The 576,716-nt window shown below is 37.1% G+C and overlaps 23 protein-coding genes, 1 long non-coding RNA gene, 1 other non-coding gene and 3 pseudogenes across 60 annotated transcripts; 17 read left to right on the top strand and 11 right to left on the bottom strand.

Annotated features, from left to right (window-relative positions):
* Nucleotides 1–6,045: 6,045 nt before the first annotated feature.
* On the bottom strand, nucleotides 6,046–33,103 carry LOC127972878 (rho GTPase-activating protein 32-like). 6 transcript variants are annotated; one of them, XM_052576783.1, is made up of 22 exons: nucleotides 32,884–33,064; nucleotides 29,862–30,058; nucleotides 26,874–26,961; nucleotides 26,690–26,784; nucleotides 26,513–26,597; nucleotides 19,437–19,523; nucleotides 18,153–18,290; nucleotides 16,702–16,794; nucleotides 16,089–16,211; nucleotides 15,928–16,005; nucleotides 15,433–15,514; nucleotides 15,071–15,220; nucleotides 14,863–14,965; nucleotides 14,247–14,391; nucleotides 14,065–14,147; nucleotides 13,513–13,620; nucleotides 13,281–13,426; nucleotides 12,972–13,173; nucleotides 12,727–12,872; nucleotides 11,593–11,667; nucleotides 10,673–11,323; nucleotides 6,046–9,144 (listed from the first exon to the last, which is right to left on the bottom strand). In XM_052576783.1, exons 2-22 carry the CDS (start codon nucleotides 29,948–29,950, stop codon nucleotides 6,887–6,889), a joined length of 5,025 nt encoding a protein of 1,674 aa, XP_052432743.1. In that variant the 5' UTR covers nucleotides 29,951–30,058; nucleotides 32,884–33,064; the 3' UTR covers nucleotides 6,046–6,886. The 6 variants fall into 6 exon arrangements, with proteins under 6 accessions (XP_052432743.1, XP_052432742.1, XP_052432744.1 ...); XM_052576782.1 differs by having other exon boundaries at nucleotides 29,862–30,043; XM_052576784.1 differs by having other exon boundaries at nucleotides 29,862–29,979.
* A 1,053-nt stretch (nucleotides 33,104–34,156) lies between these two features.
* Nucleotides 34,157–106,881, bottom strand: LOC127973163 (protein turtle homolog B). Of its 7 annotated transcripts, none has more exons than XM_052577285.1 (21): nucleotides 106,606–106,881; nucleotides 90,444–90,641; nucleotides 76,402–76,548; nucleotides 68,051–68,202; nucleotides 61,869–61,986; nucleotides 54,234–54,375; nucleotides 52,524–52,669; nucleotides 50,718–50,860; nucleotides 50,504–50,644; nucleotides 50,286–50,405; nucleotides 49,420–49,570; nucleotides 47,554–47,677; nucleotides 47,096–47,271; nucleotides 46,774–47,000; nucleotides 44,800–44,884; nucleotides 44,028–44,189; nucleotides 43,782–43,827; nucleotides 43,082–43,168; nucleotides 40,847–42,493; nucleotides 38,774–38,904; nucleotides 34,157–38,551 (listed from the first exon to the last, which is right to left on the bottom strand). In XM_052577285.1, the coding sequence occupies exons 1-21, from the start codon at nucleotides 106,667–106,669 to the stop codon at nucleotides 38,331–38,333; spliced, it is 4,428 nt and encodes a 1,475-aa protein (XP_052433245.1). In that variant the 5' UTR covers nucleotides 106,670–106,881; the 3' UTR covers nucleotides 34,157–38,330. The 7 variants fall into 7 exon arrangements, with proteins under 7 accessions (XP_052433245.1, XP_052433246.1, XP_052433247.1 ...); XM_052577286.1 differs by having other exon boundaries at nucleotides 44,028–44,171; XM_052577289.1 differs by lacking the exon at nucleotides 34,157–38,551 and adding an exon at nucleotides 40,211–40,256 and having other exon boundaries at nucleotides 38,775–39,635.
* An 8,413-nt stretch (nucleotides 106,882–115,294) lies between these two features.
* LOC127972171 (junctional adhesion molecule 3B) lies at nucleotides 115,295–125,239 on the top strand. The gene is made up of 9 exons (XM_052575500.1): nucleotides 115,295–115,435; nucleotides 118,827–118,895; nucleotides 119,252–119,365; nucleotides 119,459–119,611; nucleotides 119,956–120,158; nucleotides 121,518–121,617; nucleotides 121,885–122,014; nucleotides 122,118–122,169; nucleotides 122,492–125,239. The coding sequence occupies exons 1-9, from the start codon at nucleotides 115,387–115,389 to the stop codon at nucleotides 122,525–122,527; spliced, it is 906 nt and encodes a 301-aa protein (XP_052431460.1). The 5' UTR covers nucleotides 115,295–115,386; the 3' UTR covers nucleotides 122,528–125,239.
* An 84-nt stretch (nucleotides 125,240–125,323) lies between these two features.
* Nucleotides 125,324–131,397, top strand: LOC127973124 (vacuolar protein sorting-associated protein 26B). Its single transcript, XM_052577194.1, has 6 exons — nucleotides 125,324–125,860; nucleotides 125,952–126,108; nucleotides 127,170–127,334; nucleotides 127,932–128,107; nucleotides 130,166–130,308; nucleotides 130,378–131,397. The coding sequence occupies exons 1-6, from the start codon at nucleotides 125,638–125,640 to the stop codon at nucleotides 130,507–130,509; spliced, it is 996 nt and encodes a 331-aa protein (XP_052433154.1). The 5' UTR covers nucleotides 125,324–125,637; the 3' UTR covers nucleotides 130,510–131,397.
* LOC127973060 (isobutyryl-CoA dehydrogenase, mitochondrial-like) lies at nucleotides 131,297–137,420 on the top strand (annotated as a pseudogene).
* A 385-nt stretch (nucleotides 137,421–137,805) lies between these two features.
* On the bottom strand, nucleotides 137,806–174,055 carry LOC127972235 (endothelial cell-selective adhesion molecule-like). Its single transcript, XM_052575595.1, has 8 exons — nucleotides 173,610–174,055; nucleotides 145,335–145,480; nucleotides 144,415–144,616; nucleotides 144,180–144,335; nucleotides 142,618–142,662; nucleotides 140,303–140,425; nucleotides 140,078–140,207; nucleotides 137,806–139,354 (listed from the first exon to the last, which is right to left on the bottom strand). The coding sequence occupies exons 1-8, from the start codon at nucleotides 173,677–173,679 to the stop codon at nucleotides 138,880–138,882; spliced, it is 1,347 nt and encodes a 448-aa protein (XP_052431555.1). The 5' UTR covers nucleotides 173,680–174,055; the 3' UTR covers nucleotides 137,806–138,879.
* A 9,776-nt stretch (nucleotides 174,056–183,831) lies between these two features.
* On the top strand, nucleotides 183,832–233,971 carry LOC127973191 (roundabout homolog 2-like). Of its 3 annotated transcripts, none has more exons than XM_052577344.1 (27): nucleotides 183,832–184,326; nucleotides 193,170–193,496; nucleotides 204,505–204,662; nucleotides 206,809–206,929; nucleotides 207,017–207,155; nucleotides 208,729–208,856; nucleotides 214,976–215,100; nucleotides 216,716–216,887; nucleotides 218,156–218,361; nucleotides 220,339–220,420; nucleotides 220,586–220,754; nucleotides 224,976–225,142; nucleotides 225,218–225,336; nucleotides 225,527–225,743; nucleotides 225,869–225,987; nucleotides 226,069–226,240; nucleotides 227,556–227,771; nucleotides 227,876–227,918; nucleotides 228,202–228,341; nucleotides 228,432–228,701; nucleotides 228,866–228,980; nucleotides 231,071–231,280; nucleotides 231,974–232,119; nucleotides 232,226–232,324; nucleotides 232,440–232,589; nucleotides 232,805–232,944; nucleotides 233,311–233,971. In XM_052577344.1, the coding sequence occupies exons 1-27, from the start codon at nucleotides 184,266–184,268 to the stop codon at nucleotides 233,320–233,322; spliced, it is 4,023 nt and encodes a 1,340-aa protein (XP_052433304.1). In that variant the 5' UTR covers nucleotides 183,832–184,265; the 3' UTR covers nucleotides 233,323–233,971. The 3 variants fall into 3 exon arrangements, with proteins under 3 accessions (XP_052433304.1, XP_052433306.1, XP_052433305.1); XM_052577346.1 differs by having other exon boundaries at nucleotides 183,866–184,326; nucleotides 228,432–228,692; XM_052577345.1 differs by having other exon boundaries at nucleotides 183,867–184,326; nucleotides 231,074–231,280.
* A 6,017-nt stretch (nucleotides 233,972–239,988) lies between these two features.
* On the top strand, nucleotides 239,989–242,491 carry LOC127973083 (lens fiber membrane intrinsic protein-like). The gene is made up of 5 exons (XM_052577117.1): nucleotides 239,989–240,132; nucleotides 240,806–240,998; nucleotides 241,094–241,243; nucleotides 241,364–241,498; nucleotides 242,326–242,491. The coding sequence occupies exons 2-5, from the start codon at nucleotides 240,824–240,826 to the stop codon at nucleotides 242,382–242,384; spliced, it is 519 nt and encodes a 172-aa protein (XP_052433077.1). The 5' UTR covers nucleotides 239,989–240,132; nucleotides 240,806–240,823; the 3' UTR covers nucleotides 242,385–242,491.
* A 967-nt stretch (nucleotides 242,492–243,458) lies between these two features.
* On the bottom strand, nucleotides 243,459–247,889 carry LOC127972668 (heat shock cognate 71 kDa protein-like; annotated as a pseudogene).
* Nucleotides 247,890–251,347: 3,458 nt separating this feature from the next.
* LOC127973136 (zona pellucida-like domain-containing protein 1) lies at nucleotides 251,348–254,465 on the top strand. The gene is made up of 10 exons (XM_052577218.1): nucleotides 251,348–251,457; nucleotides 252,126–252,352; nucleotides 252,439–252,623; nucleotides 252,709–252,781; nucleotides 252,858–252,955; nucleotides 253,331–253,411; nucleotides 253,501–253,672; nucleotides 253,767–253,863; nucleotides 253,949–253,969; nucleotides 254,072–254,465. Exons 1-10 carry the CDS (start codon nucleotides 251,355–251,357, stop codon nucleotides 254,176–254,178), a joined length of 1,164 nt encoding a protein of 387 aa, XP_052433178.1. The 5' UTR covers nucleotides 251,348–251,354; the 3' UTR covers nucleotides 254,179–254,465.
* A 2,131-nt stretch (nucleotides 254,466–256,596) lies between these two features.
* Nucleotides 256,597–274,018, bottom strand: LOC127973180 (synaptotagmin-like protein 2). 2 transcript variants are annotated; one of them, XM_052577321.1, is made up of 19 exons: nucleotides 273,953–274,018; nucleotides 272,170–272,378; nucleotides 270,184–270,335; nucleotides 269,963–270,083; nucleotides 269,461–269,527; nucleotides 268,054–268,171; nucleotides 267,153–267,962; nucleotides 264,060–266,522; nucleotides 263,306–263,398; nucleotides 262,995–263,042; nucleotides 262,788–262,882; nucleotides 262,581–262,694; nucleotides 259,739–259,908; nucleotides 259,553–259,655; nucleotides 258,999–259,160; nucleotides 258,245–258,338; nucleotides 257,931–258,030; nucleotides 257,608–257,813; nucleotides 256,597–257,503 (listed from the first exon to the last, which is right to left on the bottom strand). In XM_052577321.1, exons 2-19 carry the CDS (start codon nucleotides 272,268–272,270, stop codon nucleotides 257,355–257,357), a joined length of 5,166 nt encoding a protein of 1,721 aa, XP_052433281.1. In that variant the 5' UTR covers nucleotides 272,271–272,378; nucleotides 273,953–274,018; the 3' UTR covers nucleotides 256,597–257,354. The 2 variants fall into 2 exon arrangements, with proteins under 2 accessions (XP_052433281.1, XP_052433282.1); XM_052577322.1 differs by having other exon boundaries at nucleotides 258,245–258,323.
* Nucleotides 274,019–275,159: 1,141 nt separating this feature from the next.
* On the bottom strand, nucleotides 275,160–294,512 carry LOC127972877 (phosphatidylinositol-binding clathrin assembly protein-like). 11 transcript variants are annotated; one of them, XM_052576772.1, is made up of 24 exons: nucleotides 293,908–294,512; nucleotides 289,101–289,243; nucleotides 288,910–288,985; nucleotides 288,461–288,563; nucleotides 288,033–288,126; nucleotides 287,783–287,894; nucleotides 287,197–287,303; nucleotides 287,070–287,111; nucleotides 285,957–285,968; nucleotides 285,731–285,816; nucleotides 285,416–285,539; nucleotides 284,151–284,284; nucleotides 283,152–283,243; nucleotides 282,888–283,022; nucleotides 281,506–281,589; nucleotides 281,176–281,265; nucleotides 280,538–280,648; nucleotides 280,228–280,332; nucleotides 279,869–279,899; nucleotides 279,684–279,783; nucleotides 278,732–278,791; nucleotides 278,346–278,450; nucleotides 278,003–278,114; nucleotides 275,160–276,499 (listed from the first exon to the last, which is right to left on the bottom strand). In XM_052576772.1, exons 1-23 carry the CDS (start codon nucleotides 294,035–294,037, stop codon nucleotides 278,022–278,024), a joined length of 2,169 nt encoding a protein of 722 aa, XP_052432732.1. In that variant the 5' UTR covers nucleotides 294,038–294,512; the 3' UTR covers nucleotides 275,160–276,499; nucleotides 278,003–278,021. The 11 variants fall into 11 exon arrangements, with proteins under 11 accessions (XP_052432732.1, XP_052432730.1, XP_052432736.1 ...); XM_052576770.1 differs by having other exon boundaries at nucleotides 282,870–283,022; nucleotides 293,908–294,511; XM_052576776.1 differs by lacking the exon at nucleotides 281,176–281,265 and having other exon boundaries at nucleotides 282,870–283,022.
* A 5,141-nt stretch (nucleotides 294,513–299,653) lies between these two features.
* LOC127972714 (zona pellucida-like domain-containing protein 1) lies at nucleotides 299,654–305,511 on the top strand (annotated as a pseudogene).
* A 1,220-nt stretch (nucleotides 305,512–306,731) lies between these two features.
* On the top strand, nucleotides 306,732–311,868 carry LOC127972713 (zona pellucida-like domain-containing protein 1). 2 transcript variants are annotated; one of them, XM_052576442.1, is made up of 10 exons: nucleotides 306,732–307,960; nucleotides 308,072–308,292; nucleotides 308,570–308,754; nucleotides 309,406–309,478; nucleotides 309,578–309,675; nucleotides 309,754–309,834; nucleotides 310,392–310,560; nucleotides 310,676–310,784; nucleotides 310,885–310,905; nucleotides 310,993–311,863. In XM_052576442.1, exons 1-10 carry the CDS (start codon nucleotides 307,867–307,869, stop codon nucleotides 311,130–311,132), a joined length of 1,191 nt encoding a protein of 396 aa, XP_052432402.1. In that variant the 5' UTR covers nucleotides 306,732–307,866; the 3' UTR covers nucleotides 311,133–311,863. The 2 variants fall into 2 exon arrangements, with proteins under 2 accessions (XP_052432402.1, XP_052432401.1); XM_052576441.1 differs by having other exon boundaries at nucleotides 309,406–309,675; nucleotides 310,993–311,868.
* Nucleotides 311,869–323,506: 11,638 nt separating this feature from the next.
* LOC127972264 (CD166 antigen homolog A) lies at nucleotides 323,507–342,286 on the top strand. 2 transcript variants are annotated; one of them, XM_052575628.1, is made up of 16 exons: nucleotides 323,507–323,721; nucleotides 334,786–334,892; nucleotides 335,182–335,386; nucleotides 335,611–335,675; nucleotides 335,880–335,967; nucleotides 336,304–336,477; nucleotides 337,016–337,140; nucleotides 337,233–337,362; nucleotides 337,440–337,552; nucleotides 337,629–337,755; nucleotides 337,910–338,028; nucleotides 339,215–339,344; nucleotides 340,341–340,370; nucleotides 340,618–340,735; nucleotides 340,868–340,981; nucleotides 341,070–342,286. In XM_052575628.1, the coding sequence occupies exons 1-15, from the start codon at nucleotides 323,667–323,669 to the stop codon at nucleotides 340,959–340,961; spliced, it is 1,680 nt and encodes a 559-aa protein (XP_052431588.1). In that variant the 5' UTR covers nucleotides 323,507–323,666; the 3' UTR covers nucleotides 340,962–340,981; nucleotides 341,070–342,286. The 2 variants fall into 2 exon arrangements, with proteins under 2 accessions (XP_052431588.1, XP_052431589.1); XM_052575629.1 differs by having other exon boundaries at nucleotides 323,508–323,721; nucleotides 340,621–340,735.
* Nucleotides 342,287–344,051: 1,765 nt separating this feature from the next.
* Nucleotides 344,052–356,968, top strand: dyrk1ab (dual-specificity tyrosine-(Y)-phosphorylation regulated kinase 1A, b). Of its 2 annotated transcripts, none has more exons than XM_052575626.1 (11): nucleotides 344,052–344,769; nucleotides 348,860–349,056; nucleotides 349,257–349,349; nucleotides 349,590–349,778; nucleotides 349,982–350,129; nucleotides 350,222–350,508; nucleotides 350,609–350,755; nucleotides 352,525–352,665; nucleotides 352,764–353,067; nucleotides 353,177–353,301; nucleotides 353,388–356,968. In XM_052575626.1, the coding sequence occupies exons 2-11, from the start codon at nucleotides 348,937–348,939 to the stop codon at nucleotides 353,976–353,978; spliced, it is 2,145 nt and encodes a 714-aa protein (XP_052431586.1). In that variant the 5' UTR covers nucleotides 344,052–344,769; nucleotides 348,860–348,936; the 3' UTR covers nucleotides 353,979–356,968. The 2 variants fall into 2 exon arrangements, with proteins under 2 accessions (XP_052431586.1, XP_052431587.1); XM_052575627.1 differs by lacking the exon at nucleotides 344,052–344,769 and adding an exon at nucleotides 344,828–345,425.
* A 257-nt stretch (nucleotides 356,969–357,225) lies between these two features.
* trnap-cgg (transfer RNA proline (anticodon CGG)) lies at nucleotides 357,226–357,297 on the top strand. The gene has a single exon. It is a non-coding gene; the product is annotated as a tRNA-Pro (tRNA).
* Nucleotides 357,298–359,112: 1,815 nt separating this feature from the next.
* On the top strand, nucleotides 359,113–363,403 carry LOC127973169 (52 kDa repressor of the inhibitor of the protein kinase-like). Its single transcript, XM_052577301.1, has 5 exons — nucleotides 359,113–359,372; nucleotides 359,903–360,023; nucleotides 360,169–360,276; nucleotides 360,891–360,927; nucleotides 361,204–363,403. Exons 1-5 carry the CDS (start codon nucleotides 359,284–359,286, stop codon nucleotides 363,090–363,092), a joined length of 2,244 nt encoding a protein of 747 aa, XP_052433261.1. The 5' UTR covers nucleotides 359,113–359,283; the 3' UTR covers nucleotides 363,093–363,403.
* Nucleotides 363,404–365,536: 2,133 nt separating this feature from the next.
* On the top strand, nucleotides 365,537–372,423 carry LOC127972206 (microtubule-associated protein 6 homolog). 2 transcript variants are annotated; one of them, XM_052575550.1, is made up of 4 exons: nucleotides 365,537–366,752; nucleotides 367,904–368,120; nucleotides 369,474–369,513; nucleotides 370,957–371,101. In XM_052575550.1, the coding sequence occupies exons 1-3, from the start codon at nucleotides 366,037–366,039 to the stop codon at nucleotides 369,507–369,509; spliced, it is 969 nt and encodes a 322-aa protein (XP_052431510.1). In that variant the 5' UTR covers nucleotides 365,537–366,036; the 3' UTR covers nucleotides 369,510–369,513; nucleotides 370,957–371,101. The 2 variants fall into 2 exon arrangements, with proteins under 2 accessions (XP_052431510.1, XP_052431509.1); XM_052575549.1 differs by lacking the exon at nucleotides 369,474–369,513 and having other exon boundaries at nucleotides 365,571–366,752; nucleotides 370,957–372,423.
* Nucleotides 372,424–374,122: 1,699 nt separating this feature from the next.
* LOC127972922 (histone H4 transcription factor) lies at nucleotides 374,123–379,030 on the top strand. Of its 2 annotated transcripts, none has more exons than XM_052576918.1 (10): nucleotides 374,123–374,406; nucleotides 374,644–374,800; nucleotides 374,910–375,136; nucleotides 375,736–375,847; nucleotides 375,928–376,080; nucleotides 376,204–376,278; nucleotides 376,946–377,066; nucleotides 377,162–377,300; nucleotides 377,937–378,061; nucleotides 378,150–379,030. In XM_052576918.1, exons 2-10 carry the CDS (start codon nucleotides 374,650–374,652, stop codon nucleotides 378,556–378,558), a joined length of 1,512 nt encoding a protein of 503 aa, XP_052432878.1. In that variant the 5' UTR covers nucleotides 374,123–374,406; nucleotides 374,644–374,649; the 3' UTR covers nucleotides 378,559–379,030. The 2 variants fall into 2 exon arrangements, with proteins under 2 accessions (XP_052432878.1, XP_052432877.1); XM_052576917.1 differs by having other exon boundaries at nucleotides 377,934–378,061.
* A 10-nt stretch (nucleotides 379,031–379,040) lies between these two features.
* LOC127972920 (autism susceptibility gene 2 protein homolog) lies at nucleotides 379,041–400,056 on the bottom strand. Of its 5 annotated transcripts, none has more exons than XM_052576913.1 (14): nucleotides 399,951–400,056; nucleotides 391,228–391,264; nucleotides 384,220–384,519; nucleotides 383,922–384,136; nucleotides 383,771–383,815; nucleotides 382,958–383,053; nucleotides 382,509–382,580; nucleotides 382,329–382,358; nucleotides 382,161–382,232; nucleotides 381,916–382,051; nucleotides 381,373–381,453; nucleotides 381,198–381,281; nucleotides 380,892–381,102; nucleotides 379,041–380,303 (listed from the first exon to the last, which is right to left on the bottom strand). In XM_052576913.1, exons 3-14 carry the CDS (start codon nucleotides 384,314–384,316, stop codon nucleotides 379,193–379,195), a joined length of 2,250 nt encoding a protein of 749 aa, XP_052432873.1. In that variant the 5' UTR covers nucleotides 384,317–384,519; nucleotides 391,228–391,264; nucleotides 399,951–400,056; the 3' UTR covers nucleotides 379,041–379,192. The 5 variants fall into 5 exon arrangements, with proteins under 5 accessions (XP_052432873.1, XP_052432876.1, XP_052432872.1 ...); XM_052576916.1 differs by lacking the exon at nucleotides 399,951–400,056 and adding an exon at nucleotides 391,623–392,059 and having other exon boundaries at nucleotides 383,943–384,136; XM_052576912.1 differs by lacking the exon at nucleotides 399,951–400,056 and adding an exon at nucleotides 391,623–392,058.
* An 11,159-nt stretch (nucleotides 400,057–411,215) lies between these two features.
* LOC127972474 (mediator of RNA polymerase II transcription subunit 13-like) lies at nucleotides 411,216–438,377 on the bottom strand. Its single transcript, XM_052575977.1, has 30 exons — nucleotides 437,678–438,377; nucleotides 435,159–435,393; nucleotides 433,884–434,052; nucleotides 430,772–430,917; nucleotides 427,657–427,854; nucleotides 427,386–427,580; nucleotides 426,801–426,960; nucleotides 426,573–426,680; nucleotides 425,773–426,477; nucleotides 424,549–424,765; nucleotides 424,427–424,457; nucleotides 424,210–424,331; nucleotides 423,829–423,913; nucleotides 423,007–423,200; nucleotides 422,717–422,916; nucleotides 420,988–421,892; nucleotides 419,445–419,612; nucleotides 419,141–419,364; nucleotides 418,683–418,872; nucleotides 418,281–418,605; nucleotides 417,983–418,199; nucleotides 417,711–417,902; nucleotides 416,650–416,873; nucleotides 416,417–416,559; nucleotides 416,178–416,336; nucleotides 415,901–416,044; nucleotides 415,652–415,812; nucleotides 415,044–415,208; nucleotides 414,802–414,902; nucleotides 411,216–412,044 (listed from the first exon to the last, which is right to left on the bottom strand). The coding sequence occupies exons 1-30, from the start codon at nucleotides 437,744–437,746 to the stop codon at nucleotides 411,912–411,914; spliced, it is 6,285 nt and encodes a 2,094-aa protein (XP_052431937.1). The 5' UTR covers nucleotides 437,747–438,377; the 3' UTR covers nucleotides 411,216–411,911.
* Nucleotides 438,378–440,622: 2,245 nt separating this feature from the next.
* LOC127972519 (tumor necrosis factor alpha-induced protein 2-like) lies at nucleotides 440,623–468,956 on the bottom strand. Of its 2 annotated transcripts, none has more exons than XM_052576077.1 (13): nucleotides 468,789–468,956; nucleotides 459,458–459,940; nucleotides 458,893–459,101; nucleotides 450,461–451,115; nucleotides 449,163–449,277; nucleotides 448,615–448,725; nucleotides 448,017–448,117; nucleotides 446,884–446,997; nucleotides 446,663–446,798; nucleotides 446,072–446,194; nucleotides 445,564–445,719; nucleotides 443,690–443,811; nucleotides 440,623–442,356 (listed from the first exon to the last, which is right to left on the bottom strand). In XM_052576077.1, exons 2-13 carry the CDS (start codon nucleotides 459,916–459,918, stop codon nucleotides 442,077–442,079), a joined length of 2,583 nt encoding a protein of 860 aa, XP_052432037.1. In that variant the 5' UTR covers nucleotides 459,919–459,940; nucleotides 468,789–468,956; the 3' UTR covers nucleotides 440,623–442,076. The 2 variants fall into 2 exon arrangements, with proteins under 2 accessions (XP_052432037.1, XP_052432036.1); XM_052576076.1 differs by lacking the exon at nucleotides 468,789–468,956 and adding an exon at nucleotides 464,823–464,979.
* A 1,230-nt stretch (nucleotides 468,957–470,186) lies between these two features.
* On the bottom strand, nucleotides 470,187–479,730 carry LOC127972128 (protein phosphatase 1 regulatory subunit 14A). The gene is made up of 4 exons (XM_052575435.1): nucleotides 479,448–479,730; nucleotides 472,475–472,555; nucleotides 472,133–472,165; nucleotides 470,187–471,516 (listed from the first exon to the last, which is right to left on the bottom strand). Exons 1-4 carry the CDS (start codon nucleotides 479,676–479,678, stop codon nucleotides 471,382–471,384), a joined length of 480 nt encoding a protein of 159 aa, XP_052431395.1. The 5' UTR covers nucleotides 479,679–479,730; the 3' UTR covers nucleotides 470,187–471,381.
* A 4,249-nt stretch (nucleotides 479,731–483,979) lies between these two features.
* LOC127972930 (kunitz-type protease inhibitor 2-like) lies at nucleotides 483,980–489,602 on the top strand. 2 transcript variants are annotated; one of them, XM_052576934.1, is made up of 5 exons: nucleotides 483,980–484,506; nucleotides 485,786–485,956; nucleotides 488,096–488,158; nucleotides 488,294–488,464; nucleotides 488,769–489,602. In XM_052576934.1, the coding sequence occupies exons 1-5, from the start codon at nucleotides 484,110–484,112 to the stop codon at nucleotides 488,942–488,944; spliced, it is 978 nt and encodes a 325-aa protein (XP_052432894.1). In that variant the 5' UTR covers nucleotides 483,980–484,109; the 3' UTR covers nucleotides 488,945–489,602. The 2 variants fall into 2 exon arrangements, with proteins under 2 accessions (XP_052432894.1, XP_052432895.1); XM_052576935.1 differs by having other exon boundaries at nucleotides 483,984–484,506; nucleotides 488,102–488,158.
* Nucleotides 489,603–506,484: 16,882 nt separating this feature from the next.
* Nucleotides 506,485–543,786, top strand: LOC127973059 (pleckstrin homology domain-containing family G member 2-like). The gene is made up of 16 exons (XM_052577092.1): nucleotides 506,485–507,044; nucleotides 519,826–519,903; nucleotides 524,592–524,998; nucleotides 531,126–531,226; nucleotides 536,300–536,366; nucleotides 537,497–537,543; nucleotides 538,909–539,059; nucleotides 539,248–539,379; nucleotides 539,485–539,667; nucleotides 539,803–539,895; nucleotides 539,997–540,083; nucleotides 540,244–540,277; nucleotides 540,376–540,468; nucleotides 540,560–540,658; nucleotides 543,318–543,356; nucleotides 543,776–543,786. Exons 2-16 carry the CDS (start codon nucleotides 519,855–519,857, stop codon nucleotides 543,784–543,786), a joined length of 1,593 nt encoding a protein of 530 aa, XP_052433052.1. The 5' UTR covers nucleotides 506,485–507,044; nucleotides 519,826–519,854.
* LOC127972443 (uncharacterized) lies at nucleotides 543,501–549,925 on the top strand. Its single transcript, XM_052575929.1, has 5 exons — nucleotides 543,501–543,566; nucleotides 543,776–544,018; nucleotides 544,212–545,739; nucleotides 545,835–546,906; nucleotides 547,037–549,925. Exons 2-5 carry the CDS (start codon nucleotides 543,815–543,817, stop codon nucleotides 548,916–548,918), a joined length of 4,686 nt encoding a protein of 1,561 aa, XP_052431889.1. The 5' UTR covers nucleotides 543,501–543,566; nucleotides 543,776–543,814; the 3' UTR covers nucleotides 548,919–549,925.
* A 24,704-nt stretch (nucleotides 549,926–574,629) lies between these two features.
* On the bottom strand, nucleotides 574,630–576,566 carry LOC127972671 (uncharacterized). Its single transcript, XR_008157133.1, has 3 exons — nucleotides 576,398–576,566; nucleotides 576,258–576,316; nucleotides 574,630–576,092 (listed from the first exon to the last, which is right to left on the bottom strand). It is a non-coding gene; the product is annotated as an uncharacterized LOC127972671 (long non-coding RNA).
* Nucleotides 576,567–576,716: the final 150 nt, after the last annotated feature.

Raw genomic sequence — 576,716 nt, 5'->3', positions numbered from 1 at the left:
TAGCTCAAATGATGCTGTCACTCATAGGGGAACTATGGGTTGTATTTACTGATACACTTTAAACCTCGGAATAAACATCAGTAACACACGAAACTTTAACAAGGCTGTGAACGACCTGAGAGACAAGGCATGAAGACCAATGTATGCAATCAAGAAAAATATAGAACTTGACATCCTAATTAGAATCTGAAAAAAATCATCCAATCAGTTATAGAACCAATCTATGGATGTGTGGTCTGGGGTCCGCTCACAAATCAAGACTTCAACAATTGGAACAAACACCCAATAGAGACTCTGCAGGCAGAATTCTGTAAAAATATAATTTGGGTAAAATGAAAAACTCCACACAATGCCTGCAAAGAAGAATTAGGGCTGTACCAACTAATCATTAAAATCCCCCCTCCCCCTCCCAAAAAAGCCATTAAATTCCATGCACACCTAAAAAGCAGTCATAGTGAGACCCTCCACCATAAAGCCTTAAACTACCAAGAACTGAACCCAGAGAAAAGCCCCCTCAGCCAGCTGGTTTCAGAACTGACTTTACAATCCAAAACCCCAGCTAGACATAATCAAATAATTAAAACACAGACAGACCTGACTACCAAAAGAAGACAGATTGAGATTATACACAAATTAGGAAAAACATACTTCCCCAAATTCACAAACCAGCACAAAAACTTCAACCAGGTACAACAAAAGGACAAACTGCCATACATTCTGGGAGAAACCTCAACAAGCTCTAACCTGGCTGCAAGGTACATCAAGTCCTGCCATGATAAAAGGACAAGCAGTAGAACAGAACCACACACAAGTCACATCAGGAACAAAACACTGTACAACACACACAAACTGACATGACAGTATCCAGTCCTTCTCCTGTCTCTTTATTAGAATTTTGATTAGTACTTTATATGCTATATACAGTACTTCTACGTATATTTGTGTTAAATGCTTATTTAAATGTTTGCTTTGGCAATGTAGATATTTTTTTTTTACCATGCCAATAAAGCTACTTGAATACTGAATGTTGAATCTACTGATAAACTTACAGGTAGCATCACTTAATATTAAGTATCTTGTTTGAGAATTGGGGTCTGAATGGTGAGCTTGACAAATAAAAATAAACATTACAGTATTCTTAAAAACAGAGAAAAGTATTCATTTCCAAACGACATAAATATTATACTTTTAAGGAATGTTACCTTTTTTTCTTGACTGGGGAAAATCATGAGGTTAAATTGTTGCACACAAAATGTGGGATATTACGCTAAAAATACTTGACAATTATTGCTATAATTAAATTACAAACAGGTTAACTCTTTTGAATTGAAATGAAGGCTAATATTTTTTTGTCAAAATTATGACTTTGCTGTTTGATATTTGAGGTGCATTCAGGAGGTATAGGCTACTGTTGCTACCAATGCTACAATGGTGTTACTTGTTCCTAACGATGTAGGCAATCTATTGACGAGAATTGACGCTTTATGTAAATTACATTTAGGTATACCCAAGACTATAGAATACCCAAGACTTATCACTCTTATAGTTTTGAATGGGGAAAAGTGCAACGCTTAATATGGCCACTTAATCAGCCATATTCACTCTTAATGAAATCACAATTTTTTTAATATGAAAAACTTTTTAAATGCACTGATAGGGCTAATTGTAGATTCAACTGAGAATTCTTCAGAAAGACAAAAATCTCATTTAAACAACCTAGTTAGAATAGTTTATCTATTTATTATTAGATGTATTTGTTCTCACAACAAAATGAAAAAAAATGGAAATTTGTGCCTAATACTTTGGGAAAAAATAATAAATGGACACCAAGGTACATCATATTCATGGAAAGTGTGGTCATATATTAAACCTCTGGTAGAAACGGCCATAATATATCCATTATCCCTTAACCTTTTGGCAGGCAGTGCTCAGCCCTGGCATACAGAGATATCAGTGGACATCTGGCGAAATGGCTAAAATGGACAGCAGCACAGTTATAAACATTTAGGCCTACTTTCTTCCACTCTATTGTATTACCACATACATAAACAATGCAGATGAATAGTTTGCAGTGGTTTGTCGACTTAAATCCATTTTTCTTGATAGATTTTCACTCCTGGAGTCAAGGCAAATCAGACCCCTGCATTTGCAACTGAGTTATTCCACCGAGGGTAAAAATGTGAATCAGAGCTCGGCTCGTCATAGATAATCAAGCCATCAGCATGCAGATGCCAAAGCCAGAGGTACAATCTCAAATGTATCATCAGGATGAAACGTGTGTGTGTGTGTGTTCAAGCTGCAACTGATCAGTGCAGACTGTGATATGACATATCTGAACTTCCCAGCTAGAACTTCCCATGCTGTGCTTTTAGTCCCATTGTAATATGCCTTCATGGGCATCTGTGATGTTGGTCAAACGTTGGCCCTGCTCACTTCAGATGGATTCTATTCTAATCCGCACTCTAATAGCAGCGTTTAACACTAATGACGGAACTCAACAGCAAAGGCCAAAGGTGAGACTCTGTCTCTTTAACTGTCCATCAGCAATAGTTTGTTAAACTCGAGGGCACATTAATACTATTTGAACTCTGAGGCCATTTACTGCTATAGTCTTTTGATAACTCTTGTTATTTCAGGTAAATGGATATTCATTTCAAGTGCTCATTTATTCCGAGTTGAGGAATAAAACAGAATGGATTTACATGATTTCTTCTAGAAAGAAACTTTACCTGCATTTAAAGGGATGTCAAATATATCTGGGTCAGTCTGGGGGTCTGGGGGGGTAATATTAAAATGGTAATATTGAGAAATATTATTGCAAAAATCAAATCTGCATTTATAAGGACTTACTTTTTTTGCTCACTATAAGGCTGCATTTATTTGATCAAAAATAAAATAAAAGCAACAATATAATGAAATATTAGAATTTAAAACAACCATTTTCTATTTGGATTTTTTTTTTAATGTAATTTATTCCTGTGATGGCAAAGAATATTTTTTAGCAGCAATTACTCCAGTCTTCAGTGTCACATGATCCTTCAGAAATCATTCAGGTATGCTTATTTGCTGCTCAGTTATTGTCAGTGTTGAATATTAAGCAGGGTTCTGCTGCTTAATATTTTTGTATACATTTGTGAATGGTAGTACATCACAGTTTGCACAAAAGAATTAAGCAGAAAAACGTTTTAAGCATTTATAATTACACGAAATGTCCATATGCTGCCCAAATTATTCCTACAAGCATGTTTTAAATTGAGATAGTATTTCACAGTATTGCTCTTTTGATAAATGCAGCCTTGGTGAGCATAAAAACATTAAAAAATAGTAATTGCTCAAAACATTTGACTAGTAGTGAAATTTCTTGTTGGGCAAAGCTAAAAATTATAGGTTTCATAAGATTCCCTGACTTATTTTTTTATTCTGTCATACTGTACGTGCAAAGTTTTGGTTGATTCATCATTGTGGGCTTTGGTTTTAACAAAGGCACAAACAGAAGATCCTTTGTTTGCTTTCAGAATTAGCCAGATAAGACGATGAAATGCAAGTTTTGGAAATGTACCAAGTGAACTTCAGCAAGCACTGTAAAAACAGCACAGAATACACAAGTCCTGCTGCCATCCCAACATTCATCTCTCTGTAGAGCATGTTTGCATTACAAAATCATCAACACCCTGGGAAACCAAGGCCATACATTTTCCCCATGTCCTTGATATGACAATTTTCCCCCATATATACTTCCCAGTGCTCAATTTATTCTAACTGATGCTGGCAGAGGGAAAACAACTTCTAAATCGCCAAGTTTTCTTATGTTTTGATCATTAAGAATACATAATGAGATAATTTATGATATAAAGTGAAGGGAGAGTTGACATAAAGTAAACAAGGTCCAGGCCAGATGCATGTAAATTTGGTGAGTCAAGACATTCATCACTTATTAGCACAATTAAAATTCAGTTTCTGGTATCTATGCAGGTTTCGCAAGTAATGAGATGAAATAAATCTGCCCACGCACTGAATTACCAAAGCAACCTAAAATGTCTACGTGTATCTAGATCTTATATTATGCATTCCAACATTCATGTAATGAAAAATGTCTTCAAAAATGTGATGTCTGTCAAAGGAAAAAATTAAAATAAAAGCATGCACCAATGTATTAGATGAGAATTATTTATTATTTGGATTATTTAATGAATCTGATGATTCAAAAACTGAAAATGAGGAGAAAAGTAATTGGCGAGATTGTGACTAAAATGTAAGTTAGGCTACTAAATGTTTCCTTCTTCAGTTTGCTGTCATATAAAGACAGTGTTTGTCTAATACTGGATGAGTTGGAAAACTGTGAAATTAATTAAGAACCATTACAGTCTTGTATGCTCGTAAATATATTTTATTATGGTTGATATTTTACTAGTGCCCAATTTGTTTTTGAAAGTCTCCTAAAGGCATGAAATTGGAAGAAATTTTGCTGCATTTATTTGTGGAGACTCTTTCATGGTTCTGGGCTCATACTACCCACACTCACGTAGGCTATACACTTTACTCTATATGATAAGCTAACCGAAGCACACCACCCAAGGGCATTGCTCTTTATTTGACTGACACACTTCCTCTGATCTGTGATTTACCATCATTTTCTTCCCAGAATGTGTGTTTGCTAGCCGTGGCCCCAGTATGCCCAGGTACCTGCACACACAGCTCTTGCACACTGTGTATGAGAGTATGTCAGCGGGCTCTCTAGTGCAGGCATCTGCTGTTGGCTCTAAATCTCCTCAAATAGCAGATTTCTGCAGCTGTTAGTGGCACTCGTACAATGTACTGATGCTTTAGTGTTATACGGTACATTCCTGCTCCTAAATAGTGTCTTGTTCATCGCCACTTTGACGCACAAAGAACGTAACTTGATTTTAAAGAGTGTTTTGATGGTGTTTTGGCCCATGCCGTTACTTTATAGGCTGAAAATGACATTCAAAATGAATCACAGCCACTTTAACAGTGTTTTGTGGTTCATTTCAGTTCTAATTCAGACTCCAGACAGAACAAAAAACAACATGAAATGATATAATTTCACTCGTGGAATTTTCACAACGTGGTCCATTATGTGTTCCACACCATACTGCTGGTGATCTGCTTTCTTCAATGCCAATCTCCTATGAATTATTTGGATTCAGCCTTCAGAAGCATCAGAAATTGCAGCTGGTAGCTCGATGGAAGTGTACGTTGAATGTAAAGAACAGATCTTGTGCTCCTCATGCAAGAGAATCCAATTCTCCTAGGACTCGATGTTTTATTCCACTGTAGACCAGACAGCTGTTATTTTAGAAACTAGCAGCTAAGTAGATGAAAAACATGGTTTAAATGCAAGTTTTTTTTTAAAGCAAGACAACTTGGTTCCTGTTCAATTCACTTCCCTCAGACAGACACACAAAGTGAAAACAATTAACGTCTAATATAATAGCATCCGCCACGCATCGGTGTCCAACGAGTCAACACCTTGGTTTCATTCATGCCACCATCCTGACAGTTCAAAACCTTAAAACCAAAATGTCTGGGATAATACGCAATAAACGTCGTCTTGCAGAAATAATAATTGTATTGCATCAGAAACCTAGTGCCTCTGAACCTTTGATGTGCCCTCACGTTAGAGCATATGGAGGAAACTTCAATGCAGAAGCATCATTAGAGATGTCCTCCAGAGCTACAGTGCCCTCTGCTGCTCACTGCGCAATATCTGCAGGGGACTGTCAAATATAATAACCATTGTCGGAGTTATTAATATTAATGAATAATAAAAAATACATTAAAACAGAACAATAACAGGACTATATGTTAGAAATATAACTTCCTGACTTGAAGATTCAGATTAAAATGCTTTAGGGTGCTTGGTATAACTAGACTGCCCAATAAACCTTAGAACAACAGTAATCTAGCCAATAAAATAAAGCAATTTGTCTTCATATGCTTATGATTCTTCAATTATTTGCCAGGCTTTTGTCAAAGAAACAAAACATAACAGTCTGCGCACTGAGTCATGTCATGCACAAGTCATGATTTTTAATAAATAACTTTAATGATAGTAAAACAAAGTAAACACATTTTTTTTTTTTAAATGCACAGAATCAACTTAAATAGATAACAGTACATGCTTGGTAAAAACTAAAATAGCAGTTGATCAGAACATCATACACTCCATAAGTTACCATGTAATGCTTACTGCCATTCAAATGAACGGTGGGTGAGATGAAAGCTCACCCACATCTTTGACTCAATGAACATGATTAAATAAAATGAAAACTCATCATGTCTAAAGCGCCCATTGTTATAAAGTGCATGATTTATAAATGCAGAGGTAAAAACTTCTCGGGGGGGGGTGGGTTAGATTATGAACTTTCATGGTTATTCAGACCATATACGCTGATGTCACTGACATATATAACTGTTTGATTCCACAGTCATGGTAATACATCAAAAACGTATACTCTTCAGCCAAAAACACAAGGCAATGGCTCCTATATATTGCACCTATGATACATTCGAAAAGCCTTTGTTAATTTTTCTCATCATATTTTGAGTATTTTTGACCTCTGACCTCTAGTAACAAAATGACACAACTAACAGAACACACTTTAACAAATCAATCAGAGTAGCCATAATAACCAAATGCCATATTATGTGAGTGAACTTCCTTATTTAAGCAGTGTCTACTTAAGTTGTTTGAACTGTAATATATAGAGTATGCAGTGCATACAGTGAAAGACACCCTTCCGTGAACAAATAAAACATATTTTTTAAATATTATATTATCTGATTAACAATAGAAAACCACTGCCCTGCAGAGGTCATAAAATTCTGGTTAATTTGTTTTAGGTATTTATTTATTAAAAATCTGTTATTCGGCATAAATCTGCATCTCGGGTCTGAGCTCTGTCTGATGAAAACCTGTGTGGCCCACAGCTGTGGTGTACAGTCTGTTACTATGAAGTGGCATGCAGCCGTAGTTTCGGAAAACACCCGATCTAGTTCGGCTGGCCTTAGGGACTTTTGGATGTAGGGATACATAGCTTTCGGAATAGTCAGAGTGAGATGGCACATACATACTATGAGTTCTTGTCCTGCTTTGGGAAGAAAACGACAATCTGTGATCCCGCTCCAGAGTCATTTTCGCTTGACCAGATGGATGGCGTGTTTTGACACTCTGCGATCTCTTAGACCTCTGAGGGTCCCTGCTTATTGCACAAACGTACCGGTAGTCTTCTTTAGGGTTGCTTAGAGTCTTATACATCAGCCTGTCCTGGTTGCGGTTTGCAAGACCAAAACTATCGCTAGACCCTGTATGTTTGAAGTCAGGGCAGCTGTATTCCTTATGTAGGGTCAGGTTGCGTGGCAGTGCTGTGGACTCTAGCCTGTGTTGAGGATAGTTGTGCATGGATCGACTCTGCTTCATTATAAAAGCCGATTTGGCTCCATGCCCACCGCCATGCCTGTCTGACTTTGAGGGCACAGGCATATCAGGCTCAGAAAGTGGGTGCTCTGGTGAGTAATGTGACACCATGGTCACCCTGTACTTCCCATCAGCCCCTTCAGTTGAAATCAGCATCTCCTTCCCAGAGTTTGACCTGCTCCTAGTGTGCATTGTTTCTTGGCACTGGTGGTCGCCTCTTACAAGATGGGGCTGGGACACAACTGGACCAAACGGCCTTTCTTTGGCTGTGTTTTCTTGCCTAATGGACTGACTGAAATGTCGATCAGATAAACCAGAATTAGAAACCTCGTAAAGAGAAGGGTTCTTCATTCTTGGCTGGAGACCAGCATCTCTGGTCATGAAATCAGAATCGTTGTTCACTGGGAGGTTGCGTAGAGGCTTGTGGTAGTTCTCGGTACTACCCATCACCTTTGATGAGTGAGAAGGCAGTTTGCTTAGCGTGTAAGATCCATGACTGTTCTCTCGGTATTGACTGTATCGAGCCTCTGAATAGGGGCTGTACCTGTACCGAACCTTCCCATCTTCAAAGTAAGCTCGCACTTGCTGGATGTCGGTTGGTGGTGGTTTTTGATAAGGTTTGCTCTGGCTGCCTTGACGCTGAAGGAAGAAAAACTTGTCCTCTGGTGGAGTGTGCACTGAACGCACCCTGCGAATAGTGGGGTAGACGGAGGCTCCATCTAATGGCGGATACCTTGGTCCTCCATGTTTATAGAGACTGACTGAGTAGTCTTCCCTTTGACCTTTATATTTAATGGACTGGTGCAGGGATCGTGGCGCAAGGGTATTGCAGTAGCTTCTTGAGAGAACTTTGGGATGGGGACAACCATCATCAGGCTGATAATAAGGGGTGCTTTGCCCAACTGGACTTGACCACTGTTGGGAGTAAGCAGACCTTTGGTCTCTTGGTTTGTACTGATACACCACACTCGGTGGAGTACTTGGAGCTTGTGGAAGAACTTCATGCACTGAGGCAGGCATGGACGTTTCTGCCAATATGGCTCGAAAGTTGGCAGCATTAGCAGCCTGCTTGTTTTGCAGTGCTTCAATGGCTGAATGACTATCCAAGGAAGAGTATCTCTCTGAAGGAGTTGGTTGTAAACTTCCACGTAGTTCCATCTCGGCATCAATGCTTGATCCACCTCCATCTGTACCAACTCCAACATGGCGGATGTTATCTCTCATTGTTGTGTGGCTCCCCGAAGCCTGCTGAATCGCTGGATTTCTGCGAGGACAGAAACCCTGAGAGGGCACATGGGCACACTGGCCACCAGCTGGTGCATCACAGCCATCAGAGAAGCTGAGTCCACTCTCACTGCCATGGCAGGCACAGGTGCTGCGTAGGCTGCCGGCATCTGTGTGGCTCTCAGTAGACATGGTGCTTGATGGATCTGGGAAGGTCCTGTTAGAAACATATCGTTCCTCTCTATCAGAGGACGTCTGTAGAGGAGGAGGAAATTGAAGTGTGAAGAGTGGGTTCTGATGATGAACTGGAGAAATAGGTGTGGGAGGTTCAGAGCTCCCACGTTTGCTGAGTCGAGTGGCCTGTTGGGCAGATTCAGCTAGTGCTAGAGCTAGCATACGAGCAGCACTCTTTACTGCTGGCTGGGGAGTTATGAGAGACACAGACCTCACCAACCCAGGCGTGCATTCAAATGTCACTGCACCTAGATGAAGAAAAACAAACCAAAATACTTATAAACAGAGGAACACATAGCTAAAATACAACTTAAATATGTGGTTAAATGCATGGTTAATTTTCAGTTTTTTTCTTACAGATATCCTGTGCTAAACATATTCCTTTAGGTAAAATACTAACTTAACTAAGATTGTTAGTTTGATCTCATTGACATTATTAGTCTCTATCCCAGCATATTGCTTTAAGGAAAATGCTAGTTTAGGTAACATTAGCCACGATTCATTACCATTCAAATAGTGCAACCTGAAAATTTCAAAATGAATATATGCCTAATGGAAATATGTCAATTTCGCAAAAACTCCCAAATATCAAAAAAAAAAAAAAAAAAAAAAAGTTTTCACAGGCACATGGTTTTTCAGGAAATTAGAAAAAGGAATATATCACAAAACTCTAATGGTAATAGATTTTTCTGCATTTGGTCACCTGGCATACTGTATGTAAGTCACATGATCATTCTTTAAATGTACTATAAACACCAAGACACATCTCATACATGGTTGCTTTCAAGTATTAAGGGCTTTCCTTGCCATTAATGCTTAGATAACCCCTTATTTACACTGCACAGGTCTGTGGTGTATTAGGCCGGGTTCAGACTAGACAATATTTTTTGTCGGTCATGATAATCACTGTGTCAGATTGCATGAGTTTGACTCCCCCTTGTTGAGTCATGGACAAGAAACATCTCAGACTACATGTTGCTTCCCAACCATTCATTGCATGTCGTCTTTAACAACACGTGTGATGTCAGAGAGAAGGCGGAACTAGCATCTGCCTTACGAAAAAAAAAGAGTGTAAACATTGCTGAAGCGCTTCTGCTATCATTCACCAGCATTTTGATTTTTGTTGTTGTTGTTCTGTCGTGATAGTCCCTTGATGACACTTTTGCCGCAGCTCCACGAACATTTCCTTCATCTTATAATTCTACCTTGCAGCTTCCCTTAAAATGCATTCATACATCTCCTTTGATTAAAAATAATAGCTAGTGCAGTGTCTGCAATATACTTAAACCTACCAACATCCCTTGCCATGACTTATCGCAAGAGGAAAAAAATATGTTTTATTAATTATTACTGGGTAATGGAATCATCATCAATTCACAATAGGTTTTTATTGACATTTATAAAATATTGTAAAAGATTTGCACAAATCTGTAATGGAAATCTGGCTGTTGTTAGAATGTTTTCTCTTGCAAACATTCCTAACAAAGGGTATTCATACCCTTAAGCTGGCTGCGGGGAGAAGTTTTGATTTTGTCTTGTTAAACTAATATAACAAAAAGTAAAACATTGCGAAAAAATATTAGGGCTGTAAAAATAGTTGAGGTTCTTATTTTTTTTCTTTTGTAATTAACAGCTTAACACATTCTGTAACTGTTTTAAGGAGAGTAAACAAAATAATGAGTGTAAGTGTTGTGTTAGGCAGTTTTTGTGGATGACACTTGTAGTGGAACATATTGATAATTTCATTAAATGTATGAATACAAGAATGGTGCTGACCTGAGTCAGCTCTTCTGTGCTCCTTGACTTCTGTAGATCTACTTTCTGCTTTGCAAAAGCTTGCAGAACGCTGATGGCCTTCACCACCTTTTGTGGACACACTGGGCTTTTTCACGAGGGCCATAATGTCAGAAGGGCAGGACACAGTATTACTCTTTGCCACTGAGCTCTTTCCAGTGCTCTCATGGCCAGTCTTAGAGGTGCCCAGTTCCAGATTATTTAAGGTGACTGGCACTTCAGAGGGTTTGTGATTTGCATCTTCAGAGCGCAGTGGGATAAGATCAGGTTCCTGGGAGGGACTTGTGACTTTGTCTGAAGTCTCCGACTCTGTATGGCTGCTCCCCACCTTCCTTCGACTACCTCTTTTCTTACTGTCAGGTACAGTGGGATCAACCAGCTGTGTGGACTGAAAGGCCAATGGGTCTATGTCTAAGGTGGCTATGCCTATAAACTCAGCATCTGCTGCAGGGTGAGGTGGAGATATAAGAGCTGGCACACAAGAGAAAGAGGAAACCGTGTCCTTCTTGTGGTCTCTGAGACTGGAGCGAGAATCTCCAGTCAGTCTGCTGTCCAGCAGCTCCTCATTGAAGGAGATTGATAAAGCATCACTGGTGGAGAGTGGTCGACGTGGACGATATAAATTTGATCCACCTGAGTCAAAACATCAGAGATCAGCCTATGGATGAGTAACAACTGTAAAACAGCTTGTATTAAAAAGGTTCTGTGAGGTTGCCTTTTCTCCTAAATCACACATAACAATAGCATGTCAGCAAAAAACGGAGACACATTAAGTCACAGAAACAGATGTGATATATCAGGAAGCATACTTCAGTGTTATGTGGCAGCTGTGAGTGGTATAAAAAAAAAGCTTATAACACATTTAAGTATGGAAATGGAAAAAAGCGAAACATGATTTTTACCCTCAATGTTATGTGAAGAGGACAGAGATTCTTCACTTTTAGCAGATCGTAGTGTTCCACTGTCTCCTCTTCCACCTATTTTTTTTAGGTAATTAATACTTTTATTCAGCAAGGATGCATTAAGATGATCAAAAGTATCAGTTAAAACCTTTATATTCCTACAAAAGGTTTCTACTAAAAATAAAATGCTGTTCTTTTGAGCTTTCTGTTCATCAAAGAATCCGGAAAAATATATTTCATAACATTAAAGGGATAGTTCACGCTAAAATGAAAATTCTGTCATTAATTATTACTCACCCTCATGTCTTTCCAAATGCGTAAGACCTTTGTTCATCTTCAGAATACAAATTATGATATTTTTGATTAAATCTGAGAGCTTTCTGACCCTCCATAGACAGCAAAACAACTGAAATATTCCCAGGTCCAGAAATGCAGTAAGGACATCTTAAAAACAGTCCATGTGACATCAGTGATTCGATCGTAATTTTACAACGCTATGAGAATACTTTTGTGATTCGGTGGAGAAGAATTGTTGAATAAAATCATTCTTTTCATTTTTTTACAGATATAAAGTATTCTCGTTGCTTTGCACAATTACGGTTGAACTCCAGATGTCACATGTACCATTTAAACGATGTCCTTACTACGGTTCTGTGCCTTGAACATTTCAATTGCATTGCTGTCTATGGAGGGATCACACTGGAACACATCTTAATTTGTGTTCCAAGGATGAACAAAAATCTTACAGGTTTGGAAAGACATGAAGGCAAGTATTAAATGACAGAATTTTCATTTTAAGCAGAACAACTGTTTTCAACGTTGAAGAAATGTTACTTGAGGACCACATCAGCATATAAGAATGATTTCTGAGGATCACGTGATGTTGAAGACCAGAATAATGATGCTGAAAATTAGATTTTTCCATCACAGGAATAAATTATATTTCACATTATTATACAATTACAGTAAAAACAGTTTGGAAAATAGTTCTTTCTAATGAACAGTTCCCTCTTTTTTTGGGGGGGCATTGTGTATAATGTGAAAATTATAACTAAAATGCATTCTAGGTTAGGCAGCTCACTAGGATTTGAAATGAATACAGGTTGATATTAAGGAGGAGAGTCAAAGCTGTACCTGGAAGGGGAGTGGTTTTCATCTCATTGGGTTCACTGGGATGACGGTGGAGTTTGGGCTTGGCAGTAGCAGAGGACTTTCCCATATTAAAGAAGGAAAACAAGTTTCCCACAGGAGACTTCTTCGCCTTGGTGGAGCCTTTTTTCCTATATTTACCAGCAACAGTAACCGGTTACTACCTCACATGCACATTTTTTCTAAATGATGAAAATAGTAAATACTAAAACCAGTCCACACTGACAGACCTCTCAGAAGGGAAGTCGATGACGGTGTGGAACTTGCCCTGCAGTGCTGCAGGCCCCTCTCCCACATCAATATACTTGCTGTCCGGAGACACCGGAGAGATGAGCTGGGCTTGAGTCCGGGCCTGGGCTTCCTCTAGAGAAAGCAGCTTGGTGGATGGAGAGCTCACCAGTAGAGACTTGGGTCGAGCTAAAGTAGTGTGGCCTGTGTATTCAGGTTAGAGTTATGAGCTCATTTAAAATCCTCATTAGTAGAGCTTCATCTAAAAATCAATTCTGGTGGGAAGAGAACTGCAGAGGCTCATTTCTCACCTGTGCTGTGACGGATCAGAGTGCTGAGTTTGGGACTGAACAGAACGTCGACGTGATTAAGGATGAACTCTACAACGACCGACTGAACACGCACTTCCATGAAAGCAGAGGTGCCGCTGAAACACGCCGACTCAATCTGTTTAGACCTGCAACAATTGAGGAACAAGGAATTAGTGCAACATTTTTGACACAAATCGCGTCTTTACGGACAATCTGGTTAAAACAAAGTTACCGGAGAAGATTTGGAGCCCAGACGATTGCAAGATTTTTGTAGTGCATGTTGGTGACGGCACTGTAAGTTCCCATGCAGGATAAATGTCTCATGAGGAACTCGAGAGTCCTGGGAACAAAGCATTAAGACAAAGATTTCATTATGTATTAATGGCACATTTCACCCAAACATAAAAATTGTCATACTCCCTTGTCAATCTAAATCTTTAAGACTGTGTTTCTTTTGTGAAAGAACATTGTTGTCCAAAATAACCACTGGTTAGTGGTTTCCACTGACTTTGTATTAACAAAAAATATCGTTCTTCAAAACATCTGTGCTACACAGAAAAACTAAAGTCAAATAGGTTTTAAATGAGTAAGCTAATGATGACATAACTTTAATTTGGGGGTAAACCATCACTTTAAATCTAAACAGAAACACACATTTACATTATATGTCACATATTAACCCAACACCTGAGAACACACAAGAATGATGTGATCATCTGATGAAAAGAAGAGAAAACTGCACTTCTCTTTGTCATCTGTAGAGGATGCTGTGCGCTCATCTAACCTGTAGTGTGGTGGAGGAAGCTGCTGTATGACATCATGGACTTTGACCAGCCTCTCCTCTTCAGTGGCTGCTGATACAGCATCCTGGGAAAATAAGCCAAAGCATCACCTCTGTGTTCCAATACTGGTGCTCCACAGCTACAGAACATTAGAGTTTCCGTGTGGAAGTGGTTCGATGCTTACTGAGAATTTCTCATAGAGCTGGTAGGTCAACAGTGGGTTGGGCAGCTCCCGGAAGTAGAGTTTGCACAGTGATCCCACTGAATGAATGTCCTGGACGTAGTTGTCCTTAGTAAGATCTGGAACATGCTCCGAGTCAAACTCGTGCCTATAGATACAAGAGGGTAATGCAATTTTACTTGAGCCTGATCATTTTATATCTATATTTGACTAAAAACCTGAAAAAAAGAAAAAAAAGAAAGAAAATAAAACAAAATAAAATAAAAATATAATGGTTTCCAGGAAAATATTTAGCACAACTGTTTTCAACATTGATAATAATAAGAAATATTTATTGTGCAGCAAATCAGCATATTAGAATTATTTCTGAAGGATCATGTGACAGTGAAGACTTGAGTAATGATGCTGAAATTTCTACTGAATTAATGACATTTTAATTATATATATATACAAATTGAATAATTTTTCTTTTTTTAATGCAATACTAAATATTTTCAAATAAATGCAGCTTTGGTAAACATAACACACTTACACTTATTATACAGACACCAAACCTTTGAACAGTAGTGCATTTTAATTTCTATGAACTGTCCAGGCATGAACAATGAATAAACCTCACCTCAGTTTCTGAATGTTTGACGAAATCCCAGATAAGCGGTAAATTCCGTCCACGACTCCATGTTTCTCAATAAACTCAGTGCAGCTTCTGATGACCTGTGGAACTGTTGGAGCAACACATTAAATCTGCACTTTTAAATTACACAAGAACATTTCAATGAAATATTTAGATGCAATAAGCATCCCCTAACGTCTCTCTCTCCTCTCACCATCATGGCCCGAGTTAAGCAAATGCTCTCCAAGGTCACAGCCGAACACTCTCTCTTTCAGGATACCTCGTTGTTTCAGCTTCTGCTTGGTGGGACGCGACTTCACGAACGTGCGCAGAAATGTGATCAGCTTGCCATGCTTCTTAGACACTACAGAAAATGAAAATAACTTTTAAATCAACGCTGCCAACTTGTAACAAACCGTACCTCTAAATATGCTAAGGCTGACTTAAAATTTCATTTGAAACTGAATAAATTATAAACCTATAACAGAAAACTGATATAGGGGGGAAATGTTTTCTTATGCCTTCAAACAAAGTCTTAGTATTATAAAATACTAAGAAAAAAAATTAAAAGTGTACCTGGTTTGGCCAAAGAGTTGGTAACATTTGAGGGTATTTTCTCACTAATTAATTCCACACATTCAGACGGAAAAAATCCCACCTGTGAATGGAAAAATAATAGACTGACTGAATGCTACATAGCTCACTTCATTTCAACAAGGGCTAAATTATCATAATTAGGCGTACTCTTTAAACGGTCTAAAATTTCTTAAAGACACAGCTGTGAATACGTCTGTGAATCCCTCTGTACATAAAATTTACAATCTTGCTGCAGCACAATATGATCCTGCATATCAGTAGCAATTACTCTATGACACATTTATCACCACTAAAATTCCTCCCTTATCAGCAATGGAGTAATATGACTGTAATGAGTCGATGTTTTGTCTCAGATGTGACATAAAAGCTGCAAAAACAAGTTTCAGATGTAAAGCAAAGTGGTGACAGTTTCCAACACATACAGGCTTTTTCATGAAACTCATAAAATAAAATAAAATAAAAAAGACAGCATACTTGAAATCCATGTTTGCCCCTCCACCAGCCAGTGTCTTCTTTAGGAGGCATATCAATCACTGAAACTATGTCTCCAACCTTTTGAAGAGAAATTAAGTTTCAGTTACTAACGGCAAATCCAAAAATATTATGCAACTAAATAAAAAATTATATGTATATACCTCAAAAGACAGTTCGTCTGCTGCTTGGGCGATATATCGCTTTATGACATGGGCCGCAGCTACAGCGGGAACATTAATAGAGGATTCGTCATGAACCAGCAGGTGATTCCCTTTGTTATCAATCTAGGAGAGTGAAGAAAAACGAATCAAATATATGAACACATGCATATATTCAGCAACCAATAAAACATCACCTTACTGTATGCAATGACTTCATATTTCCTTTAACGATGACTCGAAAGGTGCAACATCAGTGTGAAACACACACAATATGCTGGGAAAGAGCAAACCCATGCGACTGAGCACGCCGAGACAAGTAAAGTCAGGTGTCTCTTATCCTTGTTAATGACTAACTGCATATAAAAAGTGGGTGTGAACTGTTGTTTTATACACTAAGTCTGAAGTCTGTCCTAAAGTGGGATTGTGTTTTATGAGACACTGTGAGCAATTTACTTTTGTTAAAGCAAAGGTGGCAAACACACCTCTTTTGTTAAACACCATGGTCAATTCACTGCCAATCGTGTCTATATATTAAAAAGGCAGGATTTGGGCAGGCAGCCACAGGAAGCATTCAGGTGTAGTGTAGGTTAAAAATCAGGAGTGACATCAATACCTCCATCCATGTGAGTGCTGGCCCGCAGTTGATCTTGTTATCAGCGATGGCTGAGAGACGGGAAATATATGCAGTAAGCATCTGGGAAAGTGTCTGTAGAGAAAGAACAGAGACCGAGCAGGGATAATAAACAAAAAGACACTTTTCAACACTCTCAATGTGCTTGCTTTGAGATATAAGCCTTTGATCCAACACAATAGCTTGGTTCTAAAGCCTAGCGGGTGGCCTTGTTGTGCGCTATCCACAGCCATCTACTGTACTTTCATCAGTTAGGGAGCAATCTAACTGAAATGACCCTCAAAACAGTGATTTAATATGATCTATATAGGCAGCAACACAGTGTGACACATACATCTCTGTACAGGAAGCATGTGTGAGTTTGATGTTAGCATGTTGCTAAGCTAACTACGCAATATGTAGCTCCACCACTTTTCTGTTTTATGTCTTCCAGTTTGTATTTCCACAGTGTGAAGGTAAGATTTTACAAATATATGAATTGTATGAATTCCGCTTTACTGCTATTTGTTATGACATCTTCAAACATTACGATGCTCATGATAACTTTTGTGAACTCTACAATAAGTAAATCCACTTCACCAGCTAATTACTCTTCAACAGTGATGCTATGGAAATATATAGATTTTCTGCAATATATGCACAACACACAAATATTGCAGGAGGTGGGCTCCAGAAGGAAAAATTACATTTATTTTCTTCATAGGGAAAGTGATTTTTGACAATAATCTTTTAAAGACAGGCCTACTATGAGCTTTGAAGTTGTTAATCGATGGTATATGCTTTTGTTGAAGCCATCAGCCTGCATTATTTGAATCAGGTTTAATAACGCATGGTGGAAAAACTACATTACCCATGATTCTGCAAGGAAGAATCTAAATAAGCGAATTGCACCAAATGAACTCCCATGAAGTGTTGCAAATTATGTAATTTGAGTACTACTTAAAGGGGTCATATGATGCCATTTAATTTTTTCCTTTCTCTTTGGAGTGTTACAAGTTATAAGATCTTTAAAGTTGCAAAGACTAAAGTCTCAAATCCAAAGAGATTTCTTTATAAAGTTAAGAGTCAACCACGCTTACCTAAAACGCCTCGTTCTAATGATCCCACATTTAAGTCACTGCATGGGAAGATTTACACAACCATGCTTAAGCAAAGAAAGGCGGAGTAACTTTGGTATTCTCTGTTTCCATCAGCGCCAAGTTGTGGAGACACTGTGCATTTCGTTGTGAAAGCGAAACTAGTTTGTCCATCCATCCACATGAGGATACAACTAGAAATCAGTGGTTAAGTTGTATTTACAACACTGTTTGCGGAACAGTTCAACCCAAATATTCAGATGTGTGCAGCGCATTTAATGAATTTTCACTACACTGGGACTGCCTTCACCAAGGATACATGTAGACAGTCAATATATGTGTGTGTGGTGAACCAACCTCGGGTTTGTCCTTCAGGATGTCTAATCGGGGCAGCTCAGGAAGCTGAGAGAATCTTCTATCATAGATACAGAGGTGAAGATGCTTGTCGAGAACACGAAACTCTTTGTATGAACGCCTCACTGTCCACTTACGACCCTAAGACACATGAAAAGCAATGAGAGTGAATGTAGAAGATCAGTCATTCTTAATCAAGAAGAGAGAGTTAGACTGACTTTCGGCTTTAAACATTTTTTAGCAAGAAACTAATTCAGCAAGGCCTCACTAAACTGGTCAAAAGTGACAGTAAAGGCATTGTTAAATATTTCAAATAAATGCTGTTAGTTTGTCCTTCATAAATGAATCCTGAAAAAACATTAAGCAGTTCAACTTCTCAAGGTTGACAAAGTTAGAAAACATTGATAATAGAAAGAAATGTTTCTTGAGCAGCAAATCAGCAGATCAGCATGATTTCTGAAGGATAAAGTGACACTGAAGACTGACAGTAATGATGCTGAAAATTTAAAAAGCTCTGCCATCGATGTACTAAATTACATTATAAAATAAATCAAAAAAGAATAAATGATGTAAAATTTCATGGTTTTTCTATGCATTTTTGTTTCAATATGTAAACAATATCTACTAGGATATGTCCACTGTAGTCTAAGCCTATAGCAGAATCGTAAACTCTCTTTTGGTTTATACATCTTTGGTTCTTTCATTGCATGGTAGCATCATAACACCCAGTGTTTGGTTAAGGAGGCTGAATTCAGTAGCTTATGTCTGTGGTTTGCAGATTTCATATAACTGTAAAACAATGAGATTTGCTCCAGTGGTGGAACAAACGGTTCAGAAACAGCACAGCGGGACTCTTCTAAATCCTTTCAGCTTTTAGAAGCACAAAAACTGCCTTTTAATTCATATTTTTAGAAATTCTGTGGACGACTGTAAAAACCCTCCCAGAGCCCCATTGTTTTAGTAAGAAATGCAGGACCAAGAGTATTTATATTTTCAGTTTTGTCTTCATCTTGGCCTCAAAATCCTCTTTTAAAATCCTGTCTTTTCCTAAACCCGGAAACATTCCATGAAACAGATAAATTGCTGTCCAAACTGCATGCGGTTGGCCGGCCTGTTTGATCTGAAGCTCTTAAAGGTCTTTTTATAACTTCACCATTTTTCCAAGGCTTAGCTTGTACTCAGTTGCCATAACAAATCAGTGATGCTGGGATGAGATTTCTTCTGCTCTGTCACACAGAAAGGGCTACAGAGGTTCTATGTGAAAATTACTCTGTGAAACAAGCTTACCTGGCAACAGATCTGGACCAGATACACTGACTCCTTTAAGTCCAGGCCATTGTGTGTGAAGTCGTTCTGATCCTCAGATAAAGACAGCTGTGGAGAGACACAGAAAGCAAGTCTGAATTTTCACTATCCTTTCATTCGCCTGTAATATATGCTACAACAAATGAACAATATAATGTCAAAGGGAGACAATAAAAGCAATAAACATTGTTACATATAAACCACACATCACAGTGCTCCATGTGGCACCAAAAGTTTAAAATTGCAAAATTGTGCACGGCTTAAAAAAAAAAAAAAAAAAAAAAACTAACCAAAATATTATCATGGCTATAAAATTATCATTTCGGCTTATTCTCGGTTCGATTTTGTTTATTAATGCTGATCTTATGTTGACTTTTAACCTTTAAGCAACACAGCTAAATATTTTATAAAAGACAGCTTAGGTTTCTAATGATAAATAATAGATATTTCTTAAAATGTAGTTTAAAAAAGCATTGTGACATTTCAGGCATCAGTGATTTCATGCATCTATTAAATAATCACCTCAAGAGCAGTTGGTCATTACAAACAGAAGAGTAAGTAAGTTGTGAGAAACATTTATATGCTATATATACAAAATTCAAACATGAATTTTCAATCAAAAGTTTTTAAATATCTGTTGGGCAACTGTATAATGGCATTTAAATGTAAAAAAAAAAAATCTGATATGAAAAACAAATATACTAAAGTAAAAAAAAAAATACTAATAACATTGTCTTCTTTAACCACTTCAAATCCAAAATTTAGCCTGCACTAAAAAACTTTCAGCAAAATGCAAAGACTGTAAAACATTCAGGGCAAAGACAGAAATGTGAAAACAGTAGAAGAAATTGACTTATTATAGCTGAAATCATGCTATAAAAACATAAAAATGAAAAATGGCAAATAAAAAGCTTGATGAAAGGTCATCAGCTCCAGAGAGAGAATGAGAGAAATGCAGACACACTCCTGCTGCTGGGAAAGCAGTTGTAGCACAGCTGAAACGTGACAATGGATTTTTAAAGGCTGCTAAAACAGCAGGCCCTGATGACTGACCTACAGACAACAAGACATCTATAAACCACAGAAAGAAGAAACGGCTGCAGGTACACCACCCCTCAAAAGCACAAAGCCAACACATCAGGGAAAATTCCCAAAACACTAGTGTAGCAGTTCCAGTGCTCAGAAGTTTCCACAGCTGCTGGTTGAGCCCAACATTATATGTTCCTCCTCTATAAAACATCCCAACATCTACTTGTCCCTGAAAATGTAAGCCAACCCATGAGCCCAAAAACTGATGTGATTCAGGGGATTCGATCTGCAAATTAAACATCCAGTAAGGCAAACTCCTTTGTAGTGTCTGTTGTAATTTACTTCTCTGCATCATCTCAGAAATGCAGATTCCCCATGCATCATTCAACACACACACATCAGCCTCCACATCAAAGACAAGAACTGCATCCCTTTAATTGATAGAAAATGCTGAGCCACTTCAAAGATGCATTAAACAAATGAAAGCATCGATTATTTATAGAAAGAACTAACAGAAAAAGACAAGCTTTAATGACCTACTTAGGCTCTGAAGTTCAGTAGAGTAATATCAAACATCAACATCTTTCACCCATGCACAAATTACTGGACACAAGTCCATTAAAATAATGTCAACATTAATATATTCCTACATCCTAATACATCTGCTTGAATTTAAAACGTGGATCAATAAATCTGGTTACGAAACACAAAAATGGCCAAACAATAATTTTAAAAAACATTTTCTGGTTTTATTTTCCAGTAGAAATAAGTACAAATTAAATGAACTTAAAGTAGATTTACTTGAAATGCAAAACAGTGTAAAATATTAAGGCTCATTTTCAGAGATTATATCTTAAATCGAGCTTATTCTTGTTGTAGAAAAAATGTGACAAAATCTAGTGAATCAAACTTGTCAATGAGGTAAGAAAAATTAAACGTAATATGATGACAAAAATAAACAATTATAAAAAAAGTCTCTTACACAATTTCTAAAGTACAGCAGGGAAAAGACTAATATTGCAACTACAGAACATCACACAAAATATGTCATGCAGTGTAGTACATATACATTTTTTGTATGTTTTTGACACTACACTGTATGCCAGCAGAACCCCATGACAAAGCAGCCAACCATTTCCATATAATTATTCCTCTCCTAATGAAATAGGATGGATACTCACTGAAACGCCTTCGGTCTCGTCTTATCGACATGCACAGGCCGATTCTGACAGATCCAACCTGATAGTTCCCTATAGTCTTGCACATGAGCCTTTCCTTATTAAGCCTCTCTGCTGATGTTCTGCACGGCTGCTGCACGCAGACGCAGTAACCCGTCACACACACCCCCACAGACCAGCAGCCTGTGCTCAGTCAGCCCAGCTCATCGAAAACAAACGGCCTGATTCACAGCAGAATGAAAATCAGCAGCGCGCTGCAGTCAAAACACGTCCTGTCTGAGACACGGACCTTTTCCCGTCTTCATCTCCTGCAGTAGAGGGATGTGCATGATGCTGTGTCTAATTAGAACTGAGGAAGAGGACAAATATAGAAATGGAGCGCCCTCTCGCTCCACCATCTTAGCCCCTCCCTGCGCTGGATGTTGGTCCTCCCTCTGAATCCATGCAGAACAGAGCTGCGCTTTCAGATACCGACCTCAGAACAGGAGGACATGTGCATCGATCTTGGATGTTGTTTGGAGTTTAGTGCAGCAGTGTTTAAAGTGGTTGTGGGATTTTAACATCAGGCATCTAATGGTTACCCCAAAATATTACCAAAATTGCTTATTTTACAAAAGTAACTATAATCATATCACTGCATCAGAATATTGTAGAGATTTGGGGTTGGCTCATTTCATTCGGCCTAGCAAGCAGACAATGAATGATGACATTTCAACTTCCTACCCATGCCCTAGCAACCAGTTACAGAGCCTTAGCAACCAACCCATAGACTTCCATTAAAAAGGTGAGAGGTATATCTGTGGAACAGAACATCGTAGAGACAAGTAGGTGGCCTCTTTTGACTTGTGGCATGGGGGTTGGTTTATATCATACATACTGACAAGCAGCCTTTGGAATGTCATAATTGGCAGCTGCCAAGCCACTCCCTAACAACCAGAAAGAGTACCCTAGCAACCATTTAGCAAAACCTATATCTTGTAAAGATATGGCACTTGGCTCTTTTGACTCATGTTAGCAAAGACGACTTCCAATATGCTACACATGCTAGCAGTGAACAGTCACATGCTAACAGAGATTAGCTTAGTGTTAAAACGTACATATCTAGTTATTATTATTATTATTATTATCATTCATCATTATTATGCTTAACTAATAATTCTACACCAAATTATTACAATTTCCAATATTTACAATTTCCAGGCTCACTCTCTGATGATGTTTTTGTTTACGAAAAATGTATTTGATAACTCAATAAAAAAAAACATTTCCATTTCACATTTCCCTTTCAACATTTCATTTCAATGACATTTAAAGACTTTCTTTTTTTTTTTACATATTTCTGAAACAGGAAATTAAGACGGGACATGATGTATAAAAAATAAATAAAAAAACATTCGCACAGGGTATCGGCATCAGCGCTTGACGGAGGTCATGTCTGAAGCTAACACACACACACACACACACACACACACACACACACACACAGGTGCATGCATCTCAATAAATTAGAATGTTGTGGAAAAGTTCATTTATTTCAGTAATTCAACTCAAATTGTGAAACTTGTTTATTAAATCCAGTGTACACAGACTGAAGTTTCTGTCACCAAACCATTCTAATTTATTGAGATGCACCTGTATTATATTAATTATTATTATTATTATTATATAATGCCTCTGCATTTTAAAACACCACTGGACGCCACTGATATATACACACACACATACATACATAAATATATACATATATACATACGTACATATGTACTGTATACACACATATGTGTATGTGTCTGTGTGTGTGTGTGTGTGTCTGTCTATATATATATATATATATATATATATATATATATATATATATATATATATATATAAATAACAAATATTAATTTAAAAATTAAAAAAAAAAGAATACAAATTGCAGTTTTGGTTTAATAGTGCAAAAATACTTCCTGTCATTGTCTGGATGTGATAAACAAACTTAAATGAGAAATACAAACTGCCCAATGAGCCCATGTTTCTCTGACCAAAACCACTTAAACTCACACTGTAATTATGATTTTGCAACTAGGAACTTCCCATGAGTCATCAATATTTTTGGTTCATATTCCCAGAAGAGAAAGAGAGGGGAGTATATTATTTTGACAACTTCAAGAAGTACACTCACTTACAGAACAGATAACCTCAAAACAGTGAATGCTGTGGAGAAAATGCCACTTTGTAACTTTACCATGACAGACTCTGCCTAACCACTGGTTTGGAAAATTCCTCAGGAAAAAGCATGCCAAATTTTTTTTCCTTTAGCTGAATCTATGAAAATCCCAGATCAGCTCTAAACTTCTTGCAATACAGAATAAAAGACATAAGCGCATTTAAGATTATAGCACCTGGTCTGGTATTTCCAACGGTTGATGAAAATGGGTAAAAAGCAGACACCAAAGGTCAAAGGCCACAGCTTTATGTCACACAATCTGTGGATTAAAATTCCACTTGTATAATAAATTGCAGAAAAGCTTTTTCAGTAACAATAATCCACCAGGGAATTCCTCAAGTTACTTAAAAGCTAGAAAGAGTAACCCAGTGTTCATGAGTTGACCTTTTCTCCACGGCTAATCTACAGTGCCATAAATTACACAAGGGTTGTCAGCAATTCACTCACGTCATGCATCTTCTCTTAAAGACGCATACCAGGTTTATTCCTACTGTATGTTTTTGAGATGAGCCCAAAGTCTTAGAGAGCAAAGTTAATCAGACTCCACTTCAGTCAAAAATATGATAAATCATAATCCAGCGTTGACCTACTTCATAAGCATAAATCTTGAATCCAGATCCATCTATATCATATTCTACAAGACTTCATGATCTTTAGTTTTCAGTAAAACTGACTTGATGCCTTGCAGTTTCACTACAAAACCATGATGTTGGTCAACCTTGAATATCAGTATTTCAAGATCAAGAGCTCCCTTCTGTCCGAGACGATTTATAGTGGAAAACACACAGACTTAATCAATGCCCCAACCAGCTGCTCATATAGAGACGAAGGTGACTGTTCTCAGATCAGTGAAAGCTCATTACAGCATCACTGAATTTGGCCCAGTTCTTCATCTGTCTCCATCTCTCTCTGCACTATAGGGAGGAGGCAGGGATCCTGAACGCTCCTCTGTAAACCTGAGCCGAGGAATGTGGAACATGCACACCACCTCTGGGAATGCAACAAAGGTCTACATAAAGACGCCACAGAAGGGATGTTAACTCAATACCCTATTCTTGGACTAAACACAGACAAGGTTATTCTACAGTGGTATAAAACCGTATTCAGATACACAAACTACAATTCAAAATGTATTTAAGGCATTGTATTCAAAATATGGAACCAGAGTCAGCTGCAAACAAGTATTGTACTTGGTTTAGGATAGATATTCATGTTTCACCAAATAAAATGCTTATTCAGTTTGAATTTAACATTACTGAAACCTAAAATAAGAGTTTCTGTGTGGTGTGATATCGGAGCAGAGGGGGAAATAAGCTTCTGTCTCACATTTCATTTATTTTTTTATTTGCACAAAAAAGCACACATTATTTTAAGTATCATACTATTATAGTTTTTGTTCATATTTGTAATTTAATTTTATTTGTAGAATTTCTGCCTTTATTTGAATTTTCTGTTTGACATTTTAGTTTAATTTAGTTGTGTGTTTAAGTAATAATTACTTAGTTTTTTTTTCAAGTAGTTTTATTCATTTTTATTTTTAGGTTTAGTTTTAGTTATTTACAACTAAATTTATTATATACAACTGAAGGAAAATGAGAAATGTTGCATTGGAAACTATCAGAAATAAAATAAGTCAATTTTATTTCAGTTAGCATTTATTCTATTTTAAGTAACAAGTTTATGGTTGTGGTTGTAATTTTAGTTATCTGTATTATTACCCCTGAAACACACATTCATGTTTACATAAATCCACCACAAAAAAATTAATAAATAAAATCCATCTGTATTTTCAAATGTAAAATTTTAAACAACAAAAACTGCTGTTATCTGTTACGCATTAATTGATATAGTATCCGTCAGCTGCTCAAATGTGCTCATGAGCTTTGAAAGCAACAAAAGAGAAACAGAACTAAAGGACATTCCTCATGAAACATCAAATTTCTTATTTAGCTGCCAAGTTTCGAGCGGGAGAGTATCTGGCCTCTGCACTCCTCCAGCCCCCCTCTCACAGTGTGTCAGTGTGACGTGCTCAGGAGACTGAATGCGATCTAACAGAACAGGATTCTGTGCGACCTTGAGAGCTGAAATGCACAGGATGATGGAGGCGCAGAGCACAGAGCTGTAGTACGGGAGAGCAAACTTCCTGTTCCTCAGTTATGACGCCATACTCTGATCATGATGCATCGAAACCAACACCCTCGGTTCTCAGAACAGTGTACTGTACACACAGCAACGACTGAGGAGGGGCTCAGTGGTATTTACTGCTCTCTGCTGGAACCCAACAGCATAACAACAAAATCTGGTAAAATAGAGGAGTCAACGGTTTACAAATATTGGCATTATCTGATGAAATGGACAATGTTAATGTTAAAAGACGTTTGCATGAATATAACAGCTTGGGGAGGAACAATGCCGTTGAAATCCAAACAGCTAGCCAAGATGTTTTCCGTAGTTTAGCAAGTAACCTGACAGAGACCAATGTGTATGACTTGTAACTTAAACCCACAGCCCTAATTTCAACACGATGGATAATCTGTCACCAGTGAAACCAAGACCACAGCCAAGGGCCTAATTAACACATTCCCGTCAACCCTGAGTGATCATGGCCCTCAGCAGGACTGCATTTCCCATAAAACCCTCACCTGCACAGAGCCAAAGTCAACATGCTCATAGTGGAAGTGGGCACATTCCGCCAGCCTGGGAAAATGGCCTTTGGTGAGGGACAGTCTGCAAAACAAAAAGAGCTCATCAGTATTCTGCTCCGTGGGTCTGGAAGAGACTAAACCAAGAACTCTTCCCTTGAACATATAAACACCTACTTTTTGACGTTCTTGACCTTCATGCTGGCCGTGCTGGCACATGAGCGCAGAGAAGATTCGGCAGGCAGTTCAGGGACCATCGGAACTCCTCGTGCCTGCATATACGAACACACACATGTAAACAAACGATTACGCAGAACTCTAAACGCATGAAGCGTGACATACATAAAGCCAGCACACGCACCATAACAGCAATGGCGTCCTCCCAGCCTGCAGTCTCTGCTGGCTGCAAGCTCCTATCTTCCTCCCCCTCATCCTCCTCTGGGTGGGGCCTTAAAGAAAAGAGAATCAGAGAGGGGTATGTTGAAATAAGCTGATGCTATGACATACATACATACCCCTGCATGGCATCGCATCGCAGAAAGCAATTACACCAATGAAATGAGCTAGGATTGTTTTAGAGGAATAGTTCACCCAAAAATGTTTCGGACCTGTTCCACTCTTCTGTAGAACACAAAATAAGTGGTTTTGCAAAAAGTTCAAGCTGCTCTTTTCCAACCAATGAAATCAGTTAGTGACCATGGGTCGTCAACTTCTTAAAAAACTCCTCAAAGGGCCTTCTAAGGCTAACAACAGGGAACAGGCCAAAAAATGACCTTATTTGCGATCTTAACAGTTAATATTTTTGGGGGGACCTGTGATACTTTTTTTCAGAATTCCTTGCTAAAAAAAAAAAAAAAAAAACTTAAAAAGAACCGTTTATTCAAAATAGAAATTTTGTGTAACAACATACACTAGTATTTAAAGCAAAAAAAAATATTTCTTATATTATTTCTTATATTGTTAAAAATATTTCTGTTTTAAATAAATGCTGTTCTTTTTAACTTTTTATTCATCAAAGAATCAAAGAAAAAAGTATCACAGGTTACAATAAAATATTAAGCAACACAACAGTCTCCACACTGAGAATAAATCAGCAAATTATAATGATTTCTGAAAGATCATGTGACACTCAAGACTAGAGTAATGGCTGATGAAAATTCAGCACTGCATGACAGTTTTTTATTTTTTATTTTTTTTATTCCTCACTTTTGGCTGCCTAATCAAGCAGGACATGAAGACAATAAAGTAACCAAGCTAAGAGGCACCACTCATTACGCGGGTGAAGAAATAACCAACCAATGAGCTACAAGTTCACCAAGGCCGAACTGTGTCAATAACACAAGAGTAAAGCTGCTCAACAAACACACACCGGTCCCAGTGCATTTTCAGTGTGTCTGTTAGGATCTTGTATATAGGAAAATTACAAAAACGGATTTGTTAATGAGGGTATTGAACCTTATATAATGTCTTTAATCAGTAAGTAAAGCTGTTCAGGATGTGTGGAAGTTAAACATTACACAAACCTATTATGTGTGAAAATAACACTTTATAAGCCAATCATAACGAATTATACTCAAAAGTTACATTCCTTTCTAGTCTCCAAAAGTAAAATCTCCTATTTCACATCACATCATGAAATGATCTGTCCATTTCAGAAATTGTCGAGTGCATTACCCAGTTCACCCTGCAGCTAAGAACATGGCCGAAAGGGTCGAAACAAGGAGACGTTACAGAAGATCAGATTAGTGGCAGTTAAAAGCACACTATTGTATGTTTTGTGATACACAAGGATATCGCTTCAATCAGTCACTCAGGCAGTCACAAATGAATCCACCCTAAATAACAAAGAACAGGGCTGAAGTGTAACTTGAAATATGATGCACTACTGGGGTAAGGAAAGGTGAGCTGGAACAGCTTTAAGGATTGGGAAGCCTTTAGAATGGGAATAAAAGGCTGGAGTGTTCATTCAGTAGACAAATGAAAATCAGTGATTTTGTTCCAGAACATCCCACACTCGGTGAGACTGACCGATGATGCCTGATCCTGTTCATGGAAGAAAGTGGCAAAAATGACAGTCACAGGTGCAGTTCTGAATAACTAACTATGGGTCAATGATTAATGAGAGTGTTCACGGTGAAGTAGTTTGTATCATGTTTAGTCAATATTTAGACAATGTATTTGGTCTACTGTTTAGTCAATTAAAATTGTTGACATTTTAGTCAGATTTAGTCATGCTGCACACTATAATGGTTAAACTGCTAATCATTTTGATCAAAATTATAATTGCAATTATCATGACTGTTGCCATTTGAAAAACTGCTGCTCATGTCAACCAATGAACAGGATATTTGGATATTCTTTGGATATTCTTAAAAGAAAAGAAAAGAAAATGTAGGATATTTATAATTTAATATGTTTCTGAAAAAAAAATTACACTGAATGACTAAAGTGTCATGTTATAAATTAAGTAAAAAGTAATAATTTTAATATATGTAATCTTAATCATTAGTTTAAAAAAGGTAAATTTTTCTGTTTTATTTATATCATAAATGGTTAATTTATAAATATCAAAAATTAACATTGCCATAAAAATGCCAAATTATGTGCTATTTTACTTTATTGATATTTTACTTGACGAAGGTCTACTCTGCAATGGTCTTTTTTTTCTTTTCTTTTTTTTTTGATGTACTGATTGAATAGCGTGATTTTAATTGGGGGGGGCGGTGTCAAATATATACCGCATATATTTTAAAAAAAATAACAGTACATAATGTAGTACTTAATTTCAAGATTTTCCTCTCAAGACATTCTATTTTAATTTATCAGACTTATACTTTATTACGATATCAGAACAGTTATCACCCTGTTATTTTGTTTGTATGAATTACATATTTAATGAATGAATTAACAAATAGCATAAAAGATGTGTCATGTCACTGACTATTACGTTAAAGCATGCCTGCTTCTTTTGGGATGTACAACACGTTCATTAATTAACTCTTTCCTTGTTATCATCTCTGTAGGGCACCAGTTGCACACAAATCCCCACTATAATTTACTCCTCAGGGGACAAATTCACATCTGCTGCATGCAGTGCTGCTGAAAAATGCCGTCTCAGAAACAGAATAAGGTGACTGGTCACATGACACACGAAATGCCTGTGTGTGCAAAAACCATGCACTGCACCTGATTATGCAGAGATTCAGTCGAATGTAAAGAAAATGCCTCATCTAACCTTGCAAGAGAAGCGCACGCAGGCAGACAAACGCTATACGGCATATCTAACCATAATCGAGCACCGCAGCAGCCAAAGCACACTGAGAGGTGAAGTACGCAGGCTGTTACTCACCCTTCACAGGGATCATGACTGCATGCGTCTCTCAGAGGTGTTGGAGCTCTGCTGTATGTCGCTGCTGCAGTCCCGCTGCACGCCTCCATGATACTGAGTCACTGCAACAGCTGCCCGTCTGTGAGGGGAGGGAGGAGACTGGACTTCAACATAAACCTCCAACCTCGGCAAAGGACGAAGGCCTGTGGCAGAAAAATCTTCACATAATTGAAAAAGAAACAAACATGGAATTCATGGAAAATGCATTTGTTTTCCCCGATTAACCGCCCGACTGACAGCTATGGAGTTTTGTCCTCTGTTGAGGAGGTTATGTTTTAGCGATTACTCTGAGACGTTACATGTCACAGTTTTAAGTCTGGATGTCCCGTACAGAGCACGTTCAGGGCTTTTCAGAGATAACAAATGATTGGATGTTTCACCATGACCACTCACTCTCTTTGAACTTTAAATGAAAATATGACCTTCTGTTATTAAACTGGACATTCATTTCACACGTCCACTGTAGAGGACACCAGGTCTTAAAGCATGTGTATTATACACATTTTTGGGAGACACAACTAATGAATGAAATGCAGAACTACTGTAAGTGTTGAGGCTATAAATAAAAATGTTTTATGTGTTATATCTTTAGCAAGCATTTAGATAAACTTAACTAACCACGCTTTACACAAATGTTGTTACAACAGCTGAAAGTGTCTATAAAGGTACCAAATGATTAGTAAACATTTATAAATGTAAAAAATTACAAATCATGAATAGTTGGCAACTTATGGCAAAAATATGAACAAATAATTAAAAAAGTGATTTGTAAAGATGTGTAAATAGGATGAATTCAGGTCATTTTTGGGACAGCTTTTGTAATTGAGAGGACTACACATCAAGGTACTAATGAAGTTTAATGACATTTGAAAGCATTAACTACTGATCTATTAAGCATTATGTAATATTTGTTACTAATTAATGAAGCTTTTACTCATTGCAAACCATCTGTAAAAATCATTTTGAAGATTTTTAAAAAGTGCATGATTGTGTGAATTGAAAATGTAATGACATTTGTCAGTTCCATTAATTATCTGTTAATCGTAAGGTAATGTTTAATAAGTATATTAGTAAACATTAACAAGCACATTATCTCATATTTCTAGCTATGTGAATATATTTTTAATAATGATCTGCTAAGCATTATTTGTCAATAGTTTGTCAGTGAAGTTGTTCTAAAGTATTACCATTTATTCCAATATATAAATTTATATTATGTATATTATGTTGTTATGTATGTAAATGGTACATTTCATTACTTTACATTGCCATAACAACTTTATGTATACATATCACAATATGCATTGTGCATGTTAAATTTACCAAAATAAATGTTATGCATGAACATGTTGGATTTATTTACTTACTTTATATTGCCAAAACAGCATCAAATGCTGCATTCATTTAAAAAATAAATAAATAAATAAATAGATAAGTAAAGGTTATGTGATATGGTGGATTTCTTATTTTTATTACCATAATAGTGTCAAGGGCACATATATTTGTGTTGCCATTGCAACACAAATATATGTAAACAAATAAATATTATGTATTGTGGATTTATTTGTTTACTTTATATTGCCATAACAGTGCCAAAGGCTGTACCAATTTAAACAAATAAACAAAGTCTGTTATGTCTACATGTGGTAAAATAATTGCTTTTTATTGCCATAAATAATCAATATTAATCACAAGTGAATGTTCAGTGATGCATGGCCGTGATGAATACAGGACTTATATGAGACTTACACAACTATCCGCTATGACATCAATAATTCAAATGTGAAGAATATAAACAAAAGGAGTCCTGGAATATTGAGACACACCCACGGTGACAGTTGAACCACGACTGACATGCACAGAATTTAGGATCTGTTGGTTCTGATAGAGTAACGAGATAGAAACCACAAAATAATCCTCTCACACTCCAGCCCTACTGTCAGAAGTGCTGACAGGGAGAAGCTTGATGTTGACTCAGCAGAATGAGCCCTCCCCGACAGGAAAGACAGCTCCGTGTGAGCAAGCAGGCACCTGACAGAGTTCACTTTACCTTCACTACATAAGCACACAGTAGCTCTGGTGACTAATCCAAACCAATTTACACAGCCTGTGTGACAATATATCTCTTTTCAACAGGCTGCAAGAGGACGCTTTGGATTTCAGTATCTAAAAATATGAGCAACTGTTTGTGGTCTGTTTTCTTTGATTCACAACAGAATATAACAGGGTTGGAATGTCTGAAACTACTTTAAAATGGGATTTTAAATGTATTTTAAATATTATTTAAAATTAAATATAATTATTAATAATAATTGATTAGCATATTTAATTATTAGTATTATTATTTATTGTAACTTGTATGTGTGAGTGTATATATTATTATATATAGATTATATTTATGAATAAATATTTTATTTTTAATATTATAATTTTTTAATCCATTTTGTGTAAGGGACTGTCTGGAACCTGTACATTGATGTGGTTGCTAAGCGACAGACTGTCTTGAAATTGGTGAGTTTTGGATCCTGGAATTCTGATGTGGAATGTTTACAAACAGGAAACAATTTTCGTGCACATGCAGAGGTTTATTGTTTAGTGACCAAGGAGGTGGAGAAGTACACCTTATTCTATAATTATGTTGAAATCTTGCTTTTGACTGGTAGTAATAAAATTAGCAATGTTGTCTAGTCAACAGCATGTGACTTTAGTACTTCCGGACAGGGTCTTTAGAGTTTAGTTTTCTATAATGAAGACTCGTTGTATGGGTTTCTTAATTAGGGCTAAACAGTTTTAGGAAGCTTGTTATTAACCACGGAAAGTAAATAAATTGGATGTATTAAAGGAATTTATAACGTCGCAGCTATTTGACCACTAGCAAAAAAGACGCAGTGTTTATTTCTGGATATAATACTGTAATAGCTACAAGCGCGGATGCTTCCTAAATCGCCAGCGAACAGAGGAATGATCAACACGAGTTACTCACCTGTCTGTGATTGTATCAGCGTTACTTCCCCAAAACAAATCCAGCAGTAGTTTCCCTCTAGAACAGAGCCTTTTTTTTTTTTTTTTGAATGAATGAATGTGAAAAAGAATCAAAGCAAAGCACCCTCCATCGCGTGTGAATGAATGAATGAGCTCGGTCTCGAGGAAGGACACAGTAAAAGTTCGCTCTCGCGCGTCACCTGATAAACGGACTGCGTGTGTGTTTGGGGGCGTGGCCAGGAGTAAGGTGCATATCAGTAGGATTCATTTAACTCTTGCTTGTCCATTAAAGAACGCCTGAGATTTGGAGACAAAACTGACGAACATTGAAAACTTTACATATTCAAGATTATTGTACAGTGGGTCTAAATACTTCCCTCCAGGAAAATGTTTTAATACCACTTATCTATAATAGAGCATGTTTTATAAAGATCAGTGGTTGATGCATTAAAAATTGATGGAGAAATAAAATTTTAAAGAATTTACATATAAAGGGTTACATATAAAATCATAAAACATAACAAAGTGCATGTAATTTCAAATCTTGTGTATTTCTTTCTTTTGTGGAACATAAATGATGTATTTAGAATTACTTTTTTCCTTCATTCTTCCAAAACCCTTTTTATGTGTTTCACAGAAGAAAAAGTAAGTTGTACTTGTTTGGAACAACAGGAAGGTGAGTACATGACAAAAATGTTCATTTTGGTGTGAACTATACCTTTAAACTAGAGAAAACTATTAAACTATATTAAAACTATATAATTTAATCTAATTTAGTAGGCTAAACAAGCCATCTACAGCTTCATAAAATGTTGAATGGTCAAAAATGGAAGGACACAACTGTTTCATTATGGAAAATTTGACCAAAAAACTATAGAAGGGTTAATCAAAACTTAGCAGAGACCAATCTCAACTTTCCCTTTGGAAATTATTATCATCATCATCATCATCATCATTCAATTATCTGGCCAATGCCAAGGCGCTGGCTTTGAGACCTATGCCTGGGCCACAGTGTTATCTGTTTTGTGTTAGTCACTCACTTTAGATAAATAGGTGAGTGAGAGGGAGTTGTGTTGGTTGAGGACTTTGCACCTGGATGAACACTTAATTTCCTATATGACAGCATTATCAGTCAAACTTCTGGAAAACACCTTCCCTCTAAGGCACTTTGCTTGATATGTAGAAACAAAAATCATTCAGATTTAACATTATGCAATAGTGGCCTCTAGTGGTCACCGCATACACGAACAGTCTCTCTTCAAGAAATAAACACATTCTTGTTTAGATTTTTTTTTATTATATCAAAATACAAAAAAGTTTTACGGGGTTATTACATGGACCAAAGCGTTGGAAAATGTCAACCTAATAGAGCTTGCCAAAATGTGCATATCTGGGCATCTGGTGATGTAAACAATGCAAATTGAACGGCTCTACTACAGAACTTCATTTGGGCTGTTAAAGACAGCCCACACACACACACACACACACACACACACACATTTAAGACTCCATATGTTTCATTCCCAGGTATGGTATTGATGTAACTCTCAAGGACAATTAATTTGTCAGGTTAGCATATTCTTTTTTGATTGGGGTCTTATTATAGAGAAAGACTTCTTAATAAATGCTTTAAAAATATGATGAAAGCAATTGAATAAAAAATTAAATAACAATGGGATTTCCTTTATTCTCTAAAAATGCCATTGCTTTCTTCAGGGTTGTTCCCTTTTAATATCAAGAGTGTCCAGCTGAGTTATTGTGGAGATCAATGTCATACTTCAGAAGTTGGTAGTACAGATACAAAACATCTTTAACATTTACTCCTAGCAGCATGAAGACACACCAGGCACCATATCTTAACATCTGAGTACAGTATGTGGAAACACCGAATGCCCAAGAAAAATACTCTGAAGCAGCCCAATAATCAAAGAAGATAGAGGCACACTGCACCTTGTTTCATGATCAGTTGTCTAGCAATTTGGAGAATTCCTTAGCAGTGGCAGAAGAATCAAACAACGCATCATACATAAGGCTTTGGTACAGCACCATACTGTTTTAGAATAATACCTGAAATAAATGAGATTGGTTAACAAAAGAAGCCTTCGATCAAGTCATTCAATCAAATCAATCTGAAAGAAAAGCAAAACTATTATTCTATGATCTTTTTCTTCACGTAAGAACAGTCTCTCATACATAGCATGTAGGGTGATCAGAATGAAAAACATGTTTGCCCAGAACACATCTTGAGATAACAGAATCTGTAAACAATGTACAACACAAATTCAAAAGCAGTTAGAAAGCACAATGCAATTTGAGCTACGCTTCCAATAAGCTCTAAGAATGAGGTTTAATGTTAAAACAGTCGTAAATGTGCATAATGCAGTATTACATTCTAAGTTTTCAGTGCTGGTTAATATATTAACAGCAAAATAATCAAAAACAAAAAGATGAAACGAGACATTTCCGAACGAGTGAAATATCTTGATTATGCAAGGTTAGTTCTGTTCAATCGACTGAAAAAGGAAAATAAAATTTCACAAAGCACCATAAGAGGAGAGCACAAAACTGAATACAGGCAATCAAAGAGTTGACATGACACTTCCTGCAAATGAGCCCTCTACAGAAGCAAAAAAGGGGGCGTGTCTACCTGTACAGTCAGTATCATAGCTATATATTCAAGAGAAACGTTTCAGTCGGGTTCTCCCTTCAAAGACCAGAAAATGCCGTCAATCACCGTCACCTGCAAGCTTAAATCAGCTTTATGAGAGGATGCGTCACCCCGTCGTGTCCAAGAAAAACGCTATAAAACAGAAATGCCGCCGCTTGACGCGTCAGACCGCCACCTGCTCAAGTTTCCAGTTTCTTCCCATGCTAAATGAAAAATGTACTATCATTTTGTGGATTATACATTGGTATGCTGCCTCCTCAAGACTGGCGATCTGTCTAAATGCGCGGGTTTTTATTCACGGTGACAGTGAACGTTCACGCGATAACTAAGCTCATATTGAATGTCAAAGCCGAACTTTATTTAACCGTTTTCATACTGAAAGATAGATGAGCGCACAGGACCTGCCCTGTGAGAGAGGTTTTATTGCTTGCGGTCCTACTCACCAGGGTAACTCGACAACGGAAATCACAACAGAGCTAAGTTAGTTTAGTTAGTTTAAGACAGGACTGTGCGTGAGTTTGTGTGTTAACCTCTGAACCACAGCACCACGAGTTCAATAAGACATAGCACCAAGTCATAATGTGTACAATGTGCCTACATCCTTGCACGTGATATTTCTAGATCATGTAAACTTTATGTGGTTGTTGTAGGACTTGTTAGCAACGAGTTCTTGACAGAACTTGACAAAACACTTAGCAGAAATAAAGTCAAGTCTAAGTTGAACACTTCTCTTCCCACAGCTAAAGGCAGGTAATCAAGAATATCTAAAAATAAACACTGCCTTTCTCCTCTCAGAGACTACACGATTAATGCAAAGCAGCCTTACAAATCGCAATACATGGGTGGAAAAAGACAGAATAAGCAATGGAGTCTGCTGACACACTGTAATACTGAATAGCTCAAATAGCCTACACTGTGTGTGATGTTTGAGCAGTCGTTTTCACGTCGAGGAAAATAGTTGTATACAAAAAGAGAGAAAGGAAAGACAAAAAAGTCAACACTTAAGTCAAATCCTCTACACTCAAAATGGCTACTACGAATCTCCACGGACAGAAATTCCTCCCAATGTTTCCTGCTTGTATATTCAGCCTTATTCAAGTTCATTTGATTTCCTATCAAGTCGTGCCTCATTATTAAATTCCATTCGCAGTAGAAGATTCATTTTGGAGTTGATCGCATTGGCGCGTAAATGAGCTAAAAGAGAGAAACATCACACTGAATATTTCGGATAAATCTGAATTCTACAGAGCAAACCATACATTCACCATCGGTTTAACTAAACTAGCACACGCTCGAGTAGCTTTTACTTTAGGTAGCAGATCAGCAGCTGTTAGTGAACTCTATAGACAGTTAACATCCTTCAGAAACTGGCTACTAAAGTCATCATTAATTCAAATAACGCAAACTTTGCTATGTCATCAGATGAGCTGTGATGGATGGCAAATAGTAAAGATTACAATACAGTTTTCTTTTTTTTTTTTAAAGAGAGTCAAGATATTTTGGAGGTCCACTTTTGTAAGTAGAAAGTAGGCTACCCAAGAAGACTGGTAGTCTTTTCTTTTTTCTCTCTCAACTGATTAGAATAAGGACTATTTCAACTTTTCTATGTTATATTGATGACTTCATTAGTCTGCACAATATCTACTGTACTTCCTTGGTGTATTGTATGTCCAAAGAAAACAAATAACAAATTATTCACTTCAAGGAAGTGACAAAAATATTAATAATGCATTTCACCACTTCTAACTACATTTGTGCAAGACAAGGACCAAGTACTTCTACTTTAGTTTAATATTACATTTGCACATATGCCATCTGAACATGTCTAAAAGGATATTTCTAAAATTGAATGAGAACCTGAATCTTTTTTTCAGCAGGGGGCTAATATTAATCTTCCTCCAACCACAGGTTAAAAAATGCCTTAAAGCTGTCCAGTGATGTTAGTCAAATATAATGTTAATTATTAAAAAAATAAAAAATAAAAACATTAATAAGAATGTTTTCAGTTCCACCTCCCTTTGCATGGAATTGTAAAAATCTGAGGAACTGTTCAAACATTGTCGCAGGACCGGTCTAGTACTGAAGTCATTCTTTTAAATCGTACAATTTCTATGATATTCTGTGCTTTATATTTCATGTTTAGCATTTTATAAATAAATAAATTGTAATTTTTGAGCTTATATTAATCCCTCATGTTCTGTAATACTGTCAAAGCTTTGCCGCAAACAGACAACATTCGTCATCCAAAATGAAATATGCTAGCTTGCACAAAATATGGTAGAAGTGCTGAAATAACTTTTTTTTCTATTTTCTTTTTTGAGGTATATTTTGTAGAAGGAAGAAAAGAAACCCTGTATTAACTATCATGTCTTGAGAGACACCTTTGTACAGAGCGTTTAACTCTATCCTTCACAATATACACAGTTCTGACAACGTTTTGACAGAAATCGAAGTGGACAGCAAGATTTTTCCTAGCATGTAATGCAATGCTATTATTTTATTTTTTAGCATCAAATGAAAAGCTTTTGTCCTGTCCTTTTCTGTTTCTTCCAAAAGAGCACCCCTGTACGTTTTTCCTATGTGTAAATTTACAGAAAATACAGATATGTGTAGTATATTGTGCCAACCGAAGAACATAATAAATCGTATCTAGTTTAGACTGATTACAAAAACAGTACTGAGATCTTGTCCATTGTACATTTTTGCTAATGGACAAGGAGACGATCCACCCCACAGGATAAGTTTTAGTGAGTGTTATTTTTTGGGGGGGTGGTTGGCTCTCAGAGCAGAGAACCATAGTTTGAGGGGGCAGGGTCCATACTGGCCAGGAGGGATTTTCTGTCTTCTCTGGGGTGGAGCCAGCGCAGCAGAGAGGACAGATGACGACAGGGGGACTTTCTAAGTGTACTTTTCCACTTTTTCTTTGAGGGAGAGCGGAGATGTTCTTTTGAGGGAGATGCCTGAGATGCATGCGGCTGCTGGGTCTGAGAGGTGGACACATCTAGAGACAGCAGAGCAAATGAGACACAGCAAACAAAGTAGATTTTTTACATTTTCGTTGCCTGTGCATGCAAACCTCACTGCCACAATGTTAAGGATTTGTGGGTGGTTGTTTCAGCATGTTTTGGGTGGTTTCTTGTAATTATTAAGCAAATAAGCATGTAGTCAGGACATTGGGAGAGACAACATTTCCCCCAGTATGTAATGTACGGGTGAAACTGACCTGTCCTTTTCTTGAATCTGGAGTTGTTGTTCTTGTTGGCTGTTGATTTCTTGGCTTTATTAATACAATAATAAATCAGTGCTTCAAAGCTCTCAGACCCTGCAGGGACTCTCATTGCACCTAGATGCTCCCTGTGAGAGACAAACACAATGATGCATTACTTCACACCGCCACCAGGGTGTGCTCTCCACCGGCCAGATCAAACAGATTTAGTCCCGACAGGGAGCACTTTGGCTGCCCCAATGCCAAGTGCAAAGCCTTCATGACAAAAGTACCATTCATCAACATGTACTGTGTAATTTAGCAATTATTTTGTTTGTTAGATATTGCTTAGAAAATACTGTTTATCAAAATGAAATCTTATTCATCTCAATTGGCCACATTTCATTGGTCATCAGAATAAAAATTAAATACCAAATCATTTATTTTTAAAGAATAAAAAAAGAGCTCTTCCTCATTAGATGCGTACTCTGCAAATCAAAAGCACATTGTATTAGTTGAGTTAATCTGGTGAGTTGAAATTAGCATTTTCCCCACTCATTAACCATGGAATACACCTAAATTAACATGAATAAACCTTTACCTCATGTTGTACATTGCTGCCATGCTGCCAGCACTGTCCAATCAAATTACAACTAGCCAAAATCTCCTGTTTCCCAGTAAGTTCACTGGTTTCATATAAAAGTGACCACAGAGGTCAAGTTTCTTGTAAAGTGTTGTCTTTTATCGCACATGCCATTCCTCTATCATGGCAGAGATCATGACACTCAAACGTCCATACTGAAGAGTCAGCCAACAACTCATGGGTTCACAAGGCACAGAAACACAAAGCGTTTACAGACAGTCTCCCCTGCTGCTGAGGCTGTGGAAAGAGAAAGTGAAAGTGATTAATAGAAGGGGGGTGGTAAACATGACTGAGCACTAAAGTCCGCCACATCAAACACACTCTGGTTACCATGAATACACTGTACAGTGGCTTCAACATGCTGACAGGAGAAGAGATGGCAGGGAGGGGAGAATGGCCAGTAAAGAACAGTCACATAAAAGAAAGGAACCAAACCACTAGGATGACAAAATGTGACAAGAAATTTTAGTTTGAGAACTGCTGTTACTGATTCGGCATCGAGGAGAAGAATATTTAGAAAAGGCATGCATGATATTTTTGTACATGGAAACAAAATTTTAAAGGGGAATATCCAAGTGTGCCTGTATTTAATAATCTCGAAAAATCTTTGATAAGCAATGCTGAAAAACTGGCATTGTTTATATTCCAGCAATAAACATATTCACCTATATTTGCCAAAAAAGACAATGTATTATTAATATCATGTAATAAAAAAATAGTAAAAAAAAAAAAAGTAATTCCCCTTTAAATGAGAATGATTTAAGGCCCCGCCTGCAAACTCCTCCCCTTTCAGACATGGATTCAACCCTTACCTATTGTGGTGTAGAGGACCTGGTCACAACAATGCTGCCCAGATAGCTGAGATCAATCAAAAACAAAGAGGGTAAGACTACCAGAGTCTCCAGAGAAAAGCGCCGTCTCTACTCTAGATGAGGATGAGTGTTGCAAGAGATGAGCACACTCTCATCCCTGGCAACGACGGCTGCCTAAGAAGGCCACCGTGATGGTCAAAGCCCTGAGTTAGAGGAAGTGAGAGAAATGGAAGGAAATGAGCTGGAGAGGGTGAGTGATGTGATTAGCCCACAAAATAGGACAAAGAAGGAAGAGCCATGGGATCATCATGAATGCACTAGAAAATCCTTAATCATGAAAAATGTTATACACTATGATAATTTCCTATATCAAAATAACACTTTTTAAAGGTTGAAGGAGAATAGGATTAGAAGAAAATAAAGAGAAGTATGGAAATGTATCCTGTAAACCCAATAAGGAGTTACACTGGAGGACATGGACATTTGTGCATATGTAAATAGTTTATAGTAAGATGTACATGTAAAAATATGTTAACCGAAAATTGCAAAAGCATGAAAGCATTGCTTTTGCTGTACAGATGATGAATAACAATCTCCTTTGTCATTTTGGAGCCTCCAATGGTACAGTTCACCTACCCTGGAGAGGGTTCTGAGGGGAGCATCTCCTCATCTGTCCTTCTCTGAGATGGCATCTGGCCGAAAGCATCACTGCTCTCCGTAGGGGGTGAAGGGGACTGGGAGGGGTAGCTGGCCGCGGCTGTGGCAAAGGCCATGTGGGCACGGTAGCTGAGACTGGGCTGCTGGCCACTCTGGCCTAGGGTAGGTGAAGTGGCAGGGGAAGAGGAGAGAGACCTTCGGGAGAAGGAGACACTGGCAGGGTGGCGGGCACTCTCGGGCATCTCTTGAGAGCGGGAAGACCGCAGGATGCTTGGGCGGGGAGGAGGGCGGACAAGAATGTCTGGAGAGCCGGCGTGTGAGCTGGGAGGGGTCTGGGTGAGCGGGGAGAGTCGTGACGGCTGTAGGACCACCTGCTGCAGGCCGAGATCCATTCTTCGTGCCGCCCTGGGGCTCAGCCAAGGCTGGGCCTCAGACCTCCAGCCGTCAGAGCTCTCACTGTGCAGTGTGCTTGGGCTCCCCATGCGGGCCGTGGCGCCTGAATAAGGCAACACTGGTACGCCCATACCGTGGGCAGTGTGTCTCAACTGCCCCAGAGTCTGGGCCTGTTGCATAGTTATATGCTTGGCTGAAGGGCCCTGAGGCGGAAACCTGCCAGGAGTTCTGCTCAGGTGGGCTCTAGGGGCCTCCAGCTGGAGGAAAGCAGAGCTTGAAGGGAGCTGAGAGGTGGTGCTAAGAGTACGACTATGGGAGGGGTATGGTGGGGGCTCAGGGAGGTCCCGGTGGAAATATGATGAATGGCGTGGTGGAAGAGCGAGACGGGGACCCTCCTGACCTAGAAAGGGGAAGTCAGGAGGCTGCCAGATCTCGGTCGAGCGAGAGGAGGGAGGGCTATGCACCAGTGGGAGGGCGTGGCCGGAGGCGCCATACTGATGGATCCTCAGCTCCTCCCTCTCCTCTGGGATGGTGGGATGGCGGAACGGCCCCTCAGGGGGGTATGAAGGTGAGGAGGACATGGCAGAGCTACGTGGACTAACATCAGGCATGTAAAAAGGAGGGTGAAGCTCCACCTCAGCACCACTACCTATATAGCCATAGAAGGGGCCTGGAGGGAAGACCCTGTGAAAATGGGAGACCCGGCTCTGCCCTGTGGCCTGAAGCCGACTACCCTCCGAGATGCTCATACCTTCCATAGGCCTCTGGAACCGGGGGCTGTAGGCTGGGGGCTGCATGTAGGACTCCTGGCTGGAGGACACAGGGGATATCTGGGGCCTGAGGGTGGCCATGACTGGGGGTAGGGGCCCTGGGTCATCATTCTCCTCATCTGATTGACGGAACTCAGGATACAAGTCTGATTCCTCCACAAAAGGAAAACCCTCAATACGTCGTGGCTTGAGGGACGTGTCGATTTCACTGGGGTCCATGACGAATCGGCCATCAGGTCCACGGCTGATCAGCTCGATAGGCGTGGTGACCTCAGCCTCATGCTTGGACACACTGTACTTCTTACTGGTTATTGCTCTCTTGGTTTTCTTATAGAGTGAAAGCTCTTTCTCTTTCCTAGGGCTTGGCAACTTCTTAACGTAAAGACCATGGCCACCCACGCTGGCCAGAGATGAAGGCCGGGAGGAAGCAATGCTCTCAGGACTGATCTTCCCAGAGGACAGCCTATCAATCAAAAAAGACACAGGGCTTAGGACTGAGCCCTGGGGAATACCAGAACTTAAAATCAGCAAAAAACAGCATCAAAATAAGAATTACTTCATCTAAAAACATGGAATATAATTCAAAAGGAAATGGCATGGCATTACACTTTCTTGTGCACTTATTTTAAAATAATTCAAGGTAATTAGACTTTATCCACATGCTTTTTTGTAACAGTAATTAGAATAAGCTCTGATCTTAATTTAAAGGCCATTTTAAATAAAAGTGAAAGATGATTTCAGGGTGAGAGATAATGGAGAACAACAGAATGGGGACAGGACATAAGATAAACAGATAAGTCAGTACAGGCACCAGTGTGCTAACATAATATCAGCTAAACTATATATTCACCCAGCTCTTCAATAACAATCCATCTTGCTGGCTCTAAGTGGTCAAACAAAGAATCAAAATTTGGAGCAGCTGAGGGCTGAAGTTTTCTTTCCCCCCAAAGAAGCAGTTTAGCTCTGCACCACTAACTGACATCATGCAGCTACGGCAGACAGGCACATGTTAGCACCTGCTGCAGAGAGAGATGCAGGTGCAAGCACTCACTGAGGGCTGGTGGATGGGGGCCTGTAGCTGCTCCTGTCTGGCTCTTCCCAGTAGGGCTCAATGCCAGGCAAGGGGGTAAGAGGAGGCCTGCGGTGACAAAAACACAATAGAGACGGGGCAGAGTCGGCCGTCAACCAGACTATGGTTCCACACTGCTATGTGGAAATGGGTGGGATGGGAGCATGAGACTGCAGCTCTATGAAGACCGCAATGGAATCGGATAAGAGCGTGAGTCCCAGTTTGAACTGGGTTGGAGATGCTACCCTTATATTCTCCTTCCTTTAGCTCTGGTTATAAATCTGAGAGTGACATGCTGCCATGCCTGCACTGATCAATTCAGAGGAGCTGGGGGATAAGCTTCATGTTTATACCATAGCTATTGAAAGGTTCTATCACAACCTGACTGGACAGCAAAAAAAAAAAAAAGACGAAAAAAAGAGCTTCAAAAGATTGTTTGTAATGGCAAATCAATGCATCTCAGTGCTGAAAAGCAAAGGTAAGCACAGATGCATTTATAGCTGCCACGTTTGTGACCACCTCCATGCATCCTTCACTGTAACACATCAGCTGCTAGGGTCAGCTGTTTGATTTCCCAAACTGTACATGCTCTCTCTTTCTCTCTCTCAAGCCATGTGCCTGGTAGTCAACAGATTTACAGAAGGACAAAGTATGATGGATGTTGCCATGCATTGGTACTTACGGAGATTCTATGCTTTTCCTTGTGTGAGTAATCGATAGTGGAGGGTCTAAGGGCAAATCACACAATGCCACATCAGCATGATAATATGCTTCAGATCTTTATCTCAACCACTGAAATGCTAAAGCTGGAATAATGCAATACAACTGAAAAGATTATTTTATTACAAATCCAATAAGGTTGTGATCTGTGCAAAAATTAGTAATTAACAAGAGAGATAACTGTGTCTTGAAGTTAAGAAGGACTTACCACGTTTGCGTTTAAGCTTGCGACGATGCTGCTTGTTGACAAAACATGCAGCAAGCGTGCTGAAGAGGACAGCAGCCGCCAAGAAACAGATGGTGGCCACGATGCCGGCCACCACTGGCTTGGCTAGCCCCTCGTCTGAGATCTCTGTGGGAGGGAAGGGGTCTGAGAGAAGAGACACTCCAGAACATGAAATTAGGATGGGAGAATGCAGCAAGCATATATTCACAAAGCAGGTTAACGTCATTGCTGACAGTGATTCAGTTAGTGTGCATTATAAAGCAGACTATAGCATAGTGTTAACACAACTGCAGCCTATAAAATTAATAGCAGCTTTCCTATTTAGATCGAGAGGGCATGTGGCATTAAAATTTTTGAGCCAAGTGGATTTTGAATGCAACTTCCAAAAACTAATTAGTATCTTTAATAATGAAACGAATTAATGAAATGAAATAATAAAACGTTTTCTTGTAGGTAAGGAAAACATCCTGTGGCAGCAATTACATCTAATTTTAGTCGGTCCTAAAAACTTTCATTTAGAACAGAAATGAAAGTTATTATACACTTCAGCTTTATCATACAACAAAAATGGCTTAAATAAGCCAGGACTGCCAGTGATGCCCCCTCCAAAAAAATAGGTGCAGGACACCCTTGTAACACGTCTACAACAGCAAAAAAAGTAGGGCACTAACTACAATGTCCAGCAGAGGGCACTGAAGCTCTGGGTGGCTAAAGCGATGAATTGGTGCATTTTAGTTAAGCCCTTTTTTCTCACCTGTACTTGACACTCCCACCACATTACTGCTCTCACTGACAAGATCATCCATTACAGCTAGCGCTCGGAATTCATACCAAGAGTCCTGGGAGACAGAGAAACAGGTCAGTAGGTCACAAATCCTGTGAGGCCAACGGGTTGAGGCGTCAGATCTACGGCAGATTTGTTACAAGAACATTTGTAGTGGACTCCACTGTATGTCAGACTGAATTAAAATGACATCCTCTGAGCTTTTCAGCGGAAAAAAAGCATTCCCTCACTGAGTTTTTCTAAATAGTCACAGAACTGCCATTCTCTGAAACAAATGAATGTGCACAAGATGGACATCACTAAATTGAACTTCTGAAAATTAGACATTTTCACTCAGAAATACGTCAAATGACAGAAGTAAATTGGATTTCAAATTGCAAATAAGATTGACATTAAATTCACCTCTGTAGTGTCTGGACCAATCAGACACACCATTTTTCATTTGATTCAACAAATCAATTATTCATTAGATCAACAAATGATCACAGACCCCTCAGCCAATAAACATATTAGGTGCCAGGATGTCTGCGAATAACTGCAGACCCCTTGTTACCATGGCAACCACGACACCTCAGCCAGACCAACTTTTATGGCCTAAGAGTATGTTTGAATGAACACACATATACTTCATTGTATATTTTGTTACTGTTCTTGTATATTGCCTTTTTGTCTTGTATACTGTTTTATGTAGCTTGTGATAGAACTACTCGTTTATGTAATTTTACCTATGTTATCTTACTATCTTTAGTTTCTTTGTATTCGTCTTCTGATGATGTAAAGGGAGAGTGTATATTCTTTGTTGGTACACAGACAATATAGTAATATTCTAAGAATCTTGAAGATTCTTCTCTTGAACCCCCACTCGAGTTCCATTTTGCAAATTGCCATGCTTTCACACAAGGAGTTGTAAAACTCTTCATTAGTTCCATCCTCCTGCTTGGAATTTCAGCCTTTCTCATTGGACAAGCCCATCCTGAGAGGCGTGAACCTTCTCAGACTTTAAAAAGGCTCATACACAGTTCCGCCTTGTCTTCAATCTCTTTTCCTTTCTTCTGCTAAGAGTATGTGAGCTAGAACTCTCTTGGACCCCTAAGTCTGCGCCAGGCCTCGTGCTTTGACTCTCCATTCACCAAAGATCTTTGGATCTCAGCTGACAGCTCTCTTAGTTCTTGTTACTTTCCACTGGGAAGAAACTCCCAATCACCATCGAGTCAGGACATCTTTGGAATTCATCACTCTTCAAAACTGGAAAAAAGTTACCGTGACTCCTACACCACCGATCCTCCAAACCATCAAGTCTTTGCATCCAGACACTCATTCCAGACCAAGGAAATGGACGTATCATACATTTAACTAAATGAAACAGAGGTTTAGTATAAGCTATAGACCCCGTTATATGGCGCTGATGGTTTTACTCAGGTGGTTAACCGACTCCTTTCATAGCTTCATTCTCTGGTTTTGCTGATGGATTTTCCTTGATCCATCAAATTTCATTTGCCCTTTCCCCTCTATGAGTGATTGTATATATATATATATATATATATATATATATATATATATATATATGTATGTTTGTTTGTTTTTTAGAGCGTTAAGTGTTTAGTTAATAAACATTTTGTGCACAAATTACATGAGTTACTGATTCTGCCTTACAAATCAATGTCCCTTTACGATTCCGATTTTGCTATATGCTCTAATTCATTAATACGGTATGAAAGTATTTTCTGTAGCCACGGAAATAACCTTGGAGTTGATATGAAATTGTGGGTTCTGGTACAGTTACTACTGGCAGCTCACATAAATATTTGTAATTAATCATAATTGATTGTAATTATTTATATACATTTCCCTTTTGGGCTTAATTTTCTACACCCCTATTATTTATGGGTAACTTAAAGAGTACCATACAAATGTATGTAGCGATATTAAAGTAGTAAATATTACCTGAATAAGATCTCTTGCTATGATCTCAGTCTCTGTGGCAGGAATCAAGTCATCCAGAACCTCCCACCTTTCTCCCAGACGGAACTCGATGATATAGCGGTCAATTGGTGAAGAGTGATTGGCCGGAGGAAGCCATGTCAACAATACACCCTGCTGTGTCCGGTTGGCTGTGAGGCACCGTGGTGGAGTTAGAAGCACCAGTGGTTCAGGGGTACTTATGGGATATCCTAGGAAAGATAAAGGGAGGTTGTAAGGGCATCTCATTTAGATGGTCATTCAGAGGTCCATTGCAAGATCTAGTCTGTTTAGAAGTGTCACCCACCTCCTGTAGTCACAGTGACTACCTCACTGAAGGGGCCGGTGCCCAGCTTGTTCTGGGCCAGCACACTAAATTGATAGGCAGTCTTTGGCTCCAACCCCTGGACCACCAACCATGTCTGAGAGCCGGGCACAGGCATGGACAGCCAGTCATGTGGCCCTAAATCATTCTTCACCTTTCTATTAGATTATAACAAAGAGTTCTATTATAAAACTTTAATTGAGTACAATTAAGAAAAAAAAAGAACTTTTGCATGATATGTATTTCTTGACAAACAGTGAAATGCGGATAAATTGAGATTAAACATTCCATTGATTCATTCATTGCATTCACATATACATATAATCCATAGCTTTAACAGCTAGTCTTTTTTAAAAAAAAGACTGCATCAAGTCACAAGTACATTTGGAAAAAAAAGTGAGGAAGGAACTATATTTAGTGGGGGTTCTGGCAGGACTTACACCGGGCCGTACCAGACCGAGAACGTCTGTTCAAAGCCTCCGTCATATCCAGGTTCCCAGGAAACATTAGCAGAGCTTGTGGATGCTGACACGTGGACATTAGTTGGCGCATGTGGACTAGTGCCTGAAATGGTTATTTTTAATTAGTAGTGTCTGCAAATGCTTAGTTCTATTGCTCATACTAAATTTTATGGATTTGAATTAACCTCTAAACCTTAGCATTTGATACATTGGATAAATTACAAATCAGATCATGTGGCTTGTGGAGCTGAGACATTTCTAGCCAGCATATCATAGTGACTATAACAGGGATAGGATTGTTTGACCTGGGCCGATAAGTAAGCACCTAGAAAGACCTTAGCAAGGTCTGCCCAGGCAGACACCTTTTTTTTCTAGTTTTTATTTATGCCACTTAGTTAGAAACTCTCAATAACAATTAAAAACACAAAATTCAACATTACCGTTCAAAAGTGTAGGGTTGGTACGATTTTTTTTATTATTTTTGAAATAAGTATCTTATGCTCACCAAAGGCTGCATTTATTTGATCAAAACATAATGAAAACAGTAATATTGTGACATATTTTTTACAGTTGAAAAAAACTTGGTAATACATTTAAAAAAGAAATTAATTCACATGATTGTTCAGGAATTATTCTTATATGCTGATCCATGCTAAACTGATGTGCCGCTTAATATTTTTGCGTAACCCATGAAAAACTTTTTTCAAGATTCTTTGGTTAATATAAAGTGTAAATGAACAGCATTTATTGGAAATGTTTATTTTTGTAACAACGCAAGCCTTAACTGTCACTTTTGATCAGTGTCCTAACTGAATAAAATAATAAATTTTTTTTTTTAATCTTACTTACCACAAGTTTTTGAACATTAGTGTATAATCATGAGTGAATCAATCACATATCTACCAAAACCCATTAGCAAAATGAGGCCTAGGAAAACAGTCCATTATATGCCGCGCTGAATAGAATGCGAAGGAAACAATTCACTAAACATTTACAAGCAGCAGGGTCATTGTTAGGGGAGCCATCCGGGAACATTGTCTATTAGTGGCCGCAATTCATTCTTAGTGATCAACCCAAAATCTTTAAGGTCTAGGCCAGACAGTTTGTCTCAAAACAACTACTTTCCAAGATGGATTTAGCCTTGTGAGACACAGCTAGAAAGATTTATGAGAAACTGAAGAACAGGAGATCCATTGTCTGACCCGAACCTCCTCTCACTTATGTTTTCTGACTAGACAATAAACTAACTCTGTGCACAGACTGACCCAGTCTGATAATAGCAGGAGAGTGCAGGATGATGGAAACACTGAAGTGGAGGATGGATTCAGGAGTTCCATCACATCTCTTATCGGCACCTAGCAGCTGCGGAGGATCTGTTAATCGCTCCCTCATTAAGCATAGTCTTTAGACTGTCATGACACCAGTCCATCACCAAACAAATGCCGTGTGTATGAGGTTGTGTGCCCGCTGACACATCACTTGTCATTCGAGGGCGAACTCTCAGATGAGACAGCCGAGTCAGAGCTACCACGAGCTACATGGCCCCCCTACTGTAATGACTCACTTGGCTGCGAATCCTAATGTCCTAGCCTACACTTCCTATCTGGCACGTTGAGAAATCACATCTTTGACGTATTTTTTGTGCTTAAGAACCTTCACAATTGTGCATAGTGTGCTGACCTAGGCCAAAACAATTTACAGAACAAAAATGTAATTAAAAGAATACACATATTGTAATTAAGGTCATTTTACAGTGTGCAACACTAAAGCCTCCATAGATAGATGGATAGATAGACAGAAAGACAGACAAATAGTAAGATAGAAAGAAAGATAAGAGTCATTTACCTATTACAAAAAGACGTGTGCTGGCAGTGATGCTTGTAACTACGTTGGTGGCAACACATTCCCACTCCCCATGGTCCTCTTTGCTTAGAGACACGAATTGCAAGCTACCACTTGGTAAGATGGTATGTTTGCTTCTGCTGGGCTTCCCGACCTTGACAAAGGAGACAATAATAAACAATTCATGATTAACTATCTATGAAAATGAAAAAAAGAATACACTTAAAGGGGTCATCGGATGCCCATTTTCCACATTATATGATTCTTTAAAGTCTTGATGAAAAGTCTATAACATACTTTTACTAAATTTCTCAATGGTAGTGTAAAAAACACCCTTTTTACCTTGTTAAAATCAGCTTGCATTTCCCTTTACATGTTAATGTACTTTGCTCACCCATCCCCTCTCTTTTGTGGGGTGACGAGCCGTTCTCATAAGATATGGTCTTAAGACATGAAGTCATGCAGTGTGTAACCTCCTGTGGCCGATCTGTCGTGCAATGTGAAGACAGCCGCAAGTGAATGCTACCCCAATAGTCGTGCAGTGTGAAAACAATGATGATCTGATGATTTTGAAAATCATGCAGTGTGAACTCGCCATTATAGTCACTTCATCTGTAGGTGAAGCTGGATCACGAATAATTTGCACAAACATAGATGCATTTCGGTAGAGCAGCCTGGGGCTGTGTGACATCACAGAATGGCTTGGTTGTTGTTTATAGAGATTTAAAAAAAAAAAAACACTGGGTGGATTTTTATCATTATAGGGTGGTTGTGTTCACACAATGCCAGCACACATTTATGTTCAAACAACATATAAAAGTGATTTTTGGATCAGATGACCCATTTAATTTTTCTGTTAGTCATGGTACCTTTCTCCATACAATGGTGGGAATCTCAGGGTCCCCAGAAGCAGCGCAGGGGATGACCAGCTCTCTCCCTGCCTCTTGACGGTACTCCCCCCCAGGCCTCACGTTGAAGTAGGGGGGGTCCTGGGGTCATATCATGATGTTTATCTCACAAACCACACAACACATCTCAAAAATTCAAGGAAAATGTGATTATTTTTAATTAAGATGCACTGACTCACCTTTAGCACCAGAGTGGCCGGAGGGGACTGTCCCATGGTACCTAGGACATTGTAAGGCACACAGGTGTAGGTGCCAAGGGAGTCTTCAGTGACCTCTGCCACCCGAATGCTTCCGTCTGCCATCTGGCTCCATCCAGGATACTGTAAGAGAAACATCAGAGAACTGGAGTGTTGTCAAACCAATTCAGACGCCAGAAGTCCATGCATTACAGACCTTCTCGATTCTGAGGGGATAGCCATCTTTCTCCCATCGGACTGACGTAACTGGGGGGTTGGCATCCACTGGGCAGCGAATAATTCCTGGCAACTTTCTTGGGACGTAGATGACAGGTGGCATGTTCACAACACGGGCAGGGTCTGTGGAGACGATACGGTCCAAACAGGAATGAGGAACATGGGTAATAATGTTAGTTATGCTAAAACAGATACAACAAATGAAATAATCATGTCAGTCTCGCTATGCTGTCAAAGTACTTTATCCATCATAATACAGTTCATAACAGTTATAGATTTTAAAGTCTAAATCAACACATCTCCCATATTTCCACTGCAAAATCGCAGTGTTTGGGAGCCTGTGTAAGTTATGTGTGGTAACGGAATATTTAAGTGTTATTTAAAGCGCTTCCTGTGAAGTTCTCTCACCTGCAGCAGCCCTGGGGTGTCGCTGACTGATGTAGCACAACCCCAGCGGCACAGAGGACCGGCTGCTAATGAGAGAGTCAGCCACTGCTTGGCATATGACACAATATAATGTGCTTTTCCACAGCTAATGTCTTCTCTCTTCAAACTGCCACGCTATAGTTAATTCATTAAGGACCACTTGTCACCCCTGACCTCTTTTCTGCTGTGATGATATAGTGGGTCATCATGACATACTGTTCTGGGTTGCAAAATGAGAGAAACAAGCCATCTTTTGAATTTTATATGCCTCCTTGCCTGCTGAAAATTAATGTTCGAGAAAATACAAATTTTCTCTACACATTACACTTTCTTTCTGTTGTAACAATCATTACTGGCTTGAAATATTGTCATTAGCAGTAAACTATCTTTTTTTTTCATGGCAGATATCCAACTACATCTACAGAAGAGGGCTGCTGAGGGATGTCTTGTATATTATATTATATTATATTATATTATATTATATTATATTATATTATATTATATTATATTATATTATATTATATTATATTATATATATGACAAAGGAAACATGCAAAAAAAACTCATAATTGTATGCCGGTGTGTGTGTGTGTGTGTGTGTGTGTGTGTTATACACAAACAAACATTAAATTAAGTTCATTATTAAATTTTTTGCAAGTAAAATATAATATAATATAATATAATATAGAGAAATTATATATAGAACACCCAAAATTAAAACAGAAAACAGAATTAATTAAAACACTAAAACAGAAAATGTTTATTATAAAGTGAAAATGTTGTCAATACAAATAATTATATTTTTTAATTATGATAACCTCAATGAATTATTATGTGTGTAACTGTAGGTGATATTGTAGGATTGGAACACTGATTTGCATTCACATCTGTGTATTCTGTCTGTGTTACAGTGGCTTCTTTTAGAATTCAGAGCTGGAACTATTTGTTTTCTAATAACGAATTGAAGTTGCTTCAGTGACAGCTCTTGGCTGTCATTTATAGCTGTCACAGTTCCAATTTTTCATGGTGACCGCAGTATGTTAGGCTTCTCCAATCTGTCTTTTTTCTATCCAACAGAGACAGACAGACAGACAGACACAGAGGCAGCTCAGACTCGGGGCTTATCCGCCACAAGAGTCCTGGTGCAGATGGAAGCGAGCCCTCAAACCCTCCTAGCAGCCACCACGGCATCTCAAAGGGTGTAAATAGCTCTTTCCCTGTACGTGACAGACACCAATTACCCGCTCTGATGATAGTATACTTGACATAAAACACCTCAAAGGCACACAAGACATAGACTGAGATTTTAAACGCAGGCCTGGTGCTTCAGGCTCTTTAAGGGGTTGAAGGTGAAACTCACATTGCACGGTCAGGTAAGCTGAAGCAGAGGGGGAGATGCCCAGGCTGTTACTTGGGCTGCAGGTGTATTTCCCAGCATCCTCTGGCTTCACTCTGTAGATAATGAGGGTTCCGTCAATAAAGATGCGAACACGGAGCTTCAGATCACTGCAGGGAAGAGAAGAGAGATGATCCGTTTGAAAAATATTATTAAACGTGTTTGTACACCGAGAAGAACTGAGGCTGTTAAAGCGTCTCATCATTGTGGCAGTCTGTTTCTGCCTCAGAGTGAGTAATAAAAAAGGTAATTGTGAGAAAGGTTTAAATGAAAGTTATACTTACTGATGAAAATTAAACATCAAAACAGTGACTAGAATTAAAGCTACATTTGATATAGCATATACTGTCGATGAAGAGCACAATAAAGGGAAAGTCACAAGTATGACATTTAGAAAAATTGGATATAAAGCCACATTTGTGATAAATAAAATTGCAATTGTGATATATAAAGTCACAGTTATGAAAATTCTTATATAATAAAGGAAGAATGAGAAAGTCACAAATATGACATAATATAATTTTTTTTGTGAAAGTTACAATTTAAGAGTCACAAGTATGAGACTGAAATTTTGAGACTGACAGAACTCTGAGAGTAAAGTCACAGTTATGAGAAATAAAATTGTGAGACAATGTCAAAGTTATGAGAGTGTTAATGTTAATCTTAATTATGAGAAATCGATGTGACATTTGCAAGATATAAAAAGTTGCGACTGCATAATTACAGTTGCAATTATGGGAACTAGATACATTTGAGAGGTATAAAATTGCAGCTATTATTTAGACATATTTGTGAGTATAATATCACAATTACGAGACATAAAGTCACAGTTAAGGAAAAGAAAGACATATATAAGATATAAATATTAAAACTATTATTTATAATTGATGGGAAAATGGCATTCAGTTGAAATTTAGCTTCTTGACTTTGGCTTTGGTTAAAGTTAACTTTATTTATTTTTTTCATCAATAAACTTTGTTCTTTTCACAAAAATAAATAATAAAAAAAAATGAAATAAAAAATAAAATAATTTGAGATTAGATAATATTTGGCAAACCCCCTGCAGTACTGTTTTAGACCCCCGTTAAAGACTTTATAATCTACAACCCTGAGGATGTATGTATGTCTGCAAGACAAAAAATAAATAAATGTTGCTCTTTTGGTTAATTTTATAAATATCAGTGTCTACTAAAGTGTTTTTACACAAAGTGGTAAATTGGCCAGCATTCTGAATATTCCCATGAACATCCTTCCGCCCCTCACAGTTCAATAGCACTGGAAACGGTTATTTCGAAACACTATTCTGGCCTGTTTCCACAGAGAGGAACAGACTACAGCCCTACATATAGAGGGTCAATACGGCCACGCTTGGGGGAGTCAGAACAGCTTCTGGCTTGGCTTCAGATGATCAGCATGTTTTTTTAGGCATGTGATGACACAAGCACAGTGTCACAAGATGTTCCCATCCCGGCACAAAAACCTGCTGTGTGCACCTCCGCGTCACTGCGCTAGCATTTGCCTTAATGCAGCTGTAGAGGGCTTGAGATTCAGGGATTCTGGGTCTAAAAATATATTAGGCTCTAATCTAAAACTGACAGACACACACACACACAGCAACTCCTGTATTTAAGACTCTGAAACTTGGCACAGTAGTGAACTCGATCATAACTTTACTTCTTGAAGTAGACGTTGTCCTCCTCCCAGTACCAGGTGTAGGTCAGGTTGCCAGGATACGCCTCTGCTTGGCACGTAAATTGGGCATTCTGGGATATGTTAACAGTGATGTTCTCAGGTGGTGACACGATGTATGGAGGACCTGGTGGAAGCAAACAGCGACAAGGGTTATAGACTGACAAATAAGCAAAAATCAAAACAGAAAAATAGGGTTATTGTTTAGACTAATGTGAGCTGTACGTAAAGTTGCAATTGTGGGGGAAACAATTTTGAGAACATTTTGAGATAAAGTCACAGTTCTGAGATGTGAAGTGTAAATCATAAGAAATATAATTGTAACTTTGAAGATATAAAGTCACGATTGAGAAAGTCACAATTGTCCAGTCATAATTGCAGTATGTGGAATTGACACATTTGCAAATTTGGGATTATAAAATGTTGCAAATTTGACAAGTAAATTTACATTTGCAAGAAATAAATTTGAATTTATGAGATCACATAAATCACATGTACACTATGAGACCCATTTACAGTTAAGCACTGTTTTTACAAAATAATACTGTCACGTGTTTGTCAGAATAATTTTGTAAAAAATACAGAAAAATCTAAATTCATCACGGGCAGCTTTTCCACAAGCTGAAGTATATACTAATATACAAAAGGTACATAGAGTCATTCATGCAAACACAACGCACCCTCATGGTAACACACATGACGCAAAATAATGCAATAGATAGTTATTAAACAACAGCAGATGTAACATAAAATCCTAATGTATTCATCTGCTTACCCCCAGGCCATCCAAGATGTAGGTGACTTTGTTTCTTCAGTAAAACACAAAAGATGATTTTTAACTCAAACTGTTGCAGTCTGTCAGTCATAATATGGAAGAGGATGGGAATCAAGGAATCATCTTTGAGTCACATCTCAACAGTGCCTTCTGTTGAGAACGCACTCAGGACGCTCTCAGGACAGTTCAAACAGTTCAAACATTGCGGAAATGTGATTTTACTCAAAACCGTGATTCCCATCCACTTCCATTATATGTCTGACATACTGCGAGTGAAAGATGAGAGGAGGAGCGCAAAAATGAAACCCCGCCCTCTAGTCTATAGATCCTGCTTCCTCTTCAATTTGTTCTCTGGTTCTAGACTAACAATTCTAATCAAGAACAACCAATTACAACATAAGACTAATTACACAAAACAATAAACCAGTGACATGACCGGAAAACAAAAGAAAGAGGTAGCAAGAACTAAAAGAACAGAACTTTTAAAGCAGATCAAATAAACATACATAAACCAAACTGTGAAACACAACCCAAAACCTCTTTAGTATTCATATTACATTTATGTGCAACTTAAATTGTCTAAATGACAACCTGTAAACTCAATGCTAACAAGCTAGCATGCTACGCTAACATGTAAGAGTGGTTATACTTTCAAAACAGTGTGACAGTGTGCCAGCCATTTGCCTGCTAACTTTCTGTTTCTTACCGTATTTGCTGCAAGTGCAAACACATTTCATTTTTGTTTATATACACAAGGGAAAGAAATTATTGTCTGTGGTAATCAACTGCATGCCACAGATGTGGTATTCCTTGCAATTATCCTAATTCTCCTCCAATGTTTATGTGTGTATATAAACCTGTCTAATAAAGACAGCAAGGATACTACTTTCCCACAGAGAATATTATGCTTCCCACATGAGGCTGTCACTGAAATTGCCAATAGACTTTTAATTAGACGTGTGGGTAGGCAGGAATACTGTTGTGACACTCGGACCGCTGTGAGATTTGTGGCTGCTCTGCAGAAAGATCCAGCATGAGTGCTACTCTTTGCACAAACAAACCCATGACTGGCTGTGAAATATCTTCTAATCTTAATGCATGGACTATGCTGAGAGCTTCCTGGATGTTTCCTTAATGTGCAGTAAATGACACGGCATCTAAGGGGATTATTGACAGTAGCGCAGCTTTGCTTATTAAAATGAAATCGCAAAAGGCATCACTTGAAAGCATCTAAAAATATCCCTGGCGTTGCTCGCACTCATGTTATTGAAGCAGGTTTTAACTAGAGTGCCTCTCCAGAGGCTTCATGAGAATATTGCTTTTTGTAAAAACAATATTGCTAGTTTACTAAACAAAACAGCCCACGGCCAAGGCAATTTTGGCTCGGCACAGTTCATATGTGTCTCCATCTGACTCGTTGGTACTCAAACAAGAGCAGATTATCCTCTTCTAGATCACTCCAACTAAAGCTCTAAATCCAGGTAGGGCACATGATATTGCTTATACAGTACATATATATATATATATATATATATATATATATATATATATATATATATATATATATACCGTATATATATATATATATATATATATATATATATATATATATATATATATATATATACCGTATATATATATATACCGTATATATATATATATATATATATATATATATATATATATATATATATATACACATATATTAGGGGTGTAACAGTTCACAAAATTCACGGTTCGATACGATACGATACACTGATGTCACGGTTGGGTCTCCAATAGACTATTTTTCGGGCCAGTGGAAGCCAGTACTTTAAATGGGCTGGGCAGGGATAATAGTTTTGCACCTTGGACCAAAATCAAGCTGCGTTTCCACCGACGGGCCAGAAGTTCAATTTCGCTTCACTAAAACCTACCCTTTACTTGCCTCTCAAGAACAACGTCATGCAAACCCATCATTTCACCAACAAAGAGAAGTTATCAAAAAACGAATAAATAATAAGACAAACTAGCGCAATTACAAAATGAACATGAAAAAAGCAGCCATTTTTTTGCATGCTTTGTTAAAAATTACAAATCCAAAAGCACTGATGTTTTAAAATAATAAGTGATACAAGGATTGAAAATTAGTCACACAGAAATAAAGCAGTATGAACACAGACTACTTATTCAGTGGAGTCGTTTTCTGTTTATTTGTAGTCACAGTATATACATCACATTTAGAAAGAAAAATAATTTCTATGCTTTCTATATATGAGATACGCAGAGCTAAACTCTCTAGACGAGACTTATGACAGATAAAATATGTTACTAAAAAAACAATTCTGATAGAGAATAAGAAGTTGACACCTGATTTCTTCAAGCGGTAATATTTACCATGTTTACTCTGGTAGCATAAATGGCTAGCATGCATAGCCTTTTGGATCTCTTATAAATATTTCTGCCTTGTATAGTGATCATAATTCACATCAAATGAAGTTATTCTAAACGTTGTCTGAAAGTGAGTTTTGAACAAAAATGATTTTAAAAGTCTTTAGTGCTGGTGTTGTAGCTGTTAACTTTATGAAGTGATCCATGGCAATAACGCTCTCCAGACACAGAGAAACTCCATCTTTGTTCATAGCCACTCCTCTAGCCCCAGCTGGCCCGCTTTCCCCGTTGGCCCCAAGGAAGCACTGACGAGGCATCTAGCTTTCATGAATTAGCTTACACTAATTAAGGGGGAAAAAAATTAATTGTTTTGAAATCATCCCAGATATATTGTTAATATTCAGTATATATTAGCAAGCTCTTAGCAGGTTATGTAGACAGAATGGACAAAAAGCTCCATGATGTTTCCTGGTGCTCTGTGATCACAAGTGTCCTCTAAATTCTCTGCTTCCCAGCGCAGGCTGTTTGTTAGCGTGCTGCTCTGTATTCACAGCCATGCTCCACTGCCATAAATCTGACTGCAGTGAAAGCCACAAAGCCAGTGACAGGCAGCTTGTTCATGTTTGCTGTCATACTGTACACGGCCCATGGATAATAAACTGAACCACTTCATCATTCTGTACTAACGCAGTGGCCATATGGGGAGAGACTGTGGTACCAGTACCAAGTGCTGACTCAGAGCAAACAACCATTTTTTCTATTTGCATGTGCATAAAATTCACACAATTATCAAACAGATCCCCTCATATCCATCTTGAAGGAGACCAGACAGGCAGATATTTTTCCAGGTGACGTTTGATCCATGGCTTAAATGGACCAGTGTGATGATGACGGATAATTTTTATCCCCTTTAGAGGAATAGTTCACCCAAAAATTTGAATATTTTCATAATTTACTCACCCTCATGTCGTTCCAAACCAAATGTTTGGAGCTTTCCAAATGCTGAACGCAAAAGAACATATTTTGAAGAATGCTGGTAACCAAACAGATGTTGGTAAACATTGCCTTCCATAGGGAAAGAAATACTATGTAAGTCATCTGGGAACCATTCATTGTTTGATTGGCATTCTTCAAAATATCATCTTCTGTGTTCAACATAAGAAAGAAAATTGTCATTTATGGGTGAACAATCCCTTTAAAATCATTATTTCAACTTGTTCTCAGAAGCCAGGCCAAAAGGTATGGAGGCCCATTTCTGCCATTTAAGAAAACAAAATGCTTTGGTAAATCATAATTATGAGATAAAATGTCATATGAGATGAAATATATATGAGATACTGAGTCATGGTTGAGATAAAACAAATGTAAAGTTATGATATACAAAGTCATAATTATAAAGTCCATTGTAATAGTATACATTATGTACATTATATATAAACTTTTTTGTGGAGAAAATAGACGTTGGTCCACATAATGAAAACAGAAGAGAATGAGAGTGTACAAGACATGAGAGGTAACTGTAAACCTGCAGTATATCACCTCCATCGCTCCTAGCAGGGCTGTAAACTGCTTCTACCGGAAGGCTCCATTAGGAGCTGAGTGACAGGAAGTGATCTACGCAGATGGAGCGGACTGGGCATATTGACTGCGGCAGATGTGCTTACACAGAGTGACGAGACGGAAAGACCAGACTCTGACAACACTGATGTGTCCATACACAGATTCACTGAAAGAGACTAATTAACCAGGGAGCACAGAGGGCTTTGCACCTTTTCACCTAGTATCGACAGGACGCGATGACCACAGTAGCGAGAAAAGGACAAATATTGACAGTGAAGGACACTTGCTTGCTCCTGCAGGGTTTCTGCAGGATTTTTAATTAAGACCTGCACAAATAAAATGAATACCATATAAGCGAGGTAGGGCAATGTGTATAGTATCATATTAAACTGTAAAATTACTGTAAAAAGCATCATTTACAGTACAGTTCAGATGCAAGTTTTCACAAAAACTAAAAGTTTTCTAAATGATGACATTTCAGCCTTTAAACCATTTTTAAGAAAGTGCATGACTCAGAAGTATTAATCATTATTTTAATAACATTATATTACATGGTATACTTTAACCTGCAGTTACAAATGCATAAATAATTAGAGATGCACCGATTGTAATTTTCTTATTTCTGATTTTTTTTTGTGTGTGTGTGTGATCTGCCGATACCGATTTTTGAAGATTCCGATTTTCTTCTTCTTCTAAGTGCTATAATTGACAGCATATACAAACAGAAACCTACTTTTGTTCAACGCAAAGTTTTATTTTCATTAAAAAAAAAACTAAAGTAAAATGTCAGTAATAAAATAAGAAAAAAAATGCAAACAACAGCACAAATAAATGCAATAGAATAAAGAGAGCTAATAAACAATAATAGAAAATACTATTAAAAAGTTTTTCAGGGTTTTTATTCAGGTAAGAAACACTACAGAAATTAAAGTAATCATATTAAAATTGTTATCAAATTTACTTTCTGTAGTCTTCATTGTAGAAATGTTATACAAACTAATGCTTACCATTAAAGTTATAAAACGTATTTAGTCAAGATCAGGAACTGATTTTGTCTTTTGTTCTTTGATTAACATGACAGACAGCAGCAGAGATATTGGACAGCATTCCCTTTAAAAGTTTATCCACAGACCCAATTTACTGTTACACAACATGCGTTCTCTTTCTCATCTATTTAACGTTTTAAAACTGACTTTGTTTAACTTGATAGTTGATACCCGCCAAAACAGTCATTTTTCCATAATCTTGTATCAATTTGAACGTTTTAGCATAGTTAGCCACTCATTTTGGTATTTGTGGCTCACGAGCAGTTGGAGACTGAGCGCAGCTATTGCGCTCCATTAATATAAATCAGTGGTGGTGCATGCGCTTTTGGTGTAAGTGCGAAACTTGAGGAAATTACTAAAATAATGCACAATAAAAGCACTATTTAACCCAGTGGTTCTCAATTCCAGTTGTCGCGCCCCCCTTCTCGGCATATTTTGTATGTTTCTCTTATGGCTTCAGACGTTTATTCTATTCGTAAAACTCTGCGTGTTTTCAGGGTAAAAACATGGGTAAATTTTTGCATTGGTCTGAACTCTGAACAAAACAACAGTTGTATTGAAAATGTACATACACAAAGCACCACTCAAATTTCATAGAGTTTTTAAGTTTAATAGTAAAATTCAGCCATATCGCATTTCTGGTCTTTCCGTCACCAAATTTACAACCTCGCAAAATCATAATTAAGACTTTCTTGTGCAATTTAAGACTTTTTAAGGCCTTAAATTTGACACAACTAAATTTAAGACTATTTAAGACCCCGTGGAAACCCTGCTCTCCTGACTAGTAAAAGACGTTTTCTTTTTGTGTATAAATGTGCTTTTTTATTGTGTATGTATCTCTTTGCTAGAGAAGGAAAATCAATGGTTATGTGTTGTATGTGTGTCACAATATACCGGTTTTGGCGATAATCACAATATTTAAATTGAACAGGACACTTATGATAACATGACATGCAAATAACCTACTCCAGTGCCAGTGCCTGGTTGACCTCCTAGGTGACAGTATTGCACCTTAACGACACCTGTCAAACAAGGAGACACAGTACGCTGCCACGCTACTCCAAGAAGATCCATGTTCAAAATTATACAGACAGTAAGTTGCCATTATTTTACTAGTCGTGAAATGGGAAAATTATATTAACCTGTTAACAACAGTAAGCAGTTTCCTGTGTTCATATATGTAAATAAAGGTTTAAAAATTTTTTAAGGAGAATCGTGTTTTCTTTACTCGTCTAAATATTGTATTTATATTTGCAATCAAATCATAGCCAATACATGTGTGTAGCACTTGATTTCTTCTTTCAAAGACTGTAAAAAGATGGACGACACACCTTCACTCTCTTCCAATGAAGCAAAGTGAAGCCGCCAATGGCTCAATAGGGCGCTGCCATATTGCGCTGATTTGGGACCAGAGTCTGTGCAGTAGAGAGTGAAGTGGAGCCTCGTCCTGCCCACACTCCAATTGCAAGCACACGCTCCTGACACTTTTGTCAGGATTGCTCCAATTTTTATCCGCTGTTTGCTATAGAAGAGGCTTGTGTTGAAATAAGGTTAATACAACTCCAGTCTTCTCCTTAAAATCCTGAAGTCAGTTGCCGCCAACAAGTTAAAAAACAAATACTTGTTTTTTACATCAGCGTAATAAAAACTACATAAAATTATGAAAACCATCTTTGAAAAAATGATTTAAAGTGAAATGTAATTATTTAGTTTCTCTCACTTCTCATTAGATTACATTGAGAGGGTGGGGTTCATGACCTTTACTGGGACCAGCCACCTTTGGGCGATCAAAATGATCTGACTTCACTTTTGAAGGCTAGTGCGGCTCGCTTGGTTGCAACACAGACATCGCTATCCGTGGATGCTCACCTTGCACCAGAAGGCGGGTGGTGTGTAGCGCCTCCCCCTGGTCACTGTGGGCACGGCAGCTGTAGGCCCCCCGGTCTTCCCGCGTGATGGCCTGCACCGTTAGACTGCCGTCACTCACCTGTACAAACGGTATATATGTATTAAACATGGGTTACACAAAATGGACAAAATGGTTAAAAATCAGTGTGGTAACAATTTGGCTTAGCATGTCACTAATATGCATTGAGTTCTTTATATCCCATTTTCATCCCATGAAGACATAAAGGGCCAGAAGGAGATTTTTTTTTTACAAAGTATATTTTATACTACTGTACATTTTACATACTGTATTACAATATTAATTAATATTAATATTAATTAATTATGCTTCATGTATTTTTCCCCATTTTCTACTTTATCAATACATTTTATCAAGTGATTTACAGTAAAAACATTAAAACATCTTTAAATCATGATGATCTATATAATATAATATAATATAATATAATATAATATAATATAATATAATATAATATAATATAATATAATATAATATAATATAATATAATAAATACATTTTCAAATAATGCGAACATTGAATTTAATTTTGGACTTTCTAAAGACATTTTTTTCTGGAAATTGATAGCACTATTTTTAGCATACGTACTTCTTCATGCGTTCATACATCTTCAACATTTCTGCGGTAATATTTTTATACACAGCATAAATTAGTCTTTGTATGTGACATGTGTAATTTTTTAAAAGTCCATGCCAAGAAAAACTTTGAAAACCTCTGCATCAAAATAATCAACAAAATAATCATTTATTATGCATTTATTGCTGCATATATTTGTTTACTTTTTACCATATTCAATCTTCATTCAATATAAACAAAATATTGCTACAATTAAAATAAAATACATTTATAAAATAAATAAAAATTTAATACAATATTATTATAAATATATAAAATATCATTATAATATAATTAACATTAAATAATATAAAGTATAAAAATAATGTTCAGATAATATATATTTAATTTATTAATTAAATTTATTAATAGTTTAAAATTAATATTTGAATTTAATTTTAAAGCACATTTTCAGAAATCAGATATCAAGTGTAATTTATAAAATAGTTTCAAATTAATTTAATTTAAAAATGCAAATTTAAATTTAATTTAATTTAAAAATGCTTTTCAAAAATCAGATTTCACACCAAGTGTAAAAAGAAATTGTTTATAGTTTTGCTTGCTTTGTAACAAATCAATCAAATTAAATCAGCATCCCCAAATGAGATTAAAAGAGCAGCTGCATATTCCGGAACAACACATGGAAGACATGAAATAGTTCCCTGCAAGGACATTTTGGAAGGAGTGGGTCGAGCCTTATTCTCTGCACGTCGATAGCTTTAGCCAGAGGACACTGGCCTTATTGTTCCTCCCACACAATATCCCAAGGTGTGTCAAATCCTCCCGGCCTGTTCCATCACCATCCTGTCGCTGACAGACACGTCACACTGATGACCCAGACGAGAGCAGATAATAAACTCTCTCAAACACTGTGTGTGCGAAGAGCTTTATTTAAACACACACTGCTGTGGAGGAGGGCAGGGTGAGAAACAAGCTCTGTGCATCGAGACGAGACTTCTGTGCCTCTTGCTCTTTAGCGTGTGTATTCCTTCTCCACATTCCTCCGTTTCTCTACCTTCTAGCCATGGAAGCAAGGAAAATAATGGAGGACCACCGGCCTCCACACCACTGTTCTCAAAGGTGAGGTCACGACACACTTCTTTTGAGTAAATGTCTGGGACTGTGGCCGGTTAGCAGTGGGAACGGCTTTTAAAAGTAAGAGCCGAAGCTGAGTGCTTTCCCCCTACAGAAGAAATAATTTAATATAGATTTGATACAATCTAATTGCAGCTAAATCAAGATGGGCAATTTACTAAATGTGATGTGGAATTTCCTAACCTTCTGCTAACATTCACTGACAAAAATCAAGTGCGAATTTTTCTGCAGAGCGTCAGGGATTAAGCGTACAATGACCCCCAACAAAGTATATTTTGCTCACTTAGGCCACTCATAAACAGCTATGTATACATATGATATTTTGTATCATTTTGGACAACACGTCTTATGTTTTGCACATTTGTATAATACTACTTAACATTCAGTGTGTAATAATGTAAAAATGTCTAATAACTTCTAATGTTGATATTTTTATATACAGCGGTGGCCAAAATTGTTAGAACACTTGGCATATTTAAGAGGTTTCTATTGTTTTTGATGATTTGGCCATTATAATACCCATAAAATGAACTATTGCCGGAATTTCCTGAGACAGAAGGAATATGCAGGAACACTGAAAATGATGGACTTGCCGCCTCAAATCTGGACCTCAAATAAACTGGACACATCTTTTGTACATTCTAAGGAGCGATGAGTTGCATTAGGCATGGGATAACATTAATGTTAAAGTTCTCTGGAAATATATTGACACTATGCCAGAGAGATTTGCTACTGTAATTGCTGTAAAAGGTGGACAATACCAAATATTAAAGTTAAAAGTGGATAAAAACAGTACAACTCACTTAGAACAACAATCTGCATGTTTCAGAAACATTATGAAATTAAATCATGTTTTGGAGGCAAAAAAGGTCAATATTTTCAGATTTGCCAGGTGTTCGAACAATTTTGGCCACCACTGTAAAGGCATACACATTCTAATTAACAATAAATGTATTTTTTATAAATAAATAAAAAAGCTGCAAACTATAATAATAATAATAATAAATCACATAATATTTAATTAATTATTTTTTGTAATGTTTTGTTTGAAGGGCTTGCTACAATAATAAATAAACTGGGTTTGAGACAAACGTGATCTTAAGGGAATCCTCTTCAGGGCCGTGGTGTGAAGGAGGAGAAGAGTAGCCACGGAGGGAATAACCTTGCTAAGAGCGGTCATGAAGGAAAAACAGCAGCCAGCCATCACTTCCTGTTCAATGTTCATCAATCGCCGGTGAGCGAGAATGGCAGGAAGAATAGGGTAAATGGCACTCAAACACGCCTCGTGTAAAGGCTAGCTGTGACCAAAAGCATACTGGGAAATGCAAAAAAAAAGAAGAGCACGGCGAACAGAGGTGGTGCAGGTGGCTAGTCTAAAACAGATGAAAGTGAACATTCAGATGTAAGACAGAAGCGGCTACACTGTCTCTCTTGTCTTTTATTTGTCTGTTTCCTCAGGGATCGCTCTTCTGATGTGCTGAGAGGCAATGCCTACTGAAGCCAGACTGACTGCCTGTTCTGTCAAATCCTGCACCGCCTCCTCCCTCGCAACCCGCATGCAGTGTAAGGTGGAAACACGCTTGTCAGTTTTTCTCCATTCCCAGTGCAGGCGGGTGCTTTTCAACTGTCAGACCCCCGACACAGGCGCTGACTGACAGAGCCTTTTCTTACAAACAGCTAGTGATGATTCATGCTTCCATTTCCAAAAGAAAAATGAGACAGTACAATTCACTGCAGATCAAATTCATGGCTAGACTAAATTCATACTGGCTTTATTTGGAGACAAAAAGTACATTGTCAATTTCTACTTTATTATTATGCTCTTTTACAATGTCTTGAATTTGTTTTGGAGGTGTACTAGAACATGCTCTCATGCTTGGTGTTTCAAAAAATGCAGAATTTTTTTACAGAATTTGCATAATTACAATTTCTTTCTCTCCAGCCTTGCACAAACAGCTTGATTAGTTCCAGGTTTGTTGAACACCCACCTTCCAAAAAACTAGATGTGTCGTGATTGGTTAGTTTATCCCTGTGCGTTGTGACTGGCGAACAGTTTCGACAGTGTTTCAGTATTGCCAAAGCAGCAAGTTCCGTCTGCAATATTTTGCAATATTGACGTATAGTTAAGGATGGCGTCAATATTGCTATATCAGTTTGAGCCAGATTCAGACTAGGGCTGTGCATTTAATCAAAATCAGGGTGAGCACAGCATGTATCTGAGCGCGCACCTGGTTTTATGTGTATATTAATGTGTATTAATGTGCTTTTGCTCTACAATAATGTACTCTCACTGCTTCTGCACCACATAAACATACTGTAAATGCACTGCAGATGGAGTATGTGTGAATATATTTCAACACCTGAGGAACCGCTACAATGTGCTCTATGACCAATGCATGGCCAAAATAAAAAAAAATACATTTTGCCATATGTCTAGACATTTTGTCACACTTAGTGACTATATTGACTTATGTCTGTTCTAGAAACATGTTACAACTTTTTGATAAAGCTCTAATTGGTTTTCTTTTGGAAATGTTTCATGACTGTAAAGCATGTGTGTGTGTTAAAATAGTAATTAAAATCGCAAAATTGATCAGAAATCGCAATCTTTTTTTCACACAGCCCTAATTCAGACCCAGAAAGAGGACTGCGCAGAACCATTGTAAGCACGATTATTGCAAGACATATTAAAGTGGTAACGTTTTAGTTTTTTGGGGCTAAATCAGCTTTAAGATAGGATGTCAACAACCGCCTAGAAAATAACTGCATTTACTATGTACAAATAAGGTTGTATGTATTATTTTTATTGTTATAGAATTCTAACATTATTACATGAATTGCAGTGAAACTGTTATACAGATTAATTTATTTATACCATAGTCCAGTGTTTCCCAGGTGGCATATATATGCAAAATCATTCTCTGCCAGCAGGAGGCACTGTTGGAGAGGTAAAAATCAAGGTTTCCCTAGTAACGGCTGTAGACAAAGCAGCTCTGCTCAGAAAAACACTGCTTTATCAGACATTACATGCAAGATTAATGAAAATGCCTTAAAATTTCGCTGTAGTTCACTGACAAGCTAGGCAACATCGCGCTCAAAGTTGAATGTGATTCATTTGCCATTATGAGGGCGATTTTGCCTAATTGTCAGTGAACTACGGCTCTGGGTGCAGATGCACATGATAATCGAATGTGATTAATTGTTTAGGTAATTATAATTATTCAGGTGCATGTGTAATAACTTGTGAAAACATAATGCTACAGCTTCACTTCTTTTTGTCGTCTTGTCTGAAATGTCATTATCCATGACCTCACCCCTCCCCACCGCCCCTTCCATTTGAATTTCAGTAGGCGGGAATTATTTTAATGATATTCTAATGGGCCGCTTTGTGATATCACAAAACCTGGAAAATAAACGTTGTAGTCCAAACGAGCCGTTCGTTGTAGTTCTTGAGAAGCAATTTTTTTAAATGAAATATCTCCCTTTGGATTTGACTTTGAGATTTGTAAGTTTGAAGATCATTTTTATGCCCAAACATACACACTACAAATTGACTAAAATTCATAATAGGACCCCTTTAAGGCAGCAGCTAACCAAAACGAAAGTGCTCAAACTACAGAGAAAAAGGTTTTCTCACACACAATTGGTTTTGTCTTATTAAAATATATAATATAACTTTATTCACATAATATATATTGAATTAAGTTTAATTTAATTTCATCTCATTTCTTTTTATTTTCTTGGTTTGTGCATCAACCTTTTTTTATTAAATATCTTGTTCTCACCAAGGTTTTAACAGTAATAACATTTGTGAAATATTATTACAATTTAAAATAACTGTTTTCTATTTTAATATATTTCCGAATGTAATTTATTCCTGTGATTTCAAAGCTGAAATTTCAGCATCACCACTTTAGTCTTTAGTGTCACTTCAGAAATCATTCTAATATTCTGATTTGGTGCGCAAACTATGAAAGGCCATTTCTGTGACAGCATAAATAAATAATACGATTTATAAGTAATAATAATAATAATAAACCTTATTGTGACTTTTTAGTCATAATTGCGAGATAAATTTGAAAAACAAAAAACTTTTTCTCTCACAATTCATTCCACCATGGAATAAAAAAGATTTCCAAGATATGACTTTTTCTTCTTTTTTTTCCACAGAATTGCACGTTTATGGCATTCCTGTATTTATATCTTGCAATTCTCAGAACTGAGAGATAACAAAATTCCAAATAGATAAAAAGTTGCAGTTATTTTTTGAAGTTTAATTACTGCTTAGTATTTTTTGTGGAAAATGTGATGTTTTCTTCTCAAGCAAATTAATCTTGTTTTCAGGATGTTCAGCTATTTCTAAAGGAAAACAAGTCAAAAATGCTGATTAAGAAAGAGAATTCAACCCACTTACCATGTATTTCTTGTTGCTGGTCAGCTGATCCCCCTCTCTCAGCCAGGTGACCACCGGCTTGGGGTTTCCAAAGGCAGTGCAGGTCAGAGTAATGCTGCCACCCTCCCTCGCCTCCACGTACTGCGGTGGCGTGTCCGTGAACGTAGGGGGCGCTGGGAGAGAAACAAAGACATGACAAGTTGAGTCTAGATTTTTTCATATTTAATAATCTCAACCCTCTGTGATGTAATTCAGGCCTCCTTTTTAATGAAAGCCAATGGTGTTGTATTGCCACCAATACTGTACATCTGATTACACTGGATGTGTAGAACTTTGCAAATGATGATCATTCCATTTCAGCATAATTTTGCATAATCACACTCATGTGCACCTATTTATCAAGTGCTAAAACAAGTCTCTAGGAATATGCATTGAGCACTTTCAGCAATGAAATCCTAACTTCCTCTGCATGTGGGTCACCATTGGCCTATAGCAGTTTTGCTTTCAACAGCACAAACACCTGGTCAAAAACAAACAAAGCAAGCATTTAATGCCTCTGAACATCTGTCCATCTGTGCCCACCATGAGCTTTTTCATCCACACTACAATCTGTTGCAGGTTAACACGAGGGAGAAGAATTTATAGTCCAAAACGTCTAGCTGAGATCAGCATCAAATCACTAAAAATATGTATTCCCTAAGGATGGGTCACAGTGGTTGACTAATCCAACCACAAACTAGTTCACTGTTGAGGTCGACTAGGTTTTTTTAATTTTTTCATGCATTTCTTTTTAGTTTTTATATTTTTACCACTAGTGCTAATTAATGTGCTGACAGCATGTCAAGAACTTTTCACAGAAAAAACCTTTCAGAAAACGTGCGTTTTAAAGGGATAGTTCAGTCAAAAATGAAAATTACCAAATGATTTACTTACCCTCCTAGGTGTATATGACTTTTTTTCAGACAAATATAATCGGAGTTATATTAATAAAATGTCCTGGCTCTTCCAAGCCTTACAGAGGTCGAGTACCATCCATCATAAAAAGTACTCCACACCGGTCTGGGGGGTGGGGGGAATATGATAATGTAATAGTCCCATGAGAACCAAGCTTTGTTTACAGTAAAGGAAAACAAGTCTCCTCTGACATATTTCTTTAAAAAATCCTTGTTTTGTGCTTCTAATTCATGACTGGTGTTTTGTTTTGCTCTGTTCTTTACACTTCCTCATTGGTTACCACATTTTCCAATCTCTTGTGAACACATATACAACAGTTAGATTAAGCTAGAGATTACGGTTTATATTTTATTGTTAAGTTGTAAATAATGACACTTTTCTTAGAAAAACACATCCATTTACTTAAAAAGGCCTTTAATATCTACCCAGAGCCATGTGGGTCACTTTTTATGATAAATGGATGCACATTACTGGTCTTAAAAATCTCAAACCTATTCACTGCCATTATAAAGCTTGGAAGAGCCAGGACAAATTTTAAAATTACTCCAACTGCATTTGTCTGAAAGAAGAAAGTCATATAGGATGGCTAAGATGGAGTAAATCATGGGATAATTTTTGGGTGAACTACCCCTTTAAATTCATCCCCTTTACACTACCTCCACTATAGTCTTATACGTCATCTCACATTGTTGTTTAAGTTATAAATAGTCCAGATTGTAAAAATTCACAACTTTCTCTTTCATTCCAACACATCCTATATTATATTTGAAAGTGTCTTATGTGAGCGAATCCTAAAAATAGTCTAGTTGTTTAGGCATCCCACCAAGTCTATTCTGACATTATGCTGTTTTGCATGTCCCTGATATTGCCTTATAGTTTATTTCTTCTTTCTTTTCACCACTTCAATCTCTGTTTTCTCTTTGGAATACTTTTTGATAAACATTTGAAGGTTCTTTTAGGGACCAACAAACTCCATCACACACCTGTCCTACTTTCTGGACTCGTCTCACTATGTGTTTTTGAGAAACCTTGGGCACACACTGCGAATGACAAACAGAAGACATATTTCAGAAGGCACTTGTCTGAAGGTCTTTCCACATGAACAGATGGTCTGGACAGAGCTCAGTGACTAGACGCTCAACAACTCAACTTTTCTCTGTGCTTCACACCAGACATTAACTTCTGGCAAGCAAACAACCTTTTGCTCTCAAATACTGATTGATGTCTTATTAATAGTACCTAAATAAAATGATCCAGGAAAACAGATTTCATATGCTGAGCTATAGAGTGTTCTCAACCTAATTTCCTTATGAAAATTAACTGATCTAGAAAACCATAGACACATGGACACTGATGTGTACAGTATACAGTTTCGTATTGCTGTTGACCTCCATAGAAGGAAATATCTCATGACTAACAATTTTTGATATTTTTACTGGCAAACAAGACAAAATTACTTATTAAAAAGACACCAAAGTTCCCATTTACAAAACAACCGAATCATTTATCCTCATGATATTCATGTCTGCAGAATCACACATAAATAAAAAATTATGTAAAGTTTTTTACATAGTTATCATTCTTTGTAAGAACAGTTCTTAAGATATTCTTCAAAATCTTTTCTTTGTGTTCCAGCATGCAGGTTTGAAAAGACATGAGAATCAGTAAACGATGACAGAACTTCCATATGTTGGCTGTATAATTTTTTTGCTCAAGGGCACACTGATGATATCTGACCCATTGTGGGTTCAAAACTGCAACCTTCAGTTTACTAGCTCAGATATTTAACCACTAAGCCTTATTGTGGTTTGGATTGGTACTTAGTATCAGAAGCTAATGATCTGTGGCCACTATGGGTGTGGGCAGGATGCTCTGAAAGAGACGAGTGTGACGGCCGCACTGATGAAGGAGGGCTGTGTGATGACCTGAGCATCTCCACAGTGCCACTACTGTTCTCTGAGCGGGTACATCTGCCCGGCTGACACCTGCTGGGAACACGCGGGCAGCCAGCCACCCTCTCACCCATCCTGGCAGGAAGAACAGCCACTGCCCACATAGGATCCATACACAAGTGGATGCTAATATAGCCAGCTTCAGGAAACCAGTGCTGTCAGACTTTCTGCCCTTGTGAGACCAGACAGCACCTGCCCCAACAAAGACGCTTTTGGACAAGTGGGGCAGTCTGAATACCAATGAACACCAGTGTTTCTTACAAAACTTTTAAGAGTGTTCATATCTGTGATGCAACTCGAATCTGTACATGAATGGTAAGTATTGAGCATATTATGCTGTGATGTCTCTTTCTAAAAATGTAAATAATGTGGCGTTCTAATGGTGCAGTGATAAACAGTGACTGTGAAACCAAAACGAGGCTGCACAAAACAAAATGTGTGAGGAAAAAACATTGTGGTACAAAACTAAATGATATTGCAAAAACAGAAGTTGACGTTTTCCTAACAAAAGCAGAATGCACAAAACAAAACTTGACTGTGAAAAACAAAACCATATTGTGTAAAACAAAATTTGATTGCATAAAGCAACAATGTGCAAAACAAAAGTAGAATGTGCAAAATAAAACTTGATTGTGTAAAGCAACACTGTGCAAAACAAAAGTAGAATGGGCAAAACAAAGTTTGATTGCATAAAGCAACAACAATGCAAAACAAATGTAGAATGGGCAAAACAAAGTTTGATTGCATAAAGCAACAACAATGCAAAACAAAAGTAGAATGTGCAAAACAAAATTTTATTGCACAAAATACACTTTGCGCAAAACAAAGCTAGAATGTGCGAAACAAAACTAGGCTACATTGTAATAATTAAAAAGGATTGCACAAAACAAAACTAGGCTGCCTAAATCACAACTATATTGTGTAAAATAAAACTAGATTGAGGCAAAAAAATGACACAATTTTGTGCAAAACAAAACTAAAATGCACAAAATAAAATATTGCAACTAGACCGTGCAAAACGAAATGAGATTCCACAAAGAAAATAAAATGAAGAATATGAAAAACAAAACTGGGTTGCGCAAAACAGTTCAAAACATTACTACACTGTGCAAAACAAAATTTGACTAAGCAAAAGATAATACTAAAACGCAAATTTCAAAAATGCAATTCAGTTTTATTTATACATTTAATATGTGTGAAATGAAACTATACAGTTTATTACACACTTCACACAGTTGTTGAAGTTTATGAGTTTTGAAAAGCTATCAAGCATCCACAGCATCACGCTGTTGTTCAGTCAGCGAAAATGCGAACCAGCACCAATTTGGTGGAAAAGGCATATAGAAAAGCAAGCTAAAGGTTGTTGATTATAAAAAAATATTTTAGAGTTTAGTTTTTATTTCTAACAGCAAGACTTTCAATCATAATCATTTCAATCTTATCTACATAATAAATGCACATAAAGCATTTCATCACAAACTGACCAAGTCAGCTAATGGACTACTCCTTAGAGGATCGTCTTTAAAGCATACTTATTAAAAGTCATAAAATGGTTACATCCCATAAAAAAACTAATGGCAAAATGTATTGGGAGGAGCAATATCTACATATATCTTTTTCATTTCAGTCAAAGACTACCATGACTGCAGGTCACTCACAAGTCCGCAATCAAAGCAATGTAGTGAATTTTAAGCAGGCATTATGTCGTTTAGATTCAAAGCTGCATTGCTTGCAAATCCGACCATGAGCCATTTAGCCAAAAGGCTGTTAGATGCGCTTTATCGGAAAACGTCCTGACGACATATAAAAACCACACACCATCTCACACCACAATCCCTGATATTGACATTTGAGAAAGCACCTAAGGGCCAGGAGTGTGTGTGCATGTGAGGGGACGTGACTGAGTGAACTGCCGAACTGACCGTGAATGCAAACGAGGGAGGGCATGAATGGCCGCTGCGGCAGTAAAGAGGAAATAGGAAGCCGTGAAATAAACCCTCACAGATGTTCGCACAAGCGCCACCCGCCACAGCTGCACAGGTGACATTTCTCCGGCTGAAAAAAGACGAGCCAGACACTGAACTCATTCACCCTGGGCCAAAAACACACACATACACAAACACGCACCCCGCATGCAATAATACACCCTTCTCTTGTACCTCTCACTTGCTTGCTCTCCCGCCGCAGCTCTGAAATGGAGAAATGGCTACTGTGCACTTTCCAAATAAGTCACAGTGATTTCTGCAAGCAAACGGCTGTGGACTTTCAACATGGATGCAAGGTGCAGCAGACTGTTACCCTTGCTGGTATCATTGTTTAAAGTTTGGAATATGCATGAGTCTCAACTCACAGGCATATGTTAAATATACAAATAGCCTGTGCTTACAGAGAGCTGACAGCGCTGTGCTAATTATACCGTTCCTGTGGATGACAACTCAACGTCTGACAGCAGCCAAATAAATATCAGGTGCTGCTTCATTTCACAATGAATAATCAGCATAACTGTATGCAGAGATACAAAATAACCAAACTATGTACTTTACTGCAGCAAACATGTACTCATTGCCATATATATGACTTTTTATAGCAGTGACTATGTAATGCTCTCTTCCTAACTTGTTTGGTTTACTTCAAACTGTACTAAAGGAAACATCTGTTTGGGCTGGTATTAACTATTTCTTGCAAAGTAAAAACAGGTTAGGGGTGCAAAAGAGTGCTGGGGGTCTGTGGAAAAGTTAAGTGAAAAACAAAACAAAAGAAAAAACAAAAGTAAGCCAAAAAACAAAACGAAAACCAAACTAAAAAAGAAATTAAAAAGATGAAGCAAGAAAAAAAAAAAAAAAACACAAGATAAAATTCACCAAATTTGACACTAAAAAATTGTACACTGTGCAAAACAAAACGATACATCAAAACAAAAACAGGAACGGGAATTGCAAAACAAAACTACTATGGAGGGATTTTTGGGTCAAATTATAAACTAAAAGTCTAAAACTAAAAGTCTTAAACCAAAACTAAAAATGTTAATTTGAAACTTAAAGTCCAAGTCGAAAATTAATTTGGTATTTAGGATTGGGCATTTGGTATTTAGGATAGGGCATTTGTATTTAGGATTGGGCATTTTCTATTTAGGGTTGGGCATTTGGTCATTTAGCCATTTAGGATTTAGGATTGGGCATTTGGGGATTTAGGATTGGGAATTTGGTATTTAGGATTGGGCATTTAATCATTTAGCCATTTAGGATTGAGGATTGGGGAGTGTATGCAAATTAGGAGGCGTGGCATAAATACTGGAGGCTGGGTTTGAAATGGCTGGTGCGCAGAGGCACCTTATGGACAGCAGAGGGAGCTTCCAGTCCTAAGGAGCACACTGTAATGAAAGTAATGTAATTGTAATGTAATTCTGTTTCTGTAATGAAACAGAGCGAGTGAGCGGCTTGAGCGAGGACTGTGTGATAACTTCAACTTAATGACAGCTTTGTAACATTTGTGGCCTCAAACACAAAGTCACCAGTGAAATAAGTGCTATTGGTCTGACGACGAGAAAGCAGCAGACAGTGCAGCAGGTAAGATAATTTATAATAATGGTTTGGGTTTTATTTATATATATATATATATATTTGTTTTTTTGTAGAAAAAAAAATTAAAAACAAAGAAAGAAAAATGTGTCAAATATAGATAATATTTGCCACATTATCTTGTATTTATTAAATGTATTTATACATGGAAATATACAGCTGCCTTTATATCCTGAAAAACATTCTATTTGGGGTCATATTAAAAAACTTTCACATTAAAAGTATATAAAATAACCATCACCAACATACCAACACACGCTAACGATTTCTCACCTCCATGAGAAGAGACTGTGGTTCCTTAATGATGACCATAATTATCTTTAATTCCTCTGCAGCTCATACATGTAAGGTGATGTACAGTGAGAATCAGTATGTAGTGCAGCCAAATACAAAAAGACTCTAGTATTGGAATTAATCTGCTGTGTCAGCACTTGATTTAAGCCTACAGTGGTGTTGCGAAACTATTAATATGCGGCCTTTTGGATATTGACCCCCAGGCAATGATTACTTAGCTGTGAATCATGATAGTTTACATATTGTCTTAATGGATCGTATTAAATTCATCATCTAATAAAATGCAAACACTCACCGTGGAGGAGATAATATATTTCCAGTGGCGCTGAACCATGCCCATAAATAATAAATCAGGCAAAATGTGATGTTCATATGGAATGAAAGGGAGGAACATGACATGACCAAAGCCTAGAGCTACCCCAAATTTGCCTCTGTAGTTTGGCACCATGGAAGACATCTCCATTAGTGTAATGGAAATGATAAGGGCTCTTCTGCATGGTGAAATGTTACTCTGTTTATTAGACATAAGGGCATGCAGATCTCAGAGCAGGCCGATGGGTTTCTTTTGAATGCTGGCCCATGCCCAAAGGCTCATAATATTGAATTCAGGAAGTTTTGGCAGGGCATATCAAATAATGGCCCCTTTTTATTTCTACAAACAGCCAGGGTTTTGTTACAGAAAGTCACAGCCATGAACTCGAATTTGCTACTTTCTAGTCTGTTTCAGAAGGGATTGGAGTGAATTTGATTGGATAAACATCTTTGTAGTGCAGGATGAGTAGAATCAGTATTTTTGTTCATTCTCCTAGAAATGTGTCAACATTTAGGAGTTAACTATGACCTTAAAGATTACAGACATGGATTAAATAATTAACATTATAATGAAAAATTATTGCCAAGTATATGACAAGAAAAGAGAATATTGGCTCTAACAAGGGAGACTGCAATAATGTTTTCTGAGGGAAACAATGGCAGCAGACCTAGACCGCGAGGGAGTACATTGCTAATTTCTGTAACAAGAGCATGAAGACTGTTTTTTGTTGGGTCTACCACACATATTAGTCACAGCAGCAGCCAGTCATGAGTGGTAAGAGACACATCCTCCTCCACTCCTCACAGCTCTGATTAACTGCTGATATTAGAAATGAATATGAAATCAAGTCGCGATTAGTCCTACTCCACCCCCAAAAGCAGACATTCATTAAAAACGAGGGGATGGGGAAGAGAGCACACTGAAAGAGAGAGAAAATCGAGGAGAAATGCACGTCGGTCCATCCTGCAGTGTTACAGAGTCTCAAGAGAAACTGAGTAGACTACATACATTAACATATGCAGACATAAGCAAATCCTTATGCACAAACTTGAGATTGATGGAACGACAGAATAGAACTGGTGATAGATAGATAGATAGATAGATAGATAGATAGATAGATAGATAGATAGATAGATAGATAGATAGATAGATAGATAGATAGATAGATAGATAGATAGATAGATAGATAGATAGATAGATAGATAGATAGATAGATAGATAGATAGATAGATAGGCGTGTCTTTGACAGTACTAGTGTGGTGAAAGTGGCGAGGTTCTCACCGTTGACTGTGAGGTGAACCCAGCTGCCGTTGTGGAAGGTGTCGTATTGTTGCTCCAGCATGAGGACCCTGCATTCGTACCAGCCCTGGTCTTCTGAGCGCACCTGGTCGATCTGCAGAGACGCCTTGCCATGCAGACTGGCTCTACCTGAAAACACACAGGAAAAAAAGGAGAGCAGAGTGGGACTGCGGCAATGGACTCACTGCAGTCAAAGACAAGCTCACGTTCACTTAGCATGCACACACACACAGTTTATATCTCATATAGTATGAACACATTTATGTTTGCATGTCTCTGTGAATCAGACGAATGTATTTGTGCGAGAACCTTTTTTTGCATGCAGAGTTATTGTTGTTATTTAAAAGTAATTATTTGTTAATTAAATTAATCAATTAAAACACTTATTATTATTATTATTATTATTATTATTATTATTATTATTATTATTATTATTATTAGGAATGTTGGTTTGGCAACTAACTGAAATAAGTTTAAGCTAAAACATTTTAAATAAACTGGAACTAGAAATAAATACAAACTAAACTTGAATAAAACTGAAATAAGCATAATTAAACAGAAATAGTAATTTGCATTTATACAAAATACAAATGACAACAAATTGAACAATTAAATTATATAGTAAAATATGATATAAACAAATATTATATGAACAATTCAATAGTAAAATAATAATAAAATAATAAAATTAAGAAACATTTGAAATAAAATTTAAATTAAGTGTTCAAATAAATAGTATCTAAAAATATTAAGAAAAAATATAATATACTGTATAGTACATTTGTACTGAAATAACACTAGCATAGCTGTAGTGATGCTTTGTAAGTAAGTTCAAATACTTTAAATTAAAAGAGGAAATAAATACAAAGCAGCATCAACAGAAAAAAAATAATTTATTAAACCATGAGGAGAATTTACGTATAAATTGTACATGAAACTATTCTTGCATAGACTATCAATTCGAAGTGACAATTTAAGTAAAAATCATTTTAAGTTCATTCTCGTGTTGCATGAAAAAGGCTCATTGCAATGTGTCACACATAGTGCTAATGTGAAGAATGTTGCATCCAAAAAAACTGACATGACAGACAGCGGCACCAGTAAATGACAATGTAACAAATGCACTGACGTTAACAAACAAGATAGATGAATTTCAGGGTCTACAGTTTAATCTGCCTTGTTTAAAATGATTCTTACTATGCTGTCACTGCATACTGCGCTCTGCTGAAACAGGAAATTTATGTTTTAATTAGCTGTCTGTGTAATATTGGTTGGTGGAGATTATTATTAGTTGCTATCTCCATGAAATAAAGCCCAGTATTGCCATTATGATTACAGTTAATCACTCCAACATATAAAGAGAGAGAGAAGAAGAAAAAAAACGCCCACTGAATGTTAAAATAGTAACTCCATGAATGTTACATAGCTTAAAGTCTATGCAAAATAAATACAATTATTTAAATATTTATTTATGCATTTCTTTACTCTCAATTCATTTCATATTTATTTATTTATTTCATACAGAAACTTAGTATTTTTAAGGTTTCACCAGTGACAGTTTCACAGTTCACAAAATGATTAAACGATACGCAGAAAGCCAGCGAGTGGAGCAATGTATAACATTACAAGCAAAGCAATCTTCCCTTGATTTCAGCCCTCCTACACTATCGGATGAAATGTGTGCTTCACTTGAAATAGAAAAGAACAAAGTATCACAGCTCACATCTGAGTGTTACACGTTCTGTACTAAGAGGCTTAGCAACACCGACAATACAAATAGTCACAGAAAGTGAGAGAAATTTGAGCAGTCAAGCATCTTTCTGACTGATCTAAGCCATTCCAGAGCTGGTCACTATCAAAATACAGTAACCCATTTGCATTTTTGAAGACTTTAGCTGGGATTTAATGTTTTCGAACGTTCACCGTGAGCATCTCAGACTCCAGCTGGCCTTCATACTTCATACTGCTGTGAAGTGAGCACTAGATATCATAGCCCCGGGATCACAGCTGCACCTGAGAGAGGAAACAGCAGGTTTCCAGAGCAGAAAATCAATACAGCACGGGGCAGAGGAGGCTGCGGTCTTGGAGTAAAAAAATAAGGCCTTCAAAATCACAGCTATTTTTGTGCGGGGTGATAAAGTACTGATGGGATCTGGCATTGGCATCAAAGTTAGAGAGCATCTTCACACTGAATGTTACAGCAAATAAAAGACGTTCTCGAAGCCACTGCTAAAAGGATTGCATCAACTGCCAGTGTATTTGAACACGTTTTAACATGTTCTATGTCAGTGTATTTTAACTTAAAATTTTCAACTAATGGTATAACTAATCAGTAACTGCATTTTAGTCATTTTAAACAGTTCTTGTTTTTATTTGTATTTTAGTGTTTTAGTACGTAGCACATGTAACCAAATATTAAAGGTGTCATAAAATGCAAAAATCACTTTTATAAGGTTTTTGAACATGGTCGTGTTGCCGCAGTGTTTTGTTTTATAATTGTTTTATAATTCCAAAAAATCATAAACAGTCTCTCTACACAAGCAGTTCCAGACTATGATTACACAGTCGGTGAACGTACCACCCATTTGTGACGCTCTCTGCCGTATTAGCATATACACAGCCCTGAGTGACAAGCTGCGGTCCGCCATTACTGTTCTCAAGCTGTAGCTGCTGGAGGTACAATATCAACACCAAAGAGCCATTAAAAGTGTTGTGTGTTGGGATGCACCAACGAACATAGGAGTCTCCATAGACCGCTGAATACACAGTGGTAACATTTCGTTTTCGAAGGAAATGTCCCTGAAAAAAAACCCCAGAAAAGTCCCATACATTTGTGCTAGCATTTTACACCAGACATGACTGCCTCAGAAAAATGAGGCTCAGTTCAGCACTGTAGTTGTGCAAAGATTGCTTCTGAAAGAGGGATCGATACCAACGCTTCTTGATCAAACGTCCAGACTCCAGACTAAGTAAGCATTACACCACATATTTTGTTTTCCAAAAAAGCTTCTTGGCTCACTGTAAGGCTAATGTTGCTAAAGCTACCATTGTCACTAATGCTGTCTTCACGTGCTACCAGAAAGATTTTGAATAGGAATGTGGTAGTTAAAAATTTCGTTTGGAAGCAATGTGTGAGGTCAGTAATACCCTAAAAGTGACAATTTCAAGAAGCTATAAAAAATTATGTGTGGTATTTTGAGATAAAACTTTCCATACACGCTCTGAGAACATCAGAGAAAAATTTAAAATACTGTATCAATGCATTCTATGGCACCTTTAATGTACCTGTTTAGTAACATTAAACCAGAATAGTGTTTCTTGAAAAGAAATCCTAGTGTAACCCTATTTCCTCGAGGGAACGAGACGCTACATCGAACAACGCTTTGGGGAACACGTTAAGCATGAGCGACTCTGAATATCATATCCAATCTGTCTTATAGAAGAGTGTGACATCACGGGCGGGGTGATGTAAGTGACCAAGAAGCTATAAAGGCACGAGCCGCGCAGCTGGCTTCAGCTTCGAGTACCAGCAAGCACCGGCAGGGGTGCCGGGGGTATGGCCTCGAGACACAGAGTCTCGTTCCCTCGAGGAACTAGGTTTACATACATAACCTGGAGACGTTCCTCTTCAGGAACTCGAGCTGCGTCGAACAACGCACTGGGGAAAGAGTACCAAAGCTGCCAGACTACCAAACCCCTGCCTAGTTTGTATCCGTAGAGCACAGCTTAGGACAAAAGGACTGAAGTGCCTGGATTGACTGGCATGTCTAAGCCATAGAATCTTGCAAAAGTAGGAGGCGTGGACCACCCGGCAGCATTGCAGATGTCCAGCATGCACACACCTGCTAGAAAGGCCTTGGAGGCCACCATACCCCGTGTAGACTGAGCCTTGGCTCCCAACAGCGAGGGACGACCAGAGAACTCAAAGTGGCGCTGATAGTCTCAACTATCCAACACCTAACGGTCTGCTTAGAAGCAGGAAACCCCTCTTGGGGTACAAGCATACAAGCAATTGGTCCGTTTTTCTCCACAGGGCAGCTCTGTGGACGTATGCATCCAGCGCTCGAGCTTGACACACACAATTTAGCTTCTCTTGGTCGGGCTCCCGAAAGGGAGGAGGACAGAAGGCCTGCAGCACTACAGGTTGTGGTGTGATAAAGGGCACCATAGGAACATATCTCGCTCAAGGGTATATGAACACTTTTGTCATTCCAGGTGCAAAATCAAGATAGGTAGGGGCCACTGAGAGGGCCTGCAAATCTCCTACTCTCCTCAGAGAGGTAATGGCCAACAGAAAGGCGGTTTTAAGAGTCAGATATCTGCAAGATATCTTGAATCAGTTTGAAAGGAGATTTGCAGAGAGCCTCTAACACCACACCCAAGTCCCAGGGTGGAACACGGGACCGTACTGGAGGTCTCAGTCTCAGCAATCCGTGGAGGAAACGTGTAACTAACTGTCTAACTGTCTTCCCAAAGACTGGCTATCGAGAAGAGCGTGGTAGGCCACAATGGCTACCACGTAAACCTTCAACGTGGAGTGGGTCAACCCTGCAGAGAGCTTGGCCCGTAGGAACTCCAGAACTGTACCAACTGGGCAGTTTGCTGGGTCTAGCTGGCTGTCTCTGCACCATGAGTTGAAGAGTTCCCACCTCAAGGCATACAGTTTCCTTGTTGAAGGATCTCTGGATTGGAGGAGGGGGCCACACCACAGCTTCCACAACTCTGGGTGAGGGTGAATTATTGTACCCTGCGCCTGTGAGAGTAGGTCTTTCCTGATCGGTATCTCCCATGGAGAGTCATTGAGGAGCGAGACCAGGTCAGCGAACCATGCTCGGCCCAGCCAGAACGAGGCCACTAATAACAGATGGACCCCGTCCCGGTGTACTCTCGCCAGAATTCCCGGGAGCAGAGCAATAGGGGGAAAGGCATACAGACGCAGCCTCAGCCAGGTCTGTACCATAGCGTCCAGTCCCAGAGGAGCTGGATGAACTAGAGGGAACCAAAGGTTGCAAAAAGGTCTACTTGAGCCCTGCCAAAAACTGTCCATAACTGCTTCACTAGCTCGGGGTGAACCCTTCATTCCCCAGGCCTCGGCCCCTGCCTCGACAGTATGTCTGCTCCCACATGTAGTTTCCCAGGAATATATACTGCTCTTAACGAGAGGAGTTTGCTCTGGGACCACACAAGGATCTAGTGTGCCAGCTAGTACAAGGGGCGCGAACGCATACCTCTCTGGTGGTTGATGTAAGAGACCACTGATGTGTTGTCAGTGTGCACCAACACATGGTGACCCCTTAGGTCTGGGAGAAAGTGCTTCAGTGCATGATAAACTGCTAGCATTTCTAGACAATTGATATGCCATGTCAGATGGCGACCGCTCCACAGACCACGGGCAGGGTGGGCACTCATGACTGCACCGCAGCCAGTGATGGATGCATCTGTCGCTAGTATTACACGGTGACAAGGAGCTCCCAGCACCAGGCCCTGATTCAAGAACTAAGGTTTCTTCCACGTGTCTAAGACATGGAGGCAGCGCCGAGTGACCTTGATATTTTGAAGTGGATTGCCCCTCGGGGAAAATCCCTTGGTCTTGAGCCACCACTGTAAGGGTCTCATTTACAGCAGGCCAAGAGGTATCATGTAGGATGTCTCAAACCCAGCTCCCCCATATGTGCGAGGACGACATCTCGATGCCGAGCCGCAACCTGCTCTGACTGAGCTAAAATTAACCAATAGTTGAGAATGCAGATGCCCTGCATGTGCAGGGAAACCAGAGCCGCGTCTACACATTTTGTGAATGTGCGGGGTGAGAGTGCAAGGCCGAAGAGAAGTACTCGATATTGGTAGGCTTCACCCCCAAAAGCGAACCTCGGAAACTTCCTGTGTTGTGGAAGGATGGATATGTGGAAGTATGCATCTTTGAGATATATTGTGACAGACCAATCCTCGGACCTGATCTGAGCTACAACATGCTTGATCATGAGCATTTTGAACTTCAATCTCATAACTGAACGATTTAAGACCCTCAAGTCTATTATCGGACGCAACCCCCCCATCCTTCTTTGGAACTGTGAAATACCGGCTGTAGAACCTGGACTCCCTGTCTTGAGGAGGGACCACATCGATGGCCTCCTTCTCTAATAGGGTTTTCACTTCCTGTTCCATAACCAGACCCTGCCTGGGGCCGACTATCATCGGAATGACCGCGTTGAATATCGGCGGCGCAGAGCCGAACTCAATACGGTAGCTTTTTCTACTGTGTGCAGGACCCATTGAGATGCATTTGGCAGTAGTTTCCACTCTGCTAAATAATCTTCTAAGGGAATCAGTCTCTCGAGACTGACCTCTGGTGCAAGAGGCCCCCAAAGGGAACGATGCTCGCTGGGGACCGCTGCACCCTGGAACACTGGCGGAGGTTGGCAGACCGGCCCCAAGAGGACGCTGAGGCGAGACGGGCACTGTGTAATGCGGTGTACGCCACTCTACCCCAGTAGGGGACGCCCTCTGCAGTTGTGACCTAAACGTGTCAGGACTTCTTAACCGAGGGCCTCAAAGCCTGAAGTATGGCCCTCAGATCCGCCTTAGGCTGGGAAAAACCCTGGTTCAGAGCGTTGCTTCAGCCTCCGGTCCAAACGCAGGGGGAGCGCGGGCGGCAATGCTCTGACTATAGACTGAGAGGGCTGCTCCCGCCCAGCAGTCTCTCCAGTATATATAATTCTCAGAGTGAGATAAATGTCATTATTTTCCTCAGAATTTAATGCAAACAAACAATCAGATGAGTAAACACGGTCTGCCTTGTTGGTATAATTCATATCTAACTTCTCATAGTCAGATAGATACTAAATTTAATTCCTCAGAATTAATGCAGTTAACCAATCAGACGAGTAAAGATGGTCTGGTCTTGGTAAGATTTACATCAAAACTGAAAAATTATGTAATACGCGCATTGCCTCGGCAACACGCCAGCCGCTTAGTCATACAAACAATATTAATATCCTCAGAGATAAGTAGCTGCAGCTGCGAGTTTACAGAGGGGGATGGTACCACTGCACGTGCTTCCGAACCTCGAGAATGAACCCTAAATCTAGGGAATATGGGTGGAGATAGGCAGAACCGTCTTCGCCCCGTCCTTAGATATGTGAGAAGCACAGTCAGCCCCCTTATTTTTTTCCCGAGAGCTGACTGCGTGAGCTGCGCTCCTCATCAATGCTGCTCGTTAGGCATAATATGCTTGTGAAACTGATGCTTGTATAACTGTTTGTCTGTGCAACTGATGTTTATGAAGCTTATGTTTGTGCAACTGCGAGCTCATCGACGCCCTCCGTTTCAATTTCCTCGGAGAAAAAAAGGCGGTGCATCACGGCCATCACTCGGGGGGAAGGTCCGAAGCACTCGGGCTTCCGCACCTGGAGATCGGGCAGATCTGGCGGGTGAGGTAGGAGATAGGGACGCGCCCGTCTTCATACCCTCCAGCAGATCTTAGCTGCGAACCCAGCGAGTTCAGGCGCCGCTCCTCCTCGGCGAAAGCGGGACCAACACCGCGAGGAATGCTGGCGAAGACTCCCCCTCGAGAGAGTCCTCCAGGATTGAAGCGTCCACACTACCTTGTACCAGTGCAGGCAGTTGGCTCCCTCAAGATTCGAAACAGCATGCCTTGATCACAGGCCGTGTATTCCCACTCGTGATGAACAGACAATCTGAAACACGATCTGGATTCACCTTTCAGATGTCTCATCTTAGCTTTGCTCTTTGACTACTGCTTACTCTTTGAGGAGCTAATAGTGACAAACAACAATAAATAAGACTGACAAGACAGAATGACATGCACAAAACATCACCCCGCCCGTGACGTCACGCTCTTCTATGAAATTCAGAGTCGCTCAAGCTAAATGCGTTCCCCAAATCGTTGATTGACGCAGCTTGAGTTCCTTAAGAGTTACTCACACTTGTGTTGCGACATTACTGTCTGATCCAATATAGTCGACACAGCATCGTCTTTTAGTTTCAAACTTTCTGAAAGTCTCGCATCAAACTGTGCCTTGTTTGTAAACTAACCTGTGGTAAAATTAAGTGAACAAAGGACTGAGTTCTTACTGACGCAGTCTGGATCTTCATTAAAAATAAAGTTAATCCATTCTTTCCTAATGCTGGGATCAAAAGAAAGGCAAAGCATATACTGTTTTTTCACAATTTGGCACTGCACAGCATCTTGTTAATTTAGTTGCATAGACCTGCATGGTCGCCTCTCTCATAAATACTACATGCACGAATCAATGGGCGGGGCTACACAGGCAGTGATGTAAAAGCAGGCATTGATCTTCTTCTCTGGAGGCAGTGCTTAGCTACACTATTACATCATAGAGTAGAACATTCCACAAGCTTTTGTTTTGGCAGACTGCCATCAATATAAGCTGTTTTTAGACTAATGAAAAAGTGTTATGGAACCGTCAAAAGATCAAGGGAATTTTAGTTTCTCAGTTTATGACCCCTTTAAATTGATCAAAAATGACAGTAAAGATATCTATTAAGTCACAAAAAAATATATTTATTTAAAATAAATGATTTTCTTTTGAACTTGAATTTATCATTCAAGTTTTCAACAATAATATTAATAACATTGATAATAACGTCATCAGCACTGATAATAATAAGAAATGTTTCTTTAGCAGCCAATTAGCATATTGGAATGATTTCTGAAGGATCATGTGACACTGCAGACTGCAATGATGCTGAAAATTCAGCTTTGCCATCACAGGAAAAAAAAATATTTATAAAACAATTATTCATTAAAAATAAATAATTTCACTAATTACTGTTTTTACAACATTTTGATAAAAAAAAAAAAACTTATCCCAAACTTTTGAATAGTAGTTAATATATATACAAGCTTCATACCAGCAGAAGTCTGTGAGGACTCACCTCAGAAGATCGCATTTGTTTTCACAGCACTCTGCGTTCTAATCACACAGGGCCGTTCATTAACAAACTCGTTAGGTGCTTTATTACCAAAATCCTCATGCAGGCCCTTGCCAGCTATGACTGGGGATGGATTTGTACACTGTGTTTTAGGGGCCTGAAACAGGCCCATCCTGAATGAATGCAATCTGCCTCTAGCTAAGACTCACTTTAGGAGAGCCTGTGTAAATCACATCTAAACTGCTGCAATGATTGCTGCATAGATTGTCCGTCTGCAAGACAATGAGGACTCTAATATGCTAAATTGGTCGAGGAATCAGACCCGGAGCTCTGGCAGTCGACAACAGGGAGAGAGTTTGGGAATTCTGCAGCAGAAAATTGCATTGTGAATTACAGTAATAGCCTTTTGGAGTTCAATGGTAATTGTGTGTGGGTCCAGCCAAACTGTGAGACTAAAGCCTCGTGGCGTAAAGGAACAATACGAAATGAGCTGCCATTGCAATGCTGTAGTACCCACAGGAGACAATGATATACAGTCACACCGATGGGAAGCCTGGAACTGAACATTAGATCTCATATGTAATTTAAAATGTAATGAGGCCACAACTAAACAGTAGAATGATTGTTAATTCACTTCCCACTTTTTCTCCCTTACTAAAATCAATTATTTATTTTACGGTTGAAGAGGATTTAATGACAAATTGCAATATAAAGATGTGAAGCACAAGTCAGTTCTTTCCTGGCCTTTTTTGAGCTTTAAACCTCTCATTAATAATATTAGCCGCTTTTCCACTGTCAGGCCAGTGCTTGCCAGTGCTTTAAACGGGCCGGGTGGGGCTAATACCGCTGCATTTCCGCTGTCGAGCCAGAAGCTCCACTGCGCTTCACTAAAACTCACCCTTTACATGCCTCTCAGGAACAACATCATGCAACCCCATCATTTCACCAACTAAGAGAAGTTGAACTTGAACATGCGCAAACACAAAACAAACACGATAACAGCAGCCTTTTGTTTGCATGCTTTTGTTAAATATTTAAATTCAAAAGCATCAATGTTTTACTATAAGTGATACATTGAGCATAATTAATTTATTTATCAGTATTGAAAATTAGTCACACAGAAATAAGTGTATTTCTATTTTATTTACGCTTAAGCGTTATGAAAATAGCCTGGTTATTCAGTCAGTTTCTGTTTATTTGCAGTCACATACATCACATTTAGAATTAATGATAATTTCTCTATTTTTATAAAAGCTCCCAAACAAAAACCATTATTATATTTTCATGACATAGGCTAAGTGGAGCTAAACTCTCGAGATGAGACTTATGACTGATAAAATATGTTACTACACGATTGTGATAGAGAATAAGAGGCTGACATCTGCTTTCTTCAAGCGGTCACAGTTTACTATGGTAACTTTACTACCTAGCGTTTATAGTCTTTTGCATCGCTTATAAATATTTCTGCCTTTTATGGTGATTATAATCCACATCGGATGAAATTAAAATTATTTCAAACACTCGCTGATGACTGAAGGTGAGTTTTGAGCTCAACTTATTTTTAAAAGTTTTTAATGCTGGTGTTATAGCTGTTATCTTTCTGAAATGCTGCGAGATGCTGACCCTCTCCAGTCGCGGAGTAACTCCGGCTTTGTTCATAACTAATCCTCTAGCCCCAGCTGGCTCGCTTTGGCCCAAGGCTTTCATCGGGCCAAAAAAACCTGCCCGTTGGCCCCAAGGAAGCCCCGGCGAGGCACGATCAAGCCCCGGAAGTGACAGTGGAAACGTGACTGGACCTGGCACACACTAGCATGCCCTCTTTTGGCCCGACAGGGGAGGGACAGGTTCAATTAAAACCACACATCTGATAAACCACCACAGTAGCTCTGTCCCAAAACCTAGTAAGCTACCTAACTAGTAAACATGTGAAGGCATCATAATTGTGCTCTTGACATGAAAGCTGTTTATTAGACAAATAACAAACTAGGAACAGTTATAATACTTGCAGCTAAACAGAGGGTAAGTTATAGATATATATAGTTTTTTTGTTTGATTCTTTAAAGTGTTACAAAATTGTGTGGTGTGTGTGTGTATATATACATATATATATATATATATTCCCCCAGCAGAATTCCTTTTACATAGTAGCAGTTAAAATCTCAACTTATAACATTAATGCTATCAAATTAAATATAAAACCAAAGCTATTTGCCACTGCCAGGGCATGATTTTTTTTCTAGAAAATATTTAATAGTTTGTTATAGAAAAACAAGTTATGCTCAGAGTCCAGAGCTTCGATCATAACTATATAACAGGCACCTTCCGAGTAGAGGAACTATTGCACTATGACACCATTGTGGGACCCAAAGCAACAGAGTGATTTGACTCTGCGATCGTGTGTGGTAAGCATGTATGAGCGAAAACTTCCTATACCTATAGCATAACTGCGTGAACATTTCTGAGTGGCAAAAGTGATAGATCTGTAAAGCTATATATATTGTGAGCTTGATTTTTTTACACTTATTTTGAAGTTACTGTACTCTGCCTTTTCATTGTTTGTAAAAAGTGAGAAGTCACACCAAGGAAAAAGGCAGTAACTTCCACATTATCATTATTTGGTGGCTGATCACCATTTACAAAATCGTTGTAGTAACATGCAGACATGAAGTTAAACATATGAGTGGAGCCTAACCAAATGACTTGTGAATTTATGTGAGCACCAGCAAGCGAAAATGCTCAGAATGCCTGTGCATTAAACATCTCAGATGAAGTTCATCACCATGGAATGATTTTATCGGGTTACAAGGAATGGTAGGATTTAATTGCGAACTGTTAGTACTGATTTGATGATGGCATTCGAGTCCACATGCATCCAATTAGACGTGACAGCATGGTGAATAATCTCTATTGTAAAAAGGAAAAAAAATCGTCAAAGATTATTCACGATTACGTGTTGCTGTCAAAGTATCTAGTCTTTACAGCACTTGGTTATATGGAGCTGTTTGGTAGATCACGATATATCTAATTCTTTTGTCTAATAAAGTGCTTCAGTGACAGATCGATGTATGAAATTATACAAGTTATACTGTAATTAAAATGTGGAAGACTTTAATGGACAATAAAACAAAGGCATAACACTGTATAACTGCAAGCCATATTGACGTGCGGCTAAACAAACACCGAAACCGTAACTCACAACTCAAGAGCAGTAACTGGTGTTATATGGTGTTCTGCCTTGGTTTCTCCAGGGCTTCTTGAAGTCAAAGTTAAAAGAACCTATTATTTTCTTGGGAAAACAACAAAATTGACTACAAATTTGATACTTGCAAATAATAAATAATAAAGGATGTCTAGAATGTCCCAAAAATATAAATAATACATTTTTGACCAAAATCGGTTTCAGTCTTTTTCCTTTAAACATAAATTATATATTTTAATAGTATTGTTATATATTATAATATAATTAATGTATATTTTTAATATACATTTTTTTTAATAAAATACATTTTTAAATATAAGTTTGTAAGTTTATATTTATATAGTTTAAGTTTAAAATAATGAATACTTCACTCAATATTTGCACTTAATGTATTTTAATGTTAGTTAGAGTATACTGTATATATTGTTAGCTTGCTGAGAATTAAGTCTCTGGTGCACTAATGTGCGGAGCATTTTGTGTTTCTGTCCATAAACAGTGTTCCAAATTATTCAACTAATGCGATCCCAGTACAGTCGATGTAGCTGCCTATGTAGGCCACAGACAGTACTGCAGTTAAACAGGTTTTGGAACTGAGATCTCTCAATGTAAAAAGCAACAGAAGTTTCCAATTGAATGAAGTGTAACATAGCAGTTAAGTGATCAAATAATTTCAGACAATCACAGAGATGGATTTGTCTTACACAGCTTTGCACCCTGTGTCGTGGAGAGTGTGTGCTTTGAGAAGTGCTGACAATAGCTGATTTTTCACCCAGACGGCCAGCAGCAGATCTGCTGTAATTAAGGTTCTGTAATGCACCTTGAAAAGGAATGAGTGCCATGCTAGCAGGCAGCCATTACTAAAGCTTTTCACAATCCATGTCAAGGGCCGCTCACACTCTCTTTTTCTCTGGGTCGGACAAAGGACTCCCTTTCACGTTAAGTAGTAAACATAGAAAAAAACGTGCTTTCACTCACACAAAATGAACACATTAGATCAAGTGCAACACTTCAGAATTCAAAAGGAAGACTAATGGTATGGCAAGAACTTTTAATGGTTTGTTTACAGTTAACAGTTTTCTCTTAATCTGTCACAAGCAGGTCAATTTAATCAAACCCAATCTAAAGCCCTGGGCTCAGCCCAAATTCACTGTTCCTGCTGCAAAGTCCACAGAGAATTTCCATCCTGGTTTATGACAGTTTTGATGAGGGTGTACTGTGATGTACTTGTTAGTTAGAATTATTGGATTCATAAAGGATCCAAAAGTCTGAAAATCTGTAATTCAAAATCTAATGTCAAAGCAGAAAAAATCTGCAAGACATCCTAATTTCATAATTTAACTTTTCATTCAAGCTGAGATGCTAGAAATACCATTTGTAATGGGAAAAAAAAATCTTAAATTGTAAAATAATGCACAATGGAAAGTGGTCTCAGTCATATAATATTATAGTATTTTGTTTTATTAATTTGTTTTATTAATTTGTATGTATTTTTTATGCTATGCTTTTGCCATAGCATAAAAAAATTAAAAGGTAATTGCAACTTCTTATCTTGCAATTCTAAGAAGAAAAGTTGGAATTGTGAGATATAAATTCACAACTGCAAGAAAATTTATATATATATATATTTGTATTCCGTGTTGGAAGGAAAAAATAGAAACATGAGAAAAAAACTCAAAACTTCTCAAAACTTCAATTTAAACTTTTCTGATTTTCATTTTAGGTTTCTTTTTTCTTTCTTTTTTTAAAGGAGTGAACTAATATTTTAATTTAATAAAATCTACATTTTATTTCAGCTTTCTTTGAAAAGACATGTACTCAATATGCTTAGATGACATAAAATGAATTGCCTTCTGAACATAATTATTCATTGTGATTAAACTCTGGCCACTGCAAAGATGCTGGTGCTTACCGGCGTACTCAGGGTCCACATGAGGAGGATAGAAACGGAAGTTGATGAAGAAGGGGATAGGCACACCGAATTTGAACCACTCCACCACATAGGGAGTCTGCTGGCCATTTAGGGGGTGGCTCACGTCACATCCCAAAACAACACTCTCTCCTGCACGGGCCGTCACAAACTGGGGCTCCTCTCTCACTCCGTGGGCACCTGGACACAGACAACACACACATTCAGCACAGTCTAATTATTATTATTTTTTTAATCTATAAAATAAAATAATTTTATGTTTTATTAAATGTACTAATGAGGAAAAATGGAGAGTGGAATCAGGAACTTTAGCATGCAAGGTTTGAATCTACATCCTCAGAAGTTCTAACATCACGTGCCATGCCACACCACCCAAAATGTACAGATTTTAGTCTACATTTGTCCCTTAAAACTACAATCAAAGTGAGGTGTCAAACAGCTCATTGTCCCATTTAACAAACATTTGTTGTTAAGACTTGGATAGTTTCCCAAACGCTGGACTTGTGAAAGTTCTCAGGTAATTATTACTTAAAAGGAACGGCCAAGCACATAATGAGATGACAAGAGGCTTATCCACGCACCTCATTGATCTCAGCTAATTCACACTTGGATGGCTTTTACAATATAAGATCCAGAGTTTTAGCAATCAATGCACAAGCACGTCACATGCCTGTGGATGACCTATCGGAATGCTAAAGGTCATTGTACCTGCCTCAGCAGAAAATATAATGGGGGAATGGATTTTCTTCAGCAAGCTCCACCACAGCCATAGAGCACTCTCTCCTCTATCAGAGTTAGCATGGCTTCAGTGCCTCAATGAAGAGGAAAATCACCTCCGGCATCAAAGGACCTGCTGACAGTGCATTCTCCACCAAGGAGACACTGCATGAAAAGCTAAGTGATTCGGTAACAGTAAAATGTAAGAAAAAGTAGGTTACAAAAACTGTGTTCTCTGTCCTTCCTTCCTTACCACATACTAAATAAAAACAAGACATTGAAAGTAATCATCATTTTAGAATAATTTCTGACGGATGTGACACTGAAGTCTACAGTATTGATGCTGAAAATTCAGCTTCGCCGTCACAGTAATAAATTACATTTTAAAATATATTGAAATAAAAACATTTAAAATATAAAAGGTCAACATTTTTGGTTTACAGTATTTTTGATCAAATAAATGTCAAATTTCCATCTTTTCTCTCTTATCACACTGAAGACAGATTGTAAGCTCACAAGTCAGGTAAAATTATTTCGTAAAAGCATTGATTTTGTAGATTCAATCAGTACAGGAAACACTTTCACAAATATTTTAGCATCACAGAAAAATACAGACATTCCAAAACCATAAATGCAACTGGACATTATGGATATAATTAGCTTTCGGTATGTTTAAAACAACCATTTCTACCAAACTCATATACAACTGTGATTTTGTTTACCAGTTTAATCAGCTTTATCCAGTGGAAGAGTTAATCCACTTTCTTTGATTTAGCTCACATAGGTTTTGGACTGAAACAGTGCAGATTTAATCAAATTACTCCTTTCCTAAAGTAAAGCTTGCACCCTCCAGTCACGGGCCTGTGCCCTGAATTCCGCTCTACTATTGTGAGTGCGGAAGATTGCAAAGTACCACAAAGTGAGCAGCTTTACTTTAATGAGAGACCAACAGGGTGCATGCATACTTATAAACTCACTAAAATTTGCACATGACCAGGTTCACAAAGAGCATTTCAGCAAGCCATAAATGTGTATCAGGGAGCACAACGTTTAGCCTCAATAGAATGGGCTAATTGTCATACTGTAAAACTTTTACATGGTTGGGAGGATATATATACTGTAATAAAAATGTTGCAAGATCAAGAATTTTACATTGCATATTGGAATCTCAAATAATTAACACTTAACTTAGTCTGTTAACTAGCAATATAGCTATATTTAGACAGCTTCTTTTTATAGCCACTACATACTTTTTCTTATAGTAATAGTATATATAAAGATAGATAGATAGATAGATAGATAGATAGATAGATAGATAGATAGATAGATAGATAGATAGATAGATAGATAGATAGATAGATAGATAGATAGATAGATAGATCAAATGAAAAATGTAAGGACAGAAGCCAGTAACACTGGCAGTTACCAATAATATTCCATATTTAAAATAATTCTGAAACCACATTCAACCATAAATCACCATAATCCATTAATGTCCAGGCTCTTCAGTCCATGATTCTACTTTGCATTTGCCAACTTAAAAATGAACCATAGTTCGTCCATACTATCTATGCTTTTAACAATAATAGCAATAATATGCATTGTCAAAATGTAAGAAATATTCAATCTACAACACTTTACTGCAATGCTGCAATCCTGCAGATTTATAGTTTGCTGTCTCTTTATTCAATTAAGAGGTCACAATGCTTTTTCTATAAAGCTTAAGTTATTTGTGATGAAAAATGGAGGTCTAAACTAAAATAAAAACAAAAAAGGAACTGCCATACGCACTTACGAAGATGAGCTTTATTATAGTATTAGTAACTATGTTTTTTTCATGCATTGATTACCATTAGTAGAACCACACACAGTTCTATTATGACAAATCTCGAAAGATTTTAGCATGGTAATGGATATAACAATGTTAATGTATTCGCTCTTGTAGGAATAGATCTACAGTACGATACAATACAACTGCTGCTGCTGTTGGTTATTACTATAGTTTTTGATTATTGAAAAACTCTGAAATGGTGCTGCTAGTTTTGTTAAAAGACCCGGTACTTCAGTACCAAGTCGGTACTACAAAAATGAAAATATCAGTTTTTTTAAGTACCGGTGGTACCGAGTACCCAGTCAACCCGGTTCTTGATGCGCTATCCGAGAGGTGCGCAGATGCTCTCTCTTCATAAAAGCACAGACATCAAAAGTATGAAACACACCAAGCTACCAAAACACTTCAAAGGCAGACACCCAGATTAAGTGAGTTTAAGAAGTTTCATTGTGTTTCCGATACATTGATTAATTTGTGGCACCTGCCACAATATCAAAACTGACCGCCACAAATAGATTCCCCAAAAAGCATTAACTTCGTTGAATAAACATGAGCACTGCAAGTGTCAAAGTCGAAACCCTGTATGGGTGCTTTTCTATTTCTATATTTTTTGAAGGAAACTGACTGTCTTCAGAAAATTATGGGTGTCATTTTCATGTAATTTTGCCTGAGCAGCGTTTGTCAGTGCAGGCTCGGCGCTTATTTGATCGTTAGCATAAGCGTGGTAAATGCTAATATAATGAGCATTAGAATGAATTAGAACTATTTAATGCTCCTATAACTTTTATTAAGGTAAAAAAAAAAAAAAACAGGAGGACATGGTGATATTTACTATTACTATAAAATATTTGTGTTTAGTGAATGTACAAATGGTTAACATGGTGTCATATCAGTCAGTAAAGCATGGGCCTTTTTTATTTTATTTTTTTTATTTAACAGTTGTTATTCTTGGCTTTAAAATTTAAAATCCTTTTAAAATTAAATATGTACACAGTTTGGATTAAATGAAAGTATAGTCAAATTTTTTATTAGCATGTGTTTGGGTTTTGCTTTGGTACTGAAATTAATACAGAGAACCGTGGATTTTCATTGGTATTGGTACTGAATACTGAACATTTGGTACCATTACAACACTACGCACTGCAAAATGCTAGAGTTAAAACCAGCCATTTAAATGTAAAGCAGTAAGCTCATTGGCTGCGAATGCAACATTTACCAATCAGCTTGTGCCAATTTAACAATAGTAACCATGTTTTTTTTTTTTTTGTAGTAAAACCATGGTTAATATTCATAAGGGTAGTATCATAGCAATATTAAATTATATGCACTTACTACCCAAACATTTGCAATGAAACAAATATGTTAATTTATTAAATAAATATATTATTTTATGAATACCAAATTTCCCAAAATATCATGATTAATATAATTAGTGCTTTTATATTAGTAACTTCATGGTAAATATTCATAAAGGTGGTGATTTGTGTATTGAATAGCATATTTAGTGTAAGAATTATTTCATACGGTTTAAACTTGTATAATTAGAGACATTTGGGGTTTGTAGCACAATTATGTGCCAAATTTAAATGCTTTTCACTGAATCTCAGGTATAATTTTATTATTGCGTAGTCAATGAACTCACGCCATGACGTCCATTGGTCCAATATGAATATGATAATTCACCCACACTGTGCAGTTGACGCTGTTTCGTTCCCATTTATTATTTCTCATTATAGTAGCTTTGTATCCAAATCGAATGTCATGTTTAACACAGCTATATATATTGTACAAATTGCACATTATGTGGCTACACCAAAGGTTCGAAAAGTGTTTTTTTTTTTTTTTTTTTTTTTTTTTATATCACAGAAGAACCATTTTGGTTCCCCAAAGAACATTTCAGTAAACAGTTATTTAAAATATTTTTTATTTCTTAGTGTACATAACATTTTAATAATGTAAATCATATTTTTCCACTACATAGAACCATGTAAAAAGAACGGCAGTCATGTACCTCAAAAAAGGCCATAAAACAGACTACTGCAAATGACTGTATGGCATGCAGGGAACATTAGGATTAAAGGTGCTGGACCCCAGTACCAGCTCACCCCTTAATCCACTTGTGCCTGCTTTCACTCCCAAAGGCACAACAAAGACACATGACCTTTTCAGTGCATATAAACACACCCATCACTCACAGCACACATTTACACTGCATTATATGGGCCCTTGGTGATCCGAATGGAGTGGATATTTATGTTATATATCAGCGGTTGAGCTCTTAGCTCAACTGTTATGGTTCAGAGAACCTTCAAAGGACAAAATAAGATTTATTTGACATAAATTACTACAGAACAATGTTTGTAAATTTTTTATACTACCACGACTAGAACTTACTTTTTTCTACATGCTCATTGCATCAAAATGTTAAAACTGTAATTTATTTTCTTTCTTTTTTTCAGTTTTTCTGGCCCTGGTCAGCGAGAGATATGATGACCTGCACAGCTTGGATGAAAAGAATTTTGAAGGTCAACATGCCACCCAACACTTTTTGAGGTCATGTTTAGGGGAAGAGAAACATGGCATGGTCAGTTTATTAAAGGAAGGTTGAAGCTTTCTGTGTAGATTAATACTGAGGTGTTCAAGCCAAACATCCATATACTTCAAGCTCACATTCCCTATTTTTTGCTGAGCACAGAGGAGATTGTATTGATATATCATCCAGATCATTATTTATGCAGTCATTTTATTTTGAAATATAAGGAAAAACACATGGAACTAAATAAAATACTTTCCCAGTCTGTTTTATCTGTAATAGTCTTACCAGGAAATCAAGGACTCCGGCAGCATCCCTTTTCAAATGAGGGAATTCATAAATTAATAATTTTAGGAAAATGCAACATTTATACAGAAGACAGACTAATTACATCACATATTTACAGGATACAAATGATCTTGATACCAAAGAATCAAAATTAGAGTTGTGTGGCACTTAGTCCATGTCTATTATCTTTGAGGTTATCTATATTTTCTCCAATAAAATAATCCCTTGAATGACTGCTGAAGTAGTACATCTCAAAATTATAGTTTTATGGTATTTAGCCCATAAGTATACATGCATCTGTATATATGGTGTATACTTTTTATGGTTGCACTTTATTTTACAGTACATGTACTAACATGTACTTATAGTGTATTTACAGTTTATTTATCTAAGAAAGTTATGTTAATACAAGGTAACTACATGGGGTAGGGTTAGGTTTAGGGGTAGGTTCAGGCTTAGTACCTAGTTATTACATAGTTATTGTAATTACTATAATAAGCAAGTGCTACCCTTTTTATATATACATAATTACTCAGCAATTATTCTTTTTTCATACAATGGAAATCAATGGTAACCAAAACTGCTTTGGAAGTTAAGGTTGCTGGGAGAAAAAGGGACCCAAGAGCAGATTCGCAATTTAGCACATTTATTGAACAAAAGCAAAGGCAATAGTCCAAAACAAACACTGACAATCAGAAACCAGGTAAGGAATCCAAAACTGAACTGCGTACAGGAACTGGGTAAATCAAATAGAAAAAAAACAAGATTAAATTAAAAAACAGGGCATGAAAACTAGGCACGACTAGAGCAAAAGAGTCTTTAGGGCAGTAGTTAAACGGATGACACCCAAGACACACTGACAGAGAAGCACAGAAAGAGAGAAGCATAAGTAGTGAAGAAAATCAATGCGAAATTGAGAGACAGGTGGGTGTGAGGAGAGTTGGAGCACTAATTAAAATAAGGTGCAGCTGTGAAGGCAGAGTGAGTGGAATTAACCACTTAATTCATAACACAACAGAAGGGCTGATGATCAAACCAGCATCCTGACTATATATATATATATATATATATATATATATAGCTTTTTTAATTCTTATTAAAAAAACAACATAAAATCAAATAGAATAAGAAGTAGAATAATAAGTCACTAATCAAATCAAATGAGTATTAAAAAAATATATTTGTACTATAGGTGGCACCAAAGAACACAAATGTGGCTTGTATGTGTATGTTCACACACTAAATCGAATCACTAAATCCATAGTCGCAGTAGCCTACATCCACCTATTTTTATAAGCATTTTTGAAATATCAAATTTAAAAACTCTGGATGGAAACACCAAGATGCGCATAAATTCAAAAAATGCACATTAAAAAAACGCATGCTCATATTTGCATAGGAAAAACTTTTGGTCAACTTTTTAAAACTGCGCATAAACTATGATGAAAACACATCTACCTAACAAATTCCGCCATGTGCATTGAAAAAGTCATTTGACTTTGAGCTATGAGAATGGATAACTTGACTAGCAGCAGACCAATCTTGTTCACAGCATATATGTTGTTATGGTCATTCTGAAATGCCTGAGCAAAGTTTGTCATCAAAATATTTCTGTGTAATTGTCTTGCATGATTGCATTCCCAAACAGCAGCATCCGCCTTCAAAATCAGTGGCAGCATTTATTGAGTTTCGTCTGCTTGCTCTAAGGCGCAATAAATTTCTTCTGCTTTGCGCATTTGGAGTTTCAGCACATGAGCGCCCTCTGGCCTTCGGATGGAGATTTACTGCTGATCACAGAACCGTGCCTCACTGACAGCTTTTGCCTAATCGCGGTTGTGATTTCATTGCGATTTATCATGCAGTCCTACAACAACATATCTCCTTTTGTGTTTCACAAAAGAAAGAAAATTATACAGGTTTCGAACGACATGAGGGTAAGTAAATGTTGGCAAAAAAAAAATATATATATTTTTTTGTGAACTAGCCCTTTAAGTAACACAATTTAATATCTTCTGTCACATCTAATTAAATCATCTGTTCATATTCACCAGTGCTGGTTCCACATAAAACATTGATATCAAACATTACAGACCTGACTAAACCACTACAAACCATGAATGAGTCGACTCAAAGAGGAGCTCTCAGCGGTGTAACTCCCTCCTTTTCTGAGACACAAACAAGCAAGCTGAATGGTTACTAAAGCTCAGACAATCCCAAACGTAAAAACCCTTTCCACCAGCAGATGGAATTATCCACTATTCGGATGAATAAACGAATGCCAACATGCTGGAAGCCGACGAGTAAATTTGTTTATATTCATCATAATTAGATCCAGTTATACAGATTATACCATTCACTATACAGAACAGTCTTTTCATGCTCACTAATGGTATAAACTAATACTATATGATGGCAATTACTCGGCACATCAGCAGCAAAACCGCACGTTCCTGGGATCAAGCGTAATCTGTGCGCCGAGAGGCAGCGTTAGTCTCCCTGCCAACAGGGCCGTTGGGACACATCATGAATAGGCAATCAAATGGAGAACAGAGCAGAGGTGGGTTCTCAAGGACACTAACCCACTCGGCTGCACAGGCCACTGACAAACCTGTAATTGAATGCCAGCCTGTACATGATGAAGGTCACTTCTCAGAGAGCAAAGTGTCAGAGCTGACCAAAGAAAGCAACACATGCCGCGAGGATGACTGACCAGGGTAAAAACATCAGTGCGAGTGAAGATACACACTACATGCCTTCTCTAACTGACTTTATTGATGCTCTTGTGTCTGAATGGGAGCAAATTTCTCAATCCTTGTTCTTACAGCATCTACTGCGAAGTCTTCTCAGAAAAAATAAAGTCTAATTCCTAATCAACGTCGCTCATATGTGAATTAGCTGAACATTTAGAGAATGTTTAATAGTCAAGAGTATTTTGAGGTAACATTATGATGGAATTGAAGCAAATGTCCTCTGTATTGCATGATAAAAGTAACAGTGCCCTCTCCATGACTCTAGCACAAAAGAAAATTTAGCAGATGAAATAAGAGACCTCTGGGACACCAGATGGCCACTTTGCTCAATAGAAACACAAGCCGCCATCACTGTAACAGGGTCGTAGGTGTCCAACTGACGGAACGCATCACAAACTCATCACTGTGGTCCATCTGGAGGCGGGTGTCTCTGAACTTACCGATCTGTTCCGAGACTCAACATGGATTTGATGGCACCGTATGCTACAGATTTCCAACTAGCCAATGGTTTAGAAATACTTTGAAGATTGTTAACAATGCTTTTAGGACCTTGAGTGGGCGAAATCTGATAAAGGAATTCGCTCAGCCGCTGGCCCATTCATTCATTGAGAACACAGGGAGAGAGTGAGAGAGAGAAGAACAGGATTTTATTTTTAGCCATTTTTATTCTGTATTTAATACTATTTCATTGTATTATAGGACTGTTACTAAAGATTATTTTCGTAATCAAGTAATCGGTTGATTATACTGATGATTAATCGAGTGATTGTATAATTATACATTTTTGGTATTTGAAAAACATTTAAAATGACATAAAATACATAAATAGCAATGAGGTAATAATAACTAGTTCCATTTAAGTATAAAAAGCAAGTTATCGTGGTTTTATTGAACAAAAATACATAATATAACGTAAACAATAAAACTATTGTAGAGTAAGCATTATAACGTATGACTGCAGAGGACGCCAGTTAACGACCTGATGATTGTTTTTGCACTTTCTGCATAACCTAATCCTTGTTTGTTATACTAAACAACTTTTAATTCAAATGTCCACTTAATATTTAACATTTCTTTATGATAGAAGTTCTACAGCAAATGTAATTTCTTGATTATGGGGACATCAAAAACTGTAATCTCAGAGCGAGGGTTTAAATTTTTACTTCGAAATCACGAAGAACAGTTAGCATATTGAGAAATATATTGATGTGTTCTTCTGTGTTTGTGAAGGTTTAAGAATGATTTACCTTACAAAAAGGATGAAATGGCATTCCCAGATGAACGTTATATCATGCAGTCTTGGAAAACGATCAAAATATGTGTTTCATGGATTCTCGCCCCTGGAGTGTGCCTCTTCCATTATTTTGCCACTCGACACAAATCAATGTTTGTTTGTTTTTTTATCAAGTACTCAAATTGAATCAAGGAATTGTTATGTATAATATAGTAATAGATTATCAATATTAAACTATTATAATTTATAATTTTAACGTAATTATTAATTAATATTATTTTATATCACTTTTATTTAATGATATTAAAAAGCTGCAAAAACAACTTATATTACAATTCCATGATATTTATAAATTCATAAACACACTTTTGCCGGCAAACAATTGATGCAAAACAAAAATGATAATGCTTGTAATTTAACTTATCTGGCAAACATAGATTACACAAAGAACTGCAAGAAGTTGTGATCGTCTTGAAATAGAAGAATATCTTGAAATGGGTTGCAAGCATTATCAGTTCTCTATCTTGTTCTGCATCATATTTCTATGCCAGCAAAAGTTTGTTTATGAATTTAAAGTTGTCCAGCTATTTAATTTTAAAAAGTATAATTGTTATTATAATATATTATTTATTAATATATTGTTTAGTATTACAAGTATTACAATTATTATCATATATTTTGGAAATGTAGTTCTTTCTTTCTTTCTTGTGTGGCCAACTACAGTACATTAGCCAGCTAATAGTTTATGTTTGTAATGGATGAAAAACCATGCAAGCCAAGGTAACTCAATAATGGCCCAATAGGCCAAGTAACAGTTCCATCCTAAATTCCCTCACTGGCCCCAGAACACCAGTCTACACAGCACAGGGTATAATCTCAGGAAATCGTAGCTAATAAAGAGCTCAAATACAGGAGGAATGCAACAGAAACAGGTGCACAGAGTCCCAGATTGTAAAGTTTACAATCACACACCAGACGTGAAGATGCCTGGAATGTTGAAATGGCATTTGATTACAGTTACACTTAAAACTGATGACAGCAGAGGAAGAAATGCACATTCTCAGCAGGAAATCCCATCTTGAGGAAAACAAAAGCAAAAGCATCAGCATCTTTTTCCCCATTACACTAAGGTACGATAAGATCAGAAAGCATGACGACACACACCCACCACACAGAACAATGCAAGGTATCTTCTTAATAAGGTGTCATCTAAAATGTGATGAATAATGAAGCCGGCCAATACACCGCCTCCACTGCAGAGTAGCTGAGGGAACGGGAGAGTCGAAGATAGTAAAGCGTCCCTCAGGGAGGAACAGAGATTCTTCTGCTTGCTATCTCCTAAACACAAAGCCATCAGCGTAATATTTCACAGGAACAATGCGAACAGATATGCGCCAGAAAATAAGCCCAATGCATATCGCTACATAGTACATTCCCCGAAAAACAAATAGCTAGCTAATGCTTCAGTATAAAAGAGCTCATTTTAATGAGGAGAATCTTCATAGCAAGTTGCCAGTTGAGTGCAAAGGGCTCTTCTAATGTAGTGCATTGTGAAGTCCGGTATGTCTGAGTGGACTGTTGAATATTTCATGGCACCGACGGAGACCCAGCTGAAAGAGGACTGGAAGGAGACAGACTGTAAGGTAAGACTGGGAGAGGATGTAGGCAGCGCCGTGGCAGCGTGCCCAACTGTCTCAGCTCGGCCTAAAACACCACTACATCTCACCCCAGCCTCACAAGGGCTGACAGCAGCACTGAGCTTTTACTGACTGACCCGCACAGGCTGACAGTGGATGCCTAGATATCTCATGGCTTTTTTGACATGATAAATAAATAGAGGTATCGGCAAGTAAAACAATATTGTGTTTAAAATTGCTAGTGTGTAGGGATGTAACAATATTATCAATATTGTGATATTGCGATTTCAAAACAGTCTCGATATTATTGTGTCCACATGAAAATATGAAATGATGGATCTTCCAGGTAAAAAGTGTCGGTTTTTTTTTTTTTTTTACCTTGTTCTAACATAAAAGGTCTTTAAAGTTTTGCTTTGTCACAGTATCTGTGAAATTAAGCAAAACCAAAAGCACAATTTGGCTAAATCCTTTCATCAAGTCAGATGTTTTAAATCTTTTCACTATACGTATACTGTACATGCTGTGAATTTAGTAACCCCCTTTAGTTAGGCTTTATATTTTTGGCAAATTATAACAGAATTTCACTAGATTTTTTCACGAGACGCGTTTTTGTAAGCATGTTTTCACTAAAGCTGGAGTATTCCTTTAAAATAAAACCTCTATTGCCATTTCCTTCAAAATAAAAGCTTAAAAGTGCAGTATTAATTGCTGACAGCCAGCAGTTTAAATGGGTAACGTACTGCAGTCCAAATTCAAAATGTATCTTTCAATTGTAGAAATTAGGAAAGAAGTGTTGTAAGAATATGGTTTGGAGCTCTTAAATTTGGACCATCAAATTGCATTAGACAGAATAATTTAAGAGCCGAGCCAGATAATGAACGAAAGATTGACTCGTTCTCGATTGAAGAACTGGTTGCATCGGTTTTCGGATCACCAGTACACTGAACTGAGAACTGTTTCTGTCAGACGCGTCCGATTCGAGAACCGAGGAGCTGATGATACTGCGCATGTGTGATTCAGCGTGAAGCAGACTGATACACAGAGCGCCTGAACCGAACTGATTCTTTTGGTAATTGATTCTGAACTGATTCTGTGCTAGTGTTATGAGCCCAGGTAAACTGAAGGCTTGAATGAAGGACAACCACTGCCAATGACATCATTACGTCTAGCCCAAAGAACCGGTGAACCGTTTTCTTCATCCGGTTTATTGAATCAAACTGTCAGAGAGAACCGGTTCGCGGAAAAGAACCGAACTTCCCATCATTACTGGTGATCCGAAAAACTGATACAACCGGTTCTTGACTCGAGAACGAGTCAATCTTTTGTTCGTTATCTTGCTCGGTTCGGTGTTCATCTTCAGTTCAGTCAGTGTACTGTTTGAGTGCATGAATTACTCTGGGATATTGGTTTGTTTGAACTCAGAGGTAGTGTCAGCCACATTAAAAAAGTAAACAGCTTAAGTCATTTGTGGATTAATACTTATTGGAGATGCAAACCGCTTCAAACGATTCAGTTCGATTTGGTGAACTGGTTCAAGAAGAACCGGACATCACTACACTGCAGTGTTGTGAACGCGCTCGAGAAGAGAAGACGATGCTGAATAAAGTCGTAGTTTTTGAATTTTTAGCCCAAAATGTATTTTCGATGCTTCAACAAATTCTAACTGGCCCTCTGATGTCACATGGACTACTTTAATTATGTTTTTCTTACCTTTCTGGACATGGACAGTATACCGTACACACAGTATCAATGGAGGGACTGAGAGCTCTCGGACTAAACCTAAAATATCTTAAACTGTGTTTTGAAGATGAACGGAGGTCTTACGGGTTTGGAACGACGTGAGGGAGAGTCATTAATGACATAATTTTAATTTTTGGGTGAACTAACCCTTTAATATCACGATATTATAGTATTGTGAGATTTTGATATTACATCCTTACTAGTAAGTATAATAAATGTCCTGTAAATTCATACATTTGAGTTGTGTACATTTAAGAATTCGCAAAAGGACATGATGCTCATGTTGTCATATTTACTAATTTATTTGTTTAAAAGATATATCCAATGCTTGTATAAAATCTTGTATCAAATCTTTAAAAATGCATGACTTGCATACACCTATCAAGCATGTTTTTCATTTCTGCATTAAATAAGTTTGGAATATATTATTATAAGAGAACATTCAAAAGTAGCATTACCATAATAAAAAACATTAAAAAAATTGGACTAATGTTTTCATAACTTAACATTAGTTGGGTCTGTCGTCTGTGCACATGGTGGTTAAGGATTTTTTGAAAAGTGGAAGTAGGTCTTCCAGGTTTCCGTTCGGACATTGCATAATTGAGTAATGGTCTTTGACGTGAATGGCCTCAATAGAGGAAATGATGTCACAGAGGACCACTGCAAACCCTCATGATAGGTCTCTTTGAATAGATAATTCTACGTAATAATCATTAGACAATGATAGACTACATAGTTTTTTCACGCATCTGTCAATTCTGTGATTTTCAGCTTTTTGGTTTTTCATAAAGTATTTTTTTAGGCTAGTGGAAAGAAAACATACACTTTTACAGACATACAGTATTTCACCTAAAACCGAGAAAGCTCTCAGATTTCATCAAGTATATCTTAATTTGTGTTCTGAAGTTAAAGATGGTTTTACAGGTTTGCAACAACATATAATTAACAACAGAACTTTCACCACTATCCCTTTAAGTTTTTATTATTATTATTACTATTATTGCACTTTATTTATTTTATCTATTTTTAATGTCTTTTAAGGCCCATTTCTTCTGCACCGAGCTAAAAATCTCCACTTCAACATATATATATATAGCTCTTTTTAAAGCCTGACCATGTTATCCTCTTTAGGATCATAGATACATAGTATTAGACGTGTGAAGCCGTAACCCAAGATCTCAGAAAGTTGTCAGTTTTCACTCTACCTGAACCGGGACCAGTGGTTGCACCCAACGGTCAGAAGGTTGCAGGTCAGACAAATACTGCTTGGCAAGGTAAGGGGGAAGGGAACTTTGCCAGAGGTGTCCATTACCGACAATCTGCAAACTGTGCCAAGAGCTGCTCTTCACAGCTTTATTAAGACTGAGACTATCCCTGGCCCTGCTTATTGTAACACTCTGTGTGTGGCTTTCAATGCAGAGGATGATGCTTGGTGTCAGGCTGTGGGAAACTTTGGTCACCACCATTACTTTGCTTTTCTGAGATGACAATCCAGCAGATCAGTAAAAGTACTGTTCTGTAAAAAATACTCTGTATGAGTATTTTACCCTTCTATGTCCAAAAATTGACTCATAGCTGATATTTTCTCATTGAAATACATGATTTTTTTTTAGGTTCAGTGCTCTTCTAAGGTTTCAAGGATTTTCAAATCTACTCACAGGAGTCTTTTAGGATCACTTGGGCAATTTAACACCTAGATGGAAAATTCAGATCATTTTTTAAGCTACTCTAGTGTGTACATAATTTTATTGTTCATATGACCAAAATTGATGGCACTTAAATAACTCTTGCCATTATATTTCCTTAATGGAACCTCTGATTAGATCATTTTTTTTATTGACTGCCTCAGCTTTTGTTGCAGCACATAATCTCTCTGTCAAACATGCATCTCGTTCTTTCAAATACATCATTGTCTTTGAAGTTTTGTGATTCACTCTCAAATAAGAAACTGACTTTATGTCTTGAAGCTAACAAACCATTCAACAGACACAAGAAACTCTGTGGCTCGAACATATTTTGGACAGTGGTATCATTTTGTCAATCAGAGAAACTCAATGCAATGAGTGGTGCTCTTATCAAGGCCTAGTTTATGACACTTGTGCACTAACACTGTCTCATTACAGTGTGCTTGACGGTCCCTAAACAACAGTTTCAAAATGGCTGATGGTGGATTTGGGAGACAGGAAATGGACTGCAGCTATTATTTCATAGAGTGCATACAATTATAGGCAGAAAACTCTCAAACAAGCATCTAAGCCTGGGGTTCCCTGTTATATGCAACCCACAACAACAGATAACTGATTTTATTCAACATACATTCAAAGTGGTGACATTGGACTGTATAAATATTTACCCAAAGGGCTTTTATAACTTTATTTTAATGTTTTACAGTAAAGTATAGACTATACATTATACATTTGACGGTAAGACAAAGTTAAATAATTAGAATAAATGCTGTTCTGTTATAGACTAAAGAAATATATGCCTATATTTTTTAATTTTGCTTTTGCAGATGTCAATTACAAGGTTAACTGCATCATTTAAATTACTGTTTGTTTAATTAGACGATCGCTGTAGTAAAAGGAGGAAATAGCTCCCCCTACTGGTCAAAGATGAAAAAGCAAGGTTAAGTCAGTCCATTCGACAACAAATATGGGCTCTGCAAATATAATAAATATATCCGAGAAAGGATATAATATCAATAAAAAGGACAAACCAAGCTAATGAAAAGACAATGCACATCGTTTCTTCCGAAATATACACGTATATGTGTTTCGAGGATATGCATTTGAGCTTTTATCATCATAATACACAAAATAGAGCATAAATATATCCCTGTGTAAACAGGCACGGCAGACTGTAGTAGCCCAGACAATCGCAGCATGTCTCCATTCAGTGCCGCACGCCCCTTTTCAACACTAACTGCAATTCTGGACAGTCTTTCATCAGTGCTATTATGCATTAACGCATACATCATGGATGATCAATGCATGCATGCACAAATGTTCTTTACGGCAGACAAAAAGCGTTTGTCATCAAAAGAGCATCAATCGATTGTAATATCGACCAATACACGCCTTCAATTGTCTCGCTCATGCCCTAATATGAGATGATGCAAATACTATCAGAAAGGTTGAATAGCAGGTTCTATCCCAATTGAATATATGCATTTGATAATGCATAAAATATATTAAAGAAATCCGCTGATTGTCATGTACATGTAGCTCAACTGGTAGAGCATGGCGCTTGAAATAAAAATGCATATTATAATAATATAATAATACAATTTATAGATTGGGATATAACGCACGTCGAATGCATAAATAAAAGTGGCATGTAACGCATCTAGGCTTAAAACAATTAAAACGTATTTCCCAAAATGATGCAGAATAAAAATACTGCACTTCAACTCACCTTGAGCTGCCGTTCCTCGGGTGCTGAAAACACTTGCTATCAAAGTGGCCACATACCAAATCATAGTACTATTGCCAACCAGGAATAATAGCTCAAAGTGCCCCTTTCAATAAATCTTTCATATTCAGTTTCCTTCGTTTCCAGTCTGATACCCTGCTTATCATATCCTGTGCTCTCCTCTCTCAGCGTTTTCCTTCATTTTTTTCCCCTGCCCGTCCTTCCTATGGCATCCTCCCCCGAAGAGACAGAGCACCTGCACCAGCGCCTTTATGGAAGACGGAGATGTTCCGAAGTGCAAAGTGAAACCAAGTGTGGGAATGTAGCCATTGGGTCCGCCCCCGCCGCGCTCTGATTGGCCAGTGCCAGGCGCTTTGGGGCGTGTATTGGTTAATCATCCGCCCCCTGGTAGTAAAATGGCATGGCAGATGCTCTTATTCAAGGTGAGTTGGAGTGTGCTAGTGTAGTACAACTGCTGCAGTATCATGCGCATTAACAGAAACCAAAGTCCGCACCTCTTTGGATCTTCTCTATTGTGTCTCTTTTTGAATGGCACATATGTTGTTCTGGATCTACGCAGATGTAGACGAAACTGCAGTGCGCGTGCGTTATATTGAGCTTTGACCCTTGCGGTTTTATAAAATTCAGCTTGTAATGTGGCTGCAAACTTCACTTTTGAACATTTCCTCTCAGACATGACATTTGGATTCTGATGGAAAGAGTGCATAAACATACACACACACACACACACACACCACATATGCACACTAAAGCAATGGGTGTGGCAACCAGTATTTTAGCCAGAGTTTTAGATGTGTTACAGTGTGCATTATTTAGCTAACATTATTTTTACAATATTTTATTTTATTATATTGTATTTTTGTTGTTGTTGCTGTTGGCACTGTCACCAAAATAGGGACCAAAAAGAGTCTGAAACTCTCTCTCTCCCACCATGTACCTAGAAAAAGTCTAAATAAGGTTATACTTGTAAAGAAAACAATAAACGGTTGCATGCCAGAATTTTGGTAATGAAATTATAAATGTATCAAATATAATAAAAAAAATAATTGTATCATACTTTTATTAATCTATCTATCTATCTATCTATCTATCTATCTATCTGTCTGTCTTATAGGTTTTCAAATACTGCCGATCAATATGAAACTAAAATGAATGTATGTGATGAAGAATGAGGCGTTTATTTATTTATTTATTTATTTATTATTTTTAGATGTATCTATGTTTTGTGTTGAATGCATTTGTTGTTGAATGCAAAATGCAATGGCTCTAATATTATTACACTGTATGGTTTTATTTACTGTAATATATCTGATAATAGTTTATCAAACTATTCTAATAGATTAAGCTAGGCTATATCTAATAGGTTTCACAAAGTAAACACATAAAACAAAATTGTGTTTTCATTGATTTAAAGAAAGTCATAAGACACCTGGAAAAAGCCAACAACAATCTCTGAAGTAGTGTTCTTAAAATGCCAGGCTGGGAAAATACAGGACACTTGATTTTACAGTTCATGGTCTACAATATCAAACAGCTAGAATTCTAAATCATGGCAGTCATTAAATCATGAAATCATTAGTCATAAGGACCCAGATTTACATTTTGATCTCAGGTTTGTCCTTGCCAATGTCAAGTTTTCCATTGTCAGGGGACATTGACTGCAGGCAGAGTTAACAACCCACTTTTAATTTTTAAGCTGAACTAAAGCTTTATGTACAGACAGACCGTAAACCTTTATTTTGTGAGACAGTTGTCCTTTGTGGTCTGTTCAGTCCACAAGGAAACAAAACTGTCCCATGAGAAAGCAATTATCTAGGATAATGAATGCTTTGAACCAGAAAATACAGACTATAAACTGCACTCTCTGTGCTTGTGTTTGACAATCATTCTGCTTGGAAGCACCACACGTATCTGCATGTGAGCCTTAACTACACATCAGATTAATCGCTTCTAATTGCTTAGGTTTATTCTATAATATTAAGATTATAGATGCCGAAAAACAAGGGAAAAATTTTGAAAACCTCCATTATAACATCCAGATTAAGCTGCTATTGCTTGTGTTATTTGGTTTGTAAGTCAATCATCTCCAATTTTCATAATCTAAAAATAATCATTCTTAGTCCTAATATAGCAGATTTCTGTGTTTATAAAGTCGGGTATTTAGACTGCAAGTGCTGTAAGTTTAAGAAACGCGTCATTAAAATGAACTGTAACTCAGTGAATACTCAACGAAGAGACATTAGAGTGATATCTATAGAAGCCTTGACATGTCTACTTTAAATTAAACAAGTGCTACCGAAAACAAATATTCTGTGATAAAAGGAAGGTCTTACGGGTTTGGAACGACATGAGGGTGAGTAATTAATGACAGAATTTTCATTTTTAGGTGAACTATCACTTTAAGTACTCTCCAAGATTTGATACTATTGACTTCCATTTAATGATTTTGTGTGAACGCCAAAGTGTCACTTTTTTTTTTATTTGCAATCACTCTGTCACCTTCAGAAATGCTGACTCATCACCTTTTAATCAAATACCATTGCATTTTGTCTTGGAGAAAACTAATTATTAACTAATTATAGCTGCAGGCCTTACTGTCACTCTTACACTAACATATCTGAATTCAGTCAATTCATTCTATAGAACAGGAATGAATTATAATGCAAAGTTAATCAAATTAGGTCAAAAACTGGGTGACAGACATCTTTAAACATGTTTGAATGTTTGTCAGTGACAGTCCTGTCATGGTCCAACTATCTGTTTTCGGGCTTCATCTGCCATGGAATAAGTGCCAAAATGCAATGGCTCTAATGTGTGTAATCCTTGCCTCACGTGATTCCTACAAGGGCAGCTTGAATTAGGAATTAAACAGCCTTTCCCAATGCTTACAGTGATGCCTCTCCAACAGATGCTTTTCTAAACATCTGTTGTCCTAAGCAAGGACACGCATGATAAAATCCATCATGTTGTAATAAAGTTGTATCAATTATCTACCGTTTGGAAGGCTTATCGACTTGATTGTATTATAGATAAACACATAAATAATGAACCCTAATTTGGACAGCCTGAATTAAATTAATTAAATTAATTAAATTATAAATTGTATCCAATACACACTTTTAAATTAAATAAAAACTTAAAAGCTGCTTTCTTTTATTATATTTTATAAATAAAATAAAAAAATTAGAAAAAGCAAATAATGGCTAAAAGTGAAGGCCTCTTACACTAACCATTTTTGGGAAAAATATGATGGGAATGTCTTTTTGTTCTTAATGTCAGCCAAAAAAGTTTTAGTGTTTTTACCCTAGAGTATTTATTGTTGAAGCGTGAGCCCTTGACACATTCTGTTTCTATAGGGATGAGAGGTTGCCAAGTAATACCAAGAAAAGACTAACTCTTGGCAACTGCAGCGTGTCACGGCCTCTGCTACTGATGCTGTGCAGAACAGACATTTTTCCCTTAACTTCATTTGTCCATTTAAAAGAGTGGGTGTCAGTATGTGAGCATGAACTGTGCATGGTTTACTTTCACTTATGTGGCAAAAGAGCATGTTTCCGTGCACCCAGTTCAGGCATGAAATTGCAAAGATACGGCTGTTTTTTCAGACAAATATGCATGATTTCAGACATGTAGCTGCAAAAAGGTTTTACATTAGCTTCACTTGAATATTTAAGCTGCTGAAAGTGCACTACTATGCTGCATCTTAAATAAACTAGTGCATCTTAGTAAAAGGGTATGACTTATTCCACATGTTGTGCTGAAAATCACTGACTATATGAACAGTGTGTGTTTTTGGATTGATTTTGTTATTGCAGTGTAACAGTGTTGATTATTTCTTTAGACATATTTAAATATATATTGTATATGTGCATCTATAATGTATAATTCCAATCAATAATGATAAACCTAAACTTTTTATACTATTTATATTATCTGTGATTATTGTTTTAATTTGTTTAATATTTGTATATTATTATTATTATTATTATTATTATATAATTAACACATATATTAATATATAAATCTTTTAACATATATTATACAATTATTATTTATATGACTTATTTATAACATTATTTTCATCCTTGTCGCCACTGAATCTGCAGGTGAATTTTGTTCTTAATGAACAACAACAACAACAAGATTAACAGAAATACCTCAAATATTATACATGCATACTATCTATGAAGTCATCTGTATGCCATTCTACTCCTAAATGTGGATGAAATATTTTTCATTGAAAATTGAAAGCAGACCAAAAATATTGATCATACACTCAGGGGCGTGTCCTAATGTTTGTCCAATCAAATCCTCTCTAATATCACCTGCAACTGACTAGGAATAACCTACAAATCCTTTCAACACATCAGAACTAAAAGTCATCTGATATTTTAGCAGTTCAGCATTTTATGTCAGGGCAAATCAATCAATCAATCAACCCAGTTCTGTGATAGGTCGCTGACCAACCATCTCTTTGGCTGCCAGATTGATTCTGTTGGTTGGTTTAACTGTATTTCCCAACACTTTGAGCTGCCATCTGTGTACTGCAATCTAGTTAAAAACCATCCGAACCCCCAATAAGGGGAAAATAAGGGTGCCATAATGCATCACAGTAGCAGTAAACCAATAAAAACTTTAAAACAAGACCTACAACTGATGTTACAGACTTTATGCTGCTGATTAATTACCGACATAATTATCAGAGTGCATTGTACTAATGATGTCAGAGACTGAACTTGGGTAGGAACTGCTGTGGATGGATGCGCTGCAATCAAAGAGCGCCATAAATTGAGCCTTGGCGAAAATCCACTGTTACCAAGCAACCAAACACACACCATGAAGCATAAGAAACGTGCTGACTGTCAGGAAGGTGTGTGAAATTCCTAATGTGATTGTGCTGTGATGGAGGAGGCCTAATGACATGACACATGGAAAGCTTATATACATTTTTGTACATTACATGCACGCTTAAAAGCCAGACAAAATGTCCATTTGTGAGGTATTTATATGTGTAAATCTGTCCACAGCAAAATCCTCCCATATAGCGATAGAAAAAACCAAATACCCATGACTAAATCTCTAATCCACTTTATCCTTTAATGATGTGTCTCATAATAAGCCAGCTATAGTAGTGCTACTATCCAGACGTGCTCAGGAGATCCACACTAAAGCATACGGCATGAGATTTTACAAATATAAGCTGGAGCTACAGAGTAAAATGAGGTGTTTGTTGCTCTTCATATACATGTTGTATTATGTGTTGACTTTCTAGCATCTCCTTGTTTAAAACAATATGACCAAAATCTTTGATATAAGCAAAATACTAACATACATAATTTTACACATATTAAAGCAATAACTACAAATATTTACTAATGTGTAGATTGAGACAGTTTTCAAACTTTGTGGAGAAGCTCACCAAGAAGGCTGAAGAACGTCTTCTGCCTGCATCTGTCTTCTCGCGATAAGTGATGTTGAGAATGTGATATTGTTATTGTATTGATTCAACACATTTTTTTGAAGCTGAGGAGGCACATACGCATCTTCAGTCAACTTACAAACTGGTTGGAGATAGTGAACCCTAAAATGTTAAGTTGAATGAACAAATTTGGAAACTGTAATGTATTCATTTATTTTGCAAACAACTGAACTTTTGAAACAACTAAAATGTTAAACACAATTTTTACAGTGTATTTACAATAACTGAATATAACTGAAGGGGGCTCCATAGTGGAAAAAAATAACAAATCAAACAGGTGCATTAAGGAAGGACATCACGTATCCTGACTGCACGGTAATAAAAAAAAAATTTGATTTTATTAGCAAAAATGCTACAATAAAACTTAACTACAGCAAGCTCTCTTACTATATGTGGTGGAAATTTTTAATACATCTAATGGGAAATTTTTTATCATTTTACAGTAAAATTCTGCTAAATTCACAGTTTTTGGAAGTGAAAAAGAACAAGACATCTTACGATCTATAGTTTAAAACCATAAATTGGCATTCCCAGAATTCCCTGTGCAACGGCTCACGTTTATTTATTTATTTTATTTTTTTAAACATCTTGTTTTTTTGTTTTTTTTCGTATCAGTTATGTAGCTACCTAGAGTTTAATATTACATTTTGTTGTTAAATTAATGTTTATTGCATTATTTCCTTATTTCAAGTCTAAATTTTTGTGGTTACCTCAACTTTATTTGTGATGAACTTTGATTCATAATATGTGTTGTTGTTGTTTTTTTATCACCTTCTGTCTTTTTGGTGGCTGTCAGTATATACGAAATGTATATTGGACATATGCAAAAAAAATGTATATGAATAATTAATAAGAATCACTTACTCTCGCTAAGAACAACACCGATCAACATTTAAATCTCACACACACATTACTGTGGGGGTAATACTTTCAGGAGATCACTTATCATTGGTATATATCATCAAGCGTTATAGACATATGACGTTCTGTAAGCTGCTTTGAAATGATTTGTATTGTGAAATGCACTTTACAAATAACTTTGACTTATCTTGCTGAATGATATAGCAAACAGCTCTTATCAGCACTTTAATCTAAAAAATGACCATAGCATCTTCCTCCACGTGTTTGCCTTTGATGTGAGGTGTAACACCATTTAACACTAATGCAGGCTTGGGAAACAGATTCCTTTGGCCTTGTTTCCAGCTTGCCAGAGCACCTGAGATAGTTGCCATGGTATCCTGGTCACATATGTTCTGATGATGCAGATCAAGTAGATGTTAAAATGATCTTCAGATTCATGTGCACCGTTGGATGAGTCCATCCAGGAAGGCATTTCACTGCACGCACAAAAATGCATGTGGATGCGTGTTTAAGACATCATGCCTCATATATACAGTAAATAAATATATAACAGGCCTAGAAATAGTGTTGAAATACTCTGACGCAGCAGGTGCTGATAGAGCTGGACAGTTCGGTGGCAGTGTGTGCAAACACAGTGTAACAGTGGCGAGAGGGGGTGTGACTGCAGACTATCTCTTCGGCAGGGCTCCAGTGGCACGACTGTGTTTCTAAATGCAAAAAATGTTTTATATAAGAATGAAATACTAGTCGATGAAATGAAAGCCTGCAATTGTGTGATCCATATGCTTTGTTCTTCTCTAATGAAGACTAATTAGATGAATTGTCCTAAATAAAATGCCAATTAATAATTGATTCTCATAGTTTGCTTCTGTGAAAGTACTGTACAACATAATAATCTAAGCCCCTTGTTAGACATGGTGTGGTTTGAGCCCAAGAAGTAAATAATGCATTAAAATTATAATATGACAAATAAATTAAATTTGAAAAAAAAAAAATGCAGTGACCAGGGAATTGGTACAATTAAATAAACTAATAATACACACAAAGACATTCTTAACATAACATCAAAGACATTTTTAATCCCTCAGTGTGACCTTTGACCTGTACTCATAATTCTATATGACTGTCCTTTCCATTTTATACACAGTGTTTCGTGTGTGTGTGTGTGTGTGTGTGTGTGTGTGTGTGTGTGTGAATTAAAAGTGGTTGATAAAAGTGGTGATATACCAAATATTTAATAAATATTTACTGCAGTGTGTAGATTCTACTTCTTTTTATATGTTTTTCTCTGAAAACGATTAATAAAGGTTATATTTTTATTTGAAGTAAAGATAAGCATATTCTTTCCTTGTAATTTATTGTTTCTTTAGCATTTAGGCATAAAAAATAAAAAATGTGTAACGAGGTGTCAGATGCAGACAAATGCTGTTATGGTGTTATATTTTACTGCCTTTTTTGGCATCTCAAACAATTATATGCAAAAGTCTTGATTGCTTGAAATATCACACACTTCTCATCCACTCATACTACAGTAATCATCAAAACAATATATTAACCTTTTGCTAATTAAGATTCTGTTTAAAGAATCTGGTTTATTCACATGGATAAGAGGTGAAGAGTCTTAGGCTAATAAAAAGACATGTTTAGCGTGATATGAAAACTGTGTGCCACACTCACACAAAAAAAGGACAAGTGAATAAAAAAATATTTTATACAGTAGTGGCCAAAATAATTAGAACACAGTATTTTCACCATCTATAAAAAAATTGGTTTAAGTCAAATATTAATATATTTTCCCTGTAGTGGGTCAGTAGGAAATATCAGTTTACATTTTCAAACATTCATTTTGCCATTAATTGTAATAATCCAGTGATTGTTTGCACAAGGAGTGTTTTGTTAAATATAGAATAAAGTATATGGCCCTAGATATTATCTCTATCCTCCCCAACACTGCCATCTGGTGTTGAAATGTGAAAATTACGCAAGACGCATTAATTCGACTGATAAATTTTAATACAAATGCTTCCGTTCTTTGGTAACTCCCTTTTGAATACAAATCCCTTTTAAACTATTGAAGAAGAAAAAAAATAAACAGATATCCGCCCAAGTGAACATGTATCGCTCTTATCCGAGAAATAGCCTACACCTACTACTACTTTTCACATATTGACATAATTCTTGATTTAGATCTCAAATACGCTTAAATATTATTTTAATACCTTCTTTTCAAGTTTAATCCACATATCTACCATTAATGCTCATCATCAACCGGAAGTCCACGCGCGCTGCCTGAGCCCCTCCTCTCTCTTCCGCTCAGATGTCCTTGTAGCTATGGAAACTCATCAGCGGCAGCATCCTCCAGTTAGTCCACCCCGTCGTCTGGACAGCTAAGATAAATTTGTATATAAAAACATCTCTTCAAAATGGCGATCGGGCGTCAAATGCTTTCCTTGGCGCTCTTCTCGTGGCTGTGTGAGTAAGATGGCTTTATTTGCTGTGTATGAGTGAGTAACGTTAGGTCTTGTTGAACAGGCGCTCGTGGATCCGTGTGATGGCATTCTCGCGCTGACCGCTGCTGCTAACGCTTTACTAGCCATTTAACGCCACGCTCAAACACAGCTCGCGTTTTCTAGTAAGATGGGAACGTTAACTTACTACTGTTAGAGTAACTGGTTTATATCGACGAGTAGTGGAATACAACAACCGTGTCTCAAAACCTCAGTCAGCTGCCGCGTAGACGGATTGTTTGGGCGCGTTCGAACGTTCTAATAGGAACATTCTATATTGGAAGATGTTGTTTATGTAGGTAGTGCACAAGGGATTGAGACACAGCTCTAGTTTGTATTCCTAAACATGCTTCTCATGCTTGTGCGATGTCTGTGTATTAATAGCCTAACCGAGAATCGCTTTAATCAGATTACCATTGAAAAAAATAAATAAATAAGAGGTAACGTAGTGTACGTTTAAAAAGAAGAAACAATTACTAACTGAATATAATTCCATGTTATTTACAATTAAATGAAAATGTATTGTAGTTTAAATATATATTAAATGTAATTAGTTCAACTTTGACTTGTGTAAATTCATAATTATGTCTGTTGCTTTTGAAATATAGTGTGTACTGGCAAGAATATGGTAAACTAAAATCTAATGCCATTTCAGTTAAAATGTGAATGTCATGAAATATAGTTTTAATTACACATTAATGATGATGCAATTTAGGAAATTTAAAATATATTGAATATCAAGTGCTTTAGTGCAGTATTCTATTATTTAGTGTCATCAACACATTAAAATAAGTGTACTTCAATCACGACAAAAACATTATAATTTAAAATGTACTTTAAAGTAAATCTTTTAAATTGACAATACAGGGCTTACTTTTTAAAAGTTGAATTATGTGTGTTAAGAAACAGACATGAAAGTGTACTCTTTTTAAGTTCACGTTTTTTTTTTCAGAAATATTACAGTATTAATATAGTTTCTAAAGAAATATGCTTTAAGATTTGAAGTACACTGTAAGTGCACATTCAGTACACTTAGGATCACTTCTTTTTCACAAGAAAATTAACTATTTAGGATCATTGTTGAATTATTTCATTGTAGCTGACATGTTTTTGAGGTATTGCAGGTCACATGTTATTGGACTCGACCAGATCTTTTCATTTTCTTCTCAGCACAATGTGCCTCTGTGCAAGTTGTGTGATGTGTGAAGAGGTGTAGCTTCATTCATTCATTCTCAAAGCCCTTGCTGTTGGTCAAAGTGTCCTGAATACCAAACTATTTTAAAATGGGCTCAACTTCAGCCTTCATTTTCACTTTGTCCAGTGACGGGATCTCTGTATCTTAGAAAGTGCTGTCAGAACTGTAGAGAAGAGTTTTTGTAAACAATCACGCGCTAAAGAATGTCTCAAGCCAAAGATCACACCACAACCTCCCCCTCTCTCCCACTCTTTCTTTTCCCATCAATTTTTAGGTCACTTCTTTGTCAATTCTGAAAAAGCACTTTTAGTTAGTCTGTTTGTCTTTTAAAATGCTACAACAATCAGCTATTGTCTTGCAAAGTAATTATTCACCAAGTATGACATCAAAACAACCATAAACCGGAAACATAATTAACATAAATTAAAACAAATTAAAAGGGGGGCTTTTGTTATGTTGTTCAGAGTGAAAATGCAGAAATGTTTTATTAGGATTTGTGTTTTTTAAACTGTTTAACAGTAATATTCTTCATACACATTGTTTTCATATATATATATATATATATATATATATATATATATATATATATATATATATATATATATATATATATATATATATACACACACACACACACATACACAGATGTACACACACACACAAAGAAAAATAATGTGACTACAGTATAAAAAAATAATTAATTAATTAATTATAATAAAAAGTATTATCTTGGAATGCAGAGATTTGATTTACAATTTACACATTTGCTTTTCCAACATAGCATTAGCTTTTCCTAATCTTAAAAGTTGTTTGCTGAAAAAAAATATTATTATATTTATGCAACATTGTTTTGTTTGATGTGAACAGGGACCTTTCTAACATTGTCACTTCCATACAGTGACTGCATGCTTCCCAGCGGTGGATAATGTAGCTTGTCTAATCGGGAAATGTCAACAGCAGTTGTAAAAATAGATCATGATGCATGCGATGGGAAAGTCAGCCTTGGAAACGTCACCGGAAACCTTGAAGTCCTCCAGCTGTGGCAATATGATTCTTTGCTCTAGTCTTCCATAAAGTGCCTCTTTACAGCAGTTAAATGCAGCAGGATTCAGTTCATCCATTTTGTCAGAACCGTCCCATGTGTAGCTATTCCTCGAGATGACAGTCTAGGTGATGATATAACACCACCGATGTTGGGCTTGTGCAAACTGAAGTCTGTCTAAGTCCATATGGTACGATTTTAATCTGATGCTAAAGCCACAGATTATCACATATGGATCACTGTAAATACACTCTGTGGATTTCATGAGATTATGTGAAAGTGGAAAATGCATCTGGAAATAGCAAATGCCCTAAACCCCAAATTATTTTCTCATATGAGTGAAGTCTATCGGGACTGTCAGGCTTTGCCAATAATTTGTTTCATATTTGCCTTTTCATTATGTCACACTTTCTGGCTTTTCTGAGTTAGTGCAGACAGACTAATAACTGAAAAAACACACAAGCTCTTCTAAATATATCCATTAATTTTCAACAGAAATGTGTTCAGGTCCGGATCTAGTTTCCCCAAGATACTTACAAAGTTTATTCTTCCATTATGCTTTCCATAAACACCATAAAAATCTTAAACTGAGTCACCCATTACAAAAATTCATCAGGTTTTTTTCGTCTTTAACATTAAAACAGAAAAAAATAATCAGAGAAGTAGGTATAAAATACTGTAGAGGCTTTTTTTGTTTTTAAAAATGAAACTATAAAAAAAAAAAACATGTCTGGGACTGGGTCATATCCGATATTAATTCTCCACAATGATTCTCATCATATTCTCAATACTGTAGTGCAGTGATGAAAAATGTTCCTGCCTGCACACAATATATTAAAATCAGAATACATTAAAGCCAGTGCAACGAATATACATTTTAAAAGAGCTATATTTAAGATGTTCATTTAATAAATTATTATAAATGAGTGAAGAGGCAACACAGAATGAGATTGTTAAAGCAGTAATGTCTAATAAATTATTTACTTTTTTTATTACGTATTTTATATAACAATGTTTAAAATACAAAGTATACCTTTTTGGTATACATTGGTATACAAATGTCTTATTTTTGTACTGTCCTTGACAGATCGGTTATCTGTTCTTTGTCATCTCTTGCAGGCAACAGTACAGCTTCTGCTGTTATTCTCAGAACAACTGAAAAATCAGTATGGACAAATGAATTTGAGTGTAAGTCTAATATGAAGCTGTTTAGTAATATTACTAGTTACATGTATATGTATATGCTCCATTACAGTTACCGAGAAAAATGTGTAGGGCTAATTAAATTACAGTTACTTATGAAAATGTGAATGGGAAGCTAGAATATGTTAAATAATATTAATTTATAGCTTTGCATTTTGATATGCTTGATGCCTCCTGTCATTTAAAGGTCATTTAGTAAAGCAATGCTATTCTAATGCTTAATTTCTATAGTATAGTAATAGTTATATAGTAAGTAGTAAAAAATATTAACCTTCCCAACACTGAAGATTACTTCAGTAATTTCTTCATAAATTGATAGGCTGTTTCTTGTCTCTTTAAAGCGATTGAGTTGACCTGCTTGATAGAGTCCATTTCTACGAACAATCCCAGAATTGAATGGAAGAAAATTAAAAATGGTGTACCCAGCTATGTCTATTTCCAAAATAAAATTTCAGGTAACAACTTCTTTCTCTCAGATAATAATGCTGTTTATTTGATGACTGTGTTTAAGCTCAGTTCAACTGAGCTGAGCTGCGTTATGTTCTCAGGTGACTTGGAGCACAGGGCTTTGCTGAGAGAGCCTGCAAACCTTCTGATCCTGAACGCCAGCAGATCGGACACGGCTCAGTATCGCTGTGAGGTGGCGGCCATCGACGACCAGAAGCCCTTTGATGAAATACTAATCAGTCTCGCTGTAAGAGGTACTGCTGAAATAGTTCCTCCCAAGCTCAGCAAGGGGAACATTCTGCGAGGTTTAATCCATGGTTATAATTCTCAGTAATGCTGCACTGAAATGCCCCATGAGAACAGAATTGATTGAACTGTCCGGACAAAAATGTTTTAGTGGGCTTGAGGGGAGGATGAATATGTTGAGCAGATCAATTTGCGATGCAGTATTATATGTAATGGGAATGCTGTTTTACATTTGCAGTTCTCTTAAACTTTATTTAAATTTGGTCTGAAATGACAATTCACCCTGGTTATTTTTCTAAATACTTAATGAAACCTTGAAAAAAGCTGCTGTTTTGTTGTGGATGTGTTGCAGTGAAGCCGGTGATGCCCAGGTGTAGTGTGCCGGAGGCGGTTACGGTGGGTTCAAGCACTGAACTGCGCTGTATTGAGAACGAAGGCTTTCCACAGTCACAGTATCAGTGGTTCAAAAACAACGAAGAGCTGCCAGAAGACCCAAGAACCAGCAGCAAGTTCTACAATTCTTCATACACCATGAACACTGAGACTGGTTCGCTGGTAAGTGTTTTGTGCTGACATGCTAGTAAAAACCACTTACGTTTTTTTTACTGCGCCACCATCGGAACTGCAAAAAATAATTATTTGTTTTGCTGTGTTTACACTTTAAAAAAATAATCTGCATTTGAATGGATTGCATTAATTTTACATTTATTTAAAACACCAAACTGGAATGGAGAAAGTATTTTAGTATAGCAAAAAATTGCAAACGTAGGCTTCATTTTGACACCGACATGTCAAAGGACCAATCACAGTTTGTTTCATGCAGAGGCATGTTTCGGGGCATGGAAATTTCGCCACAATAACAGACTCTCGGACTCTATGCTGCGTACTGTACATTTTACACATACTATTGAAAATCTAGTGTTTAGTTGATCCTAATAAGCGCTCGTCATCACAGTTGCAAACACGACGGCTTTCTTCATTCTTTTTGCATCTTTGTTTCCAGGAGGAACATTAAAGAACGCAACACATGTCTCATGGAAATCCTGTATAACTCAACCAATCCGATGGATTTCCACTTTTGTTTCCATTTTTGTGTGCCATATGCATCAGACATTTAGCCAATGGTACGTGGTCCTCATGTCATTCCAAACCTGTAAGACCTTCGTTCATGTTCGGAACACAAATTAAGATATTTTTGATGAATTCCGAGAGATCTCTGACCCTCCATAGACAGCAAGGATCATAAAACGATCAAGGCTTAGAAAGGTAGCAAGGAAATCTATAAAATAATCCATGTGACATCAGTGGTTCATAATTCAACCATAATTTTACGAAGCTACGAGAATACTCTTTGTGTGCAAATTTTGTCTCCTCTGCATCACCGACACCATTTTTGAGAGTATCACATACATAAACAACATATGCAATGTGGGTACATGGATACATACTTTGCCAGAAGATGAAATGCTGAATTAAGTAATTATTTTTGTTTGCTTTGCACACCAAAAGTATTCTCGTAACTTCTTAAAATTATGGTTGAACCACTGATGTCACATGGATTATTTGACAGATTTCCTTGCTACCTTTCTGAGCCTTGATCATGTTATGATCCTTACTGTCAATGGAGAGTCAGAGAGCTCTCGGAATGCATCAAAAATATCTTAATTTGTGTTCTGAAGATAAATGAAGGTCTTACAGGTTTGGAATGATATGAGGATGAGTAATTAATGACAGAATCTTTGAGTGAACCCTTTAATTATATGTCTTTGTTGTTTAATAACAATTTGAGGCTTAGATTAAGCTTGTCTGTTTTTTGTTTTTGTGGCCAATTCAATGGATTTTTCTTGTTGTATTTTACCAGTTTTAATATTAACTGGCCTTTTGCTAAGTGTATGATTTACATTTGATCCACAGAAATTGCGGTCGGTGAAGAAAGAGGATGCAGGTGAATACTATTGCCAGGCCAGAAACGAGGCAGGATGGTCAAAATGCAGTCCTCAGATCATGGAAGTGTGTAAGTTTGCCTCGTAAATATGCTGGTCAGTAGCTGCACTTTGAAATAATGATGAAGCTTTTAATATAGAAATGATTTATTCACCCTCATGATGTTCCCAATGCATTTATTTTTTCAGTGGAAAACAACCACAAATACATTTGATATATTATTATACTTTGTTAATAATAGTAAATGTTTCTTAAGAACTAAATCAGCTTATTATGATGAATTCTGAAGAATCGGGTGACACTCTCTTTCATTCATTTGAATGTAATTTCTTTCTAGATGATCTGGACATTGTTGGAATATTCCTGAAGGTTTTAGGTGGAGTGGCAGCGTTTATATTTGTCATTGTGGGGATCTGTCAGATTCAGAAAAGCGGCTACTGTTCCTGCAAAGACCACAGGGAAACCGAGTGAGTAAAAAACTTAACCACAAAATGAACCTTAAGGACTGCTCTGATTTGATCTGGAATTGAATGCACTTTTGGTAAGATTGCAATGCTCTGTTTCATACAGTTACAAAGTACCCCAACATGACAACAGGATGGACTACACCAGTCCAGATGAGGTAAGGCTGTATGGATCTGTGACGTGATAATGCACCACAGATATCGTTGTCATTCATTAGTGTACATTTAGAAGCTGTAGTCAACACTTTGAAATGTTCATGGAGGATGGATGAAATATCATTCAAGATCTGTTAGTGTTTACCTTCTCAGATTACACCACGGCGTTTCTCTGACTGCAGATATTGTCTTTGTATTAATACAAGCCAAGCTTAAAGTGGTGTTAGTGCAATCCTCAGAATAATCTCGGCTGGATTTATGTTTTGCTTCTGTAGTGTCACATTTTAACTACAGATCATTTGCCTGCTCTCTGTTTTTCCTCAGGGGCATTTCCGCCACAAGTCCTCCTTTGTCATTTAAAATTAAAAAGGAAAAGGAGACGAGCACTTAAGCTGTGTGAAGGCCTTGCGAGCTGACTTCTGAACTGTCAAATTGTGGATTTTACGCAGAGGTGCGACTTGAGCGTCATGGCTTGCCAAAGTTATTACAGAAAGGAAAACTACTGTGTTAAACAGGGAATTTTTACTCCCCTTATTTTGATTTCAAACAAACACAGGTTTACTTAAACCTCCACAGTTTATATATAAAAGTGACATTCAGTCGAACAAAACTACGATTTATCGCTATTACATGCATCTTGTTCAGTAACAAATCATTGTTTCAGCAAATTGAAAAGGACTGAACTTAAGAAGTAACATAAAAGATGTTTTATTTTTTCCAATTAATTGTGAATTTCTGAAGATCAGTTGCTGTTCAAATTATAGCTAGGTTGCAACTGCATCCAGGTGCTGCTGTATTTTTGCCCTAAAGTAGTCAACACATAATACCAGTGCAAGAATTGACATGTCTTCAAGGTAAATATTATATTTCCCGCTGGAATTATAATGTGTGACTATTCTGTCAGTGTAAATGTGTACAATGCCATGCCAAGACTGTTTTATCTGGGTCACTTTTGAGAAGAGGATTTTATGTGTTAGTGTTTCAGTAGTAGTTATTGAGTTGATGCACTATACATTTGTAGCCTTTTAGTTTGAGATTCAATCTCCGTAAAGTCAGTAGACTTGGTTGTGCAAGATGATTAATTTACTTAGTTTCGTTTTTGAAATATCCCTCTAGATACAGATCACGCACTTGTGGGTTTTTCAGAGTGCCATTTCTGTGTTTAAGTGACCTTCAATGCTTTCTAATTGTTTTATACGTTTTGGACATATTGTCCAGGTTTTTTCACTCTGTGTTATTGTTTTAATCTGTTTATAATGTCTAGGTATATTGTAGTTCACTCCAGAGTAGTAGTTAGACTGTGGGCCGTGTCACAAGAATAAAACTGATTATGTGGAAGCAATCAACATTGTCTATCCTTTCATTTTATTTTTAAAACATCTAGCTGTATATGTAATTGGACCATTAAATTGACTTTTTTCGAACTTATGAGTAACTTGAGGCACTATGACAATATATATTAGTCTTCCTCATGACATGTCCCACTGTCTAAAAACAGTCTGGCAGACTGTTTATAGAAAAGCAAATGAAAAAGAGAAACTGGGTTTGATCTTAAAGGGATTGTTCACCCAAAAATGAAAATGTGATGTTTATCTGCTTACCCCCAGGGAATCCAAGATGAAGTTGACTTTGTTTCTTCAGCAGAACACAAACCAAGATTTTAGCTCAAACCAATGCAGTTTATCAGTTTTATAATGTAAGTGAATGGGAATCGATCGATTTGTGTCTTTACACATCTTGTTAGTTTTATTGTATGTTTAGGCGGTGATTCCCATTCCCTTCAATTATATGACTGACAGACTGCAATGGTTTGAGTTAAAAAATCGCCGTTTGTGTTCTACTTAAGAAACAAAGTCACATAGATCTTGGATTCCTTGGGGGTAAGCAGATAAACATCAAATTTAAATTTTTTGGGTGAACTATCCCTAAAATTGTCTGATTTAATGAATAGGCAAATCTAATAGATATACCTAAGTAAAATTTAAATGTGCTCTCAGACTGGGGCCAGATACTGTATAATCCAAAATGTAAACAAATGTAAAAACAGTATCTCTTATCAAACTATTCAAAGTGTTTGATGGCAAAACATTTTATTGTACCTTTTTGTTTAAGGCTCAGATTTTAGCAGATTCATTATATTGACTGCCAGCCAGTCAGTGGACAAAGAGAAGCTAAATTTGGTGTAATTAAGCAGTTATTAATAAACTCACACTCTTAAAAATAAAGGTATTATATGTCGTTCCATGAAGAACCTGTAACATCCATGGAACCTTTTCCTTCCACAAATGGTTCTTTCTACACTAAGAAAAAAAATATTTTAAGAAGCTGAAAGGTTCTTTGGGGTCCATAATAGTTTCTTACTGGCATCACTAAAAAATAATAGTTTCTTACTGGCCACAATATATTCAAACAATTCTGTATTTTACTTTATAATGTAACAAATACTTTATGAAATTACCTTACATTCCAGCTATGGTTAAATGTTGAATGTATATCCTTCATTTTTAAAGTTACACTGCAAAAAAAATTATCCAATCAATATTCATTTTCTTGACAAAATGTTATTTTTTTTGTTTTTGTTTTAAGCATAACCTAACACAATTTAGTGAAGTTTATTCATAAAATATGTGTAAGAAAAATTAACAATTCAAGACGTCTTACACAAGGATGTAAATGTGTCTTGTTTTATGAATGTTTCGATATATTTTATTGTAAAACAAGAAAAATATTGATTGAGAATTTTTTTACAGTATATGTTATTATAAGGAAATGTGTCACATGTTAAACAGTTGTCCAACTATTTTTTTATTATCTTTAATGTGTGGTTTGTGTGATGTGAAATCAAAATATTATTAGAGATGAAATCTGAATAGCATTACCACCAAGCTGTTTAATTCTTTACACCTCTACACTATTGTACCCTCAATAAATAATCCATTACAGTATGCTAAAATTATAATATTCTCAGGTACAGTTAAAATAAGTGACCATGTATGTGTACAGTAAATGTGATCATGTAATCGGTTTTCTTTTACCGTTGTTATTTAATAATAAAGAAATTCTTCTATTAAATGATCACATCATTGTTTCCCAATCTCAGAGCTGCAGAGACTTCTATTATGAAATAATAAAGAACTTTTATTTTGAAATTACCCCAGCAGGAAGATCAAGGAAGTGCGGGAGTTTTTTTTTGTTTAATGGGCAAATATCCTTCCTGACTTCTGTCATGCTCTAAATTGAGCTACTTTAATGAAATCAGACAGAAATAAGTATTAGATTTCAAGCATAATATATTGATATATCCACTTAATCGCGGATAATAAAAAAACAGTCAAATATCTTATGCGCTCGTTTTTGAAGGCCACTTGGTAAAAGGTAAGCATCCGCGCGCTAGAGAACCTGTAGCTGCTGTCAATCAATCGGGTGATCTGTGATCATACAGCAGTGACACTGACACCCGTCCATCAGACATGAGCTTCTTCGGCTTCGGACAGACCGCGGAGATCGACATCGTGTTGAATGACGCCGAGACCAGGAAGAAAGCTGAGCACAGAACCGAAGATGGCAAAAAGGACAAATATTTGCTTTTCTACGATGGGGAAACTGTAAGTGGGAAAGTTAACGTGACTCTGAAGACTCCTGGAAAGAGGCTGGAGCATAACGGGATCAAAATCGAGTTCGTCGGACAGATTGGTGAGTCAGCCGTGTGTGAATGGACGTTTAGAAACAGTCCTGGTGTTTTATGTATGTATATATAGACACACACATGTCGTGTGATTCACAGAGCTGTACTATGACAGAGGGAACCACCATGAGTTTGTGTCGTTAGTGAAGGATCTTGCTCGACCTGGTGAGCTTTCACAGTCCCAGACCTTTGACTTCGAGTTCACTCATGTGGAAAAGCCCTACGAGTCTTACACTGGCCAGAATGTCAAACTGAGGTAAATTACTAAAGTTACCAATCAACCAGAAAGCATTTAAAACTGGTGCATGAAGGAAAACTATAGGTAGTGTTGGTTCTGTAAACCCAGAACATTATGGGAGTCAAAAGTTTTTGTTAGTTTTTTTAATCCTGCATTTATTTGATCAGTAATTGCGCAAAAACAGTAATATTGTGAAATATTGTTCTATGTATAATAACTGCGTTCTATTTGAAATTATTTTAAAATGTAATTTATTCCTGTGATCAAAGCTAAAATATTCTGTATCATTACTGTAGTCTTCAGTGTCTCATGCTCCTTCAGAAATCATTATAATTTGCTGTTCAAGAAACATTATTATTATTATCAATATTTAAAACAGTTGAGTACATTTATTTCAGTATTTTTTTGTATCTATCTGTATATTTTTGTATATTATCTGAAATAAAAAAGCTTTTGTTCTATTATACACTGTATTTCAAAAGCTTGGAGTCAGTACATATATAATAATTTAGTTTTTGTTTTTTTGGAGGGGGTTTAAATTATAGAAATGAATCCTTTTATTTAGCAAGGATGCTTTAAATTGATCAAAAGTGACGATAAAGATAAAAATTTATATTTCAAATAAAGGCTGTTCTTCTGAACTTTCTATTCATCAACGAAACCTACAAAAAATAGTTTTTAACATAATAAATGTTTTTATTTTTATTTATTTTATTTTTTTGCAGCAAATCAGAATGTATGAATGGTTTCTGAAGGATCATGTGACTGGAGTAATTATGCTGAACATTCAGCTCTGAAATCACAGGAATAAATTACTTTTTAAAATATATCAAAATAGAAAACAGTAATTTAAAATAAAAATGTTACTGTTTTTACTGTACTTTACTGGCTTGGTGAGCAAAAGAGACTTCTTAAAAAAAAAAAAAAAAAAAACATTACAAGTCTTACTGTTCAAACATTTTGTCTGGTAGTGTACAACATTATAACAGCATGGAGTCAGTACCTGAATGTACAGTGTGTAAAATGTCTTGTTGGGAAGCAAAGAACGTTCCTGAATTTCTTCATTCTGATCTGTTTAGATACTTTCTGCGAGCAACAATCAGCAGAAGGCTGAATGATATCAGTAAAGAGATGGATATAGTCGTGCAGACACTGTGCACCTATCCAGAGCTGAACTCCTCCATCAAGATGGAAGTAGGAATTGAAGATTGTCTCCATATTGAGTTTGAATACAACAAATCCAAGTGAGTATCCATGTTGTACCATTAATATAATTATTATTTTGTAAAGAAATGTGTGTGTAGATATATAACTAGAGAGATGTTGTGAAATGTGCTTAATAATATTGCATACAACATATATAATTACCGTATTTTTCGGACTAGAAGTCGCACCTGAGTATAAGTCTCATCAGTCCAAAAATACGTCATGACGAGGAAAAAAACATTATATAAGTCGCACTGGACTATAAGTCACATTTATGTAGAACCAAGAACCAAGAGAAAACATTACCGTCTACAGCCACTAGTGGGCGCTCTGTTTTCAGTGTAGACTACAGGAGCAGTGAGCAGCATAGAGCGCCCTCTTGCAGCTGTAGACGGTAATGTTTTCTCTTGATTCATTTCTCTCTGTTTATGTCAAATTCATTTTGATAAATAAGTCGCACCTGACTATAAGTCGCAGGACCAGCCAAACTATGAAAAAAAGTGTGACCTATAGTCCAGAAAATATGGTATATATCATTTGTTAAATGTCACAATGCAAAAATAGTCGTAAAATCTAATGTTTTTTATTTATAATATAATTTCTTGTCATAATTTTATTTCTTGCGTCCTGTTTAGATACCATCTGAGGGATGTTATCGTAGGAAAGATTTACTTCCTTCTTGTAAGGATAAAGATTAAACACATGGAGATCGGTATAATAAAACGGGAGTCGACTGGAACAGGACCCAGTGTGTACCATGAAAATGACACCATTGCCAAATATGAGATCATGGATGGGGCACCAGTGAGAGGTAAAGCTAAACCTTTCATCTGTATTATATTATGTTACTATATTATAAGTCCATATTGTATTAACTTTTTGTGGCTTCTGTTAAGATACTTTTCTGAAATCCATTATTTTCACATGCACTTAAAGGAATAGTTCACCAAAAAAAAAAATTCTGTCATTATTTTAACAATGTCTTTGCTACCTTTCTGGACCTTGATTGTGTAAAGACCCTTGCTGTCTATGGAGGGTCAGAGATAGGGCTGCACAATTAATTTAATTCCTAATCGCAATTACAATTATGGATGCCAAAAAAACATAATCGTTCAAAGCGGCAATGAATCGTTCAAAATCCAATTATGTTGTTCTGCATGCTTAAGATGTGTTTTTTTTATTTTCTATGTTATCTTATGGGTTTTTCCATTGTTTCAGTATAACATAATCCCATTAATATTTTTTACTTTATTTGACATTTGAGGCTTAAAACTAGAGTTCGACCGATATTGGATTTTGCTGATACCAATAGCTAGGTTGGACCACACTGGCCGATACCAATTAATTAACCGATAGTTTTTAAAATGGATACTGAACAAAAACTAAAATAGTGCTTCACTTACAAAACAAAAACTGGACTGAACCATACTAATAGTAGTAGTAGTAGTAATAATAATAAAAGTATTAATAATAATAATAACAGTAATATAAATAGTAAATGTTGAAATTACCACACTCTAATAGGGCACTATGAAATCAGTAGAATTTTTTTTCCTAAATTCCATTTTATTTATTTCCAAATTCCATTATAAAATTTTTCTGGATTCTGTTTTTTCCATTTAAATTTCTCCATCCTTTTTTAATAGTTAAATTAAAGTTTATTAATCATAAAGCAAGTCTAATTAATTAAAATAATGAAACTTATACATTTTGACATCATTTTAATAAAAATTTAACAAAAATTACATTATTAGGGCCCTATGGAATGTTTTATTTTTTCTCAATATAATTTTTTTTATTTTTACCAAATTCTGTTTTAGCATTTCTATTTATTTGAACGCATAAAACAACTTAATTCCTTTTTTTTTTTTTTTATAAAGAAGCCTAATAATTTTCCCCCTCAAAATTTAAATTGTAAATGTATTTACATGTTTATGGGAAGGGCAAAAAAAGGGGATTTACTATTACAATTAAAACATGGAAGAAATGTTGTGTGATTATTCCTTAAATAATGTTTGTTTCATTTTAGTAGTAGTAGTAGGCTATGTACATTATACTGAAAAATATACTTCAAAACCGGACTTTTATTTTCACGGGTTGCCGTGATTATCTTTACAATTTTGTGCATGTGATATGATGCTTTTATTCAAATCAAACAGTTAAATGCTCATAAAGTGACACTCAGAGCAGTTCTGGAAATGTTGTTCATGTGTTTTCGTCTTCATTTAGTGAGATGGCAGACGCTGAAATCAACGGCAGGATTTTTTGTCAACTGCATTTAAATCTGGGTCTGAAGTTTCTCGCTCTGTTCAGTGTGCAGCGTCACGTGTCTAAACAAACCACACATGCTGTCAGTGATTTCAACCACTAGAGGCCGCTCTCGCACTGTATAATAAAAACAGAGCCTTCTCAGCCGCTCCAACAAAGGACGAAACGCGGAAAACTATCAGCATGGATTTTTGACGATAACCGATTGTTCCAGCAATCAACTATTGGTGCCGATTAATCGGTCGAACTCTACTTAAAACTATTGAAAAGCTTTTTTTAGCTTGTTCATTTACATATAAAAATAAAACATGCAGCTGCGTCAAACAATGGTGTGAACATCATTCAATGTAAATTGTGATAAACGCAATTAACATTCGCAATTACAAAAATTACAATTTCAAGGGAGTAATTGACAATTATGATTTTTGTCATAATCGTGCAAACACAAGTCAGAAAGCTCTAGGAATTTCTCAAAAATATATTACTTTGTGTTCCGAAGATGAACAAAGGTCTTATGGGTTTGGAACAACATGAGGGTGATTAATTAATTAAGAATTTTAATTTTTAATATTATGGTTTTCCTCCCTTATAATCTTTTCAGGCGAATCGATCCCCATCCGCTTATTTCTTGCTGGATACGAGCTGACACCCACCATGAGGGACGTCAACAAGAAGTTCTCCGTGCGTTACTATCTAAACCTAGTCCTTATAGACGAGGAAGAGCGAAGATACTTCAAACAACAGGTAATGTAACATTACATAATACTTGTTACTTACAAATGAGTAAAATACATTTCTGTTCATTCTCAACAGGAGATCACACTCTGGAGGAAAGGAGATATTGTGAGGAGAAGTATGTCCCAACAGGCCACCATTGCCTCCCAGAGATATGAAGGATCAAACTCTGAAACTGTGTCAGCACAAGCCAAAGAGGACAGTAACTAGACACAAGACGCTTTATGTTCCGTCCGGATCTCAAATGAACCTCGTTACGTCAAAATAATGTTTTACAATCTCAGAGGGATCAACGTGACACGTGACTTTTGCCGAAAAAGTGAAATCATCGCTTCTTGAGATCAAAAGTGAGAAAAGGCAGTCCAACTATGTGTATAGATTACAAAATATTTTTTTATTTCTCTTTCCAATACTCCATACATTTCCATCACACAATAGTTTGAAATGCCAGACACAATCTTTTCATGTGTACGCCGCTGTTTTCCTGCTATATGTTTGAATTGTGCTTCATGAAGTTGTAAGGCTCAATACATTCCTCTTCTTGTGCTCAGATTTTGCTCAAGTCAAGTACACTGAGAAATCAGAATCTAGCTTCTGTACCTTGTCCTGTTTAATGAGCCCAAATAGACATTAACTGTGATATTTTGTTAAATTTAGCGCTTCATGTACTCTTTATAGAGCTCTGCACAGTATTATTCTGTCATTTGGGGTGTTACAAAAGAAGAGCTCCATAGGAATGTCTATTAAGGGAACTACTAACTTACTTAACAAGAATATTTTTATTATACACTTTTCTTTTCTTTTGATCTGGTATCTTAAGTGTTTATTTCCTATGATTAAGAATCATCAGAATCATCGTTTAGCACAAGGTTCCAGTATTCTCAAGAGTTTAATTCTATAATAGAGAAAATTCTTCTTGTGATTGTTTTTTTTTTTCATGTGTATGTCTTTGTACTATACTAAATATTTGTTTAATAGCTTATTAGCTGTTCAGGTGATGAGGTATGACTATTTACAACAATGCAACCATGCAAACTTCTGCAAAAGGCTCATTAAATCAGCCCTACTGTAATAAAATGTACTAACCTCTGCATTCAAGATGACTTCCTTTTTTATCCAGAGTTAAAATAACCTATGTTAACTGACTTCTCATGAGAAATCTGGTATTATTAAGTGATCTGAAGAAGACAAGCACAAGCAAATATTTCATTAACAAAACCATTAAAATGTTTTAAGATTATTATTTGCTGATTTGGTATTTTGAGGTTACATGAGTATACAGTAGATTACATAAAGAAAAGACTGCCTATAAAATTTAAAGTGAGAATCATAACATAATGAGATGAAACAATTATACATTGATTTTCATATTGGATCTTTATTCTCCAAACTCAAGACAAAGTCAAATTCCTCTTAGAAAAAGATAAAATAAGTATGAGCTAACAATTTTAATTAACAGTTATATCAATGCTAATATTAATTATATTAGCAAATAAACTGCTCTTCACAAATCCATACAGCTGAATATCTGGACTTAATTTATATTTTTTGTTTAAATACTTTTAATAAATTCAAAAATGTATATTTAATATAAATGACTTTTATTTTAGCTATGTGTTCTTGTAGATTATTTCCCCCCATAGAGGCTATGAGGAAAGGCGCCCATCTGGGGTTTGGTGGGATTTACCTGAACCCTGATGTGGGGGTGGGGGCGGGGGGCTTTATCCACAGGCTGTGTCAGCCCTACCGCATACATCAATATTCACAGGTGAGCCATCTACGCCTTATAAATATCCCTATTAGCTTGCTAAAATGTGAACCTGGAGTGGACCACCAAACCAATCATCAATATTTCTGAAATTGAGATTTGTACATCATAAGCTGAATAAATAAGCTTACATTGATGGATGGTCTGTTATGATCGGACAATATTTGGCCTAGATAAAACTATTTGAAAATGTGGAATCTGAGGGTGCAAAAAAATCTAAATATTGAGAAAATAGCCTTTATATTTCTCCAAATGAAGTTCTTAGCGATGCATATTACTAATCTAAAATTAAGTTTTGATATATTTATTATGGGACATTTACAAAATATCTTAATAGAACATAATCTTTAGTTAATATCCCGACAAATATACCCCAGCTACTTAAGGCTGATTTTGTGCTCCAAGGTCACATATTATACTTTAAAGTTGTAGCTGCATTATAATTATACATTATACACAAGGTTGGACTAAATATATTTTTACATAAAGTGGTGCATGTGCTTGCATATAGTTTTCGTTCTTCATGGTTAATTAGGTTTTACATAGTTTTCACTGGTTGTGTTTGAAACAGCATGTGTGCCTGGATGATAGACATATTTGGAAACAATGAGCAGAGGGAGAAATTCTGTCCTGGTCTGTGCTCTAAGAAGAAGTTTGCGAAACGCCAAGGAGATCATTATATCCTGAATAGCTCCAATGTACCCTGAGAAAGGTGTTGAGTTTTTGCTGTTTCTGGTGGAGGTGGTGGAGACACAGATGTTTATGTGGTGTTTTGAAGGACAGGTGGGAAGGGACCTAAGAACATCAACTGCCTGGTGCTTGAAAAGGGAACCCTGGACTCAGCTTTGGCAAAAAAAGAGAAGGTAATAAACGTTTTCAGTGTAAGTTTGTTATTTAGGACCGGAACACTGAGTGGTAAAGAATCTCCAGCAGATGGCAGGATTGAGTTATATCCTTACTGTTGTGATTTATAATCAGCCAACCTGGGCCGTGATTGGAGGACTGCGCCGTCCCAGTGACCAATCGGCTTGAAGGAGAGGGGGAGGGCTTCCACATTGCCAAGAAAGGCCTAAATGGGGGAAGAATTAATATTGGTGAATTGTTTCATTACTTTGATTTGAAACCTTTTTTGATAACCTATTTATTTTGACAGATTTGTGTTCTGGTCATTTTAACCCAGAGAGGATTTTCTTTTTCCTGAAAATGCTAGTTAATGTTATCACATGGGACTAAAACTTCCAAACTTTGCTCACAGTTGTTTAACAGCTTCCTTGTTTTATACATTTGGGGGATTTTTTTCCCCCTTTTTGTGTTCCAGGTCAAAAAATTACGGGCCTAAAAAAATGCTTATACATTTCTTGTTAAGCTATGTTGGATTCAATCATTTTATCAACTTGTTTTCTTTTTTTTCTTTTTTTTTTTTTTTTTGAAGATGATTAATCATAGGCTTAATTTTCTGAGTTTATGCAGCTCAGTTTCACTGGCAATCACTGGCAAAGTAATGCATTTTTTTTTATCAAAAATTCAGATCAATGAGGCCTGCGATCAATCATTGGCTGCAATTTGAAAGAAAACAAAGATTGAATCAAATATTTGGTGATAATATATCATAATGCAAGGATTTTCAGCACAGCACAAGGCTTAAAGTAGTTATTTTGCTTCTTGTTCCCTTGGAGCGGCTCATGCATCTGTGCTTCTGGCCCGAGATCACATGTGTGTGTGGAAACAGTTTGGAGAAACACAATCGAACAGCCAGGTACCAGCTGAATTGACTAGCAATGATCTGTTTAATAGGATTCAGTCAAATGTCTGTTAAATCAGAAATAGGAAGTTACTGTTGACGTCTGTGTTCAGTTCCTGCAGTGGCTGAGATGGTCACTAAGCTGGTAGCGTCTCAACTGCTGGTGCGTCAGTGTTTGTTTTATAAAAAACTTGTAATAGTTGTAATAGATCTAATAACATATTTAAAATAATATAAAGAATTAAATAAGTTCATAATATATATATATATATATATGTCTAAATGTCATCACTGATATATAGACTATAACTGGTCTTTCACACTCCAGCGTCTGTTGATTTTGATCATGAGATGTCGACAGTATTTTATGCAGAAAGTTTGTGCCTTAAACTTGTGAATTAGTAAATCTAGATTAGAGTGTTTATTATAAAAGCACACTGAGGAATTTGGTTTGTTTAAGGTCAAAATATTGTCAGTTTACTAAGTGATATGTAAAGAAAAACACTGGTTATAAGATTTAAACATTTACAAAAGTTACTTTTAGTTGAAATCATATAATTAATGCTAATAAATCCTCAGATTAATTCAATATTAATCTTAAAAAATTAAGCAGAAATTATTATTTTTTAGAAAGGATGCTTTAAATTTAGTAAAAGTGATGATGATAAAGACATTTATAATGTCAATAAATATTTTTATTTCTGATAAATGCAGTTCTTTTGAAATTCTTTCAAAGAAACCTGAAAATTTTAAACTCTGCTTTAAACATAATAACAATAATAATTATAATGTTGTTGTTTTTTAGCAGCCAATCAGAATATTACTGGAGTAATGATGCTAAATAAAATCAGTTTTGAAATCACATTACAATGAAATCGCATGAAAATACATTACATTTTCAAATATATTCAAATAGAAAGCAGTTCCTTTGAACAGTAAAAATATTTCAATTGTTACAATTAAAAATATTTACAAAATGTTACAATTTTTTTCTGTATTTTTGATCGGATGAATCCAGTCTTACTGTTCAAAAACTTTGGAATGGTAGTGTGTTTTGCCAGCATGAGTTTATAATGTTCTTCAAGTCGATAAAAATAAAAACACTATACAATCTCAATATATTTAATGCATCATTATAGTATTACTGAATGAAAAGTACAAAGGTATGCTTCTAGGCACATGAATAAAATGTATATTTAATGTATATTTATTGGTTCAGAAATGAAACAAGCAGACACAGGATGCAAAAGAAACCTCTAAACAACTGGACTGAAGTGAGACACTTTCACTTTCATCCTTCACAGCTTCAGTACTTCAGTTCTTGACTAAAAGAGGAGCAGGTTCCCTCTGCTCTGCTGATAAGATGCTGAATTGTTTTTCACCTGCCTTGTAGAAAAATGAATGCAAATGCTGAACATCACATGTTGACCATCACTTCTAGTTCATTGCAGTTAAGCTCTTTTGCATATGTTTTTTGGACGTGCTTTTCCCTTTTCCTGTTGACATAGATGAACGTTACTTTAATCAACGGCACAGTGAGAAAGATTCCCATCAACATTCAATCACAGCAGCATATATCAATAGAACATATGTCAAATATAAAAATAAATAATAAGATAAAACATTTTAATTTGTTTAGTTATATTTAAAAAAAAAAGTGTTTGGCTTTAAAAAGTGTTAATTGAAGGACTGGAATAGTGTTGATTACCTGTGGATTAGATCTTCTATGGGGTAAAGGTCAGGCGAGTTTGCTGGCCAATTAAGAACAGGGATACCATGGTCCTTAAACCAGGCACTGGAAGCTTTGTCACTGTGTGCAGGTGCCAAGTCCTGTTGAAAAATGAAATCTGCATCTCCATATTGTTGGTTAGCAGCTGGAAACATGAAGTGCTCTAAAACTTCCTGGTATAAGGCTGCGTAGACCTTGGACCTCAGAAAACACAGTGGACCAACACCAGCAGATGACATGGCACCACAAACCATCACTGACTGTGGAAACTTTACACTGGACCTCAATCAATGTGGATTGTGTGCCTCTCCTCTCTTCCTCCAGACTCTGGGACCCTGATAACCAAAGGAAATGCAAAATTTGCTTTCATCAGAGAACATACAGTAACTTTGGACCACTCAGCAGCAGTCCAGTCCTTTTTGAAGGAAGACGCTTCTGACACTGTCTGTTGTTCAAGAGTGGCTTAACACAAGGAATGGACAGCTGAAACCCATGTCTTGCATACATCTGTGCGTAGTGGGTCTTTGAAGCACTGACTCCAACTGCAGTCCACTCTTTGTGAATCTCCCCCACATTTTTGAATGGGTTTTGTTTCACAATCCTCTCCAGGGTGCGGTTATCCCTATTGCTTGTACACCTTTTTTCTACCGCAACTTTTCGTTCCCTTCGCCTCTCTGTTAATGTGCTTGGACACAGAGCTCTGTGAACAGCCAGCCTCTTTTGCAATGACCTTTTGTGTCTTGCCCTCCTTGTGCAAGGTGTCAATGGTCGTCTTTTGGACAACTTTCAAGTCAGCAGTCTTCCCCATGATTGTGTAGCCTACAGAACTAGACTGAAGGTGTGTTCCATTAGACTGTAAGTGTACTGCGAAGTGGACTTCACAGGGTATTCTGCCATCTTAAGTGAGATTCCAATCCGAAGGGAGCGAACATGTTCAGTTTGAAGGGCACTTCGCACGGCACAGGGAATAAGGGAACATCGATACATAACTTCACAGAAAGTGGAGAGTGATTATCCCCCAACTGTCATTGCGTGCAGCATGTCATCACCAGTCAGAACAGTCAACTAACGATGGAGGAGTTTACGAATGTGTGTAAGTATTCATACATTTCGTCATTGTTATACAAATGACAGTATTTTTTAACGGTTATTGTTGTGAATATTACATATAGTATTTCTGATGATTATAATTTACCTCAGTGAATGCAGCCAGCTTAGCTAGTTTGTGAAGTAAAGTGATTTTATTTTAGGTAGTTGTAAAATAGTGCTAGATGTGTCATTGTATGTGTGTGTGTGTGTTATGTTATATTAAAAGGCTTTGCATGTGTTTTGAGTTAATTAGCTGATTAGAGTGTGGCACCAGGTGTCTTCAATATTGAACCTTTTCACAATATTCTTATTTTCCTTAGTTGTCCGTTATAATCATCAAAATTAAAAGAAATAAACATTTGAAATATATCAGTCTGTGTGTAATGAATGAATATAATATACAAGTTTCACTTTTTAAATGGAATTAGTGAAATCAACTTTTTGATGATATTCTAATTATATGACCAGCACCTGTATGCCATCATGCTTTTAATATTTAGTTGTCCTTGCACTGAGATAAAGAACAGCCGAGCTGCCTGCAGAACAAATGACCAGCCCATTCGCAGTTCACACTTTTATGGTTTTCAACCTCTAATCTTATTGTAGGAGTTCTCTCCCCCAAACTCCCTAACTTTGTTCCCAAGGATGTCCTCATTACGTGGTTATATTGGTCTACCTTGTAAGAGTGGCAGCCTACCAAATAGCCTGCGTCAATAACAAAGTGATTATTCAGTGTATTTTCTCATTTTTTCTTTTTTTATCAGAAAACCATGTTTGAAAGACATTTGGCCTAGAAGAGTAACTTAGTATCAATACACAAGCCAACTTTATCTTAAAATCTCAGGATAAATAAAATACTTCAGCAAAACCACCCATGAAAAAGTTGGCCATTCCTTAGCCTTCTATGACAACCAGTGTAATTCTGAACATAAATTTTATACTTGCTTATAACTAGCAATTTTGGTACCCATAATACCAACAAGAAAAAAAAAATATTTCTGTTATGGCCATATTGGAAATCGGGGGCTCGTCCGGGATCTCAATCCGAGAATAGATAATTGTAGATAAAGTTCTAATATTTAATATACTTGTTAATAAAATTTGTTTAATGCTGGGTCAATCAAATGCCACATCAAAGAAATGTGCTAGTTTAACTCTTTAAAAAATGTTTTACAATGCAATTTTGTATTGGTTTAATAAGCAGAACATTATGGTAAGTGATCAAAACAAGCACCACCACTTAAACACTTGAACCTCACTGAGGCATTTTCCACTTAGAACCCGCTTCTTACATCTCTGCATTCATCATGTAGACAGTTATATATGTATAATGCTTTCAATTCCATATAATGGCAATTTGAAAATAACAAAATAAGTGGAAAAGGCTTAATTACAGAGTAAACAATATCTTCAACCAGAATATTCACAATAACATTCAGCATTAACACTATTACCAAAACATTTCTTCCAATATTTAAGTCATTAAACCACAAGGCTATTTTTTTTTTTTTTTTTTTTTGTAAATTATCATGAATACACAAATTAATCAATGGACACTTCCATGTAACTTCCATGTTCAGATGTTTTACAAATTAAGAGTCCTTCTTGTTCCAGTAAACAAGCATGGCAGACACTGGCATTTTTATGCTCTACATCATAAAACAGCATTTTTAAAGGCTCCCATTTTATTTTCTGCTTTACAGCCTTCCCTTTTCTCAAAATTTCTTAACTCATCTGAATGGTCAGAAAATATTTCATTTGAAATGAAACCTGCTCTGCTTCAGAAATCTGTCAACCGCTTGACAGACAAAAGCGAAAACTCCTGAGAGAAACGGAGGCACAAGAGGCACAAGAACAGCTGATGCTAAACATTATCGTCATGAATTTAACTGAATGTCTAAATAACTGGACAAATCTGAATCTGTAAACACAACTGTTACAAAAAGTGGACGTCTGCATCCCGTCATAATGTATAACACACTGACAAAATACTGTTCTTGGTCCCTGAAACGGTTCGAAACGATGACAAAAAGAACTTTACAAAGTGTTTAGGCATCAAAACACAGATTAAGCTTATAAAAAAACATATAATACTTTAGAAAACAAATCGAAGATTTTTTTTTCGACATGTAACTATATTTTACTATACTTTATTCTGTATAAAAAGTTAGCCAAATTTATCGTCACATTTGTCGAAACCCTTCTCCACGTATGTTTGGCTAGTCGTTAGTACATTACTAGTCTTGAGGGCCGTTACACCAGTGATCCGGCATGGTTCTGGGTGGGCACCATGATGGGCACGGCCCCCATGCGGGACAGGGTGGCAGTGTTTATAGGCCTGTTGAGTGGGCGCGGGGTCTGCGGCTGCGGCCCCTCAGTCCTCTGTGTGGAGCAGCTGTTAGGATTGAGGACTGCAGGAGTGTGATGGCGATGGGGGCGGAGTGCGTGATTTGGTGTGCCGCTGGCGTTGTATCCAGGCAGGCCGTGTAGAGGGTTGGGCTCCCCTGGGCGGAGGCGGTAGGTGGTTGTGCTTCCAGTGGTGGTGAGGATGGAGGCAATGTCCGAGGCACCAGGAGGGTATGGGTAATGGTTGTTTTGGAGTGGATGCTGAGGGTCCTGTACAGGAGGGCTGGTGGCTATTGAGGACAATGTGCCATTCTTTGATATGATGTCCGATCCTGTGCCGCTTTTAGCCCAGGAGACACGTTTTGGTGCCTGTGCATCTTCCCTTAAAGCAATAGAAAGCAGATACTATGATACACACATCTAAACTATAGCATTATGTATGAAGTGCAAAAGTGAGAAAGTTACTTTGGAAAGTTTACAGATTACAAGATACCCTACTTAAAATGTTATAAGTAGTGTAATTTCAATGACTTTATTAAAGTAATGTAACTGATTACATTTGATACCTTTCTGATTACCTAACAAATATTTTCAACTGTTAGTCATTTTCAGGCATTTAAATCAGGCAGGTTATCCTTACCCTAGTAAAAAAAGGAATATCTTTAAAAATATTTTTTTTCATATTACGTATAGTTCAAATCTATTAACATATTTACTGACATGTCGCTTGAGACTTACTGATAAGTTTATTTTAAATTCAACTTTATTTGGACTACTACTTGTGCACAATGCACATTTCTTAAAATTAAGCCTAAAATGTGTTTTAAAGTCACTATTGATGTGGATTGTGTGATCTTTGAGTAATATTGCTATTTAAATGCAAGATATTTAAAGTGTACCTGAAGCACAATAATTCCAGATGCCTTCACATGTAACCCACTTCATAATCGTTAATAACTGTAATTTCATTACACAATTTTCTTAGTAACTGTTACAGATTACAGTTACATTTATTTTGTAATCAAATTTCACAATGGCATTACATAAAACTAGTTACACTGCAGATATTGTAATACAATATTATAAATATATGACACATGCTCACTTGATGTCATTGGCCATCTCCTCTTCCGTGTCACGGTTTCTCCTCAGGATGAAGATCAGGAATAAAACTAGAGCCATCAGACCCACCACGGAGCCCACTGTGGCCCCGGCGATCACCCAGACGTTGTTAGCTTTGGCCACAAGAGGAACAGTTAGGTTACAATTATAGTGAGTGCTAAAATCTACAATATAGAATATTACATCAATCCTTTTGAGAGATACTTACAGGTGGAGACCTCTAGATTGATGTGGCAGCTGTCAGTCCCAGCCGTGTTGCTGGCGCGGCAAACATACTTGCCAGACATGCTTTTGGTGAGGTTGCTAAGTCGAAGGGTGCCCTGCCTCTCATCTGAAAATAGAACCAAACATTCATAATATCATAATTGAACATCAAATGCATTTTCAATAGAGTTCACCCCTTTGTGACCTATTGTAGCATGTGACTGCTTATTACTTATATGGGTGTTTATTCAATTACAGGCACTATTTACATTTCCTTAAAAAAGACTTGCTTGGTTTAAATGTCTGAAAATGATTAACAGGTGAAAACATTCTTTAGAAATTTCGAAAAGTAATCAAAAAGTATTCAAAAGTAATCAGTTACATTAATAAAGTAATTGAAATAGTTACACTACTTTTTACATTTTAAATAGAGTAACTTGTTATCTATTACATTTCCAAAGCAAAATTCCCAAGCTATAATTTGTGGAAAATTGACATTTCATTCATATTTTAAGATTAAAGAGTAAAACGATAAAAATTCGTACATAAAATGCATTTTAAAAATAGCAAAGGTAAATAATGAAGGCATGATAAAAAATAAAAAATAAACTTTTTTTTTATGAAACTACCTTGAATCTTGTAATCTAGGTAAAAAGGATAAAAAAACAAACATTTTGGCCATAAAAGTGCACAAAGTTGAAGAAACACCCTTATATGAAATATGAAATAAGAGTGTAATCCTTTGAAATCCCTATTCATAAGAGCAATTTGTCATGATGACTGACACATATATGAGACACATGTGTTAACGACTTGGCTACAGTTATGTTGACAATTCTACGCCTATTTTCACTGCATGATGCTGGCAACAAGGCTGAGAAGTTAAAACCATCAAGACAGAGAACAAACGTTACATTTCTGCCATTATTAGAGTGTTGGCAGAGATTGCAGTCGACCATCTGCTGCTGTAGCTTCTGTCCACACACTGAATGGCCTGCAGTGATGAGCAGCCAAACTCCAATTCCTCAGTGACACAGAGCCGAGGCCAGGCGCCCAGGGACCCCAGTCTGGGCTTTCCAGATTTCACAGGCACTTTTATACTAATGAAGTGTAAAATGATTAAAAAGACTGGCTTCATAAAGTCAACACTTCAGTGGGCTGTTCATAAAAACCTTCAGTTTGTGTTGCTTCTGCATTGAATAAACTATGAGACACAGCCCTCTAACAAGACACACAAAATACAGTAGTACAGCACTACACGATTCATAATTTCAACAATGGGAGGGAACAAAATAGATGAAAGGGGTAGGATGATGTTTGATATGCTTTTAGACTGATATGCCTGGGATATTGAATCACTCTAATCTCCCTGACGCACGTTGATACAAATGGCTGATTGCTAAAAATGCTTATCAAGCGTTAAGCTTTTTTGTTGTTTTTGTCCTTTTTTGCCATTGAGGTTTTGTGCCGATTGTAAACCTCTTTCTGTGAAGGATAGAGGTTCTGTGGGACTCAAAATAATGTGTGAACTTTGCATGTTTTTACAGAGTGATGATCCACCACTGTCATGACCTGAGGAGACGAGGAATGATATGAAGAAACATGATGGGATCGGGAAATAACCCCAGATTAGGCCACATCTCAAACGTATTTCGATGTATTCGTAACGTACAATATTGTAACAATGATGTTACAAAGACTATCTTTAAAGGCTTTTAAGATTTTAAAGCTTTGACTTAAAATAACACTTAAAAAATATGTTTTCGATCAACAGCACTGTATTCACAGTCAGCCATTCATTTATTCTTTCTTCAAGTAAAAATGTCCCATTCTAAAGTGTTTACAGAGTTTTAAACATGTCTTACTTTATGTGTAAAACTGCTGTGTGACTTAAAAAACAACAACTGCACAACCTTATTAAAGTTTGGGGTCACTAAGATAAATAAAAAAGTGTTTATTTGCTCAAAAATACAGTAAAAACATTACGTTTTTTTACTTTTTTTGAAACCATGATCCCATTTTGGAGTCTTAGATGTATAGAAAACCACATTTATTTGGAATAGAAACCTTCTGTAACATACTAAATGTCTTTACCGTCACCTTTGATCAAATTATTGCATCTCTGCTGAATACAATTATTTATGTCTTTCAAAAAAAGTCTTACTGACCTCAAACTTTTTAGCTTTATTATTCTTGTACTGACATGTACAAGCAAACAAGGGTTGAGGAATAAACTAAGCAACACTCTAAGGGTAAACCAAACCGCACATTTGCTGAGTCAATCTAAAGAAGGGTCTATCCTAGGGTCTGTTCCCTTACCCAGGTATCCCAGCACAAGCACAGGCTGGGGGCAGGACCTCCACTCTGTGAATGCGCAGAAGATGAGAGTGACACAGAGAGGGCGAGAGGAAGACAGGTGACCAGAAGAACATGATACATTTGTTTTTCCTGAGGGAAGATTACTGAGCACCTCGCCTCCCTCAGGACTCTCATGTCAGGAGAGAAACTGGGAGCCCCACGTGCCTGGGATCAAGGAGGAAATGTGCTGCATGGTTGATAAGTATAAGCCAGCTTTTGTGAACAGCTGGCACAACTGTGTATTTTGACTAAAGATTTGTGCTGATCAGTACAAGCATGTCAACAGAAATCATCATGATACATTTAGAGAAAAATGTTTTTGGAACATGGACATTAAAAAAAAATATGGACTTTAAGAGAACTTGCCAGTAGAAATGTAAGATGTTCCTGGCACTCAGTCAAGGTCAAAGCTGTCGTGTTTAGAGGCTGATGGGAATGTGTCACACCTCTCCTCAGCCCAAAGAGGGAGACACGCTAAATTAGTGATAAATGATGCCTGTGCTCCTCACAGCTACACAGCATCTAACCAATTTCCTCACGATCATAAACAGGGGTGCGTTTCCCAAAAGCATAGTTGCTAACCTGTTAACTTAGTTGGTTGGCAATGGGAAATTGTATTGCAACCAACAAAGTTGCTAACTTAGTTAGCAACTATGCTTTTGGGAAATGCACCCCAGATCAAGAACAGACAAACGCCTCTGAAAACGATTAAGCATATTTAACAATCATAAACTACTTTTCAAAGTTTGGGATCTGTACGATTAAAAAAAAGCTATTATATTATTTTTACAATTTAAAATGACTGTATTTTTGAATATATTTTAAAATGTAATTTATTCCTGCAAAGCAAAGCTGAATTTTCAATATCATTACTCCAGTCTTCAGTGTCCCTTCAGAAATCATTCGATATGCTCAAATGTTGAAAACAGCTGTGATGCATAATATTTTTGTAAAACATTGTTCTTGCTACATAAAAGCATTCATTAGTGACGGTAAAGACTTTTGTAATATTACAAAAGATTTCTGTTTCAAATAAATGCCGTTCTGCTGAACCTTGCGTTCATCAAATGTTTCCACAAATATATTGAGCAGCACAAAATATTGAGCATTGATGATAATAAGAAATGTTTCAAATCAGCATATTCATATTTTATTTCTGAAGATTCATGTGACAAGGAAAACTGGCGTAATGATGCAAAAAAAATCAGCTTTGACATCACAGAAATAAATGGATTTTTTTTATATAATTGCAATAAAATCTCACAATAGTATTGTTTTACTAGATCTACAGTAAAATTAAAAGATCCCTATCTTTTGAATGGTAATCTACCATTTAAATGAACCCCATTTTATACCAGTCAAAATATATCAATCCATACAGCAAATTAAACCAAATTGTACCTTTCGGTATCATTAATGTATCAAAAATCATTTTTAATGCATCCACAAAAGCTCCTGATTTTTTTCTCAGACGAAGGAAAGGAAATCAAACAATTGCAAGCATACATATCCGGGAAACTCACTTTGCATGGGAGAGAAGAAGACCTCAGAAAGAGGAGCTGCTTTGGTCCATTTGTACTGAGGAACAGGTTTGCCATAGCTGGATTTACAGCTCAATGTTACATTGCCACTCAGTACAGGATTTCCTGTCATAGAGCACACAGGTGTGGATGGAGGAACTACAACAGAAAAAGAAGTCTTGAGACAGACAGTTAAATGCCCCAAATAAGTGAATATAACCACATTTTGCCAATGTACCTTTAACATTGAGTTGTAGCTCTCCAGACAGACCTGGAGCTCCAGGAATGATGACGTGGCAGTGATAGCGTCCGGAGTCAGCCTCCTGCGTGTTATTGATGTAGATGGACAGATTGGCAGAGGGCATGGACATGGAAAAACCCACCCGCCTCCGAAAGTCAGTGCTACCGATGCCAATCTGTCCTGAGAAGTAGGAGATGACCTGCAGTCAAAAACACGTAGAGAGACCTTAGAACACAACTGGGGGTAATAATGGAGGTAAACTGTCATACTAAAGATAATCCTCTGATGCAAATGCAGATGGCCAAGTTCATATTAGGCAGATTTCCATTTATTTATGGAAACTAGTGGAGCTACAGATTACGATAAGCTGCACAAATATCATTCATACACACGCATATGTCGCATGTAATAGCCGGCCCTCGCATACAGTATAACCTGACTGATTATCATGCCTCAGGGTGTATTATCTGACATTTACATCTCTATCTAAAACCCTCAGCGATAACGGCTCGAGGTAATCCACTTCTCGCCCGTCCATTAAATTCATCACATGTATTTTCATTAAGCAGTCTTTGACCTTTCAAGTGTCCCATACTCTTCCTGTGACATTAATGTGAAAGCCATCTGTTGAGTGAGCTGGGTCTGACATGTCAGGTTCATGTCATTTATTAGTCTGCTGATGGAGGACAACAGATTGATCTATCATGTAATCCATTCCTCTTTTTTTTCAAAACAACAGCAAAGGAGGACAGGAAATGGATAGCTTATATATAATGAAGACTTTTTAAATTAATATCAAGATTATGGATTATAAATATGACATATACACATTTAATTGATTACTAATAGTAAATGAGTAAATTTTTCTTTTTTAGTACAAATCAGATTTTTAAAATGCTGTTTCCAAACATACTCACTTGTTTGGAGTGATTGGCCATGAAGGTCCAGATGACCGCGTTCTTCTCGATGGAGGTAGTGGGGGTGTACCAGGCCTCCAGAACAGCCATTTGTCCCATGATTACCTCCATGTCTTTCCGTGGCATCTCGACCCGCTGAGAATCACCTGGGACAGGGGAGAAACAGCCAGTGTTAAGACACTTATCCTGGACTCCAGAGGGCAGGTTTGACTTTAAGGTGACATCATTAAATTGTACATTTCAATTTGGCAACAAAAAATCATAATCCTGCGAAGGCAAAAATCCTAATCCAGCCAAACACACACACAAAAAAAAAAAAAACATTTAAAACCCCAGTGGATCCCAAAAATCATGTACTGACAAATGAATAAGATGTCTTTTTCAGAAGTCCATTGCACACAAATTTTTCTATGCATACAATGCATGTATATGAAAATGCATTTTACAGTAGGAAAAACAATAAATAATCCAAACATGTAGATGTTGTGTGCTTTCATTTGATGGATTTAGTACATTTAAGTACTTCTCAAAAACTAGTTGATGTAATTAATGAGCTCATCAATAAGCAACAAGAGATCACAAGATAGTTGCCAAGATAGTTGAAGCAAAGAGCAAGAAAACAGAATATAAAAGCACATCTATTGCTCGCATGCAAATCTTTCACTGAAGGAAACAAGCTAAATGATACCCGGAGGAGACACCCACTGACAGAGGTCACTCACAGGGCTGGAAGTCTCCGGAGCTGCTCAGCTGCAGGTGGATCAACTGATCCCAGCATTCCCAGCTGTCCTGGTCAGCCAGTTTGGCGGTGGATCCCTCACTCACAGACAGACGTGGTGCTGGAGCTCTGCTGAGCTGAGCTGAGCTGCTGCGCTGCACTGCTGCTATATTCCCTTTACTTTCAGCTTTAAACTGAATCTCTCTGTGACGTAAAGACGCCGGCGTCTTGCTTTAGGCTGAGCGCTGCCTTCAAGCTGCTTTGTTATTGCTCATGAGACTGCATCCATCTCCCCATTTTTTTCATTTCTGTTGTGGATCTGGACTAGTAATCCTCCAACAATCCGCAGCTCAATCTCGCCACGCATTCTACAGGCTCACGTGAAACAAGTCAAGCTCGGCTGGACTTAAAGATGATGTAACCGACGGCTCCTTTGACATGCGCTTCCACTGCTGGACTACCTTCATTCATATTCTCACAGAAGATAGACCTCCCAGATTACAGGATCCGACGGAAGACTGATCTAAAACAATCATATTCCTTATCATTTATCCTCATTAACCTCACAGGGGGAGCTATTCATCAGTACAAGATCTATTTACCAAAAGATTCTATTAATATTAATACCATGAGTAACCAACTGAAATAAGCTAATTTTATTACTTCATTACAATATTTGTTATATTATAATGTTAAATGTATAATAAAATTTTATTATATCTATATTTTAAATTATAATAACACAAAAAATAATAAATCATATTTTAAAAAGTATAATCTATACAAATTATGTATATCTATATTAAAATTTGATTTTATATAATTATAATTTTATATAATTACATTAATAAATTATAATTATTATGATAAACAATTCTAATTTTATTCTTAATAATTATTATAATATTTTAAGAACAAACTTTTATTCAGCAATAATGCAATAAATTGACAATAAAACAATTTATAATGTTACAGAAGATTTCTATTTCAAATAAATTCTTTATATTCATCAAAGAAATTTGAAAAAAAAAAATGTATTGTGGTTACTACAAGAAATGGCAGCAAAATGTTACTGCTTTTCACGTTTTCTGGATTTTAAAAATGCGGTCTTGGTAAAAGCATAAGAGATTTCTTTCAAAAACATTTACAAATATTACAGACCGCAAATTACTACAATATATCAAACATAAATATGTAATTAAAGATGAGAAAAAAAAGTGTATTCAAATTTTCCTTTGATATTTAGAACAAAATTCACTTTATGGACTGTAATTCAATCATAATATTATCGGAAAACAGTATTGTACTTGTCTCTGTCTGCCAGATTTGTTTTGGACTTTGTCAACCTTTAATCTTTTTAGTGGGAAAAGCTCAATCTTCCCCTCCGTCCCAGTCTGGGACTTTGGAGCGAGTGTAAGTAGGACATGCGTCGCCTGGGCTCATGAAAGAGGCGTGACGATGTGTGACGGCTCTCTGATGTGCTGCACTCAGAAACTGTCTCTGTGTGCCCAGGTTTATCCCTTACATTTCTGAGCCATAGAAGTTTATTAAATCAATGAAAATCTTCCCTAATCCCATCCCTTGCTCCATCTGTGCTGCTCTAAACAGACACACGCAGCACCAAGCTGGAAAGCCTGACATGGACACCTTGATTCAAGGATTAGCACATGGCCACACAACACACACATGCACATTTACACACAAGAACAGACCCGATGAACTCATTTAGAAGTTCAGATGTTCATCCTGATGCACAGCAAAGTTTGTACTGCGCTTTTATCAAATGTCCTTCATGAAATGAAAATAAAAAAGCCTTGAACCAAGTGTTAATATGAGGCTACTCCCATTAAACACAGACTCGTTGTCTTCTAATATAATTCTCTTCTCCAGCTCACAAGGTTTGTCTGATAAAGCTTTAGCATGAAGTGTACATTTAGGAGGTGAAGACTGGAGAAGCTGCACAAAAGCAATAGGTGAGGGACATCTTTTGGTGATGTGAGGAAAGTTTTACCCCCTTAATATTAAAAACCAAATGGAAATGGCAATCACAAATGAGTACAGATGACTGCAGTTACAATAGGCCTCCTATTGAGGGTAGTACTGTACTGCAGGAGGAGAACAAAAGAGTAAAGGTGATGGATGAGTTTAGATGAACAGATTTAACAGGGTATATATCACTGCCACTGAGTCTCCTGTGCATTCAAGAGAATCAGAAATCCACATCGGATCTCAATCTATAAAGCAGAATTTAAAAATAAAGGTTGCAAAAGGGAGTTTTCATAATGATGCCATAAAAAAACTATTTTGGGTTCACCAAAGAAAGAAGAACATTTTAATAATCTAAATAACCTTTTTTCCACAATAAAGAACCTTTAGTACAATGAAAAGGTCCCATGAACATTAAAGATACTTCATTGATTCATCAATGCCAATGAATAAACTTTATGTAGTGTAGTGTAGTGAACTTACATTTCATCACAAAACTGTATACAATATTATTTAAAATTTCATAAAATCTGCATATAAATACAGTATGTAATATATGTGATTAAAAGATCAATATGAGACATAACTAAAGAATGTCATATTTAATTATTTGCTATTTCAAATAATGCATATTTTACCAAATAAAAATGACAGCACTTTTAGCGTTCATGGCATGCCACTATTTGATGTAGTGATGAAGCATAAGTATTGGAGCAGTTGAATTTAAGGCAGATGAAAAAAGTAAAAGCTAATATTTAGTTGCAGATCCCTTGCATGCAATCAGAGCAGTGAGTCTGCAACCCATAGACATCACCAGACTCTTGGTCTTATGCTTTGAAATGCTTTTCCCAAGCCTTTAATGCAGCCAATTCCAACTGTTGCTTGTTTTGAGGAGTTTCTGTCTTTAGTCTCCTCTTCAGCTGGTGAAATTAATGTTCAATCAGATTTAAATCTGGAGATTGATTTGGGCAATCTAAGACTTTACATTTCTATGCCCTTATAAACTCCTTGACTGAACTGGTTTTTGGGTCATTTACAGTTGTAGTTTTGTCTCATCTTCATCTTTAAATCATACAGATTTCTTGACTCCACAGCAAACAGAGCAATTTTATCTTTACTGTTTCAATATTTATGGAGGGCACTGTATATATATATATATATATATATATATATATATATATATATATATATATATATATATATATATAGTCCACTTTAATGAAACGTCCTTCCTGAAAAGAAAAAAAAAGAAAAATTGAACCGAGTGTTGTTAGGAGCCTGCTCTCATTAAACAGAGACCCATTGTCTTCTAATATAATCTCCTCTTTTGCTTGTCTCCAGCTCACAAGGATTGTCTGGTAAAGCTTTAGCATGAGCGATCTGAGCCAGCCTTGAAATACCTGCTAATCTTGGGCAGCTGCACATCAGAAAGCACTTAACTGAGGATGGGCGATGTGGCTCAGGTCTGATGAGTACAACCCACCCTTCCCATCTGATTTCAGACTCTATTGTCAGGGGAATGCAGGGTTTAATTATCAGAGTTTACCTTGAGTGCTGAGAGCGGGGTCAGCAGTGTATGATGACACTGAGTGAAGTTTGCAAAGGCTGGTAGAAATACAGGCAAACATAAATGCAGACTTTCCTAAAAGAGGAATCTGTGGGTTAAGCAAGAGTTTTCTGGCAGATGCCAATTGAATAATAAACATTTGGTGAAGGTTCCTTTAAATAGGATTACATCAGTTTAATCTCTAGTGCTATTTTAAGCAGTTTTCAGTGTGTTGTCACATCAAAGGACCTCTAAATCCCTGCAAGTTTAGATCGATTCTTCATGCATACATGGACATGGACTGGACTGTCATCATGGGAGGACAATCAGAAACAGTGTTAGGAGTCTTCCAAGGTCTTTTAGGTTGTAACCTGATCCAGGCCCTATGAAGTTTAGGAAAGGCCATGACATAATATAGTAACTACCTATATAGGCAGTATTCTAACAACAATGGAAATTGTTTTGTTTTTTTTTTAATTGAAAAAATGGAAAGTGACTGATTTGGAACACTGAACATAGGTTGCATCTCTGCATGCCATTAAATTGTTGTTTCACAGGTAAAGGGTATGGGGAGACTACACTTACAATTTGAGTTTGATGCTAGCATGTTGCTAAGCTAACAATGAGATACACTAATAAGCATAAAAAATAACATGCATATTATCATTTACACTACTGTTAAAAAGCATGGGGACAAATATTTTTTTTAATGTTATTAAAATAAGTCTCTTATGCTCACCAAGGCTGCATCTATTTAAACAAAAGTACAACAAAAACAGCAATATTGTGAAATATGATTATTATTCAAATTGGATTTTCTCTTTTAATATATTTTAATATGATGCTAAACTGAATGTTCAGCATCATTGCTCCAGTCTTCAGAGTCACATGATTCTTCAGTAATCATTCTAATATGCTGATTTGCTGCTTATGACACTTTTTTACATTATTACTGTTGAAAAAAGCGATACAATCATGAATTCAGGATTTCAGGACCTAATGAAAAGAAGGTTAAAAAGCATTTATTAAAAAATAAAAAAATCTTCTGTAACAATATAAATGTCACTTTATTAATTTAATGCATCCTTGCTGAAGAAAAATATTAATCTCTTGAAAAAAAAAAGAACTGACATATGTACACAACATGTCTCAACTGTCATGCTAGATTAATTTTTCACTAAGCCAATCGCTACGCACTCGCAATGCATTCATGTTCATGAAAGATACATGCCATGCTGCTGAACTTCACCAAAATGAGGAATATCAAAAGCCGCCATCTTTTGAAACTGCCTTCAGGTCAGCAGTGTCCCCATGATGACTTAAAATGTAACCTGACTAGGTAGTCAGCTCACAAGTTTTGAGCAGAGCTTTTTTTCCCCTTTTATCCTCTCAGCAATGCATATCCTCTTCCTCTCTCTTTTCAGGCACACACACCACTATAATAGCTAATATTAATCTTAAAAAAAAAAAAGAAAACATTTTACACTGGAGGCCATATATTGTGACATGACGGGAGAAGCTAAAATAGAACGACTGCAGGGCTGGCGAAAAACTTATCAGCCATAAATATGGTCTTAAATCAATGTGACCATATTTTGCTCTCAGTCATCATGACCCAAGCTGCCAGCTAGCCTTTCAGTGAAACCCAAACAACAAAAATAATACCTTAATATACGAAGAGTCAATAGACTCTACAAGTTCAGTCAATAACTGATCATAAAAACACGAGTAGACAGCCAAATATAACGATTTTCAATAAACATGTTTAGGCAACATTACAAACGGCCCTGCTTTAAATAATCTAAGCTGCGACCAAGATCATTATATTTGTTTACATGTCTGACTGCTCTCAAATTAGCGCCCATGCTTTGTTTTGATTGGTGTATTGGTCTGGGAGAGCGCTGCCTAGAGTGTGGAGAGCATCAATCAGCCTGAATGTGACGCTCCTGAAGTGCTCTCCATCTCTGCCACTCAAGTCTGCGGGAAGAAAATGATGGCGTTCCACAAAGCTACTCTCTCCTTAGCCTCCGGCATATGGACACAATCTCCTCCCACAAATCTGTGCAGGAAATATTAATCCATGCAACAGGCAGATGGATCGGGCTTGAATTATGTATAGAGCTCGAGCTCAAGGAGGAGAATTACTCCTCGAGTCTGATGTGCAACATCAAAATCAGGTTCTGGTGAAGGAAAGTCAGGAGAGAATAGCATTACGGACTCTGTGGATGAGATGTGATTCACAAAGATAGGATTAGGGCTGGAGTCACAAAGGAAATTTAATGGCCATAATATATGAGGCGGCATGTTGCCTCGGGTCCTCAGTTCACTCGCTTCACAAAATTGCGGTTTAATCAAAGTATGCTCATAGAAAACTGTTGTACTTCCTGATTCTGAGTTTGTTTATCTTTTTGTTTACAGTTGCGTTTTTTTTGTTTTGTTTTTTACAACTGCTAACATCCCTTTTTTTAATCTACAGTTACATTTTCAAAACTCCAAACACAATTACAGTAGCACAACATCTGTTTGATGTGAACATCCCATTAACACAATTCATGTTGTTTTCACACAATATTCTGTCAATTAACACGTTTCTAAAATGCTTAGATTCTCATTTTACAAAAGCTTACCCCATACCTTGGAACCTTATGTTCAAAACTATATTGTAAAGCCACTTCTCTACTTCTGCAACAACAGCAGCTTAAAAGAGCTGGAAAGAATTATTTTAATTACTCATAATTGAGAAATAGCTGATTCCAATCTTAATGAATAATTATAAGTCTTTTCATTACATGAGCATGCATAATAAAAAAGGCACTCTCTGGATTTGTTTTGTTCAAAACAATACAGAACAACAAAGAGAAGCAGAAAAAGAATGAAAAGGTCTGGACGTGGGAGAGTTGGACAAGGGAGAGGAGTAGTTGGACCTGGACTGTCTGGTTTGGTTCAGCTAAAAACAGACATCAAGAGACTACGACGGTCAGTCAGGACTGCTGAGAGGATTATCTGTGCCCCCTGCCCAACCTCCAAGATCTTTACATCTCCAGAGTGAGGAAAAGGGCCAAGAAAACCACTTTGGATCCCACACACACAGCCCACTCTCTCTTCGAACAGCCAGACATAAGAACAGTTGTTTTTTTTTCCCGCAGGCTATATTCAGCCTCACAACTGGCACATTTATACTTATGATAGAATCTGAAAATTGTACATCTGTATGCTAACATATGTACATAACATATCTGCACACTTGTAAATAACATGTATGTACATTGATTTAAAGTTTTTTACAATCATTTTGTCACCAATTTCAGAACCTTGATGTCATTTTACAAAACTCTAGACACACAAGAAGAAGTTTTTAGTACAATCATTAAATACAGTTATTCAAAACACGATACAGCTTTTATTATGGTTCTACACATTCACTGGTTCTATTGGTTTATGGTTGTACACAAAATGTGAAAATTATTGACGAAATAATCAACTCACAACAGTTAAAAAACTGCTAAAAATCTGTTTAGAACAAATAATATAATGGAATTTGAAAAAAATAAATAAATAAAACAGATTTCATAGGGACCTAGGTTTGGATACAGAACAAAAAACCACAACTGACAACCTGCAGGATATTCATAACAATAAGGGGGGAAGGTAAAATATGGATAAGAATTCTTATCAGTGGATATTAATACTAGAGAGAAGATAACACTACTTGTTATCCGTACGTGTGTTGGGATCAGAATGTGTCCATGTGTAATGACATTGGCTTTATTAGACACCCTCTATCTGAACTCACTTATCAGATGCCCATCATCTAACCGTAAGCAGGTCTTGGGGCTCAGCTCCAGGGTGGGCAGTCTGGATTATAAAAATAACAAAAATGAAATCTAAACTAAATCACAGAGACCTTAAATTAGACAGTCTTGGGCTGTGGGATAAATATTTAGATGTCAGCAAGGGAAATGGATGTGCTCTTTTCATCTCTTGGATGTATAATTTCAAGGGAGATCAGACAGCTGCTATGCCAACCTCAGATCTGACATCATCTTTCAAAGTTTGGGAGGTTAATTAGGCCATTGTTCAACCAAATAACGTAAAAAAAAAAAAAAAAAAAAAAAAGTTGGTATAGAAACTATTTTCACTCAGAAGTTGCTAGAAATTTCCAGAAACTTTTGAAGTAGTAGAAATTATTTTCTTTTAAAACATACTCAAACAATCCTTATTTTTCTATCCTTGCACTTGTAAGATTTTAGATTTTTGAAGAAGTCTGCTTAACAAGACTGCATTTATTTGATCAAATATACAGTAAAAACAGTAAATATTCTTAAAATTAAATTTAACCTCTTAAGCACAAATGCTATTTTGGGGATTTCCGTTTTTCATTTTCCTACCTAATTTTGAATGCCTGCCTATACTAATACTACAGTGTAAGCTCAGAAAGTTTGGTATAATTTCAAAGGAAACCCTTTGAAATTACATAAAACACTGTTGAAATTGATAAAAATGACAATATATGCTGTCTGTGTTATAATAAATAGGGAAAAAAACAAGGCGCTTTTTTATTTTATTTGTGTAAACTGAAGTTTGAAATGTTATAACTCAGGCATTGAAGGGGCTGGCAACTTCAGACAAATGTCTTGTGATTCTTCCAACTGTCTGCTATTAGAGGAAAACAGAAATTTCTTTCTATCCTAATCTATGCAAAAGTTATTCTATTCCAACTGAAGGAAGGAATAATAGCATTTTTGTATAAAATTTTTGTCTAAATAAGTATGAAGTCATCTTTTGCACACTTGCAGTATGGAATAATGTGATCTCTGTATATTATTTGACAGAAAACACTCAGAAGTTACATAAAAAGCTGCTGTTTGTGACAAATAGTATTATTTATGTTGTTTCACATATGATGAACCATCTCAATACATTGTGCTTTTTTTGTGTGTGGGTTTTCTGAACAGTCTTTGAAAGAAAATAATTCATATTTCACAATAGCAGCATGCATAAAATTATAAAAAATATCTGGTCTATCACAATCTAAAATAGAATACACAATCTCCAGATTCATATCGTTTCATTTATGTCTATTCTGCATCGTGTAGAGATTGAGAGACCTCGCCGTCTTTTTCATATTTCATATTTTGATTTTTTATCAGCGTGTATTTTGGTTTCGGTTTCGGTTTATAGCGTAAACAAGCTCCCCGAAGCTTTTGCGCGAACTTCGGAGCGTCAGCAAACTAATTTATGTTTATTCCCCCAGTACTGTACGGATTACTGTACATTCACTGAGATGCGGTCGAACACTGCACAGTTATGAAAATAAACATATTAGCTTATTGCTAGCGAAGCTTCCAAGCCTCAGAATAAAGAATCAAATGTATGAAAGCGAGTAGCACGCGTATAGGCTTACCAGATGCGCGTCCTGACCTCTCCACGGCGAAGGTGGCCACCCAGAACTTGTTTTATGAATATTATGCATTATAAATCCGTAGCGTCGGCCATTAGTAGTTTTTTCCTCGCGTGTCCTTTGTTTAGAAGCAGCCAAAGACTCAGTTTCCCAGAGACCATTGCGTCTCCACAAGCGGAAAAGAGTGGGCAGTCGCTGTCCAGTTCCAGCACCCCCGCGGTGCTGAATTCACACCTTCGATTGGAGGAACGACTTGTGAATGACAGCCATCAGGACAAATAGCGCTTCACAAAAGAGGTCAGACGTCTATACCAGAAGAAAGGCTTTTAGACCCATCAATATGAGTAAGAGATCTTGTCAATCAGACAGCTCTTGGAGCGCTTTTGCGCACTTGTACAAAACGCTTTATATCTCAGCAATGGAAGCACGCAGAAACGTAAAAATGGTCTTGTTTGAAAGAAGAGATTCTAATCTAAAAGATTATATCGAGTATATAGGTATGCGTGGCTGTTTGCGGCTGACTGAAGCGGTGCAAAATGTATAAATAATAAGGTGAGAAATTTTACATCGCGATTCTGTTGAAGATCATTCGATCTGTGATTGTCACACAATAAAATGATCTACATCATCAGATTCCTGAGAATGAGAGCTTTCTTGTGATATATGACTTGACTGTTTTGTGAAAAATATTTTAAATACACATTCTTACGAAAACGTATTCGCAATCGTTAGATGGAAATTTATGGGGGGGGAAAATATATTTCTTAGCTTAATTTGACTACTTTATGTATCATAAAACCCCAATTAATGGTATTCTTTGTAAAGAAAACACTCTAAGCTTTCAAATGAACCCATTTCTGGGCAAATGCCATATAAGGAAGGATATGCAAATGAGACACAAACATGTGGCATGCTATTTTCGGACCCGGTACCGGGTCTGCAGAGTTTAAGAGGACTGTTCTGAGTTCTAATATAAAATCTCATTTACTCAGTCAGTATACAGTGTTCTTCTTCCTTCAGAAACATTTATTATTATTATCAATGTTGAAAATATTTCTGCTTAAAATTATAAATATTTTATATAATTAAATATGTTTTATATTTTAACTAATATTTGAAAGGTTTTTTTTTTAGTTTTTTTTTTCATGATTCTTTGTTGAGCAGAAGTTTAAATGAATAGTATTTAAAAGAATACCCTTTCAAATTTATAAATGTTTTGACTGTCAATTTTAAGCAACTAAATGTGTCCTCCTAAGTTAAAAAAATCTTAAAGACCCACATCTTTTGAACAGCAGTGTCATTCCACTGGAGAAAAGAAAAACAAGGACAACTGATTAAAACAACTTTAGATGATCCATCTTAAAGCTAGGAAAAGCACCATTTTAAACAAGACTATGCGTGACATAGTGCTAACAAGCGAAACTAAAATGCTTGATCTGACCTAGAAGAAGAGTAGGGCCATTGGGAGCTTGGATGAATGCGAGAGGTCTGTGCCTAAATCCCACAGGGCTGCCCTGTACAGCTGTGGGACAGACTGGACCTCATGCTGAGGCTCAGGTGTTTTATACAGTGCCAAGCAAGAGAAGCTCAAAGCTAGCATGCAGGACATGGAGTGTTCTGACACGCGCTCCAATAAAGAGCTGGATAAACTTCAAAATATGGTCACTTCCCAAACTAAAACCCACAGCAGAACCGCCGGCATTCAATTATTGTGATTACTAGAATCCTCTCTAGGGAAGGGAATTTGGATAGCATTTGGTGAGCAACACAGTCCTATGAAATTAAGTAACAGTTAAACAACACTGTTTGAATTTTGATAATATAAATCACTACAAGATAATGGAAAACAGTACAAAATAGTCACTCAAGCTAGCAATGTATAAGTTTACATTTTTGCAAAAACAGTTCTTATTATTAACAATATATTAAAAAAACTATTTTCTGCTTAATATTGTGATATTTTATTTTTCAGAATTCTTGAATAAAAGTTCAAAAGAGAAGCGTTTATTTCAAATAGATTTTTTGTAACATTATAAATGTGTCGCCTTTGATCAATTTAATGCTTTCTTGTTGAATAAAAGTATCCATTTATTTAAAAAAAATAGCATGGTTCTTCATCTGTTCTGAAATGTTTATAACAAGAAGCTGCATCACTTGACCAGAGAACTGGGATGATGGGCTCATGAAAGATGATGATGAGTCATTGTGAATCCATATCGTTTGCGTCATTGACAGAAATCATTAGTCTAACCTGATCATGTTTACCATATTAAGAATGTATTCACAGTCTTTAAAGTTTAAAGTGACACAAAAGTACAACAAAAAAAAAAAAGTTGGCTAAGTTTTAAAAGTAAAACATAAACAGTTCAAGTCTAAAAGGGAATGTTCTACCATAATGCATTCAAAGAATAGCATTTTCACACATCGTATTGTCTCTCGTCTCACTGCCCTTTCACAATGTGCCACAGCTACAGTGCACTTCTCATCAGACACCATACAAATTGTTCCATAGTCATTCAAAAGGTCAGCAGCAAGCACGTTCAAATTTGACTGGATTGGGTAACACAGGCTTGAGAAACACATTAATGCAAGGATCCTAAATCTTTTGTTTTGCTTCTGGAGACACATGCTACTTTTTGGTGATAAACCATAGGAATTAGCTTGGAAGATGAATGCATCTTATTAAATACTTGACATGTTTATGACTCTGCTGAGAAGACAGGTCACGACACACAGAGCGAGGCATAATATTGTCACAGTGCTTTGCAGTTATACAACGGAAATATATAACTAACAGACCAATTTTACAGACCACAATTGCTAGCTGGTTGACAAAACAATTAAGAAAAAATATGACTGTTATCAAGAGGATTTCTAAAAGAAATAATGTAATTATGTGGACTTCCAATGGTAGGCGCAATTAGGAGACTCATTTACTATAAATATATATATCAGTATATTTATTAAATATCAAATAAAGCGATATACAAGGGAATAAAGATATACATGTTTGTTTGAATAATTTATCATTGTACATTTTTGGCTGTATTATGAGTAATATACTAGTATATCTTTTTAAATAAACTTCATATACACTGTGTATGGACTTTTGGTAACACGTTACATTATTGATAGGGAATACTATTCACTATTAACTAGTTGCTTATTAGCATGCATATTACTTGCAAATTGTCTGTTTATCAGTACTTATTAGTACTTTATCAGTAATATATGTAAAAACACATATTAATGATTACATAGTTAATCTGCATTCTTGATACCTTAACCCATTTTAAATAATGTTGGCTTAAAAAACCTTGGTGGGTGACGTCATTTGATTACGTGCACCTGCAGGTTATAAAGAGAAATGAAACGGACATACCTTCATGTTAAACCCTTGTCTGAAGAGATGCCCAGATGTGCCTACATTGCGCCATTGAGCCACAGCATCTCCTTCTCACTTTTTCCGGGAACAGGGTTGCAGTTAAGTAACCTAAGATGTTCCCTATAGAAGGCTACTCTCAATGCTATGTTTCAATAACGCTTATGGGAATGAAAATACCAACGCCGCTGCACTGGAAGTGTCTGGACCCCTCAAGGTTGTGTAGGTTGTGTGCACAAGCATAGAAGAGGTCACAGACATGACTCAAAATGCAACACCTCTGGTTGAATGGGCACTAACTCCTAGAGGCTAAGCTTGACCACATGCCTCATAGGCTAGCGCAATAGCATCCCTCACCTAATGTGTGTTTATTGGCAGCCGCCCCCAGCATATGAAAAGCTGCTCCGACTTACCACTGGCTAGTGCGATGGATGTAGATCTGAAGAGCATGTACTGGACACAGTAAGAGAAGACTTCTCTGCTCATGTGTTGTGAACGGCGGGGGCAGAAGTATTCAAGAACAACCAGATGTATGGTCAAGAATGGAACTTGCTTTGACCAGCCCAGGGGCAAAGTCTAGGCAGGATGGCAAGACTGACATAGCTTGCAAATCCCAAATCCCCCTTCAGAGAAGTAATAGCCATAAGATAAAACATCTTTAGGGTCAGAAATCTGACAGGCACTAACGTTCGAAAGGGGTCTTAACCAAACCCTCAAGCACTCAACCAAATCTTAACACAACACATGGTTCCAGAGCTCGGACTGGGGATGAAATACTGTACCCTGCACCTGATATAGGAGATCTCTCCAGACCGTAATCGCCTACAGTGGACAGTCAAGGGGGGATATTAGATCCGAGAACCATACTCTGATCGGCCAAATGGGCGTTATCAGTAATAGGTGAGAACCTTGTTGATGGACCTTGGCAAGGACTTTCAGGAGCAGAGCAATCGGGGGAAATGCGTGAAGGCCATGTATGGGCAATCGCGTCCAGACCCAAGGGAGCTGGAGAAGTCAGAGAGAAGTAGAGGGGAGTTTGTGCTGCCTCCTGTGAAACAAAGAGATCATCCTCTGCTTCATAAAATCTTTCCCAGATTTGACTACTTCGGGGTGGAGATTCCTTAACCCATGTGTCACAGCTTTTATAGACAGCAATTCCACCAACACTAGGAAATGGTTGCCTCTTAACTGCTGAAGGAAGTATTCGGGGCGAGAAATAGAGCCATTGCAATTTCAAGGCAATTGATGTGCCAGTCGAGAAGATGACATCTCCAGATCCCTTGAGCTGGATGGCCATCTAAGATCGCACCCTCACCCATGAGGAAAGCATCTCTCATTAGCATCTTGCGACAACAACACATGCCTAGAGTGGGAACCAGAGTCAGAAACAGGGGTCTGAACCACATAGGTAGGGTACAAAGACCCTGGCGCAAAATCTTTATTTGCCTCTGGGGATTGGCCCTTGTATGAAATCCCCTGGCTTCAGCCTGACCCACTCCTTGAAATGCTTGCTTCCCCACCAGCAAGGATGTTAGTTGAATAAATCAACATCATGGGTACAAATATGCGTGAGGTGTACGGCTTACTCCATTAACAAGACAACTCATCATGGAGATCGATGTTGGGATCTCTCCCCCTGGCCACCGGAGAGAAATCTGCCGTCTAACTTGGAGTGCCTGGGGTTCTCTTGCTCCTGTGGCCAGACTAACTTTGCCTGGCCACCACGTGAGTCACCACCTCAAATAACTCATCAAATGCGAATCACATGAGGAGCGTTCAGATGCAGCGCTCTCAGTCTCCATATCGCCGGAGGCAAGAGAAACCCTGTCCTCGCCTCGCTCTGAAGAAGCGCCAGGGCATGCTCCAGCAGAGGGGACAGGGACTTTGTAATGTGGCGAGAGCACGGGAGAGGGTGGTGCACCAATCACTTGTCTCTCAGCCAGCTCGACACTCTGGCCCCACAATCTCATTTTAGGACACAGAGGCTCACCCCTCCTCAAAGAAAGAGAGCCTCGAGCGAAGCACTACAACCGAAAGTGACTGGCAGTGCTCACACTCAACGTCCTCGAGGGCACAAACTGCGTGCTATTCCCCGAGGCACACCAAACAATAATCATTCAATTCATCCTCAGTGATAACTTGAAAACAGGGTGGCAAGCATCTCATAAACCGACACACTAGATATGTTGTGAAACAAAGAAGCAATGGTGACACGCTGGAATTAACACACACGCACAATGGGGTCTCTGAAGACAAGTAAAAACCTTAAGGTATGTCCGTTTCACGTCTATTTATAACCTGAAGGTGCACGTAATCAAATGACATCACCCACTGAGGTTATTTAAGACGATTCTTGGCAGGTTTGGCACACGTGTTTCACAATTGGTCAAACAAAGAATCATCTCATAAGCGTCATTGAAATGCAACATCAAGAGTAGCTTTTGATAGGGAACTGCTTTCAACATTGATAAATGTTTCTTGAGCAGCAAATCAGCATATGACACTGAAGACTGGAGTAATGATGCAATATTAATGTTTTTACTGTATTTTTAATAAAACAAAGGCAGCATGATGAGCATTTTTCTACTTACATTAGTGTAAAAAAGGATTTACATATAACATAAAACAGGCTGATGTTTTACTCTAAGCAACCAGTCATAAATATCCTTGTAACACCAAAACAGATAAGAATGTCACATATTTTTGCATCCTGCCATATTATCTAAAATACATTACTGCAAGACATGCATGACATACAAATATTTAAACAAAACAGCGTTCAGCCATCACGCTGAAGGAGCCTCACAACTGTCACACTGAGCAGTGTTTTAATCTGTCAGCAGAAACAGGCACTAGCAAAGACGGAATCAGGACAGGGTGGCACAGGATACGTCTCCTTTCTCTAACTGTCACACACACTATTTAGTTAGTATAAGAAGACATTCAGCAAACACACCAATCACAGAAATGTCTCCCCGGAGCAAACCTGAGGTTAAATGCTTTGCTCAAGGGCACAACAATAATAGGTTTCCTCGTAAGCACACACATCGGACACAAACCTGTGACCAACGTATGCAATGTGTAGAAAGGAAAATGATCTCCATGAGCTTATTCGAAAGTAAATATTTATATAAACTGATATCAAATTAGAACCTTTTGATAACCCTAGAAAAATTAACTACTGCGTTGTGCTCAACCACAAGACTATTTATTCTCTGAATGCAACACTGTCTCAAAGCAGAGGAATCTACTGAAATCTGCAGGTGTTCATTAGACAAAGCTACTTTTAGACTCTCATTCAAAGCTATTAATGTACAATAGGTTTATATGCCTGCAACAGACCTTGGTCAGGAAACCCAAAATTTTAATTGAGGGTAACAACTCTAGTAATGCTGAGGGACTGCAGTACAGTGCACTCAATTTGACATACTGACCTAGGTCACATCTACTTTTCACTATCTAAAGTGTTTTGTTTACTGACAACGTGTGCAAAGAATATTTTCAATCCTTTCTGTCAAATTACGTGTGCCGTCTATTTCTGACTAAAATTTATAACAGACTATAAGTGGACATTTTGAAGCAAATGGAATTACCACACCAGTAAACATGGTCAATAAAACGAAGAGGATAAAAATGGATGTAAATTTATAATGATGCATGCGTCATGGATTTGAAAACCATGAATATTAAAACAGACACAATCATCTTGACTCATTAATTTTTCTCACTTGATACGCTGATGCCATTTTGAGCATTTGTGTTGTAATTTTAATGAAAGCTGCAAAAAATAAATTTCAAAATTAAAAACAAACCCAATCCATAAAATTTAGCAGTGAGTCTTCATTATTCACTATAATGGTGCTGCTAAAAGACTGGTGGCTTCTCTAAGCCTTTATATCAAGCCATATTAAACATTCATTAGTACAGTATAGATTCAGACTATTTATGGCCTTCCATGACTTCCATTTAAATAGTTTTCAGTAATTTATATAAATCTGGAATAATACAAATTTAATATGAAAAACTTACACTAAAATTAGAAACTGACAACTCACTGAATGTAATAAAATTACAAAAAAAAAGAAAATAAATGAATAGTATTAATAATAGCTAAATAAAAATGTATATTTAAAAGAACTAATAAAAATGACAAAGATACATAAAACAATTATTAAAACAATCATACTTTAAGGTCCAAATCTTACTATTAACTAACTAATAACTATGGCTTTACTCTTAATAAACTCCTAATTTGCTGCTTATTAATAGTTATTAAGGTAGCTGTTAAATTTATGTATAAGGATTAGTGGATCTAAAATATGGTTATGCAGAATCAGGAATTAATATGTGCCTTATAAGCACTAAATAAACAGCCAGTTTGCTAGTTATATACACAGTTACTAGTGAGGATTGGTCCTTAAAAATTAAAGCGTTATAATGAATATATATTTATATTCATAATATATAATTATATATGTATTTAATATATAAAAAGCTAACTCAAACATATTAAAATACTATAATAAGATAATAACACTGATAGCGGGCATGATTTTGTGTAACATCTGGTGTAAAATATTAAATACATAAATGACACTTGTTAAATCAGTTCAAAAAGCTGTCAAGAGTCAACTCTTTGAGTGGGGAGCTATTGTTGTTATGTGGTGTGAAAGATACTGCTATTAGTGCCCAGAACGATTACAGTAAATGGGTTGTATTATGCGAGAGTGTGCGATCAGGAACGTTGACCTTTCCCCCGACTTCTTTTTCCTGGGGCATTTTGCGGATCCTTAAGGGATTGGACGATGTTCCTTAGTCCATGTAGCTAAGCTGTCTCTTCACACTATAATCCCATTAGCAGCCCAAGCTGTCTTAACAAAGAAGAAGACAGGCCGATTCTGGCCTTAACGAACAGCAGTTCTTAATCTGTGACTTTTCGATTCCCAGTACAATTGCATTAACCATTGCTAGTAATTTAGAGTGGGTGGAAACCCCTTTTCACACGCTACAAGGAGGATTTCAGCAGATCTAATTTTTGTTATCTAGGTTCCCAGCCAACATTTTAAAATAAGACATATATTACCTGGAACTACTACAATAAAGATGTAATATTAAAACAGATAAGAGGAAAACACAGAAGATGTTAAGCTACACAAGTCTGATGCAAGCTGTCTATAAAAAAACCTGTCAAGTGGCATCTGTACTGAAATTAATGGAACTTCATCACACCAGCTATGATGGATAGATGTTCTGGTTTGCCTGAAGGAAATCCTTTGCCCTATATTTTTGGACAGAAAATCTATTCTATACACCTGATGGTAATTTTTTATTTTAATTGAAAGAGAATAACACTTCCTCTCCAATGACCAAATTCTTCTCATAAGAGGGTCTGATGAGGAAACGTTCCCTTAAAAAATTGATCACACCATCAGTTCGCTTTAAATTCTACAATGTTTTCTTGGTGCATGAAAGATCATGCACTAGCTTGAGCAAGATATTCACATGAGATGTTTTCGCCTTAGCTAAACAATTATGCATTGGGTTGCTGTCACTAAAATAAGGGAAAAGTGGGGTCTTGCTATGACTGAATACCCTTACGAGCGTTTAATGAAGTCACATTTTCCCAAGCATTACCACTGTGCTTCTCTGGTTGACAGTAACAGTCTGCTGCTCAGAAATAATAGATGCTCACCAAAACACTACTTCATTTGCCTCAAAGAAAGTCTACGAGGGAAGCCTGAGGAGAAATGCATTTCAATCCTAGAATGACACTCACTTAGGGATGGAAATCACAAGGAATTTAGGAATTTTTACGTTTTCTTTCAGGAGTTGTGAAGAATAAAAAAGTGAATTTTTACTGCAAAAAAGTATTTTTATTTTCCATTGGTGGATCTAATATGGTACATGGACGTCTCATATTTTCTATTCTACTCTAACTATAATTGAAATAAGATAAACACAATAATCGATATTAAATGAAACTGTGCATTTGTTAGAAGAAAAGATAAAAAGCTTCAGGGAACTTTGTGTTTATGTGGAAGCTGTTTAATATAGGCTAGATAAATGAAATTCAAGCTGTAGGGGAAATAAATGCTTACTTCTCATTTGTAAAGCACAGTAGAGAGCTGCTCTTTACCATAACAGAAGCTCTTATCTACGCCAGACCGCTCATATTCTAACTATGTAAACTGATGGCTGTGTTTTAATGCTTTATATCAAGCTTTTTGTTACAAACTTTGACAATCAAATTATTAAGGGCAATTGGTTAATAAACAGCACTGAGTCCAAAGTACACTACACAGCACGATTTCCACAGCAGAATGTAGAGCACTCCAAACCTCCACAGACCAGGATGCCGGGCTTATCAGGTCCAAGCAGGTTTCACAGACGCTGCTCTGTGTGTGGAACTGGGACTACATCAATTTAGCAACCAAGCTGGGGAAAATTGAGGCCTGACATAGAAATGAGAAGGTAACATCATTTTAAAGATGACAACAAATTTCCAACTGGACACATTTGCTATGGTTAATATTTTTCCCTTTTTTTCCCCTTTAAAAACATAGATATATGTTTTGTATGCATACATAAAAAGGCCTGAATGTCAACCGAGGACAACAGTGTTGGATGATTGTAATGGTGTAAAGTCAAGTAAAAAATACTTTATAGTATTTTCTGGGAATATCTGTGCTTTACTTGAGTTTTTATATTTAAACCAACTTTTACTTTTACTCCCCTACATTTCCTAATTAAAATATATACTTTTACTCCGATACATTTCCCCTAAGAATATTCGTTACTTACTACAAATAGTCAGAAGTATACAGACTGCAGGAATGCCGGTTTGACGAATCAGTGTTCTGCCGTTTGCAAGTTAGACTTATAAAAAGACCTTTGTTTATGTGCAAACAATTGCGCCGTGCAAAACCACGGATGATTTCATTTTCCACTCAAGTCGAGGCTGGGGTGTGCGATATACAGCATCGTTCAGATGCATGAACACATTTAATATTTTTCATACATTTAATAATCATTTTATACAAGGTCAGTAAATAATAAGTGACTTACATTTTAGACATAATATTGCTGGTTTTTGCTCAACTTTGCTAACGAAAATAGTTCCTAGCAAACATCACAGCACTGTTTGCATCTCTGAGCAATGGATGGGGTTTACTTGTTGAATCAACGAATCAGCTTTTTGAACAAATCGGTTGAATAAATGATTCAGTGATTCACTCATTAACACGGTCAAATGCTTTGTTTCTGAATGAACCAGCCGTTTGAAAGAATCAGTTGAATCTCATTAATCTCATTCACTTGCTGTCACCTAATGTTTTAATTTCACATGTTGACTATTTTTTTCATGTTTTAAATTATTTCAAATATCAGTACTCAATGTTTTATGCTAAAAACAAAACAGTAAGCCTAGCAAATTCCAGAGATGGTCTCTTTTGTTGAAATGAAAGACACTAAGTACCAGATGAAGTGTTTCTTATTCTTACCCAATCTTAATCTGTTCTGAATATGAACATGTAAGCGTGTGATATTGCTTAATTTCAGATAGAATCACACTGTCTTTGGAACTTTAACTGCTATTTTGAGGATTTGGAGTGAATTCATTTCTGTGCTTCATGCTGCAGGTGCTGAATGTTGTCCCACACAGATGACTGCGAGCTCAGCCCCATCATGCCTGTGATTATTCTCTCTAATTACATTTGCAGGTGATGGGTGCACAGCATGGACAACCTCTTCCACCTTTGTTATTATCTCACATGGCCATTTCTCATCCTCAGGCACATCAGAGTAATTGCTACTACTATCAGAGGGACGACGTAATAAAAAGCCCTCCTAGATAATAGTTAAACACACACGGCCCCTTCACAAGATGTCTGTCACGTAGAGTCAGTATAAGATGAAGGACAGACGGATGTGGATCAGCTGCACAGATGTAGCGGCAGGGCAGGGGGAGGTTTAATAAGAGCTCGGGAGATATGGGGGAGAGATGATATGCTCCGCTGCGATAAGAGAAGGGAACGGAGCGACTCCGTTGCAGATCAGAGACAGTGAGAGCGAGGGGGAAGGCAGATGAAAGCTTGAAACAATCAGTGGTGTTAATCTGCAAGGTGCAACAGCTGCTCCTGGTGTATTCCGAGGTGGCTGGCCCGGATTGGATCCTTTAGGCCCTTATTAGCCTCGCTCGACCAGGTCTGGCCTGCCTAAATCCCGGTCACAACTCCTAAAAAACACGATTTCTGGCAGCCCCCTTGGACTATCCAGGGTAACGAGGATTATGTGCCAGTCTTGCCCGTAAACCGTCTTTTAAAATCATGTTCCGCAGGTTAAGTGAATAACACTGACTACTATAATAGAAAATCTATATATTGCAGTATAATATCGTGATTTTAACGGTAAAAGACTGTAAACATTTATTTGGTTAAAATCTGGTTAATTGGTTAATAGCAGGTTCTGCTCATTCTTTAAAATTTGTGTATATGGCACAGTGCACTTTCTGCTGAAAAAACGTCTTGTGAACTTTGATTCATCATTTGGCTCTTTCTTTACCACTTGTGTTTTTTTCACAGTATTATATATAATATTATATTTAGAGCTGGATAGCAACTGATTACATGTAATCTGGATTACATAATCAGATTCCAAAAATTGAGTACTTGTAAAGAAAATTACATTTTTAAATATTAATAATCAGATTACAGTTCCTTTTTTATGGATTACATAATTACATATTATTCACACAATGGAACTAAATTATGTATGATTTAAAGGTTCATTCAAATTCTTAATTTTTTCTCTCTTTAAATTATCCCTTTTAACTTCCTTTCTAAATTAGTTTTTTGTACAACTCACAAACCCACTGCAGTTCTTACATTAAGCCCAGTTTGGAAAGCCCTGGTGTAATGTAATGTTTAATGCATTTTATGACATTCATATAAAAAAGGTATATTTTCTTTTCTTTTTGCTTTTTATATCAATATGGGATGTTTAATTTTAAGTTTAAAATGATAACTTCTAAAAGTTATCTTGAAATATAGTCATAATACATTACCCAAAATGAGTAACCCACTGTAAATTATATTACTAACTACATTTTGATCTTGTAATCTCTAATAAGTATTTGAATACAATTTGTAAGTAATCTACCCAGCTCTGATTATATTATATTATATTATATTATATTATATTATATTATATTATATTATATTATATTATATTATATTATATTATATTATATATTAAAGGTTAATGATATATTATTATTGTTTGATATGCCAGATTTTAGCGATATTTCAACATTATTTTTTATTTATAAACATTATTATTATTTTTGTTTATTACTACAGTAAATTCCTGGAAAATACAACAGCCATTTTTTTATCATAACTTTCACGGATATTTTCCCCGCACAGATTTACATTAAAAATAGCTCTGGGTAGCATGTCTCATGCATGTAAAATCACATGTGTTATTGTGATGCTTAGATCAATATAGTCCTTGACAGCTGATCTATGCCAGGGATCCATCCATCCTAATGAAATGAAAGCTTCTCTGTGTCTAATCCTGGTGAGAAAGCTATTTCTCCCCAATAATCCCCATAAAACATACTCCGAACATACATTGACACTAAATAGAAGTACCTATGGCATATATTGTCAAATGTTGGAGTGTGTGGTCAGCTAGTTTGCAGTTTCCCAGGTGTCTCAAGCCCACACAGGCGCAGAGCAGTGTGCCCAGAGGAGCCATGGCCTCATTTAGATGGCTGAGATCCTCATTACTGTATCCACTCTCCCAACTTACACCTGCTGTAAAACAGCGTCTCCCTCGCCTACACTCCGGAAAGCGCCACACCGGCACCTTTAAGCACGCAGCGGGCTCTCAAGGGAAGTGCAACTATGATGCCATTTTGATCTGCTGTTGAAATTGCATGCAAGTTTATAAACAGATTGCAATTATAATTATTGAAGAATCATGTTGAGAAAACTGTATGGCAGGGGCGTCTGTCCATTCACTACATTACTTCCTGCAGGTGGCGGGCAGGTGTGATATGCCAGCACTTCCATGCGATGCTGTGTCGCTTCTAAAGCATTAATGAGAGCTGAATCTGTCTCTTGTCTCAGATCTGTCTGGATATTTCTTGACAGATGAATGTGGGCTTAATGGATGTCAGCCGTATAGTTTCTTGGTAAATCCTGGAAAAAGCCTATATCACTAAATGATACAGTGATACAGTATATAGTGTGATATTATACCATAATGTAATATTTATGTCTAACCCTATTTTATAATAATCTGTATCAGTACAAATCAAAAGACTGATTTCAACAATAGAGCGGTGGCAGGGTTAATGAATTGAAACATGGATATTTTGCAGGTATTGAATGTTCTTTGCTGTGCAGGGGGCAAACATAATTGCCTCTGGTAGCTGAGCATTACCGTTTCTAATGATCTCTGATGTGTAGGCCCAGTGATCCGCACTCAATTACAGGCATTGATTATCTACCTCCGGTTTTTCAAAAAGGATGAAACAGTTTGTTTTAACGTGCTGCAATATGCTACAGGTGGTTTGGTGCTGGGAGAAACCAATTATTTTACAAGATTTTGATTGTTAAAGATGACAGTTTTGCAGAGTACTAAATGTTAGACTATTTCAAACTATCTTTTCTAAAATACAGTTACAATTGATCTTTTACAGTCTAGGAAAAGATCTACAGTATTTTCACAAAGGTTGTAGGATCAGCCCAGAGTCTGACCACAACTAAATACTAAGAACTTAAGCCATCTCCTCTGGGGCTTTTCCTTTAAATCGACATGGAGTGTATTTAAACTGGTATGGATTCAAAAGAGCTTGATAAATGGCATTTAAATCCTAGGCATTTTCATTTTCAGATGATTTTAGTTCACTGCTGGCATTAATAACTATTAATAATCACTGTTAATAATAAATAAGGGGTTGTGCCTAAATGTACATACAGGATGTAACCTTCAGACCACCTTCAGGACTTAAAGGGATAGTTCACCCAACAATGAAAATATGATATTTATCTGCTTACCCCCAGGTTTCTTCAGTTTCTTCAGTAGAATACAAAATGATTTTTAAATGAACTCATTGCAGTCTGTCAGTCTTATAATGTAAGTGGATTGGAATCACAGCTAAAACATACAATACTGAAAAAAAAACATACACAAACAAAACCAAATTAAACCCTGCGGCTCGTGACGATGCATTGATGTGTAAAGACACAAAACAATCGGTCTGTGCAAGGAATTGAACATTTACAGTATATAGATTTTTTACCTATGAATCAAGCAATGTGCAAACTGTTAGAACTCTCCTGAGGCCGTCCTCTTGAGAGTGTTCTCAAGCAGCAGGTGACTGAGGCGTCTTCATCTTCTTCTTGCTTTATGGTGGATCGCAGACACTGGAGAGTTCTAACAGTTCAGACACTGTGTGAATCAGAGGTAAAAAAAAAACTATATAAATCCTGTTCAGTTTCTTGAACAGAACAATCATTGTGTGTCTTTACACATCAATGTATCATCACGAGCCGCAGGTTTATTTTTTTATTTTTTTTTTATGATGATATGATTTAGCCGTTATTTCCATCCACTTACATTATACTTGTGATAGATTGCAATGATTTCACATAAAATCTCAGTTTGTGTTCTACTGAAGAAACTTCAGTATCCTGGGGATAAGCAGATAAACATCAAATTTTCATTTTTTGGTGAACTATCCCTTTAAAAGGATAATTTAATTCTTTCATCATTCATTTACCTTCATGTCACTCCAAACCCTTAAGACTTTGGTTAATCTTTGAAACACATATTTATATTTATATACAGTATTTTAATGAAATCTCAGTGATTTCTGTTCCTCAATTTAAAGTTTAGGGCACTAATTTATCAACAGTGCATAGAGACAAATATGTGTAATGAATATACCTAAGCACAGTTTCATGCAAAGTGTGTGATGTACAAACTTGTACTTATATGTAGGAATGTGTGTAAATAGATAAACCAAAATATAGAACCTTTCTACGCACTGTTGATAAATGAGATCCCAGGAAACTAAAACTTAAAGATCCATAAATTACATAAATTTGTTGTAAAAAAAAATATTTTAATTAATCAATTTTTATTTAAAGTCTTCTGATTTTACGATTGCTTTATATGACGAGCAGATTTAATTTAGGCTTTTGTTTACATCTAAAAAATTTGACAAATACAGTATACATAGAACACATCCAATATGGTAAACGTGGAAGCTCAAACGTGGGTGCATGATGCGTGAAAACCAAAGAGGTTTGTTTTAGTATGTGATGGATCTTCCATGTTCACCAAACTGATGTGCTCTATCTTTGTGTGTTTATATGAAAATAAACGGTTCAATAAAAGTTAAATCTGTAAATTATATAAAGAAATCCTATGCTTCACATTACTTAAATGAAACCACTTAATAATTCATCTGGATTCATTTTACAAGACCTTTAAAACCTCTTTGGATCTTACCTGAGTACCTGACTTGAACTTTCAATGGAGGGACAGAAATCTCTTTAAAAATATCTAAATTTGTGTTTCAAAGATTTACCATAGTCTTATGGGTGCGTAAATGATTAATTTGTTTTCATATAGGTGAAATAAATGTTTCTCAAAAAAATGAAATAATTTCAAAATCAAGCATAATAATCTATAATAGCATAATAATCACAGAAAAGTAACTGTGCAATGTAGTAATTTTGCAAGGCAGCATATATGATGCCAATTTCCTTTCAGGGTCACTCAAGACAGGTCAAACAAAACAGCCTAATATTTGCAGGCTACAGCAGTCATCTGTCAGTTTCCCCATTATAAGACACACTCTCCATATAATGCGATAATGGTGCCTCCTGAAGGTGCAGAAAACACTACCACATCAGCAATTTGCCATCTTGGAAACACAGACCAAAACCCTGACAAAGAAACCCATACCAGTTTAATAAAGCTCACTACATTTCAAAACATCCAAGAGGTTACGAGGGCATCTGAATGCAATTTTATTGTATTCAACCTTGTCCATGAATTGTGAATTTTTTTAAGCTCGATGAAGAAAAAACTGCAACACAATGACTACAAGGTTTAATCTTGTCGGCCAACTCTGAGAGTGATTTCGTACCTTGTCCTTGCTTGTAAAAATGCCAAGGTAATTCAGCGGATTACAAGCTCCTCCGACTTGAGCCTTGTTGGAGATTAGTCAGGAGTCAGGACAATGGTCATATCACGGCGCCTGAATTCACTGTCACTACTTTCAGCTGTTGGCTGCAACTGATACCAACAATCTTAATTTTACCACATGATTAACTATAAGAAAAAGCAGGATTCAAGTCGCTAAGGGTTAATGTGATGATGACTTCCCATTAAGCTCAGAAGAACATGGCTGTACAACAGGATAAAATATAGGCCAGGGGTTCTCAAGTCTATGGTCCATATCTGAAATTTCTTCAATGTCAATTAGTACTTAAATTAGTTATTATAAAAGTTCAGATGGTTCAAAATGCAGCTGCCAGACTTTTGACTGGCACCTGAAAATTTGATCATATCTTTCCTGCATTATGCTCTCTGCACTGGTTGCCGGTCTGTTACAGAATCGAGTTAAAAATGTTACTTTTTGTTTTTAAAGCTCTGAGTGGAATGGCTCCTGAATATCTCTGTGATCTTTTGAACCCAGATATATCTGTTAGATCGCTGAGGTCTTCTGAGCAAAGAGTGTTGATGGTCTTGAGATCTAGATTGAAGTTGAATTAAGTTTCAATTGCTGGGCCTAAACTTTGGTCTTGCAGTCTCCCTCCAATTAGTCTTTTCAGAATCTGAATTTAAATCTAAGTTAAAAACTTACTCTTTTTTTCCAAGGCTTTATGATCCTCCTTAGATAGAGTATAAGGATCTGTCACCTATCAGTGTTTGTTTTGGATTTTCTCCTCTTTAGTGCATTGCGGTTAAAACTGTTTAGATTTATTTCAGTCTTTATAGCAAGTTTTGTACAGCACAGTTGTTTTTATTGTGCTTTATAAATACATTTTGGTTTGATTTTGATTTGAAACTTGTTTTTAATAAATATCCATAACAATTCAACAACAAAAAAACTAATAATAAATATAAAGTTTGATTTGCTTTCAAAATACAATTGAGAACAACTGCAAAAGTGGCAAAAAAAAATTAAATGGGTTAAACAATATAATAGTAGTAGTAGCCTAATTCATAGTAATACATGGCTTAAAACTTAAGCACCTTCTCAACACAGTGTTTTTTTATGTTTGTTGACAGTGTTCCCCACAGACTTGTAAATGCAAAATTATTCTCTGCCTGCAGGAGGCGCTGCGGGAGCGGGAGATATAGCGGTTTCCACGGTAACGGCTGTAATCAAATATGCCTGCAGGCTACTTTATCAGGCATTACAGGAAAGACTAAATAAAAATGAAATAAAGCTTTTCTGAAGACAGTATTTTCAAAGATACCATCATATAAAAACACCCGTGCTGCATTTTAATTTTGAAATGTGCATTTGTGACGGTCAGTTTTGGTCAATGTATGGAAAACATTGGACAATGCTATAATAAGTCAAATTACTACAATGTAAGTGATGAAAAAAATCATATTACACAAAGATGAAGTCGCTCAATTATGGCCATCATTCAACAGATGTCATGACAACAAATGTCATGCAGGAAAACCTTAAATATCTCGGACCATTCATTTCGGACCATCACCAAAAAAACATAAAAAATTTAAAAAAACAAGTTTAACATGGGTTTATCAAAATACGAAGTATAGCCAAATTAATGCCATAGAAATGAGAAATGGAGGCGGAGTCCGGACTTTGAGAAGGGCTAATTGGCTATCTGTTGGTAAGAAAGAAATGTCCCTTTCTAAAATATTTCACGACTACAATTTTGTTGTTGTTGTTTTGTAGATGAGGACGCCTACATGTGTTTTCATTTGAATCTCTACATCAACTTTAGTTTAATGTTTACACTTTCAGCTACAATGTTAAACAGTTATCTTATTGTATAAGACAAATGTATCCCCTAAGATAAACAAAACATACTGATTTGAGGTTTTTCTAAGTATACAGTCTCTTAACTTGGTCACAGTTCGCTCAACACAGCATCAACAACATCTGATTTTTTTTATGTGGTAAGTTAGGCCTATTTATATTGTGAGTTAGCTGCTATTTCTTTTCTTATTTATCTTACCTGGAAACAACCAGAGCAAGGTGAGAAGCAGAACTGTGGGAGGTCTCCGGTCCATCAGCATCTCCATCATCGCCCCTCACGAAGCATCATACAGCATCCAGTGACAGTTTCTCCCGCGCTCTCCTTATCCTGCCCCGAGCCGTCTTCTGACGTCCCTCCGTTGTTCCAATTAATACATCAATTTACTCAAAGTATATAAATTCACTCAACCCCGACAGAGGAACTGCTTGTAAATAAATCCCATGCCCTCCTCTTCTCCCAGTCGCGCAGCGGACGGCATTTGGAGAAGGGTTCTTTGTAAAGCACTGGTGGTTCTTTCTTCTAAATAAGCTCTTTGAGGATAGTTACGCAAGCATTTTCACTCATAGCTGAAGTTTTTGGCTGCTCTGGGACTGTAGGAGTCGCGTCTGTCACCTGAGCGCGAAGCCCCTTGCAAGTGTAGATGTGTGCGGGAAGCCACGCCCCTTTCAGCCTACAGGTGTTACGAGCGTTATGTCCCCTTGGAAAATAACTATTGATCTATTAACTACTTTAATTCAATTTTATTTTGTAATATAAATATACAATTAATATTATAGTAGTTGAAACGATCAATAAATAATATTGCAGCGCAAAAAAAAAATCAGCAAAAAAACCTGTCGTTGCAAATATTAACATGACACAACAGATACTGTTCAAAATTGAACTAGTGAAATATATGTTGAGACTCTGAACGATACTAAATAAATAAATCAATAAAAAGGCTATATAAATGTATATATAAACATTTGGATATTTTTTTCTTTTTTTAATCATTTATTTGGGTGCTACCATCATTACTGAAAACATTGTATCCACCACCTTATGCATATTTCTATGTAAATGTTCTTGTTCGTTACAATCAAAAAACAAACAGAAAAACATCACAATATCATAATATTGGTGTAAACTCATCCTGACATAACAGGCCAACAACAAAACATGCAACGCCTTCAACAGTGCAAGCATATTAATAACTCATGCACATGTGAATCCTAGGACAATGGGGAATGAGTCTAAACCAGGAAACCATCTATTTCTCATTGTAGATTCATTCTGAACTACAAAAACGATGCATGGATCCTGATTTTATCTGCTTGGTGATAACAATTTGAGTAGGCCTAGAAAAAAAAAAAAAAAAAACACATACACATAAACACACACACATACACATTCACATATAAAAAGCTGTATCATGGTCCATTAATCTATCATGTGCCTTACATTTTTTAAATATTAAGTCAATCAACATTACAACAATCAGGTGAATCTTTGATTAGATTTTCTATTAATATTTGACTTATAAGAACCATTTTCAGTGTAAATTTCCATCAGATTGAGTTGGAGCAACCAATTACTGTCTCACGTATGCATTGTGACATGAGTTGGTGTGTGATATTAGGCTAATCAGTAGGCTACTGGAGAAAGCATATACAGACCACGAGCAAAGCTCATTCTCACCCTCTCCAATTGGATGGTCGCCATAGAAACACATCAGAAGTTCATGCATTAGCTGCTCAATTATTGGGGACTGGTGAGCTTAGGTCTTTGATTGTCTTGTCTGAGCTTAACGCTTAACTCGAACTACAGGTACAACGTGTCTAACACAAAGACTGTGATTAAGAGAAAATGGTCAACTAGAAGTCTTGGTGGTAAGTCAAGCCTGTGCTGTACACTTCAGTTATTCAGTGTTAAAATGCAGCCTGCTGTACAAATGAGTTGCATTATGTGCATAAAGATATTGCCATATAAATAGAGATTTAAATGTAGAAGTCAAAAAATTAAACTAAAGAATAAGAATTGGGGTGTCTGTGAGTGTCACCACTAAAATAAGAATATACTGAGTGGCAGGAAGTAGCAGCCGCTGTCAGCACTGCTGCTCCAGTGAGAGGAGCAAAAATGATCAGATCTTATGGTTGTTGTTGGATGAAGCAGTGACAATATATAAAACGATTTTACAGGCTGTCAATGTTGTGTATGCAACACAGAGGGAGACAGCACAGTCTGCGCATAATGTGTGTGCCAATCAAAAAAACTGAGACAAATATTGCACCATAACTTACCTTTTTCTTCACATTCAATATTATAATATCCATAATCCATTTGGATTTCCATGACATTAAAAACTATGTTGGCATGGCCATGGTTTAAGAATAGTTCACCAAACATTAAAATTAGATGAAAAGGCTATTAAGATGTGGATGAGTTTGTTTCTTCATCAGAACAGATTTAGAAAAATGTAGCATTACGTCACTTGTTCAGCAGTGAATGGGTGCCGTCAGAATAAGAGTCCACACAGCTGAAATAAACATCCACAAGTAGTCCACACAACTCCAGTCTATCAATTGACATCTTGTGAAGTGTTTTTATCAGCTGTTCGGACTGTCGGCACCCATTCACTGCAGAGAATCTATTGGTGAGAATGAGATGTAATGCAAGTGAAAGTGACGTAACATACAGCCAATTATGGTGACCCATACTCAAAATTTGTGCTCTGCATTTAACCCATCAAAAAAAAAGTACATACACAGTGGGCAGCCATTTATGCTGTGGTACCCAGGGAGCAGTGATTTACTCAAGGGCACATAAGTCACAGTATAGCCAGCCCAACTCAAAAGTTGACCATAGCCTCCTCAGAAATAATTTGGTCAAAGCCATTTGTGCATCAAATTTTACTTCCATACAAATGCATTGGAAGTGCTTTCTGATAACAAAAAGCCTAAATGATATATTCAATATATAATTATATATAGGTATCTGTGGCAAGACTAAACCCCCTGTTGACCACAGTTTTTGGCATGATGTTAATAATTTACTTTTAAGTTTTGGAATGGCATTTTTATATTGTCTATATAAAAGTAGTTTAGATAACAACTTTAAAATATATATATTATAGCTTCACTTGAACCTACATATCTAAACAGATGATATGAGTCTTCTCTGCCACCTAGTGGTCATAAAGGACCCTCCACATTTTTCAAATAGGCTTGATACACAACAAAATTACATTCATTTAAAATATTTCATTTTCCAAAAAGGAACGTCTTATAAGGTCACTTCTGTGCGGTTCACAGGGATATCACTAGTGGTTGACAACTGGGACAGGATGTGGTGTAAAACACAAATATAATAAATAGTTTTAAATCCGTTTAAAATCTAAGCCAAACATACACAGATTTACTGACCTTTAACCAATTCCATAACATAGGACAATCTGCTGATATAAAACTATAGCTGCCAGTGGTATTACACAACCATTAATCCAGACATTTTACTCAGTAAAGTTCTGACCCAGTACAGCTCCTATACACACAGACATACAGTATGGGGCAGGACTGAGCTTGGGAGATTGAGACAGCAGCCCTCCACACCAAACAATCAGCTCCTGACTGTGTGAAGTAAATTGCATTCCATGTTAGTTTGTGGTACATCAATAACAATTACATAACAGCAATTATTGTTGTTGTTGTTGTCATATGTTATGTTAAGTTATGTAAAATAGATCAACAGTTTGGATCAACAAGAAATGTTGCCGTGTCAGTCTGCACTCTGCATGTGATCATATTACCAGCCTGTTGCGTGCTCACTCCTGGAGTGGATAAATTGTCCCCAAGATGTTTTGCTTCAGTATTTTTAGGGCATGATATCTTCTACTCATACTAAAATTATTTTAAATTATGGAGCAGAAGCCTCCAAAGTTGAATGAACAGTTACTTCTCATTTATATATCAATATTTGTATTATTATATAGCTATACAGCACAAGATTTTTTATGTTTTTGAGCCCACCAAGCTCACCTAGACTGTATACATATACAGTAAAAACAGCAATATTTTGAAATATTATTCAAATTTAACAATAACTGTTTTCTGTTGTATTTTTAATTTATTCCTTTAATAGCAAAGCTTAATCGTCAGCTGCTATTACTCCAATCCTCTGTCTAAACTGACCCTTTATATATATATTTATATACATTTGGTGCCCAATTAATAATAATGTTCCTATTTGTTATTCAATACTTGTATAGAAGTACATTGCAAAATACAGTCAATACATACATGTATCTCTTAGGCTGATAATACACTGGACAACTTTTGGAGCAATGCTGCCAGCATCGGATCACCAAGTAAGACACAGAGCCCATGACCAATCTAAAATATCTAAATATACATTTGTTACCCATTCTCAATGGGAAAGTCCCCAAGGAAAATTGCACAAAAAAATATTTGTTATCAGCCTTAGTATCAGTTTGGACTTATTCAACTATGAAAGCTGTGTCTTTAAGTCAAGGTTTTGACATTTTGAACTCCAAAAACTGAATTTGAATATCTATTTTGTATGTTCAAATAATATCATTGAATGTGTTCTCTTCTAATTAAACATCAGTTCGGTGACACAGAAATCCATGTATCTGGTATCCATCAGATAAATCAATAAGTCTAGTGACTGCAGGGCCATTCAGATTCACCATAACAAAAGGCAGGGTAAAGAAACAATGAGGTGAACCTCAGCTGTGAGAATGCACCTCATCACAGGGACAATAGACTCCTATATTCTGCCTTCATAAACACATTCCTGTTTTTTTTTTTTTTTTTTTTGTTAGTTAATAGTCCGGCACTCTTTTCTTTGAGGGGTGCTGGTTTAATTGCATAGAGTTACAAAAGAGGCGATCTGTTGGTAAGCATGCTTCATAAAGATTCTTTGTACAATCTGTTGAACAGATTCTCTAGGGATGCAGATGGACAGAAAAAGAAAGAGAGAAAGAGTGAAAGACACACAGACAGAGAGAAGGAGCTCCAGTGGCAGCAGTCATTTCCAGTAGATACAGAGCATTTGTTTCTCCTCTGCTTTCAGACCAAGATAACTCCATCCATTTTTTATTTATTTATTTCAGTAGTATCGTAAAAATTTCAGACTTACTAGAATGGATTTATTTTGATTCTAGATTATTATTATTTTCCCCACTGAACACCAGCGGACACTGAAGACTGAAGCAAAAAGTTTGTGCACACATGAAGAAAATGCTGCTCCATCTGCTCAGAGCACTTCTTCAGTTGAACATATATACACAATCTAAAGACACAGATATCACGCTTCCTTTCACTTCAGTCACTGCAAAGAGTCTGTCACACCTGGATTCGGAGGGAGCCATTGGCGTCAACGGTTAGTTAATTTTACTAAATCTTTAAGAAAGTGTTTTACAGACTTGATGTAAGCTGTCCAACAATATACTATAAAAATGCGCTTCGTGATAGATGTGTTTCTTGACTGTATAACTAAATATATTTGAATCAAACTGACTGCATTTAGTTTGAAGTATTCTTAAAAACTATTATCCAAAAATGACTTTTATGTACCTGACTGCTAGAACAGGTGCAGCCTCAAGGGGCTTTTTGGTTGTTGCCTTGACAACAGTTGAGGAGCGACCCTGCAGGGACTTGACTTGAATACCTTTGGTACATTTGCAGAGATTTGACTTCATCTCACGATGAGCCTTTGTCTGTACTTATAAAATTTTAAAAAAAAAAAGTTTATTAAAAAGAATAGATTAGTTCATTTGGGAATCACAGTACAATGGTTGCACTGTAAGGTGTGTTCAAAATCGCCCTTATACCCTCATTCACTCTTTTCTACATCATGAAAACAATGAGTGATTTTGGATACTGCTTTTGAATTCAAAGTGCACCTGAATGGCTGGGGATTTGCATAGCTTGTGCTTGATATTTAATAATCATTTGATACTCAGAAAACTGGCAGCTCCAACTGTATAGATATATCTTGAATTCTGTCTTGAATACTAGCATGCATAAACCTTAATTGTTTATTAACTAAAGGTTAGCAGGCTAATGTACTGTGTACTACTCTAAAAGGCAATATCAATATATATTGATTAAAAGTTATTTCACAAAATTCACAATGAATTTTCATATACATTCTTACAAAATGTATTATACATTTTCTTATCGTTATTACAATATTTTTTATCAATTTTAAAACATTTTCTAAGAAAACTGTATCTTACCAAATGTATTAATCATGCATAATTTATTGTCATTACTATAGTAAATACATGTAATGTAACAAGGACTAAATAAAATAAAATAAAAGTGACCTTAAACCAAAAGTATATATAAGTATAAAAACATTATATAAATATGTATTCATGCTTGCAACAACGCCAGGTGCAAGTATTTCTGCTTCAAGTCGAGGTGTTAGATACTACCAAAAGGTCTAAGTGGAGGCATGGAAAGCCTCACCAAATGCAAAACTGACTGAAGTTGATGCCTTGACAGGGATTGTTTTCTGATGTTCTTCATGTCTTACTCCATGACCTGAAACAAAAACTGAATAAGCATTATTTGTCGAAATTCTTTACATTTAGAGCAAATTTGACTTGGCAAAAAAGTTTGAGTACACAGGCTTCATACACACTCCATATCAATCACTTTCTTAGGTTGTGAGCTAAGCTGTCCCATGATAAGTCATTGGATTTTGGGTCCAGTGAATTTTGACATTGTCATCCTGGAATACACAGGTACATCTTCCAACATGGTTGTTTAAAAAAATTTAAGCTACACACTGCATCAGTAAAAAGACGCTAAATCTTTATAAATCATTCATACTGTAAGTATATCTCGGACACGTTTAGCATAATTCTACAAACAAGCCTCCTATTGTGCTTCCCAACCCTTTTATTCACTAAAGATACTGATATCTCCAGTAGGTGGCAGTAAATATATATATTTGAGGCACTATTGTCAGCTCTATCTAGTTCAGTAACTATCAGTCTCTAAGGCAGTTTTCATCATAATTCTGCACACATAACACATAGTTTATTCTCTAGTTATAAACCACACCATCCTCAAGTGAATTAATAAACAAAAGCATCTGTACCACAAAAGTCATGCTATTGCCATCTGAGGTCACAAATGTGTTTACCAGAGGTCAAGCTGTGAAGTTTTTATTGATGTTGCCAGGCAGGTGTACGGTCTGCTCTTTTATCCAAACTGACCCCGCTGCCCCTCCCCAAAAATACACCCCTCATCACCATCCCCATCCCAAACCCCTACATTTATCATCCTCCACACTTACACACAGATGACTGCCCTCACTTCTGTCACTGAGCCGTTATATGGTTGTGCCAGACCACAGGGAATCATCACAAGTCTATTGTGTCCTCACAGTACGTGTCTGCTTGAGCACACGTCCCAGGATCAGGTCCTTTGTTATGAAAAACTCGACCTGCCCTGGAGTGACCCGCAGTCTGTGTCTCTGTTCCCCCACCTCTCGCACCCTCAGAGCCAGGGCCATATGGCACTGCCACGCCACTGACAGGAACTGTAAAAAGAGAAACATGGGCTATAGGCCAACTTAGGCCATCAAGAACCCAAATACGTGTGTGTGGTGCAGCGATTATGTTATTTTTAGCGCTGCGCTGTTGTTGTTTCCTCGCCCTGTGTTTACATGGAATACATGGAAGCATATCAGCAGGTGCTTGGCCTCATCAAAAGTACTCAAATGCGCTTGCGTCTAGGGTTCTCTTTAAGCATCAACTAGCGTTTTTGTAAAAGAGCATGGATGAGTCAGTGTTTAGCTTCACGTGCTGTTGCGTTGAAAGAACAGGAAGCTGCCCAAGAAGGCAGACGATAACCTGGGTCACCTTTGAGCTTTGCTTTTTTTCTTTTCTGTCCATTAATGTGTACCGTGCATCACTTGTGTGGATCGAAACAGTATTTACAGCAGAAGAAAATTGGCGATGCATCGCCATGTTTTTCCCCCCCAAAAAAGTTGACTTCCTCAGTATTCCTTTGAGACGGCATATGGATTAATAGTCAGTTACCAATGGGGAAAATATATGTTTGTTCACTAAAAACTAGCAATTTACGGAGGCGCATTGGAAGAAAGTCTAGAACTGTAGTTCAAAAGGTCTTGTGCAGTCTGCTTCTTTTGTAGAAATGCCAATAAAAGCCTTTGAGGAGATAAAAATTTGTTTGTTCACGCTGTCTGTTTTTTTTGTCAATGTGCCCCACATTGTAAGAGTCCATAGTTTATATGGCAGAAAGAAATTATGACTCATGCGTTTTTGATTACAGGATAGCAGGATGATAATTTGTTTGTGACAGCACTGGTCTGAATATGTCTAAACACATAATTGTCTGTCATCTGAAAGGCAATCGTTGCTGACATCCCCCTTTGACATGTAGGTACATGTTGATGACAAACGTCACTGAGAGTATCAGAAAAATGGCTGAAAGTAAACAAGCAATTTTGCATCTCATCTCAGTCTGAGAGAGTTGTTATGTTAATTAACTGTTTACATAAGGAACCAGATAAAACATTGCTTTTAGAATTTTGACGGGGCTGTTGTTTCTGACACGAGCAAAGAAGCGTGACTCATGCGTGGACAGCAAATTCATGCTTTTAAAATACTTGTTATTGATGCAGTGAGATCTTGATGAAGGTTTTTATTCGGACCTCTCAGACATTGTTTGCTGTTACTCAGAGCAATTTCTCAGCCGAGGTGAGGAGAATTTCAATTTGTTGCACAGTTGGTTTCCTTAGAGCTCGCAACTGTTGTCTGTCCTCAGATTCTCAGCCCATTTTGAGCATCAAAGAAAGACAAATGTTCGCTTCTCGCTTCAATAATGGTGGTCTTTCAAAACAGACACAAAGTCAATGCAGTAAAGAAAAATGGCACATGGTATAAGGAAAGCCCTGGAGAAGAGCGCTAGTAAATCTTGAGAAGGCCGATCAATGAGGGGCCTGATTACATTGGAAATAACGTCTGCTTAATGGGTTGCTGTAAAATATAGCCGCATATCTATTCATCAGGAATGCAACACTGAAAAGGATAGCCAGACAGTTTAAACAAATATAATTTTTGCTTCAAAAAACACTGACATTTGTTAAAGTGAGTTCTGCTGATGTGAGGTGAAACAAAAGTGCACGGGCTACAATTCAGGTGAATGAAGCTCAAACATAATTTTTTGGGTTTTTGATCACAAGTTTGACTGAGAGTCAATGTCAATGATAAAAATAAAATAAAAATAAACTTTGAAAGAAATTGTATTTTAAAAAAAGTGCTAACCATCAACCAAAGATGAAACACTTAGGCTATATACAGTAGTGGCTAGTATTTTCACCAGCTAAAAAATGGTTTAAGTCAGTTATATCTTTGCTGAAATGTTTCAGTAGGAAATATCAGTTTACATTTCCAAACATTTCAAAACCTTAATTTTGCCATTAAATGTAATAACCCAGGAAGATTTTTGTTTGCACAAGGAGTCTGACAACAGCTAGTGCTCATCCAGTCTGTCTGGAATAACATGAAGAAACTGAGACAGACTCAATCCAGAAGAACTGTGGCAATGTCTCTGAGATGCTTCCAGAAACCTATTGTACCTACAAATTGCCCAAGTGTCCCAAATGCAAAAGCTGCACACGAAATGTTCATTTACTTTAGTTAATAGAAGTTAATTGATAAAGAAAATCTATTTATGACATTATTTTCGACAGCATCCTCATTTTACAGAATTTTTACACAAATGCCAAAAACTTTTAACAGTACAGTAGCTTTGTACAACTTTGACTTTTTGTACAAACAAAATCACAATGGATTATTACAATTAATGGCAAAATGAATGTTTGGAAATGTAAACTGATATTTCCTACTGATACACTACAGCAAAAGATCCTTTTCTTTCTATCTATCTATCTGTCTGTCTGTCTGCCTGTCTGTCGGAGAACCTGATTTTACCAAGTGAGACATGTGAACAACATTGTGATTAACCAATCAGATTTGAAGAACCAGTTTATAGATTTTGTGAAGTTTACGCTTAAAATCACTGTTTGGTGCTTGCACATCAGTGTCATTCATCTATCATTTCCTCTGATTTTAGGGATAACTCATGTTTAAGGTTAGGTTTAGGTGTAGGGATATGGTCAAGAATATATTTTTGGAGTAAAATGCACCTCTAACTACACAATTATTTGATAATGATTAACAACTATTAGTTAGAAGTGTTAAATACCCTTGAACGAATAGATATTATAATACACAATTATTTGATAATGATTAACAATTATTAGTTAGAAGTGTTAAATACCCTTGAACGAATAGATATTATAATACACAATTATTTGATAATGATTAACAATTATTAGTTAGAAGTGTTAAATACCCTTTAACGGGACAGCGACGCAAAGCTGTCGCTTTAAGAATTGTTTGGGAAGCGCGCGCTGCTCTGAAGCTCCACTCGCCTCATTCTGCGGAGCGCCTTCACACTCGAGCATCTTATTCAAACGCCATGCGGTGAGCTGAATGGATGAGCAGCTGGTGAACTCACTCGAATGAGTGGCTGAGGGAGTGAACAAACTAGTTAGACATTAGAGTCGTCATGCAGTTCCTAACACAAAGATCCGCGCGTTTCGGATCCAGACATCACTGAGACTTATCGTAATGCGCTACTGTGGATTTCTCCAAGAGAGCAGCTGAAGTGCTTTTCCCTGCTCTCATATTTATTTCATGAGCTAAAATTGGTTGGCGTTCGCCTGCCATGCTCCAATGAGGATGCTTTTTGTTTAGAAACTGTACTTATGCCGTAAAGAAAAGCTCAAGTCTTGTTGGAAGCCGGACAAATGGCTTTTACTGTCATAGGAACCCTGTTACTGATGCTCTCCAACATCTATAGCTCTTCGGGTGAGTTAAAACACTCATTTATTGATCTGATTTTGGTTCAATACTGCAATTTGCTATTTGGAAGTAAGTTTAATATTTACGTTCGACTCTCAGACTTAATAAACGCTCATATCACTGTAAATACAGTTAGACGGCTTTCAGTTTTTGGATATTTAACTTACTGGATGTGGATTTTTAATTCAACAGTAAAACAAATCCCCAACAACTTTATAATTTTTACCAGAAAATCTTGAGTTTACTATCAATGTTAAATTACATCAGGTCACATCTACCTATATAAAAAATGTGTAGAAACATTTAAACAAAAAAAATGCTTCTTTAAACAAAATTCTAAACTGGAAAGACTGAAATAGTGCCTTCTAGTGAAACATACCCAAGTAATCTGTTTTATTTACAAATTGAGCCAATAATTTTACAGTAACAACAACCGTAACAATACACTGTGAAGAATTCAGAACTTAAATGTAATACTTTTAAATAAGTTCATTCACCTTCATGACTACTTTAAATGTAATTACTGATAAAGGAAATTGAGTTAACACTCAAAATCTAATAGAAATTACATACTTTTTTGTAAGGAGTTAAATGGAAACAGTAATGTTTTTATAGCATAATTATAATTTTTGCAGTGAAGCATGAGACAATAATAAGAAAAAGTTTCCAATAAAAGATGAAAAAGATCATAATCACGCTGGATACAACACAAGACAGCTGTATTATAAAATATTCATGTTCAGGCACTTCTCAAAGCGTATCACAAGAAAGAAGATTGTGTTTTATTTCTTCATTCGGCAGCTAATGGTACAAAACAAGCACAGCAGTGCAAATAGAAATGCTGTGCAATTTAGAAAGGCATTTCTAGCTATTACAAATGCCATTTATTTTTATTTGTTTTGACAGTCCATTATTACAGTAGGCTACTCACAGACGTCTTAAATCTGGACATGACATCTTACGAATAAATATTTACAATACAAGATCTGTTTCCATGATCTCCTCCTACACTCTTCGTATGTGGACTGTGTTTGTGGTGAAATGACCTGTACTGACATCACACGTTTGGCAGGTGCAGAGAGTCTGCGGGGCGGCATGATGTGTCCCCCTGCTGGGGCCGGCTTAATGGCCTTCTGCATTACAGGAGACAGTGGCTGCTCTACACGGCAAGCTTTAGAAAGAGACTTTATGAGTTATGCATCTGTCTTCCCATTGTGGGGTTACACGAGCTGAAAGGATGCTTAAAATAGAGCTATGTGTGTATTAATATGCAGTGGGTTTATCGATTTCACTGTCAGCTGTGAATATGAAAAGCATTATGCTCTGTGTGCTTACAGAAAGTTCGGTTAAAACATATTGTATAATATGAAAGATGATAGATAATACCAGATAATAGCAGACTTAGTACTCCGGTTGCTAAGAGACATCTGTACCACAGGCAGATCTGGAGATACAAATTATTTTTGAAAGTATTCTTAGTCCAAATTTCACCAAATATGAAATAATAATGATATGTTTTAAATAATCCAATGCATTGTCAATTTATTTTGACTATATTGGATTAACTGCAGCTCTTACTATTTTAAGACAGATCTATCTATCTATTTATCTATCTATCTATCTATCTATCTATCTATCTATCTATCTATCTATCTATCTATCTATCTATCTATCTATCTATCTATCTATCTATCTATCTATCTATCTATCATCTATCTATCTATCCATTACTCTAGTAATTGTTTTATCTATCATTTTATCTGTCGTTCTTATCTATTTAATCCAATGATTATTCTGAGACATGTTGACACCATTTACAGTAACATCACATCAGCTTTGCTTATTTTTTTTATGGACCAATGATTCATTCGGCTTACTGCTTTTCACTTAGCAAATAGGTATTCCAGATTTAATTTTCATAAGTAAATGCGCTTGTTCCTTAAATAGGGGGAATGTGGGTGTGTTTGTGTTTATATTTATTACCAGAAAACTGCAGACTGCAAAATCTCCCGCAGCTGTCATTAACGTAAAAGGTCTGAGAACTGACAAAACAAAAGCTGTTCAGTTTGTGTTACTTAGCAGTTGCAGTCAGGTAAGGGCATATGGCCAACTACGAGAGGCTGAATGGGGTTGACAGAGATAATGGCGTTTTTGAAATGATGACAAATGGGCTGAGATGGATCAGCCAGCAGAGATGTAAGCTGTCACAGTTAGCTGATAAGAACAGTTTTTGCGGCACTGTGAAAAGCGTTGTGCCTGGCGTAATAATGGGTCTAGGAATCATACCAGCAGATCTCTTTCATGAACGACTATTTTGTTTTGTTCTTTGATCAGTGTACACCAGTATGCACCCGTGCGCCCATTAGTAACTACGTCTGTTGAGTAAAAAAGACATTAGATCATTACTGATCCCAGAGAGCCAGGTTGATGCTGTTTTTTCGAATATGTTTGAAGCAAATAGCTTTGAAAAATCGACTGGGCACAAGGTTTCCGGTCACTGTTTTCAAAACGTGTTAGCTTTAGTGATTGTGCATTTAAGCCCTAAGGAAAAAGAGGGTGAAGCATGCATTTCTAATATTTGTAAATATTAATTACTGTAATGCATTACATAATGCCATAGCTTGTGGACATACACTAAATATAACTTATGTCAACATTATTTCAGCTGGAAGACACTTGACCCTGCTGTGTTCATTCATCCATCCATTCACACGTTTAAAAGGTTATCATTCTAACATTTTGCCTATCATTCTATCAAACGTCCTATCTATTGTTCTAGCAAACGTTGTATCCATCTAACCACTCCTCCATCCATCCATGCATTTTTTTCTAATGTTCTACTTAACATTCTATCTATCTATCTATTGTTCTATTTATCTATTTTCATATCGTTCTTTCTCTCATTCAGTCTATCTTTCTACCCTTCTATCTATCCCTAATTCTAACTATTACCCTATTGTTATATCCATCCATCATTTTCTATCTATCGTTCTATCTATTATTCTATTGTTTTCTATCTATCTATCTATCTATCTATCTATCTATCTATCTATCTATCTATCTATCTATCAATCGTTCTGTCTAATGTTCTGTCTATCATTCTCGCTATCTATAGTACCATCTATCCATTATTCTAGTAAATGTTTAATATATCATTCTAATCTATTTTTCTTTCTGTCAATTAATTGTTCTATTGTTCAAACAAGACTTTAAACAAACTAGTAAAGTTTGTCTTGAGAATCTTTTCTAGTTAACAATGATAGTTGTATGAACTTATTTCAGTTCATTTGAATTATTTCTTGCACTTGAACTGCAAATGCGCTTGTTTATTTGCTTATTTCATTTTCATCTCATTGGTGATTCACCGGCATACTACACTGCTTTTCTCCCAGCTCCCATTTCTCCTAATTTGGACGCCAAAGTTTCCACATTTTTGGATTCAAGGACGTTCATAATATGTATCCAGAAACCCAGCATTCCCATTTATATCTACTACTCTCAGGGAATCTACCACTGAGAGATACTGCGCGAATTAGAAGCTCCCACATATTTCTCATGTTTTTCTCGAGTTTCGTGCATAAATATTTTACAGCGCTATGTGTGACTGCGTGACAGAACCTTCTTTCAGTGCTTTTTCACTTGATTATGCTGTGGGACTAATTTGGTTCACTGTTGCACATATGTAACCTTCTTTCCAGTAAGATATGAACCTGTTAATGTGGTCTTATACCTCTCATTCACATTTTCCAAAGGAAGCGGCGGCTGTGTACACCATGAAATCACTGACAGATAATTATCCTTTCAAATCAGGCATAGCTTTTCATGTGTGATGGGAGTGAAAAGCAAAGGCTTTTATTCATTCCTTTCATTCTCTCACAATTAGCCAATTAGCTTGCCATGATTTTAAAAATGATGATGCCTCTGAGAAGTGTGGAGTTATAATCTCAACTGCTGGAAACGGATGGAAACATACTTATGCTGAGTGTAATGTGCAGCAGGAGGCTGATGAACTATTAAGGTGTTCTATGACCGAGTTTTTATGAAAGTCATTAGTAACTTCAATGAATTTAGCTTCACCAAGAAAAACACCTTATGCGTTTTAAGGGCTGTTTTCTTCCACTGGAGTGCTTTTAGACAAATTAAGTTTTCGCCTTCATTCTGTAGAGGCTGTTATTTAATCGCTGCATGCACACACACCAACTGTTGAAATTTTACTCTCTTTTAACATCAAGTAAAACCCAACACATGGCCACCACAGTACCTTACACTGTAAGTATTCTGCCTCGTAAAAGCCCAAAGAAGAAACCCTCTTTGTAAGTTCTGTAGCCCAGGATAGAGCAGAATTCAGCACTAATGGGCGGTGAGATTTGGAGCCTCATTCAACAGCCGCAGCCATGCTAGACTCAGCCTTAATGTCAGCTTCTTTTAACTTTGCACTGATTTCGTCTGGCTCTCTGGGCTGAAAGCTTAATAGGTGCTGAGTCATCAGCCTTTGAGTGGTTCATCCCCGGCTCCCTTTCCCACTGGCCATTAAAAGCCTCTCGCCCCTCATTCCATCCTTTGATTGATGCTGGTGAAGGCTATAGGTGTGTGGTTGAATGGTGCACCCCAGGCACTTTGTTACAGAAGTTTTTATTTCACAATATTTTTGATAGAAATGTAATTACAGTAGTTCCACACAAGTGTTAGGTAATTTCAGTCATGCTTTGTTTATGCTCAGAGCCAATTAAATCAGGGTCAAACCACCTTAGACACCGGGGGATAATATTTGGATAACTAAAACAAAACTGCAGTAGTAACATCCCACAGTTCAGTTCATTTTGTGTATTATCTGGGTGCAAAATGTTTTTTTTTTTTTTTGTTAACTGTATATACTACATATGGCCCATAACTGGAATGCACCTATACTGTCATTTATCAGAAATGATTAACAAAGCAGCTTACTCTTAGAGCAACCCAGGTCAAACTTGTTCACATGAAGATTGAAGCAGCAACTTTTTGGTGACTAACCCTGTTCTTTAGCCACCTCAGCTCACCACCATTTTAATTTTTTTGTTTTGTTTTAAAGTTTATGTATAATTAGGTTTAACTGCCTGGTTTTGTGAAATAGTATTTATTTACTATAAAGATGCCTAACATTCCCTCTGTATGTCCACAGATAGCTCTGATATCTAATTTTAGTATACTAAAGATTATCCTGTATTTTCAATATACAAAATTAGGGTCAGGAATTAATGGGGGTTTGGGGCAAAAGCGAACAAAACAACCCCCCTCAAATTTAAAATGCCCCTATTTTGCCATTTTTAAGGTTCCTAATATTGTTTTGGGAGCCTCCTACAATAAGATTATGTGGCATGCAAGGTCAAAAAATGCTTAGGTTTTCTCATAATATGCATTTAATGCATTTTACGATTCATTTGAAGCAGTTCTAAGATTCTGTCTTTCTAAACCCCTCTTCTCTGTGAGTGTACTCCACTCTGATTGGTCAGATGGTTCACTCTGTTGTGATTGGTCTACCACATACAGAGTGTGTTGAAAACAATAGGGCCATTTCCATAGTAGTTCCACATTTTGAATGCTTAATAGAAAGTACAGACATCTATTATTTATCATACTGACAGGTTGTGATTCAGTGGAGCCAGCTGGTCCAAATAAACTGGGTACTGAGCAGTATTTCAAGAGCAAGTGTTCTGTGAATACTGCATTAAACTCTCCGAGATTAAAGATGCAATTGGCAATAAAATGACGGAACACAAAAAAGATTGGGGCTGTACTGCTGTGAGTTTAACCACTGATTCTTCTCTGCCTCATCTTTCAGTGAAAATAAAATGAACTGACTTTCACATTACATTTTACAGTTAACTTTTTCAAATATCTTAAAATGGCCTTGTACAGTTAAACTAAATCTGTAAAATCAACCACTGTTCCAAATACAGTTCTTCTTAGTCGCTTTGGTGCATTTCTCGAATCATACTTAATACTTGCAAAGAAGTATGTGCATTTCTTAAAACAATTCCTATAAACAGCACCAGAAAATCCATAACCTGCAAAAGCCTGTAACTTGCTCAGAATCATTAGTTCATCTCTCAAAAGCAAGTATTTATGTCAATGAACATACCAGTGCCATCAGAATGAAAAGTCCTTGTATCATTGTTCACAAACAAGATAGTCCAAATGCTTTGGTCACTTTGGTGCATTTCTCAGATCAGAAATGAAATTCTCAAAACTGCTTGTTCAACCTCCACATCATCTAGTCACTTGTGCACATCAAAAAAGCAGTTTCTCGTTCTTTTGAACAAGCGATTCTATTTTTTTTGTGCAAAAGAATAGTCCCTTATTTACAACAAACATAAACTCCATTTGGGTAGAGCTGTGCTGTGCACAACTGTAAACAATATTGCAGTACGTATTGGAACTGAACATACAACATACATAGTACTGTAATCATGCATGCACATCCAGACGTTCCTCTCTGTCTGGCCACATAATTTCATCTACATCACAGCGAATATCATCTCTTGAAATGCAGTGAGGAAAGTATCTCCTTGAGTGGCGAATCCACCCTCTGCAGGACTCTGCTGTGATTTCATCACATGCTACATCCATGGCCGCTAGCAGGGCCATTTGGGTATGTGGATGCTGGTCATATACTTTCCACCTCCAGGAAGAGAAAAACTCCTCAATTGGTTAGGAATGGTGAGTAGGGAGAGAGATATGCCACCAGCATCCAATCATGTGCTGCAAACCACTGTCTGACATCTGTGTGGTGAAAACACACTTTATCCTAAACAACAACATGCTTGCTCCGATGGTCTCCCCTTAGACCCCTGTAAAAAGTGTCTAAAAGAAGTCAGCAGAGGCTTCACACACCCCTTCTCATCAGTGAAAGTTGAGATTCACCTGAGAGAAATTGTTTAATTTAGGAGACATTTTAAGAAAAAAAAAAAAAGATTAAAAAAAATGTTTAAAATTTTCTTGACAGATTTTGACAACTAGTTCAACATTTTTGTATGTAATGACTCAAGCAATGAAATGAGGACTATTAGTTTTATATGGAATGACTATTCAGCATTCACAAGTATAGTTAGATTTGATTCACATAACATAAGCAAATGATAATGTTATTAAACAGCAGTGAGTATGAAATCAATTGATGCATGTCCAAAAGCATTTGCAATTTGTTCGAAGGAATGAGAAACTGCTACTATGATGTGCACAAATGACTAAATGTTGTGGAGGTTGAACTAACTGTTGTGCAAATGTAAATAGTGATGTGAGAAATGCACCAAAGCTGAGAAAAACTGTAAATGCAAACTGGTTGATCTAGTTTTCATAAACTGTCAAGCATATTTTCTACACATTTCAATTAGACTTTTTGTAAATTTGCCATGAATTGTGCAGGTGAATCTTGGCTTTCACTAATGAAGAGCCAGTTATAAACCGGTTCTCTGAAATAGCTCAAAGGTGCATCTCATGGACCTTCTATTGGAAAACATAGACAGAGGACACCACCCTAGTTAAAAATTCTGACATTCGATGAACATCCAGGAAATGACTGGATCAACAGCTGAGAGGAGGAATAGGAGTAATGATGCATGGTGGAAGGGTACAGAGAAAAAACACAAGAAAAGACAGAAGAGGCAAAGGACATAGGCGCATATCAGATGAAACAAGGGTCACTGTGGACCATGCTGTCAATCATGGCCTCACAAAGGCTATGGTGGGTTTCCTTTGTTTGCCTTTGTAATTTTGTATTTTCACCTGTGTGCTCATATATCCTTTTCTTTTCTATATCACAGTAAAGTTGCAATATGTTTTTTTCTTACTAGTAAAAAGGGTAACTGTGAATCCTATCTAGAATCCTACCCCTTTCAATCCATACATTACTTACATTCAGTAGTTTATAAATTTGTTCTTTTGGAATGGATATATGGCATGCATAAGAAGTGCATCCTTCTACATTTCATGATTTCAATACAGTAACTGTCATCCAAACGGTTTATAGATTATTTCAGGTAATACTAACAGAGTGCACTGGTATATTGACAACATGACTTAGCATTTTGACTTGATATTGTTTGTGAACAATGACACTGATTGAAAGAGATAGGATAGGGATAGGATTCACAGTTTACTAATGCTCTGACAAAAAAAAAATGTCATTGTGATAGAAAAAAGAAAATGAAATTTGGACACAAAGGCAAAAATACAAACTTATAAGGCAAAAAAACAGGAAACACCAGAACTTTGCTTTTGCATGTAACACTGTATGAAGAACTGCAGTCTGTCTACACCTCCTGATGTGCCAGTCTGTCAGCCCACAGATTCTCATCTATATCACAACGAATATCTTCCTTGCAATGCAACGTGGAATTGGAATCAAGTGAACCATCTCACAACGTAATGAACGCTGGCTTCAACCTGACCAAAAGCAGAAGAATGGTCGAAATGTCATCAAACTGTTTTATCATTAGCTGATCAACATTCTCTTCATTAGTGAAAGTCAAGATTCACCTGCACAATTCATGGCGAATTTACAAAATGTCTAATAGAAATGTGTAGAAAATATTTTTCCATGCAACCGTTTTGCATTGTCAACTTATTTTTGATAACATTTTATTGGTAACTGCTTTTAGCACTTTGATTGATTGACTAAATTTAAGTATTAGACATGAAGGACAACACAAATACTTTTAATAAGGTACTGTAATTCAGAAAATTGCCCTTACAATCTCAGGGGACTAATATTACTGCTTACTGGAAAAGTAAATTTCTGGCACTGATATACATTGCATCCACCAGATGCCTTTAGCCAGATGCTTTTAACCTTCAATGTTGATTCCTCACAGGGTCCCGCCCACGTCTGGATGATGTTCCCCCCAGGATAGTGGAGGATCCCTCTGATCTGATCGTGTCAAAGGGTGAGCCGGCCACCCTGAACTGCAAGGCAGAGGGTCGACCCATGCCCACAGTGGAGTGGTATAAAGACGGCGAGCACGTTGAAACCGATAAGGATGACCCTCGGTCTCACCGCATGCTTTTGCCCAGCGGCTCCCTTTTCTTCCTGCGCATCGTTCACGGACGCCGCAGCAAACCTGATGAGGGAGTTTACACTTGCGTTGCCCGTAATTACCTAGGAGAGGCCGTTAGCAGAAACGCCTCGCTGGAAGTAGCCAGTAAGTACCTTCTGATGAATTCCACCATGCTTAGTGATTCTGGGTGAAGCGTAGCTATGCTGAAATAAAAGTAATCTATCCCTCTCAGACATGGCCTGAGGTTTTGTTTGACGAGTTCTTTGTGGCAGGCTGCTGGTGAGTTTTTTTGTCTGTTTGTGGCAGTGTCCTCCTGCTGTGTGACTGCACTCTGGGCCTTTGGCTCAGCTGTAATCCAGCCCTCTGGCACAGGAACGTCACCATATACAGCTCCACCGCCAGAAGAAACTGGATTAGGAAGTTTGCTGATTATAATTGGAATGCAGCTAATTAGATTCCCGAAAGTTTGCTCATTAAAACACTAAGCAGCTATTTCCTGGTGCCTGTTTTCCACAGGACCATCCCCTTTCTTTCTATACAAGCTGCATCTTTTGCAATACACATTTATTAAATGGTTCCATATTTTATTTAAATATTTTATTCATGTTTTTTTGTTTTGTTGGTTAACTTGAACTTACACTGAAACATACTTATTAATATCTATGTTAATTTCAGTATTTACTAATACATTTTATTTTACATTTTGATTTTAAATTCAAGCATTTAATGGACCTGAACTAACATGAACTATTTTTATTGACTGATGTTGTTAAGATGGTAATGTTAAGATGAATGAAGGTTTAACAAACTAAATTGAACAAACTTGAATTAAGATTATAATAATTAAATTTTAAAGCACCGCACTGGAATGCACTTTTAAAACACTGGAACACATTTGTATCACTCGCCAGGGTGGCAACTCTTAGACAGTTTGTAGCCTAAAGCTTTCAGCTCAGATTTAATTGAGAAGCAATCAAAACCATCATAATAGCATTGCTTTACTAAACGGCCTTTAAATGGCAGGAGGCATTGTGCACATCAAAAACAGGCAAAGCAACAAATCAATATTATTCAACATATTCTTGCTTTGTACAGAAAATATTAAGGTGTAACCCCCTTTGTAATCAGTAACGTTTTCATAAATAGTACTACAGTTAGATTTATTTTGTGATTAAATCATGTAATCCCGTTGCATGTAACTAGTTACTCCCCAACACTGTTAACAAATATATGGCTCATTGTTAGTTAATGATCTGATGTAAATGTCAGAAGGCCAATGTCAGATTTGATGCATCTACCAGCTCGCCGAAAGAAATGATTTAAGTGTTTCCCCGTTTGAAACGAAATGAGCTCTTAAAATAGACATCGTTAACTGCCGAGGGAGAGTCAAGCCCTTAGAGCCATTACAGACTTTTGCTTACTATCCCAGAGGACGCTGAGGAGCAGAGCATGCTGGGTGAAAATGATTTGCAATCATGCACTCGGCGGTAGTTCTTAGCCTGAAGTCTGCATACTCACACTCCCAAATAGCATTTGATATTTTTGGCCATGTATAAATAGCAGGAAGGGGAATACTAGGCGATTGTAGTGCCGTTCTTCAAGACCTAAATCTCATTATATCACTATTCATTAAAACGTGGGGGGTTTTTCAGTCACAAGATTTGCTGAATGATGCTACATGGCCTTTAAATCCAAGTCATAATTACCGCATTGAAAAATATGTCGTCTAAGCAAGCCTTACAAGATGATTTATTATGTACGCTTAAAGCCAGAAAAAGAAAGGAATCGTTTTTTTTCTCTCTAGAGTCCATATAGACTCACACTCAGCACTCCTGCGAGCCTCAAATCAGGTTGGATATTAGCTCGTGCTGCACGATGCTCGTGAATTAAGTGCTCGTCCTTGTGGAAGATGAGACTCGGGTCATACACCAGGAGACCCGGCTCACCGCCGGCTATATCTTCTCCTCAGCAGTGATTAATGTGCTAATTAGAGCTGGACCATTTCCAGCGTGACTGCGGCATAAGGGAAGAGCGGATGGTTCATGAAGACGGAGGATCCTGAGGGGTACAACAGGTGAAGAGGCAGGGGTGAGGGCGAGCAATCCTTCACACATCTCTGAGACCTCGTCTAGTCCCGCAGCTCAGATTAAAGCAGCAATCGGATTGAGGTGGAAAAAAAATGTGATTGTATACATGGGGATCAGCCTGTTTGTGATAAGTGAGCAGTTTTTGCCACGACAAGTCTTATGCGGCTGTGCCCATCTGTTCGATATTTCAGCTTATGGGACTCGTAAACACGGAGAGTTGTTGAGCTCTGAAATGCTCACTCTGTGCTTGTTTGTTGGTGAATCACTCGTGTTTTTCAGTATTAGGCACACGTGTGATGTGATTAACTGTTCTAGTCGAGTCGTGAATGTCCCGGGAGAGAGAAATTTTTGGAAAAACATTAGTTTTGGCTTGATATGTGCACACTTTTCACCAAGCATTTTTCACCAAGGAAAACTATGTGAAAAATGTATATTGTGTTTCACAGAAGAAAGTAAGTCATACTTTTGGAAAAAAATATATTTTAGTGTTAGTTATATTATGCTATAGTATGTTTTAATATGTTAAGTAAGTATATAGTATGTTTAAATTTTTTGTTTATTTTTTATTTTATTTATTTTATTTAAATTTAAAGGGACAGTTCCCCCCCAATATGAAAATGACCTCATGATTTACTCACCCTCAAGCCATCCTAGGTGTATATGACTTTCTTCTTTCAGACAAATACAAATCTGAGTTATATTAAAAACTGTCCTGGCTCTTCCAAGCTGCGGCAGTGAATGAGGTTTAAGATTTTGAAGCCAAAAATACTGCATCCATCATCATAAAAAGCACTCCAGATGACTCCGGGGGGATAATAAAGGCCTTCTGAAGCTCGCTACGCCTACGTCCTACATCATCCACTGAAACGCCCCTCTCTTATGAACATCTGTATGACAGTTAGGGCAAGCTAGCGATTATAGTTGATAAAGTTGTAAATATGGATATTTTTCTTATATAAATGCATCAATTCACTTCAAAAGGTCTTTATTAACCCCCTGGAGCCATGTGGAGAACTTTTTATGATGGATGGATGCAGTTTATTGTGCTTCAAAAGCTCGACCCCCATAATATAATATAATGCCCATATAATGTTTGGAAGGGCCAGGACATTTTTTTATAAAACTTTGACTGTATTCATCTGAAAGAAGAAAGCCATACTGTATACACCTAGGATGGTTTGAGGATAAGTAAATCATGGGGTAATTTTTCATTTTTGGCTGAACTATCCCTTTAATATTTATATTTTATTTCAGCTATATTTCAATCAAAATCATTATTGTCAGTTAAAATATCAAGAATACAGACTTACTTTTTTGTCATAGAGAAATCTTATGCATAAATGGCTGACAATACAAAGAAAGTGTTGGTCACATGACAATGCACGCATACTTTGAGAAGAGTTGAGAAGAAACTGATTCAAATTCAGCGCATGTTCTGACATATGTGTCTTTGGACAAAAGCCTGTGTTTACAGCAGGGAGTTTCAAGCATCCATTCACTTTTTTTTTTCAAGAAAATGTTAAAAGCGACTTTATTCACCAAGGTTTAAACAGCCATAGCAAGTAAATCGCTCTTTAAATTCAACGCTTTTGTTGCTCTTGAAATTCAAGGTCTTTGACAAACAAAAAGATTTGTGCATTTTATGAAAAGCCAGTGTCGTTCTGTAATATTAAAGTGTTCATCAGTAAGAGAAGCCTGAATCTGGGTCTTACACTAATATATATTAATCCATGCAATGCTAGACTGCAGTATATTAGGGGATACAGTATTATCCACCTAACATATGTACAGTGTGCCACAGGACCACTGCTTAATCTGACGCTTGTCATAATGGCAGAATGACAAATAGCAAGTGCGACTAGTGGAGCCTGTTATTTCTTTTCTTTCTTTTTTTTTTCTTTTTTTGGCAGAAGTAGATATTTAGCTCTTAGCTTGAATGCAAATCCATTCACGTATTCTCTCAAAATAGCAGCTTTGTGTTGAAGCTTTTATACAAGAGAAAAGCAGTATCTATTTCAAAGCATTGAATGTGGCAGTCTGTCTGGGGGAGCAAACTGACGCATTCCCTGAGCCTGGATTAAGATAAAGTAGGACAAATGAAAAATAAAACTTGCTTAAAAGGCTCTAGACCCAGCTGTCCCTCTTTCACCCAGTGTGGGATTATAAAGTAATGATGCTCCGTGGCAGCTTTTCCCTAATACATCTTTCCCCATGCGCTCTTATCTAAACCCTCTGAAGGGCTGTTATGGGATTTCTTGCATGCACAATGTTGTTGAACATAACCAATCACATTTTATATTGCATATCTTCCAAGCTCTTTGTCGTTTTCATGTCAAATGTGATATATTTTCAGCTGTTGCTTTGCAATTTCCGGCCAACTTCTGTCCTTTTATTGATTGTTCAAGGAAGCACATAAAAGCCGGAAAGAGATGTAGAATGGGATCTTATCAGTCCAAACGGAAGTAAACACAAAAGACGTGTAGATTAACATAGTCAGCGTCTCTCTGGGTGGGTCGATTAGCTGAGTCTCGACACGGGGAATAACGTAGCGTGGGATAAGCCCACCTCTGGGATGGATTCATTTATGTGGCTCTGAAATGAACAATAACAACATCCTGGCTAGTCCACACACACTTCCAACTGTGTGTCAGAATCCCAGCCAGACGTAACCCTTCACAACGACATCCACGTTCATACACCACCATATAATTACACGTTAGCGGTTTGCATAATTTTGCATGTAATTATCAGGCTGAAAGTGTAGGAGTGCTTCAGTTAGCTTGAAACATTTCACAAGTCTCCTCCCACTCCCATACACACACACACACACACACACCGACAGATGGCCGCTTGTCAAACCCGACACAGATTCTTCAGGTTAGAATGATTGTCCTTTTAAGACCAACGTCTGAGTCACAAACGGGCGAATGTGGTGTGGGTCTCCATAGTGGGGGATGCAAATGAGCGGCCGTGTGTAAAGAAGGAGAAAGAGCGCGTTGTGAGTCAGTGGTGGGCTATTAATAATGTACATCCCAACAGGCTTGTCATTTACCATCATTCCATGATCTCTACGGGGGGCGGAGAAGAAAGACTTCTGGCCTTTTCAAATGAGCCCGACCTGTCTGAGATTCAGCTTGTGAAATGTCCTTTTGCTCCTATAATTCAAAATCATGAGTTGTCGGAATACCGGTGATCATAAATTCAACATTGTTTGCTGCGGTGATGAATATGTTTAGGCTGTGTTCACTGCAGGGGTTTCAGTGTGGAAACATGTGGAACAATCTAACAGGAACTCATGAACATGGGAAGCCCAAATGATTAGTTACTTATTTATGAAAGCAATGGTTGTGTCAGAAAACATAGTACCATAATAACTACCTTGAAAGGGGGTCTACCAGGAGAGAGACCAAATTTCTGGAAACATGCGTTATGTGACTAATGACTCAGGAAAATGAAAAGTGACTGTCCTGAGCTGTAATGTAAAAGAGAGCAGACAGACTAAAATATATTGGCTGTTTGGTCCATTTTATGCTTTTAAGAGATGTGTGTGTGAGTGAGTGTGTGTGTGTGCGCGTGTGTGTGTGTGTGTGTGTGTGTGTGTGTGTGTAGTTATGGACCAAATGTCCCCACAAAGATGGCAATATCCAAAATCCTTGTCTTTGTGGATACTTTTTTGTGTCCCCATGAGGAAACAAGCTTATAATTAAAGGGATAGTTCACCCAAAAATGAAAATGATGTCATTAATGACTCATGTCGTTACAAACCCGTGGAACCTCCGTTTGAACTCCGAGGGAGTGTCATCCACATTAAAAAAGTTAACAGCTCAAGTCATTTGTGGATTAATGCTTATTGGAAATGCGAACCATTTCAAACAATTCAGTTTGATTTGGTGAACTGGTTCAAGAAGATCCAGTTGATTGATTGAATCGTTCGCGAACTGGATATCACTAAACTGCAGTGTTTTGAACTCTCTCTCACAACAGACCTGGAAAAGAAGACAATGCTAATGCTAACTGACCCTCTGATGTCACATGGACTACTTTGATGATGTTTTTATTACCTTTCTGAGCATGGACAGTATACCGTACACACAGCTTCAATGGAGGGACAGAAAGCTCTCGGACTAAATCTAAAATATCTATAGAAAATACAATTTGTACAGTATAAAAATCATTATGCTAAAAATATATATGTAATATTACATTTATATTGTTTTAAGGCAAATTGTATTCGTCAAAACAATACATACTGTATGCTGGAAAGATAGTATATTGTATGTGTGTGTGTGTGTGTGTGTGTGTGTGTGTTTGTATACAATGTTTATATCATAATAAAGCAAAGATTTATTAAAATATTACATGTGTTGCAGTGCTATTTTCATGTTATTTATGTGGGATTACAGTTTTTATTAATATTTTGAACTTGAATTTAATATTTGAACCTTTAATTTTATACTCTCAGTTTTAATTTTACTTTAAGTACTAATAATTTTCTTATGTACATTGTGATTTTTTGTTAGTTTGTTTAATACATTTTTATATTTAGTTCATATTTATATTTAAAAATCTCTTAAGTTTTAAGATTTTGAAGTTTTTCATCTAATATTCATTTTATTTCATTTTTGCTTTGTTGGAATGTTTTTAATAGTTTTAGTACAATAATACATAAAATAAATAATGAAACTAAAACAATAATACAGCTGTAATGTTACATATAGAAACCTGAAGAAAAACAATGGGTTTAATTCAAACTGATTTATTAAGTGCTTTTCACAATTAACTTTTGACCTCAGCAATTTTCTGCAGACCCCCGAGCACCAATTTGCAACCCTCTAATTTGAAAACTCCTTTTTTTTTAATCATTGTGGATGCAGAATGCTGTCTTAGAAAGCATGCTCCTGGATTTTGAGACTGCCAATGTATAAGCAATAAGTTATTGCTATTTCATGTTGATTTATTACAATATATCATTTTAGCAGCTGAAGTAATTGGCTTGTACAGCATATGTAAGGGATGATGATGATTTTGCTGTGCACGGTCTGCTCGGTGGAAGGAAGCCAAGCAGAATTAAGAGAATGACTGTAATGTTTTTGTGCCCGTCATGTGACCCGCTCAGGCTTTCAGCTGTAGCTAATGAGTCTCCCTGCTCATGTCACTCACCTCACAGATGATTAAAAATCACATTGCTTTCCCTTTTTTGTGCTCCATAATAAAGTGTAGAGGATGAGAGGGGGAACGAATGGCTTCCCGAACACACCGCCAAGAGGGATGAACCCTGTCAGAGCCATGCGTGTATCATTCTTTCCCATAACTAGGCATGTGGTTTCGCCGAGGGCACTAACGAGCTTTGTGTGCGGGCTGGCCAGCTCTAGGTAAACGGTGACACTATTTTACCCTCTCTTTTCTTAACCAGCACTCATGAATAACACATGGCTTCACCTCCTGAAAAATGCAACATGCTGTGGGCTGTTTGGGAACAGCCTGTCCTTGTCCTTGCTTGTGCATATGCCTCCTGCGAGTTAAATCCTGTTCAGGAGGTGACGGGCCACCACAGTGGACTGCAGGGGATGGAGAATGTATGCACACTGCCAATTTGCAAGCCCATGCATGCATATATGTATTATACCAATTTTGTTATGTTTCTGTTTGGGGGCCATCAGTCACTCTCGGCGTCAGCTTTCATTATCAGAGTGGCCATCAGATCTGCATCAATTGGAGGGTGTCCACCGGGTGAGATGGCTTTTGTGGAATGGGGCAGATGTACAGTATGTATTGGGTGTGCCGTTGGTCAGTTGGGCACTTTTCTGCAACATCTGGACTCTTTCTCTTGTAAAAACATGCTTTTATATGCTAGGGATAGAGAGGCCCAAGGGAATGAGTGGATGCTCATTTAAAAATGACAGACAATGGTGGATGGAGTCAGCAGATCTTATAGGCCAACGGGGGAAAAGGACAAGTGAATAATTTCATAGTCAGTTGGTTAAAAAAAAAATGTGCCTTTGGGGGATTAATTTATTTGTTGGGTTAATAGCATTTTCAACTAAATGTCAAATCTGTTGTCTAATTGGCTTTCGGTTGCAGGCACTTATTGTTTTATTACTATGTTTTGTATGAAAAAAAGTCAATTTATGAATTTTAATGAAATAATCATTGAAAAAACATACCTCTACCTCCATTTTTACAAGTTTACTGCAGTTACCAGCTGAAATCAACACTAGTGGCAGTAAAACGCCAACAACTTTTGTTCCTTTTTTACACTATTTATAATTACAGGGGCGGAAAACACTAGGTTAGAACCTTAACATTTTTACCATGGTGAGGGATTTGTAAAACTTATTTGTTTTGAAATTCACATCACATAACCAGGTCCATAAATAGCCTATGGCTTTTCTGACATTGTAAACTTGCTCAGTTGCTCACCTGGTACAGAACTGCACAAGTCATGTGAAACCGGACGAGTCATGATAAAACTGTTCAAAGCCTTGTAGAAGCAAGCAAAATTTTCATGTTTGCTTCAGCAAAAGCATTTTTGCTTTTGTTAACATATAGGGTTAGGTTCAGAGTAGAGTTTAATGTACTGTATGAGGTTAAAAAACGCTATAAAACATTAACCTTCTACCACCACCACTCACCAGACAATTAATTTCTCATTTGCAATTAGTTGGGATTAATTTGTATAACAAACAACAACAAAAAAAACTTTGGTAGATTCACATTTATATTGCGTTTTTGGCACCGCTCTTTGGATATTTCATTTTAAAGGTGCCACTTTAAAATGAGTATTTCATTCAATATTGAAAAATATCAAGTCACCTACAGTAGCTTTGTGTTGCTAAGGAGACCTAAAGAGACTGTTAACTTAGCAACATGCTAAGAGATCAGGGTCTCTTATTGAAAAGGTCAGCAATTAATAAATCAGTATTTAGGCATTTTGAAACTATGAGCAATATTTGTGCAAAGTTAATGTCAGCATACAATTAGCACTCAAGTTTTGTGAGTAAGGCTAACCATTCAGCTTAATTTGCATAGAAAGGATGCATGTTTGTGCTAAAAAGAATGACAGTGAGCTAATTACATTCTCCCCTGGTTAAACTGGATTGCGAGTAGATAGTGAACAGGATTCAAAAATACCATGGCACAACAACGATTGCCTCTACTGATTTGCCACTAAAATCTAAAATGTGACGAAGGTTTGCGTGAACAGGAATGTGGCAGATTGTGTTCGATGGAGGAGTGTTGAAGTTAGTTATGGTCAAGTTGGGTGCCAAGACTGACAGATGACCACTTCAGATTCTGAAGTGAGTCACTTACTGTTCATAGACAGACCCGCACCATTTGTCCCAGCCTGAAATATCTGAATATTCATAGACAGGAGATGAGCATGAGTTTAACTAACAAAGAAAATGGAGCACTCGGCACTCTGGAACTCACCAATAACATGACATTTCAATGAATATTTATAAGTAATTATCACAAGCCATTGCATTTATAAAGGTCTGCCAAGGGACGGTGTAGCTAGGGCTCGGTAATGCAGCAGAAATGCTGCAGAGGTCATATCATAAATATGAATCGATGGCTAAATGTATTTATTATTGTATTTACATTCTATGATTTCATTTGCAGCGCACGACAGGTGAGATTACACCTTATAATTGAGGTGTTAATCGAAAAAATTCATCCACAAAGTGTTTAAGAGATAAGACGGGAAGATATTGCGGCTGTCAGATTGGTGATTCATTTGTGGACAATGGTGAGCGTTATTACCGAAATGCATTTATATTTCACAGAGAGGAGAATATGAGTGGCATTTATGCATGTATGTGTGTGTGAGGCTCTGTAGCAGCCACCGGTGAGAGTCTACAGACCGTAGGAGTTCACCCTTTGATGTAGGAAACTCAAAGGGCCCCCCGAGGCAGCTGCCATAGGGCAGGGGTCGCATTTTTAATCTGTCAATCACCACTGGGGATTTATGGGTAACTTTTCCTGCCAAGCCAGACAGCGGGGAATGTAGCATTCTGCCGTTCGCTCTCAGTGTGAAGCGTATAGGCATAGAAAAGAGAAGGGGGCAGAGTTCACTCTGTTTACCGTTAACACTGGCGCTTAGTAAGGTCAGCACAACCAGCCATTGTTGAATTTGGCCGTCTGCAGAGTTTCAGCATTGGCTTCCCTGTTGGATTTTGTTTTGCGAGACTTTAAAGTTGTGTTCCAAATCCTAGTGAGCTGTCTGTTAACGTTTTGTTCAAGGCCAGGGAGGTTCATATTTATGAGCTGTGAAGTTGTATTAATGATGACAGGTGCATTCAAACCACTTTGATTGGATGTCGATGTACCTTTTGCACAAAAAATAACACATTTAAACTGTCCTTCTGCAAAATGATCATTAAAGAATGATCATCAGGTGTGTTTTTGTTGGTGCTATAAATATATTATCATTTATTATAACTGTACAGTTGTATATTTATATATATATGCTACTTAGCTAGTTTTATAGGGAAAATTATAATTAATTTCAACAAATTTATTTCATTTATTCCTGTGGTAACAGGATTAGACATTATTAGATGTTTAGATTAGATTATAATTAGACGTTACTTCAGTGTATATTATCACAGGATCCTTGTAAATATATTTACTGTCATTGCATTCATATTATTCATATTCATATAAAAGTATCTTCTGACTACAAACTTTTGAACAGTAGTGTAATAGAAGATTTTGTGTAATAGTGTAATAGAAGATTTTGGAGCAGACCTCTAGTCATGTCATGCCTCTTTTCTGTGGTCAATTATTCAGCTGTGTTTAAATGTGAATGTGTTGTCATGAAAACACTTTATAATTGATAAGATGAGAAAGCCAAAGCATTACATACAGGAAGGAGCACAGGAGATTTGAGGACAGGAGCTGTGAGAAAGCAAAGATAAGACGCCTCATTCATCTCTGCCTCACAATTCCCAAGTTTCTCAATGAAGATCCATGAATAAACAGCTCGCACAGGGGAGCAGATGAAAACATACCGAACAAACACAACACAGCGCACAGCTAACACTTGTCTCAATCTCCCATAGTTCTCAGGGATGATTTCCGCCAGCCTCCCAATGATGTGGTGGTGGCAGCAGGAGAGCCCGCTGTGTTGGAGTGTGTCCCTCCCAGGGGTCACCCAGAGCCCACCGTTTCCTGGAAGAGGAACAATGTTCGTGTCAATGACAAGGACGGCAGGATCTCTGTGAGTCAATAGCAGAAAGTGCAATGTTGGCACAGGAGCGATGATTAGGTTGTAGTGCAGCGGTGACATCACCCTACCCCTCTGCAGCCAGCATCGATTGAAGCATAAATCAGCGCTCTTGCTCACGTCCTGTTCTCTACCAACAATGACATCACTCCCAAGTGCACTTAGTATTATTCCATGTTTGTGCTGTGCTGGTTCCCAGGGTTGTTATGGCTAAAACTGAAACTCTTTTTGTTAAAAGAAAATGAAAAATACAAATATAAATACTGGACTTAAAATGATAAAAACTGAAAATCTAAAAATAACAGATAAAAATAAAAGCTATAAATACTATCACAGTATAATAAAATAACTAATATTATACTGGTTTCTGAAAAAAGAAATGTTTGGTCAATATGGAGACAGCCATGACTGCGTTTCCCAAAAGCATCGTAAGCTTAAGTACATTGTAGACCAATTGAAACTAAATGGAACTACGATCAACTTAGGCAGTCAACTTATTTTTCCAAAGTACATATTTAAAAGAAATATTATTATTTTATTTAACAAGGAACGTACTGGCAAGGTTCTCTCAAAGTTATAAACAAACATTGTTCCAGTAATGTTAATAGAACGATCTTGCTGGGTTATTGGGTCTTTAATATTCTCAAAACATTTCCACGAAAACATTCATGGAATGTTTAATATACATATATATAATATACATATACAGTGGGGATCGAAAGTTTGGGCACCCCTTGCAGAATCTGTGAAAATATGAGTAATTTTCAAAAAATAAGAGAGATCATACTAAATGCGTGTTATTTTTTATTTAGTACTGTCCTGAGTAAGATATTGTACATAAAATATTTTAACATTTATTCCACAAGACAAAAAAAATGCTCAAATTATTAAAATAACCATACTAAAAGTTTGGGAACGCTTGGTTCTTAGTACTGTGTTCTGTTACCTGATGATCCTCGGCTGTCTTTCTGTTTTGTGATGGTTGTGCACGAGTCCCTTGTTTGTTCTGAACAGTTAAACTGAGCAGCGTTCTTCAGAAAAATCTTTAAGGTCCTGCAGATTCTTCAGTTTTCCAGCATCTTTACATATTTGAACCCTTTCCAGCAGGGACTTTATGATTTTGAGATGCACCTTATCACACTGAGGACATTTGAGGGACTCAAACACAACTATTAAAAAATATTCAAACATTCACTGATGCTCCAGAAGGAAACAAGATGCATTAAGAGCTGGGGGTGAAAACTTTTGGAATTTGAAGATCAAGGTAAATTGTACTTAATTTGTGTACCGAGAAACATACAAGTATCTTCTGTTGCTTACGAAGGGCAGAACTAAATGGAAAAAAATTATATTTCAACAAAATAAGACAAATTTGGCCATCTTCATTGTGTTCAAAAGTTTTCACCCCCCAGCTCTTAATGCATCTTGTTTCCTTCTGGAGCATCAGTGAATGTTTGAATATTTTTTAATAGTTGTGTTTGAGTCCCTCAAATGTCCTCAGTGTGATAAGGTGCATCTCAAAATCATAAAGTCCCTGCTGGAAAGGGTTCAAATATGCAAAGATGCTGGAAAACTGAAGAATCTGCAGGACCTTAAAGATTTTTCTGAAGAACGCTGCTCAGTTTAACTGTTCAGAACAAACAAGGCACTCATGCACAACCATCACAAAACAGAAAGACAGTCGTGGATCATCAGGTAACAGAACATAGTATTAAGCACCAAGGGTTCCCAAACTTTTGAGTGGGGTTATTTTAATAATTTCAGCATTTTTTTTGTCTTGTGGGCTAAATGTTAATATCTTTTATGCACAATATCTTACTCAGGACAGTACTAAATAAAATATAACATGCATTTAGTATGATCTCTCTTATTTTTTGAAAATTACTCATATTTTCACAGATTCTGCAAGGGGTGCCCAAACTTTCGATCCCCACTGTATATATAAAACATTTTGAATTCATTCAACATTCAGAAATAAAATTTTCATAAGTTAATAAAAGTTTTTGTTAGCTGGGATTTGTTTTTGAAGAGGAATACATTACTGAGTGAACCTTAACTGAAGAAAATAGTGAAAACATTTTTAAGAATCAAATCAGGTTGTACGATGATATAGTGATGTGTGTGATTTTTTCTTCTTCAGATGCGTGGTGGTAAGCTGATGATTTCTCACACCCGGAAAAGTGACGCAGGCATGTATGTGTGCGTAGGCACCAATATGGTGGGCGAGAGAGACAGCGATCCAGCCGAACTCGTTGTGTTTGGTAAGTCCAATTTTCTGCCTAATTTTTTTGGTTTCACAAAGGAGTGAAAATAATCACTATGTGTCATGTGTGTGACTGTGGGAGCAGAAAGGCCAGTATTCATCCGCAGACCTGTGAATCAGATCGTTTTGGCTGAGGAGACTGTTGACTTCTTGTGTGAGGTTCATGGAGACCCGGCTCCGACTGTCCGCTGGAACAGAGACGAAGGGGAACTACCGCGGGGGAGGCAAGACGCTGCTTACAAACATTTGTGATGCTGTTACGGCAGCTTTATGGAGCTCAAATGCCAGTTTAATGACATTTATGTAGTGACAGATTAGAAAATCAGTTTCCTAATTCCGTTATAGTTGAGTTAGAGAAGCAGAAAGCCCCTTTAAACAATAAACCTCAAACTGAGGAATAATGTTTATTGCATAATAGAGCATTATACAACAAAACCTTAAAGGGATAGTTTACCCCATCAAAAAAAAAAATTCTGTCATTCACTCTTCCTCGTGTTGTTGCAAACACATAAGACTTAATTTTTTTTCGGCGGAACACAAGAAGATATTTTGAATGAAACCTGACTGATTTCTGTCCCTCCCCTGAAAGTCTACACTAAATCTTTGACAATTCAAGAAGTTCACGAAGATATTCAGCCAGTCTAATTGTGCTTCTGTTTAATGAATTTGATAAGCTCTACCGTGTGTATGTTTGCTGATCAATGTTTATAAGACGAACAGATTTAATTTAGGTTTTTATTCATTTGAAGTAGGGCTGCACAATATTGATTTAAAATCTTATATGCGATAATGCTTTAAATGTGTAATTTAGATTATATTTAAACATTTAAAAACTAAAAATGATATGACAAAAAAAAAAAAATCACACATTTCACATTTTTTGGCAATAAAATTTCTCATCTTTTCAGAATTTTTTTATTCTCTGCCAACTTAGATTTTTATAAACTTTTTGAAGTATTAAAATCATTCAGTTAACTTACATCCATTGCAATAAGCATTTCGCAGTTTGCACATATGCAACATTTTGATAGTTTTACATATTGTGCAGCCTTGATATAATGCAATCTTGATTGCTTGTGGAAAATGATTAGAGAATATTAAAGATATCTTAATTTCTGTTCCAAAATTAAATCTTTAGCTAGGAAATGTATTACAATCATTTGCATTCAGTATGAGGTGTATGGTGTTGTGCATGCCAAGTGTAAGTGCTTATATGGGAGATTCAGGTTCAAATCTGGCTTAAATTATGTCAGAGACAGTATGAAGAGAAGGAGAGTGACCACTTTTAGAAAAATGTCTGAAACTGCAATTCTCAATATACCAATGGAAAAGAAAATCACATTGTATTGTGCTTTGAGCTAACGAAGCAACACTTATTAGGTTTTATTGGCAGTATGGCATATGTTGTTTAAATGAAAGATTTCTTAGCCAACAATTTTAGAGATTTCAGTCTTTTCCCATTCAAATAGATTACTGTAGCTGTTGGACTAGAAAGATGACCAACAAGTGAACTGACTTGAATCTTGGTCCTATTTCCATTCTCTTCCCAAATAGTTTTCTGTCTCCTTTCTACTGTCAAATAAAAAAAAAAGTGGCAAAAGCCCCAAGAATGAAATATAATTAGAGTTTCCTAAAGTTTGGGGCACAGTACAGTGGCATATTTGATGGAGTCTCACAGAAATGTCCTCTCAGAGAGTGGAAGGATGAAGACAGGCTGTAGGAGGAATGTGTGATGACTGTTCAATCTGCTCTCCTCACGGACAACCGCTGTCTCTTTTCACCTTCTCGGCCGAGTAGATTTGAGATCCGTGGTGACAACAGCCTGCGTCTGGTAAGGGTCAGAGCAGAGGACGAGGGCACTTACACGTGTGTCACAGAAAACAGCGTGGGCAAAACCGAAGCCTCCGCCGTGCTGCAGGTCCACGGTAAGACACGCAGGCATGCCTCCTTTTACACCACACATCACAGCGCACATCAAATATGAATCACAAAGAAGCTTCATGCATATGTTGTCACTCATCTCCATTAAACAGACCTCACCGCAAACATTTGAACATGTCAGGTGCAATCAGTCTTATCTGTGTGAAGTCACACGGAACGATTTATCAGCTCCTCTGTTGCAGCTTAAATGTTAACTCTTTTCTAGTGCATTGCCTCATTGACTAGAGAGCCAACTGACTTCTAAAGGCCAAATATAGGACTCAGTTCTGATGCAAGCACTTTGGATATGCATTCAGCCAAACACATACCTTTCAAAATATTTGCCATTGTCCGTGAACACAGGTGCTTGACACATCCACTAGAAAGATTCATCCTTGTCCATTGTCTGCACTATTCATTTCCAGAAGTTACTAGCAATACAAATGTCATTGAAATTATTTAAACAAGCTGTCTCATTTAATTTGGGTGTATCTTTTAACTAACTCATGCCAGCACTCATCCATGCATGTATATGTTGTTGTTGCGGTTTCTGGTAGTTGCTTCTTGTTTTGTCTCCATTTATTTTTCCTCTGTGAAACAACGGCCCAGGCCAGTGTTGTCACCTTGTGGACAAACTAGGTAGTGCAAAAACTACATTTAAAAATAAGCACATGATAGGTCTACACACAGATCATACAAGTTTAGAAAACAGGACTGTGCGTGTAAAGTGTGTGCATACTGTATATGCTTTAGTGAGGACTAAACAAAGCTTTGTGATGCATTGAACCTTTTCTCGCAATTGTATCGCAGAAGGGAATGGAAGCACAATATAAGTAGCGAGAGACTCGACTCACAATTGCTTTCATTGAAGATTATGTTCGCATGTTGCTATGCTAACAACACAATACTGAAATAAGCACAAAATATACAAACAATGGGTACTTTTTTATTAGGCTTTGATATACTTTTTTCTTGACACTTTTCAGTGTTGAATAAAATATATACTTTAAGAAAAAGTTTACATACCTCATTAACGATGTTGGATAAATATTTTTCTCTAAAAATACATTTTCTCATCCTCATGTTGTTCAAAATCAGTTTGACTTTCTTTTTTTGTGGAACATAAAAATAAATGGAAATCGCCAGTGAGGACCAAATGTTGTTTTGGACAGTGTTGGTTTCATTGTATGGATTAAACAGTTAAAAAACGTCTTTAAAATATCCCCTTTTGTGTTCCACTGAAAACAGAAACTCATACAGGTTTGGAGCAAGATGAGGGTGAGTAAATTATTGTAGGTTTTTCTACTTAGGCAGCTTCGGAACAGAGCAACGATGTGGAGCTTACGTTAAAGCGTGTGGATTACTGTATTTGACAGCTGTTATAGAAAGACGGTGTGCTTTAGCAAACTGCCGGAGTGCAGAGGCAGTGTTAATAGAACATGGCAAAGTGTGTGTTTGCGTGTGTGTAGAAATGAGCAAGAGAAAGAGCGAGAAAACTGGATGGGAATCTAGTTGGCACAAGCCGGGGGAAGCGGCCCTGATTCAATTCATCCTCCAGTTATTTTGCCAGTCTGAATTAAGATGAGAACAAGCAGCTCTGCCTCCATCTCCTTCCTACAGCCTCCTTTTTCTGCCTCACTCTTTCTCTATCTCTCTCTTTCTCTCTCCATTTTCTGACTTGGGGCCATTTTCCTGATGTTTCATTTGTGAATTTTCTGTCTCATTTGCCTTGATGTTTTGTTGCCCTTCATCATTTCATCCTTACCAACCTTTCCTTCTTCTTCACTGCATGCTGCTGCATTTCGCAAGGTAGCACAGGCAGACTGTTTTCTGCTGCATTGCATTGTGGGTATGATTGAAAAGTGTGGGAATGCTTAAAAAAGAGATTTCAAGTCATTACTCTGATACTGCCATTAAATTAATGGGGATTTCAGAGCTTGTGAATTAGGAAGTTTTAAGCAGCTGATTAATATAAATAACACTGAAGCATGAACATTCACACTGGACAGTGACTACTACATTTTAAGGAATCACAAGCACATTTACATTTATATTTGTGTATTTGGCTGACACTTTTATACAAAACAACTGCTTACATAACATTTTATCAGTGCTAGCTTTACCTAAAGATCGAACCTTTGACCCCACATCGCCCTCTACCAGCTACAAGGATTTTGAGACTGAATACAGTTGCTGTCAACAAAGCTTTCTTAGATTTTGAAAAAATGGTGTAAAATAGAAAATTAGAGTTAAAAATAGAAGCCTTTTGAATGTGACTTATTAATTAGTGCACACGCTTTTCCACATTAATTTGTGGCACCCATGTTAGTGACGTTAGTTGAATCTGACGTGTGACATGGACTAATCCACACATTTCCTGTCCTCTCCCTTACCGTCTATATCAATATAATATATCATTAAAAAACAAACAAAAAAGACAATAAAATCATTTTTTTCCAATTTAGGTTTTTACTTGTCCGCCAATAAAGTGTAAATTACATTTAGATTTTTTTTATAGATATATATTGGTGAGAAACAGTTTTGTTTCTTTTGCATAATACCGCTGTAATACATATGTAAGAATTTTATTCACATACTGTATGTGGAATATTTCTCGCATGAATCCACCAAAACTAAAATATTATGAACAAAATCCCAATGTGTTGTTGTTTTTTTGTCACTCACAGCATCACATATGACATGAGCCAGTATCCGTCTCTCAGTGGAACTGCACCTGTCACAAAAATCAGGATTTCACTCTTCACATTTTCGTTTTGGTGGATTAACGTGAAAAAAAAAATCCAAATATGTGACTGTAATTCTTACAGATTTACTTCTGTATTATGCAGCATTATTATGCAAAGGTTTCCAGCCACTGGTGAGTAACTGGTTTAATTTACTCTCCACAGCCATATTTACTTACATTGGCACTTGGTGAGTTTTGCCCTGCATGTACTGCAGCTCTTCAGTCCCATATGTAAATACACAGTAGCAGAAGCTAGAGTAAAATAGTTATGCATGCAGTCTGTTAACTTTTACTTTCTGTGTGATGTTATGAGAACACCTGTGCTAATGTGAGATTGACAGGGCCTGTGTCTATCAGGGGAACGCTGTCTTCTCTGATCCTTTCAGCAGATGTTTGCTGCCTTCTAGCCTAACATTTCCCCAAAATACCAGGGAGCAAAGCCACAGCATCAGTGACTTAACACGCTGAAGATTACGACTGACCACACACATCTGCTGTTTTTACACTCATCAGACAAGCACACACGATGAGCGGCCATGTGCACAATAGCTTTTACCAAGCCCAACAAAATGCCCACAGGATGAGTCGTGAGCCAAATGCATCCTCGTTCACTGGATCATCTCAAACGTGCCCTGTTTTAAAAATGGGAAATTGTGTGGTTTAATTCTGTGGCTTTTAAAGGGACATTTCATGCAAAAAAATTCAAATCATTTATTCACCCTCATATGGAAGCTTGTTTCTGCCATGGGATAAAAAATGTAATAGGTATTGTGAGTTTTTGTCTATAAAAGCCCATTTCCGCCACTGAATAAAAATAAAAAAAGGTAATTATGACTTTTTATTTAGCAATTATGATTTTTTTTCTCAGAATAGCAAGATATCACAATTGCATGTCATAAAGGCAGAATTGTGATTTTTTATTTTATTTCTCAAAATTGTGTAAATATATTGCAATTCTGACTTTATACGGTAACACAGAATTTTGAGTTACTGTATAATGTCAAAATTGTGAGATATAAACAGTTGTCTTTCTTCCCCTGAAAATTGGAATTTATAACTCGCAATTCTGACTTTATATCTTTATCTTTATCTGATTTTATATAATTTATACCATCTGAAAACAAAAGTCAGACTTTTTATTCATTTTTTTTTTATTCTGTGGCAGAAACAGGGTTCCATATTTATCTCACAATTCGTAATTGTAAGATATAAATGCAGAATTGTTAGCTATAAACAAATTGCAATATATAAACTCTGAGAAGAAGAAAGTTAGTATAAGGCAAATAAAAAAAGAAGAACAAGAAAAAGTTAGAATTGCAAGATGTAAAAAAGTCTGAATTGTCGCAATTACCTTTTTTGTGTTCCATAAAGAACCATTCAGTAAACAGTTCTTAAAAGAATCTTACTGTGAAGGAAGAACATTTTGATAATCTAAACTACCTTTGGTAACACTTAACTTATAGCTTTTATATATAATGCATTATAAAGGGTTATTAAAGGGTATAATACATTAGAATTATTCATAATGTGCATTATATTACATTATATCTTGTAAATAATTAAAACCGAATTTTAAAATGCAAGTGTTATTTTATAATAACTGTGGTTACAATTACTCATGAGATTTTGCAATGCATTATAAGGTGCATTGCAAGACATAATTAATGCATTAAAGGGACTTTTATTATGCATTATACATAAAGACTTTAAGTAGAGTGTTACCCAACCAATCAATAAAGTATGTTTTGTAGAATAGAAAGGTTCTGTGGATGTTAAAGTTGCTTCATCAAGCCATAAATGCGAAAGAAGATATTTAAGGCATTGATTTTTAAGGCCAAAAATAAAAACCCAGATATTTTTTAAAATATATTCTGTCCCTTTGAGGCTTCAGAATTTCATTATACTCGGAGATGTTTCTTTTACTCATTATTTCAATCCCTAAAGCTGACATGCATACATACAAGTCAATCTGTCGCTTGGGAGTTGTCACCTGCAGAAGTGAACAGTAGCTCCGTCAGCCCCAAGCCACTTCTCCCCATACTATTATTCTCCTCCGGTTTATATGATCTTTGTCAGCTTCTCGTCATGAGTTGTTATTTGTGTGGGAGCTTGTAGCCCCGTAAGAAAAAAATGTGAAAATGGAGAAACAACACAGATGAGTCAGATCTCGCGCTTTCTCCCTGTCTGCCTTTCTCGCTCTCATACGCCTTCTCTCACTTGGGTCTGCAGTACAAACCTACTGTGAAGTTTCTGAACAGCAGGGTAGCGGTCTGGTTATCTAAACAAAGACACACAGCCTTGAGCCCAGCACCATACTAAAAAGTGGGTGGGAAATGGCTGCTGGATAACATTGGTGGTTCCGTTTGGCTTTTAGAGCGATAAACCGAGCAGTAACCACCTCAAACATCGCCCCTGAAAACAGATGTTTTTCGATATCATGCATCCGCCGCTATCCCAGCATGAGCCACGGATCAGCTTTGCATTCACAACTAATTACTTGCTTTAATCTGGGCTGACTGGAGACTCTATATGTTTTAAATCTGACAGCTCTCCTGCTAATGTGCAAATCACAGAGCTGATGAGCCTCAGAGGACAGCACTTAACTGATAAGTGATTTAAAATACATGTTTTTATAGAGTGGGCGAGCATAGATGGTGTTTGGTGAGGGTTAAATTCAATCAAACCAAGTTCAAGTACGAGTGGTTGTTGTCAGAGCCTCCCATAGCAGAAACGCATAGCAAATTATGTCTCTTCAACATCTCAGTTGTTACTCCTAGAAAGCTCGGAGATTCAGAGGAGAACAAATTGAAAGGTTTGCACACAAACTGCCACAAACAGACATCTCAGTAAAGTATGCCAAATTTCGATAGTCTGCTGTATCTTTTTGGATTGGAAACTGATTTTGGGTGTTGGGCTTTCCAGCTGATTAGCATTAGTTTGAAACAGAGACAGGGAATGCAAATAAATGACTCCCCCTGAGACGTTTACTCGAGACTCCTACTTCTCAGATGTTACTCTAGAGTTTTCAGAATGTATCTCTGCAGTGCCACAAACTCTGCTCTAATTTACACAGATGCCAACGTCTTCAATCATTTGATTCCAGAACATTTCTTAAGAAATTAAAGTATATGTTTATTACTTAATACTCTTGGATTTGATCGATCTGGTCTACTGGACAATTCCACTTTTCCTATGTAAATTGCTTATTGGGTCTAGCTTTCCCACTTTGTGTCATTTTGCCAACACTATTTACCATTATTTCTTGTCCTTCCTCCATCCATTTGTATGACATAGGTAGCTAAAAAAGACAAAAATGCAAAAAATCATGAAGCATTTCAAATTCTCTAACCAGCCACATTCTGTTCTCTCTGTCTGCAGTGCCCCCACAGATTGACGTACGTCCCCAGGATCAAGTCGCTGCCCAGGGACGGACTGTCACTTTTCAATGTGGCACCCAGGGAAACCCTCTTCCAGCAGTTTTCTGGCAGAAAGAAGGGAGTCAGGTGAGTGCAGCCACAGTTTTTAATCAAACATAGCATGTTTTTTTGAGTTTAAACAGCTGTGTATAAATACACTATATTACCTTTTAAAATTCATACAGTATATAGTCAAGTACATACTGTATAGCATAAGTAAACAGTGCATTGTACATGATTCGAGATGCCGCTTATGAGATGGCTCAGCATTGTCCCCCAGTAATCCAGTGCTTCACTGAATGTCATGCGTGGGTTTAAAGAGCCTGATTGGAGATCAAAGGCAGATCTCTTCATATAAAGATGATTTATTTGCATCTCAGAGCATGTTTATCAGTGACTCATTAACTTAGCCAGAGCTTGAAAACAAGCCTAGAGTCTCTATGATTATATTTACCCTTGTTGATGCTGATTAGCCGTGTATTGCTGATTGCATTGAAGAGATGATTCAGAGCGTTGAATTGCTGGAGCTGGGCCCTTTGACAAAGCAGCGTGTTTTCAAAGCCATCATGGGAAACCACCGATGAGTTGGACCTCCTAGAGAGACTTGTGAAGGAGTGGGAGGAGAAAATTTAACAGAGAGGAACATCAGGTTTCAGAGCAGTTCCCATAGGCCAGCAAAAGCACAGAGTCCAGTGTAATGGCAGTCAGGAGTGTGTTTCGACGCTAAAAATAGACCACCATCAGTGCGGTAGAGAGCTAAAGACCACTCAGCCCTGATGGCTCACATCATTTTAGTGTCATTTGGGGTGTGGTCTGTGCAATGGATTTTATAACACGTCCCTCGTGTTCACGCTTGTATGCCATTTGCAGCTGTGTTCCAGATTAGGCTGTGGCCTTTTCACCTTCGTCCATTACTTGCCCATTTTAAGCCTCTTAAGAGAAGTGCATAGATTCCCCCTCACTTTACTGTATGTACCCCCAGTTAACCCCACTGCAGTCCCACAAAGTAACAAACAGCTTCTCTCAGCGAATTAAACTGCCAGAAAAACACAACCAAGCACTCAAATCAGTTTTGATGGAGATGAGATCTTTTAATCGGCTTACAGTTTTTCAGCGATATTTTGGAGGCACCATATTCAAGCATTTAATTTTTTAGATACTTAAATACTTGTCTTCAACAAGGACGCATTAAACTGATCAAAGTGACAGTGAAGACATGAATCGGGTTAAAAAAGATTCCTATTTCTAATAAATGCTGTTCTTTGAACTTTCTATTTATTAAAAACTGAATAACAGTTTCCAAAAAAAATATTAAGCAGCTCAACTGTGTTTCTTGAGTGCAAATCAGCATATTAGAATGATTTCTGAAGGATCATGTGACACTGAAGACTGGAGTAATGATGCTGAAAATTCTGCTTTGTCATCACATGAATAAATGACTTAACACCTTTACATCTGTCCTTCAAATAAAATCCAATTAAACAGGCTGATTTTATTACTTTTCCTTTAACTGTTCAAGTGCATTGCATCATAATAATAATTAGAGTATGCCTACATAGTTCATCAAACTCTTTTCCTTCAAAAGAACGATCCTGTTTTCCCTGGCTGTTTGAAATTTGTAAATCAGATATTCAGTCTCTCTGAACACTTGGTAATTTACCCACAGTGTGGTGTGAACTCAAGAGTCTGTCTTCTGTCATAGATGCTGCTTTTCCCCGGCCAACCTCCTTCCCAGTCGGGCCGTTATTCTGTGTCCATGAGCGGAGAGCTGTCCATCTCTGATGTTCACTCGGAGGACTCCGGCTACTATATCTGCCAGGCGATCAGTGTGGCAGGAAGTGTCCTCGCCAAGGCTCTGCTGGAAGTGGAAACTGGTGAGTACCTGGGATTACAGTTCATCCCACCCAGCAAATGGCATCTCTGGAGATAATTGTGAAGAAAACCCCTAGCATTAACAAACTGTGTGTTCCTGTAGCTCAACTGGTAGAGCATTGCATTAGCAAGCAAGCTAGCGCAAGGTTGGGGTTTCGATTCCCCGGGAACACATGATAGGTAAAAATTGATAGCCTGAATGCACTGTAAGTCGCTTTGGATAAAAGCGTCTGCTAAATGCATAAATTTAATTTAACAAACTGCCTGAGCGTGAACACACACAATACGCATGGCTCTTCATTTTGATGTTCGTTCTTTAAATCATAAATTTAGTTTTCAATTAATGGTGCTTGCTGAGGGATCACTAAAAGAGAAGTGTACTTGAACCTACTTCATTTTGAAGTTTTTAGAATTATATAATTAAAGGCAATGATGTGGTTAAATAAATTGTGAGCTCTCCATGTTTGAAAGTTAAGAAGCTGTTGATGAGTATTTACCTTACTGTATTTTTATTGTAATATGTTGAGGATTTTTGTATTTGTCTTTTTGAATGAGTGGCTGAAAGCAGTAAAGCCTTGATACTTCAAAATAAAAGTCCCGTTTTTTTGGAGGGCTTTTTTGTAATTAAAAGTCCTGCATTATGCATCAAATATTTTTTTTCTGAATATTATTGGTATTGTGGTTACACAATAAACTGTATCAGGTGTTTAATTAAATGTAAAACTCTTGTGGCTTCTCTGGGCCGCCCCGTCACAGTAAGAAGAGTTTCAATATATAGATTTCATGAGTATCAACACAGCAATCTTTTAATTGCCTTGGTTTCATCATATCAGCAAATTCAATATGGATCGACTCTAGTATTGATGTCTTTGAAATAAGCCTGTTTTGCTGTTAAAAAATATGCCTTAGCCTGTTTAATCAAGTAAGAATCTGAGAAACATGATTTATTTTTGAGATTGTATGCATTTGTTAAGTATGTGTTATTCATTCTACTCCTGCAAGTTTTAAAAAGTCTTACAATTCTGCAGATTCCCTTAAATAACTAGTCTAAGCCAACCATACTGACCCATCACCCCGATTCCACAATATCTTCATCTTTTTGTGCCATTGTGTTCTCAAAGTGTGATTAACTCTGACTGCCAGTTGCACTTCCGTAGCCGTACAAGTCAGACTGATCTTTGGATGCCAGAAGCACTGTTAGACAACTGTAAGACAACTGGACAGATGCAAACACACTCCCCACAAACACACTCTGCTGTTTATCCTCCAGGCCCATCCGATCTCGTCCCTCCAATTATCCGTCAGGGCCCAGCCAACCAGACGCTCGCTTTAGGCTCCAGCGCCCTACTCCAGTGCCATGTGATGGGCAGCCCAATCCCCAGCGTCAGGTGGGAGAAGGACGGCCAAAGCGTTCTGAGCGATGACATTCACATAAGCCTAATGGAAAACGGCACTTTACACATCAGCGGCTTGAAGGTATTTGACAGACGCTTCAGACAAAGATGTGAATTGTTTGCTTTGATTAGAGCTGTGAAAAGCGAAAGCTCCCTGGACAGAGAGCCTCTGAGAAAACATTTCAAACTAAGTGAGACGTTCACAAGCACACCTGAAATAATGGTGTCCACTTGAGCATTTCTTACTCGAGGCAGGGTTTCCATCAGCGCATGCAAAACACATTTAGCCACGTAACGTTCATAAATCAATAACCAACAGATTTGATCGCTTGGAGAAGCTCTGCGTACATTTAGCTCAAATGTAATTACGCACACGAATTACACTGATAAAGTGAAAGTGACTCTAATCTGCAGTTTCCTTCCAAGTTTGGAGAAAAGAGTAAGATTTGTTTTAATTGATTTTGGCATTCATTCATCAAGTAGGTTCAGTGGAAAAATAGCTCAAGACTTGAAGCTCTGAGTGCGATACATCTAAACAACCAGCCAAATCTGTCATGTCATGATATAGTGTTTGACAAAACGGATATATTAGCCTATCAGATAAGGATGGAGGAGTGAAATATTTCATATGCTAATATTACTCTGTGGGGCTCTCTTTTGAATATTAAAACAGCATCATACATCTTATATCATAACATAGCATAAAAGAATCATGGTTGTGTGCCATCAAGAATTCAATTCATGAATTATTAATATTGGTTGTGTTTAATATTATCTGCATTTTATTTGATAAATTAACTTGAATTTGTATGGGCCATACAAATGGAGCAACACTTAATTTCCCAGAATGCACCAATTCAGGTTTTATTACACACACAAAAACAATTATTCTTTTTACAAAATAAATATATACGTTCATTAACAAAAAAAAAAAAAAAAAAAGATTCTTAGGAACACTATTTTATTTTTCTATTTTTCTTTTTTATATAGTTTTGGCTGTTAATTGTGTGTGTAAATCCATATAAGTGGTACCATCCACTTTATTATAGTTTGTGTTGTATTATGTTGGAATGAAATAAAACATTAATCATTATATTATATTATATTATATTATATTATATTATATTATATTATATTATATTATATTATATTATATTATATTATATTATATTATATTATATTATATTATATTATATTATATTATATTATATTATATTATATTATATTATATTGTTTTTATACACACATACACATATAGAATAGTTCCAGAAACATTTTATGATATGAATTACCAAAATTTGTTTGTATTTGAAAAATTAACTATAATTTTTATGGACAATTTAGTATTTTTCTCAATATAATAAAACATTTTATATTTATTTTGTATTTATTGCAAAGTATTTATTTTATTTTTTATAAAAAATAAAGAGTGTGTTGTTCTAGTATGCACTATAGTGTACACAAATATGGTATATTAGGGTATATAATTACTTTGAATGAATAATCTTTATCATTCGTGTGTTAAAATTGCTCGGTTATGCATTAATTGCAATTCTGTAAATGTATTTTTCAAATTCTTCTAGTATCTGGTCAGGTCTATTTAAATTCATACTGAAACGGAACCCATTTTTAAATGCAGAATCTTGACCCTGATATAGCATTCAAAAGACATTGTCTTTCAAAAGTTAGTTTAACTCAAAAAAAGCAGCTGTATATTGCACAGCTTTTCTTTGCTTCACATTTCAAGAACATTCCAATAAGAATGCCATCTGTGGTACAAGGCCTGTATATCTTAATTGAGACATTTGACAGATTGCACTGCGGTTCGCAGAATATAAAACAGCCGTTGAGAATGTCAAAAGTGATCTTAGAGGAGATCTAACAGTCACAACCTCGAACTAACTGAAAACAAATTGAAATGACTGATCGGCTGAAACAACACATTTGATCCGCTTCATTTGGAGGGAAAGAGAAAAGCACACAACTACTTCAGAAACATTGCATGCTCGCAATTATCTTCGTCATCTTCCAGAGATGATTTGGTCTTCTCTGTTGCTAGGAGACTGACTCAGGGACCTACACCTGTGTCGCATCCAGTTCCACTGGTGAGATGAGTTGGAGTGGGACCGTGACAGTGAAAGGTAACGTACAAGCATTCTTCTCTGTAACACAGCTCTCTGTGAGACTTTGAAAGGCTGACACTTCAAGAAACTCGTTGTACTGATGATTTCAATGTGCAGTCAAACGGCCTTGGACAAGAATGCACCCTTGACGCAGTCACATTTGACTCTGTATCTTGTGTTTAGCGAGTGGAACGTCCTCTGTCCCGAGGGTCTCGCAGTCCCTGCAGCTGCCTGGTCCTCCTCAGAAGCCCGTGGTGACAGATGTGACCTCAAATAGCGTCACTCTCACTTGGCAGCCCAACCCACACGAGGGCGGAGATGCTGTCACTTCCTACATCATCGAGGCTTTCAGGTTTATATCTTTATTAACGCTAAATTACTACTGTTTGAATAACTTTTCACCTTTTAACTTTCGTTTAAAGGGTTGGTAACATTTTTAAATAAGGTTCCATTTAATAACATTAGTTAATAACGTTCTTTAACACCAACTAACAATGAAAAAATACTTATTAATCTTAGTTGATGTTAATTTCAGCATTTACGAATGCATAATTACAATCAAAGGTTATATCTGTTAATATTATTTTAAGGGTTAGTTCACCCAAAAATGAATATTGTCATTAATTACTTTCCTTCATGTCGTTCCAAATCTGTAAGAGCTTCGTTCATCTTCAGGAAACGAATTAAGATATCTTCCTGACCCTCCATAGACACTAAAAAAACAAAAATAACAACTTTATTCAACATGGTACTGTTATGAGCATGTGTTGGAGACTGACACGCAAGAGAAGAAATTGTCGAATAAAGTCATTATTTTAGTTTCTCGTAGCTTCATAACATTATGGTTGAAGCACTGATGTCACATGGACGATTTTAATGATGTCCTTACTAGGGCTGGTCTGAATACCATTTTTTGAGCAGGGCTTATATGCTCCGAGAACAGACATATTTTTCTGTTTGTCTAATTGTGCCGAGAACGGTTTGCAGTCATGCCACGCCATACCTGGCTCACATGGAAATAGAACTGTAACCGTACCTTACAGTTCTTAGAACCAGGCCTTACAGTAAATAAGCGACAAAATTCAAGTGTGAATAAAGACTGTTTTGCGGGGGATGCTAGTATATAGGCTTATATATTCTTATATATATATTATTTGAACCTCAAAATTGAAAATCGAATGCCAACCCAACGAACAAATATTTGAATAATCGACTATTCTGGTCCAGCCCTAGACCTTACTACCTTTCTGGGCTTTGATCATGTGAGTTGTGTTTCTGTCTATCGAGGGTCAGAAAGCTCATGGATTTCATCAAAAAAAAAATATGTGTTCTGAAGATAAACGAAGGTCTTTTGGGTTTGGAACAACATGAGGGTGAGTAATTAAAGACATTTTGGGGGGGGGGGGTGAATTAACCCTTTAATGAACTTGAGGTAACATGAACAAATAATGAACAGTTGTATTTCCATTAAATAATGTTAACGAAAAATTTAGCTAATGTTAACTAATGGAACCTTTTTGTAAAGTGTTACCAAAGGGTTTAAAGTGTATACATCAATAACCTTATGCATCCTTGGGAATAAGTCCTTAATTTATGTTGTATTATGTTGTGGTTTAGTTTTAATTTTTCTACAAAAGTCTCCTTATCTACCAAGAAGTCCTTAGTCTGAAAAAGTTGAAGACTTCTGATTTATAGAACAAGCATTTTGGAAGGTTTAAAGTTATAAATATACAGCTTTAATTTGAGTTAAATTGCTAACATTTTGTATGAATATGTGTGTCATTTGAGCTGTTATTTTACCCAAATCAGCCTTTTGAGGTGACACTACTTTTCTAAGTGGATAAATGTCTGGATATGTAATTCCTGTGTGTTTTTCCTCAGTGTAAACAATCCCTTCTGGATCTTTATGCGCATCATGAGAAAGTTACATGGTTTACTCCAGTGCAGAGCTTTGCCCTATAGACTTCTAGTGTAATGCATTACAATACACACTTTCAGTGTCAGAAATCCAATTTTCCATTAAGAGGCAATACTGGCCCCCTGGATTTGATTTTCAGGGCATTTTTTCACCGTTATGTGGTTGTGTTTATTTCTAACGATATAAAATCACGCTGTGTCATCTTTTTATATCTTTTATAATTGGATGTAAGGGTGTAACCAATAAAACAAAATCAATATTTACTGATATTTTTTATCGCATTGTGTATAACTAGACCTAGAATGAAATATTAAGAACTATATCAGATGTTACGAACAAGAAAAACAGAGCCATGTTATGGAGCGTTTCTCCTGCATTTTAAAATTTGCTGGAAAATGAAAAAATTAAGAACAAAAAATGAAAAAATGCATTTCTGACCCTGTAGGCATTACATATGATTTGTGCCTGTGTTTACACTCTGAGGGCAGAGTTTTGTGGTAATCAAAAGCCTGTCAGGGATGCTATCGACACAGCTTTACTTGCATTGAGCTTGGAACATTCCTCTCCTGCCAAGTTTGCGCTTTACCTCGTATTGGGAAATGCATACAATCAGTTCCTGCATGGATTTAAAGTCTGCAGCACTGCTACATATTAAAAAGAAATATATGAGTAAGGGGCTTCTACACCCTCTCCAGTGGCCTGATGGGTAGAGCGAATGGCAGACATTCTCATTATAGTGCCGGTTCTGTTGCAGGCGTCATTCAGAGTGTCAGAACGGATGGAAGTTTATGGTAAAGTGAGAGTGAAGCATTGCTCTCTTGCAGGCTGGATGGTCCCTGGGGCTGCAGTTAGAATTCAGCAGAACCTGTCCCTCTGGGCTCTGTGGAGGTCAGATGAACAGAAGGCTCTATTATTGTCCCGCCAGGAGAGCAGCAGGGAGGCCGAGAGTAGAGGCCAAGTCGTTATTTAGCTCTGCTCTGACACCTTGTTAAGAAGACGCTTGGATTTATAGTGCAGCTCGCTCTGTTGAGAGGTCACGCTCGTGCACACAGTCCGAGAAGTCGACTGGGCAGACCTTATGTGCTCACGGTGCATGGAGACGAGGCCAGATCCTCTCCATTGTCCTTCGCACCCTGCTCCGTGCTCATTTTTCTCATTAACAAAGGCCAGTGTGTCCAATTCTGCATGCTAGTGAAGCTTTTTATTCACACAAGGCATAAGGAGTCTGTTGGGGAGTAACAAAGTTAACTAAATGTTTCATTTGCATCACAATAGTGCAGCGGTTTTTGAAAAACTGCAGGTTTTCTAGTAGCATGCTATTTGTTCGACAGGTGTGGCAAAATAGCAGGGGTTTGCATTCTGTACACAACCACCGTACAACTGAACAAGCTGAGGGAATAAATAAACAGGCTCTACTAGAACGTCTGTATCTCTCAAATAGAGTTGGGAAGTCAGATTGATTTATAGAGTCAGATCATTCATTTTAATGAACTGATTCAAAAACAGTTTGAATTATTACTTGGTTAATTACCGCTGTTTATCACTGTTTTTCAGTTACATGTTGTCTGTTTAGAGTTTAGTATAAATCTACATAGTGTTAATGCTATACAACTGAAAACTGAATCATAGATTTATGTGTCATAGTAAATAGAAAATAAGGTTTGGGTTCTGTTCATGCTCAGCAAGGCTGCATTTACTTGAACAAAAATAAAAACTGTAAAACTGTTAAATATTATTACAATTTAAATGAACTGTTTCCTATTTCAGTTTATTTTGAATTGTAGTTAATTCCTATGATGGCAAAGCTGAATTTTCAGAAGTCATCACGTCAGTGTCACATGATCCTTCAGAAATCATTCAAGTATACTGATATGATCCCTAAGAAACATTACTATTATTATCAATGTTAACAACAGTCGTGCTGCTTAATATTTATATAAAGTTTATGATGAATAAAATATACAAAACAAAAGCATTTTTTAAAATAGGAACCTTTTCTAACCATCATTTCTGTTATTTTATAATAATTTAATGCATCCTGGCTGAATAAAAGTATTAATTTTACTGACCCAAAACCAACCACATCCATATCTGATACAGATCCCTTATATTCCTTCAGTGTCTTTGTAGCTTGTAATGTAGCTAACTAATTCTTTTAAAGAGTAGCTTTAATATAATATATTTAAATTATGAGTAGCTTGTGATTTGTGATCAAAGTAGCTTCTCCAACACTGAACAGAATTTCTAATATAACAATTATTTGAATTTTCAAATGCGTATCCTCTGTTGTATAATTGAACGCTGTCATAACTCAAATGATGTCTTTTCTTGTGTATGTATGAGCATTGCACTGACTCTTTTTTGGATGGATAAGGGATGTTATTTGGCATGACGCAAAGCACCGCAATTCACAATGAATTAGTTATTTTCTAAAAAGGCATCAGTAGCAAAGATAAATGTTAAATAATTACATTTATTTATAATGAAATACAGTAATATAGCTCATTAGCTTAACTGTATGCTGCAACTTGACACATAAATATGGAAATGAGCTGATGTACAGTCAGTGGCTTTGAACGTCATTAATCCTGATTGTAAAGCAGGATATATGTTTTGTGAATTAATGAAGTGTTCATTTCCTGTGTCTTATTCTAGTCAGTCAGTAGGCAGCACCTGGCAGACTGTAGCTGATCTCGTGAGGCTAGAGAAGCACACAGTGTCTGGGCTTTACCCAAATACCGTGTACCTTTTCATCATCCGAGCGGTCAACTCCTATGGCCTGAGTGACCCCAGCCCCATCTCAGAGCCAGTCCGAACACAAGGTGAGGGTAGTGTGTGTGATGGCTGTTTTTATGGTTTGTGCACATCAACATCATTTTGTGTGTATCCATTTTCAGATGGTCCAGAAGGTCAGGGGAATAACCAGGCACATGTGCAGATGGATTTAGGAGGGGTCAAGGTTCTTCTGCAGACACCCAAAGTCTTGAGCCCTACAAGTGTTCAAATCACATGGACTGTGAGTATATGATTTGATTTACATATGTAGACATGCATTATGAATGGAATGGTAAATGATGAGAAATAAGTAAATATCAGTACATTAGTACATATAAATGATTCATTATCAGTATCTGAAAAAAATGACATGGCCATTCACAAAGATCTGAAACTCATGCTACCATATGTATGTGTTGATATCATTTCAGCTTGACCAGCATCCTCGCTATATTGAAGGTTACAGGATCTATTACAGGCCTGTGGGGAGCGCGTGGATGATTCAGGATGTGAAAGCAGGTCCCCTACACACTGCTGTCCTAACAGAGCTACACAGAGGAAAAGAATACGAGTTCAAAATGAGACCATATTACAATGAGTTGCAGGGGATTGACAGTGAAATAGCTGTGGTTCGCACTCCTGATGAAGGCAAGACTTGTTTTGATATGCAACTCAAGTCTTTAGCTTTTAGTTCGCGTGACTTTCATTTTACCCTCAAACTTTTGCTGTAATGTTAATGTTTTGACATTTGCCCATCATATTTCTGCTTTTAGTGCTGAGCGGCCCTCCTCAGGGAGTCAGCGTGGTGCAGTTAAGTAACAGTTCAACCGTGCGAGTGTCCTGGCAGCCTCCTCCCCCCGATGTGCCAGAAGAGCTCATACTAGAGTACAGGGTGAGACCGGTGAAGCGTTTATTTGGAGAGTGACCGCTAGGTAACATAGTAGTGGCTGAAGTCTGTTTCTGGGTGGTACAGGTGTGGTGTGTAGGAAACGAGTCTCAGCAGATGATCAACCGGAGTGTGGATGGGGATAAGCTGTGGGTGCTGTTGGACGGGCTGTTGCCTGAGTCTATGTATCGCGTGCAGGTCGCAGCGGTGACAATTACAGGAGTGGGCACTCGTAGCCAACCCGTGTTCATCTTCCTGAGTGAGTACTGCCATCATTTCCACCCAGGAACATTTTAAACTAGTAGCTTTTTGAAACGTGAGAACTGGTTTCTAACTGGTTTAAGATTATTAACAACCCAGTTAACAGGTTGTCATACTAAATGCCATGTAATGACCAGCTTGGCCAGCTAATGAGTGCCTTAAACCAAATAATAACCAAATAACCACTAACCATCTTTGCCAGCTATTCCTTGCCCAGCAAATGGCCAGACTGAACCAGTTAAAAAGCAATAGTGACCAGCTAATAACCAGCTTGGACTAATAACCATCTTGGCCAGATAATGTACATACTCTGTTTATACTATGGAGCAACAATACTTACCACACATTTTACAAGATGATATGTTTGTCAGTGGTACACCGTGTCTTCACCGGACGTGAAAGTTGTCGCCTGGCGCCGCATCAGCTAAAGACTTTCTACACTGGACACGACAAAGCGACTGTTTGTGTCAGCACGTCATTAACAGAACGCTGTAGCAGTTTACTGTCAGGGATTTGTGGTGTCATGCTGCGCTTCATCCAGTGTAGACAGCATCACTGATTATAATGACTTCTATTGACTGATCTATATATAATGAATCTCTATTATAGATCAGTGGTTCTATAGTATTTTGTCACGCTGCGCCGCTCGCATCCGTTGTAGACATGGTGTTAGGAATCGTTAGTTGTTTTCCCTCGTAAGGATGTCATTGTCATTGCAATGTTTCACTGTAGATAATGTCCAATGCCCAATTTGAAGACTTCGCCCTAACTAATAACCAGTATAGACCTGCTAATAAACATTTTGGATAGTTAATAACCTTCTTGAACATGCTAATGGCCTCAATAACTAGTTTTGACTATCTAATAACCAGCTAATGGCCAGATTGAACAAACAATAATCTTCTTGGACCAGCTTGTTCCAGCTAATAACCAGCTAGCTCAGATATTAATCCTGCTACCACATTTTGTGCTGTCCAAAACACAGCTGCCAGTTTAAGATGGATTTGTCCAGCAGGTTTATAAAAAATATTTACCACACACCTTTGATGGTGACATTTATCCTACAGTACCTAACAGATTCTTATCTCAGCATTTACTCGTATCTTATGTTAAGGAATAGAAAATCCTAAGGAATCGAAAATGTTAGGGATCTTCATGCTGTTTGTCAGTTGAAGATAGATTATGGGCGAAATATATATTGATAAAATGTTTTCTGTATAAGACAAGAAGCATTTACTCTTCTGTCTCTTTTCTGTTTTCACATAATCGCTCTTCTACACTTTTTCCTATTTCCTCCTTATATCTTCTATCAGAAGTAGCAATAGATCAGTCCTTGTCAGTGGTAAAGGATGATAGTGTCAGCCTATCCGAGCAGATCACAGTGGTGGTCCGTCAGCCAGCTTTCATCGCCGGGATTGGTGTATCATCCTGGATGGTTCTAATGGGTTTCAGCGCCTGGATCTACTGCAGACACAGGAGGAGGAAAGAACTTGGACACTATACTACTTCCTTTGCATATACGCCCGCAGGTAACCTTCTTTCCATACTAGCACAAAACTAACAATGTGTGTCTCAAAATCATGTTGTCAAAAGAGCTTTTGGGTTCAATTCTTTCTCATATTTTTTTCTGTAGTCGCACTCTCTCGTGGTGATGGGTCGGATCTTATAAATGGAAGGTCTGTATGATAGGAGAATTCAGATTTACCCACAGTAGAGCATGGAAAGTAAAAACTGAAAAGTAAATAAAGATGAACATTAAAATGAGCATTATTAATTCATTTAATTATATATATATATATATATATATATATATATATATATATATATATATATATATATATATATATATATATATATATATATATATATATTAAATTCCTTTCAAAAATAAGTGTAACACTTTTTTATATTTAATGTAAAATAATTTATTTCAATTAAATTATTTAATTTCCTTTAAAGGCCATGTTTACTGGAGTCACACTTGGGTAACTACCCTTGGCTGGCTGACTCGTGGCCTACCAGCAACTTCTCTCGAAATGGAAAAGACTCGGTCAACTGCTGTGCAAGCGGACTTGATTCCACAGATCAATACTACAACAGTAAGATACCTGTCATGGGCATTCACCTACATTATGGTAGTGTCACACTTACAAATCAAATCTCCTATAACTCATTAATCTGTTTTCCAGCTTCAGGATTATCCAATTATTTGAGCCAGAATGGGAAGTACAGCCCAGCCTCTAATGAAGGCGCCATATACTGTACCATTAACCCAGCCGACGCAGATGGGCATGAAGTGTGCAGCCTGTACTCTCAGGGTCCAGACCCGTACACCAGCACACCAGTCCTCTCCAAAACTGACCTCTACAGCATGGAGCAGGACCTGGATGAGTGGAGCCTTCAGTCCAGCCACAGTGGAGCAGATTATGCAAAACTTCAGTACCCAAGAGGTGAAAATGGTAGGAGTGACATTGATTTCAATCATGAGGGTTAAGGGATTGGTTCTTTAGGCCTTAGGCTGGAATTATGCAGACAGATTGGATCAACAAGTGCTGCAACAAATGCTGATGTAAATTTTATGCAGATGGACTTGAGTTTAGCCTTGTTTCATGCTGTTTTACAGCCAAACTGATGAAGCAGAAGTCTTTAGGACAAACCTCTTCACCAACTTGGTCTGATGTGATGTCCCTACATTCAGTACAAAACAAGGAGGATCAAAACACAGAAAAAAGACACAGGTAATAACCATTCTAAAGCAGGTCAATTCTATATGTCCAAATAAGCATGGTAGTTTATGGTAAATGTACAAAAAAAAAAACATGCTATGATCATGATGCATAATGGTTCTTATCTGAAAAATACGGTATTACTATGTTGCATGTTTCTAAAAACTGCGGTACAGTAAAAACAACTGATAATACTATGGTAAATGTCCAAAAACCATGATATCATGTCAAATGACTATTGTACTTGTTCAAAGATCCATTTTAATACCACAGTCCAAGCTCTTGCTACCATGTCAAAAACATTATAATATCATGGTACATACTGTATCTAAAAAAATGCATGTCGAAAGCTATTATACTGCATGATAAAATCATTGTAATACCATGCTGCATGTCTAAAAACTGCTGCATGATCAAAAAAAACATGGTAAATGTCTAATAATCATGGTACCATGTCAAAAGAACATGGTACTTGTTCAACTTCAAAAAAAATGTTAATACCATGGTGTATGTGCAAAAACTGTGGTATGATAAAAAAAAAAACACAAAAACCACATAAAACCACAGTAAATGTACCACGGTACTATGTTAAAATATCATGTTAATACCATGGAAAATTTCCAACGACCATTGTACCATATCAGAAGACCATGGTACTTGAAAAGTAAAAGCCATGACTTGGTGCACGTCCAAAAACTGTGGTACAAAAAAAAAAAAACATGCTAATTCCATTGTAAATGTCAAATTACCATGGTACCATGTTAAAATACCATGGTAATATCATAGTACATGTCCAAAAACCATGGTAATATGTCAAAAGAACATGGTACTTGTTCAACAATACTGTGGTATCCAAAATGTACCAATTGTTAGTCCAAAATTATGATACCATGTGAGAAAACCATTTTAATACTTAATTAAAATACTTTTAATACATAGTGAATGACTAAAAATTTTGGTACAATTAAGAAAAAACATGCTAATACCATGGTAAATGTCCAAGGACCATTGTTCCATTTTAAAACATCATGTTATTAACATGGTAAATGCCCAACAATCATTTTACCATGTCAGAAGATCATGACCAGCTGGCCAAGCTGGTCAAAGCCATGATTAAACCATGGTGCATGTCCAAAAACTGTGGCACAATTGAAAAGAAAACATGCTAATTTCATGGAAATGTCAAATAACCAAGGTCACATAATAAAATACCATGTTAATATCATGGTACTGTACCATGTTAAAAGACCACGGAATGTGTTTAAAAACCCATCTTAATATGACAGTACATGTCCAAAATCAAATGATATGACCATATTACAAGTCCAAAATCTTTGGTAATACCATGTTACTTTTTGATATTTTTTGTTAGACTCTGTCAATCCATTTCTAGAAGATTTCGTCAACTTATAAACCTGCTTTTCAGTAGCTGTCATCCGACTTTTTTTCTTATAAGTTCAAACACTTCTGGATATAATTCTCCTTCTAGGAAAAGTGACCCAATATGGAACCTGTGCAACATGGTAAAATGTAGTCTGGGCGATAAATTGAGGTCTTATCTAAACGTATTTGATGTTTCAGCTCAAAGTGACAGGGGCTAATGATGTTAGCGCTTAGAGCCAAGCCGTCCTGGCTGTTTGAGACGGGGCCGAGAGGCAGGTCACCAGACGCGGCTTCACAGAATGAACCTGTAAGAATAGCCACGGGTTGGAATGAAGCGGAACCACACATATCAACCTTTGTCCTCAATGCTTTCTGCCTTTCACATCATATTTTTATCATCACGCTCCATGAATGAAACTGCTTTGACAAATTTTTGATAAGCTTTTTTACAATGCTGTCTTTTGTACCCACATTGGATTCTCTTTTATATTCTTTTTCCACTCTTTTCAAAGGACCACAGTCTGGTTTTATTTACAGCAGTCTTTTATCAAGTAATGAAATCACTGCTAGATGCATCAGGCGTCCAGAGTATTTTGATATGTGTTCTTTCTGTGTGTTTGTATGAAGTTTCTGTTTCTTGCTTTGTTTTCAACCAAGTTTGTGTGTAAGTAGTGTACAGATATTTAGGTTTAACTGGAATCCTAATGTTTACTTGTCAGTAGCCCTGAGGAGGATGAAGATTGGTGTCCTCCACTGCCTGAGCGATCATATCTGATTGAGGGTCTGGAGGACATAGTCACTCTGCCTTTGAGAGGAGATGAAACCAACAGGGCCACGACCTACAGCCTGCAATCCACAGCAACTCTCACACCCTCCCCCAGCGAGGAGCAGTACCCGCCGAACCTGCACCATCCAGACCTGCTGCCGCGGTAAACACACACACACAAAGGCATCAGGGCTCGACATTAAAGAAATAGTTCACCTTCACCTTCCTTTTGTTGAATACATCATGTGAACTATAGAATTGAAGAGCACCCTTGCTGCAATCCTAGGGAAAAAGCACCCCAAAAATAACATTAATTTGCTCAGATGACTTGTGAACTATATTACATGTCTTCTGAAATGATATGTCATAGTGATATGTTTTGCGTGGAGAACAAACTTAAAATTTAGTTAAGTTGTCCATCCATATTTGATTTGACAGATCAGCATCATGAATGAATGAATAAAAAGGATGTTAATTGGCAATTTTTAAGTAAATCGGGTTGAAAATGGTATAACTCTTAAATATGGCCATTTTTATGCAAATAAGCATTTTTATACAGTAGCCTATTTTGTGTGTGTGTGTGTAAATACTAAATACTAAATGAATGGTTCCTAAAAATTCAACTTTGCCATCAAAAGAATATTAATAATAAAATGTGTTCATATTTTTAATTAAATCTTTCAAATTTCCTTTAATATCTACTATCTTTTCATATCTCCTCATATATTTGTATCTTTTTTTCTTTATTAAAACATTATTTTATTTTGTTCTTGCCATGACAATAGCTTTAGTATCTGACTTTGCATAATAGAAAAAAACAAATGAAGAACACATTTCTCATGTGTCTGTTCAACAGGAAAGCACACAATACACAGTTTGCTCTTTCCAACCCAAAGCTGTTAACCAAGCCCGAGTCTCTTAATGGCAGCGCTCCCAACCACAGCGGCCCTTGGAGAGACATTGCTGAAATGGAGGAACTGTTCTCCAACAACACAGGCACAAGTAGGCCCTTCAGTAGACCGCTGGAAAAATAACTGTTTTATTACATTGCTGATGATTATGTATGGAGTGCATAATCTTTGTTTACTTTAATCTGCCCTGCTATTAGGAGAATACACATCATTCACGTCCTCAATGCACAAGCCCAGGCCTAAGAAGAAATCTCAAAAGGATGGCCTCGTGAGACGTGAAGCGTTGAAACCAGGGAGTAAGGATCAACATAGTTAAAAAAATATTGATTGAAGTTATTAAAGCATTTGTTCTTCTATAATAATGGAGTGCATAGATGATCATTCACACTTTTGGTTTGTGTGTGTCTGCAGACCTGCCTCCTCCACCTGAGCCCCCTCCTGTAACAGAGGACCCACTCAAGCACCTGACAGACACACTGGATAACGGCGGGAGCAGGACGCCCCCACAACACAGAGAGAGAAGATCAGACCGCAGAACAGCTGCACAGTGGAGCACACAAGGTCAGACATAAGGGGAGGCAAAAAAACATTCGCCGGTAGAGATTGCAAGTATCACTATTGGTACTAAAAATCAACCCCAAAATACCTTGGCAGTCACATTGCAATGCAATAAAATATGGTGTGTCATTTTTACACCCAACACTGTCCTTCGTAAAATATAAAAATATCCTTGTGTGTTGTGGTTTTTAATTCTCACTGTATATTTGACTGCACAGATGAAGGTTTAATCCAGTATTTCAAAGCAAACCTGCTGTCCAGCGGTCAGATGTCCAGCCACTGTTCCCTCTCCAGAAGCTCTGCATCTCAATCCTCCGCAACCTCGCGTTCCTTGGGGGCAGGAAGGAGGAGAAATGAGGTTAGATGAGTTTGTGTGGGATCTCTTCTGGTCTGAATAAGTTCATTAGTCACTGGCCACGCGTGGGGCCTTGGAGCATTGCAGTAAATTAACAATCGATAAGCTCCAGGACACTGAGCGTGCAGAGCTGGAAGCACACTGCATGAATCAGGCAAATGATTACATTTCCACTTTTTAAAGAACTGTGTTGTCTCATGTGGTCTCCATGGTATTGATATTCCAATGGATATTAAAAATGCGACTAATATGTTTGTTGGTTAGAGCTTGGTAGAATATTACTGCATGTTACTGCTTTAATGTGCCAGAACTAGATTGCTTGGCAACAAAATGATGATTTTATGTAATTTTGGGCTTGTTTATTTTCAGAACATGATATGAGGAGAGGAAGTTGTGCTGTTGTTCACAAATCTACATGCAACATATGCCATGCAGTGTATATGCCTCCACGCTCTGGTCCTTCAACTCTGTTTTTTTGTTCGTCATTTTTGTCTAGGTATTTTTTTAGACAAGTTTTTCAAATGATCCATTGTTGTCCTACCTCTGTATGTATATATTTTTACAATGTTTTTGTGTGAGGAAAAAGGCATGCCAGAGGGCATGCTATTTTATTATTTATTATTATTATTATTTATTGTATTTATTAGTTTAAAAAGAAAATGTAAATGTAAAAAAAATGACAGAAAATTTTAGATGAACATGTTTGAATGTATCTGGTGCATACATGTACGCCTCAATGTCTACATGTAATAAAAACGTGTTTCGCCATTTTTGTGAAAAATATAGCAGATATTATCAGGCACAGTCTATGTGAACAAACCATCCAATGATACATTAGTAAGCCTACAGAATACCAGATGTTTCTTGTTGTAAAGTCTCCTTACTATCGTGTGCTCACTGAAAGGTTTTTCTTTTCTCCTGGAGAATGATTTACGCCATGTCACGACTGTTTTTCCACTAATGCTTCAATCATTTGCAGTTGTACATGTTCGGACTGCATACAAAACACAATAAAACTCATGTTCTAAGACTTGTTGTACAGTACTGTTACTGATATGAATTTCTTCCTGTATTATTTTGTTAATAACTGTGCACTTGGGTATGGAATTCATGAAAATGCATTATGTAAATTTTGTCCATGACTGTGTATTAAAATTCCTGACACTTCACGTTTGCATGAGGAATCCAAGACTCGATAGAAATGTAAGAGATTGTGTATTTCACAGTGATTTATAGTGAAATATCGAAAAATCACTAATTTCATATCGGATTAAATGTGTTCACGTTTTAACCATTCGAATTCCTCACATAAAGATAATTGGATTGAAATGAAGTAGGCCTAGGTAATTATGCAATGGATGTATTTTAAGTTAATCATACGGCAGTAGTTGTCGACAAGTGACTCCTTTTGAGTGAATAATGAATCTTTCTTTCAATCAGTTAAAAAAAAAAAAAAGATTTATTCATAAATGCAACAAGTTTGTCATTCAATCGTTCTTTCAAGCAACTGAAAGACATATTAAAATAATATCCGATACAGAGTTCCGAATGCAGCGAATTTTAACTAACGAGTCATTGATTCAACTCGCACAGTGATTCATTCTGGAACGATTCACTGCAGGTTTTCCTCAGTGACCAAAAATTGACAAAGTAACTATCGATATTGTGCCTAAAAGGTAAGTAGTTTCTTATATATTGAACTGGATAAACAACAGCACTCTTGCTTGTATGATACTGCTTAATTATCTTAATTTATTCTTAATTAAATCTAAATGGACTATTATTAGCCAAGTGCAGAGAGCCACATCAGACCATCTGAAATTACTATTTACAAACGCCTACATCTTTTATTTAGATGCAAATTCTGCAAGCAACTGATTGAATTCCTCTCTTCATACATTGAATTTACAACAGCAGAAATCATTTGAACGCTGAAAGGCTGTTATTTTGATGTTGCAGTTGCCAAAATGTAGCTTTAAGGACAAAACATAGGGTATTTGCGTCTGAACAGCATCAGTGCAAGAGCATCAACACAGCTGTCAGCAGAAATGTGCATTTTCAGTCGCTTAGAAACAAGCGAAGAAATAAATAGACGACCCGTTTAATGAATACACAAGTCTGTTTTGAGCACATTAACTATGGCCTAGTTAAAGTAGGGCTGGTTCAAGTCAGCAATGATGTGAACCAGAGGTGAACGTGAGTGTGTCTCACCTGAGACCGTCTTCTCAGGAGATCATTTGCCAATTTTAATAAACACCTTCTGACCTCTGCATTGGTTCTGGATATGACCCTTCTCACCTCGTGCAGTCTAGTCACATTTGAAATCACACAGAGTCAGGCACAGGCTTAATTAACTCACATGTGGTGTATTTAAAACCCTGCGGGTCCCTCTGGGTTTAAACGAGAAAAAGGTACATTGGAAAATGTATGCTAGTTGATGTTACTATATACTTGTGGGTAATGCTGGGAATTTCAGTTAAATATGGGTCAGTGCTGTCCCCAACACTCATTTCATATGGCATCGTGTGTTTTAAGAGAGGTTTTTGATGATATCAAAGCACATCCCTGTGGTTCTTTGGGACAGCAGACATTTATAACCTCTGCTTGATTGGTGGGGAGTAAAGCGCCATTAATGCAGCACTCAGGATTGATGAAGGTCGTCTGTGGATTAATACAAGCATCTTTCCTGGAAGAGTTTTTGGTAGGACACGCATTTTTTTTTTTTTTTTCAGATTGTATAGCAACCTCATATGAGAGTTCGTGGAAGAGAAAATTGCTAAATAAAACAATAAACTGATCTGTAATTTTACCTTTAATACTTAAGTGCATAAAAAGTCTGCACTTCAAGTATCATTTAAAAAGAGTATGGGACTATTACTGGCCTGGTATTTCATGAGTCTCTTTACTTGATTTGTGTTCTTGGTCCACGCTGTTTATGAGTGCAGTGGATTAGCGTTTTATATTGTAATTTTCATTCCACATTGATAAACTGAACCAGAGAGGAGCTGCTTGGCTCGAACTGTGAGTGATTTCCTATTTCAATTAATGTGGATTAACTGAGCTACAGCAAGGCCTGTGCTGGATCATTGTCTAATGAGGAGAAATGACTGACAGAATGCATCATTTCACACATTTGTAAATGTGGGAAAATGTGCTCTAGAATGTGTAATGAACTTGCATCACTATATGAAATGGAAATGACTGTTACTTTTGATTTTCATTCAAATGGGAATCTGAAAATACAGCTCAAATCACAGGCAAAAGTAATATTTGATAATTTTACAATTCTGGCACTGAATTTGCTAGTCAGTATTGATAGCCAAGTAAAATCTGTTCTTGATACGCTGAAAGCTTGAATATGCTTGAATATGATGACATAAATCCAACACCATTTTAATATTTTTATGCATATTCAGACTCTCTAACAATGTTTAAAAGAATTACAATAAGCATGATATAGCATTTGTAAAATATATAAAGGCATATTCTTTGTTGTATGTAAATAATTTCTAATATGTATTTATAGCCATTTATTTGATTCAATAGTTTAGAATTTATATTATCATTGTACTGGAACAAATTATTAAAAGATAATCTGTTAATTTACTGTTAAACCTAAAGAGAAGAGGTTTAGTTACTTCAGATATGGTACTTTTTACAGTAAATACTCTGTATTTACCAGAGCACAAACTGCAAAAAACCCTAACAAAGTGGATTCATGAGTGATTAAAACAAGAAACCATGACAATCCATCTTCACCTAGTGGTAGATCAATGTTTTTGCACCCTACATATGGTGTGGACATGACTGGTCAGGATCTGAGTTGAGTGAGTTCAAACCTGCAACACACTCCAGACCTCAACGTCTGTTTTCATGAAGTGATCACAAAACAGAGAGTTTGAGAGAAACATAGCAAACTAGCCCAAGCCTTTTCTTTTCTTGTTAAAGCTGGTAAAGATGCTGTTTGACTGGTTTAGCATGACCCAAATCTCTGTAAAACCAGCAAATATCACACCTTGACGAGGCTAGGAGACCTGAAAAACAATTAAAGCTGGTTTAAGTCATTTTTCAACAGGTATATTTTAGAAGTGCGTATTCAATGTTTGAGCTCATTTTTGCTCTCTTGAAAAACCACTGGGAGAAGATTGGAAACCCAATTGCTTGAAGCCATTGTTTCAGTTGTAAAATGGATTTAGACGAGCACAAATCTAATTAGCCAATTAGCTAGCCAGCAGCCAGATCCACAGTGACGTTTAGCCTAATGAATTCGCCACACTGTGTTGCTTGCCACGGTTCCCTCAGCACTCTGAAATGAAGCGTGTGTCCCAAAATCAGCTTTTAGCACCTCAGAAGCCATTCAGAGAAGCACAGAAGGATTACAAGGACTGTGATCATTTAGCCATTGTTGTGTCATTCCAAAATCAGCATCTATGACGCAGAGGATGACGTCATGATGCATTACTTGCTATGCTGAGGGCATCCGCCTTGTACTATTTCACCCCTGGGAACAGAGAAAATTAAGCTTGTATAATTGAGGAGTGAGTTAATACTGCATCACAAGCTCTTCAATTATACAACTCACTTTTCTCTCTGGGATCCCATGAATCTAGTTTCTGTCTCCACAAGTCATTCATTAAAAAACCCTTTTTGGGCCATTTCTTTGAAGCTGTAATTGTTCAGTTTGTGAAGTTTTTTATTTGCTTGTTATAACTGGTCATAGACAAGAAAATAATAATTTTAAATTTTAATTATATATATATATATATATATATATATATATATATATATATATATATATATATATATATATATATATATATATATATATATATATATTATTTTATTTTTTGATGAGGAATAAAACATTTTGTTATATATAAATTTGTTAAAATGTAATTGCTATGTCTCATTCATTGTTGCATTTAGAAACATTGCAGGACAGGAAATATAATGTCTGCTGACACACAATTAAAGTTAATCTTGATTAATCTTTTGATTTGACATCAGTTGCATGTTTGCTTTTGTGGGATGAAAATTAGGTAACGCTAATTGTTTGTGAAACAGAGCAGAATGCAGAAAAGCAAGTATATTTTGAGTTACTCGTGTGCATGAGCACAGTAACATAGGAAAAAAAACGGAAACAGTGGAATGCCAAAATAGGTTTTGTGAATGCCCTTCAAATAGAGGTCCTTCATTGCTGTTTCATATATCTAGGTGTCCTTTGGATGGAGACCTATACTAGAATTTTAAATCCACCATTACAATTTTTTTTTTTTGGCATAATATTCAGTGATGATGATTTTTGTAGTTCCACTCCAAGTTAGCATCTCCCCACTTCCCTTTACAAAAACAACCCAACAGGAATTTTCCACTGGCTTTTGGATCACTGCGGAAAATAAGCACTGTGACCAACTTTAAAGCAGGCCAAAACCTGGAAATGGCAATTGACCATAAAGATTCTTAAAAATTTAGTTCATCTTAATAACCACAGACTTTATTGCATGCATTTAACCAAAATCCAATTAATAAAAACCCACTGACTTTGGGAAGGTGGAACTTTTGAAGTGCGAAAATCTTAATTCGTTTCCAGGTTTTGGCCTACAAAAAAAACATCCTCCCTGCAGCATCCTATAATAGTCTCAGAAATGCTGTAGACCCATTTAGGGTAAGCAATATGTAGGCTACTATTTCATTTACTTTTTAATGTAATATAAATGATTAAATTTGATAACATTTTTGATTACTTTTCTAAATTTCTAGCGAATGTTAACTCTTAATCAGTTAATCAACTCTCAGACAGGTTGTAGCCTAAAGCTTTCATTGCCAGTGTGGATTGATGTAATTGGCAGAAGTGGTGGACTGAAAATTCAACCAAGAGATAGTTACTCCCCAACACAAGCAGTATGTTAAATACAGTGCAGGCCCCTGTGGACTTTTGCATACCAGACTGAGCCAAAACTTGTTTTTATATGTAAGTATTGCAGGACAGAATTGCTTGAAGACAGAAAACAGAAGTACAGTACAACCCTAACAGAGATACTGAAGAGTATAGCAGCATGATGGGTGAGTATTTCAAGCACTGCTATCAATTACCAGAGCAGACAGATGCTACTGACAGAACAGGTGAGGAAACCCACATACTGTATCAAGACAGATCAAATATCCATCAATTGACCATTGATGTACATAGAAAGAGTTTAAAGTGTTGCTTTCGCCCTGTTTATCCTATTTATGGTAAAAAGTCTCCATCTGCTGGTTGTAAAATGTACACATTCTTGTCAACTACAAACCTTTTAACCCCAAAAGCTGTTTTTGGCTGTGACAAGCACCACTTTTCATCATGTGGCTCTCAAATCCTTTAACAAATCCAAAGATAAACGTAGCCAAACCTTCACCACCAACTCTCCTGGAAAATATCTTAATCATTCACATTTACAAAGTCCCAGCTGCTATTATGTTCAATGTCCTGAAGAGGATTGGTGTTTTATTAGTTCCTGTGGGCAGATGAGCTCTATTTTTATCTGTTCATTACTTTCTATTTTCAGTCTATTGCTTTACTTTAATGTGAAGGCTCTAGGTGGCATCTAATGTCTAAGTAGACATGGAGCTTTCAGGGGAGACACAATGTTCACTTAATGGATTCTTAACTTTTCAGGAAACAGTTTAATACTCCATTAAAAAGAAGCAGTAGACATGTAGTAAAGTGAATGGATAATAACTGTGTAGTGCTTAGTGGGGGAAAACAAGTATTTCATATTTTCTTGCTACATGTATTTCATATATTCTTGCTGTAACTTAAATAAAAAGTAGATAAATTATTGAATTTTTTTCTTGAAATTAACAGAATGAATATAATGAAATACAAGAATTAGACATGTTTTTACAATTTCCTGAAAAACTGCTTGTCATTTTGTGTGTCATTCTGCGATGTTTCTATATTGTCAATTGAAAGTACTTTGTCATCAGTATTAGTGAAACTACTGCTAAATAGTTTTGTATTTTCAGCAGATTCTCTTAAGCACTCATCTGGCCTCTCTGATTGGCTGACAGCTCTATTGTTGGTCTCAGCTCTCCACCCAGCTACTGTGCCCCCACAAAAAACAACTGCCAATAGCTCATGGAAATCTGCCTGCCTTGGCATAATTCAGCTTCACACTATTCAGTCTGATAACATTTTTTGGGTGGAAAGAGGTAGGTTATGTTTTTATTTATTTTTTCATATTGTATGTTGATTTGTTGTTGTGAATTGAGTTTTTAAATCTCTTCACACTTTACAAAAGGTGATTTTAGGCCATCAATCATGTTCGTCTAGTCGCAGCTGATGTGATGTTCACAAACTCATTTCTCCTAAGATCATTTAAAGAAAAAAAAAGAAAAATACAGTCATTAGAAATGATGCTATAGTAAGACATAAAAAGAACCAAATGAATGTTAAATAATGAATTTAGAATTTTATGATGGTAAAACTGAATTGATGTAAAACGCTGGTGTTGTGCACTGAAACTAAAAGTTGTTTCCATTAATTAAAATAAAGATGAAATAAAATATAAATGTTAGATGAGAAACTTAAATTTAAAAACCCTTAAAAAATTAAAAGACTGACTTTAAAATAGCTTCAGTTAAAAAAATTATAATAAAAAAATTAATAATCAAAATTAAAACTAATAAACGATAAAAGCACTGTGAAGTTTGCTAAAACTTAAGCTAAAATTTTAATTAAAAACTGAAAATAAAAAAATAAACAATACATACTATAATTAAAATTAATCATATTCAACAACATTTGACATTTTTAATTAGTAATTAAAGTATATTTACATATGTTTGGAATTAATTTCAGTACTGACTCATATTTTGTCTGTAGTGTGTCTGTAGGTGCAAGATGTACAGCTTTATGGGAGGTGGATTGTTTTGTGCAGGAGTGGGAAAAATACTCCTGGTGATCTCCACTGCCACTGATTACTGGATGCAGTACCGCCAGTCCGGCAGTTACATGCATCAGGGTCTGTGGCGCTACTGTCTACCTGGAAAATGCATGACACTAACAGACAGCATCGGTGAGACCGTCACACAGTAGACATAAAATACATACATTGAACATTTTTAAAAAGTAAAAAAAAAAGACAACTAATCTCTGGTTTTATTTGAACAGCATATTGGGATGCCACCCGGGCCTTCATGATCCTTTCCATCTTAGCTTGTTTCTTTGGCATCATCATCGGTGTCTTGGCTTTCATTAATTACTCCTCCTTTAGCGGATTTGACAAAACCTTTGCTGCGGGAATTCTCTATTTCATTTCATGTAAGAATGTGACAATGCATCCAATCCTAAAAATAACATTAATAAGTTAAATTATTCTTATATATCTGAACTGCGTGTACTGTATGGGAAGTCATCGTTTATTTGCATTGTACATCCCAGGCTTCTTTGTGCTGCTGGCCATGGCTGTCTACACTGGGATGACGGTCAACTACTATGGAAAACGATATGGGAACTGGCGGTTCTCGTGGTCGTACATAATGGGCTGGGTTTCTGTGGTGCTCACTTTCTTTTCAGGTACACTTTATGTTTATGTTCATGAAATTAATATTCTGTTATGTATATAAGCAAAGTTTTTATCAAACTGAGGTAAGAGCTGACAATATTTTCTTATTTTCAATATTTAACCTGGGATACTGGGATAAGTATTAATCCATTCAAAAAAAAAATGTATGCGATAATTTTAATTTTGGGGTGAACTATCTCATTAATTTCTTACCCTCATGTTACTCCAACCCTGTAAGACCTTCGTTCATCTTCACAAAACAAATTATGACATTTTGATAAAATCTGAGAGTTATCTGATTTTCTGAGTTATCAGTTGTTCAACCTAAATTTGAAGAAACTACTAGGAATATTCTTGTACGCAAATAAAAAAATAACAATTTCACTTAACAATTTCTTGTCGACATGCCTTCATGAGAGTACCTCGCATCCATGAACATCCCTCAGACTGAAAATAAGGCACAGGACATCCATGTATACGTCAGAAGGCCGGCTACTGCGTCACACAAATGCATCATGAACACACGTAGAAGACTGGCAGTGAAGAGAAATCATAAATTACAGTTGAACCATTGATGTCACATGGACTATTTTAAACAATGTGCTTACTACCTTTCTGGGCCTTGAATGTGTCAATTGCATTGCTGTCTATGCAGAGCATTTCATCAGAAATACATTAATTTGTGTTCTGAAGATGAACGGGTGTTCTGAATAGATGAACTATCCCTTTAAAATGTTACAACATGACAACATGGTCAGTGTCTTTCAATAATGAGTAAAGATGAGTGAAGTTGTTGCTAATGTATTAGTTATTAACATTCCTCGTCTTTCTCTTACAGGGATCTTCTATATGTGTGCTTACCGGATGTATGAACCGAGAGGCCCAATGTCACGCTGATGCTTCTCATCATAGATCTGCTATTTAATCCATTCAGCCTGTCCCCTTCAATTTAGACCTATCATTTATTATTTTAAAATCCCATAACACAAACTAATAAATGACTAATTCAGTTCAAATGTTGTTTATATTCTATGTGTATTTTCTATACAAAATAATAAGAGGTGCAGATCAGGTTGGAACCAAAATAGACTATGTATTTTGATTTATAGAAGAAAACAACTTCTTGAAGTTCTTGTAGAATTTTATATGCATTTAAGCGGTTTCCAAAATATGTACAGTACACAAGTTTGGGATCAGTATGATTTTATTATTTTTTATTTTAAATGCAATTTATTATGTCAAGCCATTATCATATCTTCAGTGTCATGTGATCTTTCAGAAATACTTTTAATATGCAATAAAAATTTCTTAATATTTTTTAAATGTTATGATATATAGGAAACTGTGATTAAAAAAAAATCGGGATTCTTTGATAAATGGAAACTTGAGAAGAACAGCATTTATAAATCTTTTGTAACTATATTAATATTTCTACTGTCACTTATGCTCAATATAAACATCTAGCTGAACAAAAGCTTTAATTTCTATTAAATCAAAATCTTACTGGCCCCAAACTTTTGAGTTTAGTAGATAGTTTTTAATCAGTTTACATACACTGCAATATTTCAGGCTTTTTATTTTAAGGAAGAACAAAGAGTATACAAGGTATTTAGGGAAGTCGTGGCCTAATGGTTAGAGAGTCGGACTCCCAATCGAAAGGTTGTGAGTTTGAGTCCCGGGCCTGCAGGAATTGTGGGTGGGGGGAGTGCATGTACAGTTCTCCACTTTTAATACCTCGACTTAGGTGCCCTTGAGCAAGGCATCAAACCCCCAACTGCTCCCTGGGCGCCGCAGCATAAATGGCTGCCCACTGCTCCGGGTGTATGTTCACAGTGTGTGTGTGTGTGTGTGTGTTCACTGCTCTGTGTGTGTGCACTTCGGATGAGTTAAATGCAGAGCACGAATTCTGAGTATGGGTCACCATACTTGGCTGAGTATGGGTCACTTCACTTCACTTCAAACCACACAGCATTCACTTTGTGAACAGCAAATACTTTATTGTCAGTGTTCAACACACCAGAATGTGATGCATATGCAGCATTTTTTTAACATATGTTTAACATGGATGGGACCAAAAACATGCTGCTCAGAACAGCTACAAAGCAAGCAGGTAAAACAAATACTCATGAGTTTTTAACTCCCAACTGGTCAAAAATTAATCTTTGAGAAACGTGAAAGAGAAAGCATACTTATGAAGGTGCTCCAAACAGTGAGAAGCTTTCTCAGAAGGATTTAATCAACTTCTTCAATTGTTGGTCCAGAGGATCCACCTCCACCAGGGGCACCTCCAGCTCCTGGGAAGCCCCCAGGCATTCCTTCTGGCATCCCACCAGTGCTCTGGTACAGCTTGGTGATGATAGGGTTGCACACCTTCTCTAGTTCCTTCTGCTGATGCTCAAACTCGTCCTTCTCAGCTGTCTGTAAAGAAATTATAAGAGGCAATGAGTACTATGGTTGAAAAAACATAACTGGTGTTATCTCGGACACAAACATTGAGAACCATACCTGGTTTTTGTCCAGCCAGCTTATGACTTCATTGCACTTGTCAAGGATCTTCTGCTTGTCCTCATCACTAATCTTGCTCTTGAGTTTCTCATCTTCAACTGTGGACTTCATGTTGAAGGCGTAGGACTCAAGGCCATTCTTAACAGCAACCTTTTCTCTTTGAACATCGTCCTCAGCCTTGTACTTCTCAGCTTCCTGGACCATGCGCTCAATGTCCTCCTTGCTTAGACGTCCTGGAAAAGTTGGGACCATTGATTAGGACTTCGGTTTCCAATAACCAAAGGCACTCAGGACATCAAGAGTTATGTTACCTTTATCATTGGTGATGGTGATCTTGTTCTCCTTGCCAGTGCTCTTGTCTACAGCAGAGACATTCATGATGCCATTGGCATCAATGTCAAAGGTTACTTCAATCTGGGGTACGCCACGCGGAGCAGGAGGGATGCCCGTCAGCTCGAACTTTCCCAGCAAGTTATTGTCCTTAGTCATTGCTCTTTCACCCTCATACACCTACAGTAGAGAAATGCATTACTTGTGAAACTTTGTCAGAAACCATGGACAAAAAAAAATAAAATAAAATAAAAAATCTCACCTGAATGAGGACACCAGGCTGGTTGTCGGAGTAAGTGGTAAAGGTCTGTGTTTGTTTGGTTGGGATGGTAGTGTTACGTTTGATCAGGATGGTCATAACGCCGCCAGCAGTCTCAATTCCCAAGGACAGAGGAGTAACGTCCAGGAGCAACAGGTCTTGGACATTCTCAGACTTGTCTCCAGACAAAATGGCTGCCTGGACAGCTATAAAAAGGAAATATGTCTCTAATAGGACATTTATGGAAGATTAGGCCATTCAAAACGATGTCCATTTTCATTACCTGCTCCATATGCGACAGCTTCATCTGGATTGATGCTCTTGTTCAGTTCTTTCCCATTGAAGAAGTCCTGGAGCAGCTTTTGGATCTTTGGGATACGGGTGGATCCTCCAACAAGGACAATTTCGTGAACCTGAGTCTTGTCAAGTTTAGCATCACGGAGGGATTTCTCGACCGGATCCAACGTGCCACGGAAGAGATCGGCATTGAGCTCTTCAAAACGAGCCCTGGTGATTGAAGTGTAGAAATCGATTCCCTCATAAAGAGAGTCGATTTCGATGCTGGCCTGAGTGCTGGAGGACAAAGTGCGTTTTGCCCGCTCGCATGCTGTGCGCAGCCGACGGACGGCCCTCTTGTTGTCGCTGATGTCCTTTTTGTACTTGCGCTTGAACTCTGAGATGAAATGGTTGACCATGCGATTGTCAAAGTCTTCCCCGCCAAGGTGAGTGTCTCCGGCTGTGGACTTGACCTCAAAGATGCCATCCTCAATTGTAAGAATGGACACATCAAAAGTGCCCCCACCAAGATCGAAGATCAAGACGTTTCTCTCCGAGCCAACCTGATTCCAGACAAAGTCATCAGTTATATTCAACAATCACTGCTTTAATACTTTTGTAATTAAAAGAAGCACACTTACTTTCTTGTCCAGACCATAGGCAATTGCAGCAGCAGTCGGCTCATTGATGATTCGTAGAACATTGAGACCTGAGATGGTCCCAGCATCCTTAGTGGCCTGGCGCTGAGAGTCATTGAAATAAGCAGGTACCGTAATAACAGCATTCGTGATGGTCTGTGAACACAGATTCATGAAGTGTAACAGCCGATTCTTTTTACTGAAGTCATCCTCTGAATCAGAAAGTACCATGTTTAAGATGTGTTATTCAAACAGGCCTCTTTCATGCTCTAATAAACTGCAGCGTGTCAGTGTTGACATGTTAGACATGTCAACAGCTTTACACCTACAGCAACAAGGGAGACGGTTTCTCAGAAGCATTATAGCAAATACAGGCACTGTTTTGACAGAAACCTACTTTTCCAAGGTAAGCCTCAGCAATTTCCTTCATCTTTATAAGCACCATGGATGAAATCTCCTCTGGGTAAAAGGTCTTGGTCTCTCCTTTGTATTCAACTTGAACTTTGGGGCGTGAGCTGTCATTTATAACAGTGAATGGCCAATGCTTCATGTCTGACTGCACAACAGATTCGTCAAACCGCCGTCCAATGAGCCTTTTTGCATCTACAGAAACAAATATGGCGACAAACTCTGAACGTGTTCAACAATACATAAGCTTATAAATATTCATGCAGATTCATACTATTTTGCTTAAATGAAGACTAAAAACATTTAGCTACATTTAGATGTCAGACCGTTAATGTACAATATGTATACTTTATTTTCATTTTCAGATTTGCCAAAGATTATACTTAATAACCGTGTTATTAAGTTATTTATGTGTTTAAATCTTAACTGAGTGAGTGTAATCTAAATGTAAAACCACAGGAAATTCTAAAGCACAATTAAATGTCCAGTAATGGTTGATAAAGATATATTTTTAAAAAATCTCAAAATTATATCAGGAATAAAGCTGCTTACCAAAGACTGTATTGGTGGGGTTCATTGCTACTTGATTTTTGGCAGCATCTCCAATCAGCCTCTCTGTGTCTGTGAATGCTACATAACTCGGCGTGGTCCTGTTACCCTGGTCATTGGCAATGATTTCAACTTTGCCATGCTGAAAGACCCCCACACAGGAGTAGGTGGTCCCCAGATCAATGCCAACTGCTGGTCCCTTTGACATGGTTTCTGCTGGCAGCAAACACACATGGCAGCGGTTAATATTCACGATGAAATACATTTTAAGCTTTCAACCTAAGCCTTCCAAATAAGGGATGTATGTTTGTTTGATATCCTACTCATAGCTCAATTCTTTGTTTCCCTATATGGCTGTTTACTCGGAAGCTTTACTGGCACACTAGACTTCAGATGATCCTGTGGCCTACATGGACCACAAAGCGGATCAGCTGTCACTGTGTTAAAATACGCTCCTTCAAATAGATATGAGGAAAAGCACTTGACAACAGCTTTATCATTCCTTCTGTTTAATTAGTGATTATGTGTTTATAAGTAAAAACCATGACAAAAAAAAGTCATCATTTACTCATGTCATCCCAAACCTATAAGACTTTCTTCTGTGGAAAATAAAGGTCTGAAAGAATGCCAGCTGAGTAAAATGACAAAATATTCATTCTGAGTGAACTATCCCTTTTAGATAAGTGACTGCCTCTGAGGGAAGGTTAAGGTTCAGTTTCCCGTCGTTTGCTCGTTAACTATTATACAACATTTGTGATTTCCGTAAGCATTCCTGAATTGGAAAAACTGGGAGTGTCTTATCCTGGAATCATCTGCAGCTAGAACATTCCATAGTCCCCAATCAAACCCGCGCACAACACTCGAATGGCATCCGTTATTAACGTTCTAGAACATTCCATATTATCGCTGGTTCAGAATGCAGATCGAATGCAGTGAAAATATTCATATAACATTTTACGTTAGCTAGCGCTAATATTTTTTTTTTACAGTTTTGTAATTTCTTCGTGTTGGAAGTGTTAGCGGAATGACAGCGTCTGTCATTTCCAAACATTCCGCCTATCATCACTTTATGATTTAATACAAAATGAAAGTCATAGCTTTGGGAAAACATGAGGATGAATTAATGATGTCGTTATTTTGACTGTTGTTGTTTAACTGTACCGTTATCTGCTAAACTATCAAGCCCGAAAAGCATCAAACTCAACGCATATTGGTACGTCTTAGTACTCTACTGTGCAATAGTTTGTTTATAATAAAAAAAAAAAAAAACATGAAACTCTTTAACTTTAAACGCAACATTCATCATAATGCTCACCAGAAACGCTGTGAGTCTGTCAATCACCTGTGGTGTCGCAGCTCGAGACGCGCGCCGTGTCTGCAGCAGAAGGCAGAGGAGTGCGCTGTTATGCGCTTAAAGTCTCTTCCTGAGAACAGTCCAGAACATGAGACGAGCGCAGCAGCAGCCAATCACGTCGCGCGGCCGCTGCAGCCTTCAGAGATGGAGAACGCCAGCAGAATTCCGCATATTACACAGCAGAATGTTCCTAAAACGGGGGAAATATCGATCCATAGAGTTCTAGAACATTGGCAGGTAATTTAGAGAACTTTTTGCACTAATAAGAAATCCAGTCAAATGGAGGGTCATGGCTGTGTCATCGAATATCGATTACAGTAAGCATACAATAAACATGACTGAAGTAGTTCCATAAAAATGGGAAAGGTGAAAAATATATGATTTAATAAAGAAGAAATTAACCTACTGAAACTAACGCAACTGACTGGACGATAAACCCGAGAAAAACCCGCACAGAACCACTAGTTCTTCATTTCGTATTTCTAAATAAGTTACCATACCTCTTTATAATAATAATATCCTTATAAAGTATTTGTTACATTTGAAGGAGCTTTATGGCGCTTTTGCTATGCGCTTTTTGTTTTTTTTCAGCTTTTGACAACTTTTTCTCAAACCCGTAATGGACGAAATGGGATTTTAAAATGATTTAACACATAAATTGTTATAAAAGGTGCCTACTGCTCATGTGCCCCTGATAACAATTTAATGATATCAAATGTATCATTTATTATACATATAATTTTTACAATTTTATAGGACTGAAGCTAAAAATATACAAATTTTGTCTACTGGCTCTTTATTTTTGTAAAAAAAAAAAAAATAATAATAATAATAATAATATATATATATATATATATATATATATATATATATATATATATATATATATATATATATATATATTACATTTAAAATTTCAACTAAAACCACATTTTTTGTTTGTTTTAGGCCTGAACATGTCAGATCACCAAGAAATACTTCCCTATACTGTCTTCCCTATATTTTTCCTAAAAATATTAATCTGACAAGGTGTGACGGGGTTGAAGACTGTAAGACATTTGAAGGGATAGGGATACATTGCCTTAAATTTACATTTTTGGTTTTGTTTCCCTCTCTCATATTGTCCCCTTGTTTATGGGCCAACACATCTGCATGGCCAACATTTTCAGAGCAGTTTCTGATGTATGATGTAAGCTTGACAGTGCCCTCCCTGACTATAACATGCCTCAAAAATATGAATAAAAAGTATGATATTACCAATGATTTTCTGTATTAAAGAGACCAGAATGATGTCATTTCTGGTAAATGATGTTATACTTGAGTGTAAATTATTATGGTCATAAGATGGTTAGTGCGACAGGGTTGAGTTCAAACTGAGGGACATAACTTTAAATTCTTTTTTTTTTTTATCAAATATTTTGCTTTTTTTTTTCACAGATATTTTTAACAAGAAAGGAACACAAGTAAATGCTTACATTGTTGCCCAAAATCACAGACACTATGCACATATTGTTAAAAATTCTCTAAGTACAAACTCAGGTTTCTTATTGACTCCACAATGACACTGCGGTGTAGCTGCACTGTAAATCTGCCACATCAACAGTGGCCACAGGGTGGCATAGTCATGAAAAACCCTGTCAGTCAGAGAGCTGTCACAGTTGTCAACAGTGTAGATGATATTAGTAAGACAGTCAGTTCACATACACACACTGAAAACAATCCGCTACAGTAAAAAACTAAATGTCCGATAAAGAGGGTGCAGGTATTGTCTATAGAGGGTGTGATGAGTTGATCCCTAAACAGAAAGCACAGCAGAAGCTGGGCACACCTTTGAGCTCCAGACAAAGCAAAGTGGTTGATCATTTCAAATCCTCTGGGATGTGATATTTTCAATAAAAAGAGAGTTCAATCAGAGGAAGTCATTGTATTGTTTTATTCACAATAGCTTTTTGTACCTGACCTGGATAAAGCTAAAGGGCAAGCGTGCAGTCATGACCTGGTCATAAAAATAAAGTTTGAAATTGAGTTTGAGTTCTCACAGGTTAACCAAACCTATGAAGAAAAAAAAAAACATACTGGGAATGAATTATTAGTTAATTTTCCAACATGACTGAAATACTCATTATGTATATTTATTAAGAAACATTAATTAAGAAATGTTATACAAATTGTTGAATACTGAAAGCGGCGTACTGATCATTTTGAAGAAACTCTTTGAGAATCATTGTTATGGCTCTGTCCTGCAAGAGGAATTCCCTTTTTTGTATGTATTGAAAAGGTGCTTGGTTTCATCAAGGGAATTTTCTGAATGTGCTTGCTGTCCTAAGAAAAGAACAGGGGGTACCTTTTTGTTGAAATAAGTGTTTAACTATGATGTAAGTACTAGAGTTAGTGCCAATATTCATAAAAAGAAATTCTAGCTCTCCTTGTTAAGTGAAAAACACCTTTCTTTAACACCCTACCTTTGCGACAAAGTGACTGCACCCTTTTGTTACTTGCTACTACTACTTTTGTTAAATTTATCTTATACCCTTTGTTCAAGGAATAGTTTTAGTATTTATTTATTTATTTATTTTTGTCATTATTTACTCTTCCTGTTGTTCCAAACCTGTATGATTTTTTTTTCCTGTGGGAACACAAAATAAGATATAACTTGTTGCTAATAAATCAACTAATTTGTTTTACCTTGTTGCTAATAAATCAGTTCCATTGCACAGGGAAAAAATTATATATATATATATATATATATATATATATATATATATATATATATATATATATATATATATATATATATATCACGCATTTCTCTAAGTAAAGTTCCACAGAAAAAAGAAAGTCACAAAGCTTTGGATGATGTCATAAAGGTTTGGGTGAATAAATAATAACAGAAAATTAATTTTTGGGTGAAATATTCCACAAATAATTATATAAATAAATTAATATATATATTTTTTTATTATGAATAAGAATTGTACTTCGTCAAACATTAAACCTGTAATAAACAATTGTACATTCCATTATTGTCCAATTACATGACCCTACAGTGGTATTATATTTGTATTATTAACCGTTGAATGATGCTTGACCCTACTGAATAGGATGAATTGAAATCTCAAGACCTTAATGAAGAAAGAGGCCTGAGATCCTTTTATTTCCATGCGTCAGTTCCAGGTGTGGTTCTAGCAACTATCTGTTCAATCAACAATATTGATGACAAACTTAGTTACCAGATCTGAATAGATAACAGTCTGGAGATCGCTGGAGACTCTCGTGTTGCTGTCTTTTGTCAAGTATTCTCTCCCACCCTTCTCATCTGTATAAATACCAAATCTGGAAGAATCTGCAAGAAAGGAAGGAGAAGTTACACATCAGGAGCTGACAGATCCAAAAGGTAACGTTTATTTTACTCTCTAAAATGATCTGATTAAAAACAGACTAGTTATTGTCTTAAAGTATATTCATATTAGATGAAAAATGTCCGAAATAAGTGTTAGCGTCATTGGTTTGTATTTTCTAATGGTTTGTCTTTTTTAGTTTGCCTCAGGATGATCAGAATAGTCCAGCTGTTGTGTTTTTCTGGCCTTCTTTTACTGTGTGACGGTCAGGGTCTCACAACATGCCTCACTCAGCCCACGTACAGACTGGCAGGTTAGTGCTTAAACTATTTTCTTAATCAGATTAGTCTCATTTTTATCTAAACATTATGAAAAAATAATACATTTACTCGAGAAACAAAACTGCAGAAGATATAACGATGTATTACACTCTTAAAAATAAGAGTACTTAAAAGGTTCTTCACAACGAAGCCATAGAAGAACTATTTATGGTTCCACAAAACATTCAGTCAAAGGTTCTTTAAAGAACCATCTCTTTCTTACCTTTTTATAAAAAACTGAAGAACCTTCTCTCGCCACAGAGAACCTTTAGTGAAAAGCTTTTTGTGGAACCATTTAGACAAAAAGGTTCTTCTATGGCATCCTGAAGCACCCTTATTTTTAAGAGTGTGGACAACAGTTGGTTATTTGTAACTTTATGAGTATGTTCTTACAACACGGGCAAAAAAAAATAAGAAGAAATTCTTAAAAAGTCAGCCAGTGAATTAAGAAAAATAAAGGGAAAATAAAGGGATCAATTCTCATTTGAGAAAAATTAACAGTCTTAAACTTTTTAAACAGAATTAAAATGATCTTAGTTTGGGTTCTCAAATACATGCATCTTGTTTAAAGGAAAAAAATAACTGATTAAAATGATGCATTCATATGATTCGTATGAATGCAGGAGCACCTTGAGTAACAGAACATTCTTATATCTTTCAGAAAACGCTGACATGACAGTGGTGTGTGGAACCAGTCAAATGTTTTTAAAAGTTCTCATTTGTCCAATGTATTTTGCGGGATACAACGAATCCCTAATGGCGCTCAATGCTAAGTTTAGCACCCCAGCCTGCCGTGGAGTAGCGGACTGGACTGTCAATCCTCCCGTCCTGCTGTTCAACTTCTCAATCTCTCAGGAGGCGCTCATCCTTTGTGGCATCAATATGAACGTAAGAGCTTTTCACTTTAAAGCAATCAGCTTGGAACTTTTAATCCTACAGATTTCCATAATGTGTGTGACGTGTTTGTTGGTTAGATTTTCAGTCAAGTGGGATCAGGGATATTCTCCGACTTCTCCCAAATCCAGTCCGTTAATATCTCTGGATTAATCAATTCCTGGGATCCCAGCACCAGCACTATCTCTTACAGGCAACAACTGATGTACCAGTTCTCATGTCTGTATCCACTGCAGTATTTAGTCAACAACACTGAGCTCGGCGTGTGAGTATAAATGCCAAGAATCTGTTTTTCGGTGGAGGTTTCTGCACTCTAACTTGTGTGACAAAGTGTCTTTTTGTGCCAACAGGTCAGGAGTGAGTCTAGCAGTAAAGGACAACAATGGCACCTTCGTCAGTACTCTAAGCATGGCTCTTTTCAGTGTAAGGTTCTTTTCAAGAAATAACACTTAATTAATCAGTGAATACAAGTTTCTTGACATCCTCTCTTTTTTTACAGACTCCCGACTACACAACCAGACTCCAGATCCCGGGATCTGGGCTGCAGTTGAAAACTCGCATATATGTGCAGATCAAGGCAACAAATCTCACAAACAAGTAAGAATTCAACTCTCCTGGGTTATAGTACTGTATATACTATTTTACACCCAATTTATTTTCAGCTTTCAGTTTAATTTTAGTTTAAGTATGTGCTTTTTATAATTTTTCTATTAAGCTCCATTTATTTTTATTTCAGTTTTTGTCATTTTAATACATCGACTCAAATGTATTTATTTCAGTTAGTTTCAACATTCCTAATATTTACATTTGATTTGATTTCAACCATTATTTCAACAGTCTTGGTTTTAGTTAACAGTAACAACACTGGAGCTCTTGAACGTACTGTATCAACATTGAATTGAATAATGCTAATTATACATTAACAGATCAGTCAAACCTAATATTATTGTCTATATTATTGTGTATTTTAAGGTTCAATGTGTTGCTGGACCGTTGCTATGCCACAACAAGCCCTTATCCAGCCCTCAGCACCTCTTACGATCTTTTTATCGGGTGAGTCATTCATAAAAAGCAGACTGAAAGAGAGGAGTTGAGAAGACACTTTAACTCTCTTGTGAGAATCACATCTCTTGGTGTTTTAGGTGTAATCGTGATGCCCAGACAAAGATCGATCGGAATGGGATATCCCAGGAAGCTCTCTTCTCCTTTGAGGCCTTCCGCTTTGTGGAACACAAAAACCTGTCCGTCTCCACTTTCTACCTGCATTGTGCTACCCGACTCTGTGAGAACTCCACTTGCGCCTCCTTGCTTCCGGTAACTAATCGTGCTTATCTGATGACAGAATTGAATTTGTTTACTTTATTTTTTCTGGATTTCATCAGACCTTTTTTTTTTTTTTTTTTTGTAGAAATGCGTTAGGAAAAGAGAAGTACAGTCTCCAGTGTACAACTCTTCTGATGTTGCCATTGTCTCCTCAGGACCAGTCAGAACTAAAGTTGACAGCGGTACAAAGAATCATATAATAGTTCTATCAAAATAACTAGTTACTGATTTGTACTGATTTCAAATTCTCTTCCACTTCTTCCTCAGGTGTCCCTGTGCCTGCTAGATGTAAGAGTTCACTCATTAAGAACCTTATCTAAATAGTTCTATTATTGTTTTGTAATTTGTATTTGTGATTTAATATTGATTGATCTTCCTATGTGTATCTAGTAACCTCATCAGCATCCATCCCTCAGCTGACGTATGTTGGTGTAGCCACTGGCTTGCTGAGCTTCTTTCTGTTTGACTGGTTGTCTACATCAGGACTTGCACAGTGATCGGCATCAGGATTCGGGAATTCCTTATCACTTGACTGAAAACAATGTTTCTTAGAAGATATCTCACTTGTTACATAAATGTGAGAATATATATGTGTCAGTTATTAGCACCTTCATTTTTTACATTTTTTAATGTTTCTGTGAGAACAAGAAAAAAGAAACATGTTCAGTATGTAGTTTACATATTGTGTTCTTTTTAAAAGTTTTTAATGCATAACAGTGCTTTGGGGGGAAATGTATGCACTATGAATGTAACCATTTCTATTCAGTTTAAACTTGAATAAAAATATTAGAACCTGCCGTTGTCCCCAGGGATTTTCACTCATCTGGATTATCAGTTATCAGTTAGGATTTCATTCATTAGCAGCTTAATGTTCAGTTACATAATTGTTCACATAACATCAAACACAGGTGCACAGAAGTCTTCACAAAAGTGAGGAGTATATTACCATTTAAGACTATCACAGCATAAACATGAGTACTACATCTCTTTCCCTTCCACACTTGTTCTGTATTTCACTTCAGAAACCATTTTTAATAGTTCAAAGTTGATGGTTTGTTATGGCATGGAGACCATTATCATTTCTGTTTTGTTTCAGCATTTTTTTGTTAAATTGTAGAATTCCAAAATTTAAAGCAAAAACAGAATTCTGACTTCAGCTTTGTGAAACTATACTACATAAAACATATAACTACACTACATAAAGCAAAACAAGTGCAGTTACTGTAAAGCTATAACTATTATGTCCAATAACAGTGAAGTTATTGAATATTTTTCATAATAACAAAATCATAAAAAATGTAAATAAAGGGGTAAAAAGGAATCCTAAAAAAGGAAATACAATCTAAAATCATAAAAAAATGTGTAAAAGCAATTATTTTCAAAATACATGCTGTAGTATAACCAACAGGAGAGCAGTGATGTGTGAACTGAATTTGGGGAAAGTACAGTGTGTTACTGTGAAGTTGAATATTTTATTAGTAAAATGTTTCGCGTTTTGCACTTTGCAGACGGTCCCTTCGGACTTGTCTCTTAGACGCCAGCCCATTGAGATCAGCGTATTTTGTACAGAGTGGAGGAAAGCTTGTTTTAAAGGAAACTCGCTTGTAGCTAATTTTCTAAATCACTACGAATGAAAATAGGCTTCATTTCTGTAGTAAAAATGATTTGCTCGAGAGTTATTGAATATCTTGTCAACTTTACCGAAATGGGTGAAGCCTACATTTGGGTCTTCATTTATTTATTTTTCTGCTTTTTTCAAATGGTTATGCTTTTAATTATTATAATAATTTGTTACTCAATATAAATCAAAAGATTACAGGCCATAACAATATAATACTTTCTGTAAGAAGTGTCCTACAACTCTAAAAACTTGTGTTTGTCAAGCTCTGAACTATTCAAACTGGATGTTTTCAATAAGATTCTGGAAGGAGTTTCTGTTAGTGAACTTTTTTTTTTCAGTAAATGTATCTACAATTATAGAATCACCCCTTATAATAGAATTTATATGGGTAATGTTTGTGTACATTATGTTTACTAGAATAATTTGTAATATTATAATTTGTAAGTTTCCTTTTTTTTTTAACTTACATAATATACTGTACCAAACCAACCCCATTCACACTCCTTTCTTATGATATCAGACAGTTGATGTCATTTATCACAGGCATCCAAATATTATGGGATTGGGAACTATAATTGCTTCTCATCTTTACGAGCTAACATTAATATATTTTCCATTTCCATTTTTTATTTTTATTTTTTATTTTTATTGTGAATAGCACATTTTGACTTAACACGTTCTGACGGTATTTGAGAATGTGGATCAAGAGGGCAAAAATTTAGATGTCACAATTTTGTGCATCCGTTTATGCATATCTCACATTTATGTGAATCTTATTGCAAAATCTTTCTCTCCCAACGGAGCACATGTTCTTTGTTTTTTCTGAAAGAGTGTGTGGAACCTGATGCTGTTGATCTAGTCCTTTGAGACAGGAGAGAGTATGTGCCAGCTGCACAGGGTACACACGTTCAGACAGCTCTACTCCTATCCCAGTCTGACCAGAGCTCTTGTTCTGTGAGCGTGACCCGGTCTCACCTCCTCCTTTCACAGCCTTGGCTCTTCGCACCAGATCTCAACAGTGGTGTATTGTATTTATATGCATTGTCAGAATTGCATTGTCATGAAACACAAAGTTCAATACAGCACTGTCAATGGCTTAAAAACAATTGAGTAGCCAACAAAGTAGCAAAACTGAATTTTTCTGGGAAGTCTTGTACTTTCTTGGGCAGCCAGATGTTAATTTGTGCATTATGTGCGTGAAATAGTGTAGTACATACCCATACTAGGAGAAAAAATAGTCACCATGCACATAAAAATACCTTTGACATAATAAGATAAAAATAAAAAATGTCAGCATGGTGAACCAACTTTGTTTATTCATTTCCTTTTGGCATATTTATCAGGAGTATCCTGCATTATTTTGCTTGTAGTACAGTGTGTCTGTGAACTCTGGTGTTAGTACAGGCGTATTTGACAAATAAAGCAGTCACCCACTTTGCACATTTTTGGCATCAAATCTATTCCCCCACACAGATTGTTACAATACACACATTCAGTTTCCCTCCTTTCCTGGTTGAATCATTTTGTCAAGGCTTTGAATTTCATTTTTTACCCTCAAATGGTATCCTTAAACGTCCTCAGCAATGATTTAACAACCTTCATCAAAACTATTTTGAAGTCTTGAACATATACTATAGTTTATAAGGTATTTAAACTCAAAATATATGATGTTTCAAGGGATCCTCATTAGCTATATAAATCTGTAACCTCTTAAAACAGATAACATTAGAAAAGGATCACCTTTAGACATTGCTTATAACTTACTTGTATTGAAAGCATTTTTTGAAATCGGTAAATGATCTCATGTAATATGTTATTGGCTAAATATATTCAGTCTGGTCTCTGTTCAGTCCTACTGAACACAGGATTGAAGACAATAAATAAATCCAGCTAAAGAATATCAATATATCTGGAAACGGAACTCGTGTTGATGTCAGGTCTAATGGGGGCCAAAAAGTCCTAACGTGCAAAAACCTAATCTATTATACTATAAATCATAACAAATGCAATATATTATATATGGACAAATATTATATGAAAGATGTGATTTGATCATTTCCATGTGTTTTTGGCTGCTGCTACCATCCTCAGCGGTAACATGCCCTCCACCCATTCATTTGGAGATTCCATCATTCTCCTCCATAAAGCGACTTCCTCTGCTGTTGAGTCCATCCAGTCCACCTGTACTCCGTAACTCTTGCCTGTACACAAAATTGGCTCATATATCATTTTTGTGTTAATATGTATTGTATATGTGTTTGTTTATAGATCTCAGAACCCATAAACATCGAACGCTGGACTGCACCTGTGCCCATGCCGAGTCTCAGGCCTCCGAGCAGGTGATTGGCTAGTCGGTCACGGTCCCAAACGGTAAGCTCCACACAAGCCTCTTTCAGGTCCTCTGCCCTGAAGCCGTCATAAACCATAGTGTGGTTAAATACAGGGTTGACTGTTCTCTTCAGCACACGAGTCTTCTGACGGCTCTTTTTGCTGGTGTCGGGGAGTACGAAGCTGTGCAAGGATTTAAATAAACCATTATTTAGAAGTACACTAAAGATGTTGTCAAGAAAAATTGCTATAATGGCATGCAATCACAATATAACAGAATTGTTTTATTAGTAGTATTACCATTTTACATATGGGTCAATAGCTGGACTTCTGATAAGAGGGAGATTCTTGCAGTCTTTTACCCAGATATGCACCTCACCAGAGCCAGGAGTGTTTTTTGCTGGATAATAAAAAGGGAAACATTAGCACTGATCATTTGACCAAACTTTGACATTTGACTTTTTCTGTTACATAATGTAGAGAAGAAAAGTGTTTTCTTGTAAAATGTACTCCAATAATCTTTACCTACAACTTTCATTTTCAAAAATATGTTTTACAGCATATGAATGTGCATTATTGTGAAGAGTAAATGACTGTAAAGGGTGGAGCCTTACATTGGGAAATCTGAGGCAGGAAACGTACGGCCAGTCTCATCTGTCCTCTCAAGTCAGATGGCTGGAGGCTGTTTGTGGTCTGAGAGAACAGATTCTGGAATCAGAACAAAATAGATAAAGGCGTAATTCAGCCCCCCAAAAAAATCTGCCATTATTTAAAGCTAGGATAGGCAAATATTTATAGTTTCTTGTTATACTGGTTGACCGTCTCGAATTATATACACCATCTTATTTAGACCACTTTAATTATTGATTGCTATCAGGTTGTGAAAAGATTTTCAACAGTCAGATTTGGGGGAGACGTGATGTGCAAAAGGGGCTTCTGCAAAACTTGTTTGAAAACATGCTTTACTTTTGTTGTTCCACTAGATGACACTAGCAGCACAAAAACTGCATACTCCAGCATACTCCCACTTTGTGCATAGATTTTGGTCCCAATTTGCAGTCTGGAGTAGTCATTGCATTTTTTGTGTATGACAGGCCCAAGTTTTTTTTTTTTTAAACATGTTTGATATTTTGACATTTGTCGTATCCTACGCAAAAAGGCGGATGTTTCTGTGTTTGGAAAAAATTCGAAATCTAGTAAACCAAAAAAATAAATCTGTAAAATAAAAATAAAAATGGCTACCTATTGGTTTTCCAGGTAACATTAGTGTAAGAGATCATGCATTTGTGTATGAAGTATTTTAACTTTGAAAATGCTGTATATCATAAGTGCCATGTAAGAGAAATGATCGATAAATTCATACTATACCCTTGGTTTGAGAGGTAAAAGTTTCCACTCTGTGTCATTAAAATCCCAAGAGGAGAGGTCAAGCTCTATTTCACCCAGGAAGCTGTTACGACCAAATGTGTCATTGTGCCATGCTGAAAGGTTGAGTACCTGGGATGTCAGGTACTCCATTCGAACTCTATACTGTATGCATCAAATAATAACATGAAAAAAGATTATTAGGCATTTGGTATAATGCATATAGGGGAGACTGGGGCCTGCATTTCCCCCATTATAAACTGTAAGAAATTATAGTCAATTGAACAAACCCAGTATCGGGGCATGTTGTCACAATGGAATCTCCAATTAAGCCTACAGCCTATTATAGACATTTCAGCTTGGTATGAATAGTAAAGCAATTACGAAACATTGCGCAAGTAAAGAGATTCTCCACCCCAAAATTGAAATTTTGTCATTACTTATGCAACAAAGTGAAATGTGATGTGCAAAAATATCAAATTATTACATATATTGTAATTACTATACTAAATGGATAACATTTAAATGCATGGAAATGTGACAAGTGATGCTCTTACCCTAAGAATCTCATTGTATGTAGGATTCAATGTTTTCTTCTTCACAGCAGTTTTTCTTTTTCCCAAATTGGCGGGATCAGGAATGAGGTAACTCTTGACATACCTAGAAAAAGAACAAGCTATCCATGGAAAAAAAAAACCTATTTAGAGGAGAAAGGGTAGGTGGTACTGAGATCGCAATCTTACGGGTCCGATCGATTCCTCTTGGTGTCCACTGCTGCTAGATTCTGGCACTGAACAACGAAGATGTGGAACTCCCGCAACTTGTGCACATAGTTGAGTGAAAACTGGATGCTTCCTTGGACATCAACACTGCTGTAGTCGCTATTGTACACACTCACAACACTGCCGCTAACCTGAGGATGATGGAAATTCAGTATTGTACACCAATCTGCTTAAAGGCATAGTTCACCGAAAGATGAAAAGTTGATGTTTATCTGCTTGCCCCCAGGGCATCCAAGATGGTGGTGACTTTGTTTCTTCAGTAGAACACAAATAGAGAGATTTTTTTAACACAAACCATTAAAGTCTGTCAGTCTTATAATGGATGTGAATGGGAATCATGGCTAAAACATAAAACTAAAAGAAAACATACATAAACAAAACCCTGCTTCTTGTGATGATGCATTGATGTGTGAAGACACAAATATATCGGTCTGTGCAAGAAACTGAACAGTATTTACATAGTTTTTTTGATTCATGCAATGTCCGAACTATTAGAGCTCTCCTAAGCACGTCCTCCTGAGTGCATTCTCAGCAGCAGGTGTATGAGGCGTCTTCTTGCTTATGGCAGATCACAGACTTATAAGTGTATTACCGCCACCTATCTCTCAAGTGGACCATTGACAGTCCTAATTAAGATTAGATAGAGTGTCAATGGTCCATTTGAGAGATTTCAGTTTCTTGCAAAGACGATCATCGACCATCGATTTGTGTCTTTACACATCAATGTATCCTCACGAGACGCAGGGCTTAGTTTGATTTTGCTAGTGTATGTTTTTTTTTTTTTCTTTTTTTTTTTCACATCCATTACAGGACTGACAGACTGCAACATTTTGTGTTAAAAATCTCCATTTGTGTTCTACTGAAGAAACAAAGTCACCTACATCTTGGATGCCCTGGGGGTAAGCAGATAAACATCAAATTTTCATTTTTGGGTAAACTATCCCTTTAAGTGGTTAGTTCACTCAAAAATGAAAAGTCTGTCATTACTCACCCTCATGTCATTCTAAACCCTTAAAGGGTTAGTTCATCGAAAATGTTTAATTATGTCATTAATGACACCCTCATGTTGTTGCAAACCCATAAGACCTTCGTTCATCTTCGGAACACAGTTTAAGATACTTTAGATTTAGTCTGAGAGCTCTCAGTCCCTCCATTGAAGCTGTGTGTACGGTATACTGTCCATGTCCAGAAAGGTAAGAAAAACATCATCAAAGTAGTCCATGTGACATCAGAGGGTCCGTTACAATTCATTGAAGCATCAAAATACATTTTGACCAAAAATAAAAAACATTATGACTTTATTCAGCATTGTCTTGTCTACATGGACAGTATACCATACACACACTTTCAATGGAGGGACAGAAAGCTCTCGGACTAAATCTAAAATAACTTAAACTGTGTTCCGAAGATGAACGGAACGACATGAGGGTGAGTAATTAATGACATAATTAAACATTTTCGGTGAACTAACCCTTTTAAGACCTTCTTTCACCTTCGAAATACAAATTAAGATATTTCTGATGAAATCCTAGAGCTTGCTGACCCTGACAGCCACGTAACTACCACGTTCAAAGCCCAGAAAGTTAGAAAAGCCTTTGTTAAAAAAATCCATGTGACATCAGTGGTTCAATTTTCATTTAACTAAGATAAAAGAATACATTTTCACGAGCTCACACTTCCATATAATAAACATATAATGAGTAAAGGTTATGCGTATTTGCCATACTGGGGCTGGTTGCTGTGGCATCCGGGGTGTGGCCCAGGTTTGCCGAAGGCCTCCTGCTGTGGCAATTGTGGCTCGATTTGCTTGTCCTGTGGAGCACTGGTCCGCTGAACGATGACTGGAGATGCCAGAGGATCCGTGATGTAAAAGGAGTTATCATCCCAAAATAATGAAATCTCTGAAATGTTGTGGCAATTTGATATGCCAATGCTGAAAGACTAGAGATAATGAAGGAAAGACTGCTTTGATTTTTTATAGGTGTTCTGTCTTGTGCTGGTTGGATAGATGGTGTAGCTACTGATGATGGATTGGCCGTGGTAATTATCAGTGCATGCTCCTCCCGAAATTTGTTAATAAATCATCATTTGTGTGCAATAAAAAAAAAAAAAATTATTCTCTGCCAAGTCAATCTCCACCTCAGTTAATGACAATACCACCCCACATGTGTGTGCATTCCACAGCATATCTGGGTTCTACGTCAGAACTCCTGCATCAGCTGCACCACACAATATGCATACCGCAAGAAGAGAATAAATTGTTGAAAAGTCATTATTTTTGCTTTCCTTACACACCAAAAACATTTTTGTATCTTCATAAAATAAAGATTGAACCACTGATGTCACACGGACTATTTTAACAATGTATTTACAAAATTTCTGTGTCTATGCAAGGTCATAAAGCACTCGGATTTCATCAAAAATATCTTAATTTGTGTTCCGAACATGAACGAAGATCTGAGCGGTTTAGAACGTCATGAGGGTTAGTAATTCAATTTAATTAGCGTATTAATAAAAACATGTTCATCTTCATAATCTGGTTAGAATAAACCCCTGCACTGGTTTTTTCTCCTAGAATATTCTGTTTAATTTGAATTATGATGATATGGTTACAAAAGTAAAATGGGCTGTAAAAGGTGCTTCATGATGACTTAAAGAAATTAACTATAACACAAATGATATCTGAGGCAAGTGGAATAATTGACAGGTTCTGTTTCTATAAGTGTATATACTATATTATATGCATGTGCTTGGTAAATAGTAATGTATAGGTAGGTATATAATACATAGAATATGAACATACAGATGACAGAGAGGTGGATCCAGAGTAGTTGCTGAAGTCAGTGAATTTTCTGTTATTCCATTGTGGTACACCGCTGCGAGAACTGCTCTCAGAGTCACTTTCTCCTCCATCACTCTAAAAAGACAGGACAGTAACAGACATTTTGAGCACCACACATTTTTTGTGACCTGGCCTTTCGTCATAGATAAAAATGACAAATGAACCAACTTCTTTTTGCAGGAATGAAGGCACTGATTTACTGAGTTGCTTCAGGTGCACTGGGTCTGATGTGGCAAAAGAAGTTTGGACAAGTGTGCTAGAGTCTTAAACAACACATCAGAAGTGAGATTCAGAGCAAATGCCAACGTCATATGATGTCAAGAAAATTGGTGCATATACTGAAAATCATATCGAGAAGGTAAGCTCAAAACTTGCCATCGTAGTTGCTCTGCATGTAGTCATTTGCTTGTTTTTGGTCTTGTCCTTAGGGAAAAGATAACAATGGCAAAACACGGGATAAGTAGAAAAGATAACGTTGTCACCTCTACTTTCCATTTAGAGCCAAACAATAAGGTGTACTCTGGAAGAAGCATTGTGCTGATACTGCATGATAAGTAAACTCTGAAAGGAAGAGCTAAGTATGGATATTGTACTTTTAATTGAAAAACTAATAATAAACAGTATATAAATTATAGTTGGATACAGTTTAAAAAACATTTGACATGATAGAGAGGATTGATGCTTACTCGGAAGAGTGCTGATGTCTTCCATACTTTTATGGAACACTGGTCTAGATGAAGCTCGTTTCAAAGCTTTCTGAATGGGACTTTCACTTTCACCTGTAAGATTTAACAGTGTAAGTTTGATCCCATAGAGGTATAAAGAATTAATGCAAGAAGCAACAAGAATGTGGCTGGTGTTTTGTTCCCTTGTACTATTGTGTAATGTGAGCACTTACTATTTGACACTTGAAAGGGAAGCTGTGAGAAATTCTAATACTATGCAGATTTAATTACATATACCTAATTTGTAAATAGTTTAAGACTGAGGTCAGTTAGTCCTTCATATGTCATGTTAATAATTCGGAGTTCGTCTCCGGCATGGGAGGTGGGCGTCCTAACAAGGAGGCTAAAGACTGCACCCACAACTGTCAGTCACTAGTGCGCCTCTTGAGATCAGGGGAGAGAGGTTTGCATGCACAGCATGATCTGTTAGCCTCTGTTACAACTGCACACACATTTCATGCTTATACTTTCATGCTTATATGGTTAAAAACTTTTTCTAAATCATTAAACCTAACTATAAAACTCTGGAAAGTAGTGTGTGCTGTGAACTATGAACTGTGATCTGACCAGAAGAGGTGTATTATTACTTTTCTGAATAATCCGATTTACGTTTCACACCTGGCAGTTGATAAACCAGAAAAAATGTAAAGTGTCCCTGTAGCTAAAACAATAGACTATACTGATAACAACACAAAGGTCAAAGGTTAAAACTCACGGCTTAAATTGCCCTTAGTGGCATTTCCATCAGTTTGTGTGGTTGAGTGGCATCCCAGGCTCCCTCTCCTGGTTTGTAGGTCGGGGGAACCCTGTACTGGAGTACTGGTTTTCACAGGGGAGCATTTACAGCTGCGGTGTGTCTCTGGAGATGACGTAAATGAAGTGCAGATAAGATCGTCAACCTGCTCTGTAACTGGAGGTGGAGTGTACATCCTTCTGTCCTCTGTGATGCCAAGGTAATGCTGGTAGTCCCGCGGAATGAAGGATCTAGCAAGAGGTTGGGAGTCAGAATCCTCTGAGGTACGTGATGGTCTTCTCTGAGTGTTTTTGTCTCTGTCTCTCCAAGAGATTTCTGGGGATGTTTTTGGCAGGGTATAGCTAGCTTCCTGTGTTTTTCTGGACTGTGTGATGATGGCTTCTGGTGCCTTTTTAACTTGTTGCAGATTGGGGCCCTGGGACTTCTTGGACAGAAGATCTAAGTCCTGGCTTTGCTCCTCAACTGCAGTGTTCACAGAAAACATACTGGCGGCACGTCTCATGGCATTTGCTTTTCCATTTAGACTGCCTTTGCTATTTCTTCTACCATGTTTAGGTTGTGACTCTTGACCAACCTGAGGTTTAGGTACCATTGTGGCTTCTAAAGAGGAGATCATGTGCGACTGATCGGTTTTTGATCCAGATTCTTGTCTTGACATAATCCTCTTCTTTGAGGGAGACTGGAATACTCTGGTTTTGGCTGGCGAGGATGTTTTGTTATTATGGCTTTCATTTACAAAGTCTTTGACACTGGCTCTTTCATTTTGACTTTGTGGACTTAAGGATCTCTGATTTCCACTTTCAAGAACTGGTGATCTTTGCCCAGATTTTGCAGGTGATCCTCCCCAGAAGTCACGGAGGTTCTTAAACTGTGAAGTGCTCATACCATCCATTACATTTGGCTTATCCTTCCTTAGTGGATGCATCGAAAAATTAGGAGACAGTCTACCTCTGGCAGAGGTACTGTCCTCAACATCATCAGCATCATAATCATCATAATCAGTACCTATTGTTCTGAGATCAAACTCAGATTTTGTAAATCTTTGGTTCATTCGAGTAGTAGTAGTCGATTTGTTTTGAACTGCTGCTGATGTTCTAGATTCTTTCTCCCAAAAGGACTTGAGTTGCTTGATCCTCTCTGCCATGTTCTCTTGCTGGGAATTCTGCTTAACAAAAGGCACTTGATTTGTCCTTGGCGCGGTTCTTGATTTTGCCTCCAATTCTTTTGGAGGAGTGTGATCTGCATCATTACTGTTGATGCTAATGGTGCCTCTGCTATCACCATTTTGACCTGCTAGCAAGGAACCACTGTCAAGGGATGGCGAAGATGATTTTAAATATGGAACATCTTTCTCTAAGGGAAAGCTTGCATGTATTTGGTCGGTCTTCTCATTAGCATATATCAATGGGGGTTCTGATTCATCTGTAAAAATGGGTACTTTAGGGGTATAGGTGGTGTTACCACTTCCAACATGCTCAAGGTCTACATCTTCTCCAACGCTCTCTTGTTTCTGATGTCTTGGAGATGTTACTTTCAATCTCTGCTCACTTCTTTGTTGTTCCTCTACACCTTCAGTTGGCTTTCCACAATTATCACTAGGGATTAAGTGTTCATTTTTAGCAGGTACACTAGATTTGCCGATCAAAATCTTTGGTCCAATGTTTTCTTTCTCCCAGAAAGATCTCAAATTGGCAATCTTTGGTCGCTGGTTCTCTTCAGCACCTGTTATTTCTTTTGACTGATTTTGAGTCTGCTTGATGTCAGTGATTTCAAGTTTGACTTTAGTCTCTTCCTCTCTCTTGATTTTGTTCTCATTTAGACTAACTTTCCCACTGACAGAAATATTAACTTCTGGTATCTCTGGAGGCACATTGTTTGCAGTAAAAGCAGAGTCAATAGAAGGCTTCTTGATGAGAGGTTCTTTATAAGAAGCAGATTCATATCTTCTCTTTTCTTTTGGAGAATTATGGGAAGGCTCAACATTCTGTTCCTTTCCCCAATCTGTCTGTTGTAGAAATATTGTATTGACTTCTGATGGAACTTCTTCGCTTTGGCGTGGTATGATTAAGTACACATTATCTCTTGGTTTTGCTCTCTGATCAATGTCATCTTCAAAGTCTATGTCATCGATCTTGGTGTCGTCCTCCATGTCTTGGACATTGCTCTCTACATCAAGCCTATCACTGCTGTCTGAGCTTCTGCTAAACCACTCAAGAACTTTGGCAATGGAATCTCCTGGTTCATCAGTAGGTGTGGAAATATATTCATCTGTCATGGTTTCCATTTTGGCATCTTCTTGTTTTGAGTTATTAGTATTTTGTTTTATATTGAAGACAAGGGGGCTACTGTCAGTCTCACAGTCAGTTGAGGCACCTGTGTTGTTGAATGTATCTGTTATTTTGAGGGTTCTGGGAAATTGTTGATCTGTAAAAAAAAAAAAAAAATAACAGCGCAGCACTAAATGTCCAGAAATTCTAGACAACACCATTGTAAGCAAAGATTTTATTCAGTTATTTTCAATGTAAGATTTTTTCACCCAAATATGAAAATCATGTTATCATTTACTAACCTGCATGTCATTCCAAACCCAAATGACTTTCTTTCTTCTGCAGAACACAGCAGTAGAAGCACAAAGAAGAAAATGGAATAAATATCTAATTGTGTAAATTTTCAATATTGTTGCCATTTTTTTGTTAGTTGGTTTGTTGACGTAGTAGAAGGGTGAACATTTCCATCACCTACCAGACTGGAGTGTGAAGAACTGGATGAGTGCTTGAATATCAAATAGTATTTTAGCAAAATGTGAAATGTGTATTTTGCTGACACACTTGGGTGCTTTAGGCACTCAAGTGAGACCCAGTGTCACTGCCATTATTTGTCAGTTCACCCAAAATTTTACCGACTGCTTGTTAAATTATCCCCTGTGTTCGGCAGAAGTCAGTCAGTCTTACAGGTTTGAAATGACACGATGATGGGTAAATAACATAACTCTCATTTTTGGGGCGAATATCTCCTTTAACAAATGTTTACATTTCTAAAAAATGAGGCTCATACCAACAGCAGTTTTCTTCATATTTTCTTCAGTTCCTATCGTTTCTGATGTTGGATACAGACTCATATGATTTTCCACATTCCCAGATTTGTGCATTGTAGGTTGAAGGGCAGTGATCTCATCCAGTGGCTTTGCAGAGTTGTCAGTCAACGTGAACATTGCATTCTCACGTGGAAGGTTAATTTCACCAGAAATCTTTTGGCCCTCTAATTCCATATTTGATGTCTGAGGAAGGCAACTATGTGTTTCTCTTCTTTGTTTTACATGTTCTTCCACTTTTTTGACATCATCTCCTCTTGTGATAGAGTTCAGACTTAGACGTGGTTTTATTTTTGGCTTTTCTTGTAAGCTTTGTGGAAGGTTTATCAGTTGCGATGAAGCTCTTACTGGTAAACGTGACTTTGGCAACTTCAGTGGTGAAGGAGAGCTAATTTGCTCTTTGTTTTCAGTTTTGTTACCTGATTCTTCTGTACTACCCAGAGAAAGTCTAGATTCTTCAAGATCCTTTTCTTGACTGCTGTTTTTGCGAACATAGCTTAAGGATGCTACTGGTTGTCGCAGCTGGCTCTTGAGAGAGGGCTCATTGGAGCTATGTTTAGGGATACTTCTTGGTGGTGGAGACCTAACACCTGAGCCTGCTGTGGTGGATACACCCTGGCTGGACACAGAATTGGTGCTGTCTGAGACAGAGCTCTGTGGTTTGTTGATTTTGGTCCTCTTCTTTGGCACAGGCTTTTGACCAGGAGGTTTGTTGTGTGGGGTGTTAAAAACCTCACTATTACCTACACCATGACTCGCTTCCTGATGTTTTACTGCAAATATGAGACTTGTAAGCATGGGAGAGCACAAAACTACAAATGTCAAAGCACAAATGAACATTATACAACAAGTTGCCACATAAACCTTGTGAATCAGAGCCTCTGTCTAATGATTTCCTGAGACCAGGTCCTGATGTAAAGTGGATCTCAGTTTCCTCAAAATCAAGCTCTACTGGAACACTGTTAAATGGGTTGTGCCTTGGCTGGAACCAGGTAAACAGACAAAGTTTACAATGAATAAATACATTCATTATTGATGCAATATTGATTTATTTGTTGCTTGGCATTGACTTTCACTCAAAATTAACACACTAGAGTGGCCAAGACTTAAAAGGGGTCATATCATACATTGTATTAAGTAATTTTATTTATTAACTTATCCTGTAGTGTTACCGAAAATATGAATTTTAGATCAAATTCATGACAGTTTTCTACCCTATTTCTGACACATAGAAATAAGACCCTACACCTAACACCCAGGTTGCATGTGGCATGAGAAACAGCTGTGTTTACTCACAAGCTGCAGGTCTGCTGATGAGTCCAATATACTTTATATACTGTTTGCCCTGCCCCATCCTTAAATAACAGCCTCTTTTCAAAGCCTGTGTTATATTGTTGCAGAATCCTCCTTAGTACGAAATATTGACCAGGTGGACCAAGTTTCTAAATACAGATAGGTGTTGTTGATGTCTAAATGTGGGCGGCCGTACAGTATGTTGAAGTGGACATAACACACAGTTTCTGCCAATCTCATGTTAATCTTGAGTACCTATAGAGTAGTATTGAATCCTTTATATTGCAGAAGATTCTTTAATTTTATCAGATTTATAAAAGAAGTGTATAGCTGTCAAGGGCAACCACTACCTGGAGAAGTGCCTACACAAGGAAATTCACTCTTTATAACATCATACACGGCCATCCAAAAAAAAAAAACTTTCCAAAACCTATAAAAACCCTGAAGGGGTGTCTTTGGCACAGAAATACTCAACTCAATCTTTAAGACTTTGGTCATGTATAGCATGAGAATCCAATTCTTTAGCAATGTAAGTAAGTCGGCTAAGCATGAAATAGCAATAGACATCCTCTTTAATACACATTTGATAGCTATAAGTCATGAAAGTTCCGTAGAAACCATTTTCTCACATTTTTAATAAATGGTCTATTTCATGGCTCCTCAAATCTTACCCTGGAGGTCCAATGTGCTGCAGAGGTTAGCTCCTACCCTGATCAAAGTCACCTGCCTGTGATTTTCTAATGATCCCAAAGACATTAATCGGCATTGATTACTATGCTCAGGTGTGTTTGTTTAGGGTTAGAGCTAAACTCTGCAGGAAAGTGGATCCCGAGGTCTAGATTTGAGGATCTCTGGTCTATTTGGACTGGAGAGGATGTGTTGAAATGTTGATTCCTTATGATATGACCCCTTTAAGTGTTTCCCCAAAGATATGCAGTATCTTGATATGGCTGTATAGTTTAATGAGCATTTACATACCTTGGATGGCGATCTCATGCCGATGTTTAGTTTTTCTTGCTGGACTTCTAATGTCTCACAATTTTCCCTAATTTAAAAAAATAGCAATTGCATGTTTATGCTTGCATTCATAAGAAGCAAAAGAAAACAATTCCCGTCCTACAAGACATCCTGCAATGATCAGGATCAATTAAACCTTCACAGACAAAGTACTTTGAGAGGACAGCGTGCAAACTCCTCTGTTGACCCTTGTCGAGTCATAAAGATCTTGAAATCATAAGGTATCCACACCTGTAAAGCACACAAAGCGCCTGGGAGGGGTGGAAGTTGCATACACAGTGCAAACCAAAGGGTTCTGGCAAGCGTTAACAGTTATTACTCCTGTTGTTCCAGATAAGTTGATGAATACAGAGCTAGATGAGATATAGTATGCATGTCTAGATATTCAGTGTAGGATTATGCCAACCTCACTGAACCATAGATGCTGATATTTGTGCTTTTGTAGATGAACATTTAGCATTACCTCTCTTTTAGATGCTCTGAGGACTCAGTAGTCTGTGTGACTTTAGGAGACGTCATGTTGACATCACTATCTTTTCGGCTGATGCTTCTGGATCTGCCGCCCCACGACTTGGTTAAATACTCTATATAGGAGGATAGTGAGATGTTTACTGGTGTTAAATGCTCTAAAAGCATTTAAACCTGAGGATTTACATGTATAAACTGTAGGCTTTTTGGTCTCACCAACAACTGAGGGTTTCCTTTGCTTCATCGATGCCATGATGATTTCAGAGCCATGAATCCTGTCCTGGTGTCTCTGTGACTTTGCTTCGTAGAACCATTCTCCTGACATAAATTTGCGTTTGTCTTCCTCTGGGACGGCTTTCTGCAGATGCCTGGGAATCAGATGAGAGGTTCAGCTTGGGTGAGAAAAATTAAAATCATCAACAGTTCCCAGCAACAAGCATCTAACCTAATATAGTCTCACCTCAGCATGGTCCTTTGGACAAATACCATGCATTCCACAGGCCGCAAATTAGTTTACTCCATAAGCCATCAAGGACAGAAAGCACGGCACTTATCACTTCTTCTGGTGTTTGCTCGCAAAACGTTAAATACTTTTTATGCACTGTACAAATGTGTCAGGCAGTTCTTTGAGCACTAGGATCATAAACTGAGCTTTCCAAATGTCGGTACCTCATTGCACTTTACTTTTTTATTACATTACACAGCTCTCCTTTATGAGAGCCTCTTAAATCAATAACATTCCTTATGACCAAAGAGTCGGGACAAACTCTTCCTTCATTGACTTATACACACAAAACTGTCTTCAATACTGACTCTGTTTGCTTTGCAAATACTACATCTCTCATAATGGCTGCTTCTTGGGTACTATCAGTGTTCCCAGGAGCTGTAACCTGTTAAGTAATTCAGACACTAATGATAAGGAGTTTTACTGAATGATTCCTTTAGAAATACAACTCGAAAGGTCGAAAACGAATCATTATACTACGACATGTTTGAAAGGTGGTTAATGTTAAATGTTGAAAATAGTTAAAATTTAAAAACAACCATAATCAAGACATTGTGAGCATTTGCAGTGATTCTTAATTTGTTTGATTCAAATCATGTGTTTGGTAGCAACTATTGGAACACTTCTTTGCTTTTGAAGGAAGGGGAAACTATGTTGGTCATGTGAAACGGCCAAGACAATTATTTCACAAGGGTAGACTTAATCCTTTTATAAGGTTGAGTACGGTTGAGGCTGAACACAGGGAAATCACCCAGACATGGCCAGATTCTGCATTCTTCCTTTCATGTAGACTGCCAGTCTCCATTCAAAGCATTAAACACGAGAACAAATAGTTTGCTAGTGCAATGGCGTTCATTCGGGTGAACCCCCTCAGTGTTTGTCTTTGGATTAATGCCCTGTTTTTTCATGTTGTATTATGTTGTATTTCAATAGATATGTCTAAAATTACTGTCATTATGTGCATTTGCAAAAGTTTGTGGTTGGTAAGATTGTATTTTTTTTAAATGTTTCTGTCTCTTATGCGCACAAAGAGAATAAAACTATGATTTAGTCAAAAATACAGTAAAACTGTAAAACTGTATTATTGTGAAATAATATTACAATTAAAAAAAACTATTTTAAAAATTATTTCATCCTTTGATGGCAAAGCTGAATTTTCAGCAGATATTACTCCAGTCTTAAGGGTCACGTGAAATCATTGTATAATGCTGATTTGATGCTCAAAAAACATGCATTTATTTATTATCTATGGTAAAACAATTGTGCCGCTTATCTGCAAAAAAAAACTCTAATTCAGTTTTTCATGATTTTTTGATGGATAGAAATTGCATTATAAATGTCTTTACTGTCACTTTTGATCAGTTTGGTATTAATTATTAACCTCAAGCTTTTGAAGAGTAATGCATCTTTTAAGTTTAATTGTATGTGAACGTACAAGGGAAAGTGTATTTCAGATTTACTAATGTTTTAATCACCTTTTAAACATATTTTTTAGATATGAATATTCAGTGTAATACCTCAGTTGATGTCATAAAATGCCATTTATAATAATTATTTTTTTAAATCAACTTAAAACTGATTTAAAATTGTATATCACACTGCTGCCACTGCTTGAGATCAGCTATCATTATACATTAAGAGAGGGGGTCATTTAGCCTTCAAATGAAAATTTGATTATGCTTGTTTCGCAGTCTTACTTGATCCGTTCCTCCTCTGCTTTCTTCAGCTCAGCATCCCTCTTTAAAACCGTCATGATCATCTCCTGCTCCTCCTCGCTCAGGTGGCTCAGGTCTATCATGATGACCACTTTTCTTCTCACAGTTGGGGGGACTCTAGCACTGAGACCACACTGCTATCTGTTGTTCTTCCTGAATCACCTTCATTTCATTATGCACAATTACAGCACCTGCAATCAGCACACCAAAACATCTGAGAGTCTCCATTAGTCTCATTCACATCAGATTAGGCTTTTCTATGAAAATATAATAATTAGAGAATGGTGCACTCATTTATTTAATGGAAAGGACAAATGTAACCCAATTTGTATGCTGAATTTGAAGTAATTTGGAATGAAATGCGATTCTAAATAAGTGCACAATGAAGCCGAGTGAGAGCCTGTTTAGTGAACGCTGAGATTAGACAAAACATGTGACGGCACTGTCAGTTGACCATGAGAAGGGGCAGACCTTTAGATCGAGCACGCTGAAAACAAATGATGAACTTTTGCATTGATCATAAATTGCATGCTGCTCCAATTTAAAAGTCATGTCAGATAATGGCTTTGATGTTCTATTAAAATTATTGGTTTATTTCTATGCACAGAAAAACAAGAACACAATTTAATAAAAACAAAAAAAACTCCTTACATGATCATATGACCATATTTAATGCTTAAGACACCAGTGTCTCACGTTAACTCAGCAAATATTTGAAAACAGCTCACTGAAACATTATTTACTCTGGGTTACACCTGGATCAAAACAAGTCTCAAAGAAATGACAAAAGCAGCCTAATACATAACATTATACAAACAACAAGCGAACAATAAAATAGCATTGAAAGGTTAATGCTTTACATTAGTGAGGAGCTTATGGAATGGAAATACTGTACAAATTCTCTTGAGTCTGACTCAAATCTGAAATTATGAATGTGTCTGGTATGATTAAACAAAACAAACCATCAAGAGCACATGAGTAATGGATTTAACATGATGTATCTGCGTTATTTGATGCTGTAATGTCGCATCCTGAATCCTGTTTCTTGTCCAAAGGTCTTTTGACTTATCAAATGAGGCTCTTTGCAAATTTCATTAGGCTGGATTCAATTGAATAAGCTCTTAGTAAACAAACATTTCATATACATAAACATCAATTTTAAATTGCATTTTTTTATAAACAGGACGAGTGACAATAAGTTAAAGTGGTATTTTGTCTGGTTGTGTAAAATAACTGAAGGACCTTGGAGCTTTAGGTGTCCATCTGTTGACGTGTTAGACATGTAATTGAATTTGAAAAACAGGATAATGTGGCGTATCCCTGTCTGCAGTGATAAAATGGGGATTCATGTGCTCCTTTTCTGTTCTATTATTCCTCCGTATTGCATTTTTAAAAAGGCATAAATGCGTTACATTCATTAGTGATACATATCCAAGATCTCACGAGCGGGGAAGGCAATAACCTGTCACAACTACTTTTCTTCACATTAAAATCATTTCAATATTCAAAACCAACCGGAGATTAGTAATCCCGTATTATAAATACAGACTAAATACAGTTTTATATGAATTATGTGAGTGCATCGATCGAAACACTTTACTTTTCATGTAGCCTAACATTAGTTTAACTTACTCGAAACCGAACGCAGTGACAACTTTGAAGAATGTATTTAGGCTGTAAGTATTTTAGAGGCTCGTGTATATATTCTGTTGTGGCAAAACAATCTTCACAAACATAACGACAGGTATATAAGGTTTCAGCTCACCTTGTTTCCGTGGCAGAACCTCTGGAGCGCCTCTCTGACGCGTAGTACAGAACATCTTCACTGCACGAGCGACGCGTCTCTCAGGGGCGGACGGAGTCTTGACGTCGGCTTCCGTTCGACCAATCAACGTCTGCGTTTGAGCGGTCAACGCGACGCGCCAAGATAGAACGCTCCAATCGGAAGTATGCGGCGTGCGTATTTCACGCAAACACCTCGCGTGACGGTAACGCATTGAAGTTGTTTCCTAAAGAATGACAATGGACAGTATAATGAAGGCCCTATGCGCAAACATTGAAATATTTATATTTCAAATGGTCTGTCTTTTTACATGCTTTTTAAATTTGTTTTATTTGTATTTGTTTTTACATTTATGTACGAGAATTGTCAATACTAGCCTACTTAAACCAGCTGAGTCTGTTCTCATAAATTAGGCTATATAAACCCACTAAATGATGGATAGGCTACATAACCACCTTATGTAAAACTAGTCTGCATATTGATATTAATACGTAATTTGTGATTAGTAATTCAGTCAGCCAGGGTCTGTGCAAACAACAACAATGATACAATACAATGATTCGCTTAGGTCCTAATTTGATTAGTGAATGCTGATATACAACAGCACTGGGACTTTTGATTTCATGTTCCAGACAGTCTCTGCGTCAATGATGAGGACTTTTTTTCTGTAGGTTACATTCACCAGTAGGTGGCGACAAATGATTGTGTTAATGAGTAAATCATTGAATCCTTTACCAAATCATTTACCAGTTTGTTCAAAGCAGATTCAGGAACACAACATGACTGTGTCTATATATTACTTTATTTCCTGGTTCATACAAGGAAAATAAATATTAAAATGTAGTCTTTTTGATTCCCTCAACAAGTTTATATTAGAACAGGTTTAACCTGGCTTATGTTTAACAAGTAGGAGCAAGGTTTCATTATTAAGAGGCAAGCGAGTACAAACTCTCAAATCTATCAAACATTTGTAAACCTCCGTTAAGCTTCAAAGTATTGATTCGATCACTTGAGTGAACTGCAACAATTAGATTAACAGAATACAAATGATCATTTATAGGTTCCCACTGATAGATAAGCTATGTTTAGGAGTATTTGTAAGTCACAAAGACTAGCACATGATTAACTATCATGTCAAGCTGAAAAAAAAAAAACGAATGCATGACCATTAACCACAACGTACACAAGATTTGTGGAAGCTGCACTTTATTTGAAAAAGAAAGAGTTCACTAATTATTCTTACATCTTTTAAATACATAAACAAAACAAAAAATGATCCGTGAGGACAACACAGAAATTATTCAGTAAAACTCAGATCTGATTGAATTGCTTTCATATTTCAAACCATCCTTAGCCAACCCCTGGACAAACTTCCTACATGATCATATGTATATATACATAAAAGCACCGATCAACAGTGCTCGAACCGTCTCCCAGTCAGCGTTTCTTATATGTTACACTACAAATTTACAGTGATATTAATAACCCTGTCCATGACCAATAGCTAGAGGAGCGTCCAGCTCCCGTTCAGTAATCCTGGACTTTTAGAGAGCAGGGTGCTTAACTTGACAAGAAGTCTGAAACATTCAGATCAGGGGCAGCCAGATCTTTACGGTCCGTGTGAAAATGATGGCATGCCATGCATAATGCAGAGAACACCTCCCTTCCCAAGTGCAACACCTCACAGTCACGGAGGAAGTGCTTTTCTACTCCAACAAATACCTCATTGCAAAACCCCTAAGCACAGTATCGACTAAACAGTATAACAAACCGTTCACTAATGATTACCCTCCCAATAGCCTTGGGTTGCAAACATTTCATCTACGGGAAGTTGTTCTAGACATAAAACTTAGCGAATAGTTAGTGCTCTATCATTTAGCTTACAGGTGTATTATCCACATAATATCTATTTCAAAAGTCTATACCTTCATTATACAATCCAACACCCAAGAATAATGTTGAATTAGTATTTATATTTATTTCCCCCCGATGTACTTCGTAAACTCTCCTGTTTTATTTTTTAGGCATTAATTATAAATAAATACAAACAACACGCAAGAAAGGTCTACCGGTGAATACAATTAAAGTCGAAACTAAAAGATAAAGTGTAAAACAAAGTTACTGTTACTATTTCATAACGCATACTATATCAGATGCTGAGTTATACTCTGATTTAGGTCGCCGGTCGCCAGAAGACTTCTCATCATCGGTCGGAGGAAAAGCAGGAAAATCAAACTATAGCTCCTCAGAACACTAAATACCCAGGTCTTTCAATGCCCTTACCTACCTTAACAGATTATAAAATGTATGAGGAATCCCTTTATGGGTCAAACAGCAGCATCACTTGACATCTTAAACAAATTACGAAATGATTGCAGTATGCTCCCAGTCTTTCAACACACTTGCTTTACATCTTTGACGTCGAGTATGTTGTGGGATCGGTCCTCTGAAGAGCATCCCAGCACAGAGGGCAGAGCTTAATGGTTTGACATCAGGGAGCAACTTCATTTTGTGTTACATAAACTGCATCTGGAAAAAGAGACCATTATATGTAGTATTAAATAGATGCTTTACAACAGTGTGTTAAGTCTTCAAGAAACAGTGTTCGCGACCCATGTCGCTTCCGTACCGTGATACATTTATGAATGAAACCTGGAACTGGGAACTGATTGGATAGTGAAGAGTCTGTATGATAGGTTGGAGGAGAGGGGTTAAAAAATAAGAGACTTTGATGTCAGCTGAAAAGGAGAAACGTTTTAGAGGTGTTACGGGAAAGTTGCGGGGTTTCTACTTCGTGACTTTTCCAGTTTGGGGTTATGTGTAAAATCATTTTATACAAACTGTACTCACAGAAAATGAAAAAGTGATGAAATATCTTGAAATATCTGTGCATAACTAGAAATATATTCCATATAGAAATCTCCATGACTTTTTAAAATATATTATCAGGGCTGAATAGCATCGGTTTAAAGGTGACTTCAGTCATTTATTCTTACATTATTTACCATATTTTCCGGACTATAAGTCACACTTTTTTTCATAGTTTGGCTGGTCCTGCAACTTATAGTCAGGTGCGACTTATTTATTTATTTGTTTTTTTGTTTTTGTTTTTCATATCGCACAGTCCTAGTTTATTCAATAAATACAGTTAACAATCTAGCTTCTGAGTTATTAACCCAACAATAGCGGGGTCAGTTAATTTTTTTTGCAGTGGGCCGCAAACATGTGTTTGGTTGTGTGGGCCGCGAGTTGAAAAAGGATGGGGACCACTGCAATACAGAAATCTCCAGGGGTTTTTCTAATATATATTCAGGCATGAATTTCACAGTTTTAATTGTGACTTAATTTATTGTTACTGTTACTTTACATATAATTAAGTAAATCATAAAAAAAATGAATTAAATGATATATATTTTAGACTGAAACAGATTAGTAAAGAATGGTGTCAGTTTTATTAACATGTAAGATTGAAAATTTTAAACAAAATATGTTTAACAGTTTTAAAAAAACGTATATATATATATACAGGTGCATCTCAAAAAATTTTAATATCGTAAAAAACTTTCATATATATTCTAGATTCATTACATGTAAAGTAAAACATTTTTTGTTTTAACTTTGATAGAGCTTACAGCTCATGAAAGTCAAGAATCTAGTATTTCAAAATATTATAATTTTTTTAAAAAAATGGTTATATTACATGACCACTATTTATTTATTTATATATATATATATATATATATATATATATATATATATATATATATATATATACATATATATATATATATATATATATATATATATACATATATATATATATATATATATATATATATATATATATATATATATATATATATATATATATATATATATATATATATATATACACATATACATACATATATAGATCACTCAGTAATGACTGCTATAATATGTGCAATCTATTTGTACAGTCTACATCTAGCAAGAGGCACGAGATGACCATGGCATGCAAGACCATCGGTGATCACAAACACATGCAGGTACCTAGACAAAAGACGAAGCTCTACAAGAAATCCTTGAGAGAGAGCTGTGCAAAGGGGTCTTGTCCTGGGGCTCTGAGAGGACTCTGACTGGAAGGGCTAGAGGCAGCGGAGGGCTAATGCAGAGAGAACAACACAGAGAGAGAAAGGAAAGAACTTGGAGTGACAGGGAGAAGCACATGTGCAGGAGGAGAGGAATGATCTGCACTTTGGGAGGGAGTTCTCTGTCTTCATGGTCCATCAGAACACAATGGACCATGATTACGAAAAGTGTTAATAGAGAGCCACATTCATCACAAAAACAACGTAACGTACATGAAAGGTTAGAGAGATTGTAGGGGCTGTACCTGTGCACTGGACACTGATCCGAACGGATTGGATGGCCTCATGACCGGCTGTGTGTACATCATTGTGGGCTGGGTCATCATGCTCATAGAGGGCAACTGTGAAGGCTACAAAAATCACAACAATGAAGAATCATTCAGTTATCAAAGTTAACTAAAACCATAAAAATCCACAACCTTTTTATTGGAAATAAAATCAACATTAATTCAAATAAAAAACAAAAACACATATTGCAGCTTGTTGCTGAAGCAACTTTTTTCATTTTCGTTCAGATTAACCTGATGTAATAAAACTGAAATACAAAAAAATAAATAAATAAAGACCCTAAAACGAAATAAAAAGAACTAAAAGAGAAAATATAAAATATAAAAATCACAGAAATACTAACCATGCCATATCCCATCATTCCTGTAGGTGTTGTAGCAGGGAAAGCCATGATAGATGGAGGCTACAAAACAAAGAAAGACTAATAAGAACACTAAGGTCATATGTGATTCATTTCATTACATTTTCTCTGTTCCAAAAAAATGTATACACCTTATTTAAGCAAAATCCCAGAATGCACTTCAGTGAGCTTGATTAATAAAAGGCAAGCAAGGCAAGAAAAATGTCAGTGACGATTTAGACATTTCGTTCCCATACTAAGAAGGATTGATTAAAACAGTTTATGCAATTGCATTACTTCAACCAATGTTTGTGTGCTATATATTTAAGTATTGAACTGTTTAGCAACATGCTCATTTCAAAAGCTACTGAAATCAATTGATCAGTTGAGTCGTCTGTGTAGAGCGTTTTTGTGTCTGCTGCCTACAGTATATACAGTAGTGTTCTAAATTGAACATAAGGGTTTTAGTTCACCCCAAAATTTAATTTTGTTATTAATTATTTAAAAACGCCCATGTTGTTCCAAACCCGTAAGACCTTTGTTCCTCTTCAGAACACAAATTAAGATATTTTTGATGAAATCCGAGAGCTTTCTGAGCCTCCATAGACAGCCACGTAACTACCACGTTCAAGGCCCAGAAAGGTAGTAAAGACATTGTTAAAATAGTCCATGTGACATCAGTGGTTCAACTTCAATGTTATGCCCAGATGATTTGATTTCAGAACACATTTGTTATTTGTCTAATAGCAATGTGGTACATGTAGTGAATAATGCCCAGTTTTTTTCTGTAACCATTTACAAGATCGGCAAGTGTGTGATAGCAGGTGTTTTAAAATCATATAATGTATTCCAGCCTTAAGAGGTAAGGATGCTTCCCTAGAAGGTAGCTGCTTATGGCCGCAGCTCACAAGGTTTTGGAACAGAGCGATTTTAATAATATAAAGTACAGTTGTACCATAGAGACAGGGTTCCATGTAGTAGACGGAGCAGTTTTGGGTTGCCAGTTCATTCCACCAGTTAATTTTTTCTCTCCTGGTTGGTTCCAGTGGATATCACTGCAAAAACAAGTGACTAATATTAACACCAAATCAGAATATGACAAATGTACATACTGAGCATTACAAAGGGCAAAAATCTTACTTTTTAGTGGTACCGTTTCCAATGCCCAGATCTATAAGTGAGAAAATATATATTTTATGAAGGCTTTATGAAGAGGTACATTTAAATTTTGTAACAAAGTTGGAAAGTAAGGAGCCGTTCACAAGAGAACATGTTGCTTGTCCGTTGTTTCTCTATGTATTAATGCACTAGATAGACATCACTGATCATTGTGCTTGCACTTTCTGCAGCATCTACTTGATCAGACCTTGCGTTTTCTTCACCTAACTGGCCTCTATGTCACGTTTATATGTGCAAAAATGCATTCTTCTTTGTGAAATGGCCCCTAACAATGTATAATATCTTCCTTTAGCATCATAATCTGCATAATAAACACTTACTTCCAACAAGGTTGGCCAAGGAAGAATCCAGGTCATCTGACACCAGTTTCTCTGGGAGCAGACTGGACTGATTTGAACCCGCCACAGTGGGTTTCAAAATCCCTGCTGTGACATTCACAAATAAGACAGGTGAGTGTATTTATATAGCATATTTGATATACAATGGTCATTCAGTTCATTATTCATAATAAAGCATATAAGAAACATACAGGCATAAAAGCCCTGTTCAAAATCATTGAATGCTGTCAGTTCAGAAACTTCTGATTACATGTAGATGTGTTTTCATTTGATTTTCCCTAAAATGCCTTACCATCTGTATCCAGGCTATTAGACGAGGCAGCTTTAGTACCGAAAACAGACTCAAAGTCAACACGCAGCTCCCCTGAGCTCTGTGGAGGAGGGATTTGTGGAGCTCCGTATCCTTTAAAAGGTACAAAAAGCCATTTCAAGCTTCTCACAGAATTCACAATACAGACTAGGACACCGTCCGAAGAATACACAAGCTGAAAAAATGCCATACTTAAGTTCAAGCGCTGCCAATAAGTGGACTAGAGTCCATGGTCACATGTCAAAGTTAGTGGAGGCTAAACTACAGACGTACACAAGACATCCTGAAAAACTACAAGGGATAGGGATAGATTGCCAAAATGCAAAAACTGTCATCATTTAATCACCCTTGTGTCATTCTAAACTTCTTATGAGTATTAAGGAATATAGAGGAAATTAATGAGTATTTGGGCTGTTGAGCTCCAAAAAGCACCATAAGACACAGTCAGGGTCAGTAAATGATGACAGAATTGTAATTTTTGGGAGATTTATCCCTTTAAGGATCTGATTTTGAATGGCGTTATATTCTTCTAGATCAGAAAGCATTAGAGACAAAGGGAAACATATATCAAAAATTGGCGCAGTCCCACACAAGTCAACCTCCAGCCACAGGCTCCCTACCTCTGAATAGGCCTGCTACAGTGGAGGGCTCAGACTGGAAGGGAGAGGGGTTTGGGAGATGCTGGACCATAGACGGCTGACCAAAAGAGTCTGACAGGCAGGCGGGGAGAAGGAGAAACAACACGGCGAGTGTTAAAGACATTAAGACATTTGAGATTCAGAAGGGGTTAGTAAAGAGCGTATCTAAACAGCAATATTAAGACAGCCATGTGCAGAAGGCAAACAGCATCCAGCAGGGATCATCACAGGTTAGGCCCTGTACACTGCTTCAGTGCTCCTATGTTTCCAGACAGAGGGGAAACATAGGTGGGATGGTTTGCATCATGGTACCTGAGATTAAGTGCTCTATCCGCACAGTGCGTTTGTAACTGCTTGATACAGATGAACTTGAATCAATAAAGGGATTGTACTGATCTAAGGTGAAAAAGGAAAAACAATCTTTCACTTATAGCTTTATAGTTTAACAACTAAACCTTTACAAAGCAACGGTAGTCTGAAGTTAAAACAGGAATGAATGAAATGCGTGATTTTCTGGAATTAACTTTTGTTGTAGAACGCTTCGGTATGTATCATAAATAATATATAAATTATTAAAATGTTTATTTGCCAGTTTTTTTATGCTGGGTTTCTATTTCACTTGCGGACCTTTGATAATTATAAAAGTCTTACATTAGATCATGAAATATTTTCCATTTGTAATATTTCAGTAATCGCATGTGTTAACTCATTATCTTTGATAGCACTACTTTTATATATTACTTTAAAAAAAGTCTGGGCTCCTTTATTATAATTGTTTCTGAAATAAATTAATATTTTTATTCAGCAAAGATATATTAAATTGATCAAATGTGATAGTAAATATGTTAGCAATGTTTTAAAATCTATTTCAGAAAACGCTGTTCTTTTGTACTTCCTGTTCGTCAAAAATAATTCAAATATAAATAATTCTTAAGCATCAAATTAGCATATTAGAATGATTTCAGAAGGATCAAATGACACTGAAAACTGGAGTAATGCTGAAAATTCAGCTTTGCATTACAGGAATAAATTACATTTTAAAATATATTAAAATAGAAAACCGTTATCTTAAACTGTAATAGTATTTCACAATAACACTGTATTTTTAATCAAATAAATGCAACCTTGATGAGATTGAGACTTTTCAAATATTCTTACAGACCCCAAACTTTTGAATGGTGGTAACTTGTTTTTTGTTTTTCAAATGTAGATATTATCCTAAATATGTTGAAAGCTGGGCAAAGTAATCTATTCATAATGTAGTTATATCATCTTGTTTATTTGACTTTCTATACACCCAGTTACTGTTTTCAGTTGTTTTGGTCTCACACTACCTACAACCGCTTTAATTTTAGCTTGAAATCAAGATAAAAACTGTAATTAATGAAACAGCCCAACTATAACAAAGCCAAAACAAAGCTATAAGTGTACAAACATTATTTGAGGGTTATCTATAGTACAGCCATTTAGTCTCCAATTACAGACTGCATTCTTACTCAGACGCCGAGCTCAACTGTAAGAACGATGTGACCGAACTTAATCAGAGGATTCCTGATTTGACACAACGGGATACTGTGCATGCGAAACAACGAGGGACTTTCAGCGACCAGAAAAACTCAAACTAATTAAACACTTTGGATGGGTGGTTTGGAAGAAAGAAACTGAAGCGTGTTTACCACCAAAAATCTCATGACCTGATGTCCTAGAGGAGAAATGAACACCATCTGCTGACATAACGGGTAGATGAGCACCGTCAACAACAAGTTTGGTTAGGAAAGGGTTTAGGTTTGGAATGGAGTCATCTACAGCTTCAGAAGAAGAGAAAGGATCTGAGCAGGCAAAAGGAGAGAGAGAGAGAAAGTGTCGAACAGGAGGACATTAGAACGAGACTCGAGTTAACACAGAGAAGGCTACAGCACTGCTGAATATCTGAGACGGTCTCACGTAAAAGGTCTTACCTCCCCATGCCGTGGCCACAGAGGGTCCGGGCTGCATGCTTGACTGAAAGTTAGTCTGCATGTCGAAGAAGTCGCCCTCCATCTTCAGGGCACTGAGGATCAGAAAACAAAAAACGTCTTAATCCCCAACTGATTTAAAGGGACAATTCACCTAAAAATGAAAATTACCCCATTATTTACTCAACCAGAAGTCTAGGTGTATATGACTTAATTCTTTCAGACAAATACAGTTGGAGTTATATTTAAAAATGTCCTGGCTCTTCCAAGCTTTATAATGGCAATGTATAGTGGTTGAGATTTCGAAGCACAAAAAAGTGCAGCAATACATCATAAAAAGTGCTCCACACAGCTCTGGGGGATTAATAAAGTTCTTCTGAAGTGAAGCTATGCATTTGTGTGAAAATATCCATATTTAAAACTTTAAAAAACTGTAATCTCTAGCTTCCGCTAACTGTAGAATGCTCGTTCACGAGAGAGTGGCGTTCCAGTGGATGATGAAGAGATGAACGCAGAATCGCAGAGAGCAAAACTAGTCATGTCATGAATTAGAAGTACAAAACGAGGATTTGTAATAAAAATGTTGAAGGCTTTCAATAAAAGCCAAGAGGAGACTGGTTTTCCTTTGCTGTAAACAAAACATGTCCTACTGTACATCATCCACTGGAACGCCAATCTCTGGTGAACATGCATACTACAGTTAGTGGAAAATAGGGGTTACCATTTATAAAGTTTTAAATATGAAAATATTTCTTACAAAAAATAGCATTGATTAGTTTCAGAAGGCCTTTATTAACCCTCCAGAGTCATCGGAAGCAATGTTTATGATGGATGAATGCTCTTTTTTGGGCTTCAAAATCCAATTCACTGCCATTTATACAGCTTGGAAGAGCCAGGACAGTTTTAAATATAACTCTGATTGTAATCGTCTGAAAGAAAAAAAGTCATATACACCTAGGATGGCTTGAGCTGTCACACTATGAAGTGATTTGATTGGCTAACCCATTGGAGCAGCTGGGAGTGGAGAACAGGTCGATGGCAGGAGCTGTGCTGATGCATGCTGCTGTGGTGGAGACTGGAGAAGTGTCGGTCGTGGCAAACGAAGGCCTCTTGGAGAGCTCCTTCAGCCTCTGTTCCTGTTTACAAGAAGCCAAGAAACCTTTTAGACAGGAAGGAGCCATCTGATTGGCATGGAGAATAACCTACCAACCACTTTTCATTCATTAGTCTGATGTTTTGAGGATAAATTTGAAATGTGATACCAAGCTTATTCAGATAATTGTTTTAACATTTATCCGCCTTAAAGAAACCGGTTGAATCTTATTCAAAGATTAAATCGGATAATCTTTGCAAATTCTGGAAGTCTGGCAACTTTTTGTGTTGTAAACAAAGTTGTACACTAAGCTTTTTGGTCAAAAAAAACCTGTGTACTCTGACTTTTTTAAGTAGCCACCCAATCACATTATAAGTTTTCACCAACTCTTGCCAATATTGTGTGCAATATATGCATTATATAGTCTATGAATGGTTTATGAGCTGCAGACACCCGATATAGAAAAGACACCCGTGATTAATCTAACAAACAAAATATTTATATTCTAGTATTCTTAGGCCACATACACACTGTAAAGCTTAAGAAGTCACAACTGTATTTAAATATGTAAGAGACTCCCCAAAATTACAATTTTGTGTGTATACAGAACAGAACTTGCTCTCAAAATTGCAATGAGTGACATCATGTGTTGTTTTATGTGTTGCTTTGAAGAACACACTCTTGAAATGTCCATGTATTATAGTCAAGGCTTGTTATTTGGGCTTGGCTAATAAAACAATTCAGTTTTAGGAGTTAAATACATTAGACAGGTGCAGGTCACTATATTTTGGTATGTATCTTACTTCCAAGATAACACATTTGGATTTAAGTGTATGTGCTTGTACTTGTTTGCTGTAATTAGTTTTTTCATGGCAAGAGTCAAATCACACCTGGTTTCCAGTGATTTCTTGCACCACGCATACAGAAAAAAAGGCATCTCTGATATGAGTTTAAATACATCATTAACAACTAGACATTCAGTTCGTTTCAGCACACATGATGTAGAATTTCTGTAAATACAGGTTTCACTACCTGTATTTTTTCAAATGTGTGCACATACAACCAGAAAACAGGAATCTATAATCAAAGAAAAATGAGCAAAAATGAACAGAAATACTGGAAATCCTTTCCTCTGGTGGGTGAAATTATTTTTGATATGTGCCCTTTTATGTACCTTTAGAGCTTTCAATCGTGCCTGCTCCTCCTCCAGAGCTGCCTGCTTTTCCCTTTCATCCACTTTGGTGAAAGACATGCCAGTGTTGGCCAGAGATGACACAGCATTGGAGAGTGTGCTTGCCCTACAAAAGTCGGGGAGAGATAAATTGGGCTTCTGTGAGTATCAAATAGAAATTTACACCTATACAGAACTCCTGCATTTGTCAAGCACAAGCTCTTATAAGTTAGAATCATCAAGTGCTGTCAACACAATGCATCTTATGGAACTCATTCATTTGAATTAAGCTCTGAATGTGACACATGAATGGCCCACCTGCTGGCGGCAGTGGAGTCCTTCACCTTCTTTCCTTCTAATGAAGCCAAGTGTTGCTCCAGGGCATCCAACAGACTGCTGGGGGCCTGAGGGAATTCACAAACATTTACTCAGGAATAAAGCACTGACTGCATCAAGCCTCCAATTAAAAGACAGTAAATAGCTTATTTGCAACAAGAATTGAACAGTGCAGAAGAGTGCAGAAAAGAGTCCGAAAAGTACTTACACACACGGTAAACTGAAGGTGGACAGAAGGTGGAAACATAAAGGGAAATACAGAATATAAAGGTGGTCTTGGTCAGACATATAATGCACGAGTTTCAGATCTGCTCTTAAATAAACCTATGGTATTTGCATTGATAATAACCTGTCCTTTTCACGTGACCATGTTTAACATTTGCCATTATGACTTAATATTAATGTATATTAAACGTTTCTCTCTCCCAAGGTGTCAAATACTGCTGCTTGGGTAAAAGCCCTGCATGTCACTGTATAGAATGATGCATCAACATTATTATTATAATCATGAAGCCAAACTCACAGGAATATACTCATCATCTGAAATGTGTTTGTGCTTTAATTGTACTCTATATGAAGGTTTCTCGTACCTTTGGACAAATAATATAGACTGACTTTGCCAACTGTTTGTAATATTTTTATTTTATTATTATTATTATTTTTCTTATATAGAGACTAAATTTTGAGAAATATTTAGGAAATATGACAGAGCTGAGCATAAGCAGAAAATATATTTAAATCATGTTAAGATTTCTATGGCCTGAAGATATTTTAAAATAAAATAAAACTTTTATTCAGCAAGGATGCATTTAACTGATCAAAAGTGACAGTAAAGAGACTGAAGACTGAATGATTCTGAAAATTCAGCCTTGCTATTTTATTACTGTTTTTACTGTATTTTTTATCAAATAATAAAAAATAAAAAACATTTAAAGGTCTTACTCCAGATTTTTAAAACAGTAATATATTGCCATACAGATTTTATTTAAATTACATTTACAAACTACACAAAACGGCTCTAAGTGAGAACCTGTTGAGTCAATATACTTGTGGAAGTCATTTTTCTATTATCTCTATTATTGTCATTATTATTCTGAAATCTCCACTGAGCCCATAACACCTTTATTTGCTGTAGACGGGGAAAAGCTGAGAAATCTTTAGTGACATGCGCATCCTAAAGACCTGCATGCATCTTTAAGTCAAAAATGCATTAGTGCAAATTAACGTAGTAAGAGAGAAAGCAGTTTCAGAAAATACTCAGGATAGTTAATAAAGCAGAACGAGTGCAGGAGTTAAAGTCTGAATAAAAGTGTAGTCTTACCTGAGACAGGTCAGGTATGTCCCCGCGGTCTATTCCCACCTGCTGTGAGGAGTGTCCAATAAATATGTTACATAGCGCTCTTCTGATGACGTTCCTCGCTAACCAGAACAACTCATGAGAATCTCACCTCTGCCACTTTGAGGAACTCCGAGATCCGTGTCATACGAGTAAGAAATTTCTTGTAAATGTCCAAACCCTCTTTGCACTGGACTTTTTTCATATCAAAATACTTTTCTGTAAGAGTTAGATGAATAGGTACGCATTAGGAATCAGCACTCAGCATTTGGTATAGATTGTAGACTTACATTTTGGCCAGAAGCCACGGTCTAAAGTTAAATTGCCTTGATTAATTTGTTTCTTAGAAACACACAGCTTTTACTTCCCATGACGTTAATTGATAGGCTGGAGTCATGTGGATTACTTGTGCATTATTGTGATGTTTCTATCAGCTGCTTGGACTTTCATTCTGGCGGCACCCATTTACTGCAGAGGATCTATTGCTAATGCTAAATTTCTCCAAATCTGTTTGGATTTTCCCTGAGGGTGAGTAGATTTTCAGCTCATTTTAATTTTTGGGTGAACTATTCCTTTTTAACAAATATTTACCTTAATTCTGTAATGTGCATCTTTCATAAAAAGTAAAGAGAATGTGTTTCCACAATATTTTTTTTTTCTTGTTTAGAATTGAGATGACAGCATTCTGAAAGACCTACCCAGTAAGTTTATTATCCCTTCATTGTAAGCTGCAAAAAGCCGGATGGAGTCTTTGAAGAGAAGCATGAAGGCTGCATTGATAACCCCATTGGAAAGTTCATTGGCATTGACCTGGACAAAAAAAAAAAAAAAAATTTTAATATATGCAACAAAAATGCTTTGCTTCTACAGAGTATATATTCATTGCATGTATTCATGAGTCATTTTTATCAGTGAACATGCATGTATATAGATCAACCGTCAGCTCACATTGAAGTCAAGAAGGGCGTCCATCTGGTTCTGTATAATGGGGATGGTTTTTAGAAGCTTCTCTGTGTTCATGGTTCTCATCACTCCATCCACCCTTAAGGAAAAGATTTTAAAATATAGGTCAAATGACATTAGGGGGATCAGTGCATGGAGGTTTAGTGGATGATCCAGCGCAATGATTTCAAGCACTTAATGCAAGCACTTCAAATCTAGTGCTGCACAAATGCCCCTCAAATGATTTAAAACAAAAACTACAGTTAAGACTAAAACAACTTTGTACCGAGTGAACAGTTTGCTGGTCAAATGAATCACTGTTTCAGTTACATAATGCACTTAATGTAAAATTCAGCACACCAGAGAAAGCAGGAACTAGATACTACCTTAAGATTCAAAGTCATTTTATAAAATGTATTTAAAAAATATCCTACCCACGCTTTACTTTCGTGAAGTCAAATGCCACCTGTCGATATGAAACCGCTTTCTCATTCAGATATCGACTGTACCTCCGAATGAATGTTGACATATCATAACCTAGGGAAATACCAATGAATATTACAGGTAAGAAATAAAGTACTTTATATATAACAAATGATAAAGAGTAGTTGCTAAGGATCACAGAGGAAAAGTGCTACAATCAGGAAAGGGGAATTTGAAATGGTAAATTAAAATGGTAAAAAAAGGTAATGTTAAATATTACTATAAAACAAATGACATGAATGAAAAAATAAAACAATATTATAATGGCATAACATAAAATGTTAATGTGTAAAATAAATGCTTAATTTACAAGAATTTAAATAATGCATTCAAAGATGAGAACAAAAGAAAAATGAAATTTCTGTAGAGTCTGAAAATGTGAAATAGTTCAATACTGTACCTTGTAGGCCACATTTGTCCAGGAAATTACTGAGATTAAATAATGTGTTCCTGGAGGCCAAGTACTGAATAAATCGCTGTAACCAAAATAATACAAAAAAAAACGGTTTAATGCATAGAATTATTTACAGAATTTTATTGGTGTATGAGAAAGAAAAAAAAAAAGTGGACAGATCTCCCACGGTTACGCACCTCGTTCCCGTATACCATGAGGTGATGTGTTGTGATTAGAGACTTAAAGACCACCACCCAGCTGGTGTTAGTGGTCCTCTCGAACAGAGAGTCTGCCAGCTGAGGAATGTTCACATTCATCTCATTGGTACAGTGTATCAAGTCTACAACAGAAATAGAGATTTCCATTAACTACTGAAATTAATAACTGGGTGAACAGACAAGAACTGAGTCTAAAGACTGCACTGGTATAGAGCTTAAAATGAAATAAATCAAAGGATTACAAAGCATTTATAACATAAAAGAGAACAATAATACTCTGTGGAGAGAGCCCACATATATAAGCTTTTCTACATATCAGACGTGCTTTATTCTGGATTAAGTAACAGGAATCACACAGACCTCTACTAACTCTGCTGGTGGACTTTCTAGATGAAATGTTTACTGCACTTCTGCTAATATGCTTAGGGGAATAAAACAGTGGTGTAGACAGAGATGTAGTGCAGTTTCAGATGAGCTGCTACTTTCTGAATGAATGAGGTTGACTTCAGTCGTGTGGTTGGTTGCTTGGTTTGGTGTATTAAGGCAGCTGCATCCAGAACACTGCCAACTTTGATTCATCAAGTCGTTCATACTCGGAGAAACAAAGCCCTCGCCACAAAAGATGTCATTGTCAACGGAAATGTTCAGAATCACATCTTATCTGTTTCTACAGCTATCGCCATATCAGGCAAAAGCAGTTCATCTTTATTTTGGCGAGAAGATCCATAAGTACCCATTATTTATTAGGGGTTTTGAAATTAATTGTTGCAGTAATAGAACTTAATCGATTATAGCCTATGACGTCATTTGCATATACGCGTTTCAGTCATGCGAGTTTAAAATGGCGGAAGGAGGCAAAACACATACGCAAATATAAAAAAATGCACCTACAAATTTTAAATCTGAGATCTGGGCACATTTTGGTTTTTATAAACGAATTGGTAGGCATGACGAGCTGGACAGGACACATGCGGTGTGTAAAACCTGTCAAGCTGAAATAAAAAATGTTGTGAATACGACTAACTTAAGAAATCATGTTAGACGTTTTCACCCTGAGATGCTGACGGCAGCTGGTCCAAAGGCCGACCCAGCTCAGCCAAACATAGTTCAACAATATCATCTCTGCCGCACAATTTGGAGAAAGGGAAGAAAATAACCAGATCAGATTTGTATTTATTAGTTCTAAATGCTCTGTTGTCTATTTGTGTGCAGACTTAAATTTAGCTGAATGTTTGCTACATTCAGGAAGTGCCCACTGCTGTTATTTGATTTTATGTTGTATATTAGAGCTGTGCAGAAAGTTTTAGTTTTGAAGACTGTACTATTTGTTAACATTTAAATACTTTTTGTAGTAGTACACTGCACTTTAAATGCATTCAGTACTTGACAGTTTCATGTGCCTTTAGTATTCATTTACTAGTGTATTTACTCTGTTCAGACTTAAGTTTTATTTGAAGCAGATAAAATAAAAAGGGAGTTCAAATATCTGACTGCTTGTAGACTATTTACTGATGAAAATGTAGCCATGTGCAGGATTATTGAAAACCGAGGTTGCAAAGAATGCAATCGTGATGCATCGTGAAATCGAATTTAATCGAATCATTGAAATGATAATCGTATATATATATATATATATATATATATATATATATATATATATATATATATATATATATATATATAATTTTTTTTTTTAGAGAAACCAAGCCTGCATTCATTTGATCCAGAATACAGTAAAAACAGTAGAAAATTTGTTTACATATTTCTTTTTTAATAGATTTTAGAATGTCATTTATTCCTGTGATTTCAAAGCAGATTTTTTTTACATAATTACTCCAGTCACATAATCCTTCAGAAGTCATTCTGATATTCTGATTTTCTGCTCAAAAACATGTATTATTAATATTATGATGTTGAAAACAGCCAAGTAAAATTGTCTTTAGGTTTCATCGATAAATGGAAAGTTCAGAAGAACAGCATTTGTCTGAAATAGAAATCTTATGTAACATTATAAATATCTTTATCATCACTTTTGATCAATTTAAAGCATCCTTGAAAAATAAAAGTAGCTATAATTTATTTCCCAAAATAAAAATATACTGAGCTTTTGAATGATATAGTGTACAACGTTACAAAAGTTTTTTTTATTTCAGATAAATGCTCACCTTTGGATAGGGCTGCAACAACTAATCGATAAAATCGATTATTATCGATAATGAAAATCATAGACAACGATTCTCATTATCGATTAGTCGGGTCTGCTCATAGATGCTCATCCAACTGCAGCCGGTCGCATCAAATACAGCACTGAACAATGCATTTCTATGGACAAAATGCTTCTACAAAGATTGGAGGAAACAGAAAGAGCTCCTGCAGGAAAAGGATTTGATCCAAGCTGCCCAAAACATGAGAAATCTTTATTTTAAGTGTCAAGCTGATGCATAGAGTAATGGCTGGCCTGTCAGAACACAGTAGAGAGGGAGACATTATTCAGTGCAAAAACATTCATTGTGCTGAAATATTAGTTGTTTAACATTTATACTTTGGTTTAAAAGTCAACATGTAGTGTGAGTAATTTATGAGAGTAGGAACTGTGAAGGAACAGCAGCGTGTAATTGTGTGATTGTAAATATCAGACGCTTTTACAAGGATAAAGAAATGACAGTAAGAGGAGACCGACTGATCAAAGTGCACACGACACGTGTTCCTGCAGAGCATTACTGTTTTTGTCAGTAACATTTAAATAAAGAAAATAGCAGTTTTTATCCGATTAATCGATGAATTCTTAAACAGCAAATCAGCATATAAAAAAGTATAAATTAAATATATTATAAATATAATATATTATAAAATAAATTCAAAAAGTATTTCACAATATTACTTATTTTGCTGTATTTTGGATCACATAAATGCAGGCTAAGTAAGCAAAAGAGAATAAAAAAAAAAAAAAACATAAAATATCTTACTGTTCAACAACTTTTGACCGGTAGTAGGGTATAAGCATTTTTATTTATATTTATATATTTCAGTTTCAGTTATTTTAGCACATCAAGTTTGCCTTTATGGTCAAGTTTAGTTAACCATAATAACCTTTCTTTAAAATATATTATTTTATGTTCCACAGAGAAAAGACACTCATAGGGGTTTGGAATGACATGAGGGTAAGTAAATGATGGCAGAACACTAACTCTGAAGAGAAGAAACTGTAGAATAAATGTGTTCTGTTTATTTTCTTTGTGTACAACAATATTCTCGTAGCTTCATAAAATTATGGTTGAACCACTGATGTCACATTAACTATTTTAATGATGTCCTTACCTTACTACCTTTCTGAGCCTTGAACATGCTAGTTGCATTGCTTTTTCAGGATCAGAAAGCTCTCAGATTTCATCAAAAATATCTTTATTTGTGTTCTGAAGATGAACAAAGGTCTTACATCTTTGGAACGACCTGAGGGTGAGTACTTAAAGGAACACTCCACTTTTTTAAAATAGGCTCATTAGCTTAGCATAGATCATTGAATCTGAGTAGACCATTAGCATCTCCCTCAAAAATGACCAAAGAGTTTCTATATTTTTACTATTTAAAACATGACTATTCTGTTGTTGCATTGTGTATTAAGACCAACGGAAAAAGGAAAAGTTGCACCCATGGTATGGCAGCAAAGTTCCTTGATTATTATCGCTGAACGGGAGTATAGTTCCTAACCATATCAGCCTAGAAAATTGCAACTTTTCAAAAAAATTTAGCAAGAAAAAAAAATAAGAAAAATATCAAAACTCTGGTCATTTTTGAGCAAGATGCTAATGGTCTAATCAGATTCAATTATCTATGCTAGGCTAAACTAAAAGTGCAAACGAAAACTTTTTAACTCTAGGGGAGCTGGAAAATTAGCGTACTTTCAAAAAAAGTGGAGTGTTCCTTTAATGACAGAATTGGCATATCCGTTTAAGTTTACTTGCACTGAGTAAAATGCAATGAAAGTGAATTATTATGCATAAAGGTGCAAGTAATTCTAAGGATGCAGAGAACAATTACCCTTTTTTCCTTTTTTAAAAATCCTAACTACAGTCCTTCAAACATGTCATAGCGTGTCTTATAACACTGTAATAAGTAAAATAAAGAGAGTCAGGCCTGGCTGAGACAGACATAAATAGAGATCTATTCTCAAGCCCAGACTTACTAGAATGGCACTAGACCAGAACTTCTTAAAGAAGGCACACAGCATTCACTGACATCACCTGACAGCTTGTCGCCAAACGAATATGAGAATCGAATCCAAACGAATTTCTAACAATTCAAATACACCCCAAACACCTTCCTTACAATAACCCCTCCACACCAGCCTAAGACAAACAATAGCACTGATTTATTTCTGCCCAATGAGCATTATGAGGAACTAACATTTAACCAGATTTACCAGCATGGCAGTGCCAAAGAGGTCTACATGAGGTCATAAACTGTATTAAAATAGATTTGGATACTATAAAAGCATTATGGGATCAAACTTAATGACAATCCCATCATTCTTGCTTATATAAATATCCCAGTATTGCACATGCACAGTCCAGCTTCAGTAATGTTATAGTGATGCATGTCAGTTTGTCATAAATGGCCTGTGTTTCAATATTATTAAACAGGTGTCTGTCTAAGCACATTAGCTTAGCACAACCAGGGCCTGCCCATTGTACAATAGCCTAAAACCGTAGCCATAACAATCAAAGCAACAGCTGTACACACGTCCATCATCGCAAATCATATCAAACACTCAGCTGGTAATACTCACAGTCCAAATGTTTCTTTTTAGGGCCCATAATTTCGTGAGTTGTTGCCTTGCACACTGTTTTGGACACAGCTGATCCAGTAACGCTGTGCTGAGCAGCAGTTATCCTGTCTGTAATGCTCTGCCCAGACATCTTCAAAGCTTTCCAGCGACCGACAATCAAATAATACGTATGAATATTGAAATTCACACTGCTACTAAATAGTGTTCACAGTTCCCGGTCGACCTCCTGTCGTACGATACGAGAACACGGAGAGACAAAGATTGCTCGGACAAGAGCCTTGCACACAGTTATCCGCTGCGCGAGACGATGAGGAATCCACAAATGATGTTAGCGAATATCTCGCGTGGAAATGTTACATTGTTACGGGTTTCACTCGCGCGCTGTAAAGGCTCGTGCCTCATCTCTCGTGTCCCGACACTAATCCCTCCGTTCAGCCGCCGCCTGTTTTATTTCTGTAAACCCGCAGGACTGAAGAGCAGCGAAGGCATTCAGTGAAATGGCGGGCCTGTGCTGTTCCATGAGAGCTGGAGGAATATGGGACACTGACCGCTGATGCTGCTGCTGATCCTGGATCAGACAGACAGACGCCTTCACCATCACTAATGCGCTCTTTATTATAAAGCTTAGTAGTGGCTGAGTGTCTAGAGAGCAATTCAATTCAACAATTATATATTCCTGGATTATCAAGTGACTGGTCCTGCTCTGCACAGTTTTTTATCTGAATGTTTTTAAGAAACATTACATTTTATGAGTGGAAAGCAGTCCTTGCAGGTGTGTTTCTAATATAGTGTGTTAATAAGAAGTAATTACATGTAGCTTAACTAAGTCGCGTAATTTAATTACAAAATAAATGTAATTGTAATCAGTTACAATTTCGATAAAAAATGTTAATACATTATAGTAAGGATTACAAAGGAGGTTACATCTTACTTTTTTCACATTTATAGATTTCTTTCATAAATTTCAGTGACTGCTCTAAAATATAAGACACCGATGTTCAGGCGTTTAGGACACAGAATATTTGACTACGGTATTTAGGTTTATGAATGCTTTTTTTCAAGGCATTGTTAGATGCCAGTGTTTCCTGTCATAACTGCAAATATTTGATTTCAAAAACACTATCATAGCTATTAACTATTTCTTGCTATGGTTTTAAATCTCTATTTATCCTCAGAATGATCTCAAAGAAAGTCTTATTTTGTGTGTGCTTTTAAAATTAAATTATTAAAACCTTAGTGATAAAGGAAAATGACAGTGTTGAACATGTAAGGTTAACCATGGCTAGTTGCACATTTGAAAATGATTAACACTTGAAAACATTAGACATTCTGGAAAGTAATAAAAAAATCATCAAATGTAATCAGCTACATTACTTTAGTAAAGTAATTGAAATAGTCACACTTAGTACAATTTAGATAATCTGTAACCTATTACATTTACAAATGTATCCTTCCCAGCACTGAGGATATATGCTCTTGCATATATAAGCAGTTCAGTACCATCAAATCTAGAAATAATGTGTCAAATCATCATATCAATATATATTGACAAATCTAGCCTATACTCCTGTTGTGACTCATAGGATGTGAAATATTAAAAAGGTTGTATTTTTCACTTTGTACACATGTGTATGGGTATACATGGTTAATGAGAACACTTCTCGTGTCTTATGTAAACCAAAAGCCTAAAATAAAAAAATAAAAAAATATATATATATAAATATATATATTTTTTTTAATGCAAAAACTTTTCTGTGAAGGGTAGGGTTGGAGTAAGTGGATAGAAAATTCATTTTGTACTGTGTGTGTGTGTGTTTGTGTGTGTGTGTGTGTGTGTGTGTGATTTTCCTTTAAAGATGCATAGGCCTTCATAGTAAAGTACTGTACAATTAATGTCCACAGACTTTCAGTACTCTATGTGTCAAACATTTGGTATAATTCAGATTTGTCTAATATTATTGAATAGAGTTTCTTACACTGGCCAAGCCATATATTTAACAAATTAAATAAATATTTCGCAATATTACCTGTTTTTCTTACATTTTAAAGAAATTCAAAATTAATTTTAAATAGAAGTTGTACTTAACAATTCGGTATGACTTTCTTTCTTCAGTGGAACATAAGAAGTATTCTGAGGATGGGTGATTATTTTAAGGATTAGTGTTTTAAAGTTAATTCTTTTAAGTTAATTAATAAGCTACTTGCATTCAGTGAAGATGCATTAAATTGATCAAAAGTGACAGCTACAGACGTTTATAACAAAGATGTCTGTTTCAAATAAATGCTGTTCTTTCAAACTTTCTGTTCATCAAAGATTCCTGAAAAAAAGCGTATCACAGTTCCAATAAAAATATTACACCGTACAACAAATGTTTTCAACATTGATAATAAGAGAAAATGTTTCTTAAACATGAAATCAGCATATTAAAATAGTTTCTGAAGGATCATGTGACACAGAATACTGGACGCTGAAATTCAGCTTTACCATCACTGGAATTAATTACATTTTAAAATATACTGAACAATCAGCCTAATTTAAATTGGATTAATACTACTCAATATTACTGGTTTTATTGTATATATATATATATATATATATATATATATATATATATATATATATATATATATGTGTGTGTGTGTGTGTGTGTGTGTGTGTGTATATATATATATATATATATATATATATATATATATATATATACATGCAGCCTTGGTGTACAAGAGACCACGTTATGTTTTATGTTCTGTCATTTTAATAGTGAGGGATAATGCAATGTTTTATAAGCTGAAAAATGTAAGTAAAAAAAAAAATAACGAAATTATGAAAATACAAAGAATCTTTTTTAAAGATTACGTTTAAAGAAGAGTGACTTTATGACATTTGATTAACTAAGTGCACCTGAATCAAATATTGAACAGCTGATCTTCTGAACAATAATTCAGATAAAATTTGAACAATAGTTTTACGTGATATGAACACTAGAGGGCGCAGTCGAAACATGTGATGCTTCGTTTCAATAGCATTTACTCTCCCTTTGATGTGGGGGATAAAACCTACTTATGTTTAATGAACAATTAGATGAAAACATCTAGATCTAATGAATGTTGTTTTCATTATTATAATAATAATAATAATAATTATTATTATTGTTTAAATGACTAAACCCATGCGATTTAATCATACAGCCCAAGGAACAACAAAACAGTTATTTTTTTCTTTACCTCCGAGAATCAGTTAGAGAAATTAGCTAAGTAATTTAAATTAGTGTAATTAAATAATTTATGAAAACTGCTTTAATTTACACCCACATGATTTTCCCCTCTTATTGGGAAATATTATGTTTTCTTCATCCAAGCAGCTTAACAAAAGTAATTTTTCTTTTGCTTTACAAAATAAAACATAATAAGAGGGAGGAAATACAGGAAGGAGGGTCCAACATCAGTAAACTTGTATTTGGATAACATGAATACACTGTCTCATGAAATGTTAGCTGACTTTTTTGTCCTCCTTTAGTCTCATTTCAAAAGTTTTTTTATTCATACAAACAAAACATGCAAAAAAGTCCCTTACTTTCAGTTGTTTCGGATAGATTTCACTCGGTGGGCTGGACTATTCACTATAAAGTTTTGTCAGTAATAAAAATTTTTTAAGGTAAAACAAAATAAATGAATCAGTAATCTATTTTCTTGATTTGCTAGTGGCATAGATTTAAAGGCCTTTGTGTAAAAAAATGATAACGGTAATAATTGTAAAGCATTGTTTTCATGCTGATTCTAATCATAAGAAATGAACTGCCATGCCATTCCACGCAATGAATCAAATTAGATGATTGTTAATGTCTGTATGTGGCTGATCTGACTGTAATATAACATCTGAGGAAAATGTGAACTATATACTGTAGGAGTATGCTTATATTTGATATCTGTGTAAATTTAAGGGTTTAACTCTGCAAATGGTAATTCCACTATAAACTTTTCCTCTCTCTTAAAAATAAAGGTGCTTAAAAGGTTTTTCACAGTGATGCCATGCATAGAAAAACCCTTGCTGGTTCCACAAAGAACCATTCAGACAAAGGTTTTTTTAAAGAACCATCTCTTTCTTACCTTTTATAATCTAATTCTTTCACCACAGAGAACCTTTTGTGAAACAGAAATGTTCTTCAGATGTCAAAGGTTCTTTATGGAACCATTTAGACAAAAAAAGTTCCTCTATGGCATGGTGAAGCACCTTTATAGCAATATACTGTACTGTCCTTGACAGCTCTGACCTCAGCAGCTTCTCTCAGTACAGTGATCACTAAAAACAATTGAATGTCATGTAATCCGTCAGGATGAATCAGAGCACATGGCCGCCTGACAGTACATCTGGGTCGTTTCATGGGTGGGTGTTGTGAAGTACAGTATATGGTAGTGGTTTCAGGATATATTCTGTATTCATTGTAGGAGAAGAGGGCCATTTGATCCCATTTGCTCTATATTGTAGCCCTGTCCAAAGTTCAACATATATGATTACAACACAGCCTAATAAGAGCAAGATTCTAAATATACAAATAGGTCATGTTAAAAGAAAGATAAGTAAAGCATCACAAGGCACATGGCAGATAGAGTGCAAACAGTGAAGTAAACAGTGCAGATATAATGACTGTAGTGCAAAAGAGCTTATTCAGTCTGATTAAAATGTCAACCATCTCAGAGAGCAGTTCTTTATTTAAACTGACAGAAGAAGTAGTTAAATGAGGTCAGTAAAAATGCTGAAAAATGCTGAATGAAGTAGTGAGCAGACCAGTGTTGTACAAAGTGTCTGGTGCAGGTCACAGAGTGTTTGTGTGAGCTGGTGGGAGACTGAGGATCAGAGTTCAGTGGTGCATGGGGTAAAAGGGGGGGGGGGGGGCAAGGTTGGATGGGAGTTCAGCTTCCTGACAGCCTGATAGATGAAGCTGTCATTTAGTCTGCTGGTCCTGGCCTGGAGACTCTGCAATCTCCTCCCCAATGGCAGCAGACTGAAGAAGCTGTGTGACGGGTGTGGGGGATCACCTGCAATGCAGAGGGCTTTGCAGGTGAGACGAGTTCCATAAATGTCCTGGAGGGAGGAGAGAGAGACACCAATGGTCTTCTCAGCTGCTCTCACTATGCTTTGAAGAGTCTTTCGGCAGGATGCGTTGCAGGCGCCATACCACACAGTGATGCAGCTCGACAGGATACTCTCGATGGTGCCTCTGTAGAAGGTTCACATGATGGGGGCCAGGGCTCTGGCTCTCCTCAGTTTGTGGAGGAAGTAGAGATGCTGCTGTGCTTTCTTAGCCAGTGCTGCTGTGTTGTCTGTCCAGGAGAGGTCCTCTGTGATGAGCACACCCAGGAACTTGGTGCTGCTCATCATCCCGACAGTCACACCATTGATGATCAGAGGAGCATGCTGAGTGTGCACTCTCCTGAAGTCACCAACAATCTCCAACAATATCCTTCATTTATTCAGCATGAATTCATTAAATTGATCAAAAGTTGGCATTTATAATGTTAAAACAGATTTTTGTTTAATACTGTATCATGGTTTCCATATAAATATTAAGCAGCACAACTGTTTTCAACATTGATTATATGTTTCTTGAGCACCAAATGAGCATATTAGACTGATTCATGTTCTTGAGGCAGCATAGTAAATGTATGAGTATTAACTTTACTATGTCAAAACTGGGCAGTTTGTGAGCTTCACTGAATGGATCACTGAGCGTTTCTGGTTGAGATAAGTGCGAGGAACCGGAGGCCACATTGACAATAGCAGCACACTCACTATCAACCCTGATGGACTGACTGAGAGAATAGGCCCTTTAGTCACTTCAGCTGCCGATGAAAACATAATTTCTGCCTTCAAGTCCCACACTGAGCTCAGACATTATTGAGCGATGACAGAGGCAGACCAAGCCATGAGGAGACGAGTGGGAAATCGTAAAAGCTGCTCATGTTTCTGGCTCCATAAAAAAGATTTGTTCAGCACATTGAGATTGTGATGGATTTTCCCATGTTGTCCAGGACAGCTCTTTTTGTTTAAGACGTCTGATAATGGCTCATTGTTTTGGCCGCTGCAGAGGCCCGTGGTGCGGGTGGCCCTGTGCAGATGCCAGGCTGCCCATTCACTCAGCGACAGCGGGTCGAAACACATGGAGCACAGCACACCTGCAACAGGAGACTGAGGTAAGAGACTCAATCAACACTTTATGCTATTATACTGCCATGTTGTTAAGTGAAAAAGGTTACTTTTATGCCAGTCATTGTTTGAATTTAGATTTTTTTTAAATGGCAAAAATGTGTGTTCTCCTTGCTTTCCAGGTGTTGAAATGGAGTGGATGTGTGTTCCTCTTGTGCTTTTCTGTGGGATTCATTTAGCTTTTACACAGTTCAGTGGATTCAACTGTGATCCAAGCCACCACAGCAGATTCCCTGGTAAGACGAGCCAAATAAACAATGCAGTTCAAAAGTCGGCTAGATTTGTGTGTGTGTGTGTGTGTGTGTGTGTGTGCTCTTGTTTTTGTGACATATCAGGACACAACTGTGCATAATGACATGAGTATGACACAGGTATTACAAGGAGAGGGTGACTTATGAGGACATAACCCGTGCCCCCTATTTTCAAAATACTTATAAATCTTACAGAATGAGTTTTTTTGAGAAAGTAAAAATGCACAAAGTTTCCTGTGATGGTTAGGGTTAAGTGTAGGGTTGGTGTAGGGTCATAGAATATACAGTTTGTACAGTATAAAAACCATTACGCCTATGAGATGAACCCACTTTTCACAAAAACAAACGTGTGTGTGTTCACGTGTGTTTGTTTGTTTGTTTGTTTTGAAAGAAATTAATACTCTATTCAGTAAAGACACAGTAGGTTGATCAAAAGTAATAGTAAAGACACAATGTTAAAACAAATTCTATTTCAAATAAATGCTGTTCTTTAAAAAAAAATCTTTTTACAAATAATCAAATAATTTTTAATTTCTAAATATATGTACTAGAAAAATCATCATATTAGAAAGATTTCTGAAAGATCATGTGACACTGAAGACTGGTGTTATGATGCTGTAATGTATTTTAATTACAAACAGCCTTCTTGAGCATAAGAGACTTCTTTGAAAAACATAAAAAATCATTTTTTTATAAAAACTTTTTTTAATATAACTATGTAAGATAATGAAAATATTATATATAGTGGGGTCCAAAAGTTTTAAATCTGCACGGAAAATCCGGAATTTACAACATAATTTAAATGTTGTTCAATTAAATGTAAGAATATTGAAAAATTTATAACAAGTAACTGTTATGAAGTAAATGATCAAGTAGTATCTCCAGCTCCAAAAGATCAAATACATTCTTGCTTTTGGAGTTCATGGAGCGCAAGTGCTGTTGTCATTAAAAAAAACATTCTGAAATTCATAATTCATATTTCATTTCAGCTTTGCACTTATATTGTCACACTGATAATATAATTTGCAACAGAAAATGTGTAAAAAAAAAAAAAGCTTTTTGGACGGTATTTTATTATAAGCCTATGTTTAGTAATGAATGCTGTCTCCAATTGCAACACATATTATAAGCGTTTCATTTACTCATTTACAACTATTTTTTTCCTGAAGGTGAGAGAGATATCAGTGTATACTGTGGCGTTCAGACAATAACACTAAAGATTAACCTGTGTCCTGTGCTGTACTCTGGATACAACGATGCTGACTTGGCACTGAACAGTCGTCATGAAGACGCCCAATGCCGAGGCTTCATTAACAACAACACTTTCCCCACAGCTGTGCTCTTCAGTATCAGCCTGAGCACACTGGAGGCCTGTGGAAACACGCTGGAGGTGAGGGATACATTCACTTACAAGTACTATGGTATCCGTTTTTGGACATGTTTAATGGGAAAACCATAGTGTATGAATATAGTAAAAATTTAGTACTACTAAAATATAGGAACTTGCACCAGTTGTGTTAAAGGAATAGTTCACCCAAAAATGAAAATTTGCTGAAAATGTACTCCCAGGTAATCCAAGTGGTAAATGAGTTTGCTTTTTCACTGCAAATTTAGCATTACTTCATTTGTTAATCAGATGGATCCTCTGCAGTGAATGGGTGCCGTCTAACGAGAGTCCAAACAGCTGATAAAAGCATCACAATACGGCACCCATTCACTGCAGAGGTTACATTGGTGAGCAAACCAAATCTGTTATGACAGGCAAACAAACTCATCTACATTTTGGATGGCCTGAGTAAATTTCCATCAAATTTTCAATTTTGGCTGAACTTCCATTATGTAACATAACTGATATGTAATTCTAAAGAAAAAATTTGATTATATGAATTTTTAAAAAACTTTGTTTCTCTAATCAGGTTTCTACATCTCAAGGCTTTAATGCTTATGGGAATATCTCCATGGTACGGATGGGGAATATTTCAGGCTACATTGACACCCTAGACCCTCCAACTGTTATCAGCTACCTGCCAGGTCTGGTGTATAAATTCAGCTGTAGTTATCCTCTGGAGTACCTGCTCAATAGCAGCCAGCTGGCAGCGTGAGTGTAATAACATACAACTACAACTCTGCATTCATCAGAATAATCTGTCCTTTGCTTATATGTTCTGCTGTGAATACAGTCATAATGTCTTCAATTAATCTCATTCTTCTTTACCAGATCGTCTGCTGCAATATCAGTGAAAGACAACAATGGCACTTTCCTGAGCACTCTCAGTCTAGTGCTTTACAATGTGAGTGATCTCTGTAGTTCATCAAATAAAATGCATTATGGATGTGTAAAAATAAAAAAGTTTCTGAACCACGTTTTTATTACATGTTAATTTGTATTACATATTAATACTAATTAATATTAATATGTATTAATTATTAATATATGAACATATTAATATTACATATTAATTTGCAAAGTTCGTAGGTTAGGTTACACTTTATTTTCAGGTGTCATTGTTACAGTGTAACTATATTTTTAAGTACTGAGTAATATTAATGAACTTCACGTATTTACTATATGGTTTGGTTAGGGTTAGGATTAGGGTTTTCCTTAGGGTTACTTGCATGTAATTATGCATAATTTATTGTTATTATAATAGTAAGTGCATGTAATGTGTAACACGGACACATTAAAATAAAGGGTAACAGCAAGTTACATATAATAAAATTAAAATGAAAATATAAATTTATTTAAAAATGTGCAGCTAAATATACATCAAAATGTACATTTTAGGAATATTCTTAATCCTTTATAAATCTTAATGGTTGTAAACTTTGAAATGTCATTACATAAAAATGCATTATTATTATTACTATTATTAGAAATTTGTTTGAGAATTTTATTTGGTTTGTAAATAATTTATTAATAATTTCATATTTCATATTTACTCCAAAAAAAAAACTAAAATTGACCACCTTTATAGTAGCTAATTTTCTTTGTTTCATATTTTACAGGACTCAACTTTCAGTCAGCAGCTCTCTATACCAATGTCCGGCCTGTCCTTGAAAACTCGTGTGTTTGCTGCAGTTAGGGCTACAAATCTGGACAGGAGGTAAGGGTTATATCGTACTGAGGAATATGTTTATATATATATTCTAAAGTCATTATAATTTCACTACTAGTATAAACTCATTACTAGTCGTGGGTAAATACTTTTTCGAGGCCCTGTTATCTAAGCCCCTGTTGTTGTTGTTTGACTCCCATTATTAGCAGAAATGACTGTGTTTTCCCCACAGGTGGAACGTTCTGATGGATCACTGTTACACCACCCCCTCTGGGAACCCTAATGATGGGATACGCTACGATCTTTTCTTTGGGTAACTTAGTATTTTCTGAAATTATGTGCACATTAGCTCGGTGAGTCCTCATTACCTGCTCAACTATACAATGCAAAAAGGCCTTTTAGAGGACATTGTGTGTGTGTGTGTGTGTGTGTGTGTACATGGTTGCAGTTGTGTCTGGCTGTAGATAATCAATTTATCTGATTTCAGCAAATTTCGAGTTTAAAGAGGCATTATTTTTGTGGGGGTTTAAATAGGTGCTACAAGGATCCACAGACAACTGTATTTGAGACCGGAAAAAGTCAAACTGGCCGCTTTGCGTTTGAGGTTTTCCGTTTTGTGAAACATAAGAACCAAAAGATGTCCACCGTCTTTCTGCACTGTATTACAAAGCTGTGTCGAGTTGATGACTGCGCAATGCTAATGCCGGTAAACAGTATAATGCTGAAGTATTTTTGGGTTTATCCAGTATTTTATGTGTAGTAACTGAACGAGTGCACTGACTGTAATATCATTCATGGCAGATCTGTGGAAAGCGCAGGAGGAGAGACACTGTGGAGGAACATGTTGTCTCAGGTTCATCCTCAGGGGATGCCGTCATAACCGCAGGGCCCATAATCACTAGGAGCGGTGAGAGCCATCCTAAACTTTTTAATCCAACTTTCACAAGTTGTTGCACAGAGTTTTGGTTGTTAAGTAAATTGAATTATTAACAGTATAAAAGTAAAATCTACTTAATCGTTAAGACATTGTACTGAATAAAATCAACAAGTAAACATAAATTCAAACATTTCAAAAGCAATCCATAAAATCAGACAAACAAATTAATATTATTAAATTATTAATGCACCTGTGCATGCATGGGAACACAAACACTGTAATGTTAAGTAGATTCAATATATTTGTATACCTTTGAAATGGACTTTTATTGCTGTAAGAATAAAATTCTTGTAGTTTTGTAAATTTGTACATGCATTTGAAGTGAGAACAAATGTAGAATTTGCTTTAAGCTTGAGATGCAATTGTTGTAGTTAAATGTCGAAAGTATTAAACCATGCAACCATTTATCACAAAAACCTCTACATCTTGCTTGTTTTCTGCAGATGAATCTCCAACCAACAACTCACAACTTGGTAAAATATTTCTTTAAGTAGCCTGCTTTTTTGTTTTTATCACCCCACCCCACCGTGTCCATTCTGTGAGACATCAGCTCCGTTTTCACTGAAACAATGGACTCTATGTCAGGTTCTGCAGATGAGATCCATGACAACTGTGGTACCCATTTACAGAGCTATGTCTGATTTTGACCCCACTCAACTCCATTCATCCCCACAACCTCTGCTGACCCCCGTTCACCCCTCTCTGTGCCCCTGCAGTGAGCGGATCCTCGCAGCATCTGAATGCTGTAACCAGTGCCTTGATATCAGGTGTGGCTGTGCTGGGTGTGACGAGCCTGGGCCTCTTCATCCTCTCCCTCAGGCTGCTCAGGAAGCCCAGCCCTTCAGTCTAACAGGAGTCTGGAAGCCCAGCTTCAGATGACCATGACGTCCAAATCCAGAGTGCACTGAAATACGTCAAACAATATTTGGTCACTGCTCTCACATTTGTACACAAAATTGCCATTGAGCAGCTTTGTCAAATGAGTTTTCCCTTTTGAACTATATGAATCTAATAGTGCCTTTTAAAATACCTCAGTTTGTTAACCGCATCAGGGTCTGTGATCCTACAGTATGTGTCTTGAAATTAAATGTAGATTGTTCACATATAGATTGCAGATGATTAGCTTTATGGATTATTGTTGATCTTTTAAACTGTGTGTGTATATACATACATACATACATATACACATATATATATATATATATATATATATATATATATATATATATATATATATATATATGTGTGTGTGTATGTGTGTGTGTGTGTGTGTGTGTGTGTGTGTGTGTGTGTGTGTGTGTGTGTGTGTGTGTTGTGTGTGTGTGTGTGTGTGTATGTGTGTGTGTGTGTGTACATGTTTTTGTGAAATATCAGGACACAACTAATATGTATAACAACTGTATAATGACATGGGTATGATACAGGTATTACAGGGAGAGGGTGACTAATGAGGACATAACCCATTTTTCAAAACACTTATAAATCATAGAGAATGAGTTTTTTTGAGAAAGTAAAATTGCACAACGTTTCCTGTGAGGGTTAGGGTTAGGTGTAGGGTTGGTGTAGGGCTATAGAATATACAGTTTGTACAATATAAAAACCATTACGCCTATGGGATATCCCCACTTTTCACAAAAACAAACCTGTGTGTGTGTGTGTGTGTGTGTGTGTGTGTGTGTGTGTGTGTGTGTGTGTGTGTGTGTGTGTGTGTGAAGAATAAGTGATGAAAAAATATTCCTAGTTAAATAGTAGTTGGCAGCAAAAGATTGAATACCACAGAAAAAAACTACACAATTAATATATATATTTAGTAGTTTTTGATTATTTTCTATTGTATTAAACAGCATTACACAGTTGCTGTTAACCTAGAAAATTTTTCTTAATTGTTTTTAATTTGCATGATAAAATAGTTTAAAATCTAAATGAAATATATTTAGATGCACATTCATGGTGTTATTACATTGAATAACTGAATAATTTTTTTATTCAGATTGTAAATATGTATAACCTGATGTTTTTCCCGAACAGATTTTGACATCTGCACATAATGGACATTTTTAAAGTGTTTTTATATAAAAATGTATTCAAACTGATGTCTCATTTCACTACTTATTGCTAATTTGTATACCAGATTTATCTAAAATCACACTCTTTTTTTATTCAGCCACAAGAAATGACATTGAAAACACAACACAGAGACAAACCACTCTTTTGCCACAGTGCCACTGCAGATCTTCACAATCTGCATCCTTTCTCTACGTAATCCCAGAATACTGCAGGTTTGGCAGCGAGCAAAAAGATAGAAAAATCTGATGCAATGTTTGTTTATCTCCCTTTCGTTTCTTATGTCTTTGTCCTTATGCGTGTCTCTTGCGAAGATATTTCACTGAATGCGTCATGGCCAGCATCATATTATGATGAGGTTTGTAACTTTTTCAATGGTTTTGTGTCCTTGTCAATAGAGGAAGGCCAACACCCTACACTCTGATTTGACCCTAATTAGAAAAGTGTTGTCCTTCCCAGGTATCTCAGCTGACAGGTTCATGTTACAATTCCATTGGTGTTTTCTGTGCAGTGGTACCTCATTTTCACAGATTTCACATCATTCGCTGTTGATAAGAAGAAAGGAAGAATCCAAAACTCTAGCATTTTTATGCAACCTTAGTATTCGAAAAGCTTCAGAATTACTAAAGTGTTGTTAGTCCCAAAGTGATAGTTCACCCCAAAAAAATGAATAATTTGCCATTATCTTCTCATCCTTATGTCGTTCCAAACCTTAAATGAATTTCTTTCTTCTATAAAACAGTTTAATGTGTCAACTGATTTTTGAAAATGTAATGAAAGTCAGTGGAGTCCAGTGTTGTTTTAGATGCTATTGCATTTTAAGACATTTTTCAAAATAGCTTTTGTGTTCCACAACGAACCCCTTCAAGAAATCCCTTTGACCATCATCATCACATCAATAAAGCAGGTGTGTCCAAACCGTGGGATTTCAAGCAGTGACCATCACGATTTTAAGGTAACAAACCTTCTTAAAGGCATGCAAGGTCAGAGGTCGGACCTCTTAGACTAATAGGTCCAAACAGAGGACGGGACCTCCCATATATTGTGTACTTCTACAATACAGTTTGTTCTTACTTTATTAAATTACAAGACAGTGGTCATTGTTTATGGTCTAACTTTAAAGGTGAGGTGTTAAGTTTCAAGGTTTGCCTCAAGGTAATGGTACCTTATCCACAAAAGTGAATTGTTCTTAAAAACCCGAGCAACCATACTGAATGACAAATGACCTTGTTTTGGCCCAATCCTGCGGAAGTCCTCTATAACTAACATCTCCTACTCACACATGCATATATAAATAACAGACAGAAGCAGATCAGAGTTAATCCAGCAGTGACTTTGAGAAGATAAAGGATCTTTGACAGCAAGGATAACTTTGAGATCTTCTCTGGGGTGCTGAGATTCATTTAACAGTCATTTTTGGACATTGATGAAGAGCAGATAGCTGACATGGTTCTACTCAGCCTCTTGATTTTGGGTGCGCTGGTTAAAGGCCACCTGGCTCTTACTGCTAGTGACTGTGGGACTTCCTTCAGGCGTCCAGGTAGGCCTGTTGTACTGCATGGCTTTGTCTCCAATTATTAGCCTATTTAAAACTAAAACAATGAATCAGTTTTAAAGGAAAGACATCAGGGAGCTTGTTTTTGTGTTACAGCGTACACAGACATTGCAGTGTATTGCGGGACCCAGTCTATAAATCTGGCCATCCAGGTTTGCCCGGTCATTTACACTGGATATAACGAGAGCCTGTTGATTCTGAATCAAGTCAGAAATGATCCGTTGTGTCGCGGCACGATGGACTCGACAGTCAATCCTCCAGTCGTGCGCTTCAGCTTCCCGCTAACACAATTAGACGCCTGCGGCAGCATCTTCCGCGTGAGTACTACTGCATTTCAAACCACATTCACACTGAATGAGTATTCTCTAAGTAAAATCAAGAATCTTGAGCTTTGGCCTGCTAAGAAATGCACCAAGCCAGCAAACTAGCGAGGTTACCAACAGGGGTCAATGTTACTCAACATGTTGAAAAGTAGGTATTTACAAAAAAAAATAATAATAATAAAATAAAAAGGTTAGTTCCCCCCATTTGCCCTGTATTTTGTACGCTCTCTCTTTAAGTCCATTTCATTTCATTCATTGTCTTAATTTGTAGACCACCAGCGCTCCAGGGACAGGGATCTTCTCGGACTTCTCTAACATCCAGACAGTGAATGTCAGTGGGGTGGTCAGATCTATTGACCCCACAATAGGAACAGTGACCTACAACGCCGAGCTGAGCTATTTTTACTCCTGTGCATATCCTCTCCAGTACCTGATCAACAATACAAAAGTTGATGTGTAAGCACATTTAACTCTCTTAATAGATGATTTCTACTGAAACGATAATAATAATGAAACAATCTTAAACCAGCCTGGTCTTAGTGTCTCAGTCTAGTCAGAGTTTTAGGGAACTTTTGGACTGGTCCATGTTCTGGCTTACCGTTTTGAATCAACGAGAATGAATTTAATTGGAAAAAAATGAGTGTAAAGACATACGATTTCGATCAAATGCTTTTCTTTTGAACTTTCTAGTCATCAAAAAATCCGGTATGAAAAATCTCATTTCCAGAAAAACTTTAAACTGTTTTCACTGATGATGAATTCCATTTCTTTAGCACCAAATCAGTGTATTAGAATAATTTCTGAAGGATCATGTGACACTGAAGACTGGAGCAATGATGCTGAAAATACAGCTTCGCCAAAACAGGAATAAATGCAATTGTAAACTATATCAATTGTGGACAATTTTCACTAGCCTATTAGTCACTATTTTACTGTATTTTTGATGACATAAATCCAGCTTTGGTGAGCATAAGAGACTATTTAAATATGAACAAAACAGTAGTTTGAACACTAGTGGAGAGTGAGCAGCTTGTTGACATTCTTAGCTAGTGGATAATTATTTCCTGTGCATCATTTGAAATCTCTAACCTTTGCCTCCCTCTTCAGGTCATCCTCCTCCATTGCAGTGATTGACAACAATGGTAGCTTCATCAGCACTTTAAGCATGCAGCTCTTCAAAGTAAATACACGACTAATGAAAAAAGTTTCGAAAATCTATAGCTTTTTCTATGCTGTGCCATACTGTGTCCAAGACTTCATATCTGACCTGTGTCTCCAGGATATAAACTACACAACTCCACTCGTCATCCCTGCTCTTGGTGTAGAGCTCAGAACCAGAATCTACGTGCAAGTCATCGCAGCAAACTTGACTTCACAGTGAGTAACATTTGATGTTTCTTCTAAGATATGCCTCCATTAGTTAATGTAGAAACTGACTGATTGTGTCCTCTACAGGTATCGTGTTCTGCTGGATCGATGCTATGCCTCCATCTCAGCCTTACCCTCAAATTCAACCTTTTTCAACCTCTTCGTCCCGTAAGTCTAAAAAAAAGTGGGGAAAGTCATGTTAAAAATAACATTTATAATGTAATCTAATTTATTTTATATTTTACTTATTTATATATTTAAATTTAATTAATAATTAATATAATTAATATAGCTTATCTAATATAATAAAAAAAGAAGAATATATTGGAATAAGAAAGGTTATTTTCAAAACAAAGCCATGCAATTCGTCAGTTAATTTATTCTATATTTACTGTATTTATACTGAGAATAATAAATAAGAAATATAACAAAGTAAATCATTTTAAAGAATATTTCATCAATTGAATTATTTTTTTTTATCTGTACAATTATTTTCAATACACATAAGTAAACCATGGAAATGAATTGGTTGTCTCATTTTTTTATTATTATTATTCTTACAAAATAACATAAAAATGTAATTCAAATGAAAATGTTATCATTTAAATAACACTTTTGAATTTGTTGTTTTAGAGTCTCTACAGAATTATTTTTGTAAACTCAACAAAGCCATGGCAACTCATTTGGTCGTACTTAAAAATTCTCCTTCTCTTCTTTTCTTAAAGGTGCTCTCAGGATCAGTTTACCACCATGTCGGAGAATGGAAACAGTCAGAAGGCTCGCTTTAGCTTCCCGGCCTTCCGCTTTACTGAGCAGCAGAACCAGACCATTTCCACCTACTACCTGCACTGCATCACCAGGCTGTGTGAAACCAGCAGCTGCGCACAGTTCAAGGTAACACACACTTTCAAACCGGCCTATCAGACTACAAGGATAAGGGTCTTGACAGAATGAGTAGATAAACGTGCCCTGCTTTATTGTTTAACCCTCATCCGTTTTCAATGCTCAGCAATGCACCAGGAGGAGAAGACGGGAAACACAGACAATGCAAATTAAAGATGGAGTCTCAGACACCACCCGCATCTCCTCAGGACCGATTAGGATTAGAGCAGAAACCCGTATGGCTCTTTCCATCTCACTATCCTTCTCATAACATAGAAACATTTCGAGACACATAAATGTAGCTAAATAATAACTGCATATTGTTCTTTCTTTCAGCTCTCAGCACTAAGGAAGAAGGTAAGCGTCCCTCATCAATGTGATTTATTCACAGTAGAATGCCAGAAGATTTGGTAATAACATGCTGTCCCTTGTATCCCTGTACAGCCGTGAGCAGCCCACAGAAGGACAGTGGTAATGGGGCATCTACAGGACTGGGCATCGCTCTGGCCGTCCTCGTCATTGTGGGCACCATTGCTGCCCTCATGGCCGTGTCATTTTACCGAAGACTTAAGATGCTGCGTTAGCTTCCTGTGATCCTATGGCTCTTTTTGTGAACAACAGCACTGGTGAAGATGGGAACTGGGGATCCATTTTATTAATATATGAATTTTTCAATTAAAAAGCTTTGTCAGCATAGAAGACAACACGATTGTCATTTGAAATGCAAATATTGCAACCAAAAATATATGTTAATATATAATATCTTATACACTTAAGGCACAAATATTTAAATGCACACCATTTTATCTTATAAGCAAACATGTACAGAGTGCATTTGGTATGAGAAAGACGATTACAAAGGGAGCAATGCTTGTGTATCGACAGTGGTTTTAAAAGGATATTTGTGCAGATAAAACATTTTATCTATTTACAACTGCTTTGCAATCTGTCGTAATGGATTCTTGCTCAAGCTGTGCTACATTAAAGCAGGATTTAAGGCTTTAGGATTGACAGCTTTTAAAGAACATTTAAAAAAGTTGTTAAAGCTGCATGAAGAGCCTGGCTTTGATTTAGCGAGCTTGAGTCTTATTAATGAGGAATGAATCTTTCATTTTGGAAACGTGATTGTAAGAATGCCTATTTTAATTCAGATGCTTCAGCATATGCAATATATGATAAATTTAGACAGGTGTTTGTTTATTGAAACTTTTTTTTGGAGTTTGTACTTTTGTTGCATGCAATGTCATTAATAAAGGCTTGTAGGATTGTGAGAACTGTCTCAGTCACCACTAGGGGGAGCTTCACCATTGTTTGAAAAAGATACATTAGCTAGAATAATGTTTTAGTCATCTTACAAAAGTGTTTCTTTATGGCTGTCTTACAGTTCATTTTACAACGCACTGTTTTGGGAGATTTTTTATGGATTTATTGCTGCCCCACTTCAAAGAGTCAAAACAAAAGTGGAGTCTCAAAAAGTAGCCTACATTATCTTTTATGTACATATAGGGCCGACATACTTTCTATAATTTCGTTTCTGAATGTTTCAGTAGGTTACACGGTATTCAAAAAATTTATTCTTCTGTTATCCTTATTTTGGATACATTATTTTCAACGTGGAACAACGGTGCCACACTTTAAACATTCTCACGCCAAACGTCTATTTTCTCACGCAGTTAAATATAAAAATCATCTCGGAGCAAAGAAGCTGATAACGCACCAACATACGAATCAAGATGAATCCTACGATAAGATAAGAAGTCTCACCAGCTCTGTCACGGATGTAAGCCTTTTCTGTGAATGTGAGACACAGTAAACTATTTGCATTTCAAACTAATGTTTTTATGAATACGACAATTAATTAAAAGTAATAACATTAGCTACAACGAAAACAACTAGAAGCTGATGACACCGGAAGCCTCGCACATTCAAACAAATCCCCTTATTAAGCATAACAAAAAGTAAATAAAGGTGAATAATCTTTAGAGTCTATGGATGAATAGCCTACAACTCACAAGATATGTTACTAACAACAACAACAGTATTACGAGTAAGCCTAAATAACTATGGTAAACTACTAATCAAGAAAATAATAAACAATGAGCCAGGACATTTACAATAAATTTCACTTTAATTTAATTCAATTAAATACAATTTAAGTTGAAAATAAGTTAAATCATTGCGGTGGAGAATTGTAGTAGCCTATGCTAACAATAGGAGCCTAATACAAGGCTAAAAACTCGTATAATTTATTAATTGATTATAGAACTGCATTTTGCAAATAAATACAAAATGTCAAGAGTATAGGCATAGGGTATTGCAGCGTTTAGATAAACTGTGCTAGGGTCTGTCAAAATGATTATGGTAGACCCTCAGATTATATGTAGGATATTGAGTAACATAACTAAAATCTCTTCATCTTATTTTCAGTTCTTATTACAAATTTGACAATATTTATGCAACTGGAAAATGCTTGGGTGATTTCCTTTTCAGATTATTTTGTTAGCGAGGAGTATTGTTTGATAATTGGTGCCTGTGTAAGCATAGCACTGGCTTCAGATGAAAGCACTTTAGCCATATCCTAATGCAGTTGAATCATATGTCCTGCTGTGTTGTACCAGTACACAAACTCTCTATTCACTCTGAATAAACAGGTAAATTAGCCTGTTTGTTCATATCATGCAGCATATCCCCTCAAATTAATTCACAGTTAGTACAGTCAGATATATTAGAGTGATATTAAGGATGTCTTAATATAATGTCAGAGCTAATGCAAATTAAAAATTTACATGCTGCTAACTAGGTCATGATAAATACATAGAAAAATGACTTTCATTATATGGTGATGAGGACATTAATACAATATGAGGAGGGACAGTCACAGTGGGATATGAGAAGTAAATATGCCAGCCCTACAGTGGGTAAATCTCAAATTTTATGTGAGGTTGTCATGAGGAGCAATACCTGAGAAACGATCTCATCTGGTGAGATGAGGCCATGCAGAGGATCTTCAGAGGATGCAGGCGACCTTATTAGTTAGAGAGAACGATGACTTCATTTCAATTGCAACTCAATGTGCTAATTGCAATGGCAAAAGTAACATGTGAGCGGTGATTTATTGTGTCGTAATGGAATTCTCTATGATGCAATTTCATGTAATGTTAAATTGCATGGCAGGGTTAAGCTAATTAATGGAGAAGATATATTTAAAATAGACAAGTAGTGTCATTTTGGGAGATGGAGTTTGCAAGAAATTACCAGACAGGAAAGGAATCATGAAACATTGATGCACTGTACCATATCTAGACAGATGGGCCTTTCTGCCTCTGTCTGTCTCTGGAGACTGTGGGTAAAACATTAGCAGTGAATGAAACACTCAGTCTATTAGATACTGTGCAATATTGCTATGATGTTGGTTTAAGCTTGTTTTTTGTTGTTTTTGTTTTTTTGCAAGATAATGGCAATTGTTTTGTTCTGAGTATGAAGAAATGAAAAAAATCAGCTGCTGGAAAATTAACTCATATTGTTTAACCAAACAAAAAATTAAGGGCCAAATCCCCAGGCAAAGAGACCTAGACTAAATAACAATGTGAATGAAGAGTACCCTCTGAAAACAGCCTTTAATTTAAAATCTGTTTGAGAAACCAGTGCTGATGGTATCAAAAGTTTACCGGCTCTTTAAACACTTGGATGTTTTTTTAACCATTTTTTCTTACCATACCATATACCAACATAGCTTTTGCTTTAGATTTTGAGAGAACAGCAGCCTTTTTGTTGTTGTCATGACAAGTTCCTCAATGCATATACATATATATTTATAATGTCAGGCTTAAAACATTAATTTTATGACATTACCATTCACTACTGTGATCAGTAAGATTTTTTTCTGCATTTATTTGATTTAAATATATTGTAATATTGTTAAGATATATTAAAGGGGGGGGGGATGCTATTTCATGCATACTGAGTTTTTTACACTGTTAAAGAGTTGGATTCCCATGCTAAACATGGACAACGTTTCAAAAATTAAGTTGTACGTTTGAAGGAGTTGTGCAAGTGTTTGTGTTTGTTCCCTGCATTTCAAAGATGCTTGTTTTACAAACAAGGCCCAGTTTGACGACGGATTTGCATATCGTTTATTTCTTAAGGATGATGCAATCCCAACGAAAAAGGGTCACGATCGTGTGTTGGAAGCGCAGGCGGTGAGTAAAACTGCTTAAAATATTTCTGCCTCCTTGTTAGTGCGTCCCTTCCCATGCCGGAGACCCGGGTTCGAGCCACGCTCGGAGCGAGTCGTTGCTGCTACTGCTCTCGTTCAGTTTCAGCCTCGGGATCTGATTCTGGATCATAAATAAACGGCTGAATATGACTGTTAGCCATGGTTTGTTTTGGATGATGGTTTTTTCCTCACAGTAATGTCACAGCTTCCAAACGCTCTCAACGCAAAAGCCTACTGGCGCTCGTGATTCTTTAGCTCCGCCCACACGTCACGCCTCCAGGCGCTCGTGTTTTTCCGGGAAAAATCGGTACAGACTATCTTTCTCTTATGAATATAATAAAACTAAAGACTTTTTGGAGTTATGAAGGATGCAGTACTACTCTATAGGTACTCAAGATTAACAGGATATTGAGTGAAAACGAGCATTTCACCCCCCTTTAAGCATTTAATTATTATTTTTTTTACTATTTTAATGTTTTATGAGTATTAAATATATACCAGTCTTATGTGTCACATGATGAATCAGAAATAATTATAATACGCTGATGTGTTGCTAATTTATTATTATCATCAATGTTGAAAACAGTTGTTGCCTCATAATATTGTGGAAAGAATTATAAAAATTTTTCAGAAATATAATTCTATAATAGTATAAAGTTTAAAAACTGCATTTATTTGAAATTAAAATATTTTGTAACATTATAAATGACATTACTGTCACTTTTGATCTATTTAATCCATCCATGCTGAACAAAAAACATTAATTCCCTTGTGAAAAAATACAATCTTACTCACCCCAATCTTTTTTAATGGTAGTATAATTTCAGCAATTGTAATATTTATGTAATGCATTTATGTGACTCTGCATGTGTATAAAAATGTACCTTTTCATGGAGAAAGACTTTTTAAAACATTAAAAATGAACCAGGTTTTTTTTCTAATCAAACGTCTTTTTTAAGTATTGCAGTTACAAATAGATAATGCAAAACAACTGAGAAGAATAAATATTCAAAGCTAAGAAAAACTGGTTTTCATCAAGGAGTTGTGTAACTCTATAGACACTCCCATGATTGAAACATGAAATCATGTTTATCGTTAGTGTAGAAATGGGTCTTTAGACAGGAAATGCCACACCGACTTTTCGGCAATCAGCCTTTTTCTTTTGTTTTGATCTTAGATTCCTCTGATTTTGGACACCATCAGGGTGTAGCTTCAGCAGGACAAACTGGACCAGTGGAATGCAGTGCCATTTACACCCCCTGACCCAGATGTACAGGAGAGACCAGGACAGAAGCGCCAGACCATGCATGCAGTATAGGGATGGGACGGTTGAGTGCATCCAGCAAGACCCCCTGTTGAGAGCAGACCAGCTCCGGACACACGTCTCCCGACCTGCTCCAGCTGTAGAGGAGCTGCACATCTTTCATAATTCATTACAGAGACCCGAGACACAATGCAGCTGCCAGCAGCCTGTGCTATGATGTAAAAAGTGCTGCATTATGCATAGGATATGTTATGTTCTCTGCTTCAGACCGAGCGAAGGTCTGGCCTCTGAATCACTGAGTGATTGGGAAAGAGGGCAAATGTCAATTTGTATTGTGGTGACCCAGATGATTTGTGAAAATGCTCCTCACACATAACACGTCATGTCAGCATAAAACTGTATATGCTGAATGAGATTTAACCAAATGGATAAAACTTAAAAGCTCTTGATGTGTTGGAGAAAACAAATGTTTAAATAAAAATGATGTCATCATTTAATTTCATGGTGTTCTTAACTTTGACTTTAAAGGAATAGTTCACCCCCCCAAAAATAAAAGTATATTTGTAATATTTGTTTGTTTCTTCATAGGACCAGATTTGGAGAAATTTAGCATGACATCTCTTGCTCACCAATGGATCATCTTGCAGTGAATGGGTGCCGTCAGAATGAGAATCCAAACTGCTTTTTTAGCAATTTGTACAACTCCATTCCATCAATTAATGTCTTGTGAAGTGAAAAGCTGCATATTTGTAATAAATTAATCCATCATTATGGCGTTTTAACATTAAACCGTCATGAAAAGGTCCACCGACATACGTTTATGTTTATAACTGATTTTCACTTGAACGGTCACTTGATCTATGCAGATTTCTCTCCTGATTCACTTTTTCACTTGGGAAAGCTATATATGAACTCATTTAAAGTCAAAATAACTTATTGATGTATTTGTTTGTTACAAACATCCAGCTTTTCATAAGATGTTAATTGGTTGACTGGAGTGGTGTTGATTACTTGTGGATTACTATGATGTTTTTATCAGCTGTTTGCACTCTCATTCTGACGGCACCCATTCACTGCAGATGATCCATTGGTGAGCAACTGAGTACATTTGAGTGAACTCTGATTAATTTGTTTTAGACGAAAGGTTAGAGATGCTTCATATCTGAAATTGTATTAATTTGCATCATTTATACTGCTATTTCCTTACCATAATGCTGCTTTGAAACAACCTGCAATGCTATATAAATAAATGTGATTTGACATGACTTGGAATGACATGAGGGTGAATAAATAATGACAGACTGTACATTTCTGAACAAATCTAAATGTAGAACTGTCTTCATGCAAATGTGGCCTACACCCAGCTGACCTCTTTTTACTGGAACATCACATTTTTCGTACATTAAATTAGTCACAATGCTCAAACGGATACATGTTTCTAAGCAGTAACTCATGCAGTCATTGTGAGTCACTCAATACAAGTCTTACCGGTTCACAAAGCGGCTTAGACATTCTTTTATTGTGAAGACTGAAGGGATCTGAGCACTTTGAGTCAGAGACAACCTCTTCATTAAAGATTTATAGCCTCAAGAGACGCAAAGACATTTCAGTTCAGAATACAAACACCAGTATTGTCCAGGGTATTCAGTAAGAATATGTGCTCCATATTACTGAGTTTCTTTCAGACGCTGTAGGTTTCCCTCTGTTTGTAGTTTCAAAGATTTAGATACATATACATTCTGCAAGAGGAAATTGTCTGTCTGGATGGACATATGCAAGCTATCTAATAATGATGATGTTTGTAAGAGACTCTCTGAGTGTTTCGTGACTGACAAGTGACAATTGTGATGATGTCTGGGCAGATCTTTTTGGCTGCGGATGTGTTTGGGGTTTGGAAATATGGAGTGGTTTGACCCCGCTTGGAATGTGACCATGTCTGAAAAGCGCAAAGCGATGTTTTTTTGTCTGAAAATCTGCCGAAGGGCTTGTGAAATTCAGTCAATGGCATGACAGGATCTCAAACAGACTTCCATAGTTCCACAACAGAGACGTGCAAAGATTTACAAACCCAACAGGACCAAACATGCTCGGCAGAACTAACATCTGCATCTTCCTTTAATCTTTACTACATTTTTCATGCTATGCTTCCTACCAAGTTGAATGCAGTGTTATTTCTATACTCTTTTATATTTTTATTAATATTGTATATTACATAATGTGACATGTTTCACTATAATAATACAATAATTTGAATTCGCTTTTAATATTATTTAAATATTTATAGCTTTAATTTATTTTCCGTTATTTTAGGCAACACTTCTAATTTTTCTGTTAAGTTTTTCATCCAATAAATTTATAGTTTTTTTTTTTTTCAGTAAATAACTGTGTATTGTACATCCTCAGATCCTCCACAGTCTCCGCTCTGCTCAGTTTGTGTCTCACTGCAACTTAAAGCATAAAGAAAATTCCAGTGTTATCATAAAGAGTAAAAATGTAGCCTTTAACCTCTTATCATTTTTCATATTTTTTTGACTTTGTTCTGCATCTTGCTAATTGAACGGGAGGAAACTCATAGCACACATATTTTCTAAGAAATTCTTAAACCTCCCACCATGATGAAATCCATGCCATTAAACAGGAACAACATGCTCTTTGACAAGTAGCTTCTTCGCTTCCTCTGTAGATGCTCGTTTTATTTGTGTTATGACTAAAGCTACTTAATAATGCATTTCAGGCCTTTTTATCTTGGTTTTCAGTGCTTTGCATTTATTGTGGTAAAATGCATGTGGGATAATGGGTATTGCACCCTCTCCCAACAGTAATAGTGTTTTCTGCTTGTTTTTATTAGCTTAGCCACACCCTGTTATTGTCCTATGAGCCTCTAAATGGTGGTTAAACATTTCATTACAAAGTAGTATAACTACTGAGGTTCTCATGTCTAGATCTTTGTGATCAGTGGGCTTGTTGTCCCTTTTGTGTAGGTCTTGGTTTCCGTCACTAAAAAAATGGATGCTAATCAAAGAACAACAACAACAACGACAGCCTCCAACTGAGACTGCTTTGCATTATTGTTTATTTGGGCCTCGGCCTGTTTTTTTGTCAGATATCTTGATCTCGGTTTCAGATATTAGGTCTTTGTCTGGACGTCTGGTCTTGGTTTGACAGACTCCAGGATTCCAGTTATCAGGAAACCAGAGCATCTGAAATCTCTCGCATGCTTTGATGTACAAAAAGAGTGATAAACATTATCCAGAGTAAATGTGTGGGATCAAGGACACTGATATGTCATCCGAGGTTTTCATTGGAATGATTCAAAAATGGGCTTTAGTGGCTCTGGAGAGTGTTATGAAATGAGTCTGGGTTTTTAAAAAAGGACCAAACTGTGCAGAGATTCAGCACTCCCCTCACACAATGCCTTTGAGGTTTTCTCACAAAATCTGGCTTTTAAAAAAGATAACCTTTTACCTGCAGCTAAACTTGGTTGAAGAAGAAATAGTTAGATATAGGGAGGAAGGGGATAGGACGATTCTAAGGGCCCGATGTTGAAACACAATTTCTACTGAAGCGGAGCCCCCCGGGAACGTGATTTATTGAGATGAACGGGGAACGCGATCTCTATGTAGGTTAATATTATGACTAGTCAAGATTATACTACAAGTGGATGATGACTTTCTAGCATCAGAACATCAAAGAAATCAAAGCTTCTCTACATGTGGTCTGCCTCTTAGGTCCTTTTAGAAGTTATCAAATATTTACATGCCCATACCATCATAATCCTCTCATAAAAGGCTCTCATCTATTACTTCACCACAAAAAAACAATAAAAACACGAATTCTTTACCCTTTAGCATTTCACAAAAGGAGTGCAAACTGTTTTATGTTACATCATATCATTCAACCTTTTTTAAAATTCTTAAGAAATGATAAATGACCTCATGAATGTAGTGCAAGTAGAGGTTCAATAAAAAGCCCTTCTTCATTGAAAATGTTATAATGGCACAGTTTGATATGCTACAATCTTTATAGGAGAGAAGAAAGGGGGAAAGGGAACCCTGGGGAAAAGTGGGGTTATAAACTCATATATAGAGCATGAGAAAGTGGGGGCTCTCAGCTGACGCTTTGTGTTAATGGACGCTTTGCATTTGCCGGGTCATGCTAAAGCTCTCACAACTTGCGAGATGGTCCACAACCATTACGGACCACAAATTGATTAATTCCTGTAAGCATTAGGAAGCTTAAATGCCTTAAGTTACTGAAAATTACACACAATTACTGGCCCTCCTTTACCTTCCTTATGAGTTCTAAAGTCAATACTGTATAATTCACACACTCTCCCTAATGGTGGTTCAGACACATTCATGCTTTTGCTTTAGATAACCTCACTCAAGTTATGAAGCCATGTACAGTCCGACCCGATTGTTCCAGGTTGAGTTTCCTCCTTCCTCATTGAAACACCAAAATATTTTGTAAGCAATATGTTGAAAAATGTCATTGCTAAAAGCAGCATGTGCTCATGTGAGACACATTATTCAAAGCCTGAGGCTGAGAGTCATTCTCGCTGGCTCTCTTTCTGAAAAACACAGAAACTGGAAGACGGCCCAAGGCTGTCGGCTCTAATCTTTGAGATTTGTACATCACCTGGACCAGATCTGGTGCTGGATCAGTCCCTCAGAGCTCACAGCACAACAGCAAGAAATAAAAACAGAACAATTCAACAGCTTATTGCACAGAAGTCATTTTATAAAACTGCCACAGGAACCTGTCATTTTTCCTTTCTTTGAAATAATGTGATTATTTTAAGCTCTCCAATTCTTCAAACCACATTGAAATAAGGAGAAAAAAAGAACCAAAAACTCCCTGCCCCAAAGAAAGAGGGGTAAGTAACCTTCATTCTGACTCTCTTTTTTGTTTTGTTTTAACATGTCTCTGCCTCAAAGGAGGAACGATTATCTGACCATAAAGACGATCTGTTTCACTTTTCAGGGCCTGTGAGGTCATTTTCATTTTCTGCAGGATGATGTAATGATCACGTACTGGTTACACCTGAATAGTGTCACAAAAACCTCAGTTTGAATATCCCTCCCTTTATAAACAAGCTCATAAACAGGGTTTTGAAGGCCTGATTTAAGTAAATAAGTAAATCAATAAATAAAGGACATCGTTTCTAAAGATTCATTATTTGAGTTCCTTTTCATTTGGGTAAAATCGTCAATTTATTTAATTAATTTAATAAAAATACAATTATCAAAATTGTAAATAAAATATATAAATTCATATGCAAATGCAAAAAATTATATATTATTTATATATAAAATATTTGTTCACAAAATAAATACTTAAATAAAATCAAATAGTCTTCGCAACACTGTGCTATTAAAAGCAAATGTAAAAGACCAAGCCAGTCTTCTGTGTTCTCACTGCCAAGCACAGCTGAACTAATGAAGCATTCATGCATTTGGGTCTGGCTATTGACTGACACTGAGCAGGTCATGAAGGGCACCCACACCTCCCACAGATCTGTAGATTACGTCAGGGTCAAAGTGTCATCCTCCACTCTCGGCCCACTCCCTCCAATGCATTCAATATAATGAGGCTCTCATTCACACTCTTTGGAACGGGCGAATGTCCTTTGAACATATTGGAGGAGAGCATCCCTCTATCTCACTTTTAATTGCAGATGATCTTATTTAAAGCTCACACATTTTTTTGCCATCTAATTGTTGTTGGTTTGTACTAATTTGAAGCAAACGCTCCTCGTCAGCTTTATTCACCCTATCTGAGGTGTCACCCATCTTTGTGATGACTGTTTCGGGCTTTGTTTGTCTAATGCAAAATTTCATGGGTTTGTTCATTTGCTTCAGGCAAATCTTTACCTTGCAGAAGTTCATGCTCGTAAACTATGCTTTTGACATCAAAATCTAACTTTAATATCAGATGAATGCATGCAATAAAAAAATTCCTATTAGTAAGGGACCTACTATATTAGTGATAAAACTAACCAGTAAAACACTTAAGGATGTTAATGAAAAAATAGTGCCCTGTTTATGAACTCTGTCTGAGCTGTCATAGGCTCTCCTTTCTCCTTTCTCTTTTCTCTGAGAGAGAATCATCATGGTTTGCCTTTGTTCTTCATGCATTCAGTCTCGTATCTATCAGGCGGGCCATTAGGAGGTGTGAGGAAGTACAATACAAACCGAATGAGATGAGGGAACACCCCACCCCGTGAGCCCACCTGCCACTGAGTTGTGTGTGTGTGTGTGTGTGTGTGTGTGTGTGTGTGTGGAGGGGGATGTCAAATAATTGGGGCAATAAAATGAAAAAGAGGAGAAAAACTGGCTTGGTGGCTAACAGGGAGGAAGAATAATGGAGGGAGAAAGATGCAAATGATTCAGGTCTCTTCATGTACCAGGTTCAGATTTGATAAGGCTTTGAAAGAGATTCTCTTATCTAAAGACTCTTTCATTACCAGTTTAACCTGTTTGACTCATTTTATGTTTTGCTCATGATTTGATTAATTAAACAGTACGCATATAGCTAATATTATTGGTTCAGCCTCATAGGCACACAAAACTGTGAGGTGTAAAAAGCATGTCAAGACATGTGAAGCCATTGGAAATGATGTTACACTTGTTGGTTTGTCACCTACAAAGTAATAAATAACACCTGCCTAATAAGGAATGTTCTTAGAATCTCGACTTGTTATGAACAAATGTTCAGAGTTACCTGTTCTTTAATCTTATTATAATGCAAAATTATCAAATATGATGTTCTCTTAACATCTGCATAACCATAAAATAATAAAAATAAATAAATAGATAATAAATATATATATATATAAAGAGAGAGAGAGAGAGAGAGAGAGAGAGAGAGAGAGTTTTAAAGACTTCAGATAAAATTAAGAAATAATTGTTTTCAGAACTTTTTGATTTCAAAACATTTCTGTTAAAAGCTGTATACTGACTGTTTCAACAAATAAAACTAATAGTAGCTACTCAGGTATTGCTTAAAAATCCTTAGACTAATGTTTTTCAGCCAATCTGTCTCCACGATTTCCATTGTTTGAGCCAATATTCAAATTTTCACAGTCAGTTTGAAGAATTGCTGGGTGTGGAAAGAAAATTGCTGTTGGATGGCAAATTACTTTTACATGTTTTAAGTCAACATTTTGGCCAATTATATTGCGAGTTTAGTGTTTGAATTAGGTTAAATAAATCTATATAATGTTGCAGCCACCTTGTTAGTTTTTCTCCCTGTAATTAGTATTTATTTTTCCAAGCTGGATTTCATATGAAATCCACGTTGTCTTCCAGGACATCCAAATCAAACATTACGAAAACGATACTGTATAGTAAAGTAGAACCGCAGAGGATCCCAGATAAGATAAGGGATGTGTCATCAAATGTTTTCTAGTAGGTTAAATTAGTTTAAGATTTAACACGGCGCAGGGGAGGGGCTTGAGAACAGACCTATAACCGCCCTGCAGGTCTACAACAGATGTAACACGTGGGGAACAACCTAAAAAGTTTGAATTTACTGACGCATGCTGCGTGCGTTGTGCTTTCCAGAACATTATCCAGCAAGGACGTGCTAACGCAAGGATATTATTTCTCTAGATTGAGAGACCCAGACTGCCGAATCATGTACCGGATCGCCCTTTTAACGTGTCTGCTCACCGTATCACTGATGAATCAAGGTAACAGAAAATTACATTTCTATTTTCTTTTTTTTATTTTATTTTAGAACGTTCGTTATTTTAGAACGTCTCTTCTGACATTTACAACGCGATAGACCAATGAAAGAACTGAGCAGTGTTACTTTTATAATCTGAGAATGATCAAACATGTTAATAAATTATATATAAATTATTTTAAACAGAAAACTCCCGCCACAGTCTCACTCGGAATTCTTTCCAAAGCCTTTAATTTGATGCTGTTATATTATTCAATCTTTATCAGGAACAAAATATAAATTAACGACGGTTTTCTCCGTATAAAAGTAACATTTATTTTTCAGAAACGCTCTCTTTGTCCCCGCCCCTTTCCTTTGACTACCTTTTCCTTGCACCTGTTTCGCTAGTGATTTTTTTAAAATTATTATTATTATTATATGTTGTACATGTTCAACCTTGATACTTTTGTTGTTAAAAGTAATTAATAATCGTTTTGAGGCTGTATCTTCATGCTTCTTTGTATATATATATTGTGTGTCTCTCTATGAGGTGATTTGAAATGCTGAGGCGATATGGTTTTCATAGCGCTTTATCGGAGCTTAAGTAGCACATTCAGGTAATGAAATAAAGGACACAAAAGCCCGTCTGGTAAACATCTGTTATTGGAAGGCACCAGCCAGTCTGTCAATGCAACTTTAAAAGAGACGCATTCACCTTTTGAGCCGGAAGACCAAAAGTATAATGATAGTGTGATGTGCTGAAAGATTGTTGGGTTTGAAGTCAAACTTAAACGTTGTTGTGATTAGTGACTGTCTTTGTCTTGTCCTCAGCTGTGAGAGACAAAGAGTGTGATTCTTTAAACCACTAGTGGACAAGTTTGATTTTATTAATTAAAATAAAAAGTAGCTTATTTAAACGTTGTATTAATGTTCAATGCATCTAGTTTACTATCGTTCTAATGAGTCAGTTTTGATGGGCTATAATGGTTATCCTGTGATTTGAAACATTCTTAGAAGATCACGTTGTTTAATTTATGCCTGTGTTTGTTTTCTAGATTGGCTTGAGAGCCAAACTGAGTTTACAGCTAGTAGTTTAGTGGGCATCTGTTTTTTGTTCTCTCAACACCCCTCCCCCAAAACACACCATCTGCAATGTCACACCCAGTATTACTAGTTTAGCTGGTGGGCTTCTTTCTGTTTTCTGCAAAAAACAAACAAACAAAAAAATCACCCTTTTCCGCCTGAGAAATCTGCGCTTCAGTTGATGACCATTGTTTTGATTACAAATTTTGCCGTTAATGCTGGTCTGCATTTATTTATAGTGAGAAACTTGTCGCCATGCAACTTTTCATTTTTTGCTTTTGTTTCCCAGAAGTAATTTGCATATTGTCATTATTGTGAAATGTGCCATTGCTTGTTCCCTCCTTTATAGGAATATGCAAAAGTGACAATTTTACCCTGATTTCATAAATCTGGTTTGTAATTATGATAGGCTAATGGTATTGCTAACGGAGTAAATTTAGATTATGTAAAGAGATTTTCATTCGTGTTTTAGATATTTATTCAAAGGTGAATCATCCACTTAGATTTACATGTCTGCCCTGTTTTACCATCCAAATCTATTTTAAAGTCCCATTATAAAAGAAAGCAAATATAGCTCAACAAAAGACTGTTTGCTTAGATTAGAGGAACAGATTTGATTCATATGAGTCATCCATTCAGATATTTATTAATAGGCTTCCTTCAGTGAAAGTAATAATGTGGAAATAGAAATACTATTGTTGTCCTCTAGCTTCTCTCCTTTACCACAGAAGCACCTGTATTTCACAGTGGCCTTCATAGGAACAAGTTTATCTGTCATCAGGCAAGACAAGAGAGCAATTGTCTTCTCTAAAGAAGGGAGACACATTGTTTTACAACAGGATAGGAGTGTGTGCTTAGCAGTGGCTCTCAATAGACTTGCAGAAATGCGTCTATTGAGATGCATGAAGTCCCCCATGGCTCCCCGTAACCTCCAGTGCACTTGCTTGGCTCCACCCTGAATTTTGGGACAAAAAGTCAGGTGGTTTCGCTCTTGTTATTCGGCTTCTCCAAGACCTCCTCTGGACCCCCGCTGTCTGTATTGTTCAGCAGGTTTTCTTTAACTAATGCATTTATGATTGCAACATCTCCCACGGACTCTTCTCCATTTGTAATGAAATTCAGCTGTATACTCCCCATCGAGAAGCCGTTATCTCGTCCGACTCCTTTGCATGCCCTTCAGTTGAAAAAAAGACTTTGGGTTACCATATGAATTACTGCAGCGCATACTTCTGTTCCCATCACGCATTTCAATAGCACCAGTGAGACTGAAGTTTTCAATTGTATGTACTGCAAGTGATGTGTGTCCAACCCTGGTGAGGTTGATGATGTGACTGCATTTGATTTGCAAATACTCCTGCCTCTGTCTGCGGTCTACAACCTGAAAACTAATATTTTGAGTTTGAGTAATTTTGTTAGAGAAATTTTTTTTGCAGTGCTTTGTTTTGATAGTAGCAGCTGAGAGGAAGCATCTGTACTGTATATGTTCAATTGAAGGCTCTTAATCCCACACTGTTTGCGCCGGGACTCAGGAAATGAAACCAGCCATTACAATAAAGCCGCCGCCTCACCCCCTCCTCTCCCGCCTTCTCCCCCCCTTTCTCTTTCTTTCTTTATCTTGGGTAAGGTGAGGCCAGAGGCAGAATTCTAAATCATTTTTACTCCTGCCCCCTTACTTCTGCTTGTTTCTCCATGTGCACTCCCTTAAGGCTTAACCTGAAGGATTATTGCAGTCGTATTGAGATGTTTATTTTCCATTGCACAATGGAGTTCTCTGATCAGCGGTGGTTTCAGCCACATGTTCCACACTGTTTTTGGTTGCATTTCTCACCAGTGATGTTTGCACACAGGTGCTCAATCAATTATATGGAACCAGATCTAAAAGCAATTAAACATGCTGAGTAATCAGTCAACCTCTTGTTTGATTCTTTCAAATCAAGTCAAATCAAGTTGTGATACTATTGTAAAATTCCAGAAATGTTATGAAGCACCCAGAGGAGAGCAAGCACAGGTTTTTAGAGCTGCTTCAAACAAGCAGACACGGGTGCTATGTTGAGCAGCAGAAGAATGCAGGTCAGAGTATTTTTTTTTTTAAACATTGTTGTCATAAATGTGACATTGTGGTTAAGTCACATTGTGGGTCTTATTTTATCTTCCTTAGCTGGATGCTTTGACAGTAGGTCTTCAGCAACAAGAAATACCTCAGAGTTCATACCTCACATGCAGACATCCTGTGCATTAAGTTGTTTATTTTAGTCTATAGCTGTCTCTTTAGTTTCTGACACTGGAATTTGACAGCCTTTATGGAAACTAGACCTTATACAAAGACTTCAAAAGAAGTTATGACAGAGGTCCTGTAGAAACACAGTAGGGTATTTCTTTATTGCATGCTATCACAGTGAAAATGGAGATTGTATGCATTGAGGTATATTCATTTGTGTTTCTGTTTGCAATGGTCGCCTGGCTTTATTTTTTGGCCCTTGTGATCTGTGAGATTGCATTTTATCAGATTTGTACCAGTTTATCATCAAGTGGACCGTTTGAATGTGATTTCCTGATTATAAGTCTATTTATCAGTTAAAAAGCAGTTTGTCAAGAGCAGGAGTACTTTTGTACAGTATATCAGCGTGAGCATCAGTTGATACCAGTAAGCCGTTAAGGTTTAAAACCATGTTTTAGTTTTCCGCCCAAATACCTCTATAAAGTCAACATGGGATGTCAACATATTTACTTGCTTATCTACAGATTTCTGGTCTTATTGTGAATGGTTTTGGTGCATGTTATTCCAAAGAAAAAGTCTGTTTGCATTTTATAATATTGTATTTACTAACTTTCTTCCTTATGAAACAACTTCTTATATCTGATGATGTCACAGATTGAATATATTGATCAGATTATGTGCAGTAGAAACTAATTAATCCTAAATCTGGGCGAATTCTGACTAATCCCAAACCAGAGCAGAATATGATAAATATTTATCGGAGAAGAATAGGATTAATCCAAAATCTGATTTGAATCTGATAAATCTTTAATCAGAGCAGAATCTGATTAATAGTGAATCTAAGATTAATATAATAAATCTCGAGTAAGATTTTTTTTTTTGAATTACTGATTAACATGGCAGATAACAGCAGCTCTTTTTTTTTTTTTTACACCAATATATTACTACTTACAGAACTCAGGTGATTTTTCAAACTTTTGGTAGGCCAGTTTCAATTCTCATATCTGGGACACTGCCTTTGTCTTGTCCTCACTCAATTTAAAGTGCAACACAGCTGAGGTCTTCAGCATTTTTGTCTTCTCTTCCAGATGAACTGAATCATGACGTTCACCGATAGTGGAAAAGCGTTCAGCCCAAACGGTTCTCTTTGCTTAACCGTTCCATTCAGTCAGCATGTATATGGTTTAATGGTTTGGAATGCAATACAAATGTGTCAGTCATTGCCTTGGTAATTCAGGTGTAAAAGAAACAGCGCTATGGACAATGATCAGTTATTTCTGATTTTGGGACTCCATTGAAAAATGTAAAATTGAATGCCAACCCACCGAACGAAAATTCGAATAATTGAATATTCTGATCCAGCCCTAATCTGAGGAAATTCTGATCAATCCCAAATCAGTGCAGAGTCGGATTCCAAAAGTAAAGCAGGTTACAATTTGCACTGAATTTAAAAACAAACATCTTCCAGTTCAAAAGTCAGTTGTTTAATGACCCCCACTATAACGTGACACGTGATAACTCGTGCTTATAGTAAAAAAGGCTGGTGCTTTGATTGTGTTTCTTTGGAAATGTTTCCTTTTCACCGCACTTCGGTCTCTTTCCCATAATCCTTTGACGACATAACTTTGAAGTTGGCTTTAAAAAAGGAGAATAAACTTATCTTTGGTTTTCTTTCTTTTGTGGGAAGTTTGATGTCATCTGCTTTGAGCTGGCAAGCCTGCACAAGTCACAGTGAAACACAACCGCACCTGTCCCAGATGTCTGTGCTCTCTGTCAACATGAGAGCCAGACCTGGTGGCTTAATTAGGGTATTGTGGCTTCCAGTTCTCGAGAATGCGGGTCAAAGTTATACGTTGTGGATGTGAACGTGGATGACTTTAATCTAAACTGAAAAAAATAAATACTGCTCTTTCTGGTTGTCCATCAACAAATACCATAATTCCGTTCAAGTAATGGTTTAAAATGTCCCTTTTATTAAGTTCATTCAAAGTCTACAGCATATAAATTGCATTTAAGCTCTATTTTTCAGGTAGATTTCTGCAGATGTAGGCCGCTAGGCTGTAGGGATCATGAAGCAGGAGATGGTTAAGAGCCCTTGTGACCTCTTTTACAGACCTGGCCAGTCCCTGAACTAACAACTGGAATGTGAAACAGATCTGCTCTTTTGTATCACAGTGGAGAGAGAGAGGAAAAAAAGAGAGAACCGGCTCATTAGTAGTGACATACTATCATGTCAGAGATTTTTAAACCCGACATAATTCATGAGAGTTAATCACCCCGATAGAAAAGGCCTTGAGCGCGTACTCCCTAAGTTGGGTCTATTTTTTGTTTCGCTTCCTGCAGATGGGAGTTAACCATTGCATGGCACACACCCTCCAGCCGTCCTTTCTGAAATCAATATTTGCTCTGCTTTTGTTTACACAGCCAAAGGTGGTCTGTATACAGGGCTGAATTGTTATGGGCCCTCTAACAACGTGGGAGGCGGCCCTTTCAGAGCCCAGCCCGGAGAAAGAGCTTATTTAACTCAATACAAGCTTGCTGACCTCTGTGTTTTGGCACCAAATTTGATTGGTATCTCAGTGGGTGCAAGCAAACGCTGGTGCTGTGAGCACAAGGGGCCCAACAGGATCCTGTGGAATGCAAATGCCTGGAGCCCCGAGGCATCTGGGAGCAGGGAGACTGGTTTTGGTAGAGATAAAGGCACTGTCTCTGTCTATGAGCCACCTCACTGACTCGTAAAATGCTTTGAGAATATATGTTCAACAGAACGACTTTGATGTTAGGAATGTTGTTAATCAAAGGCCACACAAGGTTTTTGAGTCTAATTGCTTGAACATAAATTGGAAAGATCCAAAGTCAGGACTCTTTGACTGCCACAACGTGCTCATTAGTTTTAGATTTGAAAGTGTCTGTTCATTTTACACAGTGTATCATGCATATCTAACTACGTTTATGCCTTGGTTAACTGATAACCTGGATTAACTTAAGGACTTGGTGCAACAGATGTGACCTATATTTCATAATTGTTACCAGGTTGTAAGTCAACAATGTGACACTTTCTTATTTGTGCCGTCTATAATTTATTCAAAAATACACGAATGCAGTTCACATACAGAAGCATGTTTTAATATAATATCTAAATTAAAATTAATTAAAACATTTTTTGGGGGCATAAAGTTAAAAGGTTTTGATGTCGTACTTTGTTGTTTTCAGAACTTTTTTGGAGAAAAATTAAACTGATTACTGAATTAAATATTATTTATTAAAAATATTAAAGTCATGTGATCTAACCAATATGCAGAATTGAGGAGAGAAAAAAAAAACAAGAAATCATATCAGATAATTGACCTTTCTTATGAGAAGCTAAGGTTAATTCTTTCTGATTGTAAATTAATATAATATTTTAAAAGTAAAAAAAAAAAAACAGTAAAAATAATTGTGCCTTAACATGTATTCAAGAACGTTGTTAAATTGTTTTTTTTTTACTTGATGATTACACCACATGACATTTTGGATTTTTTTTTTTTTTTTGGAAAGCAACACAAAAACAAAAAATATATTTTTAAGAACTTTGCATTATTTAAAATATTTTTCCTTTTCTTTATTATTATTATAGGCATTTAGTTTCTGCAGCAGCAGCAGAATGAACAGTCTGTCATAACCTTCAGCTAGTAAATTGATTTTGGGGTTAATGGACCTCCACGGATGCTGCTTGACTGTATGTTGTTAATAGTTCTCTATTTAGTTTAATAGCTGCTCACGAATAGGGGGTCGTCGGTGAATCTTCTGGGTCGGTATTGAATCTGCTATGATCTGCTGTCAGACACAGACATTCTTTAAGGTCCCCAGGAGCCCCTGCAATCAAATACATAATTTAGAACTTAATGGATGTGATTTCTGAGTGCACTTATCACTTATGAGTCCAACCTGCTTGCTGAGTTTTGTTTTGAGAGCAATTTCAGGCCCATCATAGACTTAATTTATGGCATTTTCAAGGAAGCCTAATGGCGCTTGCATGTTGGAGTGAGTAAAGGAGGACATTTGGTGTAATAAAGCAGGCTCCAAATCAATTCCTGGGATGTCTCTGTTTCCGGGATATTCACCATGATGGTGGACTGTCCTTATCGGACACAGTCACTTGCCCTACTCATCCTCAGGTTAATGGTTTGCGAACATCCTCTCAGCATGTGAGAGACGTTTTGAAGCAATTCACCCATTTTACTCTTTTGAGCCTTCTGTGGCCTTAAGTTTGTCTGCTAAAAAAGTAAGTTATTGAATGATAATGTAAGGTTCATAAGTCTGAAGTAGTGGTCGACTATGTGTGTTTTTGACTGCCGATATCTTGGAAAGCAGGGGGGCTGATAGCTGATATAATGCCGATGTGATTTATTTTATTTTTTTTACATTTATTATTCACAGTTTAAAAGAGTTCAATTCACACGGACCGACCGTCACACAGAAAACACGTGATCATGCTATACACATACACACTTCACAAGATCTCACAGCTGGATTCGAATAAGTTCGCAAGGTTTGTGAAATGAAATGTTCATTAGTCATTCAAAAATTTGTTTAAATTATATAAATGCGTATTTGCTTAATGTTGAAGGCAATCAAGAAAGTATTATAATGTTTGCTTTTCTATTACTAATAGGACTAACATAAAAGCAGTCTTTATAATACTTTCTGTATACATTAATTCCTTTGTTTAAACGTTCTATCTGATTATTAGACAGACGTTGACGACAAAATAAAAGTCCCGCCTCGAACACATCGGCCAAGCAGAAAAATGTATCAGCTATTAACCCAAATATCGGCCGATATATCGGTCAACCACTAGTCTGAATCCACTATTAAATTAGTTGCACTTTAATTATATTTTTTCTCATCATAAATTTTACACGTTTAGCTATATTGTTTTATTATTATTTAATAGATTTTTTCCTTAAATTATATTTTCAGCGGAACAATCTCAATTTCAGTTTGTTTTTACATTATCAAAGCCCTAAGACTTTTACAGGTTTAAATTAGATTTTAATTTTTCTATTGTCAGTATTGTGGTCTCAGCCCAACAAAAGACCATCAGCACTGTTTCACTACAGAGCACTGAACTCAAGAGTGTGAAAACAATTGAAAGCTCTGTAGTCCATATGCTTTCAGCAAACGATCTGGTAGCTCGCCGCAGGGCAGGCTGTAGGACGTGATGTTTCCCATCAAGAGTTTCCAGTAAAGAGTTTTAACAGGTGCCTGAAGAAGCTTCTGCAGCAGCACCTGTTCAGGAAACAGAGAGAAGATTCATGAGGGCGTTGGGAGGGCAGTGTCATTTGTTTATTTCACCTGGTGCTGGTTTGGAAGCTCTGAGGGCTCTCTGACACCCGATCCTTTTCTCTTTTAGTATGTCAGCCAGCATCCGTTTGCTTTTTTTGCTACTACTAATGCTCCAGTATCACCAGCAAGACAACATGTTATAAATCATGTGAGAAACAGACAGCTGCTAAACAGAAATCTTATGGGGTAGATCCTCAAGTTGGGTCCAGATATATTCTATTAAATTAAGGAATAATATACAGCCAGTTGGTCACAAAATTATTGTTCAGAAGGCTCTAGTTATATTCTGAAGGTGTTTATTTTTGGTGTTAATGGTCACATATGGTACATTTCTCTCTCCAAATATGGCTACTTGCCAAATAAAAAAAAAATATAAATGGAATTTTTTTTTTCTCAATTTATTTTGTGGTTCAAGTGTTACCACTATAGCTGCAGAAATTTTAGTGCAAAATATTTCAAACTGATCTGTCTACTAAATGAAGGTTGTTATTGTGAATGCTTCATCTGTCTTTTTATTATTATTATTTTTTTATATTATTTAGTTTTCCCTATAATTTTTATAATAATGATCAATGTTGTTAGCATGTATGCTAACTTCGAAAATAACAGTCCGGGTGATGTGAAGTAGATTAGTAGTATATCAGTTATTATTCTTTTGAGCTTGTATGTTTTCCTTTTTGTAAATGTGAGTTCAGTTTTATGATAGGTAAAGGGCTATTAGTAGGACCACGTGTCACTGAACAATGAGACAGAAATTTATCTTAGCATAATAATGAAGCTAATACCTGTGTGAGCTTTGGCTATAAGCACATTACGTTCTCTCCCAGTGGGCTCATCTGACCCTTAATAACACTGTACACTGAGAAGTGTTTTTAGAATGCATTTTGTTTTTCTGGACACGAGATAGATTACCTATAAAGAAAGAAGTTGCTACAGATTAATTTGGGTTTTACAAACAAACTATAAAAGAGAAATTAAACTGTTGTACTCTGCAGTAATGATAAAAAAAATCTGAGAAGTGAAATCACTCAACTAAAACTGAAATAAAATTAAAGAAAGCTAGTATTAATTAAAAAAAAAAAAGAAATTGCTAAAACTTAAAATGAATCCTGAAAATATAACGGCTACTTCAAAATATGATTAAATACTGTAATAGTATATTAAAAGTAAAATAACTTTTTGGAGATAGTTTATGCAAACAAAATGCTAGAGTGAAACTGAATAAACAAGCTTTCCATTGATGCATGGTTTGTTAGTATAGGACACTATTTGGCCGAGATACAACTATTTCAAAATCTGGAATCTGAGGGTGCAAAAAAATCTAAATATTGAGAAAATCGCCTTTTAAAGTTGTCCAAATGAGGTTCTTGGCAATGCATATTACTAATTAAAAATTAAGTTTTGATATGTTTACAGTATGAAATTAAAAAATGTATTTTGTAGAACATGATTTTTATTTAATATCCTTTTGTTTTTGGGCATAAAAGAAAAAAATATATAATTTTGACCCATACAATGTTTTTTTTTGGCCTTTGTTACAAATTTACCCCAGTGACTTAAGACTGGTTTTGTGGTCCAGGGTCACTAATAATCACTTTTAGCAGTGCCAACTAATTCTTTTTTCCCCATTAAACCACAGATTCCTGGTTTTAAATCAGAAATGAGTTGGTTCAGTCAAGCAATAATGTTTTTTTTTATATACGTTTTCGTGGAATTTTATCAAAAGTCTGTGGTTTTTGTCTCCGTCTTATCTTGCACTACTATTTTCAGTTGACAGTTATCCGTTCCAACTGTTGACGTTCTTTCTCAGAAGTACAGTTGTGAAACAACAACCAGTTTAACTGGCTTCGGTGTTTGTCTAGAAATTGGATTCAGAGCCTTTTTCCAATTTTAAAATATTTAGTTTCAGGTGAAGCTCACTTCAAATTTATGTGTAATAAAAAACCAAATGAATCATGATTGAAATCATGAAAGTAGCTTTGGCATCAAAAATTAGAATTTGTACCTTTTTTAGTTTTTTTTTTTTTTCTCCCTGAATGCACCCATTAGAAATTTAGATTTTAAAGAATGAAAGTTTTTAAGCTTCATTACCTGTCTGTATCATTAAATTGTATCACAAATACTATATTTCTTTTAGTACTGTATTTAGTGACTGTTTGTCAGTGAAGTACAGACCCTGTGAGTGAGTGCTTTGAAAATTTGATTATCAAATCAGCCAGGCAGAATTGATGATTCAAATAATATTAAAATATTGAGGGTCAGAATAAAAAGCCTCTCCAAACACCCTCTCAAGTTTCAATCAAAAAATGTAAATGCAAAAATCAAACCTATAAAAATATGACAATGTGAGTGTACATGTTTACTTCATGCCTTGTCTGCTTACTATGTATCTTATGTTAACTTTACAGGATGTTTTCACAAACACATTGTATTAACATGTCTTTTTATTGTGCGTTTTAGTGAGTGGTTTGGAAACGGTCACCGGCAAGTATGGAGACATCGTTGAAATCCCATGCAACAACGGCCGTGTCGTGGAAACGGAAGTCACATTTGTTAAATGGAAATATGTAAGTTTGAGATTCACTAATTTTGTCATTTTGAAGTCACAGTGTGTCATTTTTCCAGATTCTTAAAAACAAATAGCAACTATTTCCAAACAGGTTTCCCTAATACTACTGCCACTTCACCTACTGCTATTGTTCAGACAAACTACTCCAATTCCTAGCTACATTTATTCTGTTGGCTAAACCGTCCTGCAAGCACTAAAGAACCACAGTGTTTACACCTAAACAGGAATGTCAGCGTATGAATGGTGTACTTGTACCATTCTCTATCAAACATTTTTTTGCTCACTAGGACAAAGATGGCAACATCTTGGTGAAACATCGGGATCAGAATGCCACTGTTTCCAGCGACGTGAACTACAAGGACAGAGTCGGTATCAAAAAAGATTTCAGCCTCTTCATCACACAAGTGTCCATGGCCGATCAGAGAACCTTCACCTGCATGGTGGTGGGGACTGCAGACATTTTAGAGTATCCTGTTCAACTGGCTGTTTACAGTGAGTATCATACACCGTAGCACTGACCAGAAATCCAGAATGCTTTAATATTTATAAAGACAATAATTCTAATAACTGTACTTAAACAGTAAAGTATTTTTTAATTGCTTTGACACAATCTGTATTGTTAAAAGCACAACCTACAGATGACTGGACTAGACTTAAAATGATATATTGGATGCTTTTATGAACTACTGTCCAACAAATGTTACTTTTGTTTGCAGAGGTTCCATCACAACCTCAGATTACAAACCTGACGACTGTGATGGCAATCGGCAAATTAACTACGGTAGGTTGTGTAATCAAGTCCACAGATTACAAAGTAGTTTATGGTTTATATATCACAAGCACTATAAACTCAGTTAGAACACAAATATATCAACTTATTACAATCTGAACTATATATGATATAAAATGATAAATTTTTTAATATTTGCATTAATAACCAATTTTCTTGTTCGTAACTGTAGTGTTTTGATTTTTGTCTCATCAGTTGGCGCGGTGTCGTTCTGAAGGTGCCAATCCAGCTGCTAACATCACATGGTTCAAGAATAAAACTCCTCTTATGACTGACGGAGCAGGTAGAGCAAAATATGGCGGAAATGAGTTATTCACTCAAATATTTGCCAAAATTTACACAATTATCACTTCATTCGAAACCTATATGGCACAAAAAGGAGAACATTTGAAGAATATTTTCAATGCTCTTTTCCATGCAAATACAATAAATGGTAATGACACTTTTAAACTTTCAAAAAGATGAAAAACACCATATTAATATCATAAAACTGGTATAGAACTTGCTCCAATGAGAGAAGAAAGTCATATGGGTTTGCAACATGAGAGTTAGTTTCAAATGATCAAAGAGTACTATATTTTGTTTGTCTTTTATTAATGTATGTCTTTTTTTCTTACAGCCATTAAAATCACCACAAATGTGGTTGTTGATAAAGAGACAGGACTGTCCACGACATCTTCTACCCTGGAGTACACAGCAGTGAAGGGAGACATTGACGCCAAGTTCACCTGTCAGGTTCAACACATCAAGTCTGCTAACGTGGATTCCTCACCTCTTGTCTTCACTGTGAACTGTAAGTTCTTCTTATACTGCCATACAAAGTTTTGCCTAATATTATTCCTATATGGTCCATTTTAGCAAGTTTTTAATCTTAATGCTGCTACATTTTCTTCCATAATTCAGTCCAAACAGTGTCGTTGAGCGCAAATGCATTCAAAACTGAAGTGGTTAATTGTCTAATGTTGAGCATAATTCACAGGACTATTCAGAATAACTCGCTTTCCATCTGAAGTAGCCATGAGAAAGAGGCCTTGTCAGAATCAAATGGCTCGTTGAATTTCGTCCAGATAAGATATGTAATTTGGCCTTGCTGGAGCAGGGCGTTTAGATGCTGAATGGGGTTTTGTCTTGCCTCTGGCTGTTATAGTGAAGGTACTAGCCCCACTGCCAACTCTCGAAAGCATTTCTCACCACTAGAGCACTCTCAAAGCCTCAACTCTTGAGCTGAAGGGCCTCTTGTGGCTCATCAGGAGCTTTGCTGAAGTGCTCTTATCTGCATGGGCTCTGGTAGGGCTTGCCCTCCTTGCTTTAAACATACCCTCTCTTCACAGACCCTACCGAGAAGGTCAATCTCCAAGTGGTGTCCCAGGGTCCTTTTAAGGAAGGAGACAACGTGACCCTCAAATGCACAGCAGATGGGAACCCTCCACCTTCTAGCTACAATTTCTACATCAACGTAAGTCTGCTCTGCAACTCTCCATTCCTTTAGCATAAGTCAGAAAATCGAAGGCTGCTTTTCTACTTAAACCACCTTTTTTATATCTGTAGGGAGAGAAAAAGACCGTGAACTCCAACACGTACACCTTGACCAACGTCACTCGGGAGAACACTGGAGAATACAAATGCTCACTAGTGGACCATGAGGATATTGTATCTTCTGTAGCCATCACAGTTGAATGTAAGGAAATACTTCAGATTCAGTCTGTTGTTTGACCTCTTTTGGATTGACTAACATCTCTTTTTCTTTCCTCAAAGATCTTGATGTGGCCTTAAGTAGCACTGGTAAAATTGTTAAGAAACTTGGTGAGAGCCTTGAGATGACTGTAGATGTTAAAGCTTCAGGAACAACAGAAGTTTCTTGGAAGAAGGTAGAAAATGCCTCAAAAACAAAATAAATGCCTTTTGTTAATTTTTGGTTATTTAAATGCTGAAACTCTCTTTTAGGGCAATGCCAAGCTGAATAGCCTGCCCAGGTTTGACAACTTGATGTACTCGGACTCTGGCGTGTATGAGTGTGTTGTTTCCATGGCTGACCTCAAGAAAACTCTTACATTTGAATTGGTAGTTGAAGGTAAGTTTGCAGTGCTCTTCGTATTTGATTTTAATTAAAGTTTAACTGTTTTTACGATTGAACACAGTCCAAAAAGACCAGACCACTGTAAATCAGAAAAATGCCTTTGGAAAAGGTTTAGTTTTGATGGCTGATTGCAGAAGTGTTTTTGCAGGTTCTCCAGTCATTAAGAACCTGATCAAGGAGCGCGGTTTGGGCATGACCAAGGTCCTGAAATGTGTGGCTGAAGGCTTTCCAAAACCCACAGTACAGTGGAGTGTCAACGGCTCAAATGTAAGTCGAAATAATCGTGCACGTCATTCTTATGAAGATTTTTCAGTGCCTGTTTTTTAATGTTTTATATGCTCATCAATGCTATATTTATTTGATTAAAAAAAGGAATTATGTGGAATATAATTTTACAATTTAAAATAACCATTTTCTGTTTTGAAATGTAAAAAAAACTAAATTTTCTTAATTTTAAAACGTCATTCCCCAGTGTCATTTTTTTCAGAAATCACTCTCAAGTATGGTGATTCAGTGCTCAAGAAACTTTTCTTATCAATGTTGAAAACAGTTGTGATACTTCATATTTTTTGTAGAAACTGACATAATTTTGTCATTTTCACTTTTGAGTAAATAATGCAATCCCCCCCCCCAAAATAAATAAATACCAACCACACACTTTTGAACACTAGTGTTTCTTTTGGTTGGTTTTCAAATGAATTTTTAACCAATTTTTGATATTTTGATTTATATATTATAATAAAAAAAAAAAAAAAAAATATATATATATATATAAAATCTAATTCAATAGTTAATTCTAATTAACACAATTAAATGTTTTAGAATTGGTCAGATCACCTAATAAAATGCTAAATGTTTTTCAGTTAATATCACAAGGGGACAAGGAAAAATATAATTATTATTTTTTTAATGGAGTGATGCTGGGATGAAGGTAGTAAAAGAACCTGAAAGGGTAAAACTCTTTTATATCGAACAAGCCAGCAGCACATTTGAGCTGATAAAGATGTTCTCACAGCGACAACATGCATGTAGGTCGTTAAACAAAGCAGTTCTAGTACCCATTATCATGAAGCACTAGGATGAGGTCACTATTCAAACACATAAGATGACTAGTGTGCCTGAGTGGGTGTGTACAGAGGAAGCTATTACAAATGATGAGGCTTTTACATACTTCGTGTATCATGTGGCTTTGTATTGGTACAAATTGAGCTGTCAGTGCAACTCGTCAGATGTCAGAAGTGCATTACCTCATTGCCTGTCTCTCTTTGTCTAAGCACATGTCTCCTGAAAGAGACTCTACTTGTGCACAGAGCAATAGCGCTCTCTAGTGGTGCTTATGATCTTTTACAAAAAAGCTTGTATTCAGTCAGCATATACCACATTATAATAGCCATGAATACAGTAATGTTTAAGTGTGATGTCATTTATTGGATGTCACATGCTGTAATTGCAGGATGAGAGTGTTTCTGAGCCTGGCAAAGTCACATACAGCCTCACTATCGCTCCAAACGACAATCTCACTGTGTCCTGCACGGTCTCTAATGTCTTGGGCTCTGACATTAAGAGCATTAACGTGTCCTCGCGTAAGTGTAACCTCTTTCCACTCTCTTATCTGACTTCTGAACCCTTATGCATCACAGGATTTCTCTGTAAAGTTGTTTAGAAGCTAATAACAAAATCATTAAGACAAAACTTTTAAAGAACTAAATGTTTGCAGTTGCAAATGTGCTTAGCATCTGAAAAGATGAATTTATTAAATTCAAGTCCATCCCACAAAAATCATGTTTATTTGTTTTAAACTTTACTTTTCATCAAAACTAATCATGCTAACACTTCACAATAAGGTCATGTTAGTTCATGCATTAACTAAAATTACTCATTGTTTTTTAACAGTATTTACTCTTGTTTATGATTGTTAAAATACTGTTCATTGTTAATGTTAGCAGCACACATTTAGTACATGTAAAATAATAATAAAAACTACTTTTTAAATAATTTTAGAAATTGTAATGTTAAAAGTAGTAATGTTAAAATTAATTTTAAGATTAATAAATGCTTTTTTTATTGCTATTTCATGTTAACTGTTAAACGAATTCTATATTGTTAGTATAATAACTATAATAATACAGTAGCTTTTATGTGTTGGCCTTTAAATGTAATTAACTTTTTTTCTAAGAAATAATTATAAGTTTTGTCTTAAGTGATTTGGTTGATGTTAACTTTTAAAAACTCTTGTATCTTTATCTGAGCTCCCCTTTCCTTCTCTTGTTCTGTTCTGTTTGTCGGGATGCTGGTCTGTTCTCTGACTAACACATGCTTTCACTCTACATGACTGAAATCTTTCAGCTAACCCGGGACAAACGTGTTTCATTATAAAACCAAGCACGACTGTAAGCCTCTGGATTCCTGTATTTACATGCATTGCTGTTTCATATAGGGGTTATTTGAGAGAAAGTAAAAATGAACATGCAAATGCATATACATGTATATAATTTCTCCAGTTCTGTATGCAATGGGCTTTTCATTCCATGAGAATTTAAAGCAAATGGAACTTAATGTAATTTTATATCTGATTACAGTTGTTGAGGACGTGAAAATGGACAAACAAGGTAAGACTCTTGAGTTGTTATCTACGATCAGGTCTGGTCTTTGCACAGGAAGAGAGCATATGCCAAAACTCAGTGCCTTTTTATTCATCAATTTAATGAATGCTTTTTGAGTGTACACTAAAAGACACTCAAAGAAAGTGGCTGAGATGCCCAGCATCCTGACAAAGGATAGGCCCTGAGGGTCTCATTTGCTTTTGTTAGTTATTGAACGGTTTAAGTTCTGAATGTTGTATCTGTGTTTTTCAAGCAGATCAGAAGGATGAGTACAGTGACCAGACGGTAATGGCTGTTGGCATCGTTGTTGGTCTGATGCTGGCAGTTCTGGCGATAGGAGTGGCCTACTGGCTGTATATGAAGAAATTCAGGTACTACTTAATATCCACTTCTTGTGAAACAGTGAAGTGAAGCATTCATCACGTTTTGCACATTTGCGCTGTGCTTATGCAATTCGGATTTGTTCGAAGTGGAATATTATGTAACCCTTAATCTGGATGTAGGGAAGGATCCTGGAAAACTGGAGAAAAGGAGGATGGATCTGCGGAAGAGAGTAAGAAGCTGGAGGAGAATCAAAGCCAAAAAGCTGATGTGTAATATCAAAGGAGCCGATCAGGGTGAGTCAAGATTTCTGAAACTAGCTTAATTCTTGTGAATAGTGTTTTTATATTTATTATGTACTGTCTGTATTATGTCTTTCCTTAGGATTCATTTGAATGCAATCCCTTTTTCCACAAGAGAAGGAGTGAAAAATTGGAAAAATCTGTGAAAAAAAAAAAAAAAATAATCAGAAGCTGTAATGGAGGACCTGAGTAGCTGTGTCAGTTACATCTCCACCATCTCCGTCTGTAACGTGTCTGTGCCTCCCCTATGCTGGGGATTTAATTAATAATGTAAAGTATGTGAATCTTTCGCATTGAGGATCAAGCCTGTTCAAAACCCTTTGTCTGTAAAGTGTTTGGATTTCATGTTTGAAGCCCTACTGTGTTTTGTTTTATTTTTACGTCCCAGCCATTTAGTTGATGCAAATTTGTGTTTGCAGTTTCACACGGTAGAAACACTGAGGCCTTTAGTATCTGTATGGGACTTTCCCTTTAGAATTACATGTAGTACCTAATCTGTGGCATGATATGAAGCATGATAGTCACTCTAATACTGAGCACTTGGCTAGTTTTCAGGTTTTAACAAGTCTGTAAGCAAAATTTCATCCTCGTATTATACTTGTTGGGATTTTGAAGACCATTATTTACCAATATTTAGATTTTATATGCAGTTTAATAAAGACTATGACCTACAATTTGAAGTTAAAATATCTAAACCGTATAACCGACATAATGTGTAATTTCTGAATTAAGAAATTAATGCAGGGACCAATGCTTGTTTAATGAAAACCATGCCCTTTGCTTAGATTGTTTACCATTTAAACCATTTAAAATTTGGTTGCCTTTTTTCAGGAAAGTGAAAAGCAGCTCTCAATGTATACTGACACTCACTCATTTCTCAGATTATCGCCCGCTTCTGTATGTTCTTTGTTTCATTGTTTCGCCGCAGGATTGTATGTGATCTGGTTTAAGCATTGCTTGTAAATATGGTATACAATTTCTTTTTATTGTTTTAATGTTCTATTTATATTGTTGAGGCTTAGCTTAAATGCCAGTGTTTTGACATTACGTTAGCTAGTTTTAGTACATTTTCCTGAAAATATACCTCTTGCTGTTGAACGGTTCGGTACAATTGATGGTGTTTACTTGCAGCTTTCAGTTTAATGCATCGTGGTTGCTGCATCTCCACACTTGAGTGCATATTACCTGCATTTCATCCACTGTCAAGACCAAAGAGGTTGAATGTGGTCGTGCAAGTATTGTACATACTGACCATTGTTTTGTACTCTTTGTTCAAATAAAACGTACATTTTTAGGAAAGAGTTGTTTTTTTTTTTTTCCCTCACAGTTATACTGTAATTTTACAATGTTTAAAAAGTTGCTTATGCTCATGAAAAGCTGTATTTATTTGATCAAGAATGCGGTAAAAAAATAAGAATATTGTGAAATGTATGGTTTTCTATTTTATTTTCAAATGTTATTTATTCTTGCCATGCAAAGCTGATTTTTCAACATCATTAGTCCAGTCTTCAGTGTCACATGATCCTTTAGAAATCATTCCAATCTGATTTGATCTCTTATTATCCATTTTGAACAGATTTTTTTTGCTGTTTTACGTTCAGATTTACCTTGATACATTTCTTCTGATTTTTAAGATGAAATGAAAGTTTAAAAAAACAGCATTTATTGGAAAACAAAAATGTTTTGTAACATAAATGTCTTTATTGTAAGTTTTGATTCAATATTTGTCGGGTAATTTCACAACTGCAATTTTTACAGCATTAGGTTATGGCTGCTCAGCTGTCACACATCACATCAACATTTCCCAAAGCAAGTCACTAACTTTAAAAAGGTCTCAGACAAGGTACTTTAATTTTAAAAGTAAAATGACAATAAAAATATCATTGATAGAGATTTTAAAAATTGGCCAATAGAAAATATTTAAAATCAGTAAAGGTTTTTAATGTCAAAGCATTCATGATTGTATTCATCCACAAATGTAGATGTCTTTGGAAAAATTACAAGTAGTGAAAGTACTAATTATTAAAATATGAGTAAATTCCCTGCCTAAATGTATTGTACAGTGTTACAAAATTCATACGTCCTCTTTAAAAATAAAGAAAAAATTGGCTATTTGGTTGAAGTAATCGAAATGGTTGAGAAGCTAGAAAGAACTGTCCCATACCTTCAGGAACAGACACATCCCATAATAATGCTCCCAAAAGCATCGGAGATAATACAAACTTCTGAAAAGTTAAGGTATTTTGACATTGTCGTAAGGATTATTTGATGGCTCACAGTAAACAAGCTGGTAAAGTTCACCGTAAACGGTACTGTATCAAATATAAATGTAAGAATGATAGGAATGTACTCCAATAGTTAGCACATATTAAGTCTCGTGGCTCCAGCTGTTTTTATTCCTCAGATGTTGCTGTCCATGGTGCTGCAATGGCCAACTCCAGATTCACATACTGAAACTGTTATACAGGTTTGATAAAAACTAAATCAACATTAATATTACATTATTATCACAATCAAGCACATTTTGTCAGATAATCACATGGCTGTAAAAAATGATAAGCCTAACCAATGGTAAATAAGCACACAAGAAATCACATTAACCCTAGAAAGTCAGTTTGTAATCCTACATAACGTTTTAATAAACGTTTAATATCATAAAACCAGATAAACCTGATAAAACCCAACTTATAACAATAAACTCGCAATGTCTTCTAGTGTTTTAAAATTTGACTTATCCTAAGACCTTATATCATTTGTTATACATTTTTTATTTAGCACATGCAGCATATTTGAGCTAAAACAGACTTGTGTATACATCATTATTGTGTAAACACCGCGTTTTGCATAATATAGTTGATAGTCCACAAACTACGCGTCAGCTGTCAATACATAGTAAAAAGCACCCCAGTGTTGTTTGAAATAGTTCAGCATTTTGCAAAATGCTTAATTTATTGTTTGTGTAAAGTTCCTTTAACTTGATTGACACATGGCGTGCAACAACCTTTACTGCCCCCCCCCCTTTTGAATCGTCATTTGAACATCCGGGTACTCGGGTGCTTGATTGACAGTTGCCATAGCAACAGCCCAGGCTGTCGCCATTTTGTCAGTTGCTTTTTTAATCTTTCAAATGTTTTCGCTTCCCGCCGGAATAATGCAGTCACGCGCTCGTAACAGTGACAGTTTTGGAAAGGCTTCACCAACCGCGTGGGACTGAAAACGACACCGGGACAAAGAGTCGGAATGTCAGGACTATATTTACTGGGCTAGTAGTCCGTGTCTCGGGCCGGTCCGCTGCGCAGGTTTGGATCGCGCGCCATTTTGTGAAAACTGACAGAAAAGCTTAACGGTTTTTGTTCACCTTTTCACATAGCGCTTTCCATGATATATGCATGGCGTTGGTGTTTTTGTGACTAATTTTGCTTTTGAAAACAATTAATTCGCGTCTCCGCCTCTACATAAGCGAATGATCTTGATTGTGCGTTTCCGAGCGCTAACGTTAGCTGGTTAGCCGCGTTCGTTAAAGTCACTGAGAAAGAGCGCTAACTAGCCGCTAGCCATCAAATCGTCACTTACAAACCATGATAAATATACAAATGAGATCTGACATGGGCAAAAACGCATCGGAAAGACGCTGTTTTACCTGTCAGTCGAAATAGGAAGGCATTTAGCCCCGTCTGGCTCAATATATTAGGGGTGTCTCATCGGAAGCAGCGTAGAGAAACTGGATCAATCGCCTCACTTTACTGTATCTGGGACTTTAAATGAAGATCACACCATCAAAGGTGAGTATTTTAGATTTGTAGAGGTCTAAGTGAATCTTCTGGCCTTTGTTGGTTTGTTTACAACCCGCTTGTTTGGTAGAAGCTACAGGCTAGCTTGATTTGGCCTAACGTTAGATGGCTAGCCGATTAATAACTTCACTCACGTTAGTTAGCGATCTTTGTTCATGCACCAGATAGCTCATCCGATCACCAGTGTCTGCTTTTACACGCCCAAGCCCGACTAGTGAGCATTTGTTAAGGTTTTAGGACAGTCTGTTCGTCGTTTAACAGGTAAATTAACCCCGTGTAGCTTCGCTAGGTCAGACTGCCAGAGTGTATGTGGGGCTTGCTCAGCCTACGATTTTATATATAACTTAACTATCCGCAGAAAGTCTGCCAGCTGGTGATTACAGAAGTGTATCATCACATCACTGTGATGGGAGTGTTTGGATGATGATGATGATGAAGCCCCATGACTAGCGTGTTGTCAGTTAGCCATCAGGCTGGTTTCCTGTCGGGGGAGGGGGGCTGACATTAGCCAGGGATGTGATGCCTAACCATAGTTATCCAGCAAACATTGCTCTGTCATGTAGTACGGGTTTAGACTTTAGCGTGACGATGGAGACGTTAAACGAGTCCGATCGAGCCCGATGAATGGCTAAGCCATCTAGAGAGAGGTAAGGTCCGCGTTACCTGTCACTGTCACTCAGTTTAACTCTGGTTAGTTTGCTCAGTGTTCAATGGTTTCTCTCAAGTTATTAATAGATAATAGGAAGGAATGGATGGTACGCTGTTTAAAATTATTTTTGTTAATCTGTGTAAGACAAGGCTTTCGTCTTCTTCAGATGGATGATGGTCTCTGACCAGGTAAATACAGGACAGGTTGTACGATTCGCCTCAGTGTCACCTGAAGGTTCAGCTTTAGGGATGCTGTATAAGTTACATAATAAAAGTACAGCTGTTACAGATGCGTTATGCACAGAGAAATGCCTCTTCAAAAATAGGGTCGTGGTTTGCTGCATCTGTTTGCCTGAGGTAAACTTTAATCTGGAAGTTCATAGGTAGATCTGTGTCAAATGCCATTTTTTTTGTCCATCACTTCCTCCCACAGCAGTCTAAAAGTGGGATTGACAGGTGTCCTAATTCAACAAGGGCTAAAGTATTTGTTCTTTCCTGTGAAGCTGTCTATTAGTTATGTGTAAAAACCTTATTACAGTCACCCTAGAAGAATAAGTCTGCTGGATATGCAGGAATGGGCCTACATGCACAAGAGGACCAGGATCTGTACTGTATCCCTTTTCTCTCCATCTTATTGCCATTGTTTTGGAGTTTCAGTGGTGCTGAAATCCTTCTGATCTCCTCTAGTATTATTTCAGGGCTTGCTTTTTTATTAGCTGTTTACAAAAGAGATTAATTGTAACTTTATGTAACCTAGGGAAACTTTAATGGGGGAAGTTTTATTTATTCAACACTTAAGTATGTTTGGTTAGCTCAAGCAAAGGTCTGTAGTAGTTGTGAACTTTGGCTTACTTGTAGGAATATGAATTCAGTGTAACCCACGTTTTAAAAAAGCAATCGGAAAATAAAGTACGAACGCATGCTTTACATGCTCAGTTTTGAAATGAGTTGTAATTTCTATAAATTGTTCCTCTTTTATTGTGATGTTTTTTTTTATTATCACAGTTTATTTGCAGCCTTTCTATTCATGCAAGGAAAGTTTGAAATGTGGGAAGATAAGTTAGTTAACACTTATTGCAAGTGAATCAAACATTTTACAGCTAATTAAGATGAAATTAAATGATACTGGAAATCATACATCCAGGTTAGCTGTTTGCATCTGTTCTTGTTTTGAAGCAGAACTGTTGTGCAGTTACTTCCGGTCTTACTTTATTGATTCCTGCGGTAATATTAGTAAATTTGTAAAATGACGGTTTAAGTTGTTCATTGTTTATCATGTCTGCATTTAGTCACTTTGACATTAGTTTGAATATTTAGCGGGTAGCAAAAAAAACAAGATTTAAATTTTTTTTTTTTTGTCTTAATCATAACTTGTGTGAAGTTTGTCTCTGTCTGCTGTACCTACTTTTTGTTCTTGTGCTCCACATCAAATAAGTGGAATAATTTCTGGGACATGTAACACATTTTAACTTTGTATTTTGAGAAGGTGTCACTGGCCATCTTAAAAGTCATAAATTACGTGGCGCTGACCCACTATTACACTATAAGTAAGGACCAGTTGTGTTACAGAGCTTTATTGTCAATTGGAAAATGTTTGATGGAAAGCCATAATTGTTCTTGTTGCATGTGCATTCAACATAAGAAGGCCATTTAATGATCACAGTCCCTTACTGTACTGTAGTCAAGGGAATTTATTGCATGTTATTGCATTAATATTTAACTGGCCTAACAATAACCAGACATGCCATGAAATAAAAGTAATTGAAAAGGATCAATTAAATGTCAAAAGCACCTGAGCATAATTTATTATTATTATTTTGTTATTACAAAGCATATATAACTAGGTCTTGTTAGTGCTATTAAAAGCAAATCTTATAATTAATTTATTGACATTATTTAAACTTGATTTCATCCCTTGACACAGGATAATCACATGTCAATAAACAGAGAAAATGATTATATTGTATTTCTTGTTATTTTTTTTTAGTTTAATCAGATTCAGAAATAAAATGTCAATCTGAGTAGTACTCATGTAAAATGAGTGACAGAATAATGAAATGCACCTCAGAGGGTTTTATTTAATGTTTATATTTGCAGGGCCTTGTTCACATATTTTGTTACCAACTTTATAATTTTTAATACAGGCCTATTAATTCATATTTATTTTTTTGAGTTATAAAAGCTGCGTATAAATCACTAAAACAGAACTCTAAATGCAGTAAGAGCATCTTCTGTGGTGCAGAATGCAATGTTTTTTGTTTGTACTGTGACATACTTCAGTTTATCTCTTGGTGAACTGCATGCAGTTCTTTACAACATGAATCATCAAGCCGATATTGAGAAATATGCCTTGGTAAAACATAAATACAATGTGCATCTCAATGATATATCACTGCACATTTTAAAAATAAAAATATAGGCAATTTAAAATGTTTATGTGGGTAAATAAATATAAAAATGTTATTTCATAGGCTTTTGTCCTGAAAATCGTTTGAGATGGTTGTGTTTGAGGCAGTAGAAGTGTTTCCATCCTCTGATATTTTGTGGATCACATGAATTCTTTGCCCTGCCTCAGTTAGGTCAGCTGAATCATTCTCCGCTCCTACACCATGAGTGGGGTCTGAGCTGCTATTTTGCTGTCAGGCTCCAATGTGGTGGATGCTTCATCTAAGTGTGCCAAAGTTCAATTTTATTTCTTGTTTATTTCTTGTTTTCTTATTGGAAAATGGGAGCAGCTCTGCCCTGGCAACAAAAGTAGGCTATTTGCATACTCTTCTGTGATTGGCTTGAACATTGATGGGCTTGCCAAATCACACTGTATCTTCTTGGTGATAGGCTATGCTAATTAGGTGCTGTTGCTGGGATTCTGAATAGTGGTGGGATTCTGTGTGGCTGTGGTGCATTGTGTTGCCTGGCAAGAGATGCTGATATATGAGCAAGCTTCTTATAATTATCGCAATTTACAGCTAAAAAAGGACCGATTTCTGACCAAAAATGTTGTACTTAAGATGAAATTTGCACTGTAGTCTTTTTTTCTTTTTATTTAGAAATTGAGAAGAGATTTTTTTTTTTTTTTTTCTGTACTTTTATATTAAATAATTGTCTTTTTTTTATTGCTATGCTTTAATTGTTATTGCCTTTATTTTTGTGGCTTTCCTTTTACAGGGATGTGTTTTGCTATATTCTGAGAAAGATTAATAACAATTAATAATTTGTACATATGTATATATTCACTTTATATCCAGTTGTGTTTAAGTTCTTGTGCTACAAGCCTATGCTTAATTTTTGTTACATAAAAATCCCAGAGATGGTTTTTCTTTCCTAAAACAGAGAAGATGTATAGTCTTAATAATCTGAAAGAGGTTTGCGGTTCAAAGGATCACATGGATAATTTTGTTCTAACACGCACTAATTTAGCTTAAATTTCCTCTAGGGGGAGAGACCTCAGCATGCAAACCCTCGTCTGTCCGGCTTGCACCCTCTCTTTCTTTCCATGCTACTGGTCTTCAGATGGCTGCTCCCATGCCTCATTCGCACCAGCAGTACAGTGACTGTCACCAGCAGAGTACAGACCAGTCTGTCACTGTACTGCCATACAGTGATCAGACACAAGCACTCACTGCCAGCCAGGTACTGGATGCTCTGCTCCTGTTTATGCACTTAGTTTTTTGCATTGTGAATAAACGTGGATGAAGCACGCTCAGTTATTGCACTTTGTGAAATGAATACTTCCAGTTACTTTTCACTTAGACTTTGGATTATTTTACCTCTTAGTCAAACGTATGTGAATTTGTAAAAAGGTCCATGTGTTTCCCCTTCTTTTATTGCAGAGGCACATGCCCCAATGCTTTCGTGACCCTACTTTAGCTCCTTTAAGGAAGCTCTCCATAGACCTGATCAAAACCTACAAACACATCAATGAGGTAAAATCTCTTGATTTTAATGCTATCCTCATATCTATATTATGTTCCTTGCCATAGTACAGCATAAAATAAAGCTGAAAAAGTTGTAGTAAAGTACAAAATTATCATACTAGATCACAAGTATCTGTACCTCTGGAAAGTCTTTTAGGAAGTTTTCACACCAAGTTATGAGCACAACAATGCAAAAGGATTTTTGAATTGAGACAAATGCTGTGAAACTTACTTGATCTCCTGTATTAGGTGTATTATGCAAAAAAGAAAAGACGGCATCAACAAGGTCAAGGTGAGGACTCCAGCCACAAGAAAGAAAGGAAAGTCTTCAATGATGGCTACGATGATGAGAACTACGACTACATTGTCAAGAATGGGGAAAAATGGATGGACCGCTATGAAATTGACTCTTTAATTGGAAAAGGGTCATTTGGCCAGGTATAATATCTAGAGTTTTCTTCAATTGTTTAAGATTTATTTTTGAAAAATTATTGTTGGCTAAATAATTATTTTGGGCTTTGAACGCAAAATCCATGGCTGTCAAAATGATGCATGGTGTAATTGCAATTTCAAAGCAGTTTTAATATCTTATAAGGAAGCAAAAGTATTGTCTTAAGTGAATGTAATTGGCACTTTTTTAGGTTGTAAAAGCTTACGACCGAGCTGAGCAAGAGTGGGTAGCTATTAAGATTATCAAGAACAAGAAGGCCTTTCTGAATCAAGCTCAAATTGAAGTACGGCTTCTCGAGCTCATGAACAAACATGACACAGAGATGAAATACTATATAGGTAAGCAGACATTCTTTGATATAATTTCAAAATCTTTGCATACAGTGCATTTCATTTTAAATATATAAATCTAAATGCATTTCTTTTCTCAGTACACTTGAAACGGCACTTCATGTTCCGGAATCATCTTTGCTTAGTATTTGAAATGTTGTCATACAACCTGTATGACTTGTTACGGAATACGAACTTCAGAGGTGTCTCTTTAAATCTGACACGGAAGTTTGCCCAGCAGTTGTGTACAGCACTACTGTTTCTCGCTACACCTGAGCTCAGCATCATCCACTGTGACCTAAAGCCAGAGAACATCCTGCTATGTAACCCCAAGAGAAGTGCCATCAAAATAGTGGACTTTGGGAGTTCCTGCCAACTGGGACAAAGGGTATTGTAAACAGACTTATTTTTTTTGAATGTGCGGAAAGTGTGGAGATTGTCACAGAATGCTTAGAGTAATTGATTACATATTCCTCCTCCTCCATCAGATATATCAGTACATCCAGAGTCGATTCTACCGCTCCCCTGAAGTGTTACTGGGAATGCCATATGACTTGGCCATAGACATGTGGTCTCTGGGATGTATTCTGGTGGAAATGCATACAGGAGAGCCTCTATTTAGTGGAGCCAATGAGGTAATGAGCTGTTGGTATTAATATTATTAATGATGATTATTATTATAATAAAATAATTTTCCCGTGTCCTTAAACACAGTGAATACAAAGTTTAATGATTGACAACTACAATGATATGTGTGAATGAATCCCCTAAATTGTTAAATGTGTGTACAGAATACAGGAGTTGGATTCTACATAACTAAAACTCAGTGTTATAGTGTAAAAAAACAAACGGTCACACTTTATTTTAAGGTCCAATTCTCGCTACTAACAAACCATTTACTACGACATTTCCCTCAAGCTGCAACTTTTCTTCTTATTTATAGCTAGTAAGATAGTTGTTTAGGTGTTGGGTAGGATTAGGGATGTAGAATATGTGCTTTTTAAATACTAGTGCTGGGCAATGAGTAATCGTATTCAAAATAAAAGTTTTTGTGTACATAATGTGTGTTTACTTGTGTGTTTATGTATATTTAAAGAAACACATACAGTATATATTTAGAAAATGTTCTTGTATGTATATACATGCATGTCTGTGTATTTATATATAAATAATACATATACACTAGGGGTGTAACGGTACGCAAAAATCACGGTTCGGTACGTACCTCGGTTTTAAAGTCACGGTTCAGTTCATTTTCGGTACAGTAAGGGTAAGAAATGCAAACATTAAACTGCAGGTTGTTTATTACTATACACTTTTTTTTTATTTTTTTTTTTACTTTTTAATAAAATATATATAAAATAAAAAAAGAATAAGAAATAAAATACTGCTGCAAAGTATTTTAGAGTTCTCTGTAGAGTTCTGTAGAGTATCTGTAGAGTTCTCAAAGTATCTTAACTCTCAAACAAATATATAATAAAATATAATGAAAAATATAAATAAATATCTATGATTACAGTGCAGCATTACCAATCCCAACCGCCGACAGACCAGGCTCTTGTCTTCATGACAACAATATCTATACTTCATGTTGAGCATAAATATAAAGCCTACTTATAAAGGACACCGTCAACAGTATTGACGGCAAAATAGATTGTTTGACAGGTGCAATATTTGAAAATCGATAATTATTAATTTATTTTTTAAATTACATTTATATCTGAATTTATGTCAACCTATAGACTTTCAAACATCAAAGTGTCATGAATTAATATGTATTTGTGTACAAAATGACATATAAACATATTTTCCTATTCTATTTTGCCTGGAAAAACTTTCAACATGATTGCGTGTCGCGTGAAAAATAGGAGTCGGTTCTATTTCTAGTGTGCACGCATTTTCCGCGTGGCTCGCGTGTCACGCAGGCAGTCTGCAAGCTAAAACCTGTTAACATGGGAGTAGAATTAAAAACGGTCACGCCATGAGACGCTTGTGCCAAACATCCAGTGTGTCGCCGACCTTATTAGAATCAGCTGCAGGGCGGGATTTGCGCTGAACGCGGAGACTTCCGCCACTTAATATGTTCGTTTGGAAACGCGAAAATGTACTTATTTTCCGCACACAAAATATAGCATTCCGTCATTCGGTACACACGTGCACTGTACCGAAAGCCCTGTACCGAAACGGTCCGGTACAAATACACGTACCGTTACACCCCTAATATACACAGTACACACACATATAATATGTACACAAAAACTGGATGCGATTTAATTGTTGCCCAGCACTAATAAAGTATTAATAAACAACATGTATATTATAAATAGGCATGCCAGTAAGCAACTAGTTAATAGTGAAAAAAGTGTTGATTGACAAACTAATTATGTAATTGAAACCCTATCAGGTGGACCAAATGAACAAAATTGTTGAAGTACTTGGGATCCCACCCAATCATATTATGGACCTAGCACCAAAAGCCAGGAAGTTCTTTGAGAAGTTGTCAGATGGGACATGGAGTATTAAGAAGACCAAAGATGGAAAAAGGGTACATGTTACTAATGACAATCTTAGTAGTGTGCGATTGTTGTTTGTTGCAATGCTTGTTAATGTTGCTAGAATGTCTTTCTGTATTTCTGTGAGCAGTACAAACCTCCGGCCTCTCGAAAGCTCCATGTCATATTGGGAGTTGAATGTGGTGGACCAGGCGGTCGACGGTCTGGAGAATCCGGCCACGCAGTTGCTGACTACTTGAAGTTCAAGGACCTCATTCTCAGAATGCTGGACTACGACCCCAAGACGAGAATTCAGCCCTACTATGCCCTCCAGCACAGTTTCTTCAAGAAGACGACGGATGAGGGAACCAATACGAGCAGTAGTGTGTCAACAAGTCCTGCACTTGAGCAGTCACAGTCATCAGGGACCACTTCTAGTACATCCTCAAGCTCAGGTTCTACTATGATTTCATCTGTTCTGGTCTCTAAGCTCTTGGTTGTAACTGACTTGATAGTAGAGTGTTTCTCGATAAAGCTTAACGCAGTTCATTTCCTCTGCTTCAGGAGGATCGTCTGGAACAAGCACCAGTGGCAGAGCAAGATCTGATCCAACTCACCACCATCGGCACAGCGGCGGGCATTTCAGCACAGCCATGCCAGCCATAGACTGTGACAACCTTTGCCCACAGGTGAGCCCACCTGGTTGATCTGGTCAAGAAAAGCAATTCAAAGTTTGGCCTTCATGACTGAACAATGTTTTTCCTTGTTTGTGCAGGCGAGACAGCCTTATCATCCACCAGTAGTATGGCCTGGAATAGTAGGACCAGAACCTGTCACTGTAGAGACTCATCCAGTCCAGGAAACCACTTTTCATGTGCCTCCCCAGCACCCCAAGGCATTGCACCCCCATCACCACCATCATCACCATGGACAGGTCATAGCAACGCGACCACGGCCGCGACTCTACAAATCGCCCACCAACAGCGCCTCCACCCAGGATTCCATGGAGGTGGTGCACGGTCATCTGTCCATGACATCCCTGTCTTCCTCGGCATCCTCTTCCTCCACATCTTCCTCTTCCACAGGAAACCAAGGCAACCAGGCTTACCAGCTCCGCCAGCTTCCTGCCAACACCCTGGACTTTAGCCAAAATGGAAGTTTGAGTATGAGTATGGGTTTGGGTGCCTTCTCAAATCCTCGCCAAGAGACTGGTATGGCTGGACATCCCACGTACCCCGTTGCCACAAACACAGGAACTGGTCACTTTATAGCAGAGGGACACCTGGGCATGAGACAAGGCATCGATAGGGAAGATTCTCCGATGACTGGAGTCTGTGTTCAGCAGAGCTCGATGGCCAGCTCGTGACTTTAGCTGAAATGGGTTTGTTTTTCTGTGTGAATCTTGTTTTTGTTTTTTTTTGTTTTTTGTTCCGTTTCCCCAACCCCCCTTTTATGGTGGTGTTTTCATTTCCTCCTGTTTTTTTCAAAAGGTGCATAGAGAATAAAAGCTGCTCACTTCTGAGGGGAGATATCACTGAACCGCTACAAATTGAAGAGTATTTAAAAAAGTATATATGTATTTCCATCATTTTTACATTGTCGACTTCTAGATAAGTTTAATGATACTGCAAATACCCATAGTGAATCTGAGACACCCATCTGACGATTCACTCACCTGCATACAGTACTTATTTACCATCTGTTACACCGGAAACTAGGAGATTTGTTTTTATTTGTCCCTTTTTCCTTCAATACAGTGAGCATTTCAGAGCTGTGAGCTGTCGTACAGCTTTTTATATGTAAAGCAATGCAAAACATTTGTTTAGTTCAAACAAGTGAAACATTGGACATTATAATTTGGCTGGTCGTTCTTTCATTTACCCTTTAATCGAAACTTCTCTAAAGAGCTGTGTGTTTAAACCTGTAGCGTGTCAAGGAAGCAGTACTTGCAGTGATATTTCGTGTTGTCGGTATCGTGTAACTCTTGGAGAGGGGGCACATAGCTGTGGAGCGGTGGTGAACGCTGGCCTAGCGGCGAGGAGGAGCTGGGGGTAGACAGGCAGGTGCAGTACTCTTCAGGCCTGGAGTCCTCCAGACAGGACGGCTTCGACTACATACAGCAGCTGAGGAGCGATGAGGGGGGACAGATCCGGATCCAGGTGGATCTGAGGCTGTCGTCGAGAACCCTTTGGCCTTATGACTTTTGGACCTTGAATGAAAAGGAACTGGACTTTATCATTAAATAGAGATGATGGCTGTCCTCTATTTTTTAACATTTAAAGAGTCCGTAATTGGTTAGGGAAGGTGAATGAGAATGGTTATACAGAGGCCTTTATTTAGCAAAGATTCTCATTTAAGGGACTCCAAATTGCAGGGTCTTGCTCAAACGTCCCTAACATGACTTCCTAAAATAGCCGAAGTGGGATTTCACATAGAAGGTATTCATTCCCATTGATTGGCTTTCTTTCTTTTATTTTCTTCTTTATTTCCCGTCAAGCATGTAGTTCCCATTGAAAAATAACTGCATAAATTTGCCTCTTTGTGTTGAACACAGAAGATATGTAATGAGATTTATGTGACTGCCTTTTTTCTCCTCTTGAATTATGCTGTGAATTTTACACATACTACTTTTTCTTCTTTATTGACCGTCTTTCTTTCATTTGATATACCAAAGCAGTTGTTTTTTATAGCACTAGGTGTCTGTAAGAAATAATGTAGCAGTTCACCACTTCAACCCAAGGTTCATCTAAATCCATTTTAGTCTGTATCCTCGTATCTCAAACTGGAACTTTTGCTGAACTTCATGTTTTAATGGTAACGAAAACTGAAATTGGTTTAATATATGGATAAACCTCCCTGATTTGTTACCTTTTTCATTTGTTTCATCCGGTCAAAGGGAGGGAAGGGACACTGACAGTTACTCTGCAGGCTACAGAGTATCTGAGAGATCACAAATTATTCTGAGGAGAGAAAAGTGTTTTGTTTTTTATTTACCTGGTCTATCAGTCAGTGATGCTGCCTTTTATACCTAATTTGATGAACATGCTAATTTCTACCTTTTTAAATCTAAGTGGCTACTTAAATGTATTTATTCAGGCAGTCTTCTGTAGCTACTATGACCTCTGAGTCTGAGTTTGTTATCAAGTGATTGGTTGGATGTTTGCCTCAGATGTGCTATTCAAAGGGAAACTAGAGGTGACGCGCTGCCACACAGACACTGGGCACATGCATGTCGGTCTGGAGAGGATAAGTGTTTATAGTCACTATTCAGTCACGTTAAGCATAGCTGTGCTTACTCCCCCCACCACCACCTAGCTTCTCACTTTAGGTCTCGTTATCTTCGAAGGAACCCTGTTTGCTGCTTCTCTCGATCTAGCTGTTCTTCACAGACAGTGGGACACTATCCTGCCAGAAAGTGTGTGGTGTTCACATATGAAGATTTTCCTTTCGCAAAGACATCTCTTTGAGCCAGTATCATGTTTGGCATAACTACAGATCTCACAACGGCTAGTGGTAATCGGGAAAAAAAGGTTTACCTGAATGTTAGCTTGATTTCAAATTGTTTATATATATATATATATATATATATATATATATATATAACATTCGAGTGCAGTTTGCTGACGTTGACAAACATTCCAAAAATTCCCAATCTAAAAATTACAGAAACTTTTAAAGAGTGCACCTGTTTCAGCTGTCACTAAATGAGACCTGATTTAGTGCAGTTTTCATGAAATGCAGCCCCTTTTTAATAGTTGAAATAGAATTTATGTATATATTTATATTTTTTTAAATAAAGGAAGTATAGAACTCACCACATTGCTCCTGCTGGTATGTCAATTACATTGCCATGTGTTTGCTTACCTGTTTATTTTATTATTATTTTTTAAATCCTTCTTGTTTCACTTGGTCATTGTACCAAATTGGTTTTAGTAAGAGGCATTTGCCATCACCAGGACAACATTAAAGGTAGGGCTTATAACTTGTACCGAAAGAATCTTTTCACAGGGTATGACGCATGTATGTCCACACTTTTTCTAATGCTCATGGTTTGCTAGGTCTGTTGCTAACTTGCTACCCCTTTCTCTTAAATGCATTATAGGTAAATGTCACTGATACACAAGATCATGGCTTTTAATTCAACATTCTTCTGCCTTTTGGATTGATTTTTATGTTTCTTTTCAGATTTTCTTGACCCTTTTCATGCAACATGCACTATATAATTGAACAGCATGGGGAAAGGATAAGTGTCCACAGATTGTAAGATCGTCAAGACTTTGCTGTGTATATGAAAATGCCCTTTGTATTATAATCAAACAGTCTTATGTATGATATATAAAAAATAACTTAATTGAAGCGTTCTTGGCTTTTTTTCTTCTTTTATTCCCTGGCTTGTTGCTTTAACACTACATCGGTCAAATTTAGAGGACTGTCTGTAACCAGTAACGTTAGTTCTTACAAGAACTTTACAAACGTGTTAAATGAGGCTTTTTATAGATGATCGAATAATGCATATAAATGAATAAAGGTTCCCTTAAGTAAGTAAAATTAGATCATAATAATTAAACACTGTATAACAGTTTATAAGGCGGTATTTCCGCCATGTGGTGCGCGGCTCGTTGGTCTAGGGGTATGATTCTCGCTTCGGGTGCGAGAGGTCCCGGGTTCAAATCCCGGACGAGCCCACACTTTTCATTACAGATTTTATATTTTTAAAACTCGCATCGTTCAATGTAAATCTTCCGTGCTGACTTCTGGACAGAATATATACTAATACATACTGATAACTAGTTAAACGAAAAAATGCAGTTTTCATTTTCTATAGCAGAAATTCCATTGGGGTATTTTTTTTTTCTCTAAAATTTGGTAATCTGTGATTTTAACATTTTATATGATCATATACTCCAACGACTATACGCGTGTTATATACCTGTTAGACTATATGCGTGTTATATACTAGATTTTATCCCTAGACATTGTTCATAATTGGAAGCTGGAATCGGTTCTTTCGAACAGTTCATTTCCAAGAATCGGTTCAGATTAGGTGATTATTTACGTCATGACGTGGTAATGAAATATCGCGGTCCTGACACCCGGCATATTTAAAAGAGCCTTTTGACAATTCATTTCCAATAAATCTGGAGTATTTCGATTCTTACAATGATTTAGAACTTTTTTCTTTTATTACATATGCTACATTGTTGTTTTGAAGACCATATCGTTTTAGGCTCTAAATAAAATCTTGCATATGTACGAATGTATAATTGATAACGTATAATCATATGAACACTGTTCTCGACGAACACACATTGCCACACCGGTAACGTTATGTTTTGCCAAATGTAGATCAAATGTGGGATAATTTAGGGAGAAAATCAAACTTACCCGGAGACAAAAGCATTACAAATTATCTGAAAACTGCGCAGAGACACCAGTGCCAACATATCTGATGCCACAAAATAATAAAACAAACTTGGGCAGATTGCAGAACACTGAACGTTTGGGATTTGAAGAGGAGTTTTTTTTTTTTTTTTTTAGGAGCTGAAAATGTGTCCGGTCTCTGCTGCCATCTACAGGAGTCAAGAGTGTCAGTGTTCAGTGATAATGTGCTGACTTCAGTTCTGATGGGGAAAAAAAGCGAGTTTATTTATTTATGTTTAACACAGTTTACTGATTTCTTTGTGCATTTACATTAAAGTAAGCAATGGATTTTTTGTTTTTTGTTTTCTTGAATATTGAAAATGGCTTTATTGACTCATATAGGCTACTTGATAGATAATATGGACTGACAAACGCCACTCAAATTAAGATTTCATGTCCATATTTATTAATTTAGTATGAGGCAGTGTAAAGCTGCATTATGTAGACTGTGCTTAAAGTATCAAATGAGATCACTAAATAATTATAACTAAAAATTTGACCTAAAACTAAGTATAATTTAAATTGTATGTTTCTCTTTACTACTGTAAAGCTGCTTTAAAACAATCTATTATTTTTATTCCTTCGATATTGCTATAAAGCAAAACCATACTATGCAGTCATTATTTATGAGTGAAAAACATTTACATCTGATTAAATCGTTTTTAACTGATAGACAATTTAACACATTGTGACATAAACTGTGAAAAAGACATTAAACAAGTAAATAAATAAACAAATAAACATCCTTGAAAATTCTTTATCTACAAAAGGGTCATTGTGTGTTTCAAACAAAAGAAAGATATAACTACATTGAAGGAACATTTGAAATTAATAGTAGAAATAGTTAATTTTTATGTTTATTATGTTTCAACTCAAAGTAAATCATAAAAAATTGTAAATGCAGAACCTACATATATTAGATCCACAACTTCATAGAATATTGATATGGACGCAAACTATAAATAAGTACGATCTGTTCACTCGAGAGCCGTTTGGACCGAATCAGGTATTGTGTACCGGTTCGAGCGAATCATTGAAAATATCCGACTCAAAGGAAGCGAAGGAATCGCGCTTTCAGTATGGCTGGTGCATTGTGGGATCGAAAGTGCATTGCATTGTGGGTTGGCACGCCATCAATACTACTGTTCACACTTGCGCGCCTTGTTCATTTTTTGCAGGGTTGCAATGACTGTATTAGTGACACCATAACTAATAGAGTGCCTAAATAGCTTTTGAACATTAAATGCACAATGCCAAATTTCTGTGCCGCTCCGAACTGTACCAGAAAAAGCACCCAGTCCGATTTAGCTTTCTTTAGGTTTCCAAGGGATCCGGAGAGGTATGACTTTTCTATGCATCTTTTTGAGTTAATTAAACATAACGACTGATATGAAAGTAATGCTTCCTGAGGATTACTTTCACCAAATGTGTACACCAAATGTGCACCTGCAAATCAGTGATGATTCTCAGACCGCTGAAGTGTAGTTAGTTAGTGCATGTTGACATAAATAACAAGGATTCTCATATTTATACATTTGATTTACTGTGATGCTATGATGTAATTTGCTGTTTTTGGTTAAAAAAAATCCCGTATTTGTTAAAGTTATTTAAAAAGCTTATGTTTTTTTGTAACATTAAAGATATTATAGAAGATAGTTCACGTGCCTCTGATTTGTATATCTGTTTTTCTGCTCTTTAGCTGAATCTTTTTGTATTAATCTAGATTATAGAAAGAAAAAAATAGATCCTTGTAGATGTTTTTAGTTAGAATAATTTAATATGTTTGAATTTTATATTAGTAATAAACTGTAGAGCTTTGTTGCAGGTGTAAATAATAATAATAATAACTTTATAACTTTATTTGCACAGATGTAGGTTGTGGGTGGAGAACTGTCGCCGGGCAGATCTGGAGGAGAAAACTCCCGATCAGCTGAACAAGCATTACCGACTGTGTGCCAAACACTTTGAACCAGCCATGATATGCAAAACTGTAATGCACTTTAATTTGTACTTTACAGTTATTGTTTTAAAAATGACTAGCATTTGAGATTTTTCATATTACAGAAACCTTGATGTTTTGTCATATCATCTAAATAGCTAAAGTTGAATGGGATTTTTGTGACTGTGTTTTTCAGAGCCCTTACAGGACCGTATTAAGGGACACCGCTATTCCCACGATATTTGATTTAACCAGCCACCTCGGCAATCCTCACAGCAGACATCGCAAACGCATCAAAATTCTGGTAGATTATTCTTTTGCTTTTTTTTCAGGTGTACTTTCAATTGAATTTCCTGCATTTGTTTTTAAACTGCATAATAACTTTTTTTTCTGCAAAATATCATATTACATATTATTAGTGATAAGTTAATCCATTTATAGTTCACCCAAAAATTACAATTCTGTCATTAATTACTCACCCATATGTCGTTCCAAACCTATAACCTTCGTTCATCTTGGGAACACAAATTATGATATTTTTGATGAAATCCGAGAGCTTTCTGACCCTACATAGACAGCAACACAACTACCAGGTTCAAGGCCCATAAGGTTAGTAAGGACATCTTTACGATAGATCATGTGACATCAGTGGTTCCTCATCAATTTTATGAAGCTACAAGAATACTTTTTGTCCGCAAAATAAAACAAAAACAACGACTTTATTCTACAAAGCTCATGGATTTCATCAAAAAGATCTTGATTTGTGTTCTGAAGATGAACAAAGGTCTTATAGGTTTGGAAAGGCATGAGGGTGAGTAATTGGTGAAAGAATTTAAATTTTTGGGTGAACTATCCCTTTAACACTATAAATCAGGAGACAATTTATATAGTGACTCTTTGCATTCCTGTTTTCTTCAGACAGATGAGGAGGTTCAGAAAATCAAAGAAAGACGATGTAAGTATGATATAGTCGATTATAACAAATCTCTGTAGTGGAATATTTGATTCTGATTGGTCAGTTAAAAAACATCTCTGTAGTAGAATATTTGATTCTGATTGGTCAGTTAAAAAACATCAGCAGTTTTTAATATTTACTGTTGCCTATGGCAGCGCTGTATATCACTCTGCTCATCTTGGTTACTGATTAACTGATTATACTGATTTCTTAACCAATTAAAATTGTAGCTCTGAATGATTATTGCTTTTAACGTTTTCGTCTCTCTTTCTTTAGTGGAGTCTTCAGTTGAACAACTGCTCTCAAAAAAAGACGGCGATGCTCAGGATGACAGCGAGAACGCCGACGACATCCCTCAGCTCACACCCGAGCAAAAAGACCTTAGAGAGTTCTTGAGGGCTTCCTTTGAAGTCATGGTTTTGATAGGAAGGCAAAACTTTCCCTTTCATTGCAATGCAAGAGAAGATGAGATGCGCTCTGAGGAGGATCGCTCCATAACCACAGGTAACTTTCGAGCGCTAATTGAGAACCGTATCAATGCGGGTGATGAATTTCTTGGGAGGAGATTCGAGACAGCGGCTGTTAATGAGGAGTATTGTTCGGCCGTCCAGCAGAAGCAGCTTCTGGAGGTCTGCGAGAGATGTGTGCGTGAGGAGATCCTTCAGCAAGTCCGAGAATGTCGTTTCTTTTCCATCGTGACCGGCGAGTTAGTGGAGTTCCCAGAGGGAGAGCACCTGCCTGTATTCCTACGCTATGTAGACCAAGCCAACACACTTAGAGAAGAGTTCATAGAGTTCCTCTCGTTTGAAGGAGAAGAGGTCACTGTTGCTGAGAGGTTGGAGACTCAGTTGACGAAAGGATGGGGCTTGAGGATGGAGCACTGCAGAGGACAAGCGCATGCAGGATCTGGTTTACTCGGCACCAAGATGAAGGTCATCGCCGCCCAGCTCATAGAGAAATATCCCATGGCGGTCATCACACCAACTTCCACCTGTGCGCTCAATGTGCATCTTGCTAATGGCATGCCATTGACTGGAGTGCAAGATGTGATGTCCATTCTGAAGAAGACCAATGCGTTTTTTAAAGCGTCTCCGTTGTTGCAGAGTGAACTTGATAATGCTATCTCCATCCTGTGTCAGGGAAACATCGAAAAGGAGGGCATTCTCAAAGAGGGCTCTCGTTCAACATGGACTGATCTTCATAACGTGTTCGAGATGGCCGTCGATTTGTTGGAGCCGCTTCTGCTGTGCATGGACAGCATACACGACAATGAGGACCTGAAGTGGAACGAGCAGATCACCAGTGACGCTTACGCCATTTCTGAGGCCTTGGCGGACTTTGAGTTCATCGTGACGTTGGTTATTTTAAAGAACGCGTTGTCTTTTACCAGAGCTTTTGGTAAGAACCTACAAGGAGAAACCATTGATGTGTTTTTTGCCGCCAACAGCCTAACAGCAGTACTGCACTCATTGCACGAGGTATCGGACAATCTGGAAGTATACCACGAATTCTGGTTTGAAGAGGCGGTCAGTGTGGCGACTGCAATGGAGATCCCGGTGAGAGTCCCGAGGTTGTTCCTTCGGAAGCAACAGGCGCTGGAGACCATGGAAATACAGGCGGAGTCATTCTTTAAGGAGTATCTTACACAGCCGGTCATGGAGTACATCACGCAGGAGGTCAAGGAGATCTTCTCTGAGAATCATCTCGGGGCACTCAAGTGCTTGTCTCTCGTCCCTGCAGTCATGGGACAAATGAGGTTCAATACCTCTGAGGAGACCCATGCCGACATTTACAGGAGCGATCTGCCCCATCCGGACACACTGCCCGCTGAACTACATTGTTGGAGGATAAAATGGAAACACAGAGGGAAGGAAGTCAGCTTGCCGTGCACCATTCACGAAACACTTCAACACTCGGATGTGAAGTTCTTCCCTAATGTGAATGCTTTTTTGAAAATATTAGCCACGCTGCCGGTGTTGAAGCTTGATGGGAGTCGCGGTGAAACCGCACAAAGACGTTTACAAGCTTACCTCACGGACACTGTGGTAAACCAAAGATGCAAGAATCTGGCTGTGCTGAACATCAATTATCATATAAAGACGGACCTGGAAGAAATGGTTCAGTGTTATTTAAAAATGTACCCAGAAGAAAATGAGAGTGATTAACAGGGAAAACGCAAAACTGGGCAGAACTCTTTCTTCAAAATAAGTTGTGTAATTGTTTTGTGTACTACAATGCCAATTGTCATGTCTTTTCCCCCTGGAGAAATATAGTACTATTTTTACATTTGTGAGGACCGTCAGAAAGATTTGTCATGTAAGTATCTGCAGTGTGCTGAGTGGTCTTGCATTTTGTTTGCTTGAATTTTTTTGACTTGACAAATGTGAAAATCAGCCATTAAAGACACGTTTGAGTTTGTATAAACTGGTTCAAAGTGTAAATAAAATGAAAGCACTTTTGATGCTGTCTTTTATAATGGTGTAATTTCTATTTAATCTCACAGCAGCTATTATCTAATTATTTAGTGGCTATAAAAAGATCCCATTAAATAAAAATAAGAAAAACATATTTGTTAACGTTATTTAATAAAAATACAACCCTTCATTAATAGTTCTTGTTAGCTCAGGTCCATTGAATATAAATAGGTCCATAATATATTAACAGATACATTTTTTAATTTAAATAACGCATTAAATAACAAAATAAGCATTAGTTGAGATTAATAAATGCTTTTGAAATATTTTTTATGGTAAGTTAATCTAATGTATTTATCTAGTGTCAACAAATGAAACCTTAAGTGTTGCTATTTACTCCCTGGTCATGCATTTATTACAATGAAAATCAAGAGCTGAAACAGATTGGAACTTCATGCATCAATAGCAACAACCGGTTTAACCAGATTTATTTTAGCCTTGCTCCAGTATATCCAACTTAACACTGTTTTGTATGAAAATACAAAAGATGCACAGCCTCATGCAGACACATTCTGCCTTCTATTGTATATTTTTTTCCACAGTGCGGTAACAAATACATTTTCATTCAGTTCAATAAGTTCAATGCAAAAACAGATAAACTCATGTTTTTTCATTGTGCATTTTAACTAATGTCAATCAAACCGCAGTTGGGTTATTTTGATTAGGGTAAAAAAAAGACTGCTAACTAACACAGGAAAACATAATAAAAACATGATGACATCATAAAAAAATAAAAATGTATCTCTTTTTGCAAATAAACTCTTCAAATGCAACCAAAATAGTTATATTTATTAGTTATGTTTATTTCATGCATTGTTTTTAGTAAGTATTTGGTAAATGCAATAAAATCCTTTTGCAATGCAAATGCCAATTGCATAAAATAAATTGAAAAAGTGATGTTAAACAGTGCATAAATAGCATCAGTTGCTCTCTATATTATGTCAATTCCTCTAAGGGCCTCAAGAGAGCAGCATTTGCAAGTATGTATTTTACTATAAAATAATGTCATTTTAAACTACTTCGGGCTCAAGACGGTTGGGTTTGATTATAATAAAAAGATCTATTAAAGAGGGCATTCAAAACACCAAGGAGCTGCTAGACATACATATAGATTCAAGAAGTTTTGTATCCATGTACGTGTGAATTTAAAGCACAAAAAAAGGGAAAATGTACACTGTTGCCATACATACTTTTCATCCCATTACTAATTGGAGGCAAAAGGCAAAAGAGTGGAAATCTGAGGACACTGCACAGCAGGACAAACAGATTGTGCAAGATATATCCTCTCATCCAAAAACTCCAATTAGGTTTCTGCTATCAGGTTTTTTTCTTTTCACTTTTGCCACTCTGAACTCTGCTTCTGGAATTTCTGACATGATATTTTAATTGGTTTGGTCATGCATTGTGGATGCAAAGTCAGATAGATTCAGAGCAGTGGCAGCATCACCAGATGTCTGCACGGAGCTGTGCCCCACCCCATGGTTTGGGTTACACAATGTAACACACATGCACATGCAACACACACTGCCATCACTGCACGCGCCACTAGATGGTATGTGGTACACATGTAAGAATGAAAAGAACAAAAGAAAAGTGGGTGTAGCATTTCATTGATGCAGGATGGGTCCGATATTCACCCCAAATTTCAAAACCATTCACAGATGTGGAGGTGTAGTGAATATATATATATATATATATATATATATATATATATATATATATATATATATATATATATATATATATATATATGCCACCTAATAGAAAGTTGCAAACAATAATTTAATATAGTATGTAAGACATATGTATGTGCAAGTGTTGGGATGATTTGTATATATATATTTGTGTAAGGTTTTTTTTTTCTTCTTTTTTTACTTTGTGTTAATTACTGTATTAATAAGAAGAATTGTTAATAGTTTATTCAAGTCAATTTTGTAATAATCATTCAGTAATAAATCGCAGAGCACAGACTATTGTCATATTGGCATGCATGTACTCATAATTTTCTAAGACATCTCAATGACACATCAATAATAGACGTAAATATAGCAGTTGTAGCTGTGTTATGAAATGTTTTTTAGGCTTAAGACCCTTAAATGTCATAAATGTTGTAATTAGCTGGTTTTCAGATCAACAAGTCCCAGAATCATGTAGCCTAGCGTTTGCAGGCAGAAATGCTGAAGCAGTGGGTGGATGTGGATGTGGATGTATGTCAGTCTTGAAATGGTTAAACGAGCGGCGTCTCCACCCGATGCTGCCCAGACGCTGACGGCTGCAGGTGATGGTTCACTCCGCAGAACACGAGCATCTTCCGAGGAAACACGGGAGCGGTGTCCAATCATACAGCTGTCAGTGAAGGTGCCTTTTCTACAAAGAAATCTTTAATTTGCATTTATATCTGAGAGAAAACAAGCACATCGAAAATACTCTGCTGAGGGAAGTGCGCAAGCGCGTACGCAAAGATACAGTGAATTTCAACACTCGGAAACGATTTCTTTCATCAGAAGGGACATTTAAAGGAGAAAGAATCGCTATTCTGATTTTAAAAAAAGAAAAGAAAAAGATTTTATGCGTTGTGGTCCTCATTTCTGAATCGGTTCTCTTTATTCAAGCCCTCGCCTCGTCGTTATCGATCATGGCATGGCCCTGTATCACCAGGGCTTGCTGCATCAACCGCTTCTGGAGTGAGTTGGACAAAGGTGACATTGCAGTGCCTTTGGTATACACGAAGTATTCAGATGTGGCCGAAGTGCAACATCTGCATCCTCAGCCCAAGCCATTAATATCACAGAAGCCGGTCACCACAGAATCCCAGCCTGCCCATGGCACTCACCAGGAGGCGTCGACCACAGCGACTCACGCCGCCGCTGATGCCGCATCAGCAGCATCTCAAGACGGCTCAGGCGCTTCTGTGACGCGCGAGGATTTCAAAGCCTGGAGTGTGCGTCCGGAACGAAGCTGCAAACCCAGAGACGAGTATCAGCTGTCAAAGGCCCCTTTCAACAACGTGACTCAGTACCAGAAAGATTATAAACCGTGGCCCATTCCGAAAAGAGATCATCCGTGGATTCCCAAAGCCACTCCTGATGCACCTTGTAAGGCTGAGAGCAAGTTCTCCAAACAGGAGCAGGCCGCTGCTGAGGTTGAAACCGGTGTGGAAAAATGTGAGATTGAAGAAAAACAGCACGAAAAAGAGAGTAAAGAAAGGAGAAAGAAGGTAGACAAAAAAGAGTATGTGCCAGAGGGGATCAAAATGGAGCAAGATGTTGCAGTGGAAGGAAAGAGGAGGTCAGCTGCAGATGCTCTCAACAGGCAGATCAAGGAGGAAGACACATCTGGAAGTTCATATAGGTGGGCTAAATATATTACAAATCTGCTTCATTTTTATACAGTTAATAACTCAGCCATTTTCAAGTAATCCTGCTCCAATTGTTTGTTAGTGACATACAGTTCTTGCCATTTTAGAGAAACACATATTAGAATGAAATTATGAATTGGTCAATATCTAGCTGTTTTGAGATTATGGGGATTGGCTGATTCCCGGCTAACAATTTCTGGTTCCTAGAACGTCCTGGTAAGCTTAGTTTATGGATATAAAATAAAACTAATAAAATACTATATGTAGGCCTATATGTTATAAATATAAACTTCAAGTAAATGTTAGATAAAACAGCTGTTCTTTTCATTTCTGGAGTTTTGTGTGCATCATTATTTTGCGTTCATTTAATTGCATTATGTATCTGCATTAATTTGTAATCCTGTTCTCTTCATCGCCATTTAAAAAGTCAGTATATGCTCATTTCAGCAGTGTCATTGGTTCTTAAAACTCATAAAACCCATTCATATTAGCAGACGAGTATGTCCTAATTACTATGAAATTCTAAAATAGACAATGTACCCAAAATCAGCTCCCTTACTGGGGGCTTTAATTCTGTATTTGCGGGAACGAAACTTAGAGCATAAAACCCCTCATTGATTATCCACCAATCTGATTACTGGGTACTTTTCTATTTTGACATTAAACTATGGTTCAGTATATCAGATCACTGCACTAATGTAGCCTCTGAAACAAAAGATCGATGAACCTTATCTAAGCACAAGACAGAGGGAAAGATTTAGATCCAGTTTTTGAAAATGTCCTCTCTGTGGGTGTCTGCCCCAAAATATGCTGAGTCATTCTTAAATTAAATCAGATCATTTTGTGCACACGCACTCTGCATAAAGCTGTAATACAACAGATGCACCTCAATGTCCCAATTAGTTTGCCCTGATTTCTTTACAAGGCGTCTGTTTTGGTTGAGTAATTATGCTGAATATTGACTTTATTCTATTTAAGTAGGTCAGAGCCTCAACATTAGATGCCATCTAAATAAAGAATATTGCCACATGGTTCTGATCTGTTTGTCTGGTTATTGCTTTTGGTCTTCAATGAACCACAAACCATTTTTGAGTATAATTATTTAAGCCTAAGATTAATTTACTAAATCTCTTCGTTTCTCTAGGACGGAGTTTAAGGCTTACAGTGATGTCAAACCAGTGAAACCCATCAAAGCGAAATCTCAGTACAAAATCCTAGTGGAGGAGAAGACCAGCCTGGAGACCAGTTACAGTGCCACCTTTAAAGGAGAGCAGGGCAAACCTCAGGCCACAGATAACAAGCTGCTGGAGCGCCGTCGGATACGAAGCCTGTACAGTGAACCAAGCAAAGAGTCCAGCAAGGTAGGATGCTTTCTCAGGTCACCATTTTTATTACCAAAATGATGAAATGAATAATTTCATGAAATTCATGAAATTTTAATGCAAGAGTGTGATTTGTTTTTCTGAAATATTTAATTTATATAGGGCAACATCTGTCAGTCTAATGCTGTCAGTTCTGAGATAGCAGTTCTGCCTTAAAAGGACAGTTCATTCCATGCAGTGTTATATTTATTTTTAAACAAGTAAAGTTATTTTAATGTTTACAGGTTTTAGTTTAAGTAGTTTTATGTGCTTGTCAGTTTTTATGAGTTTTTGTGTGTTTATATATATTTTATGTTTGTATATATATATAGGAAAAATAAAATAAAAAGATAAAATAAAACATTCCATGCAGTGCTATTTTAGTATTCTTTGTAATCTGTTATTGTTAGTTTTCATGTTTTCAGATTTTAGTCTAATTTTATGTGTTTGTCATTTTTATTAATATTTTTTGTTTCAATTTTAGTTTTAGTAATTAAAAAATTTCATTTTATATTTCAGTTAGTTGCCGATGCAGATTTTCTCATATATTTATGTTAAAAATTTTCATCTAATATTTTTATTTTATTTTGTTAATTAATTAAAAAAATAAAAAGTTTACTTTATAAAATACTGACTGCATGACTTATTTTCTTAGAAGACGTTTTAAAGAATTGATTTGGTAGCTATTTGCCATGGAGTTAATGTAAAAATGTAATAAAGATTTGCTAAAAATGAACTCGTCTTCAGGCCACCCAAGATGTTTGTTTCTTCATCAGAACAGAATTTTAAAAATTAGCATGACATCACTTGCTCACCAATGGATCCTCTGAAGTGAATGGGTGCCGTCAGAATGAGAGTCCAAAAAGTTGAAAAAAACATCACAATAATCCACAAGCAATTCACATTACTCCAGTCCATCGATGATTTGTGAAGTAAAAAGCATTTGTAAGAAACTTTCTCTAAATATGTTCCAATAAAAAAAAAAAGAAAAAAAAAAGGTTTAAATCATGGTTGGCCTATGAGTGAGTAAATGATACATTTTTGTTGAAGTATTTCTTTAAAAGAATGATTTGTTCATGGATCAGACACCACATTTAAAGAAATCTCTTCAAATAGAACAATTAAAAAATGACGTGAAAAATTAAGATTTTTAGATTAAGGTTTCTGTTGTGAATAGTACATTCTTCAGAATGTCTTTATGTGTCTTCCATAGAAGAAAGAAACACGGGTTTGGAATGAGGATGAATAAATAATAGAATTTTTTCAAATCACTCCTTTCAGTGTAAAAGCAAATATGTTGAAACAAGGTGCAGTGATGTGTTGATGTAGCCCCTCCCTCTCTCACTCTCATAGGACCGTTCTGACAGTGACAGCAGCTCTGTTCTGTAGTCAGGTGTGTTCAGTGATTCTTTTGGACAGCATGGATCTAGATTTTTTCACCATACGGCTGCACCATCACGGCGATCCTCAGTGGGACAGAATCTGATTAAATCCTCTTCACAATGAGGATTTTCTGAACACTATGCACATTATTTATTTATTTTTTTTGCATGAAACAATAGTATCTTCACTATCAAGAGGGGCTCTGTTTGGCTTCTACTGTAACTGAATACAAATTATTTCCGCAAGGTTACTTGCTTCAGAAATTGGAGCAGAAGTGGTTGTGTGCCAAAAGATACTAAAGGGCTGCACTCCATTAGTATAAGCTCACACTAATCACTGCGATCATGCTATTGTGCAAGGCATTTGACTGAGGCATTGGTAAAATATGGAAACCTTGCAAAATTGCTGAAATCTTCTATAACTGGAAAGTAGAGGTAAAATAGTCACATATTGTATATGGTATATATAAACCTTTGTGACACATTTTAATAGCTTGCTTTAAAGGGCTTGGCTTAGATCCAAGCTGCCATCGAAAACTAACTGCATCTCTTTTTTTGAGTATGCAGAACAAATCACCTTTTCGCTTGAACACTAAATAAGGCCCGAAAATCACATTCTAACGTGTATTTCTGTCATGAGATGCTAACTTGGATGCCACAGTACTAATTGAAACATGATTCACATTTTCAGAATGATATTATTGACATCATTTTAAATGTACAGTTTGCACTGGAGGGCCAGTGATTGTGTTTCTACTGTAAATTACACACTTTTCCTGTTTATTTATTTGTTTATTTAACTTTAGGGCACTCAGAATGTCTGAGTGTTTACCATAAAGGTTTGTGGGTAAAAATGACAATACACTGCTGTCCAAAAACTTGAAGTCTGTAATATTTTGAACGAGGGTTGCATTTATTTGATCAAAAATACAGAAAATTATGTATAATATTGTAAAATATTATTATTATTCAAAGTGATTGTTTTCTATTTAAAATGCAAAATTGCAATGCAATTTATTCCTGTGATGGCAAAGTTGAATTTTCAGCAGTCAATCTTCAGTGTTCAGTGTCACAATCTAATGATATAATTTTTCAGGATTATTCGATTAATAGAAAGTCCAAAAGAGCAGCATTTATTAAAAATATAAATCTTTCGTAAAAAAATATTTTTTTACAAAGTCACTTTTGATCAATTCATTGTGTCCTTGCAGAATAAAAGTCTTTAAATAAAAAAAGATGTATTACCGACGCCAAATTTTGGAATTGTAGTGTATATGGTATAAGTAATAAACAATTGTTATGTTTATGTTTATTTTTAAAAACAAACAGGAACAGTAAAATGTAGGATATAATATAATATATATGACAGTTAAATATTTAATAGACATTTATTCATGTGTGTTGTTTTGCAGTTTGGAATAATGCACCAAATGTCCCAATTTTTGTTCCTGTAGGCGGAGAGGCATAATATCTCACTTTCCAAGCCAAAAAAGACAACAAGCCATAGCAAAACAGTGAAAAAAGCAAAGGAGAAGCCAATCGCTGGGAGTCAAGCTGCCAAGAAGAAAACCTCAGTGAGCAACCAGGAGCCAAAGCCAGAGGGAGGGGTCACCAAGAAAAGCAAAGAAATGATCAACAGACTAGCCGAGGCAAAAGATTAAGTGCACTTTTGTGTTTGGGGGGGTTGAGGAGGCTATAATAAAGAACAGAGGACTCTCATCCCCTTGTTCATGACCTTACTATAGTGGCCTGACTCTGATGGTGTTGTTACCTACGTATTGTAGTGGATCAAGGCTTATCTGCTTGATTTGTCTCGACTGTGTGGCCACTGTCCAGTCTATAATGAATCTATCTTTGCTTTGGCCCTGCGTCTGCTCCCTATCCATATACATCAATAGCTTTCTCTGTGGCAAAGATGATTCACGAATTCCTGTTGCATGCTGCCTCTGAGCAAATGGCAATATGCCTTATAATATAAGCTAAGGTTTTTGCTTTATCTTGCATTGAAAGATATTTCCTGCTAACAATAATGCCTTTTTCTTTCAAGCAATCTAATGTGATACAGTCTTCATTTAAAGTATATGGAGCACTCTAATTAGATGCACCAATAGCATTCCTCAAACACTAAGATGTAATATTTGTCACCTCACAGCTGGATTATAACAATGTCGTATTACTCACAATCAACAGCAAACACAAGAACGTCTTAACATCTCAGACTGCATGTTTAAAGATTGTGTGACACCTGAAATTAGCAGTTAGGAGCCTTACGAGTGCTCAAAAGCACCATGTTTAACAAATCCAGCTTTACTTTTTGAGTATTTCAGTTCTTTCGACACCAGTGGCAGACATTTTTAAACAAATTGAGGCATGGTCTCTCTTAAAGCGTTATTGTTACCTTGTAGTGTAGAGCATTATGCTATGGAGACCTATTTACGCTTAGCTTGCTTTGCTAAAGCATTGTTCAAATGTGCTCTCATATGCATCTTTCTATCTAATAAGAGAATTTGCTGATGTAAACTTAAAACTGCCTACGTTCCTTGCGTATGCTGTAAAATGGATGATTGAATTGGGAAGAATGCTGCTAAGCATACAGCTGAGGTCCATGTGCTTGACAGACAGAAGCATGCCCTTCATAGTCATCTGTATGTTAATCATCATTCTGACCTGCTCTGGTCTGGACCGGTGAGAGCCCTCTCAGAGTAAATCTACAGCCTCTTGGTCCCAAGCTCCTCCTGGGTTGTCCGACACGTGCTGTGCACACCATTTTAGGTGCTATCCTCAAGCTATGCTTTCCGTAACAGTAGTGCCTGTATACTGAGCAACATAGGACCATCAGATTTCCAACTGGTAATTCTAAGTGTGATGTGCTTGTGTTGTGAGCTTGCATTGAATTCAATTAATTAAAATCATTAAAACAATATACTGGCGATTTGATTTGTTACTATAAACCCTTGACCCTTAAGGTTGAACATTCTCAAGACATTGTGTTTTTAATGGAAAATTGCTGCGTGCAACACATCTTTTGATAGAACAGTAAAATTAAACCATATCTATCTATCTATCTATCTATCTATCTATCTATCTATCTATCTATCTATCTATCTATCTATCTATCTATCTATCTATCTGTCTATCTGTCTATCTGTCTGTCTGTCTGTCTATCTATCTATCTGTCTATCTGTCTATCTGTCTGTCTGTCTGTCTGTCTGTCTATCTATCTATCTATCTATCTATCTATCTATCTATCTATCTGTCTATCTGTCTGTCTGTCTGTCTATCTATCTATCTATCTATCTATCTATCTATCTATCTATCTCTCTATATCGTGTGTGTGGTTAAGGTATAAAAAAGGCCCCACAAGGATAGCAAAACCTGATATTTGAAAATGCATCAAGTTTCAGTGAAGTTTGTGTTCGTAAGGAATAAAATATACTAGAATATAAAGTTTGTACAGTATAAAAATCATTACGTCTATGGAAAGTCCCCATTCAACATGGAGACACATTGTGCATGTGTGCACGCTTACACTGAATGATATTGCATCAAGGCTGATGTCAGCTCCAAGTTCTCAACAGAAAATGTATAGGCCTACTGTAGAGCAGGAAATATATATATATATATATATATATATATATATATATATATATATATATATATATATATATATAGTTCTGAAAAAGGGGTTATTTGGCTTGAGAACCTTTTTTAGATTTGAATCAAGCATAATAAAGAAAAACTGATCCACAAGATTTTTTAAGGAGACAAAATAAACTCTTATGTAAATGCTATTAATAAAACAAGAAGCATTTCACTTCTTGCACTTTAAACACACAATTCAGGATGGTGGTACTGCTGGCCTTCAATGCCAGAGAGAGAGAGAGAACATTGTAGATGCAGTGGACTCCAAGCAGCGACTCAGTCGTCCTCACAAAATTCAATAAATAATTCAAGTATCAGGCTCTGCATAGTGCTGGCTAATTCAAGTTACTGCACGAATACTGTTTGGGTGTGGTGCAGTGAAAATGAACAATATGGGACAATGTAGCTTCCTAGTAAAAATGTGAAAAGCATAAATGAAACTGTTAATGTATAGCTCACTGAAATGTACAAAATCACAGCTCTAAAGTCAGAGAACAGCATACAAATTTTACATTCTTAAATCCAGCTACTTCTCATCATATCTGAATGAAGATTATAACGAATAGTCTACCCCTTATCATCAATCTTTTGAATATTTGAAAACATGTCCTCACGTGCCCTCCAGTGGTTATTGCGAGTGCTGCTATTTTGAGTGCATTTCCTCCACTGGTATTTCTATTTTGAAACACAGGCTTAAATAAAACCAATTAAAATATAACCATTGATTATATTCAATTTAACATCATACCAATAACAAAAGTAGATCATTTAATTTTGTGTTTATTAGCTGTCTAATAACTGTAGAATTTTAAATATTGTTACTTAATAAGTTTCTTCTTGTTCTGTCCCATATGCATTCAAATATATTCACTTAGTTAATTCACTTCCACACAGTTGTAAAACTATATTTACTTTCCTATTTTTAAAAATTTCCAAGTTTCAGACGGGCTTTTATTTTGTCTGCGACACGGAAACACACGTCACGACCTTCTCCGTCGTCCTCTCACACAAACAAATTACCCGCGTTCCTGATGTCTAAACCGGTCTCAACCTACATGAAGTTTGAGGTCATTTAATTTCCCGAACAGTGGAGCAGTTTTAAATAACATAGTCCAGTTGCTCAATATATATTTTTTAGACTATATGGATTTCCCTTTACCTTAAAGCCTAAATGTGTGTGCGCGCGCTTCTGAGCATCGACCAGTTAAAAAAAAACGGAACTAGCAAGTGTTCCTCAAAGAAGCTGACTCTTTAACATCAGAGTAAGTGAATTGAATCATTCATAATCTCTCTGGCAGTATCTGGGTATTGTTTTGAGCTTTGATAGCTTGTGTTTGGTGAAGTAAATAACCCTCAACATTACGAGTTAATAAATGTTTGTTTACATCTCACCAGCTGACTGTCTTTTAGCTGTTTTAAAGACACGTTTAGAGGGATGTCATTGCCAAATGCAAATTCATCTGTATTTATGTAGTTGTATGCTTTATGCTTTCTCAAAGGTTAAGATGGCAAAAAGAAAAAATGTCTCTAAAATAGTGGTGGCATGCGAGTGGGCTTCATGCACTTTCAAGAGTCAAAGCACGGAGGAGTTGAGTGATCATATGTCTCTACATCTGAAGGAGCATCTTGGGGACGGAGATGCCATGGAGGAGCTGGGTAGGATATTGTAATGCATGCATAAATAGATGAATGAGGCAGATCTTTAATGCAATGTCTATGGCAACATATATTAAGATGGTTGTGTTTGACATCATGTCTGTTATAGAGGATTATCCGTGTCTGTGGAGGGGCTGTGAGTTCCTGGCGATGGGAAACCAAAGCGAGCTGATCGCTCATGCCCATTTCCACATCTTCCACAGCAAGCTGAAATACATTGGCGCTCAGCTCCTTGAATCCCACCCTGAACTGCCTAGCTGTACTCAGGATCTCCACAGCAGCAGTCTAGTCCCTGATGTCTCTGAGGGGTTCGTCTGTCAGTGGCAGCACTGTGATGTTAGTATTGGAGCATGATGACATGATGTTTTACTTGAACCCGAAAAGTGACATTTTGCTAACACTTATATACATAAACATGCTCGCCAATGGGTCCTCTGCATTGAATGGGTGCCGTCAGAATGAGAGTCCAAACAATTGATTAAAACATCACAATAGTCCACAAGTAATCATCTATAATATTGATTTCTCGAGTGAAAAAGTCGGTCTTGGTTGAAATTTATTCAATAAATATTCAAAGATTAAGCACCGTTTACAAACAAATACAGTTCTAAATAAATACGTTGGCATTAAAAGAACAACAGAGGATGGACTTTTTCCACTGCGTCAAATTTTATTATGGATTATGGACCGATCATTTGCCCAGAACGGGTGGTTTTAAGATAAAGATGAATTTGTTACTGCTTTCACTGCAAAGGATACATTTTGTGAGCATGTGATTTAATCATAAATATCTCCAAATCTATTTAAACGACGAAGCAAACTCATCTACATCTTAGAGTAAATTTTCAGCAAATAAAATTTTTTGGTTGAGATATTCATTTAAATTAGACGTTATATAATGAGCTTGTCTGTGTTTTTTTTTTTTGCTTTATCAGAGTTCCTTTAATAACCCTGAGTGGTTCTACCGTCATGTTGACATGCACACAGACTGCACTGAGCTCCAGCCGCTTCCTGATCGACAGCAGGCTCTCTTCTGCAGCTGGTCAGGTAAGCACTTTCTGCAAAACAGGAATGTTTCACCAGTGTTTATAATGCTCCTATATGAGACTCTTTTGCTATTTTTACAGGCTGTGATGCTTTTTTTAAGATCAAGTACCGTCTACGTGAGCATCTGCGCAGTCATACACAGGAGCGGCTGGTCGCTTGCCCCACCTGCGGCTGTATGTTCTCCAGCAATACGAAGTTCTTTGACCATATCCAGAGACAAGCAGAACCAGAAGGTCAGTTTATTTCAAATAGTTTCTCTTCACTCGCTCGCTTACAAAACAGCAACTCTGATGTTTAAGAATGTCCATGAAATGTCTCTAAGTCTGTAGTTGTTCCATAAATATGTTTTATTGCAGATTCTCTAACATGTGGACATTGTGACAAAGCATTCGCCAATGAGAGGCTGCTGAGAGACCATGTTCGTCAACATGGTGAGTTTTGAGATTGGTATACACAATATATCAATACCATATCGGTTACTGGCTGATATTGGAGATTTAAGTTTTTTGCATATGAAATGATGCATGCTCCTTTTACATTACAATATAATTTTCATTATAATGTTATAATTCTAAATTCATTTGTAGAAATTTAAAATATTATTTATTTAGGCCAAATAGTACTATGGAATTTTGATATCAGACATAGCATGAAAATCATTATCAGATTATGATATTAGCCAGAATGTGATGCATCCCTAAATTTCGGATGCTTTTTAAAAGAATGACATCTTCTGAAAAACAGTATTGTTCTTTATAGATGCTTTATGCCATGTTAAGTCACATTTATTTATATACTGCTTTATTCAGTACAGATTGTTTCAAAGCAGCACAGTAATAATACAGTATAAACAATATACTTTTAGAATGATTTTATTATGGCTTTAAAGTTTTGTTGAATATAGAAAGAAAGAAAAGACGAAATCAAACAAACCAAAAACTGCTGAACTTCCTCAAAAAATATTGAAAATACTGAAGATAGACATGTAAAAAAAAAAAAACTATATTAATTTATAAACCAGATTGAAAATAACAGTATTAATAGTGTCTTTTACACCTATAAAGCTATCTCAGTTTCTTTTTTTTTCTTTTTTTTCAGTGAATCATATAAAATGTCCTCTCTGTGACATGACGTGCACGTCCCTTTCCACCTTGAAGATCCATATCAAATTCCGTCACTGCGATGAGAGGCCCTTCCCGTGTGACTTCTGTGAGAGCAGGTGGCTGCCGAGAGTTTTCTTACTGTCCACATACACTCAGTGAAGTACTGAAGAATATATTGCTTACATTTTATGGTTTATCTCCTTACCTTTAGCTTCAAGAACCAGCATGATCTGCGGAGACACATGGAAACTCACAACGAGGGAGCAGCATACCACTGCACAGTAGAGGGCTGTGGATACTCTTCACGCATGGCCCACACCATGAGCCAGCACTATAAACGAGTACACGAGGTCAGCCAGCAGAGGGGGCAGTAACCTCAGCCATGATTCATATTTAAAGGAACGCTTTTGAGTTGGGTCTTTACTCATAGCATTGGATTATTACAGAAAATAATTGACACATCTATACAGAATAATGAAACTTGTACAGCTCAAATCAAAATATTTTTTACTGACTACATTTCTTTAATAATAAATGTTTTTTATTTATTTATATATATATATATATATATATATATATTAATTTATTTATTATTTTTATTATTTAAAATATATTAAAAATGTTTCATATTGTGTAAACTGCCTTTTACACATGCAAAAAAAATAGTGGTTAATATTAGTAGTTTTATATATTTCTTTTTTTTTATATATATTTTTTCTTTTTTACTACCTCATGGAGGTACTGTTGTAGTTAGTATTTTAAGTTAAGATTTTAATATTAAATTTTTTTATTTGTTTAAATTTTAATTGTAAATATCTGTACTTTTTTTTAATTAATGTTTATTTCAGTTTTAATTATTTTAGTACATCGTTAAACCAAAAACGTTGCACTGACAATTACCGTAGTTGGAGTTATAATAAAACTTAAAACTTAGTTAACTATTAGTAATGTCATAAAATAATATGCATGAAAACTGTCTGCAGCAGAACGACATCGCTCCAAGGTATAAATGTCACCTTTGTGACAAGACCTTCTCTTGGTGTTACACACTCACCCTCCACCTTCGAAAGAAGCATCAGCTCAAATGGCCATCTGGACATTCCCGTTTTAGGTATGCAATTAAAAGTATCTTAACATTGAATTAGTTGCTTCTGAGCTGTTAATTTCCCTTCACGTACTAAAAATTGCTTGTTGAACAGGTACAAGAAGGACGAGGATGGGTATCTGCGGCTCAACATGGTGCGTTATGAGACTGTAGAGGTCACGGAAGAGTTGATCAAAAACATGGCTGTAAAGCGCACCCCTCGCAAGGTCTCTGGTTCAACCAGTCACTCCAGGGAACCCATGCTGCATCCCGACAGCGGAAATAGCACTCCCCAACACTCTTCCTCACCCTCCTCTCCTTCCTCATCATCTTCAACTTCAGAGCTCCTGGAGGGAACTGACAGCAGTGGATTCAAAGGCGATGAAACATCTGTGTATTGTGTGTTGGACACTGTGACTGAGGTCAGTGGGGATCCAGAAGAAGTGGCCCAACCTGGTGGGCCATCAGTGGCTGTTAGAGCTCTGGCTGCCGTGGCTAGAGGTCTAGGAATGGATGTGGTGTAATCTCATAGCTATCAAATGCAGTTCTTATCAGAGATAACCTGTTTAACCTCCATAGATTAAACATTTTACATTAGATCAATGTTTTATTAACTTATATGCAAAGCTAAAGGCTGATTTTTTTTAAAGCATTTTAAAGTTTTTTTTACATGATCTCAGGTGTCTAATAGATATTTGCTCTCCATGTAGCACTATGGCTGTTTTTTTTTTTTTTTTTTTTTGCATAAATGTTACCTTTGATAATTTTAGCTCTGCATTTTAAAACATTGATTTTTGTTTCCATTTTTTATAAATGACCAGGAACAATGAGATAGATTTTTGAGCCTAGGTAACATCTTATTTATTTGTGTTGATACTTGTTGAATATTTTGCATATTGTGCTGTATTATGATTCCATTGTTGCCTTGCTATAGTTGTAAATATGTGTATTTTTTAAGTTTCCTTTAGTTTCAAATATATTGTTAACATTCAGAAAGCACAAGTCATTTTTTTCCTCAGAAGTCATTTTAATTGTTTTTTGTTTTGTTTTTTTGACCCCCCAAAAAAATCATTTCCACCACTGTACATTTCGACTACACGTTATTTCACACGAAGTGCTTGATATACATAAGTCCGTCAGTTTCTGATTAAGTCCAGCTCACCGAGTCTCAGTGTCTCTGTGTGGGTATGAAACAGGTCTGTCTGTGAGAGGGGTCATCCGTCTCGGAGACCCCGACCTTGCTGCCAGCATTGGAAAAAGCGGGTGTGGTTGGGCATGTATATAAGCAGCAGGTAGAGACCTACTGAGCGAGGTGTAATGTGGGAGCCCTGTACTGGGGTAAGCCGCCGCGAAGAGTCCTGGATGTTGTAAGTGAGGATCCAGTGCACTATGATGCATAGCCAGCAGGTGGCTACGCTCGCTTTCCTCTCTCAGGAAGGCCATACGCTGCCGTTCCTCCAGTTGACTCCTTTGCATCAAGGCCATGGACTGCAGAAATGGCTCACGGGGGTAAGCAGGGTGCCCCATCATGGCACGTTGCAGGGGGTCATTTCTTATTAGGAGGTCCTTGCCCATGGAGTCCCTACGAGGAAGATCTAAGCCTCGGTAAACATTCCGCATAGACTCCCAGTGCTGAGGCGAGTAAGGCAGCCTTTCGGCTCCAGGAAGTGGACCCATTCCCAGAAAAGGTGAGACTAGCCTTGTCCTGTCAAGACCAGAATGTCCAGCTGGGATTCCTATTGGCAAAGGAAGAGTTGAAAGAGGTGAAGGGTTAATAGCAGAGACTCTGGGATCCTGCCATGGTTTTTCCAAAGCTTTCTGGTGTGTTGTAACCTCATGGTCCTGGTTGTCTCTCTTCTCCTCCTTCACCCTCACCTTGCTGCTCTTTGCATGCGGTTCATATTCGACTCTAATCTTCTTCTCAGCTGGCTCCCAGGGTTGGCTATCACTGTTTGGCCGCTTGAGATCCTCTCTCTGTTGCTTGGGTGATGAACTCTCTTTTCCTGCTGGCTTGTCCTCAGCGGGCTGCTGCTGCTCACTTTTGACATCCTTTTCTTTTTTGTCACTTTGGATCTCTTTGTGTTTTGGCTCCTCGGTTTGTCGAGTTGGTTGCGGAAGCTCTTGGGCTTGTGTTTTCTCTCTTGTCTGCTCCTCTTCCTTGGTCTCATCAGGAGAGGAACTTTTGACGGACTCTGTTGGTTGTTTGTTGTCCAGTGCACTGTTCCTGATGGGTGACAAAAGCCTCCGATTTGATTTCTCTTTTGGCTCCCTGCAATGATTGAAATAAATAATTTTCCAATTAAACTCTTAACCAGGAGGTCAACTCTAAGAATTCTTGATCAGGTAGGTTATCTAGCACCAGGGGTGTCCAAACCTGTTCATGGAAGTCCAATGTCCTGCAGTCCTGAGATTAAATACAACCTGCCCCAAACTCACCTGCCTAGAGCTTCCTTAGGTAATCTTTAAGACCTTAATGAACTGGTTTAGGCACTTAATTAAAACTGAAGATACACTTTGCAGGACATTGTCCTTCCCGCGATCAGGAATGGACACCTCTGGCTTAGGCAGTTTGCTCCTGAAACACATCATGGAGGCCTACATAACTTTAGAAGGCAAACTGATAGCATTCCCAACGGTTCAATAACAGTTGCTCGGCTAGTGCAGGACTCCTTGGAAGTTCCCAGTTTGAATTTTTTTCCAGAACAAAGTCCCCATTTAGCAAATATGGTAGCAACCGGGTCACAAACTTTCAGGGATGCACATGCTGACTAAGGGACTGTCATTGAGGTGAATTCTAACGGACATGATTCTGTCAAGATCATCTTGATCTTGGAATCGCAAAATAGTGGGTACTTACCATTCCTTGTCATCTTTGTTGTCTAGGGAATCTCTCTTCATCGCTGCTCTGTCCGGTATAGAGAGAGCTCTCTCAGTTTCAGAAGGCCTTGGACACAGAGGCAGCGTTGGGAAGGATGAGGGTGTCTGGTGCAATCTGTTCCAGGTCTCCAGTTGTCCACTTGAAGTTGGCATCGTTTTACCATCTTTAGTCCCTTGTGCTGAATTTGGTGCTGTGAATGCATAATTATCATCAGTCATGAAAGACTGCATTTTTAACCTACAGCAAAAGCAGATCCTTTCACGTCAGGACAAAAGATATCCTTACTTAGTGATGGGTTTCCTAGTCCTCCAAAGGCAGATGAGCTCAGTGTACTTAGCCCTCCAAAGGTGAGTGGCTTATTAAGAGTCTCTACACAATAACAAGAGATAAGGCAGTTTAGAATTTCAGGAGTAATGTTGGTCTAATATGAATTAAATTTTAAAGTCAGACGTGATCTTACCATGATGGGGGATTACACTGTGGAGATTGTTTGGGGTATGGGGTAAGGGTCCATAGGGCGAAACTGAAGGGTGTGTGGGACCTAACAAGAAAGATACTGGTGAGGACAGTCCTGTTTCTGTCAGACAATCTCTTATAAAAATCACAGGACACTGCTTAATGTTGACACTGGCAGTACCTAACCCTACCCCAGTCCTGTTTCTTAAGAGCCAACGTCCTGCAGAATATAGCTCCAGCTTGCCCTAAAATACCTGGAAGTAATCCTTTAAGTAATCCTGAAATCTTTAATTAGCTAGTTCAGATGTGTTTAATTACAGTTGCAGCTGAACTCTGTAGGACACTGGCCCTCTAGCAGGAGAACGGGACTACCCTAAAATCAATGGGAAGTACCAGGTGGATAAGAATGCACTGTTAATCCATAAACCTATAATCTAATTGGTTGATGGGATGTTGTTCCAGGACCAACAATTTAGTGATCCAGGAACATCCAATTTGGCTAAATTACAGTCACTAGTGTGGATTTGATCCCTGCTGTAATTTGTACCTGCATTAGAGAGGATTGTGGAGGGACGGGGTAAATCACGTGGCTGCAGTCCCATGAAGCTCGAGACAGGTGATCGATTCAGAAACTCAGGCTTAAATCCAAAATCTAATTTATGTGGCTCAATCTGCATCTGCTTCTGTAACCGCAGAAATAGAAAATGGTTATATTAATTACAGCTTACTATATCCAAAACTGGATATATTCCACATCTTAAAAAAAAGAATAATTATTTCTTTTGCATTTACCTTAATTTTTTGCTGATGATGGTAAACTTGCCATGCAATGTGGACGTGCATTGCACACCACTTCCCAGGTTTCTGAGGAAAATGAAAAAAACAAAACAATGAATGATGGGTAAAGAATTGTGATTTACTAGGTTAATAAAGAGGAGTTGGATCACATGTAAACCTTACCTTTGGTTTAGGACACATGGTGTCAAGAAGCTAAAAAAAACAAACAAACATTACATTTCCCTTGTTATATTTCTTTAATGATAGACAGAACAGCTGTAAATATTTAATGATATGAACATATATGGCTCAGATTTTGACCCATTAGAGAAGCCTTGCATTGGATGCAAAACTGAAACTTACTCTGGAGTCCTTCTGTAAAAGCTGGTGTGGCACAGATCCTGGCCTTGACACCACATCTAGTGGGTTGGAGGCCTGCAAACAGAAAATTAGTGAATACTACGTCTATATTCAATTAAATTATTAACATGATCATGAATCGTGCCCTGTTCTTCCACAGCACACGTTCTCTTTTATATAAGTGTGGCTAATCCAGCCTTTACATTTATTATTCATGGCCTTTAAAAACAGGCTTTGCAAATGTGGGTCTGAAAATAAACACTTTGCAGAATCTCATCTGAAAACTATAGAAAACTGTTCTGTTTTTTCTTTTCTTTCTTTGTGGGAGGTCACCTCAACTCAAGAATTATCACGTTATTATTCACAGGCTTCCTTTAAGCGACGTCAAGGCCTTTTAAGAATGCTGTGTTTCAAACAAAACAGAAAGCTAAGAGACAGAGTGGCAGACAGACCTTGGGCTGAAAAGCTCCCTGGAGAGAGCTGAATGGTCCAGCAGGTGGAACCATAGGTGGTATTCCAGTCATTACTGATGGATAGGACGGGACCAACTGTAGGGAAACAGCAGAAAAATGTCATTACTTTCAGGAAACAAAAGCGTGTTCATGCTGATTTAAGACACAAAAGCTTTTCTGTTTCTGGCCTCTAAAGTGAAATCAAAATTGACCCCATTAAATCAAAGTACATTGCTGAACCTAAGTTTACATCTCACGATTTGTTTTTCAATTCTAATTTTGTGGCATTTCCGCCTTTATTATCAAAGAACAGGTCAGGCCTGAGAGGAAGCGAAGTAGGAGAGAGATGGGGTCCTCTAGTTGGGATTCGAACTCGGGACACCCGTAGCAAAACAGCACTGTATGTCGACAAGCTTCTGCCACTGAATAAAAAATACTAAAGGAAATTGTGACTCAATTCTTCTTTGCTTTCAACTGCAAATTTATATAGATATAGTTTATTAGATAAAAGAATTAAAACGTATTTAGAATTGTCTAAGAATTGCAAGAAACAAAGTCAAAATTGTTCTGACTTTTTTCACATCCCACAATTGTAATGGTAATTCCAACTCTGATTTATGAATTTCTTGGAATTGCAAGTTTATCTCTCACATTTTGAACATCTCAGAATTGCCAAAAAAATTACAAAAGTCACAATTACCTTTTTTTTTTTTTTTTTTTATTCAGTGGTGGAAACAGGGTGAATGAGATGGATGAGTAAAAGAAACATGCAACTCAAATCACTGGCCATGGTGTGCACAAGATATAACTTACATTGTGTCTATGGAAGTTATCCACTTTAGCGGGGTATTTGTCAAACTGTAAGAAAAGAGAAAAAGATATTAACCTTCACTTAGTGAACTGTCAGAATTTCAGCTCAAAACATAGATTATTATGAGCACTGATTATGAGTATTTCTCCTCACTTGTCTGGCAGGGCTACGCACCAGTGGTGCTGCTGGGCTGGGGACGATGGAATGGGGGAACGGAGTGAAGGTGTGCTGATGTGTGTGTTGGTGTGTGTGCTGGTGCTGGTGGAACTCTGTGCGCAGACAGGCCGGGGGAGCTGGAGCGCCTCCTCGATCGACAGTCTGGGAGGCCAAGAAGCGAGAGTTTAACTCTTGCCGCAGTAGATCATGATCTAAGGGACACACGACAGAGCGAATCAGAGCACAGCTAACAGATATGGGATTTATTTTTTCAGTCTGTATGGTGCTGCTGTACCTGTGTAAGGAGCTGTTGCTGGCGCGCTGGGCACTGGCAGAGCACTTCCTGTTAGGAGGGGAGGAGGAGGAGCCAGGGCTGTCGTCGGGGCAAACATGTTGAGATGTTTAGAGATGGGGATGATAACAATGCTCTTCTTTACTTGTGCTGATGCACTCCACGTGCACAAAAATGACTACAAACAGCTTGTTCCTTCAGTTTTCCTTCAGTCCTTCTTGAGTTCTAAATGTCTCCTCCTCGTGGCATTTTGATCATTGTTTTCTGCTTTCGCATTTGTGGTATTAGCAACATCAGCAAGACCTGAAAGTCAATAAAAATACTGAGTCAACACATGGCATACTAGGCCAGACAATTAGAGAATCCATCTAACCAAACGGTGATTTAGTCACTTTGAGTAGAGCAAGGTTACACTGATTGCCTCATCACAATGCTACACTCTGTGCCCACTTCTATCTGTAAAATTATGGTCCCTAAATATAGAGTCATAACGCAAGTTTTTTAAATATTGTTGAATTTTTGATGGGTTTAATTAAGTAATATACTATACATTTGCATTTACAGCTCATGGTAAGTCTGTAAAAGTAAAAAAAAAACAAACAAAAAAACTCCTGGAACCAGACTTTTGCAATCAATTCCTGATTTAAATGAACTCATCTCTTTAATTTTTCTGTTAGAAATGTCACATTATGGGGGAAAAAATGGGTTACAGTTCACACCGATATTAATAAGCATTCTTGGACTACTATTTCTTATGAGCAATGATAAAACTGCATAGACTATTTGAGGTAATACTGTAGTTCTTACCAAAAATCTGAAAAATGTACATACAGTACCACTGAAATGTTTAGGGGAAGTAAGATTTCTTTTGTAAATGCTTTTTCAGTTATAGTGCTATAAATGAATCAAAAGTGATGGGGAAAATGACATTTATAATAGTACAAGAGATTTTTCAACTAAATACTGTTCTTTTGAACTTTTAATGTTTGTAATAATAAGAAATGTTTATTGGGCACCAAATCAGTATATCAGAATTATTTCTGAAGGATCATGTGACACTGAAGACTGGAGTAATGATGCTGAAAATTCAGCTTTGCCATCACAGGAATGAAATACCATTATTAAAAAATAAATAAATAAGAGTTGTAATGATATTTTACAATAGTAATTTTTTTTCTTTAATGAGCACTTCAGTAAGAGACTTCATTAAAAAACATTTTAAAAAAATGTATCACTCCTATTTTAAGCAAAGATTACATGGGAAAATTGGATACCATTCGACTTGGTATGATGCATCGAATCTAAAGAGACCAGTTTTGTCATTTTTGGCCCAACCGTTCAGAAGTTATAAGCAGTAGGTGGCACAGTGCCGAAACGCTACAGGTAGTCTCAGGTCATGCTTGTTATAACACTCACCAAGATTTGTCTCAATATGTCTAATTGTTGTGGCGATATAGCCTTACATGCATTTTTGCGTGCTGTTCATATAATTCTTTTGCATGTTATTCAAGAATGATTGGACAAATCAACTTGAATTAACTTTAACTTCTTGCCAGCATGGTCTGAAGATAATCTGGTTACATTTTCATGTCAGTCGGTGCAACAGCCTATCGTATACAATAGGTACCTTTGGTTCTTGGCCCCTAATAATAAAAAAAAGAGTAGGATATCTCTGTTTTTACAGCATTAGCCTTTTCATGCATTGCCATACCACTGATGATGTCGGTTTCACCGTGACATTTACTGGTCCCTCCCGGGGGCGCTAATAATGAATGCAAATGTGATGAAGGGGTGAAATCCCTTAGGGATTGGCCCATCTATACAACCTGCAATTACCTCCTTTTGAACAGCACTCATGCACATAAAGCAAAGCAGTAAATCTCTTTTGTGTAGAGCTGTCAATTTGGGCCTTTTCTCCAGTACTGCAGTATCTATAGTGAAAGGTCTTTTGAGAGCCCCATAATGGATTGTTAGCTTCTCCGAGGGGTAGACCTCCTTTGGCGAACACCAGGGGTCCATGGAGGAGGGAAACACAAGGAGCAACTTATTCGCCTGAGCTGAGCTCCAAATCCCTTGTGATGAGCTGTTTGTAGGAGGACACAGGTGCAGGGGTCATTCAAATGGTTGGGAACAGTAAACACGCGTGGAGAAGCGTCCGAGACGTGAATGCCAAGAATGCAATACTTTATAAACTTCCAGATGAAGGCAGGAGTCTCAAGGGAGGAGAACAGACTAGTCCGCCACATGCCACAACGCAATAGCTGGACCGGCTACAGACTAATCGAGTAAAGCTAAATAACAAGCACACAGAGTCCCTAATAGACCCCCATAATGGCACTGGTGTTTAAATCTAATTTGCATCCCGTTTAATCAAAGAACAGCATGTGCTGATGTACCCTTCCATCAGACGATGCAATAAGCAAGAAATGAAAAATCTGGCTCGTGTTTATAAGACTGGTTTCGCTTAAACTGCTTGTTTTCAATTAGTGTCATGGCACGGTAATGCTCTATTTTGATGCAGGTCAGGAATCAAGCTAAGTCTCTTTTTTGGAGCTGTCAGGCCACCAGCGAATTTGTCGTCTTGTGTCAGTTGGCAGCTGCCTTCCCCGAGCCATTTTTGTCATTCATCAAGCCCATTACTGGCCTAACCCTTCCAGGCATGCAGAAACGAATGGTCTAATCCCTTCATTCTCACAAAGACAAGATTAGCTGGAGGTTAAACACTCGTGTTCTTTAAATTTTGTCCTTGACGGGGTGCCAGGGGAAAGCTCTTAATCTCGTGGAGGAGCAGTTGGAGGGAGCTTTGTGTGCATACAGAAGTAGACGAGCGTGGCTCAGGCGGAGCGCAGGTAAGCCCTCCTAGAAACTCCTCATAATCTTCCAATCATGAGCATGTTTACCGTAGCCGTCCCTCAGCGGTTTCGTGCTCGCAGATGGCAGGAGACGTCTCATAAATCATCCGGTGGCATCGAGAGGCCGTGTGCGTTATTGCTAGGGCACAGTTGGCAAATGACTCAAACTGAGAAACAGTTGTTCTTGTGTGCTGACAGGTTCCCACGTGTGTGAACGAAGCCCACTCAGCTAAGGTGCATCTGTTCGGCTGCACCTCTCTGACACTTCTGAACAGTCTCCGACGAGAAGAAACCACTTCGCGGTTGGATTTCAGTTGCGTGGGTTTGTATCGCTGAAATATGCTAAAACAAATGCTCAAACTTCGCCATTCAGGATTAGTCATCAACTGAAAACAGCTTAAAAAAGCTCCTACCTCTATGTCTCTGCGCTCTCCACACCCCTGAACCGTGTATGAATCCACTAGAAATGTGTGGGTTCGGTCGTTCTAGGCTGTAGCTGGCAGGTTTAGAGAGTTGTCTCTGGTGCAGCGTTCAGCAGGCGTTCAACAGCTCTTGAATGAGACACAGGGGAACAGTATCTCTCTATTCTCAACTTGCCAGTCTGTCTGCAGGATCACAGTCTGTGGTGTTGGGTATCACACAGACTAAGCGAACACTTCCTTTATGGCAGTGCTCTCTCTCTCTCTTTCTCTCTCTCTCTCTCTCTCTTCCACTTAATACATCAAAGCAAAAAGCCAACTGGGTGGTATGCACAGGATTTTAAGCACATGCTTACTGTTATTTTTTTTATGGATCAAATCAGTAATTCTATTAACTAGCTGCATGCATATAACTAGCACATTGGCTGTAAGTAGTTCTTATAAAGCACATATTAATGCCTTATTCTATAAGACAATTTTTTTACATCCCTTAATCCTACCCCATACTTAAACTAAACAACTACCTTATGAACTATTAATAAGTAGCAAATAAGGAGTTTACTTAAAAAAAATGTATATATATATATATATATATATACTCCAAAACCTAATTTCATCAGCCATTTACAGCATATGACAGAATCAAGGCGTATCTGAGCAAGTCATCTCTTGTTATTATAACGTAATCCCTTCCCAAAGGATGATGAGAAAGGCCAGTTCAGGACACAGACTAAGGATGTATAAATTGCTGTGAGCGAAATGACTGCATTCTCCCCACAGTCAGTACAATAGGCGGCGGTGCTCAGCATAGACCGGTTTCATTATTCAGCGCTCATGTTTCGTTCAGTCTGGGATTAGTGATGGGGATGTAGGCCGGCCACGCACACAATGGCTCCTGATGCCTGTGGGATGTGTTGTACCTCCCGCTTCTGAGAAACCGAGCCCCTGGAGCGCCAGTAAAACAATCAGCGGCGTGAAGGACACTAGAGACCCGGATCCTCAGCTCTAACAGACTTAACTGATGATAAAGGGCTCGTTGTGAGTCTTATTGCAGCGGTCAGTCACGGCTGTAACGTGTGTGAGAGCTGGGGGCAAAGTGAGCACTAAAGGTGGATAGTCAAAGTGTATATTTGAGTTGTGCTGAAAGCTCCAAACAGTCAGCTGTCTCGCTGATCTCTCAACAGCGCCGATCTCGGCTATACACTATCCCCCGATGCTTGGGCCCGTCCCGGCTCGGGTTACCTCGTGAACAATACCAACCCTGTTCTGGCTGCCTATCTCACAGACTTCGTTGTACTAACATGTATACCTATGTCTGCAATGGATAGGGGATGAACAGATTATTCTGTGGCCTTGAATAGTTTCACTTCGACTTTGAAAGTGATCATGTCTGTGAAATGCATTTTGGGCCCTGGATGGCATTTAATCTTAACACAGCTTTAACAAGCATCGCAGGAACGTGAAAAAGCCTCTATCCGGGCCAGTCACTGCACATCGGCCAAAACCGTGGGCTGAAGCAAAGACAGCTCTGTGAATAGCGGTTCAGTTATTCCTGGCAGAAACGCATTACGGCGATAAGTGCTGAGGGAAGCTGTCAACTTTTGACAGCCGAGTGTTGGGCGAACAGATTACACAGCTCCTCGGCGAGCCTGCTCGTATTAGCATTAACCACACACACAACCATAACAACAGAAGGTCAAACATAGTCTAGTGCTTATGTGAGGGATTCTTCAGTGAGGGAAATCATCATATTAAAGAAGAAAGCTTCCGAACATTATAATAGCTTGAAACTAGCTGTTTTCTTTTCCCATGTATTTGAATATGTAACTTATTCCTGTGCTGGCAATGCTAAATCTTCTGCATTTATTACTCATCTTCAGTATCACATGATCCCTCAGAAATCATTTTAATATGCTGATTTGCTGCAAAGGAACAGTATATTGACTGAGTTAAAAAAGACAGATTTGGGAACACATAATACAGAAAGATGACAATTTGAAGACCATGAATGGCATTAATTGTCTATAAAATGTCAATAATACGCGTCAGTTATTTTTTAAGTCTATTAACCAAATCATTTAATATTTGTATTTATTAATCTAATCTTTTTTTTATTTTATTTTTTTTACTGATTATTCAATATTTTTTGGTGAAAAACAACCACAAACAAAACAAACCTGGATGTCATTGCTTTATTACCACAAAATGTATCTGTTTTATCTATTTCAACTTTGTATCTGACTGAATAATCACCTATATTCAGACACAGCTCGTCTGTAAATGTCATCAGAACTCTATTGCTGCCTCTAAAAACACACACCTCTAAAGGATTAGGAATATGATGTGTGTCATTCAAGGAGGAAATGTCTAATTAAAAACTCAATTCTGAGAAGCATTTGGCAGAACGCTGAGAAATAAAACAGACCCTGAAAGCTGTCTAATCCCCTTATGATTGAGACAAGCGTCCTTTAACTCAATTGCATTAAGATGGCTTAAGGTTTAATAGGCTTCTCAAAACATTGCTGCACTATGTGTTCGCATCCTTCTGTTATCTTAGACAGCCAATCAGATTAAGCCAAAGGAAAGTTATTTTATAAGCAGTGCTAAAACACATGAAATGTTATTGCACATGAGGAGCTCTGTACTCTGTAGAAGCAGTCTGATCCATCAGTCTATTGAAGTTCCAGCCCAGCGATACTGAATAGACCTTGGCCCTTGCTGACAAATGTGCCAGACAAGAGCCTCCAAAGCACCCGCTCTAACATAAAGACGTAAATTCCATTAACTATTGCTGGTGACTCTATGAAAGTAATCTGGTTAAGTTCTTAAGTGCCTCTGATTTGATTTCAGCATGCTTAAGAAGGAAAAACTGCATAAAGGAAATGATGAGGATAAGTGATATAGAGAGAAACAATTGTGGTTTTCATGAATGCTTCATGATTTAAATGTTAAGTGTACCAAATAAAAATAAATGCATGACAGAGAATGTCTTGTTAAATAAATCAGCAAGGCTAAAGTGTTTCTGGGCGGGCTGGCTGGCTGTGGAGTGACTGACCCTCTATCCGATTAAGTGGAAGATTACTAGCACGTACTTGGCCTGAAAGCACCCACCTCCTAAGTTATCAAAATGCTAATTGGCTCTACGGATATTGCGTTTTACATCCTTGTACTCAACCCAGAAGATTTTTCATCATGCCATCTGCCCAATGCAGGAACAAAGTATCTTGTAAATGTTTTGTTTTCGTAATTCATTATATTACAGAATGGAAATGTGATGCTTCAAATGTGAAAACATTCTTAACCTTGGAAAAAAAAAAGTCATGAGCTGCACCTTTGTAATGACCAAAGCTGAGAATATATAGCAAGCTTAATAGTCAAAAAATGCCGATTAGCGATTTAACGATTCGTTCTCATTGGAATAAGGAGTGATGTGATGACATTATCATTGGATAATTGAGTCTATCTATCAAACCTATCAAGAGGTGTTAGATATAATGCCTGCTCATGAATTCTCATACAGGGAGGTAAATAAACACAATACTGAAGGCAGCTCAATTGGTAAAGCATTGACAAGCGTAAGGTTGGGGGTTCGATTCCCCGGGGAACACATGATAGATAAAAATTGATAGCCTGAATGCACTTGAAGTCGCTTTGGATAAAAGCGTCTGCTAAATGCATAAATGTATTTTTTACATTTTTATTTAGTAATGGTGATGTTATTAAATGTGAGGTGTACATACCTGCATTTGGAGGAGGGAATATCTCTGTCAGAGCAACCTGCAATATTAATACATTTCAGTAAAAATTCTGCTTTAGCCATCACAAACATGTGAACCACAAGAGGACACTGTTTCACCACTGCAAAACCTGACAAGCGGCTTCACTCCTTTAAATCCCAACGCTTTCAAAGGAAATGAACTAAAAAATAATAGTTTTCCCATGCTTCAAAACATGAAACAAACACATGGGTAAAATCAAAAGGCATCAAAAATGTAATTATACAAATTTTTCATAACCACTAATTTCAAGAATTAAAGGCATGTCTCACTTTTGCACTTTTATCCAAAATGCACAGCAAAAACAATCAACCCATATCCAAATTTTAAAGTAGTAAAACATTTTCAGAAGCACTTACCCCAAAAAAACACTGACGCGATAAGGCAAGAAGACCCTTCTCAATGTAATCCAAAATACTGCCAATTTTTTTTTCAACTATCCAATGCTTTTCAGAGTACAGTCACTCCAGTACCAGAACACAAAAGTGTTAAAAAGTGGTTTCCTATAAACATCTAGGAGCTCTGACAAATTGTTTGTTTTTACCCTTTGAACATCAGGGCATGTATGATATTAAACATCCTGAACCAATCCTTTCCAGACACTGAACCGGTATCCAGTAAAATCCTCCAAACACAGTAAACGTGAGGCTCCGAGCTCCTTCACCATCAACAGATTAAGCGCAAATCCACTCAAAGCAGGTTTGAGATCCTTTCCAGAGCGTGTCCGGCTGCACTCAGCTCGGCTCAAGAATGCTCCCTCAGTAGCGAACCGTGCATTCCTGTGATCCCTCCCTCAGCGGACACTCCCACACCTCCCTCCTCAGCCCTGAGAGCGGCACCCCGGCGGCACAACAATTACAACACTCTCCTCCTCTCTGCTCAACACGTACGTATAGACAGTCTAGTGATTATGGCCATCCTCTTAATTACAAGCCCAGAATAACCAGAGGGGACAGGCAACGGGTTCAGAATGCTGATGAGACACTTCCACCTCACACCGAAATGAGACTTCACCCTTATTGGGTGACTTGGCGGCTCCAATTAATGCTTCTGTGCTGATATGCCACCCTGCTTCTTTTGTAGGGTGAGAAAAGGATGATATGATTTAATGCGGTGGTTGCATTTGTACCTGTCACAGCTTATTATAAATGCATCACATAAATGTGAATGTCATGCACACGGTGTCGTGGAATTCTTGGTGAGGTCAGCCAATCGCAAGGCTCTTCTTTGGACAGAAGGCTTGTGAATGTCAGTGGGAAAAGGGCACGGCGAGATGATGAATCACAAGACGGGATATTATCACAACAGATATATCACGTAATTTATTAGAAGCGTCAACACCCCCATGGGATGAGGCACATGAAAGCTCCTGCACTCATCAGCCTCATGTCTTCTGTTGCTAATGCGGTGTCCTCTCTGAACCGGGGATGGGCTCTCTTGGGGAGATAGAAGAAGACTTCAAAGTCCATGGCCCGCCAGGATCGCGGGGAGGTCCCATTCAGTCATTGCCCCTGTCGGCCCTGAGGGAGTTTCTAATTGCATTTCACAGGCTCTGAACAAAACAAGGCCTTGTTCAAGCTGAAGTTGGTCCTCCTGCTGGGACGAAGCTGTGATTTGCGACTCCTCAGCGGGGTGTGGATCTCCAGCTTGCCAGAAAAACATTTTCTGCTTCCTTCTTCTGACTGCACGCACTGGGGCACCCATAGGCGGATGAATACACGGGTGGCACTGAAACCCTCTTCTCCCCTCGGAGGCCGTTCGATCTATGGGACTGGAGGCAGATGTGTGGGGTCTAGATGAAATATTAATTCAGACCTACACGAGAGCCATCAAATATCATCAAACAGAAGAAGATTAGGGGGTTTTCTTTTCATAATTTATAAGCTCCAAATAAAAGCTTCTAGCTGGGCAAGATGTTATTGCTGTGCTTTACTATCCTGACTATGGCGATATGATATTTAATACAAGAATAGACATTATTTATGAGTACTTCAGAAGAAGAGCATTTTGGTTAAATTATTTGTATTATTTTTTTTTTAAATCTTAAGTCGCAAGTATTAAGTGTTCGCACGGAAGCGGCGAGATATATGGCATCTTTGTATGTGATGTTTTGAGATATACAAGCTGCATTCATTCACCGTTCTAACTACTAACTACTCGTTTTTTTGCAACTAATTCTTGTTTTGAACATGACTGGCTACTATAACTATTGCTGCGACTCTAACCTTATCATAATTCAATGCTATTTTTATAAGCATTATTTATTTTGACAAATAAATAGATACATTTTGTTTTGATATTCATAGATTTTTCTACATCACATGGGATTTTAGGATACAGAAGTTTATAAAGCCACTGCTTTTAACTACATTTCAGTACTAGTCCTAATAGTTAGGATTGGTAATTTGACCCAGATCTGAGTATTTAACAACTATTACATTTTCATCACCAAATAATATCAAACATTAATTTCCCCCCAAACTGTCATAATCTCATTTATATGAAACTGAAAAGAGCAGAACATTTTCACGGTGCCATGACAGTTTAAGCAGTTTCCAAAAAAACATAATCATATATTACCAGCGCACAGCATGTGCAACTAACACAAAATAGTAAATCACTCCGAAACTGTGTCATTATAATCATCAAATGCAGAAATACGTAGTCAGATGTGATTACTGAAAATGAGATGTGAAACAAGGGCTTTTATTAACTCAGTGCTCGTTCTAGTAAATTAATTCTAAAACATTTTGTGTAATTATGACAAAGAATCAGTTTACGATAGCGTATGTACGTCTGTCCCAACGTTACCCACCTCCCAAAGCGCTAAAAAAAAACAGAAACGAAGGAAGAATGAGCACACACAAGTTTTCCATCTGTGTTTTCTTAAACACCGAAAGATTCTTGCAAACTCGCCTCAAAGGCAAAGTCATTAGTGCCGACTTGGCCTGATTGTTTTCACTGATTTTCTGTCTGAAGGAGGAGTAAATTGATGCCTTAGCCCTTCAGTTCCAGTCTGGCTATTAATTTCAAAGAGCAGGTTTGGCCCGATGGCCCTTTGAGAGAACGCTGATTTAACTAGATCATTTTTAATGGGGATGGATTCCTTCATACTTGCCCTTTGGAAGAGCTTCTGTCCTCCATAACCACTGGTCTGTAATGGCAAGCTCCTTCTGAGACTATTACTAAGGGCCAATTGGCCTTGAAATGAAATACATAATCTTAATGTACTGGAAGATGTGCGCTCGTGGAATGGAGCGACTCCACACCGCAGGAGTTTTCAGTCAATAAACAGAAATGCTGCGAGAATGTCGCGCTGTCAGATCGACGTAGGCTTCGCAAGCGGGGCGTACGCAAACTCGCATGACAGCCGTTGCTATTTCCAGGAAGAGATAATCGAAGGCATTTGACTTGTGAGAGCCATGGCGAAATAGCAATATTCTTGGATTTCAAAGAGTGTCTAACCACTGAATAGGGTTCCCATACGCCCTTTCATCGGGATGACACAATGTTGCATCTGCTCGGCAAGGGATAAATTAAGCATGTGAAAGTTTTAGTGAAATCCCCATTTTCCAGTTAATCAAATCTCCCATAATCAAATTAGGAGCTGTAATTCCCCAGGATGCGGGTGACAAAAGTGCATTATTCCTGCCTTTGGAGCCACGAGAGAGAAATCAGCGTGAGGCCATTCCCCTCTGCTTCAGTGGCCCTGAATTGAATTGCTCTTCCGACTGACCCGAGCGCAAGAGGCAGGGTCGAGGTAAACTTTGGCAGTGTTTGAGTTCCCAGCTCATTAAAGAGCTGCCTCTGAGGCCACCTCCAGAGACTGTTGAGCCATTCATTAATGAGGGACTTGTGTAATTTTCCCTGGACATCTGTGACGAACAGGCTCTCTTCCCAATGGCGCACAAAAAACACCTCGGACAATGAAGCTCACGTTGATGGCTTAGGGAAACAACCAAGGCAAAACCTCTAAAATAGTCATGCGCTTGCATATCAAATGATTTTCGAGCTTACAAAGCCTGCAGCGATCACCTGTGAGGACTTATTTTCCACTGAATGAAAAGTCTTGGCACATACAGGGAGCACAGAAAGTGGCCTTTTATGCTCGTTTAGCAGGGCGGTAAATAGGCCCATGGAGCATTCGGATGCCACTTATGAAGTGTTCATAACCGATGCGTACCTCGCGGCTTTGCACAACAGCTTCCTTCCAAACCAATTCATATGGCAGCTAATGAATATGCCACTTTAGACTTCATGAATTGTTCCTTTCCGTTCACTGCCCCCAGTGTTAACACCTCTTTATACGATTCTTAACACCTACTGCACTGCCTCTCAAGGTCACTCTGGCTGAACGGAGAGCTGGAGAAAGCCGCACAAAACCTGAGAGGCTCAATTCCTATTCATTTGTCACATTTGCATGCATGCCTCTATACTCAATCACACAAAGGCCACGGTAGCTTAGCCATTGCCCCCTACCAATTACAAATGAGTCCATTAAGCTGTCTGCATCGGGCCCAGCCTCTTCATGGTAATGGCTTGTGAGATTTCCATCATAATCGCCGGGCTCCCACTGCAGTCATGAGTGCAGATGGAGGAGGAGAGTGGGTAAAGAGCTATCAAACGGGGCAAAGTGCATTCCTTCAGCTTTGTTTGTGTGCAGGCGAACTCAAAAGCCAAAGCTTTCTTTAGGAGTGAAGCCTTATTGCAAAATTCTCATGTATTTTAAAGAGCTACATGTGCAAAAATACGGCCCTTGATACTGATCATTATTTTATATTGCAATATATAACCTATTAAGGCATTGATCATTTTTTTATCTAAATAAATCACAAAACAAAAACATCCGTTTATGCATCATAATACATATAATGCACAGTAAGAAAAATGGATATTCATTTTGAGATTTAATTAAGATTGCATTAAAGTTTCATCAAATTATTAGATTTTATTAATTAGATATAGAACTGAACTATCCTTAAGTGAGATGGCAAGAAAGGTAATCCAGTATTGGGTGATATGATAAATAAATAAAAATCTCTATAATGGCAGATATATTGTGCGCTGCTAATAAAAGTGACTAGTGCATATGCAATCTCTACAATATATTATCCTGAACTATTATTATTAGGATTTATAATTGACTTTCATTTTCAATGTCAATATAAAACAAAACCCAACACAGACTATCCTCATTGGTCACTTAATAAAATAATTCTTTATCATTTTTAGACATTTTCAGATTATTTGTTCTGTCAAATCGAGACCATTGTAGAAATGTGGAGAACACTGAAGCAGATGGGATGTTTCTCGTGGTGTCAAATCATTTTCTTCATTGGTTCCAAAAATAAATCGCAGGGGGTGATTACACACCTTCTCTATTGGCGATTTTGGAAGAATAATGTGAACAGCTTTTATTACATGCTGGTTGTTACTCTGACACCTAATTTACAAAGTCTGTTAATGTCTAAAGGGAAATAACAAATCATTTAGGCCATACAATCAATCCCATAAACATTCATTTATCAAGCTCATTTGTGAAGCCTGACCTAGTTCTTTCATGTCATATAACAGGACAACTCTATAAAGGTCTATTCAAAAGTGGAGGTAAATCACAGCTCATAAAAAACCCAGACAAGTCTCTGCATTTTAAAGCAATCATGACATATAAAATTTAAATATAAATTTCATTAAAGGATTTCACATAAGCAATATAAGAAAGCAAGTGCACTATCCAGCAGCCTGAGAGGTTTCACTAGTTCACTAAAGGTTTTAAGATAAACAATAAGCAAGTCATGACTAAAATTTTGTTTTGCACCCCATTGACTTTAATAGCATGGGCAGCTGAAACATTCTTCAAAATATCTTTTATTGTTTGTCTTCCACAGAAAAATAAGATATACTGGGTTAGAAACGACATAAAGGTGGGTAAATGATGATACAATGCTCATTTTCAGGTGAAGTATCCCTTTAAAAACCAACAGTTCCCGGGTAACTGATGTTTGTCAACCTTTAACTCTGCAGCTTGTGAACCTGCAACACTATTTATAAGAGTTACAACCATTCTGCAGCAATACGAACCCTTACAACGAAGTTAAAAACGTATTGCTTCACTCAAACTATATTTCAAAGGACTGTAGACTCTCCTCAACCGTTACATGGTGAGAGTGATTGCAGCAGATCACCTTGAGGATATCAAGCTCTAATGTAGTGCCCCAGTAGTGGAAGACCATGAAGAAAGATGATAGGGCTTCAGAGGTATTAATCACCACGACAGCGAGAGGCTCAGCCTCCAGCCACCAAGGGCTCAGGATAAGCTCGTAAAAATTGCACGGCCCTCCACAGGGCGCTCATGTCTTACTTGTTTATGGCAGCGAGTCCCAGAGGACGTGGCAGTGATGTGCTAGCCTCTAAACCCACGCCGTCAGGAATGATGTATGACCATCATTACCAGAAAATATCACTTCAGCCGACCCATGATCTTGCTCCGCTAAGGGTCATATTATCCATGAAGAACAAATTACAGTCCCCTCCGCACATTTAAATTACTAGCAAAAAAAAATGCTAGTGCGGAGACGGTGATATGTCATCTGTGACAATGCCCCCCAGTGTAATGCAGATAAAAACCCACCTGAGAAATCATCATCCTACAGGATGCTAAAGTTCACTCGCGCTCGCTGTCAAGCAGAAGCAAACATACAGGAAAGGTTGTGCACTTTAATTTCCCCCATTTGAGCAATTAGTATATTTACACAACAAAGACAGTCGTGAAATGGAATCTTCAGATTGTGCTGTTTATTATAAAAGCCTTCTGAGCTTCTATCATTTTTCCTCAGAATTCTCTCATTAAAAGCTTTTTTCCTCACAATTCAGACTTTTTTTTCTTGCTATTGCAAAATCTCACAATTTTTTTTTTTTTTTTTTGCAATTGAGTGTTTAAAATTTCCTGTCCTTTTTACTGAATTCTGAGTTTTTCTGATCCGCCACAGAATAAAAAAAGGTAACATTGATTTTAATTGAAAAACAATATGCAAGCAATTGCGCTCTTTCTGATATTTTTGTTAATCTTTGCAGTTTTTCAATATGTTTGATGTTTGTATCTGTAAATATTTTATTATATACATCAATATATCAATGACTTCTCCATGCTCAAATATCATCATTGCGAAGAGCTTTGCCAACTGTGCTTTTCAGTGTAAATCAGTGTTATATATATTTAATATAGAGTACATTTATTACAATTATGGATTTGGCAGACACTTTTATCTAAAGCAACATAATGTACTCAGGAGATACATTTTTATCAGCGCTTTCATTCCCTGGAAACTGAACCCATGACCTTGGAATTGCTAACACCACGTTCTGCCAGCTGAGCTACAGGAACACCACTTTAAATCCTGATTATGAAAAAAAAAACAAATAAAATCTTACTCATGATATGCATTATGCTTTCTTTTCCAAATCTTTGAAAAAATATAAATATTTATACATGCTTTTTTGAATGATCTTATGTTTTCAAACATTGTTATTCATACAATTCAAAGAAAACTCTAATATTTTGGAAATGGTGCATTTGAGAATCAATCAAAATCATATGATGCATATTTAAGATTTCAGAACCAGTAATGGAGTGTCAGAATTTTCTTAATATAAAATACGGATTTAGTTTGAACACTTTTCTGTACCTGCTAATTTTTATGCAAAACTGAATTTCTACTGATATTATTTTATATTATATGTGCGCATTGAATAATATGGTTTAATAACCTGCAGGACCAGACCTTTTGTTGGAGCGCAGCTCCCATGTAATGCAACAGAATGGACAATTAAAGGTACAGCAGCGTGGTCATTCTCTGCATTCTCTTTGCCTTCGGAAAACAAATCCCCTGCTAATTTATAACCGAGGAGAAACAAGCGGCTGATGAATAGTATCCATTATCATGCATCATTTACTGTAATAACAGGCTGCTATTTCCATACAAGAAATGACAAAAATCCTCCATAAATTAGTTTCGAATTTCGCCTGTGGATGTTGGGAAGAGAATAAAGGAGCTTGTGAGTTCTACCACCCAATATCAATTTCAAGGTCCATTTACTTCTTCATCCCTGATCCCTGCCACGCTGAACAGACGGAGACCCCTGAGTGGGCGCATATGGCAGAGGGCTGGGAGTCCACTGGAGCTGGTAATGATGGCAGCGGTGGACTGGTCCATCACCGTGCCAGCGCTGGGGCTCCATTGGCGCAGAGTAATTGACAGCCATGAGCTTCCCTACAGAGCTCAAACACCGCCGCCTGCTCTCTGGCACACACTCCCTAATTCACACAAGCAGTCTTGGCTGCTGGCTCAGCAGGGGCAGGCCATCCAATTTACAGCTCTGTCCAGCACTGCCCCGGGAGCCATCTCCAGCCTGTCCAGCCGGCCCAACAGAGACTAATGAAGGGCTCCTCCAGCACTTCATACATTATGGAGAGAGCAGAGACAGATCAGGAAAACACTGCCAACACACTCCGCTTTTCTGAACGGAAAGAATCAATTGGGTTGTTGTGGGTAACTGCTTCCCCGCTATGACACCGCTCTCCATTACAAGCGGTGGAGAGAGCGCAAACGAGATATTATTTCTGGCGCTCGTTTACTTACATTCCAAGTTCAAATTTGCTGCACTGCGTGTAAAACCACTTAACTTACCAGCTCCGAAATCAGGAAGATGCTTCACCTTTCCAGGTTATGGTGTGAAACGATCCTTCCTAGATGACCACCTCTCTTTTTCTGTTAATCTGTAGGGGGGCAGGATTCATAATCAGGTCTCGTGTCATTGCGTATACTGCTTAGTGGTGGCTACATAGGTCTGTCTACATAAGCATAGAAGGATTTATGTATCATGTAGCTTCGCTTCATTCTGTTCTTGCATACTTATGAGAGCACAGAGCACACCGGCCCTCCGCTGAGCCTGCCTTGGCATGCTGTTACAATGAAACAAATTGTATTCTGCGATGGCTCCGCATGAGTCTTGGCTTCACTAACGTCCTTGGGATGCTTACCATCTGGCAGTCCCATCACTGTGTTCAGATACACTGCATTACAGAGACAGCACAGAATGCAAAAAAAAAAAAGAAAGTGTTATCAGGTATTTTACTGAAATGCTGGAAAGTTTACTTATCAAGTTAATAATTCAATAACCATTCACTGAGGTGTTATTTTTGTTTATTTATGGCTGACAGCTACAAAAAATCATCTACTAAAAGCCATTTTTAGGCAACTTTGTTATCGTTAACTATAACTGAAACTGTTAAAAAGTATATTTTTGAAATAAAGCAGAAATGAAACAGAATATAAATATTAAATGAATAAAATTTGAAACATTGTTATGCAATATTATTACTAAAATAAAATAAGCTGAAGCTGAAACTGAAATAAAAATAAAGCTAAATCAAAATAAGTCACAAGAGCATAGAACTAAAGCACATAATTACTAAAACTGAAAATATAAAAATACAAGCTAATTTGAAATACAAATGAATACTATGAAAGTATATAAAAATACTAAACAAACCGATTCAGAAAATTAAGTCACACTTAAAATGCTTGAATTTCATTGCACTAGATAACAAATCTAGTAATATAGCAAATAGCTGAATTTTTCTAGTTTGATATGTGGCATGTAATGCAACAACATTTATAGATTTTGACACTTACCTTGAGTGTCCGTATCTTTTGGATCACTGTATGTAAAGGTAACATATAAATAGGCTGGTTTCTGCAGACAAGGCTCAGATTAAGCCAGGACTGGTTCATAGTTCAATTTAATTAGCTTTTATAGAGGTACCTTAGAAAAAAAAATATTATTGGTGTGCATCTTAACACAAAACAATGGCACTGACATATTTTAAGATAAAGCAGTGAAAGTTTCTTTTCGATAAAATAGAAATGCAATTTCATCTGGGACTAGTCTTAAAGGGGTCATATGATGAAATTTTAATTATTTCTTTCTCTTTGGAGTGTTACAAGCTCTTGGTGCATGAATAAGATCTGTGAAGTTGCAAAGACTTAAGTCTCAAATCCAAAGGGATATTCTTTATAAAAGTTAAGAATCAACCACACACCCTTAAAACGACTCGTTCTAACTCCCCCAACATCTCTACGTCATGATGTGGGAAGATTTGCATAATGTCACCCAAATGCTCAAGCAAAGAAAGAAGGTGTAACTTTGATTCTTGCTGTTGCCGCTGATGCCACGTTTTGGAGACAGATGCTGTGTTTCGTTGTGAAAGCAAAAATACTTTGCTTGGTCTTTCAAAAGAGGACACAACTAGAATTCAGTGCTTAAGTTCTATTTACAACACTGTTCCAAAACAGTTTAACCCAAATATTCAGATGTGTGCAGCACATTTTATAGAGGACTGTTTCCTGATCCTGGGAGAGAAAACTACAATGCTGGCTGTTCTGACTCACAGTCTGTAAGTACTTTTACATATTTAAAGGATTTGCCTTTGATGATTTAAACGTGAGTTTTGAGAAGTGTAGAGTAGAGCTTGTTTGTCATTTCTCTGATCACAAATGCAGACATGGTTTTATTTATTTTTTTACACGGCGCGATGCAACGCAACACATAAAAAGACAGTATAAGTCAGCGGATCTCAAGTCCAGTTCTCGCGCCCCTCTGCTTTGCACATTTTATATGTTTCTCTTATGGCTTCAGATGTTTGTTCTATTCGAGTGTAAACCCTGCGAAGTGGACATCACACGATATTACTCCATGGTTTCAGTTCGACACAAATGTATATGTTCCATTCAAAGTGCACTGAAGTGTGCAAGACGTAAATTTTAATTTAATATTTTTACAGAGGTATATGATGTTGCACTTTTCTGTGTGTGTAGACATTGCATAGAGCAAATCCATTAATGAATGTACCGAAGTGAGGTAAACTTCAACAGATTTTCCTTGCTCAGGGACTAAGGAGCAAAGAATGCTGTGAAGAGACCATGTCAATGGGAACACAGTTCATGCAAGGAGCTCACTTCTAACAAGCTGGTTATCTGAATCAGGTGTGTTAACAAAGAGAGACATGCAAAATATGCAGAGCTGGGGGGCGTGAGGACTGGAATTGAGAACCGCTGGTATTGTCATTATAATCCGTAAATATCTCCCCACTGGATGCAACAAATGCCTCATTTATAGTGGGTTTTAATTGTTTTGTCTCGGCACTCACAGACATTGCAGTATGGTAAGAGGCGTAACATTTCCGTCACACGCTTGAGGTATTTGGCCAAACACAATGCACTGGATAGCTGGCCAATCAGAGCACACCTCGCTTTGCAGAACAATGACCTTTGTAAAAATCAACACGTTTTGGAAAGGCTGGGCATAGAGGAGAAACAATAATGTACAGTATGTGGAAAATACTTTACTTCACAAACATATTTCAATACACTGAATACACAAAATAAATGTTCTTTTTATCAACATCATATGACCCCTTTAAGCCTTGATTGTGAAACCAGGGGGGAAATATTTGCATATTAGAATAGATTAGATTAGCTAAAAATGCTTTTAAAAAATCCTCTTTTTTCTCGAAACTGTGATGAATTTCGATGCATGTGTTTTTTTTAAAGAGCCTTGGGAATTAGTAGTTGACTACCATGGTCAAATTGGTCAGAAGGGGAATTACTCAGAGCTGAGTTTGCCTCTCATTAAACAATTGACCCTTATTTGTGCCCATTTTCACAAGGCTCTGCTGCAGAGGTTGGGCCAGGAATCAGCCAGGTTAATCCATCAGCTTTATGGCAGGTGGCAGGGGCTCCTTATGCTCAATGTAGTGGAAAGCAAGGCTTTATTACCTCTGGTTTCTCACTGAGAGAGATGAAGACAAAAGCAACAGTGACAGAGTATAGAATTTCCAAGGCTGATGGTCACGGTTGATGCGTCAATGTTCTCGAAATCTGTTGTTGCGCCTCAGCATTTCAGCCGCAATGCAGACAAGAATGGTGTCCTTCACAAAAGAAACCCTGTCTGCTCGATTTTATCGGCTCCATAAAATGCCGTTGGCAAATTATTCATGACAGGTGAGAACACCCTGAATATGAGCCAATGTCTTTTGACTTCCGTGGAAGCAATGAAATCCACTGATGACAGCTTACGTGACATTTACACACTCCGATTCCCGTCCTTTAATAGCTACGCTCCATCTCCCTGGGGTTTACCAGCCAGGCCGACTGATAACAAACCTGTCAGGAGGGTTCACGAGGGATATAAATCCAGCGCTGGCGGAGAAATGATGTGTTCAGTGGAGGAATATGGAGAATGACATGAGCTGCACATCGGCTTAGTGACAGATGATTTGTTACACCGTGCGCTAAATGGAAGTCGCCACAACGACTGATTAGGTCTTATCAGGGCCGTTTCAAGCGAGCAACTTTTTCATTTCACCTCTCTCCAAGGAGCCACCATCAAAAGAGATCACAGAGGTTTTCCTCGGCGAGCCTGTCAGCTCAAGGTGAAGCCGAATGGGGGAGGATAACAGGGATGAGGAAATAAACTGCTGTCTCAGATAACATTAATGCTCAAGCTTCACGGCTGACAGTTACCTGATAAAACATTATCTCAGCCAATGAGAGACAGGACAAGACAAACACGTCCCCCCACACACAGTTTTTCTAAAACATTTGGCCAGATTACAGCAAACCGCTATTCATCTGTGGCTCGTATTGTAACTCTAGAGATCCTTTTTCCTTTTTTAAAGGAAAGGTCACCAATCTCTCATGATTTTTTTTTGCCGTTATAAGTCTAAATGTATTATTGGACTGTGGCTCACTAATGGGATTGGATTGGGCAATATTTCAAATTAATTTCAATTTAATACTATTATACATATAGTTATTACTATATTTTATATTTATTGTGATATTATGCTTTCAATAAACAAGACACTAACAGTTAAATAAAAACAAGATAATATAGAGTAATTGACATGTTAGAATCAATATTGGCAGTTTAGTTTATCATTAGTTATTGTTTATCATAAGTGTGTGCTGCCGATTTGTTATCTGATTGTTCATCAGCTGGAAGAAATCTTTCTCATAAGGCCCGTACACACAAAGAACAATGACTATAACTATAGGTATGTTTAATTGTACTAAAAATTGAAACGTTTTGCCTTTTGCCTTTGATATTGCTCCTCTGTGTTGTTATTGTAATAGCCGTGATGTGGATTTCACTATTCTAATAAAATTGTAAATGATTATTCAAACTTCTTGTCGTCATTAATTATCATCCTTGCTGTAAACAGACCTTTACTTGCTCCATCAATGAAAATAGTTGAGAACTGATGCAAGTCTCTGAGTAGTAGTAGTGCTTTTTTCATGAAATTCTCCGGTTCAGTGACTGAATGAAAGACTCATTCTTGAATAAATTTGGTTTTGGATCGATTCATTCAGTAACATATGTCACTCGTTTAGTTTCTGAATTAAAAAATGAATCAGTTGAATGAACAATTCAGTGATGGACTCATAAAGACTTGTTGCCACCTACTGGTATAACTACACCACCAGCTAAAGTCATTAAAAAACACTGGGGAAAAAAATGCTTAAAATAGCACACAGAATCACATCAATATTTCAAATGCTGTCTCTAACTGGGAATCATCCTGAACAACCGTGAAATTCTCTCAGAGTGAGCAGATGGCTTTCCTATATGCAACATCATCCATGTATTGACTGACAATTCAATCCAGATGAGACCACATTAGACCACAAATTGACATCTATCACAAAGACCGAATCTTCCTCTTAGTGGTGCAATGATCTGTATGATGGGTCCCTCACAAATCAATAGTAACAATAATGATCTTGTTTCACAAATCCCTATGAAAATTCATGCAAATGCAACTTTTTGGTAGCTTCTGGATCAAGTCTTACGCACACTTTATATCTCATGCACAACAAAATGTAAACCAAGCAGGGGAAATGTGACGAAAATCCACACATTTCCCGGTCTGTTCTCATTAGGACACCTTGGCTCAGTCTACACCCTCAAAGTGTATCTGTTTACCCATGGATCTCATTTGATGAGCCATAAGGCAGTAATTGGATGAGGCTTGTGATCAGATGTTCTCTTGGGGAAGCTAATTCCACTCTTTCTGACCTGCCTAATATTCTAAGACCAAGCTGGGGTTAATGGGCTGCTCTTCCCCCACCAACTGCTGATGGTTGAGTGGATATCCAGACTGCTGTATAGAAAACGCTGTATTAGAGCTCTGCAGAAGGATGTGACAGTATAAGCTGCACAACACGATCCATGATAAAGTAATTTATGCATGAGCACTGGACCGCAAGTGAATAGAAGATACATTTTCATGATTAGCCTAGCAGAGGTCATGCGTAAATGGATATCATATAGCATCCCTTCTGACAAAAATCGTTAATCTGACTGTAATAGTTCCCATTTACTGGAATGTGTGTTTTTTCCCTCTCCACTGGGAGGTTTTTTATTTTAACAGACAGAAACCACATTTGCTGCTGCCTGGGATAGTGTATATGAGATTTTGTTCATGTTCTCTTATTCAGGGGAAGAGGATGGAAGCGCTGGCAATTTAGGAGTGCAGTGGGTAATATTTCAGATTGAATTTAGTGTTAAATACACTCCTATTACATGGTTTTTATATTTAGAGTGATTTTTTGTTAAAAGCACAAGACAAATAGTTTAATGAACAACAGGTTAATTATGAGTAACCTACATCTTAAGGTTCCAGATAAAGCAAAAACGATGAGCGATTGTTTCTGAATGAATCAATGTTTTTGAACAAATTGCTTGAGTGAATCATTCAGTGACTCACTCATAAAGGCAGCCAGTTATTACTACCGTTATGATATAGTGTAAGAATTTTAAATTCAATATGGACAAAATTTGGCCAGTTCTAATATTTTTTTGGTCTGTCCCCCTCAATATCTATGTTGATTATGGCCCCGTTTTGTCTAGATGGACATCTTTTGACAGCTGCACTCAGTCTTTTTTGGGTAGCACTTTATTTTACAGTCCTGTTCCTCATGTACATACATACTATGTACTTATTATAGTAATTACAATAACTATGTAAAAACTAGGTACTAACCCTGGACTTACCCCTAAACCTAACCCTACCCCATGTAGTTACCTTGTGTTACCAGAACTTTCTTAGATAAATACACTGTAAGTACACTATAAGTACATGTTAGTACACGTACTGTAAAATAAAGTGCAACCCTTTTTTGTTGTATCTTAAAACACAGTGTTTAACACAGACCTTTACGGCACAAATGATCACTGAAGAATCTCTACTTCTAATGCACAGCTGATTATTGTTACATTATTAAATTTTTACATTATTATTATGCAAACGCAGACAAAAACGCTGTTCAGCCAATCAAATTCCTGAACCAGAACAGTTTGGAACCTAGCTAAAATAAATAACCCAAAGTTTGCTTTTTAAATGTGCTAGATCAGCCCAGAATAGGGGGGCTATGCTCACCTGCAAGATTGGTTAAAACTATTTAAAACAAGACGGAACAAGGTCCAAAAAAAAAAAAAAAAAAAATGTAAGCTCGCCTTACAGCTCCCGATGTAAGCTGCATTTTTTATTCAATGTTTTACATAAACAATTTTATATACCAAAAAAATTATGTAAAAATCTATTGATAATAAAAAGTGTGAAGAATATTCAGTGATTATATGAAATTTAGTTAAATTTAAAGGGGTCGTTTGATGCTGCTAAAAAGAACATTATTTGGTGTAATGGAATGTGTTTCTGTGGTTTAAGATTACAAAAACACATTATTTCCACATACTGTACATTTTTGGTTCTCCTCTATGACCGCCTTCTGAAATGCGTGATTTTTATGAAGCTCATCGCTCTGAAAAGAGAGGTTTGCTCTGATTGGCCAGCTATTCAGTGAAATGTGATTGGCTGAAAGCCAAAAGAGTGTGACGGAAATACGCCTCTCACCATACTGTGATGCGTGTCCTGGTCAGAACACCAGCGAGACGAGACGAAAACAATAAAACCCATTACAAACTAAACATTTGTTGCATCCAGTTGGGACATAATTATGGATTATAATGATTTATACTGTTTTTATGTGTCGCGTTGCATCGCGCCGCGTAAACATAAAACCATGTCTGCATTTGTGATCAGAGAAACGACAAACAACAGGCTCTACTCTACACTTCTCAAAACTTACATTTGAATCATCAGAGGCAAATCTTTTAAATATGTAAAAGTACTTACAGACTGTGAGTCAGAACAACTGGCATTGTAGTCTTCTCTTCCAGGATCAGGAAACAGTCCTCTATAAAATGTGCTGCACACATCTGAATATTTGGGTTAAACTGTTCTGGAACAGTGTTGTAAATAGAACTTAACCACTGAATTCTAGTCGTGTCCTCTTTTGAAAGACCAAACAAAGTAGCTTTGCTTTCACAACGAAACACAGCATCTGTCTCCAAAATGTGTCGTCAGCGGCAACAGCAAGAATCAAAGTTTCACCTTCTTTCTTTGCTTGAGCACTTGGGACGGCGTTAAGCAAATCTTCCCACATCATGACGTAGAGATGTTGGGGGCGTTAGAACAAGGTGTTTTAGGGGTGTGTGGTTGATTCTTAACTTTTATAAAGAATATCTCTTTGGATTTGAGACTTTTAGTCTTTGCAACTTTACAGATCTTCTTTACCAAGAGCTTGTAACACTCCAAAGAGAAAGGAAAAATTCTAATCACATCATATGACCCCTTTAATTTATATATTTTCAAATATCACCTAGTTTCTGTCAATAAAAGTTTAAAAATGTGCAGCTTTGTAATGCAGAAGCACCAGTCATATCTTGGCTTTCCTTTAGTCTAAGACCTTGAAGTCCAAAAGAGAACAGGTTTCAAACTGCCGTACAGTATATTATTTTCTTTTTATTCTCTTATTTAAGAGAAGAGACGGGAAGTGTTAGCGCTACCACATTCTTCCAGCAAATTTCCTCGTTTTTATCTCAAAACCGCTAGATATCTTTAAAACCCCCTCACACAATGGCTACTGTCGAGCATGTTGGCAATCCAAACGTACCACCTGCCTCCTCTCCGAGTCCCAACCCTGTAATTGTACGTTGACTTGACAGACAGCTACATTATGATCATATGAAACAGAGCTAATCATGCTTTCCTGTCTCTTTCATCTGCACCAACGAGCTCCTTCCATACGGATTTCAATGACATTTCGCTTCTGCGCCACAGATGAGGAAAGGCCTTCTGTGACCCTCGTTTTTCAGGCCTGCTCACATGCAAAGCAGGTTATACAAGAGTTTTAAAAGAGCATTCAGCAGGCGACCGCAATCACAGGCCCTCAGAAATAAAAGTGATTATAAGCGTCAGCGTGTTCGTTATATTAACCCCCTCTGCCTTTCTATCTATTCTGCCCAGAAATGTGTAGGCAATTAATTAAATTCCCATGTCCTGCCTGGCAGTCATTAGTCTAATATCAGCTTTCAAGGGAGCACAGAGGCGGCGGTCGCAGTGCCAGGTCACATCACGAGAGACTGCGAACCTCTGCTTCCCGTTTGCCCTCTCCTCTTTTTATTGCCATTCATTTTCCATCAGCAATACGATGCCAGTATTATGCTTGACTGATGTGGGGAGACAGAGCAATTTCCTGAGACACTTAACACCAGGTCACATGGGGCTGAAATACGATAGACAGATACAGCCATTCAGAGGCTGCTACTCGAGATGATGCCAACCCAGATGTTATGTCAAAAACACTTTCGTAGAGCTTCGATTTTCAAGGATGGCAAAATTGCGCCTCGAGTGCGCTTTCAATTTGCCCAAAGGAACGAGGTGAAAGCGAGACCTCGTTCGAGTAGATATTCAAACGCATTCATTCAACCGCCTCGCGGAGGAGACTAAATATGGAAATTAACTTTGACTGCCAGATGTTTCCTCTGTGTAATAGAAGTCATTACCATCACATTTAGCACTTCGTTTCCAAAGCGCCTCACATTACGCGGTGACACGTATTCCTCCGCGAGCTCGGTAACAGTGCATTACGCACAGATAATGATGACTTTGTTATCCTGTGGTCTGTGAGGTCCATTTCCCAGCTCCCCTAACTACAAATGTCAGCCCCGACAGGCAATTACAGGAGTCCGATTACTCCCTTCTCTGCTATCGCTCTCCAATCTCAGAGACCCCTGGCGTGGTGAAGAGCTAAAGGTAATTTTCCCCCGGGCCTCAAACAAGGCCATGAACTTGGCTATTAGAGGCCTAACAGGTTTTGTCCGAGCAGTCTGCTGGATGTCTGAGTGACACCCAGTCGATATCCTCCATTCTCCTGGGTCATCTCAACTGTCAGCGGTCTGAGGGGTGGAAAAAGCTGCACTCAACCGCTGACGACATGAAAAATCAGCTGTTGAAAGACATTATTCATAAGTTTCAGAATCGGTTTACAGAGGTTAAAGGTTTGCTGCATTAGCCGAAACATTCAAAATAAAGTCAAGAAATGCATGTTGTAGAATGTGCTTGAATTGCTTAGTAGATATGAAAGCAAGCATCATGTGTGGACATGTTTTTGGGTGGAAGTTTTTATCAGCGGCTTCAGGATGTAATGAAAGCGCGAGAGCGCCACCTGCTGGACACATACACCTTCACCAAACTTTCCGTGGTGTCTTTATGTCCAAGAACACTTAAATTTAAAAACACTTTCCACACACATAAGTTTACTGAATTCATCCACTGACAATATCTAAGAATAGATATTCAACGTGGAGGAATAGTCGTTTTTTACCAAAGTTCTCCATCACAATGTAATCTCCACTACAACTTTATTTCGAAGCCTATGGAAACATTTTATAAATGAAATGTCCGACACCTCTGCACTACTTATGCTAATTTTAAAGATAGCTTTTAAATACACACAAATATATATTTATTTTAAGTTTTGAAAACCGTCCAAATTAGTTTGACTGGATATAACCAGACTGTATAAAAAGGATATAACGGAGGATAAAATGTTCTATTAATAGGCATATTGACCTTGTTTTTTTCTCTATTTTCCTAAATCAACACGTCCCATAACTCATATCAAGCTCTTCACGGCGTAAACTAACTTTAGAAGATGCTTCATTGGGGCAGAATCTTTGGTTGTGGTGAAAATTACTCCAGCACTGAGGGACAGTCAAAACTGAAATACATTTTCACACTTTCACAATTTTCCCGTGTTTTAAGACATAAAACGTAAATTTCAAGTAGTAAAAACTGTACACATTAAAAAGCAAAAACAAATAATGCATGGGAAAATAAATAAATAAATAAAACGGTTGAAATCTGTTAGTTTTAATAAAAACCAAGCCTTGGTACATTTAAGAGTCTTAAGTCAAAATAAAAATACTCAATTCATTTAATGCATATAATTTTATGCACATCTCAGTGGCTGCAGAAATGTCACATCTTTCAAACAAGCAATTTCCAAGACATAATGCAGAACAAAATGAAAAAATTTGACTCTACAGATGAAGGTATTTTTATCAGCAGTAGCTCATGCAACTGGTACATGACTCTGAGACAGGAGAAAAAAAAGTTATAATTCCCCAGGAGCCATAACCATCATGCCAAAAATTAGTCACGACAATATAGAGAGCGATACAGTGCCTCAATGAACAGTTCCAATACTATTAACAGCACACATTCATAGCTCAGCCTCTAGTTCAGCTCCATCAGGAAACGAGCGCATATGCACAGCCAGTCGCCAACAGGCCTGATGAGAATAGCACCATGTCATTTCACAGGGATTTGAGCAGAATAAATACACAGCAATTTCTCCCTCGAGGGCTTATCATACCTGGAGAGTATGATGAAACCTCCTGCAATATGGCGTCTCATTTTTTTTCCCTAGAAACCCAAGATATTTGTTGAAAATCAAGTAGAATGTACAATGACGACCACGGGGTTCAGGTTTTACACACTTTATTCCTAAAACATTGGCTGCACCATCCATAGCGGCACACAGTTGTATGTACACATTTATATACACACACAATTCTCTAAATCTGTGATATAAAATATATAATCCGACAATGTACCTCTTGTCCTCTTATTTGAACACATTAAATTGCTGTACAGGAATTCTGTAGCTATAGCCTATCTTAAAGTCCCCACCACACAAAGGTAAGAACGTGAGCTCCAGTATACTTCATCTGTACACTGTGACAGTAAAAACTGTGGAGAAAATATTTCTCTAAATATTCCTCTAAAAGCCACCTACAGCGAATTCACTTGTCGGTTCTGTAATTAAGACAATTACATACATGACAAACCATTTTCAATTCATTTAGGAAGGCAATATGCAGCTTCCTGTCTTTATATAATATAAAAGATTAAGAAAGTACACATTTAAAAACGTACAATAAATAAGATATATGCAGGCATTTCAACAGGATAAAACCTGACCCAAACGGCACTTTCAGGCCATTATCAGGACTTTGAGTTCATTGAGATGGACACTTGGCATGAACTGGGCAGCCTGGCCTTGCTGTAAGTGCGCTGTCTGATTGAAGTGGCTTTGCCCAGCCTGCGGCGGCAGTGCAGTGATGCGGTGTCTGTTGTGAGAAATCACGGCAACACTTGTGCAGAAGCCCCTAATTTGTTAGAGCATGTTCATTATGAAGTTGTGCATTTGGTTGAGCACAACAAAGTGCACGGGCAGACAAGAGCGCCGGTCCTGAGTCGCTGGGTCACAGGTCAGCCATGACAAGGCGTTATACTGTTCCAGCACAAATCTGCAAAAACAACAAATGTGTATCAAATCCTTTATTCATCTAAAAATGTGGATAGTTTATCTAAAAATGACAATTATTTCATTAAATAAACCTGCACATGTCATTCCAAACACATAAGACTTATGATACTTAAAATATTTGGGTCTACATTTAAGATCGGTGTATTTGAATTGCATATAAAATTTCCATCCATTTGAATTCCACAATTTTACCATAAACTAATCAACTTATTGTGGTGTAGCTATATATGTCAAACACATACATAAATGAAAGAGGTAAGATTTCTGCACTCAGCACAAAATATACAGTAGTTCAAAATAATAGCAGTACAATGTGACTAACCAGAATAATCAAGGTTTTTAGTATATTTTTTATTGCTACGTGGCAAACAAGTTACCAGTAGGTTCAGTAGATTGTCAGAAAACAAACAAGACCCAGCATTCATGATATGCACGCTCTTAAGGCTGTGCAATTGGGCAATTAGTTGAATTAGTTGAAAGGGGTGTGTTCAAAAAAATAGCAGTGTCTACCTTTGACTGTACTAACTCAAAACTATTTTGTACAAACATTTTTTCTTTCTGGGATTTAGCAATCCTGTGAATCACTAAACTAATATTTAGTTGTATGACCACAGTTTTTTAAAACTGCTTGACATCTGTGTGGCATGGAGTCAACCAACTTGTGGCACCTCTCAGCTGTTATTCCACTCCATGATTCTTTAACAACATTCCACAATTCATTCACATTTCTTTGTTTTGCTTCAGAAACAGCATTTTTGATATCACCCCACAAGTTCTCAATTGGATTAAGGTCTGGAGATTGGGCTGGCCACTCCATAACATTAATTTTGTTGGTTTGGAACCAAGACTTTGCCCGTTTACTAGTGTGTTTTGGGTCATTGTCTTGTTGAAACAACCATTTCAAGGGCATGTCCTCTTCAGCATAGGGCAACATGACCTCTTCAAGTATTTTAACATATGCAAACTGATCCATGATCCCTGGTATGCGATAAATAGGCCCAACACCATAGTAGGAGAAACATGCCCATATCATGATGCTTGCACCTCCATGTTTCACTGTCTTCACTGTGTACTGTGGCTTGAATTCAGAGTTTGGGGGTCGTCTCACAAACTGCCTGTGGCCCTTGGACCCAAAAAGAACAATTTTACTCTCATCAGTCCACAAAATGTTCCTCCATTTCTCTTTAGGCCAGTTGATGTGTTCTTTGGCAAATTGTAACCTCTTCTGCACATGCCTTTTTTTAACAGAGGGACTTTGCGGGGGATTCTTGAAAATAGATTAGCTTCACACAGACGTCTTCTAACTGTCACAGTACTTACAGGTAACTCCAGACTGTCTTTGATCATCCTGGAGGTGATCATTGGCTGAGCCTTTGCCATTCTGGTTATTCTTCTATCCATTTTGATGGTTGTCTTCCGTTTTCTTCCACGTCTCTCTGGTTTTGCTCTCCATTTTAAGGCATTGGAGATCATTTTAGCTGAACAGCCTATCATTTTTTGCACCTCTTTATAGGTTTTCCCCTCTCTAATCAACTTTTTAATCAAAGTACGCTGTTCTTCTGAACAATGTCTTGAACGACCCATTTTCCTCAGCTTTCAAATGCATGTTCAACAAGTGTTGGCTTCATCCTTAAATAGGGGCCACCTGATTCACACCTGTTTCTTCACAAAATTGATGACCTCAGTGATTGAATGCCACACTGCTATTTTTTTGAACACACCCCTTTCAACTAATTCAACTAATTGCCCAATTGCACAGCCTTAAGAGTGTGCATATCATGAATGCTGGGTCTTGTTTGTTTTCTGAGAATCTACTGAACCTACTGGTAACTTGTTTGCCACGTAGCAATAAAAAAATATACGAAAAACCTTGATTATTCTGGTTAGTCACATTGTACTGCTATTATTTTGAACAATACTGTATATATTTTACAAAATCACATTATTTGTGCTGATTCTAAGAAATCTGAATAAAATCATTTTGCAAATGCATTTATTCAAACTGCTTAGAATAAGCATAAATTCATTCACTAAGAATTTTTTTTAAAAAGCATTCCAAATTATTTTAAATGATTTAAAAAATTTTTTAAAAGACACCTCCATTGAAAGTCCATTTCATTAAAACTTTGACATTTCAAAAAAGTTCATAATTTTTTTTTTGTAAAAGTACAATTAAGTGGTTTCAGTCTCCTGAAGAGAGACAATCTCTTTCTAAACCGATTTAAATTAGACTTTCGCTCATATATTAACAATGATCAATGTGTATATCTTCAGCTTCTGTTGAGCATATTTGTTGAGATTTGAGATTAGAGGCCTAAATTAAACCTAAGCAGCGGTTCTCAACAAGGGGCCTCTGCTCATTTTTTTAATTCATTTGGGTTGAAGCGTCAATGTTTTGGTGGAATGAACATTTAATGTTAGTAATGAAATCGAAAGAATAAGTAAAAATATCTTCTGTGTTTTTAAGATGAATGAAATTCCCATGGGTTTGAAACAGAATGACTGTGGGGTGAATTATTCCTTTAAATAAACAGTGTTTAATGGCTTTAAAAGAAATACTTTCTGGAAAGCGATTTATTCATAAATCAAATCCAGTCTGGAATTTATAGTAAATCAGTGGCTCTCCTTGTAACAAGTAAGAAATAGCATCAATGAGGAATTATTTCATAAGATGTACAGAAATATATTAGAGACGAGGGAGACAAGGAAGAGTGTCTGTAAGGGTTAAAGCTGATACCTGAGCACATCTGAGGTATGGCTGGAGTCCAGAGGGTGAGAGTGTTTACTGTGCAGCAACTCATCTGACTGCACTGACGAAACATTAAGGTGCAGAGAAGCCTGACAGGAAGACAAAAACATTCATTATACGACACCTCTGCAGCTCTGTTAAACAGATTAGATTGTGAAACATGATTTGGACAATAAAGCTGTAATGTATCTCTTGAGTGAAATGATTATTATATTAACTGAACAGCTTACCTTCAGGAAGAGAGGACATTGGTTCTTTGCCTGTGGGCAGGAAGACCAGAACCAGTCAGGAAGTGGGCCGGCTTTAGCCGTGGACACAAAGTAGCCCAGAGCCATGGGCTGCTGGAGGATGTTGGGAGACTCGTCGTGAGACTCCATCCTGTCTGTGCTCTGGCCCTGAGGACGGGAGAGAGAGAGAGACGGCGAGAGGGAGAATTCAGAGATATGACAAATGACTACAGCCACTTAAGAGTTATATAATAGTATGGATAAAATTCAAAATTATTTCTCATTACTCCTAAACTTAGTTTAGATTTCTATTCCAAATAAACACTGTTCTTTTAAACCTTCTATTCATCATACAATCATCAAAAAAATATTAACCAGCAAAACTTCAGGCCATTTTTTGAGCACCAAATTAGCATATTAGAATTATTTGTGAAGAATCATGTGACACTGAAGAATAATGATGCCGCAAATTCTGCAGTACGTCACAGGAATAAAATTAATTTAAAAAAATAGTATTTAACTGTATTTTTAACAAATAAATGCAGCCTTATTAAACATAAGAGACTTCTTTCAGAAATATTGAGCATTATATGCGGAGCGAATCCGTTTACCTTGCTGCCGTCTCCTCCGTGGTGGTAATGTGAGCCTGGCGACTGTACCGGGGAGGTGGTGGGAGAGTTGGGTAGGATGTTAATGAGATCAGGATCAACCAGGTCGTTCTCCGCCAGCAGGTCTAAGATCCCATCCATGCCGCCCATGCCATCTGTGACATCTGCAAACACAGTGAGAACATATATTAGCCTGCTATACACAAGCAATAAGCAGAAGTGTTTGGTGGGTTGGATGTGAAAGTGTCTGACCGTTGTTGGGATTGAAGGCCTGGAGGCCTGCAGAAGTGGGGAACACGAGGATGTGAGTGCAGGAGGTGTCCTGAGGAGTGTTTAACTGCGACTGCATGTTCAGGGTCGTGTTGCGGCCAAACACAGAGCCCGTGGACACGGAGTCTATGGAGAGACAGAACAAGGAAGGGAAGATGATGGACTTTCATCAAATATTCAAAAGGTTCTAAAGGTCTGAAAGGATACAACGAACAAAGGATAGAACAACCGCTCCGTGTGAAAGCGCCACATTAATTACCTGGCATGATGACAAAGGAAGCCTGTGGTTCCATGGCGACTAGACAGGTACTGAGGATGCTGGGACTGTCCGCGGCAGAGATGCCACACATCCTGCACATTTCCTTCAGTCGTCTGCTGAGAGACTGCAAGTTTCGCCTACTCAACATAATACTCCAATCTGATTGGAGTCAAAACAGCAGTTAGATCAATAACAAAAGGCACATAATGCCAAACACTTGGAATAATTGCAAAACCTACCACGTAGCTCCCCGTGACCTATCCTTCCGAGCCTGCCAATCACAATGCGCCAAGGAAGTGATGTCATCTGTACGAGGCCCAGGCACCATTCCCAAAGCTTCTGGAGGCCCTGTCGTCGTGCAGAGCCCTTTTTCCTCCGAGCTCTGTGTGAAAACACACAAACGCTCCAGTTAAAAACAGAGGCCCGGGCTTGAGCAAACCAAGTCAAAGAAAGAGAACTCTTGAGTGCTCACCGGTTGGGTACGTCGATGCTGATGATGCAGGTTTCCAGCAGCTCTCCGTACTGGTCTGTGCATGAAGCCAGGAGCCACCTCTGGTCATGTGACAGGCAGTAGGCCACAAACAGCACGTTGTATTTCTGGGCAGCCTCTCCAAAAGTCTCACCCAGCTCTGTCTGTTTGTCCTTCACTGGTGCCAGGACGAACGGCGGTGCGTAGAGATGTAAACACTCCGGTCTCTGAGGAGGGCAAGGACCAAGAGGTCAAAACTATGATTTATTACACCTTATGTATGAAAACTGCACAACCAATCTTTTTTCTGGAAAATGATTTGTGTGTAATCTCAGGTTCAAGCTTCTTTTTTGATGCCACACACCCCAAAAAGAGATGATCCTTTAGAAAAACTTTGTTTTAAAATAAGGCAGATATACGCTACTGGTCAAAAGCTCAAGAAACCTCTCTTATTGTGAATGCTGTAAAGTTTAGGGTGCAAACTTTCGAATGATAATGTCTATTTTCTTGTAAAAAAGTTTCATTCTGTGACCAATAAGAATACAAACTTTTTTTACAGAACATAATATTAAAATAATTGTCATTTTTTAAATAATATTTAATTATTTATATAAAAAAATAAAAACATATACAGTCCATACGGAAAGCATTCACAGTGCATCACTTTTTCCACATTTTATGTTACATCCTACAGCTCAAATTTGAGTGTACATGTGATTTTTTTGTTTTTGTATTTAATAAATTTGCAAAGATTTCAAACATGCTTTTTTTCACATTGTCATCATGGGATATCGTTTGTAGGATTTTGAGGAAAATAATGAATTTAATCCATTTTGAAATAAGGGCCTAAAGTGAAGAGCTGGGAATACTTTCCAGATGCACTGTAAAATATCACAAATACGACCCATTCATTATTAATATATTTTTTTTCCATCTGAACTTTATCACAGACCTTCTAGTACTGCCTTTGAGCCCCTAATTACATTTTTAAAAAGAATGAAAGAAACTGAAATAATAAAAAAAAAAAAGCCTTTGTCTAAGATATTGGCAATTATTCGAAGTACCTCTTTGCTCTGTAGTGCAGTGTCAATGGCCAGGCCGGGGCCGAAGCCTGTTAGCGTTTTGACGTTAGTGGAGGTTGCCAGACGCCGTCTGCACTGAGTGTAAACTGAGAAAGCCAGAGACTTCAGATGCTGTGCATATATATGGCTCTCCTCACTCCAGACCGGCTGCAGTAAGTACTGGCTGGGTATAATCTGGCAGAAGAAAACAGGATGTTTAGAGCCAAGCAATGTGACGTTTAGAGTCAGAAATCACAGATCAGATGGGTTCTTACTTGGACATATACGGCATTCCTGATGTGAGAGGGAAGAGACTGAAGCATCTCTAGATAACAGCGAAGAAGACCCATTGTCCACACACTGGAATTGCCACCTTGGCCTGTCTCCTCATAGCTGAACGGGTTTACGATGTAGATCACTATAGCGGGAGGATAGGTGACAGCATGGGAGTCTCCGTCAGTTGGCACCCCAACCTTCTCTCTCTCCATTGTGCTGTGAGGCAGATAAACCACAGATCAGAGATCACATCTGAGAAAATCAGTAACAAGTTTGTTTGGATGTGAAAGTTGGTACCTCTCTGCAGGCTCAGACTGCACCTGAGGTTGGCTGGTGGCCGATGTGCCATCCCCCAGAGTTCCTGCACTCGGCTGGCTGGACTGCAAGCCCCCGAAAGGAGGCAGTGAGTTGGGCTTGGAAGACGGCATGGTGCCTATGCCCTGAGAGCAGGAGGAAGAGGTGGTGGATGTGGTGCTGGTAGTGTTAGAGGTGCTGTTGGTGGATGGGGCTGCGCTTTGAGCTGCCGTTACAGGGCTGTCAGAGCTGGAAGTTTGCGTAGAGCTGGTTGGGTTTCGCTGGGAAAGCAGTGAGCTGTCTAAAGACTGGGATGCCAGAATGGATGCTGAAGAGATAAGAAATAGTATTAGACCGTTGCATATACCTTGTCCACACAACATCATAATTTGATTGTGCACATACCCAAGTCGTGACGGCACACTTGTGCGTAGAATTTGAGCTTGTTAAACACCTCGCTGCTGCTGTTGATGGTTTTTGGGAGCCAGTCAGAGAGAGTCTGGTCCGTGAGTCCTTTGGATCCAATATCGCTCACCGTCACAATGCCATCAGCGTGAGACTTGGCGATGGGCCTGTGCTGACCGAGCCTACAGGACTGTTGAACAATAATAAATCATGTCAGGTCAATTTTATTTGTATAGTGCTTTCACAATAAATGTTGTTTTAAAGCAACTTTACTGAAAACCAAGAAATTCATAGATTCATATAATGGTTTCATATAATTAATATAATTCATATAATAGTTTTACACAAGTGTACTTTACAAATGCGGATAATGTTGAACATAGTATATATTATTATGCAAAATACACCAAATAAAAGCACAAATCAGATTGCGAGTTCATAACTGAGCACATTCTAACCTCATATACAGCTGTCAAATCTCTGAAGAAAGTTCTGGCTCCATTAAGCAGGGCTTCATTGTCAGGACACACCACCATGTATCCGATATCCCGCTGAGAGCTGTAGGGGTCCAGAAGAAGCTTCTCCCAGTATGGCAGAGCAAAAGGAGACAGCACCACAAAGTCATACTCATTACCCACCAGTAAGGTGGGGATGGGGAGGGGCTCTGGAGATTCATCTGTGCCTGAGAGAAAAGAGTTGTGTTAATATGCCTCTATCATATATAAATGATGCAGAGGATGGTGTGTGTTGAGTCATGCCTACCGTACGATCCCCTGCCAGCCATCTTGTGGAACTGCTGCCAGGTGAGGGGGCCCTGGACTCCCCAAGAGCGCACAGACCTCTTCTTCTGGATGGTGTCCTGCAGGACAGGCTGCAGTGACAGCAGCATCCTCAGCACGTCCTGGGAGAACAGCATGTTCATATCGAAAGCTGCAAGGACACAGAGAGAAGTGTTTTACAAACACCAGATTTGGCTTCAAATAGATTGACTCATAAACCCATTTAGTTTGAGAAAGCGGTCTGCATGAAATGAAAATTCTCAATATCTGTTTACATATAACTGGATAGTCCTGGCGACACATGCTGGACTTCTCCAATCATTTCATCCTTTTCTTAAAATCGAATGCCAAGCTCATATTCTGCTCGCCTTCATCCATTCAAAAACTCATGGACCGAACCAAATCCTGCATCTTTGGTCGGATTCAGGTCACAAATATGGAACAATTCATCTGTGACATGTCCACATAATCTTTAATATTTGCCAATTCTTGATGATAGAAATGCATAAACACAGTAACTTCTTGAACAAGAACATGGACATCAAAACATGCAAACTTTATTTTAAAGTCATAATGAACAGTTAGCTTATTTAGAAAGATATTGATGCATTCCTCTGTGTTGGTTTATGATTTACCTTATAAATCTGATAGAATGGTGGACATTGTTCCCAGATGAACGTTATAAGCAAGACTCACAACTAGGGCTGGGCGATAAAACGATAACGGTAATTATCGCTATATACTTTTCCTTGATAAAACGATAACAAGAGCTTGTTAAAAGTTAAATATAATGTTTATATGACAAAGGCAGAATGAAACCGCGCTACTCTTATTTAATCTTTCAATCTACAAATCTTCATCATTTACCAAGGATTCACTGTAGAAACAAGTGCACCAAATTATATTTTTAATGTAGACATGTATTAAAGTAGTAATCAAATATATTTACTGTATTTTTGTGTTTGTGCAGTTGTACTAAATATATTTAGACTACTGTTTTTCATACAAACACCTGGTATTGAGGTTTTAGCTGTGGTTTTTATGATCTAAATATATGATACTATAGAAGAACAACAGTTAATTTTAATAACACTCAAACAGACAGAATAATAACATTTCACCATATTAAATATTAGTTATCATTTTTTTACAGATGTTACTGCTTTTGACAAACAAATTGACATCTGCATGCGAACTCAAGGCACTACTGTCACCTAAAGCTACTATCAAACCATTTCTAAGAGACAAAAAAAGAAAAAGAAAATGTAATATTATTAATACTGCAGCCTGCACTGCAAAACTGTGCTGAAGGTACACAAAGTTCATGATTTTTTTTATCACTCAATGCAAAAAATAAGACATTGTTTGTTATATTAAGCTATTATTAATTTAAATTATTTTTAGTCATCTTGTGGACCCCGGCTCTTTGGTGTTGAACCATTGCTAAAAACCTTGCACTGAATGAGCAGTGTAAAAGTAAAAGAATAAAAAAAAAATAAAAAATAAAAAAAACGAGGAAGTCTCACCATTGCGTTTGGCCCAGTGGTGCAAAGAGGAGCTCTTGACCAGCGTCTCATCGACTTTTCCTCCAGACATGTTGTCCATGAACTGTCTGCCGTGCTCCAGAGCCAAGTAGCAGTCACTGTAATAGTCCCTCTCCTCCAGGCGCATGGGGGGCTTGAGACTGGTGCTGGGATGTTCTGGCCTGATGATTGGGGAGAAGGGGTTAGTGCACAGATCCTGCAGCAGGAGGATTAGATCATCCGGGACCTGCTCTTTAATTGCCGCCCCTCTCTGAAGAGAGGCTGTGCGTACAGCCTCAAAGTGCTTCTCAGCCTCGCGTCCGGCATCCGAACCCCGTCCCATGATGTCCAGCTCGTCCTCCAGAAAGAGGCCTGCCCCGTTGCCATAGCGTCGGTTCATGACCGCGCTAAAACCGCAGGAGCAGGGGTCCATGCTTGAGTACTGCGAATCCATGTTGGGATCGCTGATGTAGACGCCCACATCCGCCCCCGTAATGTCCATGTTGCAGACGCAGATGCAACAGCTGTCAAAGTTGCAGTCCTTGAAGAGGTTCATGACCGACTCGGAGAGGATGAGGGTGACGTATAGGCTGTGAGCTTCTGGGATGGAGGGCACGGTGGCCGGCTCTACCGAATTTAGAGGTCTGCAGGTGGAGGGGGTAGAGGCGGGAGAGTAGAGGTCGGAGTTCTCGTATTTCAGCGAGCTTTGGACGCTGGCAGGGCCTCTGGGGGTGCGCGGGGTCCGGGGCGTTCGTGGCGTCGGGGCAGAGATTCGAGGGGTGGCAGGGGAGGGCAGGATGCCAGCGCCGCTGTTGCTGGGCGGGGCGCTGTTAGACATGAAGGTGTTGTGTGTCTGAGGGGTGCAGCTCTGGTCCTGCTCCACTGCACTTCCTACACTAGGGATGTTACTGTTAAAGAAAAGGAGAAAGTGTTACAAATAGTGGCTACAATATCAAACCAACTGGCATTTATTCGGATGATAAATAGTACAAGCGTACATTTCAAGACTGTGTGACAGAAGACTGTTTAGTATAAAAAAAAGGTATATTATCTAAAATGATGGCCACTTTTTGCTCATCACACAGTGGAAATCTATAGTTACCTCCTAAAATCCTCCTTAAGACAAGTTTTTAAAGTGATTCACAGCCAAACTTTCTTTAGATTCAGCATAAAAGCTGCAACATACGTCTACAGTACACTGTCTGGCCAATAGAAACAGATTAGGTAGGTATAGTAAAGTTTTTTTTTGGATGTGCGCAAGAAAGATTCAATTTACCTACAGTAGCCAACATTTGAAGTGGATCAAAAACTTAATCAAAAGTTAGTTGTAGTTAGATCTAGGCACACATCCTAAATTCTAGTTTAATGCTCTGGACACATTCCTCAATTAAGGCAGCACTATCATTAATACTGAATGTCTATTTTGGGATGGCAGCTGCTTGGACCATAAACAGCAGAGAAGAGTGTGCTCTGCGCTTGTTAAAAACCTGACCTACTTACTTACCCCCACCTGCTAAATATGCACAACCCCCCCCCCCCCACTCCTCCTAAATAAGGTAAATCAATCTGTTTAAAAGCCTTTTAGGCTTCCATACATGCCAACAAGCTGATGAAAGCTTGAATAACTCAATGTCTCATTAAAGGTTTGTTTGTTGCAAAAGAACAATCAACACTGTGAAACACTCAAATCTGTTAGGGATGAAGAAAATCCCTGATTTCTTGGCTGTTGTACCTGTCCTTGTTGAGGAAGGTCATGGCTGCCATCGGATGCAGCATCTCCAGTTTGCCGACTGTCCAGCTGGGCCGGTACACACACTCTTCTGGAAGCTTGATGGGAAGCATACACTGGCTGGGCAGCATCTTCAGAGGGGCGTAAAGGGAGCAGCCGACGAGCGCTTGGCAGGACTCTGGTTTAAACACGTAGGAGAAGTCCTGAAGATACGATAAAGAAAGAGTCTTGTGTCACAAAATACCTCTTCCTGAAAACATCCCTGGGAATCGACAGCAGTAATTAAGTCCTACCTTAATCTCTGAGGGTTTGGGGCTGCAGAAACCCTCCTCCACCTCCATCTTGAAGTTCCCGCTGATGGCCCCATCCAGGAGAGAAAGGCCAGCTGCTGATTCTGTATTGCCCATGTTTATAGGAGAGTAGCCCATGATGATGTGCTGCTCCAGTGACGGAGGGGTTGGGAACATCTGGTGCAGGTCAGCAGAGCCTAGATCAATAAACACAATGAAGGAACAGAATTTTGGCACTACAAACAGAAAATAGGTAACAGATGCTTGCCATTAACGTCTCAGTCTGTGACGACTTGTGCAGCACTAAAACAGTTTTTGTGTAACAAAATAGTATTTCCTAATAAAAATAAAAAACATAAAAAGCTAATTTTTTTTAAACTGTTACAATCAATCATTACAGCAGTTACTGTTATAGTTAATCATTAATATTTTGAAACTGCTTTTATTTTAATATTTTCAGTTTTATTCTAATTTACGTTTTAGTAATTTTGCTATATGAAGTTTTGTACTTTAAGTTCTAAAATTTTTAAAATAAATAAAGCAAAAGCAACTCTTTTCCAAGCTTTGCATCTAATACTTATATTCTGATATTCTAATATTTAAATTCATTTAATGTTTAAATGATATTTATAATATCCAATATATAAGGCATTTCTACAAATTTAACAGCATAAAGTTCAAAATTCCTAATTTCTCTATGGATAATGAGATCTCATTCTGACATATTCTAAACCAAAGTGCTCACACACTCCCAGTAACAGTTATTAAAACACATGTTTCAGTAATGATGCAGATTCAGCAGGGGTCATGAATTGAGGCACATACAAGGCAGGGGGTCTGGCGCTGCAGGTTTTGGTTCTTTCCCTCCAAATCTTTCCTCTGCTCCACCAGCAGCTCTCCTGGATCCAGGCTGTTTGGAGGAAGACAAATAAATGCTCACTTTGATTGCTCTACTGTTTCCCCTAGTTCAGCAAATAAAGAACTTTATGACCACCTAAAAGTTTTTCTAATGAAGCAGGAGATCATTAGAAAATTTGGCTTCAATTTGAATATCGCCGTATCCAACAGATTCATAACTGCTGGAGCTTCACAAATGTGATTCATAACAAAACGTGGATTATGATGTTATGCTTTAGTTAAGTTAGGACCTCTAGCATTCTCACTTTCCACATGACAGGTAGCTGGCGAGCTCATACGAGTACTAACCGTCAGGTCATCCTCGTCAGAGTTAAAGAGGTTGTCCAGGTCATTAATGGACACGACCAGATCTGTCTCATGAATCAAGCTGGTGGTAGGAAGTGGTTTACTGCCACCTGACCCCTGGGCATCTGTGTGAAAAGAGGTGTTCAAGACAACCCTCAGAAACATTTCCAGAAACAATGAATTCGTTTTTTTTTTTATCAATTTAGGAAATAATACTCACCATCAGAGGATAACCCACTGCCATCATCCCTCTAAAACAAAATGAAAATGAAAAATAAATAAGACTTCTCACTTTGAGAAACCCAACCACATAACATTTTTGGATGAAAATCACTGCCAGACCTTATTTTTCTTCCCGATCTCCCTCTCGGCTCCAGGCTTTTTGTCTTTATCAGAGAAAGTAAACTCCTCGTCTCCTTCCACAAAAGCATAAGGATCAGATTCCCGCTCCTGGTCTCCATCGCACACAGCTGCAGAGAAATGCTGGTTTTTCTTTTGCTCGTACATCTTCACCAGTTCTTCCGACACTTTCAGAGGCCTTTTGGAGGAGGACATAAACCTGCAAAAATCACCCCAAACAATGTTACCTCTCTAGTTAGAAAAAAATAAATAAAATAATAATAATACAATAATAAAAAAAAACAATAATAACCGATCAGTTACATCACTACTACTTTTTGTATTTTACCATGATAGCTTAATAGTTTAATGTGAATGTGACAAATGCAACACTTTTTAATATTAATAGAACTAAAAGCTTTAGACAGACCAATAACTGTAGTTTACTTTATGAAATTAGTACTTTAATACATCCCAATGTTAATTTAATGTTTTTAATAAATATGTAATTTAACTTTTTTTTTTTCATTGTAAAATCTAAAACATGCATATATTTTTATAATAGAATGCCACATCTCAATAAATAGATTTAGATAATAATAAAAATGATGGTTATAAACCTGCCCTATGGCCAGCCAAAGCCACTAAATCAAAACATCAAGTGTGTAGCCAAAACCTGAAGTTGAACCCTCCTGACGCTGACATAGTCAGTGGTAATTGTTTCAGCAGCTGCTGACTATTTATCTGTTCATTAGGTCACACAGAGTGCACCATGATACAGGGCCAGAAGGAGGGTCCAATTTAACCTATCTGCCACTGCAATCAACTAACATTACCAATTAGTAGGACTGCCTGATGTTATTGACAACCACTGAAGCAAAACGTCTTGCAAAAGGGCCAAAGTAATGTTCTTTATAGAAGCATTACTTGCCTTTTACTTTATTAAGATGTTAAAAATCTGACCTATTCTTAGTCAAGTAAAAAAAAAAAAGCTTCCTTTTTTAAAAAGGCAAGGACATGTTTTGAACAGCAATTAAATGTTTTTTTTATGAGGATCCATTTCGCCTGCCAAACGAAAGCTGTTGGTATTCAGTTCTACAAAGCCAAATAACTTAACTTATTTTTAATTGCACTTCTCAAGGTAAAAAATGTGTTGTTGGCATTTAGTGCAATAATATCATAATCAACACCATATCACTATTTAGTGCACAAGGCTAGAGAACTCACTCTGTAACTGACACAACACCATCCTGGCCTCCGGCCCTGTTACCGTCTTCATAATGCTTGACCACAGGAAGCTGAGGTGTGTGGAAATCTGCATTCTTCCCACCAGGCACCCTAAAGTACCTCCAGGGGCTATGTGTTGTGTCCTCGTTGGGGTTTATGGCAGAGCCCACATACACAGTGGCTTCTAGGGACTCTGGGTATGGAGGTGGGCAGGGTAAGGGTAATGGGTCTAGTGGAGAATCATCAGGGGGTTTCTGGGGCACCAGGCAAGGCTCAGAGGAAGGAGGGTAGAAGTGTTGGTGCAAGGGTGAGGAGGAAGCCTTAAGGCCGTCGACCGTCTCCTCTCCGCGCTCACAAGGGTGAGGGCTGAGCGGCGGGGGCTGAGGGGAGCCAGCCATCTCATCAGCTGAGCTGTGCATCAGTGGGGTTTTGCTGGAAGTGACGTCAGCATGATGGAGGCTGGGGTAGCGGCTGTCCTCGTGGCCCTGCAGACACAGTCTGTGAACAGCATCTCCCTGCTCCATGTTGGGCTGCTCTTCACACAGAGAGTTGCGGTGGTGGAAGGGCGTCTGGGGTCTCTTCTGCTGCTTGTCTCCTTTCTCCAGCTTCTCCGCCATCTTGTGTTTGGTAGAGGGCAGAGGAGGCTGGCCAGCAGATGGAGGATGCCCTGGGGTGCTACATGCCCGCTGTTTCTGGTTCTTGAGCCTGGAATGAAAAGCGAGAGCTCAATGTCATCAGCTGGCTACATTCATACATTAATCTTTGTTAATTACAGGTCATTTGTTGCAGCGTGAGCATACCTTGAGCAACTGCACTGTGACCTCTGAGACGACTCTACAAAGTCCCAAACAGAAGCTTTGTCCGTTTCTTCCTCGCCAACTCCGTTAGACATGGTCGAAAACTTTCTCCTGCAAAAATAAACCATACTAAACCCCTGAAGTTTCTTTGTTTTTACTCAATACATTTCTCCCATTGCCAGGTAATTTGCTCTGGCTGATCAGTCAAGCTGCAAGTTTTTATATTCATACTTGTTCTGGGCTCGGTTCATATTGCACTCCTGCCAGACTCGCTCCACCATTTGGCTGGCTAGCCGGCGGGGGATCTTGCCTCCGTGATGACTGCTGCTGTCCACATTAAAGGCGCCTGACATAGCTGAGAGTTTCACCCATTTCTGGGCAGGCTGAGAAACTGCAATGGTGTGGGGGGGGGGGGGGGGGGGGGGGTCATTACAGCTAAATGTTTTGACAGCAGCAGAAAATCCAAGTGCATTGATTGTCTGGTCTTACTATGCATAATTCATAACTGAACATTTGAATACAAAAATGTTAATGTTAAAGCCATGTGAATATAGGCTTTTTACTTTTTCCACAATGGTTTTTTGATGACAAAATAATCCCTGCATCCAAAGAGCACAGATTATTTTTTATAATAGATAGATTTTTCTCTGCATCTAAAATGTAATATTATGATGTATTAAGATGAAAATACATAAATCAATCACATAGTGTTAACAACATCCATTAACTCAAACCGAAATCAAGTTACTTATGTCGAACTAAAGTGTTTTTCTTTTCTTCATTTCTTCAGAACAATCGAGAATAAAGTGGTGGTACCTGCTTGAGCCTCCTCAGGTGAAGTGGGAGGAGTCAGAGTGACTGAAGAGATGCCAGTATCTCCATGGATCATGTGACTGTGCTGAACTCCTGAGTAAGAGCTCGAGGAGGTGGAAGAGCTCACTGTAGCCACGACCGGGATGTCTGACTGGGCCACCAGCACCAGGCTGGCAGGGTACACCATCCTCACTCCAGCTGCGCCACATGAATGATTACTTGCACTCTTATTACACATTAATTGAGATGACGTTCATCTGTTCAGCTGACTTACCAACAACAACCTCGACAGCAGCCAAGGAATCGTCCTCCCAGTCGAGGTCATCCATCTTGTCGTCCGTGACCTCCTTCGTGTTGGGGCCTATGGGATAGAACTGCTTCCATTCTTCGATCAACTTCTGGGTCGGTGGATCTGACAGCTTGAAGGACTGGCCCGTCAGAGTCCCGCTCAAACCGTACGGAGAGAGGATCACTGGGGGAAAACAGGCAGTATATGAGATAACTGCAAGTGTGACACTTCCTGGTAAAGTCTCAGTTCACTTTGTGGTAACCTAAAAACATGAGAACGAGAATCGCTTAAGGCCACAAAGAAAGCCAGAAAACGAAAGTCAAGAGATCTGTCAATAATTCAGTTCACACTAGATCTGAAGCACGACAATAAGTGTCATGCAACATGTTATTAGATGTTAACATATATCTATACATCTGTATCCATGTGTTATTTTAATATCAGGATATTTTTTATATATATAGATGACATTTTATTTCAGTTTTATGATAAACATTTTTGATATTTTAAGTTCATTTATTTTAAAAAAATATAAGTTATATATATAATAACCCTGATTTAATGAATGTTTAAACTATATTTTAAAACCATGATCCATTTTCCCCCCTATGATTGTTAGATGCATAACATTTCAAAAGAAATGCATTCATTTTAAATATTTTTATTTGTAGCATTTTTAACCTCTTTCCTGTCACTCTGTTGATCAATTTAAGTTGTCCTTGCAGAATAAAACTATTTATTTCTTAAAAGTGTAGCTTTAATAGATTTGCGTGCAGTTCTTTTAAAGCTAAACGAAACTGACTGGAACACAAACGGTTGCATTATCTCCACTCCTCCTCCTACAACTTCTGAAGCTTTCCACACCTACAATTACACTTTATTCAAAACTGTGGTGAGATCTGACCTGTGCTGATACAGTGAGTTTCATGACACTTTAACACAAACCAAACACACAAGGCAAGTGAAAACTTGGCGTGTCTCAACACGTGTACGAGCAATTAAAAAAAAATATTCACAATGCTAGAGAGGTCATATAAGTTTATAATAGGCTAATTAAGCATATTGTTAGAAGCAAGAAAGATCACATTGCAGCTATAGTAAAAAAAAAAAAGCTACATTACTGGTTAATTTCCATGTAGATAAGCATTACTTGTGAGGATGTTTGGCTTCATTATTCAGGACAATAAAATATGAAGGGATAAGAAGAATAGGTGCACTTGGCATTCAACATTACTGTTTTTGCAAAAACACATAACAGGAGTCTAACATAAGCGTTAGGGCCCTTGGGGAGACAGTTAATGAACTAACACAAGCCAGACAACTGAGCACAAGCCCTGTGAACGAGCTCTGCCAAAGTCAATCTTCAACCATTAGACTGAGAACAGCTGGAATAAAAAACCAAACGAAATCAATCAATCTGTGACAGTTAGCCACTTACAATGCAGCACAACCAAGCATAAGATAAAGAGAGTTTTTTTCCTCTTAATACAAGTTAAGTCCTACAAAAACCATGGTTTTGACATCAGAGCTCAATTTGTATTTAACCTGGAATAACAGCATTTCTTAAGGTGGATTAAGGACTAACGCTGATCTAACATGGGAGAACAGGCTGAGAAGAAACACAGATGCATCTTGTTCAGGGTAAAACATACTGTTCCAAGCGTTAATGCTAGTCATAAGCTTGTGAACTCAGCACCCTGGAGGGAACGGTGGTGATGTAACAAAGCTGAAAAGCAGAGAAGTACTGAATCTGGAAAACACCTCATCAGGGCCACAGTGGGGCTACACTGAGATAATGACTGCCACGAGAGAAGCAGCGTCTCAGAGGTGTTAACTAATGTAGGACTGTGCCCTTGAGCTGAGGAGAAAACACGTGTTTGCCACCAGTCTGACTGCTGAGGCAATGACAAACCACGAAAAAAGACAACAGAACAAAGGGGAGGGCCTTTCATCTTTTCTTTTTCAACACTAAAGCGTAATATTCCCTCTCAAGTCTACTGTCATTATGTGATTCACTGTGAACACTAGACTTTCCGCTTTTTGTATATCAATACAACTGTGGCTTAATTTGAGTCAAAAAAATACAAGTCTTCAAATGAGTTAACTGCATTATTTTCATATAGACACTTAAGTCTGGTCCACATCCTGGTTCAAGTCTGGTCCAACAGGCGGGAAATGGCCATGAATGTTAAAAGTAGAGTCTAGTTGATTCTGAAATCAGAATTAGTTGAACAACTGCAACATTTATTAACACTACCTTTAAAAAAGAAAAAAAATTATTTGCAACAAAATAAATAATAGTATTGTTTACTGTTTATTATTACTGTAATTTAAGTTATTTTAAATTACAATTTAATATTACTTCTCTATTTTTCAAATTTATATGCAACTAATTTTCAGCATCATGATCATTCTGATCCCTCAGAAATTATTCTAATATGATTTTGTGCTCAAGAACAATTTCTTACTATCATCAATGTAGAAAACGGTAGTGCATTTCAAAACATTTGTGAAAACCATTTTTTTTCTTTTTTTCTGGATTCTTTAATTAATAGAAAGTTTAAAAGAACAGCATTTATTTAAAATAGCCTTCCTTTATAACATTAGAAAATGTTTACAGTTTTACAGCCACTTTTAATAAATCTAATGCATCATTGAATAAAATAATGAATTTCTTAAAAAAAAAAAAAAAACTAACTAACATCAAAGTTTTTGATAAATGTAATGCATCCTTGAACTAAGCATTAATTGTACAGCCAGAAAAAAATATATTTGAGATTTGTCCATTTAACAAATTAGTGCTATTAAAAATTTACTAAGTAAGTGTTAGATAATGGCAAATTAAATAAGTATGATACAAATATAGAATATCAACATCAACATATCAAAAAAAAAAAAAAAAAAAAAAAAAAAATTATATATATATATATATATATATATATATATATATATATATATATATATATATATATATATATATATATATATATATATATATATATATATATATATATATATATATATATATATATATATATTTTGTTAACCAACAAGGAATGATTTGTGTGTGCAACAATCTACTGATAAGCAACGCTCCTACCTTGAACCGAGCTGCTGCTCTGCTGGGCCAGAGTCAGGTGCTCCTCACTCAACAGATAGACAGGCTGGTGCTGGTTAATCTCCACGCTGGTGCACACGTTACTGTCTCCATGAACGAAGAACGTGAAGGAGCAGGACAGGTGCTCACTGCAAAGAAGGAGGAACAAATGGAGGATCACTCGAGGGTCTGGAGTTAAAGCCTGAGAGAAAGTAGCTCCCTTCCTGGAGGTCTCTGGGAATGGTGTGTTGACAGCTGAGGTCTTCACAGTGTTTTTTCAGGCTTAGTGCTCGGAGAGCTACAGTCAGTGACTGAACCTTGACCAGGAGTACTATGAAAAGGTTTAGGAAATACTACAACATTAGATGCATGAGTCTTCAACTTTGGGGTTTTATAAAGTGTTTAATTAAATCCTAGAACACATAATGGACGAATCGCACTTCTCCAAGTTAACATCTCCACACCTGTGAATGTGTGACCCAAAGGCTAGTCTAAACAGCTGTTACAGTGTAACCAAACATCCAGATGATGAGTGATCAAACTCAGGCATTCAGAAAACACCAACCGAAACCACAGTTTGTGTGTTTTTTTTTTCCAGAAGCCTAAATTCTGAAAAACTGTTTGATTCTTAAAGAGAACCTGAAATGCTTTCATAAGGGAATTAACTATGCAATGCTGTACAGCAAAAACAACAACAGTAAAATATACACAATACATTATTAATCATTAAGGATAAAAATGTACAGTTAGTCTGTGTGGGAAAACAATTATGTCATCTGCAATGCTTCATGGGAGTGGGCAGCTGCTGATGAGCTCGTCTGCCGCCATTACTGTTTCCATGGTAACAGCGGGATTTCTGCTCAGGATGCTTCTTTTGTTAATAACTCTGAAATCATACTGACTTGAGGCTTCTTCAGAAGTTTTTAATGTCAGACTGCAATGGAAATTCACCCTGTCTGACTCTCTAAATGCATGTTATTGATCTTATTTGTGAACAATTCATCAATGCATTACATTTTTGGACCTTGAACATTTAAAATATATATAAATATAAATAATGTACATCAAATTCTATGTCACTGTTTGATTTCTGTGGCAAATATTCTTATACTACAGACAAACAATGCTCTCTTTAATGGCATTTACAATCGGACTTTCTAGAACTCTACAGTGGCAGCTCTCTGTTTGCATGCCTGAACACAGAAGCTCATTCTCATTCAGAAACACCAATACAGAGAACCATCCCTTCCTGTCTTTAAGCCAACAGTGCATGCATGCTCTCACTGGAGGGATCGAGTGTTGACCCCTGGTAACACCAGAGGGTACAGCGCCAACATCACTCTGTGCAATGCACTGGACGAATAAGAGAACAAGAAAGAGAGAGAGAAATGGGGAAGCCTGCGTTCCTCAAATATCTGTCGAGCAGTGTCCTTACAACACATCTCCAGCAATCCACTACAAACCTCACACAGACCGATAGCACTCCAGCGCATATGCACTACCATTCAAAAGCTTGATGTCAGTATGATTTGTTTTAAAGTAATTAATACTTTTTAATTCATTAAAAGTTACAGTAAAGACATCTTTAGTAATAATAAAAAAGTCAAACTTTCCATTCAGCAAAAGAATCAAAAAGCAGCACAACTTTTTTCAGTATTGAACATTAGACATGTTTCTTAAGCAGCAAATCAGTGCATTAGAATGATTTCTGAAGTATCATGTGACACTTAAGACTGGAGTAATTATGCTGAATTCCGCTTTGCATCACAGGAATAAGTTAAAATAATTTTTTTTTTAATTTATTCAAATTGAAAATGCATATATGTGACCCAGGACCACAAAACCTGAGATTTAAAAATCTGACAGCTGAATAGGTATGCTTTCCATTGATGTATGGTTTGTTAGGATAGGACAACATTTGGCCGAGATACAACTATTTGAATATCTGGAATCTGAGGATGCAAAAAAAAAAAAAAAAAAAAAACATTGAGAATATCACCTTTTAAATTGTCTAAGTGAAATCCTTAGCAAGGCATATTACTAATCCAAAATTAGGTTTTGATATATTTTTACGGTAGGAAATTTACAAAATATCTTCATGGAGCATGATCTTTACTTAATAGCCAAATTACTTTTGGCATAAAAGAAAATTTGATATTTTGACCCATTCAATGCATTGCTGGCTGTTGCTACAAATATATCCTTGTTACTTAAGCCCAGTTGTGTGCTCCAAATATCAAATTTAAAATTACTTCACACTAATCCTGTTTTTTCTGTATTTTTGATCTAACATATGCAGACTTTGTAAACATAAGAGATGTTTTTTTTTTTTTTACTCCCCAAACTTTTAAACGCTAGTGTATCTTCAGAGCTCAATGTGACCTGACAGCATTAGCAGCACCTATCTGCCTTGTTTATAAAAAAAAAAAAAAAAAAAAATCACCAGAAAGCCGTGAGTACCAATGTTCATTCGGAAGAACTCTGGATGTCTGACATCTTTTTAAGCTCAGGCAGAGCTGAACAAGTGAAAGCGAAATGGTGGTTCCTGTTGACCTACCTAGTGTGAAACCGCACAGTCAGTGTTTTGTGAGAAGAGTAAGCTCTTCATTACAACTTCGACGGAGGAAGCAGCCATACTTTCCAGCTCTTGCATCCTTAACGGACACCACGTGCACCGTGCACACACACCCACAGCAGGAAGCCATATCCTCCCACCCACAGACACACCACAACACCTCTGCCCTGAGGGAACCAATGACATCTGTTCAAATGAGACAGACAATTAAACGGACCGCATCTTTTGCCCCTCCCTACGTTATTCGAAGGTTTCACTTAAGACAGGCACTTCATTAGGATGACGACATGCTCTGGTGCTACTCTCATGCAAACAAACAGAGCATCCCGGGAGGTTACGCGACAAAATCGCTGGCTTCCAGAGCAGGAGCTCTTCCTCACACAAGAATGCCAACAGCCTGATGTCACTCGTCTGCTGCGACAAACAGCGAGGATCATACTGTGAAATGCTGCAGCTTACAGCATGCATCCGCATCGCTGGGCATGAAAACACACCAGGTTATCAACAAAACGTAAACAGTTTGCGCAATGTCTCCTTTACCTTTTGTTGATGGGCTTCTCATCCTTCTCGTATGGTTTGACGAACCACTTGCCGATACGAATGAAGGATCGGTTCATGAGGCAGCGCTCCAGCAGGTTATGGATGGCTTTGAAGAGCAGCGTTCGGCACTCGTAGGTCAGGCCGCTATCCCACGAACCGTCCTCGTTACCTGTGAGACACAGAGGACTCGATTATACCCACATGCTCAACTGCTGCTGCCCCAATTAAGACCCTTCACATTACTTTGTAGTTACCCATAATGTATATGGTAAAGAAAAATGTATTACAACGTAGTTCAGACTTTTATTTTAATTTGTTTAATAATAAAAAAATTATTTTTATACAGCAATACAACTGATCAAATGTGAAAGCAAACACTTAAAAATCAAACCGACTCCGAAATGTTTAATTGTAGTCTATTTATATTTAATGTTAGGCTAGACAAAAAATTATATTAGGCAATAATGGCTAGAAATCATATCAAGTTGTACAAATGGCACACAGATGGTGTCTTTATAATTATATTCTTGGTACACAGAAAAAATATTATTCTTGCAATTATCACCCAAGTTTACAAACAATATTGCATAAATGGTCTGATAGGTGAAGATTTTGTCTACTGGCCTGAATCTCAAGATTTTAGGTTGAGCCCTGCCTATAGCTCCATCTCAGAGTGTTTGTTGTTGAAAGAGTTTTATAAGAGAACAAATAATTCAAAGAACCAGGAAATTAACCCCACTTAGATTTTTACTGACCAAGTATTGATTGAGCTATTATAGCAATAAAAGGTGGATGAGAAACAGATGTTTTATCTCCCCTCAAACTAAAACTAAAAAAAGAATTAAGCCAAGCCAGCCAATCTAAATAAGCATCGTTAACTTGTCATCATTAACCACAGTTTCCTCTTTCATATGAGAGCTGCTTAGATATATTGAGTAAGGTCTTATTTGTTATGCAAATATCAAGAAAAATAAAGTCTCAAAGTCTCACTGCAGGCACACTGAAAACCTTAAATACCTTTGCTTTGACGCAACTGTTAACAATTAATGCAGTTAGCAAACCTCAACAACTGCAATATCAATAACCGGTCTATGACTAATGTCTGGAAAAACACCTCCAGTCTAACCACCAATTTAGCTACGAAACATTCAGTATCAAGCACAGCTTTACCTCTGACAAGCAAAAGGTTGTCTCAGACTACACGCATTTCTAATGTTGTATGTATATGTTATGGTTTGGAAGGCATGTGTCAGTTTAACAAGCGAGCAGACATACATGATAGGTCATGGTGGACGAGCTCGGCAAAGTTGGGGTCGTCTCCCCACCAAAAGATCCAGAGCTCTCGCCGGCCCGGGGTCTGGTGCCTCCGCCACACGCTCAACACATCTGCCTTCAGGCAGCGACTGAAGCTGCACAGGATGGGGTCCTCCTCCGTCACCGGGAAGAGGATGGGGGACGAGGTGGGGCCCTGCCACACAAAACACTTCCATTTGATCCCGGTGAGGTCAGCCTGAAGGCAAAGAGAGAGGGAGAATGTGTTAGAAAAATCTATCATGTGGGACGGCTCAGCAAACGGTGAGAAAGCCAACAACTCCACTAGGATTAATAGGCAAAAACACAGCCAAAATGGCAATCTAAGTGTCTGATTGTGTAACTTTGATAAACGTAGACAAGTAAGAGAAGTTTTTCTGTGACTAATGCAAGGATGACGCCATCTAACACATTGTGAATCAACATATAGGCCTATTTGAAATCCACTGTCAGCATTAAACTCTGAAAAAGGTTTACTTTTGCTCAATTGAAGGGTAAGTATCTGAAAGGTTTTCTCATATGCATCATTTGCTTGTGCACTATTCATTCTACATTCATTTCATGTGCATTGATGATAAAAATAAAAACTTCTAACAAAGTTTCTTTACAAAAATCATTTTATGCAACAAAGGAAAGCATATTGTAATCTCACACAATATTTTGTGATTGAAATCGCCTTGTTCTCCCATAAATTACAGCTTTTGCAATAAACGTGTCTTGACTTTAAAATGCGTTTTCAAAAATGTTCTGATAAGATTAGCTTTAGTCACATGGGTAATAATTATGCTGAGCAACTAGTAGATGTGTTAACAGTGGTTTAAAATATAAACTGAAACCAATCATAATTTTGCTGAGAAAGCTTTTTGTTGATGTAAAATCGAGCCCCAATTCTAGAATAAGCTGCAAACAAAGATGAGATGACATTTCCATTCAAAATCTGTTCAATTTTAATAAATTCACAGTCTGGCCTGGATTAGTGTAATGTAAGTAGTTTATCCAATATGTCCATATAAATATGAACTTTTGGTACAAGAAGGAAGTGAAAAAGAGGCAGACAGGAAGCTCATCATGAAAACTCTGCACTTGTTCACAGATTACTCTACAACTATGAATTGAAGAAAGTAACGTAGGTGTATATAGGAAAATGAGACTTTTATTACCACACATTACATATAAAACGTTGAACAAGCTTTACTAGTATGACCAAGCAGATAATCAGACTAGTTCCTAACAGTAACAAAACCGAAAGCACAATCAAAGCTAAATGGCTATTATGACCTGTTCTTTCTTGACTATGTTTACAAATATCAGGAATTATAATAATGTGACATGAAGAGTAAACCCAACTTCTAGTTATCATTTTATTACCCTAGCTGGTTTATCACTGTACTTCTTTTTATTAAAAGTTTCTGAAATGTTATATGTTAAATGAGCCATTATTTAATCAAATATATATGCAAAACAATATGCATACCTTTACAGAATAGAAAGTGAAACTTTAGTTTCAAACACTTGTTTCACTCTAATAACATATTCAAGGTTTTTAACAGAGATTTCTTACTATGACTCCATAAATCAGAAGGTATTGCCAACAGCCAGAAAAACAAATATATTTTCACCGTTTAGGTATAAAATGTTAAATAAACCAAGAAAATTATATATAAACAAACACCTCTAGCTAGATATGTACACAATGAGGAAATGTAGTTATTGTGTCATTGTTTTCATTTTCCATGTAAAAAAAAAATGCTATTTTTTAAACTTGGGACAGTTAAATTTGACTTGCATAAAATGTTATGATGAAAACAATTACCTGTAAAAATAAATAAAATAAAAAGCACCCAAAACAATATTTATTTACTATAACCACTGTGTAAAAACCTTCAGAATATAGATAGGAAAAAATGTCAACTTTGGTTTATGTAAGCAAAGTGGAGATTTTTGTCTCAAAAAAAATTTTTAAAAAACTTTTTTGGATCAAATAATATATTATAATTAAATCCTACAAGCAAAGATAGACAAAATATAATAAAATAAACACTGAACCTTGAATGTTTTCTTTTCACTAATGTAAAAGAAGACATGTTCGGAAAGTAAACCATCCTATAATCTCAAAATTAGCCATTACATGAAAATGAATAATGGTTTTGCTTTTAGTGTCCTGGATTTGATTGCTGGTGTGACTCTCTCTAAAGCTGGTTTTCTCTTTAAGAGTCACTTCATGCCAACAACTTGCAGCTTGTTCCAGCCAGTTAGTTCAGCAAGTGTTTACCAACGTTAACAAACACAACCTAAATAACACAACAAAGCCGTATCTCAGTCGCCAGCCTCCGTCTACACAACACAAACACACGCCTGGATGTCTAATATTTATTTACAAATCAGCAGCGCTTTAGTTCGTATTAAAATCAACAGGCCTCTGTTTGTTTGATTGACTGGCCGGCTAAAAATGGCTTCTGGCCCTCAGTCAGTTGATCTCTTACCAGACAGAAGAGATTGGAGTGGCAGTCCTCCAAGCTCGCCCCGTTGGGTACAAAACAAGAACTCATCATCAAAGCTCAGTCCGGCGGGCCATCCTCTCTTTCAGATCCCAGGAACAGATAATGCGAGGTGGTTTGGACCGGGACTCTGTTTCTCGGACACGATCAGCAGGACGGCTTCGCGTCCAGGGAGCTAATTAGCTTAGCTCTGCTGTTACTCCGCTAGAGGTTACTCACTTACTAGGAAAAATTGCGCTAAAAACTTCCCGCACGCATTTACCATGATCCGCGATGAGATATTGTTCTCCCCCCAAGATTTGTTACATCAAACAAACTGTAATTTCAGCAGTCCGAGGGGGAAGGGAGGTGAATACAGCCCTCCCCCTTTAGCTTAGCATAGCATCGGGCTAAGCTAAGCGAGGCAGCAACAAACAGTTCAAGCCAGAAGAGTTCAGCTTCAAATTTCACTCAAAATCACTCGTTCTTTTCCAGGTCTTCGCCAGACTGTCGTCGACGACCATTCACGGAGACGCTGGTGATGGAAGTAAAAGGTTCTTGTTAAAAAGTACAGTTAAAAGAGGCTGTGCTGTGCTCAGCTGTCTCTCACTGGTTTGTTTGAATACATTGGTCGCATCCTTTAATGGCGGCCGCAGGGACACAACTCTACTCCACTCTACTGTACTGTACTCTACTCGGCTTCGACTCGACAGAGCAAAGATTCGATGCCGGATTCATGAAGCTCCAGAAGAGTCGACTCACTAATACAGCCGTCAACTCCATTTGTGATCTTTTAGATGGGATCCTAAAATTTAAAAGCCATCTATAAAGTTTATTATCATTATTATAGATATGATTATTAATTTAGATAAATTACTTAAAACATTGTGTAATTTGTAGTTTCTATCAAGTTACAATTTGCTTTTTTAAAATTTTACTTATAATATTATACACACTGTTATATGTTATTTGTTTATTTACTTATCGAATGTTTATTTAAAGTTTTTTTTAATCGCCAATAATGAGATTATTAGTTTAAACCTATTTTAACTTATTTTATTTTCTAAACATTTTAATGGAGTTCTTTGTGACCCCATGGAAGTTTGAAAACCCCTGGCAGGTTATACTAAAATCTTTACAGTTTTATGCATTGTGTAGACGCAGTATTTCTACAATAAATATGAATGAATAAATAAATAAATAAATCCCACTTCAAACCAAGATAACAATATTTATCATGGTATTGTTATTTTATGTATAACAATCTACAATGATATTATACATAATTTAAATATTCTATATATAATAGAGTCATAATAGATAGATAGATAGATAGATAGATAGATAGATAGATAGATATTTCCCCTTTTTCCAATGATTTTGATGCTAGTTTTTAATGTTATGTACTGAATATGTGTGAATGACAATAAAAACTAACGGTAATATTACCAGGTAAGGATAAAATAAAGTGGATCAAGTTGTTTTCACTTATTTCCTTTCTACAGTTCAAAACTTATGTCTTTTTAAGGTTAATTAAGTTTGATTTATATAACTGTTTCTATGCTCTACATAAATATTTTGTTTATAAAATCTTGGAAGCGGTCTATCTGATTCATTCCAGTTTCACTTGTTAAACCAGCTTCTCTCCTACCTTATGTTTGATTGGTGAGCTGTGTTTATTGTGAGCATGGAAACTAATCTTTCTGAATCATTCATGAGCGAAGCTGGGCAGGGACACATGACGACATATTGTCATTAAAATCATAACAACTATGTTAAGGCTTCGGTGAATGGGGCTAAAGGACTTTTTAAAGCAGTCAGTAAAAGAGAGAACTGTTGTTCTTTTTCAAAAGAGAAAAAAAACTAAACTTTTCAAATTCATTCGTTTTGACTGACAATGAAAAGTTCACACAATGTCAAGTCAAAAACTGCCACTTAAAATGAAACAATTATGTTTGCCTGAACGTGAGACATCATTATAGCGTTTTATTCTTTTATGGGGTGTTTTTTCACACCCATTATGGGTTCATTAAGCTGACCCATTCCCACGTTCTTCCCTGCTGTGTGTTTTGACATGCTAAGGGCGCTCTTTTGTGTTTCATTAGGTTCTTGACAGCCTTCTTTCTCTTGAGACATGTCATGAGTTACTGTAAAAAGAAAGTACATTTGTGACAAGGTCTGCTATTAATTACATAGTAAGCTAAAAATACACATTGGTACATTCGAACACGTGTGATGTCAGTGATTTTGTATGCGTCTGTGTGTGTGTGTGTGTGTGTGTGTGTGTGTGTGTGTGAGAAGGGCGCCATCTAGTGTACAACACGGAGATAATTACATCAGATGAACATTACATCAGATAAACGTATATTGATAGAAAATCATTACATGCTGCTCTAGTATGAAAGCTGAGTTGTATTAACGATCGTTAATAACTTGTTGTATTGACCAAAGACATGGTTTGATATTTGTGTTCACAGCTATTCACAATTTTATTAAATTTTTCCCTCATTAAGTGTTTTGATCAATAGTTGTTTAGTTTAAATTTTACATTTAGCTAAAAAAGCATGCTGTTAATTCGCGGTAATGGTTTTGTCATCGACTTTCAAATCAAACCTATAGTTGGAGCACACAGATGTACAACAAAACAGTTCAGATACATAACAAAGACATAGCATTCTTTAAAAATATGACGGATTACTGTACTCTTCACTGTTATAAATAATATTTAGTCTGTCTAAAGTCCTTGCGCATGCGTCTTTGGACTTGCGCTCAGCACCAAGGACAGCGGAGACCAAAAACACGCGCAACCTGGATGATGATGATGATGATGGTGATGACGTGACGGTCGATGTGACGTCAAAGCCAGCGAATCACAGCAACACACAAGCTCCCAGTGTATCTGACACACTCAGTGGAAGATTTACTCATGAACACACACATAGACAGAAATATCTGATCCTCTGTCATTTATTCATTTGTGATTTAATATGTGTACATTGTAAAATATTTTTCTTCCTCCAACCAAAGTATCAGTTTACGTCAAAGTCTTAAGTCTTTCATATGTAGCAACATGCAGAGTACCCTATAAAGTTTACTGAAATTTTCTTTCCATGGTGCTCACACAGCAACATATACAGACTTATCAAATATGATGAAAAGACAAGTTGAATAATAATAATAATAAAAAAAAAATCCTAGACGAGTAATGGCGGAGTAAATGTAGAATCCATAAATGTTGTTTGAAAAGTTCTGTCCATCAGTATGAAAGGTAAACACACAAAAAGCTTCTATGTCTGTATGCATTGAGCGCAGTGTCTCTAAAGTGATACAATCATTAATTAATTAATTTTTTTGGTTGTAGTTATTTGTTTCCCATTGTTGTTGTTTTTTCAGTATTTATTACAGATTAATGAAATTACAGGTGCAATAAATAAGTCTTGCAATACATAAATAGTCCCTCTTGATTTCTTTCACAGGTAAATCTGATCTCAAACAAAATACATTTATCTTTCATGAGAAAATAATAGATGACTGGACCACAAAATTATCCATTTAAATATGATAAAAATAATCGAAAGATTAAAGATAACTGCAACTGCATAGTACCTTAAAATCAGTCTTCAGTCATGTGCAAAAAAAAAACACAAAAAAAACAATTTCATAACTATCAATTAAGATCACAAAAGTCACAATGATAAATGCATTGATTATTAAAAAAACAACAACTAATAATTGCCAAAACCAAGCAGTATTTTGATCAGTAGTTATATATATATATTTTTTACAATACACACTCAGACCCCTGGAATTTAAGATCCATAAAGACATTTCATACTATATATTCAGACAATAACATACATCAAATAGAGAAAAGAAAAACATATAGTGGCCCCAAAGATTATTTGGACATTTTTAGATACGCAGAATGTATGAGTTTCATTGTATTAGGAATGAAATGAGGCTAGACATTTTCACTCTTTTTGACTCTTAACCAATGGTTCCTGAGACAATTTGTTGTGATATTTAAGAACATGTTGCACTAACATTTTACAACTACAAAATGTTATTGATCACTTACAAACTACATTTAAAAAAAAAAAGTGTTTAACATTTTTTTTTTCTATAATAAATGGCATTTGGTTTGACGATCATACATTTTTAAAAGTGCCAAAACACTTTTGGTGCCACTGTATTTCACACAAGCCTTTGCAATGTTAGTTGTGCAAAAACAGTTGTGGTGATGCCAACTGTAGTGTAATTTTTCAGTTTTCTCAGAGAACCTGCAATCCTGTGCATCTGTAAGATGTCCTTACGATATGACAATGGCGCATGCAAACACTTGCTGTGCTGATGGGCTCCAGTGCTCTATGAGTGCTGGGTGACTCCAGCATCCATTTAAGATGGATTACAGCACGTCATCCTGGTTTTCCCTTGCTGGTGTCCTTCTGCGCCGGAACCGCATGCTGGAGAAGAGGGACGAGGCGGTGAGGGCTACACGGCTCAGGCCTACATTTAGACAGTGTACTTCTGATGTCACCGGCACCTCAGCAAAGAGAGCCCTGTCCCGGGACACCCGCATGACGCTGTCGCTGTTCTCGATGTCTTTCACTATATTCAAGATCTCCTGCCTTTCTGTTTGTCGGGTCATCCCACGGATATTGAGTATGGCGGAAACATGCTTCCTCCTGAAACACAAGAAAGATTTATTCACTCTTGACTCATATATGAGGCATTTTGGTATATAAACAATAACTGTATGGCATCATAATAAGTGGCTAAATAAGTGAAACACTGTATCTATTGCATTAGTTAAACCGTAATATGGTAGCATGGTGAGTGGTCAGAGCTGAAACTATACTGGAATAGACCTTCATTAAGTCCGTTTCTCTTTACATGCTTTGCTTTGCATGTATGCGATTGAACGAATCAAATCATTTAAACAGTTGATTCAGGTACGAAACACCGTCATGTTGCTCAGAGACGCAAAACAGTGCCGTGGCTGTGTTTGGAATTAGTTCTGTTGGCGAAATAGATAAAAAAAAACAGGCAATATGGTGTCTATTAATATTAACTTCTTGTTTAATAAAATCACATTTGTACTCATGCTGATTTTTGGAGCAAAAAACAGCGTTCAAACTTTATTCGATATTGTTTAACTATATGAAATGATTTTTTCTGCCCCCATGTCTTGAATTTTCTGATCATTCCTCATGCATTTGAATATTGAATCATGCAGTGAAAAAATGCACACATGCACTAGTCACCCTCCTAGACTTCTTTACAGAGGCCTAATGTTTGCGTGCTAGTGTAGGTGTGTTTTGATTAATTTTTGCAATATACTTGACAATGTCAAATCGCACATTGTTAAAACCCCAATTAACATATTATATTATATACATAGCTGTAAATATATATATATATAGCTGTTTCAGGGTGCAAAGAATCCTAATTTAACCTTCCCAAAGTTGGCTCCTGTTCATTCAAAGTTTCCTTAGATCATAAAATGTGTGAACATACTGTATGTACGGTAGATGGGAGAGATTCCACACGTTCATCAGTTTAAAACCCAAAGGTGTTGCTAATGTTAAACAATAGCAGCACATCTGGGTCATGTATTTGTAGCTTCAAGCTTTATTTAGCACACATTCCACAAAAGAGAGTTTCCTCTGGGTTCTGCAGCAGTATAGGGCTCTTGATTAGGCGACTGCCCTCTCTAGGTTAAACCGTGGAGCTTTAGGTCAGGCCCTGGCAGGATGCCTGTGTTTTTGCTTTGTCTTTGCGAGGATCCAGAGCTGGGCCACTGTACACCTTTCATGCCAATCTGGGGTAGCCAAACAGCCTCCCATAAAAATCAGGAAACTGCAAAGGTCTTGTTTGCTTTTACAAGCCCCTCTTTGCAGTCAAACAGAATGACCATGTTTTGTCAGATGACCCGAGCTCTCTACTTTTCGACCTTAATCATATCAGGGCTTACAATGTGTCCCGGCCGAGCGGCACGCCGCCCCTCAAGACACTCACCGTATGTCAGGGAATTCCCGTACCAGGACGCCAACTTCCATTTGGATGGAGGGAGTGTCTTCCAAAAGAATGATCTCAGATAAGTGAGGAATAGCACTGTCGAGCCATGAGGCGGAGGATTCCTGGATGGGGACGAACAAAGATAACATCAGATCAGTCACCAGATCAATCTTCATACGCAGCGACAGGAACGTACAGATGAACGTTAAGATTAAACACGACTGCCCGGTACTAAAGACGCTTTCCAAAAATACATTATACAATGACTTCTGACAGATAGACAAAGATCACAGCGCCCAAATTACTCCAAAGACTATTTTTACCCTCGTCCCTGGAAAAACAAAAACCTAGAGGATTAAGTATAGGAGCACATGTTGTTCCAATTGAGGGTAAATATCTGAATGCCCATTACACCAAGGCAGTTCTTCCTGACTCTCGGTTTGACCTTAAAGGCAAGTCATGACTTCAAAGACCCAGGCCAGGACATTCTTCCATAAACAATGGCATCCTGTTGTCCACCGAGGTGACAAACAGATGTTTTAACTGAAGCAAGGGGCGGACGCTGCACAGGGGAAAGGAGCGTTTGGGTGGGTCACAGAGATGCCCTTTGGAGCCAAAGCCCTGTTTGTCCGTCTGCCCCCATGCCCGCTCCAGAAGAACCCATTCTTCAGAATCTCTTATGTTTGGAAATTTGTAGGCTAGAGATGGTGTTTAATTGATTAAAACATACTCCGAATCTAGCTCAAAACAGGACGTGACATTTTGGGAATCTGGGAATAAGGATTTAATAAGAAAAATGCCATACTAATAAAAATAAAATGAGGTTACACTTTATTTTATGGTGTCTTTGTTACCAGTAATGCATTACAATTTTGGGTTACTCTATGAAAAACTACCTTATTGAGTTAGGTTTTATGAAAAGTAACGCAAGTTACTTTTGCATTACTTTTTGTCACCTGGTCTTGGCTTGCTTATATATTTTTTAATAACGAAAGTTTTATTTTTGGCACTTTTTCACATCACAAGTGAAGCCTCAGACTGAAGGAAGAACTCCGTCTCTGTACCTCACTCCCGATTTCTTCCAACACAGGGACAGGAGAGATGTTAGTGAATAAATGGGAAAACATAAGAACTTATTTAAAAAAATTAATTTAGATATTTAATTTAAATATTTAATTGTACATTTATTAATGCATTACTTTACTAGTTAAATATATATAATGTGTAACAATGAAACCATAAAATAAAGTGTTACCTAAAATGATTTGAAAAAAAGAAAGAAAAAAAAAACAATCTTAGAACTGTAATTGTGGTTTTCTGTTTCCCATTTAATGCCATAAACATGAAACAAGTTGACAACCACGTATGTTACTCGAACATGGAAAATGTTGACGTTACTGGATATTTAGGAATAACTGCAAGAAAAAAAGTTCTAGCATGCTTTATAGTTATATCATAACTAATATCATATATCTTGCTGACAACAGGGTTATTGTTAACTAAAACTAAACAAAACTTAGAACTTAGTTAGGTTTATGTAGAAGAACTAAAATTACTAACTGGAAATTAGTTCAAATCTAACGCTAAAACTGAAATAAAAATATATTAAACCTAAAAGGTAATTAAAAAAGCACATAACAAAACTAAAATCTAAACTAAAATTAAACAAAATCTGAAAATACAAAAAATACAAAAAAATTTAATATCTGAAATATTAATATAAATATAAAAACTGACTTTTTTATTTATTTAACAGAACAGGTGTGCGTTTAAAAAAAGGAAAAAAAAGTTCTGTGGTAACCAACCGTTATCAATGCTATCGATGCTTTCAGAAAAAGCCCCCCGTGTTAGCAGGAGAAATCTTTGTGACTTACCAGCTCATTGAAGAGTGTTTTTAGGTGCTTTCCTTCATCACGAAGGCGTCCAGCCATCCTCTTCCTCATTTTGAGCGATGTGCAGATGATTCTTCCCCTCATGATGGCCCGCACATATTCGGTCATCACACGCCGGTGCACCTCCCCAACCAGGACCTAAGAGAACAGATCAATCTTATTTGAAACAGATCAATCTTATTTCACCCTGAAGTGCTTTATATTGGGATAATGACTGGTTGACATTATATAATGGTACATTATCCATGGCTAAATCGACAATTAGACATACAGTTGATTTGAGCTGAAATAGTTTTATGTAAAAAGAAAAGGATGAGAGATCTATATAGGTTTAAAGCAGTAATCGTGCAAAAATATTTGTGATGAACCAATACAATACAATTCTTTATAATTAAAGAATCAAAGCATACTTGACAAAGCATTGAAACACGTTTTTAAGAGTCATTTATGATAAATTTGCAGATTGAGGGAAGAAATCATCTTAGTTTACCTCATAAGGTGGATTGTCCATCCTGCGAAACTTCTTAAAGTGCTCTTTTATGAGCGCCTCGATTTGCTCATAAGGCTCAGTGTTGCTCAGCCATTTTCGTTTAATCAGCTTATCAAATAAGGGCTATGTGAAATGAGACAGAACGATCTTGATTAGAAATGACATACACAGTACACTCTGGAATGTACTATATTTGCCTTCACCAGGATGTTAGTGCTTTCATATTTAGAGTCAAGAGAGTGCGGCTAACTTCCTGTTTGAGTCCCATCTTGGTAAAAAAGGATGCAGCGAAACTATGTGGCCCATGAGAGCTGGTAATGCCAGTCTCTACAGCAGACACTGAATACTGTTCGGCGTCAGGCCAGAAACATCTAATTCACTAGTGTTTTTCACATAGTGCTGTTATTTTAGTGTCTGAGAGCCAGGGTAGCGGTGCAAAACAACATCCTTGAGAACAGCCCATAGGGGAAATGCTGATAAGATATTCTTTATATTCTTGGACAGGGACGCATGATAAACATAAGGTATTGAAAAATATGCGTGCGTGCATGTCTATGTGAGGAAGTGTGGGGTGATCTGTGGCAGCCTCACCCTGATATGTTCAAAAAGTCTGTCGTTCAGCACTCGCACACTCAAGCTGACTATCCTGTCCAGAGCTGTGTTGGCTCTACGAATCGAGTCCTCGCTGGTCAAGGGGTCACACTGGCCACAACGCTCCACAAAGCTCCTAAACACAGCAGTTTATATTATAAAAACACTAGAATAATTAAAAAAAATATATAATGGAAATAAAGGATTTTGAGGAAGCCTACCTGAATGTTGGACAGCAGTTGACAAGAGCGATGGTTTTAGCGATGTAACCGTCTTCATTTATCTCACAGTTGTTTACGAGCATCTCATGAAACATCTCCACCTTTCTCTGAAAACTGCAGCAAAAACAATGCATTTAAGAATGGCATGTAGTTAGTATGGCACATTATCTAACTGAAGAATGAACATTTATTTATCTAACAAATAAAATAAATTTTTAGTCATTGCTAGCCAATCATGGGTTATAATTTGGGCTTCTAACTTGGAACCCCATATAAAGCCTATTACATAGTAAAACAGTAAGTTTGTGAACTATTATGCCTAATAAAAAAGGAATATATTTAAAATACATTTATTTCATACTAAGTATAGTTGAAATATATTAACATATTTACTTAAATATCGATAGAGATTTTAATGAGATCTATAATATGGGTTAATATTTGTGCACACTGGATATTTCTTAATATTAAGCCTAAAATGTGTTTAATGTCTTTAAATGCAAGATATTTGAAGTGTACATTAAGATTATATGCCATAGCTCCACTTTAGCATGATCAAATTTACTTTGGTGTATCTTTAGTTGGACTTCTGCACAATTAAACTGCAAAATACGTTTTTCCAATTTAGCACACTTTAAGTATACCAGTATAATATACCAAATTTTAAACTGCAGGTTATTTTTTTTTAAGTACATACACATGTAACTGTATTTTTAAAATACTTGAAATAGATGTATATTACAATTAAAAATCTATTAGAATATGTGTTGAATGTTGTTTATTCTTTTGATGGCAAAGCAGAATTTTCGGCATCATTAGTCCAGTCTTCAGTGTCACATGATCCTTCAGAAATCATTCTAATGTGCTGATCTGCTCTTTAAGAAACATTTTCTAATACTATCAATGTCGAAAACTAAATATTTGCTACTAAATGCAAAAATTTTGTCTCAACTGTAATATTTTTCTACGATTAACACAAAGTTCAATATGTATTAGAAATAAAAACAATTATTTGTAACGCTCTAGGATTATTTAGTGCCACTTTTGATCAAGTTAATGCATCTGGCTGAATAAAAGTATTAATTTCTGACTCCAAACATTTGAATGGCATATTTCAAGTGTCACTTTCCCACCTGTACAGGAAATCTGCCAATCCGTTGAGACTGCATTGAGCAACACGTGAACCCAAATCGCTGTTTACGGCTGCAGATTTCTCAAGGTCTTCTTTAAGCCTCTATAATAAAAAATATAAGAAATATGTTATTTACACACCAGCAAAAACTAAGTGAATTCAAATCCGTTACAAAACTCTTGAAACATCTTGCTCAATGCTACGTCACTCACCAAACAAAAGAACTATTTTCTGATTTCCATAATATCAATCATGACCACTAGGGTGCAATACATAGCCTGCAAAAACAATGTGCTGTAATGGAAACATGCTCACAATGGGAAATGCTTGTTTATTTTGCTTCCAGCTAGGAGACGATTTACTTGTTACACGGAGGTGCATGGATGCCATTCGGCAGGTCTTACATTTTGTTCCAACAACAGACCCAGTGTCTAAAACCTGCTGCAAATACTGCAGACGGCCAGGAACAGTGGGCCATTATACACTAAATCAATACTGAGAAAATGTATTAAAGAAACGTGATATCACATGCTCTGACCCCATTCGCAAGCACAATGTCCTGTTTTATAGAAATGAGCATAAATGGTCCCTGTGCTGACCTGAATAACAGTGTGAGCCAGAGGTAACTGATACTCCTCGATGTTCAGGGTGTCCAGCCATCTCTTTTCCTCCTCCTCCAAAACCTGAGACAGCTCATTGGTCACTTTCCCCTGGAAAACACAACATTTCAACACGCTGGTTATAAGCGTCCTTGCTGTGAGAGGGGACGGCAATATTGGGGCCAGTATTGGGTATAAACGAAACCATAGCATCCATAAAGAAGCAATGCAACCCATATTCAAGACATACATTTTTAAACCAATGTCACTATTTTAGAGATGGGCTTAAGGATTATTAAAAGACCGTACATTGATGCTGCTTAATGAGAGAAGGAGAAAGATATGTTGTCAAACTGACTCCTATTGTGTAGTGCTCATTGTAGACAGGAAAACCGTGCGTTGACCCTGAAATGCCGTACTCTAATTGACCGCGCAGGTTGCAATGACCAGCCATCTCTTTAAATGGACAGGATGTGCCGTTTTTTCAAGGTACACTGAAAATGCTAGAAGATACTTGGGTGACGAAGACTGGGAATTTGGGTTCTTACCCTGACTGAGTTGAGGCAGTCAAGCTGGAGTTTTTCCACCGTCTCGGCCGGCAGCAGTGGGCCGAGCTGCGAGAGGTTAATGGGTGTTGTTATGGTGACTGTTCCAAGGACATCTCTGCAGCAACAACAGGAAGAGCAAATCACAAACTGAGTCTGGACTTCACTCATAAGGAAACATTGAATTATGAAGGAACAGGAATGGGAAGGTACATGAGTGGCTTTCACCTCACTCATATCAACCAGAAGCTATTTATAACAATCTGTTTTAGGTTTGCTGTTGCTGTATGTGGCTTGACAACTGAATACAGCCAGTAATACTTCACAATACAAACTACAAAACAGGTTATCGCTACTGTACATTGCCACCAGGATATACTTTTTTTTGGTTGGTTGGATAAAAACAAAAAACATGGAATCTCTTATTCTCACAAGAGCTGCATTTGATCAAAATTATGAAATATTATTACAATTTGAAATAACTCTTTTCTATTTAAATGCATTTTAAAATGTAATATATTCCTCTGATGCAACGCTGACTTATTCCAGCCTTCAGCGTCACATGATCATTCAGAAATGATTCTAATACGCTGATTTGATGCTCAAGAAACATTTCTTGCCATTATCAGCATTGAAAACAGCTGCTTAATATTTTTGGAAAACTGTTATACATGTTTTTAGGAGTCTTTGATGAATATAAAATTCAAAAGAACATTTATAAGAAATAGAAATCTTTCGGAATGGTATAAATGTCCTTACTGTCACTTCAGATCAGTGTAATGCATCCTTGTTGAATAAAGTATTAATTTCCTTAAAAAATACATATTGACACCAAACCTTTACTCTAAATGAAACAAAATTGTCTGTAAAAATCTGTTCAGTCTTTTTAACTTCACTTCAACACTGAACTGAAGATTGAGATATTTTGTATAGTTTTCCTCCCAAATTTAAACATGACAAAAAAACCATAAAACATATCCATATGAATAAATAGGCTAAATCAAAGTCTTCTGAAGTAATATCGCAGGTTTATACGAAGAACCACCTGAAATTGAGTTGCCAATCACAAATCTTTAACTCTCAAATTTAATTTATGTACATACTAAATTCAAATGTGTGGTTTTACTGAGACGAAACTGTATCAATGGGTCAAACCTGACACGTAATATTTGAATATGTCTTTAGAAGGGACCACTTTTAAAGTACTTTCTGGAACTTGAAAGCTCTTGTTGTCACTCTTTGGTTTATTTGTATTCACAGTGTTTTGAGGGAGCGATCCTAGTCAAACTGCTGGTGTTTACCTTTTGTAAATGTTGTAGAGCCAGTCTAGCAACGAGTATATATCAGTGATCTGCAGATCCCCATTAGTGATAGACTGGAGACGACGGGTAACAGCCTGATGGTAGCTCTGTGTGTACACTTGGAAGGAGTCATATTCCACGGGATAAACAGACACCACGTTACGCCGAGCCGCTCCGAGGTCCTCCACCATACGCACTCTTAGTTTATCCAGGTAGGCCGCGAGCTCGCCCGCCCGTGCTTCTGCATGCTGGGGTAAGTTTGCATCAGCCAACTCGACCACCGCTTCCCTCCAGCGCTTCTTGAACTCCCTCGGCCGTGGGCCTCCTGGAGCGGCTCCTTCACTCTGAGCCCAGTCCCGATCGGCTTGCTCCTCCTGCTGGAGCACCTGCACCACCAGGCCCAGGTTGGGTCCGGCGGTGGGGCTACGCAGAGACTCCCTCACCACGTCCCACAGCTCTTTCTGCAGGGCCTCGTACAGCAGCTCCACATCTTTGGCTTTGCGCCGACTGCTGTCTTTGCTGCTGGGGCTGCTGAAATCCTCCGTCCCCCCTGCCGTCGGGGATTCGGCCTCCCTACACTCCTGCTCCAGCTCCAGAATGTGAGTGTCGGCCAAAAACAAGTCTCTCTTCGTCACCAACTGCAGGATCTCCAATACTGACAAAACAGAGATAAAGAGTTCATGCAATAGACACACAGCAGAGACTGAATACTTCTTTCAGTAATTTTTTTGTCTTTCTTATGTTGTTACAAACAGTTCACTGATATATTTCCATGGAACTCATAAAAAATGATTTGTAAAAGTATCTATAAAGAATATAAAAACAGTTATAAAGTACAAAAAAATAAAGGTTGCCCTTTATCTGAAAACACTTGTGGATTTAATTATTATATTATATTATATTATATTATATTATATTATATTATATTATATTATATTATATTATATTATATTATATTATATTATATTATATTATATTATATAACAAATAACTCTATAAATATTATTAATAAACAGCATAACAGTATATCATATGGGTCTATTTAGATTTTTTTTTATTAATATATATGTTCCAAGTTAAAAAAGGAACATTAAATATAGATTTAGTGACATGAAAAAAATATAATTACATTTTTAATCACAATTACAGCACAAAATTCATGATTGTGATTCGTGACAGGCCTAGCCATAGGCCATATTTGATTTGAGAGCTGCAGGGAAGATGGAAATAATGACAAAATAATGATAAATAAACATTTTTTTGGGGCCAACACTTCATTTAATCTCTCAGTAGCATCATATTTATGTAACCAATACACCTGAAATGAGCAAATTTAACTTTAAAAACTAATTTAACTACTTTTAGAGAACCTGATAGCTACACAATCAAAGCAGACACCTGAAGGAGGATTTACTTCAGACATTGTTTTGGAGGAACAACACTGATTTCCATTTATGCTTTGATATCCAAAGAAGTTTTGGAAATGTTCTCATCATAATGTTTCACTTACAACGCAGCACATGGTGCTATTACTACTTATATAGTCTGAACATACAATTTATGATTTATTGTATGTAAATTAGTTATTTCTAATGCAGTATTTCTTAACCAGGGAGTCGGGACCCACTAGGGTGCCTCATCAAACTGCTATTAAAACATGACAAAACAACAAAATAATCGGCCCAATAGACATTTTCATAATGCGTATATGTATTTCTAAATATGCCAAGCTCTTAAATATTTTATTGGGAAGAAATTGTGAGTTAAAAAAATAAATAAATTCATTGTCCAGTAAACCATGAAAACATGAAAAACCATAGATCAGTCGAATATAGTTGTGGACAATGTGGGTCTGAGAACAACTGGTGAATAAAAATGAATACGGGAACATTATTTTGGCCAGTCAATAAAGTTCTTCAGAATTCCCCCATTTGTAGATTTCACGCCATTAAAACCTAAAACATAAATGCAATATATCTTCCAGATGGTCAAAAGGACTGCCAATGCACTCGGCTGGCTATAGTCTATGATGATCTCACTTGTGTTTCTTACATGTAGCAGCACTTTTTGACATTCCAAAGAAATCTTTGATGAAGCAGACGGGCTCTCACTGAGGTCAGCGCTCACACCCATCCTTCATCATTTCCAGTCCTTTCCTTTGGGATGAACACATTTACTTGGGCTAACAAATTGGTTGGATTACTAGCGATAGATTTTGACAAGCTTCAAGTATTCAATCATTAATTTCATACATATTACATATTACATCAGTCTATAATATATGATGTATATACACTGGTGACTGAAAGTTTGGAATAATGAAGTATTTGTTAAAAAACATAGTAAAACCAGTTATTTTGTGAAATATTATTGCAATATAAAATAGCCGTTTTCTATTTCACTATATTTTTCAAAATGTAAATTATTCCTCTGTTATATGACTCTGTCATATGATTCTTCAATTCTTATATGCTCATTTGGAGCTCAAGAAACATTTATTATTTTTTTCAACACTGAAAACAGATTTATTTGCTTAATATTTTGAGTAAAACGTGATACACTACAGGGTAAGTAAAAAAAAATTCAGCATTGCTATCACAGGAATAAATAAAAATTTTTATATATTAAAATAGGATTAAAATAACAGCTGTTCAAATTTTTTTTACAATTTTTCACAATATTTGTTTTACTGTATTTCTTTTACAAATAAAGGTGCACATAAATGAACTTCTTTAAAAACATTTAAATCTCTTGATTATTCCAAACTTTTGACCTCCAATGCATATCATTTTAATAAATGATACATATATAATGTACTTCTACTCTTCTGTTCATTTCTTTCAGACCATTTTCAAGATGTATCTGTCACAAATCAGCTGTGCAATAATTGTCCCCTCTGTTGAGTTCTTCCTCAGAACACTGAATGGACCGTAAGGGGCTCATTGCGGTGCTGAGTTGCCCATTTATTTCCTGTGACTTCCTGACCTTTTCTTAGAGGGAAGGATGCGGGGGTGTTTGGTTGGCGCCTGACTCATCTGTCCCTATCCCTATCGAGGATGGACTGTCCTGTAATGCCTCGACAGACCCCACACCCTTCTCAAGCGTCCCGTATAATAACAGCCCGAGTGTGCCAGTCCATCGGAAGGAGATCTAAATATAAAACACAATACCGCCAGGGTTATCGCTAACACAGACGGGGGACGAGGTGGAAAAATTAATGTGCTCCCTGTTAAAAATTCACTTCCTCTGCAACTCATTCACGTGAAAATTCCTCCACCCAAGAAAAACATGTCACTGTATCATCTCATTGACTTTGAGACCCGACTGCTGACGTTCATACCTGAAGGGAGAAAAGGTCGACCCTGCAAGCTTCGGTCTGAGAGGAAGAATTTCAAATTTGTCTCCCTTCTAACTGATGAATGAGAATTTGAAAACTATTGACCATGCCCCACAGGAACTTGAATAGGAATTGGAATAACAGGAATTGGTTTTTACTGAATTGCAGTTCAGAGAAACTCAACAGGTAATTGCATTCCGGGTAATAAACTGTAAAAATCTGTTTGCATGCCTCAAAAACCCTTACATTTTAAGACTTTTTCAAACATTTTAGTTGTAAAATAAGGTTGTGTGTGTGTTACAATATATATGCTTATAAACACTTGTGCATTGCAACTGATATACCATTCAGAAAGTCAGTACGATTTGTTTCAAAGAAATGTTTCTATTTCAAATAAATGCTTTTCTTTTGAATTTAACAGTCATCAAAGACTGTATTAAAATGTACCATGGTTTTTACAAAATATGAAGCACCTCAACTATTTTCAACACTGAAAATTATATGAAATGTTGTCTGCACATCAAATCTTATTAAATGCCTATTAAAATGAAGGATCATGTGACACTGAAGACTGGAGTAATTGCTGCTGAAAATAAAGCTTTGCCATCACAGGAATAAGTTACATTTTAGGATATATTAAAGTAGAAAAAGTTATTTTAAACTGTAACAATATTTAACAATAATATAATATATATACAGTACAGACCAAAAGTTTGGAAACATTACTATTTTTAATGTGTTTGAAAGAATTTTCTTCTGCTCATCAAGCCTGTATTTTCTTTCAAAAACATAAAAATAGTAATGTTTCCAATGTTTGTACTGTATATATATATGTATGTATGTATGTATATATATATATATATATATATATATATATATATATATATATATATATATATATATATATATATGTATATATGTATGTATGTATGTATGTATATATATATATATATATATATATATATATATTTTTTTTTTTTTTTTTTTTTGTAAAAACACACTAAAAACTACATGGCTTTCAACATCTGGACCATTGCGTTTCCTATATTAAAGGCTATCATTCTAAACAAATGCATATATAAGTATATATATCTATATGCGTTTGTTAAGAATGATAGCCTCTAATATAGGAAACGCAATGGTCCAGATGTTGAAAGCCCATGTACTAGTTTAAATGTGTTTTATCCCACAGTCATTAAAATGCGGACCTTTGCCAGTAACTCGCTGAGCTGTGGAGAGGACAACACTAGTTCTTTGTTTCCACAGTCTCACGCACTAAATTCATGGTGTGGAACATGCTTGATTTAAGCATAGACATGCCACCACCCTTTCTTAATGAAAACCACAGGGACTAAACTGTTGCCTTTTAAGGGCACGCATGGCACATATGCTACACATATATCCCAACCACAACTTCCAAAAGGACATAACACTGTTTGCTTTTGGCTGAGGATTTAAAAGGTGGAGGCTGATAAGCAACTCGACCCAAAAAATCTGACTAAGCAAGATATCCGCTAACATAGGTCCAACACACCTGCACAACCAACACCTCTCAGCAGGACCAATCAGCCATAACAAGGAAAAGATTAGCCTGGATTCTAGGAATGTAGCAGAACATGATCTGTTCTTTGTCGTGCCACAGGTTCAGGACCATTTTCCATTAACCCTCTGTGTTTCAGAGTCAAAATCACCCACCTATCAAGTCGGATCAGGAGAAAACCAAAGAACTTGAGAAATGGCAGCTCACATAAACTCCCGTTCTCATTTATTCACTTCCCCTATTTAATGCTCAGCATGTGCAGAGTAGACATATTTTCCCCAGAAGTGAAATATTTAATAAGTGGAGGATGATTGTATTTCCTGCCTCTGCCTTAGCAGCGCAGATGGGTCGAACGATACTGAGCCCGTCCTTTAGGAATTCCACATGCTAAAATTTTGTTTCAATGTCCAGGCCCAGTGAGGCTTCCAAGCGACAACTGGGCTCGCCTGCCACTGGAGACCTTTAGGTCAGGATTTAAAGTGATCACATGAGCCCCTCTCAGGACAGAACGGTCCCACTCCTTCCATAATTTATTTGGACATGGCCAACGTCAACAGAACAATCCTAAATTGGACCATTTGGAAAACGCGAACTCCACCTTACCCTAAGCACTACCCTGCTCTCACTTAATGCTTGTTGGTTTATTTGACATGCATGAACAAATCCTCCTTCCAAATGTTGGACAATAGCTGGATAAGGTGGAAGTGTTGGCTATTCATTTCACAAGTGACTCTGCCAGTTGGCATGCAGGAATATTTGCTATCATAAACGGGAACGCATTGATTGCAAACATTCCACTCAGATACTGATTCCATGGCGGGCATGACAGAATGGTTCACAGCTGTAGTTATGGCTTATGGTTAGAGGTTACGGCTCGTAATTTGGCGAGGTCTGGAAATCATTCACTAGTATGAGGGGTAAACGCCCTTCTATATGGCTTCTTTATCAATTCAGTCATGTCATCTTACACTCTGCCTATCCCAAAGACAACTAAATGGTTTCAGACCTGAGTGATACCAGCCATCTGAATGCAACGTAGACCTTGCTCTCTGAACTCACAGCAAAGCAACAGTGAGGTTTAGTTGCAACATGTTTTGTGTTCCAAGAACAATTGTTGCAACATCATGGAAAGGATAGTATTATTGTAAAAAAACCCCCAAAAAAAACACAAATTTATTTGGTATTAAAATTATTAGGGATGCCTTCGACTAAAGATTTTATGGTTGACTAGTAGTCATTAATTTTAAGCATTAGTCGACTAATTGCAATTATTTAAATAATTAAAATAGCCTAATAAGCACTCAAGCACATGCTCAAGCTTGGCACAGTACACCGGCAGAAGTAATGATCATGATTGTGTCAGTGAAAAACAGTAAGGACACTGAACTTCAATTTTTATAATTTGATAAACTAGCGCTTTCTTTTTTCTTAGTTTAAGAGGTGAACTCCGCGACACCGCAGTAGTGATGCACCTTGTTTCATACTGATTACATAATCTGAGAAAATTTGTTTTCCACTTTAATTGGTTCATTTGAAAGTAGACATTTCACTCTCTGTAGATATATTTGTAATGTCTGTAAGGCAAAGATATAAACAGAGTTTCGCTCTCAAGTTCACAGAGACGACAAAAAGTGTATCCGGTTTGCCTTCTTTATTTTACAAAAGTGCATTTTGTTGTTATTGCGAGCGCACACAAATAAACTTAGAGTCTTATCAGATTTGAAAGATGTATTACACTTATCTAAATGACCAAAAATGACAGAATATTAAGAGGAAGTGAGAGCATGCGGTGCCTTAGTTTATATAAATAAGATCAATTATAAGTTATTATATATATTTTAGTCTAAAATTGTTTAAAAAAATGGCACAGGAAGTAATGGCATTGAGAATGTTTTGACAACTCCTACTCAAGTGAAATCTGATCTGGTTTAGCAGAAGTTGACAATTTACAGTTGAAACACCTCCATGAACAGAATTCACGTTCTGTTCTTTGCTCCATTTTCTTGATCTTCTTGGATGTGCAGTGACCGAGGCATGTGTGCCCTTACACATTATCTGAAGCATTACTTTTACATTTCATCTTTCCTATGCCCCCATATGTTCAAATGCATCGTTTGTGAAGATGTTTGATAACATTCTTCAAAAAAGGCTCTCTGTGAATTAAATAATTAAAGATTTGATTATCATTCACTCAGGAATGTGGGACCACTTGAGAACAGCTGGGTGGATGGAGCAATGCTTTCTTTTGTCACAACACTTATGCCTGCAAAATAAATGGGAAGAAGGACTTTATTTTTGCTCATACGCAACAACTTTTCTTGAATACTTAGGAAACCACAAAAACAGACTAAACTGAGAAAAAAAGTGTTCATCATTGGCATCTGATCAGTGTGTGAACAAAAATGCTCTTCACCCAAATAACAGATAAATCAAAAAGTGTCTGGTGGTCTCTTCAGCTGAGAGTTGCTAACTTGGAAATCCACATGACTGTTGCGGGAGGTCACCAGAAGATTTCCCGTCAACATAATGTGGCTAAATACACAAATAAAAAATGATTTTTTGCTGTGTCAGCTGGGAAATGCAAAGCAGCAAGAGACACCAACACTGTCCCCCCTGCTGAAACAAAGCAAAGACATGACCAAACATGACACTGTGGGGCACATTCAGTTCCCTTTTGCGCAGATTCCTCTTTTATCATGTTCCATGCAGCATTAACACCAGGAGAAAAGATTGATGGTTTAAATTTGACAGCCCCCTATAGCCCGTATGGTGAAAACAGCAGAAAATTCTTGAAAATCAGCTAAAATGCATGCCACCCTGACAGGCATCTTCCCTGATCTTTCTGCAAAATTTAGTTCCAACTCTAATCAAACACACATGAACCTGTTAATCAGAGTCTTGCTTAAAATGATTGTGTTATTATGTAAGAGCAGGGCTGAAACTAAATTATATAAAGTTGAGCACACAATGAACTCTGTTGACTGTTAAACAAATGCATAAGCAACCGCTAATACTTGTAGAAATGTTTGCAAAACAGTCCAGGCCTGTGACGATAGCAACTACTGCTAACTCGATGTTCCCGATCTTGCCCTTCACAACCATCCTTTATGCCAATATTCTTTAAGCAATAGACCCTGCAAGTTGTTGCTGGTTTTGAACCTTATCTCTCCTTGTCTTGCAGTAAAAAGCCTGAAACCCGAGCATGCAATCATGTGCAAATTCCTGTCTTGCATGTACCATGCTCATGCAGAATAAGCTTAACAATCAAGCTCTGGTAGAGTACAGTTGTGGTCAAAAGTTAAGAAACAAAAGCATTAAAGACTGTACATTGATAGTTTAATTAATTAGCAGATAATTCAATGTTTAATGCCATCACAGTCTATTAAGATTGTTTGTATACTATATACTAAATACTTACACTTACATAAACAATTACAAAACAACTGTTATAAATAGTGTTTACTTATTTTTATGTACCCTGTGAGGAATGTGAGTCTATGAGTTGCTGAATGGTTACTCTACAAATGCACAGCTAATATTCAATTAACTGTTTACCTGAAAGTGGCTCCCTGGGTTTGACCTCAGGCACCTCCTCCACCGGCTCCTCCTCGGGCCCCTGAGATGAATGGTCCTGCATGGACTCCCTCTTCATCTTGCCCTTGCCCACCATCTTCAGGAAGGAGAGTCGGCGACTGGTGGAGTCAGCATCCGTTTCTGAGCACAGGTCACCATTAGTCAAGCTATCCTTGCACTTTCCCGCCATTCTATAGAAGAAGAAAGTTGATGAGGAGAAGCATGAGTGTGGGGAAGTGGGGGAAGTCGTGGCCTAGTGGTTAGAGAGTTTGGCTCCTAAACCTAAGGTTGTGGGTTCGAATCTTGGGCCGGCAATACCACAACTGAGATGCCCATGAGCAGGGCATTGAACCGCAACTGCTGCCCACTGCTCCGGGTGTGTGTTCACAGTGTGTGTGTTTAACTTATGGGTTAAATGCAGAACACACATTTTTAATGACATATCCTTAAAAAGGCCAATTTTTGGACTGCATTTATGAAGTATAATGTAATTAACTCATTAATCAACAGTTAAGGAATCATTAAGAGGAAACGAAAGCCATCATACCGTAGCAAGCTCCCTTCTGAGCTCCGTCGGCCCTTCTTCTTCCTCTGCATGGGTGAGGCTGAACCTATAGAGCCCTGTGGGGAGGGGGCGTCCTTTCCCTTGCTCCTGCTAGACATGCGTAAGTTCTTGCCCAGTTTTCCTAGCGTCTTGAGAGGAGAGACCCCTTTCATGCGTTCCAGGGTGCCTTTGATGGATCCTCCCTTCCCTGATCCTCCACGGCGCACCTCATTAGCCTCATTTTCATCCTCCTCATCCTCAAACGGGTTTCTGTCCCGGGGCACATGCCCATCCAGAAGTGAGCCTCCGTTGCTTCTGGGCCAGTCCTCGTCAGAGCCAGGCTCCTCAAATGGATTGAGGTTAAGACTCATTTTTCTGAGAATGTACTCACTACGTGTAGTCGACAAGTCCACGCTAAACCTGCCTCCCTTCAGCCGAGACGGGAGGTTCTTAAGGACAGGCATGGTTTCGCTGGGAGGATATATGCTGGAAGAGAGATAAAAAAATTAAAGGAATATATTTCAACATCACCACTACCAGTAACAACTGAGTAATGAATTAGAGATGCATTCTGACTCTGTTTATACACACAGGAAATTACTGCCACATGGGCCAGTACAAAGGCATTCATCCATGATGCTGCTATTACCTTCTTTTATTTTTTTTTATGAAAATGTTCCTTCAACTTCAACAACAACTTGTGAAACAGTTTCAATAGTGTCTGATATGTAGTGTGGGTAAATGACATATCATCTATTCATTTATTTAAAATACAGTTAAGTTTTTTGGCACATTTACTTAATACTTAAGTATGGCTTCACATTAATTGGAATATATATATACTTCTGTTCAAAAGTTTGGGATAACAATAAAAAAAATTAATTAATTAATTAATAATTAATTAATTAAAAATAATGAGAGGTTATTGTGACTTTTTATCTCAAAATTGCATGTTATAAACTCAAAATTCTGACTTAGTTTTCTCAGGATTGCAAGATATAAACACGCAAATGCAAGAAAAAAAAAATTCTGTCTTCATGACAAGCAATTGAAAGCTATAGTCAGAATTGTGAAATATAAACTTGTCATTTATATATCATAATTCTGACTTTACAACCAGCAACTGCGAGTTTATATGATGCAATTCTGAAAAAAAAGTAAGAATTGCGAGATGTAAACAGAATTGTGAGATAAAAAGTCACAAATAACTTTTTTTGTTTTTTGGCGGAAACAGGCTTCTTTGATATCAATACTTCTTTATTAAGCAGGAGTAAAAAAAAAAAAAAGATCAGTAAAGACAAATGTTTTTGTTAAGTTAACTCTCCATTCATCAAAAGAGTATCATGGTTTCTACAAAAATATTCAGCAGATATTAACATTAAGCAGAATTATTTTTCTAATAGAAAAGCGAATTCCAATAGAAAACGAATTATAAAACTAATTATAAAAAATATAATTTACATTATAATATTTAAGTGTATTACTATTTTTACTGTATTTTTGATCAAATAAATGCAGCCTTGTTGAGCATAAGACTCTTCTTATTTGTTCTTTTCTTTGATGAATGACACATGTACCGCACTCAGCCCCATTTAATTTTACTGACGCACATCTACTCAATATCAACATAACATCAGCATAGCAAACAGCATTACACAACAGAGATATCTGATCTGACAGTTTTCTGTGAAGGTGTACTTATTTTATGATGGGTAGAATCAGAAGCACACCCTTTGGTTAATCTTGAAGAGAACCTTTGATGTCGGCTCTGCCTACATTGCCAGTGTAATAAAATATTTGTTAAACTCAATTGGAAGTAAAATTACACATACAGCCTTAAGAATAAGAACAAACTTATTCTGGCTATAGGACAAGCAACCCAAACTTATATCTGACACGCCTGAACATATGAAATCTTGTGTTAATAAACAAAAGGAGGCTTCAACTTGATGAACCGAGTCTATTTCAAGAAAACATGTTTGCCTCTTTCAAAGGCTTCTTGGCTAGAATAGCCCTCTTGGATATTTATGGCTATTAGAGGAACAGCGCTGAATCACTTCCGGTTTACTAATTTGTGTATGCGTGTGTGTGTGTGTGTGTGTGTGTGTGTATACAAGGGGGCCGATACTTAATGAATGATTAACTTTGGGTTAACAGCCGTCTACCTGGCTTCCTCGCGATAAAAACTACTTTCTGCCATTTAAAAAAAAAAAAAAAAAAAAATTATATTACGACATGTTTCTGAGATCAAAGTCATCTTCCATACAGAAGCTTGGAGACCAATTTAAGTGTGTAACAGCGAACAAGCTTTAAATTCCTAGAGAGGGTCTATTGTTTGTGGCTTCCTACCTCTTTTAAATAATTATGTCTGCATGACTTTTCCATATGGGTCACCTACCATTCAGGGCTTATTATTTCATGATCATTTACACTGGAAGACGTGTGCATGGTCATGAACATAATGAAAGTGGCTGGCAAGATATTTCACAGAAAATCGGTGGGGAAACAACATTGACAAGTTTCATTGAATGCACAGAAAAGCACAGAAACGTGTTTTACAGAAGAGAGAAAGTCTTAACGATTTGGAACGAAATAAGGTTGGTGATGATGAGAGGCGTTTAATTTTTAACCTGACTTCATCAGTAGGATTTAATTATTAGACAAGAAGGAAATTTACATAGCAAATGGAGTGAATGAGAAATAGAACATAAGTTACACAGCTGCTTAACCACAGTGTTCATTTATGTTTAAACTGTTTAACAGGGGATTAACAAATTAAGTTTATGAGTTAATAAGAAAAGATGAGACAGAAATGTCTCACAGCAATTGAAATTCCACTGGAAATCATCTTCTCTCTAAACATTCCCACTGAAATTCCAGCTCTAATTATAAACGGTACACTGGAGCCAATATGGAAAGTCGGGTTAGATCACTGGGTGAGATATAAAAGCCATTCTACCGCTTTCCCAGACCAACTCCTCTTCCTGTCTCATACAGGTAGGGGACAAAAGGGACAGGTCCCCCGCAGTACAGCCAATGGCAGTGGCATTCTCTAATAAGTGGATAACTGGATAAATCAGACAAGTAATCTATATGTCACTGTAAAAATAGGTTGTTAATTTGTCATCTGTGTATTATGGGAGGGCATAATAGTGCCTGTATATTTTTACAACAGACAAAGACAAAATATTAAATATAAAATACTGCAATGAACATTAACTAAATAGAAACTGTAACACAAAACTCTCTAAAGTAGATTACAGCTAACAAAAAAATAAGCAAATTTTACTGGCTAAAGTCATCAATTAGATAGTATTTTACAGTAAAATTATATATAATGTGATATTAAAAGGGTAATTCACCACTTGACTGACAAGGGTTTAAATAAAAGTCTATGTATATGCAGTAGAAACATGATTTTCTTTAAAATCAGTGTTACATAAAAGCGAGAAACAGAGAAAAGGGGCTGTGGTGAAAAAGGTAGGAAAACTTCAATGCCCATAATGCATTGGGCTTCATCAGCCTAACCAGGAGCAGGGATACAAAAAATGCAGCAGAAGTATGAGCTGTGGTTTTCACAAAAACTCTAAAGCTGTATTAAAAAAAAAACATTTTCAGCCAGATGGCATGTTTGGAGACTTCTCCAGACGGAAGAATAATACACATGTTTGATTTTCTTTTACTACAGACACTGTAATAATGCTGGTTAAAAATCTTTAAACTCAAGCTTTAAGCTTTTTTTAGTTTCTCACTGTATGTGGTAAAGTAACAGTTGGCCAATTATGGGGTTTTTACTGTTGCATTTTGTCCTGGAAAACGATATTCTTGTTTGTACTTTTTGGTTAGTGTCAAATATGGTTTCTGGAGGATGCCAAAATACCAAACTCTTGTGAAATCTAAGATGCATAAACTTAGCCTCACTCTGTTCTCACCATAATCCTCCTCATCTGGATCTACCATGACAAAATAATGCGGAACCACTGCAGTTCCAATACGGTTCAAAGTCTACAGCCATCCTGTCTCTTAGCAGGGATGGGCAGTGAGTTACACTCCAACAGAGGGAGGAATGCTCTTAATATGTGACAGACAGAGGCATTACTTCTGTTGTAGCTTTGGGTTTCAGGCTCTGCTTGAAGGAAAAGCACTGGAATGTTGGAGAGAGCCAAAGACAGCCTCCCAATGACTTTCCCCAAGGTGAAGTTTCAATGCTCCTGAATTTATAGAGTAATGCAAGCATGTGATCTCAAACAGGTCCAGTCAAATTTAGAGAACAGATTATAATTGTTTTAATTGAGGAAAAAAAAAGATATGGTTGAATTTTAGAAATATATCATACAATGTTACTATTATAGACAGACAGACAGACAGACAGACAGACAGACAGACAGACAGACAGACAGACAGACAGACAGACAGACAGACAGACAGATAGATAGATAGATAGATAGATAGATAGATAGATAGATAGATAGATAGGTTTGTTTGCGTGTCACTGAAGCTGTAAAAGTTATTGAGGATGAAAGTGTTAAAAGGGTCCCTCATGTCATCATTCATCACCACTATATTACAGATTAAACAAACACAGCATTTTATGGCTACCACAAGGTCAGGTTACTTGTTTTGACGTAACCAACAGCAAATCTTAGTCGTCCATCTTGACATTGGAGTATGCCCTGCTATAAAGTCTTTAGCTTTTCCAGGACATATTATCTTTCTCATGGGGGTAAATCTTTAACTGTACACCCGGAGAACAATGCTAGATGACCTTATGAGATCTGCTGTGAATGAGGATGGAATCTTTTCTTTTAAATGGGAAGGATAAAACATTTTTCTTAATAAGCAGGAAGAGAAAAGTATTAAGTCAGCTAATTTAGAAATCAGTCTAACCAATTTTTTTTTTTTTTTTTTTTGCATTGTCATGTGACGAGGTTGCAAAAAAAGATTTGTAAATGAAGATTACATTGAAGGACAGAGAGGACAGTACTAACTGCTGACACTGTACTCAGATTAGTTCATATGAGATGTATTAGTTTCCCTAAAAATAAAAAATAAAAAAACCAACAACAATTGACTCGAACAGCTAAGTTAAAAAAAGAAAATATTATATTTTGTAAGACATATAAAAGCGTCACGCCCCCTTTCCCCCTTTAATTATCTTATTTTGTAAAGAAATATTCAACATAGTAATAAAATACCCTAATATTTCATTCATTTGACACAGTTCTGATCAAATACAGCGTTCTCTCAGTATTACAGAAGTTAAAGTCAGAGTTTAACATGATTACAAAATACACGAGAGCTAGTTAAACTCTGCCAGTTCTGTTAAATGTAGCACTTTATAATAACAAAGGAGAAAAAAAAAACTTACAGAGTCCATGTCGAACGGTCTTCACGTCGGGAACCAGAAGTAAAAACATTTGAATGAAATAATGAGATATTAATTCAAACGGAGGAACGTCACCTACGCCAGCAGCGTAAACACACGCACAGTTCAGAGCGAGTGATAATAAATGGAGCTGCGCTTCCAGGACTTTTACTTTTTATTCGTGGGCTGGACTAAGAGAAAACGCACACTCAGCTGCACACACACTAGAGAGCAAGGAAACCGTAAAAATAAAATAAAATAAAATAAAATAAAATAAAATAAAATCCATTTATATTTAAATTAAATTATTAAACGTCAAATTATTAATTAAAAACACTTTAGGAACATATTTTTTATTAATTAAAATTTTGTGGCTATTATTGTTATTATTATTGTTGTTGTTTTAAAGAAAATTTAAGAACATTCAAAAGACGCCTTCAGGCTCTCCAAAAAGTTTTCACCAGTGTTTGCCTCAAGTATGTCTTAATTTTTATGTTGTCATTGTTTTAGTTTGTGTGTTTGTGTGAGTGTGTTTAATTGTTGGAAAACAGTATTTTGGCATTCAGGATATCCTTAATTAAAAAAAAAAAAAGTTCCTTTAATGGATTTGTGGTTTATTTAATGGGCCACCGGCCATTAAAATCGATCTGTGACCTCACAACTCTTGAATCCCACATACCCCACCTCCCCAATTAACATTATTATATTTCACAAAACAACCAGGCAGTACACGTGCCAAGGGGAAGTCAGACAAATGCGTACAGTTTTGTCTGAACAATAGAAACGGCCCTGGAGTGCGTCACGGAGTGCACATAGCAATTGAACAAGGCCTGGATAAAAGAAACTAAGCATGTTGGAGGAGTTTGAGCTTAAGCATCTTGGCAGCCCATATAAGTACTGTATTATGAAATCTGTTTCCTTTAACAATATGACAAACAGTACAGAAAAGCTTATTCGCTGATGCATAAACAAAGGATTGCCATGTCACGCCTCCCATGAACCTCAGGGACGTTCGTAGAGGTCAAAAACTTGGCATGGCTATTTAACTCGTATTTCTTTACTTTACAAAACAAGAGTGCTGACCAGTTGGTCCGATCAAATCAGGAGAATCACAATATTGTACTTTCATACTGCACAAAGGTCAGAGTTTTTTGAGCCTTTTTCTTCTTTTTTTGTTTTTGCAGCTCTCACTTATCTGCCGGACGCACTTTCTCATGTCCACCTTGACCTCTCTGCTAATCCATTATGAGATAAATGCTATATTTTCTAGTTGAAACCAAACAAGGACATCACATACTTGTTCCTGTTGATTGTCAGGGGGCAAAAAGCGCATCAGGAAACTACAGTTGGCGCCACATCTAAGACCAGCACTGAATAAAGAGGGACTGTATAAAGAGAAGCTGCAAACTAGGGTGAAATCTGGGCTTGGGGAACAGGAAATAGTCCCGCATAACATTAACTTTGTCATTGTTGTGTGTGTTTCAAAAATGGCCCATGTTTTATTTGACCCGCTTTAGCAACATTTCAATTTTTTCATTTTGTGTTTTTTAGATGGACTTTTGTAAAATAATGTCCCTGTTCAGTTATGTCACTTGATGCATTTTCAAGAATTATCACTTTGCAAGGGATTCTCTTTCCAAAATATAAAGGCAAACTATAAAGACCCATATAAAATAAAATAATTATAAAAATGGGTAAAATATTTATTTATGTATTTATTATTGAATTATAAAATATGTATTAAGACCCATATATACTGGTAAAAATACAATTATTATAAATATGTGTCAAATATCATGTGTAAAACATTTACTTTTTATTATTTATTATTTATTCTATTATTTATCTGCTATTATTTTATATCTATATTATTTCTTTATTAAAACATAAAATATATTTGTTATATAATAAAAAATAATATATCTATTAAAATAATAATTCAATAATGTAATTTTTTTTACCCATCATTAAAAGTACATGCATATTTATTTATTTTATTTTATTTATTTTTGAAGCTGTATATTTGTATATTATTTAAAAAATAATTTTGAATTATAATAATTATTAGTGTTAAAATTGCATAATTTACATTATTTTCAAATCTACAAAACTTGTGTATTTAAATGAAACATACATACTGTACATGTTTATTTATTTATTTAAATAATTATTAATAGTAAAATATATGTAAAAATATAATAACTCTATAATTTACACTATTTTAAAATGTGTTTAAATAAGTATGTTACAACTGTTTATGAAATGTCTGTTCATCACATGATTGTACAGTCATTACTGTCATTACAGTAAAACACATAATTCTTGGTTTCTCTCCCAAAGTGGTATGCTCATATCCCTGTTTTTTTCACCACTATTATGCAACATCTTGCTGGCACCTGAGTGAAGGGTCAGCAGGGGACGGTCCAATCACAGCCTGCCTGCATCCTGCACTGGTGCTCCATACAGACCAGAGGAAAAGCCCTCTGCATCTGTGCTGAGAGAAGGGCTCTCTGTCAATCCACTAGAACAGCAGCCCTGACCACAGCGAGCAATCAGCCGCAGCCTTATTGACACACTCCAGCGAGGTGCATGCCAGCAGAGGAACAGGGGTTATCCTTTATAGGGCCTGTTTTATCTGGTAGCATCCTCGTCCCGTTTCACTGGAGTGTGGGCATCTGTAAGCGGGAATGGACTGGATGGACGTCACAAGTGTAACCTTTTACATGCAGGTCAGGTTAAAATCTAATTTAAGAGGTTTGTGGGGGATGATATCATTCAGCATTTGAAGAAAGATTGATTATGGCATGTCTTTGTCCATCCCAGGCACGTTATCGCTGTACATGTGTTTTCTGTCATCCGCATGGTCCGTTTACTCTTGGCACAAGTGCTGTTTTCACTCACATGCACACGCTCAGAAAAAGGCAAAAAAGCTGTCGCTAGGGCATTATCCTTTCAAAATCTCAATCTTTAAGTTACTTATGAGTGATAAAATAATAAGTAGGTAAATGTTATATATAAGTACCTTTTGAAATGGACAGCTTTTGTACGTTTTTGAGTCTGTTTAATACTCTATGCATTCATGACTTATTTTGATGGAATGTACTACATTTTGCTGTAACAGAATGTAAAAAAAAACATCTGTTTTTAAAACAAAAATAGAAAGGATGTTCACTGGAACTAATTACCCAACCAGCCTGTCATGGTCTGTTCTGATGGAATAAATAAACAAATAAATAAACAAATTATATATTACCATTTTAATTAAGATTATGTGATATAACTCAATTTAAATAATGTTAAGACTGTTAAGCAGCTCTGGAAGTTTTCTGATGTCCCCTAGTGGGCCCCGGCCCCCTAATGAGAACCACCGTTCTGTGGCATATTCATTTGTGAAAATAAAAATAATAATTACCTCAAAAGAGAACACAAAATGAATACATTTTAATGTTTGATTTCAATTATTTGCGTGGTTGTTTTATAACATTTCTAGTATCAGTTGGACAACCACCTTACAGTATGTTCAAAGTCAAATCTGAATTGAAACGTGAAAACCAGCTGATTACAAAGTCTTCTATACTTTATTTCTGTCTGCTGTTTTGAGACGAGATGTCCAGAGAAAGTGATTTCTCAAAACTCGGTACCCGACACATTGTTAACATAATAACATGGACCATGCTAAATAAATCAAGATGTATTCAGTCATATTCCACATTTATAAAGCTTTTCAGTTTTGTTGGAGTGTATTAATACAAGAAGTGAAGGCTGAAGTATATTTGGCATTCATGTATATCACTGGCACTAAGACCTACACAACATCACTCAGTTCACCATAACATCAGAATAACCCTCTTCACCAATAGAAACAGCTGAACCCCATCACGTTAAACGAGCCTCCACTTCTCATTCCAGCAATTTCGAACCTAAGAAAAGTCAGAAATCCCTGTCAGACCAGAAAAACGTTCCTCTTACCTTGTTTGGCAGTGAAGCGATGGTAAATCCCTAAACGTCTCAGAGCAGGGACATCCCAGAGGTTTGGTATCTGTGTATATGTTTGTGTCTTAATTTGTCACTGTCAGAGTCCAACTCAGAGAGTAACTAACTCTACATGTGCTGTCGTCCAACTGAAAGCACGTCTGAAGCCCCGGACTAGCTATAGTCACTTCCTGAGTTGTTTGGGAGTGCAAAAGACGATGCTTTTTCCTCAGGAAGCCGGCCATCCCCTTTCCTCTGAGCTTCCCCACCACCTCTTGGGCCTCTGGGATCATGGGCACTATGACTCCACTAATTGCTCTGGGAATACAGTATTTTTTCTTTTTTTTTTTCTTTATTGACCGGCATGGATATGTGTGCTTATGACTAACATGGTTGGTCATCATTGGTGTGTGACGTGAGGGAAGAGGATCCGAGTGTGTAGGAGTCCACTGTCCTGCTTGGCTTTTGTCTGAAGCGTGTTTGTTGATGCTAAGCGTCCTAGCACATCTGAAGGTGTTTTCCCAACTGTGGGTTGAAATAAGCAGGGCAGACTCAGTGCCCGGGTCAATGAGTGCACCTGAACCGTCTCTGCGTGGGGTAGTTTGTTTGTTTTCTTACAGCATTGTATTAGACCCGAGGATCTATAGAGGCTTTGATCAGCGCTGTGGTAATCAGTGCTATTTATGTTGTTTACATCATAGGAACAAGCATGAATCTGCTGCTTGAAAGAATTCGCACAGCTCTATCTGAAAAAACAAGGATTCTTTTGGTTTCTTTTTTCCCTTTGTCGACAGGCCTCACCGTTGACATGGTATGTTTCTGATATAGCTTGTGTTTACGAAATGTTAACTTTGTACAGAGTTTAAAGCGACTATTAATGTTTTTCCATCTTTCAACAATCAATATTGCTGATTGATTGACTGACTTGTTGTTAATGAAAGCTGATTAAGAGCTGCTGCTACTAATGCCAGTGTCTGTAAATAACATGATTACAGTTAAGATTTTAAATGATAAAACATTTTTTGCACTGAGTTTTAATCTTAATTGGTTTGCAAGTGAAGTAAAACACATTTATGCTACAATAGCTTGCATAACCAAAACAGACTGATGCGCACAGAAGCATTGCTGCCCTCTGCTGTCTTTTTCACTTTTTTTTTTTTTTTTTACAGATTAGCTTGTTAGATTTATCTGAATTTATCCTGAAAATGTCTATAAAAAAAAAAAAAAAAAAAAAAAAACCTTGGATCTGCCATTATTTAAATTTATGTGTCTAAAAATTAAAAGACAGAACATCAAACCTGCAAAATCACATACAAGTACAAAACTATTGGCATTTATGTAATTTAGTAAATATAATAATAATAATGAGGATAATAACTAACTGAAGACATACAGTAGATTTATTATAATTTTATTTCACAAAGATATAACAGGCTATACAGCGTTATTTACTTCTGTGTTCTTTACCTTGTGTTTTTGTTTCATTTAAAATGAAAGCATACCAAAAGATAAATAGCCCATTATTACTTTGTTCAGTTTCATTTCATTTTAAATAGAAAAAAAAGATAAAAAAGTGAAACAAGCAAGTAAAACTAAAAACAGTAAAAAAAAATATTTATCATAAAAAAAGTAAGACAGATTTCTGGAAGTCTACCACTGTACAGACAAACATACTGATGCATTATACAAACTAAAATACAGAGCTAGAAGAGAATCAACTCAAGATGTTCTTCAAAATGTGGAGTCTTCTTCAAACATAATAAATTTGAGCAGGTTGAGTAATTCATATAGTAGCAGCAAACATATTAACAATACCTCATGATTTTATTACAAACCAGCCTTCATTTCTTCTGGGAAAGAGCTTAAGCTGTCGCTTTTAATGAAGCATATTAAATTCAGCACTGATATTCAAAACCCTTTTTTTCTGAAAAATAATTTAATCCTGCAAAATTTAACCAGAGACATAAACAACACAAGAGGGGATTACTGTAAATGATTTGAAATCTAAAAAGCCCCTTCGTCCATTTGTGGAAAAACTCATAGGTTCAGCATAATCTAAAAAAAAAACAAGAAATATTTAATGAGAAATATCCTTAAAATGGGTCAGTATTTCTAAGAAAAAAAAAAAGAGGCTGCTATACACTGTACACATTGTTTTCTCAGATGATCTAAAATTCACTAAATAAACTTTTTTTTTTTATTAAAGGCAAACAAGTTATTTAATATTTCCATATAACCCTGACTATAGTGGGTTATATACTAATGAAAGCAATTTTAAGGGATCAGGTACAAATAAATGCTTAATTAACAAATACACGTTCATTGTGTGAAAGCACTTCTATTGTAACAAACAAGACTTTCATTTATGATTGTTTAAACATTTCTAAATTATAAAGACAACTTTTCACAGGTCCATGCAGTGGTTAGTGGTCGCTCAGTGTTTTACTCTGAACAGTAGGCAAGATTTTTACATAAATATTTTTGTAGTTATTTTCTGTTTTGTTACTCTAGATGAATGTGCTGCTGATGCTTTGATATGAATCGGGTTTGATACAGGAGACTGAAGAGCTGTAGATGTTTGAGCAGATGCTCAGTGTCTCTCAGCGTCAGGAGAGCCTTGGCGATCAGGAAAGATGTGAAGCTGCGGATGTTCAATCCCATTGTTGTGGAGATCTTCTTGTTTCTGTAAACCATGAAGTTTATTCACCAGTTCTGTGATGAAGACCTGATGAAGATGAGGAGATAAGCACATCATCACAGAAGAATCTTCAAAGACATGATAAAACGTGTCAACAGTATATGAATAAAAACAACACAACTTAAGGACCTGACTATTTTTACAAGTATTAACTTGTCAATATAAGTTTCTTCAATTTTGTCAACAGAGGGCAGCAGAGGATGGAGCAGTGTTTGTAGTCCGAAAAGTTTTAGCTGGTTAGCATGGCCCATTTAGCCCCTGCTGGTGGTTTGTTGTAACTACATCATCTGGCTTTAGAAAGCATTCAGAAAAAAAAAATAATAATAATAATTTCCCCTTATTTTTCTGGGAATTATGCCACAGCACACCCATTTAGATAAAGAATTTCGTCTAATCATTAACACTGTTAGTCCCTATTTCCTGCAGTGTGACAGTGAGTCACTTTTATGTCTACAATAAACTCAAACACTTGCAGGGGGTTATTTAGTTAAAGATAAAACATCAGAGCTATGTGCAGAAAAGGACAGCACAACTTTGTTTGAAATGAAAGATCATGTTTATTTTCTATTGTTTGGTAGAAATATAACATGGACAGCAGAAGGGAAGCAGAGAAAAGGGGACAGAAAGAGGTAGGTAGACTTACTTCTGTGTTGTTACCGCAGGTATGAAGGATGTCCTACAAGAAATAAAAATCAAGAGATTTATTTAAGAGACTGACAAATCTTGTCCAAGGTGAAAATGGATTTGAATGGTTTAATGCTGGACTGATTCTTTTATTGCAATTAAAGAGATTTTGTTTTTTAAAGGAATAGTTTATTAAATAATTTGTTCCAAAACCCTATGGATTTCAATCTAATGTGGAAAACAAATAAAGAAATTCATAAAAGCAGTTTATATGATACACTATTTAGGTTAACTGTTCTTTTAAACTAGTTAAACGTACTACATACTGGTTTCTTCATCAGTAGTTTCAGAAAGCAGATACCTTAAGCTTCTGCGTCCTTTCTTCATCACTCTGTAGGTCTAGTAGCTCATCAATGTTCACTTCCTCAGGCATATCCTCTTCCTGTGAGGAGAGAAATAATCACATTTCACATAATCACCTTATAGATAGATTATAAAACCACATGGGTATTCAGGGACATGTTTTAAAATGGTCTAAATCCTGTCTGTCCTTTACCACTTTGTTTATATAATTGGGGAATATTCTCAATTATCGCTAGTAATGGAGTACTGCAAGGATCTATCTTAGGCCCTCTGCTATTTACTACCCCTTGGCAGTATTATTAGAAAATAGGAGAAAAATGTGTTTCCACTAACTAACTAAATTAAATTTCCAAATTATCCAAGCTAACAGTGTGATTAGTGTTACCAGCTAATCGCCACTCATGAAATTTCTGAACTGAATTTTTGCACTAAAAATGTATAATACATAAAAATGGTCTAATAATAATTATGACAAAATGTTAAACGCAAAAAAAAAAACAAAAAAAAAAAACTATTTTGAAGAATTCTGAAGAGCCAAACAGTTGGTGTCCATGATTTCCAAAGTAGGTAAAGAAATATTTGGAAGTAGTACTGTTTAATCACTAGTGTTCTTCAAAATATCATCTTTTATTTTCAACATAAGAAAGAGGGTAAATATTGTTGTAAATGATGACAAATGATCTATCGTACAAAGCTCAAAGGCTGTAATTTGATTTACATTAACGGAAAACCAATTTGGAATATTTGTAAGAAATGTAGTAATGTCTGATTAATTAACTAAATGTTCAGAACAGATTGAGATGAATCATGGAAATGATCAGATTCAAGAGATTTCAGTTGTATGGACCACTATTATGATACTATGAGCAGGTGCTTTGCGATTTTTTTTTTTTTTGTATCATTACATTACAGTACTTTTTTTTTTTTGAGTAACCAGTACAGTTTTTATTTATTTTATTTTTTTCACAGAAGATGGAAAGTCAGACAACATGAAGGAGAATTAATTAGCAACAAAATCTTGATTTAAAGGAACAGTTTACCCAAAAATACAAATTTGCTACCATCCCTTCTGGAAAAACCACAATGCATAATAATCAGGATTGGGGAGATATAGAGTACATGTAATGGCGTTATGCAATCTGGATACAAAAATCTTGTTACAGTTACATAAAAATTATTGTATTTAAATTACAGTTACATTTTGTAAAATAAATGATTATTTTGACATAATAATGATATGTAGGCGCTGCTTTATCATAATTCCTGGTTCTGTTGACACTCATGTTGACGCGGTCGCTCATGCTGTTGCGTTCGCAAATAAGATCTGTCCACAATTATTCTCCTCAAATGCTGCTACAGTGAATTAATTAGGATTCAACTTTATTTAAATATGTGATTTGAGGTAATCCAAAAGTAATTAGATTACTTTTCTTTTGAAGTACTTGGGTTATGTTACTGAATACTTTTTTAATGAAGTATTTTTGAACTGTAACGGAATACATTTTAAAAGTAACCCTCACAATCCTGATAATAATGCTTCCTCTATCCCATGTTGTCCTCTCACTCCAAAATCCAACAACATATGTGACCCTTAAGTGTCAATTTGAGATTTATTTATTATTGAGATTTATACATCATCTGATAGCTGAATAAATACGTTTGAAGATTAGATTTTCCATTGATGTATGGTCTGTTAGGATCGGACAATATTTGAAAATCTGAAATCTGAGGGTTCAAAAAAATCCAAATACTTTGAAAATCACCTTTAAAGTTATCCAGATTAATTATTATCAATGCATATTACAAACTAAAAATTATATTTTGATATATTTACTTGTTTAGAACTCCTGTTTGGCTTATGCCTGATCTGTGCATATTTCTCTTTTGATTCAGACAGAGGACTTTTTTTTAATCACAGAAGCAGGCAATATTATGTTAAGAGGACATGTATTTTAGCAGAAGAAATGGTTTGAAGGTAAAAACGCCTTAATGAATTAGTCACAAACACACACCTTTCCTTTTTATATGACATTAATGGAGTTGTGTGAGTTGTGTGGATTACTTCTGGATTATTGTGATGTTTTTGTCAGCTGTTCTCTCTTTTTTTATGGCACCCATTAACTGCAGAGGATCTATTGGTGTACAAGCAATGACAAATACAAACTCATCAACATCTTTTAACTTTGGGGTGAACTATTCCTTTATGGATGAACTATTGCATTACATGATTTGTTATCATGAACATACTGATTACAACTAACTCACAACATAGTATAGAATGTGGTGGGATTCAGTCTCACTTAACAAGTTAACACCAAATACTGCAACTACGTTAACATGATTACCAAAGCTTCAAGTTGCCATCAGTATGGTGTACATCCACACAGCGGGTTAAGAGCTGGTCATGCAAGTGTGTCTCCTGATAAGGTTACGGATGACTACAGGGAACAGGGCTGGCGTGGGAGAACTTTCAAAATCCTGAAACTAACACCACCAATGAAAGGTCAATCAGAAAAAGATCCAAGCTGAAAGCCCTACCAGGGCATCAGTGACCTTTCTTTTAACTCCAAATGCCACTGAAATGCTGTGAAACAAACATAACCCTTTACATGCTGAACGTACAGGGCAAACCTTTTGAATTTGAAAGTTTGTGCTTTCGCTTCAGATTCGTTCCTGAGCAGAAAAGCTTTGCACATTCAACAGAAAACTGAAAAGTAGTGTACCAAATACCTTGAGAATGTATATGTGTAAATATTCATGTCAATTTTGGTTGGTCATGGTTTATTTAAAGCTTGTGAAACATTTTGGTTAATCTCTTAAATATTTCCAAAATGTAATTTTCCCCCTTCTGCAAGAATTTAATTTGGGATTGAAGAGTGAGAATGTTGAACTATCCCTTTATTCAAAATAAGCTAAAAAAAAAAAAAGATTCAAGATTTTATTTTACCCCCTCAAGTGTAAGTCTAGAAAAAACCTATGTACCTTTATAAAGGTACCTTTATTTTGAAAGTGTGGTGTCAAGTGTAAAATTATAAAACATTATAACCCCAAGGGCATTACATTTTTTACAATTAAATTAAAAATATATTTTAAAATATTTTAATCTGGAAAGAAATTGTGAGTAAAAATATTTTGAAAAGTCTTAATCTTTATAAAGTATGAATAAATAAATATATAGTATAATTATATAAAAATTTATACAATATATAAATAAATGAAAAAAGTTGTACATTCAATCTCTTTCATAAAGTGATATATTTTTGCATGATAAACTGCAAATACTACTGCATTCAGTAATCTTACATGCTATAGACAATCTCTGATGGAGCACTGCACTAGCACGTCAGCGCCTCTCATGTCAGCTCAATCCAACCAGAGTAAAATGTCAGATCTTTTTTGCATCAGCTGCCCTTGGGACTCCATAAACTGTGATGTAACAGTACGCCGATCCACATTAAATGCAAAAGTGCATGTGAGATCAACACGGGCTGACACGGTTTAGTCTAACTAATTACATTACATGCCTTTGACAGAATTGGTATCATTTATCCACAAGAACATCTTTTTTCACAAGAAACCCTTTTGTTATTCTTCAAATATATGTGCATGCAGAATAAATGATTTAATGTGTTTATTAGTGACCTCTTTACAAGCTGACCATATTAGGAACAAGAACTCATCTACAGGTCAACTCTAAAAATGTAATATTGTTTATAAACATTCTAAAATGGATCTGTTTTGCTTTTTGGTCCTTGTGATGCTGATATAAGCACTTTCGCTGAATACATCCAGGTGCTTTCAGTTTCTGATCATCATCAGACGTTAATGCATTACCACTTCTCAAACTGAACTGATAATGTACATAAAAAAGCCTTTTATGCATTAAACATGTAACCTTTGTGTCCTTTATTGTGAATAACACAATAAATTCCAACTAAAACTGGAGTTACATTAAGATCAAATGGTGACCCAACATGATACCAAGTACAAATGCAGTCATGGTTTACTTGTCCTTCCATTTCAAAATGCACAACCAACTCATTTGGCTATCTTATACCGAGGGACACATTCATTTGCATCAGAATACCACAGATTATGAGTGAATACATAACCTCTGACATCCACAGCAAGATATACGAGAAGTGGTTTCTCCTTTCCTTTCAAAAGTTGATCGGTCTGTTTATTTAGCAACCCCAACCATGCATGATTATATTTCACAAAACCTTTCCATGTTATTCTTAGCATTTAGCTTTGTTTTATCCATAACAGTATCAGAAAATACTTTTTTAGTACAATTTCTGTAAAATATTACTATTTTTTGGATTAGATATATGTCAAATCTGAAGTGTAATGTTTTGTGGCTGTTTGGCCCACTGACATGAAAGATGAACCAGCCTCTGGATTATAAATAAACATGAATCCGTCCACTACAGGACTCTAAGCTGTGCTTTTTAAAAAAATTGTATCTTTAATAGAGCAGTTGACTAATGGTCCCGCTTAATGGGGCTAGGATGCCCTGTCCGTGGACCAGTTGGTACCGGGTAGTCGTTTTTTTGCAGGATGGGGGTGGAGGACAGTTGCAGGAGGGCTTTCTTTGTGCGATACAGTGACATATGGGGTCTTCATTTCTACAGCCCCCATCCCCCTTGCTCATAGGAAAACACCCCATGAGACAAATATACCATCAATCAATCCCAGGACCATAAGAGCAGGACGTAGTTGGGTCTGCTGTCGACAGGAAATGAAGGGGGGGATCTGATTACAGCCTCAGTGAAGGCTGCTTCTTTTTAGCACCAACATAACATCATAGAGAAGACTTCTGGGATTTGTCCAGTCATTGTGTACTCTTAAAGAACTGGTAAAAGTTGTTACTGGGATGGTACCCTTTCAAAAGATACTAATATGTAGCATTTAGGTACCAATGTGTACACTTTAGGAGCTAACATTTACATTCAAGCTACTGTTATATGCTCTTTAGGGTAAATAAAGAACAAAGATGATCCTTTTAAAAGGATAGCATCCTAGTAGCAGCTTTTAGTTGCTTTTTTTCTGTTTGGGTGATATTGTGCCATACTAGTGTATACATTTTACATGGAACTTCTTTAGGTTACATTTTAACAAATGTGTGTGTGTGTGTGTGTGTGTGTGTGTATATATATATATATATATATATATATATATATATATATATATATATATTTAAATTATGCTAATTATTGTTGAAGTTGTCAGTAAAAAAGATTGTTAGAGTAGCTATTACAGTGAAATAATATTTTATGTTAATACTTCATGTTCCTCACATAAATTATGTTTTATTCAATGCAGTACTTGCGGTTTCTTATTTCAATGTACAATATAAAGTAGACAGTTAAACCCTGTTTAAAAAAAAGGATTTACATGACAGAAAATATTTAGAGATTAAAATATGCTACTTTAATTAGTAACAGGCAAATTTGTAATTATACAGGTTGTGAAACTGCTGTAAACCACTAATTATAGATGTTGAAACTAAATGTGTTGCCAACCCCCCCCCCCCCCCCCCATGATCTCCCCTACAAAATTTCATAATTATCGTGGCAGGACGCCATGTCCAGTGTCAGAGTGCAAGCATCTCCCTCCTCACATCCACCATCCCACAAAGCCCACAAAGACTGTGAATGTTTACAGTTTTCTAGACGCCTGCGGGAATCCCGGAGCTCTCCATGTAAGGCAGCGAGCGCACCAACAAGTCTTGACCGCATCTTTAAACATTTAAGGTCGGGCCCCTGATCTTGTTGCTCATGGGAACTGGACCCTCTGAGGAAAAAAATCCCCTTTGTCCTGAAATACCCCAAGACACAGGAATGTAAACTAATAAGATATTTCTGCATATCAGACATGTTTACTTGTTTAAAGCCCCAAAGGAGAACAGGATAAGTAGACTGATGTAGCTTTTATGTGTGATAAATCAGCAGAGTAAAGATCATTTGGAGAGGTAAATCATGTCATAGTTTGAGGTAAAAATCTTCACAACTTATTTTTGTGTTCTTATATGAAGATTTGCCAAGAAGGATTACATAATTAATTTAGGAGTTACTACCCTTGTCTTATGACATTACAAGATTTAAAATAATTTAAAAAGTGATATTTCTGTTAATATTTATTTTCCATCCTACTGATGGATAAATAAGAAAGAAAGTACATTTATATTAAATTTATATTAAATTATTTCACTTTAATGGCAATGAAAATAACTTTGCAATTAAAGTGAAATTACTGAACATACATATGAGAGAATGAGAAAAATGCAAATTTTAGAAGAAAATTTTAGATGAGGGAGAGAGAGAGTATAAACACAAAATATAATACAGACACATAAACACACACATGTATATGGTCTACATAAACTAAAACTAAACTAAAATACATTGACATATATATATATATATGAAGGACACAAAAGGCTGTCGTTTTGTGGAATTACCCAAGAAAAGGTTCACGCCCTTCTTTATGAATAAACGTGCGGAATAATCCATTTGCACATCAAAAAGGACTCAATCAAACATTATTTCGAAACTTACTTGTGGAATGAAAATATTTTATCGTATTTTTCGTATTTTACCGTCTTTGCCATCATACATTTTACATTCCATTCTGATTTCAAATGTGACACCTGCTTCACGATTGGGACACGCAGCCTAGGTGCACATTTCCACGTGGATTGTGTTGATTTTAAATCTTCCTCCCACTGATAGAAACTTTCATTATTATTAAATATGATTGCGTCTTACCAATTAATAAATTCCACTGACACATAATCAGCAATCAAAAAGAGATTTATCAGCAACGCCTTTGCTGCTTCCATGTCATTAAATATTTGGCAGAGATTCCATTCCATGGCAGAAATTATTTGAAATTCTTCATACTGAATTTGTATGTGTTTTATTACATTTTATAGTACTCATATTATTCTTTGTTAAAAGAGGACTCACCCTTCCCAAATACAGCTCGTCTAGTCCACAATCTATCCACTTTTCCACATCCAGACGCCTCTGGAGTTCCTTTCTGTTATATTTCACGGTGACTCGTGCTTGCCTCTTCTGCACGCTGAGTCCAGCTTCCCGGCTGGTACCACGGTTCGGTGAGTGGATCTTATTGTTATAACGCCTCCCCACCCGGTTCGCAGCCATCTCCAGACTGACCCTCTGGATGGACACTTGCATCCAAATAATTGCTCTGGAGTCTGGCGGAGTAGGTGTGCTCCTCCAGCACGAGGGAGCGCTGACACCTCGAGAGCGCGCCGGGCCGCAGGGTCCTAGCGCCGCGAGGTTACCGGCTTACTTTCGCTCTCGCTTGGGGTCTGGCGAGCACCAGAGGCGCGCAAGAAGGTAATTTGTAAATAATACTTGAAAATATTACTTAGAGTCCGAACAAATAATAAAAAAATCACAATAATCCAAAATATCTCCAGTCCATCCATTTGTAAAGTGAAAAGCTGCAGGTTAAACAAATGCATCAATAAGGCATTTTAACATTAAACTATTGCTTCTGGCCAAAATACCAGTCCGTAATCAATAAAGTTTCTTACAGTGAAGTTTAACCCTGTTGTTCTTATACATCAAAACCCAATCACATGTTTAGGATTGTTTTGGACTTTTTTCACTTGCAAACTGTTTTTCATCTGGGGATATTTCTCTCCTGAATTATAATTTCTCTCATAAACTCTCATTCTGACGACACCCATTCACTGCTGAGGATCCATTGGTGAGCAAGTGATGCAATGTTAAATTTCTCCAAATCTGCTCTGATGAAGAAACAAAATCACCTGGATGACCTGAGGGTGAGTACATTTTCAGTAAATTTTCATTTTTGGGTGAACTATTCCTTTAAACAAACAAACAAACAAACAAAACAATAAGGTTTATATATTGTGTTATATATTCCCAGGGCCTTTGGAAGGAATTTGGGGGCCCCAAGCAAAATGGACATAGAGGCCCCTTCTAATTATGTGACAGCACATACTTAGTTTAAACTCTGAGCTGTGCAGGATATCAGCTATAATTATAGAGCTTGTGGTACCGTGTGCTTTATAGGGGAAACATCAGCACTGAGAAGAGATGCATCTGTTGATGTTGAGGATGAAGTTGATGGTGTACCTGGGAAATAATTGAAACAAAAATCTGAAATTACCTGTGAAGTACGTTTTACCATTTCACTGTTAGCATATTGAAAGAGGTCACTATTACCAGCTCAGGGGTGTGTTAAATGAACAACAAAGTTTCCTTTTTTTAATGCTTAGAATGCAATGCATACATCAAAAAAAAAAAATAAAAAAAAAAATAAAAAAAACATTTAATTATTAATAATTGTTTCTCTGTCTGTACTTGTACTTTGAACAATGTCAAATAAAGTTGACAGATGAATTAAGTGCATTTAAGTGCCATTCAGGTGGGTTTTTAAATAAAGCATTTTCTGAGATGCACATTAAAACACCAAACATTAATTTATCTTTTAATTATTGAAAATTAAGCAAACTTAAGTTTTTGTTAAGAGCAGTTCTGTAGATGTTGTTCATGTGTTCACATCCTTATTTAGTGAGACATCAGACGCGAGACTGAAATCACCGCGAGCGTCACACGCGCTTCAGTGCGTCTTCAAGGAAGACGCGCTTCTGCTCCTTTCATTAACAGAGACACGCAGAACATGCAGGATTCATATTTAAACAGACTGTTCCTGCTTAACATTTACAGATATTAGTCCGTATCGTGGTTTGATGTAAGCGCAATGACCTATTTCATTCATTCAATATTTGGCAAATTACGTGTCATTCTGCGTTAAACTGTAAATTCCGTTTTTATGACTGGATTCCGTGATTCTTGCAATCGAAACACGCCACGACGTTCTCTTTATGTTTGCCTGAGCCCTCAAATCAAAACACTGCTGACTCCTTGCAGTCTGCGATTTCTGATCCGCGTTTTCCTTATCCCGTTAAAAAAAAAAAAAAAAACATATTACAGTAACCATATTCCTTCCGTTCGAAAAAAAAAAAAAAGCAGAGATCACTTGACTTGGTTGGCTGGCTGCTGTCAGCGACTACTGAGAGAGGCCCCCTTGAGGGGGATCCCGATAACAGTGTCATTACACGTTACTGCATTGACGATCAAAGGGGCGCTTACACAGTGACGTTGCATTTTATTCTTAACCAGTCGTTGTCTTGGGGCCCCAGGTCAGCTCGGGGCCCCAAGCAATTGCTTGGTTTGCCTGCCTTGTTGCGACGGGCCTGTATATTCCACTATTATGTACAATAATATATATTTTAATGAAACTAATTAGGTAGGCTATGTACCCACGTTGTGACCAATTCATTATATGTTTATTGCATTGTCTCATTGTTTTGCATGGAAAGTCAAAAGTGAGATTTTGCAAAAAATAAATTACTATGAATTAAAAAAAAAGAGCAATTTTAAGTATTGATCTTAAAGTATTATTGTCACAGTGTCTGGTCTGTGTTTCCCTGGGTGTCCATTAGTGGTCTCACTTCCCCATAGTCACCCCACTGCAGGCACTACATTTCCCACAAGCCTTTGTCCCATTCATCCCTGTTAATTGCACTCAGCAGTCCCCACTTTCATCGTTTTCACCTGTCCATATAAAAGCCTGTTTTTCGATTAGATTTTTGGATCCCCCATTTAACACTGCAAACTGGATCTCTTTTGTGTGTGCATTCATAACAGAAGGATTCCATCATGCCCAGATCCAGCAGTGTGGGATTTCGTATCCGTTCCCCAGCCAGCATGGAGGGGCGGAGGGGTCCTAAACTTTATCACCCTCTGTCAAGAGGGGAGTGAGGTGGATGGTTTGGTGCAAATATTTTGGACTATGGCAGTAGGACTGGGGTACAATGATGAGGCACTTAAAGACCTTTTTAACGCCTGCCTGGATGCCCCTGTGCCTGAGTGGGAGATGAAGGGGCTGGGGATCCTGTCTTTTGGGGGTTCACCAGGTACCTACACCATCGGTCTCAGTGGGATACCCCAGCCACACCTGTCTCTGCTGTGCCATCGATCCCACTGTGGTGGGCTTCTGTCTCGTCTGCTTGGCTGTGGTGGTCCTCTGTGCCACTTTGGTGGGCTTCTGTCTCAACCTGAAGGCTGTGGTGGTCCTCTGCACCACCCTGGTGGGCGTCAGTCCCGTCTGCTCGGCTGTGGTGGGCTCCAGTTCCACCTGCGCCGTCCCTGTGGGCTCCAGTCCCACCTGCTCCACCCTGTAGGCTCAGCCCTGGGCCCCTGAATGAAGTCAAGCCACAGTTGAACTTCCTGAACGAAGTCAAGCCACAGTCATTATCCTCCACCAGTCCACCTCTCTCCTGGTCTCTTTGTTCTTTGGTTAGTTCTTGTGTTGGGTGGAGCATCTGGTAGCTGCTCCTTAGAGGGGTGGTAATGTCACAGTGTCTGGTCTGTGTTTCCCTGGGTGTCCACTAGTGGTCTCACTTCCCCATAGTCACCCCAATACAGGCACTACATTTCCCACAAGCCTTTGTCCCATTCATCACTGTTAATTGCACTTTCATCGTTTTCACCTGTCCATATAAAACACTCTGTCTCTATCTCTATCTGTTTCATGGAGTCCATGTTTCATGTCACCTGGCTTTCTCGTGTTCCCTAAGGTTTTTCATGTTTCTTGTTTTTGGACTGCTTTTGTTGTTATTGACCTCTAGCCTGTTTTTGGAATTTATTTTTGGATTCCACATTAAACAGAGACAGACCGGTTTATATGGACAGGTGAAAACAATGAAAGTGGGGACCGCTGAGTGCAATTAACAGGGATGAATGGGACAAAGGCTTGTGGGGAATGTAGTGCCTGCAGTGGGGTGTCTATGGGGAAGTGTGACCACTAGTGGACACCCAGGGAAACACAGACCAGACACTGTGACAATTATGATATTTATTTTAATTTCTCTTCATTTTTTTAATCTAGAGTGAAATGTATGAAGTAACTATTTTTTTTTTAAATTCTAAAATGCATGATTTTTCACGTCATTTCATCTGACATTTTATCTGATGTCTGACAATATCAGTTCATTTGTCATGTGAATTATGAAATGGATGTCATGTAGTAGATGTTTACTGATACATTTACCTAGCCTTTCAAATGTACAAATGTTTCTCTCTCTCACACACACACAAACTCTGTTGTTGTATCATGGTGATGCCCACTGCTTTTAGACTGACCTCATGACATTTTTCATTTCCTATATCTAAACCTAAACCTCGAGTAGCTTATCTTTATAGTTTCATTAAGACATCATTTGTGTTTATTACACGGTTTCCTCACGATGATCGGCTGGTCATATGCAGTTGATTTTAGTTTTTGCTTCTGTTGAGGGGACATTTGGTTGCCACAATATAAGCAAACCTTACACCAACTCTTCCAGAAATACATGAGGAAATGATCTGAGTTGCATCGACAGCTCAGCAGTGCTCTGCGGTATGAGAACCTTGTGAAAGACAAACAGTGACGTCACGTAAGAGGAAGTTGTTTGTTGCACAGTAGTGGAGAAACACACCTGCTGCGTCTGCGTCTGCATACACGAGCTAGGCTGTAGAGATAAAGGTAAGCGAAAAGAGCTAGGACAGGTAAACTGGAAGTTAAGAATGGCTCAGGTGTGCTTCACTGCTTCCCTTGTCGGGTTTATCTGCTGTCTGTCGGTTTTAAACGCGTGTAAGTGGGACCCGGACACGGAGCTCGAGCAAGGGCTGGATGTCAGCTCGTTTGATAACGGTGCGTCTCACCTGGCTCACCTGCCGGAGATCACGGACGCTGAGCGGTGTCAGAGAGCCTGCTGTGAGAGAGACGACTGCCAGCTCGCTGTGATCGGGACTCCGGCGGACGACGGCAGGCCAGAGTGCATCCTGGTCAGCTGTATAAAAGACGGCAAAGACGTGTGTGTTTTGACCCAGAGTACACAGTTTAAGGTGTATCGCAAGATCCCGGATAGCGCTGACCCAGAACCCCAAAACAAGGCCGAAGTTCGCTCTAAACGCGGCACAGGTAACGTTAGACGTTAGACATACTGTAAAAAAATTATAGCCTACTAAACCAAACAACAAAATGTACTGGAAACCGGAAAATGACCATATATAAAATGTAAAAATGAGTCCACACTTAGGGAGATTTCGTGGAACATTTATGTTATAAATATTAGTTAAAAAAATTCAAAGACAAAGTAATGAATACTTGTGAGTCATGAATGTATTTTAAAACATATTTAACAAAGATTTTAAGATATTTTACACTTGACCTAAAAAAAAGTACATTGTCATACAACAGGCAAAACTATTTTATAACAATAATAAAAATATTGACTCATAAACAGTTGGTTTTATAGCTTTCTTCTCACATTACTATACATTTGTGTTAGTTGCATCACACAGACTTTAAAAAAATCAAATATGAAAAATAATATTTTTAAGCCACATAGCTCTTTTTAAAGGCATAACAATAAGTAAATACGCCAAACCACAAATGCAGATTTAATATATATATATATATATATATATATATATATATATATATATATATATATATATATATATATATATATATATATATAATCTGCATTTGTAGTTTGTATCTGTAGTATATAATCCTTTTTTTCTCAATTTGACAAGTTTTTCATGAAGGCTTATGCACTCAACTAACAGTGTACATTTAAAATGATTTGTAACAACATGCCTGATTAACCAAAAAAATAAATAAATAAAAATACTACTTGTAGTAATAACAATAATAATAAATATAAATAATATAATATAAAAATAAGTAACTACAAATAAGTAATGTTTTTATATTATTAGTTCATGTTGTAACTTGTTTGGCCACGTCACGTGTATGTGAACAACAATAAAAGGGAAGTTCAGCATTTCATGGAATATACATGAGGTTGATACGTAACATTATAATGTTTGTTCACTGAGAAACTGTTAATAATTATCAGTGATCTTAAATGGTTTGAAATAATAAATGTAACTTAAATAATAATGAAAATTGCTGTAGTTAAACCCTACCCTGTTTCCAGGTAGTGGTGCAGTATTGTCCTTTGCCCTGAGCAACCTGTAGTTTTACAAGCCAGTACTGTAAATAAAAGACTTAAACTGGAGAAGGGAAGGTAAAGTCCCATAATCCCATTCCTTGAATCACATCATAATCTGTAACAACGATAGGTCTGAGGTCTGCAGTAATATCATGAGCAAATGCATTGGCAATTTGACTGCCATATTAAGGACAGTCAGCACATGTACGCTATATTCCTCTTCTTCTGTCTTATAAGATCACTGCCAACTCCCAAGTGTGGTGGGAATTTGCCGCGCTGCCTTCCCACGATTTTATTATGATGTCACGGATCAGACCTGCAAGCGGTTCATCTATGGCGGCTGTGGAGGCAACGATAACAACTTTAACTCCCAGGAGGAATGTGAGGCTTCCTGTAGTGGGGTGACAGGTAAATAAAAAACAAGATTTGAGCGAGTGTTAACATTTTCAGTTTTATTCAAACATACATTATATAATGGGTTCAATTACCCTAATCCCAAATGAAACTGTAAGGCATATACTTTGAGATATTGACCCGCTGAACTGATTTTATAGCAATAGTTCAAAAGTTTGGCGTTGGTAAGGTTGATTTAACGATGGTAAGGTTTCCTACGTTCACCAAGGCTGCATTTATTTGATTAAGAATACAATATTGTGAAATATTATTGCAATGTAAAATAGTTGTTTTATTTAAATGCAGTAAAAAAAATTGAGCATTAGATGACAGGCAAAAGGAATCTTCTGTAATGTGTGGTTTTAAGTTGAGTCATTTTATTAGATTTGGTGCACACAGCTGATGAGTGTATGATATGAATCAAAGGATCATCATACTTAATTTTCATGACTGGATTGAATGACTGCATTTTTGGATTACTATATTTATGCTCCACATGGTGTGTCAGCAGCCTAGTTAGGATACAGTATGCAAGAAATGTGGCAAAATAAATGCAAATCAATAAACATCCTGGATTTGAGGCCAGCTGCCGTTTGCATCCTAGTTGATGTTTTCATTGGTTTACACTGGCCCCCCAGAGGAAATGCAGATAAATTTAGTGTACTTACAGAAAAACATTGTGTGTTATTGAGGATTTTGGGTTTAAATATCAAATCATATACACACTGGTATGTGAGGCCCATTGCAATCACCATAAACATCACTTGGAAAGGTTTTCAGAGCATATCAGTCTATGATCTGACATGTCTGTGGTGATGAAAACAGCGGTTAGAGAAAGAGACCAAAATATGAGCTTTGGAAAACCATACGACTTTTATTACAGCCTTTCTCCAGTGAAAGTGGGCACAAATCCAGTACCCAGATTGTAGGTCAGCGTGTTGGTTCACATCCTGCTATATTTGAATGAAGTCGAGTTGATTTCCACTTCGAGTTCGTAGTAGAGTTCAGCCTGGTAACTTCACATGCGGCCTGTTTTATTACATTACTCTCAGCAAATTCTCAAAGCTAAGCGTGTAGTTGATTTAATTGCATGGGCTGGAATCAAAACTACTTCAAGTCAAAGTCCATTAGGTCTTCTTTTCTACAGTTTGGACAACTTCAGTGAGTTTCAGTGGGTTTATGCTGAATGTCCTAACAAATTGGTTTCAGTTTACTCTGGGTTGTTGAATAACCGGTTTGGTGACCTCTTTACTGATGGATTACCTGTCCTCAACAAAGGCATGACAAACATATTAGCGGTCACTGTTTTTCTTTTACCTCTTTCCTCAAGCATTGCATTTAAACGTGATAGATTTGGACTGAGAAGGAAAGAGGAAAGGAATTAGTAGTTTTTGTTAAGGGTTCATTGTGCTTTGTGCCTGCTGCATCCGAATGACCCTTCGTGATCTGTGGAATTACCAGTTTTATGAGACGAGATGATGTTCAAATGGAAAAAGATGCCATCTGCTTCCAATAGAGACACTCAGGCAAGATCCTATCATTGTCATCGGGAATCATAAGAAGGATTTAATTTATTTTGTGTGTGTGGGGTGGGGGGCGGGTGGCCGAGGTTGTTACAAATTGTGCAATGTTCCTTAATGTTCTTTTTCCTTAGAAAACATGGAAAAGTTTAGTTTAGTTTGGTATTTACTTTCAGAATTACTGACCCCAGATTTTTAATTGGAGTGTATTTTAATTACACACACACACACACACATATAATATACATTAATACTTTTATTGCATTCAGCTGATCAAAATTGAGTGACTTCTGAGCTTTCTATTCTTCAAAAAAATTCTGAAAAAATGTATTATCAATTCCACATACACATTGATAACTAAAAATTTTTCTTAGGCACTAAATTAGAATATTAAAACGATTTAACAGGATTACGTGACACCAAAAACTGGATTACTGACTGCTGAAAATGTAATAAAATAAAATATATTGTCATAATATTTCACAATGTTACTGTTTGTGCTCTATTTTTTATCAAATAAATGTAGGCTTGGTTTTAAACCATTTAAGAACAAACACAGATACTGTTGTGTGACTTGATTTCCTGATTGCTGTAAATCGGTATGAAATTATAACTCCGTGTGCTTGCATCACAGTGAAGGCTGTTCCCAGCAAAAACAAGGACCCTGACGTTCCCAATTCTTCTAAGAGCTCTGAAGGTAAAATTCTAAGAATCTGTGTCAGATTTTATATTAGCTCTTATGAATTTCTGTATTTCAAACATCGCCAATAAATGGAATAGTGAATGTTTATACAATATAACCAAACGTTCATTATCATGTAACTTAACACAGAAACCTGTGCTGCGCCGTCCGACTCTGGCCCGTGCCGTGCAGCCTTCCCGATGTTTTACTTTGATTCCAGCACTCAGTCTTGTAAGAGCTTCATCTACGGAGGCTGCAAGGGAAACCTAAACCGCTACAACACTGAGGAAGAGTGCATGGCAGCTTGCTCCGGGAAAAACGGTAAGAGGACAACAGGAATACTCCTTGCGGTTTTCCTGGTAGCTTATGTTTCTTTCTCTATAGGCCGCTTTGATGGACATGAAATAAATGTATCATGTTTTGCACAAAAATATTAAGCAGCTCAACTGTTTTCAACGCCGATAATACTAAGAAATGTTTCTTGAGAAGCTGATTCAAGATCATGTGACCGTGTTAGTGGATTTTTGATCAAATAAATGCTGTCTTGCTGAGACTTCTTTCAAAACCATTTATTATATATATTTTTATTACTAAATTTAACATGCCTTGTGTCTCTCACTCGCAGCCTTCATCCTAGTGGCCACCCTGGCCATCATATTTGCCCTACTTCTGGTAGGTTTGATCCTGATCGCAGTGCGCAGAAACTATCACAGGAGTCTCTTCATATTTGATAAGGAGGAGTTACTGCCTGCAGAGGAGCAGGTGTCCTATGAGAAGCTGCCCGAAGAAGATGCAAGCTAAAGCCAGAGGCCTTTCAGTGTCTGGTACGAAGATCCATCTCATGACACTCCAACGTTCAGCTTTAATAAAACTACTAGCTCCAAGTTAAGAATAAAGCTTGTTTCATTATTGTTTAAATGAGATATTCTACACCATTTTTTTAACTGTAAAAGTGGGATATGTTGCACCAAGATTTGTTGAGTTGGTTGAAATACTTATATTACCGTGGTATCCCCAATATTGTTTTTTTAACTTATGTATATGTATGCATTTATAAATGAGAATAAATGATTGAGTTGATTTTTAAAGGCTTATAATTTAACCCTCATGGGACATTTTAGTGAGAATGATTCTATGTAAGTCATTAAATCATTGCCACAGTCCATAGCCTTGTTGTTTGGTTGTAAGCATATACAAAATGCAGTAGATATGAGAAAATAAGAATGCATACATGAGAAAATACAGTATACATAACAGAACTTTTTTTTTTTTATATATATGAACATGTATTATTCTGTATTGGCAACTGAAGACTTTTGATGACTCTTTGCCCACTAATGAATGTTCTGTTTCTGTGACCTATAACTGTTTAATTCATATCAGCCTGTACTTCTTTTTTTTTTAAAGCATTGTTATTTTTAAAATCTTTAAAAAATAAAGGAAATTTAGGTTTCTTTTTCCAAGTACTTATTTGTTGATATGCAAGCATGTCAAAAAGCAATCGGGGACAGACCGGTCACACAGGGAAGTTGTCATTAAATTTATTTAAATCCAACACTGCCTGTTGGTTTCAAACACCGTCTTTGCCAGAAATTAGAATCATTTTGGGCTTTACCCTTCAAGCTTCAAGTCATTAGTGCTCTTGGGTAAATAAATGAACACATTTAAACCATTAAAAAAAAAAAAAGTTAACCATATAATGAAGGCCGATTATCCGGAAGGTCATGGCCGAGGTTATATGTTGTAACCTTTTCATCTGTTTCCTGATTTTTTTTTTTTTTTTACTGGTTAAATAATGCTTAAAATATTAAATGAATATTTTCTGAAGTAATGGCTGCTGAAAAATTGGCTTTGCTAAAACAATAACATTTTAAAATGTATTAAAATGGAAATGAGTCATTTAAAATGATATTTCTCATAGATTTCCTCGCCAATAGCTCTGAATGTTAATTACATTTAAAACCTTTAAAATCTGTTCCTAATCAGAAATGGACTTTCAAATATGATTACGTAGATATTTTAGGTACATAAACATTTGTTAGAGCAAAAAAAAAAAAAAAAAAGCCTCTAGTTATCATTGTCATGGAGTAGCCACTAGGGGGCGATGGTGGATTTAATGTTGGCACACGTTTTTAGGAATACAAGGAAATGCAAAGTCAGTTCTCTATTATTTTGGTCTTGTTTTAATTAATATCACATGTACCACACTCCATCCCTGAAAGTGTGTTTTAGATTCTCAAGTCAGTCTTTTATTCTGGATGAAAACTGTAAATAAAGAGTCACAGACATGAACACTTGTGAGAAAAGGAATAAACCCCCTTAGTATCTAATAAAACAAAATCTGTTTTTAAAAATCGAAGAATGTGATTAAATTACCGTTCTATCATGTATCTAAAGAGTTGTTGCTGTATGTGGTATGGGCACCGTGAACCCCATTTATAATTTGTTAAGAGCAAGTCTCACACACTGAGCAGCATTTGGAATGTAGGTTCTGTCTTTGTCTCAGGAAGCGTAGAGCTCTGAAATTAGGTCATAAAGACCGAGCGATTAGCTCATTTCCCAGTCATGTAAAATCACCCCCTCCACTCACACAGAACAGGCAAAAAAGGAAGGCAGGAGAGCATTACAAAAAGTTTGGCTAACATGGCCAGCTTACTACAAAGTCACTGTGTCAAGCATTACAAGTTTACCAGGAACAAACTGACTAGGCTAGGATCAATGCACACTGAAAAAATAACTAAAAAGGTCTTCATGAAGGTGTTTTAGAAAACCTGAGAAAGTGGGAGGAATGAGGAGGGTCATGGCTCACACTTATATCATGAAAGTGCAGTGTGGGAAACGCAGCATGTTTACAGAGCCCCATCCGTCTACTGTGGGGCTCCAGGATGTTGTATGGGCCCTTTGTGTTTGAGTGTGTATCTGAGCCTTGGCCTATGTAACCCCTGCATGTTGTCAGTGCCCGTGGTCATCTGGTTTCCATCCCGTGTAAGTGAAATTGTGCTTATTTAGTGTGACACCCCTCCACTCCCTTCTCACCCATCACACCAGCTGCCCGACTAACTGCAGAGATGCTCGGCATTCCATGAATGTGAGAGCGCTAAGCCTTCAAACACACAATCATCTTGAGTTTAGTTATTGAGAGTTTTGAACAGAAATTTCTAAACAGATTGCAAAATCTTTTGTCTGCATGCAACTGTTAAACGATGGAGGGATTTTTTTTACTCTAGAGAGCATCTGATTGTGTAATCAACAGAAGAGCAATACATCATGGTATTAAGAAGAACACAAACTTTAAAGCTGCTGGTTTGAAAATATATAATCTGCTCCACTTTCCCGTCAAACCAGGAGCTTTAAATTTGTTAAGTGTGTTGTATTGCTATTTTGTTGTTCACAAGTCTTCAAGTGTTAGGAATTCGCAGGTCAAAGTTCACCAAACGTAAACTTTGGAATGCAGTGAAATTCTAATGCCCTTGCATTTCCGTTCTCCCACATTTGTATGTTATTTATTTTCTTAAATTGGATCATGGAACTTTGACTTCTCTATTGCTATCTGTGGTTTAAACATAAAATTTCATGAAACCTGCTCAGTTTTTTTTTCTTTGGCACGGCTTGCTCATCTGCACAGAATAATATTAAAGTTTGAGGCATCATGGCCCACTGACATTAAGAAGAAAGCAGGGCATATATATGAAAAACATGTCAATTGAGCAAAAATGTACTGTATCTGCTGGCATAGTAGCAGGACATTCTTTTCTGTTTATGGACTTGACGTACACCTAAAAGTTCCATCAGATCTCACATTAAAACCCCTATTATATGGTGGCGATTTCATATGAATATGACAATGAAGAGAAAAAGGTGCAGTTCTAACCCCGCCTCTAAACAAAACTGTGACTGGGGCGTAAGCAGGTTGTACAAAATCAAATTAAAGAGATCATAGGAATTTATACAAAATAGCATAATCGATGCTGATCTCTGGAAGATCGTCACCATCAGTCCCAATCAGAAGCGGGACTACTGATGTGATCCATGTCGTCAGGCTGCTGTTGGAGATGCACAGGGAGAAGAACCAGCCATTACACATGGCCTTCCTCAACCTTGATTAGGCATTCGTTGACACTTGCATGCCCAGGGACCTCATCTGCCATTTCCTCCACTCTCATGGCACCCCCAAAGAGTACATACAGAGCAGCTCCTCTACACCAACACCACCAGCATCATCAAGTACCTCAGCAGCCTGTCTGGATTGCTCCCGATCACCGTCTGCATGCACCAGGGGTCCGTCCTCTCTCCACTCCTGTTCAGCCTTTGCTTGGACTCACCAAGATCAAGATGCATGAAGCCTGTCTCCGCTGGTATTGCCATGTCATCAGAATTGGCTTGTAACTAATCACTAATAACTAAGACTAATAACAGTTTCGGGACCCAACAGTTCTGACATACAATTCTAAAGAGTGGCTTGTCAACATTAATCCATTTATTGTATGCAATTAATTCAAAACCCTTAACGTGTTATTATCACTAAATGCAAATTACTGATGCACACAATGTTAGCATAATTGACACCTTGCAGCGCATCAAGGGTGCACATACCTGTAACCCTGGTAGGTGGAAATTTGAATAAACGCAAGTTGTGTGATACACTGCTATGAAGAACTGGACTACCATTCAAAAGTGCAAAACACACCACAGTTTCTACTGTCAAAACCAACACAATATGAATTTTAATCTATCTATCTATCTACCTAGATCACCTGTGGTGAGTTAGTTGTTTGAATGTGTTGTTTACCCTAGTAAAACGCACAGGTCCTTTCACCCCTGCATCAGTTCCTCCACTGCAGCCCTCCGCACCTCTGAGGCCTGTCACCACGTCTTTAGTGCCTGACAACAGACGACACTGAAAAACACCAGAATACCAACACAAATCACATCTGACTCAAAACAGAGACAGAGAGAGAATGACAAAGGAGAAAGACACTGAGAAGACATGTCATGGATCTGGAAGGAGAAGAAGAAAGAGTGCAGTGGGGTGAGAGGCAGCGTTAGAGAAAGCCACTGCTGATGATGTCATGGCTTTGGCTCTTTAGAGCGTGGACAGGGCCGGGCCTGAGTGCCGTGCTGGGGGGTGGGGGGCTGTGGATTGGGTCTTGCCAGAAAGGGGGACTGTAATTTGAGTGACCCCCCTCTTAAATTGAAAGCAGTTGTGAATTCTCCCGAGGGTAAAGTTTAACAATCCAGACTCAGCTCATGGTTCCCACGACACAGTCCGACCTCCCTCCTCACTCTGTCCCGATGTCCATACTTTCTCTCGTTTCTTCCTAAAGTCACTAGTCTCCGTGCCTATAAATGGGAAGACTGGTGGCAGTTTCGAGGAACGGCCTTCACTGAAAAAGGCAATAAGGACTCACAGCATCCACGCTTATTAAAAGAAATCTGGAGATTATAAAATGCCTCTGAAATGGAAAATAGTTGAGGCCGATAATTTAAGAGACAGTTGGTTGGCTAGACCGCACCCGCCTTGTTTTTCTTTCTACTTTCTTTATCATTGTATTGCATTCTTTATCTTTCTTAGGAAGGCAAAAGCTCTTTTGTATTATAGCATCTGGGTCAACAATATAGCACTTATTTATTTCTTTGTCAAGATTTAATCATTTAACCAAATGTTCATTAAAAATGCAGCTCTCATGCCATGATATAAATGTTTTTGATTTATGAATTTAAATTTATGTTGATGTTTTTCAAGGAACATAAAGTCAAATGTCCTGAAATCATCATCATAATAATAATAATAATTATAAAAGCCTTATTGAGAGAAGGAAATTAGTCAAGTCAAGTGAGATTGTCATTCTGACATATATGGAGACAGCCAATGGATAAAATGTCGTGCCTCACAGGACTACGGTGCCACATATGTAAACGAACAAATGTGGGGAGTCAGGGACTCTCCTGCCTCCCCTGAGCCCATTGAGTTTTAATAGACACCCTAAAGCATGTGGTGGGTTCAGTGGGGAGTAATAGAGAATAAATGGGGAAAAGTCACGTGAGAGATGGCAATGCCTCCATCAAGATATGATTGGATATGACTGGTTATGATTCATGGGATAAATCCCAACTCTTGTATTCGTGTGCACTCTGTGTTTGCGAATAAGTCTGTCTGAATGAACAATATAATGGCGGTAATGGGAAGGCTAATTAAAAAAAGTAAAAGTAAACAACTCACACACTTATGGTGAAATTTAAAGTATGACAAGTATTTATGGTATTTTGATGACTGAGTAACAATAAAAATTGTTACTGCCTTGAGTTATTATTTTGGAAAAAAAATGTAAAATGCTTAAAAACACTTGATGATTTTCATACTTGGCTTTAATAACTATACTATTGATTACATTGTTCATGTAAAAATATAAAATAGAATTGAATTGAACTTCTATTTTTATTATAAGTAATGTTTATAAATATATAAATCTTTATATATTAGTCGATATCAACGATATATAAATAATATATTTATATTAGCCGGCAGCCATATCACCCTGGAGCCCAAGACCGGTTTCCCACTGAAGCTAAGCAGGGCTGAGCCTGGTCAGTACCTGGATGGGAGACCAACTGAGAAAGCTAGGTTGCTGCTGGAAGAGGTGCTAGTGAGGCCAGCAGGGGGTGCTCACCCTGTGGTCTGTGTGGGTCCTAGCGCCCCAGTGTAGTGATGGGGACGCTATACTGTCAACGAGCACCGTCCTTCGGATGAGACGTTAAACAGAGGTCCTGACTCTCTGTGGTCATTAAAAATCCCAGGATGTCTTTCGTAAAGAGTAGAGGTGTGACCTCGGCATCCTGGCTAAATTCGCCCATTGGCCTCTGACCATCATGGCCTCCTAACAATCCCCATATCTGCTGATTGGCTTCATCACGCTGTCTCCTCTCCACCAGTAAGCTGGTGTGTGGTGGGCGTTCTGGCGCACTATGGCTGCCGTCGCATCATCCAGGTGGATGCTGCACACTGGTGGTGGATGAGGAGATACCCCTTGACTATGTAAGCGCTTTGAGTGTCTAGAAAAGCGCTATATAAATGTAAATAATTAATTATTAATGAAATAAGTCTCTTAAAATTTCAGATACAGCACAGCTGTGCTATGGGCGTCCCGAGTTCGAACCCCAACTCCTGGACCTTTCCCGATCCCACCACCCCGCTCCCACTTTGCTTCCTTTAATTACACTGTTCTAAAGGCAAAAACACACAAAACGTAAATCTTTCAAAAAAGTTTACACCACAAGATATTTTGAGAGTCATTCAATTTAAACGTTTCTTAAAAATGGCATAAGTGTTTTTCAAAACCATAAGTAATGTGTTTTAAAACTATACTTAATTCGATTTTATGTAAGAAGTGCAGATGTGGAGACCTTCTGATAAGAGAAATTAGAGATCTAATGTCATTTGAGTTTCCCAATCCATCCACCCGCTTATAATGAATGTTGTTGTTTCAGCAAAGTGCCGGCAAGCCTAAATCATCCAATTAATTACATTCTTGATTAACTGAGACAGTAAAGCACACCTGAACCATGCAAGAGAAGAGGATTTATTTGGAAAACACTGGCATATCATCTAATCGATGCCTGAAGATTCACCTTTTGGAAAAAGAGGATGTTGTGGTAGGTAAAAATAAGGCATTCAACCATAATTTCTAAAATCTTTTTGGCAGCAAAACTGATTGCTGAATGTAAGCTTTGCCCAAGTAAACACAACCGCACACAGAACTGATGGGAGCCTCTGCACTGTCTCAGATGACACACTGCCAACATAAAACTAACTGTTAGCTAAATGCTTCCAGACCACAGCTGTAAGGTTTTTTTCTCGGTTCTATCTATTGTTACGATCTCAGTCCAGAATACCAGTTAGGTAAAATGTGTGCGGTAGCCTTTATGTTGGCCAAGTATGTGTGTGGCAGACTTTATAAGCAATGAATCGTATTTATGGTTCAATAAGAATTACAGGCTTGTGCCATACAAAAATGAGTAATCTTATGCAGAAGGGAGAGGCTTTGGTTTGATGTCAGACATGAGGAAAGTTGTTTAAGGTCATCAGTTTGAGTCTGAAACCTCACTTTCTCTCTCCTTCCCCTTTCTACATAAGCACCATTGTGTTTGTGCATGATAAAATCAGGAGGAAGGAATGTTTGGGGCTGATTCAAAAATGTAAATAGCATTTTAATTTACAGAGATGTGTTACATGTTGACTTGGAGAAACAAGCTTTGTGCGTCTAGAACATTAATTTGTTGTGTAAGAACATGTTTAAGACTGATAAGCTGTAAAAACCGCTTTGTGTGTGAAATATTTTGACAGCTTCACACGCTGTAGCTCTGAAGGGAGTAAATGGATGCTTTGTTATTTAACGGCACTAATTGCGAGTCGTGGTGCGATTTATTTTCCCGCAGTCCTGTGCGTGCTCACCTTTGTGCTGGGTGGGTTGTTCTGTTTTATTATACAGGCAGTGTCCACAGCTATTTGGATTCAAGCCCTCGGAGACACCGTCTAGGTCTGTAATATCACAAAAGGAGCATAATGAAGTGTTTTGGTGCGAATCAGTGACACACAGAAGGTCTCTTGGATGCATTTATCATCTGAACATTTTCACTCCACCGTTGAAGAAAAAATTGCACAGCTGCTGATAGTCTGGAACTGGAATGTCTTTGAGGTTAAACCCAATCAGCAATCGTTTCCATGTTTGGTGATTGAGCCTGTCTTGGGAAAGAGGTCATGATTGGTACGACCGGCCCTCCTCGGTCAGTCTTCTGGAAGAACATATCTATTCATTTTAGGTTAGTGTTTGTGACAGTGTTATATACTATTTATAAATATTTAGAATTACACTGTAAAAAAAATATTTTCGAAATTGTAAATTAAGCAAATATAGATTGCATTATTGATACTGGTTAATGCCCACATGACATGCAGGTTAAATTAATAAATTATTATTTTATTTTTTTAGTAAGAGATACATTTTGTTTGATGTTGTTTTCAAATTGTTTTAATTTGAATTTTTTTTTATGATTTATTAGCTTTTCATTAAACTACAAACCCCAGTTTTATTAATTTATTTATTGTGAAACCTTGATGTAATGTTTATTTTACTATTTGTATTTTTAAATAAATTACAATTTTGTCCTATTTAAATCAATGTGATAAATGAGTTAGGTCAAAAGTAATCTAAAAGTAATCAAAAGTTATAAATAGTCTGATTATGTTGCATAAAATTTGTAATTTAATGGATTATATTACTAACTACAATTTTTGTAATGTAATTTGTAATCAGTGACAGGCTACAATTTGTATAGCTCTGGATGTATCTAACTATCTGTATGTATGTATCTATCACAGACTTCACTGATAAGAAGTGCCATTTGACTTGGCATTTGTTTTTGAGATGACGGATCATAACATGCTCAGAAATGAGCTGAAAGAGATGTTAAAGAAACATAAAAACGTTCACTTTCCACTATGCTCAAATGTTAATGTTGAGTGAAAGTGAGAGTACATTTCTGTTATGTTACATATTTTGAAGTGTTTTCCCTTTCACAATCTGCATCCAAATGATGATATACTCTGTAAGAAATGTTTTCCGGTAGTATTTCAATATGATCTAACAAAGAAAACTGTTGCCTGCCAAACAATCAAAACTTAGTTCTCATACAGTCCGATATTCTTCCACAGAGTCTTCCTGTTGTTAGAGGATATGACATCATTAAGTGAAATTACTTCTCTGAGAATATTCCAGATTTAGAGTCATCTAATTTATAAAGGATCAGGCTTTTTAGTAGGCATATCAGACAACCAAAAATAACTACTTGTAGTCAAGTCTGGTAAAGAGTAGGCTGTAGAAATATCTGCTTATGGATGAACATCTTGAGGGTGGAGATCTGGACTGAACAACACAGAAGATAATTGGCACAGGCCTTGTAGAGCTCTGGGTGGCCACTGACTGTAGGCTTCCCAACAGCTGCCCTTACAAAAGAAGGCTTTCGGGATTATGGGTGGACAAATAGGAGATGTGAAACATTAGAGCCCACCAAAGATGCCTATTATATCATTTGGAACATTGGGCTAAATGTTTTTAAAGCAATAGTCCTGGTTCACTTCAAATCAACTTTTGTTGACAGCATTTGTGGTAAATTGTAGAACTAATTTCCACTTGTCCATCCTCTTATTTATTTAGTTATTTTTTTAAAGCAAACATCTGGGTTACAGTAAAGCATTTACAATGGGGTAAGAATCCATAATTTCTCCATCCTAGAGACGGGACTTGAACTCAAGTTGCTGAAAGTGCAATAGCACTGTATGTCGATGCGCTGCCCACGAGGCTATCAGCACTGACAAATGGGACAGATCTGTACATCTTAAAGGTCCCCTTCTTCGTGATCCCATGTTTGAAACTTTAGTTAGTGTGTAATGTTCTTGTTAGAGTATAAATTATATCTGTGAAATTCTAAAGCTCAAAGTTCAATGCCATGCGAGATATTTTATTTAACAGAATTTGCCTACAAAAATCGACCCGTTTGGACTACTGCCCTCTAGTTCCTGAAGTAATGACGTCACTAACAGTTTTTTGACTAACCTCTGCCCACATGAATTCACAAAAAGGGAGCGTGGTCTTGTTGCGCTCTGACGGAGAAGAAGGAAGAGCTGCATTTGTGTTTGCCATGTCGTTGAAACGCTGTTATTTTCATCTCGGAGTCCAATCATCTTTGTTTGGGCTTCCCAGGAACGGTGTACTTTGAGATTAATGGTTACAATTTATGTTTAGCTCAGGTCCCGAAAATTATAATCCACATGTAAAACTATGTGCAGCACATTTTGCTGAGGACAGCTTCCTCAATCTCAATCAGTTTAATGCTTGATTCGCACAAAGATTTTTCTTGAAAGATGGAGCAGTTCCCTCTTTGTCTGGAGAAGGTGTTGTTTATGGACCACAACCGGTAAGTGTATTTTATTATTTAAGTTGGTGCGTTTAACAGTTTCTGTAACTTACTACACAAAGGGCAACACTGTTTAGCTTTGTTAACTAGATGTTAGGGCTGTTCAAAAAGACGAATGCGATTTTCATGTGCATCTCGTCAGTAAAAACGCTCTTGTGATTATAAGTACATCTCCAGCACATGCGTTCTAGCCCAATCACATTACCAGGAGGGCAGCGCGCGCTCAGCTTCTGTCGAATCACAACACAGGAACCGCTGGCCCAATCAGAACTCGTTACATATTTCTGAAGGAGGGACTTTATAGAACAAGGAAGTCATCAGCCCGTTTTTGTGACAGTGAAAACAACGGTATACTGATAGGTGAATTGTGTGAAAAATACTGTGTGTTTTTTACAAGCGAAACATGAACACATATTATATTGTAAACTGTGAACACAAGCAAAGCTTCAAAAAAGCGCGAATAACTGGACCTTTAAAATTCTTAGGGTTTCTATATTCCAGCCAAAAAATGTGAACAATGTGTGAAAATGTGCACTAACATTTTTAGTGTAAAGTAATAACCAGTCTAATGACTTTGTTTAACAATGTAACAATGTAATAAAAATTCTGTTATTACATAATTACTTACCCTCATGTCGTTCCAAAGCCATAATGTCTTCATTCATCTTCAAAACACAAATTAAGATATTTTTGATGAAATCCGAGAGCTTTCTGACCCTCAATAGACAGCAACACAACTACCAGGTTCAAACGTAGTAAGGACATCGTTAAAATAGTCCATGTGACATCAGTAGTTCAGAACATTTTTGTGCACAAAGAAAACAAAAGTAATAAGACAATTTCCTCTCTTCCATGTCAGTCTTTAGTACCACAAGGTGTTTCGGTTTTCATCAAAAATATGTTAATTTGTGTTCCGAAGATGAACAAAGGTCTTACTGGTTTTTACGAAAATGATGTTTAGCATTTGATAGGTGCAGGCCATATGCACACTACAAAATGTAAATTTTTGGGCTTAAGTGCTTCACTGTGACCACCTTGACCTTTTAAAAGAGGTGCACAGATTTATTTGTCTTTTTTTTTTTTTTTTTTTTTTGTAATGACTATTACACCCAAAATTCTGCCAGTTAATTTAACCCAGAATATCCCTCTATACAACCTGTTTTAATAATGTCCAGGCATGCTGTTAAGTCGGTAAAAATGTGCTTTTCCCTTAAATGCTTAAAACATTTCAGGCATCTATTTACAAGGAAGGAAAATGAAGGGACTCAAACAATGTTACTGCCACCAGCTGCAGGAACAGATCGCCAGCCATGCAGCACCTCCCTGTTCCCGTTTGCCTCAGTAACAGGTGTGAAGCCGTCGCCTGCATTTGAAAGAGACTTGTGGTATATAGCGATCAAAACCAGAGCCACAGACAGAACGCTGCTCTCATGCTGAGCCATCACGTCCAGTTCAGAGATGGACAGAGACAGGATGTAGGCCCTCTGTTTACTTTCACAAAAGGCTCCAGCCATTTCCTGTGGGTTATTTTGTTACTGAAAGCAATAGTCTTGGGTTCAATGGTTTGCAGTTCAGCTGACCATCACTCATTTCAGTTGACCTGTCCCCTCAGAAACAATAAAATTATGTGTCTTCACTTGGCGGATGCCACAAAGCAAATTATAACTTGTTTTGAAGGTGATACTTATACAAGTGAAATTAACGAGGAGTGCTGTTTTATGCTTCACAATGAGGTTTTTGTGGATGTATCTGGAGAACCATAAATGTACAAAAATAAGGCTTTGGTTTGTAATTCACCTAGACAATCAAATGGCATAATCCTCAGTTTGGTCAAATTCTTCATGAAAACAAAGTCATTTTTTAGTCATCAAGTGTAATTGGTTTGAACTTAAACTGTCACATTTAATAACATTTGACAGATTACAGTAGACTTTGAACTGTAAACCCAGTTAAGACTACTAATCTTTGATTCCCTTACAAGTTGATTAATTGTGGAAACAAAATGATGAGATTTAAGTTGAAAGTCAAGTCAATCTCAACATGCAATTGTCACATGAATAAAAAATGTCAACTTTGGCTAAGTGACGCTATATTTAAGTAGTTGAAAATAAAAAGAAGTAGCAGCAATAATCACACATGGATCCTGTTTCTACCTCAGTGAAATTTAAGTTGTGAGTTTATATTTCGTAATTGCAACATCTCACAACTGCCACTTTGTCTCACATTCGCAACTTAATTTCTAACAGCTGTGACATTATATTTCACACTTGCAACTATAATCACATTTGTGATTATTTTTCAGGACCAGTTTAAACCAGCTCAAACCAGCAGCCATGCTTCAAAACATACCTAACCAGCATATGATGGTTTTTCACAATTGCAACTTTATTTTTTAGAAGTATGACTTTATGTCTCACAATTGTTACTTGATGTGTAACAATATACACAATATACTTTACAGTGTTCCTGTGGCTGAAGTGGTAGAGCATTGTGTTAGCAGCGCAAGGTTGTGGGTTTGATTCCCAGGGAACACATGTTAGGTAAATCCTATTAGACTGAATGCACTGTAAGTCTTACAGTTGCAGTTATGTCTCACAATTATTATATTTCATAATTACAACTATTTCTTCTCAATTATAACTTTGTCTCACAACAGTGACTTTATATCTCTCAATTGCAACTATATATCTCACAACGTTGACATTATATTTCATAATTGCAAAAAAATTTCAGAATTGTGACAGTTTCTTGTTCAACACATTTTCAAAACTTTGCCTCTTTTTCTCAAAACTTTACACACAAATCCAAGAATTGCACAAACAGAATACAAAATGCTTCTTGCAAAATGAAGCACTGCATTCAAAATATCACAAACACATCTCAAAAGCAAATATTTGCAAACACATTTGTCATAATATAAATTCTTGGTAGATATGTGTGTATTACATATAGAATTGTAGGTTGTGTTTTGCAAAAAGTGTTTTCAAAGGCCCGAGAATTAGTGTATAGTTTCGCAGATTTGGTGTGTGGTTCAGGTGTGATTTTGTGTGTAAGCAGTTGAAAAAAAAAACTGTAATGTTTCATAATTGCTGTATCATTGTATTGTATAATTGGAACTATTTCTCACAATTGCAACTTCATTTCTCAGAATTGTGACTTTATATCTCATAGCTGTTACTTTATTAGTTATGGCTTTATATCTCAAAACTGTGACTATATCTCAATTGTAAATGTATTTTTTATTTTTATTCCTTGTACTTTCTTCCATCTTAACTGTGGCATTTAACTATCCCACATCTGCAACCTTCTCTCCTAATTGTGACCTTTTTTTTTTTTTTTAAATAACTCGCTTAGCTTTTTATTTTTTGTACTACTCTGAGGCAGACAGGCTTCCACATGATTCGAAAAGATGACTTCAGATTTGTACAACATACCTTCCATAACGCCACGGATTAACAGGTTCTGTTATAGCTTTGTTGTTGCTCCGCCGTTCTAAAATGACAAACATGAGTGAAACAAATTACATACATTTTCTAATGCTTAAAACCTCCTGTTTTAACCTAGAGAGGCCTATAATTAGCCTTCGCCGAGAGCTCTGAAAGCATGTGCACTCCCATTCACCCTCCCACTGTGTATATGTGAATCATGGATCATTTGTGCAAGCCTGCGGCTTCTTTATGGTGACCCCACCAGGCTCCAATTGACTCATGCTTAAAGGTGACTGTGATCCCTGCCAACTTTGCCATCATTGGCTACCTTTCAGATTGTTTCCCATGAACACACATGCAAGACAGTGATTAGTCAAAATTTGGTCATTAAATGCTCATGCTGAGGTGTGGCGTGGTGGTAACCGGCTGAAAGCTGGCGCTAAGTGACTGTTTCCAATCATTGTGGTTTTAATGGCGTCTCAGGCTAATCAACAGCTCCAGGTCAGAGCCAGTGACCAGGCTGCTGGAATTAGAGAAATATGAGCCTGTGTTTTCTAGTCACGCTCCCCCACTTTAGCTCCTCTCCATGCCAGTGGCAATGCGGGTAGATATCTGTCAATATCTGTTTTTTATATCTAGGTCATTGGGATGTGTGTGGCTTTGGATGGGAGCACAGCCTAATCTATGGGTTTTCTGTAGTAAAATGCTTTCAGCTGTGGTGAGTTTTTTCACCTCTTTACGCATGGATCTTGCACACTACACTAGATCTTTGGATCGCGACTCCCTGCACTTCCACCATTCAACCTGATGTTTTTTGCATCAACTGTGATCTGTCTCTTGAATTTAGGTCTGTGGTGTTTTCAGTCCAAGAATGCAGAGGAGACAGATGGGAAAAGCTTCCTGGTATTTAATCTCTCCATGTTGGAGGCCTGTGAAATATATCTAACAACCCCAAGTAGAGCATCGCTGTTTAGGCCATCTTCAGAATAGGGGAGCTATGTTATAAAACTACTGTTTGGCATTCAGCCAGGGACTTCTGCTGAAATGCTGATTCCTTTAATGCGTCTGCTGTTTATTTGTCAAAAGATTTTCATGCTTTCTGTCAAAAACACCTTTGGTTTTTGGTTTCCTGTTTTAGTATAGAGTTCCCTGGTGGCCTTAGGGGACCTTTTGTCAGAAAACCTGCTTGAAACCTTTATCCTTTAAGATATTATGTACGGTAAAGTGTATAGGGGATTCTGAGGCTTTTAGTAATTTTTTTTTTTACTTCAGTGTATATTTTTCTGGCTAAAGTACTGTATAAATACATATCTTAAAGGGACAGTTCACCCAAAGATGAAAATTCTGTCATCATTTATGATCATGTTGTTCCAAAGCTATATGACTTTTAACTTTTTCTGCGGAATACAAAAGATCATTTAAGAAGTGTTTTAGAGTTCTTTTTTCTTTGTTCATTATGAATCAGTATTCTCCAAACACTTACAGAGTCACACAGATTTGAAACATGAGGGGGAGTAAATTACGACTAAATTATTATATTTATGAACTATTATTTGAACTATTTTAAATATATATATTTAAAATAAATACGCCATCTGCAACAACATATCTGTATGATAGCATATAATTGGTTTTGAACAAACTGTACATGATTATGACAAGTAAAACTGCAAAAAATGGAAAAGGTGACTTACAAAAAACCCAACCTGCAATTTCTGATAAAACAAATTTGTTCTGAGAACACAAAGTTTAGTCTGGCCTTATAATATGACATGTGGTGTGGTTTTATTGTGTTCCTAATTACAACAATATGATATTATGTTGTTAAAGAAGTATAAATGTCATAATTTAAGACAGCTGTAAACATGTTTTTGGAAACCAACATAGACAAATAGTGCTAAAGAAAGCAATATTTTATGCAATTGGACTTTAGGATTCAAAACTTTATAGTTACTGTGATGCAGCTCTTGTGACAATGTACTTTGTATCACTATTAGATTACTTGCATACTGTATGGATGGAATACACAGTGTCCTGTTTTAGATAATAGACTGGATAGTTGTGAATCTTCCTCAGTAATGGTGTCTCTGCCTATGACTGGGAGTAATTCCACTACATTCTTCTGTTATTGCACAGCCTGTTTACACCGAGACAATTAAACTACAACTGAAGACAAGAATTCCTAACATTGTGTTTAAAAAGCCTCATTCAGACAATGCTCATGGCATTTTTCCTTATCTGTGCAAAATAAACCCATTCCGCATGTGGAAGGTCGCGCACCTTGAAACTCTTCCGAACCAACAGTTTGTTTGTCTAGAAGTAAAATGTAATCATGGTTTTCCATCTACTCCTTTCAGTCTTCACTATTGTAAATATTTTGTGCGCAGTTTACCTTCCTTACAAATTCAATGAGTGAGTTTGTGTTTTTATGGTTATCTTAGCAATTTAACTGAATTACATTTTATTAATGAGATGCCAGGGCCTTTTCATTATCTAATCGTTCCTTTTATTAGAGATGATAACATTGTAGTGCAGTAACTAAGTGTCAAAAAAGTTAATTTTAGATTGTCTGAAAAGGATTTCATAAAAAAATAACGTAATTTGGGTAAAATGGATAATTGTTTCTAAACAAACTGAAGCCATTTTTGTTGTCAATACATTTTTATGGTTAAAAGTTAGTCTTTATGTTTAAAAGTCTAGTTTTTTTTACATTTAGTTTCTTCCAAAATATTTGCTTGATTAAAGGGTGAGGTGATCTCAGAGAAGCATGACAAACTGTTACGGTGATGACTTAAGACATTACTTGCGCTGACATGCCTGAGTATTCCTCATAAATGTAACATAGCTTCATTATTCAAGCTGAATGCGTGGTGTGTTGGAGTCTTTTCAGTTTCTAGGAAGTTATTTCGATGACATCTTGCTATACAGGCTTCGTCATTTGATGAGAAACCACACCAACATACTATATAAGGAAGGGAAATTGTAACTGAAAATTTGAGCTGTGTTTTCAGGACTGGAGTCAAATTTTTAATCGAGGAATTTGTCACATGTGTTTTAAAGGTTGCACATATGCATATATATATTATACACACACAAACACGGATGTATATATTTAAGAAAAATATTTGTGTTTATATATTAAATATATTTATATATGATATTTAAATTATATTAATATAAACATATAGATGTAAATGTTTTCAAAATATACTGTATGTGTGTCTTTAAAGTACATAATGAATATACACAGTACACAGACATACAGTATATTACATAAACAAAAACTTTTATTTTGGATGTGATTAATCGCATTAAATTAAAAAAAATATTTAATGTTTTATATTGTTTTTCATGTTGCATCATTTAAAAAAAACATTTTTTATTGTTTGACAGTGAAAGCTGTGCGTAAGAAGAAACACACATGCACACATATATAGGCCTACATACATCCATTTATTAAAAAAAAAAAAACACTCCCCAGAAAAAAAGAGCACTACTATCAAGGAAGAAAAAGGGCAGGTGCTCAGGCCCCTTTGATGTCTATTTTGTGTGCACGTGTGAAAAGATGTCTTATGGTGAGATTAAATTGATGTAGGCTAATATATATATATTTATTTATTTATTTATTTCATTTAGCGACTTTACCCATCCTCAGAAATAGCTCTGAGTAAGAAGTGTGACAACTAGCCCCGGTCTTCCCTACAGTATTGGGGTCTCTATAATGACCTTTAACGCGTTTTAATTGCTCTACAATGTTGATAAACTAGCGCTGTTCACAGAGACCCCCTCCTAACATAAACGGAGCTTTGTTGATCTCTGCACTCATCCGTCGTAACTGTACTTTTGGGGTGAATGGTCATATTCCCTGAAGCAAAATGATGAATGAGGACAGCAGCAGTAAAGGAGTTAACGCTGACAGGAAGTTCAAGGAGTCTGTGTCCACGGGGGGCACGTCAATACTCCTCTCTCACTCGCGCTCACTTACTTTCAAGGCACATAGCCTCCAAACTCACTTCACTTTTTCTCCACTAGCATTTTCTTCACATGTTCCAATGAATACATTTCCCACACAGTCTAAATGTAGAGTGAGTGTGGATAACGGAGATAAGAAACCAAAAGGAAGATGTTCCAGTTGAGTTTTTGACGCCAGCGTTTCTTTCAGCGTTCGTTCGCACGCACAGAGCGACTGTAGCGAGTGACGGGTGACTCACATATGGGACAGTGAATCCAGAGAGGATGACACCTCATACTCACCGGCGAGACTCTCAAGAAAGTTGGAAACTGAACGCCGGAGCATCCAGCGTTGCTTAGTACATCACACCACGGGAAGCCAAGTCTCCAGACGCGCTGTTTAGGCAAAGCAAGCAGGAATACTCACTGATGCGCACGAGCTGGGAAAACTGCTGATCCTCTTTATCAAAAAGTGGGATATTAGGATTGGAAACGGAGTACGTACATTGGCTGCGTTACTTTTGATGTCTCCGATCAGCACAGCTGTAAAGGTAGGCTATATATGTCACAGTTTTCAATGTGATTTTCTCAGGATCAGAGATAAGGGAAATCTGGTTATTTGCAAACAATCTTAAATAGCCTACGTCAGCATTAACACTTTAAAAAGTTTACCTGTATATTTAGCTAGTTAAAAAATACTATTTTTTTAGCGTCCTATAACTGGCACATAAACTGATTAGTTAATTAAGCAAAGGGACTGATATAACACATACAGTACCTAATGGTGTATTCATATGTGTAAGCCAAGACGTGTGTGAGTGTCTGTCATCATCATCAACACTGTCATCATCATGTCTTGAACCTGGAAACTCATTGTGGTTTAGTAGTAAATCCTCCTTTTGTCTAGTAATGATTCTTTAGATTTGTGTACTACCTCCATAATTAGGAATGTCACACTATTCCTAATTATGTTTTCATAAAATATGCAGTATGCTTTTATTTCATTGTAGCCTGCGATAAAAAAGAGAGGCTTAAATCAACCTAAGATGGTTATCTGGTCTTAACTGGTCTGGTGTTTAGAGGGATTTTTTTTTAGTTTGTTGCTCTTTTATCTAGTTAGAGCAGCAAAACCAACAAAAAAACACTTGATTGTGAGACCAAATCGGAAAAAAAATATTGTAAACCAACAAAGACCAACAAACCGGTTTGGGCTGCCCTTATGAAAAAGAAGTTTATTCAAGTGTGCTATTAGTATACTTCTTTTAAACTAAAAATAGGAAAGTATGCTTTTAGTTTACTTTTTATGTACTTCTCAGAAATGGGCTTTATGTACTCCTCCGTTATATACTTAAAATGAAATTCAAGTATACTTGACTTATACTTAAAAGAAGTCTAACTATATTTGAGCTATACTCCTAGAGTCTGTGTTTTCATTATTATACAGCAGAGGGCGCTAGTACACATCTTCTGTACAGAATTTCCAAAAAAAACACAAGTGAAGAAGAAAAAAGAAACAACTGATACTAACACATATAATCTAATGGTCATCGGACATTAAACAGCATCAAAACTGTAACGTTATGGAATAAAATGTCGACCGATGGAAAGGTAATAATTACAGTCAAGCGTTGAGGTGTTGATTGACTTCATCTACGTTTTGATTATCATTCTGATTCCAATTCATAGTCTTTTTTCAGCTTTTTGTTAAAAATGGTATTTCTTTATTTTTTTATGAAATTGTACATTTATTTAGAAGTATTTAATTAGTAAACTATTATAGTATAAGTATACTAGTTTTAGTATAATTGCAGTACAAACTAAACATATATAGGTAAACTAGTTGTGTACGCAAAGTTTGCTACTGTTATACTTAAAGTATACTTAAAATATTTATATTTTATATATATTTTAAAGTATATACTATACTTTTATATACTAGAAAGTGGGCCAATTTAGAATACTGAAATAGTACACTTACAAGTATACTACTACAACACTGATATTCGTATATTTGCTACATAAGGTATACTTACAAATATACTTGAACTTTAATTAAGTACACTTAATAAAATAAACTTGAAGTATACTACTTTTTGGTAAGGGTGGATTAAGGTGATTTTTCAGCAGGGTTCTAATGTAAACTCTGTCGCTGGTTTAGGTTGGTTTAAGCTTGTTTTCCAACATTGCAAGTGTCCAGATCCTTCCTAAAACCATCAAACCAGACTTATTAGCCACCTTTGGCTGATTTGAGATGGAATAGACTCATTTCTTAAGATATGTATTACCTCAGTCTTAGCTCATAGGCAGCAGTGGAAAACGCGTCAGCATGGGATTGCTTTCAAGCATCAGATCTTTTGTCAGACATTTAAAGTCCAAGCTTTCTCAACCTCTCTTATAGCCCCCCTCTTGCTCAACAAACACTATTTTCTTTAGCAGCTGGAATGCTGACTATTCGGGTGGACAAATAAAACTTCCCAACGAATCCCGTCTGGTCTCAATTTACTCACTCGTTAGTTCAGCAGGGAATACAAACTCATTGAAAAGATGTCAGTCTTTACAAGTGGGAATCTGTGTGTGCAAATATTGCCATTTTAGCCCCGAAATATGTCATTTTTCTATTCAAAGGCTTCAGTTTGGATCAATGAAATCATGTGATTGATTGGACAAAAACGTATGTAATGCATCCAAGGCTATTCTGAATTTCATTATAGTGTTGTTTTGTGAGTTCATGCTGATGTGCTTTATGACCTAAACACACACCACACAGTTTGTCTTTGTCACTTTGTCTGTCAGTAGACCATTGGGGTCACGTTTATTTTCCTTTCAAACACACAAGACACATGAATTCTCAGCCAGCTTCAAGGTCTAAATTTCTTTATAAATGTCAACACACATGGATTTGAGCTCTGTAAACGCTCCACAAATGACACTTCATTGTTTTTCCAGCTTATTATGTTATTTTGAAAACTGCAGTATATCTCAGGGCAAAACAATATCTTAAATGTCGCCCATTTGGGTCTTCAGGGGGGAAAAGGGTATTGTTTGGTCATTTTCATCATATCAAAGAGAAGAATAGGCTTCAGGATTGGTCATGGAATCTGAACTGAGGGGCAGGAAGTCAGCCAAACCCTCCCTCTGGATGTTTGGACCTTTGAATGTGAAGGTTAACATGCAAAGCTCTGTTTGCTTTGAAAACCAACATCCCCTTTTCACCAATACACTTTTTCACTTGGAAAACTGCCTTGCTAATGCCGGCCTGCTGCTCAGTTTACCATGAATTTAGGAGACAAACCCCCTCCTCTTAAGAACTCGGAGGGAATACGCCAAATCCCCATTTCCTCCCAGTGCACCCCAGCTACAAGAATTTGGGCTGATGAGCTTCCCGGCTCCATGCTCCATGTCCCTTATGGATAGATACGGTACAACATGCATCTGAGGTGTAAAATGCAGCTCAAATTCTGTGTATTGTCTTTCATAATGCCATTATGTTTTTGATTTTGCTTTATTGCTTACTTTTGAGTTCTTTATTGGCATTCACGGTTCCATTACATACCTTTAATATCCATAGAACCCATTACATTGCACTAAAGGTTTTTGATAAAGGTTTTTATAAATTATTAAAGGGATAATTCACCCAAAAATTTTAATTCTGTCACTAATTACTCACCCTTATGTCTTTCCAAACCCATAAGACCTATGTTCTTCTTCGGAACACAAATTCTGATATTTCTGATGAAATCCGAGAGCTTTCATACCCTGCATAAACAGCAACAAACTGACACGTTTAAGGCCCAGAAAGGTAGTAAGGACATCATTAAAATAGTCCATGTGACATGAGTTGTTCAGTTTGTTTGCAATTTGTAAATAAAAAAGGTCTTGGTACAACACACACTCACACTTAGTTACTTTAGTTATTTGGTTACTTATTACAAACAAATGCTTTTAAAAATAAACAATTGCTTCAAAATATTGTATGGCGTATGGGTGTGTCTAATTAACGTTGAAGAGCAAAACATCCAAGTATCACCAATTTATATTTCCCACAGACCTTTTTTACTCATGAATTTAAAAACCTTAAAGAAAATCTTGCGTTATCTAATGTACGATTTTCTTTATTAAAATATCCAAAAAACACTAGAACAGTGCTATATATTTTGCTGATTAACACTAAAACAGTGGTATATATTTTGCTGACTTGTGTATGTTTTGAAGAAAGATTAAATCCAGAGAAACAATGAAATTTTAACTAGTGACACGGACTGTGTCCATAGTGTCATTGTGTCGCCTGCCAATGACGTCGTAACCCCTTGACTTTACCCTTGGTTTCGTTTTTGTAGAAAATATGGAAACACCAAAGACGCTTGAATATGTTGTGTGTTTTAATAGAGCCATGTGTCACGCTCGTTCAGTAGCCTCGTTTAGCTTTGACTGCTTTCAGCTTCACCCTGCTTCATTAATAAATCATTAACACATCCGTGAACATGATTTCTGTCCGAGTCCCATCGGATTGCATCCGCTGTGGGGATGAAGACAACAAATCCCATGATTCCACACTCAGTCAAACTACGCCTTTGTTTCTTTGTTTTGTTTTGAATACGCACCCTCTTGCGGCAAAAAATGACATGTCGTTCCTTTAATGGAACCCATGGCAAATATAGCCTTTCGGAATTTGACTTCAAGGCTGCACCACTTTTTTTTTTTTTAGAAAATTTGATTAATTTTGCAGTTCCATTTTCATCTCGAATGCAAATGTTCTCAGATATTCCCAGATAAGAGCATCTGCTCAGCAGATGTCGAGGTTTTGATGGAGGTAGAAATGCAAACACAGACCGAATCCCCCCCAACTCCGACCTCCGAAGCAGTCCCTCAGCAGCCGAGAGCCTGACTTTACGCCCATCTCCCTCAAACAGTGGCATTTCCGACACTGGTGGAGGAGAAAAGAGCTGGAAGTGGTTCAAAGAGATGATGGGTTTGGGAGGGGACGAGCTTGTTGACGGTGGAGTTTGCTGACTCCATCTCAAGGAGTCTTGTGTTTGCAGTGGTGACGGAGCGGGTGCATTTGAGACGGCTTCCAAGTGCAGTTGTGTGCAAACGCACAGCTGTGAATGCCGTCCTCTGTCTGGTGACTCAAAACCGCACTGTGTCTCTGCCCGACTTGGATGCGTCCTCCATGAGTAATTTGTCCCCACCCTTCTACACCTTTCTACGGCTCTTAATCACCCCAGGTTTCTGTCTGTTCCTTTGCTGCATTCTTTCATCCAGGTCAAAGATCACAACTTTTTTGCGTCATTCCTTCTGTTTACACTTTGCCCTGCCTGGATCATTATCCATTTGTCTTTTTTTATCTCTTATCGTTGATCTCCAGAAACATTCCTGTTTGTAATATATAACTGTTTAACTCCCCAGGCTTGGCACACTATGTATGACATAGCGCTTGCTTTTCCTGGCTACTAAAAGGTCCATTAGCCGCCCTTTTCCCACTGTTTATAAATTCATGGGGCTGTATGCTAGTTTGTCACCTTGAACTTTATGGACAGACACTTATTATTTTATAGACACCATTTGCTGCACAGCTTTCCTTCTATAATTAGTTGCACACACAAAGACAAAGGGAAATTCCCTGGTGGAGCAGGCAAGAACTCAGGGCTACAGGCCCTTTTTTATAGCCCCACTCTTCACTACACCCGATGACACTTTTATTAAGCCTCAGGAACTAGGATGTTTCAGCCCTCTCGGCCAAAACTCTTTCCCCTCACTGTATGTTCTCTGGGGAATGATTTCTTTTCTGTGTGATCACGACATATTTCTGAAAAACCAGGAAAATGGGTGTTTTGAAACATGTTAACTGCTTTCTATTGGTCATTGTGAGGTCACTGGCCTTGTTTCGTCGTGTGAATGGCAGGGAAGCTCTGCTCTCGCTGGCCAGTTGATGATAGCCAAATTTGGATGATCTCACACGGATTGCATTACTGATGCACAGCTGTTTTACTGTGCGCTAATGGGTAATTTCAAAATGTAGGCCAATTTCCCAAAGCTTCAAAATCTGTGCACGAAATGTGTTGAACATTGAGCTCAGTGTGAACATCTGAATTTTTTTTTGGAAGGGACACGTTATAAACCTAATCAGCTTTGCTGGTGAATATAATTTATATAAACTGATAAATTTATATTTCCAGACTAATTGTTACTAGTAGTACTAGAACATTTTTTATTTACTAGTTGTAACTGATTGGCTAAAGAGGCAGACATTTTTCTTGTTTTTATATGTTTTGTGAGAACATTCTAAAAATGTATTTTAAACATTTGTTTTTTTTTTGGTGGTGGGTAGCAGGAAGAAAGTCAAATGTTAGGTTGATACAACTCTACTGATATCAAGAAAGTCTCACTGGTAGAATTAATTTAGAAAAAACTTGGGTTTTGAACATTGTTTTTATTATAGATTTTTGTAATTACTATTTGTTGCCTACAAAGGCAAAACACAGGGATTATGACAACACTGAAAGTGCCCAAAATGGCTTTAAGTTCATTCATAATTCAATAATTTATTGTTTTAATATCAATTTCACACTAAATATGAGTGTAGCAGAATCATCTGTCCCAGATCATAGACATTATTCAATCCATAACTTAATTTTGACTAAATTTGTAGTTGCTGCATTTTGGCTTTGTCCAGAATCCACTCCTGATGTGACCATTTGGCAAAAGATTGGTCTTAAAATCACTTATGTATGTAACTAGCTACAATTGTTCTGTTGTCACTCAGACAAAACAAAACTCTTGAAATATTGAAATATGATGATTTTTGCCCACCAAAAAAAAATTATGGGTGGGTGTGACTCCTAAAAGCAGAAGTGCCATGTCCATGTCTTCCATTATAATTGTTTTTCCATTTCAAGCCAATTATGATTTGCTCTGAGAAACAGTTGTGTCATTACCATATTTTACAACCCCCACTTAATGTTGTCTAAGAAGATACGATATTGAACAAAGGCTTGAAACAAAAGGTGATTGAAGCTCTTGTGACTGAAGACCACATACAGCGTGGCCTGCATTATTGCCCCTCCCTCCTCACTGCCCCCACGCTTTCATGCCCACTACATTTCCTCTCCAGTGCATGTGTAAATATGGGTGACCACCCCAACCGCTTATTATCCATTGTGTTTGTGAAGGCTTTGTTGTCTAACCGAACAAGGAAAAGGCTAAAAAAAAAAAAAGAGGTGGCGCTGGCGGTGGGCAGACATGTCGGAGGGGTGGATGGCAGTGCGGTGGTCCAGCTCCAGAGGGAAATGTGAAGGTCAGCTAGAAAAGAAACAATAACCTTCAAAATTCTCAGTGTAAGACAATAGAGCAGCAGGGCCAGAACTGACAATAGTCACGCTTCTGTTTATTTACGTGTTTGGGTGCATCAGCATTGACCTTACTTTGTGAACAGGTCAGCTGTTGAACATCAAAACACATCTTCACCCCTCCACACACTCACATGCACCTCTGTTTATGTGTGTTGGCCAGTTTAAGATAGATAGACGTCGCATTGGGTGTGAGTGTGTTTATAGTAGTGGGATCTGTTTGCAGCATGAAATCATCTGTTGATAATTCTTTACAGTTCAGTGTCAAAAGTAATAGTTTCTAATGCTTTTTTATACTTTAGTTAAAACCAGAAGCTTTGCTTCTGCTTTGTGTTTTTGGTTGCAAAATAACTATGAAGAAAATGAAGAAGACATGTTCAAGAAACTGTTCAGTGAATAAAGTTCTTTGTTGGCATCTGTGGTTCCAAAAAGAACCTTTAACTACCATGAAACCTTTCCTTTCACAAAAGGTTCTTAACATTATTAAAAAGTTATTTAGACTAAGACAATGTAAGAGCTATTCTCTGGGGAAACTAAAATGTTTCTTCTATGACATGGCTTCCCAAAATGTTTGTGAGCTGAATCCCTTACACTTGAAAATATTTACTTGAAGTACCCCATAAGATTTTAAGCTAATATTTTAAGTTTGACATGTTTGCATCTTCATGGTTCTGTGATGGTCACAGGACATACAAGTAAATATATTTAAATAAATAATCATTTTTATATATAAGTCTTTTATTTTGTTTAAATGTGCCATAGAATGCATTAATACAATATTTTATATTGTTTTCTGATCTCCCCAGTGTGTATGCGAAGTTTTATCTCAAAATACTCAAAATATTTTTTATAGCCTCTTGAAATTGCCACTTTTAGGGTATGAGCCAAAATGTTGTATGTCCCCTTTACATGAAAATGAGCTAGTGCTCCCGCCTCCCTTCCAGTTTTTCCAAGTGGGCTACTTTAACACTGTTGACGCGGGTTGCTTTTTATGTCCGCAGGAGGGTTTTGTTTGCGAAAACCCTTCTCAGACGAGTGCGGAGCTTCAAGAGCTCATGCTTGAGGGCATACCGGTGTTACAGTGAATGTGCTACTGACCTTACACATTGCTTCCAAATGCAATTTTTAACTACCACATTCCTATTCACAATCTTTCTGGTAGCACGTGAAGACAGCATTAGTGACAATGGTAGCTTTAGCAACATTAGCCTTACAGAGAGCCAAGGAGCTCTTTTGGAAAACAAAATATGAGGCGTGATGCTTACTTAGTCTGGAGTCTGGACGTTTGCACAAGAAGCGTTGGTATCGAGCCATCTTTCAGAAGCAATCTTTGCACAGCTCCAGCTCTGACCTGAGCCAGTCGAGTCTGGTGTAAAATGTTAGCGCAAGTGTATAGGACTTTTTCCGTTTGTTTGTTTTTTCGAACATTTCGTAACGTGTACTCGGCGGTCTATGGAGACTCCTATATTTGTTTTCCCTCCAACACACAACACTTTTAATGGCTCTTTGGTGCTGACATTGTGCCTACAAGCTACAGAAAGAGAACAATAATGGCAGACCGCAGCTTCTCACTCAGGGCTTTGTATATGCTAAAAGGGCAAATAGCATCACAAATGGGCAGGACTTTCACCGACTGTGTCATCATAGTCTGGAACAGCTTGTGTGGAGAGACTGTTTATGATATTTTTAATTATAAAACAATGAGTGAGTGGATTTTTGTTTTTCACGCAATGCAACAGAGTATATACTTATTTAATTAAATTGCAAGATGTATTGCAATTATAGTTTTATTACTATTAATTGTGCAGCCAATTTGCTTATTTTAATATGATACTTGATTTATTGAAATATTAGCATTTCATTATTTTTTCACCACGGGATAAAAAAAAAAAAAGTGAGGCCTTTTGTCTCACAGTTCAGATTTTTTCCCTCACAATTCTAAAGTTACATTTCTCAATTCAGACTTTTTTATTTTTTTATTATTAGTTTACATTTCGCATTTTTTTTCCTGACATGAAATTTATAATTTCTGTATTTCTGTCTCAGAATTCGGATTTTTTTTTTTTTTTTGCAATTCTACAAACTCAAGTTGTTAGATATATACTATGCATTTTGAATTATAAATTTTATACTCACAGTTTTCTTAAATATGAACACCCTGCATTGTATGGCTTGTCTGCCCCTTTTGGAACTTTCATATTTAAGGGTTCTGCTGTGTTTTATATGAGTTTTTTTAATCTTTTATATTACAATACCAGAAACCGTGAACTTCTTCACACTAACATATAATTGTCATCCAGCTCTTCTACCCTTTAGACACGCAAAAGAAAACTCCCCAAAACACACACATGTGCAGGCAAGAACAGGCACACAGCTGTCCAGCTGTGCTCTCATGTAATAGGACTCTGTCAGCGGGTAGTTTTGTCTCTATGACTGTCAAACTGGAGCATACGGATGCACCTGGAATGATTCCACAAGAGATACAACTGTAATGAAAATTACAGGGTGGAATAAGGCCTCCTGCTCTATATTTTCCATTATGACAAAGTTGCAATTTTGCTTGAGGAGCACGTCAGGGTGTTTGGAAGACGTATGGAGACTGGTTGCTCTGCATTAGGGAGAGTAGAGTCTCGCTAACCTCATTCTAACCTCTGCGCTGGCTAACCAGATGTTGGCTCTCATCCACTCGGCCTCAAAAATACTTGCTGTCCCCCCCAACCCCTCCGACGGAAACATTTATTCGCTATTAAAATCTGTTGTCGGAAAGCGAGTTAATTTTTACCACAATTCCATTTCTGGAATTCGGGAATTTCACAGCAAACAAGCTCTGGAGCCAAAAAAGTGCATGGGGTTTTAACCGCAAATGCTTTTAGTGTTCTACAACCTTCATTCTTGTAGTTACAGGAAGTGAGATGCCTTTAATGAGGCAGAGCTGGAAATGGGCCCTAAAGGACCTGGGGGACTGCAGTGAGAAACACTCTGAAGGACAGTGCATGGAAAAGAGCCAGGGTCATTTTTAATTTAGTCTGGTTATGAGACATCCAAAACAGATCATTACCCTTGGCTCAGAGCATTTCGCTGCAACTGAAGTATGGACACAAACAGATCTGCCTAAATAACAGGAGCTGTATAACACTCTAAAACTTTAGATCAGCAGTTGTCGATTATTGGATCGTGGCCCAAAATTTGGTTGCACATCTATTCTGACAGGAGGGACTTAACAATGCTTAATATGAATGATAAAATGCAAGTAGCCATATAATTTATATATCTGTATCTTGTCAGTTATAAGAAACTTTTTGCAGTTTTTGTTAATTTACCTGTATCTTTTACCTGTATTTGTGTACTCCACATTTTAATGTTGTTATGCCTGATTTCACTTATCTGTTACTTATTTAGTAATTTCTTTATAGCATTTGTTTCATTTGTACTTTAAGAATGTTATTCACACAAAATATTTTGTTTACACTTATTTACAGTTGTTGAGTATCATGTAATCATACTGTACATATCAATGTGGTGATGTCTGAATTCAGTTGTGTATCATTTAAAAATACAGATTTTAGTTTTATTTGTATGTTATTGTATTTTATTGTCTTTATAATATTTTTCTGTTTTGTTTTAAGGATTTTTTTTAACAAACTTATTTAGAAAGAAAAAGTCTATATTATATGTATTTCTAATTTTATGGTTATTTTATTTGCGATTAGTTATTTGTTACAGTTTGACCACTTTCCTACTGGGCCTTAAATGGATATTTCACCCAAAAATGATATTCTGTCATTAATTACTCATAAATCCTCATGTCATTTCAAAACCCAAAATATTTGAAACACAAATTAGGATATTTTTGATGAAATCCAAGAGCTTTCTGATCCTCCATAGACAACAACACAACTGATACGTTCAAGGCCCAGAAAGATAGTAAAGACATCATTAAAATAGTCCATGTGATATCAGGGGTTCAACTGTAAGTTTATAAAGAATAGAAAACAAAAATAACTTTATTCAACAATGTCTTCTCTTTTGTGTCTCATGAATGCATGTCAAAGATTGACACTCCATTACGAAAGAAAAAATATTTACCAATATATTTCTTAAAATATATTGTGATATATTGTAATATATTATTTTCCCTTTTTATTTTCTAATATATTATATATTTGAATACATTAAATAACATATTGATGATACATATATTATATAATATATTGCAAAATATACAAATGCTTGCCGCTTTCAATATATTGCAATATATTGGAAAAAAATAAATATTTAATCCCATATATAAAAATATATGCCTGATATATTACATGATATTTTCCAATATACTGCAATATATTTATGTTTCATAAGGGCCGAAGAGAAGAAATAGCTGAATAAAGTTATTTTTGTTTTCTATTCTTTATAAACTTTCAGTTGAACCACTGATGTCACATGGACTATTTTAATGATGTCTTTCTGGGCCTTGAACGTATCAGTTGTGTTGCTGTCTGTGGAGGATCAGAAAGCTCTCAGATTTCATCAAAAATAATTTATGTAGCAAAGATGAACAAAGGTCTTACATCTTTGGAACCACATGAGGGTGAGTGATTAAAAACAGAATTTTTATTTTTAGGTGAACTATCCCTTAAAGTGAAACCTCTTTATTGAACTTCATAAATCAAAGCATAGAAAAGGAGCAGTGTCAATTTTATTGTAAGACATCAGAGCAGAACGAGTATGGAGAACTTCTCCCCTGTGCTGTGAACTGTTTCTCTTTCTTTCTGAGTTATGGAGGGTGGCTGGATAGTTGACTCTTTCCCTCAGATGTTGAGCTCTCCTGCTGGTGTTGTCCTCTGAGTGACGGGCAGCAGGGAGCCTGCGGAGTGAAGGCTGGGGCAGGTGACACGAGAGACGGCTTGTCGGGATATGATAAACATTAACACATCATAGAGGAGCCCTGTCTATTCCGATTGTTTCCTTTTCCTGAAGTTCCAGCACCAATTGCGCTGACAGGACACATGCTCAACATTTGGGAAAGAGAGCTGCGGATTTTTGTGTTTGTGCCAACCATTACATACGTTTCATTTTCTCTTCTTTTGTAAGAGAGAGAAAGTGCGAGACGAAACCCTTCGGAGCAAGGCTGCAAGCTACACCCCCACTCTTTCTCAAACAGCGTCTATCAAGTTTCAGCTCTTTAATTGCTTTGGCTCAGACCTTTGGTATTTTTTTCCCCTTTTTTTTTTTTTACTGTCTTCCTCTTTCGTGAAAGAAGCGGAAGGGACTTTCACACTGATAAAGAAAGAGCCGGTTTGCTGTGGTTTTTCTCAGTCTAAACTAATGGGAGTATACAGTACATTTGTTGAGTGGTTATATTGTTTCTGACTTGTGTCTGAGTTGACTGTGTAGGACATGGTTCTGTCCTAGAGATGTGTCTTTTATATTTATATGTTTTTATATTTATTTTATCTTAATATTTTTTATTTTATTTTACAAATATAACCTTCTTGTTGTGAATTACAGCTGCTATCCATTATTTTATTCTATTTAATTTTTCCAAGCACACTCTTGCCACAAAGTGACAGTGCTACATAATTACCTGTTTGATTTTATTTTATTTTATCTAATTATTATTATTTTTATTTTATGATATTTTACAAACAGACCTTCTTGCTGTGAGGTGACAATGCAACCCAATATTTAATTTAATTTAATTTAATTTAATTTAATTTAATTTAATTTAATTTAATTTAATTTAATTTAATTTAATTTAATTTAATTTAATTTTACAAACAGATGTATACAGATATATAATTATACAGATATATTATTTTCCTTTATTATTTTATATAAACGTCTGCTCAGTGACAGTGTTATTTTACTCTCAACTTTCATTTTACTAATATTTTAAGTTTTAACTAAACTTTTTGAATACATTTGAATTTAATACATTTTCATGAACTGAAACTATTTTGTTGTTTAACGCTTTGCATTTGTTCTGCAGGTTTCAACTTCCTGTGATATAATCACACCATGCCTGAGGGAGCGGGCCGCGACAGCCAGAAAAAAAACAGCCACCAAGGTCAGATGCCACTCAGTTAATATCAATGTTTGGAAATCTGAGCATAATTATGTAATATTCCAGTGAAAAGTCACTGACAGGAACTGCCCGTTCATGTGCTTGAGTTCAAAACCACAAACAAGAACCCTGGGAAAATGACGAAAGATATCTTTTCAGAGATACTGCACAATTCTCAATGGAGATAAGCCATCAAGCATGCCCAAGATAAGAGTGTCTATCAGGAATGAAATGCTAACAGTTATCAGGTTCAGATTTAGACGGGTGGTCTCCATCATGATATTTTTGGACCTCTGCCTCTTCTACTTTACAAAGAATGGTTGCTTACATTATCAATTCAAACAAACTGAACAAGACTGTTGGAAATGTGCTGACAGTCACAATTGTTTAGGGTTGGTCACCTCTCTTTGGATTGGGCTCTCTAAACAATTCGTGATTGAAATAGTTCAGACCATGCAATACAGACCAAGTGGGACATTTATGTTTAGAAAGAAATTTGAATGTCATATAGAATCTGGAATATGTCAAGTTGCTGTCAATATACTACGCATCCCAAAAGAGAAATACATATACCTTCAATTATATGTGGCCATTTTCAAATAAAGATCTCATAATACAAACATCTTTAGGCTTTTGACCCAAATCATGTCATCCAGACCTCAGCTGGCAAGAACCTTTGGAGGGAACTACTTGTATTTGGTTTCACCACTTCCTGTGACGGGGCCGTCAGGTGCAGACTGGTACGGCGTACAGGAAGTATCTCAACAGATGGATGAGCACTCAAATGCACAGATACAGATAAACATTCACCGCTTGAGCTCAGCTCCATCTTGTACTGTTATTTTGTGAGTCATTCCTGTTTTGCAGTACCTTTTGAGCTCTTTTGAATTTAAGAATGTATTTCTATAATTAGGAATATTAGACTTTCAGAAACATTCAGTGGTCAAGCTCAGGCACCTAAATGTTATTTATTCTAGCTGTTTATTTGCATTTCCTCCTTCTCAAATTTGGGGCCAATTCTAACTCTACACAATGGAAAGAAAATAGGGTATAACTTAACTAACTTTAATTAATTCATTTATTTTTTTGGATACTTATTTCTGGTGTTTTCAAAGCTGCATTTATTTAATCTAAAATAAATGATTATTATTGCAATTTTAAATAATTGTTTTTATTTAAATGTATATTTTCAAATGTAATTTATTTCTGTGATGGCTAAAGCTGAATTTTCAGTATCATTTCTCTAACCTTCAGCGTCACATGATCATTCAGAAATTATTCTAACATGCTGATTTGCTGCTCAAGAAATTGATCAATGTTGAAAACAATTGTGCTGCTTAATATATATATATATATATATAATATATATATATATTATTATTATTATTTTTGTGGAAACCTGTCCATAGCATGTCCAGATCATATTTATTTCTAAAATCAAATCAAATCAAACATCTTTTGGAGATTTTTTTCAGGATCATCAAGTTTGTGTTGTGACATAATTTCCCCCTCCAGATTTAATTCTCTTCAAAAAATAAAACAAAAACTTTATTTTAAGGTGAAATGCTTTTATCTTAAACCAGTGGCTCCTTGTATTGTCCTTTTTCTCAAACACATAAATGCTCTTCAGTATTTGAGTTTGGCAGCTCTCAATGGTTTTGCGGTCTGTATGCTAATACACACCTAGACAGGAAATCTCTCTATGAGAGAGAAGTGTGCAACAAGCCCAACTCACGTTTTATATGCACGTTAGATATGGTGCATGCTTCCTGTTTGCTTTATGACTGATGAGGTCCTTTCATTTTCTCTTGGAATAAGATTTATTTTCCGAAATCATTTGGATACCCGATGTCATTTGGCAGCCATTTGCTTCAAATTAGTTATGAGTACTAACTAAACTTCGGTGATAAAACCACATTGGTGGTCATTCCAACTAATGCTGCAGGGTCTTGCGGATCAGGTATGTGATCTCTTTCTCTTGGCTTTCACTCGTCTGGCCAAACGATCTCCACAGACTGCCGTGATCGATATAACAGGCCTGATCCTCTGTTAGGTGAGCCTTGTTAGGCTCTTTATTGGAGTATGAATGGCTAACAGTGTGTAGAAGATTTATGATGAAAATACCACAATTACTGGAACTCATAATAAGTACGTATCAATGACTAATAATTTATAGCAATTATGGACACAAAGATGTCATTATGAAAAATAGGAAATTAGCTCTAATGTATTATTTCAGATTTCTAAAACAGCTGCACAATTTATCAAGTCATTCCATTTTCCATTAAGAATCATATAATTATGAAGAACAGTGTATGTGTGTTGGCTCACTCACATGTTCATCAGTCTTATCTAGAGATGATTAGATTTTCTTGGACATCCTGACCGATTTATCCACTCTGATTCGTGCTTGGAGGCTCTTTAAAGTTAATGTTGGGGATAACGAAATCCATAGGGATGAGATTTTGGGTGAAGAACTCCCCTGCTGATGATTCTTCCATACCACATGAAAGCTTCTGACTTCATGCCCAAGTAGTGACGGAGAACGCTGTCTGTTTGCCTTTGTTGCAGAGGATGTGCTGGGTTTACTTTGTCACACTTCATGCATCTGTCTGACTGAGTTTATGCTGCGCGTTGAGCGTTCTCCTGAATGCTTTAGCACCCAGTTCTTGAGATCTTGAGATAGGCATCAAATGAAAAGCAAAAGATGGTCATTTTGGTGATGTACGTCTGGCCATGGAGGATTTTACAATCAGATTTTTCATGTGCGACTGCCGCCATAGTGGTGCTGATCTTGGACTGGGGCCAGCAGAAGATAAACACATGGCTTCATGTACTTTATGAGTGCGTTTAAATCAAATTCAGGCAATCGATATTACCGAAGTGCCTTCAAACCTTGTATGAACGGGAGAAAAGGCCGCAAGCAGCTTCAGCTAACAGTCAGTTGGAATGCTAGATGGGTGATAGCCAGACTTGGCGAGGAAGGGAGTGTAGAGGGCAACAGTTGACTGTGTCGCCCTGCCTGCTAGGTCAGAGGAAATGGAGGATTGTTCATCTCTGCCGGCTTGTGCTCTGTAACTGGGCCACCATTGTGACAAGCACAGCCCAGCATTCAGCCTTAAACAATGGCAATCCTCACAGCGCTCCGTACCGACCGGTGTTCACTAGCCTTTACGACCAGACTGTTGTGTTCATTTTTTTTATATGGCTCTTCAGGCAGAGCGTAACTGTTTTGTTTTAGATGTTCTGGTCGTCTGAGGGCACGGCTGATTGAATGACTTCTGTGTTTTCAGGTTTAATCGTTCATCAAATTGCAGTCAGGAAGTTGTGATTTTTGTTTCCTGTCTATACAGGGCGTGCACTGCACCGTTAGATTGACTTCTGTGGGTTTGCTGCAAACTAATGTGATGTAGATTTGCACAGTAACACCTTTGAGGCAGGCAGAAAAGTATTTGCAAGAAACACATTGTGAGTTCTTAACAGTTTCTCTTTGTACTCAACTGTTGGTGTGAACCTTACCTTGAGTAAAAAAAAAAAAAAAAATTATATGTATATATATATATATATATATATATATATATATATATATATATATATATATATATATATATATATATATATGTAACTTGAAACAAATAAAATGTTAAGTGATACACAATAAACTTAAGATTGGAAAATACTAAATTAACAAGGCTAAATAAACTAAAACATTTAAAATAATATTTAAAAAATATAAACTATATATATATATATATATATATATATATATATATATATATATATATATATATATATATATAAATTATTTAAATTGTCAAAATTGCTTTTGAATGTTATGTTAGCATAACCAAAATAAGGAAACCAAGAAAGAAAAAGAAAAAACTAGAGATTACCAGACCAAAGACAAGTAAAGATAAATAAAAAGTAAATGTGAAGTATTTGATGAAAAATAATAAGCTTTACTGATAATAAGAAATTAAAGGTGCAGTAGGGAACTTTTGTAAAAAAATATTTTTTACATATTTATTAAACCTGTCATTATGTCCTGACAGTAGAATATGAGACAGATAATCTGTGAAAAAATCAAGCTCCTCTGGCTCCTCCCAGTGGTCCTATTGCCATTTGCAGTTACAGACCGCTCCCGGTAAGAAACAACCAATCAGAGCTGCGGTCCGTAACTTTGTTTGTGTTCAAAATGTAGAAAAAAGTATATAATAAGCGAGTACACCATGAATCCATTTTCCAAACCGTGTTTTTGGCTTGTCCTGAATCACTAGGGTGCACCTATAATAAGTGTTTATATTCAGACTATTTTAGATTGCTTCGGGGGTACCGCGGCGGAGTAACCCAGTACCTTTGTGATTCTTCATAGACATAAACAGAGAGAAGTAGTTCTGGCTACGATGTTCTTCCGCAAGACGCAAGCAGTTCTGTTTATTAACCACTAGAGCGTCAAAAGTTCCCTACTGCAGCTTTAATATGAATTAAAATCTTAGATTTTTGCATGAAGTAGGAGATTTAAGCCAAAGTTAACATTTACTCTTGTCTTGGAGAAAAAAATTGAAATATGAAAGAGATCTCATTTGTGGTTTTGCATTATAGTTCTTAACATTGTCTTAAAGTCAAAAGTGCTATATTATGCAGTGGTCATTAGTGTCTTCAGACTCTGTTTCTGTTTCTCTCTGTTGCAGCTGCCAAGCGCCCCTCCTCTGTGTCCTCGCTGAGTGGGATTGTGAGCCGTATGGCCTCCTCAGGGGGTGCGTCCCGTGGGAGCTGCACCTCTGTTAACACGGTGTGCTCTGACAGTGACCGCGGTGCCAGTCTCAGCTCCTCTGCCTCATCCGCCTCACTGCAGGATGGACACTCTTCCTCTTCCTCCTCATCGCTCCCCTACGGAGCCGTGCCGGCATACTCCGGGCCACAGCGCAATGGCTCCGACATCAGCCTGGACCTTACCCCTCTCTCCCTGCTGACGGGAGCCGGTCCCCTCCCTGCCTCCGCATCACCACTGCCCAAACTCACTCGTCTGGAGAGGGTGGCGCTGGAGATAGTGGAGACAGAGCAGGCCTACGTGAGGGACCTCAAGAGCATTGTGGAGGTAAGGACCAGACACATGCTGTTTTCTGTTCCTACATGTTTCGTACTGTAACACAGAAACAATGTTGAGTCCTCAAAATTGAATGAGTGTGTAGATGACACGAAGCTACATTAAAAACAGATGGTCACTATTGAATGGGTTTCTACGGAGACGGGAACATAAGAGCATCCAATTGGAAGTTAGAATTCATAACGGCAGCGCTCTTGTTACTCAGGAAAAAGATCTGTACAACTGTCTACGCTGTTAATATGTCCCAAATAATACAATAAAAACAGAAAATCAATTACTGATCTGGACGGAATAATTTCTATATCTTTACTAAGAAGAAGCTTCTTGCTTGAATGCTGCTTTCAAATGCTCTTGCGTAAAGATACACGTGGCGTATTGTGTGCGGTCACTCTGCTAATACAGCAGTGTCTGTCAACAGTAGTGGGCGGGGCCTGTAAAATGTGACATCACATTTTACAGATCTTGCAAACGGAATGTTCTGAGACACTGCTTATGATTTATGGGGATTAAAAAAGGAGCAGATGGATTTTTATCTTTATAGGGTGGTAGTGTACAAACATTGCCAACACACATTTATGATCAAACAACATGTAAAAGGGAATTTTGCATAATAGGTGCAAAATAAAAAAATTAATCTCAGAATAACTGCGTAATGAATTCTATTAATTTTGCTGGTCCAAAGCCACCCAGGTGGTGCTGCATTCTTTTGAGCTCTAGGATTGCTCAGCCACTGAAACTCATCCAGATCGGCATTTCTACCATCTCTTCACCTGCCGCCCACCCTGTTTGTAATCCAGGACTCATATAACAGATCATATAAGAACCGAGCCCTTTCCCTGTGCCAGCGGTGATTTAAAATGTGATCATTGTGAGATTCTGTTGTGCCATTCATCATACATTCAGGTGGAGCAAAGGAGGTCATGGCACTGGATGAAAGCTGCAATAAATTCAGACTGTCACTTCAAACACATCTCTGAACTGCTTTACACATGCACAGCACTGATCTGGGACAAAAAGAAGGCTGTTGCTCAGCATTTCAAACGCAAACACACAATTCAGAGCGTGCTGTAAATATCTCTTTGTGGATGCTTTTCAACACATTCATTATATTTTCATGCACAAGTCGCTGGAAGATCAGACCTCAGCGGTGACCTCCAACGTGGGGTCATGGACGTGCACCAAGACATGATATGCTCTCTTCACATGGGCAGACAATTTTATTGACACTAGTTGCTGTTTCTTTGCATTTCCTTTTTCTTAAATTTGGGGCCAATTAAATTTTTGTTTATTTATTTTTATTTAGCAAGGATCCATTAAATTGATCAAAAGTTACTGTAAAGTTACAGATTTCTATAGCAAATATATCCTGCTCTTTTAAAACCAAAGAATCCTGACAAAAAGCATGGTGGTTTCCACAAAAATATTAAAGCAGCACATCTGTTTTAAACATTGATGATGATAATAAATATTTCTTGAGCACCAAATCAGCATATTATGATTTCTGAAAGATGTGACACTGAAGATTGAAGTACTGAAAATTCAGCTTTGCCATCACAAGAATATATATAATTTTAAATATATTAAATAGAAAAACGTTATTTTGAATTAATAATAAATTAATAGTAATAATATTTTTTGCAGTATTGCTGTTTTCCTATGTGTTTGATTAAATCAGCCTATTTAAACAAAAAACTAAAAAAAAAAAAAACTTTTTAAACGGTAATGCATATTTTTAGAGCATTAACTTGTTAATAAACTATTTTAATATCACTTCAAATGTGTATTATTACGGTTTAATTTTGCTTTCTAAAGATCCAAATTATAAGAATTATTTGCGATGTTCATAATATTGACAACACTTATTATAAATATTATTAAAAAAACATTTTTCTGTCTTAAATGTTTAATCCTCTAACATTAATAGCAAGCAATAAATCAATCAATAAATCAATAAATAAATAAAACAAAATAAAAAAGATGTCAACTTAATATAATGTAAATATTAAATAACAATATAAAACACGTTATTAATTAAATAATTTTATAACTATAAATTGGATATATAACCAATCAAATTTCATCATATTCTGGGGTCCTTGGCATCAATTTTATTTTATTTAAAAAATGTAAACCTGGATTAAAACAACATATTATCCAGGTTTAGCTTGATTGGTGCTGCTGCACGGACCCGGAGAGAAGTGAAAGCGGTCTATCATGAGTGACAGGGTCATTGTGAACAGCCTTTGAACTCATGGGAATATTGCCAGTGCCAGCCATCAACAGGTGTGTGTGTGTGTATGTACTGTATAGTACTGTATGTGTGTGTATATTATCCTTTGTATCTGTGACTGATTGATTGCAGAGGCTCATGGGTACATAGACCGGAGGTTGGGGAATGCCTGAAATGTTACTCCTTTTCCCTTTTGCTGATGGTTTATTTGAAGCTGAGTGTTTCATAAGCCAATAAAAAGAGAAGGCATGCAAGCTTATGCTGCTTTATGAAAAGATGCCTTCAGATCAAATAGCCATCAATTGGTTGTTGAAAGACGCGGATCATGCCGAGGAATGCTGCTGTTTTATCAATCTGTGGTCTCAAAATGGAGGCTGAGTGGTGGATGGTTTTGGGGACATAGTGCTGACTCTGGGATATGTGTGTATGATGTCTGACTGGAGTCATACCGAGCTGGGCTCAGCTTCTATTAGTAAGAGCGGTCTGGTTTTGATAGAATGCGTTACAAAGAATTATGTCAAGCTAGCTGGAAACGAGATGAGCGTGAGCTCACAGTGCATGGCTTTGCTGTGTGGGACTGTTTTGCCTGGTATTGTTTGGGTTATTATTAGTTTGTGAAGTGTTGTTTGTTTGGTCACATTCATGTGTGCTGGGTTCAGCTCTAGTGTGTGTGTGTGTGTGTGTGTGTGTGTTGATGTGGGGAGTGTTTAGGGGAGTAAGAATGAGATATACCCCCTTTTAGTTTCAGCTGCATTTCAGCCAAATAGGACAGGAAATTGGGGGACGAGGGGGGCTTGGCTGTAGCCCCCATTCTGGGGCACAAGGGGAGATGGAGAGGGGCTGCTCACGAGAGAAAGGGACCGACTCCTGTTCCAAACTCCAAACTGACCTAGTTTCTCAGACAAAGACTCTGAGAGTGTGTTCTCTCTCTATTGTCTGCCACCTTTCCAAACTTCCTCTTGTAGATAACATTTTCTTTCTTTCTCTTTGTTCATCAGTCTGTCTTTTTCATCTGTCTCTTTTTCTTTTTGTCTTTTATCTTTTCTTTTTTCTTTTCTTTTTCTGTCTTCCTGTGTCTTTCTTCTTTTTCTCTTTCTGTCTTCCTTTCTCTTTTTCATCTGTCAGTCTTTCTTTCTTTTTATCTGTCTCTCTTTCCTTCTAATCTCATCTCTATCTATCTATCTATCTATCTGTCTGTCTGTCTGTCTGTCTGTCTCTCTTCTCTTCTCTTCTCTTCTCTTCTCTTCTCTTCTCTTCTCTTCTCTTCTCTTCTCTTCCTTGTTTCCGTGTTTTCTCTCGTTCGGGACCATATCTCAAACGTGAACATTTATGTTTTTCTTTTTGCCAGACTGGCTGTCATAACACACTTCATGTGTGCTCTAGTAAGTCATTTCAGTAAGACAGCATCTGCCAAGAAAATGTGCACATAACTTATGGTTCCTTTGTCTGTGGCTGGTCCCGTTTGTCTCGCACACTCTGCTTTCATAACTCAGAGTTTAATCCTCAGATTTCCCCTCACCTCCTGGATTTTCACTCTTCCTCGAGTAGCTGTGTCATCACTCATCTCTTCATCTTGTGCTCCAGTTTTGCCATCTCATGAGCGCCGTACCTTCAGGGGAATTCTCTCCGGTCTACAGCTATGTAAATCACCATAATAACAGTTTCTGTGTTCCCCCTGCCTTGTAAAGGTGCTGCATGCACCAGTCCCTTATTTTCTGGCTCATTTTGCCCCCACCTCAGCATGTTTGCCTTCCAAGATGCCTCTGGAAACAAACAGAAGAGGAAAAAAGACCCAACGTTTACAGCCCAGGAATGCAGAGGCAGGGAAAGATGGAGGGTGACAAAAAGAGCCCCTTATAAAGCCAGACCGCTGTCTTACAGGACTCATTTGGTCTGTTTATTTGCACTTATTTATTGTAGCGGTTCAGTTTGAGTCTTTTTTTAGTTTGTTTAGCCCGGTGGCCTTGTTTCGTTGGCTCCGTTGTCTGTAGTTTCTCTCAGGAGATTGTAAATGCCACTCTTGGCACTTTCCCATAGTTTAGTCCGTTGCAGTCTGGTGGAATTTGTTTGTCTATGTTGGCTTGGTGGTTTTGGTCCCAGGGCTTGGTTATTAAGGGTTAATGAGGCCAGGCACTGATAAACAGACTTGATAAATAGCGCTTTTTAACTCCGCAAGCCCAACAGCCAGGAACCAGACCACTCCTGAGACCATTTGCCTCTGCTCTATTTGGGTTTCTGGCATCTGTTGGACACAAAATAGGCTGTAAAATATGATTAACTTTCTAATTTAATGCAAAACGCATTTTACTCATTAAGGCAAGAATGTATCTTCTTAACGGCCACATTATTATGATTATAGAGTTGGAAAACCATTTCAAGATGGAAGTCTTACAAACCAAGGTTGTTGGTGTAGTATAAATGATAGCTAATTATTAAGTTATGCTATACCGGTTTTAAAGAAACATTCTGAATTTTAGTACACGTTAAGTTCAATGGATATTGTGGCATAATGTTGATTATCAGAAAAATAATGTAGACTCTGTTATTTTCTTTAAGAAAATAATGACACATTTGCAGTGGATGTAAATATAACCCCTTTTTGAGGATTTAAAAGCAAAATAAAAATTATAAAAATTAAGCATTTTATAAAAGCACCAACATTGTAAAATGTATGTATTATTTTGACTGTAATTCTTTTTATTTTTTGCAGTCATTTTAAGTTGCAAAATTGAATAATTACCATTATAAATTGTGTGATCGGTACAATGTTTTTTTAAACAAGAACTTTCTTATGCTCACCAAGGCTGCATTTATTTGATAAGAAAATACAGTAAAAATAAGTCATATTGTGAAAGGTATTACAATTTGAAACAACTATTCTTATTTTCACTATATTTTATAATGTAATTTTAACCTAATGTAAACCTGCATTGTCAGCAGCCATTACTTTACTTTAATTTAGGTGTCAATTTTTTTTTTTACTGTGATGATTTACAGTTTATAATTTTTATTGATAAAACCACTTTGGTGCAATGTTACACTACTATTCAAAAGTTTATGGTCAGTAAGTGTAATATTTTTAATATTTTTGCATAAATCATTCTTATGAACAACTGTGTAATGCAGAAAATGTTAGTTGATTACAGTAAAATCATGTTAACATGCATATCAATAGTTTTTGGCAAAACTATTGAAACTATAATAATTTTGATGTCTCGTGTTGGCTCTTTTCACTTCCATTGTACGTTTCTCACTGTGATCCAGATCTTCCTTAAACTTCAACCCAGTGGAACTGCTTCCCTTTAACTCAGTGTTAACCAACCGCTTCAAAACCGAGAAAGTTGCTGACCCTTATTCTCTGTTCCTCAACAGGCGGCCCAAATCTGCCTGTATTTTACGTGGCACGATGATCAGCCAGTTTTCTCATGAGACCAGCCTATGACTTTTTTCAAGGTCAGAGGTGAAAGAGCAGAGAGAGAAAAGATAAATATTGTTAGAGGGGCTCCTTTTAACCACTGTATTAGTTGCATGCTTTGCCTTCCTGCACCGCATTGTATGTTTACTCTGAAGATCATTGAGGGGCTCAAGTGTGGCGTCCATGGTAATTACATTACAGTCATTCTTGGTGTCGAGAGAGATCATTCAGGGGTGAGAGTCACGTCCTGCTGTGTCGGAACCATTTATAGTCTCTTTTTAGTCCATGAGTTATGAATCATCTCAGTGTTTGCTATGGGAAAATGTAATGGAATAGAGGTACTTCACCAATTTCACAGGTCTCACAGGAGTTTTCTAAATCACTAACAAGCAAAGCAAATTCAAGTGTGAAAATGCCTAGAATGATTTCTGTGAGGTCATCCACGCTCATTTTTCTCACTTTCTCGCTCTCAGGACTATCTTGGCTGCATTATTGACTGCGGCGACTTGCCTCTCAAACCCGAGGAGGTCAGCACCCTCTTCTGCAACATTGAGGACATCTATGAGTTTAACAGGTGGGTGTCTTCATTCTTGATGTCTGTCTGCGTGGCAGTGGTGTCTGTTGAATTTGTCTCAAAGACAATGACTGGCCCGGGTCCTGGTCTTGGGACAATGTGCAGATGTCTGCCAAGAGCGAGTGTAAGCCATTTCTGATGCACTCCAGCAGACTGTCCCTGGACTGCTGTAGTTGATCTGGAATAATCTTCAGGAGACGTTTTCTCAGCCGTCGTCATAACTTAAGCTCTTTTTTAAAAGACGTGCAGCATATGGTTTATTACACCGCGAGTTCACGCATGGTCCACCAAACAATTTAGTCAAGTCTTGTTATGTGTCTGTTTCACACTGTTTATTGCAAACGACTCTCTGTGTTTATTTCAGACTTGTATGCATGGTTTAGCCCAGAGGTTTTCTGTTGTTGGGTTGCTGCTACTTGCCACTCATACATCCTGTTTTTACATAATTCTCCATCTTGGTTACCCTCCACTCCAAATCATCCCTTTAATGACATTAGGCAGTTGAAATTGGACATGGCGCCTTACTGCCAGCTCTTGTGGGAAATGATCTTGGCTGTGCTGAAAACTGAAAATCTTAAAGACTCTTGGGTGTCCTCATGACCTTATTTAATATAACTTCCTTTAATAAAATGGTAGGAGTTGTCTTCCCATCGCAGCTGCTTTTGGCCTCTTCTTGAGATTATATTGGCGTGTAATGAGTAGAGTGAGTTATTTGTTTTTATAAATACCATTCTTAAAGTGATAGTTCACTTATAAATAAATTATCTTTCATCATTTACAGTTTGTAGCATCCACAGGCTGTCAAACTTCAAAAAATGACAAAGAAATCACCATATAAGCAGCCCATATGACTTAATTACTTTTTAAAAGGTTTGGGGTGGGTAAGATCATTTATTTGTCTCTAAATGGCTCTTTTTTGTAGGTGATTAAAGTGTCTTATACTCAACAAGGCTGCAATTATTTGATTAAAATTACAGTAAAAACAGTAAAATTGTGAAATATTATCGCAATTTAAAATAACTGTTTTCTTTTTTAATATATTTTAAAATGTAATGATTTCCTGTGATGGCAAAGCTTAAATTTATTGAACTTAATATTTGTGTTTGCTTAATATTTTGGAGACTGTAATAATGTTTTTTATTTTTTTATTTAATTAATAGAAAGTTCAAAAGAACAGAAATTTTTATCTTTTTGTAAATATATTTACAATACATGTACATTGTAAATATCTTTACTGTCACTTATGATCAAGTAAATGTTTCCCACTTGAATTAAAGTATTTACTTTTTTGTAAAAAATAAAATAAAATAAATAATAATACTTTTTTTTTAAATATAAATCTTTTTTTTAACTTTGTAAATATCTTTACTGTCCCTTGTGATCAGATCAATGTGTCCTTGTGGAGTTAAAATATTAATTCTGTTGTATAAAAATATCTAAAACTTTTGAACAGTAGTATGTATATTCCAATTCATCTGAAGCCATATGCTATAGTAACATGATTAATAGACTGAAATTTAAGTCACTCTAAAATTAAATCGAATCATTCATTTAACTCTGCATGCCGACCACAAATCACATGAGAATGAATGATGGCTGAAATTTGGTCTGTTCATCCCACAAAGCTTCATGTTTATGAAAAACAGGGAATTGGAAATTATTCAATATTTCTTTGATTGTGTTCATAGAAAAAATAACAGCATGAGGGTTTGGAACGACAGTGATGGGGAGTAAATGAACTACCCCTTTAAATCAGCTCTCGTGCCTTTGTAGTTGTTAAGACTATAAAATGAATGACTGACCTTGTTTTTTCCCTCTTTCTTATGTAGTTTAAACACACAAAGACTCTCTCTTTGTCTGTTCTTACTCTTAAAAGCTCTGTATATAGACTTGATTCTACTTTCTTGGCACCGGTCAGAGCTTTAGGACACACACAGATGTCATTTTCCTCTTAGCCAAAGCAGCCGGGCTCCGAGGTGGAGCTCAAGCCCCTGTGGTGAACGAGCCACACATGACCTGTCAGAGAGTGAGGGTGCAGCCAAGCGAGCAGTGCATCCTGGGACAGCAGACAGGACTTATTTTGTTCCCACAGAAATCTGTCCAGTTATAGTGGAGCATAGTAAATTGTGCCTTTGCACTGGAATGCTGCATTTGTCTTTTACAGCGACTACAACAGAACAGGCTGTTTTTGCTGGCTTGGGAATCTCCTCTCTATTTTTGCAGTGATGAAAACATTCCATTGCTTATTCATTCTTGTTGTTTTGCAATAGTTGTTTTAAAACCTTATTATCAGTCCTTATTGTTCTAGGTTTATTTTAGCATGTGTAATCTCACCCTTGTGTTTTTCCCCCTTTCTGATGGCTTTAAATGGGTGTTAAAACTTCAGGGTCATGGCACATTGTCCTCAGTGACTCTTCAGAATATACCTTTTTAAAGCCATGCTAAATACATAAGAAATATACACTTTTGATAAATTGACAGTAAAGACATTTAGGATGTTCCAAATTTTGGTTTCAGATATATATATATATATATAACATAAATTAAGAAGAACTGTTTCGGACACTGATAAATGTTTTTTTGAGCCCAAAATAAGTATATTACAGTGATTTCTGAGAGATCATTTAACCTTAAAGACTAGACAGTAAAAAAAAAAATCAGTTTTATCATCACAGTAATAAAATATATATTAAAATATTTAACTAATGGGTAATAAAAGATTTCTAAAATGGGACACCCTATAGCAAGAACACAAGTGTGCCATATCAGCCAGGAGGATTGAGATGCACTTTTAAATGCCCAGACAGATTTCCTCCATTAAGTGAGACAGCAACAACCTTTACCTCATTTGTGTGCTCATATGGGATCACGGCCTGTCAATTTACTTCATTTTAGATTAAAATACATCTCAACACTGCAAACACTCACTGTTCATTTCCTAATAAAGACTAATCTGGTTTTCCCTAAAGCACACATCTGTCCTCGTGTCTCCCCACTGTCTCACTTTGATCTCGTTTGAGAGAAATAATAGGTGTAGATTTGTCCTGAGGATTTGTATGTTGCATAAAAAAAGAAGAATGACTTGTGTGAATTCCCCCCACTATATGATGCTGTGTCTCCAGCAAAAATAAAGGCTTGACTGCTGTGGGAAATACGAGTTAGATGAAAGTGAACTTCTGTTGGAGTTATACACACAGTGTTAATGGATAAATGGTGGGAGTGGGACAAAAGTAAGGGGTGAGATGAGGAGGAGAGTATGAATCGAGACAAGACGTCAACTTATGAGTCGAGTTCAACAAACAGAAAGGGTGAGGTGAAGACTGAATGAGTCTCTCTCTCTCTCTCTCTCTCTCTCTCTCTCTCGCTATATATATATATATATATATATATATATATATATATATATATATATATATATATATGCATGCAGGGCATCTTGCACGTAACTCAATTTAGTTCAATTTCAATTCATATTGCTTAATTGGCATGACATACTTGAGTACATATTGCCAAAGCAAACTCCCTGTTTTAGGTCATATGAAAATACATTTTTCTTGGACTTATTTATTTTTTTGCTGGTGTTTATTATAGTTTGTTGTATTACATAGATTCATAGCCAATTCCAACATGGTCAATTCACCAATCTTGAGTCTTAAATTTCAATTAAATTTCTTAAATTTTTCCTCAAGTAATACCGCAAACACTTTTGTATGTACTGTACCTGGCAAAGAGGAACCTGGGAAAGTATTTAGCATGCACGTAACACACATATTTCAAATCTCGAACTATTGGTCCGCCAACACTTTCCTGGGATTTGAGTGAAGGGGCCAAAACCTCACAAGATTTGCCAAGATCTAATTGAATCCAACTTATCTACTACATTTCGGACTAGAAAGCAGATACTTGTGGCTTTGAATCGACAGTAAAGTCTTTATTGTTTTGCAATTTCAAATTACAGAACCATGTGTTGTTATTATCCAACACCTTTTAAGACAATCAAGTCATCGTTTGGGAACATCCCATCCCTACAGGAACCTTAGACACAAGGCTCTTTGGACAGTTCAAGAAAGCATGCATGAACTCAATTCAATTTCCTTTATAACCACAGTGAAGTCCCCCTACCACAAAGGTCAGCCACTAAATGAAGTTCGTCTTCGGAGGGGAAGAGAGGATGATGAAGGCTGGAGTGCTGCGGTTTCCCTCCGAACTTTTCCCCTCAGCCACATGAAGTAAAGTCCATAGTGTTTAGAGAGTGTCACGTTGTTTTCTTTCACGATATAGAAGGAGGGTTTCCCTTGAGACTGACCGGCCTGGCGGTTTGGGTGCCTCTTGGGAATGTCAGTAGGAGTTTCGCTAATAGACTGAATGAAATACAGCGTGCCTGGTCGAGCCGTCATATAGCTTTCGTTCAACTCTAGCTTCAAAACACAGTCAGGGAATGTCAAACCACTCATCCTCGGTCGAAAAAGTCCCACCGGCCACAAGAGATATCAACTCAATAACACTGAGGGGAAATCCATTTGATTCCATCTCGTGTTGGAGTTACAATAGAGATTGTTTCACTAAACCAAGCCCAAACTTCCTTTATGGCATTCCAGACACTGTTACTAGCCAATATATTTAAAAATCGATGTTTTCCATTGATTTACCACCTGAAACGAGACTTTTCCCCACTAGAAGAATGCACTGCATAAAGGTCTTCAATTTTGACTGTGGGGATATTGGGGTATGTCTGGAGAAAATCGAGCCAAAATGAGAAGTATCCCATCTGTTTGCATTTATGCAATGGCTTGGTCTAAATGATAAAAAAGAAATGAATGCTGTTTGGAAACGCAGGCCGGAGTTGGAGCCCGTTCCAGTCAAGAGTGTCCTCTTGAAACTCCAGTCCCAGATGTTTCCTCAGAACAGGAATAACATAGTTTAAACAAAGGCATAGTCCAAGTCTTATGTCAGAAAACGGGTCTTGATATGCCACTCAATTAATCTGTCATCTTAAAAATGCTTTTGTGAGAATATGTGAGCAGGAATATATGTGTCATGCACCAAAACTGACTCGATTCTTGTTTTTTACAGTGAGCTTTTAGAAGATCTGGAACGTAGCCCACATGCAGCAGCCATAGCAGAGTGCTTTGTGGAGAGGGTAAGCACATGACTTAGTAAAATATACATTTCTTCCTGTTCCTTCCAAACGATGCACACATCTCAAGACAAGGAGTTTGTGTTTTAATGCACGTCATTCTAGAAGTGTTGTCTAAGGAAAATCCAGTTTTGTTCATTTGTAATCTTGGGGCCTTCGCTTGGCCATATGGCAGAAGCATACAGATATGTTTGGGCCAAAAAAAACAGATGGACTCTGTGAAACGAAACCTAAACATATCAGCAAACAGTGTTGAACTTTTAACACGTGCACATTTAGCTAAGTGCATTTGCAGATACTTCTTGTTCTTGTCTCCTCACCACAATGACACAACAATGAGCTGACCAGGCTGGGATGGGAACCAGACAAGGACATCATTGTTTGAAAGTTCTAGAGAGATTGAATGTGCTCGTGGCTCTTTCTGCAAAGATTTGTTTCATGGTTTGGAAGAAGGAAATCATTCTTTACCTTTAAATCGCCTGTGGCCGTGTCTCTGTCTCTGTCTCAAGCAACAAGACCCAATGTTTACCTCCTGTTGAAACGGCCACTGTTAGGATCAATTAGCGCTGGCCTAGGAAGCAGAGAGTACATTCAATTAAGCTATTACCGGTGGGTTATTTTGAGGGTATAGCTCAATTGAACCTTCTCTAATGTTGTCTCAAAGTCAAGTTTTTTTTCCCCCATAATCTCTGCAACAAACTGGTTCCAAATCAAGCAGTGCCTCTAGACAAGACATCAGGCTTCAAATAGAGCAGAACATATTAGATGTGTTTACATGCCCGTAGTTCAGTGACTGTAACTCTGCATCTGCTGAACTGCCCATATCTGGTCAGATCTGGGTACATTGGCCATTGCCAGAGAAGATGATGGGGTTCACTTGATTGGCTTGTTTTGGTACTGCTTCTTTTTTTGGTACACAAACAGTGGAAAAATCTCCGATGTACTGCCAAGTGAATGCCAGTCTAGATTGTGCCATTTTTATTAGTCTGTTATATTTTTGTCTGGTTTCTTAACTCTCTGTATATTTTTGATGTCCATAGTTAGCAGTGTACTTTTGTTCATATAATGAAAGCATTATGTTTGAAGTCATTGTAGGAATAATATATTTTTTGTTTTTTTCTTGTTTCTTTTAGAGTGAAGCTTTTGACATTTACACCTTATACTGCATGAATTACCCCAAGTAAGTAAATCATATTTCTATTCATTTGATATGTTTATTAAAGTACCATTCAAAACTTTGGAATGTGTGTGTTGAATAAATACTTTTATTCAGAAAACATTAAACAAAAATTACAGTGAAGACATTTATAATGTATTTAAGTGTATTTTATTTCTATAAAAAAAATGTATCTTAGATTTCAACATTGATAATAATTAGAAATGTTTCTTTGGCCCCAAATCAGCATATTAGAGTTATTTCTAAAGGATCATATGAAAACTGAATACTGGAGTAATGAAGCTGAAAAATTGAGCTTTGCCCTAACAGGAATAAATTACATTGTGAAATATGCAATATTTTGCAGTACGCAAAAATAAAGTTTAAAAATAAAGGTGTTCCACAATGTCATAGAATAACTATTTATGTCTAAATGGTTCCATAAAGAACCTTTAACATCTGTTTCACAAAAGGTTCTTCAGATTATAAAAGTGTAAGAAAGCGCAGATTCTGTAAAGAAACTTTGACTGAATGGTTCTTCTATGGCATCGCTGTGAGGAACCTTTCATGCACCTTTATTTTTAAGTGTATTACTGTTTTCACTTTATTTTTGATCACTTTGTTGAGCGTAAGAGACACAAAACAAATTACAAATTATTTAAAATGTATATGTAAAACTTATTTTAACTGTGAACATATAGCATTTTGAACTGACGAAATAGTGAAAAACCTGAATTGCCCCGCAAGTATCCCTGAAAACTCTTTTGCATAATGATAAAAGTATGTGGCATTTTTGTGGACAGCCTAATTAGAATCATGTGATGTAGATGTCAACCACAGTGACGATCATGTGGTTTTAATTAGTCCGTGTTAGCTATATGTCTAGTAGAAAAATTAGACATATCAGAGGCAAACATGCCTGGGTGATGACTACTTGGAATACTTTTCAGCCGCTCTCTTGGTATTCCCATGGGCCTCTGGTACAGCAGCAACAGATGTTCTCCTAGAGCTGATTCTGATCCACTTTTAGAGAATTAGCTGTTAATGCAAATAGCTCTGCAGTTACTCAGATTCTTAAAAGAATATTTATTTAAATAATTATTATTAAGTATTTTATTCTACATTTTTATAAGGCAGAACATATTATATATGCATCGAATGGTGGTGAAACAAGCAAAAGAAAAAAAAAAGCATTTTATGAAAATGTAAGAAACAGGAGGTTGCACAAAAACAAATATTTCTGAGTTGAATTTAATATTCGGAGACCCAGCTGAATGCATTACTGCAGGCCTTAGGATAAGATGAAGTGCTGTCAGGCAAAGCTGCCAAACTGATGAGTCTCCCAGTAGACCGCCCTACTGAAATGTCTTCCTCCCTGTTTGCGTCCAGCTCAGTAACAGTTCTGCGGGACTGCATGAAGAACGAGAGCCTGGTGCGCTTCTTTCAGGAAAGGCAGGCCACTCTGTGTCACTCATTGCCTTTGGAGACTTACCTGCTAAAACCAGTGCAAAGGATTCTTAAATATCACCTCCTGCTGCAGGTCAGTGGAGTACAATACCTTAAATCTCATCCTCTTTTTCTTTTATATATATATGTTTTTTGCTGAAAGATGGCGTAGCTTTGACATCTGCTAGCAGGGGCAAATGGGGCCATGCTAGTAAACTTTAAAACAGATGTGTAACACTTGTCAGACTCTACATCTGAACTGCTGTCTCCCTCTTGTGGTAGGAACTATCCAAACACTTTGATAAAAGTGATCCTGGGTATGAGGTGGTGGAAGATGCCATTATTACCATGACAGCAGTTGCCTGGTACATCAATGACATGAAGAGGAAACAGGAACATGCAGTCAGACTGCAGGTAATCCCAGCCATCAAATGCTCCCCATGACTTTTGACAGAATCAGATATTCTGTAACTCTGCAATTAGTTCTGTTGTAAATGCAAATGTTACTTCTTTTTATAGGAGATTGAGAGCTTGTTGCTGAACTGGGCCGGGCCTGATCTCTGCGGTTTTGGAGAGCTGGTACTTGAAGGCTCCTTCCGAGTTCAGCGAGTGAAAAAAGAAAGAGCATTCTTTCTTTTTGACAAAATGCTTCTCATTGCCAAGAAGAGGTTGGATCATTTCATATACAGCACTCACATCTTTGTAAGTCATAATCATTTGTGATCAGATTTCAGGTCTAAATCTACTATATATCTGCACCTGGAGTGTAGCATTTTACTTAAAGGATTTATGATTCGCAAAACTCATGTTTTCTCTTTCTCCCTCTCATTTTTGAAGTGTTGTAATCTGCTCTTAGTGGAGAACATGAAGGATCCCCTCTGTTTTAAGGTGTCTGACCAAACGATCCCAAAACAGCAACACATTGTTCAGGTAAAATATTCAGACAGGGAATTTTATTACTTGAACACTTTGTAGTTTAAAGAAATGAAAAAGGCAATGAAAGCTAAAAATGTTACGATACTTCTCTGTAGGCTAAAAACCAGGAGGAGAAGCGGCTGTGGCTACATTACCTCAAAAGGATGATAGTGGAAAACCATCCTGCATCCTTACCCCAAAAAGTACGAGTTTTTTTTTTTTTTATGTCAACCTATGCATCATTGTGTTAAGGATAATGCACAGTCAAAATTGACCAACATTTTGAGTTCCGCTAGTTCAGTTAAGAATTGTTTACAGATGGACACCAGAGCACTAAATATCTATTTATAACATGTTTTCCAGGCAAGGCAGGTTCTTGGTGACAACTTTTGTCAATGTAAGTAGGCTATTATTTGAATTCTTGTCTTTTTCAACTATCACTTGTTGCAATGAGTGTGACTAGTTGTGAATTATTCATGTTTTGTGCCATACTAGCACCACAGTTTGATCAGGAGCCAATAAGAAAACCAATGCCTTCTCCACGACTGGATGATGTTCAAAGCTACCACAGAGGAAGAAGGCAGTCAGGTCTGGCATGTAGTGTTCATTAGAATTCTTTAAAATGCCAAACCGCGCTATTTCAGATACTCATAAAAGTGAACTGCATAACTCCTGACAGAGCCACCAGAGTTCATCTACACCCCTGAGAAAGCCAAAAAAAGCCTTCCCCTCCTCCTAGAGGGTAACCTGCCATACAAGCGAGGGAGGAGACAGTCTGGTGAATATAATCTGATCTCAGATTTTTTGCAATTCTAACAAATATTAAAATATATATATATATATATATATATATATATATATATATATATATATATATATATATATATATATATATATATGTATATATATATATATATATATATATATATATATATATATATATGTATATATGTATATATATATATTTTATTTATTTATTTTTTTCAGTATATTTTTCATTGTATATGTTTATATAGGTGTAGAGTTTATATTATGTATATAGGTTTAGTATTGATTTAGTGTTGTTTAAGTTATATTAATGCTGGCATCAATTTACAACTAGGGATGTCAACGATTAATCGATGATCGATTAATTGTCGATAAGAGATACAATCGATTAAGGCTATCGATGGTCGGTTAACCGATTCAATGTTGGGCTGCGTGCGGCTCATGCGCACTCAACACGTGCGAGCGGCTGTGAGTGACGGTGACGATATATAAAAGCATCATCATTCATTCACAATGTACAAATTAAGCTTTTAATGTGATTTAAACTTTAAAGTACATTAAAATAGAAACAACATAAAAGTTCTTCAACATTAAATGCAATAGAAATGTAGTTACTAATCATTTAATCAGATAACTGTTTTATATCGTGCGCTTTGCAGGGCTGCGGGACACAGTGACAGGACAGGTAGTCTATTCATTCCTACAACTTGTTAATTCATTCCTACGAATTATTAATGTGGCAATTGTCCATGTTTCATTAATTTTGTTCCCTAAATAACCCATGATTTAAGTGAAATAAGGGAACAAATTAATAAATCGAACGAATTCTTAATTCATGAAATCTTTAATTTCCCTTCCCATGTTTACCACAGTAAGAGATGCCAAAACAGTTATTAAAAGCGAAAGATAATAAAATAAACCTGGGAAATTAGAGGGTTAGACTATGAAGATTTAGGAAAAGATACAATGCCTAAATATACTGAATTTGTGGAAATTCGTGACCAACCGGCAAACCAGAACAAAGCCGCGTAAATGAAGACTATGGGGTCCAAAAGCATGGTCGCAATCTAACATTTTCCAGTTAACCTATTATTCCTCTAATAAACAAAGCTTTTATACCACACTTGTCATAATCAGATCTTATCATTTCTAAATAAATAATTGCTGGATTCAAAACAGCGATTAATAGGCGCTGTGACCGACACATTCCTGGAGCATTCACTGCTGTCACTAAATGATGACGCCGAGCATCGTTCACAAGTTTCTGCATGGACCTGACTAGGGCACAGGTTCTAAGCCCTGGGACAAAATGGGATGCTTTAAGGAAAATTTATAGCCTACTAAGTAATAGGCCCAACATAAAAATAACAATTTGTTTTCATGTTTTTTTGTTTTGTTTTTTTTTAAATAGGCTATGCGAAATATATCCGACTTAAATAGGCTAATTAAGATTAACGGATTTAAAACAGAAGTGTGGGCGCTCCATAAGTTCACAAAAAAAAAAAAAAAAAAGGATGACAACGCATTCTGTTTGTTTGCTTTATTTTACAAGAGCACAAATCTTCTGTTTTTATTGTGAGTGTGCACAAATGAAAGTAAACACTTTTGAGGAAAATATATATATTTTTTTAATGTCTCAGCTTTTTCGATCGCCCCGGAGCCTGCTGCACACGTATATTCTAGCGATTCAAACTTACATCGCAGTCTGTTCATTATCAAAATAAAATGTCAACTAAACATTAAAAGGTTACACTGGTCAGTTTAAATAGACCGTAGTATACCACAACAGGTCCACTCTGCTGTTATGCCAAGGACGTTTTTGCTCATATGAAGAGGATCATCTTTTCCGTCTATATGCGAATGCAAGCCTAGTTTACATTATAAATAATAGTTTAACATTCAAATACATTGCGAATATGGAAACATTTCGATTTGTGCCGAATGAGACATGAGCAATAACCTCCAAATAAATCTAGCCAAAGCCGCGCTCGCTCATCCTCGTCTGCACGCATGCACTGTCACGATCTAATGCGCTGTATGCCGGATTTTTAAAAATCTGACATTTTCTAGGACAGAATCCAGCAGGATCAAATTAATGTGAGCAACTGTGTTTTGGTGCAGCAGCGCCGATGTAGTTCACTTAATGTGCAGCGCAGTCACACACGCTCCACATTTCGGATAATTTTATACAATAATGTCAGTTGAAAACATTGCAATTGTGCTTTAAAATACAACAACGAGCACCACAAAACCATTTAAAGAGGCGCATTCAGCGTTCTCCGTGCGGGATTGGAAACTTTCAACAAAGTAAAATGACCTCAAAAGTATGGCGCGCTCTCTTCATTTTATCAAATGATCATAATCGCATCTATTCATTTTATAATCCTGCTACTAGCATTTTATTCAGACTAAAACCTCTTTAATTCAAGTGAGAAAGCGTTTTGTGTGTGTGTGTGTGGCTTTTGCACATCCTGTCATACCGCTGACTGCGTGCCTGCAATAGACGCATTTTGCAGTATTATGGTTAACGATTAATCGATTAATTGATCGTTAATTTAAACGACGATCGATCATGGAAATAATCGAAATTTGACATCCCTATTTACAACTATTGTAAAGTTTCTGAAGTTTAAAGTCTAAAATCTAATATAATCTTTATATACCTCAAGCACCTGCCAAAGATATTGAAGCTGCGTTCCAGCAAAGTGGTGAGTGTAGACTTTAGTTCTTTCACTTTCTATAATTCTGTAATCTTGTTGACAAAGCCTATATATATATATATATATATATATATATATATATATATATATATATATATATATATATATATATATAAAAAGTAAAATAATTTTTGTTTCTATCTTTCTCTTTCTGGTCTGCCATGGCTTCACTGTTCATGGAATCCAGGTTCTTTAAAGGTGTGAGAGGATTTCACTTTCTTACATTAAACATTATATATTATATAGCCTTAATTCTATAGTTTTTGCCACGTGATGCAAACTTGTAGCAATAGGTTTTGTTTATACTTTTGGTATCAAAGCTGTGATTAAATGTTGTTCTAAGGTCCAAAATGACATGATTATAATATTTGTATATCTATGCTTCTGTCCATTTGCTGGGTTTTCAGGCTGGCAGTGAAGAGGAACTGTGCCCACAGCCTGATAGCATGGGCTCATCAGGGAGTACCAGCACTCTGGCATCCTCTGTCATTGAAGTGGAATCTGGCCGTGATGATCTGGCTTTATGTCATGACGAGATTGACATGACCCCACTCCCTCCACCTCCAACACTGTCCATTACTGAGGAAATCATGCAGTTCATTAATGAGAGCCGTGCCCGACAAGGCATGGCAGAGTTAACATCTGAAGTGGTACATATAGAACATTTTGACACCTAAAACAATATGCCAAAACAGTAACTCCTTTAGTAACTCAACACAATGCTTCTTTGCTATTGGTATACACATTGACATCAGTGACTTTGTATTAATAACGCTGTTAATGTAAGCTTCTAGTTATAAGGAAATTTAATTGTATTAATTTTTTTGTTTTCCAATGTGCCAGTTGACTCCAGAGTCCCCGGAAGTCCAGTCATCAGAGCCACGGCAGTTAGATGAATCTGAACCACTAATAGCTGAGGTGGATGAAAATAAATATCAGACCAATGATACCGAAAGATCAGAACCAGAAGAAATGCTGGTAGATGGGTCAGACAAAGAAGACGACAGCCATCCATCCTGTGAAGCAAATGTTGATCCAGCAGAGGAGCTTGAGAAATCATCATCACTATTGCACAGCTCCGAAAAAGTGAATCAATCAGACGAGTTGGCATTACAAGAGCCCAGTCATATTGAATCATCAAAACCAGAAATGGTAACAGTCACAGATGAAAAAGGGGGAAAAGACACTGAGGAGGGCTCCGTTAGTAAAAGTACAGAACCTCAATTATCTGACAATTTGGACAAAGCCACCGATGACACAGCATTTACAGCTAAGTCAGTTTGTGCTCACATTTCTACTGCATTAAAAGCAACGGACAGCTCCCTTGTCCCCAAAGCAGAACCTGAGCAAAAACTTACCAAAAGTGACAAGCAAATTATTGAGAAGATACGCAGCTATTATGAGGCAGCAGAGGCAGGTGTCGAGGAGGGTCAGACACCCCGAAGAAACAGCTTCTCTCATATTCCTGCTGGATTAGTGAAAGATTCGGTGTCTCGATTCAATGTTTGTGTTCGCCACGACAGTCTACTTGAGCCTGAGAGTAGCCGCTCAGACTGTGTTGAAACTGATGCAGCATCTTTATTACTCCCAACATCAGACCAAGTTGACCAGAATTTTAACCATGATGAATCTGCTGATACAGCCATTTCTATTGCACATTCAGATGTTGTCCAAGAACAAAAAGAATTTTTAAACATCAAGATCGCAGATAAAAAGGATAAGGATAATTTTGAGTTCAGTCCCTGTATGGAACTCTGGAAAGAGAAAGAAAGAACTTGCCAAGATTCTCTGAAAGTCCCTTTCCCAAAGGAAAAGGTATGTGGTGATGAAACAATAGCTTCTAATGAAAACAAGACATTCCAAAATTGCGCAATAACCGAGATGCAGCATAAACATGATCGTTCACAATGCTATCCAGACACTTCGGACACATTTAAACTGCAGACAAAAGAGACAGCTGATAAACCTCTTCAATATGGAAGTAGATTAAGTGCTAGGATGTCCTCTCATGGAAACCTGGATAGCCTTCCCAGTCAGATTAAAGTTGGCCGTTGGTCTCGTCAAGGCAAGGTGGTAACCTGTAGTCGTACCCTTTATGAAGGAATGGAAGAGGTATCAGATTTAGGTTTTTTTGATGGTGGATCAGTCAATCAATGCTTGGTAGAAAACTCAGAAAAGATTCTTAATAAAGTGCAAATGCTTGCACGCATGTACACAGCAAAAGCAAGCAGCATGAAAGTACCACTACACCAGAAGAGAACACGAGTGAGTAGGGGAGCCTTGTCAGTGGAGGGAAAAGGGAGCACTTCTCCTAAGTCTCGGCAAGTACAACTACACCAGGGGGATATAAGGGACCTTAATCAGCCCATGGGTGAGTTCATAATCCATATATAATTAAATTATGATCTTGTTTGATATTATTCTACTCATTATTTTAAAATGTTGCCTACTGTTTTGTTGCAACAGAATCTTCAGTATCAACACCTGTTGAACCTTTTGGTCACATCATTTTAAGGGAGAAGCTGTCTACAACATATCACCAAGAAAATGATTGTAATCTCATTGGGCCCCCAGACAAAATGTCAACAAATGGATCTAATTCACTGTATTTTTCATCTGCTGAATCCTCTGCAACTTCAGTTCAAATATTAACAACTGTTGTGGAATCACAGATTTCTGTGATATCAGATCATAGAGAAAGCTCCTTAGAAAAATGGGAGTCTAACCTACATGAAGGAGATCACTCCTTGTCAGCTTGCGCTGAAACTCAAGTCCAAGCTGAGCCTGAAGTGCCATCCAAACTAGCCAGATTACCATTGGACGAGCATGCTGACAACGTACTACAATCCGTTCAGAAGAATCATTCACATGCTGTAGGCAAATCCACTGCAATAAATAGCACTGAACAAGGACCGATATTGCAAGAGGAGAACCTGGCTCTTGTGAGCAATTCTGTACCAAGTAGTGAATTTTTTATTGACTCAGTAATCATTAAACATTTAGAAAAAGAGACTCACAGTGTAGAGGAGAAAACGGGCTTAACTGTACAGCACTGTGGAAGCATATTGTCCATGAATGATAAACAAGATGAAATACATACAGGACATATGAATTCCAAGCAAGATCAATCTGATATTGAAACCACTAGCATGGAGGAAATAACGCCTGTAGTGACCTCTGTTAGTGAAGTTGATGCATGTCCCCAATTACAGCCAGCACCCTGTGTTCTAAACTCTGAAGTTATCTCTGAAGGATCTGACCTTTCGTACCCTGTAGCCCGGGATGTTACAACAAGCCCTACACAACTGATGCCTTTGATTGGTTCATGCAGCAAGTGTGATCCACTGGATGTTAAATCCAAAGGAGACTTAAGCAATAATTCAAAGACATTGAGCCCACCATGTACACCCCCTTTAGGTGGACCTCCTTTGGATGAGCTTCCAATGTTTACTAGCCAAAGACCTTCCAATCTACCCTCCACCACAGGAAAGAGAAGTTCCTTCACCAATTGGAATCCATCATCTCCAGCAACTCAGAGGTAGTCTGCTAAGCATGCCACAAACCAAGCTGTAGTTATAGGGTGTATCCATTTGATATTTAAGTTATGATGGTGTAGTTTATATTACAGCAGTCTAAGTATTTGATTTCTGTCTTATCTTGCCTTTTAGAGTACCACATACTTCATTGCAGTTTGAGGAACAGATCCAGGATACTTCAGCTTCTGGCCTTTCTACACACAGACAATCATTTTCCCAAGCTACTAAGGATAAACCTTCAAACATTCCTTTCGGTTGTGTAAGTCCCTTAGACGCAAAACAACAGTCTGCCTTTAGCCCAAAATTGCGAATGCGGTCACCCTCTCCAATTAGAAGTGACCAGAACTCCAGATTGTCATCAACAGCCTCAGCTCTTACAAAGTCTCTTGCTGCCTCTTGTATTAGTCAGACAATTTCCCAAACCATGGCCAAGAGAGGTGCACATCTTCAGACTGCGTCCCCACCCATAATCTCCTCTCCTCCAACATCTTCTGTAAGGCTACGGTCACCATCACCCAAACCCATCACCTTCGACTCAAGTGCAGAGTCAGGTTTTAGGAATACATCCAGCACCGGGGTTGGGAGTCAACCCCTAAGGTCTTGTCCTTCCCCATTCAGATCGAACAGTCTTCAACCTAGTCCAGCAACAGTTCAGACCCCTCCTCCTTACCGTAGTCAACGCTCAATATCCCCTGCACCTCCAGTTAGCCTCCATTCAGCTCCATCTCCTAACAGCCTAAATTCTGCTGCTCTTGAAAAGCCTTCTTACACCAGTTTAAATGATAATAATAACAATAACAACAGCTTAAGTAATAACACCTGGGCCACTAACCCTAAAATAGCACCACCCTCAAATATGGGTGGATTCCCTCATTTTCATGATCCTCAAAGAAACACCTTGCACAACAGGGTTGCTCATCCCTTTCCATCCTCTGAGCCTAGCTCCCGTGTACAGTCCCCTTCTATTTGCCCATCTCCAGTCACCAGAATCTGCTCCCCTCCACCTGCTCCAATCAACTCCGTTCATCTTGTAACAAAGCCACCAAATCCCAGAGCCCCCAGGCAAGGTGGCTTTTTTACCCCTCTATCTTTGGAGATCTCAAGATCAACCTCAGCTTGTTCATTATCCCCCTGTGAGAGCCCCAGAATCACTTCTCCACCCCCTATTGGCATTCCTACAAGTGTATGGGGTTTTGCTAATCCGCAGCCAAGAAATCCCTCATTAACAACTGCATATTCTCCAACAAAAGTGGAAGCAAACTCTACACAAAGAGGCACCAGAATCATCTCTCCTACCCCAATGGGAATGTCTTCATGTTCAGCAACCAACTCTCAGAGCCAGAGGAGGCTACGAGGAGCCAGTTTGCCCTTTGTTGCTCTAGGGGATAGACCCCCCAGTCCAACTAGACACGAACGCAGGTCTTGGGCAGAAAGGGGACGATGGTCAGTGGGTTCAGAATTGGGGTTAATAAGTCCTCATGGGGGTTCATACAGTGGCAGCCCATCTTCTATCAGCCCTGGCCCTCTTTCACCCGTTAGACTAACAACTGAAACGACCACTCTTAGCGGAAAACCTTTCACAAGCATCGCCTGGCCGGATGTACATGATATGCTAACTAAACACAACACAGAGCCCAGTACTGAAACTGTTGTTTTGTCCTGCACAGAGACAGAGCAAGATGACATAGAGGTTGCAGAATCGACTTGTCGGAGCACCCTGATCTGTCCATATGTTGCTCCAGCTAACCCAAATTTGAGAGAGAGTCCCATTCAGGGCCCAACCGAAGGCAAAACAGAAGAAAGTATTCCTAATCAAGGGTCCAAAACAACTTTAAAAAACAGTTATGCCACCACTGTCAACTTGCAGATTGCCGGAAATGGGAGGATAGCATCTTTTAGCAATGCACAAGTCAGCCTAACTCAGACATTGTCCCCTGTAGCAGACAGTCAGAGCAGGAGAAGGGTCAGCATCAATAGCTGCAACTTCTCAATGCAGGACTGCAAAAGGCTTTGAGTGGTGTGCTCCTGAGGTCTGGTATGGTGCCTTGTTCTTCATAGACACTTTATCTGGCACTTTAGCATGAAGCAGAGGATTCAGCTTAGAGATCCATGTTCACTTCACACAGACAAAAAAATAAAATAATTATGGACTATAAAATACGGGTGTCAGCCAGTTGATGCTATGGTCAATTAATTTTTTTTAACCCTCAACCCTTCTTCCTGGCCAGGATACCAGTAAAACATCAGTAAAAGACTGCTTTGCTATATTTGGCAGTGTTCATTTTATCGCTTTTAAGACTCTGTCATATACAAATTTATTATATGTAATATAACTAAAGCCTGTGTCATTAAAGGCTTTCAGTTGGCTGTGATATATATCAAAACTTATTTATGAAGTAGTTGTTTTCTGGCACTTAACTTGTTTCTTTGTTTTGCACATTTGTCTCGAATGTGGTCCAGACGTGTCTGGAAAATAGTGTTTCAGACAAAACATTCTTGTGTATGTTAAAATAATTTTTTATTGCCAGTGTTCTATATGGATTTGGTTAATAATACATTTGAAAACAAGGGAACACGAATCGCTGCTTTGATTGTTGTTAATACAAACATCAAAACATCTGATCTGATATTATGCATTGATGAAAATGTTTGCTGTACACAATGAAAAAGCATTCCGTCACGCCCAAGAAAAGTATTCTGGTGTGGACTAAGAAAAGGCCATGCTGATCAAATGGATTCTTGATTTTGATTAAATTTTTAGTTTATTTTTAATGTAATACGTTGTTGATTTCTAAAGGAGATTTTCACAATCAATGAATGCTTAAGTCAACTGAAACTATATCTCAAATTTATTTACAGAAGGCCTTTATGCTTCACACAATGCCTGCAAAAAATGGTGCAAATAATACAAATGTTCACACCTGTTATCTGTACTTGAGGTCTAAAAAAAAAATTTCACACTGTATGGAAAATGTGTTCTGTTATTTGTACCTAAATAAAACCTGCATAGTGTAATTCTGATTGAGCCATTATATTACTATTACTTTATTTTTAGATAGAAAATATGTATTTTACAGTGACATCATGATAGATTTTGTATAGGTCTAAAGGAGGGGCCTGAAGAAAAAAAAAAAAGCCTAGGGCCTGAAGAAAAAGAATGTCACATTTTTCTAAAAAGAAGTAGTTCATAGCATGTCAAACTAAAGAAAATCTGAAAACTGCATTTACAGACAAATAAATAAACATGTACAGTATAGATAAAGTTGCATTAGACTACATAGCAAAGGCGGAACCATATTGTTTTAGTGCACCAGTATTCGGCTTATAGGGGTCATATGATGCAATTTCAAGTTTTCCTTTCTCTTTGGAGTGTTAAAAGCATAGATAGGATCCATTAAGTTACAAAGACTAAAGTCTCAAAACCAAAGACATATTATTTATCAAAGTTTTCTGCCACGCCCACATAAAACTGCTCATTCAAACACTCCCCCACATGTGTAAATATTTGCATAATGCTGCCCAAATTTTCGTGCAAAGAAAGAAGGCATGGTTTCAGTAACCGCAGTTAGTGTTGAAGCAGCCATGTCAGGGAGATGCTGTGTGTTTCTTGGTGAAAGCAAAATCACTTTATTTGGCCTTCGGAAAGTAGATGCATTTAGGAAGCTTTAAGATTACTTGCAGCAGAACAGTAACACATTTTATGGATGACCGTTCTGTGAACCTAGAAAGATTACTTACAGCAGAACAGTAACATTTTATGGATGACGGTTCTGTGAACCTAGAAGAGGAGGTCATTCTGACAATCTATAGACAATCTGGCTATATTTTTTTATTAGTTTAATTATTTACCATTGACTGTTCAAATGCTGAGTTTTGCACATCGTACTTGCATGTGTGTATGTGTGTGTGTGTGTGTGTGTGTGGGTGTTTGAGAGAGAGAGAGAGAGAGAGAGATAGACCACTGTCTGTCACTCCACTCCCCTTTCGAGCTTGAACTGATGTAAAAATTAGGACATTATTCATTTATATTTACATTTATTTTCAAAGATGAAACTCGCAATTATGGAAAGGGGTGTTACATTCCCGATTAGTGCTTGTGGCATTCGGCCAATCACAATGCACTGGGTCAGTCAGCCAATCAGAGCAGACTTTGGTTTTTTTGGAAGGAGGGACTTTGTAGAAAAGTAGTGGCATAGAGGACCTACAATAATGTATAGTATTTGAAAAACAATTTGTTTTTTTTTTTTAACATTAATGCATGTCAACATATTCTTTTACAATAAATACACAAAATAATGAAAATAAAGCATCATATGACCCCTTTAATGCTGATTTCTACTCGACACGTTCGATTGGGTGCGTGCGGAAAATATTACGTTCTTTTACGCTCTACATAATGACGTCACTGGCGATGAAGTAATGGCATCAAGTCAAACATTCATTGAATCAACGCACCCAAATACAGTAACAGCAATAATTTGCATATAAGGATTTACAGGGAACAAGTCGAGAACGAGTCTTTTGTTCGTTATATGGCTCAGCTCGGTGTTCATCTTCAGTTCTCTCTTCACAGCAGTTCAGTCAGTGTACTGTTTGAGTAAATGAATAACTCAAGGATATTGGTTTGTTTGAACTCAGAGGGAGTGTCAGCCATGTTAAAAAAGTTAACATGCGAACCGGTTAAAACGATTCAGTTCGATTTGGTACATCAAAGATTCGTTCGCGAACCGGATATCACAAACTGCTTTGTTTTGAACTCTCTCTCACAACAGACACGGAAGAGAAGACAATGCTAAAGTCATAGTTTTTGCTATTTTTGGACCAAAATGTATTTTTGATGCTTCAAAAGATTCTAAATGACCCTCTGATGTCACATGGACTACTTTGATGATGTTTTTCTTACCTTTCTGGACATGGACAGTATACCGTACACACAGCTTAATGGAGGGACTGAGAGCTCTCGGACTAAATCTAAAATATCTTAAACTGTGTTCCAAAGATAAACGGAGGTCTCACGGGTTTGGAACAACGTGGGAGTGAGCTATTAATGACATAATTTAGATTTTTGGGTGAAATAAACCTTAAAGTCTTGAAGATATAAAGTAAATAAATTAGGTGTCATCAGCGCAGAAACCATGATCCACTTACTATACATAATCCATTGCGATGTATTTGTTATTAAATGAACCTACGTTTTGCCAGATTCATTCAAGCCCCCGTTTTACCCCCGCTCATAACATTAGCACTGAATCAGTTCAGAATCAATCACTAAAAGAACCAGTTCGGTTCAGACGCTCTGTGTCATTCTGCTTCACGCTGAATCACGCATGCGCAGTATCATCAGCTCCTCGGTTCTCAAATCGGACGCGTCCGAAAGAAACAGGGGGGCAGGGTTTCATATTTTATTGAAGCAGCCCTGGGCGCCGCCATTGGCTAGCGGACCCCCACCTGCTGTTAACATTCCATTGACTCCCATTCATTTTGGCGTCACTTTGACAGCGAATAACTTTACATCTGAGGCGTTTAAATACTCAATTTGTCCATTAATTATTTCTAAAGAAACACGAAAATGTATAAAAAGGCTCCATTACCTTATATCTTACAAGTTTTTACAGTTTTTGTAAAAAAATAGGCTAACGATTGCGTCATAACCTGCGACTCTCTGTCGCACAGTAGAGAAATTACCATATGGACAGGAGAAGAAGCTCACAGGCAATCTTTTACTGTCTATGAGGTAATCGGGGGGACGTGTAGGCATAAAGTCAAGGGAGATAATTAATCAGAATACTTACCAAAATTTGCTCCTGTTCACGCTCGCCTTCTCTGCAAGATTCGGTGGGTGATTCAGATTTCTCTTGGCACAGCCATTAGAAGACTAATAATTGTAAGACAGGTTGCTCACGTGACATCTATATCATCAAGCTCAGTTTGAGTCTGCGCAGTACGCTCGACCCCCAGGAAGTGCGTGCTTCTAATTAAATTCACTTGTCTGCATTGAATCCAATGGGGTCACTATGTCCATTTCTTTTACTGTCTATGGAAAGAAACGGTTAAACAGTTTACTGATGATCCGAAAACCGATGACACCGGTTATATATAGTGGTGGGCATAGATACATTTTTTTAATCTAGATTAATCTCACTGTGATCTTGAAATTAATCTAGATTAAAATGGCTCATTCGAATCCTGCTGAAGGCATTCAGAATATGTGTGTTACCCAAATAAAATTGACAAATGGTAAGCCTTTGAGAAAGGGTTTATCAAGCTAGGTGGTGCATTAGAAAAGGGGCTCATCTCCTGTTTCCAAAATGCATCATAAAGTGCTTGGAAAAGCTGTAAACTAATTCCTTAACAACCTTACGCCTGTTTCACACATACTTCGTCTGCAGTGCGTATGCGTTGCATATTTTTTTATGCACCCATGTTAAAGGGATACTCCTCCGTGTTTTCATATTAAACTATGTTTTTCCCTTACCTAAGACAAGTTGATACATACCTCTCTCGTCTCAGTGCGTGCACTCAATCGCTTTGGCGTGCTGTGACACTTTGAAAGCACTTAGCTTAGCCCATTCATTCAATATGGGCCAAGCAGAGAAGCTACCAAACACCTCCACGTTTTCCCTATTTAAATACAGTTACTCGTGTAGTGTAACTCGACCTAGGACGGTAACACAAGACAAAACGTTGTACTTTTCTAAGCGTGTAAAATGGATAACTATATTGTGTGGCGGAATACCATGGCAAGTGCTTGTAAGCACTTCGTCTTGGTGCAGTAATATCTTCACTAGAGGGAGCGGGGGCCGGTGAGAGGATTTTTCACGGACATACTAAGGACACACAGTGCATTAACATCTGTTCCCACATCTCACTGAGAGAAAATGCAAGAAACGCCTCTCTCACATATGCAACACTTCCTTCTCATCCCATTCCTTCCCTTCACAGAGCTCACTCAGAATGGTCAATAGTAGAATATAATGGTCTATATTAATGCAAGTGATATTTACAGTCATGTTTGGTGTCATTTGAATTGTCTCAATGCAACTGGTACAATGGTCTCAATCTTACAAAAGTAGATTAAAAGATAATTAATTTCCTAAGAATTAAGAGATATTTTGCCTACTGTAATGGGAGGGAGTGCCCCTTCCCAGGGTCCTCCATGTAAATTACCTTCTGTTACCTCTGAGGTGTAAACTACCCTGGTCTGGGACCTGAGTTAATGCAAATTACATTCGTTAGTTCCTGTCTCCATCTCGGGGGGGTGTCCACACACTTCATACTATGCATTTTTCTAAAAGTCAGGTATGCATCTTTTACTCTTAGATTCATCTTTGAAAATTTGATGTCTTGTATTGATTTGATATGTATGAATTGGCTATGTAAATGGCATAATCCTTACCTGACTGATAATAAATTGTTACATTTGATTGACTTTGAAATTATTTTCTCAAGCAGATTAAGTGAAGGCTATGTTTCCGCAAATCTGCGTCCAGGGTTAAGTGCATACTAAAACTCAGGCTAGATGGAGCATAGGGCACATCAGGTGAGATTTTAGATTTCTGACTAACCACTTGACTTTAGTTAAGTTGTACTCAGTTGCATTAACTATGGGGGGCTAGTAAAATCAGAATTGTTATTGTCTCAGCTTTAATTAAGTTGTACGTAGTTATATAACTGTCGGGGCTAGATAGGTAGTGCTAGCATAACCGCTGATTATTGTTGGAGCTTTAACTAAGTTGTACATGGGTAACTTAGGGGGACTACTAGTCATAACCTCTGGCTTCTGTTTAGACTGGTGAGTTTGTGATCGTGGGGCACACATAGAAGAACGGCCGTCGTGGGGCACCCTGAGCAACCGCAGTATGTGTTTGAATGGGTGTGGAGGATGTCATTGTCCAGGAAAAGAAAAGTTGATGAAGAAAAACAGAGTTCTCAAAGATGATTGGACAGAGCACAAATCCATTCTGTTTGATTGGTAACGAGACAGTTTGAGTTGTGAAGAGTGGAAATGTCAAACAGCATTATGAAAAAAAAAAAACAGTCATTTTGAACGGCAATATCCACAAAACACAGAGGTACGGACAGCAAAACTACGACAGGTAAAGTCTTCATATGAATCAACAAATAAGTTGCTTATTGGAGCTGTGACACAGCAAGAGAGAGCTACAAAAGCATATTTCTATGTGGCCTGGGTACTAGGCAAAAACAAGAAGCCATTCAGTGATGCAAAGATAGTTAAGGAGTGTTTAGGGGAGATAGCAGATTTCAGAGAAAATAAAGAAAATTCCACTGTCCAATGACACTTCAACCAGGAGGACAGAGGTTCTTGCCCATGACTTAGTAAAGAATTTAATCGAAGATGCACCCTGCCTTTCACTTGCAGTGGATGAGTCAACAGATAGCGCAGACCAAGCCCAGAAAAAAGGCACCTTATTTTTTCATAAAATGAATGTTGATTTGTTACATGTTTATTAAAAGCAAGTTTTGTAATTACCAATAGTTCCGGACCTTTGTCAGTAATGAAAATTCAGATGTGGACCTTTGAATGTAGACTTTGAGAACCCCTGCCCTAAAGGATCACAAAATGCAATTATCACACACTATCGGTGCATCCATTCACTCACACACACACTAGATACCCTGTGAGATTTTGGTTGGTGATCAACACGCCACAACACTGCACACGGTGACAAGATTGCACCACCACCGCACACATGTGGAAACTACCCCTGCTTTTTGTATCGTCGTCCTGATGATGACATAAAAAAAGATAAATCCTTAGAACACAGGACTTAACACCAAGGCCTATAGAAGACCGAAATCCCACTTGAAGCAGCCTTAGATGATTCAAATATTCCACCAACGTTAAATAGTAATGAATTTCTTCACTGATAAAATAGGTAACATTAGAAATACAAAAGCGAATGTAGATTCTACAGCATCTAACACTTCAGTTTCATCCATCGCACCCAAAGATAAACTGCAGTGCTTTAAAACCATAGGACAGGAAGAGCTAAATAAACTTATCACTGTATCTAAACCAACAACATGATTATTAGATCCTGTACCCACTAAATTACTGAAAGAGCTGTTACCTGTAGGAGAAGAAACGCTTCTCAATATCATAAACTCGTCGTTAACTTTAGGACACGTCCCAAAACCATTCAAGCTGGCGGTTATCAAGCCTCTTATTAAGAAACCAAAACTAGATCCTAGTGTACTGGCAAATTATAGGCCTATTTCAAATCTTCCATTTATGTCTATAATTTTAGAAAAAGTTGTGTCTGCTCAATTGAGCACCTTCCTGCATAAAAATTATCTTTATGAAGAATTTCAGTCAGGTTTTAGGCCCCACCATAGCACAGAAACTGCACTTGTTAAAATGACAAATGACCTGCTCCTTGCGTCAGATCAAGGCTGCATCTCATTTCTAGTCTTACTTGATCTTAGTGCTGCGTTTGACACCATAGATCATGACATACTCATAGATCGATTACAAAACTATACAGGTATTCAAGGGCAGGCTCTAAGATGGTTTAGATCCTACCTGTCCGATCGCTACCATTTTGTTTACTTAAATGGGGTGTCATCTTATTTATCATCAGTAAAATATGGAGTGCCACAAGGATCCGTCCTAGGTCCCCTTCTATTTTCAATATACATGTTGGCCCTTGGTATTTTTAGAAAATACGGAATTAGCTTCCACTGTTATGCTGATGATACTCAGCTATATATCTCAACGAGACCAGATGAAACTTCCCAATTATCTAAGCTAACAGAGTGTGTTAAAAATGTAAAAGATTGGATGACAAATAATTTTCTCCAATTAAATTGGGATAAGACAGAGATATTAATTATTGGACCGAAAAACACTACACAGAATCTTGTAGATTACAATCTGCAACTAGATGGATGTACTGTTACTTCCTCTACAGTCAGAAATCTGGGTGTTATATTAGACAGCAATTTGTCTTTTGAAAATCATATTTCCAATGTTACAAAAACTGCATTCTTCCATCTTCCATTCATGCCAAGCTACGAAACATGTTATCTGTTTCTGATGCAGAAAAGCTAGTTCATGCATTCATGACCTTTAGACTGGACTATTGTAATGCACTTCTAGGGGGTTGTCCTGCTTCGTCAATAAACAAGCTACAGGTAGTCCAAAATGCAGCAGCTAGAGTCCTTACCAGGTCAAGAAAATATGATCATATTACCCCAATTTTACAGTCTCTGCACTGGCTACCTATTAAGTTCCGTATCAGTTACAAATTATCATTACTTACCTATAAGGCCCTAAATGGTTTAGCTCCTGGGTACCTAACTAGCCTTCTACCACGCTACAACCCATCACGCACCCTAAGGTCACAAAACGCTGGACTTTTGGTAGTTCCTAGGATAGTAAAGTCCACTAAAGGAGGTAGAGCTTTCTCACATTTGGCTCCCAAACTCTGGAATAGCCTTCCTGATAATGTTCGGGGTTCAGACACACTCTCTCTGTTTAAATCTAGATTAAAAACACATCTCTTTCGCCAAGCATACGAATAATGTATCTTTTAAATTGTGAGTGTAGTTGCATCTGATCAAATGTGCATTTTTATTCATTAGCTTGGGTTAAACTAATTTTACTTTGTTGGATCAGCAGCTATGCTAATGACGTCTCTATTTTGTTTCTATGTTTTGCCACGGGATGTAACTAAGATTTACACAAGCTCCAGTCTGGATCCAGAACACCTGAGAAGAGATGATGCTGACCCTCAGAGGACCCCAGATGATGCTAACCTTGAATCAACAAACAGAACTAACAATTATTGCTAAATATGTGACTGCATCATATAATAACTATTGATTATTAATATTGATAGTTCATCGTCTAGCTGACTACGTCTTGTATTATTATTATTATTATTTTATTTTATTTATTTTCTCTAAAATCCTGTCAAACGTGCACAAACTACTAGCTACTAATATTGTAGAAACATAATTTTCTGTAAAGTTGCTTTGTAACGATTTGTATTGTAAAAAGCGCTATACAAATAAACTTGAATTGAATTGAAAAAGATGAGGCCTCACTGGTCGCCTCCCCCACGGCCCGTGGGAGATGATAAATGTAAGGGTGTTGGCGAGCAGTAGTTCTTGTTGTCTTTCTCAGTACGGTTAAATCAGGAACAGGGAGGTCTGTAGATACAGCCATGGTTACAGGAGGCAAGCTCCCATCTCCAGAGCACAAGTGTCCTGAGGCCTCTGGCACCCCTGTCACAGACCCAGAGGGTGCTAACCCACTCTCTGGGGCAGATTCGACCATTAAGACAGAATCTCTTAATGCCAACCTAGGTTGCATGGAGAGGCAAGCTTGAGGGACTTCGGGCACTAAAGCCAACAAGTCACCCTCATCCAGCTCATCTTCAGAAGGCAACACTTTTCCACTCAAAGGGCTATCATTAGGGTTCTGATTTGAAAAACATCTTTGAATCCTGGCTTTCAACCAGTGTTAATTTTGACACAAAATTTTAATTTAGTTTTAGTCTTAGTCTTTTGACTATAATTCTTTTTAGTTTTAGTCAAGTTTTAGTCATCTAATTTTAGTCTTATTTTAGTCGAATAAAATTGCTTGGTATTTTTGTCGACTAAAATAAGACTAAAATCAATAACAGATTTACTAGATAATTTTTTACAGCTGGTATAGGAAACAAACTTAACCAAAATATATAAAACACAAATTCAACTTTATTTCAACACAACTGTGTCTTTATTTCGATTCAAAAGCTTTTATGCAGCAACAAACACTGTCATGATAATGTAAACAATAACTAGCTGCCAATTGACCATCAATAAAAGAAAAATAAGTTAGGTCCAGGACCTTAAAGCTTACAGCTGGGCTAAACAATAATTGCATACATTTAAAGTAAATATTTAATAAGTTGGCAGCTAGGTGGATAAAAAAAGTAACAAGATTTTATAAGGTCTAGCAATACAGGGCCGCGGGAAGTAATTTTGAACAGGGGTGCTGTGAATTTCTTTTTAATTTTTTTATTTATTTTTTTTACAAAAAACCTATGAGCCTATAGGCCTATTTAAAATACATTTTAAAAATAAATACATTGAGATTTACTACTTTATTGTCATATACACTTCAGTGCACAGCCAGCCAGGGTCTCAAACACACAGACATCAGTTCTCAGATATGCGCAATGGGTTATTAATCTGAAGCAGAAGCAGAATCAGAAATAATAGTTTAATACTCGAAAGAAAACGAAATAATTACTTTCATTGCAATTTCAGACAGCCTATACATACATGCAACTTATTTAGATAAAACAAATAATATTACAACAAAATATAATATTAATCAAACTTCACAATAACGCAAAAACAATGCAATCGATTTGGTCAGCTGTCTTGAGTCACTGCACGTTTATGTCACACGCAACTCTATTAACTCCAAAATCTTTTTACGCACACCACAAGGAAATAATCTCTGACTATTTAAGCAATTTGTTTATTGAACAGTTCTCCACATCCATTACGCAAAAAACACACGCACAGTATAAAGCTTTCTGTCTCCATCTCCAACCTTTTTACACAAACCACAAGGAAATAATCTCCGACTATTTAAACGTTATTTAACAGTTCTCCACAACCATTACGCAAAGAACACACGAACGAAATAATACTCTCCATCTCCATCCCCACCACCTTACAAAAATACTATAGTGTACTACTTACAATTGCTTGGCTAGTCAAAGCTGATCCCACACTTGTTGCCAAAAAAATAAATGTTACAAGCGCGGCAGCACAATGCTCTTACCTAAGCTACATGCAGGCGGGGTGCCCTGGTTACAGGTGTCCAAATGTCGAGGTGCGCTGTATTATATAAAGATGAATGTATTCTGCATGGAACGAGCGGGAAACCTCGTTACTCGGCGACCAAACCTGCCTGCCTGACGTTGACAACGTAACTTCCGAACCTGTGTTGATTAGGCCTCAAAATATGAAATTAAAATCCAAAATATACGTAATAAACTGCGTGTGTCAAAATCATTTTCTAAAATATTCATAAGGAATTTATAAATTGTGCAAAATATTTTAATAGGCCTACATTTTTTTTTATCTCCCTCTCGTCACTAGGGGGTGCTGCAGCACCCCCAGCACCCCCACTTCCCGTGGCCATGTAGCAATATTGTATGTTTTAAATACTACAATATTGCTAGATTTGTATGTATAATGATAGGATGTGAACATTCATGTTTCACATGACTAATATAGAAATATTTGTGATATTATCAACAAGTAGAACATTATAAAATATACTAAACATTAGTATTAATCAAATGTATGTATCATAATGTTACGTATTAGCATCTAACTTGAAGAAGGGGCTATTTTACAGTACTTTTCAGTTCGTAATATTTAATGCTACAACATCTACTCACTGCAGTCTTCCAATTTTGCTTTGCTCAATAAACAAAAGAACATCGTTGTGAAATTACATTTGAGAAAATGTCCGGGTGGCTGGTTTTTTTCCCTCACAGTAGTCACAGCTTTCAAACGCTCTCAACGCAAAAGCCTACTGGCGCTCGTGATTCTTTAGCTCCGCCCACACGTCACGCCTCCAGCAGGTCGTGTTTTTCTCCGGGAAAAATCGTTACAGACTATCTTTCTCTTATGAATATAACTAAAGACTTTTTGGAGTTATGAAGGATGCAGTACTACTCTATAGGTACTCAAGATTAACAGGATATTGAGTGAAAACAAGCATTTAACCCCCCCCCCCTTAACTATACCCATCCCCACTAACAACAGTGTAAATGCTGGTACCACAAAGGGGCGGGGCCTGCGTCTGTGTGAAACATGGGAAGTTCAAACTACATCTGGTCATTTTTAACGCAAAAAAATGCATGTTTATTTTTATTGCTGTTTTTGTTTGCATAGTTTTTTTCCAATGCTTTTTATTTGAAATGCGTTTTATTTGTACTATTGTATAATAATAGAATTAGAGTTAATTTAGTAACTAATTATACACCATTTGCTTAAAGTTGGTGTGTGTCTGATGCGAATAAAGCCAATAGTTAAATATTGTTTAAGTTTGTACATAAAGAAATGATTAACTCATCAACTCATTCGTCACAAGACTTGTACCGCAATTGACTTTTCGCCGGTGATTGCCGACGGATTTAGAGGACAATTACTCCTCGTCGTTCCCTGTCGTTTCAAATAATAGTTCAACGGCGAACTTCAATTTAGTTTTTATAAGAACCACACACATTAAAACGACATAGTCTGTGCGTTTATTAAACATTTACACTTCTCAATTCAACCTAGCGTAACTTACTTTCAGTTTCGGTGGCTCCTCCAGCGCTGATGTGTATGTGTGACTCATGAGGTCATCGGATCAGAGTCCAACCCAATCACGCGGCGGTATAAAACACACCCGACTGAACTTCTCTCACTCGGTCGATGTCCTGCTGCGCTGCGGGACGCACAAAGACGAGTGCACTTATCATATGTATGTAAACTCATTTCAGCTGGAAGTAGAAGGAAACTCGGATCTCAGCGTTTTATTATCGTTCTGGTTGCCCTTGGAGCTGTGGCAAATGAAAGCATACTCACCTATTCTGCATAATGATCAAGCGCGAATGTGCAATTCTGTCTAAGGACGTCTTAAATGATTCACTCCAGAAATGTTTGATGAGGTAGGTCTGTGCTACAGATTATTGCAGTTGTAAAAATGTCTCTTAGTGTCTATTAAGTCAAACTAGTTTTTACTAGGCATATTAAATAAACATAATTGCAAATAGCCTAGATCAGATTAGGCCTATGTAAATAGTTAAACAAATAAAATACTGTTGCATGATTTCAAGGCATGTTCCTGTTGATCCTATTAATCTGTATTGTTTTTCCCCTCTCTATATTTGTTTTTAGATTACAGGCAGGCAGATTGTATCTTCAGCCATGTGCTCTTTACTGTGTTTCTATAAATCAAATCCAAACCATAGGGAGGGAGAAATGTAGCCACTCAAAACGTCCCCTCTCTTCCTTTGACTGATGACAGATGTGTTGGTGAGGGAGAGCTGGATATTTGATATGAGGATAGATTTACTCCACTACTCCATGAATTTGACTTCATTACTTCTGTATCTGCTGATAATATTGACAAGACAGATCAAGAGTCAAGTATGCAGCAAAGAGAGCGTGGAGATAGTGATAAAGATCACAGAGGAGCTGAGCCAAGTGGTACCATATGATTTAATACGTTTTTTTTATTTATAAACAAAATCTGTCTAGTTTGATCTTACTTTGCTTTTGTTTAAGGTGTGGTTTCTCTTGTAACAGAAAAATGATAGCATGCTGTACACACCATCTCTAGCAGATTATGAGGTATGTGATTTTACACGCAATCTTTAGTTATCAGTAAACGACTTGAACATGCTGCCAAAAATCTTAATCTTTGGCCTTTGATAATAATGTATTATTTACTCATTCTGATAGCTGAACGATTGAACTTAATTGCTTAAAAAATGGAGGCAAGATAAAGTGCTTTTGATAAACTGCATTCATAAGAAGGCTTAATGAATACTGAATGGCAGTGGTGTTCTGGGCTCATATGTTTTTGTGAAGAACAGCTGGGGTATTTTTGTGCTTTGTTTATTATTTCGTTGACCTTTAGTTTACACCCGGTTGTAATTTGCACTCAGTCTTGCACTTGTTCGCTGATGCATTTCAGAAAGCTTCTAACATTAGTGTCAGCAGCATTTGTAGATTGTGTGATTTGATTTTTATCTACATAAAGGCATGTGTGTTGCAGAGTGAGAAAAGCACAGATGTGGTCACAATTTATCGCAAATTGTTTTGACAAAATTAACATAATATAATTTACAAAAAAAAAAAAAATAGATTACAGAAAGTGTTTTTTTTTTTGTCTGTAGTTTTAATATAATTAATTAGTGTACGATTAAAAGAGCAGCAGCTATGGAATATTTTAAACATGGCTATTACACTCCTGTGTCAGGCTATTACACTACATAGATATATTTTCACATTTAAATCATTTAACACATTAACAATTTCTTAAGTACATATTTCTTCTCCCATCTCTAATTACTGCTTTCTTGAGCTAGTAAAGGCTCCCATAGCTTTTTCTGCATATGTATAATCCTGGCCCACAAAACCAGTCACAAGGGTCAATTTTTAGAAATTGAGATTCATACTAGGGATGCTCAGATCAGGATTGATCACTGACCACCGATCTTTTTAAAGCCTTCTTTTTATCATATTTACAGTAAGACTCTAATCAGGAGTCTTAGACATTTATTCTGGGCCTCAATTTCATTTTTGAAAATGAATTCCCTGTCTTAGGTGATTCTTGTGAGATGGGATTTTTTAATTTGTGGCGGGGGTTGGGTATTTTTTTAGACATTTTTAAGATAATATATATATATATATATATATATATATATATATATATATATATATATATATATATGTGATCATGCACTGAATTTTTGTTTTTGCAGTTGTGCAATTGTTGCACAATAGCTTACACACCACACGCCTTATTTCATAAGCTGTAGCCTATGTGTGGTGACATTTTACTATTTCTTTACTACTACAACAAACAAGATTTTTCTGTCACGCACCTTAGCTTGCCCCTAAGCGTGCAAGTCAAACATGGGTGGAAAAGATAAGATTTGCCAGATGAGCTTTAGTAGAACAACTGTGAATTGCAGTCTGATGAGATGTTATTAAAACTAACTTTCCTGTCCTGTCCCGTTTGTAATATTGCTCATGGCATACTCTCTTCAACTGGAAATATGCGATTATGAGGTGCACACTCTATGGGCCGATTCATAGTCAACGCGAGAAACGCGAGCAAGCAACGCGAGCGACGCGCTCCCTTTCATAGTCTAAACAGTGAACGCAAGCGTCACGGATGCAATACACTGCTCACGCAACAGGGGGTAGTAGAGACGGGTGATATTAGTAGAGTCGGGTCGCGTCATATTCAGATCACAATGGCAACTGAAGAGGAGTGTATTCTGTTGCTGATGAACTATCGTATAAATGTGGATGGATACGTATAAGTTCGCATAATTTTTCCTCTTCGCCCGCCAATGTATTCAAACCTTCTTCTTCTGTAAACACAATATACTTGAATTAATGTACAATACTTGCAATGTCACCCCCACCGACAACGCATAGTATTGCGTGAATCGGCGCGTCGCGTATCAAAAACTAGGACGACACATTTGGCTACGCACCGACGCATAATGGCGGCCGAAGCGTAACGTTGCGTAGTCTCGGGGACGCGTATGCGTACAGATGCGTTGACTATGAAACGGCCCTATATCACTTCATAAATAACCTGCACAAGAAGCTACAACATTGACTGTTTACTTTGACTGTTTAAATTTTGTGAAGGTTGACTAAATTTTTTTTATGTTAAATAAATTAAAATTTCTGTGCCACCTCAGACTGGTTTCTTGCCCCTTCCTGGCTCCACCACTGCCTAAAAAGGAAAAGTGATTCATATCGTTTCATTTCTGAGTTTCTCTATTACTCAAAAAACAACAACACTTGTTTGTCAATGGACGTTTGGTTTACATTTTAGAGAAACTAAGATTGTGTGCAAGGATACAAACTAGCCACCTTTCGCTGAAAATGCCGTTTTGAATTAAAAATTGACCATCTTTGTGAATCAAGTAGATCCGATGAGTTGAAAACTCCTGCTACTTCATATTTCAATACAAAACAATGCTGAACTTTGACAATAAAGATGTTTTTTAAATGCTATAATGGTGATTGTGTAATGTCTAAGTATAAATCCATTAGCAAAACATGTGAAAAGAACGATATTCCAGAGAGGAAATGGTAAATGAGACCATAAATGATCCTCCGCTGCCATCTAGTGAGTTGTCTGTGCAAGAAACGTCTGTGTATTCTTCAAGCCTCATCGTTGTCACAGGCTTTTAATTGTTGTCATCTCCTTTAGCAGAACTGCTCCAGATCCACGCTTGCGTGCTTTGCATTGGAAGTGAAGGTTTTGTTTTTTGAAATCCAGAGTGTGGCCGAATCTCTGTCTCAGAACCTATCAAGGATCCTCAAGAAAATGAAATATAAGGTGAGTTCATTATCTGCAAGACATTTAGGATGATCACATAATTGTATTTACAGAGATATTTGAAACCGCTTGTAATGACTTCAAGGCTAGCAAGAAAGCAGAGATCACAGAACTACAAGGAACAGTTTCAAATATATGAATAAAAAAAATCATTGTTACATTGCAATACTCTTCTTTTTGATTATTCAACAGATATTGAAAAATTGTCTTTACAAGTAATGTTAAAAATATGTTTTCATAGGACTCACGCACATACATATGAATAAAAGAAAATAGTCTGGCCTGCACCCAGACATAATTATAATGTGTGGTGCATTACAAACGTGTTTAACTACTTAAATAAAAAACAATTTTTCCACTCAAGAGGGCATTAAATTGCATATAGAAATATGGGTTTGACATGTCAGTTTTTAAAGCGTTTAGTCTGCTTGCATGCTAGGCAGCCATTTTAAAATGTATTTACTGCTCATGTTTTTGTTTTTACTAATGGATGAAGTTAAATTATTTGCATTACAATTCTATGGACTAGAGTACAGGGGAACGTTCCCCATACGTCACTAACCCAGTTGGCTGGATTTGATCGTTGACGATTTGGCATGATCTTGGATCAGTTGGTTCTTCGAAGCTCATCCCGGAGTTGCTGTCAGAGCAACAAGTCCTTAAACTCAAACCTTCTCAAGAGCAGGCTTATTTCATGTAAACAGGATTAGATTGCATATTCTAAACCAGAACGGATACTCAAAATATGTCTGCTGCCACCGCTACTTTACAAGAGTATCCTACTGTTCCAGGGACAATCATTTAAAATAATAATCATTTAGAAATGTATTTAAAGGGTTAGTTCACCCAAAATTCTAAATTATGTCATTAACCTGTTAACAGAGGAAAAAGGCAACGAGGAAGTATTTTTTTTAAACAAAGGTTAAAACTCCTTTTGTAATGTAGATTTCTGAGGGTGCACTCTTTTCATAAATTAATCTATTACTTTTCCTACATAATTTTTAACAAAAAATATTGGTAAAATATATAATTGGGAGTCTTAGACTTTTCCAACGATATATAGTTTGTCAAGATTAGATTAGATTTGATTGTAATATAGTATAGTCAACGTAGGCGTCCCGTATACGGGACGGGGTGACAATTAACAGGTTAAGTACTTATCCTCATGTCGTTCCAAACCCATAAGACCTCCGTTTATCTTCGGAACACAGTTTAAGATATTGTAGATTTAGTCCGTGAGCTCTCAGTCCCTCCATTGAAGCTGTGTGTACGGTATACTGTCCATGTCCAGAAAGGTAAGAAAAACATCATCAAAGTAGTCCATGTGACATCAGAGGGTCAGTTAGAATATTTTGAAGCATCGAAAATACATTTTGGTCCAAAAATAGCAAAAACAACGACTTTATTCAGCATCGTCTTCAAAACAAAGCAGTCTGTCCGGTTCGCCATCGAATCATTCAATCCAGCAATCTCAATCTTACGAAGTCATGAGAATACTTTTTGTGCGCCAAAAAAAAAAAAACTTTATTCAACAATTTGTCTCCTCCATGTCACCCTAGCACCGTATGTTGTCCTGTGTCAGCCACACCACACTGATACCTTATTTTCATTCAGATCAAAGCACAAACAATATAGAAAACATTTGCATCGGCATGTTTCTTTCATTTCTCTGATATGAGTGAAGGTGGTTCCAAGTTCATTAGACTAAAAATGTAAATAATGCTCCACACTTTGACACTGTAAGTTAAATTTAAAGATGTGTAAATGAGAATCACACACGCACACTTTTTATAGAACTAAAAAAAGCACAAGGAATAAAATGCTGTTTCTGATTTTGTGAATCAGGATTACTTCTCGAATGCTTTATCTTCGAGACACTAACCTTACATAATATCATGTTAAGTTGCAGGACAAAATGAAGCCATGTCCAGACTGTGAGTTCTATCAAGAACAAAGTTTCGAAACTTTTATGGAAACCTTAAAAACTGTTTTACAACTGATGAATGATGAATGTGCTTCAAAGAAGAATAAGAGACATTTAGAGAACATTATGAAAATCAAAAAAACATTACAAACATGATCTGAAGGAGCAGATTCCTGTGGATTCCTGAAGCAGTTCTGGAGAAGTTTCTGAATGGCAAAACAGACACCATGTACTAAGCTACAGCACCTACAGTATGTATCCATCTGTACATGAACATCCAAATATATATTTTCTTAAATAAATTACTTTTATGGAATATTTGTTACAATACTATGTTTTGACAGCAAATTTAACCCATGCCATGACCACTTTCCTATAAATTATAGCTGCGTAGCAAATAATAAAAGTATAATACAAGAATTGCTGTTGTATATTCATCTGAACTTATTGATTATAGTAGTGTAATGTATCTGAACTGAAGATTTAACTAGTCACTGGAACCGAAGTCATGAGCCTGGGCCAAAATAAATAAATGTGATAAGAAAAGTTCACTGAACCAATGTTTGATTTATTAAAGTTATTAAATTGACAATAACAGGTGTTACACATTTGGCTTCATTTACTGACTGTTGCAATATTGGCAAATAAAGTTATACTTGCTCCCTGCTGTGTAACTTTGGAAAGGAAACGCACCTAATGCATTTGATAAAAGCTCATCCAAAACCAGTTGCTATAACTGTGCTCTGCTTACAACATTGATAAGCCTGTCCTTTTATTTTGGTAGGGTTTTTATCCTATGATTATCAGTGTCTTCAAATGTCTGGACATTGTTTGTATTTGACAGCATTTGAGGTATGTTTTCTATGACCTTGAATGCATTTGATTACCTTCAGTTCAGCTGTGATAACGTGCACATATTTATGGAAAGCAACTCGGAGACTGGAGAACATCTGATACACTATGACTGGATATTCCAAACATAACTATGATATGTACACCAGCAAAACTTTATAAGGTTGCTGTAATTATGAAATGTTTCAGGACAATAATAATTTACTGCAATTTGACATTTATAGTTGGTCTATAACTTTGCAGAGAACATATGATCAAACTACTTTAAATGTATATCAGCAGGAAAAGTAAACAGTTCTGCATACATTAACAAAGCTAGATGTTTAGAAAATGTTTGGGTGGATTAACACCATTGTTCTGAGAGGAATGAGAGGAATTTGACAGCCTTCAGGTATTTCAGTGCAATGACTTTGGCACTCCTTCCAAAAATAGTGTTTTATGTAACTAACTGCTGAAATGTTTTATTGCATTTATAATGATGTACAATAAAAATACAACACTTATGAGCTGTTTTATTTCTGATTAAGTTTTCTTCTTCCTTTTTTATATTTATAAAAAATGCAGGCTGTTTCTTAAAGCTGCAGTCCGTAAGTTTTGCCTTTTTGTCATCTTCTCTGTTTGAAAACCTGCAATTGCAGCTGTTTGCGGAATTATCTTCCTCGTGTGGATTGTGCGTTCTGACAATTTGTGTAACCTGATTACAATGACTTATATTGTCAATTTATGGGTTGTGTTGCGTATCGCTTCGCATAAACATAAAACCATGTCTGCATTTGTGATCGGAGAAACGACAAACAACAAGCGCTACTCTACACTGCTCGTGTTTGAATCATCAGTAACAAATTTTTTAAATATGCAAACTTACAAGTCAGAAGTGCCAGACTTTCCTTACAAAGTTGGAATTGCCTCGGGCTGGACTTTGCTTCGTCCACTGTGAAAGCCAATCCACAGCACAAAGTTGTTGTATTTCCTCAGCAACCAGCACGGATCAGCTCTAGGCATGACAAAGCGGATATTGTCCTCATTTGGAAGGCCAAACAAAGTAGTTTCGTTTTCACAATGAATCACACAATATCTCCTCAACGTGGTGGTGGCAACAACAATACTACAGCCTGAATAAAAGTTACGCCTTGTTTTTTGTGTTAACATTTGGGCAGTGTTATGCAAATCTATACCAGTTTCCCTTCTTCCTTTCATGGCAAAAACACTTGAACGAGCTGTGTTCAACCAAGTCTCTGCTTTTCTCACACAGAACAACCTCATTGACAGCAACCAATCTGGCTTCAGGAAGGAACATTCAACCAAGACTGCCTAGTCTCAGACTCAGACAGCCACAGACCGTTAGCTAAACGTCTGATGCATATGGGACACAGCAGTGGAAACACTTCAGAAATGTTGTCAGATTGCTTGAATTCTACAGGATTTCCACGAGACGTGTGTGTCGCATTCTTTAACGTTCCACCTGGAAACAAAGATACCATGTCGCCAACCTCCCCCAAGACAGCTGTCATGTTTAGAACTGTGATGACGAGCGCTTATCGGGATCAACTTAATGCTGGATTTACAAAAGAATGTGGAATACTTAAAGTTTGCAGTATAGAATCTTTAAAATAAGTCAGAGAGTTTTACACACTGGTCTGTTATTGTGGCGTCATTTTCACGCATCGAAACGTCCACGCCAAACTAACTGTGATTGGTTGTTTGACATGTCGGTCAAAAGGCTTCATGGGCTGGACCTTGGCCAATAAAAGCTGTCATGAATTTCAGACCTTCAGTCTTAATGTCTGGTTACGTCAGACTAGAGACTGCCTTGCTCTTAGTTGTTGAAGCCCTAAGACTGGCAAAAGCTGAAATCCAAATCTTCAATACTTCTCTTGCTTGATCTGTCCGCTGCTTTCAACACCTCAACCTTGCCAAGACAGAACTGCTTGTGGTTCCAGCAAACCCATCGTTTCATCACAGTTTCACCATCCAGTCGGGAACATCAACCACAACTCCATGTTCAAACTCTTGTTCTGCCCTCCAGGCTAAACTATTGCAGTGCTTTCTTGGCAAGTCTTCCAGCCAGTTCTAACAAACCTTAACAATTAATCTAAGACATGGCAGCAAGATTAAACGAGCCAAAAAGAATGCACATCACACACATTTTTTTTTATCAATTTGCACGGTCTACCAGTAGCTACACATAAAATTCAAGGCATTGATGTTTGCATCGGTTAAAAACACTTCTCTTCCATCTTTATTGGACCCTCTAACTTTGGCACTCTCTATTCTTCAGTAATTCTCTCAAAAAAAAAAAATGTAAATAAATAAACACTTGTCCCTTTTAGACTTGCACTCTATTAATTTGCGGCTTGATTTCCTAAAAAAAAATGGCTTTCTAATCTTTTTGTATTATATCTGTTTTCTTTTCATTTATTATACGATTAACAAAAGCAAAAAAAAAAAAAAAAACTAGCTTTCTCTATTCTTTTCTATCCTATCCGTTTTCTTTTTATTTATTATATTATTTTAAATGTCCTTGCTATTTGTACTGCATTAAGCTCTGAGACTTGTTATAGCACTTGTATAAGATTGCTCTTTTGTTGATTTCGATTTCTTCCGTTGTCCCCATTCGTAAGTCACTTTGGATAAAGCGTCTGCTAAATGACAATGTAAATGTAAATATTGTTTCTTTTATTTTTTGGTAATTATAATTTTTTATTAGGTTATTTACCAAATATGTTGTATCACAGTGAGTTGTATGGGGAAGTAAAAATCTTCTATTTCCTGTATTTTTTTAGTTGCAAACAAAAAAACAAACAAAACAAAGAACAAGAAGAAACAGCACTGCATTGAAATCTACAAAAACTTAAAGGAAAAGGACAAAAACAATACCACCTTATTTAGAAAGAAAAATATTATCTTAAGCCTGAAGAAACTTGTCATTCTTATTGTTATCAATGAGTTTAAGAGATCTAACAGTAAGCAAAAGTATTTCCTGTAGTTTGTTGGAGAGAGTGCCTCACAGATAGCCTAGCGCTAATATCCACTTGAGAGTTTATTTCTGTAGCCATTTCTGTGTGCCATAAAAATAGATTAACAAGAGGAAAACCCTTGAGATAAAAACATAGTGATAGTTGATAAGTAACTATTAAGTTACTTGGACAACACCTTGAGGAGGTATATTTTATATGAGCTTAAATGGCTTTGTGTGATTATCTGCAGTTCAGCTGTGATACATGCACATAATTATGGAAAGCAACTTATTATTACTAATTATGGAGTCTACAGAACATCTATTACACTATGACTGGATATTCCAAATATAACTATGATTCATGTCCACAAAGTTCTGACAATTTGTATAACCCTGCTCAGATTACCTCCCATTAAAAAGATAGCACAAATCGATAGCAAAAAATGCTTCCTATAGATTTTGCTACCAGCATCTTATTCATCTGGTTTGAAGCTTTTTTAATGTCCTTACCTTCCCCTACACTAAAACTACCTGTCCCTACCTTCCTCTACCCTAAACTTACCATTAAAACAATGTAAATATATTTTTGGTAGCATGTCTTGTCAGTACATCGGCATTGCTCCAGCGTGGATTAATTTAATGTTTTGTGTGGCAGTCTGTCACCACACTTCATTGTCCTTCAGAATTACAGATTCTAGCCTACGTCTTGGAATATATGACCCAAATACTCAACAAAAATATCTGAACAAGTAACAAGTCTGCCACATTTGTTCTGACCACACAAACACAATGTGCTCTATTGTCACAATGTGTTCAACACAATTACATTTTTGAATAAATAATAAAATACCTGACTTCAGGAAGATACATAGTACAGAGCATGTGAGATACACTCCACACTACGGGCTGATCTTACTACAGAATCGCCCCTTATTGTTTTGTCACTTCCGTTAAATACTCAGACCAGACAACAAAGTAATCTTCAAATCAGTTGTAAAAACAAAAGTCATTTTGGTTCTTTAGGTTCTCGTGGTCCCCACATCAGGGTCAAACCTGGCTGGAGTAAAAACATTCTCAAAGAGCCCTAAAGGGGGACACACCCCCTTCTCAGCAAAACACAATTCTACAAAAGTTTGCAATCATCAGGGATGGGCAGTATTTCAGATACATCTATTTAAAATACGTATTTGAAATACAAAATACTATTTTGTATTTTAAAGCCTTTGGAAAAATCAAATGTAATTTGTATTTAAATACATTTAAGACGAGCATTTTTGTATTTTCAAAATACTTTGAGCCAGTCAACCTCTTTATCAGGGTGCTGTTTTCATGCATCAACTAGTTCAGACCAGACACGCCCCTTCCCCTCCCCCCAACCCCAACATTCATCCACGTGAGCCGCAGCTGTACAACCCAGCCTTGGATCGGCAACTTTTCTGGAATAAAGTGAGGATGTGCTACTTGTTGATTAAAGTAGCTTGTCAAATGTGTTTGAGTCATTAACGTTACTGCATGTTAGGGATCGGTGATATCATATGACACTATCGTAGATTCGTAGCGATGGTATAAATTGTGAATCGATGGAACTTTTTCTAAATCTTTTACATAGGACTTTCCGCTTTCTCTTTAGCTTTGTGCAGTTGAAGCCTTGTTTATACTTTCGCAATTCGCATGGCTCTACGCAATGAACCTGCTTACTGCGTGCGCTCCAGTAAACCTACAAGGCTTTTATGCTCGACATGCTCTCTGTTGTATAATTCTGTGAAACGACAGAAGGCGACTCTGAGTAATTGTTCTCCAAACCACGAAAAAGCAGCGATGAGAGGAAGTAGTTTGCCGAATAATTTGTCAAACATCTCTTATACTGTCTATGTCAAACACTCGTCTCGTGAGAAGTTTGTGAATAAATGGATTTCTTCACATGATTAGGTTGTGGGTCATTTTGACGACACATGTGAAAAAGTTTTTTAGTACACTTCTTAAACACTTCTCAAAATACAAAATACTGTATGTATTTACTGTATGTATTTGTATTTAAATACATTTTTTTTCACACAGTATTTTGTATTTGTATTTAAATACATTTCCATATATTTATGCCCATCTCTGGCAATCATTCTTATAATACAAGTGACTTCTGTGAAATTGAGACCAATTATTCTTGCTTTTGGAGGGGAGTAGCCAGAATCAGAGGCAGGAAGGGGAGAGGAGAGGGAAAAGGAGGTCGTAAATGAGCAAGGAAATAGGTGTTGTTTATGCTCCTTGGAGATCTCTTTTCCAGATCAGTTTTATTGTTTTATTGCATGGCAGCATGGTATCGGTTTCCTTTGAGTTCCTGTGTTTTGGCTTGAGGGGTTAATTTCATAAGGAAATAATTTAGCTCCTTTCAACCTCTAACACTACCTTGCTCATTATTTTCTATGTGCTATGTGTACTGCATTAAGCTCTGAGACTTATTGCACATATAACATTGCTCTTTTGTTGTTTTTGATTGCTTCCATTGTCCTCATTTAAAAGTCACTTTGGATAAAAGCATCTGCTCAGTGTAAATGTTAATATTGTTTCTTTTATTTTTTGGTAATTACAATTTTTAATTAGGCTATTTACAAAATAGGGTGTATCACAGTGAATTGTATGGGGAAGTAAAAATCTTCTGTATTTCCTGTAGTTTTTTTGTTGCAAAAAAACAAAAACAAAACAAAGAACAAGAAACAGCACTGCATTGAAATCTACAATAGCAAAGGAAAAGGACAAAAACAATACTTCATTCAGAAAGAAAAATATTTTAGTAAGTAGTTATTCTTATTATCAATGAGTTGAGAGAGTGCCTCACAGATGCACTTTGTAGCCATTGCTGTTTGCTTTAAAAATAGATTAAAAAGAGGAAAACCCTTGAGATAAAAACACACTAATAGTTGATCAGTAACTATTAACCCATTTGTGGCCATATTTTTCTGAATGGTTTCATGCATATAATCATGTTAATAGTGTCCTATGTGAACTTTTTTTCTTGAAAATCCTATTTGAATGTGTGGCAAATCGAGCGCAGCGTCAGTTCAGTCAGGCCACGGAGGCAAGGCTGTGAACAGCTGATGCGGTCAGCTGTCAAATCGCTCCAATCACCACATCTCTCCTATTAGACACGGGACATATATATACACACGTGCCACTACTGCTCAGTAAGTATGCTCAACGACTCGCAACCCTCCCTCCTTCCCCATTATATGCATGAGCACATTACTGCGCACCTTCTGGTTGTCGTCTTGTTTGTTTCAGATCACTAAGGCTTCCAAAAATCTTAGCTGGCATGGACCTCATCGCGGAGAGACACCCATCTTTATAATCAGGCTACAGGATAGACGTACCACTGCCACATCTACATGATTATCACCGTTTGCTTTAAAGACGTTATAAAAAGTCTATGTATTTCTAAATTCATGGTTCCGGGGGTTAATGTTAAAGCTCTTGTATGTTCAATTATTCTGGGAGCAAGAACCCCCATAAGGAACCATACCACCAAAGATAAATTGTGTTCAATAAACTCAAGTAAACTTGCCAAAGTGGTTCCTGTCTGAATTATAGTTGCTAGTGGGCAAATTTGTATTCATCCCTTCAATGTCATATTTGAATAGGAGGAGAGCATTTGACATCAAACTCAAAATAACTGCTTTCAACAGATCAATCTTTATTCATAAACAAATTTATCATGCATAAAATTCAAAGAACATTTGTTGCAAACCCCAAAAAGGCTGCATCTAGCTTATAATCTATTGAATATGATAACACAAATCCATTTGCTATCAATTTTTTTGTAAAAAAAAAAGCGCTATACAAATAAACTTGAACTATTTGTCTTAAAATGGTGGGACATAGTGCAGACAAAAGTGCAGCCATTAAGTTGACCCAACAGGGCGTGTATCAATAAATGCAAATAAGAAAATATTACATCTATATAACAAAAAGGGTATACCTGAATGAAAATTGTGCATTTAACTGTTTGGTTACCAACATTTTGCAAAATAACAGTGTTCCGCATTATTTTGCATTCTAGATTTAATTCTGCAATATACCTTTATATTTTATTCTTATTTTTGTTTACTTATTTCATTCTTACATCGCTATAATTTTTGTACATCAGTGTTGTGGCACAATTTCCGATTTTGGGTGGACTTTCCTTTATGCAATCAATTTTAGTATAAGTAGCGTACACGGAGTACTGCAGTGAAGGTAAAAATAGATAAAGGTTTAAACCTATTTGCATACTATACTTTGACGCAAATATGCAAAATCTCATATTTTATAAATAGTCACATTAATTCGGTCAAATGGACTAACCTTGACAAGAGTCCTTTATTCATGAAATGAATGATACTTTAAAATATATTTACATAAGTAAAAATTAGTCTGCTACACTCATGATCACTTATTTACTTAATGAACATGCAGGTATTTTCATTCTTACAAGTGTTAAATGAAAAGAAAAAAAAAAAATCTAGGTGACCTTAAGAGAACTTACCAAATCTAGGCTTAACGTTCTTTACTACGCCACCTGGTGCTTCTCACACCAAGATATACTTTGCGTAATAACTGCTGAATACCTAACCTAAGGCAAGCAGGTTCATAGAAATACACCAGAGATTAACTAAACCAATGTGCTTTCAGTAGTTAAAGACACTTTATTAGTAAGTGGTACAATTAAAAGAGCCACAGTCATGGTAGAGGCACAGTAGTTGCAACCAAAAGACTTTGTTTACAGAGGATGGCCAGGACTGGTATTGGCTGCTACCGGGGACACTATAATTAGCAGTGTAACGGGGGTCATTAATTCACGGTCAGAAAAGGTTACTTGTCCGGGATAAATGTGAAGTTCACCAACCGTGCTTTAAACTCTGGTGCCTACAGTAAAACGCATTCACAACGCTCACACACAGGCACAACCACCGCAAGCAAGGGATTCAATCAATATTGTGAGGTGCACTTTACCACTACAATACACAGTGCAGTGCATGAAAATCCAGGAACCTCTCCTATAAGCAGCTGCTTAAATACTCTAGAAAAAGATGGAAGGCAAAGAGGTCATAATCACTAGCAAGATAGATAAGATATACATCCAAACAGAATCTTAAGACCATGTATAATACTGGAACAGCCAATACCACAACGGACCAACAGGGGCACTAGACAAAAGGCCACAGCAAAATAACGAAGAAAGAGAAAAATATAAGAGGCACAGCTATCAATACACTTAATTTAAGCAAAGCAAAGCAGCAGGAGCAATCTACCTCCATGTGAAAAGATGACCAGAGGAAAACGAGCCCTTGCACCAGTCTTGAAGATCCTACAGAAGTTACACAATATATTCATTTAATACATTTCTATTAAGAGTTAACAATTAACACAGCTATGCATTATATCAGGTCAACACAATCAAACTCATTGTACATGTGTTAAAAGCTAGCATACTGGCTAACACACTGGTGTTCTTCCTATAACAAACATTTACCTTTTAGATACTGTGGCTTAATTGTGATACAGCGACCCGGCAGGTGCTTTGCCCAAGACCTGTGCACAAATATGCTTATTAAACTACAAAGCATGTCCAATGACACCCACATAATAAAGCCGTAAAACGCACAAAAATACCTTTAGTAGTACACTGCACGACTACCCAGAAGCGTCTGGCAATCAGTCCAACACCTATTTTCCAATGACCCAGTATTAAACAAACAATACTGCTACATTGTATAGTCCTCCACAAATACTTTGGTTACACAAAGGCACAACACATCCAAACAGCAACAAAACCGTTAAACTGTAGACCAGGAACTCTCTCTTAGCCCAACAGTGAGGTCAGTTATATAGCACCCAGCCTGACTGCTAATTGAATTGTTAATAACTCAGCAGCCAGCTGGGCACCATGACATCGGAGGGCTACCGTAGCTGCAGAGGGACAAACTTCACC

The sequence above is a fragment of the Carassius gibelio genome, chromosome B15, assembly GCF_023724105.1.
Source record: "Carassius gibelio isolate Cgi1373 ecotype wild population from Czech Republic chromosome B15, carGib1.2-hapl.c, whole genome shotgun sequence".
Taxonomy (NCBI): domain Eukaryota; kingdom Metazoa; phylum Chordata; class Actinopteri; order Cypriniformes; family Cyprinidae; genus Carassius; species Carassius gibelio.
This window is presented reverse-complemented; position numbering and strand designations above follow the sequence as displayed.

Coding starts and splice junctions, on each gene's coding strand:
- LOC127972878 (XM_052576783.1), bottom strand. CDS start 29,950: ATGGAGGCGTGCAGCGGGACTGCAGCAGCGACATACAGCAGAGCTCCA. Junction 16,212..16,701: donor CAGCACTCACATGGATGGAG/GTATTGATGTCA, acceptor TCACTCTCCTAG/ATTGATAACAAAGGGAATCA. Junction 13,174..13,280: donor TCTGATCCGTCACAGCACAG/GTGAGAAATGAG, acceptor CTGAATACACAG/GCCACACTACTTTAGCTCGA.
- LOC127973163 (XM_052577285.1), bottom strand. CDS start 106,669: ATGATTTGGTATGTGGCCACTTTGATAGCAAGTGTTTTCAGCACCCGA. Junction 50,406..50,503: donor CGGCCACTCTGGTGCTAAAG/GTGAGTCAGTGC, acceptor ATATGACCCCAG/GACCCCCCCTACTTCAACGT. Junction 47,001..47,095: donor AGTCACTGTGACTACAGGAG/GTGGGTGACACT, acceptor TATCTTTCCTAG/GATATCCCATAAGTACCCCT.
- LOC127972171 (XM_052575500.1), top strand. CDS start 115,387: ATGGCGATCGGGCGTCAAATGCTTTCCTTGGCGCTCTTCTCGTGGCTG. Junction 119,366..119,458: donor TTTCCAAAATAAAATTTCAG/GTAACAACTTCT, acceptor TTATGTTCTCAG/GTGACTTGGAGCACAGGGCT. Junction 120,159..121,517: donor ACACTGAGACTGGTTCGCTG/GTAAGTGTTTTG, acceptor TTTGATCCACAG/AAATTGCGGTCGGTGAAGAA.
- LOC127973124 (XM_052577194.1), top strand. CDS start 125,638: ATGAGCTTCTTCGGCTTCGGACAGACCGCGGAGATCGACATCGTGTTG. Junction 125,861..125,951: donor CGAGTTCGTCGGACAGATTG/GTGAGTCAGCCG, acceptor TGTGATTCACAG/AGCTGTACTATGACAGAGGG. Junction 128,108..130,165: donor GGATGGGGCACCAGTGAGAG/GTAAAGCTAAAC, acceptor TAATCTTTTCAG/GCGAATCGATCCCCATCCGC.
- LOC127972235 (XM_052575595.1), bottom strand. CDS start 173,679: ATGATGGAGATGCTGATGGACCGGAGACCTCCCACAGTTCTGCTTCTC. Junction 140,426..142,617: donor GCTTGTGCTGGGATACCTGG/GTAAGGGAACAG, acceptor TTCTATTTTCAG/ATGAGAGGCAGGGCACCCTT. Junction 140,208..140,302: donor CAATCTAGAGGTCTCCACCT/GTAAGTATCTCT, acceptor TTGTGGCCAAAG/CTAACAACGTCTGGGTGATC.
- LOC127973191 (XM_052577344.1), top strand. CDS start 184,266: ATGGCTTTTACTGTCATAGGAACCCTGTTACTGATGCTCTCCAACATC. Junction 226,241..227,555: donor ACCCGTGTTCATCTTCCTGA/GTGAGTACTGCC, acceptor ATCTTCTATCAG/AAGTAGCAATAGATCAGTCC. Junction 228,981..231,070: donor AACACAGAAAAAAGACACAG/GTAATAACCATT, acceptor TTTACTTGTCAG/TAGCCCTGAGGAGGATGAAG.
- LOC127973083 (XM_052577117.1), top strand. CDS start 240,824: ATGTACAGCTTTATGGGAGGTGGATTGTTTTGTGCAGGAGTGGGAAAA. Junction 241,244..241,363: donor AATTCTCTATTTCATTTCAT/GTAAGAATGTGA, acceptor TGTACATCCCAG/GCTTCTTTGTGCTGCTGGCC. Junction 241,499..242,325: donor GGTGCTCACTTTCTTTTCAG/GTACACTTTATG, acceptor TTTCTCTTACAG/GGATCTTCTATATGTGTGCT.
- LOC127973136 (XM_052577218.1), top strand. CDS start 251,355: ATGATCAGAATAGTCCAGCTGTTGTGTTTTTCTGGCCTTCTTTTACTG. Junction 253,673..253,766: donor CTTGCGCCTCCTTGCTTCCG/GTAACTAATCGT, acceptor TTTTTTTTGTAG/AAATGCGTTAGGAAAAGAGA. Junction 253,864..253,948: donor CAGAACTAAAGTTGACAGCG/GTACAAAGAATC, acceptor CTTCTTCCTCAG/GTGTCCCTGTGCCTGCTAGA.
- LOC127973180 (XM_052577321.1), bottom strand. CDS start 272,270: ATGATAGACCTGAGCCACCTGAGCGAGGAGGAGCAGGAGATGATCATG. Junction 268,172..269,460: donor GCATGAGATCGCCATCCAAG/GTATGTAAATGC, acceptor ACCTGGTTCCAG/CCAAGGCACAACCCATTTAA. Junction 258,031..258,244: donor CCTGCCTCAGATTTCCCAAT/GTAAGGCTCCAC, acceptor TTTATTATCCAG/CAAAAAACACTCCTGGCTCT.
- LOC127972877 (XM_052576770.1), bottom strand. CDS start 294,037: ATGTCTGGGCAGAGCATTACAGACAGGATAACTGCTGCTCAGCACAGC. Junction 288,986..289,100: donor TCATGGTATACGGGAACGAG/GTGCGTAACCGT, acceptor TTTTGGTTACAG/CGATTTATTCAGTACTTGGC. Junction 278,451..278,731: donor GAATGATGGGATATGGCATG/GTTAGTATTTCT, acceptor TGATTTTTGTAG/CCTTCACAGTTGCCCTCTAT.
- LOC127972713 (XM_052576441.1), top strand. CDS start 307,867: ATGGTTCTACTCAGCCTCTTGATTTTGGGTGCGCTGGTTAAAGGCCAC. Junction 307,961..308,071: donor GACTTCCTTCAGGCGTCCAG/GTAGGCCTGTTG, acceptor TTTGTGTTACAG/CGTACACAGACATTGCAGTG. Junction 310,906..310,992: donor TCTCAGCACTAAGGAAGAAG/GTAAGCGTCCCT, acceptor ATCCCTGTACAG/CCGTGAGCAGCCCACAGAAG.
- LOC127972264 (XM_052575628.1), top strand. CDS start 323,667: ATGTACCGGATCGCCCTTTTAACGTGTCTGCTCACCGTATCACTGATG. Junction 334,893..335,181: donor CATTTGTTAAATGGAAATAT/GTAAGTTTGAGA, acceptor TTTGCTCACTAG/GACAAAGATGGCAACATCTT. Junction 339,345..340,340: donor GAGCATTAACGTGTCCTCGC/GTAAGTGTAACC, acceptor ATCTGATTACAG/TTGTTGAGGACGTGAAAATG.
- dyrk1ab (XM_052575626.1), top strand. CDS start 348,937: ATGGCTGCTCCCATGCCTCATTCGCACCAGCAGTACAGTGACTGTCAC. Junction 349,779..349,981: donor GAAAAGGGTCATTTGGCCAG/GTATAATATCTA, acceptor GCACTTTTTTAG/GTTGTAAAAGCTTACGACCG. Junction 353,068..353,176: donor TAGTACATCCTCAAGCTCAG/GTTCTACTATGA, acceptor CCTCTGCTTCAG/GAGGATCGTCTGGAACAAGC.
- LOC127973169 (XM_052577301.1), top strand. CDS start 359,284: ATGCCAAATTTCTGTGCCGCTCCGAACTGTACCAGAAAAAGCACCCAG. Junction 360,024..360,168: donor CAGCCATGATATGCAAAACT/GTAATGCACTTT, acceptor TGTGTTTTTCAG/AGCCCTTACAGGACCGTATT. Junction 360,928..361,203: donor GAAAATCAAAGAAAGACGAT/GTAAGTATGATA, acceptor CTCTTTCTTTAG/TGGAGTCTTCAGTTGAACAA.
- LOC127972206 (XM_052575549.1), top strand. CDS start 366,037: ATGGCATGGCCCTGTATCACCAGGGCTTGCTGCATCAACCGCTTCTGG. Junction 366,753..367,903: donor ACATCTGGAAGTTCATATAG/GTGGGCTAAATA, acceptor TCGTTTCTCTAG/GACGGAGTTTAAGGCTTACA. Junction 368,121..370,956: donor CAAGCAAAGAGTCCAGCAAG/GTAGGATGCTTT, acceptor TTGTTCCTGTAG/GCGGAGAGGCATAATATCTC.
- LOC127972922 (XM_052576917.1), top strand. CDS start 374,650: ATGGCAAAAAGAAAAAATGTCTCTAAAATAGTGGTGGCATGCGAGTGG. Junction 375,848..375,927: donor TCTCTTCTGCAGCTGGTCAG/GTAAGCACTTTC, acceptor CTATTTTTACAG/GCTGTGATGCTTTTTTTAAG. Junction 378,062..378,149: donor TCTGGACATTCCCGTTTTAG/GTATGCAATTAA, acceptor CTTGTTGAACAG/GTACAAGAAGGACGAGGATG.
- LOC127972920 (XM_052576913.1), bottom strand. CDS start 384,316: ATGTTTGCCCCGACGACAGCCCTGGCTCCTCCTCCTCCCCTCCTAACA. Junction 383,054..383,770: donor ATAACTTCCATAGACACAAT/GTAAGTTATATC, acceptor GTTTCCCTACAG/TTGGTCCCGTCCTATCCATC. Junction 381,282..381,372: donor CAGTGTAATCCCCCATCATG/GTAAGATCACGT, acceptor GTTATTGTGTAG/AGACTCTTAATAAGCCACTC.
- LOC127972474 (XM_052575977.1), bottom strand. CDS start 437,746: ATGATGAGTTCTTGTTTTGTACCCAACGGGGCGAGCTTGGAGGACTGC. Junction 424,766..425,772: donor GGTGTTGTGTCAGTTACAGA/GTGAGTTCTCTA, acceptor TGATTTTTGCAG/GTTTATGTCCTCCTCCAAAA. Junction 418,606..418,682: donor AGTGTGCCGTCACGACTTGG/GTATGTGCACAA, acceptor TTATCTCTTCAG/CATCCATTCTGGCATCCCAG.
- LOC127972519 (XM_052576077.1), bottom strand. CDS start 459,918: ATGCCTGTCCTTAAGAACCTCCCGTCTCGGCTGAAGGGAGGCAGGTTT. Junction 459,102..459,457: donor TCAGAAGGGAGCTTGCTACG/GTATGATGGCTT, acceptor CTTCTTCTATAG/AATGGCGGGAAAGTGCAAGG. Junction 446,799..446,883: donor AACTGCTGTCCAACATTCAG/GTAGGCTTCCTC, acceptor TGCTGTGTTTAG/GAGCTTTGTGGAGCGTTGTG.
- LOC127972128 (XM_052575435.1), bottom strand. CDS start 479,678: ATGCAAGTGTCCATCCAGAGGGTCAGTCTGGAGATGGCTGCGAACCGG. Junction 472,166..472,474: donor AAAGGACGCAGAAGCTTAAG/GTATCTGCTTTC, acceptor TATTTCTTGTAG/GACATCCTTCATACCTGCGG. Junction 471,517..472,132: donor CCTGCGGTAACAACACAGAA/GTAAGTCTACCT, acceptor CATCTTCATCAG/GTCTTCATCACAGAACTGGT.
- LOC127972930 (XM_052576934.1), top strand. CDS start 484,110: ATGGCTCAGGTGTGCTTCACTGCTTCCCTTGTCGGGTTTATCTGCTGT. Junction 484,507..485,785: donor TCGCTCTAAACGCGGCACAG/GTAACGTTAGAC, acceptor CTGTCTTATAAG/ATCACTGCCAACTCCCAAGT. Junction 488,159..488,293: donor TTCTTCTAAGAGCTCTGAAG/GTAAAATTCTAA, acceptor AACTTAACACAG/AAACCTGTGCTGCGCCGTCC.
- LOC127973059 (XM_052577092.1), top strand. CDS start 519,855: ATGCCTGAGGGAGCGGGCCGCGACAGCCAGAAAAAAAACAGCCACCAA. Junction 540,278..540,375: donor TGGTGACAACTTTTGTCAAT/GTAAGTAGGCTA, acceptor GTGCCATACTAG/CACCACAGTTTGATCAGGAG. Junction 540,659..543,317: donor GCGAGGGAGGAGACAGTCTG/GTGAATATAATC, acceptor ATATACCTCAAG/CACCTGCCAAAGATATTGAA.
- LOC127972443 (XM_052575929.1), top strand. CDS start 543,815: ATGGGCTCATCAGGGAGTACCAGCACTCTGGCATCCTCTGTCATTGAA. Junction 545,740..545,834: donor GGACCTTAATCAGCCCATGG/GTGAGTTCATAA, acceptor TTGTTGCAACAG/AATCTTCAGTATCAACACCT. Junction 546,907..547,036: donor TCATCTCCAGCAACTCAGAG/GTAGTCTGCTAA, acceptor CTTGCCTTTTAG/AGTACCACATACTTCATTGC.